General features: G+C 43.5%; 1 protein-coding gene and 1 pseudogene across 1 annotated transcript; one reads left to right on the forward strand and one right to left on the reverse strand.

Annotated features, from left to right (window-relative positions):
* The first annotated feature begins 56,490 nt into the window (after positions 1 to 56,490).
* LOC126234925 (uncharacterized) lies at positions 56,491 to 466,697 on the forward strand. The gene is made up of 4 exons (XM_049943664.1): positions 56,491 to 57,621; positions 449,092 to 449,278; positions 466,375 to 466,571; positions 466,671 to 466,697. Exons 1-4 carry the CDS (start codon positions 57,436 to 57,438, stop codon positions 466,695 to 466,697), a joined length of 597 nt encoding a protein of 198 aa, XP_049799621.1. The 5' UTR covers positions 56,491 to 57,435.
* LOC126238080 (5S ribosomal RNA) lies at positions 365,426 to 365,543 on the reverse strand (annotated as a pseudogene).
* Positions 466,698 to 576,716: the final 110,019 nt, after the last annotated feature.

Below are 576,716 nucleotides of genomic sequence, written 5' to 3' on the forward strand. Positions count from 1 at the left end.
CATAACGTCAAAAGAAGTTGACTTAACTGCCGAGACAATACGTGGCTGATAAGGTCTATGGGAGGTAGACATATGCTGCGTGTCACTCAAGCGTGGACAGTATTTTCGTTTGAAATAAGTTTATGGCCACAAAATTGATGTCGGCCACATTGTAATTATAACCAATTTGTGAGATGCAAGTGAAAGTAATAAACGTACAATGCGTAAAGTTTTTATTGGTATTAAAAATTAAAATAATCCTCAGAAGTCATGGACCTGCGCTGCTGCACAAAAATGACGACATCCACAGGAGCTGAAGATTTTGAGACCTACCAACGCATATACGTGGTGGCTCGTCAGTTTGCCAAAAGTAAATGTTTGGTAGATTAAACACGCCGTTATTAAGTATTAGTCATTGTATTAATATGGGAAATCGGCCTCGGATGTGCATTGTTATAGTGATGAAAATAAATAGAAACTTCACCCTTCCACAGTTATCAGATCACCAGTAATTACCGGAGTAATTCGTAACAGTGTCAACTTGATTTGTGCACAGTGTTCTCCGCTTAGTGTAGTGGATATGTCATTTCCTACATTTAATTCTATTCTCCATTCCTTCCAAACTAATTATGTAAGTGTAGACCAGATATGGCTAAAATTCAAAGACACAGTATCGACAGCAATAGATAGATTCATGCCGCATAAGTTAATAAGAGACATGACTGATCCACCATTGTACACAAAACGAATCAGAACACTGTTCAAATGGCTCTACGGACTATGGGACTCAACATCTTGGGTCATCAGTCCCTTAGACTTAGAACTACGTAAACCTAACTAACCTAAGGACATCACACACATCCATGCCCGAGGCAGGATTCGAACCTGCGGCCGTAGCAGCCGCATGATTCCGGACTGAAAGGCCTAGAATAGCTCGGCCGCCGCGGCCGGCTAGGACACGCAGAAGGAACGAAAAAAGTATGCCAAATTCAGAAGAACGCAAAATCCCCAAGACTGGCTAAGTTTCACGGAAGCTCGAAATTTAGCGCGGACGTCAATGCGAGATGCTTTTAATAGTTTTCACAATGAAACATTGTCTCAAAATATGGTAGAAAACCCAAAGAGATTATGGTCGTAAGTAAAGTACACCAGTGGTAAAAAAATAGTCAATACTGTCTCTGCGCGATGGCGATGGAAATGTTCCCGATGATGGTGCCACTAAATCGGAGTTACTAAATACAGTTTTCCATAATTCCTTCACGAAAGAAGCCGAAGTAAATATTACAGAATTTGAAAACAGAACAGCATGAGTGACATAAAAGTAGATGTCTTAAGTGTTGCGAAACAACTCAAATCACTTAAGAAAGGCAAGTCTTCCGGTCCATATGGTATTCTAATCAAGTTCCTTTCAGAGTATGCAGACACAATAGCGCCTTTCTTAGCAGTCATATACAAGCGCGCACTTGACGAAAGGTCTGTTCCTAAAGACTGGAAAGTGGCACAGGTCACACCAATATTCAAGAAAGAAAATAGGAGTAATCCATTGAATTACAGACCCATATCACTGACTTCAATTTGCAGTAGGATTTTGGAGCGTATACTGTACTCGAACATTAGAATCACCTTGATGAAATTGACTCATTGATACATAACCAACATGGATTCAGAAAATATCGTTCTTGTGCAACACAGCTAGCTCTTTATTCCCATGAAGTAATGAGTGCTGTCGACAAGGGATCTCAGATCGATTCCATATTCCTAGATTTCCAGAAGGCCTTTGATACCGTTCCTCACAAGCGACTATTAATCAAATTGTGTGCGTATGGAGTATCGTCTCAGTTGTGTGACTGGATTTGTGATTTCCTCTCAGAGAGGTCACAGTTCGTAGTGATAGATGGTAAATCATCGCGTAGAAAAGTGGCAATTGGCGCTAAACAAAGAAAAGTGCGAGGTTATCCACATGGGTACTAAAAGAAATCCGATAAAGTTTGGGTATACGATAAATCGCACAAATTTAAGGCCTGTCAATTCGACAGGAATGACAATTACGAGCAGCTTAAATTGGAAAGACCACATAGATAATATTGTGGGGAAGGCGAAACAAAGACTGCGCTTTGTTGGCAGAACACTTAGAAGATGCGTCAAACCCACTAAAGAGACAGCCTACATTACACTTGTCCGTCCTCTGCTGGAATACTGCTATTCGGTGTGGGATCCTTACCAGGTAGGATTGACGGAGGACATTGAAAAAGTGCAAAGAAGGGCAGCTCGTTTCGTGTTATCGCGCAATAGGGATGAGAGTATCACTGATATGATACGCAAATCGTGGTGGCTGTCACTGAAACGAAGGGGTTTTCTTTGCGGCGAGATCTATTTACAAAGTTTCAATCACCAACTTTCTCTTCCGAATGCGAAAATATTTTGTTGACACCCACCTACGTAAGGATAAATGATCATCATAATAAAATAATAGAAATCAGAGCTCGAACGGAATGATTTAGTTGTTCCTTTTTCCCACGCTCCATTCGAGAGTGGAATGGTAGAGAACAAGTATGAAAATGGTTCTACGAACCCTCTGCCAGGCACTTAAGTGTGAACTGCAGAGTAACCATGTAGATGTAGATGTTGTCTCTTTCGGTGAATGACCTAAACCGCAGCTTTCTCTATTTATAATGTAAGGACCAATCGAGTAGCGAATTTTAGGTGCGTAGAATGTTCTCACTGAGGACGAGTTACGACCTTAAGAAACACGCAGTATGCACAACGCCACGAGACGTTTCACCGCACGTGTGAAAAGCAAACTCTCCAAGTAAACGAATACTAATGGCAACCGGAGGAGAAACCAACGGTCCTTTCTGCGATCACGTGACAGTTCCGTGTCCCTGCTGTAGTTGTGTGCGTCCGCGTCGAACGTCTACATCACAAATCGTCACTATTTCCGTTTGCATATGGACCGAGAGAACATAAGTGACCAATTCAATACTTCTTCATGTACGCTAATCTCTCTTTTTTTCTTGTCGTTAAACTATATGCCTAAAATATATATTTCTTGTAGGCACCACAATCGTTTTGACCTTTAAGTTGAGAAACTGGCTCACTAAATTTCGAGAAAAATAACGTTTTGCCACCGTCGTTTCCCACGCAAGTCACTAAGCCCTCGGTACCACTCCCATACCTCGACAGTAAATAGTCACAAATCCAGCAAAGCATTTTGATACTTCCTTTCCCTTCTGACCGATATCGTACGAGTCTTGTAAAAGTATCGACAATATATCGTCCAACAGCTCTGTAAATCACTAACTCCGTAATATATTGCTTTTTTCCATAACTCTTCGTGTGAGTCGGGGAGTATCGCTTATCTGCACATCTCATTTGTTCTCTTCATTCAAGTCTCACGTCTTTGTTGACAACTCAAGAGCGAAACGCGTTGTGTGGTGTATGTAAATAATTACTAATTAATATAATGTGATAATGCGAAAAATAAATGTTTTCGTGAAGAATCTTGTCTGTCAGAATCTATGTCTTATTACAGACAAATTTACCACACGTTTTGCTGTAACATATCAGTCTCTTGAGGAACAACTATTACTTCACTGCCGAAGGCCAGAGTCAACGTCGAAGACCTAAATTACGGTGGCTAGGCACTATAAAAGCAGATCTAAAATGAAGAAGCCTACATCCGCAGGAAGAGTTAGACCTTAAGAAATGACGTGCTTTGACCCAAAAAGGCGACCCGCTGTAACGCGAAGGCGATAAGAAGAATTACAAGAAGTGATGAAGTTTGACTCAGCAATAAAAAAAAGGCCGAAGAGAACAACAGATGATTGTAATAGTTTTTTCTTTATTTATATCTTCGTTCTGCACTCTTGAGACCTGGGCGGGCTGTTGTACAGCTTTTTTCTTTCAGTCATATTTCTCAGTTGGCTGGTAGTGGCGCTCAAGTGGTATACTTGGAAGGGGATTTCTAGTTCCAGTTTCCTGAAAACTTTGGTTGGAACGAGGAGATCAAAATTACTTAAATTTATTTCTAGGACAAGGTTGCCCATTATGATAGTCACTATAAAATTACATGTATGTGTATATGAGTGTGAGTGGGTTGTGCATGTGCTTATGTATGTGTACCTGCTGGTGTGATGATGTTATCACATTGCAGTGTATATACGGGTAACGCTAATGGCAGCTATATACATTGAAGCGCCAAAGAAACTGGTATAGGCATACTTATTCAAATACGGAGATCTGTGAACAGGCAGAATACAGCGCTGCGGTTGGCAACGCCTGTATAAGACAGCAAGTGTCTGGCGCAGTTGTTAAATAGGTTAGTGCTGCTAGATGATGATGTTTGGTTTGTGGAGCGCTCAACTGCGTGGTTATCAGCGCCCGTAGAAATTGCCAACCTTTGCTCAGTCCAATCACACCGCTTTCAGGAATGATGATGAAATGATAAGGACAACACAAACACCCAGTCATTTCGAGGCAGGTGAAAATCCTTGACCCCGCCGGGAATCGAACCCGGGACCCTGTGCTCCGGAAGCGAGAACGCGACCGCGAGACTACGAGCTGCGGACCTGCTGCTATAATGGCAGGTTACCAAGTTTTAAGTGAGTTTGGACGTGGTGCTAAAGTCCGCGCTCGAGCGATGGGACACAGCATTTCCGAGGTAGCGATGAAGTGGGAATTTCCCCGGACGACCATTTCACGAGTGTAGCATGAATATCAAGAATCCGGTAAAACATCAAAACTTCGACATCGCTGCGACGGAAAAAGATCTTGCAAGAACGGGACCAACGACGACAGAAGAGAATGGTTCAACGTGACGGAAGTGCAACCATTCCGCAAATTGCTGCATATTTCAGTGTTGGGCCATCAACAAGTGTTAGCGTGTGAACCATTCAACGCATCATCGTTGATATGGGTTTTCGGAACAGAAGGCCCACTCGTGTACCCTTGCTGACTGCACGACACAATGCTTTACGCCTCGCCTGGCCCCGTCAACACCGACATTGCGTTGTTGATGACAGGAAACATGTTGCCTGGTCGGACGAGTTTCGTTTCAAATTGTGTCGAGCAGAATCTCACGAATCCATGGACCCTGCATGTCAGCAGAGGATTGTTCAAGCTGGTGGAGGCTCTGTAATGGTGTTGGGCGTGTGCTGTTGGAGTGATATGGGACCCCTGATACGTCTAGATACGACTCCGACAGGTGACACGTACGTAAGCATCCTGTCGGATCACCTGCGTCCATTCATATCCATTGTACATTCAGACGGACTCGAGCAATTCCAGCAGGACTACGCGACACCGCACCCGTTCAGAATTGATACGGAGTAGCTTCAGGAACACTGTTCTGAGGTTTAAGCACTTCCGCTGGCCACCAAACTCCAGAGACATGAACATTATTGAGCATATCTGGGACGCCTTGCAACGTGCTGTTCAGAAGATATGTCCACCCTCTCGTATTCTTACCGATTTATGGAGAGCCCCGCGGGATTAATGATGTCAGTTCCCTGCAGCACTACTTCAGACGTTAGTCGAGTCCATGCCATGTCGTGTTGCGGCACTTATGTATACTCTCGGGGGCCCTACACGACATTAGGCAGGTGTACCGGTTTCTTTGGATCTTCAGTGTGGTACACCCAACTGCGAGAGATCGGCGTGGTGTGAAATGCTCATATTTGATGACGTCCTTGTCTGTATTTCCAGGACTTCAGCGACACAAGTTACGTTGTTACTGTATTTTTTTTTCTAGTTAGCTAACAACCATCCATTACGTCTTGTGACAGTCGACATTGGATATGGTTAAGTGGCTGGCGCTTATGGGGCGTAAATACTTGTCAATTTCTATTTTATTTATTTATAATGCAATACAGGTAATTAGTGCTCATCAGCTTAAATCATAAAATTAGGAAATATTACTTGTGTTCAACTCGAACAAACAAAACATTAAACGCCAATTTAAATCTTGTCAATTTAAGTAAATATTGCTTTAATAAAAAAAAGGAGAGCACAATGTACATCAACGAGTCTACAGCTAATTAATTATACCAGTTGGAGAAGAACAATAATAAAACGTGCTTGCCGGGCACAACCTCGATACATTATTTGCTACATAAATTTTAAATGTCTGTTATGTTCGACTCTCTGATCATATTTCAGCAGCATATGCACAGCTATCCTGGCTGTGTGCGAACAAGCGCAGTCATTCCCACACTGTCTTTTCTACCGCAGGCCGGCCGCGGTGGTCTCGCGGTTCTAGGCGCGCAGTCCGGAACCGTGCGACTGCTACGGTCGCAGGTTCGAATCCTGCCTCGGGCATGGATGTGTGTGATGTCCTTAGGTTAGTTAGGTTTAAGTAGTTCTAAGTTCTAGGGGACTGATGACCACAGCAGTTGAGTCCCATAGTGCTCAGAGCCTTTTCTACCGTCTAGTCTGCGAGCACTGCCGAAATATCTCTCCCCGACCTTTACGTTCTTGTCTGAACAAGAGACACTTGTTGTCATCAGTGCAATACCCTTTCTGTTCCACTCCATCGTTCAGCTGCTTTCTCGCAGTCCTTCTCAGTAGCAGGAACCCGACTTTGGAATAATCTCCCGCGCTATGTTAGAGAACTACACGACATCTCCAGCTTCAGAAGACAGATAGTGACATGCCTATTAAAGCAACAATAATGATTACCATTGCGTCTGTAAGCACCCGATACCATTGTATATCCTTCTTTCCAACCAGATCCTCCTCATTTCCTAGTAATCTTAGTTGGTGCAGTCTCCTTAAATTTCCTTTCCCCATAAATCACTATATCAGAAAACATCTGTTGTGTACACCCATAATTTCTTTTTATGTTTGCCACTATCATTATGGCTATTATTGTCATTATTATTTTGGCTCTGAGCACGATGGGACTTAACATCTGAGGTGATCAGTCTCCTAAAACTTAAAACTACTTAAACCTAACTAACCTAAGGACGTCACACACATCCATGCCCGAGGCAGGATTCGAACCTTCGACCGTAGCGGTCGCGCGGTTCCAGACTGAAGCGCCCAGAACAGCTCGGGCACTTCGGCCGGCTCATTATTATTACGGTTATTATTATTACTATTATCAGTATTAGTTACAGTAGTAGTAGTAGTAGTAGTAGTAGTAGTACAAGTACTGCCAGCATTAACTTTATTAATTCGAAGTCACTGTTATTTACTGACACAGTCACTACAGACACTCAGATCACTTTAATACTGTTTCTCATATTAAAATTGTTATTTCTTAGGCAATATGATGTGAAAATGTACTGTATGTGTGAAAGACCGGTCCGATGTAAGAGAGAGCGTGATGGCCTTAATTGCATCAGGTTAAATAAGTAAATAAATAAATAAGAGATGACAAAAGACATTCAGAAGCGCAGGCTGTATCTGCAAATGCTATATCTGCAAAACAAAACTGAAAGTAGCAAGGAATAAGCAATTTAATGAGCACAGGAAAAGGCCTACACGATTCTGGAATGTGGGGAAGTACAGACTGGTTCATCAAATGGAAACTCTAGGCTGTTGTTGTTGTTGTGGTCTTCAGTCCTGAGATTGGTTTGATGCAGCTCTCCATGCTACTCTATCCTGTGCAAGCTGCTTCATCTCCCAGTACGTACTGCAGTCTACATCCTTCTGAATCTGCTTAGTGTATTCATCTCTAGGTCACCCTCTACGACTTTTACCTTTACCCTCCACGCTGCCCTCCAATACTAAATTGGTGATCCCTTGATGCCTCAGAACATGTCCTACCAACCGATCCCTTCTTCTAGTCAAGTTGTGCCACAAACTCCTTTTCTCCCCAATTCTATTCAATACCTCCTCATTAGTTATGTGATCTACCCATCTAATCTTCAGCATTCTTCTGTAGCACCACATTTCGAAAGCTTCTATTCTCTTCTCGTCAGAACTATTTATCGTCCATGTTTCACTTCAATACATGGCTACACTCCATACAAATACTTTCAGAAACGACTTCCTGACACTTAAATCTATACTCGATGTTAACAAATTTCTCTTCTTCAGAAACACTTTCCTTGCCATTGCCAGTCTACATTTTATATCCTCTCTACTCCACTCTAGGCTAACATACTAAATATGCTAAAGATTAAGCAGTTGAAAACAAAAATAACGTATGAACATGCCCTGGGGTCTAATTTAACACAGAACCTTCGACAACTGCAACGTATTTGAGGCAAGCACAACTCGACCTTGGAGTCGCACCACACTGCTGGCACTGCCCAAAGGTGAGTCACAGCCACAGCACAGGCAACTCAACAACTAGTGTTCTCGTCGATATCCACCGGCACGAACGCTTCTTCTACGCCGGCGTTCGATAGCACACACCACGGGTAGTATCCACAAACGTACAGCCATCACGGTCGTCAGTGGAGCCAAGACGGCAGACACCGTCAGCCCAATCGGATCAGGAAATGATGTCCGCCTGTTGATAACGATTTGCCTCCAGCCGCTGGCTCAGTTCCAGACTCCACAGCAGGCCGTCCCAGCCACTTTGCAGCTCCGTCCGTATTGCCCACAAGATCTTTCCTGTTGCCCCCTTATCGAGTTGTTCCTCGTTGTCTAACCACAGACCGGCTGACCGCACCAGCTAAAGCCCCTCACAGACCGACAGCGGCTTTACTGTCGGTAGACCACCGTGCTTGAGGCGCCTCCTGGGCGACCTGGAGACATGCTATCATCACCAGACACGCCCATCGTAGTGGGAGGGACCTCATCTATTTATTTATCTTTCTGTCTGCCCTATGAAACCATTCTTACATGACCTTAAGCCATGATTTTAAATAATTTCGTTAATATTTTGGCATAATTGTGAATTATCTAAGAATAACCATTCCAAAAGAATAATTACTGCACTAAGAACTTATAGGCGTAAGAAGTTATAGCTACGTCAACGTTTGTTTTGTGTAAGTCTACAAATAGTGGAGACAATAGCGTCTCGCTCTTATAGTGTCATTTTGTCTCAGCTCATCTTGTCTCGCGTTGTCTTATTGTCTTATCTCGTGTGAGCACTTATGACTTTTTTAATTGTGAAAATACCGGGTGATCAAAATGTCAGTATAAATTTGAAAACTAAATAAATCACGGAATAATGTAGATAGAGAGGTACAAATTGACACACATGCTTGGAATGACATGGGGTTTTATTAGAAAAAAAAAGTTCAATAAATGTCCGACATATGGCGCTTCATCTGATCAGAATAGCAATAATTAGCATAACAAAGTAAGACAAAGCAAAGATGATGTTCTTTACAGGAAATGCTCAATATGTCCACCATCATTCCTCAACAATAGCTGTAGTCGAGGAATAATGTTGCGAACAGCACTGCAAAGCATGGCCCGAGTTATGGTGAGGCATTGGCATCGGATGTTGTCTTTCAGCATCCCTAGAGATGTCGGTCGATCACGATACACTTGCGACTTCAGGTAACGCCAAAGCCAATAATCGCACGGACTGAGGTCTGGGGACCTGGGAGGCCAAGCACGACGAAAGTGGCGGCTGAGCACACGATCATCACGAAACGATGCGCGCAAGAGATCTTTCACGCGTCTAGCAATATGGTTTTTTTTTGGTTCTAATAAAACCCCATGTCATTCCAAGCATGTGTCTCAATTTTTACCTCTCTATCTACATTATTCCGTGGTTTAATAAGTTTTCAAATTTATACTGACTTTTTGATCACCCTGCATATACAGTAAAACTATTCAAAACTTTAATTTCGGAAGACCTTCCACCTTCTCTGAAAGTAATTATCTTTGTGAGAGGGAAAAATTTTATTATTATGAAGAACTGATAAATAATTTTTAAGTGAATTCAGGGAAGTGAGATAGGAAGTTTCAGTTGACAGTAATTAATTCAAAGCTTAAACTGTGAGAACTTTACACTCTAACGCTACATTAAACAGCGCAGCGATCGTAATTTCTTCATCAAATCGAACGAAAGTTAACATAGGCATAGGATCTTTCACCGCCAAATTTACCGATCATTAACTTTATAATAACTCGCAGAAAAAACTTTTGGCGTGAATGTAACTTACTTGCAAGAGTGTTAAATTAATTTGGACAGGACCTGCTTCAAGACTGTCATCTTCATTCATTGATTAATGCAAAGAAAGATACTACGAAGTATTAGTTCCACTAGGAACTCTGTTTTATGACGAATTTTAAAGATAGTAAATTGTGATGTCTTCTCGCCAAGAAAAGTAGCAATTCTACGCTCTGAGATCAGAAAGAAACCAATATTAACGACTACTACCCGCTAACAGCTAATGAAGAAATATCGAGGTTGTGAGAGTAGCCACACCTTGTAATTTGCAACATGTGCCTCTCCAAACAGTTATCCGTCGTCTGGAAAAAGGTTCCAGCTGTTAACATACCTAGCACTTACGGTTTTGTAGAAGAAGATCGCCGCCGCGCGATTATCGTCAGTCGCGTCTTGCAGAAGTGGCAGCAGCAACTACCACCAATTGAATGTGTCGAGCAGGTTCAAATGGTTCAAATGGCTCTGAGCACTATGGGGCTTAACATCTCAAGTCATCAGTCCCCTAGAACTTAGAACTACTTAAACCTAACTAACCTAAGGACATCACACACATTCATGCCCGAGGCAGGATTCGAACCTACGATCGTACCAGTCGCGTGGTTCCGGACTGAAGCGCCTACGGTGGTCTAGCGGTTCTAGACGCTCAGTCCGGAACCGCGCGACTGCTACGGTCGCAGGTTCGAATCCTGCCTCGGGCATGGATGTGTGTGATGTCCTTAGGTTAGTTAGGTTTAAGCAGTTCTAAGTTCTAGGGGACTGATGACCACAGCAGTTAAGTCCCATAGTGCTCAGAGCCGTTTGAAGCGCCTAGAACCTCTCGGCCACCTCGGCCGGCTGTGTCGAGCAGGTGCAGCGATGAAATATTGTGCGATTTACACAATACGATCCTGCGTCAAATCCGAGATGTGTATTTGCAACACATCCACCGGGAAATCCTGAAAAATCCTATTTCTATTAGCTACTTTCAAATACGGCAGCAAGTGTTGCAAACCCTTTTTCTTTTCAGCTGACAAGATATTTTTACATATTTGTGACGGTAAAACAAATTTCTTTATTATGTCAGTGATAATCCCTTTCTTAAAAATCTTTGTCCGCAGCTCGTGGTCGTGCGGTAGCGTTCTCGCTTCCCACGCCCAGGTTCCCGGGTTCGATTCCCGGCGGGGTCAGGGATTTTCTCTGCCTCGTGATGACTGGGTGTTGTGTGATGTCCTTAGGTTAGTTAGGTTTAAGTAGTTCTAAGTTCTAGGGGACTGATGACCATAGATGTTAAGTCCCATAGTGCTCAGAGCCATTTGAGCCTTAAAAATCTTGTAGGTGCTCCAGTTTTCAAGTTCGTTAAACACTGTTCTCATCTTGACAACACCAGATGCATTTTTTCCACTTGAATCTAACTACATTTCGAAATTTTTATTTTCGTTGTGTTAATGTGTCTACCAGCTGCTTTTTGAAATACAAAATTCTCAGGCTGGAGCACAGTAACCACAAACTGATTGCCAAATGTCGCATTCTCCGTAAATTTTACTAGGTCCTTAGGCACTTGACAGACTGACTTTCTTCTAACCTCTTACGTTTTCCGATCTGGGTAAAATCTCTGCCACACGTTGAAAACAATTACAAAGCTTTGCGGCACTTAGCCCTCTTTAGCCTCACCATTGGGTCGGCACATACCGCTCATGTTATCTTCCGGGTGGCGATTTGCGTGCTTTTCATTTTGTTTGGAACGGCATTTAGCTGGGTTTTTGGTTCCAAGTCAAAAAACCTTTTTTGTAGCTCTTAGCCCGTTATTGAGTTCCACTCCACCAAATTTTATTCTTGTAATAAAATCAATGGGGAGGATAAGTTTGCTTCATTATCAGTTCTTCAAATCTCGGTATAAGATTGGGAAAAGCGACATTCTTTCGAGACATTTACACACATCAAAAACCGTTTTGCATCCCCTCGGTTCCGAGAGTTCCGGAACCTGTACAGAAAATTGGAATAGAGATCAACATAAACATCATTTCCGCCCCTTTTTATTGCTCATGAAAACCACACATTGCATGTTGTACCACCATACAGCAAGACCTTCAGAGGTGATGATCCAGATTGCTGAACACACCGGTACCTCTAATACCCAGTAGCACGTCCTCTTGCATTGATGTATGGCTGTATTCGTCGTGGCATACTATCCACAAGTTCATCAAGCCACTGTTGGTCCAGATTGTTCCACTCCTCAACGGCGATTCGGTGTAGATCACTCAGAGTGGTTGGTGGGTCACATCGTCCATAAACTGCCCTTTTCAATCTATCCCAGGCATGTTCGATAGGGTTCATGTCTGGAGAACATGCTGGCCACTCTAGTCGAGCGATGTCGTTATCCTGAAGGAAGTCATTCACAAGAAGTACACGGTGGGGGCGTGAGTTGTCGTCCATGAAGACGAATGCCTCACCAGTATGATGCCGATATGGTTGCACTATGAGTCGGAGGATGGCATTCACATATAGTACAGCCGTTGCGACGCCTTCTATGACCACCAGTGGCGGACGTGGGCACCACATAATGCCACGCCAAAACAGCAGGGAACCTCCACCATGCTGCACTCGCTGGACAGTGCGTCTAAGGCGTTCAGCCTGCCCGGGTTACGTCAAACACGTCTCCGACGATTGTCTGGTTGAAGGTATATGCGACACTCATCGTTGAAGAGAACGTAATGCCAATCCTAAGCGGTCCATTCGGCATGTTGTAGGGGGCCCATTTGTACCGCGGTTCGTGGTGTCGTGGGTGCAAAGATTGTCCTCGCCATGGATGTCGGGAGTGAAGTTGCGCATCATGCAAGCCTATTGCGCACAGTTTGAGTCGTAACACGACGTCCTGTGGCTGCACGAAAGGCATTATTCAACATGGTGGCGTCTCTACCAGGGCTCCTCCAGATCATAATCCGTAGGTAGCGGTCATCCACTGCAGTAGTAGCCCTTGGGTGGACTGAGCGAGGCATGTCATCGACAGTTCCTGTCTCTCTGTATCTCCTCCATGTCCGAACAACATCGCTTTGGTTCATTCCGAGACGCCTGGACATTTCCCTTGTTGAGAGCCCTTCCTGCCACAAAGAAACAACGCGGATGCAATCGAACCGCGGTATTGACCGTTAGGCATGGTTGAACTACAGACAACAAGAGCCGTGTACCTACTTCCTGGTGGAATGACTGGAACTGATCGGCTGTCGGACCCCGTCCGTCTAACAGGCGCTGCTCATGCATAGTTGTCAAAGGGACTGTGTCTACGATACAGTATCCACAGTCAACGTCTATCTTCAGGAGTTCTGGGAACCGGGGTCGTGCAAAACTTTTTTGATGTGTGTAATTCGTGTTGCTGTCTTTCAATGATGAATAACATACTTCGCATTTGTAGGATGTTGCGAAAGGTATAAAAACTGGTAGGGCCTTGTTTCCTGCTAGCGGACACTCGTGGTGTAGCAAGATCTAAAATTCAAGCGGCGTTTAAAAAAAAAATAAAAAAAAGCCTTCTGTTTCAATGTGGAGTCTTAATAAATATCAATAAATTACTTTTGTTGTACGGTGGTGCTGATGGAAGTTGTGTCCCGAATGGATCTTTGATCGAGTTTTGTTGTTTAATTCCTGGAAAGTACTTCAAAAAGTAATCACTGAGTTCATTGGTATGACTGACAAACACAAACTTCAATTTTTGACTGAAATGAAAGTCATTGTCTTATTATTGACTTTTTGCTTCAGCAGTACTACACTGCCAAATACCATGCCGCCATAGTACTAATTCCTACTTGATGGCTCGTTAGCTACAACTATTAGCGCACAGATTGTTCCTTTACTTAGAAAGCAAATAAGGAAAATCATTATTTTTATAAAACCACCACGGCGCCCCTAAAACAAGGCAGCGACGCGCCTGGGAACCGCGACACACAGTCTGAAAAACTTCGGCGAATAAGATGAAAACAACAACTCATTCAGAAACCCAGCAACAATTTGTAACCAGTACTGACTTATACTGAGGTGTCGAAAGTCATGGGATAACGATATGCACATATACAGTTGGTAGAAATATCACAAGGTCTAAATGGGCAGTGCATTGGCGGAGCAGTCATTTGTACTCGGGTCATTCACAAAGTGAAAAGGTGTCCGACGTGACTACGGCCGCGCGCCGGGAATTAAAGCGGAATTGGAGCTAGATGCATGGGAAATTCCATTTCGGAAATTGGGGAATTCATTATTACGAGATCAACAGCGTCAAGGGGTTGCCCAGAATAGCAAATTTCTGGGATTACCTCTCACTATGGACAACGCAGTGGCCTGTGGCCTTCATTTAACGACCGAGTGCAACGACATTTGCGTAGAGTAGTCAGCGCTAACAGATAAGCAAGACTGCGTGATATAACCAGAGAAACCAATGTGGGACGTACGACGAACATATCCGTTAGGGCAGTGCGGCGAAATCTGCCGTTGGGCTATGCCAGCCGACGCAGGGCCTTTGCTAACAGCACGACATCGCCTGCAGCGCCACTCCTGGACTCGTGACCGCATCGGTTGGATCCTAGACGACTGGAAAACCGTGGTCTGGTCAGATGAGTCCCAGTTTCAGTTGGTAACAGCTGGTGGTAGGATACGAGTGTGATGCAAATCCCACCAGGCCATGTACCCAAGCTGTGAACAAGGCGCTGTGCAAGATGATGGTGGCTCCATAATGGTGTGGGCTGTGTTTATATGGTATGGGCTGGGTCTTCTGTTCCAAATGAACCGATCATTGACATGAAATAGTTATGTTCGGCTAATTGGAGATCATTTGCAGCCATTCATGGACTTCATGTTCCCAAATAACGATGGGATTTTCATGAATGACAACGCATTATATCTCCCAGACATAGTTGGTCGTGACTGGTTTGAAGAAAATTTAGGGCAGTTGGGGCTAATGATTTGGTCACTCAGATAACCCGACATGAATCCCGACATGGGACATTTATGGGACATGATCGAGAGGTCAGTTGGTGCAGAAAATCGTGCCCCGGCAACACTTTCGCAAGTATGGACGGCTGTAGAGGCAGCATGGCTCAATATTTCTGCAGGGGACTTGCAACGACTTGTTGAGTCCACGTCACGTCGAGTTGCTGCACTGCACATTGCAAAAGGCGGTCCGATACGATATTAGGAAGTAACCCATGACTTTTGGCACTTCAATGTAGTTTATTATTACAATTTTTTATTTCACACCATATACTCGCAACATACCTCTTGTATTATTTTATATAACGGTAAATAATTCTATATAACGTCGGCACCAGCTGCAGCCTGTTGTGTCTAGGAACCCTGCATGCTCGGTTCGCTAGACAGACAATCAAACAACTCGTATTAATGAGTTTTATTACGAAACCTTCTCGTCGAATAAATAAAAGAAATAATGTTTGAACTTACTTTCCATCTAATGAAAAAAAGAAAGAGAATTGAACTTTTTCTATCATGCTGCTTTCCTGTCTGGACTTGCTTTTGACAACGTGTGTGATCTGATAGTCTTTAGCGTAGACAATTTTGTACGCCTTGTGCCTTTGTTGGCAGTGATACTAATGCGACTAAACAAAAGATTATTTCGACGTGAACGCATAAGCTTACGCCGAGGCCCTTGGTACTGGTTGCCTATGCAGTGAACCTGAAAACATACATATATGTTTTCCATACCTTTTATTTTACTGGGTCGCCTCTGGATAACGTCATCCGACTGCATGTCTGAATATACTAACTCTGATCTATTGTTGATAATTATTTGGGTTGGCATTCATATACTGGGATTGCAAATATGTGAGCTAAAACTGAACTTATTGTTCATTTGCTTTTTTGATTGAAGTTACTGGTGAAAAATTCAGTGTCATTATTAAAAAAAAAGAGAAAACTCAACAGAAGTTAAATCTTGTCGTTACTGGGCTCAATGAAAAATAATACGATATTGACTGAGATAAACTGATCTATTCTGAAAATGACTGAATATAAATTTTTATCTCTTTATAATAATTCAATTTATAAAACTTTAGTTTGGGAATCGTTTACATAAAACAGATAAAAAAATGTAACAACGAACTTACAATACGCAGTTATCGCTTAAATACCTTTGATGTCTTCATGACGCCGATTTTAAATAATTCATAAATAATTACCAACTATGTTGTTGTTGTGGTTTTCAGTACTGAGACTGGTTTCATGCAGCTCTCCATGCTAATCTATCCTGTGCAAGCTTCTTCATCTCCCAGTACCTGCTGCAACCTACATCCTTCTGAATCTGCTTAGTGTATTCATCGCTTGGTCTCCCTCTACGATTTTTACCCTCCACGCTGTCCTCCAATGCTAAATTTATGATCCCTTGATGCCTCAGGACATGTCCTACCAACCGATCCCTTCTTCTAGTCAAGTTGTGCCACAAATTTGTCTTCTCCCCAATCCTATTCAATACCTCCTCATTAGTTACGTGATCTACCCACCTAATCTTCAACATTCTTCTGTAACACCACATTTCGAAACCCTCTATTCTCTTCTTGTCCAAACTATTTATTGTCCATGTTTCACTTCCATACATGGCTACACTCCATACAAATACTTTCAGAAACGACTTCCTGACACTTAAATCTATACTCGATGTAAACAAATTTCTCTTCTTCAGAAACGATTTCCTTACCATTGCCAGTCTACATTTTATATCCTCTCTACTTCGACCATCATCAGTTATTTTGCTCCCCAAATAGCAAAACTCCTTTACTACTTTAAGTGACTCATTTCCTAATCTAATTCCCTCAGCATCACCCGATTTAATTTGACTACATTCCATTATCCTCGTTTTGCTTTTCTTGATGTTCATCTTATATCCTCCTTTCAAGACACTGTCCATTCCGTTCAACTGCACTTCCAAGTCCTTTGCTGTCTCTGACAGAATTACAATGTCATCGGCGAACCTCAAAGTTTTTATTTCTTCTCCCTGGATTTTAATACCTACTATAAATTTTTCTTTTGTTTCCTTTACTGCTTGCTCAATATACAGATTGAATAACATCGGGGAGAGACTACAACCCTGTCTCACTCCCTTCCCAACCACTGCTGCCCTTTCATGCCCCTCGACTCTTATAACTGCCATTTGGTTTCTCTACAAATTGTAAATAGCCTTTCGCTCCCTGTATTTTACCCCTGCCACCTTTAGAATTTGAAAGAGAGTATTCCAGTCAACATTGTTAAAAGCATTCTCTAAGTCTACAAATGCTAGAAACGTAGGTTTGCCTTTCCTTAATCTTTCTTCTAAGATAAGTCGTAAGGTCAGTATTGCCTCACGTGTTCCAACATTTCTACGGAATCCAAACTGATCTTCCCCGAGGTCGGCTTCTACCGTTTTTTCCATTCGTCTGTAAATAATTCGCGTTAGTATTTTGCAGCTGTGGCTTATTAAAGTGATAGTTTGGTAATTTTCACATCTGTCAACACCTGCTTTCTTTGGGATTGGAATTATTATATTCTTCTTGAAGTCTGTGGGTATTTCGCCTGTCTCGTACATCTTGCTCACCAGATGGTAGAGTTTTGTCATGACTGGCTCTCCCAAGGCCATCAGTAGTTCTAATGGAATGTTGTCTACTCCCGGGGCCTTGTTTCGACTCAGGTCTTTCAGTGCTTTGTCAAACTTTTCACGCAGTATCATATCTCCCATTTCATCTTCATCTACATCCTTTTCCATTTCCATAATATTGTCCTCAAGTACATCGCCCTTGTATAGACTCTCTATATACTCCTTCCACCTTTCTGATTTCCCCTCTCTGCTTAGAACTGGGTTTCCATCTGAGCTCTTGATATTCATACAAGTGGTTCTCTTTTCTCCAAAGGTCTCTTTAATTTTCCCGTAGGCTGTATCTATCTCACCGCTAGTGAGATAAGCCTCTACATCCTTACATTTGTCCTCTAGCCATTCCTGCTTACCCATTTTGCACTTCCTGTCGATCTCATTTTTTAGACGTTTGTATTCCCTTTTGCCTGCTTCATTTACTGCATTTTTATATTTTCTCCTTTCATCAATTAAATTCAATATTTCTTCTGTTACCCAAGGATTTCTACTAGCTCTCGTCTTTTTACCTATTTGATCCTCTGCTGCCTTCACTACTTCATCCCTCAGAGCTACCCATTCTTCTTCTACTGTATTTCTTTCCCCCATTCCTGTCAATTGTTCCTTTATGCTGTCCCTGAAACTCTGTACAACCTCTGGTTTAGTCAGTTTATCCAAGTCCCATCTCCTTAAGTTCCCACCTTTTTGCAATTTCTTCAGTTTTAATCTACAGTTCATAACCAATAGATTGTGGTCAGAGTCCACATCTGCCCCTGGAAATGTCCTACAATTTAAAACCTGGTTCCTAAATCTCTGTCTGACCCACCTCTTAGTATCTCCAGTATTCTTCCATGTATACAACCTTCTTTTATGATTCTTGTACCAAGTGTTAGCTATGATTAAGTTATGCTCTGTGCAAAATTCTACCAGACGGCTTCCTCTTCATTTCTTAGCCCCAATCAGTATTCTTCAAGTAATATATAGCTGTTGGCAAACAGGCACACCGCTCTGTATCTACACACAACTTCATTGCACAAAGGTTGTTTCAAGAGTGTTCTATCGACAATGCTGCGCGCTTCTCGCCACGCTCCTTACATATGAATGCGCGGGATGTCCCGCCAACAAAGAGCTTGGTGCGGATGCTTCACTGTCACCATCGATATGCAAAGAACTTAAATAAATTTTACAAAACATTTTTCTTAACATTTATCTTACTCACTATAATCGTTATTTACATATTTCTTAGCTTATAAATATTTTTCATGGCCTGTTTGATTTTCTATTGACGTATTTCAATTACAATAAGACAAGTAACAATGCTTAACTTTGGCAGTTAGACAGATGTGTCGCAAGCAGAGGGTGACATACGAAATAATCAGTCTTTGCAGTGACTGCTGATCTCTAACTAACAAAAGTCTGTCCTGAAATGCTATCGGAGTGCCTAACGTTGAAGCTGCTGTCCAAGCTAGCCGCACCAGTCGCGCGCGGCCCTTATGTGCTCATCACACAGGGGCCGCTGCTGCCGCGTTGTCGTCCTGGAAGGGAGGTCGGTCAGCGTGCGATTGGCTGACTTACCACAGCCTTCCCTTCTTTGTCGTTCCCGCCTGGCGTGCCGGCGCTTGGCCTTACGCCGTAGCACAGACAAATGTAACAGTACAGACAGTTGCAATTTTGTATACCATCAAGAAATGCACGTGATGTACTGCCTTGGGGTGGCCGTATTAAAGGCATGAGAGAGTAGGATTATAGCAGACAGCCACGGATAGCTATCAGACACATAGGGATCGTGAGAACAAGATTAGATTAATAAAAGGACACACAGTGGCATTCAAACATGCGCCCATTATGTGAATGGAAAGGGAAGAAACCCTAATGACTGGTACAATGGGACCTACCGTCTGCTAGGCACTTCACAGTGATTTGCAGAGTATAGACGTAAATGGGAAGCGGTGACAGGAGGCAGCCCAGCACGGCACACGCGCGGACAGAGGCTGCCGGTCACACGGGGCGGCTGACGCGCGGCATTTCCGGGTTAACGAACCAGCTGGCCGTGGCTCGGCGCCCGCGGCGGCCCGCAGCCCACACACGGAGCGCCGGCCACTGCGACAGGTGTCTGTCTGTCCGCTGTCCGCCCGCCTCCGCCCTCGCATTGAGCCGCGGCGGCACGACTGGTACCGCTTCTCGGCTCCACGACTCTCGTTTAGCGCCTAACATGGCGCCATCTTGCACCGGTTGTTCGAGTAGTACATACAGGGACGTCACTGCACGTGCGTGGGAACAAATTACAGCCGTCTGCTTGTAAGTTTTTGAAATGTCCCCCTCTATTGTGGCTGTTGTTAGTTTTTGTAACACTTTGGTCCACAGTTGGAGTACTGTCTGGAAATGATTCAACCTATTATTTTTTCACTCATGTTTGCCAAATGTTCACTTGTCAGTATTCAAAAACAAGGTATTTCACAGTACAACTGTAGAAGTTCTCCGATGTGATCACTGATTCACTCTCTTTACTACAATTGCAGCAACTAAAATTTGCTGCTACTTGAGGCTCATTAGTCGGTGGAAAGGAAGGAAGGAAGATAAGGTTTAACGTCTCGACGACATCGAGTTCGTTAGAGACGGAGCGCAGGGGAACGAAATCGGCCCTGCCCTTTTCAAAGGAACCTTAGCGGCATTTGCCTGGAGCGATTTAGGGAAATCACGAAAAACTAAGTCTTGATGGCAGGACGCGAGTTCCTCCCGAATGCGAGTCCAGTATGCTGACAACTGGGCCACCGCGCTCTGTCATTAGTCAGCCTCGAATTTTGAGTATCACCTATACAGGGTGTTTATAAATCAATATCGGGGTTTTAACGCTCTTTTGTGCCGTATCCCGGTGGAAAGTTTATGAGCCTTTCTTTTTTGGTGAACCTACTGTAACTGGCACTTCTTCCATTGATACACCAGAGCAATGGCTCATCCCTTAGTTGGAAGAAGCCAGAGAACTTCATTTTCCATCAACAAGGTGCGTCACCTCACTGGCATAGCGAAGTAGGCTATTGGCTGAACTTCACTGTACCCAAGCGCCGCAAGGGGCCCAATGACAGGATTTGCTTTGCATGGCCTCCACGTTCACCCGACCTAACGCCATGCGATTTTTTCCTTTGGGGTTTCATCAAGGATAGTGTGTACGTGCCTCCGCTACCAGCAAACCTCCCTGAATTAAGAGACCTGACTGAAGCAGCTGTTGCTACAATCACTGAAGACACACTTATCGACGTTTGGCAAGAACTCGGCTATAGACTTGATGTGTGCCGTGTGACAATGATGCTCTCAATGAACATTCATAAGGTTCTTGGTAAAACTGTTTGAGCTGCTCTTTCATTTGACATATCATTTATAACTGTAAGTTTAATGTAATAAATATTATAAAGCGTTAAAACCCCGATATTCATTTATAAACACCCTGTATTTCTCTACTTATCATGCTAAAATTTGCTTTGTTTTGTCAAAACAAAGCCTATTTTACACGCTGTAACCATGCTAACATCGTAAAGCAGTTGCAGTTGCGATAGAATCTGAAATAGAGGTTTATTACACGAGGAACTGAGGACAAATCAGCTCAAAAGCTTATGAAGAAGCCCATTCGCGGTCTAAATATAAAAGTATAATTTCTTCATTTATTTTGTTGCCATTAATTCACACTTCACCAGCTATCGATGGTACTTAAAAAATGACATCAATCCTTTGCAAAAGCCTGGAGTCACTTGTGTATCACAGTAGATAAGAAAGTTTCCCTTATTTACCATATCGCAAAATACTCTCCTCCACGCTTGCTATCACCTGCGAAAACCTTGTTTCTATGTACCAAACGGTTGGTGAGACACGACGATTGTTATGAGTATTTCGTTCTAACCTTATCGGTGGAACGCGCAATCGCAAATGAGTGCGCTGCATAACATTAATTTTCTCGAGACTGGTGACAGTTTAAGACTGCCTCGCAAGTCTGAAGAAAAATTCAGTATGCTAGCTAAATTTCATATGCAGGGAAACATGGTGGTCTAACATGGAGAAACCGCAAATTCATAGCGACCCCTATTTTTCATTACAAACTTTTCGAATTTCAATCAGTGTGTTATTTATATGTGACATATCACAATAACTATGACCATTAGCGAAGTGATAGCCACTTCGTCATCGAGCTGACGTATAAAGCTATAACTGACGTAAAAACCAACTTTTCTTTTTGCCGAAGAGCTCCTTTAAAATCGAATGAGGAAGATTGCAGGGAAGGCGACGTGAGCGCCGTTCAGCCACCGACTACCGGCTCGCGAAAACTCGCGGACTTGGGTGAATGAGATGGGAGTCGAACAGGATTCGATCGTTGGCCTACTACTGTCCTACATTTATGTTGACGATCTTCCATTCAGTCTGAATCAGGAAGCAGAAATAGTCCTGTCTACTGGTGATAGAAGGGTTGCTGTGAAGACGAGCATAGAAGCGTCAACACACAGACAGCAAATGGGGAAAGTTACTGAATTATTTTACACACGTGGGCTGCCTGCAAACTTCGAAAAAACACAACTCATCCAGATTTTTACCGTGAAAAATATCCCACTTCCCATTAACCTAGTATACTAACAAGAAATAATAACGAGGCAAGGAAGTTCTAAGATCTTTCATGTGTGTATCGATCAGACAGTGATGTCTGATAGGCACTGAGGGAACAATATGACAGTAACCGGTGAAATTGATGGTTTCCTAAGAACGTTAAATTCCACTGTTATTGAACTTACTGCCATCGCGTGATAATCGCTGAATACCAATGCAATACAGCACTTAGATTTTTACTGTTTCTTGGACGGGATTTTCCCGGCTTATTGCGTTTTCGTATTACTCAAAATCATCAAACTGTAACCATATCTGAATTTTCTCAGTTAAGGTGCGCAGATTATACTATTAACATAAGAAATATCTAATATAAGTTAGAATAGCAACAATTTTTAATGTACGGCTTGCTGCCCGAGCATTGTCTTTGCTTCAGAGATATCACAGCTTAGCTATATTTGAAACCATCGATTGATGGTTTAAAACTGATTTGAATCTAACTGCACTTGCCTTACTAATGATGTTCCTCAATCATATTTTAATTCAAATGTTATTTTAATTCACGTACAAGATTAAGACGATGATACCGGGCCACTGTTCGTTAAATTCATCAAATTTCAGTACACAGATCGACGTGGTGTCGAGTCATAAAGAATCTGAAAAACTCACTAATTCTGTAGCCGTTTCCGACGTATGCTTTCTCGTCAAAAATATAAAACAAAAATCGGAGTAAATTCGATAAGGTTCCGCTGCTTTTGCACCTACTAGAAAAAAACAGTCTGTATCCCTTTTCAGGGGTTACCTTCTAACCTGCATTCAGCTCTCCGATTATTGCTTTCCAAAATATTTTACAAATAATACTCAAACACACACGTCGACATCTGAGTCGAAGTAACATCCCTCGCATACCCAACTTAATGTCCACACACTACATTCGTAGTGCCCCTGCCCATTACACTCATTACTCGCGGCAGGCAATCAAACCGAGTCTCGTAAGAGTTCGGGCAATGCGTGTGCATCCAGTACAGAAGAAGATCAGTGGCCGGTTAGCCTTAACTATATGAAGATGGTATCTGTTCTTTCGGACATGTTTGGAAGAACGGATACCATCTTCATATAAGTGAAAAGTGGTTAACTACTACAAAAAATCACCAGTATTTTCCTATTGATTCGAAGTTTTTGAAACTCTGCTTAACAATCGTGTTGTGAAACTTCCTGGCAGATTAAAACTGTGTGCCCGACCGAGACTCGAACTCAGGACCTTTGCCTTTCGCGGGCAAGTGCTCTACCAACTGAGCTACCGAAGCACGACTCACGACTGGTACTCACAGCTGTACTTCTGCCAGTACCTCGTCTCTTACCTTCCAAACTTTACAGAAGCTCTCATGCGAACCTTGCAGAACTAGCACTCCTGAAAGAAAGGATATTGTGGAGACATGGCTTAGCCACAGCCTGGGGGATGTTTCTCCGCTGCAGAGTGAAAATCTCATTCTGGAAACATCCCCCAGGCTGTGGCTAAGCCATGTCTCCACAATATCCTCTCTTTCAGGAGTGCTAGTTCTGCAAGGTTCGCATGAGAGCTTCTGTAAAGTTTGGAAGGTAAGAGACGAGGTACTGGCAGAAGTACAGCTGTGAGTACCGGGCGTGAGTCGTGCTTCGGTAGCTCAGTTGGTAGAGCACTTGCCCGCGAAAGGCAAAGGTCCTGAGTTCGAGTCTCGGTCGGGCACACAGTTTTAATCTGCCAGGAAGTTTCATATCAGCGCACACTCCGCTGCAGAGTGAAAATCTCATTCTGGAAATCGTGTTGTAGTCGAGAATCATACCGCTATTTGTACATTACGAGCAGTCACTGCTTAAGTGTGAACACTGAGGTTGAGGAACTCATTTTTCATGTTAATTTGTTTGCTTTCAAGGGCTAAAAGCAGATAAAGGCATGTTGTGTCGACATAGGTAGCACATCAGATGATTTCTATTTTTATTGTAAACTATGAATGAGGTATTAAGTTCCAAGGTTTCTCTTTGTATTATTCCGCAAGTTTGTTGTGGCTCCTCCCGCTTTTAATCTTTTGAAGCAAATGGAGCGTTGTTCTTCACTGGTACCGCACTTCGTAAAATGCTTCCGGACTAGTGATGGTGCCATTCTGCAATAAAACTAATGTCCTACGATGCCAGTGAGAATCTGCCATATAGATCAGATCAGGTAGGGCAAGCCTTGCACACGTACCACTTAACAGACCACGTCACATAATAACAGGTACATTATTGTCTCAATAGCGCTTTATTAATTTTCATGCCATTTGTTTGTTTCTCGTTTCTGTCGGCATTGTTAATAAAATAGCACTGACTACTTTTCCCAGTTTCTATAACAATGAAACACTTCAGAGCAATGAAGATGTTACGAATAAAAATTACTCATTTTGTAAAGAAAGGTTTACTTACAAATGAAACATTTTAGCACTGCTGCAATGGCTAATTGATAGTGTTTACCCGATATCAGTAAAAAATTTAAAAAAATCCTTTTATAACAGAGATCAAACAAACACTGAAAAGTAACTGTTATACAGAACCAAATGGTGTCAGTTTTAAGCGGTCCGTTTTTCCTTCCATAGCGTGCACTCAGCCTCATGATGCCAATTCAGGAGTCACTTGACTGAATAGTAACGGCTCCAGGTCACGAAAACCGACAAACCCCGGGAGAGCGCTGTGCTGACACCTCGTTCCTCTGTACCAAATCCAATGTCGCCATTGACAGAGGGTGACATGATGGTCGGTCGGTCCCGTTGGGTGGCCAGGGTATGTGCTCTCAAGCAGTGTAACACGTATACAACATAACGTTACAGTCTCAGTTAACATGCATCAGAAGATACAAATATGTTTTGAGAATGAAAAAATGATCTAAGTCGGCTGTACTCTTTTTATCATCTGTCCGATCGGCCAGTTTCGACCTTGCCTCATTTCCAGCACTTGTCTTAAGCTTCCAGCTTCATTTGACATTGTAATACATCGTTGGTACATGTGGACATGAATAAGTCTTGGTTCTGTGCGTATAAGGCACAAAAACGATACAATATTGTACACGGTTACGTCTATTAGTTAACGGCTAATAGACCGTATAGAATACTGTATTGTTTTTGTGCCACATACGCACAGAAGTAAGATGTATTCATGTCCAGGTGTACCAGCGAGGTATTACAATGTGAAATGCTTAAGATACATACTTGAACATGACCCAAAATTGAAATTGGCCGATCCCACAGATAATAAAAGAATGCAGCCTATTTGGACCATGTTTTCATTCTTCAAACACACTGTGACTGTGGAAACCCACAAAAATAAATACAAATATAAATTTGTTCACAGAATAATCTCCATAATCAGTAGCTCGACATTCTTAGGTGTGGAATTGTGCAAAAAATAAATAAAAAAAAATAAAAAGAAATATCCAACGAAATCCATAGTATTTTTTTATTTACCTGTTTCGACACGTGAGACTGTCACCTCCAGACATTAAAAAAACTTTCTTTGATCGTACGTCATGTCCCACTGCGTGTTTATATTCATGTCATGTCAACTTTTAGTGCAGAGTATATTGCAAATTCCACAAAGGTTTGTAAAAAATAAAATCGCAATGAGGTCTATCACAAGTTAAAATTTACGAATCTTTTGGAACATGGCATGTCTACATATGCAGCGCTCCTTTGATGCTTGTCAGTTGTTAAAATCCACAATATATAGAAAAAGTGCACAATTATATGCGTTAGAATTGCAACAATTTTTAATGTACGGCGTTTACATAATGAGTGAAGCGCATCTTGGAAGTTTCTATCTCGAAATTCATAGTGCATACTCAATGGAACGTGACGTACAACCAAAAAGTTTTTAAAGATGTGAAGATGACAGTCTTACCTGCCGAAATCAGTCAATAAAAAACAGTTTTGAACGCAGTCTCATACCCTGCTTATACGAAACGTGTTTTAAAACTTTTATTCAAAAGTAAGGTAAGTTTATACCTTGTTTCTGAATGTCAAAGAGATACTATTACACCAAAAGGAGAACTACCTATCGGCAGATATTAGACACGCTGAGAATATAAAAATCGGGTAGAGATTTTCGCTCCTGTTTAATATTACATGTTGTTGTCACCTCGTGTGTTTATAATCCATTCTACTAAGATTTCCGTAGCCTTAGGTATAAAAAGAAAGAAACAGATTGAAGGCAAGTGTAGGTTCTCCTATTTGCTTTGTTGTGCAAATCTAAACGCGCGACTCCCGCAGGTTGGCGTGAAAACTCTCCATGCCGGTAAGGATCGAGAAATAAATATGAAAACCTGAATATTGAATGGTGGCATGAGAATGACCATCATCCTCATTACTCGATCAGACTCAGGGGATCTCTCACTGCCGCCAGGCTCCTCAGCCACTGGTTCTTGTCTGCTGCCCGTTATCGACAGTCGCCTCCCATAATCATCTTCCCGACTTCCACATTTTCCATGGTGTTTTGTTCTTTACACGATTTCTCAACTTAGTAATAAAAACGGATCCACAATTTTCCCATAGCTACGACTGTGCTGAGTCAAATATTTTCCATGAAATCTTCCGTTTAAATGTGAGTAGATGGTTGTAGTCCAGTACTCCATGTTTCACATTATCATAAAACATCGGACCAGATTAAAGTCTCACATAGTTGGACTTTAAATTATTCGACAGTCTGTATGATTTCAGAAGTTAGCAGAGACAGTAGTAACTACGGTTCCTGGCTCTGATCTATACTCCTACCACATAGAGCATAATGTAAATCATTCTCTGAGTACTGCATTAAGTTATTGAACAACAACAACAGCAATAATATTTATTCATCCTTGGATCACTTTGTAGAGTGATACTGACAAGTCACTTGTAAAGAAGTGTACTATGATCGGAAGGTTCTTTCTTAATTATATGAAAAACTATGAAAACTTAATGTCGCATTTCTTTCGCAAACTTTAATATTTTTAAACTTTTTCGCAGGAGAGCTTCTGTGAAGTTTGGAAAGTAGGAGACGAGGTTCTGGCGGAAGTAAAGCTGTGAGGACGGGGTGTGAGTCGTGTTTGGGTAGCTCAGATGGTTTTAAAAGAACGCTAAAACTTATAAAGACGCAGCCGAACAGCATAACTTCCGCTCTATTTGGCCTTCTTAAACCCGAAAGCATGCAGCCGCCAGTAGATGTTCACAACATAAATTACAACCTAAAGCATATTAAGGATTTTTATGTAGAATTAAGCTACTTGACATGCATTTTAACAGACAAAAATAAGAGGACAAGTAAATATATAGTAGAGAAGTTAAAATCACGCGAAAACCAAAATAAAATGGAGCTGAAGTATCCCAACAAAAACTGGGAAAAATATGGACCAATATAAATAATAAAACACTGACTACGGAAGTGCAAGCGTCATGGTACAGAGTTGTCAACAACATAATTAGCACCAATGAAAAAGTGTATTCAATAGGACTACAAGCAACCAATGTGTGCGAAAAAGTCACACTTTGGACTCCTTAAAGCACCGCTTCATCTGTAATGGATACAAGCCGGCCGCGGTGGTCTAGCGGTTCTAGGCGCTCAGTCCGGAACCGCGCGGCTGCTACGGTCGCAGGTTCGAATCCTGCCTCGGGCATGGATGTGTGTGATGTCCTTAGGTTAGTTAGGTTTAAGTAGTTCTAAGTTCTAGGGGACTGATGACCACATGTTAAGTCCCACAGTGCTCAGAGCCATTTGAACCATTTGTAATGGATACAAGAATATTTGGAATGATATTGTATTGCAAGTAGCTTTTCTCAAAGTGACCGATGGAAGGGAAATCACACTACACGATATACTCTTCCCAGAAGAAGTTTCCTTTCCACCACAAAAAAACAATGTCATCTTGTGGCTATTCGGAAATTTTGTCAATTACGTTGTCAACGACAAAGGCAATGACAGTCTATAAGAATATCGAGAATATATTAAAGGCGAATACTTCAAAATATTCCGGAACAAAGACCATGAAAAGAAGTTCGGGAATATGATGCAAATTTTGTTTCAGAAACAAGGCATCGGTTAATACCTAAATAATATGAAATCGACGGAACAAGATAGACTGCCAAAGCAGGGGATTACTGTTGAGGGTGAAGTACGGTGGGGACTTCGTGTGGCCGGGGCCGATAGGCAGCCGTGAAGGCCTCAACAGAACACCGAAAAAGCATGTTTTCCCAAAAAGTAACAGGAATCATGCCACAGTACAAGAATAGCACGGAAAAACTATTCTAATGCATAAGACATGCATCACTGAAGTTTAATTTCCTCTAGCCGGCCGAGGTGGCCGTGCGGTTAAAGGCGCTGCAGTCTGGAACCGCAAGACCGCTACGGTCGCAGGTTCGAATCCTGCCTCGGGCATGGATGTTTGTGATGTCCTTAGGTTAGTTAGGTTTAACTAGTTCTAAGTTCTAGGGGACTAATGACCTCAGCAGTTGAGTCCCATAGTGCTCAGAGCCATTTGAACCATTTTTTTAATTTCCTCTCTTAATTTTTACTTTTGCTTCGCTCTCTTTTTTGTTTAAATTCTAATGGAAGAATATTTTGCGTTCCGTTAATGCAGTCAACAGTATTATAGAGAGAGTCATTTTCACGGTAATCTATTCGGATTACAATTTTCTAACATTGTCTTCAAGATGCAATTCAGTTTCATAACACATTAAAAAAAAAAGTGGGGCATTGAAGCTCGCCGAAGAGGTGCATGAAGGAGAGCGAATGGAAGGGCTAGAAGGGGAGATGGGAGGCCCTAAAAAAATGGTAGAGCACTTGCCCAATAAAGGCAAAGGTCCCGAGTTCGAGTCTCGGTCCGGCACACAGTTTTAATCTGCCAGGAAGTTTCATATCAGCGCACACTCCGCTGCAGAGTGAAAATCTCATTCTGGTCTCAGTATTTTTATGTATTGACAACACTAATGCATTTATCTTCACTCAAAAAAATCATTATTGTTCGTCACCAAGCTCACTTCAACTTCTTCCTGGGTAGCTGACGACCTGAATCATTCTGAACTGAGAAGTATGTGAATTAAATAGTGAACATGTAACATATAATCCATAACAAGGCGGCGAACAGGTGGCATCGTGAAGAATAATGCAGTTATTTATTTCTCAATGCGATATAGCTACCAGATGTTAGCATCTTTTCAACTCTTTCTGAAGTTCACCAACTTTTACAGCGTTTTGCACCCGTATAGCATTTTTAGCAGATAAAATGCATTGCTATGTACTTCTTTGTCAAGATAATTTATATTTCTAATTTCATACCTGTGTACTTGGCTGATTAATGTTGAAAGTTCCTTTTTTTTTGCTTCTTATTTTATAATAGAGACCTACTGCTGTAAGTCAGGATAATGTGTCCTTCAATAAAGGAGGCTCTTATAATCTGCAAACAAGAACAGCTCTACTGACGACAAATGCTACGGAAAAATCACTTATTAAAATTAGAATTAAAGGAGGACCTAACAAAGAGCCTAAAGGTTCCCTATAAATAAATTACTACCGTATACATCCCGAGAAAATTTTTATTTACATAATATATACTACAGTTCGCTTCTTGTCAGAAAGATGCGACTTAAACCAATTGTGCACAACTCCACGAATATCATATTTGTATAATGTCCTAGGTAGCAAATCATGACTGATCAGATCAAAGGCTTTATGTAGGTTTAGAAACAGTCCACACTTCAAGTCGTCTTGTTTTATAAGACTTAGGGCGTGCTTCAAGAAGTTAAAATTTCTGTTTCAGTCCATTTGTTTTTCTCAGAATCGTTTTAAGCATTAACATGTATTTCATTTAATTGAAAAATTAAATATTTTTAAATTTTTTGGAGTCTTGTATATGAATAAATAGAAAGCAAATTACCAAGGAAAATTTTTACGTGGAGAGCATCACAGAAACTGCATTTTGAGTGCTGGAACGTAAGTAATTTTGGCCAAGACGCATTTTGCGTTCTGAGAAGTTATAGTGGTGTGAGACACCATGAGTGTACCTGTTCCGTTTTTAATTGACACATTTCACCAAAATCAATTTTTTGCTTATTATAAACGAACAAACAATGCGGAAAACGTACACGCTAGAAGAAACATGTGCCGAAACCTACGTAACAAAGAATGAAATGCAAATGTTTAGATCGATGTGGCGGAAACAATCTCGTTTGCTGGACACGCCTCAGTAATGAATTATAGTAAAGTTAGATCGAGACTTTTAGACGAGGTACCAGAAAAAGATGGTAACGTCATAAACATGAGAGAATCACTGGTAAGTTTCGAGTTTCTCCTGGGATGTTACTCGGCGTGAGAAAACCCAGCGGTCGCGAGGAGGATTTAAACGGCGGAGGTGTCTTGGTACGGCTACACGTGTGGAAGGCCAGGCCACCACATGTGAGAGCCGGGACACAAAAAGCAGACGCTGCCCACACGCCGGGAGATGGCCTCCCGCGACGGCGCCCGTAAAACGCTGTCTATCCGAGCAGGTGCTCTGGCGTTCGAAACGTTACGCTAGAATGCTCTGTGTAGGACGTTATCGGGCGACACTTGTTAGCGCACAGTTAATGAAAGTTTCCGAAACTTGAGCCACTATTGCTCATTTTTACAGTCTCCCTCAGAGGCTTTGTCAACGCTGTTAACGTAGGGTGACCAGACGTCCCATATTTTAGGGGATCGTCCGTTATTTAGATTATGTGTCCCGCTCTCCCGACAAAACACATACTCCGCAAGCGACCCAACGGTGTGTGGCGGAGGACACTTTACGTGACACTGCATTACCTCCCTTTCCTGTTCCAGTCGCGTATGGTTCGCGGGAAGAACGACTATCTGAAAGCCTCCGTGGGCGCTCGAATCTCTGGTTTTCATTAACCATCCCGTCTACATCGAAATGTCGTTCTTTTAAGTAACGTGTAATACAAGCAAATATAGAAGAAATGTGGTCATACCCAAAGAGTAAAGAAAATACGCTCTTCGATTAAACCAAACCGAACGAGGCATGATCTTTTAAGTAGTATGTGATGCTTCACATGGCGAGCAGTTTGCCATATCCAGTTTCTTTTTGTACTGCCTATTGCTTCAGCTCGCCAAGTTTAGAAGTGTGGTTTTAGACCAGTGGTTGCCAACCTTTCTTAGACTATTACCCCTGTGTGCAATCAGACATTAGTGGGTACCCCCGTCCTCCCCCCCTCCCCCGCCATCCTCTGTTGCCACCCCCCCTCCCCCACATTACCACCAACTTAAACACCTAACTCAACTGTTGAATGAAAGACATTTCTTGGAACACTTTTATTTTTAGAATCTACATCTACATCTACATTTATACTCCGCAAGCGACCCAACGGTGTGTGGCGGAGGGCACTTTACGTGACACTGCATTACCTCCCTTTCCTGTTCCAGTCGCGTATGGTTCGCGGGAAGAACGACTATCTGAAAGCCTCCGTGGGCGCTCGAATCTCTCTAATTTTACATTCGTGATCTCCTCGGGAGGTATAAGTAGGGGGAAGCAATATATTCGATACCTCATCCAGAAACGCACCCTCTCGAAACCTGGACAGCAAGCTACACCGCGATGCAGAGCGCTTCTCTTGCAGAGCCTGCCACTTGAGTTTGCTAAACATCTCCGTAACGCTATCACGCTTAGCAAACAACCCTGTGACGAAACGCGCCGCTCTTCTTTGGATCTTCTCTATCTCTTCCGTCAACCCGATCTGGTACGGATCCCACACTGATGAGCAACACTCAAGTATAGGTCGAACGAGTGCTTTGTAAGCCACCTCCCTTGTTTGTGGACTACATTTTCTAAGGACTCTCCCCATGAATCTCAACATGGCACCCGCTTTACCAACAATTAATTTTATATGATCATTCCACTTCAAATCGTTCCGTACGCATACTCCCAGATATTTTACAGAAGTAACTGCTACCAGTGTTTGTTCCGCTATCATATAATCATACAATAAAGGATCCTTCTTTCTATGTATTCGCAATACATTACATTTGTCTATGTTAAGGGTCAGTTGCCACTCTCTGCACCAAGTGCCTATCCGCTGCAGATCTTCCTGCATTTCGCTACAATTTTCTAATGCTGCAACTTCTCGGTATACTACAGCATCATCCGCGAAAAGCCGCATGGAACTTCCGACACTACTAGGTCATCTGGCATGCCAGAGGTTACTTTAACGTCTGTAGACGTCTCTCCACTGAGAACAACATGCTGTGTTCTGTTTGCTAAAAACTCTTCAATCCAGCCACACAGCTGGTCTGATATTCTGTAGGCTCTTACTTTGTTTATCAGGCGACAGTGCGGAACTGTATCGAACGCCTTCCGGAAGTCAAGGAAAATAGCATTTACCTGGGAGCCTGTATCTAATATTTTCTGGGTCTCGTGAACAAATAAAGCGAGTTGGGTCTCACACGATCGCTGTTTCCGGAATCCATGTTGATTCCTACAGAGTAGATTCCGGGTTTCCCGAAATGACATGATACGCGAGCAAAAAACATGTTCTATAATTCTGCGACAGATGTTTGTCAGAGATATAGGTCTATAGGTTTGCGCATCTGCTCGACGATCCTTCCTGAAAACTGGAACTACTTGTGCTCTTTTCCAATCATTTGGAGCCTTCCATTCCTTTAGAGACTTGCGGTACACGGCTGTTAGAAGAGCGGCAAGTTATTTCGCGTACTCTGTGTAGAATCGAATTGGTTTCCCGTCAAGTCCAGTGTATAAAAGATGTATGATATTTAGTTGTGTGTGTGTGTGTGTTAGAATGAATGACGAAGGGATTCGTGGTGCACCTCAGATAAGGAAGCTAACTGACCACCGTAAGGTTAGAGACTTGTTACAAAAACATACGTCCCCGCATTACTCCTCTGCATTGCAGCACTTGCTTGACCTGCACACTGAAACCCCATTTAAAATCAACGAAGTTAAAATGTGTGCTCTAAATGTTCGTGAGTGTCTTAATTGCTGCACTGCTTGCTCTTTACTTCTGAATTGACAGAAATTGGAAGACTTCAGGCGTTAATGCTTTGTGTCTGATTACAGCCACTAATAGCAATACTAATAATAATAATACTGTGCACAACTCTATAGTAGCCCTTATGTAGTTACTGCTTTGTCATGCTGTCAATTAATTCATTTATCTGTTTCGAAGCGAGTAATGAAGCAATTTGTGGACTACTGCAGGTACTGTCTTCAACTTGGAGAAGACATTTTCTTGAGATACTTAGCATTTGTTCCACATGTATTTCACTTTTATCCTCAGCGACGCACGGGACAAAGAACAAGGTATATGTAGTGAGTGGACTATATGGGGAACCTGTAACTTCCACCACATTAATACTACTAATCGAGAAAATGTAATTATTGATAATTTGTATAATCAATATTAGAGTAATATTAGAGTCTTTCAAAACTGTGATAACAGTAATGATCTTTTGAAAATAATTCAGTTTCATGATCGAAGCAGAACTGAATCGTTTGGTTTTACCCTCAGGAAATTTGATTTTATCTCTCAAAGGAAAATTATGCCCAGGTTGGGAACCACTGTTTTAGACTACTAGACTTACAGGTTACGTTACTTGATGTGCTATGTCCAAACTCTTCACTGAAATGCCAAAGAGGGTGTTTGTATTTACTGATGAAACTGAAGCTGAGTTTGCATTTATGAAATTAGAACAGCAGAGCGAGAAATTTTTTTTCGCTTTTGCTTACACATGTCAACAATAGCAGCATATTTACTCGATTAGTCATACAAGGTATTTTGGTGTTTTCTTGGTGCGAGTTTTAAAAAAGGGTATGACAATCTGTAACTGTTGCATAAAACAAGTATTTTAACACAAGACAGCTGTATGGATGTAGTATCAACGAAACTTTCCATGAAATGTCTATTCATTGCAGCTTCTAATCTGTGTCCCATATTTTTATTTTCGAAATCTGATCACCCTATGTTAACGTCCTCTCATAAAAGAAACAGTATCACAGGGCTTAAAGTATGGCGTGGCTGTATTACATTAAAAAATTATCAAATATCTTTTGTTTAGGAAGCTGTATAAAATATTTGACAGTGTAATGTGGTATTTTTTTATATCTTTCACAAAAGTCAGAGTGTGAGCCTACCTTTTACAAAAGATTGGTCAACGATCTTTGACATAGTACAGTGCAATGCAAGCATACGAAACACTGGCAGTACTGTTACTGAGATGAACAGTTCAACAAGTAGTGGAAGAATGTAATAGAGTTAGTTGCAAGTAGGGCTGAAAATGAAACAAAACAAGAAGTAAATATATACAGTAACTAGCTGTTACCTACGGCTGCACTTACAAATCAATAGTTTCGTTATGATGAGTGATGGCCCATAAGTAAGCTATTGTGTGTGCAATGGTGACAGCCGCACTCACGTGTCCGCAAGAAAAAAAAAAGAAAAGCACTGTTCGAGATATGCAGCGCCCTTCCTCGCCACCCCCAAGCTGCCCCAACGCACGACTATGAGGCACGCGCAGTGCCACTGCCGAATAGTATTTGTGGACGGTATGGATAGGAGCGCGCATCTATGCTTGATACTACTGAAGCAGTTAGACACCATGCAACCAGTACATTAGGCAAGAAATTTAATAATTTATAGCATGGTTAAAAAATGCGTATTCCATTCCTTACATCGTCTTCTTAGTGGTCGATGCTTTTCTTTTGACTTTATAAAGTAGTCTGTGTTCCTCCTGAGGTCCAAGCTGTTTCCATACCAGATTTCATTGAAATGAGTTCAATGGTTTAGTGATGAAAACGTAACTGACAGAGTCACTTTAGCGTGTAATAATCTTAGTATGGAAGTATGGATAAAACATGATGATTTCTATATAAGCACTGTATTCATTATGTTGAATCATACTACGTAAAATACACTCCTGGAAATTGAAATAAGAACACCGTGAATTCATTGTCCCAGGAAGGGGAAACTTTATTGACACATTCCTGGGGTCAGATACATCACATGATCACACTGACAGAACCACAGGCACATAGCCACAGGCAACAGAGCATGCACAATGTCGGCACTAGTACAGTGTATATCCACCTTTCGCAGCAATGCAGGCTGCTATTCTCCCATGGAGACGATCGTAGAGATGCTGGATGTAGTCCTGTGGAACGGCTTGCCATGCCATTTCCACCTGGCGCCTCAGTTGGACCAGCGTTCGTGCTGGACGTGCAGACCGCGTGAGACGACGCTTCATCCAGTCCCAAACATGCTCAATGGGGGACAGATCCGGAGATCTTGCTGGCCAGGGTAGTTGACTTACACCTTCTAGAGCACGTTGGGTGACACGGGATACATGCGGACGTGCATTGTCCTGTTGGAACAGCAAGTTCCCTTGCCGGTCTAGGAATGGTAGAACGATGGGTTCGATGACGGTTTGGATGTACCGTGCACTATTCAGTGTCCCCTCGACGATCACCAGTGGTGTACGGCCAGTGTAGGAGATCGCTCCCCACACCATGATGCCGGGTGTTGGCCCTGTGTGCCTCGGTCGTATGCAGTCCTGATTGTGGCGCTCACCTGCACGGCGCCAAACACGCATACGACCATCATTGGCACCAACGCAGAAGCGACTCTCATCGCTGAAGACGACACGTCTCCATTCGTCCCTCCATTCACGCCTGTCGCGACACCACTGGAGGCGGGCTGCACGATGTTGGGGCGTGAGCGGAAGACGGCCTAACGGTGTGCGGCACCGTAGCCCAGCTTCATGGAGACGGTTGCGAATGGTCCTCGCCGATACCCCAGGAGCAACAGTGTCCCTAATTTGCTGGGAAGTGGCGGTGCGGTCCCCTACGGCACTGCGTAGGATCCTACGGTCTTGGCGTGCATCCGTGCGTCGCTGCGGTCCGGTCCCAGGTCGACGGGCACGTGCACCTTCCGCCGACCACTGTCGACAACATCGATGTACTGTGGAGACCTCACGCCCCACGTGTTGAGCAATTCGGCGGTACGTCCACCCGGCCTCCCGCATGCCCACTATACGCCCTCGCTCAAAGTCCGTCAACTGTACATACGGGTCACGTCCACGCTGTCGCGGCATGCTACCAGTGTTAAAGACTGCGATGGAGCTCCGTATGCCACGGCAAACTGGCTGACACTGACGGCGGCGGTGCACAAAAGCTGCGCAGCTAGCGCCATTCGACGGCCAACACCGCGGTTCCTAGTGTGTCCGCTGTGCCGTGCGTGTGATCATTGCTTGTACAGCCCTCTCGCAGTGTCCGGAGCAAGTATGGTGGGTCTGACACACCGGTGTCAATGTGTTCTTTTTTCCATTTCCAGGAGTGTATATCAACCAATAAAAGCATTTTCACAAATGCAGTAACATTCAAAAGTCGAAGAGGAAACAGCTTTTTCAAAGCGTAAATATTCCCTCTTATTCGCGTAATATTCTTCAAATCAGTAAATATCTTGTACTACACACTTTCTTCTAAAGTAGCTTATGTTCTTCCTTTGGGTTCAAGTTATCCTCATACTAAATTTCATCGAAATCGGATCAGTGATTTAGTCGAGCAAACGTAACAGAATTACTGTGGCATATTTTGTATTATTAGGGTGGAAGTATAGATGTAAAAAGCAACAAATGGAAAAGAAAATTATACCGTTTAACAATGTAGTCATGAAACCTCGTATTTAATGAGGTTTTGTTTTAAGGGCAGCAGAAGAAATACGAAAGGAAAAAAATATATAATTGAGCTAGAGTAGTTTTATTAAACTGCGTAGAATTTCAAGACTCACTTTCCAATGGGACTCAAATAGGTCAGCTGCCAATGAGTTTATGCTACCAGTTTTAGTTGAAGACGGCGAGACATAGACTGTTAATGCGAAAGCCATTCAAAACTAAGAGAAGAGCAATAGGTGAGTGTTAGGAAATACTAGAAGAGATAGAGAGGGAGGGATAGGGGGGGGGGGAGGTGGGGAGCGGAGAAAACAGCGTATTTGTGTCCTTTCATAAAAAGGCTATTACACTCTGCGAACAACAATGACAACAATGGCTCTGTTGCTTACAAGTGGCAGTGTTAAATCGCTTATAAAAATCAGAATTAATGGAGGACCTGGAATCGAAGATGCAATGATGTTTACAATTATGAACTAGATGTAGGCGGGAGATATAAAGCAGGCGAATGGATGGTAGATTGATCAAAGAATTTCTTTACTGGATTCAAAGAACCAAACAGTGGAATGTTGGCAAATGACATGGATGAAACCACACGCGAAAGCAATACGGATGCATATAGATGAAGACAGTGAAACGTGGAAACTTCTAGATGAGACCGTTAATCTACAGTGGATGTCAAATACTTCGTGACAGATATAAAGCGTGGACTTCATGGCCGTCATGTCATCTTTTGTCACTGGCGTCATTCAGATACGGTATAATGTGGCGTGTGGTCTGCACACAGCTGTCCCAGGTATTGTCAGCATTCGACCATACAGCTGTTACTTCCGATTCATGGAACTTCTCTGCTGAGCTCATGAGAATGAGCACTCCTCGTTCCGTTTCTCCCGCTGTCAAAACATAACAGTAATACCGACAATCGGACCTGGATGCACAGCATGGCAGGAACACATGTTCTCACAATTTCGCAGGGCGTCTGACGTATTCAAAACATTTGTTGCACTTTGTAAACGTTTTCTTCAAGAAAAAAGCCAATGAGAAAATGTCACGTAATGTCTAGAAATGTTTCGTTCAAGTTATTATTGCTGATAGAATGTTTATATGGTATGGGTACATTTTGTGTAGTGAACTGAATATCACTGGTCCCTAACGCTGCACTTTGCGTCTCCCGTTGCTTGCAGCAGTCTACAGTTCAGTGACTGAAAATTCTATGAGTTTTTGTACCTGGGCACACTTAAAAGAATTAGAATCTCCAAACCATTACAGATATAGAGTCGGTAATCAGCATAACCTTATGAAAGATTTCGATAATTTTTTTTCGCTCATTGTTCTGCACAGATGTATGTTACTAAAGAACGGCACTGGACCCGCATTCGGGAGGAATTCGGTTCAAACCCACGTTCGGCCATTCTGACTTAGGTTTTCCGTGATTTCTATAAACCGCTGCAGGCAAATTCCGGGACGGTTCCTCTGAAACGGCGCGGCCGACTTCCTTCCCATCTGCTGGGATCAATGACTTCGCTGTTTGGTCCCCCCCACCAGATCAACCAACCAAACTACGAACGACGTATTAGATAACACCTAAAGCCGCTGTTTGTATTAACAGTAGGCCGAATCCTTTAAAATACTTTTTCAAGATCTCATTTCTTTAATTTGATTCGTTTCGTGTCATTCGAAAATTGTGCGTTTGTTGAAGGGTAATTTGTTTTTCCCTCTCTTCTCCCCCCCCCCTTCCCCTCTCCCTCTATGTGTGTGTGTGTGTGTGTGTGTGTGTGTGTGTGCACGCCCGCGTGCGTGTGTAACGTTAGAAAGTTTTTCTTTGTATTTTTATCACATAACCATAAGCTGCACACGTCTGGAACCATTTAGAGAGTTTATCAGGCACAACGCGCGCCCTGTAGCTTCTTGAAGTACTGCAGCACTCAGACCAACTTCGAGCTCGTCGCCTATTTTGCTTCATATTTTTACGACTAAAACAAAGCAATGAATTTTCAAGGCGTTCAACTATCAGACAAGCCAGAAGATGACAGCAGAGGGGTCGAAAAACTGATTGTGTAAGAGGGACTTGTAAAGGTACATGACTGGCCTAAGAAACTAGAAGATTTTACCTAAAATGATAACGCCCACGAAACCCAGCAGATTTACATCTTTAAAGTGTTCTGTTATCTACTGTCTGCATTATAAACCACCATTTCGTCGCTGTGGGCAGTTTGTGTTTGTTGCTTATAATTTTACAAATACTCGTATGTCAGTAAAAGTATATCATCTTCCGTCACAATATTTTATTTATTTGTTTTTAGCGAAATCATTTTCTGATTCCCATAAAAGAGTCTTACGTACGAATAGTAGTCTCAGTCTAGGTTACAGAAATTTGTTTTATAGTGTGAGATTTCTTCGGTTACATTTTAGTACTCTTTGCAAAACGAGCTATACGTTAACATGAAGTTTTGCTGCAAATTATAGAAAACGGCGATGGAGACTCATGCTATATTAATGTGAGTGTACGGTGTTGGAGCAGTGAATAGGGGTGTTTGAATGGTTAACCTCTTTTGAGACGAAAAGAAGGTGTCGAGGATAAGGCACGTTCGGGTCGACAGTCAAGAAGCCATTACCAGACAACATCGAACGAGTACGATGTATGCTTACGGATGATCGGCGGCTGCCTTTGAGAAAGACAACGGAAGAATTGAAGGTAAGCAAAAACAGTGTAAGCACTATTCTTCACGAACATTCGCAAACGTTGCGGTGACCACGGTGGTTCGAGCGATTCCACAAGAAGCGTTTGCTAATACCTTCCGATGCCTTTGCAACCGATGCCAGAAATGTGTTGTAGCTAATGGTGATGACTTTGAAGCAGGTAAAAGTGTTTCGTTTGTAACTCTTGTTTCCTTTATTTTCTGATACCATTTACTGAACTTTTCTGACGCACCTTGTGTGAAACATCTTAATCGGTTCCGCTGTACCAGTGGAATATTAGTTTTCCGATCGTCAGTTGTTTTCCTGAATGGCGCCTGGAAATCAGCTGTTCCAGTTTCCGAATTAGTCAGTGCAATGACTGTTTCTCTGTAGCAGAATCTTAGAGGTAGACAACTTCATGCTCTGTGTTACATTGCTGTATCTCCTTCACTGCACAAGAGACCATTCCGTCCAGGTTAGAAGAAAATTTATAAAAATTAAAGTGCATTTCGGAAAAGGTTGTGGGCTTACTTGGGAGCAAAAATAGATTGTGGAAGTGGAAATCCGGCATTTAGGACCCCCCTTCCAGATCTGTATTGGCGCCTTTAGATGACCACCCAGAAACGGAAATGGGAAATCGGTATGCGAAACCCGATTTTTGGAGCCATATTTAAACATAGGGAATGATGTGGCGCGCGCATTTTTGGAAGCTGTTGTTTAATTTTATCTGCGCGATCTCTGCGGGATGGATATGTAGGGGATTGCAGATTATTCATTTCTGCCTTGAAAGGCAGCTTACTTTTGCACATACATGGTAACTTTGCAAATCACACGCAAAAAAATAAAAGTGCCTGTCAGAGGGTTCATCGAATCACCTTCACAATAATTCTCTATTATTTCAACCTCGAACAGCGCGCAGAAAAAACGCACACCAATATCTTTCTGTGCGAGCTCTGATTTCCCTTATTTTGTTACGACGATGTTTTCTCCATGTGTAGATCGGCATCAACAAAATATTTTAGCATTCGGAGGAGAAAGTTGGTGATTGAAATTTCGTGAGAAGATTCCGCCGCAACGAGAAACGCCTTTGCCTTGATGAGGCTCACCCCAAATCCTGAATCTTGTCCGTGACACTCTCTCACCTGTTTCGCGATAATAAAAAACATGCTGCTCTTCTTTGAACTTTCTCGATGTACTCCTGTATCCTATCTGGTAAGGATCCCAGACCACGCAGCAGTACTCCAAAAGAGAACGGACAAGAGTAGCGTAGGCAATCTCTTTAGTAGATCCATTACATCTTCAAAGATGCCAATAAAACGCAGTCTTTGGTTTGTCTTCCCCCCACAACATTTTCTGTGTGTTCCTTCCAATTTAAATTGTACGTAATTGTAATTCCTAGGTATTTACTCGAGAGATATATCATCTTTTTTCCGCGTGCCTGCTACTCGAGATTTTTCAAGGTTTCTGTCAGACTCTCTCGCCACTCACACAAACCTGTGCTGCCCTTCTTTGTGTCTCTTCACGTCTTCTTTTACTACGACCTGATAGGGGCTCCATACGCTTCATCGGCATTGACGTATAGCTGCACAAGTTTTTCGTATTCTGTTTTGTAGCCAGACTGCGGTTTCCTGGTAGTGCACTAATGGAAAAAAGTGGACTATCATTTGCCTTACCTGCTCGAGACGTTTCGTGATGTGTACCATTTTGTGTTTCCTTAGATTAAGTGCTATTTGGCTCGTCTCACATTTCCACGTGGTGTTTGGTTCGCAGGCTGATATGATGAACTTGTCCACTTTAGTCTGTTCTGTCTAAGCCTCTTCGGGTACACATATGTACTCAATCTACTTCCACTTGAATCTGCTCGCTGTAGTGAAATCTTCTTCTCCAGTGCTCCTTCCCGTCTCATACATACACACATCTCCCTCCATTACCGACTTAACTATTCCTTGATGCCTCAGGACGTGTGACGACCGTTCGAATCCGCGTCCAGCCATCCTGATTTAGGTTTTCCGTGATTTCCCTAAAATCGCTTCAGCCAAATGCCATTATGGTTCGTTTGACAGGGCACGGCCGACTTCCTTCCCCATCCTTCCGTAATCCGATGGGACAGATGACCTCGCTGTTTTGTCCCCTCCCCTCAAAACAACCAACCAACCAATTAGGGCGTGTATGTCAACCAATTTCTTCTTTTAGACAAGATGTGCCACAAATTTCTTTTCCTCCCACTTCAGTTAAGTACCTTTCCATTATAATCTGATATAATCACCAAATCATTAGCATTATTCGGCAGGACCACATTTTAAAAGATTTTATTCTCTTCTTTTCTGAAATGCTTATCATCCACTCCACTTTCACATAAAAAGACTGCTTTCAGAAAAAGACTTCCTAACATTTAAACTTGTATTTGTTGTTAAGGCGTGTTTTAAAGTAAGTACCGTTTTAAACAAAAATAAAAATACAAACGCAATATTGCAACAGCTATACTTTTACGTGGAAGCCTGCGCTTTAATCTACTTTTCAACATAATTTCAAGTTACTTTAAGGCACTTATTGTATAGTTGGTGAATGACGCAACCAGCCACAAATGCTTTTTAAATGTTTTACATTAGTGCCTTAACAGGGTCGGACTACCATGCCCATCTTCTGATGACTAATTTTTTAGTTACACTGTTTTGATCAACAGCATGTCGTGTACTCCACACTGCACAAGAATACTTTAGTATTTAATGCCACTTCATTAGTTGTTTCATTAATAAAAATACACATCTTTAAGATGTCCCAATGACTATCTCTACTGACTGTAATGCCTCTAGCCATAAAATCGACGAGCAAAATATCTTGCCTTTCCCAAAACAGAGTGTAGCTACATTACTTTTCGAGCTGAGATTGATTGGTGGAACTTCAGTTTCATGGGGGATGTTGATCGCCTCTATTCTAAGGACTGGTATTTTGATTCCAATGTAATGTGAGCAACCCATGTCCCGTCAAAAGAGACAATTTGGCTTAATATTTATTTACTTCGACACAGTACCTCTGGAAGAGAGTCATTGCAGTGGCTAAATGATTTGCTTTGTGCAACTCAGTCAGCATTCTTGTAACCCAGCGTGCGCACAACTTCCGATACTGTAACCGTTCTGTCACAATTTTCGTACGGAACACTTCATGAAAAGTGAGAAAACACATGATATAATGATGAAAGCAGATACCGTCTGTCTTCTCCAGCTTTTTCAATTGACTTTCTGCATCAAGTCATCAGAAATGACGGACGGACACCAACTTCATTTCTTATCGTGCATATTTGCGCAGAGTTTTTCTACGACATTTTCTAACCACTCCAGCGCTCATTTTTTTGGGTGGGGGGGGGGGGGGAGTCATCAGTCTTCTGACTGGTTTGATACGGCCCGCCACGAATTCTTCTCCTAAGACAACCTGTTCATCTCAGAATAGCACTTACAACCTATGTCTTCAATTATTTGCTGGATGTATTCCAATCTCTGCCTTCCTCTACAGTTTTTGCCCTCTGCAGTTCCCTCTAGTACCATGCAAGTCTTCCTTCATGTCTTAACAATTGACCTATCGTCCTGTCCCTTCTCCTTATCAGTACTTTCCACATATTCCTTTCCTCTCCTGATTCCTCACCTTATCAGTCCACCTAATTTTCAACATTCGTCTGTAGCACCACATCTCCGATTTTCTTCTGTTCCGGTTTTCCCACAATTCATGTTTCACTACCATACTATGCTGTACTCCAGATGTTCGTTCTCAGAAATTTCTTCCTCAAATTATTCCCTCTTGGCTCTTGTACATATTGTATTTGACCCGTCTCTCCCTATAGCTTACCCCCACTTTTCTCAGAATTTCGAACATCTTGCACCATTTTACACTGTCGAACGTTTTTCCAGGTCGACAAATCCTATGAGCGTGTCTTGATTTTTCTTTAGTGTTGCTTCCATTAGTAACCGCAACGTCAGAACTGCCCCTCTCATGCCTTTACCTTTCCCAAAAGCCAAACTGATCGTCACCTAGCGCATCCTCAATTTTCTTTTCCATTCTTCTGTATATTATTCTTGTAAGCAACTGGGATGCATGAGCTGTTACGCCGATTGTGCGATAGTTCACATACTTGTCAGCTCTTGCAGTCTTTGGAATTGTGTGGATGATGCTTTTCCTAAAGTCAGATGGCATGTCACCAGACTCATACATTCTACACACCAACGTTAATAGTCGTTATGTTGCCACTTCCCCCATATTCTGATTCTAATACTGGATCCTCTATCTCTTCTAAATCGACTCCTGTTTCTTCTTCTATGACATCAGACAAATCTTCCCCCTCATAGAGGCTTTCAATGTATTCTTCCCACCTATTCGCTCTCTCCTCTGCATCTAACAGTGGAATTCCCGTAGCACTCTTAATGTTATCACCCTTGCTTTTAATATGACCGAAGGTTGTTTTGACTTTCCTATATGCTGAATCTGTCCTCCCGATAATCATTTCTTTCTCTATGTCTTCACATTTTTCCTGTAGCCATTTCGTCTTAGCTTTCCTGCACTTCCTATTTATTTCATTCCTCAGTGACTTGTATTTCTGTATTCCTGAGTATCTCGAAACATTTTTGTACTTCCTCCTTTCGTCGATCAGTTGAAGTATTTCTTTTGTTACCCATGATTTCTTTCAAGTTACCTTCTTGTATCTATGTTTTCCTTCCCAGTTTCTGTGATGGCCCTTTATAGAGATGTCCATTTCTCTTGAACTGTACTGCCTTCTGAGCTATTGCTTATTGCTGTATCTATAGCCTTAGAGAACTTTAAGCGTATCTCGCCATTCCTTAGTACTTCCGTATCCCCCTTATTTGCGTATTGATTCTTCCTGACTAATGTCTTAAACCTTAGCCTACTCTCCATCACTATATTGTGATCTGAGTCCACATCTGCTCCTGGGTACACCTTATAATCCAGTATCTTATTTCGGAATCTCTGTCTGACCATGATGTAATCTAACTGAAATCTTCCCGAAACACCCGGCCTTTTCCAAGTATACCTCCTCCTCTTGTGAGTCTTGAACAGGGTATTCGCTATTACTAGCTGAAACTTGTTACAGAACCCAATTAGTCTTTCTCCTCTTTCATTCCTCGTCCCAAGCCCATATTCTCCTGTAACCTTTTCTTCTACTCCTTCCCCTACAACTGTATTCCAGTCGCCCATCACTACTAGATTTTCGTCCCCCTTTACATACTGCATTACCCTTTCAATATCCTCATACATTTTCTCTGTGTCTTCATCTTCATCTTGCGACGTCGGCATTTATACCTGAACTTTCGTTGTCGGTGTTGGTTTGCTGTCGATATGATAAGAACAACCCGGTCACTGAACTGTTCACAGTAACACACTCTCTGCCCTACCTTCCTACTCATAATGAATCCTACTTCCGTTGTACCATTTTCTGCTGCTGTTGATATTACCCTTTACTCATCTGACTAGGAATCCTTGCCTTCTTTCCACTTCACTTCCCTGACCCCTACTATATCTAGATTGAGCCTCTCCATTTCCCTTTTCAGATTTTCTAGTTTCCCTACCTCGTTGAAGCTTCTCTTTCTACAGCGTTTCAAAACTGGAACTTCAATTATGGACGTACCGCACTTAAAAACACGTATAACTAAACGTGCTTCCAAGTCAAAGTTACCATAATGGGATTTATTGATAGCCAACAGTTCAAGGAATTTGTTCGAGCATGCGTAGCATAGCGATCGCAAAGATCCGACCACCATATTTCGAAACAGTACTTCCTTTAAAAGTGTGCTTCGTACTTTTATTTTTAGGTAAGATCCTCTTGATATTACCAGTTTGCATATGAAAACCAATCCTACTTCGACCACAATAATTTGCTTTGCTGCCCAAGTAGCTAACCTCGCATACTCTTTTCATTGTCTCATTTCCTTACCTCATTCCCTCGGCACCGCCTGATTTAATTCGAATACACCATTCTATCATTGCTTTACTTTTGTTGGTGTACTACTAAGACGTTTCAAGACACTATCCATTCCAATCTCGGTTGGTCCATCATGGACGGGGGACGTCGGCTGGTTAAGTAACTGTCAATGTCAATTAAATTCACCAGTAGCCGAGTAACTTATCATGTTATTTTATATTATTTTGAAGGCTACCAGATTCAGCACTTCATTATGCCATATTCAGGCTCCACATACATCTCTCTAAATAAACGAAATTGTCATATGGAGCCATAAATCTCTGGATGTTGTGAATTCAATCGTTACACTAGGGCTTCGTTCGAAGACTTGATTGGAGTCGAGTCGCAATCAAGCCTTCGAATGAAGGACTAGTGTAACGACTGAATTCACGACATCCACAGATTTATGGCTGTATATGACATTTTCGTTTATTTGGAGAGATCCAAATGTGGCCTGAAGACGGCATAATGAAATGCTAAAACTTGTAGCCTTCAAAACAAAATAAAATAACATCTTAAGTTACTCGGCTGTTGGTGAATTTCATTGATATTGACAGTTACTATCCATTTAGTTCAACCGATGTCTCTAATAGATCTACAATGTCGTTGGCAAAACTAAACACTTTTTTTTAAATATCATCTCCCTGAACTTCATTTCCAAATGTCTCCTCGACAAACTTTACTGCTTGCTCATTGTACAGATTTGTACAAGGGGAGTGATAACTGATAAGCTACAACTCTGTTTCACTCCATTCTCAACTGCTACCTCCTGTCAAATGCCCTCGATTCGTATAACTGTCGAATACCTGACACAGTCAGTCTTGCAGAAGGCGATATGTAATTGTAAATGTTAAAGTCTTCTTGTACGAACACTATTTGCCAAGATCGCAATTGTTTGTACAGTGATGACTAGTTTCGGTAAATTTGAATTGCCGTTTTCATATCTGGAAATGTATGAGATGTAAGCTACATGTGAATATTTTGTTTCAGTATGTGATAAGACAATAGAGAAACAAGTAAATGAACTACATACCACGTTAGAACAAGCAGTAGTGTCTACAACGATCTTTACACACTGAAGTGACAAAATATGTGGGATACCTCATAATGTCGTGTCGGATCTTCTTTTACCCCACGTAGTGCAGGAAACCATCGCATGGACTAAACAAGTCTTTGGAAGTCCCCTGAAGAAATATTGAGTCATGCTGCCTCCATAGCCATCCATAACTGAAAAAGTGTTACCGGTGCAGGGTCGATTATGTTCCATTAGCGTTCGATGGGATTCATGTCGGGCAATCTCAGCGGCCAAATCATTCTCTCAATTTGTCCAGAATATTCTTCAAACCAATCGCGAACAACTGTGGCCCGTAAACATGGCGCATTGTCATCCATAAAAATTAAAACATGGAGTCCATGAGTGGCTGCAAATGGCCCCCATTTCCAGCCAATGATCGGTTCAGTTAGACCAGAGGGCCCAGTCCGTTCTATGTAAATACAGCCCATACAATTATGGGGTCACCACAAGCTTGCACAGTGTCTTATTGAGAACTTGGGTCCATGGCGTCGCGAGGAATGCGCAACGTTCGAACCGTACCATGAGCTCTTACCAACTGAAATCGGGACTCATCTGACCAGGCCGCGGTTTGTCCAGTCGTCTAGGCTTCAACCGATGTGGTCTCGAGCCCTGGAGAGGTGCTGCAGGCTATGCCGTGCTGTTAGCAAAGGCAGTCGCGTCGGTCCACTGCTGCCACAGTCCATTAAAGCCAAATTTTGCCGCACTGTTCTAACGGATACGTTCGTCGTAAGTCTCGCATTGATTGCCGCGGTTATTTCACTTACCCTTGCTTGTCTGTTAGCACTGAAAACTCTAAGCAAATGCCGTTGCTCTCGGTCGTTAAGTGGATGCCGTCGGTCACTGCGTTGTCGCTGGTGAGAGGTTATGCCTGAAATCTGGTACTGTCGGCACATCCTTGACACTGTGGCTCTAGGAATACTGAACTCCCTAACGATTTCCAAAGTGGAATGCCCGATGGATCTAGCTCCAACTACCATTCCGCGTTCAAAGTATGTTAATTTTCGTCTTGCTGCAAAATCGCGTCGGACACCTTTTCACATGAATCACCTGACTAGAAGTGAAAGCTCCACCAATGCAATGTCCATTTATACCTTCTGTAAGTGATACTACTACTATCTGTATCTGTCTACGTCGCTAACTCACATAAAAAACACGTGACCAAGAACAAAAATATCCACAGTTCGAAATGGCTCTGAGCACTATGGGACTTAACATCTGAGGTCATCAGTGCCCTAGAACTTAGAACTACTTAAACCTAACTATCCTAAGGACATCACACACATCCATGCCCGAGGCAGGATTCGAGCCTGCGACCGTAGCAGTCGCGCGGTTCCGGACTGAAGCGCCTAGAAGCGCTCGGCCACCGCGGCAGGCAGTATCCACAGTCATAAATAAAATAACACAAGGTGTGTTAATATCCGGCGTACCTCAAAGTATAGATACTGCTAAATAACGTTCCGTGGCAATTACGGAAATAATCTCTTGCGGTCTTGCCAAATGCAATGTTCGTGTAAGAAGACTTCAATATCTTATAATTTTAATGCCATTTCTCTACAAATTGTAGAGGCTTTTCTCTCTTTCTTGCTATTTCATTACCTCGGCCGTAAAGGCTAAGGTGGACTGGCAGCTCTTCTGGCGAGAACATTTGCAAAATATGCAAGTATAGTACCATAAAATGTTAAAAATATAAAACATGTACACGTTTGCTGAAGGCAGTAAAATTGACTGTTGTACACTGAAGATATTAAGCAAAATATTATTAAAAACTGAAATATACAATACTGATGTTCCTCAGTAATATGTATTTCCTAGTTCGTTGCGAATCTGCTTTCGGCTTTTTAGGTCGTCCTCAGATAACTTTAGACTAAAAAGATAGCACGCACGACGTCAGCGATGGTTCGTACCAGTACAAAGGTTATTTTTCCAAATATATGTGACCTTTTACGACTTCATATGTATGCGGTTAACACGACTAATGAAATACACGAAGAAGTTATGGAGAAATGAGCCTTAGTTAACGTTATACTCAAAGATAGCGAGTATAAGAATGTACAGGCCAGAACAGTACAAAAATTAGTACAGTATGATGAAAGTGATTAACAAACAACAAGGGGGGGGGGGGGGGAGAAGGGGGTACGTAGGATTCAGTCGAATGTGGGTTGGGAACAGTTCTACTATTTACAACACGCGTATTATCTTACATTGAGGAAAAACATTAACTCACTGCTGTTGCTACTTCAGCAAGGGTAAGTAATAGAACTGTATTTGATCATTAAGGATGAAGTCAGTATTCTATGACTAGTTTTTATTGAAAGCTAGAATTTAAACTAATGTTAATTTTCGCCTTTATTCGCGACATCTAATATCATAAGAATGACATTCATTGAGAACATGTCAGCAAATGTTGGATCATTCTTTTTCAGTCTCCAACTGCTTTCACGTGCAGTCAGTGTAATAGTTACATCCCCACCTCATTGACCTACATGTAATTTTCCACACCAATTGAAGGAAATCCTACAATTTCCACGCTGTTGTAGAGATGGAATGTTGTCTTTGCTGTTCAACAAAATAGTACTTCAGTATTCCTATTATAGAAAGCTGGTATATATTTCTTGAACTTAAATTTGCTGGCAAGTACCTGTGGAGTCCTACCCACATATACACACACCAAAAAAGTTTTACATCACCCCGGTTCCCAGACCTCCTGAAGACAGGTGTTGACTGTGGATGTTCTATCGCAGACACAGTCCCTTTGACTGTTCAGAGATGTCACCAAAGTCGCCCAAAATGTAAACAACCATGAATGAGCAGCGCCTGTTGGACGGAGGGCGTCCCACAGCCGATCAGTTCCAGTCATTCCATCAGGAAGGAGGTACACGGCTCGTGTTGTCTGTAGTTCAACCATGCCTAGACGGTCAATACCGAGGTTCGATCACGTCCACATTGTTACTTTGTGCCAGGAAGGGCCCTCAACAACGGAAGGGTCCAGGCGTCTCGGAGTGAACAAAGCGATGTTGTTAGGACATGGAGGAGATACAGAGAGACAGGAACTGTCGATGAAATGCCTCGCTCAGGCAGCCCAAGGGCTACTACTGCAGTGGATCACCGGTGCCTCCGGATTATGGCTCGGAGGAACCCTGACAGCAACGCCACCTTGTTGAGTAATGCTTTTCGTACAGTCACAGGACGTCGTGTTTCGGCTCAAACTGTGCGCAGTAGTCTGCATGATGAGCAACTTCACTCCCGACGTCCATGGGGAGATTCATCTTTGCAACCACGACACCATGCAGCGCGGTACAGATGGGCCCAACAACATGCCGAATGGACAGCTCGGGATTGGTATCACGTTCTCTTTACCGATGAGTGTCGCATATGCCTTCAACCAGACAATCGTCGGAGACGCGTTTGGAGGCAACCCGGTCAAGCTAAACGCCTTAGACACACTGTCCAGCGAGTGGTGAAAGTTCCCTTCTGTTTTGGAGTGGCATTATGTGGGGCTGACGTACGCCGCTGGTGGTCATGGAAGCCTCCGTAACGACTGTATGATACGTGAATGCCATCTTCCGACCGATAGTGCAACCATGTCGCCAGCATATATGCGAGGCATTCGTCTTCATGGACGACAATTCGTGCCCCCAATCGTGCACATCTTTTGAATGGCTTCCTTCAGGATATCGACACCGCTTGACTAGAGTGGCCAGCATGTTCTCGAGACATGAATCCTATCGAACATGCCTGGGATAGATTGAAAAGGGCTGTTTATGGACGACGTGACCCACCAACCGCTCTGAGGGATCTACACCGAATAGCCGTTGAGGAGCTGGACAATCTGGACCAACGTTGCCTTGATGAACTTGTGGATAGTACGCCACGACGAATACAGGCATGCATCAATGCAAGAGGACGTGCTACTGGGTATTAGAGGTACCGGTGTGTACAGTAATTTGGACCACTGCCTCTGAAGGTCTTGCTGTATGGTGGTACAACATGCAATGTGTGGTTTTCATGAGCAATAAAAAGGGCGGAAATGATGTTTATGTTGATCTCTATTCCAATTTTCTGTACAGGTTCCGGAACTCTCGGAACGGAGGGGATGCAATACTTTTTTATGTGTGTAGAAATTGCTTGTATTTTCCATATTACCGTATAGTTGTAAATAAAGCTCATATTGGAAAAACAATCTTTGTACAACTATAAACTGTTGTTGATGTGTATAGTATCTGTTTAGTCTTCAGTTGACTGAATGTAGCTTCAAAGCCGATCCACAATACATCGATACGATCCACAATACATCGATACAGTGGATTTCAGTGTTTTACGCGAAGATTATTTTTAGTTTTAATTTTTATTATTTTTTTATTTTTTATGTTTTGGGCCGTCAGGCTTCTGACTTGTTTGATGCGGCCCGCCACGAATTCCTCGCCTGTGACAGCCTCTTCATCTCAGAATACCACCTGTAGCCTATATGCTCAATTATTTTCTGGATGTATTCCAATCTCTGTCTTCCACTACAGTTTTTGCCCCCTACAGCTCCCTCCACGGAATTCATTCCCTGATGTCTTAACGTATGTCCTACCACCCTGTCCCTTTCCTTGTTAGTGTTCTCCACATTTTCTTTTCCTCTCCGATTCTGCGCAGAACCTCCTCATTCCTTGCCTTATCAGTCCACCTAATTTTCGACATTCGTCTGCAGCACTACATCTCAAATGCTTCAATTCTATTCTGTACCGGTTTTCCCACTGTCCATGTTTCAGTACGATACAATGTTGTGTTCGAAACTTACCTTCTCAGAAACTTGCTCCTCAAATTAAGGCCTATGTTTGAAGTATCGACGGAATATTACATAAATGTAAAATATTGTTGTTTGTGAAAGTACAGAAAAATGAAAATAGTCTGCAAATAACGGAGCACTGCACTTTACAGTATATGAGAAGAGAAAGTACTGTGTAAAGTATATGGGATGGGATTGTTGGCGATAAAGACCCAGAACGTAGTTCGTGGAAAAGGAAGGAGAGAAATATAGAAAGAGGAGCCCTTGTGTGGAAAGGGAGTGTTGTGTTAAAACTGGGCTGATAGGCAGGTGTCTGGGCCGACTTCCTGGTCAGGTAGTGAGAGATAAAGGTTCTCTAGGAATCAGATAGCCTTTCGCTCTCTGGATTTTATCCTGACAACCTTGGTAATTCCATATTGTATATTCTTGTTAAAGTTATCAAACTCTATTGTACAGAGAGACTCTAGTGTTAAGCCAAAGTGGGATGAGCACCGCGCTGTGTGGTTTACTGCCAGCAGAGCAGCAGGCGCCCGTGTTGCGACAAGCGCGAGGCAGCCAGTGGCTTGTTCGCTACGTGCTGAGAGCAGTAACACGTCGGGCTTCGCGCCCGAGTGTCTGCAGTTTGCGGCAGGAAGTGTTTGGGGAAGCGTCGCCAGGCCGAGTTTGTAAACAACCTTGCAGCACGGCCCGGTAGACTCAGCAGCGGCGCCATTAGGCCAGAGATCGATCTGAATATCATCTGGATCGGCTCATCATAGCTACCTGTAAGTGTTATGTGGTGGGTCTGTGCAGAATGTCGTAACAGGTCCCTCTCTCGCTGCATCTTCAAGGTGTGTGCTTCACTATTTGACTCGAAAACTCACATCCGTGAGCAGTTCTCAGTGGCTTTTTGAATGGCAAACACTAACAGAGGGCGGAGACATGATTGGACCGTCGTTTCCGCCGCGGAAGCTCAAATGGTTCAAATGGCTCTGAGCACTATGGGACTTAACATCTGAGGTCATCTGTCCCCTAGACTACTTAAACCTAACTAACCTAAGGACATCATCCACATCCATGCCCGAGGCAGGATTCGAACCTGCGACCGTAGCAGCAGCGCGGTTCCGGACAGAAGCGCCTAGAACCTCTCGGCCACAAAGGCCGGCCGCCGGGGAAGCCAAATAACAAATGGGAAATGTTTATGGAACAAGGAAACCTCGGCATTGGCAGCGGAAGGTAAGCTTTGTAAACAGATATTCTAGATCGCGGTTATGGCCATTTTTTGCGAAGCAAGGTGGTATTGTAATTGCTTTATTTTAAAAGCCTATTAAAAAGTCCATTGGTATTGCTTTATTGTATGGATAATATTAGCATGCGCAATAGAGAGATCATCAGCGTCCGTTAAAAATTTATGTGAACGTAGTTAAGTGCTTAAAACACAAAATAATTACATATAGCATAGAATGAATGTTAGTTAAAATTATTGAATAAACTGCATTGTTGACGTATGAAAGCTGGTTTTTAAACGATATTTTAGACAAGCAGTGTGTCATCGCAACGCTGACAGCTACGCTAGCTGAGATTAAAGTACTCCAAGATCAGCTTCTCGTTCACCTATAATTAACGCGCGCAAACTTGCATCCTAATGCGTTAAAAACACGCAATTATTGTAAAGTCCTAAGTTTTAAAAATATTGTCTAAAGATTGGCTATATGTCAGTTAAAATACAGACTAATTCAGCTCGTTAGAAACATGTTCAGATTTGCATCTCATTGACTACGACAAAGGTGTTTGACGGTCAATCGAAACTCGATGTGATAGTTCTCATCTCCCCCCTTCCCTTTCCCCTCAGAAATATAGAATGTGGTGATCTTTGTCTGTTTATTTGTAGAGTAACCCACGAGTTTCTCAACATTCTCTCCAGATTCGTTACTTTTTTAAAAATAATAGTTTAAACAGCACGTTTTAACAGAAACGTAGTACTATACAGCACAAAAATCTCTAATGTATTCTGGTGCATATTGTATACATACATTTCGCGTAAGATATGAAAATTATCGTTGGAGGGGAGTGGGGGCAAGTGGCACTGGTCAATTTACAACCGTTAATGATGATACTTAGAGATTTTCTGATTACTGTTGTTTGTAGTTGTAATTGGTTTGACAGTCAAGTTATAGAAAATATTAGCATTGAATGAGCTTAAATCTAAGAGTAGTTCAGTGGAAACTACTCTCTCTCTCTCTCTCTCTCTCTCTCTCTCTCTCTCTCTCTCTCTCTCTCTCTCTCTCTGTTATTAGGGTTCCGAAACCGTTACAGGATCGCTTTGTTGTCTGTCTCTTTTATTGTTAAGAACCTTATTTCTCAGGAGGGAGTGGGCGTATCAAGTTCAAGTTTTTCACATGTTAAGGTCTATGTGCATTGGCGGTGTAAAATTTATAAGCTTCGGTCATTTATGGCACTTATTTTGATACACGAATACTCACACATCAAAACCTATAGGTTACTTCCCGTTGACCTAGAATCATGAAATTTTGCAAGAAGCAAAGTTTCACTCTCCAAGCAAACGCAAAAATCCGAAATTGCCAATGTGTAATTACATCACGGTGAATAATATTCCTTTTGTCATTTGAAGTCCGAATTCAATCTTAAAACATTATAGCACATCTCGGAATCCCTAGTACCGGTATATTGCCAGCATCAATGTAGATAACGGGCAGAAATCGTGATTACCCTCGATTCCCAGAATGAATAAACTGTCTGTATTCATAATTAAGTTCGCGCGGAAACCTCAGTGCGTGAGCCCTGCTCGCCCCTGACCAATTTTCTTTCATTTAAACACACTTTATTCGTCATTTCCGCGTAAATTTAGACTAGACATTGAAAAACGGGTCGTGTAGATGCAGTACGATCACGCAGGCATTTCGCCAGCATTAGTTTGACCATAGCAGTTTCTGCCTTGCTTTCCAAATAATCCATTATTTTGTCCAGCTGTGTTGTTGCCTCTGGAAGTATCATAATGTCTTCATATTGACCGCCAACTTCGTCGGCTAATCCCTCTCCTCTATTGCCGTTGTCTGCAAATGAATAATCGGTGATAATTTCGCTGTTAGAATCATCATAATGCAGTATATCAAAATTTTTGTGCGTTGACGTACTTCGTCTGGTGTTGTTTTACACTCCCAACAAACGGGATCATGTACCGGGCAATTCATTGTTGAGACCGTGCCACGATCCGCGTACGATTTTTTCCACTGTTACTTCCGAATTATCAAGTCTAAACTAAATAATAAATAAGAAAAAGGGACGTATAAACAAGGAACAACTGTACCTGGTTGTAGGCGTCGCGGAACGGACGGTTAGAACTGAGTATTTCGGGCGGTACTAGGTTTCGAATGAGGAGTGTGTTAGACTGTAAACTATTTATGTTTATACCAAACACCTTTAAGCTGTGTCGACGATTGTGGCTCTACGCAAAAAAAAAAAGAAAAAAAATCCAGTGATGTGTCCGCACTGTAGAGCCCCACTGTTAAGACTGAGAATTATTCGTTGTTACGGGAACTAGCAGACATGTTTTCGAAGTACTGTACAGTGGGATGTAATGCTTAAAAAAATTGTTAATAAACACTGCATATGAGTCGCATATGATACTTCCTGACAGATTAAAACGGTGTGCCGGACCGAGACTCGAACTCTGTAATTTTGCCTTTCGCGGGCAAGTGCTCTACCAACTGAACTACCCAAGCACGACTCACGGCCCGTCCTCACAGCTACAGTTCTGCCAACACCTCGTCTTATGAGTCGCATATGGCTATTTTATAGCAGTTCACATGAATGGTTATGTACTTACTGAACTAGAATAGGATAATTACTAATATAGTAAATTTATTGAGAAAATACCTGTAAAATAACCTTGCGTGGGTCACTATACTGTATGCATTGTGAATTTAACCATTTTTTTATTCATATGGAGGCACCTATCAAGTTTCAAGTTTGGCAACAATAAGTCTATAAGCACAAGCGAGTTCAGTTGCTTAGGAGTGTATAAGAAAGAAAATTATAACCTGAATTTAGGAATAATTTTCGATATAAACAAACGTGTTAGTACGTCATTAGAAGATGCTGCGCTGCAGAAATGGATCTGAAATTGTGTGCACTATACATACAATTGCAAAACGTGACGAAGCCGATCTCCGGTATCGGTACATTCAGTTGACCCGGGCAGTTTGTCTCCGCAAACTCCAGAGGGAAAAAAGTAATTACGTGTCATGAACGGTGACGAAAATAGAAGTATCAAGGTTTGGAACGAAAGTACACCTAATAATTAATCATAAATATACAACACGTGGTACCTAAGCGAATTATTTTGCACAATGTTACATTCATGAATATATAAATGTATTACGCAAACGAAAAAGGTTCATATTGAGCGCCAACTTCGTGAGCTAATCCAAATCCTATATTGTCGTTGTCTGCAGACGAACTATCGACTTCATCGTTAGAATCATCATAATGCAGTATATCCTAATTTTTGTGCTTTGACGTACTTTGTTTGGTGTCGTTTTACACTCTCAAAAAACCTCGAAACATACCTCTGTATGAATAAAACTCAATACAAAGTGACTAGTTGCTGTAACCTTCCAAGTACTTTCACGCCTACAGATCTCAGCCACCATTAACGTGGACGGCGTTTCAAAGCCCGATCCGCATATCAAATTTAGATTTTTGTGATTTCCATAAATGCCTGGACGATTTCTTTGAAAGAGCACGGAGGATTTTCTTCCCCAGTCCGAGTTTGTGGTCCATCTCTAATGACCCCCCCCCCCCCCCCCCAACGCGACGTTAGGCCCTTCTCCTGACTGTGCGCGGACCCGCCCCCGCGCCGCGCGTGTTTACACTGACCTGAGCTACTTGCGCGGGCAGTACTGTTACCTGCTGTGACGTCACACGGCCGCTCGGCGCGCGGGCCGGCGAGCCGCCGCCGGCGCTCAGTCACTGCGCAGACGCAGTCGCGCCGAGCCGCGCAACTCCTGGGCTAGCCGCTGCCAGCACGCAGTGTTTGTTTACACGCCGCGCGCGACGCGACGTTTGCACCGGCCGGCGACGCTCCGTGTCTGCAGACGAGTGACACGTCCGCGGTCTTCGGTGGGCACACGCCGCGTGTGCCGACGGGTCCTTCGGGACGTATGTGACGCGTCCGCGGATGTTCGTTCTCGGTCCATTCCGTGCGTTACACCTGTTGGTAGAGTGTTCGCGCAATTATCGACAGAGCCAGCTCCGTGTGACTCTCCCAGCCGAGGACGCCGGATTTTTATCAGTATGCTGCCTTCTGAGGCACCACCGTTGGCTGACATGTGTAAATAAAAGACGCGAGTTTTGCTTGTCAGTGCTTTTTCCGAGTACGATCCCCATATATGTGTACATATCGTGGTGTATCACTGGCCCGATCTGCACCAGGTGTACAGTTTGTGTGCTGCATTTAAAGCCAGCAGAGCTTTAGAGTGGTTTTTATCGCCATGAAAGTGAAACTGCACATCGCTGCTGTAGACGTGGAAACTTTCTTCTCGAGTGTGCTCTGGCTCAACCTGCTGCGCCACAAGTGACTGGCAGTGACTTTCGCGATTATTTGATTGAAACTGTGAGGAGTCTACACTGCGATACGTGTCGATTGGAGAAATAATGCTGGCACTGCGAATAGTTCGCAATTGTCTCCCGCAGTTGCTCAAGGGATAGAGAAGAGATTACTGCGTATGTTGATAATAGGTTTTTTTCTGAAATTGTTTCTGGTTCACATCCAAGGGATGATGAACACTGTTTGGTGACAAAACATTGGCACTCTCAGGTCAGGGACTGTGGTAGGGTAACAAAATCTGCAGGTATTTTATGGACACATTGGAGAAGTCTAGAGAAGGTGTGATACCATTTGGTCTAAAGTGAGGCGGTAACTACTGAAAGGCCGTCATACCTCTGTTTTCGTCGATACCTGTTGGATGCTGGTGAATCAGTGATCGCGGCAGAGTGCCACCGCAGCGCCTGGTGAAAGTGAAGTGCACAGTGAAGCGAGGCCAGCTCCAGCGTCGCAATGACGGACGCCACGGAGCGGTCGCCGCGGCGCTCGGCGTCGCGGCTGGGGCGTCGCCTGTCGCGCCGCCTGTCGCTGGTGACCAGGGTGCCCGGCCTCATCTCGGCCAGGCTCAAGGACCGAGGCCCGCCGCCGCCGCGCTCCTTCGAGATCACCGCCATCGCCCCCGACAAGACGCAGCGCATCGTAAGTCGCAGATTTCACTCCCGTTGGACGTGATAATAACTAGCCCAAGTTAACACCTCTGGGTTTTTCAGATCAACGTCTGTGTCAAAACAACTCTCTCGATCGAGATACTAGCTGCTGTGTCTACCCCCCCCCCCCCCCCCCCGCTCCAATCTCCCTAAAGGGGGGTAGGACGTCAAACGGGCCGACTTGGAGCAGGAGAGGCACCACAGGACATTTTAATTTCCACTGTCTATACTTTTACAAATACAATGATAAAACATTAACAGCATGACCAGGAAGGATTCAGGATTCATACTCGTAGCAGTGGAAGCTCAAAAACGTTGTTGTTGTTGTTGTTGTTGTTGTTGTGGTATTCAGTCCTGAGACTGGTTTGATGCAACTCTCCATGCTACTCTATCCTGTGCAAGCTTCTTCATCTCCCAGTACCTACTGCAACCTACATCCTTCTGAATCTGCTTCGTGTATTCATCTCTTGGTCTCCCTCTACGATTTTTACCCTCCACGCTGCCCTCCAATACTAAATTGGTGATCCCTCGATGTCTCAGAACATGTCCTACGAACCGATCCCTTCTTCTAGTCAAATTGTGCCACAAGCTCCTCTTCTCCCCAATTCTATTCAATAGCTCCTCATTAGTTATGTGATCAACCCATCTAATCTTCACCATTCTTCTGTAGCACCACATTTCAAAAGCTTCTATTCTCTTCTTGTCTAAGCTATTTATCGTCCACGTTTCACTTCCATACATGGCTACACTCCATACAAATACTTTGAGAAAGGACTCCCTGACACTTAAGTCAATACTCGATTTCTCTTCTTAAGAAACGCTTTCTTTGCCATTGCCAGTCTAAATTTTATATCCTCTCTACTTCGACCATCATCAGTTATTTTGCTCCCCAAATAGCAAAACTCCTTTACTACTTTAAGTGTCTCATTTCCTAATCTAATTCCCTCAGCACCACCCGACTTAATTCGATTACATTCCATTATCCTCGTTTTGCTTTTGTTGATGTTCATCTTATACCCTCCTTTCAAGACACTGTCCATTCCGTTCAACTGCTCTTCCAAGTCCTTTGCTGTCTCTGACAGAATTACAATGTCATCGGCGAACCTCAACGTTTTTATTTCTTCTCCATGGACTTTAATACCTACTCCGAACTTTTCTTTTGTTTCCTTTATTGCTTGCTCAATATACAGATTGAATAACATCGGGAAGAGGCTACAACCCTGTCTCACTCCCTTCCCAACCACTGCTTCGCTTTCATACCCCTCGACTCTTATAACTGCCATCTGCTTTCTGTACAAATTGTAAATAGCCTTTCGCTCTCTGTATTTTACCCCTGCCACCTTCAGAATTTAAAAGAGAGTATTCCCTCAAAAACGTAACAAAACACATTTTTTTTCATGTGAAATTTCATCATTTTTTCACTTACTACTAGCTCATTTGTTGCTATAGGTACATTTTTCTTCCTAACTAAGAGAGATTCTTCGATGACTGACTTGGGTCGACAGAAGCGTCTGATCCCAAGCGTCGGCTTTGACCCGTGACGTAAGGGTGTTGTCGTGTGTGACGTCATGACGGCGCCGTTTGTGAGTGTGGCGTGTTTGTAGATGTCGTCGTGTTGTGGTTTGTTGTGCTCTCTGGTGGTATGTTCAGGGTTTTCGTTTGTGTGGTGTAATGGATTCAGTTTGCTTTTGCCCATTATCAAGAATTGTTAGTGTCGGCTGTGTTTGTAGTGGAATTCGTTTCAGTGAGTTAACGATTTTGTGTGAAGGTTAATTTAGTGTTGTTCGCTGTACGTCATGCAGTAATTTTAGTAAAATTAATCGGCTGTTGTTTTTGTTCAGGAATGGATATGACGGATAAAATTAACACTGCGCAGGTCGAGAGAAGTGTTCGATCCCAATGTGTGGCTGTGTATGTTGGGAGATGTTTTTGAGCTATATGAGCCAAGGGAAGTGTTTGATTCTAATTTATGGGATCGGAAGCTGCTGTTGAGCTATATAGACCAAGGGAAGTGTCCGATTCCAGATGATATTGTGTTTTTATTGGTATTTGGGGAGTTTTGTGATGTCGGTGTTTTTCGTCATTTTGTGTGGTTTTGTGTGTGGGAGGGTGTCTAAATTTGTTTGTATTTAGTTTGCCCCCACCCAAAAACACCTCATTTCCCGCGTTTGTCCCGTTAGTGTCGTTAGGCTTTTTGTGGAAAGTGTGTGTGTTTGTTTTTCGATGTATTTTCGTCCTCATAATGTGTACGTACCGACTTTAAATGTGCCACATTGGAATCGTGGTTTATGGTCGTTTCCGCCATATTTGTGACGTCATGGGTCAAAGCAGACGGGCGGGATCGGACGCTTCTGTATTTCCAAAAATAAATGACTGTTACATTTTAAATTTCATGTTTAGCCAAAATTCAAGTTTTATGGTTAATTATCTCAATTTTTTCCACAGTTTTTTAATAGATTTGGAAAATTCTAGAGTTTCATACTCCTGTAACTACTGTTTGTATGCTATGAAAAATTCATAGAAGAATCTCCCTTACTTAGGAAGAAAAATCTACCAATAGCAACAAATGCAGCCAGTAATAAGTGAGAAAATGATGAAATTTCACATATAAAAAAAGGTATTTTGCTACGTTTTTGAACTTCCACTGCGATGAGTGAGAGTCCTCAATCCTTCCTGGTCATGGTGACAAAGTTTTATGAATTTACTTGTAAAAGTATAGACAGTAGAAATTAAAATGTCCTGTAGTGACTCTCCTGCTCCAAGTCGGCCCGGTTGACGTCCTACCCCCCGTTAATGTGGTCATGGTTCTGGTGACACCGATCCGCAGCGTGGTCCGATGTCTAGATGTGCTTGGAAGGTGATAGATGGGTTGAGGTGGCGAAGCCAACGAATGTGAATGCTAAGGAAAGACTGTGGTGACAGATTGATTTGTAGAATAGTTTGGATGCCTATGTTCCGTCATATTTAACGTACTGTGCCACATCTAACACATTTCTCGTTATAAAAATCAAAACTCAGAAGTAAATTCCGTAAACCTGTATTAGATATTGGACTAGTCTCCGACGGGTACCTAGATGCGTATTACATACATCTATCGCACGCAAACTATGGAGAATGCAAGGGGGGAGCCACTACGTAACAATTACCGTAGATATAATTGCGTAGGCTTCCGCGGCCAGAGTCAGTTGACATAAAAGTTTTCTGGGTTTGGTACCGCGTCATAATGTAAAAACTACCGCTGCAGGAGAAAAACCAACGTTTTGGCCACGATTGCAGCGGCCTTCTTCTGGGTCTAATGGTGAGTTCTAGCTATGCATATCTAGAACGCACTATTAGACCCAGAAGAAGACCGCTGCAATCGTGGCCGAAACGTTGGTTTTTCTCCTGCAGCGGTAGTTTTTACATTATGACGCGGTACCATACCCAGAAAACTTTTATGTCAACTACCGTAGATGTTTCAAAAATGAAATCACAAACTTTGGGAACAGCTTCCTCACGCCAAAACAAGGAAAGAAGTTCATATAAACATGTATACGAAAATCCTATGCGTTAGAGTTACAAACGAAAGTTTGCATTAAACGCTCCAAATGTCTTCCTCTTGCATATAAACACGCGTGCACTCTTCAAATCATGGACTGTCGCATCCTTTCAAATGTTACCTGACAGTTACGAATGGTTTTGTAGGCTTCCTTGACACATCAGCGAGGAGTTTGTGCATCCGGGTTTGTCTGCTGCATAGTTCAGTTATGTAAGGAGCCCCCAGAGATAATAATCCAACGGACTGACGTTAGAGAGACGTTCAGGCTATGGGACTGGTCTTCTTCTACCTATCCATCTGTGCTGGTAGAAAACAGTCGGTGCATCTCTGACACTGAGTCTGAACTATGCTGAAGCTCCATCATGTAGAAGTCACACATTCCTTTATTTTAGCAGGCGCACATCTTCTAGTGCTGAAAATCATGTCTGCCAGCTAACGATATGAATATGCTGCCATGTTTGAACCAGCACTTACAGTTAACTCTCTAATTGTAGTACACGTACACAATGGCCACGTTTTCAGACGAATGATGAATGTAAACAAGTCTTCGGGGGAACACAACACCGTCTAGCATACGGTTATGTAATACGTCAATGAGTCAAACGGTTGCATAGATAAATGAAGTTGGTGGGTTGTACCTGGAAAACCGCTGGACAGTAACTTCCGTTAATAAAGCGAAAACGAAGAAGTTTCGGAACTATGTTTGCACGAATCTTTTTCTTGTTTTCGTGCAAGGAACGTGTTCAAAAACGTATTTTTGAAATACCTTTGAGAACGCGCAATGTAAAATTAAAAACTTATTCAACTTGTTTACTTATTTATGCACCCAAGGGTTACCTCATAGTTACGTGGGATTTGTCATCATAATGTTAAAATAGGTAGTTCGAATGTAAACACACACAACCAAACTATCACCTTCTGAGCCAACCTTGACTTCGTGGTACATTCGTCCTACAGACCAGTGTCGGATGTCATTGGTCAAAGCACAACGGCATTATAGCGATCTTGAGTACACTTGCCATCTAAATGAGACTTACATGTGTCTAATACACGACACGATCTAAACCATCATACAACTGAAAGGATCTTGATGCCATGCTAGACATACGTAGGTTTAGAAAACAAAAGATTTAAGCCACCACACACAAGAACTAAATGTTACATGGTAAACAAACATGCGAACCTCATCTAAAATTGAATCTAACAAACAAAAACTTAGCAGACGTCATGTTCATAAGACATGACATCACACTTCAAAGAACATACCGAAGGCTTCCGTACAATAGATCTGTGGATTTATGCAGCTGGGGGCCAACAGATTTTATTTGATAAAAACGTGACATTTCAGTGAGATAGGTTGCTGTTTAAGTAACAATTTTAGTTACAGATTCTTTCGCGTAGATGATACGGTATCTAGTATCTTAGGACGTTTTATATACGTCGCATAATAAAGTACAGCCACTGCGGTTAGATGAGTCAGAATCATTCATTACACCAGTGTTACACGAGCTACATTGGTAATATCTTTGAATGTTACGTCGTATCTATTACGTAAATCATTACGACCAAGACTGTTCATTTATTGAAAAATAAAAGTTTCCTTGTCACAAAAAGCTCTTGTATTGATACTCGATGCAATTAAGAAAACTGAGTGTTCATCTTCATGGTATATTTGAAGTAAAAACGTGAATTAAATTGGCTTCTTACTGTTTCATACGTACTATAAATATCTTTAAAGGTAAAGATGCACGTACACTTACTACGAATTTCCAAATTAGCACAATACTTAAACAGGACGGACAGAAAGAGCCTGTCCCGGAAAATAACTAAACGGCAAAGAGATTATTATAAACGAGATCGAGGACCAGGAGACGAAATGAACGTCAGCCTATAAAATGTTTGACAGAGTCGCAAATCTGTTTGTTCTAAATGTAAGAATATAATGAAATGAGTATTTTCTAAATATTCTTTTTCCAACCCTTTAGTATTTCTGTTTTATACGGTTTAAATTTTCCCCAGCAACCTCCTGTCATTCAGCTCTGCAGGTGCTTTCTGAACGAAATTGTATCGGAACAGCCGGACTCCAGTTTTTATTTCTTCAAATGAGGGATGGTTCAGTCTGTTCGGTTATATAAACTAACTGAACATGCGCCGGAGTGAAACAGAAAATCCTCATCATTGAATAACTGTTGCATTAAGAATGGTGTTTGATTTGCGATTTCAGAGCTATTTTCATTTTGGTCACTCTGTACTACTGCATAGCTTTATTATTATTCCGTGTGCGAATGACATCCGAATGTACATCATTGACAACTTCAGGAAAAATGTCAGTCCCGAGTCAAAGGACAGTAAATATGTATGACTATGTGGGTGTAACGCTAACAAAGCAGAACGAAAACGGTGCAGTGTCTCATAATTTAAGTGTAGCCTGCATCGGTGCTCTTCAGTAACTTTGAATTGTTTTAAATTAATGTAACAAATCTAATAATGTAGGCAGACAGATGTAGAAATGCGTGCGGTGTGCCTGTGAGCCGCATCTGAAGATGAAATGACACAAGAACGCATCGAGAGTTATGAAGATCGATTTTCGTAGTAAATACTGATTTTACTCGACATCTCTGTTTCTTTCAATATATACGTAGTAGCTACCAGGATACACGCCCACCTAAAGCGTCTTTGTCTATATAGATGTTGAATGTTAGCACTGTCTTCAAAAGAGCGAATATATGTTTGCAGTTTTTTGGAGGAAACGCTCATTACACAAATAAGTGTTCTGGGATCAGATGCCAATAGTTCGGCTTACAAATTGCTTTGTTTTCGATTTGAAACCGAGAATTTGGAAGAAATTTAATCACACGATGTTGTTGAGGACATAGTTCCAGAAAAAGATAAAGCAAAGGGCGATAAAAGTATTAACGCGGACTAAGAACACCCCAATCAGCAACATGTGCAACTACCGGGAAACGAGCAAGATGAAGTGCAATTGTGGCACCGGCGCCTTCGAAGAGACAAGGGTGAAATCAATCGCTCTTGCCATGAACATTCGTGGTTGGACTGGAAAGTGGAAGTTGTACCGCGATTAACCAATTGGTGACGTGCGAGGTACGGATGTCACTGTTCATTATTATACTTCACTTCGGGTGTAGTCTAAAGTAAACGGTAAATTTGGATAGCGGAACTAAGCCACTGTGAGAACTAATACATATTTCTTCAGCCGGTGTCTTTTTTATTTAACCAGAATTTGAGTGAGGTTGTGAAAAATAAATGACAAAGAGGGGGAAGAACTACCGACATGTAATTCTCGACTATCCTAACATCACTGTAATTAAACGTCGTGCATCTTTCACGGCAGATTACTGTGGTGCCAAGTAACATTAAACGGATCACCTTTTGTCGTCTTTCCTGGGAGTATTTTACTTCTGAACGTTTGTACGAAGTAGCTATGAAACTCACGTGTAGAAGATTATGGCATTATTCGAAAATAGCCGTCATTGATAAACGTTTGCTGTATATTATCTTTCATGGTGGTACAAATGGTAAGAACTTGGTAGCTGTTGAGTTTGAGCCGTTCATTTTATGCTTCAATAAATAATGAAGACTCGCTTTCTTATCGAGAACACAGGTACAAGGTGACGAAGTTTTTGACTCAAAGGATTTTTGTTCCTTAGGAGCGATGTTTCAGATCACCGTTTTCGATTGTTCTTTTAAACCACATAGGGCTAACGCCAGGATCCGTCCACTCCACACGGAAAAGTCTCATTTGATTTCTTCCTCATTGTTGTACAATCCGAGGTTGTATTTATTCATTTATTTATTTTCTCCTCGCTGGACTAGATCGAAACACTGCCCGCAAAACTGTACCTGTGCAGGTCTTTCTTAGTTTCGGCTGGCAATTTCATAGTTGTAGTTAGAATTTCATAGCTCGTAAAAACATCCTGTTTCGTTTTTCGATGCCGTTTGCAGAGTTTTCCAATATATCTATGAATTAGCTGAGTAGAAATTTTTGAAACCGGCACACCTCCAAAAAGTTGGGGCACATTGCACGTCTCTCAGACACAAAATATTTCGTGTGTCATTAACAGTGATGAACGTTCGCGTGGCAGCTGGGAGTTGTTCCTGGATGCAGTGCACATCCTGAGGAAGCAGCAAATGTAGCTACACAATAGAGACAGCTGAAGTGCTTTGAAGCCATTATTTCAATTCAGTAACACAGAACAGCAAACCTAAAAGCGAGGCAGCAGTGGCAATGCTTCACGTAAAACTAAGCTAAACGTGACATCAGTATAAAGACGAAGCAAATATGTAAGTGTAGAATACCAGTGACATGTCAAATAGCTCCTATTATGTTATAAATTGTTACTCGTTGTTTACGATCTTATCACTGTGATTATTTATCATATACTCACTGAAGAAAGTTGTTATTTCATCCGAGTGCGATGCAATCTTATGAACACCTTCCGTGTCGTTTCAGGAAATCCATGAAAGTTTCTGCCGAATGACGTTATCGCTACAGTAATGTTATCAACATAAACACTGCAGCTTTTTACCTGTACTATCTTGATAAGTTCACGACGTTACGCAACGACTAGGAAATACCTTCAAAAAGGATAAGAAAGAAAAAAAAGTTTTGACTTTATCAAACTTTCAGGAAAAATTCGCCTACAAGTATTACATGTGGGGCCGCTATTGTAAAAATTCCCGTGTATAACAAGTGTAGGGAATACGAAATGGAACCGTGATAATCAAGTATCGGACAGAATAGTTGCTCATCAGTGACAAACTGCAGTTATTTTACTAGTTTGACTGCTTGTAGAGTTACAGCACCGTGATAACTGCAAAATTTGTGCAACATTTCTACTTTAATTGTGAGGCTGTGATCAACTTATGCAAATAAAGATTGTTACTAGAGACATGAATATGTCATAACAGAAGAAAGTGTGTGCTAAAACAGGATTAGAACCTGAATCTCCAATTAACGTTGTCAGTCACTTAAACTAATTAGGCCATAAGAAAACCAAATATTATCACTCGTGAGCTGTTTGAGTCTTTCCCGACGAAATAACTACTCCAGTGGTAACGGGCGTCGCGTCGGATAATATTGTGAGAGCTGCACAGTATTTCATTGAGACAGCTGCTCGTGTTGGTGCAGTGGCTCGACCATATAAGTGCTGGCTCGCTGAAGAAGCGCAGGCATCAAGATGGGCCGTAACGTCGTCATGACGAATCTGAGGGGCATAGACATCCAGAGCCTCATGCCGAAGGAACGGACCACGGTCTTTGGATGCGTGACGCGGGAAAAGCGCGGTCTCATATCGCACGCCATAGCGCGCGCGGACAGAGCTTTGGCGCCAGACTTCGATTCTCCTTATCTGCTGATCCAGTGGATTCGTTCGTCTGCGGCCGACGGTGCCTTAGTGCCTCTAACGCTGGTTCCCCTGCCTTTCTAAGTTGAAATCTCGTGTCTTTTGTTAACCAGGTCATCACTTACACGTATTGGGACTACATCTTTGATGAGGGAGTCCCAGTATATGTCCAAAATAATCTGCGTCTCTCCGTAGCTGATGGTATGTCCCGTGTCAAGACAGTGTTCAGTAAAAACCATCTCTTTTCGCTGACCTAATCTAGTGTTACGTCTATATTCAACTGTGCACATTTGGTCGCTGTATGATCTCCTTGGAAGTGGGTTGTCTATAACAGAACCCAGCATCGCTTTCACGCTCGCTGGAGAGAGGAAGAGACATTTTATATGATGCTTCTTGAGTAACCTGCAGCTCTTAAAGGACACGCAACCAACATAAGGTAGAAAAACAATTCTCGTTTTTTTTTTTTTTGCTTTTTTGAGGTTTAGTGTGTGCTGGTTGAAATGTATTTCGAGTCAGCTTTTCAAAGTACCCGTTCTGGATAAACACAGAGCGAAGATGGCTAAGCCCTGTTGACAAGCTCCCTGGATCTGAGATAACTCTAGTCCCTATGAACTAGACCCGTAATAAACAACTGTAGCTTCGAAGATACAGGTCAGTGTGAGGTGGTTAACGGAACGCACTGTGCCCCAACTAACCTACTTTTCAATGGACCGGTACATAGAAAAATAAGTCTCCATTTTCTCCACTTCCATGTTGAAGTATAGCTCGGATGGAGGGAGTTTAGGTGTGCCAGAAATGAAGCGGTGCTGTCCCACGTGGCACTACCATAAATGCATCGCCCAGAAATATTTAGGTTTCAAAACCAACTTTAGTTCTTCGTCCTAGAAGTCCTCCAAAAAAGTCAGCTACTGTGAGATACAAGGGACTACAAACACTAACACCATCATTTTGTTCAAAATATTGATCGTTAAATAAAAATTAAGTAGAGGTACGGTCATGTTTGAAAAGATGTTCTCCTCCCAGCTAGGCTCCTATGAGTTACAGTGAATCCACCAGAGGTACTCGGGTGAGCAAAGAGACCACATCGAAACTCGTTAATACATCAGTGTCCGCCCCTGGTAGCTGAGCGGTCAGCGCGATGGAATGTCATACCTAACGGCTCGGGTTCGATTCCCGGCTGGGTTGGAGATTTTCTCCGCTCAGGGACTGGGTATTGTGTTGTCCTTATCACCATCCTTTGATCCCCATCGACACGCAAGTGCCGGCCGAAGTGGCCGCGCGGTTCTGGCGCTGCAGTCTGGAACCGCGAGACCGCTACGGTCGCAGGTTCGAATCCTGCCTCGGGCATGGATGTGTGTGATGTCCTTAGGTTAGTTAGGTTTAACTAGTTCTAAGTTCTAGGGGACTAATGACCTCCGCAGTTGAGTCCCATAGTGCTCAGAGCCATTTGAACCATTTGACACGCAAGTCGCCGAAGTTGCGTCAGCTCGAACGACCTGCACCAGACGAACGGTCTACCCGACGGGAGGCCCTCGCCACACGGCAATATATCAGTTGCTTAAAAACGCAAATTTTGCAGCCGCTGTACAAATTCTTCTGAGTTTCGAATTTGGTTTTCATATTTTCCTAGAAAATTCCTCAAAAGAGAAGCCATATGTTCTGCTAGGTAACATGTTGAGGCTCCCATATTGCTCAAAATGGGCTAAATGGATCCCCGTCCTTGTGTATCTTTTACAGGCGTGGTGGAAATGGCCCTTGTACTCCTAAGCTCTTTTTCAGATGTTCGCGAAACGGGCTGATTTTGAGAAGGGCAGATGTCTTCCGTTGTACCGCATCCGGTAGGGCCTTTTGGAGACGGCGACACGATGAATCCTGCAGTAAATCGGTCATCTTGTCAAAGCAAGACGATGCAGGCAAACGAACAGCAGCCTTTCCCGTGTCAGCTGGTAAAATTACTGTTTCAGTATCTTAACGAACAGAGCTCTTTCCTTTCCTCATTGGTGGTGATCGGTTTGGGTGCGGGCTTCCTAGATATGACCCTGCAAGTGTCTAGCCTTACTTCTTCAGCAGTCTCACTGGGAAATTTCAAGACATCTCGCTCAATGGCACAGATAAAGTCCTTGGAGCTGGCGCAAAATCTAGTCCATTTCCAAACTGTGTTATCGCAGCGTCACTCAGTGGTTTATCTGTGTAATTAAACACAGTGCCTCTGTATAGTTTACCTTCTTCCGATGAGTAGCGTATGAAACGATGGAACCTGGAAGTTTGAAGCGCCGCGTCCAGTCCGCAAGTGACCACGTATAAGGGATTATTTCTCTCACCAGTGCCATGCTGGCTCACTGTATAATCCTCTTGGCGGACTTAGAGTGTATGCCGGTACCAGGGAGGAGATAGTCAACGGAATACGTGAGTTCGACAAACTTCGCAACAAGAGAATCAGACTGTTGAGCGCTCTCACATTTTTATTGAGACATGGGCCAATAAACCACGCCGACATTTGTCGGGTTTACCCATTACAGGCCACCAAAAGGATTAAACAAGATGTCTTCAGGGCGTTGGCGAGTGAATCCGCTGTACAAGACGAGAATTGGTCTCCAGGAGCTTGCTTTCACTTCATCTGTGTCGTCGCGTCTGTCAGCGGATTCCTGAGAGAGGGTGGACGGTGTTACGTGGTCGCTTTCGGACGGGACGCGGCACCAGACAGTGGCGCGACGAACTTCAAAGCTCTATAGCCTTACACGCCTCTCACCGCAAGAAGATAAGTTATGCGGAAGCACTGTGTTCATTTACGCAGATAAGACACTGAGTGACGCTGTGAAATTATTGCTGGAAAAGGAACTAAATTTTGCGCCCACTCCAAGGACTTCACTCATCAAGGATTTTATCAGTGTCGTTGAGCAATGTATCATGAAACTTCCCAGTGAGACTGCTGGAGAAATAAGGCGAGAGCGGTGGCCGGGCTCGAAACCGGGACAGAGGACTTTTGATTGCTAATCAAAGACGCTACCCATAGACCAATGGTGCCGTTCTTTTAATACTACGGAGAGCCAAAAAACTTTTCGTGCGCCTCCACGTACTGGAACTCTATCAAAGAAGCAGTAGAGATATATTTTGCTAATGGCATCATTGACAGAGACTCGGGATTTCAACTTGGCAAGCCATGGGAATCAGCTTAGTCGGTACTAAGGCATCGACGGCCGCAGACGAACGAATCCAATGTGTCAATACAGACGGGGAATCGAAGTCAGGACTCTCAAATCGGGCGCCAAAACACTGCCAGCGCAAGTCATGGGCAACGTCTTGCGGCTGCGCTTTCCCAACGTCGCGCGTGCAAAGACCGTGTCCCGTTTCTCCGACAGAGGGTTCAGGATGTCGACGTTCTCTACGATTCTTCTACGATGACGTTGTAGCCCCAGAATATGCGTCACGGCAAAATCAACCTAACAAGTGGGATGACACTGTCAAGTTCTTTATAAATTTGTGTAGGTTTTGTGATCACTAACATATCACATACTATCTCAGCCCGCGAGGTTTCATTCCAGTTTCTCTTCTCCTCCTTGGTACTTCACTTTATCAGGCAGTACATTCCCCAGTCGAGTTTTGTTTTACCCACATTGTACGTTTGCATTTGATTGGTTTAGATTCTGACAGCAAGACAGAGAGCGATTATGGCAGAATTTTCACAGTACAGCGCAGATTACACAGCGGGCGTAGTAGTTCTCAATCCACGATTCAGGTAATATCTATTTTTCCTGACCTGCGGTCACCGTCAATAAATACGATCGTACATAGTTTTAATGGTGCTATGATTTACAGCTTTTAAATATTTGCGAAAAATCTTAATTAGGTACAACAGCAGACTGTCTCTTAATGAAAACAACCAGTTTCGACTAAACAACAGATTTTCCATAGATGCAATGAAGAACATCATACTATCACAGTGACTACAAGCCGTAAAAATCACTATGTCCCTGCAAAATATGCCGCATTTTCTGTAATAACTCTTTTTTTTGTAAGTAGGCTTACGTGACGAATTATTTACGGATATATTATGATTATTTTCTTTTGGGACAATTGAGATAATTATTTCCAGAATGAGATTTTCACTCTGCAGCGGAGTGTGCACTGATATGAAACTTCCTGGCAAATTCATGGAGGGTCCCATCGAACCAGCCTCAAGACTGCTGTGAAAAAAATTCTCATTGAAAGTAAAAGGCCAAAGTGAAATTCTATATGCTAAGTCGGCAAAGCTGTCTCAGTTCAAGCATAGTTTTGAAAAACCATAATTTCGCATACTATCCATATCTCACGTCTTCAAAGCTACTAATTTCTGTCAGATAGTAGATCCTCCTTAGGTATCTATAAGTGAAGAGGAAGACAAGAATTATCTGACTTCCTGGCAGATTAAAACTGTGTGCCGGACCGAGACTCGAACTCGGGGCCTTTGCCTTTCGCGGGCAAGTGCTCTACCAACTGAGCCACCCAAGCACGACTCACGACCCGTCCTCACAGCTCTACTTCTGCCAGTTCCTCGTCTCCTACCTTCCAAACTTTACAGAAGATCTCCTGCTAACCTTGCAGAACTGCACTCCTGAAAGAAAGGAAATTGCGAAGACATGGCTTAGCCACAGCCTGGGGGATGTTTCCAGAATGAGATTTCCACTCTCCAGCGGAGTGTGCGCTGATATGATATTTCCTGGAAGATAAAAACTGTGTGCCGGACCTAGACTCGAACTCGGGACCTTTGCCTTTCGCGGGCAAGTGCTAGCACTACCACTTCTGTAAAGTTTGGAAGGTAGGAGACGAGGTACTGGCAGAAGTAGAAATGGTTCAAATGGCTCTGAGCACTATGGGACTTAACATCTGAGGTCATCAGTCCCCTAGAACTTAGAACTACTTAAACCTAACTAACCTAAGGACATCACACACATCCATGTCCGAGGCAGGATTCGAACCTGCGACCGTAGCAGTAGCGCGGTTCCGGACTGCGCGCCTAGAACCGCGAGACCACCGCGGCCGGCGCAGAAGTAGAGCTGTGAGGACGGATCGTGAGTCGTGCTTGGATAGCCCGTGAAATGCAAAGGTCCCGAGTTCGAGTCTCGGTCCGGCACACAGTTTTAATCTTCCAGGAAATATCATATCAGCGCACACTCCGCTGGAGAGTGGAAATCTCATTCTGGAAACATCCCCCAGGCTGTGGCTAAGCCATGTCTTCGCAATTTCCTTTCTTTCAGGAGTGCAGTTCTGCAAGGTTAGCAGGAGATCTTCTGTAAAGTTTGGAAGGTAGGAGACGAGGAACTGGCAGAAGTAGAGCTGTGAGGACGGGTCGTGAGTCGTGCTTGGGTAGCTCAGTTGGTAGAGCACTTGCCCGCGAAAGGCAAAGGCCCCGAGTTCGAGTCTCGGTCCGGCACACAGTTTTAATCTGCCAGGAAGTCAGATAATTCTTGTCTTCCTCTTCGCTTATAGATACCTAAGGAGGATCTACTATCTGACAGAAATTAGTAGCTTTGAAGACGTGAGATATGGATAGTATGCGAAATTATGGTTTTTCAAAACTATGCTTGAACTGAGACAGCTTTGCCGACTTAGCATATAGAATTTCACTTTGGCCTTTTACTTTCAATGAGATTTTTTTTCACAGCAGTCTTGAGGCTGGTTCGATGGGACCCTCCATGAATTCCTCTCTTCTACCAACCTTTTCTTCCAAGAGGAGCACTTGGATCCAAATTCATCAATTATATGTTAGATTTTTTCCAGTCTCTGCCTTCCTCTACAGTTTTTTTCCTTCTATAGCTCCCTCTCGTACCAGAGAAATTATTTCCTGATGTCGTAACGGATATCCTATCCCTTCTTCTTGTCAGCGTTTTCTGTATCTTCCTTTCCTCTCCGATTCTGTGGAGAGCGTCTGTAACCTCCCCCTCACTTATCGACCTTAATGACAGTGAAAAATTAAACCGCGTGTACGTAATAGAAATTTGGGAAAAACGATCGTCACCGAAGTTAATCTGTCTGTAAAGAGGGAGGAAAGGGTTACATCTTAATGAAAGGAAAAATTTAAATGAAATTGGTGGAAATTAATTTTGAAAAAGCTTAAAGTTAATAAAGAAAGTAAATGTGCGGTCGTTAAGTTAACAATTAACTGGCGTTAATTAGATATTTGAGACTTGGGAAAAATTACGGCCGCCAGTCCTATGGACAACTACTATAACAACTGAAAAGAAAGGTTATTACACATATAATTAGCACTAATAGCGTGGCAGCTGAAGGTGACACGTGTTGTGTGAAAACTGAATGTTTGTCAGAAGTAATAAATTTGGCTACATTCTGACTTAATTTAGCAAAAGAATTAATAAAACCGGAAAATTGAAAGTTAATTTAGTGACTGAAATTAATAGTGAACTTTGTTTCTGAAGCACTACGAAATTAAATTAAATAAGGTTAGTCTTGGGCTATCTCAACAATCATCTCAAAAGCAACTTGAATCTACGCAATTTAGAAATAAGGGATTTAACTTTGAACTTGAATTAAATGATTTTGAACAGTTAACAATAGTAAAATTTAGTACGTACCAAGCTGAGCTGCAGTCACAGGTAAGCTAAAATGTGGTAACAAAACGCGCACTCTTAATTTGTGCTTGTGTACTCATTGGATTGTTTATCCCATTCAACAGCTCTTATAATTAATATTCGCTTTCAGTGAAGATAGCAAAGTCATCAGCGGATCTTACTACTGATATCCTTTTACTTTGAATTTTAACACCACTCTTCTACCTTTATTTTATTTCCTTCATTGCTTCTTTGATGTGTGGATTGAACAATATGGGAGGAACACTTTATACCTGTCCTGCATCGTTTTCGATCCGAGCAGTTCGTTGTTGGCCTTCCAAACTTATTATTCTCTCTTGGTTCTTGTAAATATTGTATATCATCCGTTTTCGCTATAGTTTTCTCGTATTTTTCTCAGAATATTATATATTTCGCACTATTTTACAATCTTGAACGCTTTTTCCAGGTCGATAGATCCAAGGAATGTGTATTTATTTTTTAGGTCTTGCTTCTATTATAAATCGCAACCTCAGAACTTCCTATCCGGTGCCCCTAGCATTCTAAAAGCCAAACTTATTCTATTTTCCTATCCATAGTTCTGTGTACTATTTTTGTCAGCAATTTTTATACACGAGCCGCTATACTGAGTTTGCGACTGTTGTCGAATTTTCTGCCCTTGGTATCTTCAGGATTTTGTGTGAATGGTGACGTTTTCCATAACCACTTAGCACACTGTGACAAGAATGCAAAGGCAGCGGAATTCCTGACGGAAATGATACGTTGCCTGCTCTCCACCAATTTAACACCTCATACAGTGGTCAGTCAGAAACAGAACAGATCTTATGAAAGGCACACAAGTTACTTTACGTGATCTACGAATGCGCCTTCTGATCACAATACATGAGTCTCTGTCACCGCGTACACGCACACACACACACACACACACACACACACACACACACACACACACACACGCGCGCGCGCGCCCATACACGCAGGGAGACTCTACCTACTGACTCACTGCTTCGTCTAAATGGGACAGTCTGAGCTTACTTGGCTGAATCATCAACCTCGCCGGAAGCAAGTACTAGGGCGAAGGAGAGCCCTGCCTAACGAGATACCGACATCAGGTTGATTTGTCACACGGCTCCTACAAGCATAGCCAGTTATTCGCTACTAATGAATCAGCAGAGATTTCCAGTTCCACGTACTTCCCTCATTATTCGACGCACCACCCAGAGAGAAGCCTGTTTCCGCGTAAGATGAGTCAGATTCAGCAATATTTTTCCAGACATTTTTCTTTATATTCACTACGCCTCTGAGATATAGTTGACCTGTCTGCCTACTGAGGGCCGTCTCGCTGAAACACGATGCAAAAAAAAAAAAAAAAAAAAGGCTCTGAGCACTATGGGACTCAACTTCTGAGGTCATTAGTCCCCTAGAACTTAGAACTAGTTAAACCTAACTAACCTAAGGACATCACTCAAATCCATGCCCGAGGCAGGATTCGAACCTGCGACCGTAGCGGTCTCGCGGTTCCAGACTGCAGCGCCTAGAACCGCACGGCCACTTCGGCCGGCACGATGCAACACGAAACTCAAACAAAAAGTAGAATGTAATAAACAGTTCAGTCAATAACAACAGTGTACAAAATGCCTTCATGAAGTCAAGGTAAAAGGGATTAAACCGAGCGCCGTTGTCTACAGCGCAATGGATGCCACGGAAGAACAGAGTGAGCTGACTTTAGCAAGATCCCTGTTTTCGGAATCGATGTTGATTTTTATAGAGGTAATTTCCGTTGCTGAAAAACGTAATCATTCTCGAGCCTAAAACGTGTCCCATAATTCTACAACGGATTGGCGCCAACGCTGTACGCCTATAATTGTGTGCATCTGCCCTGCGGTCCTTCTTGTAAACGGGAATGACGTCCGCTTTTTTCCAGACTCTAGGTACTCGTCGTTCCTCCAGTGATCTCTGATAAACTGCTACTACAAAGGGAGCAACTTTTGTCGCATAATCTCTGTAGAATTTTCTAAGTATCTCATCTAGTCCAATTGCAGTTGTAATTTCTTTTCTATTCTGCGATCGGTTATTTCAAGATCCCCCATTTCGATACTCGTACGATGACTGAAACGAGGGATGTGTTAAGATCTTCCGCGGTGAAACATATTCGGAAGACCGAATTCAGTACTCAGGCCTTCTCTCTCTAACCTTCCGTTTCGGTACCAGTATGGCCTCTGACTGAAAGAATAAATGATTTGGAATCGCTTACTGATTTTAGGTAAGACCATAACCTCTTAGGCTTTTTACTCAGGTCGTTTGACAGTATTTTCATTTCAAAGTCATTATACGCTTCTCCCATTGCTCTCCTTGAGCTCATTTGACGGTCATAAGACATATAACGTATAACGATACGAGTAGTTGTTCGTGTAAGCCGAACTGCAATAGAGTTAAGAAAGAAACATACTGCCATTCATCTTCATCGCTCTGCGATAAACAACGGTGTGTAACATTGAGTGTTGGACCTTGGAAATAGTCAGACGTCAGTTCGCTGTGGCGAGATAAGCACAGGAACTTTTTTTGTGACTCTAATCTACCGCTACGTGTCTCGGCTAGAGGGGAGTGCGTCGTAAACGAAACAGCTCTGCCTGAATGGGAGGCCATTGTCCGTGCAAATTGTCGCCGCCAGCATGGCTCTCAGCTGGCGCAACGAAACACAAATTACGCCGCTTGTTGCGGTTCTTGCCGTCTTTGACGATTTAGTTACGGTTTTAGATGACTGTGATGAGAGGGAAAGGATGGAGAGCGACTCGAATGCTTTTCCACACTTCCGCAGCCTGCTGAAAACGGTGGTACAACATTACAAGACGGGTGTACGAAGAGATTTCGTTCGCTCACATTCCTCTTCGAGACCATTCTTGCCCGACAACGAGAGAAAGGAGAAACACCCTCCGATAAAACATAGTTTGTTTCCGGAATGAATCTTTCGCTCCGCAACGGAGTGTGCACTGATATAAAACACCCTGGCAGATTAAAATTGTGTGCCGGGCCGAGACTCGAACTCGAGACAAGGTAATTACATCGTCTGTGTTGTTTCCCATATAAAGTCGTACTTACTACAAGGCGCATGTACGAAAAAGTTTGTGGCTCTGACTATCACATACCTTAAACACAATTTCGTTTCCGAATGGGCTGAGAACTTCTTGACAGGCAGAGTGTAAGATTTTGTCCTGCATCAAGAGTCATTCAGACAGAAGTAATTTCGTTGGTAGCCTCGGGAACTGTGACAGGACGACTACTGTTGGTACAGGTAAATAAGTGACATAGCAACTACTGTTTGTTACAAATTTATACAATTCACAAATATGAGCAAAACATCAACAGGACGGAATCATTGATAACATTCTATCAAAGTCGAGAAACTGAAATTTTGCAGTTCACGAAATTGTTGTAGCTTACACTACGTTATTAATGAGCCGTAACTTGAGTCAACCACGTAATCTGTCTCAGCGAATGTATAGCGGTATAATCACACTTACTTTACATGGTATTGCAAAGAGGTATTACATTTTAAATCAATTACGTTTCAACTCAATTACGTTCTAACATTCCACAACAAATGGCATTGATATTGGATGGTGTTTCGTGGATCATTTCAACCTTCTTGTAAATGGGCGTGACCTGTATTTTCTTCTAACTAACCACCTTGTGGTGTTGCAGTTCTTCTTATTTCCGTCCTTGCTAAGAAAATTGGATGAGGAACTCCACCATCAAAGCCGTAACACGCAAAATAACGCGATACATATGCATTTTCGTTCGGAAAGGCGTAACAAACAGAAACAAAAATCACTTTCTGCTGTTTGTAGATGACAAGTTTCAGATAGTGTAGCAGACTAACAGTTACCAACATAAACATTCCATAGCTTCATGTAAGGTATGTAAACTAATGCACACATCCACCCATTTTCCAAATAAGCAACAAAACCAGAACTTCAAACATATTGTAAAAAACCAGCATACAATGCACCAGTCGAGTAATGCATATCTCTACTGTGAACTGTAAACAACCCATGTACATTTTTCGACAACAATAACTTCATTCACAAATGTAAATTTGTACGATATGTTATCTCTAAACGTTAATATGTACTAAGAATTTTACAGAAATGAAACACCGAGCGAGGTGGCGCCCTGGTTAGCACAATGGACTCGCATTCGGGAGGACGACGGTTCCATCCCGCGTCCGGCCATCCTGATTCAGGTTTACCGTGATTTCCCTAAATCGCTTCAGGCAAATGTCGGGATGGTTACTTTGAAAGGGAACGGCTGACTTCCTTCCCCATCCTTCCCTAACCCGATGAGACCGATGACCTCACTTTTTGGCCTCTTCCACGACATCAAACCAACCCAACAGAAATGAAATAAAATAACACACCGAAGATAGCACGAAAAGTGCTGAAACATGTCTGGGTAAAACAAAAACTCCAAAGGTGTCTTGCGTAAGGCAAAAGTCTTCATCGAATTTTCTTCCAACTACTTGTGCACAGTTTTTTTTTTTTGCGAGTAATTTATAGTTTGTCATGGCTAAGAGAGGCTAATTCAGCAGCAAATTCTGTGGGATGTGTGACACTAATGTCTATTTCAACTTTGCACTAGTGCGAGGCTTTAACTAGGGCAGTATTCTGAATTTTCCTTCGTGAAACAAGCCTGTTTTGAATTAACTACAGCTACCAGCCACTTTACGGATTTTTATTTAAGCTAATTCGCCTTTCGGTCTTCCACTCATCTTCAGTCAGCGCAACACATTTGACTCTTTAGTCAGTACATAGTTACAACGTGGACAGCAAATCGGATGCCGCAGCTGTCCTGTGCAAAATAACAATTTTGTTTAGCTACTAGACTTCGCAAGTTGTACATTTAACTTTGTTGGTTTTCCGATTTTCACCCTTACGGATGAGGCACAAACACTTCTTTACTTCTCTTTGGACAAAAAAGTCAAGTATTCGCCATGCAGCCGACTGGCATCTTTAACATCCGAATATACATCTATCGTCAAAGATTACATTTTATTTACAGGTTTTGGTATGTTCGAAGTTATATTTTGCTCACAGCACATTTATAAACAACAAAGACAGAACAACGCATACACTTACTTATTAATCATATATAATATTCGGCATATTCATGTTAAGCAATTTCGGCTTTTTTAGTTATACTGAAACCGTAATCAAAATATAACTTTGACCATAGCTGAACTTGCAAGCAAAATGTAGTCTTCGACCATAAATGTATTTTCGGACGTAAACAAAGATGTCAGCCGGCGAGATGGTGGATATCTTATTTTTTTAAGTACGCCCAAACAGCAATACATCGTAAATATACAACTCGCGAGGTGTGGTAGCTAAACAAAATTCTAATTTTGCAGAGGGCAGCTGCAGCATCCAATTTGCTGTCTACGTTGTAACTATGTGCTGACTGAAGACTCAAATATATATTACGCTAACAGAAGATGAAAGTCCGAAACGCGTATTAGCTTAAATAAATATACGTGAAAAGTGGCTGATTGCTGTAGTTATTAAAAAAAATATAATTCACAGCCACTGAGCTAAACTGCCAGTAAAGTGGATAAATTATTGTTGAATATCCTTTGAAAGTTAAAGAATCAGCTTTGGTGACGTAATTTACTTAAATTCTTAAGTCTTTTACAAACAAATCCATTAGCTGTTGTGATGATAAACATAGGCGAATAACAGATAGCCCATTGAAGCTTTTATTCCTACCACGTTCTGTCCACGAATTTATTTAATTTTAATATTGGAGTTAAAGGAATCTCTTCCAAATAATTTAGACCTGGCTTGGTCATTATCGAAGAGGCTTGTCGCTTTTAGAGCGGATAAATTGGTACTGAGTTCTGTGCGCCCCCCATTATCACTGACGGAACTAGTTGCTGTGTTGCACGACAAATTGTACAGAATTAGTCAGCAAATACCCACCAGACGTTCCTATCCGTTTCACGGCCAAACGCCTGCACCCACTTGCGTGATCTTCACAATACACAACACATTCTCTAGATTTCAATAAATTCTACATTCCTAGTGACCGATTTCCTCTATGAATATCCTTTTACAGATTTTTTAGTCGCTCCCCTGAAACGGCACTCCTGTGGCTTTGGAGCTTGTACCATGAGCTCAGGGGCCCACCATCGGTGACGAAAATCTTGGCAGTGCAATGGTGTGTATGTGCTACTCGGATATATAGAATAACGGGTCGATATGGAGACATGACAGAATGGCAGAAAGCAACTATCATGTTTGGACGTGTCCACACCCAGACAGGCAGTAAAGCTGTATCAACTTAAACTGTCCAAAGAGTATGCAAGAAGTAGTATACCAGGCACGAAACACCTCGTAGTCGTTAAAAGGTTCCATCCCATAGACAAGTGTCACGCTTTGTCAATGACAGTCGGTTTCAAACACGCCAGGAACTGCCGCCGTCAGCGATTGCAGACCCATCAACCCTTTTTCGAAAGAACGCTGCGCAGAGTACTGCACGAAATGGACGCTTGGAGAGGGGTATTTCGCAAATGTACATCTGCAGTGAGATACAGATAGATAGATGTCGAGTGCCTTGTCTGCACAATGAGGGAGGCATGTAACTCGCAGTGTGTGAAGGCTGTACCTCGAACCTGAGTGGGTTCTGTGATTGTTCGAAATGTTTCTCGTTCCACGAGTTGGGAGTGCTCATTCGGATTGCTGTGACCATGAGCCAGGATTTTTATTTCAACATTCTCGGTGACCAAATGTTGCCCTCTCCCCTGAGCCTACATGATGATTACACTGTGAACACTTCTGACATCCAAGACAATGACAACAGCTGTGTCCAAAGGCTTATAGCCATAAGTTGCTCGTTTGATGAACTGTACTGCACATCTACTGGCAATCTGAATCGCATGATCATAACATCATAGGAAATGTAATAGTCAATATACCCATGATCTGGTGACTGGCCTTCCGCCACCGTACCCCATCCTGCCGCCTTGTGCCTCCCCCCTTCCTGACACCTAGTGCCTCCCCAGTCCTATCGCCTTGTGCTGCCCCCCCCCCCTCCCGTCCTGATGACCCCATTTCCTGCCGCCTTGTTCCCACCCCTTTCCTGCCACTTTGTGCCGCCCGCCCATCCAGACTCCGTGCGCCGCCGCCCCCCCCCCCATCCTGCCGCCTTGTGCCGCCGTCCCCCCCCCATCCTGCCGCCTTGTGCCGCCGTGCCCCCCATCCTGCCGCCTTGTGCTGCCGTCCCCCCCATCCTGCCACCTTGTGCCGCCGCACCCCCATCCTGCCGCCTTGTGCCGCCGCCCCCCTGTCCTGACTCCTTGTGCCGCCCCCCCCATCCTGACTCCTTGCGCCGCCCCCCCTTCCTGCCGCCTTGCGCTGCCCCCCTGTCGTGCTACCGTGTGCCGCCCCCCCATCCTGTCGCGTTGGACCTCCGCCCCGCGTCCTGCCGCCTTGTGCCGCCTCCCATCCTGTCTCCTTGCGCCGCCCCCCTTCCTGCCGCCTTGTGCCGCCGTCCCCCCCCATCCTGCCGCCTTGTGCCGCCGTGCCCCCCATCCTGCCGCCTTGTGCTGCCGTCCCCCCCATCCTGCCGCCTTGTGCCGCCGCACCCCCATCCTGCCGCCTTGTGCCGCCGCCCCCCCTGTCCTGCTACCTTGTGCCGCTCCCCCATCCTGACGCCTTGTGACGCCGCCCCACGTCCTGCTGCGTTGTGCTGCTTCCCCATCCTGACTCCTTGCGCCGCCCCCCCTTCCTGCCGCTTTGCGCTGCCCCCCTGTCCTGCTACCTTGGGCCGCCCCCCCATCCTGCCGCCTTGTGCCGCCCCCCCCATCCTGCCGCCTTGTGCCGCCCCCCATCCTGCCGCCTTGTGCCGCCCCCCATCCTGCCGCCTTGTGCCGCCCCCCATCCTGCCGCCTTGTGCCGCCCCCCATCCTGCCGCCTTGTGCCGCCCCCCATCCTGCCGCCTTGTGCCGCCCCCCATCCTGCCACCTTGTGCCGCCCCCCATCCTGCCGCCTTGTGCCGCCCCCCATCCTGCCGCCTTGTGCCGCCCCCCATCCTGCCGCCTTGTGCCGCCCCCCATCCTGCCGCCTTGTGCCGCCCCCTCATCCTGCCGCCTTGGACCTCAGCCCCCACCATCCTGCCACCTTGTGCCGCCCCCATCCTGACTCCTTGCGCCGCCCCCCTTCCTGCCACCTTGCGATGCTCCCCTTTCATGCTACCGTGTGCCGCCCCCCCCCATCCTGCCACCTTGGACCTTCGCCCCCCCATCCTGCTGCCTTGCGCCGCCCCCCTTCCTGCCACCTTGCGCCGCCCCCCTTCCTGCCACCTTGCGCCGCCCCCCTTCCTGCCACCTTGCGCCGCCCCCCTTCCTGCCACCTTGCGCCGCCCCCTTCCTGCCACCTTGCACTGCCCCCTGTCCTGCTACCTTGTGTCGCCCCCCATCCTGCCGCCTTGTGCCGCCTCCCCCCGCATCCTGCCGATTTGTGCGCCCCCCCTGTCCTGAGTCTTTGCGCCGCCCCCCTGTCCTGCTACCTTGTGCCGCCCCCCATCCTGCCGCCTAGTGGCGCCGCCCCCCATCCTGACTCCTTGCGCTGCCTCCCTGCCCCCCATCCTGACTTCTTGCGCCGCCCCCCCCCTTCCTGCCACCTCGCGCTGCTCCCCTGTCCTGCTACCTTGTGTCGCCCCCCCCCCCCATCCTGCCGCCTTGTTCCGCCGCCCCCTCATCCTGCCGCCTTGTGCCCCCCCTCCCTCCCGGCGTCGTATTTGCACATTCCTGGATATATATAAACTACAACAATTTGTTGTAGTTGCCTGATGGTATTCCTCAAGTACGTTCAAACTTCGCAGCATGATTAACAGAAAAATTTTTTGGTTGACCCAACTTATCCAATGCTAAGCACTGAATATAATATAGAACTTGAAATAGTAAATTTTTAGTAGTAAATTTTTCATCCTCTACCACTGAAAGTTGGTAGATTTCGCACTGGTAAAGAGAACCTGTGGTCTAGGGGTAGTGTCTTTGATTCATAATCAAAACGTCTTCAGTCCCAGGTTCGAATCCCGCTGCTGCTTAAATTTTGATTAATAATCATCATTGGCAGCCGAAGACTTCTGACATAAGAAGTCTCCCTCACTCTGCCAGCGGCCTTGTCAAACAGGGCGGAGGAGCGGATAGAGGTTGAGGCCACTTCTTGCCTTAGGGGTGGGAAACTGACCCTAAAGGCGGAAGAATCAGCAATGATCAACGGCATGAGGATGCAGAAAGCATTGGAAACCACTACATTAAAGACACGTAACCTATATCCATAGCACATATGTCCTGTAATTGGAGAAGTGTCATGATTCCAGAATAGTCTCCCATTCGGATATCTGGGAGGGGTCTGCCAAGGGGGAGGTTAGCATGAGAAAAAGGTTGAATAATCAACGGAAGGATAAAGATCTACGAGTTGGGGCGTGGAATGTCAGAGCCTGAACGTGGTAGGGAACCTAGAAAATCTGAAAAGGCATACGCAAAGGCTCAATCCAGATATAGGAGGAGATAGTGAAGTGAAGTGGAAAGAAGACAAGAATTTCTGAGCAGGTTAGTACAGGGTAATATCAACAGCTGAAGAAAATGGTATAATGCGAGTAGGATTCTTTACGAATAGGAAGGTAGGGCCGCAAGTGAGTTACTGTGATAGGGATGTCCTCTTCACAATCGACAGCAAACCAACACCGACAACGATAGTTCAAGTTTACATGCCGACGTCGCAAGCTGAAGGTGAAGAGATAGAGAAAATGTATGAGGATATTGAAAGGGTAATGCAGTATGTAAAGGGGGACGAAAATCTAGTAGTGATGGGGGACTAGAATGCAGTTGTAGGGGAAGGAGTAGAAGAAAAGGTTACGGGAGAATATGGGCTTGGGACAAGGAATGAGAGAGGAGAAAGACTAATTGAGTTCTGTAACAAGTTTCAGCTAGTAGTAGTGAATACTCTGTTCAGGAATCACAAGAGGAGAAGGTATGCTTGGAAAAGGCCGGGTGATACGGGAAGATTTCAGTTACATTACATCATGGTCAGACAGAGATTCCGAAATCAGATATTGGATTATAAGGTGTACCTAGGAGCAGATAAAGACTCAGATCACAATATAGTAGTGATGGAGAGTAGGCTCAAGTTTAAGACATTAGACAGGAAGAATCAATACGCAAAAAAGGAGGATACGAAAGTACTAAGGTATAGATAGAGCAATAAGGAATACCTCAGTAGACAGTATAATTGAAGAGGAATGGACATCTCTAAAAAGGGCCATCACAGAAGTTGGGAAGGAAAATAGAGGTACAAAGAAAATAACTGCGAAGAAACCAAGAGTAACAGAAGAAATACTTCAACTGATCGATTAAAGGAGGAAGTACAAAAATGTTGCGAGAAACTCAGCAATAGAGAAATACAAGGAGCAAGGACGTGTAGGGAAGCTAAGACGAAATGGCTGCATCAATAATGAAAAGAAATCGAAAAAGAAATGATTGTCGGAAGGACAGACTCAGCATAAAGGAAAGTCAAAACAACCTTCGGGGACATTAAAAGCAAGGGTGGTAACATTAAGAGTGCAACGGGAGTTCCACTGTTAAATGCAGTGGAGAGAGAGAATAGGTGGAAATAATAAATTAAAAGGCTCAATGAGGGGAAAGATTTGTCTGATGTGATAGAAGAAGAAACGGGAGTCTATTTAGAAGAGATAGGGGATCCATTATTAGAATCAGAATTTAAAAAAGCTTTGGAGGACTTAAGATCAAATAAGGCAGTAGGGGTAGATAACGTTCCAACAGAATTTCTAAAATCAATGAGGGAAGTGGCAACAAAACAACTATTCACGTTGGTGTATAGGACGTATGAGTCTGGCGACATACCATCTGACTTTCGGAAAAGCATCATCCACACAATTCCTAAGACGGGAAGAACTGAGAAGAGCGAGAATTATCGGACAATCAGCATAACAGCACATGTATCCAAGCTGCTGACAAGAATAATATACAGAAGAATTGAAAAGAAAATTGAGGATGCGCTAGGTGACAATCAGTTTGGCTTTAGGATAGGTGAAGGCACGGAAGGCAATTCTGACGTTGCGGTTAATAATGGAAACAAGACTAAAGAAAAATAAGGGCACGTTCATAGGATTTGTCGACCTGGAAAAAGCGTTGGACAATGTAAAATGCTGCAAGATGTTCGAAATTCTGAAAAAAGTTGGGGTGAACTATAGGGAGTGACAGGTCCTATACAGTATGTACAACAGCCAAGAGGGAATAATAAGTGCGCGTATTAAGAAGGGTGTAAGACAAGGATGTAGCCTTTCGCCCCTACTCTTCAATCTGTACATCGAGGAAGCAGTGATGGAAATAAAGGTTCAGGTGTGGAATTAAAATTCAAGGTGAAAGGATATCAATGATAAGATTCGCTGATGACATTGCTATCCTGAGTGAAAGTGAAGAAGAATTACATGATCAGCTGAACGGAATGAACAGTGTAATGAGTACACAGTATGGATTGAGAGTAAATCGGAGAAAGACGAAGGTAATGAGAAGTAGTAGAAATGAGAACAGAGAGAAACTTAACATCAGGATTGATCGTCACTAAGTAGATGAAGTTAAGGAGTTCTGCTGTCTAGGGAAAAAAATAACCAATGACGGACGGAGCAAGGAGGACATCAAAAGCAGACTAGGTATGGTAAAAAAAGGTCATCCCTGGCCAAGAGAAGTCTACCAATATCAAATATCGGCCCTAATTTGAATAAGAGATTTCTGAGAATGTACGTCTTGAGTACAGCATTGTATGGTTATGAAACATGGACTATGGGAAAACCGGAACAGAATAGAATCTAAGCATTTGAAATGTGGTGCTACAGACGAATGTTGAAAATTAGATGGAATGATAAGGTGAGGAATGAGAAGGTTCTACGCAGAATAGGAGAGGAAAGGAATATGTGGAAAACACTGATAAGGAGAAGGGACAGGATGATAGGACATCTGTTAAGACATCAGGGAATGACTTCCATGGTACTAGAGGGAGCTGTAGAGGGCAAAACCTGTTGAGGAAGACAGAGATTGAAATGTATCCAGCAAGTAATTGAGTATGTAGGTTGCAAGTGCCACTCTGAGATGAAGAGGTTGGCACAGGAGAGGAATTCGTGGCGAGCCGCATCAGACCAGTCAGAAGACTGATGACAAAAGAACATACAGATTAATATGAAACTTGTCTCACAGCGTAAGGACGCATTTCTACGCAGGAAACAATGGTGACGAATATGTTGCCACAAGTAGTGTTAAGTGTTAGTGTCGTTTCTTTTGTGTCGAGGCAGCAAGTTATTCCGAACCTCTGAGGGTCAAGCGACTGCCGCCCGACATTTTACACAGCAAAGCCGTTAATGCCACCACTTTACTGTCTGGGTCGACGCTTCATATGCAGACGACTGCGGCGCTTAATGCAGTGCATGTTTCTAGTTGCCTGTGAGGCGATGAGTCACTGGCCTCCGTTCCCTTACTGTGGAATGCTGTCTGCCTGAAACCAATCCTGTCACTCCATCGAATCGTCCTTTAAGGAATATTTACACTCATATCTAGGCAACTTTAGAGCTTAACGGTGTAAAAGGCACGGCACCGACCACTTATGTGGCAGTAAAATTGTTGGGAACTAATGTAGCTCAATATCGTGTCCAAAACTAGATTTCCTTCGATACGGAGGAAGACGATATTCAGTGTCACACTGAAGTTGACAGATGAGTGTACCTTGTTCAAAGATTCAGAGGTTAATTCGACGGTTAATACCACCATGCAACATTGTCTCCCCACGTAGCTATACCTGGATTTTCAAAACTATTGTGCTCCACAACGTCGGATGTTGCCTCATGGTGAGAGGTGAGAACACGTAAAGCACAGATGAACAATGACGAACATGTTCGCTTTTTCGGTCCAGGAGTTACGACGTGGAGAGGCATAATGTTGCATCAGCGTACTGACCTCCAAATTTTTGAATACAGTACATTTACCGGCAACGTTACTGTGACACTGTGCTTATTCCCTAAGCGTGTTACCTTCTTCCCTGACTTCATTTTTATGGATGACAACGCGCAACCGCATCGAAGAGCTCAGATGAAGGAGCTACTGGAACGAGAGGATATTCGACGAATGGAGTGGCCTACGCATTCGCGACTTAAAACCCCATCAAACACGCATGGAATGCGTTAGAGAAACGTACTACAGCACGTCTAGAAGCACCAACGACCTACACCAGTTGTCAACCCCGCTGGTGGAGGAATGCAACGCCGTACCACAAGAAGCCCTTACCAACCTTGTGGCCATCAAGACAGCATGTCGGAGAGCATGCTTAACCGTCGATGGCGATCACACACACGATTAAGAACGATTTCCCGCCAGTTGTAATGTCGAGGGGTCCGTAATAAACTGCGCTGACTTCAGGGTAATCATTGTGTTTGAATAAAAGTGTTATTTCTGCACGTCTCGTTGTGTATTTCTTTGTTACCTTCTGCACTATACTGTATGGTTCGTGTTTCATCGAGGCCGGCCGCAGTGGCCGTACGGTTCTAGGCGCTTCAGTCCGGAACCGCGCTGCTGGTACGGTCGCAGGTTCGAATTCTGCCTCAGGTATGGATGTGTGTGATGTCCTTAGGTTAGTTAGGTTCAACTAGTTCTATGTCTGTGGGACTGATGACCTCAGATGTTAAGTCCCATAGTGCTTAGGGCCATTTGAGCCCTGTTTCATCGTACTGTTTTACATGGCTAGGACAGATCGTACGAAATTTAGTTTCGTCCTAAAGTTTTGCACACCTGTGTTTTTTAGTCTCTTGGAATCAACATTACCGATATCTGGGTGCTGTATGGATGAAAAGTTAACGGTTAGATCCTCGGTCCATTACAGTAGTTTCTTGGCTGCTAGTGCTACAGTTATCATCGTTAATTTTGAAACTTCCTGGAAGATTAAAACTGTGCGCTGGACCGAGACTCGAACTCAGGACTTTTGCTTTTCGCGGGCGAGTGCTCAACCAACTGAGCTACCCAAGCACGACTCACGACCCATTATCACAGCTTTACTTCCACCAGTATCTCGTCTCCTACCTTTCAAACTTAACAGAAGCTCTATGGGTAAGCCACGTCTCCGCAATAACCTTTATTTCAAGAGTACTAGTTCTGAAAGTTCGCAGGAGAGCTTCTATGAAGTTTGGAAGACAGGAGACGAGATACTGGCAGAAGTAAAGCTGTGATGACGGGTCGTGAGTCGTGCTTAGATAGCTCAGTTGGTTGAGCACTTGCCCGCGAAAGCCAAAGGTCTCGAGTTCGAGTCTCGGTCCAGCAAACAGTGTTAATCTGCCAGGAAGTTTCAGATCAGCGCACACTCCGCTGCAGAGTGAAAGTTTCATTATCGATAAATTGTTTTTGTATGTGAAAATTGCAAAATTTGCCTCTGAGTTCGGATTGTACGTTGAACTGTACGTTCGAGGAAGGCGAAGTAACACTGGATCCTTATCTCAGCGGTCTAAAGCGCTACAGTCGTGGACTGTGCGGCTGGTCCCGGCGGAGGTTCGAGTCCTCCCTCGGGCATGTGCTTAGGATAATTTAGGTTAAGTAGGGTGTAAGCTTAGGGACTGATGACCTTAGCAGTTAAGTCCCTTAAGTTTTTATTAAAAAAAAAAAACGAACACTGGATCCAAGGCTGTGGCTGTTGTTTTCACGCTAGTCTTCAGGTTGCCAGCCATTAATGAAAGGCTGGCTAATAAATCTAACGCAACCTATATAAATATGTGGAAAAAAGCGTTATTGTTTGATTACATTAATGCCTAACAGTCACTGAAAACACTCATGCATTACTTGCGTAGGGAGTGACTTAGAGAAGTAACTATATAAAACTAATCGTAAGATAGGCACACGTGAGACTGAGATGCATCCTACATGTATGTAAATCGTCTGACAGGCAGGATGGGCAGCATTCTGCGAACGTTTGCTGATGACGCTGTAATATACACGAGAAGTGTTGTCATTCAGTTTCTGTAAGAGGATGCTGTATGACTTGGACAGAATTTGCTGTTACGAATGGGAATTGGCCCTAAATGCAGAAAAATGTAAATTAATGCAGATGATTACGGAAAACAATCCTGTAATGTTCAAAGCGATATGAAAAGGAACGAGCACGTAAGATCGGTAGAAGGAAGGCCGAACGGTCATTTTCTGTTTATTGGGAGAATTTTAGGAAAATGTAACTTGTCTATAAAGGACCCCGCGTACAAAACGCTCGTGCGATGCAATTTTGAATACTCCTTGAGTGCTGGGGAACGGTAACAGGTCGAATAAGAGGATGACATCGAAGCAATTCAGAGGCGCTCTGATAGGTTTGCCACGCGTAGTATTATGGAAATACTCCGTGTACTCAAATGGGAATCACCGGAGGAAATGCGTGCTTTACGCGAAACGCTGTGGAGATAGTTTGGAACGTCGGCATTTGCGACTGACTGCAGAACGATCCAATTGCCACCAACGTACGATACATATCGCGTAAGGACTGCAAAGACAAGATACACTGGGGCTCCTACGAAAGCATGTAGACAGTCGGTTTCCCTCGCTCCATTTCCGAGTGGAGCGGGTAAGGGAATTATTAACAGTGGTTCAAGTTAACTTCTGCCATGAACCGTTTTGTGGCTTATAGTGTATGTATGTAGTGTTAGTTAGTTACATGTTCCATAGTTATTTGGACGATTCTTTTAGGGAAATGATGCAGTAAGAGTCATTTCACAGGCATACGTGATTAATGAAGACATTTTTTAGTCCTACTCATGCCACTACACCTAAAGCCAAGTCACACATGCAGATGTAAATGAAGATGTAGATTTAAATTATTCTCAGGAAGTGTAGCACACCCACTTAGCAGGTAGCTCATAAAACCTTCTTTTAACTGATACTTCGGCTTGGTCCTCAATGAGGTGCTTTTACTATGCAGGATTCGTAGAGGAGGTACAGAAAGTCCAAACTAGAACAGCAGATTTCTAACGTATAGTACGCTCGAAAGCATCACGAAGATGCTCATCCAACTCCAGTGGAAGACGCTACAAGAAAGGCTTTCTGCATCACTCTGTGGTTTGCTGTTAAAATTCCGGCATACGTTCGTAAAAGAATCGCCCAACATTTTGCTGTCTCTGTGGAGGTAACGACATTTTCACTCAGAATTTCAAGGCTATAGATCTGTTTGGTGCACACCATATGCAAGAGACCAGCATTGCAAAATGTGACCACATACATCATTTTGATGGTCACAGTCTACAGATTCATTCAGGCATATAACTATGTGTATTAGAATTGTTTCCGTCCCCTACCCCCCCCCCCCCCCCCCACCCGCCGACGCAGAATCCACGGGACGAACTGACATTTCAGTGCAATATTTAAGGGAGGAGGGGGTGGTAGGAGTATAAGAATCAAGGATGGATGGGTAAAGGGTTTTAGAGCATGTTTTCTCAGGTTATGGAGACCACTTTCTGAGATGATCCTGCTTGCATTAGGATTGTGAGAAGGAACCATCCACTTCCCATTTCAAGTGGACCAAAACACTGATGCAGTGGAGTACGAGGGGGTCAAAGAGAAGTATTGGACGTCTTCTGACGAGATGGAGAGATGACATCCATCGACGTACGGGAAAGAACTGGATCAGGACACCCAGCGAAGATCGACAAGGAAATCTCTCGAAGAGGCCTATGAGCAGAAGTGAATATCTAGAGGCTGAAGAAGTATAAAAATGGTCTAGGTGCGAAGTTGTCAGATAGTACTGATACATACCAAAAATTTGACAGAGATGGAATCATTGTGTTCTTCAGTCCGAAGACTGGTTTGATTCAGCTCTCATTGCTACTCTATCCTGTGCAAGCTCTATCCCAATAACTACTGCAACGTACATCCTTCTGAATTTGCTTACTGTGTTCGTCTCTTGACCTCCCTCTACGATTTTTACTCCTCCCGCCCCACCTTCGTCCAGTACTAAATTGGGATATCTTGATGTCTCAGAATGTTTCCTAACAACCGAGCCCTTCTTGCCAGGTTGTGCCACAAATTTCTTTTGCTTCCACTTCTATTCAGTACCTCGTCGTTAGTTACGTGAGGTCCAGTCCTTATCTTCAACATTCTTCTGTAGCACTATAGCACTATTTCAAAAGCTTCTACTCACTTCCTGTATAAACTGTTTATGGTCCATGTTTCACTTCCATACATGACTACATTCTATACAAACACCTTCAGAAAAGACTTCCTAACAATTAAATCTATATTAGATGTTACCAAATTTCTCTCATTCAGAAATGATGATCTTGGCATTGCCAGTCTGCATTTTATATCCTCTCTACTTCGACCATCATCAATTATTTTGCTGCTCAAGTAGCAAAATCCATCCACTACTTAAAGTGTGTCGTTTCCTAATCTAATTACGCCAGAATAGCCTAATTTAATTCGACTGCATTCCATTATCCTATTTTGCTTTTGTTGATGTTCATCTTATATCCTCTTCTCAAAAACCTGTTTATTCCGTTCAACTGCTCTTCCAGGTTCTTTGCTGTCTCTGACAGAATTACGTCAGCAAACATCAAAGTTTTTATTTCTTCTCCCCGAATTTTAATTCCTACTCCAAATTTTTCTTTGGTTTCATTTACTGCTTGTTCAAAGTAGAGATTGAATAACATTGGGGATAGGCTTCAATCCTGTCTCACTTTCTTCTCAACCACTGCTTCCCATTCATGCCCCTCTACTCTTAACAACTGCCGTCTGGTTTCTGTACAAATTTTAATTAGTCTTCCGCTCCCTGTATTTTATCCCAGCTGTCTTCAGAATTTCAAAGAGAGTATGCCAGTCTACACTGTAAAAGGCTTTCTTTAAGTGTACCAATACTACAAGCGAAGGTTTGGCTTTGAATCATTAAAAAAATTCTTAACGACCTTGTTTCTCAATTCAAAGGAAATCATAGAATTTGAGACGTTCCAGTCACGGTTGGTTACCATCGCTCTTTCTCTCTATGCAGCATTCGCGACTAGAATATAAATGAGGGAATGACTCAATACTTGAAGTATCCTCCACTACACACTTGCAGATTATGATATAGACGGAGTGAAAGCTTTTTTTCGTAAACAACGTGACTGGTAGTTTTGCCAGACTACTGGAATTTTAGGTGAGCCAGGTGTGGTTTCGACGTGAGTCTGGGTCCAGAGACTCGTGTTCTCCTGGGGTGTTAGGCAGTCACGAGACGCGGAAGCCTGGATATCCAGCAAGCGGAGCGGAGAACCGGCCCTTTGTGCCGCAGGGCATGCAGTGTGGGGGGCGTGTGTGTACCAGCTGCTCCGCTTATCACCACGTGTCGCACCGCGCTGGCCGCCGCACGCTGCACGTGGCTCAGTGCAGCCTCGTCAAGATCGCGTCTCGCATGCGTTTCTGAATCTTTTTAAGGTTCGCTAAAACAATGTACGTCACATGGTCGGTCCTGCGCAGTTTGGCTCTTCTTAGAGACGCTAGATTTCAAGGGTTTTCAATAAAACAACTTATATGCTCATTGTGTTATTTTTTATGGTTCCATAACTCAATCTGTAAAAACAGAAACTTAATAGGATAACTTTGTTGTCTGTCTGTTTATCCGTCCGACTGTTAGAAACCTTTTTTCTCATGAACAGGTAGACATATCAAGATGAATTTATGTCACATACTAAGGTCTGCGGTCCCTTGGTAGTATAGTAAACGTACGTAACCAAAAGGTACGGCTATTCATGTCACATATTTCGATACTCGCAAAGTCGCTCATCAAAATCTATAGGGAACCTCCTGTTGACAGAATCATGAAATAAGGCAAGAGGCATGGTTTCGCAGTAAAAGCAAAAGAAAAAAAATTCTAAAATTGTTAATTTGTAGTTTTCACGTTAAAAAAAAAAGTCTGCGAATGTTGGTTTCTCAAACAACTTGAAACGCCGTATGTACAAGCACAATTGCTCCTGGATAGTGACGGATAAATTCCAACGCTTTCTATGAGCAGTAAGGTCGTACCTTGCTTGATGTTTGACTTGTAGCATTGCGATCCAGTCAGCCTGAATGAAGAAAAACTGATTATTATAATAATGGTCGGCTGCCTCCCCCATGCGCATTTATATTGTTGAAATTTAAAACATTCTCGAAGATCTTGGAATCCGTGGGACCTTTATCTTGCGAGAAACAATGTCGGTGACAGGCAAAATGGTAGAGTTTCTAGATTCCCAGAATGGATGAACTGTCCACATACACCATTACGTTTGTGCAAAACCATCAGTACACGAGTCCCACTCGCAGCTGGCCAATTTTTTGTTAATTCATTCCATACCCCTGAAGATATGGCGGGCTGTTAGCATAATTAACCGCTGGGGGAGTCAGGAACATCGCAGCCAAATACCAGACGAGAATTTACTGGAGAAAAAGAGTCCCCGTCGGGAATATTTGGGACGTGACTACCAGTTTCAGCACTGGCCTTACAGCCGAGGGAAACTTCACGAACACATGGTCAGAACCGTAGGCTCGGAACAGTTTTTAATTTAATTTGGCACAATACGTCGCAGAGAAAAATATGAAAGCCTAATGTATGTATAGGTGTAATTGTTTAAGTGCATTCAAAGCCAAAAACACTCTCGGAATGTGCAGTGAACCTGTGGCCACTATCCTTAAGACTCCAGGAAGGCATGGGAATCGATTACAAAGATCAGAAAACCATCTCACTGTGGATGCAGACATAGTGTTACACGGAAAACGAAGAAGGGCTGAATTTTTTGTACGGTCCCATACCACAAACGGTAAAAACGGAACCCTTATTAAATCACTTTGTTGTCTGTCTGTCTGTCTCTCTGTCACTGTGTCCGATTGTTAAGATGGTTCAAATGGCTCTGAGCACTATGGGACTTACCATCTGAGGTCATCAGTGCCCTAGAACTTAGAACTACTTAAACCTAACTAACCTAAGGACATTACACACATCCATCCCCGAGGCAGGATTCGAACCTGCGACCGTAGAGGTCGCGCGGTTCCATACTGTAGCGCCTAGAACCGCTCGGTAACTCCAGCCGGCGATTGTTAAGAGCCCATTTTCTACGGAAGGGGTAGAGGTAGTAAGTTGAAATTAGTTCCTTGACTGTGTAAATAGTTAAAACTTTTAAGTCAATGCGATCGAAATATACGGCCATGTTTGTGACAGATTTTGATACTCGCAAACTCACGGAAACAGTATATCAACTATCTACATACATTGATGAAATAAAACTTTACGACCACTCTCTTAACAGCTTCTTTGTCCGTATCTGAAAAGAAATACGTAACTGATTCCGCCTATCAGAGATCCGACATTTTGTTGTTAAGCTTGTGGAGGTACGTGGCATCAGTTGTCTGCGCACAGGCCATGTAATACGCGTAAAAACTGAGGCTGGCTGATGATATGCGTACACGGCCATGGCGCCCTATAGCAACCCATGTGGGTTCTATAGGATTTACATCATATGAATTTAGTCCCCGAGACCTCAACGTGAGTTCACTATAATGATATCCAAACCACTGTAGCTCAGTCACAGATAGCTGTTCTGCTGCAAGATGACAGCCTCGGCGAATGCGGGCTGGTTCCCCTTATTCCTCCTCAGCTGCACTATGTCGGCGATTGCTGCGCGATTAAGTTCTCCACGTACCCGTACAACTCCATTACTCTACCACGCAAACACAGGGGTTACACTCGTCTGGTGTGAGACGTTCCCTGGTGGGGCCCATCGGGGGCCGAACCGCACAGTAACCCTGGGTTCGGTGTGGGGCGGCGGAGAGGTGAAGTGGACTGCGGTAGTCGCCGTGGGGTTGTGGACCACTGCGGCTGCAGCGGGGACGGAGCCTCTCTGTCGTTTCTAGGCTCCTAGTTAACAAACAATACAATACAATACAAGTTTGATGGCATAAATATACCGAAACGTCCAAATACCACTACAGCACACCCCAAAATGACAAGCTCGCGTAGCCTATGTAGTGGCTAGATTACAGTGATAAAATGACAAGCGCTAAAACAGTTTGTAGAATTACGAGTAAAAAGATATTTCTCGATGTCATATTGCATGCAAATCTGAATCCACAATGAAAAAAAATGTAATTAACATATAAATGATTATGTAAAAGGAATAAATTAAGTAAAACTATGACTGTAAATTAAAAGTAGATTATGCCTACTCTCATAAGCACATGCACATCTAATCGCAACTAAACTTTTAAAATAGGAGTGTAACAGGACCAAAAGTCTTCAGAAGTGGATTTCAGATTGCTGGAAGCTGAGGTGACAAAGTGATGGGATAGCGATACGCACACACACAGACGGCGGTTGTTCCCCGTACACAAAGTGTAAACGGGCAGTGCCTGACAGCGCTGTCACTTGTACTCAGGCGATTCACGTGGAAAGCCGCACGACGGGAATTAACACACTTTCAATCCAGAACGGTAGTTGGAGCTCGATATATGGCACATTCCACTTCGTAAATCATTAGGAAATTAAATATTCCTAGATCCACAGCATCGAGAGTGTGCCGAGAACACCGAAATTCACGCATTACCTCTCACCACGGACAACGCAGTGGCCGACTTAACGACCGAGAGCAGCCGCGTTTGCATTGAGTTGTCAGTGCTAACAGACAAGCAGCATTACATGAAATAACAGCAGAAATCAATGTGGGACGTACGAGGAACGTATCCGTTAGGTGTGGCGAATTTGCCTTCAGTGGAGTGTGGCAGCAGATGACCGACGCGAGTGCCTTTGCTACCAGCACCACATCGTCTGAAACGCCTCTCCTGGGCTCGTGACGGTATCGGTTGGGTCCTAAACGAGTGGAAAACCGTGCTCTGGTCATACGAGTTCCGATTTCAGCTGGTAAGAGCTGATGCAGGGTTCTAGTGTGGAGCAGATCCCACGAAGCAGTGGGCCCCAGCTGTGAACAAGACGCTGCACAAGCTGGTGGTGGCTCCATAATGGTGTGGACTGTGTTTACGTGGAACGGACTGGCTCCTCTGGTCCACCTGAAACGATTATTGACCGAAAAGTTATGTTCGGCTACCTGGACAGCATTTGCACGGACTTCATATTCCCAAATAATGACGGAATTTTTATGAATCACAATGCGCCATGTCACTGGGCCATAACTGTTCGTTATTTGTTTTAAGGACACTCCGAACGTTTGTAGAGAATGATTTGGCTACCCAGATCGCCCGACGTGAATTACATTAAATATTTTTTGAGACATAATAGAGAGGTCACAGGAAATACTTTCGCTGTTGGAGACGGCTATAGAGGCAGCATGGCTCAATATTTCTACAGGACACCTCCAACCAGTTGTTGTGTCCGTGCCACGTCTTCCCAGGACTTTCGTCACCTTAGTATATGTCACGACTTAACGTTATAGAGTTGTCTTTAACATGCCACGTAAGTACTACTTATCTTTTCATATCAGCCCACATTCCGCTGCAGAGTGAAAATTTCATTCCGGGAACACCCCCTAGGCTGTGGCTGAGCCGTGTCTCCAAAATAGCCATTCTTCCAGGAGTGCTAGTATTGCAAGGTTTACAGGGGAGATTCCGTGAAGGTAGGAGACAAGGAACTGGCGGAAGTAAAGCTGTGAGGACGGGTCGTGACTGATGCATGGGTAGCTCAGTGGGTAAAGCACTTGACCGCGATAGGCAACGCTTCCGAGTTACTCTCCGTGTGGCACACAGGTTTAATTTGCCAGGAAGTGTCTTACATAGGTTTTCATTTCTAAAGCTATGTTACTTTATTTTTAATTCCAGTGTAATTCATTTTGTGCCACTGTATGTGCAGTATGCTTGAAGATGATGATGTAGAATTGCAGTTGTAATAGCAATAAATATTTTAGCTATAAGCGGAATGACTGCATTCAGCGATTACATTAAGGCTGTGGACCCAGTTCTCATCAAAATTTTCAAATAAGATAGATCATCTTTTTGAAAGATTTGTAGACAAAGCACAAACTCTTATAAATCGAGGAAAGAAACTTCTTCGATTGCCATATATGCATCTTTAAGGGAAACAATGTTCAACGACAAGGCCACTGGCGTAGCGACCAAAGCATGTGGCACGGAAGCAGAGCGCCTGTGTCCCCGTAATGTTTCGCGGCGGCTTGTCTGAATAATGTCTTCCTGTTTTCAACCCGCGTCAGTTCGAATAATTTTATTCAGAGAACCTATGTTCGATTCCCAGCTTTATCCTACATTTTTCTTTTTTTCCCCTCATCGATATTAGAAGTAATTGTAGCCACCGGACTTCGTAGTCAGGGCTGCCACAATCTGACTATATCATTTTGAAGGTAAAACAGCTTCAGCAGTAAGTCCGTTATTTATAAGCACGACCGGTTTCGCAGCGTTTTAGCTGCGTCATCAGTTGCAATCTCTAAAAACTGATAAAAACTCATGGAATGCAAGAAAACGTAACTAAAATGAAGAGATATACGGAGCGAACAAACTCACAAAATCAAGTCCTGTTTCGCTCAAGAAAAGAGAGAGCCAGCAATTTCTTGCCAAGTAGCGGACGTCAAAGATAAACAACATAAAATAACATAGAACGTTCCAGTGACACCTAGAAAGGACGAAACCTAAAAATAAGAAATTCGTAATAAAAAATTATTAGGTAGGTAAAATAGTAACAAATTCCACTCACCATGAGTAACAGTACCTGGTGAGCTAACGGGTGTCCATGTGATGAAAAAGTCATCAAAACCCGAGCTGTGTACCATCTATGGGATTATATAAAGTTAAATTCCTCACTGTCCCTCTTTTACCTAACAAGGATTGAAAAGCTTACTGCTAAAAACCCTAGCTATCAATCTTAAATTGTGGCTCATCCCCCCAAGAATCCAGTATAAAACTATTTTGAGGCTTAGCACGAAACTTTCATGAACTGAAACAAGGCTGAATATATTGTCGTACCTCAACATCTCAATTGGCAGAAAGCAACGCATTGCGAAGATGCCGCTGGGCGTGTACCAACAGGCGGCGTGTCAAGACGGAAATGCCGAAGCGCCCTATAGCGACACGGCGAGAAGGTCCGTGTGCAGCTAACATGTCTTTGTTGATTTGTACGGACTGCTCACGATGATGTTGCTGAAGTGCTGCGAAACCGGTCGTACTTACAAATATAAAGGACTTAAAGCTGAAGCGGTCTTATCTTCAAAGGGAATAGTGGGTTAATAACGTGAAATCAATAAATGAAATAACAAGGCATGCAAATAAATTACTGATTTACTTACGTTATTGACGCTCCAATTCCCAAACGAAAAGAAATACAAATGGAAAAAGAACTGCAGAATGCATTTTGGAATCGAGCACAGGTTCTCTGCTCCACAGCGAGACGTCTTGTTCACTATGCCAGTCTCAGTGCATAAAAAAAAGAAAAAAAATTTGTGAAGTCCCCACAAATAACGATGGAAAAATTCTCGGTTTTCAATTATCTATCGATCCTGTCAATTTTGAGTCGATTTCACTTATGAACTTAAGGGGTGGTTTTCGCAAAAACGGGTAGGGGTGTTGAGCCAAAAGCCGGCCGTGGTGGCCGAGCGGTTCTAGGCGCTTCAGTCCGGAACCAGGCGACTACAACAGTGGCAGGTTCGATTCCTGCCTTCGGCATGGATGTGTGTAATGTCCTTAGTTAGGTTTAAGTAGTTCTAAGTCCAGGGGACTGATGACCTCAGATGCCTAGTCCCATAGTGCTCAGAGCCATTTGGACCATTTTTTGTTGAGCCAAAATATCTCATTCATTTTAGGTCTTACGCAAGCGACCTGCCAAAAAGAGCAGATTCGGTTGACCGTGTCTAAGGTCTCCCCCTTGTCAGTAGTTTTTTAGATGGTAAGCAGGCGTGCGTTACGTGATACACCTCTAAGGAACTGTGTCAGTGATCAGCCTGAGTGTGTTGCAGATGGGGGAATCGGAAATTGATAAGAGAGGGTAGTGTTCGCGGTGTGACGATTGCCGCTTAGCCACTCTGTTTACTCATAGTTAACCTTGCAATCCAGTAGAAAAAAATGTAAAATGAGTAGTAATTAAATGAATTTAGTATCTGGAAGGCAGCTCTCTAAATCACGGGAAAGGATTTCAATGTAGCTTCCTAAAAGTCACCATTAGGTCTATAAGACTCCGAAAAAGTTAAATGCAATGAGTGGAAGGTTGCATTTCTATTATGGGACCGTTATCTGTTGACTGCTGTATCGTGTGCTCATCAGCACCTGTAAGTGGAACAGTCTTGGTCACTCCTTCCTTGCGTTTAAAGGTGCGTCCGTGTTTCCGCTTGTGAACGTCGCTAAACGTGGACATGAGAGAACGTCCATATGTATGCAGCGCCACGACCGAGGAGACCGTAGTCACTACAAGGCACAATGGGTAACAGCCGTTGTTAAACTGTTGATTACATCGTCCGCTGTGTCGTCACCTCAGGACAGGCTGACTGCAAACTGCACGCATCGAGACTTGGGGCAAACCAGTTAAATGCAAATACCGGCAAGTGGTACACTACGGTACTCTCCCCGACAGGAAGTTAGCCAGAATTAATACTGCTGGCTATAGCGCCAAAATACATCATACTTCCTTCCATTACTCGACATAAAAAGATATTTTATATGCAACAAACTATAAGGGAATTAAATAAAAGATCCAAAATCTTATTTAAACTAGTGTCTTTTTTCCGCCAATGTGCAGGTGGCAGTTATTGAACTCTATGAAATAAAATCGTCATAACTTTTGAACGGTTTGCGTTAGGACGTTGAAACTGCACGATTGGTCGCGGCGCATGACGGGAATTAGCATGCGCATGCGCACACGACGTGTTATTGTCGGCCATTTGCACGTGACAATGTCACGGTACAGCGTGCCGGAGCGTATAGAACTTGAGGCGGCCTATTATGCGAGCAATAAAAGCCAAACTACGGCTCAAAGGAAGTTTGCGACCGAGTTCAAGCTGAAGACAACCGGTCCAAGTGTGCCAACAACCAAGAATTTGATTCGAAAGGTTGAGAGAACGGATAGTGTTTGTGATGACAGTGCTGGCAATGTCGGTCCTCCAAAAAGGCTGAAAACATCGAGAAGACACGCGCTGTGTTTCAAACCAGCCCCAGGAAATCGATCAGACGAGCTGCACAACAGGTGGGAATCGGCCTGGAAACACTGCGACAGACTGTTGTTGAAGATCTGCATCTCTTCCCATTCAAACCCATCAGCCAATAAGCCCCAGGGCCACGGAACAGGACTTTGATGTGAATATGGTTTGGTTTAGCGACGAAGCCCACTTTCATTTGGATGGGTTCGTCAGTAAGCAAACTTGGCGCATTTGGGAGACTGGGAATCCGCATTTTGCGATCGAGAAGTCTCTTCACCCTCGATGGGTGACTGTGTAGTGTGCAATGTCCAGTCACGAAATAATCGGTGCGATATTTCTTGATGGCACGGTAACTACCGAACGGTATGTGAAGGTTTTGGATGATGATTTAATTCCATTACCCAAAATGACCCTGATTTTGACAAGATGTCGTTCATGCGAGACGGAGCTCGACCCCATCGAAGCAGGAGACTGCTTAATGTCCTGGAGGAGCACTTCGGGGACCGCATTCTTGCTTGGGGTATCCAGAGGCCACTGGCATGGGCTTCGATTGGCAGCCGTATTCCCCGGAACTGAGCACATGCGACTCCTTTTTGTGGGGCTGTATTAAAGATAAGGTGTACAACAGTAACGCCAAAACCATTGCTGAGCTGAAAGCAGCCATTCAGGAGGCCATCGACAGCCTCGATGTTATCACACTTCAGTGGGTCATGCACAATTGCGCTATTCGTCTACGCCACACCATCCCCAATGGTGGCAGGCATATCGAACATGTCATGATCTAAATTATAATATCTGTAGTGACGTTTATATGTTGAATACAGTCGATGCACACCGTAGTTTGTAACTAATTTAACTTTTTTCATTGTTGTTGTTGTTGTAGTTGTTGTTGTTGTTGTGTTCTTCAGTCCTGAGACTGGTTAGATGCAGCTCTCCATGCTACTCTATCCTGTGCAAGCTCCTTCATCTCCCAGTACCTACTGCAACCTACATCCTTCTGAATCTGCTTAGTGTATGCATCTCTTGGTCTCCCTCTAAGATTTTTACCCTCCACGCTGCCCGCCAATGCTAAATTTGTGACCTCTTGATGCCTCAAAACATGTCCTACCAACCGATACCTTCTTCTGGTCAAGTTGTGCCACGAACTTCTCTTTTCTCCAATCCTATTCAATACCTCCTCCTTAGTTACGTGATCTACCCACCTTATCTTCAGCATTCTTCTGTAGCACCACATTTCGAAAGCTTCTATTCTCTTCTTGTCCAATCTAGTTATCGTCCATGTTTCACTTCCATACATGGCTACACTCCATACAAATACTTTCAGAAACGACTTCCTGACACTTAAATCTATACTCGATGTTAACAAATTTCTCTTCTTCAGAAACGCTTTCCTTCCCATTGCCAGTCTACATTTTATATCCTCTCTACTTTGACCATCATCAGTTATTTTACTCCCTAAATAGCAAAACTCCTTTACTACTTTAAGTGCCTCATTTCCTAATCTAATTCCCTCAGCATCACCCGATTTAATTTGACTACATTCCATTATCCTCGTTTTGCTTTTGTTGATATTCATCTTATATCCTCCTTTCAAGACACTGTCCATTCCGTTCAACTGCTCTTCCAAGTCCTTTGCTGTCTCTGACAGAATTACTATGTCATCGGCGAACCTCTAAGTTTTTATTTCTTCTCCATGAATTTAAATACCTACTCCGAATTTTTCTTTTGTTTCCTTTACTGCTTGCTCAATATACAGATTGAATAACATCGGGGAGAGGCTACAACCCTGTCTCACTCCTTTCCCAACCACTGCTTCCCTTTCATGCCCCTCGACTCTTATAACTGCCATCTGATTTCTGTACAAATTGTAAATAGCTTTTCGCATACTGTATTTTACCCCTGCCACCTTCAGAATTTGAGAGAGTATTCCAGTTAACATTGTCAAAAGCTTTCTCTACGTCTACAAATGCTAGAAACGTAGGTTTGCCTTTTCTTTATCTTTCTTCTAAGATAAGTCGTAAGGTTAGAATTGCCTCACGTGTTCCAACATTTCTACGGAATCCAAACTGATCTTCCCCGAGGTCCGCTTCTACCAGTTTTTCCATTCGTCTGTCAAGAATTCGCATTAGTATTTTGCAGCTGTGACTTATTAAACTGATAGTTCGGTAATTTTCACATCTGTCAATACCTGCTTTCTTTGGGATTGGAATTATTATATTCTTCTTGAAGTCTGAGGGTATTTCGCCTGTCTCATACATCTTGCTCACCAGATGGTACAGTTTTGTCATGACTGGCTCTCCCAAGGCCATCAGTAGTTCTAATGGAATGTTGCCTACTCCCGGGGCCTTGTTTCGACTCAGGTCTTTCAGTGCTCTGTCAAACTCTTCACGCAGTATCGTATCTCCCATTTCGTCTTCATCTACATCCTCTTCCATTTCCATAATTTTGTCCTCAACTGCATCGCCCTTGTATAGACCCTCTATATACTCCTTCCACCTTTCTGCTGTCCCTTTTTTGCTTAGAACTGGGTTTCCATCTGAGCTCTTGATGTTCATACAAGTGGTTCTCTTATCTCCAAAGGTCTCTTTAATTTTCCTGTAGGCAGTATCTATCTTACCCCTAGTGAGACAAGCCTCTACATCCTTACATTTGTCCTCTAGCCATCCCTGCTTAGCCATTTTGCACTTCCTGTCGATCTCATTTTTGAGACGTTTGTATTCCTTTTTGCCTGCTTCATTTACTGCATTTTTATATTTTCTCCTTTCATCAATTAAATTCAATATTTCTTCTGTTACCCAAGGATTTCTATTAGCCTTCGTCTTTTTACCTACTTGATCGTCTGCTGCCTTCACTACTTCATCCCTCAGAGCTACCCATTCTTCTGCTACTGTATTTCTTTCCTCCATTCCTGTCAATTGTTCCCTTATGCTCTCCCTGAAACTCTCTACAACCTCTGGTTCTTTCAGTTTATCCAGGTCCCATCTCCTTAAATTCCCACCTTTTTGCAGTTTATTCAGTTTCAATCTGCAGTTCATAACTAATAGATTGTGGTCAGAATCCACATCTGCCCCTGGAAATGTCTTACAATTTAAAACCTGGTTCCTAAATCTCTGTCTTACCATTATATAATCTATCTGATACCTTTTAGTATCTCCAGGATTCTTCCAGGTATACAACCTTCCTTTATGATTCTTGAACCAAGTGTTAGGTATGATTAAGTTATGCTCTGTGCAAAATTCTACAAGGCGGCTTCCTCTTTCATTTCTTCCCCCCAATCCATATTCACCTACTATGTTTCCTTCTCTCCTTTTTCCTACTGACGAATTCCAGTCACCCATGACTATTAAATTTTCGTCTCCCTTCACTACCTGAATAATTTCTTTTATCTCGTCATACATTTCATCAATTTCTTCATCATGTGCAGAGCTAGTTGGCATATAAACTTGTACTACTGTAGTAGGCATGGGTTTCGCGTCTATCTTGGCCACAATAATGCGTTCACTATGCTGTTTGTAGTAACTAACCCGCACTCCTATTTTTTTTATTCATTATTAAACCTACTCCTGCATTACCCCTATTTGATTTCGTATTTATAACCCTGTAATCACCTGACCAAAAGTCTTGTTCCTCCTGCCACCGAACTTCACTAATTCCCACTATATCTAACTTTAACCTATCCATTTCCCTTTTTAAATTTTCTAATCTACCTGCCCGATTAAGGGATCTGACATTCCACGCTCCGATCCGTAGAACGCCAGTTTCCTGTCTCCTGATAACGACGTCCTCTTGAGCAGTCCCCGCCCGGAGATCCGAATGGGGGACTATTTTACCTCCGGAATATTTTACCCAAGAGGACGCCATCATCATTTAATCATACAGTAAAGCTGCACGTCCTCGGGAAAAATTACGGCTGTAGTTTCCCCTTGCTTTCAGCCGTTCGCAGTACCAGCACAGCAAGGCCGTTTTGGTTAATGTTACAAGGCCAGATCAGTCAATCATCCAGACTGTTGCCCCTATAACTACTGAAAAGGCTGCTGCCCCTCTTCAGGAACCACATGTTTGTCTGGCCTCTCAACAGATACCCCTCCGTTGTGGTTGCACCTACGGTACGGCCATCTGTATCGCTGAGGCACGCAAGCCTCCCCACTAACGGCAAGGTCGATGGTTCATGGGGGGAGTTTTTTCATGTAGTTCAATAATTGTCGCCCTGTACATTTCATGCATAGTTTGATCTTCAGGACTACAGCTGAATGTCAACTTAAGCTGCGATGTTAATGCGCTGGAAAAAGTATCTGTGGCAGTTTAATGTGAATATAAACGCAAATGTCCGGAAATGATGTTGAAATATGTATTGTAACCTTTCCATATACGTATAAGTTACCCTTAAATAGTCGGTTGAGCCCTGAAAAGACGTTCTTAGAAATGCAGGTGAATAAATTGTGTTAACAGTCTACCACAGCTTTTATAAAAGAAATTTCTAATCAAAGCCACAAAGAACTGTTAAAAATCTTTATTGTGCACGTTGTGTCGCTGTACTACGAAGTTATTGCACGCGCAAAGACAATGAATATCATCTGTCATCTACACAAGCAGTGCGAACGTCTTGGCCTATTTGCAGGAGGAGTTAGTGTCCTGCACATTGGATGACAGTGAATTTACTATCTACGTGGCTTGTTAGAACTAAGCTACCTCGTTCCGTCCACAATTACCCAACACAAAAAATGTCCATATTAATAAGGGAATAACGATTAAATGTTCGTTAAAGCCTTCAGCGGTGAGTACGAGAACTGTATTCATTATATGGCAGAAGATACATAGATGTGCGCAGAGGATATCATGAAGTTTCATGGAATACACTGGAACGCAACTCCCGTTTCACACACACACACACACACACACACACACACACACACACACACACACACACACACACACACACACACCACAGCGCGCGTGGTATGTCGTCATCTTGCAGACTTCAGAACTAACACAAGGTGTGTACCATATCTCCATAATTTTAGTGTATACTGCATATCTGTTAATATCTGTGGGGGCTGGCAACATATAGCGCAGAACGCAACTCTAACTTTGACGTTATCTTCTTATCTCCGAGGACAAGGAGGAACAATTAGAAAGCTGCAGTATATTCTTAGATTCCAAGTTTACTACTGGTTCTCAAATCATCGTAAGAAGGCTTCCGCAGGCTGATTAGCAACGCACGATTTTCACCATGACCGCGACGCTCTCCGCAAGCTACACTAGCCAGTCAGCATAATATCTACGACACTCAGTCAACTGAGGCAACACTCCCAGGTGAATGCGACATTAAAAAGAGGCCCAACACAGTTCCCTGCGGGACACGCTTGCTGAGTCTGCATCCAAGATAACACACCGCCGACTCCTTATGAACAAGTCTTCAATCCACCCAGATAAAATTCTTTTACAATTTCTAAAAACACTGACCGAAGTGGCATTGAAACGAGTGTTCAAGCTTGTTTGTAGAACATGCACGAGTCTGGAGACATACGATCAGATTTTCCGAAAAATATTCACACAATCCCGAAGACGACAAGGCAGGTACGTGCGAGAACCAACACACAATCAGCTAAACAGCTCATGCATGCAAGTTGCTGACGAGAATAAAAAGTGAGGTCTGTTAGATGGCGATCAGATGGCAAATAGGAAACATTAACAGTAGAAGACAGGCAGTTCTAACGTTACTCTTGACAATGGAAACAAGACTTAAAATATACCAAGAAACGTTGAGGAGTGGCATCGAAACTGAGCGAAAGCAAGGAAGAATAGCAGTGACTGTCGAATGGAACACACACTGTAATGAGCGCACACTATAAATTTAGAGTGAAACGAAAAAAGACGATATGAAGAAGAGTAATATAAATGAGATTAGCTACACTACTGGCCATTAAAATTGCTATGCAGATGATAAACGGGTATTCATTGGACAAATATATTACACTAGAACTGACACGTGATTACATTTTCACGCAATTTGGGTGCATAGATCCTGAGAAATCAGTATCCAGAACAACCACCTCTGGCCGTAATAACGGCCTTGATACGCCTGGGCATTGAATCAAACAGAGCTTGGATGGCGTGTACAGGTACAGCTGCCCATGCAGCTTCAACGCGATATCACAGTTTATCAAGAGTAGTGCCTGCCGTATTTTGACGAGCCAGTTGCTCGGCCACCATTGACCAGACGTTTTCAATTGGTGAGAGATCTGGAGAATGTGCTGGCCAGGGCTACAGTCGAACATTTTCTGTATCCAGAAAGGCCCGTACAGGACCTGCAACATGCGGTCGTGCATTATCCTGCAGACATGTAGGGTTTCGCAGGGATCGAATCAAGGGTAGAGCCACGGGTCGTAACACATCTGAAATGTAATGTCCACTGTTCAAAGTGTCGTGAGTGCGAACAAGAGGTGACCGAGACGTGTAACCAATGGCACCCCATACGATCACGCCGGGTGATACGCCAGTATGGCGATGAGGAATACACACTTCCAATGTGCGTTCACCGCGATGTCGCCAAACACGGATGTGACCACCACGATGCTGTAAACAGAACCTGGATTCATCCGATAAAATAACGATTTGCCATTCGTGCACCCAGGTTCGTCGTGGAGTACACTATCGCAGGTGCTCCTGTCTGTGATGCAGTGTCAAGGGTAACCGCAGCCACGGTCTCCGAGTTGATAGTCCATGCTGCTGCAAACGTCGTCGACCTGTTTGTGCAGATGGTTGTCTTGCAAACGTCCCCATCTGTTGACTCAGGGATCGAGACGTGGCTGCAGAAATCGTTTGGAAACTTTCCTCATGTCAGCACGTTGTAGGTGTCACCACCAGCGCCAATCTTGTGTGAATGCTCTGAAAAGCTAATCATTTGCATATCACAGTATCTTCTTTCTCTCGGTTAAATTTCGCGTCTGTAGCACGTCATCTTCGCGGTGTAGCAATTTTATTGGCCAGTAGTGTATCAACATCAATCTGAGGGACCATGAAGTACACGAAGGAATTCGGCTGCCTTAGAAGCAAAGTAACAAATGATGGACTAAGAGAGAAGCACAAAAATAACAGACAAGCACAGGCAGATCATTCTTGGCCAAAAGTAGTCGTCTGGTATGAAATCACGGCCTTCGTTCGGGGAAGATATTTTTGAAGACGTACGTTGGAGTACAGAAATGCAGGATGTTCGGAAATTCCCGTTACAAACTTACAGGACTTGCAGAGGGAGTGAGTACATAAAATGTGAATAGAAACCCATGTCCGGAAAGGTACGTTTTCCGTTCTACTATGGTTTCAGTTCAGGTTTGTAAAGAGAAAAGTCTCACAGTCGCTTGTCCTGGTATGCAGTACGGTAGACAGGATGACCCGTTCTTGGTAGCTGTGCCGTTAAATGTTCATCAGGAAACGTGGTTTCAACACGATGGTGCACCATCTCACTAGACAATATGGTGAAAGGTGGATAGGCCGAAGTACACAAACCGCGTGGCCACCACGAACACCGAATTTAACTCTTATGGACTACTTCCTGTGGGGTCGTATACAAAGTTTAATTAACGAGACTCCTGTAGAGACAGAGGAAGGTCTCCCGAGTTCTGGGCGCAGCACTAGACGTTGAAGAGATGCCAGTTGGGATGGAGAGTGTGTTCCAGAGCATGCTTCGTAGGTGCAATGTCTGTATCAACGTTGGTGGTCGCCAAATCGAGCCGCTGTTACAATGCATCAGTGCTGTTCTGTACGTACAGTGTACTGTGTTCTTTTTCGTTTTGGAATAAGGTAAACACCAAATGTGTGTTAATACAAACAAGAGTAGTTGCAGCATTGGAAAAATGCAGCGAAATGCAGGAAGATCTGCAGCGGATAGGCACTTGGTGCAGGGAGTGGCAACTGACCCTTAACATAGACAAATGTAATGTATTGCGAATACATAGAAAGAAGGATCCTTTATTGTATGATTATATGGTAGCGGAACAAACACTGGTAGCAGTTACTTCTGTAATATATCTGGGAGTATGCGTACGGAACTATTTGAAGTGGAATGATCATATAAAATTAATTGTTGGTAAGGCGGGTACCATGTTGAGATTCATGGGGAGAGTCCTTAGAAAATGTAGTCCATCAATAAAGGAGGTGGCTTACAGAACACTCGTTCGACCTATACGTGAGTATTTGCTCATCAGTGTGGGATCCGTACCTTGTCGGGTTGACAGAGGAGATAGAGAAGATCCAAAGAAGAGCGATGCGTTTCGTCACAGGGTTATTTGGTAAGCGTGATAGCGTTACGGAGATGTTTAGCAAACTCAAGTGGCAGACTCTGCAAGAGAGGCGCTCTGCATCGCGGTGTAGCTTGCTGTCCAGGTTTCGAGAGGGTGCTTTTCTGGATGAGGTATCAAAAATGGTTCAAATGGCTCTGAGCACTATGGGACTTAACATCTATGGTCATCAGTCCCCTAGAAGTTAGAACTTCTTAAACCTAACTAACCTAAGGACACCACACAACACACAGTCATCACGAGGCAGAGAAAATCCCTGACCCCACCGGGAATCGAACCCGGGAACCCGGGCGCGGGAAGCGAGAACGCTACCGCACGACCACGAGCTGCGGACGGATGAGGTATCGAATATATTGCTTCCCCCTACTTATACCTCCCGAGGAGATCACGAATATAAAATTAGAGAGATTCGAGCGCGCACGGAGGCTTTCCGGCAGTCGTTCTTCCCGCGAACGGAGGTAATGACAGTGGCACGTAAAGTGCCCTCCGCCACACACCATTGGGTGGCTTGCGGAATATAAATGTAGATGTAGAAATGTGCTTAAGTGATAAAAGGATGTTTCGTTATGTTTCCTTTCGAATTGTTACCTAAATAATTGAAATGGGGCACTACTAATTCAATTCCCCAACTAGAAGTGAAATTTGGGGGACTGATAAGAAGCAAGGAAGTTATCCACAAAAAAGGCGAGGAGAGCAACATGAGTAAAACACTGACGAGGAAGGGGAGGAGGAGGTGGTCAGGCTGGTAGTAGGTGAGTTACGACAGCTCCAAGGTGTTAGAGGGAGCTGTAGAGGGGGCAACAATTGGGGAAGGACAGACATCGGAATGCGGCCAACAAATAGTGGGAGAAGGTGTTTGCAAATGATATTCAGAGAAGTAGTTTGCAATGAAGAGAGATTCGTGGCGGGCCACATCAATCCGGTCGGAAGACTGATAAAAGACACTCTTAAAGAGCGTAATTTCGTTGTAATAAGCGATGCCAACGTGCCCAGTCGGGTTGTGACGGCGAGCCTGCAGAGTTAGGTGTAGAAATAGAGAGGTGCAGGGGGAGCTGGATGGAGCGGCTATGAGGAGGCATGGCCGCGCGCGCTCGCGGCGCCTGCAGGCGGGAGCCTTTGGGGTGTCTCGTTACTGAAACGGGAGCCACACCAGCCAGGTCCTGCGGTCGCGGCCGCTCCGATTTCTGTCCCCGCCGTCTGCGACTCCCACTGCAAGGACGAGCTTAGCACACCTGCGGAAGTAGCTGTCTCGTCCGACTCGACAAAGGTGAAAAACAGCCTACGATACCACAGTTCATCAAGAGTAGTGACTGGCGTATTCTGACGAGCCAGTTGCTCGGCCACCATTGACCAGACGTTTTCAGTTGGTGAGAGATCTGGAGAATGTGCTGGCCAGGGCAGCAGTTGAACATTTTCTGTATCCAGAAAGGCCCGTACAGGACCTGCAACATACGGTCGTGCATTATCCTGCTGAAATGTAGGGTTTCGCAGGGATCGAATCAAGGGTAGAGCAACGGGTCGTAACACGTCTGAAATGTAACGTCCACTGTTCAACGTGCCGTCAATGCGAACAAGAGATGACCGAGGAATGTAACTAATGGCACCCCATACCATCACGCCGGGTGATACGCCAGTGTGGCGATGACGAATACACGCTTCCAATGTGCGTTCACCGCGATGTCGTCAAACACGGATGCGACCATCATGATGCTGTACACAGAACCTGGATTCAACCTAAAAAATGACTTTTTGCCATTTGTGCACCCAGGTTCGTCGTGGAGTACACCATCGCAGGCGCTCGTGTTTGTGATACAGCGTCAGGGGTAACCGCAGCCATGGTCTCCGAGTTGATAGTCCGTGCTGCTGCAAACGTCGTCGAACTGTTCGTGCAGATAGTTGTTGTCTTGCAAACGTCCCCATCTGTTGACTCAGGGATCGAGACGTGGCTGCACAATCCGTTACAGCCATGTGGATATGATGCCTGTCATCTCGACTGCTAGTGATACGAGGCCGTTGGGATCCAGCACGGCGTTCCGTATTACCCTCCTGAACCCACCGATTCCATTTTCTGCTAACAGTCACTGGATATCGACCAACTCGAGCAGCAACGTCGCGATACGATAAACCGCAATCGCGATAGGCTACAATCCGACCTTTATCAAAGTTGGAAACGTGACGGTACTCTTTTCTCCTCCTTACACGAGGCATCACGACAACGTTTCACCGGGCAACGCCGGTCAACTGCTGTTTGTGTATGAGAAATCGGTTGGAAACTTTCCTCATGTCAGCACGTTGTAGGTGTCACCACCAGCGCCAACCTTGTGTGAATGCTCTGAAAAGCTAATAATTTGCATATCACAGCATCTTCTTCCTGTCGGTTAAATTTCGCGTCTGTAGCACGTCATCATCGTGGTGTAGCAATTTTAATGGCCAGTAGTGTACTTTTGCAGTTGTTCCAGGGTATTAAGCCAGACATACACGGCAAGAGACTAACTATGGTCGATGTTCTGCTCTGAGAACAGTGAACGAAATGGAGAACTGCTAGCGTTTTACGCGCAGCTGCTATCGGTCTATCACTACCCCGACCCTTCAGACTATATGGCTCTTCTAACGGGCCGGAAGGTGCAAATATCGAATCCACTGAAGCTCTTCAGAGTCAGTACGCAAGGACAAGACATACACTCAGTGAGAGCAAGGTCGCGCCAGCAGCTATCTTAAATCAGGATAAACGGGCTCAGTGTTGCTGCTGTGAAGTTGTTGCATATGCAACAGCAGCAAATATCATTTGTCACTTACGCTAGCATTTGGTACTTCATTGGCTACTTGCAGGAGGGATTCGATTGCTTTGGAAGATAGTAGATTTACTATAGACACATTACGTACGTATGGCTGAATGCTGAGACACTACACACAATCTTGGCTGGACGAGCGCTTTTTCGACAGGTGACCGGACGTAGCTTGCTCGAGTCTTGACGCAGGCGAGCACTGATCAGGAGGAGGTAGGGATCGGAGCGGTCAGTTTCATTCAGCGGTAGTGAGAGGCCACGAAGTAACACTTCTAGCAGGAGGAGAACACGTAACAGGGACGGCCATAGCCGCTTCGACGTTGTAGGACTCGGGTGGTGCAGTGTCCCGCCTTGACCCCGTGGACTCAGTAGCCAAAAAATTCATTCCACGTTCGCAAAATACGTAAATTCCAAAGGCAAGTAAACCAAACTAAGAAGAAAAGTGAGACAAGAATACGCGTCTAAAGCCTTCTCAATATACAAAATAGAACTGCAGATTTTAGAGCTGTAAGATTTCAGGTACCTATAAACTCGAGACATTAATAACTTCTAAACACCGTAAGCTATTTTAATGAGACAAGTGTCCACACATACAGCTCGAAGAGCTATACCGAAATGCAGTTGTGATACAGTTTGAATTATAAGCCAGAATCTTCAATCCAAGAATTAAAAAGTATTTCACCGTAAAACAATCGGTAAATCAGGGAAAGAGGGGCAGTATGAGACAGTAAACTACAATAGCTATAGATAGTCGTGGAAATTTCATTATGATAATACTTAACGGCAAATTAGGTAAGTTAACTATCTCGATGCCGGCCGAGGTGGCCGAGCGGTTCTAGGCGCTACAGTCTGGAACCGCGCGACCGCTACGGTCGCAGGTTCGAATCCTGCCTCGGGCATGGATGTGTGTGATGTCCTTAGGTTAGGTAGGTTTCAGTAGTTCTAAGTTCTAGGGGATGGTGACCTTAGAAGTTAAGTCCCATAGTGCTCAGAGCCATTTGAACCATTTGAACTATCTCGATAATTTAAATACCGCGTGGCTATAATTAAACTTTCCCTATTTATCATGTTATAACACGGAAACTAATTACCGTACGAATATCACACTTGGTAGCATTAATGTCCAGAGTATGGGGTGCATGATATCGACGCGCCGCAGCGCCACCGTCCGGTTCCGACTATAACCACCAGGTGCCGTGATCTGCCTTCGTGATTCACAGTCTCACACAACTGAAAAGCTGCAGTGCAGTTGTTGACGTGTCAGCATGAGCTTGGACAAAAGGAGCAGGGCATTATTGGTGAGGCTCTCTTTCAAAACAACAATAGTGGTGCAACTGCAGTTGGAGAATATCGTCGGCTGAAAGGATTAAGGAATGGTACTCTTTTCTCACCTGCTGTGCGGAGCATGGTGAAGAAGTTCGAATCAACTGGAGAACTGGGCGTCCCTCCAGGAAGACGCCGACGACCGGTTGCACCACAGGTGGTTGATGAAACAGCTGTTGCTATGGTAGACAGCGCTGTTCGCAGTTCCCGATCGTCAGGTAGTGCGCTTGCTGTGCCGTGACAGTTGAACATCCCGTGGTCTACTGTGCTTCTCAAATGGTATCTTTAAAAGATTCATGCCGACAGCAGCACCACAGGACGCACAACGACGTGTCAACTTCGCTCTTCACTTTCTCGCAAGGATTGAAGTTGACGAAGGCTGGCCCTGGACCATCCTATGGACAGACGAAGCTTTTTTTCTCTGAGGGGTGAGGTGAACACACTGAGTTGCCGAGTGTGGGGATCTTCTCCTTCAGTCACTAAGCATGAAGTTCCTATGTATGGTGAACGTGTCACCGTATGGTGTGGCTCCACGGCTACGTTCATCATTCGTTTTTGAACAGGTTGGCGCTCAAGGACCAAAGACGTGCAGCGTGACAGGCCAGCGTTACTGTGATACGCTCCGCCAGCATGTCGTACACGCCCTACAGGAGAGAGACGCATTGAACGGAGAAGTTTTCATGCAAGATAGGGCCCACCGTACATTGCTTGTGAAGTTCACCTGCTTCCCCGGAACACATACGGGCAAGATCGAATTATCAGCCGATCGTTCCCAAATACTTGGCCGGCACGGTCACCTGATCTCATTCCCTGTTATTTCTGGTTGTGGAGCTAGATGGACAGGGCTTACCAGGGGAACATTCACACACATGCTGATCTGAAGCGCAGCATATCAAGAGAGGTAGCCAGCATACCTATGGGCATGGTTCGTTCTGCTGTACAGAATGCAATCGTGCGCTTTCAGACTCTTCTGGGCAGTGATGGGCGCCATATTGAGCCCCTTTCGTACGAGTAATGGAACCTGTGTGTAATGGTATAATGTACCATGGCAGTACATTAAAAGTGTTTCTTTTTAATTGATCCTGCATTATTTCTCTTAACCATGTCCTTGACATGAATGCTGCCAAGTCTGGTACTCGCACAGTAGTTTCCGTGTTATAACTTGTTAAACAGGGAAGTTTAATTATAACCAACCGGTATAAATAACACACACTAAGCTACAGTCTACAGTCACACCACGAGAGAGCTGATAAAATTCTGGCCACAAATGTATATTTGGGAATTTTAGCAACGACAGATCGCGTATATTTAAGGGCAACATTGAGAGGCACCCACATGCCTTGCTCATACTGTGGCATCAAGCAGTCAGGCCTGCAAGATGAGTGGTCTGCCAAGCGAGTGGATTCATTCTTATTTCTCGAGTAACATCAATGACTGATTATGAGCTCTAGAACCCACAATTAAGCTACAAATTATTCACCTGTTTGAATATTACGCAACGGAAACGGATAACGCACATCTATTACGAATTTGCACAACTCTGATTGTTCACTACGCTCTGGCAATACCACATCTTATTTCTTACCCAACGGCTTTGATCAACACGTGGCTATCGCACTGAATATGAATGACGCACACATTATAAATTCTGGATATCATGACTATACACTATTCGAAAAACGAGGCCACCAATCTTTTTCTGTATTATGATTCAAAGATTACATTTTATACAACAATTACACATGCGAAACTCCGCCCAGTAGGCATGGCTTTACATTGGTGATTCTCTATCTTATGGTCTCGTAATTATCTAACGCTACAGTGCACTTTCTGGATAGGATGGTGAATCTTTTGCTGTATCTCACACTTCGCCTCTCACACCCATCATCACGAAAATTTACTCCAGACCGAGCGGTACAAAAAGGAACATGCATAACCCACTGCCTCTGGACCTATCTTGCTACTCTCCCATGCAAACCACACATACTTAAATTACATGAAATGCATCACACTCCAACATAGCATACATCACAAAGAATAGTCACAACGTTAGAATCACTTCACTTTCATCTTTCCCACTTCAATTAGTATTCATCCCAATTTAACACGACACTGCCCCACTTCATATCTTTTCTTTCCTACTACGAACTCTGGAGGATATATGCACTTCTTCCTGTGCAATGCAAGCCAAGTGGCGTTGCTGGATAGACGGCTGACTCACCTTGCTTCTCTCTCAGAGTATTAGCGTTTGAATCTAGCGTCACACGGAAACATAACACGCAAAGTAATATTAAGATCATATTCGTGACACGCGCGAGTCCTCAACTGATACCTTGGATGAGTACTTCTCTTTATCCTTTGTCTCATGCACAGATTGAGACAGATTGAGAAGTACTCGCCTCTAATTTCAAGTCCTGCACACGCCATTTCTTAAATATTTCCAACTTATAGTACACACGCCAGTAATTCAGCTTAACTTTAGCACTCGGAAGTATTTCAACTTAGTACTAGCACTCGCAAGAATTTCAACTTATTGCTACACTTGGTTCCATTGTGACCGTTGGTCACTCCCGAAGATTACTACGATCCCCCTAATATTACCTACCTGTCATTTAATTCTCCCCCAAAAGTTCCTGAAATAGAGAAATAATTATTCCAAACTACTCTTAAGTATTCCGCATGCACACCATTCTCTTCACTCTTTTGTCTTTACGGAGCACACCTAAGACAGGTCTTACCAACACAAGATCCAGCGCCAGAGTGCTGAAACATGGCCATTCTTCAGGTCATCTCGCACCTCAGCCGAGGTGGGGGAGCACCATGCTACCGTATTGGCCAGCCACATTTCAGGCGCTCAAAGCTCAGGTAAATTTCATCTCTTTATTTCCAGCAAAGGTGACCAAAGGACCTTCTCAAAGATGATCATATATTGCACATTCACTATCTGCAGTTAGCAAACGACCATACATTCGTTCATTTCACAGATCCCACCAAACTGGATGTGGGGATTTATTTTGTGGGAGTGCAGATGTGATCAATTAAATAAATAAATTGTCCTTCTTTCCTACACTGGTATCTGGCTTCGGTGTATTAAGTGAAATTGAGTTGTTATTATAAAAAAATATGTTGTTCTGACAAGAGTAACGGAGAATGTTGTAACTATTTTCAATGTCGGGCGGTACTGTACCGTTTCAACCATGTCATCCTCTCTGTTTTGGTACCATTTAATGTCTAGTTGCTTAAACAACTCCGGGCCCACATCAAACATAACATCTGGTTGTTGTTAGGCCTGCGTGCTACTATTTCCACAACCGAACGATTCTGCGACATCTGTGCGCTGTACAATGCCTCCATTTGAGGTTAGATAAATAAAAACTCAGAAACCTCATACTCCCTAGTACACACCCTTGTGACATACCATCTTGCAACTTCTCCTCGCATGAAACTGCTCCTCGGACTTTGATACGACTTGACGTCTGTTAGTTGGCTGCGATTCAAGGTTTAGGACAACTCCAATTTCGCAAGATGTGAACTTCACAGGTAGAGCATTACGTGGGATTCAGTCGGATCACAAAGTACCAATCCTGAACGCCCTTCGAAAGCTCGGTGGTTAAGTTGGCGGACGGTCGAGAGCTGCAGCAGAGAGCTTGAGGGCTGGTCCGCTTCCAGAGTGAGGACAGATATCGGCAGCCGCGGCTTTTCCTTATCGCGAGTGTCGGAGCGTGCGGCCTTGGGCAAGGAGCGCCCTTGGCGGGGCATTCCACGAAACACGGCGGCCGGCTACCTGTTCCCCGTCCGCGTCCGACCGGGCTCCCTGCTGGCTGCATCGCTGCAGCACGCGGCCACCGGCACCTGGTTGGCATCGGAGCGAATGGAAGCGAACATGAGCGAATGAGCGTTCGCAGACGGTTCACCAGTGTTGACTACCATTTGCTTGTTTCTACCAACAAACTGTTACATTAGGGGGAACGGAAAAGGACGCGAGAGAATGAGTGCAGCCTATGAATGCTGCGTTACTTGCCTAGACACCAGCAGTCGGTCCACAGCGTACGGGACTTCGTAGAGGCCAGATGCAAAATTTTGATATTAAACGACAGTATCATTTTTCATGGCGGGCGAATTTTTTTAACGAGGTAAGCAAAATATTACAGGGAAGGAACAACTTTTATATCACCATTCTGCGTAAGTGCAAAATGCTTGGTGGTGGCGCGCTTGACATTGAAATCGAGCTCCGGATTTTCTTAGCATTACTCCAAAACTTTGCACGCACGACGACGGACGCTTTCCTCTGCTTTCTCATTACATCTGAGGGCATAATTTAAGAGCAGCACTTTAATTACTGATGACCAATACAAGTCTGAAGATAGGTGACAATTTACACTCTAGTTATTGGCAACTAGAGACATTTACGTTTCCGATGGATTTGCATTTAAACAGCTGCTGTATGTCAGCTTCTGAAGCCTGCAGCAACATATGCGAAGCACTTGCCGGATTTCGTCAAAGTGCATCTAAGATATAGTGTATATACAGGATGTTACAAACAGGTACGGCCAAAGTTTCAGGAAACATTCCTCACACACAAAGAAAGAAAATGTTATGTGGACATGTGTCCGGAAACGCTTACTTTCCATGTTAGAGCTCATTTTATTACTTCTCTTCAAATCACGTTAATCATGCAATGGAAACACACAGCAACAGAACGTACCAGCGTGACTTCAAACACTTTGTTACAGGAAATGTTCAAAATGTCCTCCTTTAGCGAGGATACATGCATCCACCATCCGTCGCATGGAATCCCAGATGCGCTGATGCAGCCCTGGAAAATGGCGTATTGTATCACAGCCGTCCACAATACGAGCACGAAGAGTCTCTACGTTTGGTACCGGGGTTGCGTAGACAAGAGCTTTCAAATGCCCCCATAAATGAAAGTCAAGAGGGTTGAGGTCAGGAGAGCGTGGAGGCCATGGAATTGGTCCGCCTCTACCAATCCATCGGTCACCGAATCTGTTGTTGAGAAGCGTACGAACACATCGACTGAAATGTGCAGGAGCTCCATCGTGCATGAACCACATGTTGTGTCGTACTTGTAAAGGCACATGTTCTAGCAGCACAGGTAGAGTATCCCGTATGAAATCATGGCGTTGAATCGAGGAAGTACACTACACACTGACGAAACTAAAATGAGCTTTAACATGGAAATTAAGCGCTTCCGGACACATGTCCACATAACATCTTTTCTTTGTGTGTGAGGAATGTTTCCTGAAAGTTTGGCCGTACCTTTTTGTAAGACTCTGTATATGTAAGGCGAGTGTCTGTCTGTAATTCATACAAATCTACAGTTTTATTCTGGTCTTGATGAAATCCCGCGCACTTAACCATCAAGACAAGACGAAGATCACTGTCTACATTAAGATTTCGTAATGTGACTTGAAACATATGTGTGTGCAATATACACTCCTGGAAATGGAAAAAAGAACACATTGACACCGGTGTGTCAGACCCACCATACTTGCTCCGGACACTGCGAGAGGGCTGTACAAGCAATGATCACACGCACGGCACAGCGGACACACCAGGAACCGCGGTGTTGGCCGTCGAATGGCGCTAGCTGCGCAGCATTTGTGCACCGCCGCCGTCAGTGTCAGCCAGTTTGCCGTGGCATACGGAGCTCCATCGCAGTCTTTAACACTGGTAGCATGCCGCGACAGCGTGGACGTGAACCGTATGTGCAGTTGACGGACTTTGAGTGAGGGCGTATAGTGGGCATGCGGGAGGCCGGGTGGACGTACCGCCGAATTGCTCAACACGTGGGGCGTGAGGTCTCCACAGTACATCGATGTTGTCGCCAGTGGTCGGCGGAAGGTGCACGTGCCCGTCGACCTGGGACCGGACCGCAGCGACGCACGGATGCACGCCAAGACCGTAGGATCCTACGCAGTGCCGTAGGGGACCGCACCGCCACTTCCCAGCAAATTAGGGACACTGTTGCTCCTGGGGTATCGGCGAGGACCATTCGCAACCGTCTCCATGAAGCTGGGCTACGGTCCCGCACACCGTTAGGCCGTCTTCCGCTCACGCCCCAACATCGTGCAGCCCGCCTCCAGTGGTGTCGCGACAGGCGTGAATGGAGGGACGAATGGAGACGTGTCGTCTTCAGCGATGAGAGTCGCTTCTGCCTTGGTGCCAATGATGGTCGTATGCGTGTTTGGCGCCGTGCAGGTGAGCGCCACAATCAGGACTGCATACGACCGAGGCACACAGGGCCAACACCCGGCATCATGGTGTGGGGAGCGATCTCCTACACTGGCCGTACACCACTGGTGATCGTCGAGGGGACACTGAATAGTGCACGGTACATCCAAACCGTCATCGAACCCATCGTTCTACCATTCCTAGACGGGCAAGGGAACTTGCTGTTCCAACAGGACAATGCACGTCCGCATGTATCCCGTGCCACCCAACGTGCTCTAGAAGGCGTAAGTCAACTACCCTGGCCAGCAAGATCTCCGGATCTGTCCCCCATTGAGCATGTTTGGGACTGGATGAAGCGTCGTCTCACGCGGTCTGCACGTCCAGCACGAACGCTGGTCCAACTGAGGCGCCAGGTGGAAATGGCATGGCAAGCCGTTCCACAGGACTACATCCAGCATCTCTACGATCGTCTCCATGGGAGAATAGCAGCCTGCATTGCTGCGAAAGGTGGATATACACTGTACTAGTGCCGACAATGTGCATGCTCTGTTGCCTGTGTCTATGTGCCTGTGGTTCTGTCAGTGTGATCATGTGATGTATCTGACCCCAGGAATGTGTCAATAAAGTTTCCCCTTCCTGGGACAATGAATTCACGGTGTTCTTATTTCAATTTCCAGGAGTGTATAGAGAGGAAAAGTTGTCACCGAAAGTCTCTAAAAGGTCCTGGGCGATTTATTTCAAATTGCAACTGGATCCCCTAATGAACATTTCGAGGATATAGGTTACATTTTTTATATACGCAATATATAAATAAATATCTAAAACACCGTTTTTGTTTACATGTCAGCGTCAAAAATTGCGTCCGTTCTGAGTGGTCTGCTGTCCAGCTTGTTGTTGAGCGGTCGAAGTGCCGTTATGTGGATCCACACTTCCCACAAAATATCGAAATATAATAACTGTATTACAGAACTACCAATGATAAGAGTTTATTACGAACAAAAACAAAATTCTTAGTAAATTCTGTCACAGTGTATTCTCCCATTGCTGGAAACTGAAAGAATAGGAGAAGTGTCGTCCAGAAATTTCAAAACATCATTTATCTACCCCATACAAACATACCAAACACTATTTAGAAGACAGTACAAACGCCTTTTCGAAATACTCATTCTGTCGTATTTTCTTTGTATATATCATACAACATCGAAAACTCGCCTCCTTTGATAATGGATGACGTGCAAGTACCACAGCGTTCAGATTCTGACTGATTGCCATCAGTATTTTGGCTATTTTGACAGGGGTTCTGCTAGTGAATCACATAGTTTGGCTGTAGTTAAGGAGGCAATAAGGCAACGCGCGGCGCTGGTAACACAGGGCTCGGGTCTCACAGCCGACGTTTAGCGCTGTGGGGCTTAGCTGGCACATGGGTGGGTCACCATTCGGGTGTGACGAGCGCTGTTGGCAAACAGGGTGCACTCAGCCCTTCTGAGACCAACAGGGCAGCTGCTTCGCTGAGAAGTAGCGGCTCCGGTCACGGAAGCAGAAAACGGCCGGGAGACCGGTCTGCTGGTCACATGCCACTACATATCCGCATCTGTCGGCAGAGAATCACAAGGCGGCCGTTCTGTACCGCAGAGTCTTACGAGCCCTGTTAGGACGAAAGAGGCTGTAAGGAGGCAATGCCACTCACTTGGTCTTTCACGAAACCGTAGAGAGATAAGTCCGTTGGGGTCAGGTCCAGTGATTGCTGAGTTCACAGCATTGCTTCTCCTTCCCAATTCAATGGTCAGGAAAGGTTAAATCAAGAAAAAGGGAGGGAGGAAGTTTACACAGAAAGGGGCTGTGTCCTTGTGAAAAATACCTAGGAATTACAAGCCGTAAATTCAACTAAATACCTAGGAATTACAATTACGAACAAGGGAGGAAGACACAGAAAATGTTGTGGGGAAGGCAAACCAAAGACTGCGTTTTATTTGCAGGACACTTCGAAATTGTAACAGATCTACTAAAGAGACTGCCTACACTGCGCTTGTCCGTCCTCTTTTAGAATACTGCTGCGCGATGTGGGATCCTTAACAGATAGGACTCACGGAGTACGTCGAAAAAGTACAAAGAAGGGCATCTCGTATTGTATTATCGCGAAATATGGGAGAGTGTGTCATTGTAATGATACAGTTTTTGGGCTGTACGTCATTAAAAGAAAGGCGTTTTTCGTTGCGACGGAATCTTCTCAAGAAATTCCAATCACCAACTTTCTTCTCCGAATGCGAAAATATTTTGTTGACACCGACCTACATAGGGAGAAACGATCACCACGATAAAATAAGGGAAATCAGAGCTCGTACGGGAAGATACAAGTGTTAGTTCATCCACGCGCTGTACGAGATTGGAGTAATAGAAAATGGTGAAGGTGGTTCGATGAACCCTCTGCCAGGCACTTAAATGTGATTTTCAGAGTATCCATGTAGATGTAGCTGTAGAGGAATGGTTCCAGGTGGCAACAGTTCGTACTGCGTAATTCGCCAGCATATCGAACTATGTGGTCCTGGGTTGTGTGTTCGTGAAAGAAAAAAATTGTGCCAATCTTGTGCAGCCAGCATCACACTTACACCTATGGGCTGTCACGCTTATACCCAGACATTACATGCGGGATTTGAGTCCCTCAGATTTCAGTCCCTCACACACTGCTGTCGTTCCTCTTAATTTTTTCCACAGATGCTGTGTGTCCGGATCACGACAGTCAGTAGGTCTGGCCCCACGGCGATGGTTACGAATGCGTGCCAGAAAACTAAGTATCTCTTATTAGAGTATGCGGTACCACTGGCACTCACGTAGAGGTTAAATAATACCAAGGTTTGTTCTTGTCACAAGTGTAAACCTCAACTCAGTAATTACCAGGATTTTTCGTGAGTTGATTCACACACACACACACACACACACACACACACACACACACACAGAGAGAGAGAGAGAGAGAGAGAGAGAGAGAGAGAGAGAGAGAGAGAGAGAGAGAAGTGAGTGTGTGTGTGTGTGTGTGTGTGTGTGTGTGTGTGTGTGTGTGTCATCGTATCTCCTGAACTGTGTGTCGTATAATATAATTTTACATGTAAATTCAGTACTATATGTGGATATTGTCTGTAGGATGGGCTGAAAATAACGTCAGTAGTAAAGAAATAGTGTATTAATACGTGATACCTGAAACTGAAGTTCTGCTGCATGACAAGCGAAAATGAAGTAAGCGATGAACAACTTTTCTTTCATTATTTTGTAGGGATGTCAGCAAGAAAAAGTTCCGAAACCATGTGTAAAGTTTATTAGGAGTCGCAAAGTGCCATCATTCTCGAATAATGGATGAATATAGTCTGGGTAATTTGCGCGTGGTGAGTACTATGCCTCAAGGCATGTACACAGTTTCTCACTCTAATACTTCACTTACTGTGTTAAACCTTTAATGTAAGATTCTACCACTTAGTGTGTAGATTATGGTAGTATTTTAAATTTTTAAAGTCGATCAATAATAATGAGAAATACTGAAAGTAGCATGTTTGTGCTCCTGGAAGTCGTTAGTCAGCCAGTAACTGGGACGGGGTGACCGTTTAGTTCGGTAATATAAAGGATGTCCCAGGAGAAATGGTCAATACTGACGGATATAGCAGACACAATCATCTGAAGCAAAAAACATCATATTGACATACACCCTGTTGCGAAAGGTTTCAGACACAGAACACATTTAATTAATATTTAAATTTCCTTTACTTCACGTATGTGGTCGTTTTTTTGTCATCAGTCTACCGGTTTCGATCTTGTCAGCAGCACTACTCTTTGGCTGGGTGACTCTTGCATATGCTTTTATTTATATACACTACTGGCCTTAAAATTGCTACACCAAGAAGAAATGCAGATGATAAACGAGGATTCAGTGGACAAATATATTATACTAGAACTGGCATGTGATTACATTTTCATGCAGTTTGGATGCATAGATCCTGAGAAATCAGTAACCAGAACAGCCACCTCTGGCCGTAACAACGGCCTTGATACACCTGGGAATTGAGTCAAACAGAGCTTGGATGGCGTGTACAGGTACAGCTGCCCATGCAGCTTCAACACGGTACCACAGTTCATCAAGAATAGTGACTGGCGTATTGCGACGAGCCAGTTGCTCGGCCACCATTGACCAGAAGTTTTCAGTTGGTGAGAGATCTGGAGAAGGTGCTGGCCAGGGCAGAAGTCAATCATTTTCTGTATCCAGAAAGGCCCGTATAGGACCTGCAACATGCAGTCGTGCATTATCCTGCTGAATAGTAGCGTTTCGCAGGGATCGAACGAAGGTTAGAGCCACGGGTCATAACACATCTGAAATGTAACGTCCACTATTCAAAGTGCCACCAACGCTAACAAGAGGTGACCCATACCATCACGCCGGGTGATACACCAGTATGGCGATGACGAATACACGCTTCCAATGTGCGTTCACCGCGATGTCGTCAAACACGGATAAGACCATCATGATGCTGTAAACAGAACCTCGATTCATCTGAAAAAATGACGTTTTGCCATTCGTGCACCCAGGTTCGTCGTTGAGTACACCATCGCAGGTGCTCCTGTCTATGATGCAGCGTCAAGGGTATGGTCTCCGAGGTGATAGTCCATGCAAACGTCGTCGAACTGTTCGTGTAGATGGTTGTTGTCTTGCAAACTTCCCCATCTGTTGACTCGGGGATCGAGACGTGGCTGCACGATCCGTTACAGCCACGCGGATAAGATGCCTGTCATCTCGACTGCAATTAATACGAGGCCGTTGGGACCCAGCACGGCGTTCCGTATTACCCTCCTGAACCCGCCGATTCCATATTCTGCTAACAGTCATTGGATCTCGACCAGCCGGCCAGAGTGGCCGTGCGGTTCTAGGTGCTACAGTCTGGAAACGGGCGACCGCTACGGTCGCAGGTTCGAATCCTGCCTCGGGCATGGATGTGTGCGATGTCCTTCGGTTAGTTAGGTTTAAGTAGTTCTAAGTTCTAGGGGACTGATGACCTCAGCAGTTAAGTCCCATAGTGCTCAGAGGCATTTGAACCATTTGATCTCGACCAACGCGAGCAGCAATGTCGCGATACGATAAACCGCAATCGCGATAGGCTACAATGCGACCTTTATCAAAGTCGGAAACGTGATGGTACGCATTTATTTTCATTACACGAGGCATCACAACAACATTTCACCAGGCAACGCCGGTCAACTGCTGATTGTGTGTGAGAAATCGGTTGGAAACTTCCCTCCTGTCAGCACGTTGTAGGTGTCTCCACCGGCGCCAACCTTGTGTGAATGCTCCGAAAAGCTAATCATTTGCATATCACAGCATTTCCTTCTTGTCGGTTAAATTTCGCGTCTGTAGCACGTCATCTTTGTGGTGTAGCAATTTTAATGGCCAGTAGTGTATATAGAGATCGCGTCACCCCCTTCAGCATCAACTACAGTGTGATGATGGCGCACTGAAGCGCCGAAACTGATAGCGAAAAAGTAAGTAAATTAATAAGTGCAGCTGTCGTTGTTTAGTTTTCTCACCCTGTAGATTCGTCGAGCCACTCACGTATTTGCGAAATTACTCCGAATAATTATATGTTGTTTTTACAGCGGACAATGTGGTACAGTGTCAGAAATCTAAGTCGAATCTACCCGTCAACTTACATCCTTCTCGAGATACTGTATAGTAGAAAAGCAAGCAATGTTTTACACGAGTGTTTTTCCCGGGATGTGTGTTCACTGAGAGGGGCCACTCCCCTTGAGAAACGACATAATACTTCTGCTTAGAATGTTTGGGGCGAGGTAAGGAGTCAGGGAGTGACACACGCCGCGCGCTCTTCTGTATCACCTGCTGCCAGGTTGTTCCGTGGCGTCTCATTTCCGCAGAGCCACCGTGCCGCTCCGCCTGCCAGTCCTTCGCTTTTTGCGGCATTCACAACGCAGCTCCGCCCCTTTTGCCTAATGGGGTGTCGATAGACTGCGTCCAGCTTGTGGCCCGCGCTCCGGTTTCCCAGAATCTCAGCCGGCAGTCTTTGCCGCGCCAGGCCTCGGCGCTTTACGGTTAGCTGACATCACGGAAGAACGCCGTATTCAGTCAGCTAGACTCCGACGGCAGCGCGTCTCTGGGAAACGAAAGCTTGACAGCTTCGCGACACGGAGACATACATCCATATGTAAAGATCTCGGGAGAAGCATGTGGCAACAGGGCGGATGTAGGACGGCAGTTATGACCAAAGCTGTCAACATTGTCATTCAAGAGTTGCTACGTAATCGCAAAATCCTCAGCGATCGGGGAAGGTACCAAGTGGTTGTAATTAAAGTACAATTGGCTGTAATTATCGCCTGGCAACTAAAGTTGGTAGTTATTCTAATGGTTTAATGGGGAAATAATTTATGCTGGAAAAAATTAGTTTCAGTCACAGTCACCAGATACAAATCTGGCGCTGTGAATTCAATAAAGGCTTATCGAAATGTTTCCGTATGTAACGTATTAGTAACGATACATAGCGAGAAAAAGTCAAAGAAATTTGAACGGTGTAATGTTAATTTTATTATTAACCGCTGCTTCCGCAGTTTGTTAAATATGAGCACTGGAGAGCCGCGCGGGATTAGCCGAGCGGTCTTGGGCGCTGCAGTCATGGACAGTGCGGCTGGTCCCGGTGGAGGTTCGAGTCTTCTCTCGGGTGTGTGTGTGTGTGTGTGTGTGTGTGTGTGTGTGGGTGTGTGTGTGTGTGTGTGTTTGTCCTTAGGATAATTTAGGTTAAGTAGTGTGTAAGCTTAGGGACTGATGACCTTAGCAGTTAAGTCCCATAAGATTTCACACACATTTCAACATGAGCACTGGAGACGTCGACAACATGCGTTACAGCGCCAGATCTGCACCTGGTGGGCCAAATTGGAAGTAATTTTTTTCATCGTAAATAGATTCCCCATCAAAACATTAAAATATCTACCAAGTTTAGCTGTAATATGATCTATACAGCACACACTGTACCTCCGTGGGTAGTTGCACTTTAATTGTAACCATCGGGTATTTTGATACGGTGTTGACACTTCCTATTACGGGCTTCTAAGGGTTGAAGAGGGGACTTAGTGTGCGGAAACGTACCGTTTGTGTATAAAATAACTTTTGAAGGTCACATCTCGTTCAAGTCTGTCGTATCATTATACGCACGCAAACCGAGATGAGGCTGCAGTTGTCAGTTCCTGTTGTAGTTAAGATTTCACATTTGTATGATTTCGTCAGTCCACAACAATGGTGTGAGAAATTGGTACTTTCGCAACTAGGAGGGTTGACTATGGTGTTCCACGGACGCGGCGCGCTGTCGACTTCGAAGAGGACGTCCTCCGGCGCCTAGAAGAGAACCCGAGAACCCGATGACCAATATCCGAAACAATGCCCATGTCATCTTTTGCTAAGAGCACACTGGCTAGAAACCGTTGTCTTCGCTACGTGCTCACAATGAAGCGGGAGATTTGAGTGAGATTGTATCTTCTAACTTATTGCACATCCAAACGGTGCATTTCCGGTCATTTGTTCCGTACCAAAATATTAAGTCCCCTATACAACCCAAGCCAACCTGTATATTTATTCCACTTACACGTTATTAATTTTGGTTCATAATGAACACGATTTTCTAAGAACAGCGAGACAGCACATGTAAAAATGCTATTGCTTTCACTACACGGTTTTGACAAGGCACTCAATGTGATTAGAACATTTTGTGATCTGTGAGTGGAATAAATATATAAGTACCTCACATCATCGTTGCTCCGCAGGCGGAAATTAAGATTAGACATGCTGTTGACGAATGTTTACCCCAGAGCGTTTAAGTTCGCTATGTTGTTGTGTGGTTCATCCGGACGACGACTGCTTTGATGAAAAGCTCCAAACTAGTCTATCCTCTACAAACGTGATCATCTCTACCTAACTACGACGTACATCCACTTGAGTCTGCTTACTATATTCGAACTTTGGTCGCCCTTCACAATTGCCCTCCCTCTTCACCGACACATACTTCGCCCCATTACCAAATTGGCGAGTTCTTGATGCCTCAGGCTCTGTTGTCAACCTGCCCATCAACGTCAGCCATACTCCTTACCCTCATGACGCTACGACTCGTGGTATGGAAGTCCTCGGCTAGTGATTCAGTGGCTAGCGTTGCTGCCTCTGGATCACGTGGTCCCGTGCTCGATTGCCAGCTGGGTCGGGGATTTTCTCCGTCCGCGGACTGGGTGTTTGAGTTGTCCTCAACATTTCATCATCATTCGAGAAAGTGGCTAGATTGGGCAGTGTAAAGATTGGGAATCTGTACGGGCGCTGATAACCGCACACCGGAGGGCCCCACAAACAAAATATCATCATCATTATCATCAACAACATCGTCGTCGTCATGGTATTGACTCTCAGAGACACTGAAAGCGTTTGATAACCGTCCAGATTCGTAACCGATCAGTCACCGCCCTTAACTGAAGAAGATAGTCTAGCATACCATTCCATCTCAATCAACTAAAAACTGTACTAATACAATCTCAATATGATCAGCTGGTGCGTTATTACAGAGTAGTACATGTAACCGATGGAGACAGAACATTTAAATTATTAAATCTCTGTATAGTCTTAATACTGAGACTTTTTGCAGGATGATCAGCTCAGGGTTGTTTCAACATACAAAATTTCAACTTTTTCTGAAACTTTATTTTATTCGAGAAATTACCGAAACAGTCACAAACTAACTCTTGTCAGTCTGATATCTTGGAGTGTAATCCATAATTAAATATCACGCGGATTATGGAACTTACAAACATTTTGTTCGTGTCTTTTGCGTGCAGCCACGTCGTCGAGTGAATGTTTGGCTTTATTTGTGCGTAATATATTCCGATACTCGGTATTCGTCTAACCTATTGCTGTCTTGATCAGTATACTGAAGTCTTCAGTGTAATGGCTGTAGTTTAATATTTTTAAATGCACCCTTTTGATCGGCGGTCTTCACTGAGTCATCGGATATTATATTTGATATTAGGGAGAGGGATTGTGTATACCATAGCTTGTAGATGCTTCGCGGTGGTGTCGCTAATCACCAGACATCGTCCGGCACTGAAGTGACCCATACCTTGCTGCACTGCGCTCCTTCGTCCGATGCCCGGTGTGCTTATCACATGCCAGTAACGATACCCTTTTCTAAATTTGTGATGTCTCGGGAGTTCAGAAAGTTTGTATTGGTACTTAGGGTACACGTAGGTGCTCGTTGTTACTTAATTAGTCCCTACCACACTCCGTACACATTATTACAGTGAAAGAACAGTAGCAATGCTGTGTTCTCCAAGATGAGATGTAATGGTTTTGTTAATAGCAGAAAATATGTGAACCTCGCAACTATAAGAATTGACGTTATGGTATGAAAGAAAGAGAAGATACAATTTCGCAGGCACCAACATAAGCTTAGTAGAAAATAAAAGTTACGACAAACAGTCTTCAACATAGAGGAAGTTGAAAGATACAAGCATCATTAGAACCATAATCAAAAATTGTAATCGGTCTCATCGTAGATACCTGTTCAAAACATTGGGGACTTCAACTGCACCGAATGAGTACAGCTACCAGTCAGTTACGCACATAAAAAACCTTGACAATTACTACACAAAAAGAAAACTTTGAAAAAAACTACGCTAAACATGCAAGAAAGAATAAACATAAAACTCAAAACAGCATTTTGTACCAACGAATAAAATAATACAACAAAGTTTCCAAGATGACTACGGAGATTAGTAAAACAAACTTATTTAAAAAGACAGTTACCAAGCACCTGTTCAGTAATAAATTCTATACAATGAATAGTACTTGCAAAGGGACCATCAGATCTGTTAATTTCAGATTTTGGTGAGTCTTAGGTACGTTGTACAGCGACTTGTCCCGGGTGTCTGCCTAGCAGCTTTTTCATGCGACGTCTCGTAGTTGGCGAGAAAATCGATGTTGAAGTTCTATGCTTTCTTTTATACACCGGCAACGTTAGACATTTTACGACCAAGCGAAAGTAGTGCAGCGGCTAAGGTTCATGACTATCAAGTTGATGGCACTGGTTCAAATCCAGCCCGCGCACATTTTTTGTCGTACAGAATATCTTTATTATATATCCTGCAAAATCATTTTCGCCGTAGTAATTTCATAAATGAAGCAATTATTACACCAAATTTTCTTCAGATGTGTATTTGGTTTGTTACAGGATACATAACAAAACCGTTTTACTCGCTATCGCTTGCACTGCTTGCTGTGTCAGAACAGAATTTCGTGCCGTATGTGTCGTAGAAGTAACCGAAACACAAGTTCGTAGATGGCTCTGAGCACTATGCGACTTAACTTCTGAGGTCATCAGTCGCCTACAACTTAGAACTAATTAAACATAACCAACCTAAGGACATCACACACATCCATGCCCGAGGCAGGATTCGAACCTGCGACCGTAGCGGTCGCTCGGTTCCAGACTGTAGCGCCCTGAACCGCACGGCCACTCCGGCCCGCACAAATTCGTAGAGCACCAAGTACAGTTAGTGAAAGCTACTGTCTTGTTGGCACATGGATATTTCAAAAGCGATACCGGAAAAACCCAGCTAGTTTAAATTCAAGAACATGGTTCTTTCTTCGACCCGAAACGTGCGTACCTAATGACTCTTGTGAAAGCTGGACTCGCATTCGGGAGGACGACGGTTCAATCCCGCGTCCGGCCATCCTGATTTAGGTTTTCCGTGATTTCCCTAAATCGCTCCAGGCAAATGCCGGGATGGTTCCTTTCAAAGGGCACGGCCGACTTCCTTCCCCGTCCTTCCCTAATCCGCTGAGACCGATGACCTCGCTGTCTGGTCTCCTTCCCCAAAACAACCAACCAATCTTGTGAAAGCAGGTGTACTAAACCGATGGAGATTAGAAGAACTTTTTTTATGGGTTCTTCCTTCGGGGCGTTTTCTCAATTAGTCTTCAACAAGGTGGAAGTATTTTTAATTTTATTTCGCGAAAATTTTAACTTGCCTGTAAGAATGAACATCATAGGATTCGCCAAGTAGAGTACATTTCGGTGGAATACCTTTTAGGGGGCAGGTCCGTGTCAGTCTTTCATCTTCAATGAAGCGCCAAAGAACTGATTTAGGCATGTGTATTGAAATTCAGAGATATGTAAGCAGGCAGAATACGGTGCTGCGGTCGGCAACGCCTATATAAGACGACAAGCGTCTGGCGCAGTTAGGTCGGTTACTGCTGCTACAATGGCAAGTTATCAAGATTTAATTGAGTCTGAACGTGGTGTCATAGTCGGCGCATGAGCGATGGGACACAGAATTTCCGAGGTAGCGATGAAGTGGGAATTTTCCCGTGCGACCTTTCCGCGAGTGTTCCGTGAATATCAGGAATCCGGCAAATCTAATCCCACACATCGCTGAGGATGGGAAAAGATCGTGCAAGAACGGGGCCAAGGACGACTGAAGACAATCGTTCAACGTGACAGGAATGCTGGAGATTTCAGTGCTGGGCCATCAACAAATGTCATGCGAACCATTCAACGAAACATCATCGATATGGGCTTTTGGAGCGGAAGGCCCACTGGTGTACCCTTCATAACTGCACGACACAAAGCTTTGTGTCTCGCCTGGGACTGTCAACACCGACACCGAGTTATTGATGACTGGAAACATGTTGCCTGGTCGGACAAGTCTCGTTTCAAATTGTATCGAGCGGATGGAAGTGTACGGGTATGGAGACAATCTCGTGAATCCATGGAACCTGCATGTCACCAGGGGACGTTTCAGTCTGGTGGAGGATCTGTAATGGTGTGGGACGTGTGCAGGTGGAGTGACACGGGACCTCTGATACGTCTAGATACGACTCTGGCAGGTGACACATCCGTAAGCATCCTGTCTGATCACCTACATCCTATCGTGACCATTTTGCATTCCGACGGACTTGGCAAAATGCAGGAGGACAATGCGACACCCCCCCCCCCCCCCCCCAAGTCCAGAATTGCTACAGTGTGGCTCCAGGAACACACTTCCGCTGGCCACCAAACTCCCCAGACATGAACATCATTGAGCGTATCTGGGATGGCTTGCAATGTGTTGGTCAGAAGAGATCTCCACCCCCTCATACTCTTACGGACTTACGGACAGCCCGCGTGATTCATTTTGTCAGTTCACTCCAGCACTACTTCAGACATTAGTGGAGTCCGTGCCACGTTGTGCTGTGGCACTTGGGCGTGCTCGCGGGGGCCCTACAAGATGTTAGGCAGATGTACCAGTTTTTTTCAGTGTATTTAATGACATTCTATACGATAAAAAAACACAAGCCGTATTTGAACCTGTATCGTTGGCGTGATAGCTCTGGACATTGGCTTGGTCGAAAGATGGCTTACGCTACAAGTCTAAAACAGAACGCATAAAACAGCATTAATTCTGTCTGAAATTAGGGGCCGTCGCATGAAAAGCCTATCCGGATACTCAAGACAAGCCCGTCTGTAACATACGTAAGACTCAACAAAATCCATGATTAAGAGATGTGATGGTCCTCCAGTCAAAGCAGAGGTTTGGTAAAAAACGGTTGCCGTAAATTACCTCAAATGCCGGGATGATTGCTACGATGAGGGCAAGGTCGACTACATCTCCAGTTCTTGTCAAACTACACCAGTGACTATGTAAATGTCTGCATATATGAATTTCTTTTTTGCTTCTTGAAACGGGAATACTCGGATGAAGCCAATGTCCTTGTAAAAATAATCGAGGGGTGAATACTACTACTACTACTACTACTACTACTACTACTACCACTACTACTACTGCAACAATCATACACTACAGCCTACATAGTATATAGGCCTACATAAACGTAATTATTTTCAGTTAAAGAACCGACATCAATAAAGAAGCCCACAAAACTAAAAGCGTAATGCTCGCTGCTTCGGATGCATTCGGAGCTGACACGGTCGGTGTGGAATACGCCCTTCCCCGCCAACAGGTTAACATTGCTATAACCGGTTCTGCCTTCTCAGAATGGGACTGTTGAGCAACTGCAGCAAGGGTGACCTCAGGACTCATGCTGCGGCTGATCATTCTGCAATTACGCTCTTCGGAAAGTAAACCAATCACGCATCTGTTCGTAACCGGTCACTAGGGCACGCTGACAGACCTACTCGCACATCAATCTGTTGGAGCAAACAGCAGCGTGTAAGACAAGTAAACTGAGTCGAAGTCCCTATGTAAGCGTGAGATGTAATGGAAATGGAATGGTCATGTTTTGCTGTGGTAGTCAACATTTTATTTTTAACCTTCCTGAACAGCACAAAGCTTTTGGAGGTCACGCTACAACTACATAAATTTGTGCCCACAAAACTGCGTCTGTAGCTATGTGTAACTTTTGCTCGTGAAAGGTAGAAACCACTGTACTCATAACTGCTACTAAAGTCAGAAAGCGCCGAAACACTTTTGCCATTTGACTGCACTTTTATTTCCTTTCGGGCACTGCAGCACTTTAAGCTATGCAGACATTTTCAGGTAATTCGTTACTATAGTATAGTAATTAGTGACGCCGTATGCCACGGCATATGTCAAGGACATCATATGCGATATCTGAACATACAGCCCGTATCATGTCAACGTCACTGATGTGGTATATCCCAATCCAACACGTATAACTCACACCGCTGCTCACTCGGCTGATACTGATTCTATACTTACAACAAATTCAACCGCAGCGGTTTTTGACTGTGTGTTCAGACTAAGCTGAGGAACTAATGTAGGGATTTTGATACGCTCTTCACTAATGGACCGATTCACGAGAAAGTTTTTGTATATAATTTATCACCTCTATACCAGCCAAATTGTTCAGCCGTAGCTACATTGCGTCAATCGCGGGAACCAGCGCGGGTAGCTGGTTCAGTTGAGAATCTTACGGGCAATAACAAACATTACGCAGGTGAAACGTGGTGCTGCCCCAGATTCTGATACTCCTACGTGAATGTCAGTTACCAGCTCAGTTGTTAAGAAAATGCATCACATTTTGCTACCACTGTGCTTTGATACAGTGTTCATATGAAGCGTAGATGGCTGACTTCAACTTGGCTCTTCGATTAATTTAGAGTATTCGATACATTTTTTATATGTTAGTGAAATTTAAATATACGGAAAAAACATCCCTGTACAATGAACGTGTTTTGCGACATAAACAAAAGTTGGTAGGCGTGTTCCGATGTTTGAAAGACGTCTATTCAAATGTCGTGACAGTCGCATAAGAGTGGCGCTAATAGCGCCTCTATGAGGATGGAAATAGGTTAGCTTTAAATACAAAATGTAACGATCTTGAGCGTCAGTTACCTTTGACATTCGGCGTGGTGAGTTGACGTTAGCCAAGAAAGACTTCAAGGCGACAAATACGCCATTACCAACTCCTCACTGAGTGTGAAGGAAGTCGTGTAATAGGGCTACGAGAAAACTGGACGTTCCTTCCGTGATATTGCAGAAAGGCTTTGCAGGAATGTAAGTACTGCATGTAATTACTGGCAGCGGTGGTAACGGGAATGTACGGTCGGAAGAAAACCGGGCTCCGGACAGCCATATGGTACTACCGAGAGGGAAGACCATCATGTTTGGCGTATGGCTCTGGCACATCGTATCACGACTGCAACAGTAACTAGAGCAGCAGTTGGTACCACAGAGACACAACGAACTTTTACAAATCGGTTGCTTCGAGGACAACTCGCATTCAGAAGCATGCATTCCGCGACCTCGAACTTCAGTGCTGTCAAGCGAGAGCTCATCGGAAGGCTCAGTAGAGACCTGTTGTGTTTTCTGATGGAAGCTGAGTCTGCCTCGGTGCCAGTGATGGCCGTGTGTTGGTTAGGAGGCGGCTAGCTGAGCGCCAGCAGCCAACTTGTCTGCGTGCGTGTGACACTCGACCTGCACCTGGGAGTGCGATTTCGTGTGACATCAGGAGCACGCACCTGACTGCAAATGTGTACGTCAGTCTGGTGATTTGTCCTGTTCTGCTGCCATTCATGAACAGCATTCCGTGGGGTACTTCCAACAGGATAACGCTCTCCCACAAACCACGCTTGTAGCCCAACATGCTATACAGTGCATCAAGTTGCCTTGGCCTGCTCGATTACCAGGCCCACTTCCAATCGAGCACATACAGGACTTCATCCGACAACGCCAGCGTCATCCACAACCAGCGTAACCACCCCTATATTGATCGAGCAAGTGAAACACACATGCTGCACGGGGTAGCCGCGCGGTCAATGGCACCCTGTCACGGTTCGCACGGTTCCCTGCGTCAGAGGTTCCAGTCCTCCCTTGGGCATGGATGTGTGTGTTATCCTTACCGTGAGTTAGTTTAAGTTAGATGAAGTAGTGTATAAGCCTAGGGACCGATGTCCTCAGCAGTTTGGTCTCATAGGAACTTAACACAAAAAAATTAATGTGACCACCACGTATCATCGGCGACAACGTGCAATAACCACTCAGACGAGCAACTTAGCGTGTATGAAGGGAGTGGGGGGGGGGGGGGGGAGAGGATGGGATGGGCATGTGGAATACATTGCAGTCGTTGTCGTAATGCGGAAACGGAGCGATTTATCTGATGGCCAAAAGGGCATAATCATTGCCTTTCGGGCCAAAGGTGGAAGCATTTCCCAAACGGCTACGTTTGTAAATTGTTCGCTCGCCGCTGAGGATAAAGTGTGCAGTGCATGGCAACATGCCGCTATCCACATCCGGCATCGAGGCATCTGTGGTGTACAAAGGCTGAATGACGGCTGCTATTGGAGGTGAAGTGTTGAACAGATGACTGCCCAGATGAACCAAGTGGCTACCAACGATGTCTCCTAAAGAGCTGTTGAGCTACTATTGCTTGTACGCGCCTCCGCAGCGGGCACATGGTTCGTGTAGCCATGCTGACTGCTGTCCATTGGCCACTAATGTTGAAATTTCCACGTCAGCGCCGCACTGGGACTTCCGATGAGTGGCGATAGGTACGTTTTTCACATGAATCAGTTTTTATGGTCTATCGGACAATTGGCCGTTGTCGTGTACGGCTCTGCAGTAATCGTCAGAAGGGTCCATGCCAGAGAAGGGAGGTTAAGGTCTGGCGAATATTTTCGTGGTGTTCCCTGGGTGATCGCGTCTCTAGAAGGAACAATGGCTCAACATAAGTATGCATCTGTTCTTGGGGGTTATTTACTCCCGCACATGCAATTTGTTTTGCCTTGTCATTATGGCATCTACAACTGGACAAAGTAATGTCACACATCTGGCAGTTTGTATGTCTGGTTCGAGGGGCACAAGGATGAATTTGCTGTTTTCCCCAAACATCCCGGATTTAAACCCACTTGAGAATTTGTGGGACCACCTCAATCAGGCTGTTCTCGTCGTGCATTCTTAAGGTCAGGTTTACTATCTTTGGCCCGAAAAAAGCATGTTCTTTGAGAATTTTTTCTAGGGATGTGAGTGTCAAATTTGATCAAAATGTTTATTGATATTTCCTCTACAAACAAGAATTTTCTTGACCGGAAATGTCGAAGAGCAAAGGCGGCAGTGCCGTCGGAACGAAACAAAATTTCGATGTAGACCTCCACGCGCGGTATGTCACAGGTCAGCCGGCTCGTCTGAAATCAAAATTGAGTTGACGTTAGCGAAGTGTGTAAGATTCTTTAGGAGTTGTACTTCGCTTAAGTTATTTGGACCATAGGAAACAAAATGGCGGCCATTTTTAAAAAATAGGGTTTTCTCATCGGCTTTTTCGACTTCGTCGGCAAAGTAAAAATATTTATAGTTTATGGACCGGAATGAAAGTGGTACAACTCCTAGAAATTTTAGTTAGCTTCGTCGGAAACAAAGAATCAAGCCAATCGGTTCAGTAGATTTGATGTTACCATACGGGTCATTTCGAGAAAAACGCGTTTGAAGTTTTGACTACATATAAATGCAATATTATGCAGCTTATGTTCAATCTGTTATTCCGTGTCAATAAACTAGTCCTTCCTCTTCCTCATGGAAGGCGTTATGCTCGATCTGGGCCGTCCTGCGCTGCTCCAGAGCCGCTCGTACGGCCGGTGACAAGCGGTTTTCGGTCGCTTGAATCCGGTGGTCGTCCGAATGCTTGGCGAACTGCGTCGAATAGAGTCCCAGAGTGACGTCCATCGTTGTCATGGTCTTCAGAATTGCTGAATACCCTTCGTTGAAGCTGCTCACCGCCAGAAAAGTCGCAATCTCCACAGTCTTCGCACCAGAATACAAATGCTTGGGGGCTAACTTCCAAACACACGCATTCAAACTTACATTTGAATCTTGTGTTTTTTCCTCCCAAGAACCGGTACAATAACTCGTCCTCCGAAAGAAAAAAAACTGGTGCGTGAAAAAGGCAGATTTCAGGCAGGTGCATTTTTTTGTTCAACTGCGAATAACAAAAATTTCCGTTCCGTATTCGGAAAAACCGTTTCGGGGTGGATTCTAAACACTTAATGGATCCAAAAATGCAATTACAAAAATCGATTTTTTGAACCAAAAGATAGTAAACCTCCCCTTAACCGTGAAACCTAGTCTGGCTGGCCACGGGGCTAGAATCGGCATGGCTTCACACCACTGTACCTACCGCAACCTCACTGACACTTTCTCTCGCAGCGGTTCTTGCTGCAAAAGGTGGGTATTCAAGTTTTTGGTGAGCGGTCACAATAATGTGACCTGGACAGTGTAGAATTGTAGACAATAGTTTCCAGAAATCAATGGAAATTCTGTAATGAATAACATCCGTATCCCAGATTCCAAGAGCGGCCAAGTGTCCCTTCTTGCACTCCCCCCCCCCTCCCCTTCCTCACCCACACTCTCAACATTACCCTTCCGGACGTCTGTGATACTACAGTGGACCCACGTGGTTAAGACAGAATGAATGACAAACCTAAAAGCTCAGGGGGTAAGGACATTTGCGTTAACGTCCTTTGCAGTCCGGGTGACCCTCGTAGACCACAGCCCTCGGGCAATATCCGGTCCGAGTCTCTCCACAGGCGGTGCGGTGGTCGATTGAGAAGGCGCGGCGCGGCACGGCCTGCCACTAGCGCCTCCGTTCAGCTGCGCTCAGCCCGGCTCGGCTCGGGGCCAGGCGGTGTGCCACTTGCCCTGTCCCGGCGCGCCGCGTAACGGGCCTCGGCTGCAGGCCGCTCCAGCCCAGACCTGCCCTGCCTCCGCCCGTCTGCGTCTGCCGGCCCGTCTTGCCGACCACGCCGCGGCAGCCTCTACCCGACACAAGTACTCAGCCACTCCTCGTCCGCTTCGTGTATGTGTAAGATTCGGCACAAAATACTGGGCGATTCTGTAATGTTGCTCTGGTCTTCATTCCGATCTACATCTACATATCTACATGCCTACTCTGAAATTCACATTTAAGTGCTTGGCAGAGGGTTCATCGAACCACAATCATACTATCTCTCTACCATTCCACTCCCGAACAGCGCGCGGGAAAAACGAACACCTAAACCTTTCTGTTCGAGCTCTGATTTCTCTTATTTTATTTTGATGATCATTCCTACCTACGTAGGTTGGGCTCAACAAAATATTTTCGCATTCGGAAGAGAAAGTTGGTGACTGAAATTTCGTAAATAGATCTCTCCGCGACGAAAAACGTCTTTGCTTTAATGACTTCCATCCCAACTCGCGTATCATATCTGCCACACTCTCTCCCCTATTACGTGATAATACAAAACGAGCTGCCCTTTTTTGCACCCTTTCGATGTCCTCCGTAAATCCCACCTGGTAAGGATCCCACACCGATCAGCAATATTCTAACAGAGGACGAACGACTGTAGTGTCAGCTGCCTCTTTAGTGGACTTATTGCATCTTCTAAGTGTCCTGCCAATAAAACGCAACCTTTGGCTCGCCTTCCCCACAATATTATCTATGTGGTCTTTGCAACTGAAGTTGTTCGTGATTTTAACACCCAGGTACTTAGTTGAATTGACAGCCTTGAGAATTGTACTATTTATCGAGTAATCGAAATCCAACGGATTTCTTTTGGAACTCATGTGGATCACCTCACACTTTTCGTTATTTAGCCTCAACTGCCACCTGCCACACCATATAGCAATCTTTTCTAAATCTCTTTGCAACTGATACTGGTCTTCGGATGACCTTACTAGACGGTAAATTACTGCATCATCTGCGAACAACCTAAGAGAACTGCTCAGATTGTCACCCAGGTCATTTATGTAGATCAGGAACAGCAGAGGTCCCAGGACGCTTCCCTGGGGAACACCTAACATCACCTGTGACGGCGATACATGTGTGCCAAAATAAAGTCAGAAAGTAGTGGTATGTATCCAGTAATACACAGTCGATCGCCTCATTGGTACAGTGTACAACTGAATGCTTCTGACGTCTAGAGCTCTTCCCCCCTTAGTACAAGCCAGTCGCTGTGGCCGAGCGGTTATAGGCGCTTCACTCCGGAACCGCGCTGCTGCTACGGTCGCAGGTTCGAATCCTGCCACAGGCATGGATGTGTGTGATGTCCTTAGGTTAGTTGGGTTTCAGTTGTTCTAAGTCTAGGGGGACTGATGACCTCAGATGTTAAGTCCCATAGTGCTTAGAGCCGTCTGAACCTTAGTACAAGCCTACTTACTTACTCACGAGATTCCAGGTCATATAATTAGGAAACATGCAGTAAACAGTTACAATTTCGTTAGGTGAACATAGAAATAGTATTTCCTGCGAGCACTAAAAATAGTTAAACTTAACTAAAGTTTTCTTAAGACAGCACGTGGAGGCAGCACACGTACGAACAAGTGCGCGCACGCTTCCCTCCCTCCCCCCTCCACCCCCAATCCCTTCCACTATATTCGCCACTGACCATACACCGCTACCAACTAAAAAATGGCACTGAGCCCTATGGGACTTAACATCTGAGGTCATCAGTCACGTAGAACTTAGAACTACTTAAACCTGACTAACTTAAGGACATCACACGCATCCATGCCCGGGGCAGGATTCGAACCTGCGACCGTAACAGTCGCGCGGTTCCCGACTGAAGCGCATTGAACCGCTCGGCGACAGCGGCCGGCGCGACCAACTAAAAATACAAGCAGAACCAGAAGAGTGAGAAAAGACATAAAGGCAAAGAACCTACACTAAGAAAATAACGGAAGACACTTCCTCAAAAGCAGGCGGAAACGACTGAAAGAAACATCGTTCCCTCCCCCCCCCCCCCCTCACTTATGCGCTCACACAGTCAGAATATTTATGATTTATTAATTTATTTACTTATTTATTTACACGTCAAGTTCCGTAGGACCAAATTGAGGAGCAAATCTCCAAGGCCATGGAACGCGTCAGTACATGGAAATTACAACAGAAAAGTGGTAACAGATAAAATACAAAGTAAAGCCATAAGTTTAAGTAAAAGCAATCAACAATATAACATAGGAATCAGATTAATTTTTATAGGAATTCCTCGACAGAATAGGAGTGACCCATGAGGAAACTCTTCAGTTTCGATTTGAAAGCTCGTGCATTACTGCTAAGGTTTTTGAATTCTTGTGGTAGCTTATTGAGAATGGATGCAACAGTATACTGCACACCTTTCTGCATAACAGTTAAAGAAGTGCGAACCGAATGCAGATTCGCGAACTTACATCACTTATTGCCCGAACTGCCCGTTTCTGAGTCAAAAATATCCTTTTAGAATGGGAAGAGTTACCCCAAAATATAATACCATACGACATAAGCGAATGAAAATAACCTAAGTAGACTAACTTTCGTATCGAACGATCACTTACTCCAGATAACGTTTTAATAGTAAAAATGGAAGCATTAAATCTTTGAATATGATCCTGAGCGTAGGATTTCCACGGCAGTTTACTATCTATCTGAACACCTAGAAATCTGATCTGTTCAGTTTCACTAATCGTATCCCCGTTCTGTGAAATAAAAACATCGGGTTTTGTTGTGTTGTGTGTTGGAAACTGTAAAAACTGTATCTTACTGTGATTTAGCGATAGTTCATTTTCTACAAGTTATGAACTTACGTCATGAACTGTACTATTTGTAACAGAGCGAATGTTGTTCCCAACATCCTTTACTACCAAGCTAGTGTCAAAAGCAAACAAATATTTTAGAGTTATCCATAATAGTAGAGGGCATATCATTTATATAAATAAGGAACAGGAGTGGCCCCAACACTGACCCTTGGAGCACCCAGCATTTGACAATGCCCACTCAAACCCCACATGACAACCATTCTCAACACTGTGAATAATAACCGTTTGCTGTCTGTTATTAAAGTAAGAGGTGAACCAATTGTGAACTACTCCCCGTATTCCATAATGGTCCAACTCCTAGAGGGATATTTTGTGATCAACAAAGTCAAACGCCTTAGTTAAATCAAAAAATATGCGTAGCGTTCGAAACCTTTTGTTTAACCCATCCAGTACCTCACAGAGAAAAGAGAATGTAGCATTATAACGTCAAAGTTGAGAGATAGCGTAACTATGCCAGTTGTTAAATTAATTGCATGATGTGTTACTCCGAAATTTTAGGGTGAATACGTTTCAGACGCTACATTTTAATGAATAATTAGTTAACCTGCTCGTATAGAGTAACGCACAGGGCGAGTCACACCCGGATCGAATACTCGAGGCGGATTAACGGCAGAGGTTGGTGCACAGGTCCGCTTGAATGTGGTTTTTAGGCTATTGCTTGACCTGTTCCATATTCCCGCCTCAGCAAATATGGTGCGCAAACAGGTAAAGTACGAACATATATAGAACAAAGTATACACAGTTCACAGGTGGAGCAGACGACTTCCCTGCCTTAGGTAAATGACGACTGCGGGAGGAAGAGCATCTGACCGCAAAATTGAAATTAATTGATAAACTTTGCATAAGGCGGGGTTAATACGAAGAACAAGAAGAGGAATTGTAATGATATGAGTATGTAATGTCTCTCCTTTCAGACATGTCCGAAAGAACAGACACCACACAATCATATAATGGTTCAAATGGCTCTGAGCACTATGGGACTCAACTGCTGTGGTCATAAGTCCCCTAGAACTTAGAACTACTTAAACCTAACTAACCTAAGGACAGCACACAACACCCAGCCATCACGAGGCAGAGAAAATCCCTGACCCCGCCGGGAATCGAACCCGTGAACCCGGGCGTGGGAAGCGAGAACGCTACCGCACGACCACGAGATGCGGGCACAATCATATAATCTGATAGGTTGGGGCAATGAAAGCACCTCCTTCAGTGTGGATGCGCAAATGAGTCCGACCTCCTGCGGGAATCTCGGAAGAGCGAATATGGACAGGGGCTGAGGATAGGTGGCACTAAATGGGAGTCTGGATCGGCTGTGAGGCGAGACGGGACAGTCCGTGCAGCTGCGATAACGCTGTGTCCCGGATGGCGCAGTGGTTACCGCACCTGCCTGGTAAGCAGGAAATCCCGGGTTTTAATCCCGGTCCGGTACACACTTTCACTCGTCACCGCAGATTTCGCATAATGCTGCAATGCAGCTAACAGCAGTGATTCCCTCCCCGCTCCTTTCCTGTCTTCCCCTAATCCACTTTCAATTTACATTTAATGTATTGCAATTGCTTGGAAGTTACGCGATAGTGATTTAAGTACTGATCTAAAGGTCTTTGTTATTATTATTATTATTATTATTATTATTATTATTATTATTACTACTACCACTACTACTACTAAAAGCCAATGATATTGTGTCACACTAAAAGTGTCGGTGATGAGAAGTAATACTATTTGCAGGGAAGATTGGTCAGTAACAAACTGTGACCCTACCAGAACCAAATCCTGGAAACTTGCATGTGTAGCCAGCATGTCACGTGACTTGAGCTCTACTGAACACACTCGGAACGCCAACCAGTGAGACGTGCACGCGACTTGTAATAGCTATGGCCAGCGGTTGAGAGGTCACAAATCAGGTTGGCTCCCCAATGCATTTAGATACCGCTGCAATTCATTCCTAACGAATGTTAAAGAATATTCAGATACTCCGGATACTATGGTTCTATTGGCCTAGTCACTGAGTTCACCTTACCTTTGTCTCAGACCCTTTCTCTGAGAGCAGGGGCAAATCACTCACTTGGTATAGATTCGTAATTGAATAAGAGGCGGACCTTTCTCTCAAAGAACATCATCTGATATAAACGGATGGCATAAGAGGAAGCTGGTAAGCTATCAATTGTAAACTAATACGAAACAATGACCGCCTTAAAGTATCATTAAGTCGTACGTCAAAAGAACAGTCTGTTTACCTATTCACGTTATACACTACTGGCCATTAAAATTGCTACACCAAGGAGAAATGCAGATGATAAACTGGTATTCATTGGGCAATAATGGACAAATATATTATACTAGAACTTACATGTGATTATATTTTCATGCAATTTGGGTGCATAGGTCCTGAGAAATCAGTACCCAGAACAAGCACCTCTGACGTAATAACGGCCTTCATACGCCTGGGCATTGAGTCAAACAGAGCTTGGATGGCGTGTACAGGTACAGCTGCCCATGCAGCTTCAACACGATGCCACAGTTCATCAAGAGTAGTCACTGGCGTATTGTGACGAGCCAATTGCTCGGCCACCATTGATCAGACGTTTTCAATTGGTGAGAGATCTGGAGAATGTGCTGGCCAGGGCAGCAGTCGAACATTTTCTGTATCCAGAAAGGCCCGTACAGGACCTGCAACATGCGGTCGTACATTATCCTGCTGAAATGCAGGGTTTCGCAGGGATCGAATGAAGGGTAGAGCCACGGGTCGTAACACATCTGAAATGTAACGTCCACTGTTTATAGTGCGTTCAGTGCGAACAAGAGATGACCGAGACGTGTAACCAATGGCACCCCATACCATCACGCCGGGTGATACGCTAGTATGGCGATGACGAATACACGCTTCCAATTTGCGTTCACCGCGATGTTGCCAAACATGGATGCGACCATCATGCTGCTGGATTCATCCGAAAAAATGACGTTTTGCCACTCGTGCACCCAGATGCGTCGTTGAGTACACCATTACAGGCGCTCCTGTCTGTGATGCAGCGTCGATGGTAACCGCAGCCATGGTCTCCGAGCTGATAGTCCATGCTGCTGCAAACGTCGTCGACTGTTTGTGCATACGGTTGTTGTCTTGCAAACGCCCCCATCTGTTGACTCAGGGATCGAGACGTGGCTGCACGATCCGTTACAGCCATGCGGATAAGATGCCTGTCATCTCGACTGCTAGTGATACGAGGCCGTTGAGATCCAGCACGGCGTTCCGTATTACCCTCCTGAACCCACCGATTCCATATTCTGCTAACAGTCATTGGATCTCGACCAACGTGAACAGCAATGTCGCGATACGATGAACCGCAATCGTGATGGGCTACAATCCGACCTTTATCAAAGTCGGAAACGTGATGGTACGCATTTCTCCTCCTTACACGAGACATCACAACAACGTTTCACCAGGCAACCCCGGTCAACTGCTGTTGGTGTACGAGAAATCGGTTGGAAACTTTCCTCATGTCAGCACGTTGTAGGTGTCGCCACCGGCGCCAACCTTGTGTCTATGCTCTGAAAAGCTAATCATTTGCATATCACAGCATCTTCTACCTGTCGGTTAAATTTCGCGTCTGCAGCACGTCATCTTCGTGGTGTAGCAATTTTAATGGCCAGTAGTGTATTATGGTCCAGCAGCTTGAATGATGAATAGTATTCGTGCAAAAGCTTCCGGAAACGATTATAGTAGGACAAATTTGCGTAGTTGCACGTTCGCTATATTTGTGGAAGTAACAAAGCCGTGAGCACAGTAAGTTTAGCACTTGGTGTACGTGTTTCCCGGTGGCTTTAAGGTTCACGCCGTGTAGTCCTCCAGGTGTGCAGAAGGCGTCTCGCAGGAAGCAGTGGGCCCGCCGTATCTGGAGACGCTTCCGTCACGCACAATGGCAGCTTTGTGCGCCGACCCTCCTGCCTGAACACACACACACACACACACACACACACACACACACACACACACCTCACTTTGCTGCGCCAGATTCACACGTCAGTATGAGGTAGAACGCCTACAGCCATTAGCAAAAATTGTTTTGTAATTTATCCAACCTGTTGACTAATAACTGATCCAATCAAACATTTACACTTTTTATGAACATCCACAAAGGCAAAACGAGGATAATGGAATGTAGTCGAATTATGTCGGGTGATGCTGAGGGAATTAGATAAGGAAATGAGACACTTAAAGTAGTAAAGGAGTTTTGCTATTGAAACCTTCCCGTCTCCTCTATATCTCTTTTGTTACGCAACCTTCCCTTTTACAATAAACTATGAAACCTTTCCTTAGGATTTCTATCTCTTGCTTAATAACAACAAATGAAATCTTCCCTTTGAAATTTATTCTATTTCTCAATCTTCGCATACAAATTTAATTGCTGCTTTTTAAAAGTGATTTTCTGATTATTTCGACGAAACATAGAATGTGTCGTCGTCGTGTGGCCCTCAGTCGTTATCTGCAATAACCGAAAACTGTTTACCTTTTTTTTACTGTTACTGGATCGCCATCTGACTGCTACATCGAACTGCGACATGAATCTACTTACTCTGTTTTACTATACTCTATTAGCTGCGGGTGGGCTTTCATAATAAGTGGCTGTATTTATTACCAAAGCTGACATTATTCTTTAATAGCAAATCTGACGTTATTCTTTAATTAATTTGACTGAAGTTACGTAATTCATAGTTAAAATTTTTGTTGACAACAATAAAATTTTGCAAAGTTTTACGTTGATGGTTTTTGGGATGGATTATAATTAGAAATGCAATATTGCTGGCAAAAGTTAATTTTATTCTGAATGAAATGATTTTACAAAAGTTCAAATGGGACTTACTTTTTACAATAGTCTTACAACTAGCAATGCGCAAACATACCGTCAGTAGTCTTGAGCTTCTCAAAAAAATAATTCAATAATATTAGTTCCTCTTATTATAATAGTTGGCTGATGATGTCTCTGTACATCCGTTTATAATCTCTTGTAAATCATAGCTGGTGGCTGGCAGGCACACCGCTCCTCTCAACCTCTCGCATCAGACCTGCTACCAACTCGCTTCACTTCTCGCTTACTACTGACTTCCTACGAACGCTAAAGTGCGATCTCTCCTGGCAATAATGCTTTCTGGCGCAGACAATCCCTGTTACCATTACAAAATGTATCAATGAGCGGTCTTTCCGGCTCTTTTCTTAAAATGTATCCATACGCGGTCTCTCCCGCCCTTTTTGAAATTATATCAATTTGCGGTCTCTCTTGCCAACAATACTTTGGTGCAGACATTCCCTGCTACCACAATTATTTTCAACATGACAAATATTAATTATTCCTACTTAATCCTATTAATAAAATATAAACATATTTCATAAATTTTGATTTGACAATAGACAATAGAAATATACACGTCTTAACACTATTTGGGGAGCAAAATAACTGATGATGGTCGAAGTAGAGAGGATATAAAATGTAGACTGGCAATGGCAAGGAAAGCGTTTCTGAAGAATAGAAATTTGTTAACATCGAGTATAGCATTGTCAGGAAGTCGTTTCTGAAAGTATTTGTATAGAGTGTAGCCATGTCTGTGAGTGAAACATGGACGATAAATTGTTTGGACAAGAAGAGAATAGAAGCTTTCGAAATGTGGTGCTGCAGAACAATGCTGAAGATTAGATGGGTAGATCACATAACTAATGAGGAGGTATTGAATAGAATTGTGGAGAAGAGGAACTTATGGCGCAATTTGACAAGAAGAAGGGACCGATTGGTAGGACATGTTCTGAGGCATCAAGGGGTCACAAATTTAGCATTGGAGGGCAGCGTGGAGGGTAAAAATCGTAGAGGAAGACCAAGAGATGAATACACTAAGCAGATTCAGAAGGATGTAGGTTGCAGTAGGTACTGGGAGATGAAGAAGCTTGCACAGGATAGAGTAGCATGGAGAGCTGCATCAAACCAGTCTCAGGACTGAAGACCACAACAACAACATGAAACCCCAGCATGATACAAGAAAAATGCTTCAGCAGATTTGATTAAAACTGTTGTCTGTAAACCTGTCGGAGTTTCGGCGAGTCCGTTACTTGCGGCGACTTGTTTAGGACACGACGCCCATGATCAATCCATCTCCTTCATCGCAAGTACTGACACATGATACAACCAATCCATTTGCAAATTACCAAAATCGGCAATCAAAATATGTACACTCATCTACAATGTATTATCACTGCTTCTTGCTAAACAGCACCAGAAAAAATTGTCCTAGTGCTGTGCCGATTGTGGCCGTTTGTATATGCGCTCGTTATGCTGGGTTTCAGTACGATGAAGGTGACGATTTGGTAATGGACGTTATGTCCAAAACAAGTCAACACAAATCAAGGATTTTTTTCTCCGCAACTTTGACACAAGTACAAATAACAGTTTTAATTTACACTTTTGGTTATTCTGTGTAGTAGGCGATTAAGAGGAAAACGACTTTCTACAGTAGACGTAGATAGTAACCTCTGTTCCTCACAGAGCAGAAAATGGAAACTGTATGAATATTCCGGAATAGATAAACATTTATACACATCGGACAAGAAATCAGAGTATTTTAAAAAGTAAAAACTGAATTTCGATATAAAAATATATTGACAGCTTTACAAATTCCTTAACGGATAGATTATGCAGAAAAAAGGGTAGCCCTTAATTTTACATTCAATAAAACTATTTTCATGTGAGACATGATGACAGACTATATCTCCGACAAAACATATCGATAGTGTGACAGTTGCTCAGTTGCATCATAAATATGAGAAAGCAAAATAATACCACACACAAGCATGGATAGAGCATCTTGGAAACGCCAAAGCTGGATGGCTGTTAGTTTGCTACTGTCGTAAACATTTATGGAAACTGACTCCAGGACGGTGAAACAACGAATAACCGACAAAGTTTTTAAGTGAACACACCGCGATTTGACTGTATTGTTGTTTATTTAATTACAACTTAGGGTCTTTAGTTTGGTAGAATCATGATATCAGTGCTGTTTACCATTCGCTATTTGCCCATGAAAATAAGCTCACAAGTCCAGTGTCCGTTTGCCTTAAATCAAACAAGAGAGCGATATGAAAATTGGACATGGGACGGTAGTAAGGATCGAAGCTGAGCCAAAAGCTGAGCACACTTGCGAACGATCGTGGCAGAATAGCCACACTAAATGTCTCTGGCTGGTCGTTTGATCTTGCGCTAGCAACGACCTGATTGGCTTACTTCAATACCAATTAACTCGGAAACGGCGTTACGTATAGAATGATTTTTTAACGATAACATCTCAGCATAACCTATCATTATCTAGGTTATCAACAAATTTAAACAAAATTATATATATACAGGGTGTTTCAAAAATGACCGGTATATTTGAAACGGCAATACAAACTAAACGAGCAGCGATAGAAATACACCGTTTGTTGCAATATGCTTGGGACAACAGTACATTTTCAGGCGGACAAACTTTCGAAATTACAGTAGTTACAATTTTCAACAACAGATGGCGCTGCAAGTGATGTGAAAGATATAGAAGACAACGCAGTCTGTGGGTGCGCCATTCTGTACGGTCTTTCTGCTGTAAGCGTGTGCTGTTCACAACGTGCAAGTGTGCTGTAGACAACATGGTTTATTCCTTAGAACAGAGGATTTTCCTGGTGTTGGAATTCCACCGCCTAGAACACAGTGTTGTTGCAACAAGACGAAGTTTTCAACGGAGGTTTAATGTAACCAAAGGACCGAAAAGCGTTACAATAAAGGATCTGTTTGAAAAATTTCAACGGACTGGGAACGTGACGGATGAACGTGCTGGAAAGGTAGGGCGACCGCGTACGGCAACCACAGAGGGCAACGCGCAGCTAGTGCAGCAGGTGATCCAACAGCGGCCTCGGGTTTCCGTTCGCTGTGTTGCAGCTGCGGCCCAAATGACGCCAACGTCCACGTATCGTCTCATGCGCCAGAGTTTACACCTCTATCCATACAAAATTCAAACGCGGCAACCCCTCAGCGCCGCTACCATTGCTGCACGAGAGACATTCGCTAACGATACAGTGCACAGGATTGATGACAGCGATATGCATGTGGGCAGCATTTGGTTTACTGACGAAGCTTATTTTTACCTGGACGGCTTCGTCAATAAACAGAACTGGCGCATATGGGGAACCGAAAAGCCCCATGTTGCAGTCCCATCGTCCCTGCATCCTCAAAAAGTACTGGTCTGGGCCGCCATTTCTTCCAAAGGAATCATTGGCCCATTTTTCAGATCCGAAACGATTACTGCATCACGCTATCTGGACTTCTTCGTGAATTTGTGGCGGTACAAACTGCCTTAGACGACACTGCGAACACCTCGTGGTTTATGCAAGATGGTGCCCGGCCACATCGCACGGCCGACGTCTTTAATTTCCTGAATGAATATTTCGATGATCGTGTGATTGCTTTGGGCTATCCGAAACATACAGGAGGCGGCGTGGATTGGCCTCCCTATTCGCCAGACATGAACCCCTGTGACTTCTTTCTGTGGGGACACTTGAAAGACCAGGTGTACCGCCAGAATCCAGAAACAATTGAACAGCTGAAGCAGTACATCTCATCTGCATGTGAAGCCATTCCGCCAGACACGTTGTCAAAGGTTTCGGGTAATTTCATTCAGAGACTACGCCATATTATTGCTACGCATGGTGGATATGTGGAAAATATCGTACTACAGAGTTTCCCAGACCGCAGCGCCATCTGTTGTTGAAAATTGTAACTACTGTAATTTCGAAAGTTTGTCCGCCTGAAAATGTACTGTTGTCCCAAGCATATTGCAACAAACGGTGTATTTCTATCGCTGCTCGTTTAGTTTGTATTGCCGTTTCAAATATACCGGTCATTTTTGAAACACCCTGTATATATATATATATATATATATATATATATATATATATATCCCCCCATGAACCATGGACCTTGCCGTTGGTGGGGAGGCTTGCGTGCCTCAGCGATACAGATGGCCATACCGTAGGTGCAACCACAACGGAGGGGCATCTGTTGAGAGGCCAGACAAACATGTGGTTCCTGAAGAGGGGCAGCAGCCTTTTCAGTAGTTGCAGGGGCAACAGTCTGGATGATTGACTGATCTGGCCTTGTAACATTAACCAAAACGGCCTTGCTGTGCTGGTACTGCGAACGGCTGAAAGCAAGGGGAAACTACAGCCGTAATTTTTCCCGAGGACATGCAGCTCTACTGTATGATTAAATGATGATGGCGTCCTCTTGGGTAAAATATTCCGGAGGTAAAATAGTCCCCCATTCGGATCTCCGGGCGGGGACTACTCAAGAGGACGTCGTTATCAGGAGAAAGAAAACTGGCGTTCTACGGATCGGAGCGTGGAATGTCAGATCACTTAATCGGGCAGGTAGGTTAGAAAATTTAAAAAGGGAAATGGATAGGTTAAAGTTAGATATAGTGGGAATTAGTGAAGTTCGGTGGCAGGAGGAACAAGACTTTTGGTCAGGTGATTACAGGGTTATAAATACAAAATCAAATAGGGGTAATGCAGGAGTAGGTTTAATAATGAATAAAAGAATAGGAGTGCGGGTTAGCTACTACAAACAGCATAGTGAACGCATTATTGTGGCCAAGATAGACACAAAGCCCATGCCTACTACAGTAGTACAAGTTTATATGCCAACTAGCTCTGCAGATGATGAAGAAATAGATGAAATGTATGACGAGATAAAAGAAATTATTCAGGTAGTGAAGGGAGACGAAAATTTAATAGTCATGGGTGACTGGAATTCGTCAGTAGGAAAAGGGAGAGAAGGAAACATAGTAGGTGAATATGGATTGGGGGGAAGGAATGAAAGAGGAAGCCGCCTTGTAGAATTTTGCACAGAGCATAACTTAATCATAGCTAACACTTGGTTCAAGAATCATGAAAGGAGGCTGTATACATGGAAGAAGCCTGGAGATACTGACAGGTTTCAGATAGATTATATAATGGTAAGACAGAGATTCAGGAACCAGGTTTTAAATTGTAAGACATTTCCAGGGGCAGATGTGGATTCTGACCACAATCTATTGGTTATGAACTGCAGATTGAAACTGAAGAAACTGCAAAAAGGTGGGAATTTAAGGAGATGGGATCTGGATAAACTGAAAGAACCAGAGGTTGTAGAGAGTTTCAGGGAGAGCATAAGGGAACAATTGACAGGAATGGGGGAAAGAAATACAGTAGAAGAAGAATGGGTAGCTCTGAGGGATGAAGTGGTGAAGGCAGCAGACGATCAAGTAGGTAAAAAGACGAGGGCTAATAGAAATCCTTGGGTAACAGAAGAAATATTGAATTTAATTGATGAAAGGAGAAAATATAAAAATGCAGTAAATGAAGCAGGCAAAAAGGAATACAAACGTCTCAAAAATGAAATCGACAGGAAGTGCAAAATGGCTAAGCAGGGATGGCTAGAGGACAAATGTAAGGATGTAGAGGCTTGTCTCACTAGGGGTAAGATAGATACTGCCTACAGGAAAATTAAAGAGACCTTTGGAGAGAAGAGAACCACTTGTATGAATATCAAGAGCTCAGATGGAAACCCAGTTCTAAGCAAAGAAGGGAAGGCAGAAAGGTGGAAGGAGTATATAGAGGGTTTATACAAGGGAGATGTACTTGAGGAAAAAATTATGGAAATGGAAGAGGATGTAGATGAAGATGAAATGGGAGACAAGATACTGCGTGAAGAGTTTGACAGAGCACTGAAAGACCTGAGTCGAAACAAGGCCCCGGGAGTAGACAACATTCCATTAGAACTACTGATGGCCTCGGGAGAGCCAGTCCTGAAAAAACTCTACCATCTGGTGAGCAAGATGTATGAGACAGGCGAAATACCCTCAGACTTCAAGAAGAATATAATAATTCCAATCCCAAAGAAAGCAGGTGTTGACAGATGTGAAAATTACCGAACTATCAGTTTAATAAGTCACAGCTGCAAAATACTAACGCGAATTCTTTACAGACGAATGGAAAAACTGGTAGAAGCCGACCTCGGGGATGATCAGTTTGGATTCCGTAGAAATGTTGGAACACGCGAGGCAATACTGACCTTACGACTTATCTTGGAAGAAAGATTAAGAAAAGGCAAACCTACGTTTCTAGCATTTGTAGACTTAGAGAAAGCTTTTGACAATGTTGACTGGAATACTCTCTTTCAAATTCTGAAGGTGGCAGGGGTAAAATACAGGGAGCGAAAGGCTATTTACAATTTGTACAGAAATCAGATGGCAGTTATAAGAGTCGAGGGGCATGAAAGGGAAGCAGTGGTTGGGAAGGGAGTGAGACAGGGTTGTAGCCTCTCCCCGATGTTATTCAATCTGTATATTGAGCAAGCAGTAAAGGAAACAAAAGAAAAATTCGGAGTAGGTATTAAAATTCATGGAGAAGAAGTAAAAACTTTGAGGTTCGCCGATGACATTGTAATTCTGTCAGAGACAGCAAAGGACTTGGAAGAGCAGTTGAACGGAATGGACAGTGTCTTGAAAGGAGGATATAAGATGAACATCAACAAAAGCAAAACGAGGATAATGGAATGTAGTCAAATTAAGTCGGGTGATGCTGAGGGAATTAGATTAGGAAATGAGACACTTAAAGTAGTAAAGGAGTTTTGCTATTTAGGGAGTAAAATAACCGATGATGGTCGAAGTAGAGAGGATATAAAATGTAGACTGGCAATGGCAAGGAAAGCGTTTCTGAAGAAGAGAAATTTGTTAACATCGAGTATAGATTTAGGTGTCAGGAAGTCGTTTCTGAAAGTATTTGTATGGAGTGTAGCCATGTATGGAAGTGAAACATGGACGATAACCAGTTTGGACAAGAATCGAATAGAAGCTTTCGAAATGTGGTGCTACAGAAGAATGCTGAAGATAAGGTGGGTAGATCACGTAACTAATGAGGAGGTATTGAATAGGATTGGGGAGAAGAGAAGTTTGTGGCACAACTTGACTAGAAGAAGGGATCGGTTGGTAGGACATGTTTTGAGGCATCAAGGGATCACAAATTTAGCATTGGAGGGCAGCGTGGAGGGTAAAAATCGTAGAGGGAGACCAAGAGATCAATACACTAAGCAGATTCAGAAGGATGTAGGTTGCAGTAGGTACTGGGAGATGAAGAAGCTTGCACAGGATAGAGTAGCATGGAGAGCTGCATCAAACCAGTCTCAGGACTGAAGACCACAACAACATATATATATATATATATATATATATATATATATACTTTTTACTAGTTTTCTTTTTCTATCTTTTGTAAAATTCTCAAATTTACTAGTAATAAAACCGAATTTGTATGATATAGTATGTAAATCACAAAATATATGACCTGCTGTATAACAGGCAGCAGGTCTTCATTCGTGAAATAAACAAATAAATAAGTATATCCTACCCCGCAAGACCCTTACAAGTTTACAGTCTTTCTGACCAGAATGTATATTAATGTAAATCATCAAATTATAAATCAAAGCCGGCCGCGGTGGTCTCGCGGTTCTAGGCGCGCGGTCCTGAACCGTGCGACTGCTACGGTAGCAGGTTCGAATCCTGCCTCGGGCATGGATATGTGTGATGTCCTTAGGTTAGTTAGGTTTAAGTAGTTCTAAGTTCTAGGGGACTGATAACCACAGCAGTTGAGTCCCATAGTGCTCAGAGCCATTTGAACCATTTTTTTTTATAAATAAAAGGATATACCTGGAACGATTTTTCGGTTTAAAACCCGCTATTCATGAATTGGTGAAGGAAAAGGAAAGTAGGAACGAAAATTACAACATCCAGAATTGACTACAGATCTTGTATTGTATATAGACTTCACTGTATACTGCACACGGTAAGACACTACAAGGTGAAAAACAGCTTATTTCCGATTTGATGAGGATGCATTTAAAAAGAAAATCATATTGTGGAAGGGACAAATTGTGACAAAAAACCAACGTCCAGTTCTCTAAGCTCAGTAGCATCAAATAAAACGCGAGTTTTGAAAAATTTGTTGTGGCCTTTAAGCAATTACAGGGATAGTTTTCTAAACTTTATGAAGACACTGCCAATCGTACACCCGCTTTCGAGCTCTTTTAGAGACCGTTTGCCGTTTCCGTTGAAAGAGCCACTGTGCATGTGCGCTGGAATGGATTGACGTACAGAGAGATTCCCATTCTGAGTGAATCGAGGGAAGACGGCGTTACTTCATTGTGTCAAGAGAACGCAGCACCCGGCGGTACGCTGCTTCCTTGAGTCCACGTCTGTAGGGGCAAGTGCAGATGTAATCGATATTTTTCTTCTATATGAGAAAAAAACCTGTTGTAGATATTAAAATTCACGCTGTATAATAATCGCACACATATCTAAAAACAGTAACAGTGATTTCTACACATTTTTACCAATCCTAGCAATGTGTTTATCATATACTCTCTATCTTGAACTACGTGCCCGTCCCGTTACATCCCGCTTGCTGCCGTCCTGGAACACGTATTTCAACTCGCATCTTGCCCCCAATATCTGGAAAAACGCCACGTTTTCTTTGGGGGTAAGGTGAATACTCGTGATAGCTTTTTTGTACATTTATTTATTGACATACGATACCAAGAAATTACGGGGAAGCATTATTATTGAACAAACATTCTTGGTGACTGTGGAAACTCAAAACCTAAAATTCCCAATAAATTTGTAAGCGCAGAAATTGCATCTCACTCAAGTTCTGCGGCTACAGCAGGGGCCTCTACCTCGTTTGAAGAGATCGTACCGATACCAGGTTTGGGAGCTCCAGAAAAAAGGAGGAAGAAAACTGCATCGGTGTTGACAGACCAGGAAACCTTACAAAGTTCGAAATCAACAAAACAGAAAAGGTGTGACACAAACAAAAGTCGTCCAACCATTAAACAATAGAAAAAAGTACGAGTAAAATCAGCTGCTGAAGACAGCTATTGTGTCGTGTGTAAGAGAAACTACTACGAAAAGAACGGACCACAAGTGGACTGGATTGAGTACATTCACTGTAGCAAGAGGTTTGATAAAAGCGCACAAATGAAGTACATATGTGTAACGACTGTGCTGTGAAACAATAAGTGTCACTGGTAGCAAAGTAAGTAATTGCAATACAAACTTTTATTTTGTATTATTTGACAATAAAATATGTAATAAATTTGGTGATGGTATCAATTTTTCCCATCTGACCCTCGATCTTCCCGTTGAGATGCCTAATAGTCCAACTTGTAAATAATTTAAAAAATGTGGCATGAAAGTTATGATTTTTATCATATACATCGGGTTTCATTTTGAAGTAAACTGCCAAACATGTGTAATCAAAATTCCTATCATAATTTCATCTAGAAACAGAGTATGGCCTCTTCTCCTAATGTACTATAAAGAGCAAATTATATTGCGTTAAAACTGCCCAGAAGGTCTACATTGTTTTCCAGAGGAAGAATTTGCTGGTGTCCGTAATGAATTTGTAAACGGATAAAATATTTCGAGCAACATATGTATGTGAAAGGTTTTCTTCAATTATGAAACTAAACAAGTAAAGATTACGTGGCAACCTGAGTTCAACAATCTGTGAAATTGTCTGTGTGCCGACAGTGTACACCACTAAAAGATACGTCTTCAGTGCGCCAAAAGCAATTCAATAATACTGAAATTTTTTGTGATCAGGGTTTTTGAGAAACCTTACCTTCTCTATATGTAGAATGACTGACGGATTGATTGACTGACTCATCATCACCCAGCCCAGACCGCTGACAGAAACTTGAAATTTGGAGAAGGTGGGGATTTTATACTGTAGGCGTCGTTTAAGAAGGGATTTTTGGAAATACCAATCCTAAGGGAAGGAAATAGAGGATGAAGAGTTTTTTGAAGTGTCGCTATTAAGACGATTTTGAAGCTAGACCTATGGAAATTGGTTTTTGGTTTCTTGGTCAGAAGTAGAAAAATACATGCTTCAGAATTATTGGAAATTGAACCCTAAGGGGGTGAAATAGTGGTTCAAGGCTTATTTTGAAAATAAATAATTACTAAGGAACTACTAAAGGATTTTTAAGGCTACATCTATGACAAATGGTCTTTGACTTCTTAGTTGGAAATTTAAAAAATACATTTTTCATTATTTCTGGGGTTTCAATCGCTAAAGGAGTACAGTAGGGGATGAAAATTGGTAAGAAAATGTTTTGTTGCATTAAAAAAATTTAAAATTAAATTTATTTAAATTGGTATTTCACTTCTCGGTTAGATATAAAGAAATTTTTGTTTCTCCAGAAATATCTCCACACGAGCTCAAAAGACATGATTAACAAAAACTTTGGACTCCAAGTACAGGATCGCTTTTTGGTCAGAAGTACATCGGTAAAGAACATGGTTATACGGCCATAATTAGTGAGGAAAGCTTAGAGAGTGTTACGATTAGTGAACAACACAAAAATTCGATTAAATAAAAAAAATCTCAGCATGTGTAGTCTACATGAGCAAAGCAGGAGGTGCCAAGCTAGCATGAAATATAAAAGGAAGTTGTATGCAATGTGGCTGCATGGCTGCGACTTCTTCGCAGCTTCCTCCTCCACACAGACAGCTTGGTGTGGCAGTGGGGGAAGTGTGCAGCCAGGTGGGAGAGCTGTGGCACTCGTGCCAGGCCACGGCGTGCATGCTGAATTCTTGGACACCCCTGTGCCATACGTTTTAACATCGCAAAATGCAATGGGAAAAACTGTCGCTTTGGCAAGTACTGTATCACTTCTGGTTGTTCAGGTGTTGGACCATTCACAGTAAATTACAGTGTATGCCTGCTGGAGTAGACTTTTTGGCATTGCTTTTCAATTGCGAGAGATGTGTACATTTGCAAAAGAAAATTTCTGAAGTACAGCCTCTAGTGTTACGTCAGTCAGTTCCTCATACATCCCTTACCAAGTTATAAAAAGAAGCATTTCAACTCCCATTACAGGTAGAGATGGCCCCAGTGCTGATCAACTAAATCACACTTATAGTTCAGAATTGGTTCGTAGAGAAAAATAGACCATTCGAGGCATGCTGGGACAACATTGACGCAGAGCGATTGTAGTAATCTCTCAAGGTGTAACGGTCATGGTATGCTGCAGGTGCGTTTGTGTGTACTTCACCTATGGTCCCGATTGTACTAGAAAAGAGGGAAAAAATATGAAACTTCGATGATGAAAATATATCTCTAGGCGCTGAAACGACCCCAGACTCTCTACAATGCAACAGGGCGCAATTTTCAGTCATACGTTTCGAATTCTGCAGACCATTTGGCAAATTACATGTCAAAATGGGGAGATGAGGACCGTCTTGATTCAGGACTTGGTTGCTAGGAGTCAGTTCTACCAGCCAATCTCAGGATTGTTTTGGAAGATTTTCCACAGTTATTTCGTAGAATTCAGGCCAAAGTTTAAGCTTGAACCAAAAACAAAAAAGTAGCTTTCAAAACACATTTAATTCAACTTTCATTATGTCCGCCATCACCAAGAAACACAAAATATAAAATTAATGCATCAGTCCATTAACATGATAAAATGTTAAGTTTTGAAACAAGAAAACTATTAAAAATTGCATGAAAATTTTTAAAGACGCCTATTCCTCCCCTCCGAGAAGAATTTATCAGTGGCATTTTTTGCGGTTATTTTTTATGACATTACCAGCATTTCATCAATCGATCACACCTTTTCTGTTTCAGATTTTTAATTCTCAAAATAAACCTTACGTTACTAATATATCAACAAAAGTGGGTTTTGAAATATTTTGTGTTTACTAACTCGTTGGATAAGCCTGCTTTAATCATACAAAGGTGTAATTTTAGATTGTTAATTAAAAGATGGCATCCATGTTCATATCGTAATAATGTTTTACATTGCATATACTACTGCAATATCCTTACCTGTTTAGCAGTGAGTTGGTTTCAGTAGTTCTAATTCTAGGGGACTGATGATCTCAGATGTTAAGTCCCATAGTGCTCAGAGCCATTTGAACCAAGTAATCTATCTAAAATATTGTTGGATAACCATTAAACGTTAGAGATATTTAAGTTTCCTGTACGTCCTGGCAATTTTAGTTGTTGGAGCGTGACACATTCTAAAAACTCGTCGAATCACTTACATGATGTTTTCTAGGGGTATTTCCCTTTCTATGCCATTGACATCGTGGACAGGAATGTGAAATGTTAATAGTAAAACAGCAACATACTGTAAGCGATTTTGGCTCATGCAGGAATTCCTTTTCAACCCATCCAGACGTTATTTTCCTTCAAATTATAACCACTACTTGTGACACAGGTACCTGGGAGGTAGTGGAAACTTCAGTCGTGGAACGCCGTTACTACGTTCAAGGCAATGAATGTTAGCTCCATAATAAGTACATGGTACGCAATACGCAGTTAAAGGCTTTTTGTAGCGAGGAGTAAAGCTGAAAGTATCCGGCTATAAATTGGCGCCTATTAGAGAACAAAATTATTGAGCGAATTCCGACAATCATGCTATAAATACAGTACGTGGAATCCTCTATTTTCGATTCGACGCACTTGTGGAGCTCACAGTCGCCACCCTTTGATGTTAAAGCAACAGCGAACATGCCGATTAGAAAGAGGCGCTCATCAGTCGATGTTTGTCATGTGAAAAAGACTTTCGTGTGCTTCCGAGTTCATGCAAGATAGGATACAAATATTTGTCACTGGGAGGAGTGTCACGCATACTCCTGCAGTTTCTGCAGCGCACATTTTGAGTACTTCGTATGAGGTAGACGAAAAGTAATTAGATAGTAGTCACAGCCATAGAGTATCATTAGCATTCACTCACAGCTCAGGCCAAATAAAACTGCCCCAGAAAGGGTTTTCTGGATTTCTGGATAACATAATGTAAACGGCACGGATATCATCAGCTCAACCCTGAGAAGATGGAATACTTTGGCTAATTGGTAGGATACTGGGAAAATTTGGTCATTCTATGTAGAACTAGTGCGACCCACAGGCGTCCACAGAAACTGATAATTGATCCAGGGCGGGGGGTTAGACTCTAACATTCCTGTTCTTAATATAAATGAGTTGGTGGTCACTTTCAAGGCGAATCACTTCACAACTGCTAAATTTTATTAGTAACACAAAAGGCTTATTATATCGCAGAAAATTTGTTGTTCATTCAGTTCTAAAAAGTGTGTGCGAGTTCTTTGATGAATAAAAACTCTTTCATTTTATCCATATTTTGCAGCTGTGAAAGTGCCTGTATTCAGTACACAGGGAGTACGAATAATAATAATAAGGCCCGGGAAAAGAATAGGCCTCCGGTATGTTCTGCCAGTCGTAAAAGGCGACGAAAAGAACAAATCACTAATAGGGCTAACCCCCCCCCTTTTAGTGTGATTAGTTGGTTCAGGACAGAACTAATGAAGCCTCGGACAAGCGCCGTCATGGTCGGGGACGACGCTTGAACCCTATGCCCGTCCACAATGGTAACGACACTGCTAGCCACACGGAAAATGATTTAAATCCAAATAGAGGTGTTTTGCAGGATATGCTTCATACAACCACCCTAGAAGGAAAGCAAAGACAGAGGATGAGATGGTCAGATGAAGTTAACCGACACCTCATGTTCTGTTATTACCAAGCAACAAACTTAGGAACCAACACAACTGGATACAGATCACAAGTATACACAACATTTATTACCAGACACCCAGAATTAAAATTTTTAACAGAACAACGACTAGCTGATCAGATTCGTGTAATAATCAAAAATAACAGGATACCCTAGTCAGAATTAGGAAACATCAAACAACAAGTACAACAAATACTAGAACAAAATAATGTGCAATCAGAAGAAGAAGAAGAAGAAGAAGAAGAAGAAGAAGAAGAAGAAGAAGAAAATACAGTAATGGACTCAAACATCCCAGAGCAAACAAACAAAGAACAACAGGCATCAATTAAACAATCAGAGGAAAACGGAATCTTAAGACAGCCACCAGAACAAGCACAAATAGAACACGAAGTGACACACATGTTAGATATAGAAGAAAAATTTCAGCTGACATATATAGAATACAAAGACACAAATACAGACATTAGACCATTCTTGCATAGACCACCAAACAACCCAAAAGTCGAGACAACAATAACAACTATCAACACAGTCATACACAACAAAATAAATGAAAATACAACTATGGAAGAGTTACAACTACTGGTTTATATAGGAGCACTCACTACACTAAATATACACACTAGGCAGAGATCAGAACCAACCAACACACAGAAGAAACCCACAAAACCAGCATGGCAACACAGGCTACAGATCAGAATAGAAAAACTGAGAAAAGACATCGGACAGCTAACACAATTTATAAGAAATGAAATATCAGACAAGAAACGAAAACGATTAGGTAAAATCTCACAACAAGAAGCGATAGAGCAATTAGATAAAAAGAAGCAGAAATTACAAGCATTGGCCAAACGACTTAGAAGATACAAAAAAAGTGAAAATAGAAGGAAACAAAACCAAACATTCAACACAAACCAAAAGAAATTTTACCAGAAAATAGATAACACACACATTAAAATAGACAATCCACCAAACATAACAGACATGGAACACTTCTGGATCAACATATGGTCAAACCCAGTACAACATAACAGGCATGCACGGTGGATACAAGCAGAAACAGATACGTACAAGATGATACCACAAATGCCTGAAGTGATAATTTTGCAACATGAAGTCACCCGAGCAATTAATTCTATTCACAATTGGAAAGCCCCTGGAAAATATAAAATAGCAAATTTCTGGCTAAAGAAGTTCACCTCAACACATTCACATCTAACTAAATTATTTAACAGTTACATTGCAGACCCATACACACTCCCTGATACACTTACACATGGAATAACTTATCTGAAACCGAAAGATCAAGCAGACACAGCAAACCCGGCAAAATATCGCCCCATAACATGCCTACCAACAATATACAAAATATTAACTTCAGTCATTACACAGAAATTAATGACACATACAACACAGAACAAAATTATAAATGAAGAACAAAAGGGCTGTTGCAAAGAAGCACGAGGATGTAAATAGCAACTGATAATAGATGCAGAGGTGACATAGCAAGCTAAAACTAAACAAAGGTCGCTACACTACGCATACATTTGATAGTGTACCCCACTCATGGTTACTACAAATATTGGAAATATACAAAGTAGATCCTAAATTGATACAGTTCCCAAACATAGTAATGAAAAATTGGAAAACCACACTTAATATCCAAACAAATTCAAATAATATCACATCACAGCCAATACAGATTAAGCGTGGAATATACCAAGGAGACTCATTAAGTCCTTTCTAGTTCTGCCTTCCTCTGAACCCACTATCCAACATGCTAAACAATACAAATTATTGATACAATATTACTGGAACATACCAACACAAAATCACACATTTGCTATATATGGATGATCTAAAACTACTGGCAGCAACAAATCAACAACTCAACCAATTACTAAAGATAACAGAAGTATTCAGCAATGATATAAATATGGCTTTTGGAACAGACAAATGTAAGAAAAATAGCATAGTCAAGGGAAAACACACTAAACAAGAATATTACATATTGGATAACCACAGCGACTGCATAGAAGCGACGGAAAAAACAGATGCCTATAAATATCTAGGATACAGACAAAAAAATAGGAATAGATAATAGAATAGATAATACAAATATTAAAGAAGAACTAAAAGAAAAATATAGACAAAGACTAACAAAAATACTGAAAACAGAATTGACAGCAAGAAACAAGACAAAAGCTATAAATACTTATGCTATATCAATATTGACCTACTCATTTGGAGTAGTGAAATGGAGTAACACAGACCTAGAAGCACTCAATACACTTACACGATCACAATGCCACAAATATAGAATACATCACTTACATTCAGCAACAGAAAGATTCACATTAAGCAGAAAGGAAGGAGGAACAGGATTTATCGACATAAAAAACCTACATTATGGACAGGTAGACAATTTAACAAAATTCTTTCTAGAACGAGCAGAAACTAGCAAAATACACAAAGCAATCACTCATATAAACACATCGGCTGCACCATTGCAATTTCATAACCACTTCTACAGCCCTTTAGATCACATAACATCAACAGATACGAAGAAAGTAAATTGGAAAAAGAAAACACTACATGGCAAGCACCCCTATCATCTAACACAGCCACACATCGATCAAGACGCATCCAACACATGGCTAAGAAAAGGCAATATATACAGTGAGACGGAAGGATTCATGATTACAATACAGGATCAAACAATAAACACCAGATATTACAGCAAGCATATTATTAAAGATCCCAATACCACAACAGATAAATGCAGACTTTGCAAACAACAAATAGAAACAGTAGATCACATCACAAGTGGATGTACAATACTAGCAAACACAGAATACCCCAGAAGACATGACAATGTAGCAAAAATAATATATCAGCAACTTGCCATACAACATAAACTAATAAAACAATACGTTCCCACTTACAAGTATGCGCCACAAAATGTACTGGAGGAAGATGAATACAAATTATACTGGAACAGAACCATTATAACAGATAAAATAACACCACATAACAAACCTGACATCATACTCACCAATAAAAAGAAGAAACTAGCACAACTAATCGAAATATCCATACCCAATACAACAAATATACAGAAGAAAACAGCAGAAAAAAATTGAAAAATACATCCAACTGGCTGAGGAAGTCAAGGACATGTGGCATCAGGATAAAGTTGACATTATACCAATTATACTTTCAACCACAGGAGTCATACTACGCAATATCCACCAGTACATCAACGCAATACAGCTACCTCCAAACTTATATATACAACTACAGAAATCTGTAATTATTGATACATGTTCAATTACCCGAAAGTTCCTAAATGCAATGTACCATATACCGTACAGTTAAAAGGAAGTCATGCTAGATCAAGGTCCGCGTCACTTTGCATTTTTAACCAGACATAACGTCTGAGAAAGGAAAAATAATAGTAATAATTCCTTCAGTCACAATTTTTTCGTGTCTCATCAAATTACAGGATGAATTTCGGTGATTGTCACATGCAAATCGCCTAATACCTAATTTACCTTTACTGTTCACAGAGGTGAAATGCATTACTGGAGAGAGTTAGGTTTTAGGTTTTGTATTTCGTGAATTAAGTGCGAAAAATATCTGAGGAACAGTGAAAAAAATATATAGCGAAGAACTTACTGAACAAGCAAACAAGAACGACCATTTTTAACTTTTTAGGTCAGTGTTGTTGGTCTAGTCATTCTGTCAACGCACGTCGTGTCACGAAAGAGGCACAGTTGTTTACTCATTTTAAGAACTTTTCAAGGAAGTAGTTTATGACGAAAGATGTTTATCGCGTAGTATCAGAGGTTTGAGTATTAAGAAGTTGACATATGCACGCAGTAATTTGAAGTACGTCTTAAAAATTGCTAAAACGACTAGAGCTAGCGAAGTCTGTTGTTCATTTAAAATGTATTCAGGCTTTTTGTTGTTGTGGAGATGTATTTCCACTTGTTCTGATTTGTGTGTTATCACTCTTTTTGTATAACGTGCACCTACTTCCCTGAGAATTACTGCATAATTTTACATTGTCGAACACTGTTTGCTTTGAACGTATCCTGCTGTTTTATCAACCGCCACATAACACTTACATCTCGGTGCTGTTATCTTTCCTAAAACCAAACTAATCGTCATTTTACGGATCCTCAATTTTCTTTTCCTTCATTCTTGTCTGTAGCTTCGACGTACTGGCTGTTAAGCTGATTATGTGATAGTTGTAACACCCATCTGCCCTTGCGTGTTTGGGATTGTATGCATCGTATTTTTTTTTTACGAAAATACAGTAGTACTTGTATGACTACTGATCATAGATTCTAGAACACAACTTCAATAATCGTTCGGTGGCCACTTTCCCCAATGGTTTCAGAAGTTCCAAATGAAGCTTATCTACCTAACGTCTCACTCAGCTTGGCGGCTTGTGTCACTGTAGCCTTAAACGGGTGAGAACTGTGATGGGCAAATCCTACGAGTCATACTACGAGTGGATTTACTGCAACCGCACTTTTCTTCTGTCTCGTAATTCACGTACAGCGGTTACTGCTGCATCTCGGATTTGATGCGGTTGTGAGACTTGCAGCAGCTGCTGCGGTTGGTTGGCGTGCAACGACAGTCACGCTTCTGAAGCGACGTTCGAATTTGTGTGTGCAATTTGTCTGAGACTGGAGAGCTCGCGGCTTTTCGCAAACCTGTGGTTGTTTCCTGGATGCCTTCCAGCGCCGTTAGGAGAACTGCAAGGTATACACGCCCTTGTCCGGACGGATGAGAGCCGGTATTTTCAGACTGTAGTAGGCATCCTCGCGCCTCCGTGATTATTTCCAGGCAGAGAACACAAACCGCTGTACAGGCTGTGCACGCGTTCACTAGGAGATCGTAAGTTACTTCTGTGGTACAACGGCTCGATGTGTCATTCGGATTGACAGAAACGCGGTGCATAAGTCATGTATGGACCTTCGGAGTCACTAACTCTAACCTCACACGGGTCGAGACAGCGAACGTGGACGTGGTGCAGGAAGAGTTTTCGAACATCACAACGTGGAGTTAGCTGTTGCGGAGTATTCGCAAGCGTAAAAGGAATCTAACGCATCAGAGTTTTGCGTTGTGGAGACGACCGTGGAGAATTACATGTAAGATCTCTCTTGCGTCAAGATAATTTTTATGTCATCACGTCAGAAGGGCGTTGATAGTTCCGTGCAGAATCTGCAGCTACCGGCTAAGGCGCTCGAAAATAGTTAACCTTACACTTATCAGAATCGCACTAGTATGTTGGGAATTCGCGAGGTCCGGCATTAAGGTGTTAATTTTGTGTCAAAGATAATTAACTGCTCAAGTAGTGATGTAAGCGTTAAAGAAACGACCAATAAGTGTAACGGAAGTATCATTAATTAAGCAAGACACTTAAGACATCAGATGAAAAGTTTTGCTGTAAGCCGGCCGGAGTGGCCGAGCGGTTCTAGGCGCTTCAGTCTGGAACCGCGCGACCGCTACGGTCGCAGGTTCGAATCCTGCCTCGGGCATGGATGTGTGTGATGTCCTTAGGTTATTTAGGTTTAAGTAGTTCTAAGTCCTAAGGGACTGGTGACCTCAGATGTTAAGTACCATAGTGCTCAGAGCCATTTGAACCATTTTTGCTGTAATAATTCGAAAGTGTTAAAATGACGATAAACGTAAAGAAAATGGAAGTAAAGTAAAAGTTAAATATTTACGGAGCTATTTTGCATCCAAGACGAAACCGACTATAACATTCGTGCCTGTCTCTCATTACCCCACAGTAAGTACAAAATGATTTTCGTAATTGGTACAGAAGCCGAGATATTAAAGATTACACATGCGAGAGCAGTCTAGAATCAGTTTTCAGAGCGAGCGCCCTCCAACCTCCCTCTGCCCCCCCCCCCCCCCCCCCCACTCTCTCTCACCTTGCATGCACGCTGCTCCAGGCGACGCACTGTGCGCTTCCATACTTCAATTTATGACTCGGTTACTAATACTAAAAATCAGTGAAACATATATTTGAATTTTTTTCTTGAAAGTATAGGTACACCGTGTGATCAAAAGTATCCTGACACTTTGTGTACCGTGATTTGTCACTCCACACAACGTTTCTCCACTGTTCAATCGTCCAATGTTTACTCTCCTTACACCAAGCGAGGCGTCGTTTGGCATTTATTGGCGTGATCTGTGGCTTATGAGCAGCCGCTCGACCATGAAATCCAAGTTTTCTAACTTCCCATCTTAACTATCATAGTGCTACCAGTGGGCCCTGATGCAGTTTGAAATTCCTGTGTGGTGGTCTGGATAGATGTCTGCCTATTACACATTACGACCCTCTTCAACTTTCGGCGGTCTCTGTCAACACAAGAGGCCTGCCTGTACGCTTTTGTGCTTTACGTGTTCCTTCACGTTTCCACTTCACTATCACACCGGAAAAAGTGTTCGCAGGGACATATAGGAGTGTGGAAATCTCGCGTACAGACGTATGATGCAATTGACACCCAGTCACCTGACCACGTTCGAAATTCTGCGGAGCGCCCAATTCCGCTATCTCACGATGCCTAATGACTACTGAGGTCGCTGATGTGGAGTACCTAGCAGTAGGTGGCGGCGCAATGCACCTAATATGAAAAACGTATGTTTTTTGGGGTGTCCGGATACTTTTGATCACATAGAGTATTAAATATTAACCTCCATCAAACGCATTGCTGTAAAATGTTAATGACATCCCCTAGATGCTCCGATCGAAAAATATGAAATCAGAAAGTTTTAGGGCCTAATAAGGTCTGTCGATAGCTTTTATGTACGTAGCTATTGCTTCCTTAGGTTTCGAGACATATCGAAAAAGACGGTTAGAATTCGGGTTATTTTAGCTATTTTTCTAAAATAAAATTGAGGTAAGTAGTTAAGAAAAAACGCGCCCGACAGCAGTACTTGTTTCCCCGGAGTATATTTCTTGCGGAGAAAATATGACTGAAACCGTTACTGTAGGCCCATCCGCTGAGAAGATATAGCCAATTATCGAGAGTGCCTTTTTTCTCAAAAAATAGATATCTCCAAATTAATTAATTAATTTTTCAAGCAAGTAGTTCTTACTTACCGCGAGATATATTACAGTAAGCAGCAAGTTTGGGAACATCAATGTTAACGGTTTATAGTTAACCCTTTATTTAACGGTTTTGTGGACGTCTACAAACGTAAGGAAGCAATCGATACGTATAAATAAGCTGTCGACAGATCTTTTTAAGACCTAAAACTTTGATTTAATATTTTTCAATTGGAGCTCTATTTTTTTTCGTATTTAATAAAAACAGGTTTTAAAGATTTTCTTGGACGTGTTCACCACCTTGGACCGAGTTCCACTAAAAAGCTCATATTTTGTGTTTAAGAGTGATAATTTTTACAACTTTAATGTTAGGCCTTCATAGAACGGTTGGACTACTAGCGTCCAACCTCTTTCACAGAAAACGTCAGACACTACTCGCTCTCTCGTGTACGCCATAGTTTGTTTTACCATTCAGACTATGTCTTTGATATTTATAAAAAAAGTGGAGCCCTAACTTTGTCAGTGTGTCTATTTACGACATTTGTATAATTGGTTTCCTTCATTTACAAGAAAGACTTTTCATAATATTGCAGTAGATTTTTGCTGACAGTGAAACGGTGAAAATAAATGCGTTCGTGATTAAGGAACAACATAGATAAATACAAAAGAAATGTATCGTAGTGTGGCACACTGTGTTGCAGTGTTAAAATGCTATTCGTGTTATAACTTGCGTGGTATTGAAGTATGCTTTTAAAAGAGAAGAGTGCTTTGCAGATTATCAAGAAAGGCTTTGGAAGTCCATCTTTATACAGATGGTTGCGGGACCTCGGCTGTTCAATGTAAAACGCTCAATCCAAACACCTTCCGCCGTCTACGTTTCCAGTTACTTTATTTGAGCAACCAGTTTCTGAGTTAGATTACGCTATATTCAAGGCCCCCCGACCGACGTGTAGGAAGAATCCCACCTCTGAACCAGTCAAAATACGGGCCGGCGTTGAGTGACTGCATCAGTAGATTTTTGACACATCAATCCCTTCGATCAATGTTTGTTGATATGACTGACTTGACTTGTCCAGAGGTGGGATTCTTCCTATACTTCGGGCAGCGGGCCTGAAGATGGAGCAATGTAGCGCTGCAACCGGTTGCTCAAATAAAATGAAAACTGAAAATTTGAACGGCTGAACATATTTTGCCAATAAATCGTCATTTTTGGCACCTTCTGTTACGATGAAATGTCAGCTACAGGTAACGATTGTTTTTTTGGATCAACAGTCTCCTGAATGGTTTGATTCGACTCATAACAAATTCCTCTCCCGTGCAAAACTCTTCAGCCCGGAGTAGCACTTGCAAATTACGTTCTCAATTATTTGTTGAATATATTCCAATCTTTGTCTTCCTCTACACCTGCTACCCCCAACAGCTCACTCTAGTACCACGGGAACTATTGCTTAATGTCTTTACACGTATTCTCATAATATCCCGTCTTCTTGTCAGTGTTTTTCATTTTCCTATCTTCGTCGATTCTGCGAAGAACCCCGTCATTCCTTACTTTATCAATACATCTAATTTTCTACAGCCTTCAGTTGCACCACATTTCTTTCCGGTGTTTACATAGTCCGTGATCGATTACCATACAATGATGTACTTCAAACGTACATTCTCGTTCCTCAAATGAAAGCCAATTTTTGATACTGGAAGACTTCTTTTTGTCAGGAATGCCGTCTCTACCTGTGCTACTCTACCTTTTATGTCGTTCTTGCATCGTCGTCATGAGTTACTTTGATTACAAGGTAGCAGAATACTTTAACTTCGTCTGCTGCATGATCACCAACTTCGGTGCTAAGCTTTTCCGTATTCTCGTTTCTGCTAGCGTCATCACTTTCGTCTTTTTCCGGTTTACTCTCAATTCAAATTCTGTAATCGTTAGACTGTTCATTCCATTCAATAAATCCTGTAATTCTTCTTCAGCTTCATTGGAGATAGCAGTGTCGTCAGCGAATCTTATCGTCGATATCTTTCCACTCTGAATTTTAATCCCAGTTTTGAAACATTTTTTGAACTCCCGTCATTGATTCTTCGTTGTATAGTGAACAGTAGTGGCGAAAGACTGCATCCCTGTCTTAAACCGTTTTTAATCCGAGTCCTTCAATCCTGGTCTTCCAGGCTTATAGTTCAATCTGCTTCTTGTACATATTGTATATTACCTGTCTTTTCCCGTAGCTTGCACCATTTTACACCTTTAAACGATTTCTATAGGTCGAGAAATGTTATGGGCGTGTCTAGATTTATTTCCTCAAATCTCACTAGGCAATTACTGTGTTTAAATATGTGTTGAACATCAACTTGATTGTCTGTGTAAACCATGCTGGACTTCCATTTAATACCCCTTATAAATCACGAACAGTGGGCCACTTAAATGAAGGGTGCTGCAACATCACCCATTATACCTCCTTTCAACTCCGTCCGCAGTCCCCTCCAGCAACAAACGTGGAGTTTCCCTCTTCCTGCAGTCGCTGCAGCGAATAAACCCGTTCTTTCAGCGGCGATCCTTTTTTGCGAGGAAGCCTCGTCCGTTCTAGTTCGTGGTTCGAGTCGAACGCGCAGTGACAACAAGAGGCGACTTCTGATAGAGTGTTGCAGTTGGGCGTCTTGTCTGCGACAGTGTGCTGTTTCTGGTAACGTTCATCTACATCTACATCCATACTCCGCAAGCCACCTGATGATGTGTGGCGGAGGGTACCCTGAGTACCTCTATCGGTTCTCCCTTCTATTCCAGTCTCGTATTGTTCGTGGAAAGAAGGATTGTCGGTATGCTTCTGTGTGGGCTCTAATCTCTCTGATTTTATCCTCATGGTCTCTTCGCGAGATATACGTAGGAGGGAGCAATATACTGCTTGACTCTTCGGTGAAGGTATGTTCTCGAAACTTAAACAAAAGCCCATACCGAGCTACTGAGCGTCTCTCCTGCAGAGTCTTCCACTGGAGTTTATCTATCATCTCCGTAACGCTTTCGCGATTACTAAATGATCCCGTAACGAAGCGCGCTGCTCTCCGTTGGATCTTCTCTCTCTCTTCTATCAACCCTTTCTGGTACGAATCCCACACTGGTGAGCAGTATTCAAGCAGAGGGCGAACAAGCGTACTGTAACCTACTTCCTTTGTTTTCGGACTGCATTTCCTTAGGATTCTTCCAATGAATCTCAGTCTGGAATCTACTTTACCGACGATCAACTTTATATGATCATTCCATTTTAAATCACTCCTAATGCGTACTCCCAGATAATTTACAGAATTAACTGCTTCCAGTTGCTGACCTGCTACATTGTAGCTAAATGATAAGGGATCTTTCTTTCTATGTTCAAATGGCTCTGAGCACTATGGGACTTAACTTCTAAGGTCATCAGTCCCTAGAACTTAGAACTACTTAAACCAAACTAACCTAACGACATCACACACATCCATGCCCGAGGCAGGATTCGAACCTGCGACCGTAGCGGTCGCGCGGTTCCAGACTGTAGCGCCTAGAACCGCTCGGCTACTCCGGCCGGCTTTCTTTCTATGTATTCTCAGCACATTACACTTGTCTACATTAAGATTCAATTGCCATTCCCTGCACCATGCGTCAATTCGTTGCAGATCCTTCTGCATTTCAGTACAATTTTCCGTTGTTACAACCTCTCGATATACCACAGCATCATCCGCAAAAAGCCTCAGTGAACTTCCGATGTCATCCACAAGGTCATTTATGTATATTGTGAATAGCAACGGTCCTACGACACACCTGAAATCACTCTTACTTCGGAAGACTTCTCTCCATCGAGAATGACATGCTGCGTTCTGTTATCTAGGAATTCTTCAATCCAATCACACAATAGTTCTGATAGTCCATATGCTCTTACTTTGTTCATTAAACGGCCGTGGGGAACTGTATCGAACGCCTTGCGGAAGTCAAGAAACACTGCATCTACCTGGAAACCCGTGTCTATGGCCCTCTGATTCTCGTGGACGAATAGCGCGAGCTGGGTTTCACACGATCGTCTTTTTCGAAACCTATGCTGTTGTCGCCGTTTGCTCGTCTGTCGGCACGACTCACACATCGGCACCGCGCCCTGATGCCTCTTGTGAAAGGTGCGGCCTATCTCTCCACTTCTCGTGGAATGCCTTCATCTCTGTTGCGTAACAGTACGGGTTTAGTTTTCTCGTGTACCGTAAACTGCGTTTTAAATTTACAGCCACAAACGCCATCATGGCCTGTCTGAAATACAGGATATATTACATTTACCTTGACAACCCCCAAAATAACACTTTTACAGAAGAAAAATAGAAAAAAAAATCAAGGGAATGTTGTTTGGCTACCAGGGGGGACATCTTGGCTCGTTGCGGAAATATAAACAGCAAATACGTATTTTTCAAACAGCATTCTATATTTTTTTCGCTAACTGACTTCCTTTCCTCAAGACCTGCTCAAGAACGTAATCACTGCGTATCATCCACGTTAAATGTCGTTATTAAAATCGTAACACAAAATTAACTTGGCTCTACTAGTAATGCAGGGTCCTGGGGTAACGTAACCCGCCAGCCTTCTAGAGTTGACAGTAAACCAATAAAAATACAGAGGTTTACATCATAGGTACACTGCGATCCGTTTTTGAACAGGACTTGAGTAGAGAAATGAATTACCGAATACAAAATAGAAGTGCTGGCGTTCATATCTTTGTAACGAACAAGGTTACAGTAAAAGTACAAGAAAGGCAATCACGATGGCTGTTGCCTGTCATTTGAACTACATATGCCTGATATATTTTGTGCTTTGCTTCTAGACGAGCGGTTGTTGGGGGTTGTAGAGACAAATGGGACAAATTCTATACCTGCTAGCCACCGAATATTCTATGTGTTTTTTTTTATTGACTGGTGTAATCCTCTTGGTTTAGAAATACTGCATCCCTCAACGATTTTTTGTTTTTCGTCTTACAACTACACATCTGTGAGAATAACGCAATCGCCGTAGGTTCTGCCTGATAAAATTTCTCTTCGGCTTCCCCTCCAACAAATTATCCTGTGTGTGTTTGAAAGAAAATACCTCTGCCATGGTACTGCGGGTATTGCCTCTACTAAATAAAAATATCGTTTTATGGTCATACAAAACGTTTCATCATTACTGTCGCGCCATAAGGATTTTTGCCATTTATTCCGGAACTATTGACATTAGATAGCGCAAATTTTATGGTTGATTTCTTTCGACTGTAAAGTCTTTATACTGGAACACCATTACATGGCCGAGTTTTAATTTTTACACATGTAGATACAGCATATCATTTGCAAAGCAAATGTGCTTTCTATGAAAGACATTCAAATAGTTTCTACAATGATTCATTTTATATCAGACGCTTTGTCGTCATCTCGGCTATAGAATGTATTAACAAAACTGCAGTTTGTTACCTGTTTCCCTAGCGTCTGTAGAAGGTATGTTGAGCTGGATGGTGTGGATTCTCCTTCCCTGCAAAACTGAACTGAAAATTGGGAGAAAGTACGTGATTTAGCGATACTGTCCCATTTAGATGTTTTACAAGGGAATTAATTAAGTTCGTGATAATGATGTTCTTCGATTTTATGTTCTACTGAATTTTTTGTTAAGTTTTTAAACGTATTTATGATGATTGCAACGTAAGTTTTCACTGATTTGACGTTCGAAAATAACAAACTCACCTTACCTTTTGAATGATTTGATTAAAGCCAGTGCAGTCGTCATCGCAAAAGCAGAATCGTGTTAAATTAAGACTACTGAAACTGCTACAGCGTGAGATTTACCGTATAAGATTTTAATGGCTTTTTTTAAAGACGTATTTGTTTCCATGTTTTTATTTTTATTATATTTTATATACACGTCAAGTTAAAATAAAATGTTTATGAAGCCGAAAAAGTCAAGCCATAAGTTTAAGTAAACGCAGTCAACAATACAACAAGATTCAGCTAAATTTTTCAAGGAACTCCTCGACTGAATAGAAGGAGTGACACATGAGGAAACTCTTCAGTTTAGATTTGAAAGCGCGTGGATTACTTTTAAGATTATTTAATTCTAGTGGTAGCTTACTGAAAGTGGACGCAGCAGTATAATGCACACCTTTCTGCACAAGAGTTAAGAAAGTCCGAAACAAAAGCAGGTTTGATTTCTGCCGAGTATTAACTGAGTGAAAGCTGCTTATTCTTGGGAATAAGCTAATTCTGTTAACAAGATATAACAGTAAGGAATATATATATATTGAGAGGCCAATGTCAAAATACCCACACTTATGAACAGATGTCGACAAGAGGTTCGCGAACTTACATCACTTACTGCCCGTTTCTGAGCAAAAATATCCTTTTAGAATGGGAAGAGTTACCCTAAAATATAATACCATACGACATAAGCAAATGAAAATAAGCAAAGTAGACTAATTTTCGTGTTGAATGATCACTCACTTCAAATACTGTTGGAATAACAAAAATGGCAGCATTAAGTATTTGAAGAAGATCCTGAAAGTGGGCTTTCCACGACAGTTTACTATCTGAACACCTAGAAATGTGAACTCTTCAGTTTCACAAATCATATGCCCATTCTGTGAAATTAAAACGTCAGGTTTTGTTGAATTGTGTGTTAGAAACTGTAAAAACTGAGTCTTACTGTAATTTAGCGTTAGTTTATTTTCTACAAGCCATGACTAAGGTCATGAACTGCTCTATTTGAAACAGTCAATGTTGCACACAACATCCTTTACTACCAACCTAGTGTCATCAGCAAACAGAAATATTTTATAGCTACCCGTAATACTAGAGGGCATATCATCTATATAAATAAGGAACAGGAGTGGCTCCAAGACTGATCCCTGGGGCACCCTCCATTTGACCGAATCCCACTGAGACCCCACATCACATCAAAAGGTCATTATTCACAATGCTGAGAATCAGCATTGTGCATAATGACCTTTTGTTGTCTGTCGCTAAAGTAAGAGGTGAACCAGTTGTGAGCTACTCCTTGTATTCCGCAATGGCCCAACTTCTGGAGCAATTTTTTGTGATCAACACACTCAAATGCCTTAGTTAAATTAAACAAATATGCCTAGCGTTCGAAACCTTTTGTTTAACCTATCCATTACCTCACAGAGAAAAGAAAATGTAGCATTTTCAGTTGTTAAACGACTTCTAAAGCCGAACTGTACATTTTATAGCAAATCGTATGATATAAAATGATCAATTATCCTTACATATACAGCCTTTTCAATAACTTTAGCAAACAGTGATGGCGTAGAAGCTGGTCTAAAATTGTCTACATTATCCCTTTCTCCCTTTTTATAAAGCGGCTTTATTATTGAGTACTTTAATTGTTCAGGAAACTGACCATTCCTAAAGGAAAAATTACAAATATGACTAAGTACGTGACTAACATGTGCAGCATAGTACTTTAATATTCTGCTAGGCACTCCATCATATCCATGTATGTCCTTAGTCTTCAGTGATTTAATTGTTGATTCAGTCTTCACCTTGTCTGTATCACAGAGGAGTCTTTCAGGTATCAATCTCGGAAAGGCATCTGCCAAGAGAGTTATATGATTCCCTGTAGAAAGTAAATTTTTATTTAGTTCACCAGCAGTGCTCAGAAAATGATTGTTAAATACTGTACATATATCTGATTTATCAGTAACAGAAACATTTTTACTACAAACTGACTTTATATCGTCGACTTTGTGCTGCTGACCAGACACTTCCTTCACAACTGACCATATGGTTTTAATTTTATCCTGTGAATTAGCTACTCTATTTGAATACCACATACTCTTTTCCTTGCTAATAACATTTTTAAGCACCTTACATTACTGTTTTGTAATGGGCTGCTGTTGCTTGATTGTGACTACTTCTAACAGTTTGACGTAATTCCCTCTTTGTTCTACATGATATCCTCATCCCATTAGTCTTCAATCCGGACTGTCTTTTACTGCTAGCACCCCGTTTAGAACGTTCTAATGGAAAGCAACTCTCAAAGAGCATGAGAAGTGGGTTAAGAAAAGCATTATATTCGTGATCTGTGATATCGGCACTGTAAACATCCTGCCACTCTTGTTCCTTGACGAGGTTTAAAAAACACTCTATTGCTGTTGGATTAACTTTCCTACATAGTTTGTAATTATAAGTGACATTTGTTTGAGTACAAAAGCCTTTTAGTGTTAAAATTTGTGCATCATGTTCTGAAAGGCCATTCACCCTTTTACTAACAGAATGCCCATCTAGTAATGAAGAATGAAGAAAAATATTGTCTATGGCTGTGCTACTGTTCCCCTGCACCCTAGTTGGAAAAAACACAGTCTGCATCAGATAATATGAATTTAGGAGATCCGCCAACACCCTTTTTCTTGCAGTCTAGCTTGAACAGAAATGCTCTGGTCAGAGTTATGGGACCTATGAACTACAACAGTTAGAAGTTTAGTTTCACTAAATTCAACTGCCCCTGCACAACATTAAAATGTCTGTTCAGGGCAGTCCGTGATACGTCTATGGAATACTGTTTTTTACATACATGGCCACTCCGCCACCCCGCAAGGAACTCCTTGAGCAACAGCCAGCTAATCTGTATCCTGGTAAAGGAAGCCTCTGAACTGTCAAATTATTGAGTGGTACTCCGATATACCAATAATTTCAGTCAACATCTATAAGCAGTTCACTAACTTTAGGGACTTTCTTTAAGCAGGTATATCTGTCAGCTGACTTCAACCAAAAAAGATGCAGCTCTAACACCAACTACTCCAGGAATTTTTATATGAGTGACGCCATCGCTACCCACTACACACTGTCACCTAGAAGCTTTGCCAGACTCCACTTCCCAAACCTATTGAGGTTATCTGCACGCTGTGTGACGCACTGTATAACCTATTGCAAATTGACTTGCTACGTCGGTGTTAAGAAATGGGTGACTGGAATTCGAGAGTAGGAAATGGAAGAGGAAAAAAATATTTTGTCGTCGTCGTCGTCGTCGTCGTTGTTGTTGTCGTTACTAGTGTATGTATGCCTTCCTCGTGTCACCAGATGGCGTGCAGCGGCGCAGTGGTTACGAACCAGGGAGTGGAGCCTAATCCCGTCTGGCCATAGTGACAGAGATTTTTTTTCCCGATAACCACTTAAAGTGAATATTGGGCTGGTTCCTCCGACAGAGCATGTCCAACTCGTAAATTAATTAGTATTATTTCTTGATAGCGTTTACTAATTTTTATATTTTGCTTTATGTTTTTACCGATAAATTTCGTAATACGTCTTCCTGCTCCATCTGGCATTCAGCTGATACCGTATAGATTCAGTTTTGCTCTACGGCCTAGCATTTGTGCCTTGAATTTATAATCTTCTTGCTGTTCCCTGACCAACGAAGTTTGGCGAACTTTAGTGAGAGATTTTTATGGCTCTGACCTAAAATATGCTATTTCATTCATTTAAATATGTCAGTATTTGACGAAGGTATCGCAAGATTTCACAAACGATTCTATCTGTTTCCGTTTAGTGGCACTTCATTACATCGAAGAGGGTTTTAGCAATGTTTATACCAACCACTGAAGTTAGGACTTGGCATCGAACAAGATGTTCAACATGTAGTATAAGGTTTCTAGCTTATTTGTGGTGTTCAAGGAAAGTGGTGTGAGCGCTATACTTTCTTTCGATGTGTAAAAATTTACATTTTGTACAATGGCCATTCTTCAAACAGAAATTTACAATAGTAGATACGTTACGGCACAGAGGTTCTGAGTACAAGCAATGTGATCTTCACCTGTCAGTATTATTGACATTGCCAATAGCAATCATTGGTGAGTGAGTGAGTGAGTGAGTGAGTGAGTGAGTGAGTCAGTTGGCTGTTAGTCACGCTACTACGCGGTCTGGAAATTGTTAATGGAGCACAGAGATAAAGATACAGATGATGTTGATTTCTGGCAATATGAATTCGTTAAGATTCGTTTGGGAAGGGTGAAGACATGATGATAAAGTTGTCATTGCATTGCTTGTTTGTGCGTAATTTATGGTGTGCTTGAAAAAGGGAATGTCTTAAAAGTTGTATAGGTTAATTACCGTCTTTTGCAACTTATACAAATTGTATATGTTAATTACCGTCTTTTGCAACTGTTTCATTACAGTTGAAAAAGACGGTAATTAATGTATACAACTTGTATATCTGCAACAGTGAAAAAAGAGGCCGAAAAACAAAGACAAAATGGAAAGTTTTTATTGGAGTTTTTCTTTATTGGTTCTTGTTAGTTTCGTTGTTCAGAAGTGTTTAAACAACGTTATCTGCTCACGTAGCTTGCAGTAAGAGCCTTACATGCCCCACTCGTTCATCGGTTCTGTAACTAATCTCATGGTAGAGTAATACATATTTCTGTGCAAGTGATTCTTGTAAAACTGATTCAATATTGGCAAACAATCGGAGTTTCAATGAAATTTTTGAAAGCTACTTTCTTTTACATCATTCAGTAAATGCAATATTCTTCACCATCTCGTCACGAAAGTTTCATTTTCTAGTAATACCGTAGTGCCCGCCGCTTTTGACTGAGCGGAACGCAGGTGCACTAAAGAAAAGGTGAAGCTTAACATGCTTGGAATACATGCATGTCCTTGCATTGCACCGTGCGAAGTTTTCTTTTCTTTATCTCCTTTCCTGTTACACTGTATTTTGTTCATCGCTTTCGTGCCGCACCGAGTTTCCTTTGCCACAGGTAAGCTATGAAAATTAATATCAATTTAGGTCTAAATCAGTTCAAATTTCATTTATTATGCACATGGACTTACTCTTCCAGGTCAGTGTTAAATAAGCGTGTATATTATTTAGTATTCGAAATTTTTGTTTAGGCAGTTTGCGTGTGTAAATTTAAAGGACATTCTTATATTAATGTTTCGGACGGTTTTTCCTTCAAAATTCGATTTTCCATTACATGTGGCATTTTATTGTTAGCTTTGTCTGTTGGAAATGTAAGTCACGTAGTGTACGTCAGAGATTGTGACGTGACGCATTGTAGCTATGCTACTGCACTGCACAATACAGAATTTTACAGGACAGTTCCTGTGGCATTTACTTTTAGGCTTTAAAATTATTTTTTAAAAATAATTGCAATACAATTATACAGTATCAGATTCATTTCCGTTTACGTAATTATGCCAGTTGCATTGTTTAGCATTACAATATAGACACATACGAGTTGTAAAGAATAGGAAACCAGTTGCAGTTTACAATACACAACAACATACTTTTTACACTCAGATTACAGCAGAAAGACAACCCCGGAGATGCTGTAATCTATTACGGCTACGATTTGGTAATGACACCATAAGTAGGCGGCGACGGAGGGCTGTTTGCGATCACAATTTTGGACGACTCAGTAACGAGTCTAGTTGAAGCTGCTTATTATTACCATCTTCAGAACTACGACTGATACAGCAGTCCGAAGGACGAAATCAAACACTATTTGTTCAAAACAACCGACACGTTAGATGGTACATCACTTTCCTTTAAATCAACCCTTCTCTCAGAAAAGTCCTCTCTGAAAATGTCTTACAGCGTCCTTCCGTTACTCCGGTATCTCGCCAACATCGTAAAGTTTACAGTCATGTCGGAGAGTTGGGAGCGGTTTTTGGTTCTCCCGCTGGTAAACTGTAGTCCCATAAATATGTGTTGTGTTCCTGAGTGCTTTTTGACTGCACTGTATGTTCTGTATAATTACTTCAGCATTTTACCACAAAAGCGTGGGGGACAACAGATCGCGTATAAAGGAAAGACACTTACAATGCCAAATTTTAATACTAGATTGCCGGGGCATTCGCATCTAAGTCTCTGAATGTACGCTCCCCCCCCCCTCCCCTCCGTTCCCCTCCCCGGGAAATTTGTAGCGCTCAAATTAACGCTTAGCTGAGAGATGGATGAAATCCGAAGTAGAAAACTCAAAATTTTGCGAGGCGTGGAACGTATATCGACACCATTGAAGGGGAAGTGTCCACTGCAGTCGACAAAAAATATTTATGGAGGTCAAACTTGAGTCGGACTGCGAACATGTCTGGAAGCGAGTAATCAGCTTACGTATACTAAAATTAATCATCGAAGAGTTTTATTGGTCACCCGATTCCGCTGTAACATAGCAGAATCATTTTGAGAATGTCTACTCTAAGTGGCGTTGATGTAACACGATTAGCTGACGGCGACTTTGACCTACCATGTACAGAAGTGGACACCTATGGATTCATTGGAGATGATACAGACAGAGAGTCTTGTGATGTACTTCCAAAAACATTTTCCCAAAACTGTCTTGAACAGCTTGGTAGGCAACCCATGCGCCCATACACACTGAAACTACGTTAGATTTCATAGCTACAAAAACGCTTGACTTTATCGACACTTTCACTATAGAGACAGGGATTAGTGAGTATAACGTCCACATAGCGACAACGGTGCTAAAAATAAATCTCTCGAAAAGGCTGGGAGAGTTTTTATCCTGGAAAGAACAGATAAGCAGTTGTTGGCGTCCTACGTGGACAGTGTGTATCCTCCCTTCTGAAGGAAGCTTGCTATAGCGATATATGTACCGCTATAGCAAGCAGAAATCTACTAACACCGGTATTGATGGCCCCTGTTTTGATCAGACCCGTGATCCAATCTTCCTACACGTCGGTCAGGGGCCTGAAGATGGCGTAGTAAATCGCCGAAACTGGTAGCCAAATAAGTTTGTAAACTAGACAGCTGAAAGGTGTTTGACATCCTGTGACGAACATCCGAGTACCAGAACCATCTCTGAAAAGATATAAACAGAGTGTCATTATTATCTAGCGTGGAAAATGATCCATGGAACATGTAACTTACTGAAATGTGCTGGCCTGCCCACAGTCCCGACATGAGCCCAAAGAAATCACGACTTCACTCCATACCCAATTTCCATAGCGTATCACATGTTGGTGTCATGGAAGTAAGGCCTGTAGTCATTCATTTTACTCCCGCATACGTGAACGAAATCTCGGAGAATGCTGCTAATATGGGCGAGAAGTACTCTGCTCCATGCACTGTAGTGGGTTGCGGGATGCGTATATATTTCGATGTTCGTAGCAGAACTCTTCCTTCTTACTGGGGCTGCGGAAGTATATTTCGGGACTACCTTCATAAGTGTTTGGGGCGTCACTGTTTACAGTTTGTATTAAGGATGTTCCAGACAATATGGGAAGACCCGCGAGGCTGTTCACATGCGATATTGCAGAGCATCCATGATTGATGTGTGGACTGGCAGTTGACCATGAACGTAAATAAATGTAACTCATTGCGGAAAGACAGGTGAAGAGCTTCATTACTGATTACACTACTGATGATGGATCCATGGAACACGAAACTACATTACAGGCCATTAAAATTGCTACACCACGAAGATGATGTGCTACAGACGGGAAATTTAACCGACAGGAAGAAGATGCTGTGATAAGCAAATGATTAGCTTTTCAGAGCATTCACACAAGGTTGGCGCCGGTGGCGACACCTACAACGTGCTGACATGAGGGCAGTTGCCAACCGATTTCTCACACACAAACAGCAGTTGACCGGCGTTGCCTGGTGAAACGTTGTTGTGATGCTTCGTGTAAGGAGGAGAAATGCGTACCATCACGTTTCCGACTTTGATAAAGGTCGGATTGTAGCCTATCGCGATTGCGGTTTATCGTATCGCGACATTGCTGCTCGCGTCGGTCGAGATGCAATGACTGTTACGAGAATATGGAATCGGTGGGTTCAGGGGGGTAATACGGAACGCCGTGCTGGATCCCAACGGCCTCGTATCACTAGCAGTCGAGATGACAGGCATCTTATCCGCATGGCTGTAACGGATCGTGCAGCCACGTCTCGGTCCCCGAGTCAACAGATGGGGACGTTTGGAAGACAACAACCATCTGCACCAACAGTTCGACGACGTTTGCAGCAGCATGGACTATCAGCTCGGAGACGCTGGCTGCGTTTACCCTTGACGCTGCATCACAGACAGGAGCGCCTGCGATGATGTACTCAACTACGAACCTGGGTGCACGAATGGCAAAACGTCATTTTTTGGGGTGAATCCAGGTTACAGCATCATGATGGTCGCATCCGTGTTTGGCGACATCGCGGTGAACGCACATTGGAAGCGTGTATTCGTCATCGCCATACTGGCGTATCACCCGGAGTGATGGTATGGGGTACCATTGGTTACACGTCTCGGTCACCTCTTGTTCGCATTGACGGCACTTTGGACAGTGGACGTTACATTTCAGATATGTTACGACCCGTGGCTCTACCCCTCATTCGATCTCTGCGAAACCCTACATTTCAGCAGGATAATGCGCGACCGCATGTTGCAGGCCCTGTACGGGCCTTTCTGGATACAGAAAATGTTCGACTGCAGCCCTGGCCAGCACATTCTCCAGATCTCTCACCACTTGAAAACGTCTGGTCAATGGTGGCCGAGCAACTGGCTCGTCAAACTACGCCAGTCACTACTCCTGATGAACTGTGGTATCGTGTTGAATCTGCGTGGGCAGCTGTACCTGTACACTCGATCCAAGGTCCGTTTGACTCAATGCCCAGGCGTATCAAGGCCGTTATTACGGCCAGAGGTGGTTGTTCTGGGTACTGATTTCTCAGTATCTAAGCACCCAAATTGCGTGAAAACGTAATCACATGTCAGTTCTAGTATAATATATTTGTCCAATGAATTCCCGTTTATCATCTGCATTTTTTCTTGGTGTAGCAATTTTAATGGCGAGTAGTGTAACTAAAAGGACACGATAAATTGTTCTCCCGTCCACTTCTCACGAACTGACGCACCCGGAATTTCGGTAGTGTGGTTCCATTCCGGTGCATGGACGGTGCTGCAAGTGTCGTTCGGTTCAAAGAGCCCGTGTGTTGCTGCAGCTGAGTCGCCGTTTCAGCTGTGCGTCGCTTCGCCAGGCGCGGCGGCTGCGTCCGGGACTGGAGTGGGCCGCTTTATCGGGGAAAGTGAGGCCGCACCTGCCCGCTCTGAGTCAGTCGAGGAAATCGCGGAGTGCTTCGAGGTGAGCGAGGTTACGGGACGCGAACAGAGACTTGCGCAACGCTTAAGGGACAGCGGATTGCAGGAGGTGCGCTGTAGGTGTCATCGCCCGGGGCCCAACCAGGAACTGCAGTCTCCCGAAAGGAAGTCGCGACTGTCGGAGAATCGACCTGGCACTACAAGTGACCAGTTACAGCTGCACTGACGATCCAAAAGGCAGATTTCTGGAGATGTGTGGCACCAGGTGGTTGTGCACAGGTCACACAGTTTGTAAGGTTTGCAGGCGCGGAACTAGCCCCAAGTTTTGTGCAAGGTGTGCTCCGTCGGGTTCGGATCAGGAGAATTTACTGACCAAGATGTAAACGTCAGTTCACAGTCACGCTTCTGATACCTCACAGCACGATTCTGGTTTGTGACACGGACAATTATCCTAACGAAAGCTGCCATCATCGTCGGGAAAGAGATCAAGCATGAAGGTATGCAGGTGGCTCGCAATAATGTTCACGTGCTCCACAGTTGCCATGATGTTTTCGATTATTATCATAGATCCCTGGGAAGCCGAAGCGAATGTCCTCCGCAGCATAATACCGCCCCCACCGGCGTGCTCCGTGTTCCGAGCAGCCGTTCGCGTTAATGACGGTATTTCGGGACGCGACCATCGACGTGGCATAACGAAGAATGTGATTCATCCCACCATACGACACGTAATTGGTCCACAGTCCAACTTCGACGATACCGTGCCCACTGCAATCGTAACTGACCATTTTCCCATTACAATTCTTCTTTGTGTACTACCGAATCATCTTGCAAAATCTTTGAAATGCATACATGTTATAAAAATGTGTGTTCCCACATCTCCTTCTATACCACAACACCGATTTCAACCAAACTTCGTACACAAAGAATCGCTGCGGGTGTAAGAAGGGTAAGAACCATCTACCTATCAAAGTGGTGGGGGTAAAAAAGCAATTTAGCTCACGAAATACAAGTACCTATATTACTCATCCAGTATTTGAGAAGGAGAGTACGGAAAGTTGGAAAACAGAGAGATAGATGAGAGGTTGGTGATATATAAATACGTGTATATGATAAACCCCTTCCCTCAAAAATGTTTCTCTCCTTCACAACTCCTGTGTGTTACCACAGATGACGTGTTACTTGTCTCATTTGTACTAAGACTGCAGTGCACGCGATGTGCCTCTTAGCTTCCATCGCCCTGAGTGGAATGCATACATGTTCACAAACCTCCAAACTTCAACAGTTGTTGTCCCCTGTGCAGAAAACAACATACAGGTCGTGAATCCGTTATCTCGAGGCTGTAAGAAACTCTTAGCGACGAACTGTTAGTTTAGAAATAATTAAATTTCCAATCAGTTTATTTACACGGGATGCCATTCGCTTTCTATTAGAAGAACACGTGAAACTGCACAATTAAATTACAATTTAGATTGACAAATAATTTCTATTCTTCGACAAATTAGTGAACTCCGTATTTCCGTAATTACTGTCACACTGCTGTCAACTGTATGCTCCAAGTAACCATACATTGCTAATAAAGTCTTAACTAACACCGACCGCGGCAACCTACATGTCTGTCCTCCGTGGCTTCCCAACCAGCTCTGATCTTACAGCGGAACCACTTTCCCGCTATCCATGTTAGGCGCGATCCGCAGATCAGTGAAGTGTTTCGTCTGCCATTTCATTTAGCAGTTGTTTATTATTCTACCGGTTATTAAAACTTGTAAAAAAAATGGAATGGTAGCACGCTATTGAGAGATGATTTAAACATGAAATGCAAGTAAATACACTGTTTAGTTTGTCTAATACGAGGGCTATCCACAAAGTACATTACGTTTTCGTTTGTGTCCCTTAGGGGCGGGGTTAGCGCGGCCATCTTGGTGTCATGGCATTCCGCCGCTCAGTCGGCATCCTGCCATGCTAGTGAGAGGTTCGTGCTGTACTCCGTTGAGTTACTGTGACAGTTTGAAATGTCAGCGTTGGTTGAAAATGCCGCGAAGTGTGAAGTGCGTGCTGTAATAAGGTTTCTGACTGAAAAATACTGTACACCGATAGAAATCTATCGGCAGCTTTGTGAAGTGAATGGGGACAACATAATCACTGAAGGTGGAGTGCGTCAGTGGGTCATAAAATTTAAAAATTGCGAACTAACGTTCACGACGAAGAGCGAAGTGGAAGACCCAGCATAGTGACTGCCTAACTTGTCGAAAAAGTCGATGCCGCGGTCCGTGAAAACCGTAATTTCACAATAACGGAACTCTCTATGAGTTTTCCACAAATTTCACGAAGTTTGTTGCACGAAATCATTACCGAAAAGCTTGGTTACCACAAGTTTTGTCCAAGATGGATACCAAAAATCTTGACAGAGACTCACAAAAATCAGCGAATGGCTGCAGCGTTAATGGTTTTGGACGCTTACGAGAAAGATGGCGACTCATTACTCGATCGCATCGTTACTGGTGACGAAACATGGGTTAAGCATGTGAACTGCGAGACAAAATTCCCCCCAAAAACCCAAGAAATGCATGCAGACAATGTCGGCAAGGAGGTGATGGCGACTGTCTTTTGGGACAGAAAAGGTGCGATTTTTGTGGATTTCCTGGAAAGAGGTACTACAATAAACTCTCAAAGGTATTGCCAAACTCTGCACAACCTCAGAAGAGCAATACAAAACAAGCGCAGGGGAAAGTTGGGCTCAAAGATCTTGCTGATTCACGGCAACGCCCGGGCCCACACGGCAAATGCCACTCCTGAAGTTCTCGAATCTTTTAAGTGGGAGTTGTTTCCTCATCCGCCGTACAGTCCCGACCTGGCACCGAGCGACTTCCACTTATTCCCAGCAATGAAGAAATGGTTGGCTATGCACCGTTTTGATGATGACGCACAGCTTAAAGAAGAGGTAACCACGTGGTTGAAGGGGCAGGCGGCCGAATTTTACGACGAAGGAATTTCCAAGCTCGTCCATCGCAACGATAAGTGCCTTAATTTAAATGGCAACTATGTAGAAAAGTAGTATTTAAGTGTGGCTTTCATCTGTATATAATAAAAAAAAATTCCAATACTTTATTTATTTTTAATTCCAAAACTTAATGTACTTTGTGGATAGCCCAAGTATTAAAAACTGACGATTATCATTTTGGCGTGCAGCTTTCGAATGCAGCAGCCAGTCGCTGAGAAGGACCACAATTTACGCGTCTTTCTCACGATACCCGTACCTCACACCACGTTACTTCATCTTGCTACTCCTATCTTCTCAACTGCTACAAGAAGGGCTTCTTGTACCAGAATATGAAGGCTGAAAAGCCGAAATATTACAAGAACACAGAGACTTTGCGGCGGGACCGCTTGGTCTCTCATTGTCCATTAAACAATCGGTCCACCTACCTGGATAGGCTTCAGGTTGTCTGCCCGTTTACTCTGCGATGGTAGATACTGGTATAGCCGACAAAAGCAGCGTTGACGAAAATTTCACTAAATACCTACCACGCAAAGGAGGCAATACCTGAAAGTTGATTAAACTATCGAGCGTTGAGGATTATTTGATGACTCGTTTGATAAAACGTCTAAAGTTTCCTTTATTGATTTATTGTCTTTAAAACACAGAAAATGGCTACGAAGTCCGAATTTAATATCCCGGTACCAATTATGGAATATTCTGATGTTAAAAGTTCCCGCCCGGAAGCAGACAGAAGATACATAGTCCGACCCGATGTTTTGAACGTCCTAAACAGTCACTGACCCACGACTACTTGCGAGTTAACACATACAGGCGGCTTTTGGTAAAGAAGTGCTTGTCGTAATGTCTCGTTATATACGCGAAGCACGCTACGCGCAGTTCAAAGACGACATGAAATGTTCACAGGCGAATATCTCCTAAAATAAATCACTCGCAAGGTTCAAAATTTCACAGAATACTCAATTCTGTAGTCGCTTTTCATCGACTACACGAGAACCGATCAAACGGCGAATTTCTCCATTTTTGTACCAATTTGATCAGCGCAGTTTAACATACGTGTTTACCGAAAGGCGTCTCCCGAGCGACCATATCAGCTCGTAAATGCGAGGCACACAGCCTCACTCAAACGCGCGAGAAATGCTGAATTCATATTGGCTGGTATATTAAGCAGCCAATCTGATCATCTCGAGCGTCTCCATACTCGCGGAATTTCTAATGTCAACCAATCAGATTACCACAAGTAATTTAGCCCAGAAATCTCGTAATTCCGAAACTAAATAAATTTTGATGAAAATGAAATACGATTCCTTTCCACAAAATAAATTTAATACGCAGCGCCCCTTCTGACTGCCTTTTACAAAACCAAGCTCAGTCGGACATACGTCACAAATTTCCCCTTTTGCACAACTTTCTCGTGCGTACATTTACAAAATTATAATAAAATATCATATTCTCACTTTACGTACATCCTCCATTCACTCTTTAGGTCTCTCCAAAACACGATGAAATAATGTGATTCTTGAGTTTCTCCCGGCGCATTTGATAATCAAAATATCCACGGGTGTACTGCCGGTCTACAGTGTCCAACGGGCACAATATTTCGGCGATCATACATGTCGCCATCATCAGGTGAACTGACGGACTGAGCTCCTGTGCACGTGCCGGCACGGAGATCCGTACACTATGGCTGCTCAGGGGGAACTGGGTTTGGTCGCGGCGGCGGCCGATTTAAATACCCTCCGCCCGCGGCGCGCTTACTCCGCCGTCCGCACCCCGCGCCACGGTCGCGCGGTGGAACAGATTGCGACGGCGTCTGAGATGACGTCGGTGTGATGGCTCTGTCCGCCGTGGTCGTCACAACTATACATTTGCTCGATTTACTCTTGATGTTGTGACGACCACGGCGGACAGAGCCATCACACCGACGTCATCTCAGACGCCGTCGCAATCTGTTCCACCGCGTGACCGGGGCGCGGGGCGCGGACGGCGGAGTGAGCGCGCCGCGGGCGGAGGGTATTTAAATCGGGCGCCGCCGCGACCGAACCCAGTTCCCCCTGAGCAGCCATAGCGTACGGATCTCCGTGCCGGCACGTTCACAGGAGCTCAGTCCGTCAGTTCACCTGATGATGGCGACATGTATGATCGCCGAAATATTGTGCCCGTTGGACACTGTAGACCAGCAGTACACCCGTGGATATTTTGATTACGATGAAGTAATAATTTCCCGAAGTACTTTTAATTACGTCAGAAGTCTGTGGTAATGAAATTAAAGAAAATTTCAGAAAATTAGACAATGTGAACCTATCTTCATAGTTGTAGTTTCAGTTGACACTATAGATCAATAAATTACAGTCCCTAACTCGGTTTCACAATGCCAGCACGGTTTTGATGTGTTTTACCTAAAAAATTATATCTCCGAAAGTACTAAAGTTATTGATTTGAAATTTTAACAGGGTGGTTGTGTTACCCATACAATTTGGTGTACAAAGTATTAAAAAGATCGATTAATATTTAACAGTACTTCTTCAGATTCATAGACAGTATGTGTGACGTACTGCACGCAGCGTTAGGCAAGCACACGGCTCGCTTTGTTCAGTAGCCAGCGTCAGCTGCGCCGGCGTGAGGTCCAAAATCTGCTCTCCTCCTGTTTCCACGGCAAGCTACGCTTTCTGTGCAAGATGGCAACTCGTAATAATCTGCTACGTTACGACTTGCTATAAATTTTATGCATAATTTCGAACCTTTATGGATCTTTTCCTCACTCACGCCACACAAAATGATGAAAGGAAAAATGTTTATCGCTTACTACTTTATGGCCGTTGGTGCAGCAAAACTGCAGTATGAAGCATGATGTTTTAGTTTATTACTTTTTTTACTGTTTACTTTATGGGTGACACTTCGCTGACAGTATTCGCATATACCTTTAAATGTACCAGAAAAATTACATCATTGTACGACAATTAGTACAGGAGATATGACGTCATAAACACTGAGACGCGTGAGAAACTGCTACAACATACATGAGGCTTTAATTTATTGTTATTTTATTAGTAACTTTATTCACGATACATTTCTCAGACAGTAGGCACATATACCTCAGAATGTACCTGCAAAATTTTACGGCGTACAGTTCGGGAGATACGTCGTCGTAAACACCGAGCTGCGTGAGAATGAAACTGCAGGGCGAAATTCGCTAGAGATACAGGTGAAATATGAGTACAATTACGCATGAAGTATGTTAAATACGTGTGAAATATATTTGACATGGGTGTATGCGAGCAGTCACGGGTAAAAAGCTTATCCTAAACCCCTGGAAAGTTTTCAATCAAATTTGGTACACATGTTAGTTACAAAGTGGAAAGAACTAGTGTAGGGATAAGAATTACCAGTCTCCTATTGGGGTGAGTGTGATAAAGTGGAGACAAAAGGAGCAGATGGACAGATAGCGAGGGGAAGGAGGAGACAGACAGAGAGAGAGCGGATAGGTGGTGATGTTCTGATACAAGATTTGAATAAATACACACCCGGGCAACGCTCGGTACTCAGGGTCATATTATAGGGCCTTTAAAATAGCAATATAAACCGAATTGCAGTAACCGTCCTCACCGATGATTTCGTTGGATCAACATGGGAACATTTATGGATAGACAGCTGCGGACATCCATGTACAACAATGTTTGCTGAACGGCGCCAGCACCAGCATTTTTCGTCAGTTCTCCCACGGCTCATTGTCTATCCTGCTCCACGAAGGGCGCAAGCTTCTGAGCTCCACGTCCTGTGGTGAGACGTCGAGTTCAGTACTCGTGATTTTAACGTCCTTCAGTACTTTTCACAGATGCTCACTATAGCATTATGCTAACAGCCAACGGACTTTGCCGAGATTCTAGCTTACAGGTGCCCAGCCATAACAGTCAGCCCTTTGTCAAAGACGCTTATGTCAGGGGATTTTCCGCTTTATGCCCGTATCATCGCTATCAAGATTTTCCATTCGTCTTTCCTCCTCTTACATCCTTTGGTATCGCGTTACGTACCCCCAACACCATCGGACGGCGTCTCGCAGTGGGCAGGCGTCACCATAATGTTTTCGATGATCAGTGTATGTCTTGGTAAAGAATCGATCCCGGATCCGTAAAAGTTACCAGTAGTTGCTGACACTTAATTAGTAGTTCCTGAATGGCTCTGTTATTGACTCTCTGTTAGTAAACGCGGCGCTGTTAAAAAAAAATATTCCATTTAAAGCTCGCCCATTGTATCATATTTACTGAACAATTTTGAAATGGTGTCATGAAAGAGCCCTCAATGCAAGTTTAATGTAAAATATAAGGTTTTGAACACAGATATTATCGTCTGTGGCAGGAACAGCGATCGAATGGAAACATTTTGAAGTGTCGAAATCTTCTGGGGTTATCAGACAAGATGTGGCGTCCCGTTGACGCAGCGTTTCGACTAGTTTCCTACTCGTCATCTTCAGGCGAAGTGCATGAAGATACCGAATATCTGTATGTGTGTTCGTATAGTTTTTTAGTTGGTCTCTTCATCTATATACCATCTCTGCGTATTGCTCAAATTTTTTCTTGAGGCTTTTACGATCTGCTTTTCTTCTCCTTCTATGATACGTGATCCTCCAATTGTAATCGTCTCTGAAGAGTCTGCTGCTTCTGGTAGTACAGTTACAATGTAGTGGCTGAGTTTGCTCTGTCGATATGTTTCTTTCACTGCAGTGAGTTTGTATTCTTTCTAATGTTTGTCTGTTCCTTCTATGTTGGACGCCTTGTTTAATCCTCCTATCTGTATAAAATCTCCTAGCTACTTGAATTTTTCCACTCTTCTAACATTTCCTTATTTGGTGTGCATGGCTAGTGTGTTGTCCTTTCTTTCCATATATTGCGTTTTCTCGTACATCTGTAGACTTTGAAAGGTCTCTGTTGGATTCCTTTCACGTTAATTTCTTAAATATGTTGTCATTTACGGCATAAATTCCTCTTCAAAATTTACCTTGGTGTTTCTGCCTATCTGGGAGGAGCAGTGGAACGTATTACTTTTACACACAAACAAGAACGATCTGTCACACTACTACACTTTAAAACACAGTTTATATGTCATTCATGTCACACAGTCTCATACGGAACCTTCATCCGCTTTCTTTTATATACTGTATATGATAAGATACTGTCATCCCCCTTCCCTTCTGTGTGAGAGGATGAATGAGCAAATGTATTTCTAGTTGCATGCTTGATGGTAGCAGACAAGCCTGTCTGCTAGAGAACAGTAGGACCAACGTCGGAACAGGTAGCTACGCTTTCTAGAAGCAAAGAGGTTTCTATTCTTAGTATGGTCCTGTCCGTCCCTTGTCATGTTGGTATAGGAAGCTGCCTCTCTGGTCACTTCCGTTTGTATTTGTGAAGCACCCCTCAGGAGGGACCCAGGTCAGTCTGTCCGCGGCGAGCGTCTGAAGTGGTAAGATCTCTGGCTAAGCGCGTCTCTGCAAAGTCCGTAAGACAATGGATTTCTTAAGTTCAGCCTAACTGAAAATTTAATCACCTTTATTTCAGGTTTAGCTCTAAAATATCTAATGTTGTCTTAAATTGCAACGCAGTGTAATTCGAGTGTGAAGTTCAGAATATCTTCCGGTAGTTGCTTTGTAACTACTTTGTGAGCAAAGTGGAACCACGTGCTCATGATCCGTAACTCTAACTAAGATCATCAATCTTAAATGCGAATGTGTGTGAGATTATAACGTCTCGTCTTGACAATATTTTTCAATATAGCAACTTTTCTTTATGTTCAACCCACGTGGGGTGTACTTTGTGAGACCAGTACCACGTGCTTATACACTTGTTTGACCTATCAGGTTAATAGTAAGACGATAGTAACCAGTTCCAGGTTTTTCTTTTGTAAATTGCGTTTCGATGTAATTTATTTTAATTATCAAAATTATTGTGGAGTTACTCTCTTTGTGTAAACCAAGTTGACCACGTGAAGCATGTGGTGTAAGCATCAAAATACCCCTCAGCTATTCTTTTCGGGAAGATTTCAAAGAGAGTTAGTATGAATTTAGTATACCAGTGTGTGGTAATTTCATGACAGACAGGATTGCGCTACGAACGTAACTTCTTTGGGTGAAAATGGAATCGGTTGGTTGTGGTTAATTTCCTCTTGAATATGCTTCAACGTTCTTCGTATGTTATTTTATGAATGCAGTGTTGTATGTAGTCTCCCAATCTTGACTCCCTATTTGATGTGTTCCGTAAGATTACAAACTCACATTTACACAATCCTAAATAAGGCACCAGTTTAGTTACGAATCAAGTTTGATATAACAATGATCAATGTTAAAATAAATTTCCAAATATAAACTGATTTATTTCTTTTTATTGAAATTCTCTTTTTTATATATATATTACCGGTTGTTGTATGACTATTAAAAGATTATAATTAATGTTAGTCTGTTTGGGAATTTAGTAAACCTAGACTAGATACCTGGTGAAACAGTTGCGCAGTAATGCGCGGTTAACTTCCCCAGACAGCTCACAGCTTTTAACCCGCTGTTATTGTCTATCAGCACCGCTTTCATAACAAAGTAATGCAACAACATTACAACTTGTTTGGACAAAGAGTTCATATAAGCGTCCCAAAGCCTCGTTTGCTTCTCGTCATTTGCTTTTGAATGTCGGCAGGTCATTTGCAAATGACAGGCATTTTATGGTTGTTTTATTTCCAAGTGTCCTTAATAATCGAATCCCTGTTACCTATTCTTCCCATTATTTCATAATTTTTTCCCAGAGCATGTCAAACAAAAGTTGTGAGCCGTTCTCCTTGTCTGGCCCCTGTGTCTGTAAAATGGTTCTCAGATTTGTCTCATAAATTTTATTTTGGGTGTGGTGTTTGTGAGTGTTTGTTATGAATGCTACATTTTCTATTCCATATTCGTATAGTGTGTCAAATAGTGTCTGCCTGTCTATGAAGTCGAAGACCTTCTAAAAGCCAAAAAAATGACTACTGTGTTGTTTGTCTGACCGCCCTTCAGGAGTGTTCACAAGTTCCAAATCTGTTCAGCATAGGATTTTCCTTTCCCAAAATCTGCTTGGTGTTCACCTAACTTTACATCACCTTATAGTTCTAGTCCGTTGAATAATGCCTCGGAGAGAATTTCGTGACCAGTACTAATGAGATACCGCTGTAATTATTATCGTCTATCTTGTCGCCCTTTTGCTGCGGTGGGTGACTCAACGGAATTTTCTCTGCAATCCATATTTCTGTGAATTTTCTTTAATTTTTTGTGATGTTTTGGTCTTAGACTTTCCAGAACTTAGAGATTATGCAATCTTCTCTTTGGGCTTTCCAGTAATCTCCTCTACCTCAGCGGACGGTTTTGGATCCGGATTCTGCGTCATTTTCGTAGGTTTAATATTTCTTTAGGATTCCCGCTGTTCAGCAGTTTCTAGACATCGATTCATTGTTTTTAAGCAGATATTTGAAGGCTGATAAATCTTCATATTTTCGTTGAATATTCTGTAGAAATTTCTCATACTATTTTTCTCGGAGTCTTCCTCGATTTCTTTAGTCTACTTTTGTCGTGTGCCCTCCTCATTCTTCTGTCTTCCTAGGACTGTTTCTGGACATTGTGGAAATCCTGCCTTGTTGCTCTGTTATTGTTAGGCTTTTCTCATGCCTCGCTTCTTCCTAAATGGCCTAAGTTACGTTTCTCTATTTACGTTTGCGTTTCTGGTAGGTTGACTCCAGTGTATTACCATCTGAACTGTCTTCGCTAGGTCTGTCCAAGTTTCTGTCAGATTTTGATCAATTTCTTTAATAATTTTGTCGTATGAGGGTAAGTTAAAAATTCGTTGATTATGGCCATGGGCGCGAGTGAAACTCTTCTGCACCTTATATCATTTTTGGTGACGTCACAGGAAAATAAATGGAGAGACGTTTATGCACTACAGAAACCTCCAGCAGCGACTCAGTTTGGGGATGAAACTTAATACACACTACTGCACTGCCTGTTTCAGTCACGCTGGCTGAAGGAGTACTTCGCGTAATTCGTCTCAACCGCCGCAAATCGCTAAAGAGCCCTGACACAGGACGAGGCTGTCGGGAAATCCAGCCTCACAGGACTCAGCGCCCGCGCCACACAGGACGTGCTGGAACCGTGATTTACGACTGTAGCGCTCTCAAGCCGCACCTCTTGCCTGTGTCTGGCTCGCAAAACACGCAGTTCGTTTACGAAAATGGACGCACGTAAAACTCCTATGATAGCTCTATTAAAACGCAGATTTCGTCCATTGTCCACGTGCTGATCATTTTGTTCTGTCTGTAATACACATAAACAAAAAATTCTGTACCTTTGAACATACTATAAGACAAAAAGGAAAGTTCCACGTCCGGTCAGTAAGGACGTCAGCTTACAAAACTTCACAAAATTGGACAAACTCGCAACTCAGAGAGTATTTATTTTCGCGTAACCTCTAATATTACAGAAAATAAAGACTCACAACCTTTTAGAAAACACAAAGATGGAAAAAATTGAATGCAGCAAGACATGAGCCCACTACATGGTTTTGTAACTTTACTCCTTTACTAGTTGCGCTAGGCTCAACTTCTACAACAATCGGACTTTTATTTTATGTTCTTATATTCTGAGGGCTTCCATAGCTAATACGTTTTAATTGAAATTTAATTATTGAAAAAAATCTTGCCAAGAACGATGCGTTTTTAGTGAATCTTCAATGTGTCGTTGCCTTGAAACGATTTACTTTCATAACATGTGAGTTGCAATACAAAATTAACCACCAGTTTGAAGTTTTCCGTCATGTTATTACAACACATCACACCAGTAACGCACCGTTTTTGAGAGGGCCTCATTGTGCTGATGCTTAGAAACAGCATATATTCATAGAGGATAAGTTAAATTATAAAAACCCCAAAAAGAGGTTCAACTGAAAATGACAATTACAATAAGGCGTGTCGCAAGTTCTGTTGGCGACTTAGCGTTCTCGCCTCTTACTGGTTCAGTTTTCGTAGCACGTTGCCGAAATGTTGTAGAATTTACACTACTGTCCATTAAAATTGCTACATCAAGAAGAAATGCAGATGATAAACGGGGATTCATTGGACAAATATATTATACTAGAACTGACATGCGATTACATTTTCACGCAATTTGGGTACAAAGATCCTGAGAAATCAGTACCCAGAACAACCACCTCTGGCCGTAATAACGGCCTTGATACGCCTGGGAATTGAGTCAAACAGAGCTTGTATGGCGTGTATAGGTAGAGCTGCCCATGCAGCTTCAATATGATACCACAGTTCATCAAGAGTAGTGACTGGCGTAATGTGACGAGCCAGCTCCTCGGCCACCATTGACCGGACGTTTTCAATTGGTGAGAGATCTGGAGAATGTGCTGCCCAGGCCGGCAGTTTAACATTTTCTGTATCCAGAAAGGCCCGTACAGGACAAGCAACATGCGGTCAACCATTATCCTGCTGAAATGTAGGGTTTCGCATGGATCGAATGAAGGGTAGAGCCACGGGTCGTAACACATCTGAAATGTAACGTCCATTGTTCAAAGTGCCGCCAGTGCGAGCAAGAGGTGACCGAGATGTGTAACCAATGGCACCCCATACCATCACGCCGGGTGATGCGGCAGGATGGCGATGACGATTACACGCTTCCAATGTGCGTTCACCGCGGTGTCGCCAAACACGGATGCGACCATCATGATGCTGTAAACAGAACCTGGATTCATCCGAAAAAATGACATTTTGCCATTCTCGCACCGAGGTTCGTCATTGAGTACACCATCGCAGGCGTTCCTGTCTATGATGCAGCATCAAGGGTAACCGCAGCCATGGTCTCCGAGATGATAGTCCATGCTGCTGCAAACGTCGTCGAACTGTTTGTGCAGATGGTTGTCGTCTTGAAAACTACCCCACCTGTTGACTCGGCGGGGATCGAGACGTGGGTGCACGATCTGTTACAGCCATGCGGATAAGATGCCTGTCATCTCGACTGCTAGTGATACGAGGCCGTTGGGATCCAGCATGGCGTTCCGTATTACCCTCCTGAACCCACCGATTCCATATTCTCTTAACAGTCATTGGATCTCGACCGACGCGAGCAGCAATGTCGTGATACGATCAACCGCAATCGCGATAGGCTACAATCCGATGTTTATCAAAGTCGGAAATGTGATGGTACGCATTTCTCCTCCTTACACGAGGCATCACAACAACGTTTCACCAGGCAACGCCGGTCAACTGGTATATGTGTATGAGAAATCGGTTGGGAACTTTCCTAATGTCAGCACGTTGTAGGTGTCGCCACCGGCGCCAACCTTGTGTGAATGCTCTGATAAGCTGATCATTTGCATATTACAGCATCTTCTTCCTGTCGGTTAAATTTCGCGTGTGTAGCACGTCATCTTCGTGGTGTAGCAATTTTAATGGCCAGTAGTGTATATGGTATTTTACGCGATCTACCATCTCTCTTAGTGAAACATGAGGTGACGTTATAAACCTCGTATAATTCTACTTGTACATTATTTTAGACTTGCCCCGTGTGAGGAGGGCTTAAGAGTGCGTCGATTCTGGCCGGGCCGCAAGCGGGACTTGGCGCCTAGCCACGGAATCTCAGAGGACCGATGAAAGGTACTTCTTTCACCTCGACTCACATTATCTCTGCACCTAATAATATATTTGGTGTTTGTATAGAATAACTGAGACATTCATTATTTGGAGTTTATAGTAACCATCGCTGAGTTCCAGCCAACGCTTGGTTAATGAACAATGTTCAGTGAAAGGTCCCGTCAGGATCTCCACGTTTATGCAGCATCATCAGTTAGCAACTCGTACGTGAAAGCTAGTTTTCACGAATTTTCGCGGTTATTTTGTTGGCGGGCCAGTCGTCATGGCGTCAGAACGCCTGGAGCCGGAGGCTGACATGTTAAGAGCCAGAGATTACGCGAGCAGCGCTGGCGGGCGATCCACTTTCTACCTCTACGGAGACAGGAGAGGAATTTCACTTGCTTCAGGGGGCAACTTTCTAATCACTAGCAACTACTGCGTCCACTGAAATTCAGACAGGTAAATTATGTCCCGCCTGGGGGCGCCGTGTCCAGAGGTGTTGATCCCGCCCGATTTCATCAAATGGTCAACGAAAAGCACTGATTGCGTACGATTTTAGTTATCAGGCATAAATAGAAAATTTTCTTTGTTTCAGAACAACACTGGAAAGGTTGATAATTTTGCACAATAATCTGTTATAAAATACACTTTTTAAAGCAATTTCATTGAGAAATGACCTCTTTATGGTACCATGGCTGACAGGTAAGGTAAGTTGTAAAACAGCTACCAACTAGTAAACTGATGAAATATGTAGATCACATTTCTGGTTCTTGAGATCACCAATTTCAACCAGAATATTGTTAACCTGGTGACTCCGGTACGTCAACGAGAGGAATTGCCTATCATTTTTTGCCAGCTGCAGAGTGCCTCGTCCCGCTGGAGGAAAAATTCATTTACAAATTTAGCAGTACGGTCTCAGAATTGTCTAACCAGAATTATGTAATGGGACATAACTTGCGCAAGGAAACCGAAAGATGTGTGTCAGCACCAGACTGTGGGACCGAGGGACAATAAAAAACAAAGCTGCACATGCATTACAGTGTGTGTCGTATACGGCCTCATTAATGTGCCACAGTCATCGATATATGTTTTGTTCGAAACAGCGAGGCTTAAACAAAATATACAATGATTTAAATTCATCTACGTAGTGACCCACAGCTGCTCAGCTACTTTGACTCTTTTGCATTTTGTCATTTCGAATTTGGGATCTGCCGAAAATTAAGTGTGCATTATATGTAACAACTATCTCTTCAAATGTATAAAATTGTAAAAAAAAAAATAATTTCGTGACTTGAATATCCATCATTCATTATGTTCACCGTTTATTTCAGTCTTCGTCAATCCTCAAAATTTTTTTCTCTTCTATTGCTACCTGTAGCAAATTAACTAACATCAGATTACGTAGCACATGTTACATAAATTCGTCTTCCTCCTCTTAATGGCTTTCTAAAGACGCCTTCGATCAAATTAAATTATTTACACCTCTTCATTTCGAACTCTTTTGTCTACCATTCAGGCGCTTCTTGTTTCCACATAAATCACATGTTTCACATTAATTCTTTTCAGGTTTTCCTGCTGTCCACTCTTCACTTACGTGCAAAGATGACCATCCCACTAATATTCTGGCATGTGCCTACCGTGACGAATTTTTCAGATGTCATTGTCGCTGGGTGAAGAGGGAGTAATATCTAAGGATCTAAAGCGCTATATACGAAATCAACCAATTTTTCGTTCCTGATATCAACATTATTCAGATGTTGTCTTTCAGCACACTCTGGTACGTGGTAAATACGAGTACCTTGGGTGACAGCTTCGCGTGAACAGTTCCTTTTTTTTTCTGTGCATATTCTGACTGGTTTGATGCGGCACGCCGAGAATTTCTTTCTTGTGCCGACGTATTCACCTCTAAGTACGCTCTACGTCCTTATTTATCTGATGGATGTATTCCAGTCTCTGCCTTCTCTCCGGCTTTTACCTTCTACAGTTACTGCTAGTACCACGAAAGTTATTCCCTGATTTAACATTTGTCTTATGTTGTGTCATCTTATTGTCAGAATTATACACATATTTCTTTCCTCGTCGATTCTACGAAGAACCCCATTTGATTTAATTCATCAGTGCAACAAGTTTGTCCACATTTTTGTATAGCACCATATTGTCACAGACTCCTAGATTCTCTTGCCTAGTTTTCCCGCAGTTCACAGTTCGTCTTCTTGTAATGCTCTTCCCCAAACGTATATTCTCAGAAATTTCTTCCTCAAATCAAGGCCTATGTTTGATATTAGCACACTTGTTTTAACAGGAAATGCGCTCTTTGCCTTTGCTAGCGTACATCTTATGTCGTCCTGGCTTTGTCCGTCGTGTGTTATTTTATTTGGAAGATTTGTTTCACATCGTCTACTTCATAGTCTCCACTTTTGATACGTTTATCGGTAAGCTCATTTCGTGGTTCTTTGGTTTACTGCTAATCCGTGTACTCAGTAGACTGTTAATTCTGTTCAAGAGATTCAGTAATTCTTCTCTTTAACCAAGGATCGCAATGTCATCCGCGAATCTTAACATTGATATTCTTTAACCTTCAATTTTCATCCTCCTCTTCAACGTTTCTAACCTTTCTTTAATTTTCGTCACTGCTTCTTCGATGTATAGATTGAACAGTAGTAGCGAAAGACTACATTCCTGTCTTTCACCATTTTTAATCCTAGCACTTCGTTCTTGGTCTTCTGTTCTTATTGTTTCCTCTTGGTTTTTCTACGTATTGCATATTACATCTTCTCCTTTGAGTTTAAATGTTTTTTTCTCAGTAATTGAACATCTTGCAACATTTTACATTGTGGTACTCCTTTTCTGCGTTGACAAATCCTATGAACATGGTTGATTTTTTAGTCTTACTTCCATTACCGAATGCAAAACCAGAATTACCCCTCAAGTACCTTTACCTTTCCTAAAGGCCAAATGATCATCTCACAGATGAACAACAAATTACTGAGCATCTAATGTACCCAGTTCCATCTTCCAATTTGAGTCCCACAGAGCATGTAGGACAGGCATGTTGTTGGTGGGAGACTTCGGTGGAAGTTAATGCTGCGCTAAGATGTATTTTTCTAGAGGAGTAACATTAGTTTTACTGTGGAGCACATAGTTACCATTAATTGTATAGTACCGATTTTGATGCTGTAATGATTGAATAATCTCATTCTGTGTTATAAGTACTTGTTTATGTACGTTGTAAATTTGCTTCGATTTTTTTGAGGCTGTTTCAAATGTTAGATTTACACCGTGACACCTGTCGTTCATCCCGCCACGTTTGAAGTTAGGAGTTATGATTGTCCAATTTTTTTGTCGATTTATGAAAACGCGTGTACATTTACATCGCCTTAGGATTTCTTGTTTTACACTAGCGGTCATCCAAACCATCCAAGGCTGTATCTGGGAATATACAAACAAACAGCTCGAATAAAGGTTTGCCGTACTTGCATAATTGGCATAGCTTGTTTTTCTTTTCATGTTCGGAAACATGTTTCTCTAAATACTCTCTGGACTAAAGAGAATCTTTACACTCAGTGGTATTTATAATGGAAGTAAACATAAAGCTGTGCACAGTCTCTCTCCGATCGTGAACGGTACAATGCGGCTTATGGACACTTTTCAGTGTATCAGCGTACCTAGAAGAGTCACTGCAAGCATACAATACTAGCGCTTTGTACTTTACCGCAAGAAGGTTTGTTGGCACGGAAGCTGCCCGCCGAATCAGCCTACACCCCAGCAACAACGCGTCTCCTCGGTCGATAAACGGCGAAGGCTGCAACTGATTAGGAAGAGTCGGATAGAGGACTTTTCTACGGAACGCGTTTCTCCAAAAAGATGTTTGTCGAAGTTCAAGGTATGGATGGAGGAGAAAATTCATACGATGTGAGCTGAGGTTTTAGTACGAGCCGGGTTTCTGACGTCGAGTAGCGTGCCCTTACATTTGCGAATGAAGGCATGTGTCGGTTTGCAGATTGCCTTTGAAGGAACCACTATTAACTGAACGTATGTGAAAGTATTTAAGGACAGAAATTCATATCAGTCCCGGAAAAAAAAGAAAAAAAAGTGTCGCTCACATTTGCTGGGTAATATTTTCTAAGTGTTCGTGTAAAGTGTAACTGCTGCGGAAAGTGTATACCGGCTCGGTATTCACCTAGTGGGATGCGGGAAACCACCTAAAAAGCACACCTGTGCTGGCCAGTGCACCGGCTCTCGTTGCTAATCCACCAGGCGGATTTTATCCGGGTCTGGCTCGTCTCCCAGAGTCCCGGAAGCGACCCGCCACTGAATTAATCGATGTTGATGTAACTCGGCACAACGTAAGAACTCATGTTAAAGTTGAAAAGTAGTCCGGCGGTAATCAACCACAACAGTTGTTTTGAGTCCTCTACCGCGCAGTTTCCTTTCCCGCGCAGATAGGTAGTATAATGTTGTTAGAGCAGGAACCACAGTGAAGAGAGGAACAGGAGCCTAGAAGACCTGGCTGATGCACATGGGAGAATGTGGGGTTCACAGCGGGAGGCCACGTTTCATCTGGAGGAAGGCGCTCACAAAGACACCGCCATACGCCATTGTCTACAGCTGGCGAGTAGATATGCGAGTCAGTTCACTTAATACCCTTGTTAAGACAGCCCGGTCGGTATTTGCTACAGTCCGGAACCGCACGACCGCTACGGTCGCAGGTTCGAATCCTGACTCTGGCATCGATGTGTGTGATGTCCTTAGGTTAAAAAAAAAAAAAAATGGTTCAAATGGCTCTGAGCACTATGGGACTCAACTGCTGTGGTTATCAGTCCCCTAGAACTTAGAACTACTTAAACCTAACTAACCTAAGGACATCACACACATCCATGCCCGAGGCAGGATTCGAACCTGCGACCGTAGCAGTCCCACGGTTCCGGACTGCGCGCCTAGAACCGCGAGACCACCGCGGCCGGCGTGTCCTTAGGTTAGTTAGGTTTAAGTAGTTCTAAGTTCTAGGGGACTGATGCCCGGCGCGTGGGAAAAAGGAATCCCTAAATCTTTCCGTTCGAGCTCTGATTTCTCTTATTTTATTATGATGATCATTTCTCCCTACGTAGGTGGGTGTCAATAAAATATTTTCGCATTCGGAAGAGAAAGTTGGTGATTGAAATTTTCGTAAATACATCTCGCCGGAAAGAAAACCGCCTTTGTTTCAGTGACTGCCACCCCAACTCGCGTATCATATCATTGACACTCTCACCCCTATTGCGCGATAACACGGAACGAGCTGCCCTTCTTTGCTCTTTTTCGATGTCCTCCGTCAATCCTACCTGGTAAGGATCCCACACTGCGCAGAAATATTCCAGCAGAGGACGGACAAGTGTAATGTAGGCTTTCTCTTTAGTGGGTTTGTCGCATCTTCTAAGTGTTCTGCCAACAAAGCGCCGTCTTTGTTTTGCCTTCCCCACAATATTATCTATGTGGTCTTTCCAATTTAAGTTGCTCGTAATTGTAATTCCTAGGTATTTAGCCCTTAGATTTGTGCGATTTATCGTATACCCAAAATTTATTGGATTTCTTTTAGTACCCATGTGGATGACCTCACACTTTCCTTTACTTAGTGCCAATTGCCACTTTTCGCACCATACAGAAATGCTCTGTAGATCATTTTGTAATTGGAATTGATCGTCTGATGATTTTACTAGACGGTAAATTACAGCGTCGTCTGCAAACAGTCTAAGGGGGCTGCTCAGATTATCACCTAGATCATTTATGTAAATCAGAAACAGCAGAGTGCCTATGACACTACCTTGCGGAACGCCAGATATCACTTCTGTTCTACTCGATGATGCTGTAGTTGTGACTTGAGTGGACGCGGAATTACTCGTATATCAACTGCAACCACTGTATAGACGTCCTCAGTTATGAGCAAGTTCATCACGATGGTATTTCTTCTGGGGAGAAAATTTGTGCGGGTTAATGTTCAGAAACGGTGCTAATGAGCACTTTATTCAGTACCCTGAAGTGATCATCATGTCGACGTCGGATGCTCAATGGTTCTGTTTGCGGACGATGATTTTGCACGTCGAGTAGTCGGTAAGCTTTAATGTTCATCTCCAAGAATTAATTTTGCAGGTACGAGTATACACTGATGAGCCAAAAGATTATGAACACCCACTGAAAAGCGTGTTGGTCCACTTCTGCATCACAATACAGCAGTGATTCTGCGTGCCATGTATTCGAAAAGTGACAGCGTTCCAGAGGTTTGTAGCACCAGATGCCTACGCACAGGTCACACACGTCCCGTAATTTATGGGCGATTGGATAGTGGGCTCGGAGATGGCGCCCGATAGCGTCCCAGTTGGGTTTCATCGGAATCGGATAAGAACGCGAGTTCACTATCAAGCTCCTCAAATCATTCTGGCACGATTGTGGCCCACTGAAACGGGCAGTTATCCTGTGGAACGATGCCTTCGCTGCTGAGGAAGACATCAAGCATAAGTGGTTACAGGTGGTCCCTACTAATGTTGACGTAATCGTGCCTTCGATTACTACCGCAGGTCCCAGGGAAGCCCGAGTGAATGTCCCCCGTAACATAATACTGCTCTCTTCGGCCTGCGCCTGTGGGGCACTGCATGCTTCGAGCAGCGTTCGCTTGGATGACGGTGTATCTTGACTCGACCATCGACCTGCTTTAACAATAAACTGGATTCCATTGATCCGCGGCCCAATCTCGATGATTCCTTGCCCACAGTAATATTAATTGACGATGTTGTTGGGAACACGCAGGGGTCCTCTGCTGTGGACCACCAGTTCAACACTGTGCGCTGAACAACGTGCTCTAAAACACTTCTACCTGCTCCAGCACCATACTCTGTCGTCACATCTACCACAGATAGCGGCCTATCCTGCCTTGGAGAGCGGGCAAGCCTTCAATCCCTGTGATCTGTGATGAGGTATGGACGTCCAACTTCTCGTCGCCTACTCGTGGGTTCAGCATCCTTCAGCCACTTTCCATAGATGCTCACGACAGTAGCACGCGAATAACCGACCCTCTTCGCAGTTTCCTAGGTGCCCGCTCCCAGGCTCTGGGCCACAACAATATGGCTTTTGTCAGTCGTTTAAGTCGACGGATTTCCGTATTTACGCCACTTGTCGTAGCTATAATGTTCCCCATTCGACTCTGCTTCGGTCATATACTTCTCTTACCGCATCAAGAGCCCTCAGAGACACCACACAGCATACAACCTCGCATTGGGCAGTGATCATAATGTACTGGCTGATCAGTATGTGACTGCAGTCTTGGTACATCTCAGAAATCTCCACGTCGGTAACACACCGCCAGAGAAACCAAAACAGAAAAGCGCAGTAGAGTATAATTAATTTTCGGCAGAAGTGGGAAAGTCACAGCTTTTTCAGCCAATCCAGACAGCTAAAGAAATCGTCTGAACTAATCTTAGTTGCAAAAGTCTGCTTCATCACTTGGCAGCGCCTTTTCGTTTCGAATATTATAACAGCATAAACAGTAGCGCGAAGATTTTTAGTGCGTACCAGTACTGCAAACATGCCACCCGCAAACAAACAAAAAAATACCTGATTGTATTTTTCGGTGTGATAAAACACTGGCCATCTCTGAATACAGAGATGTCGCGACGATAGAAATCACAGCGAAATGCAAGATGAGCTGCAGAAAATCCACACATGGTAGGGGGATTCACAGTTGATCTCAGTGAGTAGTCAGTCTTATGACTGGCTCCATGCGGCCCACCACGAATTCCTCTCCTGTGCCAGAAGCAGTTGCACCCTGCGTCATCGGTTATTTGTCTAGTTACATCTAGTATCATGGAAATTACCCCTGGACGTCATAACACGTGTCCTGTCATCCTGTCCCTTCCTTTTGCCAATGTTTCCTACACGTTCCTATGCTCGCCGTGTCTGCAGAGAATCAGTCCACCTAATTTTCCATATCGTTCTACAGCACCACGTAGCGAACGCTTCGATTCTCTTCCTGTCTGGTTTCCCTAATGTCCTTGGTTCACTGCCATACTATGCTGTGCTCCAGGCGTACGTTCTCAGATATTCCCTTCTCATAATAAGGCCGTAGAAATATGGGAACACGTGAGGCAATACTGACCCTACGACTTATTTTAGAAGCTAGATTAAGAAAGGGCAACCTACGTTTCTAGCATTTGTAGACTTAGAGAAAGCTTTTGACAATGTTGACTGGAATACTCTCTTTCAAATTCTGAAGGTGGCAGGGGTAAAATACAGGGAGCGAAAGGCTATTTACAATTTGTACAGAAACCAGATGGCAGTTATAAGAATCAAGGGGCATGAAAGGGAAGCAGTGGTTGGGAAGGGAGTGAGACAGGGTTGTAGCCTCTCCCCAGTGTTGTTCAATCTGTATATTGAGCAATCAGTAAAGGAAACAAAAGAAAAATTCGGAGTAGGTATTAAAATCCATGGAGAAGAAATAAAAACTTTAAGGTTCGCCGATGACATTGTAATTTTGTCAGAGACAACAAAGGACTTGGAAAGAGCAGTTGAACGGAATGGACAGTGTCTTAAAAGGAGGATATAAGATGAACATCAACAAAAGCAAATTAGATTAGGAAATGAGACACTTAAAGTAGTAAAGGAGTTTTGCTATTTGGGGAACAAAATAACTGATGATGGTCGAAGTAGAGAGGATATAAAATGTAGATTGGCAATGGCAAGGAAAGCGTTTCTGAACAAGAAAAATTTGTTAACATCGAGTATAGATTTAAGTGTCAGGAAGTCGTTTCTGAAAGTATTTGTATGGAGTGTAGCCATGTATGGAAGTGAAACATGGACGATAACTAGTTTGGACAAGAAGAGAACAGAAGCTTTCGAAATGTGGTGCTACAGAAGAATGCTGAAGATTAGATGGGTAGATCACATAACTAATGAGGAGGTAGTGAGTAGAATTGGGGAGAAGAGGAGTTTGTGGCACAACTTGACTAGAAGAGGGGATCGGTTGGTAGGACATGTTCTGAGGCATCAAGGGATCACAAATTTGGTATTGGAGGGCAGGGTGGAGGGTAAAAATCGTAGAGGGAGATCAAGAGATGAATACACTAAGAAGATTCAGAAGGATGTAGGCTGCAGTACGTACTGGGAGATGAAGCTTGCACAGGATAGTGTGGAGAGCTGCATCAAACCAGTCTCAGGACTGAAGACCACAACAACAACAACATCATACTAGCATACTTGTCTTGGCTAGCGATGCCTTCTTCGCCGGTGCCAATCTGTTTCTATTTTCCTTTCTTCGTCCATCACGTTTGTTTTGTAGAATTCCTTAACTACGTCTGGTTTATGCTCCCCAATTTTGATACGTTTATCGCTAAACTCAGCTCTATACTCGTCATTACTTTATCTTTCTCTTACTCGTCATTACTTTATCTTTCTCTGATTTAATCTCAATTCTTACTTTAGGCTTATTAGACTGTTCTTTTGTTCAACAAATCGTGTTAACTTCGGTTTGGCTGAAGGTACCCCTCATATGAATAAATCTTACCATTGCTATCTTTCCTCCCTGTATTATAATCACGGTCTTTAACCTTTCTTCTATACCCATCATTGCTTCATCATCATGTAGATTGATCAGCATGGCTGAAGAACTGCGTCACTGTCTTCCACCCAGTTTTAATCCGAGTGTTTCTGCCTTGGTATTCCGTTATGATATTTCTCCTCTTAGTTGTTGTACATATTTTATACTGTCCATCTAACGCTATAGCTTGCACCTATTTTTCCTGATAATTCCTACAACTTGCACCATTTTACGTTGTCGAACGACAAATCCTACGAAAGTGCCTTGATTTCCTTTCAGTCTTACTTCCACTATCGAGCGCAACTTCAGAACTGCCACTCTTATGTTTTTTTCTTTACAGAAAGTTAAAGTGAAACTCATCTAACAGATCCTCAGTTTTTTATCTTTATGTGTATTATTCTTGTCAGAAACTTGAACGCATGAGCCGTTAAGCTGATTGTGCGACAGTTCCCGCAATTATCTGCTCTTGCTATCTTCGAGATAGTGTGGCTATTTTTCCGGGTTAGATGTAACTTATTACGAACAAATTGTCGGTCATATCCGTTGTTGTTTGATTAAAGGTTTGTCGAAGAACGGTAGCAAACAGTGACGTCCGTTTAGTGTCTCAAAGTATGAGTGCCGAACGATTTGAAGCGGGACGACTATGTTGGAACAATGGCCAGGAAGTGTAGTCCACTCCCGTGTGACGGATGATGGGGTATCCCCAGTCTGTTATCCATTAAGACCTGTCTCAGAAAATAGAGAATATCAAAATAAGAGGCAGTTATCCGGTCCGCATTGTATACCAGTTTGGTTCCTTTCAGAGTATGCTGATACAGTAGCTTCATACTTACATTATACAACCGTTCGCTCGACGAAAGATCCGTACCCACAGACTGGAAAGTTGCACAGGTCACACCACCAATCAAGAAATGTAGTAGGAGTGATCCACTAAAGTACAGGCCCGTATCATTAACGTCGATATGCAACAGGATTATGGAACACACCATTGTGTTCGAACATTATGAATTACCTCGAAGAAAACGGTCTATTGACACACAGTAATCACGGATTTAGGAAATATTGTTCTTGTGAAACACAACTACCTCTACTCACATGAAGTGTTGACTCCTATTGACAAGAGATTTCAAACCGATTCTGTATTTCGTGATTTCTGGCGTTCCCCAAGGTAGTGTTATAGACCCTTTGCTGTTCCTTATGTATATAAACGATTTTGGAGACAATCTGAGCAGCTGTCTTAGGTTGTTTGCAGATGACGCTGTGTTTATCGACTAATAAGGTCATTAGAAGACCAAAGCAAATTGTAAAACGATTTAGAAAAGATACCTGTATAGTGCGAAAATTGGCAGTTTCACCCTAAATAACGAAAAATGTGAGATCATCCACATGAGTGCCAAAAGAAATCCGTTAAACTTCGGTTACACGGTAAATCAGTCAAAGATACAGACCGTAAATTCTACTAAAAATCTAGGAATTACAATTACGAACAACTTAAATTAAAAGGAACGCATAGAAAATGTTGTGGGAAGGCTAACCAAAGACTGCGTTTTATTGCCAGGACACTTAAGAAATGCAACAGGTCTACTAAGGAGACTACCAATATTACACTTGTTCATCCTCTTTTAGAATATTGCTGTGCAGTGTGGGATCCTTACCAAATAGGACTGATAGAGTACATCAAGAAAGTTCAAAGAAGGGCAGCACGTTTTGTATTATCGGGAAATACAGAATTTGGGATGGACATCATTAAAAGAAAGGTGTTTTTCTTAACGACAGAATCTTCTCACGAAATTCCAATCACTAACTTTCTCCTCCGAATGCGGAAATATTTTGTTGACACCGACCTATATAGGGAGAGACGATTACTATAATAAAATACAGGGTTTTTGAAAAATAACTCCATAGTTTTAAGTTCAAATTTAATGGGTAAATTAATGTAAAATTACATCAATGAGTACATATCAGGAAAGAGAATCCTTCAAGTTTTGTTTAATGTTAGTAGACTTGAGTGTGGGATCTATTTGTTGCCTTGCACACGTCGACACGGTATTCCACTTCCCGCCACGTATTTACCAACATTCCAGGTGAAACTGTCTCAACCGCCACGACGATTCTTTCCCATAAATGATTGATGTCTCTGATCTTTTCACTATACACAACATTTTTTATGTGGCCCCAAAAGAAAAAGTCCAATGGGGTTAAATCTGGGTGTCGTGGTGGCCAAAGTATTAGGCCAACCCTGCCTATGTAACAGTTGCAATTTGCATGCACGCAACATTAGTCTTTTCTGCACAACATCATGCACACTACCTTTAGGCACTCCTAATTGTACACTATGTCTGACCAATGATGGGGCTCCGAACACACGAAACACGGATCTGTTCAACATCATCTTCAGAAGTTCTCAGTCTACCTGGTGATTTTGCTTTTAAAACACTACCGGTTTCCTTGAAAGACTTTAGCCAAAGACGGATAGATTTTCCTGTAAGTTATTCACCAACATACAGACGTCTAAAATTACGTTGCACTCCTATAACCGACTCAGTTTTCACAAGCCAAATAGCACATTGCGCCTTCTGTTGTTGAATGTTTTACTTGGACCACTATTTTCGCTTTATGATAGATGGCGCTGTAATAGTCACAAACGTACAAGTACGTGGTATCACGCAACATTCCGCCAGTGCGGACGGTATTTGCCTCGTGATACATTCCCCGTGTTAAAATGGACCGTTTACCAATTGCGGAAAAGGTCGATATCGTGTTGATGTATGGCTATTGTGATCAAAATGCCCAACGGGCGTGTGCTATGTATGCTGCTCGGTATCCTGGACGACATCATCCACGTGTCCGGACCGTTCGCCGGATAGTTACGTTATTTAAGGAAACAGAATGTGTTCAACCACATGTGAAACGTCAACCACGACCTGCAACAAATGAGGATGCCCAAGCAGGTGTTTTAGCTGCTGTCGCGGCTAATCTGCACATCAGTAGCAGACAACTGCGCGAGAATCGGGAATCTCAAAAACGACGGTGTTGAGAATGTTACATCAACATCGATTGCACCCGTACCACGTTTCTATGCACCAGGAATTGCATGGCGACGACTTTGAACGTCGTGTACAGTTCTGCCACTGGGCACAAGAGAAATTAAGGGACGATGACAGATTTTTTGCACTCGTTCTGTTTAGCGACGAAGCGTCATTGACCTACAGCGGTAACGTAAACCATCATAATATGCAGTATTGGGCAACGGAAAATCCACGATGGCTGCGAAAAGTGAAACATCAGCGACCTTGGCGGGTTAATGTATAGTGCGGCATTATGGGAGGAAGGATAATTGGCCTCCATTTTATCGATGGCAATCTAAATGGTGCAATGTATGCTGATTTCCTACGTAATGTTCTACCGATGTTACTACAAGATGTTTCACTGCATTACAGAATGGCGATGTACTTCCAACATGATGTATGTCTGGCGTGCGGTTGAAGCGGTATTGATGAGCATATTTCATGACAGGTGGATTGGTCGTCGAAGCACCATACCATGGCCCGCACGTTCACCGGATCTGACGTCGCCGGATTTCTTTCTGTGGGGAAAGTTGAAGGATATTTGCCATCGTGATCCACCGACAACGCCTGACAAAATGCGTCAGCGCATTGTCGATGCATGTGCGAACATTACGGAAGGCGAACTACTCGCTGTTGAGAGAAATGTCGTTTGCCAAATGCGTTGAGGTTGACGGACATAATTTTGAGCATTTGTTGCATTAATGTGGTATTTACAGGTAATCGCGCTGTAACAGCATGCGTTCTCAGAAATGGTAAGTTCACAAAGCTACATACACCACATTGGAACAACCGAAATAAAATGCTCAAACGTACCTACGTTCTGTATTTTAATTTAACAGACCTACCTGTTACCAACCGTCTAAAATTGTGAGCCATATGTTTGTGACTATTACAGCGCCATCTATCACAAAGCGTAAAAAGTGGTCCAACTGAAACATTTATATTTCTTTACGTACTACACGAATATGTAATAAACAATGAGGGTTCCTATTTTGTTTTAAAAAAATAAACGCAGTTGATATCCGTTTGACCTATGGCAGCGTCATCTTGCGGGCCAACCATAGCGCCATATGGTTTGCCCCTTCGAGCTAGACAAGTTTCGTCTTTGTAGTTTTTTCGTTTGACGCTTATTTCCTTGGATGTTTGGCCCGGTCACGATCGTTGGACCACCCTGTATATCGCTATAAGACCAAGAAACTATAATTACGGATACTGACTACTCACGGTATTCCAGGAATTGTTATTCCCGCACACCATTCAGTTTCTTATTTGACGAAGCAGCTTACCGTTTTCTCCCGTTGCAGACCTTTCACACGGGAATCGAACCCGGAACCTCCGCGTCACTAACGCTAGACACTAGACCACTGAGGCGGTATATGACGCCAAGAAAGCTACAGACCCCTCAATAAGGATAGCAACAAAGCTGAAGGACGACATGGTGCCTGACCAGCTGTGCCCTTTTTTTCTATTTTCTTTCTATCGCGCAGCTGTCGGGTTATTCCGCGGAGGACAGGCAGCAATCACGTGGTCTCGACCCAGCCACCGGCCTCTTTCCCGAGTAACGGACCCGCCGTTAACCTGTTTGCTAATTGTAACGCGTTCCGCGGACACGCGCAAGAAGTGCCGCCATTAATACTGCCGTGCTGTGCAGTGACTTGCGGTTACTGCGGTGACGTCAGCTCGTGGCACTGTTCACGACACGCCACACTACACACACATTGTATTAGCCCACAGCTCGCCGGTGTTTCGCTCGTCGACTCCCTCCAAAGAAATACACTCCTGGAAATTGAAATAAGAACACCATGAATTCATTGTCCCAGGAAGGGGAAACTTTATTGACACATTCCTGGGGTCAGATACATCACATGATCACACTGACAGAACCACAGGCACATAGACACAGGCAACAGAGCATGCACAATGTCGGCACTAGTACAGTGTATATCCACCTTTCGCAGCAATGCAGGCTGCTATTCTCCCATGGAGACGATCGTAGAGATGCTGGATGTAGTCCTGTGGAACGGCTTGCCATGCCATTTCCACCTGGCGCCTCAGTTGGACCAGCGTTCGTGCTGGACGTGCAGACCGCGTGAGACGACGCTTCATCCAGTCCCAAACATGCTCAATGGGGGATAGATCCGGAGATCTTGCTGGCCAGGGTAGTTGACTTACACCTTCTAGAGCACGTTGGGTGGCACGGGATACATGCGGACGTGCATTGTCCTGTTGGAACAGCAAGTTCCCTTGCCGGTCTAGGAATGGTAGAACGATGGGTTCGATGACGGTTTGGATGTACCGTGCACTATTCAGTGTCCCCTCGACGATCACCAGTGGTGTACGGCCAGTGTAGGAGATCGCTCCCCACACCATGATGCCGGGTGTTGGCCCTGTGTGCCTCGGTCGTATGCAGTCCTGATTGTGGCGCTCACCTGCACGGCGCCAAACACGCATACGACCATCATTGGCACCAAGGCAGAAGCGACTCTCATCGCTGAAGACGACACGTCTCCATTCGTCCCTCCATTCACGCCTGTCGCGACACCACTGGAGGCGGGCTGCACGATGTTGGGGCGTGAGCGGAAGACGGCCTCACGGTGTGCGGGACCGTAGCCCAGCTTCATGGAGACGGTTGCGAATGGTCCTCGCCGATACCCCAGGAGCAACAGTGTCCCTAATTTGCTGGGAAGTGGCGGTGCGGTCCCCTACGGCACTGCGTAGGATCCTACGGTCTTGGCGTGCATCCGTGCGTCGCTGCGGTCCGGTCCCAGGTCGACGGGCACGTGCACCTTCCGCCGACCACTGGCGACAACATCGATGTACTGTGGAGACCTCACGCCCCACGTGTTGAGCAATTCGGCGGTACGTCCACCCGGCCTCCCGCATGCCCACTATACGCCCTCGCTCAAAGTCCGTCAACTGCACATACGGTTCACGTCCACGCTGTCGCGGCATGCTACCAGTGTTAAAGACTGCGATGGAGCTCCGTATGCCACGGCAAACTGGCTGACACTGACGGCGGCGGTGCACAAATGCTGCGCAGCTAGCGCCATTCGACGGCCAACACCGCGGTTCCTGGTGTGTCCGCTGTGCCGTGCGTGTGATCATTGCTTGTACAGCCCTCTCGCAGTGTCCGGAGCAAGTATGGTGGGTCTGACACACCGGTGTCAATGTGTTCTTTTTTCCATTTCCAGGAGTGTATTTCTACAGTTCAGGACCAATCGAAGTATCACGGTTGGTTGGCTGGTTGGTTGGGGGAGTGGACCAAACAGCGAGGTCGTCGGTCCCATCGAATTGGAGAAAGATGGGGAAGGAAATCGGCAGGGCCCTTACCAAGGAGCCATCCTGGCATTTGCCTGAAGCAAATGACGGAAAACTTAGGATGGCCTGACGCATGTTTGAACCGTTTTCCTCCCGAATGCGACCCCCAGTTTGCTAATTAAGGCGGCACCTCGCTCGGCAGTAGCACAGTGGTTAAGACACTGTTAATGCATCTGGAGGACGTGACTCAGACCCACATAATGTGTTATGGAATGATTTGCTGGGCCTATTCCATACTTCCTTTGTCGTTATTGATTACACCAATGGAAGCAGTAAGGACAATACCTGGTGTTCACCAGCAGACATCGTGCAGTTATTTTTGTAGAGTTTGGCATTTTAACTGCTTCTTTGCATATACGGTGAGATTCAGCTGCCCCTACCTTTGGGTTTTGTGCAACCCACAACGCCTTCAACGCTGAAGATTAGATGGGTAGATCACGTAATTAATGCGGAGGTATTGAATAGAATAGGGGAGAATAGGAGTTTGTGGCACAACTTGACAAGAAGAAGGGACCAGTTGGTAGGACATGTTCTGAGACACCAGGGGATCACAAATTTAGCATTGGAGGGCAGCGTGGAGGGTAAAAATCGTAGAGGGAGACCAAGAGATGAATACACTAAGCAGATTCAGAAGGATGTAGGCTGCAGTAGGTACTGGGAGATGAAGAAGCTTGCACAGGATAGAGTAGCATGGAGAGCTGCATCAAACCAGTCTCAGGACTGAAGACCACAACAACAACAACAACAACAACGCCTTCAAATTCCACAAGCAAATGTTCATATCCTCTCGCCAACTTGATGCAAACAATAGGCGTACAGAAATAATGCAAATGACCTTTTTGTACGAAATTTAATTTAGCTAAATTATGTGCTGCGCTACGTCTTCGCTAGAAGCCGTAGTTTTCGAATTATTTAAGAAAAGATACAAAAGTGACCTTAAAATGCGTTTTTCTTGAGTTATTCGAAAACCGTGGCCGCCAGCGAAAACGTACCGCAGTACCAAATTTAACTACGTTAAAGTTCCTACAAAAAGGTCTTGTTCATTTTTTATTAATGACTAACACTTTGCATGTAGTGAGTTGGAGAGTATGAAAATCTTGCATGTGGCTTTTGAAGGCGTTGTCAGTTGCACAGAACTCAGAGGTAGGGACAGCTGAATCACCCTATGCATTCACTAGTGACATTGTATTGTATTGTATTGTATGTTAACAGGGGACCTAGAAACGACGGAGAGGCTCCGTCCCCGCCACAGCCGAAGTGGTCCACAACCCCACGACGACTACCGCAGTCCACTTCACCCCTCCGCCGCCCCACACCGAACCCAGGGTTATTGTGCGGTTTGGCCCCCGGTGGACACCCCCCCCCCCCCCCCCCCCTCCTCCGGGAACGTCTCGCACCAGACGAGCGTAACCCCTATGTTTGCGTGGTAGAGTAATGGTGGTGTACGCGTACGTGGAGAACTTGTTTGCGCAGCAATCGCCGACATAGTGTAGCTGAGGCGGAATAAGGGGAACCAGCCCGCATTCGCCGAGGCATATGAAAAACTGCCGAAAAACCATCCACAAACTGGCCGGCTCACTGGACCTCGACACAAGTCCGCCGTGTCCGGCGCTCCTACCCACTCCGGAAAGCCGTGCGCTAGACCGATCGGCTAACCGGGCGGGCACTAGTGACGTTAGTCATAAATAATTCATCCATACCTACAACACTAGAAGAAAAGTTACCTTCATTAGTTATTATTAAAACTTTGAGGTTAAGAAAGGAGTTCAACATACATCGACGAAAATTCTTGACCATTTGTCCAGTAACGAAAATATCTGACAAGTAGGAAAGCAAGTTTTATATCTAACTGCGAAATGATTTTTATGCAGATTCTGTGAACTACAGGACAATGGCTGTATGCACTGTAGTATTGACACTCGCAAATAATGCGATAGATAGAACGTTCTGAAAAAGGGTACTAAGCTCCCGAAACCGATAAAGAAATTAAATTTCTTTTATGCAACTGGCTGCTTAGTAATTCATTACATACGGCTACAGTTGCTGAAGATGGATAAAATACTAAAAATTATTTCTTCTGGGCGCCTTTTGTTCATAGACAAATTTTCGTTTTAACACTGGTAACCTGTATAAAAAAATCAGTTTCAAGTGCAGTTGCATGAGTAGGTCTGAAAAATATGTTCATCAATATTAGATTTAGAACAGTGTACCATTTATGTACTTGTAAAAGGTCAGCATACAGCCATTTGCTGCAACTAATCACATATATGGGGTGATTCCGTGATGTACAAAATGTCAGGGATGATGGAGAAGGGTAAAAGTATCAATCTGAGGTAAGGGACGCTGGTTTAGGAACGACGAAGTCGAAAGTTGGAAGTGAAAATCGTTTTCATACCTGTGACAGTGGAATACGTGTACTAGAACTGATGTTGGGGAGATTGTAGAGTAGGCAAATTTCAGAGTTGGCAGTATGGACATAACTCTTACTAAACTCCCTCCGAACAGGCCTTGAAGTCCCAATGGTACTGACCGGCCGCCGTGTCATCCTCACCCACAGGCATCACTGGATGCGCATATGGAGGGGCATGTGGTCAGCACACCGCTCTCCCGGCCGTTGTCAATTTTCGTGACCGGAGCCACCACTTCTCAATCGAGTAGCTCCTCAGTTTGCCTCACAAGGGCTGAGTGCACCCCGCTTGTCAACAGCGCTAGACAGCCCGGATGGTCACAGTATGGACCAAAACAAGAACAAAAGTCTAGGGAGAAGAAAGGATATTGCCTTACTCAGCTGTATTTCATGTCTTTTATTTACTTTTTATCAATTTAGAAGTAATTATGGCTTCAATTTAAAGCAGTCTAGCACTGTCATCGACATGATGGCATTCAAGTAGAGAGAAACGTATAATAAAATTCCAAAAAGCTGCAGTATTGATTTGGCGGTTGTGCCTTGTGCTTCGACAAACGACCAACAGATGGCATCTTGTAGTTGCTTTACAGTAAAGGAAGCTGCGTCAATGCAAAGATGGCCACCCCTATAGCCGAACTGCGCCGCGTTGAAAACACAGTCCAGTGATTCGCGTGTTTTACTGCAGCATGTGGACGAATTGGGGCAGAAACTGCGGGACCGACGGCATCTTCGTCAACCGCACCCGACACGTCACGCGCCAATGCTACGCGAGACACGGAAGTCTCAAATCTCCCGCCAGCGCGCCGCCAGGCGAGCGGGCTCTTCCGTCTCTCACAGTGTCCGATGGGTGGCACCACGCACACACCCCACTAGAAGACGCTATATTCACATAACATTACTGCATGCGACTCTGTTCGGCCGGTGCATATTTTTTAGGCAGCCACATTCAGAAGTTCTCCCCTAGAAACATTGCATCTTAAGACCATTAGTGTGCAACATTGCATTGACACAACACTATCAAACATTATTCATATTGAAGTTAAAATCTTCTGGGTTGTTAGGTGGCGTCATATTTCCTTCTAAAATAATCGACGTTTCAACCCTTCTGCTGGTATCTTCTTCAGGTCCAGCAATAGTGGACACAGAAATATCCTGAAGAAGATCCCAGCAGAAGGGTTGAAACGTCGATTATTTTAGAAGGAAATACGACGCTGCCCAACAACCCAGAAGATTTTTAACTTCAGTGACAACGGACACGAAAGGCTGCAGACTTAACATGATTCATATTCCCAAAAACTTATATAAGTGTAACAACATTCGAAACTATTTATTACAATCAATGGTTTCGCGCTCTTGGTATATAACTCAGCACCACGAAAGAACTTAACAGCATTCAAAGTTATGTATAACTCAGTTATTAAATGTACACAGTGTAAATAAACGTACTAATATTACCTTTTTGTAAAAGTCTGATTGCGTTTATTGGCCATCTCAATTACCGATACAATATAAACGTTAAAAGAGGTCTAACCTCTATGAAAGATGTTCAGCATCCGGGCCACGCAAATCACGTAGTGACATAGGAATCCCTGCCGCCGTAGAAGAGTGTGTGAAGGAAAACAGACGCATTATTGACGAGAAGAAAACAGTCTTGCTTGCGATGTTGAAATTACTTTTATTTATTCATCAATGATGCGCGATTCGCCTAATTCAAGGCACCTTCAGATTGACCGATAAATGTAGACCAGCAAGTTCGGCATATCGATGGTAACATCTATATGGATACTCTGTAAATCACATTTAAGTGCCTGGCAGAGGGTTCATCGAACCACCTTCACAATTCTCTATTTTTCCAATCTCGTATTGCGCGCGGGAAGAATGAACACCTATACCTTTCCGTACGATCTCTGATTTCCCTTATTTTATCGCGGTGATCGTTCCTCCTTATGTAAGTCGGTGTCAACAAAATATTCTCGCATTCGGAGGAGAAAGTTGATGATTGTAATTTCGTGAGAAGATTCCATCGCAACGAAAAACGCCTTTCTTTTAATGATGTCCAGCCCAAATCCTGTATCATTTCTGTGACACACTCTCCCATATTTCGCAATAATAGAAAGCGTGCTGCCTTTCTTTGAACTTTTTCGATGTACTCCGTCAGTCCTATCTGTTAAGGATCCCACACGGAGCATCAATATTCTAAAAGAGAAAGGACAAGCTTAGTGTAGGCGATCTCCTTAGTAGATCCGTCAGATTTTCTAAGTGCCCTGCCAATAAAACGCAGTCCTCCCCACAACATTTTCTGTGTGTTCCTTCCGATTTAAGTTGTTCGTAATTGTAATTCCTAGGTATTTAGTTGAATCTACGGCCTTCAGATTGGACTGATTTATCGTGTAACCGAAGTTTAACGAATTCCTTTTAGCTCTCATGTGGACGACCTCACACTTTTCGTTATTTAGGATCAACTGCCAATTTTCGCACCATTCAGATATCTTTTCTAAATCTTCTTGCAATTTGCTTTGATCTTCTTGCAATTTGCTTTGATCTTCTGATGACTTTAGTAGTCGATAAACGACAGCGTCATCTGCAAACAACCTAAGACGGCTGCGTAGATTGTCTCCCAAATCATTTATGTAGATAAGGAACAGCAAAGGGCCTAAACACTAATTACTTCTGTTTTATGCGATGACTTTAAGTCAACTACTACGAACTATGACCTCTCTGACAGGAAGTCAGAAATTCAGTCACATAACTGAGACGATATTCCATAAGCACGCAATTTCACTACAAGCCGCTTGTGCGGTATAGTGTCAAAAGCCTTCCGGAAATCCAGAAATACGGAATCGATCTGAAATCCCTTGTCAAGAGCACTCAACACTTCATGGGAGTAAATAGGTAGTTTTGTTTCACAAGAACGATGTTTTTTAAACCCATGTTGACTGTGTGTCAATAGACCGTTTTCTTCGAGGTAATTTATAATGTTCGAACACAATATATGTTCCAGAATCCTGATGCATATGGACGTTAATGACATGGTCCTGTAATTAAGTGGATTACTCCTACTATCTTTCATCTGCAAATATAGACTGCCCTCGTCATTTGCAATAAAAATAGTCGAGGCATATATGCATCGACTATTTACAGGCCTCATACTGCCTTGTATGCACTGAGCAACATCACGCGTCCCGGCAATGTTATCAGATGTTACGATTTTAATACATGACATATAGAAAGTGTCACATGGTAAACATGTTGGAAGCGTCGTTCTACATTCTGCGATCACATACATATTTGGTCAACATTACGCGTCCCGGCTGGGTTATGGAATTTTTCCTCCACTATTTTATTGTACATGACAAGGGGAATTTATTTTTGCGGATTTTTGTCATCGATGTCCATAATTTGCTTGTCAACATTTATTGGGAAATCTAAAGATGCCTGTAATTTTGCGAAACGCACGCCATTGGTGAACAAATAAACAGTAATTTCAATATCGCCACCAAGAGTGTTTTTTCTCGTCATTCTACGTACTGGTTGCTGTATCACCACTCCATGGGCTGGGAAACCTGTCAAGAGATATTAATATTAACCAAATAAACACTGTTTTAGATATTATTGTTTGCTGAGTGTGCAGTATTGTCCACGATGTGTTGTAATTACGTAAAATGTGCGGGAGATGAGTGTCGCGTAGGATAACTGAAAAATTGAGAGATCGTCGCGTCTATGTATATAAGAAACTTCTGCATCGTTTCCAGGGGTTTTCGAAACAGAATTATTACGGGATATGTCACAAGGGTGCACTACCACCTGAAAAGAACGGCGCCATAGCTCTGTGTGAAAACCAAACTATTCCACACTCAATCATTGCCAGAGTTTTTTCGGGTGTAGTTTTAGAGCATTACATGGAGAGGGATTAATAGTGACCAGTAATACAGGCGTAAATCTTAAAGGATATCACCTTTGCGGAAAATGAGTAAATCATGAGAACTTTTGACAGGGTACGGTAACTGAATATCTCAAACACCCACCTTGGATAAAAATATTCCCACTCAAAGGAATTCTCGTGTGGCATCGATAACCTTCGGAAATGGCAGAATTCGTTGATTACGCGTCATGTAGACTACGCTGAAAAATGATATATCTGTAATTGTTATGTTACCTCTTTTGTAAAATAATAAAACTTAAATTTTCCGTTTGAACCATCCTCATACCACTGTAAGAAAGATACCACGATCATGCTGGAGTGGATTGAGTAGATATACTTCGAGCGATTTATCACATCGATCTCAGTGCTGACCTGAAGATGAAACCATAGGTGCTCGAAATAGAGAACTGCACATAATAGTAGTATGGGAATAGTATGTATTCCCCATAACTAAATTATGCTCTAAAGTTCTCTTTTTTCGCAACATGACACATCCGCGACCTTAGCGCGGCGACACTTAGAACAGCAATGTTAGAGGATGTGGGAAAGTTGCTCTGAGCAGACGTAATGGCCGTCCTCCGACGCCTCAGAGTAAAGACTGCGGTGTGACGTAACACCGCAGGCTGTGGGTCGTAGCCTGAACATGTTATGTAAGTGTTTCACAGCTTATCTGGTGGTCATAAAAACGGAAAGAAAATGCCAATGTAGCCGTCACTGTGCAGAAACAGCACAACGAAGTGGTTCTTGGAGAATGCGTCGCTTCCTGCGTCTTGGACGTCGTGAGGAACATTGTTGTAGCGCCAGCTGAGGACATTAGTCTACTTTCATAAAAAGATACAGATGCCCACTGGAGAATGAGTTTCATGTTGCATTCGCGAAGTTCTGAAGCTAAAAATTCGATTTATCACAAATGCGTTGTATACAAAAGAGAAAGGTAAAGGTGTTATCAGCTCTAGCGATGCTTTGAAAACCAAAGCACTTCAGTACCTACTTCCATAGTATGTTCCAATTAGGTGTGGTACCAGTAAACTCGTCCACGAGATACTTCAAGGAATAAAACTCCCGTGTATGAAACATACGTTTCACTCATTTCAATGTTTATGACGTCGTATCTCCTAAACTATGGGTCGTACAATGATATAAACGTACCCAAGACCTCGGTATCTGTGATTTCGCAGGTTACCACTGAGACACCAAGCCGCGAAAGTATTAGTACTCTAATGCATCTGGTCAGTATTTCTCAGTCATTTCTTTTGCAGTTTATCGAGGTGTAAACTGTCAGTATTGACCCATAGAGAGAATGTTAGACTGTCTTATCGCACTGTAGCTCCAAACGGGGTACTGAAGAAGCAGGATATTCAAAAAGTAAGTTACACAGTATTATAGCAAGCCAAATAACTTTTCTTGAATGCTGCACCACACATCCAAACGACACAGATACCTCAACAGAATCACAAAGTAACTGTAAACAACTGTCGGATTGTTGTACCAATCGTTCAGTTCCTCGACGACAGAAATATTCTGTTGTGATGGAATCATTCGAGAAATGCTGTGTGAACGTCCCCATCTTTGGAAAAATCTCTCTTCCCCCCCCCCCCCCCCCCTCCCTCCAGATTTTCTAAGTGCCAAATCTACCAGAATTTCACGTAGAGTGTGCGTGCAGTTTCGATATTTTACCGACAAGAATCACACCGTGCGGCGCTCTTCAATTTTGGACTACGTTTCTAGCTATCGCATTGTATTAGTCACACCCTGTCATCCATCTGTTATCCGTACCGTAGCAGAACTGTGGCCGCAGAAAACCCGGAACATTTACTCACGTCTGACAGTGCGGCACTCTTGTGACTCAATGGTCTTAGCGCGGGATGACGTGTGTAACTTCGTTTCCGAAGTCCCCTCGCACTTGTTAACTGCCACGTTTCATGCATATATTGTGTAATTTGTTATAGAAAGACAATGTTGCAGAATTACTTTGTTACATTTTTACTAATCACTTCTTTTGTTGTTTTGCAAAAACAGTCGCAAAATTGTCGATATCTTGTAGATTGACAACCTACGGCCAATACACGGGCATAGTTCGTAACTCTAGAACACTCTGTTAGACACTGACGACAGGACTCTAAGATCATAACGTGGTGAGGACATTCTTTCCTAGCACCTTTGTATGCTAAGTCCACTTCAGCCGAAAGTCTATAATTATCCCTAAAGATATTGTGTCATAAAATCTATCAAATGGTATTGCCGGCCGCGGTGGTCTAGCGGTTCTGGCGCTGCAGTACGGAACCGCGGTACTGCTACGGTCGCAGGTTCGAATCCTGCCTCGGGCATGGGTGTGTGTGATGTCCTTAGGTTAGGTAGGTTTAAGTAGTTCTAAGTTCTAGGGGACTGATGACCGCAGATGTTAAGTCCCATAGTGCTCAGAGCCATTTGAACCATTTGAACCAAATGGTATTTTGTGCATTAGCAGTGTGTGGATAAGTTAAAAATTTAGGTACGACGGAAGGGGTGCTAGGGTAGTCCGTGCAGTTGTGATGGCCACTGTGTCCGGATGGATAAGTGGTCAGAGCATCCACCTAGTAAGCAAAGAGACCTGGGTTCGAATCCGAATTTATTTAAATCGATTCCCACTCGCTGCCAATGTCTGTAATTCCTTTGTTCAAATGTGTGTGAATTCCTAAGGGATCAAACTGCTGACATCAACGGTCCCTAGATCTTACACACTACGTAAACTAACTTATGCTTAGAACAACACATATACTCGTGCACGAGGGAGGACTCGAACCTCCAGCGGGAGGGTCCCCGCAGTTCGTGGCAAGCCACGTTCAATCGCGCAGCCACCCCGCGCGCCAATTTCTCTGTGTATTAACTCACAGTGACTGCCCGATGGAAACGGTGTCTGTTCTTTTGGACACAGACACCTCATATAGAGGGTGTCCCATTTACCTTGACCACCCCAAATAACTGTTTGTCCAGATGCAAATTACAAAATGTTTCAAGCAAATGTTCTTTAGCCATCAGGGGGACATGAATCAGCGCGGTTGCCTTCGTTGTAGCTTTGTTTCCTACAAAGATATGAACAGCGGTATTTCTTTTTTAAATCGCACCCTGTATATTTTATTTGGTAATTTATTTCCTCTCCTAAAGACCTATTCAAAAATGTATCACAGTGTACCATTCACTGAAACACAACGTTAGTAATTACATAACACAACACTGACATTGAGCCCGAGATCACAAACTCGTCCATTCGCTGGAGTTGTCAGAAAACAAATGAAAACAAAGTAAAAACATAACACAAAATTGACTTTGACTATCCTGTACCATTGCCCAGAAATAGAACATTCAAAGGTGCTCAAAGTGGTGGCCCTGGGCACCAATACACTGGTGCACTCACTGAAAGAAAGAATTATTTACGGCTTCCAGTGTTGTCTGCTGAAGAGAATTACAAGCAAGCATGATACGGTCCTGCATGTTCTCTGCAGTTGTTGGAATATTGTGACAGACAAAATCTTTAAGGAACCCCCTAAGAAGAAAGTCCAGAGGATTTAAATCAGGAGACCTAGCAGGCCAAGTAACTATTCCTGCTCGACCAATCCATCTGGTTCAGAACACAACATGCACGCAAGGCATTATGTGCTGGACATCCATCGTGTTGATACCACGTAAGCATTCTGGTTCTTAGCGGCACTTCATCCAGAAGAGGAGGAAGAATGCGTCTGAGGAAGTTGGCATACGCTTTGCCGTTTAGACCACCATTGATGATATAAGGGCCAATAATTGTAGTACCAAGCATCCCATACCAGACGTTAACTCTTCATTGACGCTAATGTTCACCTGTCTAAGCCATCGTGGGTTGTCGCTGGACCATGTTCCTTATATTTATCTGTCCTTTGTTTGAGAAGGAACAATCATCGGTAAATAGAACATTCGAGAAGAAGTTCGGGTTGGCGAGGATTTGCTGCTGTGCCCACTGACAGAACTGGAAATCATTCCCATGCAATTCTTGATGTAGGTGTAAATGGTAAGGATGGAACCGGTGACGTGTAAGAATACGATGTTAACTGGTTTTAGGAATGACAATCTCGTGTTCAAGCTGTCGTGTGCTTGCATATGGATTCATAGCAACAGAAGCGAGATCAGTAACTTCGTCAGTATCGTCTGTGCGAGTGCTACGACGATTGCGTTGTCGTGGGTTGAAACTTCCTGTTTCCTGAAGCGTGGCAACAAGACGAGAAAACATGGGTCGGGAAGGTGGGTTCTTGTCAGGATATCGCTCTCTGTACAGTTCCGCTGCCTGCGTAGCATTTCGCCTACCTTTAACAACAACAACAACAACAACAACAACAATTAAAGAAACGTTATGTCGATGCAGTTTGTAGGAACGACAGCCTTTACTGTATGCCTACTCTACAAAACAGTATTTAAAAGGACTAAACTACTGTACTAAATGTACCCGTACATAAGAAAACAGTATTGAAATTACTATTCTGCTAACTTACATTCCCCATAGATGAGTGGCATTTCTATCTTCTCTTCGTTGGTGTACATTCTACTTACACAACTCTTCAACCGATGATGTTTGACGGAATGACGGGTGTGCATTTTACTTATGTTTACATTTGTCCTCTGTCAACGTCAGCACGTGGATGTGTTCCATTACCCCGAGTACCTGCACTAAGCGCTGGGAGCGTCGACGTCAGTGTTGTGTTATGCATTTAATAACGTAGTGTTTCAGTGAACGGTATTCTGTGATACATTTTTGAATAGGTCTTCAGGAGAGGAAATGAATTACCGAATAAAAAATACAGGGTGCCATTTAAAAAAGTCATACCGCTGTTCACATCTTTGTAAAAAACAAAGCTACAACGAAGGCAATCACGCTGACTGATTTCCGCCTGACGGCTAATGAATATTTGCTTGAAACATTTTGTAATTTGCATCTGGACAAACAGTTACATAGGGTGGTCAAAATAAGTGGGACACCCTGTATATACATCAGATTATCGTCTACGTCTAATGTGCCAATATTATTTTCCTTGTTTAAGCTAAAATTAATACTTTATATTCAGTGTTAGTTTATCGCCTCTTCGCCTATTGTAATCATTCACGATGGTTTTATGTGCTTTCTCTACGAAAAGTTCCGGTGCTCAATGAACGATTACAATACTTCTGTAGTTAGCGATGAGTATCTTCGGTAAACCGCCACAGAGCGTGCACAAGTAACTTCAAAAGAGCCCACCAGTACGCTGTGCGCCCACGGGAGGACGAGTTCGCCGTTATCGACGCCGCGTGGCACTTTCCTACACGTCCCTCTCTCATCTGCATCTACATGATTACTCTGCAATTCACAATGAAGTGCCTGGCAGACGGTTCATCGAACCACTTTCAAGCTACTTCTCGACCGTTCCATACTCGAACAGCGAGCGAGAAAAACAACACTTACACTACTGGCCATTAATATTGCTACACCACGAAGATGACGTGCTACAGAAGCGAAATTCAACCGACCGGAAGAAGATACTGTGATATGCAAATTATTAGCTTTTCAGAGCATTCACGCAAGATTGGCGCCGGTGGCGACACCTACAACGTGCTGACATGAGGAAAGTTTCCAACCAATGTCTCATACACAAACAGCAGTTGACCGTCGTTGCCTGGTGAAACGTTGTTGTGATGCCTCGTTTAAGGAGGAGAAATGCCTACCATCACGTTTCCGGCTTTGATAAAGCTCGGATTGTAGCCAATCGCGATTGCGGTTTATCGTATCGCGACATTGCTACCCGCGCTGGTTGAGATCCGATGCCCGCATCTCGTGGTCGTGCGGTAGCGTTCTCTCTTCCCACGCCCGGGTTCCCGGGTTCGATTCCCGGCGGGGTCAGGGATTTTCTCTGCCTCGTGATGGCTGGGTGTTGTGTGCTGCCCTTAGGTTAGTTAGGTTTAAGTAGTTCTAAGTTCTAGGGGACTTATGACCACAGCAGTTGAGTCCCATAGTGCTCAGAGCCATTTTTTTGAGATCCGATGACTGTTAGCAGAATATGGAATCGGTGGGTTCAGGAGGGTAATACGGAACGCCGTGCTAGATCCCAACGGCCTCGTATCACTAGCAGTCGAGATGACAGACATGGCTGTAGCGGATCGTGCAGCCACGTCTCGATCCCTGAGTCAACAGATGGGGACGTCTGCAAGACGACAACCCTCTGCACGAACAGTTCGACGACGTTTGCAGCAGCATGGACTATCAGCTCGGAGACCACGGCTGCAGTTACACTTGACGCTGCATCACAGACAGGAGCGCATGCGATGGTGTACTCAACGACGAACCTGGGTGCACGAATGGCAAAACGTCACTTTTTCGGATGAATCCAGGTTCTGTTTACAGCATCATGATGGCCACATCCGTGTTTGGCGACATCGCGGTGAACGCACATTTGAAGCGTGTATTCGTCATCGCCATACTGGCGTATCACCCGGAGTGATGGTATGGGGTGCCATTGGTTACACGTCTCGGTCACCTCTTGTTCGCATTGACGGCACTTTGAACGGTGGACGTTACATTTCAGATATGTTGCGACCCGTGTCTCTAGCCTTCATTCGATCTCTGCGAAACCCTACATTTCAGCAGGATAATGCGCGACCGCATGTTGCACGTCCTGTACGGCCCTTTCTGGATACAATAAATGTTCGACTGCTGCCCTGGCCAGCACATTCTCCAGATCTCTCACCAATTGAAAACGTATGGTCAATGGTGGCCGAGCAATTGACTCATCACAATACGCCTGTCCCTACTCTTGATGAACTGTGGTATCGTGTTGAAGCTGCATGGGTAGCTGTGCCTGTACATGCCATCCAAGTTCTGTTTGACTCAATGCCCAGGCGTATCAAGGCCGTTATTACGGTCAGAGATGGTTGTTCTGGGTACTGATTTCTCAGGATCTATGTACCCAAATTGCGTGAAAATGTAATCGCATGTCAGTTCTAGTATAATATATTTGTCCACTGAATACCCGTTTATCATCTGCATTTCTACTTGGTGTAGCAATTTTAATGGCCAGTAGTGTATATCTTTCCGTGCGAGTTCTCGTTTATCTTATTTTATTGTGATAATACTTCCTTCCTAGGCAGGTGTGCACCAACAAAATATTTTCACACTCTGAGGGGAAAGATGATGATTGAAAATTCCTGAGAAGATCCTTCTGAAACGAAAAACGCCTTCCCTTTAACCATTGCTCCGTCAGTTGGCGTACCATGTCCGTCGCACTCTCTCCCCGATTTCGCGATAGAATAAAACGATCCGTCCTCCTCTGAACAATTTCGATGTCCTCCATCGATTCTATCTGATACGGACGCAACTCCGCACAGGAATACATCAGAAGAGGGCGAATAAGCGTATTGTAGGCAGTCTCTTTAGTAGTCATGTTGCATTTTCTAAGCGTTCTGCCAATAAATCGCAGTTTCGTTTAGCCACAGAACTGTTTCTATGTGATCGTTCCAATTGAAATTATTTGCAATTGTAATCCCTAGGTATTTGATTGAATTTACAGTCTTGAGATTAGATTGATTTATCGTGTAACCGAAATTTAGCTGGCTGCTTTTAATACTCAATATTTAGAGTCAACTGCCACTTTTCGCATCACACATATACCTTGTCTAAGCCATTTTGCAATTGGTTTTCATCACATGATGGCCTTACATGACGGTAAATGACAGTAATATATGGAAAAATCTAAGAGGGATACTCAGATTGTCTCCTAAATCGTTTCTGTATATCAGGAAGAGTATTACTCCTATTTTACTCGATGACTTTCCGTCAAATTTTACGATCCGTAACCATTCTGACAGGAAATCACGACTCAAGTAGCACAGCCGAGGCAATGCTCCACAGACATGCAATTTTATTAGAAGTCGCTTATGAGGAACGTCAAAAGAGTCTTGGAAAGATAAAAAAGATTGTGTCTATTTGACATACCTTATTAATAAAACTCGTTACTTCGTGGGAATAAAGAGCTGCTTGTTTTTCAGGAAATAGATGTTTTGAGTCTGTGTTGACTGTCAGTCAATAAACCGTTTTCTTAGAGATACAATGTTCGAACAAATGTGTTCCAAAATCTTACTGAAAATCGACGTTAGCGATAAAGATCTGTAATCCAGGGCATGCAAGTATTTTTATCCAACGTTGCCACATAAATATGCACCAGTTTACCTAGGTTTCCAGCCTACTGACGTGATTTTATGAAGGTACGTGGTAGCACCACAGAGAAGTAGCAAAAACCAAGCGCTATTTCAGTAGGCGTATGTAAACAAACGGAGTAACGGCCTTGGGTTTGCATACGAACCGGGCCGCCCACAGGCATAATCTGTGTCGTTAGCCGACACGTGGCTGCCTCAAGTGCCGGCGCAAGGTAAACCTAAGTCAGCTTCAAGTATGCGTCCGCTAACGACCGCGGTTGCTGTGTGCGGTTAACCGTGACTGTGGGGACGAGACGTAGGCCTACAGCCAAACCGCTCCAGTGCGCTTCGGACTGTGCGGTTACTTCACACAGCTGCAAACAGTGGTTGCAATCCCATGCGGCTGAATTAATGGAGCTTACACTTAGTTAGGGTGCGTGGTAAATGTTAACAGTCCGCCGGGATTTTAAACTCATTACCTTTCCAGTGTCTGACCGTGTAAGCCGTAGACAACGTTCCTACTTGCGCAGGGTTCCTGATTTGTTTGGGTTCTGGGAAGCATGGGAGGATATTATATTCGAACAAGAAAAAAATAAAGTTAGCAAAAATACTGGTATATTCTGAAATTAGAATGAAGAGAAACACAGTATTTAGTCGATGGCAGCCTTCACAGACGTTACGCAATGATGAACAACACAGAGCACATGCAGGGTGATTTAGCTGCTGGTTTTAGAGCACCCTGCAACGCCTTCAAATGCCACACACAAAATTTTCGTATTCTATCACGCACTGCGTACCAACTATTAATCCTACATAAAAAGTGTACTGGACCTGTTCCTAAGACATTTAAGGCAGTTAAATTTTGTCAGTGATGTGTTTTCTCTAGAAACCGTAGTTTTCGAATTATTCAAGAAAAACATACAAAAGTGACCTTCAAACGCGTGTTCTTGAATAACTCAGGGAAGGGTGGTATCACACGAAAGTTGTGAACCAGTCAATGAGGATTTGCAGAAAATAAATGCGTGGTGTAGTGACTGGCAGTTATCTCTCAATATTAGTAAGTGTAACCTACTGCGTATAACAAGGCGAAAATCCCCATTAATGTACGAATACAAAATAAATGCCCAGTCTCTGGAAGCGGTAACGTCCGTTAAGTGTCTGGGTGTGACTGTTCGAAATGATCTCATATGGAATGATCAGATTACCCAAGTAACGGGTAAGGCGAACTCTAGATTGCGGTTTATTGGTAGAATCCTCAAGCGATGCAGTCCTTCCACGAAAAAAATAGCTTACAATACGTTAGTTCGTCCAGACTTGGAGTATTGTTCGTCTGTATGGAACCCTTACCAGTTGGGTCTGATTCAAGAGATTGAGAAAGTCCAAAGAAGAGCTGCAAGATTCGTGACTGGTACATTTAGCCATCGCGAGAGTTCGCTACAAATCTCATAGAAAGTTTGAAGTGGGACACAGTTGCAAATAGGCGACACGCTAAACGGAAGGGGCTGCTCACTAAATTCCGAAATACGATCTTCGCAGAGGATGTAGAGCATGTATTATTACCACCAACTTTCAAATCTCGCAATGATCACCATTCAAAAATAAGAGAAATAATAGCTCGTACTGAGGCGTTCAGACAGTCGTTTTTCCCTCGCGCGATACGCGAATGGAACAGAGGGGGCGGAAATATGATTTTAGCGCGAACTGTGCCCTCCGCCACACACCGCTTGGTGGCTAGCGGAGTATATATGTAGATGTAGAACTCGAAAAGCATGGCCTTCAGCGAAAACGTACCCCTGAACCAAATTTAATTACTTTAAATTTCCCACAGGAAGGTGTAACTCATTTTGGAGGACGTTGCGACAGCCAGACCTTGTAAGGCTTGGCTAGCTCCGCGCACCCCTGAAAGCTGTGGACCACAAAATGTAGACTTGAAGAAAATAGATAGCGACAGCTGTGATTTTATTTAATAGTTTTATTTGGCTACTATTTTCGGTGCCTCACTGGGACCATCGTTAAGCCCATAAACACTCTAGCTACTCTGTATGTTCATCTTTTCAGATCTGGTTGCGGGACTCGGCTGTTCGATACAAGATGTCAAATCAAACACCTTTCAGTCGTCTACTTTCCAAAGAGGTGATCTCTGAAACGATCACTATAGCAAGCACAAATCTACTAGTACAGTATTGCTGGCCCCTGATTTGACCAAAACCGAGGTGGAATCTTCCTGCACGTCGGTCAGGGACCTGATGATAGCGTAGTAAATTGCCGAAACTGGTAGCCAAATAAAATAAGTTTGGAAACTAGACGTCTGAAGGGTGTTCGGTTTGACATTCTATCCCGAAAGTGGGTAAGTCATCTAGTCGTTTGTGTTATTGTAGGGACCGCTATATCGAAGTGATTGTCGTACACTTCTCGGTTGGCGTAGACCCTTCGTAGTACCACGTCGAGAGGATTTGATATATCATTGTATTCTGTCTTTCGACGCGTGTGCGAAAATTGTGATTACGTAACACGGTGGATATGTTTTTTTAATTTGTTAAACAAATGATAGTGGCCCAAAGTTAACTTCGTATATGATATGAACTGTAATGCATAGTTGTTTATTCCTTACGTCCGGCATGAACAAAGTTATATACCGTTTTATACTTTGAAAACTACTACGTAATATTGAAAATCAAAGATTTAGTGGCTGCGAGTGGCAGCAGCGATGCTAAAAAGAGACCGTTGTTCATTGTTGTTACTTGGATGTAATTTCTAATTTTTTTGTTTGGTGTTTTCATCCTAGCGGGAGTACAGAGACGTATATATTGTTGTATGAAAGGGATAGTCCTCCATTGCAATCCGAATTGTGACTTTAATGTTTAGTGTCCATATAGAAAAGGTGGAAGGATTAAAACCATTGTAATGCGAAAGAGCTCATCTTGATGGCTAAACGGCGAATATAATCATCGTTAAAGGCAACAAAACAGGAAAAGGTGACTAGGCTCTGAGCACTATGGGACTTAACATCTTAGGTCATGAGTTCCCTAGACTTAGAACTACTTAAACCTAGCTAAGCTAAGGACATCACACACATCCATATCCGAGGCAGGATTCGAACCTGCGACCGCAGCGGTCTCGCGGTTCCGGACTGAAGCGCCTAGAACCGCTCGGCCACACCGTCCGGCCAGGAAAAGGTAATTCATTCTTTCTTTTAAAAACCTGACACTTCACATTGGACATTATATATGTTTAAGTTGTACCTGCAAGATTTACATCCTGCGGCGAAAATAATTTCAAGAGCCTGCATCGAATTTATAATAACACGGATCAAAACCACCGACGAGCGGCATTGCCGTCTTTACTCACGTGGACGTATTTCGCTACAACGATTAAGGATCTGCTGCATTTTCATTTCTCTGCCGTTTTTCTTTGAGATTGTACAGAACCATCAATACTAAATCACCGATCGCCCCAGCTGTGGAGTCCCGGGATCGATATCGCTAAGATTCAGAAAAATTACTCATCCTCCAGCGAATCTCTCTCGCTGGAGATATAATAATAATAATTATTATTATTATACTTGAATAAACAATCTAAGACTTAATATGCAAAATAGCTCTGAAAACATTTAAAAGGCTAGAGAAGAAAGATAAAAGATGAAATTATCACACTAACTTAAGAAAAAAAAAACAATAGTTATTAAGGGTCCCAAGCTGAGGTAATAAATTGAAAACATTAATACGGTACTTAACCGTTAGCAACCGACGCAGGGGAATATAAGACGTATACTGCAAATATCGGTAACTGCCATCACCTACACTAACCTTCAAATGACATCGATAAGCACATAAGTAAAATATTAGCCACGACAAGCGGAGAAAAGTAAACGTTCAGTGGCAATTTTCGGGTAATGACAGCAGAAAGTTTAACACAATGTTCTCACCGAATAATTTTCCCCCGTGATCGTGTGCAAATCTTAATGCTTCTCAAGGCACTTAACCAAGTTAATAGCCAGGTCTGGACTGCAGAAAACACAGCGGAAGTAGAAAGACGCCAAGAACAACTTTTTCACTCGGCGACAACATACAGTAGTGTGGCAATGTACTACACGTAGCCCACACCGGTGATGATACGTGAGCACACGACTGAGTGAGCGAGCTTATGTAGCCTTTACGACGTTTATCCTCTGGGGACTGGGAAAGTAATAACATTTTCACCAGTTAAGAAAAGATACCACGACATGCTGTCTATCTCACGAATTTGCGCGCGTCATATTTATTTCCTGTTTTCTGCATACCCCTGAAAGTTTGTCGGTGTTGGTTCCTCTCTCTCTCTCTCTCTCTCTCTCTCTCTCTCTCTCACACACACACACACACAAATTCAGCTGCCCCTACCTATGGTTTTTATGCGACCCACAGTGTCTTCAAATAAAGGCGTGAGATATTTCATATTCTCTCCCTCGCTACACGCAAACTCTTACAGGAGAAATGAACCGGGCATTTTTGCAGGAATTGTAATGTAGTTAAATTTTGTAGTGAAATATGTTTTTGCTGTAGGCCACGGTTTCTGAATTATTCAAGGAAAACGCCTTTGAAGGTCACTTCTGCAAGTGTTTTTGAATAATTAGAGATCTATAGACTCTATCAAAAACATATTGGTGTACAAAATTGAAATACATTAAATTTCGTACGAAAATAACCTGTTCATTTTATCCTCAAGGATTTAAAATTTGAGTGTAACGAGCGAGAGAATGTGAAAACTTGAGTGTGGTATTTGAAGGCGTCGTGGGTTGCAGAAAACACATAGTTAGGGTATTTGAGTCACCCTGTGTGTGTGTGTGTGTGTGTGTGTGTGTGTGTGTACTGCGCGTTGCGCATTTGGCGAACTTTCACAGATTATTAACGTATTTTGCTGACAGTTTGAAAACAGAGTTCTAATAGTTTTGAATCAAAATAAACTGACGAACGAAAACATTATGACCACATGCTCAAAAGCTTGATGGTCCACCTTTCAAACGCAATGCAGCAGCGACTCTGCATGGTAGGAATTCGACAGAACCAGTCTAGGTAGGTATCCGAAGATACATACGTATAACTGTACTGCTGGAAGGTGCCATCACCGTCCGGAAAGACAAAGCATGAAGGAAAGGACTGCAGGTGGCCCACAATAACGCTCACATCAGCCACAACTGACAAGGTGCGTCGATTACTAGGAGAGATATTGTGGAATCCCAGGCGAACGTCCTCCCTATCTTAATAATAGCCTGAAAGGCGTGTGGCTCATACTCAGACCAGCCGTTCCGCCTGCATGACGGCATATTCGGACTCGGCAATAGAAGTGGTGGAAGAAGAATCGTGATTCATCCGACCAGGCGACCCGTTCCCGCTCATCCACAGTCCCAGTCTCGATTATTCTGTACCCTCTGCAATCGTAGTGGATGGTGTCGTTAGGCAGCATGGAAAGACACGTAATGGTCGTCTGCTGTGGATGCCTCTGTCAAAGCCGTCCGTGTCAGTGAATTTCCCCATTTGTGGGACGGCATCGTCGCTAGAGTGATTCACCATTCGTTTCTGCTCCGCTTAGATATTTTCCTTGCCACCTCATGCGCCCACAAGCCGTCATGTGGACTGAAGTCACGCGATGGGCAGTGATAACTACGGTTTGACTCATCCGTGTATCAGTCAAAGTATTAAGTCTTAATTCTATTCGAATAATACTATGGAGAGCCCTACCAATCGTCACTATGGCAGTCGAATAACCTGTAAAGAAACTCAGAAGTTGGTGAAAAATCTTCCGTATATTGATAAACTGGTCAAAAAAATTCCTAAAATAGTACTTCGCTACTGTAAATTCGGTTACTGCTGAGGGGTGAGTTGTTACCCTAGCAATCTCAGTGTCTGAAGAAGAACAGCGATGAACCCCGATGACGAGCTAAGACGTATCTGCAGCAGTGCGACACCAACCCGACTGTCGCCTGCCATACGATCCGACAACCAGAACTGATGGTCTGAGCTGCCATTTTCTTCCACAGCAGGACCTCTTTGGTTGTCGCTTACAACTCACTGTTTTTGTTGTCCTACATGGCAAAGCATCTTAGGCTTACGTTGTAGCAAGATAATGCCCGGTCGCAACCGGTGAGAGTTTCTGCGGCTTGTCTCCGTGCTTGCTGAGTCCTACCTTGGCCAGCAAGGTCACCGGTTCTTTCCCCAGTTGAGAACGTTTCGAGCAGTATGGGTAGGGAGCTGCAACCATTTCGGGATTCTGACAATCCATCGCGCCGTTTGGACAGAATTTGACATGCGACAACTCTATCAATGATTGCAAAGCCCAATAAGAGCCAGAGGTTTTAACAAATAATAATAATAATAATAATTTGTAATAATAATAATTATTGTTGTTTGGATAAGTAATTGAGAGATTAAAGTTTGTTTCGCCTTTAAGATTGGAATTGAATTTCTTAATGTTTCATAAAATGTTACGTAGCATAGTTCATTGAGGTCACACAATGAAGTACATGCAATTTACGCCGTGAATTTATCGAGCTTCGCACGTCCGAAGATTTACGGATCGTAGCCAGGGCTCATTATATATTTTTTGTAGACAAAGTCTGATATCTGACCTCAGCTTCAATCGTGACAACGGGGTGACTAAAACTACTAAAACAGAGAAAAGTATACGATTAAATAAAACATGTATTCATTTCAACATATACATTACGATATGAATGACACTTACGTTCAAATGGTTCAAATGGCTCTGAGCACTATGGGACTCAACTGCTGTGGTCATAAGTCCCCTAGAACTTAGAACTACTTAAACCTAACTAACCTAAGGACAGCACACAACACCCAGCCATCACGAGGCAGAGAAAATCCCTGACCCCGCCGGGAATCGAACCCGGGAACCCGGGCGTGGGAAGCGAGAACGCTACCGCACGACCACGAGATGCGGGCTGACACTTACGTAAAATTCTAGGTAAATAATTGAAGATAATTCACAAATGAGGGCGACTTATTAATTCTGTGCCTCTTTTCTGCAAATAAGTATCAATATGGCTGTGGAGCCACACAAAATATTACGTCCTTCTAGGACAACGAATGACATAAGAGTGCTGATGCCTACTGGCTGCGACGAGAGAGCGTTGTTAATTCCTTTGTTTTGCTTTCTATTGTCTTAAAAAATAGATACATATAATCTAAATTCAGTAAATTAAATATCGTCTGTGCTCGAGTGCAAATGGTTCCTTAAAAGTGGACCAAAGCCTTATTCAATTGCTCAATTTGTGAAACTGTTTCTCTTCAATATATAATCCAATTTTTCTGAAATTGTAATCATTTGTTCGTCTGTAAATGTTTCACTTCTACCGATTTCTGCCCCATCCGGATAATTCCATTGTGGTGCGTCGTTTTTCTTTTTTCTTAGAGTGTATGTCTTTGGTAAGGCGGTGAAATTAATTTAACTGTGTAGAATAAACACAGATAACGTTATATTGAATTACCTAGAATTACGTGACGATCTGTCTTACTAAACGGATAACCCAGTTCACAGTGCGGGGCGCCAGTTGCTGGTTTCCTATCCAATGACCTCTTGGCCAACAAAAATTTGATTTTCAGCATTTCATTTAATTACAATTTGTAAGCGAATTTAAAAATTTAAAATTCTATCTAAGTGAGCAGCCTTTACTTTTGTCTGTTATCGTAAAAACAAACCTGGGAATGTGAACTGACAACCAAAATGTGCTACTGAGCTCAAAGCCGTATCACTTATATGAAACTGAAAAGAATCCAGTGTATGTGATAAACCGACCCCATTCATAAGCAAATAAACGAGGAAACCAATAATTTCACGCTCATTAGACTTGGTCTGTGCGAACTGTTTGAAAAAAAAAACCAGTAACTGTGTAAAAAAGCAAACTAGACAGTAATGACGACCTGTGTAAGAATGTAGCCTGGAACACACGAAAATTTCTTTGCTGACATATGGCCCAAGTAAAATAAAGAAACGGACACAGCCTACCTTGCGCAAAGGGCACGAAACAATCACGTAAGATGAATCTCATCTGTAAAATGAAGTAATGGCAGAAACGGCAACACAGCAAGACTCCGCAAGAGCTAAAAAAATACTGATAAAAATTAACTAAAGTTGCTCCAGCGAAAATGGGTTCATAATCTTGATACAGAATGCCGTGAAACACATAACTCAATTAGGAAGGAACTTATGAAAGAAAACAATTATGGACTCTAATACGAAAATTTCAGCTAATTTAATAAGTTTCGTGGTACAGTAAATTACCTCAAAGTTCAATCAATAGAATAATTATCAAAAACTCGACTGTGACGAGGGTGAAGTGAAACAACAATACAAGTCCACAAAAGTGAACTTTTCACCTCATCAAAAAATACCTTGTTCTTCATTTCAAAACCTTTATGTCCGTATGCTCTCAAACCATTGTTCTGCGTCGTCATTCCTCCTTGTAATAAATCTGCAACTCGCATAGTTCCAAAAGTGCGCCGATGCATTACACTGTACACACAACGAATCCCACCCGCTGCACACCGCAGCTTTCCACTGCTGACTGTCGAAGATTCTAAGATTCCACAGCGCTGCCATCGCAGACACAGATACTGTTGCCTAACAACTGTTCGTCTGACCACAGTTCTTCAAATTATCATTTTCCTTTACAGATGTTAAGACATCCAACAACATCATCAAAAAATAGCCATCTTCTAGCTGTCGTAATTCACTCATTCGGAAGTATAATCTTCAGTTAAAGCTTTAGCGCAATAAATCAAATATTAAATTCACATATAAAAGAATGACAGACACTAGCTGCGAGCAGGCATTGATTTAAATCAATGAACAAAGTTGAAAATTTATGCCAGAGAGGGATTCGAACCCGGGTTGCCTGTTTACTAGGCAGGTGTTCTGACAATTGCACCATTCGGCAGCACTGGTCATCGTGACTGCACGGACCACCCTAGCACGCCTCCCTTCAGACCCAATTTCTCAGCTTATTAACACACTACTAATGTAGTGGCCCTTGCCCGTTACACTCGTATTGGATATCTCCGAAAATAAGACGCCACACATACATACACATACATATACACATGAGTTATTGAAGTTAGAAACTGTGTATATGACTTCAGGAACCGTAACTCACTGCACGCTAATTACCCAGACTACATTTATGCTGTGTCCAAGAATGAGAGCACTTAACGTTTACTAACAAACTTCACATACAATTTAAAAAATTGTCGTATCTTTTTCCGTTGAAATCACCACCTCCCCAACCAAAGTAAAAGGAAAAAAAGCTAAGATCATCACTTAACACACTTTTTTCTGTCTTCACAGTAAAGTCAGCATTAAGGCATGACGTTTTAATTTATTACTTCTTTAGTACCAACTTTATTTACGGAGCATTTTGCAGGCAGCATCCACATATACCACTGAATGGACCTGCAAAATTATATGACTGTACGACACACAGCTAGAGAGGTAAGGTATCACATTTAGATACGTGGAATACTAGCTTGTCTTAAAACTGTGTCCGCCTGCTTAGCTGAGTGGAAACGTGCTCGCCTGCCATGCAGCGAGCCCAGATTCGATTCCCGGCAAGGTTGGAGATTTTCTCCGCTGCTGGGCTGTATGCTGTGTTGTCATCATCAGCGCCAACCAAAGCGCCCAATATGTCGTCACCTGAAATAAGACTTGCAACCTGGCGGCGAACCTCCCCGATTGGGGCCTCTCGGGCATCAATGCTACACGATCATTTTTTTTCTTAAAGCTGTGTTGGATTCTTCAAGGAATCGAGGATGGATTTACTGGGTCTGTATAGAATCTGAAGGGATCCGATCGGGCCCTGCAACCTTGTTTTATTTTAGTAATTTTATCTGGTCCTGAACGTAACTGATACTAACTTCTGTATAGTTATTTCTTTTTTTTTTTTTTTTTTTCTTGCCTTAGTGGGAGGATGAAATTGGGCAATAGTCCTGGATTTTCTTTTGTAAAGGAACATTTGAAAACGATTTGTAATATTTCTGCTTTTGTGTGGTTGTACACAGTTTCATTTCCCGTGTCATCCATTAGCACAAACGTGACACTGTACATATTAGCAAAAATTACACTACCGATAAAGTTTTCTATCATCCATGATAAAAACTATATACCTTATTTTAATGAACAAATACTATCTACAAACGAAATAGACCAACAAAATAAGTATTTCCTACTTCTACCATTACGTACACTACAATAAGGTTTAGATATTAACATCTCAAAAGTATACACCCTTTGCCCTCAGAGGAGCTGCACAAACTCTCGGCATTCTGGAGATGAGATTTTGCAGCCTTGTTGTAGATATTGCAGTCAACGCATGTGCAAACTGTTCAATAGATCTTCAGCATCAGATGGCGTTACTTTTCTGACCTTCTTGTCGAGTTTATCTCATAAGAGTTCAGACCGACTTGGCCAAAACATTCTCCACTTTCCCATATTTCTCTTTTCTGTAGATACACCCTGTGCACAATTTGGGAGCATAATTGAGATCACTTTCCTGCTACAGAACAAACCCACGATGAAGTAGTTTCTCGCGAGATGGAACTGCTTTTTTGATCAGAATCAGTATCCTGTGATTCTTTCATTCATTAATATTCTATTTGTTGTTACTAGTCACCGACTTTATCATCCAAGAGATGTCACCACGCCATGAGAGAAGCTGCAACACGCTTCACCGTTGGCGTCTCACTCTGACTCTTCATATGTTCTTCACAGACATTCGACGATGGATTCCAAACATTTCATACTTGGATTCTTCCGTGAATAAGTCCTTGAACCATTGCTGCACGCCCCAGTTTCTATGTTACTCTACCACTGCAATCTTTTCACTTTATTTTGTTTGCGTAATAAAGGTTTTTTGGCCACTCATCTTTAAACCTTGTTCACGGAGATTGCGTTGCACTGTTGAGACAGGGATTGGAGCTGCTAGCATACTATTTACTTCATCGCGAATTTCAGGCACATTACGAGTCCTTTGATGTTGACTCTGTACACAAGTGCACCGGCCATCCCTGTATGTTGGTACTCAGTATCTCGCAAATCGAGAAACACATGCAGTGGCACGAGTTTGCTTGATCCGCTGCAGTGTATACACCACTGCGGATGAGGCTACGCCAACTTTTGTTACTGTTGCCCTACTAGAATAGTCTTAATGATACAGAGCTGCCGGTCGGGGTGGCCGAGCGGTTCTAGGCGCTACAGTCTGGAACCGCGCGACCGCTACGGACGCAGGTTCGAATCCTGCCTCGGGCATGGATGTGTGTGATGTCCTTAGGTTAGTTAGGTTTAAGTAGTTCTAAGTTCTAGGGGACTGATGACCTCAGATGTTAAGTCCCATAGTGCTCAGAGCCATTTGATTTGATACAGAGCTAGAATTACAGCATGTTTTTCAAATCCAGTCTCCTACTTCTGTCTCACTAAGGGGTAATATGGTATGAACCTCATCAGGTATACAAATACACTGTTAGATGCACACAACGCTTTGTAAACTAATGACAAATGATCGTTGCACAGAGAGCTGAAGAAATGAGGCCTGTTAGACTGGAACCGTCTTAGGTAAAGGCACGCCAGTGTTGTCGTAGATAATCTTCAGTGTCCCTCTATGCGAACAACCAGTCAGTTACACAAGAGGCGTTTTGTCTTTGCGTTCTTACACTTACTATCAGAATGGGGATATGACAAAATATTCAAAACTGAATCCATGTTATAGCCACAAATACATAATTTTGACACGTGATTGAAAACTTATGACAGGTAGTGTATTTGGGTTGTACGTTACATGAATAAGATTTTGATACGGTAATCATTGCAGCATTGGCACATAGCTACATCTATGTCCATACTCCGCAAGCCACCTGACAGTGCGTGGTGGAGGGTACTTTGAGTACCTCTATCGGTTCTCCCTTCTATTCCAGTCTCGTATTGTTCGTGGAAAGAAAGATTGTCGGTATGCTTCTGTGTGGGCTCTAATCTCTCTGATTTTATCCTCACGGTCTCTTCGCGAGATATACGTAGGAGGGAGCAATATACTGCTTGACTCCTCGGTGAAGGTATGTTCTCGAAACTTCAACAAAAGCCCGTACCGAGCTACTGAGCGTCTCTCCTGCAGAGTCTTCCACTGGAGTTTATCTATCATCTCCGTAACGCTTTCGCGATTACTAAATGATCCTGTAACGAAGTGCGCTGCTCTCCGTTGGATCTTCTCTATCTCTTCTACCAACCCTATCTGGTACGGATCCCACACTGCTGAGCAGTATTCAAGCAGCGGGTGAACAATTGAACTGTAACCTACTTCCTTTGTTTTCGTATTGCATTTCCTTAGGATTCTTCCAATGAATCTCAGTCTGGCATCTGCTTTACCGACGAGATACTTTATATGATCATTCCATTTTAAATCACTCCTGATGCGTACTCCCAGATAATTTATGGAATTAACTGCTTCCAGCTGCTGACCTGCTATATTGTAACTAAATGATAAGGGATCTTTCTTTCTATGTATTCGCAGCACACTACACTTGTCTACATTGAGATTCACTTGCCATTCCCTGCACCATGCGTCAATTCGTTTCAGATCCTCCTGCATTTCAGTACAATTGTCCATTGTTACAAGCTCTCGATATACTACAGCATCATCCGCAAAAAGCCTCAGTGAACTTCCGATGTTATCCACAAGGTCATTTATGTATATTGTGAACAGAAATGGTCCTACGACACTCCCCTACGGCACACCTGACATCACTCTTACTTCGGAAGACTTCTCTCCTTTGAGAATGACATGTTGCGTTCTATTATCTAGGAGCACTTCAATCCAATCACACAACTGGTCTGATAGTCCATATGCTCTTACTTTGTTCATTAAACGACCGTCGGGAACTGTATCAAAAGCCTTGCGGAAGTCAAGAAACACGGCATCTACCTGGGAACTCGTGTCTATGGCTCTCTGAGTCTCGTGGACGAATAGCGCGAGCTGCGTTTCACACGATCGTCTTTTCCGAAACCCATGCTGATTCCTACAATGTAGTCTCCAGAAAAGTCATTATACTCGAACATAATATCTTGGATTAGGGAGATGGGAGGTAGCGTACTGCGCAGAAGCGCTGTGAATCGGCTCAGATGGCAGCAAAGGCAGGCAGGCCCACCCCTGCTGCGAGCGACAGAGTTTGATCGCGGCAGGCAGCTGCGTCATGGCGGAGACACAGGAAGTCGTCAGGCTGGGCTGCTCGCTAGGTCCAGAGTCTAGAAGCCGCGGTTCGCGGAACGGCCGCTACCGGTCTGTGACTAAGAGGCCGGCCGTCGCAAGAAGCCGGCGACTGCGTGGGGTCAGGCTGGCCTGGGGTCGCCGCACACGGCCGCTGGAGGCGTCCGCTCCCGTTACCGCACCGCACCGCTAGTCTGAGGGCGGCCAGTGGTCGCAGGGACACGACACTGATCGTAGACTCGCCCTCGTGTCAAGTGCGTAGTGCCAAAAACCTACCTGGCTTTTTCTTAAGTTATCAGTTTCAGCAGCACTGGCCATACACTGAAAGCGCCAAAGAAACTGGCACAGGCATGCGTGTTCAAATACGGAGATACGTAAATAGGCAGAATACGGCGCGGCGATCGGCAACGCCTATATAACTCAACAACTGCCTGGCACAGTTGCTACGTCGGTTACTGCAGCTACAACGGCAGGCTGTCAAGATTTAAGTGAGTTTGAACGTGGTGTTCTAATCGGCGCACTAATCTCCGACGTAGCGATGAAGTGGGAATTTTCCCGTACGACCATTTCACGAGTGTAACGTGAATATCAGGAAACCGGTAAAACATCAAATCACCGAAACCCTGTTTAAATAAAGGAGTGCAGGTTGCGTGGTGCCACGGTAGTTAAGTACAAGACTACCGCCTCAGTGGTCTGAGGGTTCTATCCTAGGTCAGTCCTAGGAACTTTTTTGTCACTACATCTTTCACTGGTGGCAGTGCTCGTCAGTGTGCAAAGTGCCGAGTTGCTCCGTGATTCTGAGACTACATTAAACAGTACGTGCCCCTCCGTAATGGCTCGAATCTCCTCAATGTCGCCGGCCGGAGTGGCCCAGCGGTTCTAGGCGCTACAGTCTGGAACCGCGCGGCCGCTGCGGGCGCAGGTTCGAATCCTGCCTCGGGCACGGATGTGTGTGATGTCCTCAGGTTAGTTAGTTTTAAGTAGTTCTAAGTTCAAGGGACTGATGACCTCAGAAGTTAAGTCCCATAGTGCTCAGGGCCTCCTCAACGTCGGAGGAAGGAAAGGACACCCCATCACCAATAGGACCATACCCCTAAGGGACTATGGCATTCAAAAGAAACTGCAGTTGATAGCTTTATATATGTCCAACACGAAGACAGATTTTTCAATAATGAGCCTGTTGTTGCTGTTGTTGTTGTTGTTGTTGTCATCATGAGACTGGTTTGATGCAGCTCTCCATGCTACTCTATCCTGTGCAAGCTTCTTCATCTCCCATTACCTACTGCAGCCCACATCCTTCTGAATCTGCTTAGCGTATTCATCTCTTGGTCTCCCTCTACGATTTTTACCCTCCACGCTGCCCTCCAGTACTAAATTGCTGATCCCTCGATGTCTCAGAACATGTCCTACCAACCGATCCCTTCTTCTGGTCAAGTTGTGCCACAAGCTCCTCTTCTCCCCAATTCTATTCAATACCTCCTCGTTAGTTATGTGATCTACCCATCTAATCTTCAGCATTCTTCTGTAGCACGACATTTCGAAAGCTTCTATTCTCTTCTTGTCCAAACTATTTATCGTCCACGTTTCACTTCCATACATGGTTACACTCCATACAAATACCTTGAGAAACGACTTCCTGACATTTAAATCTATACTCGATGTTAACAAATTTTTCTTCTTCAGAAACGCTTTCCTTGCCATTGCCGGTCTACATTTTATATCCTCTCTTCTTCGACCATCATCAGTTATTTTGCTCCCCAAATAGCAAAACTCCTTTACTACTTTAGGTGTCTGATTTCCGAATCTAATTCCCTGTCCATCATCCGACTTAATTCGACTACATTCCATTATCCTCGTTTTGCTTTTGTTGATGTTCTTCTTATACCCTCCTTTCAAGACACTGTCCATTCCGTTCAACTGCTCTCCCAAGTCCTTTGCTGTCTCTGACAGAATTACAAAAAAAAAAAAAAAAATGGCTCTGAGCACTATGGGACTCAACTGCTGAGGTCATTAGTCCCCTAGAACTTAGAACTAGTTAAACCTAACTAACCTAAGGACATCACAAACATCCATGCCCGAGGCAGGATTCGAACCTGCGACCGTAGCGGTCTTGCGGTTCCAGACTGCAGCGCCTTTAACCGCACGGCCACTTCGGCCGGCTGACAGAATTACAATGTCATCGGCGAACCTCAAAGTTTTTATTTCTTCTCCATGGATTTTAATACCTACTCCGAACTTTTCTTTCGTTTCCTTTATTGCTTGCTCAATATACAGATCGAGTAACATTGGGGATAAGCTACAGCCCTGTCTCACTCCCTTCCCAACCACTGCTTCCCTTTCATACCCCACAACTCTTATAACTACCACCTGGTTTCTGTACAAATTGTAAATAGCCTTTCGCTCCCTGTATTTTACTCCTGCCACCTTCAGAATTTGAAGGAGAGTATTCCAATCAACATTGTTAAAAGCTTTCTCTAAGTATGGGCCGGCCGCTTGTGGCCGAGCGGTTCTAGGCGCTTCAGTCTGGAACCGCGCGACCGCTACGGCCGCAGGTTCGAATCCTCCCTTGCATGGATGTGTGTGATGTCCTTAGGTTAGTTAGGTTTAAGTAGTTCTAAGTTCTAGGGGACTGATGACCTGAGATGTTAAGTCCCATAGTGCTCAGAGCCATTTCTCTAAGTATACAAATGCTAGAAACGTAGCTTTGCCTAGGTTTTGAGCCTAGAGTTTCATAACATGTATCATATGGTTGAGAAGGCATTTCGTTCTGTAGTCGCGAGCTATTGAGAGGCATCGAGTCGTGGTATTTGGACTACAGATGGACCGAACTTAATAGTCATGAAACAACTGCCAACATCACACTTCTGACTGAACATGCGAAAGCAATTAAATACACTGAATTTAAATGAATGGATTGTTGCAGATGAAATCAATGATGACCGAATAACGTGATCCTGCAACGAAATGAGTATGTAGTGACATTTTCAAAATGTCGCAAGTGCTTTTAATTGTCCCTCTTTCTTCTCTTTGCCAACGGCCTTGTCGCAGTGGGAACACCGAAGTTCAGCGCTTTTGGGCCTGGCTAGCACTAGGGTGGGCCTGGCAAGAGCGGTGCTCTCAGCCCTGGTGAGGCCAATTGAGGAGCTACTTGACTCAGAAATGGCGACACCGGTGACGAAAACTGCCAACGGCCGGGAGAGCTGTGTGCTGACCACGTACCCCTCCATATCCGGTTCTGGTGACGCCTAAGAGCTAAGGATGACAAGGCGGCCAGTCGGTACCGTTGGGCCTTCGTCGCCTGTTTGGACGTCTTTTTTTTCCCTTTATTTCTCCAGTGATCTGTATTTGTAACTATCCAGTTTACATGGTGTCGGATTCAAAGACAAACAGCTCCATGTTGAGGCAGCTTAAAAGGGTGATGGAATCTACGTTCATCCGTGGCGTATGTCACGTGGTAGAAAGCGTGATGAAACTGCTTGTCACCATTCAACGAACCAAAATAACTGACACAAAGTAGTTTTCTCACGCGCCATATCAGATGAAATACGTTTTGATCGCCACATAACAGGCCTGAAGATGGATTAGTTGGACTGAAATCGATAATACAGCACACATGACTAGGTTATTTTTTTCGTAGACAGGAATAAAAGAGCGGAGAATCCGGGATGCAATAACATCATGAAATAGATTGTTACTCTCACCATAAAGGAGGCATGGAGAGGCAGGCAGGCACATTTAAAAGTAGATTGTTGGATAAGTACCCAGTACAGCTGCGATCGCTACTTAACGCAATGGCGCGACTATGACCGTAGACGGCAGCGGTCACGTGTGTGTGTGTGTGTGTGTGTGTGTGTGTGTGTGTGTGTGTGAGAGAGAGAGAGAGAGAGAGAGAGAGAGAGAGACAGAAAGAGAGAGATCTGACGGACTTTGAAAGCCGATAGTTTTGCAACGTTCTACTTTAAGTGTGCCTGTCTGCTGCTCAACACCTCCTTTATGAAGTAACAATCTGAGTAAATGAAACATTTGTCTTACCTCCGTGAAGAATTCAATGTTTTCATCAACAGCGAACGTAAATACGGCAATCTATGACGCCCTCACAGAGAGAAATTTCATGCCGGAATGTTGGGTTGCGTAACACGAAGCATGCTTGTGAGGAGATACTACGCCCAGTGGTGAAGAACAACCAGGAACTGCCGAGACAGCTTCCTCGGCTTCATAATAGCTGCGGTACTAACGGTGACCCGCATATAGCGGCCGTATACCACCTGCCTACACCGTTCCTGTACTTAAATCGTAAACCTATCATTCGCTACCGCACAGAGTAGGTTTTTTTCAACGGTACAGTTAGGCAAGGAGCTTCAAGAGGAAACGTCGCCAAGACAGGGAAAGCACCGCCCCCTTCCTCTCTCTCTCTCTCTCTCTCTCTCTCTCTCTCTCTCTCTCTCCGATACACCAATAAACCGTAGTTGTGTCTTGAGCTCACATAGAAAGAAATTATCAACGTAATAAAAAAGGGAAATCAGAGCTCGTACGGAAAGACATAGCCGTTCGTTTTTCTCGCAAACTAATCGAGAATTGGTATAATAGAGAATTAAAAAAAAAAATCTTTTTAAAATTCAGTCTTGATCGCACCACCTGTTGTTGTTGTTGTTGTTGTTGTTGTTGTCTTCAGTCCTGAGTCTGGTTTGATGCAGCTCTCCATGCTACTCTATCGTGTGCAAGCCTCTTCATCTCCCAGTACCTACTGCAGCCTACATCCTTCTGAATCTGCTTAGTGTATTCATCTCTTGGTCTCCCTCTACGATTTTTACCCTCCACGCTGCCCTCCAGTACTAAATTGGTGATCCCCTGATGCCTCAGAACATGTCCTTCGAAGATGGTAGGTGGAGCACTCTTCTCAGCTGCTGTAATGTCAACTGATCGCTGTTCCAAAAATGTTTATTAAAATAGAGAATTAGTGTGAAGGTGAAGGTGGTTCTATGAACCCTCAGCTAGGCACTTGATTTGCAGAGTGGCCATGTAGATGTAGATATCTCATTGCGGGCTACCGTGTAATATCTTGTTTACATGGGTCTTGTTCTTAATGATTCATACACTTCTTAATCGGCATCTGTGCTTCGGAATGAATCTTTCACTCTGCAGTTCAGTGTGTGGTGGTTGGAAAGGTACTGATAGAAGTACGTTTGTGAAGACCGATCGGGAATCGTGGGCGGATAGTTCAAACCTTAAGAGTGCTGGCCGTGGAAAACTGAGGTCTGGGCTCGAGTCCCGGTCTGGTACACAGTTCTGACCTGACAGGAAGTTTTAGAACATAGTTGGTGATGTCTCTGACTATTCAGAGCAGTGGGTGAAAGGCTGCAGTTAACATCCACACAACTTCTTAGCTCTACGGGGGCCTAGTCATCAGTTACTAGGTTTAACTGGATATGCTATATCTAAAGATTGTTGTGGTCTCTCTTCACGTCGAATCGAGGCCGTTATCAGTTATAGAGACGGTGTTACATGGTACTGGTGCGACACCTAGTTGAGGTTACAAATTTTTCCGGTATGCTAATGATCATCGGTTCTTTGCAGCGTTGAGAATTCTGCTCAAAAGTTTTTTCTTAATCCACTATTTCTATTTAAATCAACTGTCTATAGATCATTTTGCTTATAAACGCCCTAAGGCAGTAAAAAAGATGTATCACGAAGTAATTATCCAGTTGTGGCGGAAATCGGTAGATGTGATGTTCATGTACAAACAACCAAATAATTACAGATTCAAGAACATTTGATTTATTCAAAAATGGTTCAAATGGCTCTGAGCACTATGGGACTTAACATCTGAGGTCATCAGTCCCTTAGAACTTAGAACTACTTAAACCTAACTAACCTAAGGACATCACACACATCCATGCCTGAGACAGGATTCGAACCTGCGACCGTAGCGGTCGCGCGGTTCCAGACTGAAGCGCCTAGAACCGCTCGGCCACACCGGCCGACTTCATTTATTCAAGAGAGAGAGTTTCGCAAATCGAGCAAGTCAGTAACTCGTTGATCCATCCCTGTCCTTTATGCAAGCAGTTACTCGGCTTGGCATTGATTGGTTGACACAGTTGTTGGGTTGCTTTCTGACGCACATAGTGCCAAAATCTCTCCAATCGGCACTTTAAATTATCAAAATCTTGAGATTGTAGGAGCGCCCTGCCCATTCTGCTCCGCATCTTCTAAGTTCGGGAGGTATCCGATGACCTTGCTGGTCAAGATAGAGTTAGGCATGTATGAAGACAAGCAGTAGAAACTCTTCCCGTGTGCGGGCAGGCATTATCTTGATGAAATGTAAACTCAGGATGGCTTGCCATGACGTACATCTGTGCCGTGAGGGTGCCGCCGATGACAACCGAAGGGGTCCTGCTGTGTAAAGAAATGGCATCACAGACCATCCTTCCTGTTCAATGGGCTGTATCGTGAGAGACACTCAGATTTCCCACCGCTGTAAGGGACAGCTCCAGGTACGTCTTCGACCTGGAATCTCATTGACTGGAGTAGAACTGTCTTCAGTGATGAGTCCCTCTTCGAACAGATCACTATGACCAGCGGAGACTTGTCTGGAGACGCCCTGGACAGTGGTGGGACACCAACCTGAATATCGCCCGGCATACAGCCTGACATCCAGAGGTGTTCCTCTATGATGCTATTTCATTTCGTACCACAACTTCTCTGGTTTGTCTTCCGCCGCACCCTTACAGCACAGCGGTACGTTGACGATGTTCTACGCTCTGTTTTGTTGCACTTCACGGCAAGCCATCCTGGGTTTATATTTTAGCAAGATAATGCCCGTCCGCTCACGGCAAGAGTTTCTACTGCTTGTCTTCGTACTCGCCGGCCAAGTCGCCAGATCTCTCCCCAAGTCTGGAGCTTTATGGGCACGGCCTTCCAAGCAGCTCTGGATTTTGACAGTCTAGCGCGCCAGTTGTACAGAATTCGGCACGATATCCTTTAGGTGAACGTCCAAGAAATCTATCAGTGCGAAGCCGAATAAATGATAGCGTAAGGGCCAGAAGTGGACCAACACCTTATTGACTTGCTCAGTTAGTGAAGCTCTTTCTGCCGGCCGCTGTGGCCGAGCGGTTCTAGGCGTTTAAGTCCGGAACCACGCGACCGCTACGGTCGCAGTTTCGAATCCTGCCTCGGGCATGGATGTGTGTGATGTCCTTAGGTTAGTTAGGTTTAAGTAGTTCTAAGTTATAGGGGACTGATGACCTCAGATGTTAAGTCCCATAGTGCTCAGAGCCATTTGAACCATCTTTAAAGGTCTTTCTCTTGAACAAATCATCTAAATTAAATGGTTCAAATGGCTCTGAGCACTATGGGACTTAACATCTATGGTCATCAGTCCCCTAGAACTTAGAACTACTTAAACCTAATTAACCTAAGGACATCACACAACACCCAGCCATCACGAGGCAGAGAAAATCCCTGACCCCGCCGGGAATCGAACCCCGGAACCAGGGCGTGGGAAGCGAGAACGCTACCGCACGACCACGAGATGCGGGCAAATCATCTAACTTTAGCCAATGTTAATCACCTGTTTGTCTGCATAGGACCTATCTACCGATTTCTATCCAGTTCGGATAGAATTGTACATAAGCGTGCGGTAGGGCGGTAACTCGAGGAATTTGTTGTACTTACTTCGTTTCGTGAAAAGTATTGTTTTGCCCAGCAGCAAATACTTTGATACAGTAACCGCCTGTTCTATAAAATTAATGAGATGTGTCCAGGTAGACATGAAATGAGCTAGAGTGTTTCAGCCGAAGCAGTGTACGTGGTGCTTTTCTGGTTAACAACGATGCTATTCTCGCAGGTCCTGTTGGATGGTGATGGTGTAGTTTATCATTTTTTTCGGACGATTTATTGTTTGCTCCTCATTTTCAAACCAGGAGTTTGTCACAGGAGTTGGACAATGCAGATACTAACCAAGTCTGCAGGTGGCAAGGATGTATTTGACTACGAACGGCGCCTGAGTAATGTCCTCAAGTGTCAGTTGTGGTCAGAAAACTGATATGCATAATAGTGAGTGCATTATGTCGGAGTTAAACGAATTCGAATGTGGGCAAATTGTTAGTGCTCGTATGCTGAGTGCTTCCGTAACCAAGATAGCGAAGTGTTCGGTGTTCCAAGGGGCAGCTTTGACCACCTAGGTACCTGCGCGGTCAGCGCTGCGGATTGCTAACCAAAGAGGCCGCGGTTCGGTTCCCGCGTGAGTCGGAGGTTTTCTCCCTCTGGGAGTGTGTGTTGTGTTGTCCTTACTTTCTTATCGACATAATTGACACTGCGCTACTGTGATGGCTGTATGAGTCCGCTGCAAAAGTCACTGGCGGAGAATGTCTCACTTACGATCCGTGTAAGTTCCAAAACAACACTATCAGAGCTCCTGAAGGTGTGAATTACCTGGTGGGTTGGAATTTCAAAACCACTCATCAGTGATGCAAACGCTTGGAATAGGAAAACGTTGAGTCGAAGCCATAAAATCATGAGGCAATGAAAGAATATCATTTGATCGGATGAACTTTGTTTCACACTGTTTCCAATTTTTGGCCGCGTTTACGTTCCAAAAGTGAAATTTGGCAGGGTTGGGTGATTATTTGGGCAGCTATATCGTGATATTCCATGGAAACCATGGTTACAATGCAAGGTCACATTACTGCCAAGGATTATGTGAGCATCTCGGCTAATCAAGTCCATCCAATGGCAGTGCTGTTTTCTAAGACGATAATGCTCCGTTTCACACAACTCGCACCGTCCAGGGGTGGTTTTTTGAGCGTGAGGAAGAATTTCCCCATCTCTCCTGGCCACCCCAATCTCCAGATATTACTGTTATTGAGCGTCTGTGGTCTGTTTCGGAGAGAATGGAGCGTGGTCGCTATAATAATAATAATAACCTCCTTATACATTAAGGCAGCTGGACACGAGATAAATGTCTTTCCAGCGTTCTACTTCAATTCTCTGTTAAGTTGGAGGAATTAATTCTGATGACACTCAGAGGAGTGTTTACAGTAATATACGAGGTGCTGTTGAATACAGACAGTTCCAGCAAGCAGTGTGCACGGAGAGCGAGCCTGCCGTCATGGGTATTCGGCCCAGTTTCCCGCGTTGAAGGACGGAGATTGTCGCCTCAGTTCCGTACAAGGTGTCCGTTCTATTATTCATTCACGTCTGCAACGCTTGACCCAGAATACCAAGTACGTCTCCAGAGAGGACAGTGAATCATCGTTCCAAGAAAAAGTTTCGTTGAACTATTTTACACATGGTGTCGCCACAGCGTAATGTTTTGCAGTGCCTGTTGAAAATACGTTAAGCAGGTAGGTCTATCATAAATGTTCGTATCAGAGTGGCCCCATATTCAGGAAATGATCGTAGCTTGGCAATGTCCTACTTGAGGTCGTTTGCCGTTGCGTTCCTCCAGCCTGTTATGAAGTGTCATGTGGATGAATGTGATGAGTATTTCACAGTGTAGAGTCGTGTTTGTGTTATGAAGAATGGAAGGAACAACCTGTAACCAAGTGCTGGCACACAGCCTGCTTCTCTCGAATAGCACTAACGAGGGAACCTCCCCAATGCACCCCCCTCAGATTTAGTTATAAGTTGGCACAGGGATAGGCCTTGAAAAACTGAACACAGATCAATCGAGAAAACAGGAAGAAGTTGTGTGGAACTATGAAAAAATAAGCAAAATATACAAACTGAGTAGTCCATGCGCAAGGTAGGCAACATCAAGGTGAGTGTCAGCTTACGGGCGCCGTGGTCCCGTGGTTAGCGTGAGCAGCTGCGGAACGAGAGGTTCTTGGTTCAAATCTTCTCTAGAGTGCAACGTTTAATTTTTTATTTTCAGATAATTATCAAAGTTCAGGCATTCACACATAATCAACTTCGCTCTCCAAAATTCCAGTACATGTTCAGATTTGCTTGGACATATACAGGATTTGACGGCCTACGCACGGAAACATTTGAAAACGTAAAAAACATATGTTTTGACAGAGCACAGGGAAAACTGTGCGACTGTGAAACTGTTGCATTCATTTGTTGCAGTTTATGTGACAAACTCTTATGTTTTCATCACTTTTTTCGGAGTGATTATCCCATCCACAAGAAAAACCTAAATCGGGTAAGGCAGAAGAATCTTTTTACCCATTCGCCAAGTGTACAAGTTAGGTGGGTCGACAACATATTCCTGTCATGTGACGCACATGCCGTCACCAGTGTCCTAAAGAATGTATCAGACGTGTTTTCCTGTGGAGGAATCGGTTGACCTATGACCTTGCGATCAAATGTTTTCGGTTCCTATTGGAGAGGCACGTCCTTTCGTCTACTAATCGCACGGTTTTGCGGTGCGGTCGCAAAACACAGACACTAAACTTATTACAGTGAACAGAGACGCCAATGAATGAACGGACAGATCGTAACTTAGCGAAAATAAAGAAAGTAAAATTTTCACACGAGGGAGGATTCGAACCAAGGACCTCCCGTTCCAGAGTTGCTCACTCTAACCACGGGACTACGGCGCTCATCAGCTCATATTGTCCTTGATGTGGCCTATGTCGCACATGGACTACTCAGTTTGTATATTTTGCTTATTTTTTCATAGTTCCACACAACTTCTTCCTGCTTTTTCGATTGATCTGTGTTCAGTGTTTCAAGGCCTATCCACTGTGTCAATTTATAACTAAATCTGAAGGGGGTGCGATGGGGAGGTTCCCTTGTAAGAAGGTCACTGAGCTTAACATCCCCATCCTACGGACGGATCACCATCACATGCCGTCACTCCATTAGGCGCTGCGGAGAGGTTAGAATTTAATATAAGACATTGGCACAAAGATGGATGATCAGGAACTCTACACCACTACCTCTGTTCCCCTTGCCGACTAAATACTATAAGTGAAATTTTTCCAGCACTAGGTTACGAACCATCTTAGTTGCCAGTTGAGCGCTACTGCCAAGACGTTCGTTAGCTACCTTGGCTGAGGTGGTGTGTAACGCTTCGTGTATTGTGTAGGAATTTGAAAAATGGAACAGCTGTACAAATTGACACTGAGGGAAACCACGTGCATCAGCGAACATCCAGTAGTTGTCAACTGGGCTGGTGGAGGAAAGGAACACACTAAGACAATAACTCCTTGCCAATCATGTGGCCACCATGGAGGCAGGCTGCAGCGTACGCAGTTCTATGTGTGTATGTGAATATCTAAGGGACCAAACTGCTGAGGTCATCGGTCCCTACACTTACACACTACTTAAACTAACTTATACTAAGAACAACACACGCACGCACACACACACACACACACACACACACACACACACACACACACACACACACACACCTACCTGAGGGAGGACTCGAATCTCCGGCGGGAGGGGCCACGCAGTGCTGTCCGTGGTGATAAAACACCCTATTAAGAACGATATCCCGCCTTTTGTAATGTCCGGGAGACCATCTTAAATCGCAGTGATTTCATTGAAATATTTGTCGTTGAATGAAAGTGTCATTTCCGTTCGCCACATTGCGTATTTCTTTCTCTTACCAGTTGTACTGCACTGTACCAGCACGGTACTGTACTGTACCATTCTATATTATACTTTTTAAACCATTCAACAGCCAAGATCGCATAAAATATTTCCTTATATAAGGCAGCCAGTTTCAACAGACTTTGCTGTCATCTACAGGTCTTAAACTTTTTGTTGTAAAACTGGTTCATTTCACGGTGAAACTCAAGCACAAGACGTTAAGAGGATAAAAATCAGCACGTAATAAAAATTTTCATCCACTTGGCATCTTGTGGGTGCGGTTCAGCGAAAAATGAACGAGTTTTGCAGCAAAAGGTTTAAGACCTGAAGATGACAGCAAAGTACGTTGGAACCAGTTGTCTTAAACAAATAAATATTTTATGTGATCTTGGATTACTCTTCAGTCCTCTCAAAATGAGAAAATTCAATGTTATACTATAGCATTTCTTTCTATGTGTCGCCAAAGTTGCATCGAGCTATGTTACTTGGTAGTGATACGTTATATGAAAGTTTATTTCGTTCTTAAGTTCTGTAGATCAACATAGTTCTAGGAAAAGCAGGTGACACGCTGATATATATTGTAAGAACCCTAATTCATCCACGAAAGACATCTCACAAAATCTCCATTTGACAAATTGCTCATCAGCAGGTATAATTTATGGAGGAAGTGCAGTGGAAAAGAGCGTCTTATTTTGATAAGATTTCGCTCAGTAAGCACTAACGTGTTATGGAGATGTTAACAAACTCCTGTTGCATACGCCACAAGGGACGCTGTGAATCATGGAGAGGTTGACTATCGAGATTCGGAGAGTGTACGTTCCGAGGAAAGTCTGGCAACATGTTTTGTATTCTCGCGTATATCTTGCGCAATTGCCTCTACCGAAAATTCATAAATTTTAGTGCACATACTGTCATGTGTTCTACTTAAGTCTGTGGCTCCGCAAAAAAGTAAAATGATTACCGACATTCGTTCATCCCAAGCAATGGAGCAAAACTGGTGGTATCAAAAGTTTTGTTGGTAAATAATTGGGGAGAACGGTATTAAATTAATACATAATATAAATTTGTTTGATATATAATATAATTGATGTATAATATAAATCTGTTGATATATAATATTTTTTTCATTAACTGCCTTCAATATCATAACTGGATAAAATCTTATCAAAGTAGTCAAATGCGCTTAGAATAACGGTCGGGTACCTGATATGCAACTTAGTTTTAAATTAGAAGTAATGGTTCCTGATACGTAATTTGACATTCAAAGGTTAAAAATTCCCGAAGTGCATTCTGACTTCAATGTAAATCAAACACTTGGAAACGCTATCTGACAACAAAGTTAAGTGAAAGCTGTGGGAAGTTACTAATTGAATCTACTGCGCAATTCAGAGATTAATCTGATGGAAATGCATCGAACAAAACTTTAATTGAAATCAAGTCATTAGGAAATGGAAGTCTGAATCTGGATTCTAAACTGTAATAAGTGAAGCTTATTGAGCATTGTTAGTGCAGTAAAATTCCCTATGCCCTAATTGCTACTGGTTCGGAATAGCCATATTATATGTCGAGATGGGTGCAAGTTGTGAAGTATTTCGCTGCCAGTTTAAACTTACAGTCTCGCGATGGTTGCAGTGGATCGCGGCGTCGGATAGCTACAGCAAGCAGGTGTCACGGAGTGGCGCTTCTCGCACGAGGTCAGCAACAACAGTCTAACTCGTAGGGAGCAATAAGAGTGTTATTTCTGAAGCTATGTGATTTACCTGTTCGGTTCAGTTTATGGGGGCGAACTGCGTCTCAGGTTAGATTGGGTGGACTTCAACGAATCACAATTGTTATTAGTTATAAAAACTTTTCCTTCCTATTCTTTAGTATACTTTAGTTTATTGTGGTTAGCTACTAGCTTTTCAGAAGGCGGAAATTTCCGCCTGACTCCCATTTCGCTGGCTCCAGCCAATGGCGGCGTTCTTTTCTAGTTGTAACACTTTATTTTCTCTTTATCACCATTCCCCTTGGTTGCTGTTATCTTCCGTCTCCCTCTATCTCCATCGCTCTCTGCTCGACACTTTCTTACTGTTAACGAATGGGAAGCTTGCTATTCAAGTAGGAAAAATCCTCGGATTCTGGTTTCCATTTCACTTAGCTACAAGTGGAAAAATCCTATGCTTTGGGGTAACCTGGTATCTCAAGAGGCGTGAGGTGTATACTTCTGACATTCTTCTCGCTTGGGCTTTTTATTAATGTAAACTTGGGAAGCGAGATTTGTTTCAGACCTGATAGGTTCCGCTAATCTTACCAATTGGGCGTTGTGTCCGAAGGCGCTGGGATGGCCCGGCTGGAATCGCGCTCCCTACTGGAGTCCAGGGAATGTAAGCGTCCACGGCCGAACAGCCAAGCTGGGGTTCCCGACATGAATTGACAGGCTACTATTAATTGAAACTTCAAATGAAGTAAATGGTACGTAGTACACTGTACTGTAACTTTAAAGGACCTCCTGTTAGCGAGATTGCGTATGATTCATCTCAATTTCTCATACCACCATAGCATTAGGACAGGATAACACTCTCTGAATGACATATTCTAAGAGATTTATACATATAGTACTACACTCTAGAGCCAAAGAAACAGATACACCTGCATAATATCGTGTAGAGCCCCCCACACCGCGAGGACGCAGAAGTGGTTCCACACGACCTAGCATGGACTCGACTAATGTCTGAAGTAGTGTTGGACAGAACTGATGTCACGAATTAGGGGTTGGAGATCTTCTGAACAGCACGTTACAAGGCATCCCAAATATGCTCAATAATGTTGATGTCTGGGGAGTTTGGTGGCCAGCGGAAATGTTTAAACTCAACTCAGAAGACTGTTCCTGGAGCCACTCTGTAGCAATTCTAGACGTGTGGGGTGTCGCATTGTCCTAGCTGAATTGCCCAAGTCCGTCGGAACGCACAATGGACATCAATGGATGCAGGTGATCCTGTCTAGATGTGTCAGGGATCCCATATCCCTCCAACTGCACACGCCCGCACCATTACAGAGCTTCCATCAGCTTGAACAGACCCCTGCTGACATGCAGTCATGAGGTTGTCTCCATACCCGTACTCGTCCATCCGCTCGATACAATTTGAAACGAGACTCGTCCGACCAGGCAACATGTTCCCAGTCATCAACAGTAGAATGTCGGTGTTGGCGGGTACAGGCGAGGCTTAAAACTTCGTGTCGTACAGCCCATATAGCTGATGTTTCGTTGAATGGTTCGCACGCTGACAGTTGTTGATGGCCCAGCATGGAAATCTGCAGCAATTTGCGGAAGGATTGCACTACTGTCACGTTGAACGATTCTCTTCAGTCGTCGTTGGTCCCGTTCTTGCAGGATGTTTTTCAGGCCGCAGCGATGTCGGAGATTTGATGTTTTACCGGAATCCTGATATTCGCGGTATACTCGCGAAATGGTCGTGCTGGAAACTCCCCACTTCATCGCTACCTCAGAGATGCCGTGTACCATCACTCGTGCGCCGACTACAGCACCACGTCCAAACTCCCGAAAATCTTGATAACCTGCTATTGTAGCAGCAGTAACCGATCTAAAAAATGCGCCTGACATTTCTTTTGTATAACCGTTGTCGACCGCAGCGCAGCATTCTGTCTGTCTGTGTATCTCCATATTTTAGTAATAGTTTCTTTGGCTCTTCAGTGGATTCCGAATAATCGTGACTCCAAAGTACCTCTTATGACGCGCCGTAATATTACATACGGAATGTAGGTGTAGACGTTCCGCTTTCGAAGATAAGCCACACTAGTTGGACCTTCCTATAATTGTTTCCTTTATGTGGTCGGTCCAGAGATAGAGCTTTATATTATCAGGCAGCCCCAAGAATGACATTGTTGGCGCCACCTGATCCCGGGTCCACCAGATGGCCACGTAATCCACTGCGAGCCCGGCGGTCACTCGCTGATTGGCTTTGCTTGCGTAACCAGGCAGGCGAGCTTTCATTATCTCTGCCCATCTGGTACCTGCAAACTGGTTACACCGGCTGCCTCTGTCTCTCTGTATAGGAGAAGCTTACCGTCGTACGGAGACCGTTATAACATTGATGTAGCTGTTTCTGGTGACAACCAGAGCGTCTCAAGGCCAGACAGTGTGTCCGGACTCATGATGGTTGAATACCGCACAGGAACGCAGGCAAAAATGCCAATGTCACTGGAATCACGTTCAAAGGCCAGGCAGCGCAAACTTAAGGATGACAGAATGGCCAATGGATTTGCCTCTGATGACCGTATAGCTCATATCTGTTTTGAAAGCAATGAAGTACACAAGAAACTACACTGAGGACAAGATTATGATCTTGCTTTGGAATGTCAGGCAGTGGGACTGAACATAAATATTCCCAAGACCAAAATTATAACTAATAAATGGAACACGACAGGAAAAGCGCAACAAAAAAAAAAAAAAAAAGAAAACCACTACTTTACGCACTGACCAGCTGGTAAATTTACCGGGAGACAGACAATGACAAATCGTTCGAACTGCCAAGAATTTTGTATTCAACTATCTTCAGGTTAAAGATGGTAAAACTAAAAAAAAAGTTTTTGATCAGTGTGTCCTCCCTGTTTTCATTTCCGGCTGGTGAGACCTGGACACTTCAAGAAGTTACAAGAATAAAACTGCACAACGAGGCATGGAAATGCCTATGTTGAGATTCACAAACAGACAAAAAAAGGGTAAAAGGCATCATTTATGAGTTATAGACGTTAATGACATCCTGGAGAGTACAGGCGCTAAGAAATGGCAATGGATCGGCCATATTGCCAGTCGAACCGATGGACAAAGGCATTGTTAGAGTGGTGTCAAAGGTAACACAGACGGACGACGATGGGACAGGGACCTGCAGAAGATCGTTGGAACCAACTTACTGAACATAGCCGAAGATCATTCCTCATGGAAGCAATTATTTCAGACATACCTAAGATCAGTACCCTTTGGGAGGTCACGCCGATTAGGAACATGATGACGAAGACGATGATTTATTTTTGTTGATCGAATACCACAGCGACATTAGGGGCAACGAGCAGGCTGACCAAATGGCTAAACACCAGGGGTTTTCAAACCGTCGCAACTCTCATTAGGGACGTCGCAGCGGTTTCATAGAAATATTACTTGCGTTCATTATGGATTACTAATGAAGAAACAACGTGTGAATTACTAATGATAAGTATCGGGGCGTCAAGTAAAGCCAACGTGGTAGACGACAGTCGAATCGTACTACGTGAATTTTTTTTTTCCACTGAAGGTTAGTTTTGTAGAATGCAGATCACTTTTTAATTGTCGTTTGTCTTCCTTTCGTGATTTGTGTTTCGCAGTCAGCATGGACAAATTTTTAAGTGAAAACACAAAAAGTGATATTTCAAATGAATCGCGCAGTTCTACAGATATAAATAGACGAAAATGCAAGCACTATGACGACAGGTACTTAAATTTTGATTTTACGTGTACTACTGTTAGAGATGAACGGCAACAGAGTATCATTTGTTTCAGAGTGCTAGGTACTGAAATCATGCTCCCTAATGAAATGAAACGAACGACACTTGCAGTCAAATGTAGGTAGTCTGGCATACGAACCACGAGAATATTAAACTGCCCAACTTCAGTTTGCAGTTCGCTCTTTATTTTCGAACAACCTGTTTCAGCCCAGCCTAGGCTTCAAGTATGTATGATTTTGCTTCGACAACTTATTTGCCCACTACTCTGTGGCCGTTTGCCTCGTTCTTGCAATTCTTTCTATATTGTTACGATGGTGAAGAAGAAGATGATGATGATGAATCGAAACGCGTCAAAAAATCAAATTGCGACCAAGGTTTTTGCACAACTGATTCTGAATGGTCGCCTGCCTCATAGATGGAACCATTTATGCTTATGTCTCAACTGAAGGTAGACAATACCATCGGGCTACGGAGCCGCCATCGATCGATGTTGTTTCAGCTGAGCGCTGGATCCCACGCTTTACTGAGATTGAAGTCACTATGTCTCTGGTGATGAGGCCGCCTGGCACTCGTATTTCAACAACCTCCTTTACAAATCAGTCCGGAATCGGCGTGTTACGTAAGCGATTGCAGCCGTCTGCACACAGAGCTATATACGCTCCTGGAAGTTGAAATAAGAACACCGTGAATTCATTGTCCCAGGAAGGGGAAACTTTATTGACACATTCCTGGGGTCAGATACATCACATGATCACACTGACAGAACCACAGGCACATAGACACAGGCAACAGAGCATGCACAATGTCGGCACTAGTACAGTGTATATCCACCTTTCGCAGCAATGCAGGCTGCTATTCTCCCATGGAGACGATCGTAGAGATGCTGGATGTAGTCCTGTGGAACGGCTTGCCATGCCATTTCCACCTGGCGCCTCAGTTGGACCAGCGTTCGTGCTGGACGTGCAGACCGCGTGAGACGACGCTTCATCCAGTCCCAAACATGCTCAATGGGGGACAGATCCGGAGATCTTGCTGGCCAGGGTAGTTGACTTACACCTTCTAGAGCACGTTGGGTGGCACGGGATACATGCGGACGTGCATTGTCCTGTTGGAACAGCAAGTTCCCTTGCCGGTCTAGGAATGGTAGAACGATGGGTTCGATGACGGTTTGGATGTACCGTGCACTATTCAGTGTCCCCTCGACGATCACCAGTGGTGTACGGCCAGTGTAGGAGATCGCTCCCCACACCATGATGCCGGGTGTTGGCTCTGTGTGCCTCGGTCGTATGCAGTCCTGATTGTGGCGCTCACCTGCACGGCGCCAAACACGCATACGACCATCATTGGCACCAAGGCAGAAGCGACTCTCATCGCTGAAGACGACACGTCTCCATTCGTCCCTCCATTCACGCCTGTCGCGACACCACTGGAGGCGGGCTGCACGATGTTGGGGCGTTAGCGGAAGACGGCCTAACGGTGTGCGGGACCGTATCCCAGCTTCATGGAGACGGTTGCGAATGGTCCTCGCCGATACCCCAGGAGCAACAGTGTCCCTAATTTGCTGGGAAGTGGCGGTGCGGTCCCCTACGGCACTGCGTAGGATCCTACGGTCTTGGCGTGCATCCGTGCGTCGCTGCGGTCCGGTCCCAGGTCGACGGGCACGTGCACCTTCCGCCGACCACTGGCGACAACATCGATGTACTGTGGAGACCTCACGCCCCACGTGTTGAGCAATTCGGCGGTACGTCCACCCGGCCTCGCGCATGCCCACTATACGCCCTCGCTCAAAGTCCGTCAACTGCACATACGGTTCACGTTCACGCTGTCGCGGCATGCTACCAGTGTTAAAGACTGCGACGGAGCTCAGTATGCCACGGCAAACTGGCTGACACTGACGGCGGCGGTGCACAAATGCTGCGCAGCTAGCGTCATTCGACGGCCAACACCGCGGTTCCTGGTGTGTCCGCTGTGCCGTGCGTGTGATCATTGCTTGTACAGCCCTCTCGCAGTGTCCGGAGCAAGTATGGTGGGTCTGACACACCGGTGTCAATGTGTTCTTTTTTCCATTTCCAGGAGTGTATATTCGCCTGGTTCGCAGAAGAGCCTCTATGAAGTTCGGAAGGTAGGAGACGAGGTACTGGCAGAACTGAAGCTGTGAGGACGGGTCGTGAGTCGTGCTTGCGTAGCTGAAATGGTAGAGCACTTGCCCGCGAAAGGCAAAGGTCCGGAGGTCGAGCCTCGGTCCGGCACACAGTTTTAATCTGCCGGGAAGTTTCATATCAGCGCACACTGCAGAGTGAAAATCTCATTCAAGATTTCACTTGTTTATTACAGACAAACTATCAAACGTACACACTTATTGAGCATGTCACTAGATAGAGGAACGTTCAAAGTTCTATGTTCGCACAGGCACTACACCACACACTCAACATGAGCAACATTACACACACTAATCAACAGATACCTGTTTTATTGAACCCACAGCTTCAATAATTCGATTTCTCAGATCTTGAAGGGTACCTGCCGTAGGTAGGACAAAGAATCTGTCATTTATGTGCCCCACAGGAAAAAAAAAAAAAAAACTGCAAGACGTGGGTTCTGGTGACCTGGGAAGCGAAAAGAACGAACAGGATCTTGTTGTCAAACCTCTCCCAAACCAACGTTGTGGGATGGTGGTGCTTAGATAACCCTGCATCTCAAGGAGAAAGTGAGACGGGGCAAATTCATGCATAAAAATGAAATCATTGGAATCAAAGTGAACTTGAGAAAACAACCAATTTTGCAGAATGTGCAGGTATGACATTTCTGTCAAAGTTTCCTCCGCAAAAAAGAGAGGTCCATAAGCTTCGTGAACAGAAACTGTTCAAAACACATTCATTTTCATCGAGTATCATGCCAGGATTTTGTGACTCCTAAATTCTTACATTATGGCAGCTTGCTTTAACCGATAGATCAAAACATAGATTCGTCCGAAGAGATCAGTCATCCAGAAAAAGTGCCCTCTGTCATATACTGGAGAAATGAAAAGCAAAATTTGTACCTTCTGTTACGGTCGTCGGGACGCAATTGCTGCAGCAACTGCAACTTCTGACGCTTCATGTGCAGGCGTAGTTTCAGAACGCGCCACACTGTCGTTCGACGAAGCTGAATTGCTTGGCCTGTTCGCCTTGTGGTCTTCATAGGACTACGCGTGTACGCTTCTCGGATAATACTCTCGGCACCATTTTTTGACGTGTGTGACAGACTTAGCTTTCCATAGGGAACGAACTACCAAATATTTTGTATGCCAGACATAAATCAGAGTTGCATTTGACTTCGAAAATTCAACAGATTCAACACACTATGATTTATCTCGTGGTGTAGTCGCCGTGTTGCTACATTCAAACAACAACGCAGCTATATTAAAACTTTGAACTTTCCTCTATCCAGTGACATACTCATTGTGTTTCTATCTTTTACAGTTTGTGTGTTAGTTGAAATATGTTCTTTCTTTTTGAATCACCTGGTACAGACTGTTCATTCACTGGGGAAGCTTAAGATCACACTACGTTTTCAGTGTCCATAAACTACGGGTTTTTTCGTCCCATCTACCGTTTAGAAAAGAAAAGAACCTCCAAGCGTGCAAACACCGTATTTCCTATAACCGTGACACGGAGTCACTTTCTGAGCCAGACTTGACCTCGGCGTCTGCAGTGAAGCGCGCAGAGCCCGGAAGTACCCGCACGGCACGGACCGTGGACCGAGGTCGATCTCGGGACTCGAGGCTGCAACGCACGAGCGGCCAGCCGGCGCAGCGTCCCTGTTACTCCTCAAGGGGTTTCTCAACAGCAAAAACGCGTCTGAGGTAGTGTCAAGAATATCGAAGGATTCACTTAAGCGCGAAGGACTTTGTCAAGTATTGAGAAATTCCAGAAAATTCTGCGTTATCACATTAACCATTTGCGAACTCCTATCGATAAGCGGAAATTGTAAAGCGACCTGACTGAGGGTAAGTGTTCGTAGTTAATAGTTTCGTTCATAACGCGTTCGAGTCTCGGTCCGGCAAACAGTTTTAATCTGCCAGAAAGTTTCATATCCGTGCACACTGCACTGCAGAGTGAAATTCTCATTCTAACCACACCATTACTCACTTAACCGGTGATACCTCGAGCCTACCAACTTCGAAACATAAAAATGGTATTCTTACTGACAGAAACTATTGTGAATTTATTAATACCAATAAAATCTATTGTCTGTAGCAAATCCATACATATTATAAAAGTACATGTGTGTGTGTGTGGGGGGGGGGGGGGGGGGCGGCGATTATTCAGCGTCTTCTCCTAAGCCACTGGACCGATTTCAACCGAACTTGATACATGTATACCTTACAGTCAGGCAAGATCGCTGTGGGGGTAAGAAGCACATACCTATCAAAGGGGTGGTGGTGGAGTTAAAAGGTGCGTAGCCAGTGACACGTGAATTCGCAGGCTTTATTCATCCAGTATTTGAGGATGAGAGCCTTTAGCGACTTGCAACAAACTTCATATACCGCATGAGGCATGATGTTATAAATTATTACTTCTTTGCTACTAAATGTATTCGTGACATATTTTACCGGCAGTATCCACATATGACCCTCAATGTGTCTGCAGTATCATATCGTTGTACGATATAGTTCAGGAGAAATGACGCCATAAACAGTGAGATGCGTGAATAACTGCGCATTGTGCATGACGTTCAAAGTTATTACATCGCTGCTACTAACTCCATTCGCAATACATTTTTCAGATAGTATCCGCATATACCGCTGACTGTACCCATAAAATTACATCATTGTGTGACACATGCTTAATTTTTATGACCTATCTCCTGGAGTTCAAGACCAGCCGCTTCGTGGACGCACACTTACAAGTAAATACCCGGGCAACGCTGGGTTTCTCGCTAGTAAAGTAATAAACAGCATTTAAGACCAGTGTTCCATACGCTGATCAGCCAGATAATTATGATCACTTACTTAAAAGGCAGAATGTCCACCTTTGTTGTGAGGAGGGCTATGCGAGAGGCATTCAACGAATTCGAAAGTAAAGTTCTGTGTACTGACTTGGCAGAAAATCCTAAGAAATTTTGGTCTCATATCAAAGCGGTAGGTGGATCAAAACAAAATGTCCAGACAGTCTGTGACCAAAATGGTGCTGAAACAGAGGATGATAGACTAAAGGCCGAAATACTAAATGTCTTTTTGTCCATAGCTGTTTCACGGAGGAAGACTGCACTGTAGTTCCTTCTCTAGATTGTCGCACAGATGACAAAATGGTAGATATCGAAATAGATGACAGAAGGATAGAAAAACAATAAAAATCGCTCAAAAGAGGAAAGGCCGCTGGACCTGATGGGATACCAGTTCGATTTCACACAGAGTACGCGAGGGAACTTGCTCCCCTTCTTACAGCGGTGTACCGTAGGTCTCTAGAAGAGCGTAGCGTTCCAAAAGATTGGAAAAGGGCACAGGTCATCACCGTTTTCAAGAAGGGACGTCGAACAGATGTGCAGAATTATAGACCTATATCTCTAACGTCGAGCAGTTGTAGAATTTTGGAGCACGTACTATGTTCGAATATAATGATTTTTTCTGGAGACTAGAAATCTACTCTGTAGGAATCAGCATGGATTTCGAAAAAGACGATGGTGTGAAACCTAGCTCGCGCTATTCGTCCACGACACTCAGAGGGACATAGACACGGGTTCCCAGGTAGATGCCGTGATTCTTGACTTCCGCAAGGCGTTCAATACAGTTCCCCACAGTCGTTTAAAGAACAAAGTAAGGGCATATGGACTATAAGGCCAATTGTGTGATTGGATTGAAGAGTTCCTAGATAACATAACGCAGCATGTCATTCTCAACGGAGAGAAGTCTTCCGAAGAAAGAGTGATTTCAGGTGTGCTGCAGGGGAGTGTCGTAGGACTGTTGCTATTCACAATATACATAAATGACCTTGTGGATAACATCGGAAGGTCACTGAGACTTTTTGCGGTTGATGCTGTAGTATATCGAGAGGTTGTAACAATGGAAAATTGTACTGAAATGCAGGATGATCTACAATGAATTGACGCAAGGTGCAGGGAATGGCAATTGAATCTCAATGTAGACAAGTGTAATGTGCTGCGAATACATAGACAGAAAGATCCTTTATCATTTAGCTACAATATAGCAGGTCAGTAGCTGGAAGCAGTTAAATCCATAAATTATCTGGGAGTAGCATTAGGAGTGATTTAAAATGGCATGACCATATAAAATTAATCATCGGTAAAGCAGATGTCAGACTGAGATTCATTGGAAGAATCCTAAGGAAATACAGTCCGAAAACAAAGGAAGTAGTGCACTTGTTCGCCCACTGCTTGAATACTGCTCACCGGTGTGGGATCCGTGCCAGATAGGGTTGATAGAAGAGATAGAGATGATCCAACTGAGAGCAGCGCGCTTGGTTACAGGATCATTTAGTAATCGCGAAAGCGTTACGGAAATGACAGATAAACTCCAGTGGAAGACTCTTCAAGAGAGACGCTCAGTAGCTCGGTACGGGCTTTTGTTGAAGTTTCGAGAACATACCTTCACCGAGGAGTCAAGCAGTATATTGCTCCCTCCTACGTATATCTCGCGAAGAGACCATGAGGATAAAATCAGAGAGATTCGAGCCCACACAGAGGCATACCGACAATCCTTCTTTCCACGAACAATACGAGACTGGAATGGAAGGGAGAACCGATAGAGGTAGTCAAGGTACCCCCCGCCACACACCGTCAGGTGGCTTGCGGAGTATGGATGTAGATGTAGATAAGTGGCGACGCGTCGTGGCATGGAAGGAGTGAGGCTTTGGTAGGTCGCTGCAAGCAGCTGACATCACATCTGCACACACAACTCGCCTTATCCCGTGAGGACGATGAGCACTGAATCGCATGTTCAATCTCAACCCAGGTGTATTCGATTGGGTTCATATCTGGCGACGTGGTGTCCAGCGCATAAATTGGAACTTGTCACTGCATTCCTCGAACGACTCCTTCACACTCGTGTTCTTTTGACATTGCGCATTATCTTGTTGGAAAAAGCCACTGCCGTCGGGAAACATGTTCGTCGTGAATGGATGCACGTGGTCTGCAACCGGTGTACGATACTCCTTGGCCGTCGTGGTGCCTTACGCGAGCCGTGGATGTCCACGCGAATGTTCCCCAGAGCATATTGGAGTCACCGCCAGCTTGTCTCCGTCCTGCAGTACAGGCGTCAAGGATCGGCATGAGGAGCAAAGTATCTGAAATCTTCAGACCATGCAAAGCTCTGCCACTACGCCAAAGTTCAGGGACGATGATAACGTGCTCATTTCAGTCGTAGTTGCCGATGTCGTGGTGTTAACATTGGCACATGGCTGGATCGTCACTGGGGTGGCCCATAGTTAGGAGTGTTAAGTGCACTGTGTGTTCAAACACAGTTTTACTCCGCCCAGCTTTACAGTTTGATGTTAATTCTGCCACAGTTCGCCGTCTGTCCTATTTCACCAATCTGCCCAGCATACGACGTCCGATGTCTGTAATGAGGGGTGCCCGCCCAACCCCACGACGTCTGGGCGTGGTTTTTCCTTCATTTCACCACGTTTTGAAGACAACGACCGCACCACTCCTCCAACACCCGACAAGTCGTTCAGTTTCCCAAATGCTCGTGCCGAACCTCCGGGCCATCACAATCTGCCCCCGGTTATACTCAATTGCGCGCCTTCCCCATTCTACACACGAACAGCATGCTCACTTGTACTACATGTACTAGTAGTCATTCCTCGCGAAGTGATGCTGCTATCGCGTGGACGGGTTTTTATCGATAGTAAGTCGGTGGTCACACTCGTAATCTTCTTGCTGATCAGTGTATATTTACACTACTGGCCATTAAAATTGGTACACCACGAAGATGACGTGCTACAGACGCGAAATTTAACCCACAGGAAGAAGATGCTGTGATATGCAAATGATTAGCTTTTCAGAGAATTAACACAAGGTTGGCGCCGGTGGCGACACCTCCAACGTGCTGACATGAGGATAGTTTCCAACCGATTTCTCATACACAAACAGCAGTTGACCAGCGTTGCCTGGTGCAACGTTGTTGTGATGCCTCGTGTAAGGAGGAGAAATGCGTACCATTACGTTTCCGACTTGGATAAAGATCGGATTGTAGCCTATCGCGATTGCGGTTTATCGTATCGCAACATTGTTGTTCACGTTGGTCGAGATCCAATGACTGTTAGCAGAAATTAAAATCGGTGGGTTCAGGAGGGTAATACGGAACGCCGTGCTGGATCCCAACGGCCTCACTAGCAGTCGAGTTGACAGGCATCTTATCCGCACGGCTGTAACAGATCGTGCAGCCACGTCTCGATCCCTGAGTCCACAGATGGGGACGTTTGCAAGATACCAACCATCTGCACGAACAGTTCGACGACGTTTGCAGCAGCATGGACTATCAGCTCGGAGACCATTGCTGCGGTTACCCTTGACGCTGCATCACAGACAGGAGCACATGCGATGGTGTACTCAACGACGAACCTTGGTGCACGAATGGCAGAACGTCATTATTTCGGATGAATGCAGGTTCTGTTTACAGCATCATGATGGTCGCATCCGTGTTTGGTGACTTCGCGGTGAACGCACATTGAAATCGTGTATTCGTAATCGCCATACTGGCGTATCACCCGGTGTGATGGTATGGGGTGCCATTGGTTACTCGTCTCGGTAACCTCTTGTTCGCATTGACGGCACTTTGAACAGTGGACGTTACATTTCAGATGGGTTACGACCCGTGGCTCTACCCTTCATTCGATCCCTGCGAAACCCTACATTTCAGCAGGATAATGCACGACCGCAAGTTGCAGGTCCTGTACGGGCCTTCCTTGGTACAGAAACTGTTCGACTGCTGCCCTGGCCAGCACATTCTCCAGATCTCTCACCAATTAAAAACGTCTGGTCAATGGTGGCCGAGCAACTGGCTCGTCACAATACGCCGGTCACTACTCTTGATGAACTGTGGTATCGTGTTGAAGCTGCATGGGCAGCTGTACCTGTACAGCCTTCCATGCTCTGTTTGACTCTATGCCCAGGCGTATCATGGCCGTTATTACGGCCAGAGGTGGTTGTTCTGGGTACTGATTTTTCAGGATCTATGCACCCAAATTGTGTGAAAATGTAATCACATGTCAGTAATAGTATAATATATTTGTCCAATGAATACCCGTTTATCATCTGCATTTTTTCTTGGTGTAGCAATTTTAATAGCCAGTAGTGTACCAGTGTAACTTACAGGGTTAAGGTTCTATTTACATTAGAAGCAGCGTTAGTGACCACTGCCATCTCCCTATTACTTATCATGGGTGTCCATTTATTGAAATAAAAATGTGTGTGGTTGGTGTGCCAGGTGTAGCCGATGACTGCCACTCGACAGCGCTTCGGTCGCAGATCGTGCTCTTCCGATCTTTCCTGAACGTCCGCTAAGCGGTTGCAAATAACTGTAGGTCTACGGCAGGTGTGAGGGCGACTCGGCCATGGTCCATGCCGAAACGCTGTCTACGGTGCCTCCACTGCTAACGGTGCGCCGACTGGCTGCATCACCCACGGGAGTCTGCGAGACAAACAGGGTCAGCTGACGCCACGCATCCGCCTGTGTCACGCGCGTACAGGCGAGAGACGCGTAGGGGCAACGACACGGCAGCCATTCCCAGTACTGAAGGTGGGTCGCCGGCAGGGAAACGGCCCGACACCTGCCGGCTACAGCTGCGTAACGCGCCGAGGCACGCACAGCGCACGTGGGGCTATGAATGGAGCAGCCACACTGTACGTGTCGAGCGCAAAGCAAGCGCCAGGCTTCGGTACTGGACTGGGATTTGGATGCAATAGGTACGAGACGCGTACAGTACGTTATGCAACAGTTTTTAGTGCCAGTTTTTGTTGGAAAAAATTGTAATTTTGTTTTTGCGCATCCTCAGACATTATCGCTTAATCTCGTACATTGAGTAGCTCTTGGTCTCCTGGTAGATGGTAGGGCTGTGACCAGTCTTCAAAATGGCTTCTGCAACTGAGGTGCGCTCCAAGCAAAGAGAACATACTGAATTTCTTTTGGCGGAAAACCAGAGCATCTAAAGTATCACCAGCATTTACGGAACGCCTATCGACAGCGGGCAGTGGATGAAAGTAAGGTAAACTGCAGGGCGTGAGCAGAACAGGGAGAAAGAAGCCAACCTGATCTCCAACGCGCTGGCTGGCGGCACACAGCTGTGATGCTTGCAATATGCGGACACGCTTATTCGAGGTCATCGAAGAATAGCAACAAGCAGCTTTGCTCTCAGTTTGACAACTCTGTTGATAGTGCAGACACACGTGTCCACCAGTTGGCGTATTCGAAGGGTTCTACCCGCTGAGTTTCTCCTGGCTTAAATGAAGGGCGCAAAGAGAAAAGAACGAACATCTGTGCCGAGTTGCTTGCTCGTTGTGAAGTTGATGGTGACGACTTCTTCTCAAACACTGCCAAGATGATGAAACATAGATTCACTACTCAGAGCCCATGGAGTGACACCACAGACAATCCCCTTCGGAGAAGTAGCCCCAATTGGTACCCTCAAATGGTAAGAGTAATGGCTGTAGTCTTCTGGGACTATCGAAGTCTTCCCTCATAGCCAACTGATCAACTCTTAAGTCTATTGTGAGACTAGGAAATTAATTCCTAACCCTAGGAAATTTAAGTAAGCATTATAGCATTTTCGTGGCCATAACATGGCGAACGAACTTCTCCTGCGCAGTAATACGAGCACAGCTACAGATCTGCACACCCGAGATGAGATCACAAAGCTTCGGTTGACTGTTCTTTCTTATCTCCCATACAGCCCCGATGGAGCATCTTCTGACTTGCATCTTTTTGTTACACTGAAGGAAGGACTGTGCAGGTAGCACTACAGCAGTGACGGGGAAGTTACTGATGCAGCAAGAACTTGGCTGAGTCGCAGACAAGTACAGAGGTACCACGATGCTGCACAGACTCTCACATTGGGATGGCGTAAGGCTTCAGAATTTAACGGAGGTTACGCTAGAAAATAAACTATTGTTACAAACAAATGGAAAAAGTAGGTATCTGTATGCTGTATTTAATTCAAGCATAACACCATAAATTTCAGAAACATAAGTGCTGCATCACGTAGTGAATGTCTCTATATGTGGGCAGAGTGGTAAAATCAACAGCTATACAGTCATAGGCGTCCGCAAAAGGTGAGGAGGAAAACGGGAGGGGGGGGGGGGGCAGGAGGAGGCAATTGCACGTCTCCCTTTCAAATCACGAGTACAGATTTTGTTCATTACAGAATTCTCAGACATTTTTGGAAACAATTTCCCTTGATTCCGCTTAACCTCTGGTTCAGCCAATTGTAGCATTACGTGGCTGATTGTTGCGAGGCAACACTATGTTCCTACGGGCGTACGAGAGACACTGCCCAACACATCTGTGCAAAGCTTCATCGGATTTTCACTGTGGTTTCCATTTCGCGCCCCATCGGACCTTAATTTCCGAATAGCCCTTGTATGTATCGCATTTGAAGGTGGCCGATTCTGTAAATCGCATTTATTAATCGGTTACTTTCGTGTCAAAGTTGTACAATAGCAACTGACAGCCATGAGTCGCACACATATGTGAGTTATCAGTACTGGAAGACAAACAATAAAACATTGGCTTGGTTCAAATGGCTCTGAGCACTATGCGACTTAACTTCTGAGGTCATCAGTCGCCTAGAACTTAGAACTAATTAAACCTAACTAACCTAAGGACATCACACACATCCATGCCCGAGGCAGGATTCGAACCTGCGACCGTAGCGATCGCTCGGCTCCAGACTGTAGCGCCTAGAACCGCACAATAAAACATTCCTCCTTCTCATATCCACTTCCCCTGAGATGAGCGGCCAAATGTACTTAGTTCACGGTCGAATTAACCAATGTCAATTAAAATTAAGCACATCTTAAAATGTTACTGTTTCTGAAAGTATTTTTGTTTATTATTATTATTATTATTCAGCAGGAAAAGTTTTTGGATTCGATTGTTAGCTACTTGATTGCTTATTATAAAATACGGCTGATAGTCGCGGATTGCACGACTAGACTGTTTGATTCGGACAGCAGTTTGGCGGCAGCTGGTCTAAACCCTTTCATGGAAGCTGCTTTCGATTGGGCCCCGACTAGTGTTCCGATGCTGGTCGGAACCGGCGGATTGCCAGGTGTGGCATGTCCCAACTTGGTGTGGAGTCGCTGCGAGTGGTTAGCAAAAACCGAGAAGTCCGCCCACTGCCGCTGCCGCTTCTGTGACACGAGTGTGACGCAGTGAGGCGCACAGCGGACCGCAAGCTCTGGCCGGAACGCCATTGTGTGCCGCGATGTGGTGCGCGCTGCGCAGACTGACTACGTGCCTGCTCGCTCTGATAGCGACGCTCTCCGCGCCGTCAGCAGTGCCTCCGCGGCGACAAGGCGCCCAGACACGTGCTGACGTAACGACACGCGGACAGGACAGGAGAGGGCGATAGCAAAGCGGTCTGCGCTTACCACCTGCCGTCGCTCTCGTTGCACACCGCTCCCACTGTCCCAGGCACACCACCACCACCACCACCACCACCACCTCTTCTACTTCTTCCCGCTCCCCTATCCCCTCCCCCTCCCTCCCTCCCTCCTCCCTCTCCCCCCCTTCTCACTTTCGGGGCAAAACCAAAACAACTGAATTGTTGGACGATTTCGCGACATAGAGGGTGGCCAAGGTACAGCTTGCCTGGAACATATTGCACCGTAAGCTAGGCAACCCAACTTACTTCATTCGCCCTGGGTGTGGATTATGTATGCTGGGTTGCCTACCTTAAGGTGCATGAAATATTTTCTGGGCCAGTTTTATGTTGGCCACTCTACAATAAACGCTTGGAGTTGTTCTCTGGATTCACGTCAACTGTCGTCGTGGAACCTACGCAATATTTAATCGAGACAGCTCCTCCTCGTCGTTGTCACGATTTTTTTGTCACCTGTTTCCTACATTCACCAAGTAAGGGGATAGTGAAAGGCTGGCAACTGTCATTCTACCGCTCTTCAGGACGTAGGTAAAACAATTAAAACTACGTTGCTAAGAGTAAAATACATGATTTGAAACTCGATGTGGTGTAGTGCATAGCAATTTTACAGTGTGTGTGTGTGTGTGTGTGTGTGTGTGTGTGTGTGTGTGTGTGTGTGTGTGTGTGTGTGAAATCTTATGGGACTTAACTGCTAAGGTCATCAGTCCTTACGCTTACACACTACTTAACCTAAATTATCCTAAGGACAAACACACACACCCATGCCCGAGGGAGGACTCGAACCTCCGCCGGGATCAGCCGCACAGTCCATGACTGCAGCGCCTTAGACCGCTTGGCTATGTGTGTGTGTGTGTGTGTGTGTGTGTGTGTGTGTGTGTGATGAGGCACTAATTTACGGCGTACTAATTACCGAGACTATAATCACTAGAATCTTAGCGACTTTCAACAGACTGATTTAGAAGGTAATGAGACGCTTGAAGCCGTTTCGAGCACGGGAGCTCCATTCTTTAAAGAAATGGGGAGCAGGGAGCTACTTGTTTTATAATAAACCGTATCAGACTCAAAAAGCTCCTGGTTGCGTATCTTTCCTGGTATTAAGTGAGTACGCTTGTCCTCAAACACATAAGCCTAATCTTTTAGTAATACACTTACCAGAACCAAAATATATTAATATGAGATTTCTTCTGGGCTGCATATTACAACCAGTACATCTTTGATTTTAACGGTGTTCAGTCATTTCTAAGAAATATTCTCTTTGCTGATTTTAGCGATATTATACACTGAGAAAACTGAACTCCTTGCAGAGAAAACAACTGAAACCCTCCTAGGAAGTTTACAATGGGTAAATATGCCATAAAGGGAAACTGAATCACGATTTAAGTTTCAAGAGAGGAAAATGAATTTGTAAATGTTGTTGGCACGTCTAAAGAGTACACAGCAAACACCTAATTTCTAGTAATGTAAGCTCTTTCTCAGTTCATGAGGCGTGAGTTCAGTAAGCTACTTGAAACAGAAAGTCATCAGCATATTATCTCCTTATTCATATCGTAAGTGTATTACAACGAGTGTCTCTTAGTTATATACTATTCATAATTACGTAAACACTTTTTTAACGAAGGAATTCTTTCCTGGGGAACAAATCATCAAAATATGAACAGTTTTCAAATTACGGGTGCTCAAAATACTAGGAATTTTAACTACATCTTGGGAGTACATTTACCGGTCTGTTGTGTACATCGAAAATAACATTCACAATTAACGCACAAACAGCTCTGTCCATGACCGTGAAACAAGATCTATGTTGAACCAACAAAAAAGAACCATAAAACTCAAAACAGCATTTTCTACCAAGGTATAAAACTGTACAGCAACTTGTCCAATGAGACTGAAGCGATTACTGAAACGAACATAGTTTAAATCGTAGGACCAGGGATAAAACGAGCGAGGTAGTGTTGTTTCGCACAGACTGGCCCTGTAAGCTGGAGGATGGAGGCCCCACTCTTCATTTGGCCGTCGTCATTTAGATTTTACGGGGTTTCCTCATATATACATATGAGTTCATGATATCCAATATTACAAATTTACTCTTTCTGATGGACACGCGTCCAGATTGACCGCTCTCAGAATTCTGCCATCTCTCCCCCCACTCCAACGATGCAAACCAGCCACAGACTTCACACAGCACAGTGAGTGATTTTCATATAGAGCGCTACGTGGCGTTACCAACATAAAAACCTAAACAGCCTACTTACAAAGTGTCTGGCGCAGTTGTTAAATCGGTTACTGCTGCTACAATGGCAGGTTATCGAGATTCAAGTGAGTTTGAATGTGGTGCTATGGTCGGCGCACGAGTAATGGGACACAGCATCTCAGAGATAGCGATGAAGTGGGGATTGTACCGTGAATATCAGGAATCCGGTAAAACATGAAATCCCCGACAGCTCTGCTGCCGGAAAGAGATCCTGCAAGAATGGGACCAACGCAGAGTGAAGAGAATAGTACAGAGTGACAGAAGTGCAAACCTTTCACAAATTGCTGCAGATTTCAATGCTGCGCCAACAACAAGACTCGCCGTGCGAACCATTCAACGAAACATCTTCGATATGGGCTTTCGGAGCCGGAGGCCTAATCGTGTACCCTTGATGACTGCACGACACAAAGCTTCACGCCTCGGCTGGGCTCGTCAACACCGACATTGCACTGTTGATGACTGAAAACATGCTGCCTGGTCGGACGAGTCTCGTTTCAAATTGAACGGGTATGGAGATAACCTTACTAATGCATGGACCCTGCGTGTCAGCAGGGGGCTGTTCAAGTTGGTGGAGGCTCTGCAATGTAGTGGGGCGTGTGCTGTTGGAGTGGTATGGGACCCCTGATGCGTCTAGATACGACTCTGACATGTGACACGTACGTAAGCATCCTGTCTGATCAGCTGCATCCATTCATGTCCATTGTGCATTCCGACGGACGTGGACAATTCCAGCATGACAATGCGACATCCCACACGTCCAGTATTGATACAGACTGGCTCCAGGAACATTCTTCTGAGTTTAAACACTCCCGCTGGCCCTCAAACTCAACAGACATGAACATTGTTTAGCGTATCTGGGATGCCTTGCAACGTGCTGTTCAGAAGAGATATGCACCCTCACGTACTCTTATGGATTTATGGACAGCCCTGCTGGATTCATAATGTGAGTTCCCTCCAGCACAACTTCAGACATTAGTCGAGTCCATGCCACGTCGTGTTGCGGCACTTGTATGTGCTCCTGGGGGCCCTACACGATATTAGGCAGGTGTACCGGTTTCTTTGGCTCTTCAGTGTATATGAATTATTATCTTACTTTGTGCTCTTAAATTGTGATACCACATGTCCAATATCCTTGTAAAAGTGCTCTACAGATGGCTATTGCTTCCACTACTACTACTACTACTACTACTACTACTCCTATTATTATTATTATTATTATTATTATTATTATTATTATTATTATTATTACAACTACAAACTAGAAATACTACTGATTATGTTCAGAATGTGCACACTTTACAGGGTGATTCAAAAAGAATACCACAACTTTAAAAATGTGTATTTAATGAAAGAAACATAATATAACCTTCTGTTATACATCATTACAAAGAGTATTTAAAAAGCTTTTTTTTCACTCAAAAACAAGTTCAGAGATGTTCAATATGGCTCCCTCCAGACACTCGAGCAATATCAACCCGATACTCCAACTCTTTCCACACTCTCTGTAGCATATCAGGCATAACAGTTTGGATAGCTGCTGTTATTTCTCGTTTCAAATCATCAATGGTGGCTGGGAGAGGTGGCCTAAACACCATATCCTTAACATACCCCCATAAGAAAAAATCGCAGGGGGTAAGATCATAAGATCAGGGCTTCTTGGAGGCCAGTGATGAAGTGCTCTGTCACGGGCTGCCTGGCGGCCGATCCATCGCCTTGGGTAGTTGACGTTCAGGTTTCGTAACTAACCTTTTTCGTAGGACTCTCCATACAGTTGATTGTGGAATTTGCAGCTCTCTGCTAGCTCTGCGAGTCGATTTTCCTGGGCTGCGAACAAATGCTTGCTGGATGCGTGCTACATTTTCATCACTCGTTCTCGGCCGTCCAGAACTTTTCCCTTTGCACAAACACCCATTCTCTGTAAACTGTTTATACCAACGTTTAATACACCACCTATCAGGAGGTTTAACACCATACTTCGTTCGAAATGCACGCTGAACAACTGTCGTCGATTCACTTCTGCCGTACTCAATAACACAAAAAGCTTTCTGTTGAGCGGTCGCCATCTTAGCATCAACTGACGCTGACGCCTAGTCAACAGCGCCTCAAGCGAACAAATGTACAACTAAATGAAACTTTATAGCTCCCTTAATTCGCCGACAGATAGTGCTTAGCTCTGCCTTTTGTCCTTGCAGAGTTTTAAATTCCTAAAGTTGTGGTATTCTTTTTGAATCACCCTGTATTATCAGCATGCGTAACAGAGTGTAGTTCGCGAAACCAAAGAGTAGTCGGATTCCGCCGTCTTAACACCGGAAACTCTGGCGCCGCATGGAATGTCCGGAGAGAGAAGGCTGTCCCACTGGTTTCTAGGAAGGCAGGGCAGAGCTGCCCAGCGTCTTCTGGGAACTCACGGAGAGATTCTCAGTGGGTGCATGGGAACAGTGCTTGCCGTTAATCTAAACTTACCACGTTCATAGACATCGGTCTCTCACGTTAAACATAATCCGTCCCTGCAGATGATGTCCGTTACTTCAACTGTTAATTCGAAGGACGTGGGTTTTTCAATGCAGAATACAAGTACTATTCATTATGTTTCTATTTTTGTGTCCAAACACCTTAGCTTATTGCTTTTCGCTTTATTTGCAGAAATAAGAAGGAAATAAAGAGTATTTATATTCCTGAAATAAGGCTGCTTTGACGTCACCATGCCTATGTGTCTCCATATTTGACACGTTGCTGACGGAGGGCAACAGTTAAGTTTCGGTATAAAGTTCATAACTCAGCGCTGATACAATTAATTAGCTCGCGGACGCTGTCCATCTGCAACACTGAATCATGTAAGCACTGGCTGAGATTTCGTTCCATATGTAACTAACTGACGCCGGCAACATGTTGCGATGGCTCAGTCTGGTTAAATGGGAAAGAAACAAAAGAGAAAACACAGGTTTCTAATGTGTCTCAGAATTGAATGTGTAAACTGGATATGTATTACTTGAATGATAATAGTTGAAACCAACTGCTGTATTGGAATCCGACGTCGTGTATTCGAAACATGCCACCGGTTTCGACGCCAAAAGCGTCATCTTCAGGCACCAAGCGTAACCTGCCATCAACGTACGAACCACAATGACGAAGACCAATGGAGTCTTCAAGTGGAAACCGTACAATTTATTAAGCATGTACGCCAGCATGTGCACCAACAAAGTTGCGTGGAGCGGGTCAAAATCAACTGGATTCCTTCGTAACAGTAACAACCCCAGGAATCGCCTGTGCCTGTCCGAATGTTTATCAGAGTATTGTGTATTGTGTAAAAAGTTGAAGTAAATCTGTCAAGAAGTTTTAGAGATTTTTGGTAATAACGTTTCTCCTTTATTACATATTTATTTATACATTACATATGTTAAAAATAGGTACATAAAACATGCATGTATTCGACTGGAGCATTGTTTAAAAACTTTGAAGGAGTCGGTGAACAACTTCCGGGGATTTAAGATTTTGAATAAATGATTATTTACATTTTTATTTTTATCGATTAAGTCATACTCAGAAGCTAACCATTGTACTAAATTTTCTAAACGCTCTTGGGCGCTGTCAGTAGCGTAAACAGGAAGAAAGCAATTCGTCCTCGTAGAAATCGATTTAATTGTGCACTTGTCACGCATCTACTTCCTCCGGCAATTTAGTGACATATGTACGTATTGTTCTGCAATTTCCGTAAAAGGCATCTATTCCAAAGAATGTTGTACTAGCAGAATGCGAACAAGTGAACACAACTGGAAGTAATTACGCCAACGAAACACGTTACGGTAATAGTGGTCGCATTAAAAAAAGATGAGTGATTATATAAATAACATTTGCGTAGTTACCGAGACTGTTATTTATTCTGAACTCAAATTTAATAAAACTGAAGCTACTTAATGAAATAATAAGGTTGATAGCTCGTTTTGAGAAAAGCAATGACTGAAAATATGAATTTACATAATAGTTACTGAAAATTCTGTAAGCAGCAACGGTCAGTGCACGCATTAGAGAACAAAGTGCAAAACTTTATGAAATGCCTGAAACATAATTAATATCACACTGAATACGTAGTAATAATTCAAAACCAAAAGTCATATTAATTATGACGTGTAGCGGAATAATGATACAAAAACGTTATTTCACTATAGTGCTTGATGTTTTTATGTTTCGTTAATCATTTCCTTTTCAATAAGCACAACTCATTTTCAGAAACGCAGTAAATGAACACTAAATATATCACTATTATGTAGCACAGTTCAAATAAAATTCACTGGTGTCCAAAATTAAAGCAACAAAGCTCTATTTCCCCGTTCTGTGTCTAAGTCACATTATGATCATACAGACTGTCAGCAGATGACCGACCGTACGATCGTGTTCTGCACGGAAGATAGCATTCCGGTCAAAGGACAGCCACACCAGTAGTGACTTCAGGGCATCTAACAGGCGGGGTAGCGTTCGCCAGGTAGCCCCACACCCACATTAGCCGTGCGCGCAGTCACAGACGGTGCGGTATGGTACAGAGAAGATGCCTATCAGAGTCTCTGCTGTGGAGGGCCACAGGAAGAATGGAAGCAGGACAGTTGCAAACTTGTGGCGAGATGGCTTAATGTGAACCGTTTTGTTGTTTCTCGGCTGCGACGACAGCTTATAGAGATCGATACTACCCAAAAGACCGGGACAGGGCCGACCACGTGTGAAATCAGAAAGAGTGGACTGTTAGTCGGCTATAAGGGCACGACGGTACCGACTTGGTACCGCACGGCAACTGACATCTGAACCCCCAGGATCCACAGGACGCGTTGTATGGAGGCAATCGATGTACAGAAGGCTTGAGCAGAGCGGCCTATATTGTTGGAGACGTGCTGTATGTGTACCTCTGACACGTCTTCGCAGAAGGAAACGTCTGGAGTGGAGTCGTCAAGATGCCACCCGGACAGTCGAACAGTGGGCCAATGTTCTTCTCATAGATGAGTCCCGATTTGGTATGGACAGCGATTGTCGACGGACTCACACGTGCAGGGAATGTGGAACGCGATTTCGGGATTCAAAAGTTGTGGAAAGAGATAGATATCGAGGATGATTCCTGATGGTATGGGCAGGGATGATGTTGAACCACTCAAACACCTCTTCATGGAATTTTACGGATGAATCGGCAAGGTTTAACTGCTGTCAAGTATGGTGACGAGATCTTGAGGTCTCGTGTGCGTTTGTTGCGAGATGCCGTGGGCCCAGACGTCGTACTGATGCCGATCTCACAGAGTACAGGTGGTTGATGTTTTCTTGGAAACGGAAGATATTGCACGCGTGGCGCGGCCTATTCGCTCTCGCGATTTGAATCCCGTAGAGCAAGTCTGGGATGCACTAGGGAGACAGATTACATCACGTCATCATCCAGCAACCATTCTCCAAGACCTGTGAGCAGCTCTGCAGGAATAATGGGCGTTATTTCCTCAACATGATGTTTATGACATCATTCACAGCATTCCCCGTCGTTGTCAGGCCTGCATTGCAGCCAGAGGTGGTCACACCCGATACTGTGCACATTAAACAGTTGTCGGAATGTGTGTGCAAGTCCTTTAAGTTGGAAAAAATGAACATTTTTGTCTATCGTTAGGTATGTTGCACTTACTTATTAACATGAATAAAACTGCAGCTGTGGGTCTTAAAATGCTGGGTAAGACCAATGGTGAGGGAACTATTAATGTAAAAAGGTGCAGAGAATGTTTTCACCGCCTTAAGTACGGTGACTTTGATGTCGAAGACAGGCATGGTGGTGGAAGACAGAACGTTTTCGTAGCTACTGAAGCATACGAAGACAGTCATGGGACATCATTATCGAAAGCAATTGATGCGTTCGAGCCCAGCACTGAAACACAAACGGCCGCAATACAGCGACAGACACGTAAAGGTAGTTTTGCAGCACGTTAGTGCTCGGTCCCACGTCGCCTATCCCTCCCGCCGTATTCTCCATACGTTTCTCTCTCTGACTACCACCTTTTACGATCAGTGGCATACAGTCTGGCTGACCAGCACTTCCGATCATATGAATAAGTGCAAAATGGAATCGATTCATTGATCCCCACAAAAGACGCCCAGTTCTTCCACCACGGGATTCGTATGCTATCCGAAAGATGGGAGAATGTAGTGGCCAGCGATGGGCATATGAATCATAATGTTTTTGTAAGTTTTTCGCAATAAAGCCCCGAACTTCGAGAAAAAAACGGCGGAAGCAAAGTTGTAGACCTAGTATATACTGTTTTGTGGCAAAATAAACGCAACCTTGTAAAATTTCTGTATATTGCTTTAATTTTTGACACCTGTGTATATACTATAGGCTTGCCAGACAAGCGATTTAAATAGTTAATAAATCTGTTTCTCAAAAATCTAATAAAGGTAGTTAAACCTGCAACATGTAATCAACACTTCCAGTTAAACTGTAAAGTTTCACTTTTCAATGTTCTTACGAAATTTAAGATTTACTGTTGGGCTAATTTAAAATGCAAGTCTTTACTTTTATGTGACTCACGTTACATCAATGATGGGAATAGGATACTACTGTTGGTAGTGATTATGTTGGATAATTATAGACACTGAATAGTTCTGAAGGTAATAACATATCTACAGTATTTAGTTGCTCATTCTAACACGCTAGCAAGTCATTTACTTTTCAAAATTTCCGAAATGGCGCAGCCTTTGTTTAACGTAAAGTTGGTAAGGGCGCGGCGTGATCATTTGATGACGTCAATTGTTATCCAAGAGGCTCTTCCTTGCATTTACCGACAGAATTAAATATGTTTGGCGGCACGGTACTCCTCATCCATTAATACTTTCGTTGCGCTTCTCAAATAATGTCTCTACTGGAGCTCACACGGTTGCTCGTTATTTTCACAATGCCTCGCTCAACATTTTATCACTACGAAGTTCACACAGTGGGCTTTGCGCGCGCTTTCGCCATTACCCACGTCCGGTCTCTCACCGTCAACTTGCAGCTGTCTGTGTGCTTGCGCTCTCTCGAGTACCAGTGTGAAAAATATGTGGTACAGTGCTGTAGTGTTCTCCGCTCTGTCGAAGTGTATTATGGCCGTTACCTGGTTATCGGCACGGTTATCCGATTTTGTTAGAGATGTGCAAATACGGTGCGTTGGGGCATGCGAGCAGCTCACAGGCTTCGCCGTTTCCGAAATGTTCGCTCCCAGGCGCCGGACCCTAACACTTCTGCACTTCGTCAAAATCACTTATGTCTGTGGATTTCTCCATTTTCGGCCAATATAGACACAGAAATGATTCCCCATTCGTCTCTGCTCTGCTTTCAGACTTCTTACCGATTCAGGTTCCCGCTACGGCGCCACGTGGCATTCATTCTCGCGATCAGCTGAGGTCATCATGTTATGGCTCATCATTGTATAGTTACAGCAAGATAGCAACGGTGTCTACATGACCCACACAGCCCGGGTGCCTAATGACTGCTGGCTGTCTAGTGGCCGGCAGTTGTGGCGCTTTAGTCCGGAACCGCGTGACTGCTACGGTCGCAGGTTCGAATCCTGCCTCGGGCATGGATGTGTGTGATGTCCTTAGGTTAGTTAGGTTTAAGTAGTTCTAAGTTCTAGGGGACTGATGACCTCAGATGTTAAGTCCCATAGTGCTCAGAGCCATTTGAGCCATTTTTGGTGTCTAGTGACTGCTGGATGCCCAACTCGACATACAGTGTACCACCCATCTGCCTCGCGGCAGACATCGTCATGGTCACAGGTAACCGCACACACGTCGAGGTGCTCCAGCTTAAGACCGAAGACACACTATCTCGTAGTAGAAATAGTCGGCAAAGGGTAGAACACTCCAAACGCTTACAATCGCGACATTGTGGCGTTTGAAGTTGGGACAAAATAAAAACGGTTTCACACTTGCGACAAAAATTGGGGTTTTGCAGTTGTTGTAATCAGCTTACAAGACACACGTTGCAAGATGAGCTGTCATTCTGAATTTAAATATTTCACAGCAGTAGTATGTCGTTTGTCGTCGCAGTAGGTGTAGCAGTCTACGAAAATGGTGGTAAGCATGTAACTGTGAAGGAAAGTGTGTAACACAATCTCATGGATTCTCCAGGGAAATTCTTTATTACCGCATGACTGTGTGATTTTTCGAGCTACTGTTGAGCATGCTGATATTGTTCTCTTTGGCGTCGAGGATTATCGGATTCTCGTTCCATTAAGTAATACCTCAATTCGTCATCAGTGCAGTTTTATTCAGCAATCAGCAACGGAAACAATAGTGCAAGTGGTGACATTAACCAATCTTAACAATTTTTCTTCTATATCCTTTACTTGTGTGCAAAGTTGAGCAACCTTCAAGCAACATTTCAAGTATTGTGGCCCACATTTCACAAAAAAGCACCTAGTAACGTAGCTTTTAGATACACTAAACTCTTCATTAGTTAAGCACTCACAACGGAAACAGTGAACTGAATATTTTGTCAAAGTTTAGTACCTCACGAGGTTTTCTCGGAAGACTGGCGGACTAACACATGACAGAATGACTGATAACCTGATTTTAGTGCGAACGTACCACACATTTGTGTCGACATAGCCAGATATTTCGAAGGAAACTGGTAATGTATCTTCCAGAGGACTCGTCACGGCAACCAGACGACCGTCAAACCACGATATGTGTTCGTTGACAACCAGTGGGGGCGCGGAGGTCTTACCGTCGAGAGCTCTAAACCTAACACACTGAATCTGCTCTGAGGTTTTCATTGCGTCTGTGAGCCCTCCACTGTACGAGGTTGCCATGACACTGACCTTACCGGTCACACAAGAGAGGGCACTGCTGCTCCTTTGCACACCCCCATCCGATGTTCGCTGCTTGTTGCTCAAAACAGTGTTCTTACATGTCTAAGTTTGATTCGGTATTTATAGATTGTCGTAAAGCTTCTGGTTCAGCACCACAGCGAATCCTTCTAAAGCATTAACGTTCCTGTGCGATATGGGATGGTGACTGCACAATCCCTTTTTGAAGATACTGCATGCATGGTGTTATCCTAGGTGCTGTGCCTCATTGTAATGAGATAGGATCGTTGCTATTTATCTTATTAATTAATAACCTGGAGAATAGTGCAATTGCAATCTCATGCTTTTTGTAGATTTTTCAGTAACCTAAGGGGAAATTTTTTAACGAAAAAAGTGTGGTCATGGCCAGATGCATCGAAACAAAATATCAGCCTGGTGCAAAGCGTGGCAAATAGCTGTTGTAGTTTGAAACTTCCTGGCAGATCAAAACTGTGTACCGGACAGAGACTCGAACTCGGGACCTTTGCCTTTCGGAGGCAAGTGCTCTACTAAGTGCTAGAGCACTTTCCGGCGAAAGGCAAAGGTCCCAAGTTCGAATCTCGGTCCGGCACACAGTTTTAATCTGCCAGGGTGAAAATCTCAGTATGATAATGCAAGGTTGTCCACACCAAAGAAACTGGAAATATACTGATTCTTGAATCTAGTTGTAACAAATTAATATGCACGCTACCTTTACTTTAGAACATGAGAACCACGGCTTTATTTTAATACAAGATTGATAACATGTGGAAATTTTGAAACGTGTAACATAAATACACGACTTACATGTCACCCATAAGTACAGGCTACATAATGTAAACTATCACCACACTTCATGTGTTATTAACTTTAAGCGAAGTACCAAAGTTTCTTTCGTAAATTTGCTGAATTTTGGAAACAAAACGTTTTGTTGATGGCAGTGCACAAAACCAATAACATTTACAAAAGGAAGACTTAGCAGTAAAGCAAGAAAGTGTGTAAGAGCTATCTGTAGATGAATTCGTAAGAAACCCGAAACCGGTACTGTTTTGATTTAAATAAACTTCGTTAGGCCATACTTGTGGATTGTTGCTGTTTCAGATAATACATCATTGATCTCTAAAATGTCTACAGATCAGAAACGAATGGGCCGGATAGGTCCTGTTGTAGGTAAAGCAAGCGAGGACCCGTAGTATATCGGACAAAACGAGGAAATCGGGCTTGAAGAACAAAGAATGAAGAAAATAGCACCAGGCCTTATTTGAATGGCGAATTTGTGTAACAGCAACGTTGAGAAATCTTAACTAGCAAACATTCGAAGAAAAACGCCATACACTTTGTGAAAATCTGCTCAAGAAATTCAAGAAACATGTTTTAAGGCAGAAATTACATATATTCTTCACCATCTCCTTTGTGTTTCTCAAAGTTGTCAGACAGAGTAAAGGACTTGGAAGAGCGTGAGGTGAAAAAAGTTGTAAAAAGAAGGCAATCGAATGTAGTCGGATTAAGTCAGATGATGGGAAATGGATTTATGAGACACTAAACATAGTACACGATTCTCTCTGTTTGGCCAGAAAAATTACTGACGAGCGTCAGTATGGAGAGAACATAAAATGCAGACTGGCTATAGCAAGAAAAGCCTTTTGAGGAGGAATTTGTTAAGGTCTAATACATATTTAACTGTTAGAAAGTCTTTCCTGAAGGCATTGGTCTGTAGTGTTCAGAAATGAAGGGTGGGCGATAGAAGATTTCGAAATGTGATGTTACAAGGGGATCCTGTGGTTCAAAATGGCTCTGAGCACTATGGGACTCAACTGCCGAGGTCATTAGTCCCCTAGAACTTAGAACTAGTTAAACCTAACTAACCTAAGGACATCACAAACATCCATGCCCGAGGCAGGATTCGAACCTGCGACCGTAGCGGTCTTGCGGTTCCAGACTGCAGCGCCTTTAACCGCACGGCCACTTCGGCCGGCTGAAGGGATCCTGTGGGTTACATGGATAGATCGAATAACTAATGTGGAGGTACTGAATCGAAATGGGGAGAAATTCGTGGCACAGCTTCAGTAACAGGAGGATTCGATTGGTCAGCTTGATAGTGGGGGGGGGGGGGGGGGAAGGGAATGTGGGGGGGGGGGGGGGGTAAAAATTGCAGGGGAAACCAACGCTTGAATACAGGAAACAGATTCAAATGGAACTAGTTTGCAATAATTACGAAGAAACAAAGAGGCTTCCGCGGGACAGACTAGCGTGGAGAGTAACATGAAAGCAGTCTTCCAACTACTACTACAAAAACAAGAGAGATATTGGAGATATAATTATACAAGTAATAGCTCGCAGATACGGGTATACACAATCATTTTCTTCATCCTCCATCCTTGAATGGAATGGGCCTCTGGATCACGGGGTCCTGCGTTCGATTCCCGGTCTCCACCCGAGGACTGGGTGTTTGCGTTGACATCGTTTCATCACCAGTCGGGAAAATGGCGAGACTGGACTGTGAAGAGATTGGGACATTGTACGGGTACTGATAACCACGCAGTTGAGCTCCCTGCAAACAAAATATCGTAATCATCATTGATTGGAATTGGAAGAAATCTTAACAAGTTACAATAAAAAGTACACTCTGCTACGAATTTGAGTTATTCGTAGAGCATAGCTGTAGATCCTCCAACTTTGAATGCGTCGCACTCTCTCTGGGCGCAGCAGTTTTAGCTTAAAAAACTGCAATACGTACAGTCTTTCGTCAAAGAACAGTTTCCAATGTATCATTACAATGTATACAGCTATGCTGACAATATCAAGTAAAATGTGGGTGGAGTGATGGGCTTACAAGACACTTGATGCTTAGCCGTGTTGAGAGAGGAGCCTAGCAGATCGCTGTGGCTGAGAGAGAGGCGCAGAATAAGCAAGTCCAGGTTCGGTCGCCCTTGCAGACGGCGCAGTGCTGGTTCGCAAACACATTTTGTCTTTCGTCTGGCGGGTACTGTTTGCTTTCCTGGCCCCAACTAGCAGGAAAACCCGTGCGCGGCCTATTTCGTGGAAGGTGCTGTCGGAGAATAACAAACAGTTTGATTCAGTCGTGAATTATGCGGCTTATTATAGAAGCGGTGTCTTACCTCCCAATGCATTCGTAAGCATCTGCACAGCGTGATGAGACAGTACAGAGAAGTCGCGCTTTTACGGCCAAGCGCGAGGCCTGGAGAAACTGCCAGCGGCTATGCAGGAGAGACTGCTGGGCACATCGTCTCGTGTAGGGAGAGACATTTGTTCTGATGGATGAGCCAAAAAAAAGTTCTGATTCATTTTACAAGCATGTGAAGTAGTGTCTTTCAGATAGTGAAATTTGAGCCAAATTGCAGTTTCTTGACGTGCGCACAGACAACGCACTAAAAGTAGTTCAATTGGCAAACTTCTGACGAAGGGCTAGTGGCAAATTCGGTTAGCCACAGCTTGTAGGAGTGGACGTGGAGTTTTACATTGATCAAAGGAGTGTTACAAATAAATAGTACGAACCGTCTAATGTTTAATAAAACGGCTAAAATATTTAACTTTCGTTTATTTAAAATTATTAATTTATTTATTCGATTATTCCCCTTTAGGAGCGCGATTGAACTTGAATTCAGGATTTTATTTTTGGATGTATTCCCTCTTCCTCTTTCAGAAACACTTCATCCTCTCAGAATGTTCTCTCTGCCGTTAGTATGTGCACTTTTTACCAGGTTGTTGCGTTGTTGTTTGCTCAAACTCCACATTCATGATTTTACTCTGGCACTCGTTGCGGTCTTCAAGATTCTATGTTAATCTGTTGCACGTCCCTATGGACCACCTTTAGCCATTCCGTGCTGCATTTACTCTTTGTTATGATGTCGAGTAGTTTATTTGCTGTTCCGCTGTTTTGCATCCTGTGTGTATAACTTTGATCGGCGTTTCCTGATTTCTTCAGTTATTGTGTTGGTCTTCTGATAGAGTTCGTTCTGAGGTCTCTTCATCCAAAGTCCGTTTTGTTGATTGCTCCGTAAATCTTCCTAAGAATTTTTCGTTCCTGTTTTTCTATTTCCCTAATTGTGCAGTGACCGCCAATTACCATTGTTTCAGCTGCGCATGTTACTTCTAAAAAAAATGGTTCAAATGGCTCTGAGCACTATGGGACTTAACATCTATGGTCATCAGTCCCCTAGAACTTAGAACTACTTAAACCTAATTAACCTAAGGACAGCACACAACACCCAGTCATCACGAGGCAGAGAAAATCCCTGACCCCGCCGGGAATCGAACCCGGGAACCCGGGCGTGGGAAGCGAGAACGCTACCGCACGACCACGAGCTGCGGACTGTTACTTCTCGATGAATCACAGCTTTGTAATGTCTCAATATTGCGTCTGTCGAAATGCATTTCTTGTTTAATAGGCCCATGTTAATTTATATGCCTTTTGCAGCTTTCTGAGCCTTTGTTCATTGGCGATTCTGTTTAGTCCTGATGACTATACAGTTTCGCCAAGATTTTGAAGTGGCTGACTTGGGTGATGTTACCGTGTTTCGTGATTAGCAGGGACTTATTTTCTGGCCGTCTTTCCACAAACTTTTTTTTTTCATACGAAATTTCCAGTCCAGTTTTCTGTGCAATTTCTTGTCGTTTTTCAACTGAGTGAATCGCTTCTGTCTTGTTGTCTGTGATAATCGCAGTATCGTCCGCAAAGGCAAGGCATTTTACTTCAGTACGGTTTTCTTTTCTGATACCAGTTTGGACAACTTTTACATGAGGTTCCCATCCCCTGATGATATTTTCTAGAACAATATTGAAAAGAATGGGGGATAGTCCGTCCCCCTGCCGTACTCCGTTCTTATTTCAAAAGGTTCTGACATCCTACCCATGAATTTCACTTTGGAAGTTGTTTCTTGTAAATGTCTGTTCTCTGACTTTCTGGATCTTTCGGTCGATTCCGGATTCCTCCATGGTTTTAAAGAGGGTCCTGAAGCCATGGATAATTTCTGGGAAACTCTGGAAGCACAAACCAACAAAATACCAAGGCACAATGTGAAAATCCTACCGGGCGATTTTAACGCACAGCTAGGAAAAGAGAGAAAAACTATTATTACATTATTATTTGATTACTTTCTCAGACTTTTTAGAAGTCTGGTTAAGAATGGAGTGACGCGGACCTTTATCAAGCGTCACTTCCTTTTTGCTGTACGGTACATGTTATATTGCATTTAGGAACTTTCGGGTAATTGAACATGTATCAATAATTACGGATTTCTGTAATTGTATATATATGTTTGGATGTAGCTGTATTGCATTGATGTATTGGTGGATATTGTGTGGTATGACTCCTGTAGTTGATAGTATAATTGGTATGATGTCAACTTTATCCTGATGCCACATGTCTTTGACTTCCTCAGCCAGTTGGATGTATTTTTCAATTTTTTCTCCTGTTTTCTTTTGTATATTTGTTGTATTGGGTATGGATATTTCGATTAATTGTGTTAATTTCTTCTTTTTATTGGTGAGTATGATGTCAGGTTTGTTATGTGGCGTTGTTTTATCTGTTATAATGGTTCTGTTCCAGTATAATTTGTATTCATCATTCTCCAGTACATTTTGTGGTGCATACTTGTATGTAGGAACGTGTTGTTTTATAAGTTTATGTTGTAAGGCAAGCTGTTGATGTATTATTTTTGCGACATTGTCATGTCTTCTGGGGTATTCTGTATTTGCTAGTATTGTACATCCGCTTGTGATGTGATCTACTGTTTCTATTTGTTGTTTACAAAGTCTGCATTTATCTGTTGTGGTATTAGGATCTTTAATAATATGCTTGCTGTAATACCTGGTGTTTATTGTTTGATCCTGTATTGCAATCATGAATCCTTCTGTCTCACTGTATATATTGCCTTTTCTTAGCCATGTGTTGGATGCGTCTTGATCGATGTGTGGCTGTGTTAGATGATACGGGTGCTTGCCATGAAGTGTTTCCTTTTTCCAATTTACTTTCTTCGTATCTGTTGATGTTATGTGGTCTAAAGGGTTGTAGAGGTGGTTATGAAATTGTAGTGGTGTAGCCGATGTATTTATATGAGTGATTGCTTTGTGTATTTTGCTAGTTTCTGCTCGTTCTATAAAGAATTTTCTTAAATTGTCTACCTGTCCATAATGTAGGTTTTTTATATCGATAAATCCCCTTCCTCCTTCCTTTCTGCTTAATGTGAATCTTTCTGTTGCTGAATGTATGTGATGTATTCTATATTTGTGGCATTGTGAGCGTGTAAGTGTATTGAGTGCTTCTAGGTCTGTGTTACTCCATTTCACTACTCCAAATGAGTAGGTCAATATTGGTATGGCATAAGTATTTATAGCTTTTGTCTTGTTTCTTGCTGTCAATTCTGTTTTCAGTATTTTTGTTAGTCTTTGTCTATATTTTTCTTTTAGTTCTTCTTTAATATTTGTATTATCTATTCCTATTTTTTGTCTGTATCCTAGATATTTATAGGCATCTGTTTTTTCCATCGCTTCTATGCAGTCGCTGTGGTTATCCAACATGTAATCTTCTTGTTTAGTGTGTTTTCCCTTGACTATGCTATTTTTCTTACATTTGTCTGTTCCAAAAGCCATACTTATATCATTGCTGAATACTTCTGTTATCTTTAGTAATTGGTTGAGTTGTTGATTTGTTGCTGCCAGTAGTTTTAGATCATCCATGTATAGCAAATGTGTGATTTTGTGTGGGTATGTTCCAGTAATATTGTATCCATAATTTGTATTATTTAGCATGTTGGATAGTGGGTTCAGAGCAAGGCGGAACCAGAAAGGACTTAATGAGTCTCCTTGGTATATTCCACGCTTAATCTGTATTGGCTGTGATGTGATATTATTTGAATTTATTTGGATATTAAGTGTGGTTTTCCAATTTTTCATTACTATGTTTAGGAACTGTATCAATTTAGGATCTATTTTGTATATTTCCAATATTTGTAGTAACCATGAGTGGGGTACACTATCAAAAGCTTTTTGGTAATCAATGTATGCGTAGTGTAGCGACCTTTGTTTAGTTTTAGCTTGATATGTCACCTCTGCATCTATTATCAGTTGCTCTTTACATCCTCGTGCTCCTTTGCAACAGCCTTTTTGTTCTTCATTTATAATTTTGTTCTGTGTTGTATGTGTCATTAATTTCTGTTTAATGATTGAAGTTAATATTTTGTATATTGTTGGTAGGCATGTTATGGGGCGATATTTAGCTGGGTTCGCTGTGTCTGCTTGATCTTTAGGTTTCAGATAAGTTATTCCATGTGTAAGTGTATCAGGGAATGTGTATGGGTCTGCAATGTAACTGTTAAATAATTTAGTTAGATGTGAATGTGTTGAGGTGAACTTCTTTAACCAGAAATTTGCTATTTTATCATTTCCAGGGGCTTTCCAATTGTGAGTAGAATTAATTGCTCGGGTGACTTCATGTTGCAAAATTTTCACTTCAGGCATTTGTGGTATCATCTTGTATGTGTCTGTTTCTGTTTGTATCCACCGTGCATGCCTGTTATGTTGTACCGGGTTTGACCATATGTTGCTCCAGAAGTGTTCCATGTCTGTTATGTTTGGTGGATTGTTTATTTTAATGTGTGTGTTATCTATTGTCTGGTAAAATTTCTTTTGGTTTGTGTTGAATGTTTGGTTTTGTTTCCTTCTATTTTCACTTTTTTTGTATCTTCTGAGTCGTTTGGCTAATGCTTGTAATTTCTGCTTCTTTTCGTCTAATTGCTCTGTCGCTTCTTGTTGTGAGATTTTACCTAACCTTTTTCGTTTTTTTTCCGAGATTTCATTTCTTATAAATTGTGTTAGCTGTCCGATGTCTTTTCTCAGTTTTTCTATTCTGATCTGTAGCCTGTGTTGCCATGCTGGTTTTGTGGGTTTCTTCTGTGTGTTGGTTGGTTCTGATCTCTGTCTAGTGTGTATATTTAGTGTAGTGAGTGCTCCTATATAAACCAGTAGTTGTAACTCTTCCATAGTTGTGTTTTCATTTATTTTGTTGTGTATGATTGTGTTGATAGTTTTTATTGTTGTTTCGACTTGTGGGTTATTTGGTGGTCTATGCAAGAATGGTCTAATGTCTGTATTTGTGTCTTTGTATTCTATATATGTTAGCTGAAATTTTTCTTCTATATCTAGCATCTGTGTCACTTCGTGTTCTATTTGTGCTTGTTCTGGTGGCTGTCTTAAGATTTCGTTTTCCTCTGATTGTTTAATTGGTGCGTGTTGTTCTTTGTTTGTTTGCTCTGGGATGTTTGAGTCCATTACTGTATTTTCTTCTTCTTCTGATTGCACATTATTTTGTTCCAGTATTTGTTGTACTTCTTGTTTGATGTTTTCTAATTCTGACTGGGGTATCCTGTTATTTTTGATTATTACACGGATCTGATCAGCTAGTCGTTGTTCTGTTAAAAATTTTAATTCTGGGTATCTGGTAATAAATGTTGTGTATACTTGTGATCTGTATCCAGTTGTGTTGGTTCCTAGGTTTGTTGCTTGGTAATAACAGAACATGAGGTGTCGATTAACTTCATCTGACCATCTCATCCTCTGTCTTTGTTTTCCTTCTAGGGTGGTTGCAGGAAGCATATCCTGCAAAACACCTCTATTTGGATTTAAATCATTTTCCAGTTGGCTAGCAGTGTCGTTACCATTGTGGGCGGGCATAGGGTTCAAGCGTCGTCCCCGACCATGACGGCGCTTGTCCGAGGCTTCTTTAGTTCTGTCCTGAACCAACTAATCACACTAAAAGGGGGGTTAGCCCTATTAGTGGTTTGTTCTTTTCGTCGCCTTTTACGACTGGCAGAACATACCGGAGGCCTATTCTTTTCCCGGGCCTCCACGGGGACATTATTATTATTATTATTATTATTATTATTATTCACGTTTGGGCCTTACTGACCAAAGCACTGCACAAAAGAGGCATTTTCATTGTTTTTTATTGGGTTTTCTTTGTGCACGTATTTTTTTTTTTGTTCTATTAGAATGGGCCCTTTTTTCGTTCGTAAGGCCGTGGTGTTCCGACTTTCGTGTGATTCTTGCCAGGACAATGGCCAGTAGTGAATTGTCTGCCTATTTTTTTTTCTGTCATAAAAAGTTTCGCTATTCCTGCTCCCTTAAGCTCTTCTTTTCACTGTCCTGATGTATTTTTTTTTTTTTTTTCGTTTTAGTTGTTCCTCGACTTTCGCATGATCTCTCAGCCTGTCTAATGTGATTATTTGTATTCTTTCAATATATCCACAGAATTTAACCCACTTTTTTCGTACCTGAAAAAGTAATGGTTTATTTATCGATTTCGTTACTAACAGTTAGTGTGTATGTTCCTTCTTCAGTATAATATGGATCTAAGGTTTTGGTGTTAGTGTTTCGTTCTTTGATTCCTTCAGTGTTCGTGTTTAGAATGACTGTTTCTACCTCATAAAAACATACGGTTTGAGATTGTTTTGTAGTGTCTCAGTTATGCGTGTTTTGAAATCGTTTTAAACTTGCCAGTGAACGTTAATGTAAGAGTACCGTGCTACATCGTGGTTCTGACTTCATATTAAACAGATGGTCCACGCACTTTGAGGACAGGTGCACCTTTTTATACTGATCTGAAAAACAGAATTATTACTAGGCACGTCAAATATGAGGGGATGATTGTATTATGGATGACGAAAATGATGGATGGGGCTGATGATACATGATATGATCGTATGGTATGATGATCATATGGTATGATGATGCAATATGATATTGTGATAGTATGTCATATGATGGTCATGATGATGACAGATCATGATGATAACCGATCATGATAATATATTGATGTACTTAGGAAATCTGTGGGGGTCGTAAATTGGAACTGAGCGAACGAAGCCGTCGAGATGCGTTCTGAAGATTACTGTTGAGGAAACATGGAATACACTCCTGGAAATTGAAATAAGAACACCGTGAATTCATTGTCCCAGGAAGGGGAAACTTTATTGACACATTCCTGGGGTCAGATACATCACATGATCACACTGACAGAACCACAGGCACATAGACACAGGCAACAGAGCATGCACAATGTCGGCACTAGTACAGTGTATATCCACCTTTCGCAGCACTGCAGGCTGCTATTCTCCCATGGAGACGATCGTAGAGATGCTGGATGTAGTTCTGTGGAACGGCTTGCCATGCCATTTCCACCTGGCGCCTCAGTTGGACCAGCGTTCGTGCTGGACGTGCAGACCGCGTGAGACGACGCTTCATCCAGTCCCAAACATGCTCAATGGGGGACAGATCCGGAGATCTTGCTGGCCAGGGTAGTTCACTTACACCTTCTAGAGCACGTTGGGTGGCACGGGATACATGCGGACGTGCATTGTCCTGTTGGAACAGCAAGTTCCCTTGCCGGTCTAGGAATGGTAGAACGATGGGTTCGATGACGGTTTGGATGTACCGTGCACTATTCAGTGTGCCCTCGACGATCACCAGTGGTGTACGGCCAGTGTAGGAGATCGCTCCCCACACCATGATGCCGGGTGTTGGCCCTGTGTGCCTCGGTCGTATGCAGTCCTGATTGTGGCGCTCACCTGCACGGCGCCAAACACGCATACGACCATCATTGGCACCAAGGCAGAAGCGACTCTCATCGCTGAAGACGACATGTCTCCATTCGTCCCTCCATTCACGCCTGTCGCGACACCACTGGAGGCGGGCTGCACGATGTTGGGGCGTTAGCGGAAGACGGCCTAACGGTGTGCGGGACCGTAGCCCAGCTTCATGGAGACGGTTGCGAATGGTCCTCGCCGATACCCCAGGAGCGACAGTGTCCCTAATTTGCTGGGAAGTGGCGGTGCGGTCCCCTACGGCACTGCGTAGGATCCTACGGTCTTGGCGTGCATCCGTGCGTCGCTGCGGTCCGGTCCCAGGTCGACGGGCACGTGCACCTTCCGCCGACCACTGGCGACAACATCGATATACTGTGGAGACCTCACGCCCCACGTGTTGAGCAATTCGGCGGTACGTCCACCCGGCCTCCCGCATGCCCACTATACGCCCTCGCTCAAAGTCCGTCAACTGCACTTACGGTTCACGTCCACGCTGTCGCGCCATGCTACCAGTGTTAAAGAGTGCGATGGAGCTCCGTATGCCACGGCAAACTGGCTGACACTGACGGCGGCGGTGCACAAATGCTGCGCAGCTAGCGCCATTCGACGGCCAACACCGCGGTCCTGGTGTGTCCGCTGTGCCGTGCGTGTGATCATTGCTTGTACAGCCCTCTCGCAGTGTCCGGAGCAAGTATGGTGGGTCTGACACACCGGTGTCAATGTGTTCTTTTTTCCATTTCCAGGAGTGTATGAGTTAAGAATGGCGAGGTATTGTTGAAAGGTAAGCTTGATGCTACAGCCCTGGAGGTGTTCCCTCGTCATTCAACCGCCCGTGCCTCGGTGCCAGGCCTAGGCGCCTCGGAGAGAGAGAGAGAGTTACAGCGGTCTGCTGGTGAGGGAGGTCTCGCGCGGCTGCATTCCAGGGCGCATCACCGGCGAAACGGCCGCCGGGGAGCGCCGCGGCGCGAATGAGCAAGCAGTGCCGTCCGGCCCGACCCATTGTGCTCCATAAGGGGGCCGGGACAGGCCGTCGCCGGGTACTGACCAGCTCGACAAGGCCCGCGAGGTCGAGTGGCACTCTGGGAGCCAATTCGTAGTGGCTCAGTGAGCAGTCGCCAGGCTACTGAACGACGTTATGCTTGTCACCCCATGATAGCTGCTATTCATGACCAGCTCTCTAGTCGTACTGCCTGCTCAGTTGTTCTTTTCTGGGTCTCAAGTCATGTGGGTGCGGCAGGGAATGACCTGTCTGACCATAAGACCAGAGAAGCGATTACATCTACATCTACGTGATTACTCTGCTATTCACAATAAAGTGTCTGGCAGACGGTTCAGTGAACCGCCTTGAAGCTGTCTCACTATCGTTCCACTCCCGAACGGCACGCGGGAAAAACGAGCACTTAAATTTTTCTGTGCGAGCCCTGATTTCTCTTATTTGATCGTGATGATCATTTCTCCCTGTGTAGGTGGGTGCCAACAGAATGTTTTTGCAATCGGAGGAGAAAACTGGTGATTTAAATTTCATGAGAAGATCCCGTCGCAACGAACAACGCCTTTGTTTTAATGATTGCCACTCCAATTCACGTGCCATGTCTGTGACACTATCTCCCCTATTTCGCGATAATACAAAACGAGCTGCCCTTCTTTGTACTTTTCCCATGTCATCCGTCAGTCGCACCTGATGCGCATCCCACACCGCACAGCAATACTCCAGAATAAGGCGGACAAGCGTGGTGTATGCTGTCTCTTTAGTGGAGCTGTTGCACCTTCTAAGTGTTCTGCCAATGAATCGCAGTCTTTGGTTTGCTCTACCCACAATATCATCTATGTGATCGTTCCAATTAATGTTATTTGTAATTGTAATCCCTAAGTATGTAGCTGAATTACAGCCTTCAGATTTGCATGCCTTATCGCGTAATAGAAATTTAGCTGATTTCTTTTAGTACTGATGTGAACAACTTCACACTTTTCTTTATTCAGGGTCCATTGCCACTTTTCGCACCATACAGATATCTTATCTAAATCATTTTGCAAGCCGTTTTGATCATCTGATGACTTTACAAGACGGCAAATGACACCGTCGTCTGCAAACAATCTAAGACGGCTACTCAGATTGTCTCCTATGTCGTTAATATAGGTCAGGAACAATAGAGGGCCTATAACACTTCCTTGGGGAACGCCGGATATTACTTCTGTTTCACTCGATGACTTTCCGTATATTACTACGAGCTGTGACCTTTCTGAGAGGAAATCATGAATTCAGTCGCACAATTCAGGCGATACTCCGTAGGCACGCAGTTTGATTGGAAGACACTTGTGAGGAACGGTGTCGAAAGCCTTCTGGAAATCTAAAAATAAGGAATCCCCTGTCGATAGTACTTATTACTTCATGAGTATAAACAGCTAGTTGTGTTTCACAAGAACGATATTTTCTGAATCCGTGCTGACTATGTGTCAATAAATCGTTTTCTTCGAGGTACTTCATTATGTTCGAATACAGTATATGTTCCAAAGCCCTACTGCAAATCGACGTTAGTGATAAAGGCCTGTAATTCAGCGGATTACTCCTACTTCCCTTTTTGGGTATTGGTGTGACTTGAGTAGTTTTCTAGTCTTTAGGTACGGATCTTTCTGTGAGCGAGTGGTTGTTATAACTGCCAAATATGGAGCTATTTTAATTACTTGCCCAGCATTCGCTTTGACGATCCCGTGTGTGGATTTGCGAGTGCAAGTAATCTGTCCTCTCACTCTGAGACGGAACATCACCTGGTAGGCTATTGCCCCCTCTAATCAACCCCGTGCTAGCAAGTGAACTACTGCACTGCTGCATAGCATTCCTCCTTCCTCCCCTTCCCTCTTTGCATAGACTCTGCCAGATTAACTCAAAGTTACATTTGATGTACAGCCACTCCAGCGTTACGGCTGCAGAGCTTTACAGACAATAGTTCACATCCTGCTGGGCTGCACCCTTCTCCTTATTCTCCACGCTAAACATGGTCTTCCGAGTTATTTATCTGTAATATTGGTGGACGACACACGGACAGTTCAACTGTACTCGGTGGAAGTGCTTTTATTCTCAGGTATAACGTTTTAGATTAAACCGATGTGCAGTACGAAAGTAATATTCGATTGATCTCTCTCCTAAGTAACATAAGTTCGATGAGACTTGGACCATACATACACTACTGGCCATTAAAATGGCTACACCAAAAAGAAATGCAGATGATAAACGGGTATTCATAGGGCAAATATATTATACTAGAAATGACATGTGATTACATTTTCACGCAATTTAGGTGCATAGATCCTGAGAAATCAGAACCAAGACCAACCACCTCTGGCCGTAATAACGGCCTTCATACGCCTGGGCATTAAGTCAAACAGACATTGGATGGCGTGCACAGGTACAGCTGCCCATGCAGCTTCAACACGATACCACAGTTCATCAAGAGTAGTGACTGGCGTATTGTGGCGAGCCAGTTGCTCGGCCACCATTGACCAGACGTTTTCAGCTGGTGAGAGATCTGGAGAATGTGCTGGCCGGGGCAGCAGTCGAACATTTTCTGTGTCCAGAAAGGCCCGTACAGGACCTGCAACATGCGGTCGTGCATCATCCTGCTGAGATGTAGGGTTTCGCAGGGATGGAATGAAGGGTAGAGCCACGGGTCGTAACACATCTGAAATGTAACGTCCTCTGTTCAAAGTGCCGTTAGTGCGAACTAGAGGTGATCGAGACGTGTAACCAATGGCACCCCATACCATCACGCCGGGTGATACGCCATTATGGCGATGACGAATACACGCTTCCAATGTGCGTTCACCGCGATGTCGCCAAACAAGGATGCGACCATCATGATGCTGTAAACAGAACCTGGAATCATCCGAAAAAATGACGTTTTTCCATTCGTGCACCCAGGTTTGTCGTTCAGTACAACATCGCAGGCGCTCCTGTCTGTGATGCAGCGTCAAGGGGAACCGCAGCCATGGTTTCCGAACTGATAGTCCATGCGGCTGCAAACGTCGTCGAACTGTTCGTGCAGATGGTTGTTGTCTTGCAAACGTCTCCATCTGTTGACTCAGGGATCGAGACGTGGCTGCACGATCCGTTACAGCCATGCGGATAATATGCCTGTCACCTCGACTGCTAGTGATACGAGGCCGTTGGGATCTGCACGGCGTTCCGTATTACCCTCCTGAACCTACCGATTCCATATTCTGCTAACAGTCATTGGATCTCGATCAACGCGAGCGGCACTGTCACGATACGATAAACCGCAATCGCGATGGGCTACAGTCCGACCTTTATCAAAGTCGGAAACGTGATGGTACGCATTTCTGCTCCTTACACGAGGCATCACAACAACGTTTCACCAGGCAACGCCGGTCAGCTGCTGTTTGTGTATGACAAATCGGTTGGAAACTTTCCTCATGTCAGCATGTTGTAGGTGACGCCACCGGCGCCAACCTTGTGTGAATGCTCTGAAAAGCTAATCATTTGCATATCAGAGCATCTTCTTCCTGTCGGTTAAATTTCGTGTCTGTAGCACGTCATCTTCGTGGTGTAGCAATTTTAATGGCCAGTAGTGTACAACAAATACAATTGGCAGTCCTGGGCAGACACGGTAATCAATCAGCTTTCCGACCACCCTAGGAAGATTAGATGCCGCGACCAATAAAACACAACCCGGGCCTTGGTGCCCGTGGAATTTACGAGCTTCCTTGTCAATGTCATAGTAGTTACATTGGTGAGACAACAAGTACTAGAATGCTGCACAGAGCACCAACGACATGTTAACTATCATGATCTCGACAAACCTGCTGTTGCTGAAAACAGCTTCATGAAGAAACATAGGATTAAGTTTGATAAAACCAAAATATGGTCCCGTGCAATTGCCTACTGGGGTTCTGTCTTCAGAGAAGACATTCAAATCAGCGTGTAACAACTACCTTGAGTCGTTGACTACACCCTTTCTTGCGCATGGAAACGGGCGCTTGATGCCTAAAGGCAACAGAAAATTCAATAACGTCTTCCAGCATCTAAACAAATCGGCATCGCTACCAATACTTTTCAGATATTGACGTAAGTTCTGGGAGCTTATGCAAGCTTCTTGACTTCGTGACGTCCCTATGACAAATTCGGCCAAATGAAGTACCAAACAGGCGATTGTAACTTAATCTCCTGACGATGACATCGAACGAAGTTGTCCAAAGCTCGAGACTGACAAATCTAACGTGGCAGGATCTCCGTGAAGAATTTATTCAAGAATGGCACAGCAAAAAAAGCCTAATCGGACAGTAGCTAAGGTACCATTCCTAAAAAGCACTGATACATTCAGACCAATCTTCGGCTTGAAGTCAATGTTACAGATCGATCACTGGTTGTACATTAGGGATTAAAATGAGTTTAATTAGTTTATGGGCATGCGAGAATTGGTTTCCAGTGTCAGCGCACTAATTACAATGTGTACCATTCACATGTGGAAAGTATTTGGGATTGTTTTATTTTATTTTGAGAGATTACACAATTTTCTGAAGAATTAAATACCCCAACATTATGTACATTAAGTGAATTGAGTTTTGTAGGGCATAAAACATTCTTTATTATCAAAAACAGTCTTGATCGCAATTTATTTATTACGGTGACCGGTTTCGATCACTACTGTGGTCATCTTCAGACCAAAGAGTAAGAACCTCCTTCTGCTGAAAAAGGAGTATTGATTCTTGAATAGAAGGAGGTTCTTACTCATTGGTCTGAAGATGACCACAGTAGTGGTCGAAACTGGTCTCCGTAGTAAATAAATTGTGATAAAGACTGTTTTTGATAGTAAATAATTGTAACACATTGATCATTGTCACTCCCATAACGTATTCAAAACATATAAAAAATTCAATTTACGAATTTCATTGAAAATACTTACCGCAGCCATCGCGGGCGCAAATAGAAGGGCCAGCACGCTCTTTTTTTAGTAATAATTGGTAATTTATGACTTACTTTTCAAACTTTACAAGTTTAATTTCACTGGACGCATGAATTTTCTTCTGTTGAACACAGAAGCGGCGAGAGTAAGCTCCACTGAGAAATCATTGATCGTTGTTGCTGGTTTTTCTGCATTTGTCTTTTTTTTTATAACTTCTGGTACAACTGGTACAGTTAGATAGCGAAAAATTGGAAAAGTGAAGGTAGTATTTACCGCTGGGTAGCAGTTACAGGATGAAACGTGGGCTACATGGATGCTTTTGGAGCAGGTTGGATTGGGTAACGGGATTCAGCTTTTCTGTTACGGAGCCACACACACAGATATAATACTGAACGTAAAGTGGAAAGCAATACAGGGAATTATCGAACAAAAAGGACGCACAAGAAGTAACACAAAGGAAACAAGACTTTGTCTTCAGGAGTTCATGACCGTACCACATTAAACGAACGAAAGAGTTGACATTACTGACATACTAGCAATTAATGTACCACCAAGGATAATGCACTGTACTTTTATTAAGAAGGAGCGAAGAACAAATCACCATGTAGCCATACAGTTTTAGGTATTCCGTGGGTTCCGCCGGCCACGGTGGCCAAGCGGTTCTAGGCGCTTCAGTCCGGAACCGCGCGACTGCTACGGTCGCAGGTTCGAATCCTGCCTCGGTCATGGATGTGTGTGATGTCCTTAGGTTAGTTAGGTTTAAGTAGTTCTAAGTTATAGGGGACTGATGACGTCAGATGTTCAGTCTCATAGTGCTAAGAGCCTTTTTTTTTTGAACCGTGGAAAGTGAGACAAATGTCCGAATAAGCTTATCTATTTATGACTTGTCTATGGCAGTCTTCAGATCACGATTTGGTAATGATGGAAGGTAAGCTGAAGTTCAAGAGGCAGGAAGAATCAGCAAGATCAGCAAGCAAAGAAGTGAGATACGGAAATACTAAGTAATACAGACATACGCTTGAAATTTCTGAGGCTATAGATACTGCAATAATGAACAGCTCAGTAGGCAGTTGAAGAGGAATTGACATCTCTAAAAAGGGTAGTCACAGAAGTTGGCGGGAGAAGCGTAGGTATAAGGAAGGTAACTGCGAGGAAACCATGGGTAATAGAAGAAATTCTTCATCTGATGGACGAAAAAAGGAAGTAAATGAAAATGCTCCTGAAAATTCAAGGATACAGAAATACAAGTCACTTAGGGGTGCTATAAATAGGAAGTGCAGGAAAGCTAAGGCAAAATGGATAATGAAAAACGTGATGAAATCTAAAAAGAATTGATTGTCGGAAGGACTGAATCAGCATATAGGAAAGTCAAAACAACTTTTGGCAAATTAAAAACAAGGGTGGTAACATTAAAGAGTGTAACTGGAATTCCACTGTCAAATGCGGAGGAGAGAGCCGATAGGCGGAAAGAGTACATTGAAAGCCTCTATGAGGTGGAAGATTTGATGTGATAGAAGAAGAAACAGGAGTCGATATGGTAGAGATAGGGTATCCAGTATCAGAATCAGAATTTAAAACAGCTTTGCAAGACGTAAGATCAAATATGGCAGAAGGGATGGACAACATTCTATCAGAATTTCTAAAACTGCTGGGAAAAAGAGGCAACAAACGACTATTCACGTTACTGTGTAGAATGTGTGAGTCTGGCGATATACCATGTGACTTCCAGAGAAAAATCATCCACACAATTCCGAAGATGGCAAGAGCCAACAAGTGCGAGAATTATCGCACAATCAGCTTAACAGCTCATGCATGCAAGTTGCTGACAAGAATAATATACAGAAGAATGGAAAACAAAATTGAGGACATGTTTGCTGACGATCAGTTTGGCTTTAGGAAAGGCAAAAGCACCAGAGAGGCAGTTCTCAAGTTGAGTCTGATAATGAAAGTAAGACTAAAGAAAAATCAACACTCGTTCATAGGATTTATCGATCAGGAAAAAGTGCTCGACGATGTCCAATGGTGCGAAATGTCCGAAATTCTGAGGACAATGGGGGTCAGCCCTAGGGTTACGGGTAATATATACATCGACTACTAAAGTGTTCATTATTGAGCAACTCATTGTCCTCAGATGCCTTTATTCCACTGTAAGTCAAAACATTTTGCATTTCTTTGCTCATATTGTGAGAAGATGTGGAGAAAATCGAAAGAAAATAATCATGGAAGGATAAATGAAGGGCATGAGACCGAGGCAGACAGCAGCGAGCTGGTAGATGGATCAAATCAACATCTCCAGTCTACCTCTTCAACAAGTTCTAAGAGAAGCTGATTAAGTGTCCTGTAGGGACACACTTGGTTTACGGGGTCACGACCTGGGGTAATGATGCTGATGTCAATAAATAAAGTTACACTACTGCCAAAATCTTCTTTATTAATATAACCATCCAGCTTTTAGAGCACTAATCTTTCAGGTTTATAACACGGCTGGATCCGCAAACATTTCCGCCGAAAATCTTTCAGCGTCGCCTAGTCCTTCCGATGACGACAGGTCTTGTAACGCAGCCGCAAGAAACAAACAAGAAAGACATAAGTCACGTTACCAGTAACTGTGAAACAGGGTCGGCATTCCAGAATTTCTGCAGATATTTCGTAACGCTCCGATGCCAGCAATTAAGTTACGTGCCAAACGGAACATGGCAAACAGTTTGCGTCCCTAGAGAGCCGGCCAACTGTAGCCAATTTAGCGCCGCGTTAGGCACGTCTCTGAGTGAGCCAGAGGCTCCGACTGTGCTTGTTTTGGAATCTGTCCTCTCAGGGAAGCTCGGGCTTTCCCGCTAAGATCAGAGATTCTAGTCCTGTCTGAGGCAGGCTATTCATCTTAGATAAGCTGTTGTATTGGTGGCCTGTACTTCAAAGATTCGAAGGTGTGTGTGATGGCGAAGAAAATAACCGATACTGTGCAGCAAATGACGTTGCTTTCGTAGAGAAAGATGACAGTGATTTTTCAGGTAACTAGTAACGAGTTCAGATTGCCTGTAGCCGAATGACAAAAGCAAAAATTACTTGCTAGCCAACGCCTGTAAGCTGAATGGAGTTGCGTAGTGAATCAGAGCTCTCTCTCCAGGTACGTAGACTCGTAGACAGGATAAAGTAGAGCCTTTCGCGGTCGAGGCAACGCGTCCAACAGCTGCCGTCTCCACAATTTGTCCTCAAGGACAGCAAGGGAGGCTCGAATATGTGCTGAAAAAAAAGAAGAAGAAAAAAAAAGCCTCTCTCTGCTGCCTTCTCGCTCTACCACTTTATTTCATGGCTACTGCAGTGTACGAATTCGCACTGCAAATGGAGCTAACTTTGTGAAATCGCGCGCCAAAGAACTGTAACTTGATATTCCGATGGCGTCGTGTAATGTCATTTCTGTGACGTGATTTCCCACGTAGAACTTCTTCACGTCCACTGTCACTTCAGGAATAATTGAGAAATATTGTGCTCTTTGGCTGGCTATCATGTTGGAAAGTAACGCGTTTCGGGACGTTGTTTTTCTAACAGGGAGGGAAGTTCTCAGAAACATTCAATGCCGTGTAGAAAGTTAATGAATCGTCCAGGCTTCATAGACAATGCTGGAGTGATACTAATATTACTTCTCGGAAACAGCATTCACGGAAGATAGTCTAAAAATCTTCTCCAAAATCAACCGACAGAGAACTTTCACGGACGTGAATGACGTCAAATAATCGTGAGATAATAGAAGCAGAGCACCACAGAGAACTTACCTTATTTGTTCCTATAAAGCTGAGAATATTCGCAAAAAGGTACTTGTTGACATATTTAAATCCTTTGTGTTAACAAATGAAGAGGATTGCATCCGCACGAACCTGACACCGGGTGATCAAACTTGTAAAGAATAGTGCGATATGGAAACGAAATCGCTGTCCTCGTAATGAGTGGTATAAACATTATCTGCATAAAAAAGTAATGTAATAGGCAATGTCTGACACAGCCAAGGGTATTTTCGTGAAACCACCAATTGTGTGAAGCAATTTAGGGTTACTGAAAACATCTGATCTAGAGGTGCCTGTTGCTCCAAAGTCGAGTCGCTTATACGTGCCAACAATGCAGGAAGATAAAATGCGGGACATGGTTCTTGGTAGGGTATGTGTGAAGACCACGAACGGCAGTGCATGGTCCCAACGTTGTCCCATGTTGGCCACAAGGCTGAAAAGGAGTTCTTGTGATGGAACGATCCATTCCTCCTCCACGGCGGTTCACAACGGCCCGATGGACGGTCGTGCATGTGGACGAGCTGCAGCGCGTCTCTCCAACTCATCCCAGACGAGCTCGATGGGACTCAAGTCGTAGGAACTGGCAGGGTAGTCCATTCGCCGGATATCCTCTCGTTCCGAAAGCTGCTCCACATACGTCGTTCGATGAGGTCGCGCTTTGTCATCCACAAAAAATGAAGTCAGAGTCGAAAGCACCCATCAAAAGACGCACATGCGGAAGAAGTGCAGTATCGCCATAACGTTGGCGAGTGAGTGATCGCGTCCAAAGATCTTGTGGTCATTACGTTCATGCAACATGAAGCCTCCCCACGCCGTAGTATGTAGACCGCCTAAACGATCATGTTCGACAATGTTCCTGGGAGTCTTATATTTTCCCACCTCTCGCCGTATGAGGGTACTGTACGAGTTCTATGCATCGTCTAATTTTCATCGAGTTATCTTACTTGGCTGTGACAGAGGACGTGAAAGTTACTTTCGTCTGTGTAACGTAGCATTCATTTACATCTACATGACTGCACTGCAGTTCACTCTTAAGTCTCTGGCAGAGGGTCCTTCAAATCACCTTCACACTGTTTCTTTCTAATTCCACTGTTTAATAACGTGTGGAAAAATGAACACTTAAATCTTTCTGTACGAGGTCTGATTACTCTTATTTTACTATGATGATCATTTCTCACTACGTATGTCGGCGACGATAACAATTTCCACATTCAGAGGAGAATGTTGATGATTGAAATTTCGCACAAAAGATCTTGCTGCAACGAAAAACGTCTTTGTTCTAATGATTGCCGTCCAACTAGCGTATCATATCTGTGACACTCTCTCCCCTTTCCGCGATAAAAGAAAACGAGCTGCCTTTTTTTCCTGAGAGGATCCAGTCGTAAAACTGAAGAGATACTCCATAGGGGCAACATTCAACCGTTTCTTGTCCTACACTCGACTAAACGCGTTTCGAGGGACAACGCTCGCACCATCAGGTTGTCAAACTTGCTAATGAGGTTAAAACACTAAAACGTCGCCTACACATTTGGGGTATTCGTATAATAGGACAAAAACACTTTGGATTGTGGGTCCGGACACCTAGAGAAACGTCTGCTCGATACTTCCGGATTCCACAGCAGATCATAAGAGAGGCCTGGAGTTACGTGGTTTGTGACATGGAACGGCTACTGACAGACTTCGCCATTTTTAGTGTAAGATGAGGACCCACTGTCGATTTTACGAACGCTGCAAGTGTGGTGGTAGACGTTTTCAGGTTTTAACCTCATGAACTAAGTTTGACAACGTGATTCTGAGAGCATTGCCTCTAGAAAATCGTCGTTGAGTCGTGTGTAGGACAGAAAAAAGCCGAATGCTACTAATTATTAATATTAAAATAACACCTAATTCTGAAAATGTTGTACAGTGGCGTCGTCCATGGATGATTGTACTTACCACATTCTATTAGTACACGTACAGTGTGCTCGCCAATGAGGCAAAAATCACGACTTGGAGAGGGAATTAATCTTAACAAACATCTCGTTTTATTACTATTCATGTGATCAGCTCTTAGTCTGTAGACAGTAACATTTTCTTTTCTCGTGATCTCCGAACTGAGAAACATAGAATCGTGCGGGTTCTCTTACTGAAACTTCCAGTACCATGCGCCTTTGGTGTTGCGGGCCATGTCCGCTAACATTTGAGTGTGCAGGGTTTTGGGCCCTTTGCCACTGAAGGTAAAATCTAGTTCGTTAGGCCGCGTCATGTTGTTCTTCAGTTTCCTCTACACGATTGAGGTATCGACTCTTCTGCTGGAATTTTCTTCAAAATCTTCTGGTGTTAACAGTTAGCTGAACTCTGTCACGTCCATCATGTTGAAGAAGCAAAGAGGAACTGACAATCTACAAGTTTCAGGAGATCATATCAAACACCTTTCATCCAAATTTATTTATTTTCCAAATTTATTTATATAGCAATACTAACACCAGTATTGCTTTTTTGACCAAAAGTGCTGGGACTTCTTTCTTAAGCCTTCAAACGTCCCATACTGGACTGAACAACAGCTTCTATAAGGCCAAAGTATTTTCATTTTTTTAATTCTTTGGGACAGTTGGACAAAATGACACTGTGCGAGCTTTCTTTTGCATTTTGTGTCTTTCCGTCACTGCATCGTACATCAGATGGAGGTCTCTGTCAGACAGGTACTATCTTCACCACTTTGGCAGCTGTTAGTGTGCCACGGCCCCGCGCACAGTCCATATTTCAAATATTTCTTGGACTTATTTGTAATTCGAAAGCATCCATATCGTTTTGGAATGTAGGAGTAAACACCTAAAAGATGTGACTTCGTTTTCTTTTTCGTTTTTCAAAAAATGTTAGTGGCTGAGTTTTAGGGTGGGGTCTCCTGTTAAACTGGCAGGTCCGCCTCTCCCGACATCTAGTGGTCATTTCCATATTACTTGCTTGTGTCCTCCTGATCAGACAGTGTATTAGGACTTCGTCGACAAGGTGAAGAATAACTAGATAAATGACATAAAACTCGCCGGCCGCGGTGGTCTAGCGGTTCTAGCGCTGCAGTCCGGAACCGCGGGACTGCTACGGTCGCAGGTTCGAATCCTGCCTCGGGCATGGGTGTGTGTGATGTCCTTAGGTTAGTTAGGTTTACGTAGTTCTAAGTTCGAGGGGACTTATGACCTAAGATGTTGAGTCCCATAGTGCTCAGAGCCATTTGAACCATTTGACATAAAACTCGGTGGCCAAAACCGATGATTCTGTAGGTAAATATTAAGAATTGGTCATCAGAAATGCAGCTCCTCCAAAGAAGCATACTTTGGAATCATCAGTGAAGACCTTCGTGCACGGCCGCAGGTTCGAATCCTGCCTCGGGCATGGATGTGTGTAATGTCCTTAGGTTGGTTAGGTTTAAGTAGTTCTAAGTCTAGGCGACTGATGACCTCTGATGTTAAGTCCCATAGTACTCAGAGTCATTTTTGATCTTCGTGCACGTCGCGCGAGCTCAGTTGTCGGCAGGCAGCAGAGAGAGAGAGAGAGAGAGAGAGAGAGAGAGAGAGAGAGAAATGGACGTGAATGGAGTAGAGCGTGCCGCACATCCCCTCCAGCGCACCCAGTGTGCCAGGCGACGTGATGAGGCGCTACTCGCGAGCTTCCGCGTTGAACCGAACAGCCCTCTCTCTCACCGTTATGTCGCCAGCAGGCGAGAGCATGCGCGTGAGCGACTTGTTAGGTGGGCATCTTTGACGGTGCACTGTGTCCTGGCGTTCGTCACCGACACACGAACCCGGATCTTCTGCGTTTGTGTACTACTTGCAGCTTTTTCAAATCGGAATGTGCTGGGCCTGCAGCTCTTATCCTCTCTGTATAAAGAAGAAAACACACACACACACACACACACACCATGGAAATATTCAATAGTGATTTGTATGCTGCTGTGAATGTATTGGAAGTAGTAGTTTTCCTGGGTAGGCTCTCGTTTTATTTTGAAATAATTTTTTCATTAAGTAGTAATACTTTCTAGTTTGCTTATTTCGTCTGTTCTGTACACAGTGTGACATATTCGCATAGGGGTGTGAGGGAAGGGAAGCTACATGTGATGCGGTCTCTAGTGAGAGTTTCGCACAACTAAAGTAGATGAGGCAACAGCTATCCCAGACGTCAAGTCCATATTCCTTGTTTCAGTCATTAGGTTACCAACTTCTCAGTGAAAATGAAGATTACAGGATCTTTTGAATGGAATTAATGACGAAGTCGGAGTCTTAAACTCAAACGGGATGCATGTCAAACAACTTCATAATAACGAGTTTTCATATTAGTGAAATGTTTTAGATTTAATGCAAGACAATGATTCATAAAAATTAACATTCCTACTTCTACACTTATGTGAGATTTGGTTATTACATTTCTACTTAGCTATGCCCATCCACTCATACTAAAGGTGTAAATGCATTCACCCTGATGAAGGCTACTTTAGTAGTAGCCAAAATGACGGTAGTTGTATATCACTTCAAGACATACTAAATCACCGAGAGGAATTTAGCGAATATTTAATTGAAATATTTACGAAAACTCATTCTGTCTTACAAGAACTGAACTAAAAAAAATTAGCTGTCATATAATGTCGCAAAGTTTTACTTTCGGCTAGCTTTAAAATACGTGACTTAACTATAGAAACAATGTCTCTTGTGTCCTGGAGAGTCCACATGCACTACGAATATGCATTCTCAGAATTGTTGCACAGAGTCTTAGTTTCTTGTCTCCTTTTCTTTTTATGGTCTCTCTTCCACTAATTGGTGTCCTTGCCGCTTCTTGTAGTACCATCTCTCGTTGGTCTCCCATATATCTGCCTATTGGTCTTCCATATGCGTTCTCCTCTCTCTCTCTCTCCTCCCCCCTACCCCTCACTCCCTTCCTTCCTTCCTCCCTCCCTCCCATTTTCGTCTTTCCATTCCGCTTTTCTCCTCCATTTCCTCTCGCATTTTTCTTCTTTTTCTCTGTTATTTTTCTCTCTTATTTTTCTCTCCCATTTCTTTTCCTCTCACTTACTTTGTCTCTGTTGGTTGCCATTTTGTAGTTCATTTTCTCATAATATTAATCGTTAATGTCATTTCATATATTTTTTTATTGTTTTTTCTTTTGTAACGAGGACAATGGAATGTCGTCGAATTGAGTCGGGTGATGCTGAGGGAATTAGATTAGGAAATGAGACCTTAAAGTAGTAAAGGAGTTTCGTTATTTGGGGAGCAAAATAACTGATGATGGTCGAAGTAGAGAAGATATAAAATGTAGACTGGCAATGGCAAGGAAAGCGTTTCTGAAGAAGAGAAATTTGTTAACATCGAGTATTGATTTAAGTGTCAGGAAGTCGTTTCTGAAAGTATTTGTATGGAGTGTAGCCATGTATGGAAGTGAAACATAAACGATAAATAGTTTAGACAAGAAGAGAATAGAAGCTTTTGAAATGTGGTGCTACAGAAGAATGCTGAAGATTAGATGGGTAGATCACATAACTAATGAGGAGGTATTGAATAGAATTGGGGAGAAGAGGAGTTTGTGGCACAACGTGACTAGAAGAAGGGATCCGTTGGTAGGACACATTCTGAGGCACCATGGATCACCAATTTAGAATTGGAGGGCAGCGTGGAGGGTAAAAATCGGAGAGGGGGACCAAGAGATGAATACACTAAGCAGATACAGAAGGATGTAGGTTTGCAGTAAGTACTGGGAGATGAAGAATCTTGCAAGGATAGGCTAGCATGGGGAGCTGCATCAAACCAGTCTCAGGACTGAAGACCACAAGAACAACAACATAGAGAGAGAGAGAGAGAAAGAGAGAGAGAGAGAGAGAGAGAGAGAGAGAGATTCGCTTAAACTGATTACTAAAGGGGCCTGCACTCGTTCAGTATATATTGTCAATACTAGTATGCCAAACCATCAGTATATTGAAGCGACCTTGCACCCTAAATAATATTGACAAAAACTGTCAGCTGGCAATGCGATTTCACGAGAGTAAGATGTCAGATTCCCAGAAGAAAGCGTGTACTGCAATTATATTAGCTATTATTAGCTATAGCTTGCAACCAACAGAAAACAACGAAAAAGTGGAAATAGGTTCGAGTTTGGTTGAAGAAAAGGAGCGACTGGCCACATGTTAATTTACTGACTGAAATCAGGATCACGGACCAAAACGATTTTATATTGTATTTTCCGATGATTTCTGCATCGTATGACGAGTTAATAGTGTTGATACGAGATAAAATAAGAAAGCAAAACACGTTAATGAGAGAGGCAGTAGCATTCGACAAGAGATTCTAGCGACAGACAGATCATTCTAATGCTCTAAGTTTAGTTCAGTAATGTCATTAAGCGCCATTAGTAAATTTCTATGGAAACCTATGAAGCAATTATATCTGCCTGGCAAGGACCTGTTCAGGAAGTTAACGTAAAACTTTTGGCGCTTCGTGATAATTTGGTGAAACTGACACGCATTTCGGAGACATCTCACTAGTCCCTGTAGATATTGGCGTGTTTTTCGAAATGGGAGCGTTTTTAAAAACTGCTGTGTAACACAAATCTATACTACATTTTAAAATTAGTGAAGTAAGTAGTATTATAGAGAATCGTCCGTCAATCATCCTAAAGTGAATTACGCACTGATTATCATTGGACCTGCCTACTAAAATTCTTTTGTGTTAAAGGACTTCTTTAAAAATGAATATAAGGTATGATATATATCACGGCGATTTGAAAAAAATAAACAGTGAACACTAACTCCACGTGGCTGTTGAATCTCTGGCAACATCTGAGTGGAGAATATTGCCAGTCAGTCAATGTGTATTTAAAATATTGTAATTATTTTGAGGTCCATCAGTACTACTCATCGCCGGCCGAAGTGGCCGTGCGGTTCTAGGCGCTGCAGTCTGGAACCGCGAGACCGCTGCGGTCGCAGGTTCGAATCCTGCCTCGGGCATGGATGTGTGTGATGTCCTTAGGTTAGTTAGGTTTAAGTAGTTCTAAGTTCTAGGGCTTCCCCCATGAACCATGGACCTTGCCGTTGGTGGGGAGGCTTGCGTGCCTCAGCGATACAGATGGCCGTACCGTAGGTGCAACCACAACGGAGGGGTATCTGTTGAGAGGCCAGACAAACGTGTGGTTCCTGAAGAGGGGCAGCAGCCTTTTCAGTAGTTGCAGGGGCAACAGTCTGGATGATTGACTGATCTGGCCTTGTAACATTAACCAAAACGGCCTTGCTGTGCTGGTACTGCGAACGGCTGAAAGCAAGGGGAAACTACAGCCGTAATTTTTCCCGAGGACATGCAGCTTTACTGTATGATTAAATGATGATGTCGTCCTCTTGGGTAAAATATTCCGGAGGTAAAATAGTCCCCCATTCGGATCTCCGGGTGGGGACTACTCAAGAGGACGTCGTTATCAGGAGAAAGAAAACTGGCATTCTACGGATCGGAGCGTGGAATGTCAGATCCCTTAATCGGGCAGGTAGGTTAGAAAATTTAAAAAGGGAAATGGATAGTTTAAAGTTAGATATAGTGGGAATTAGTGAAGTTCGGTGGCAGGAGGAACAAGACTTTTGGTCAGGTGATTACAGGGTTATAAATACAAAATCAAATAGGGGTAATGCAGGAGTAGGTTTAATAATGAATAAAAAAATAGGAGTGCGGGTTAGCTACTACAAACAGCATAGTGAACGCATTATTGTGGCCAAGATAGACACAAAGCCCATGCCTACTACAGTAGTACAAGTTTATATGCCAACTAGCTCTGCAGATGATGAAGAAATTGATGAAATGTATGACGAGATAAAAGAAATTATTCAGGTAGTGAAGGGAGACGAAAATTTAATAGTCATGGGTGACTGGAATTCGTCAGTAGGAAATGGGAGAGAAGGAAACATAATAGGTGAATATGGATTGGGGGGAAGAAATGAAAGAGGAAACCGCCTTGTAGAATTTTGCACAGAGCATAACTTAATCATAGCTAACACTTGGTTCAAGAATCATAAAAGAAGGTTGTATACCTGGAAGAATCCTGGAGATACTAATAGGTATCAGATAGATTATATAATGGTAAGACAGAGATTTAGGAACCAGGTTTTAAATTGTAAGACATTTCCAGGGGCAGATGTGGATTCTGACCACAATCTATTGGTTATGAACTGCAGATTGAAACTGAAGAAACTGCAAAAAGGTGGGAATTTAAGGAGATGGGACCTGGATAAACTGAAAGAACCAGAGGTTGTAGAGAGTTTCAGGGAGAGCATAAGGGAACAATTGACAGGAATGGGGGAAAGAAATACAGTAGAAGAAGAATGGGTAGCTCTGAGGGATGAAGTAGTGAAGGCAGCAGAGGATCAAGTAGGTAAAAAGACGAGGGCTACTAGAAATCCTTGGGTAACAGAAGAAATATTGAATTTAATTGATTAAAGGAGAAAATATAAAAATGCAGTAAATGAAGCAGGCAAAAGGGAATACAAACGTCTCAAAAATGAGATCGACAAAAAGTGCAAAATGGCTAAGCAGGGATGGCTAGAGGACAAATGTAAGGATGTAGAGGCTTGTCTCACTAGGGGTAAGATATCAAGAGCTCAGATGGCAACCCAGTTCTAAGCAAAGAAGGGAAGGCAGAAAGGTGGAAGGAGTATATAGAGGGTTTATACAAGGGCGATGTACTTGAGGACAATATTATGGAAATGGAAGAGGATGTAGATGAAGATGAAATGGGAGATAAGATACTGCGTGAAGAGTTTGACAGAACACTGAAAGACCTGAGTCGAAACAAGACCCCGGGAGTAGACAACATTCCATTAGAACTACTGATGGCCTTAGGAGAGCCAGTCATGACAAAACTCTACCATCTGGTGAGCAAGATGTATGAGACAGGCGAAATACCCTCAGACTTCAAGAAGAATATAATAATTCCAATACCAAAGAAAGCAGGTGTTGACAGATGTGAAAATTACCGAACTATCAGTTTAATAAGTCACAGCTGCAAAATACTAACGCGAATTCTTTACGGACGAATGGAAAAATTGGTAGAAGCGGACCTCGGGGAAGATCAGTTTGGATTCCGTAGAAATGTTGGAACACGTGAGGCAATACTAACCTTACGACTTATCTTAGAAGAAAGATTAAGAAAAGGCAAACCTACGTTTCTAGCATTTGTAGACTTAGAGAAAGCTTTTGACAACGTTAACTGGAATACTCTCTTTCAAATTCTGAAGGTGGCAGGGGTAAAATACAGGGAGCGAAAGGCTATTTACAATTTGTACAGAAACCAGATGGCAGTTATAAGAGTCGAGGGAAATGAAAGGGAAGCAGTGGTTGGGAAAGGAGTGAGACAGGGTTGTAGCCTCTCCCCGATGTTATTCAATCTGTATATTGAGGAAGCAGTAAAGGAAACAAAAGAAAAATTCGGAGTAGGTACTAAAATCCATGGAGAAGAAATAAAAACTTTGAGGTTCGCCGATGACATTGTAATTCTGTCAGAGACAGCAAAGGACTTGGAAGAGCAGTTGAACGGAATGGACAGTGTCTTGAAAGGAGGATATAAGATGAACATCAACAAAAGCAAAACGAGGATAATGGAATGTAGTCAAATTAAATCAGGTGATGCTGAGGGGATTAGATTAGGAAATGAGACACTTAAAGTAGTAAAGGAGTTTTGCTATTTAGGGAGTAAAATAACTGATGATGGTCGAAGTAGAGACGATATAAAATGTAGACTGGCAATGGCAAGGAAGTCGTTTCTGAAGAAGAAAAATTTGTTAACATCGAGTATAGATTTAAGTGTCAGGAAGTCGTTTCTGAAAGTATTTGTATGGAGTGTAGCCATGTATGGAAGTGAAACATGGACGATAACCAGTTTGGACAAGAAGAGAATAGAAGCTTTCGAAATGTGGTGCTACAGAAGAATGCTGAAGATAAGGTGGGTAGATCACGTAACTGATGAGGAGGTATTGAATAGGATTGGGGAGAAGAGAAGTTTGTGGCACAACTTGACTAGAAGAAGGGATCGGTTGGTAGGACATGTTTTGAGGCATCAAGGGATCACAAATTTAGCATTGGAGTGCAGCGTGGAGGGTAAAAATCGTAGAGGGAGACCAAGAGATCAATACACTAAGCAGATTCAGAAGGATGTAGGTTGCAGTAGGTACTGGGAGATGAAGAAGCTTGCACAGGATAGAGTAGCATGGAGAGCTGCATCGAACCAGTCTCAGGACTGAAGACCACAACAACAATAACAAGTTCTAGGGGACTAATGACCTCAGAAGTTGAGTCCCATAGTTATCAGAGCCATTTGAACCAGTACTACTCAAAAATATTTCTAGGATTGACAATATGTCAACACGCTCCCTCAGACGGTCAGTATATTGACGGTTTGACATCATTATTGAATGTGTGAGGGCCCCTTAGGTAAAACTCGCACCAGCACAGCCTCGGCGTGTGTGCTTTGCCCGTGCTCGGGCAGGCATTCGCTGCTCTGCTATTCAGACCATGTCCCTGGCGGGCTTTCCCTTCCCTCGCATTGTGTGCCTCCAACGCAGTCACTCGGGCTTAATCGCGGCCGCGACGACAGGTACGGCATGGGCGCCGGCCTCTGCCAGAGCGCTACACGGCGCTCCTGCTTTCAAACCTCTATCCAGAGCCTTAGCACGTAGTTCGCCGATTTGTGGACCAGCTTTGGAACAGTGTTGACTTGTGCAAACTCAGCCTATTAACTCACTAATTAACTTCTAATCACACGAAACGCGTTTCGCTATTGTTTGGAGACTATCGCCAGTAGGACTCAAGTCGCTCAGTGTGAGCTTAGCAGTGAAGATCGCTAGGCAATGTAAATTCGTCTTTTACCCATTCGAGCTGTACTTGCGATAAATTGTCACCATTTTAATGGTTTCAGGAATTACTGCAATCAATCGCCGTTTTTTCTTCAAATTTTATTTATTCATGACCCGTTTCGAATCGCCTAGCGATTCATCATCAGATGATACAATTTAGTTTTGAGTGTTGTGGGGGTCGTGAATCTGTGGCAAATGTAGAGACGAAAAAGTGAGCACTGTATATGGGAAGAATATTAAGATTGTAAGATTAATTTGATGATATTACTCAGTGTTTTTATTTTTGTTGCAAGCACTGCTCTGGAAAACATAATGTATCCTTTCCAGTATCGTTATAGATGAAGTGAAACAGGTACTTTTCCATCGATGGCGACTCCCAAATACTTTACAAAATATAAACAAACCAAAGAGTGTGGCTGTTGTTGTCTCCAAAGAGTTTTGTGCAGACAGAGATTTTCTTTGTTCATATTTAGTTTTGTGTGGCATTCGTAATAAAATATATATTTATTACATTACTTTCTTTATAAAAATTAGTCCTGCCATCCTGATTTAGGTTTTCCGTGATTTCCCTAAATCGCTCCAGGCAAATGCCGCGATGGTTTCTTTGAAAGGGCACGGCCGACTTCCTTCCCCGTCCTTCCCTTATCCGATGATACCGATGACCTCGCTGTTTGGTCTCGTCCCCCAAACAATCCAATCCAATGCACACACAATCAATAATCCAGCATTTCTGCCAATCTAGCACCTATAATTAAGTGCAAGGAATGGCAGGATTGGATAGAGTCTAGTGCATTCTTTTTTTTTTTCCCTCATAGGTTTCCAACATACTCCTCTCCGATTCTGCGCAGAACCTCCTCATTCCTTACCTTATTAGTCCACCTAATTTTCGTCTGTTGCACCCCATCTCAAATGCTTCATTTCTCTTCTGTTCCGATTTTCCCCCGGTCCATGTTTCACTACCATACATTGCTGTACGCCAGACGTCCGTTCTTAGAAATTTCTTCCTCAAATTGAGGCCTGTAAATTGTCGAACGTTTTTTCCAGGTCGAAAAATCCTAGGAACGTGTCTTGATTTTTCTTTAGTCTTGCTTCCATTATCAACCGCAACGTCAGAATCCTCTCTCTGTGCCTTATGCCAATGCTGATTATTAGTCAGAATGTAAGCGGTAGCGGGTTTCGACCCCCGGGACCGAGAACGTTTTGATTACTAATCAAAACGTTACACTAGACATACAAAGAAAGTGAATCATCTGTGCATTAATGAAAAGGGGAGATGACATCTGAGGTCTCGGAGGATCTTGAGTGTAATCTTAGGCTGGTCTCGTTAACGTACTTCACAGGCAAATGCGTGCAGCGAGCGTGTCTAGTGCAGTAGTTATTGAGCATGTTACTTAGGGAACAGCTTGTAAATTCTAGACATCCTCAGCCCAGCTGCAGTTACTATCCGTGTTTAGACGAGCGGGTGGTAAGTCGGCAATAACGGTGGCCGGCGTCTTCGTTGGATAACACGAGGACGGCGGGGTAATTATACGTTATTACTGTGGTGGCGCAGTGATACAGCCCCGCGCAGCTGGACCACACTTTGAGTAATTGAGACGTTTGGCGGGCGCCACAGGTGGGAAAGTAAAGAAGGTTTTCCACGGCCACCAACTCCCGGCTGCGTGCTGAGAGCGTCAGTCTTGCACAGAGCAAAGCGCGAGCGGCTGTAGCGCTGCTAATGAATATGAAAGGCCTCGCAGCGTCAGTAAAGTTGACGGCGGAACGCGCGAGGTAGCCAGGCGAGGCCAGCCCGCGTCCGGGATTAGCGGGCGGCTGTGCCGTCGGAGCAGATTTGTGGCCGCGACCGCCGCTCCAGGCGCCCTCGTAAAGCGATAAACGCGCCCGGGCCGTTCCGTTACAACGCGCGGGCGAGTCCACCTCTGCAGACCGGTCATTACCGCGAACCGTGACAGCCCGGCAGACACGCGATAGTCCCGAATCCTGCCAGTGGCACAGTCAGGTGCCCAATAAGGGAAGTACCCCATGTCGAGCAGTTAATACCTCATAAATACGGTAATGCCTGTTCTACCTACAGGGTGTTTCAAAAATGACCGGTATATTTGAAACGGCAATAAAAACTAAACGAGCAGCGATAGAAATACACCGTTTGTTGCAATATGCTTGGAACAACAGTACATTTTCAGGCAGACAAACTTTCGAAATTACAGTAGTTACTATTTTCAACAACAGATGGCGCTGCGGTCTGGGAAACTCTATAGTACGATATTTTCCACATATGCACCATGCGTAGCAATAATATGGCGTAGTCTCTGAATGAAATTACCCGAAACCTTTGACAACGTGTCTGGCGGAATGGCTTCACGTGCAGATGAGATGTACTGCTTCAGCTGTTCAATTGTTTCTGGATTCTGGCGGTACACCTGGTCTTTCAAGTGTCCCCACAGAAAGAAGTCACAGGGGTTCATGTCTGGCGAATAGGGAGGCCAATCCACGCCGCCTCCTGCATGTTTCGGATAGCCCAAAGCAATCACACGATCATCGAAATATTCATTCAGGAAATTAAAGACGTCGGCAGTGCGATGTGGCCGGGCACCATCTTGCATAAACCACGAGGTGCTCGCAGTGTCGTCTAAGGCAGTTTGTACCGCCACAAATTCACGAAGAATGTCCAGATAGCGTGATGCACTAATCGTTTCGGATCTGACAAATGGGCCAATGATTCCTTTGGAAGAAATGGCGGCCCAGACCAGTACTTTTTGAGGATGCAGGGACGATGGGACTGCAACATGGGGCTTTTCGGTTCCCCATATGCGCCAGTTCTGTTTATTGACGAAGCCGTCCAGGTACAAATAAGCTTCGTCAGTAAACCAAATGCTGCCCACATGCATATCGCCGTCATCAATCCTGTGCACTATATCGTTAGCGAATGTCTCTCGTGCAGCAATGGTAGCGGCGCTGAGGGGTTGCCGCGTTTGAATTTTGTATGGATAGAGGTGTAAACTCTGGCGCATGAGACGATACGTGGACGTTGGCGTCATTTGGACCGCAGCTGCAACACGGCGAACGGAAACCCGAGGCCGCTGTTGGATCACCTGCTGCACTAGCTGCGCGTTGCCCTCTGTGGTTGCCGTACGCGGTCGCCCTACCTTTCCAGCACGTTCATCTGTCACGTTCCCAGTCCGTTGAAATTTTTCAAACAGATCCTTTATTGTATCGCTTTTCGTTCCTTTGGTTACATTAAACCTCCGTTGAAAACTTCGTCTTGTTGCAACAACACTGTGTTCTAGGCGGTGGAATTCCAACACCAGAAAAATCCTCTGTTCTAAGGAATAAACCATGTTGTCTACAGCACACTTGCACGTTGTGAACAGCACACGCTTACAGCAGAAAGACGACGTACAGAATGGCGCACCCACAGACTGCGTTGTCTTCTATATCTTTCACATAACTTGCAGCGCCATCTGTTGTTGAAAATTGTAACTACTGTAATTTCGAAAGTTTGTCCGCCTGAAAATGTACTGTTGTCCCAAGCATATTGCAACAAACGGTGTATTTCTATCGCTGCTCGTTTAGTTTTTATTGCCGTTTCAAATATACCGGTCATTTTTGAAACACCCTCTACCATCAAGGTCACCTACCTGCAGAAGTCCGCACCGGATGTGAGGCGGTAGTCATAAAGTTTTAATTTTTTTAAAATATTTGCTGGATGTATTCCAATCTCGGTCTTCCTCTACGGTTTTTACCCTCTACAGTTCCGTCAATCACCATGGCAGTTACACCCTGATATCTCAACAGATGGCCTATTATCCTGTCCGTCCTTCTCGTTACTGTTTTCCTCATATGCCGTTCCTGGCCGGTTCTACATCCAACATCCTCATTCCTTCTTTTGCCAGTCCACCTAATTTTCAACATTCTTCTGCAGCACCGTATCTCAAATGCTTCGATTCTCCGCGTTTTTTATTTTTCCAGCAGTCCATGTCTCACTGCCATACAATGCTTTGCTCAAGGTGCATGTACATTCTCAGATATTTTTTCCTCAGACTGAGGCCAATGTTTGATACTAGTAGACTTCTCTTGGACAGGAATGCTCTTTTTGCCAGTGCTGATCTGCTTTTTATGTCCTCTTTCCTCCATCCGTCATGGGTTATTTTTCTGCCTATGTAGCAGAAGCCCGTGACTTCATCTATGTCGAGATCACCAATCCTCAAGACGGCAGGTGTGGCCGAGCGGTTCTAGGCGCTTCACTCTGGAACCGCGCGACCGATACGGTCGCAGGTTCGAATCCTGCCTCGGGCATGGATGTGTGTGATGTCCTCAATCCTGAAGCCGGCTGGTGTGGCCGATCGGTTCTAGACGCTACAGTCTGGAACCGCGCGACCACTACAGTCGCAGGTTCGAATCTTGTCTCGGGCATGGATGTGTGTGATGTCCTTAGGTTAGTTAGGTTTAAGTAATTCTAAGTTCTAGGGGACTGATGACCACAGATGTTAAGTCCCATAGTGCTCAGAGCCATTTGAACCATTTTGAACCAATCCTGATGTTAAATTTCTCGCTGTTCACATTTCTGCTACTTCTATTACTTTCGTCTTCCTTCGGTTTACTGACATTCCATATTCTGTACTTATTGGACTGTTCATTCCTTTCAACAGCAATGTCATCATCAGCGAATCTTATCATTGATATCCTTTCACCTTTAATTTTAATCCCATTCTTCAACCTCTTTCTTATTTCCGTCGTTGCTACGTCGATGTATAACCTGAATAGTAGGGGCAAAATATTACATTCCTGTCTTACACCCATTCTAATCCGAGCCACTCGTTTTTGATCATCTAGTCTTATTGTTCCCTCTTGCTTCTTCTACATCTTGAATATAATCAGTTTTCTCCTATAGCTTACTCCCATTTTTCTCAGCATTTCGAACATCTTGCATCATTTTGTACTGCCGAACGCTTTTCTGTGCCGACTTGGTTTTTCTTTAGTCTTGCCTCCATTATCAGTCGAAACGCCAGAACTCTCTCTCTCTCTCTCTGGTGCGTTTACCTTTCTTAAAGCTACTACTACATAATCAGTTTTTTTTTCAATTATTCTGTGTATTATCATTGTCAGCAACTTGGATGTATTAACTGTTTAGCTGATTTTGCCATAATTCTCGTATTTATCTGCCCGTGCTATGTTCGGAAGAGTGTGGGTGATGTTCTGATCTCATACATTCTACACTCCAGAGAGAACACCAGCTTTGTTGCCGCTTCCCCCAATGAATTTACAAATTGCGATGGAATGTTATCTATCCCTCCTGACTTATTTGCTCTCTTAAATTCTAATACTGGATCCCTACCTCTTCTCCGTCGACTCATGTTTCTTCTTCTATCACGCCACCAGGAAAGTTCTCCATTGCACTCTTCATATTACCAACTTTGCTCTTAATTTCGCGGATGGTTGTTTTGACTTTTCTATATGATGAGTCAGTCCTTCAGACACTCATTTCTTTTTGTTTTTCTTCACATATTTTCCTGCGCTTACTATTTATTTCATTCCTAAGTCAACTCTATTTCTTATTTCTGAATTTTACTTATTTCTTGGACTAAATGAAACTGCGCCAATGAAACATGACTGCTTTTAACTTAGTCCGACAGAACAGACACTATTCGTGATGACGCGGTTACTGTATACATTTTATATGAAATAGGGGAAGGGAAGGAAAGTGAAAGATTTCGTGGGAAACTAGTGACTTCCAGCCGCACAGGGCATTGTGGAAATGCAGAGGCGAAAGGTAAATATTTGTGCAGCACTGGGACTCGAACCCCATTTACTGCTTCTCATGAGCGGTTGCCTTAACCGCTTCGACCATCCTGACACGGTCCCTGACCGACAAAAATATCCATCTTATCGCAGACAATACTCGTATACATATATAAATAGTTATGTATATGTAGGATGTCCCAAAAGATACCGACAAGCTTCAGCACCAGGTTCCTTACACCAATGGAAGTAAGAAATATCTAGTGAACAATGGCTCTAAAATGCATGCCTTAAGAGGTATGAGAACTTCAGTAGACGATATGTGTTCCAATATTTTTAACATGGTGCAGCAGAGTCAGCAACTGTAAAATGTAATTATATTAAATTTCAGCCTCCAGTTGCATTAGCAAAGAAACTTTACCTAGTTTTCGGCTATAGTAATGTAACCCTCTACAGAAATGTCACAATATAAAATTAAAATTAAAACATGCCAGTTATTGGCCTTATCAAACTTCAAATGCCTGGCCCGTTTGTGTGGCCTACCGGCAAAATATTAGTAGAAGTGATGAAGTCTTATGTGTATGCACTGTGGTACTAACATTTTAAGTTTGGTAAGGGCAATAACTGGCATGTTTTAATTTTAATTTTATATTGTGACATTTATGAAGAAGGTGTAACGTTGTTGCTTTAATTTGCTATGAAAGCGGTACTGATAGACAATAAAAGCGGGTTAAAAGCTGTGAGCTGTCTGGGGAAGTTAACCGCGCATTACTGCGCAACTGTTTCACCAGGTATCTAGTCTAGGTTTACCAAATTCCCAAACAGACTAACATTAATTATAATCTTTTAATAGTCATACAACAACCTGTAATATATATATAAAAAAGAGAATTTAAATAAAAAGAAAGAAATCAGTTTATATTTGGAAATTTATTTTGAGATAGATCATTGAAATTTCAGCATATTAAACTGGATTCATAACTAAGCTGGTGCCTTATTTAGGATTGTGAAAATGTGAGATTGTAATCTTAAGGAACACATCAAATATGGAGCCAAGATTGGGAGACTGCATACAACACTGCATTCATAAAATAACACACGAAGAACGTTGAAACATATGCAAGAGGAAATTAACCACAACCAACCGATTCAATTTTCACCCAAAGAAATTACGTTCGTAGCACAATCCTGTCCGTCATGTAATTACCACACACTGGTATACTAAATTCATACTAACTCTCTGTGAAATCTTCCCAAAAAGAATAGCTGAGGGCTACTTTGATGATTACACCACATGCTTCACGTGGTCAACTTGGTTTACACAAAGCGTATAACTCCACAATAATTTTGATAATTAAAATAAATTAGATCGAAAAGCAATTTACAAAAGAAAAACCTCGAACTGGTTACTAACGTCTTACTATTAACCTGATGGGTCAAACAGTTATATAAGCACGTGGTACTGGTCTCGCAAAGTACACCCCACGTGGGTTGAACATACAGAAAAGTTGCTATATTGAAAAATATTGTCAAGACGAGACGTTATAATCACACAAGCATTCGCATTTAAGATTGATCTTAGTTAGAGTTACTGATCAACACGTGGTTCCACTTTACTCACAAAGTAGTGACAAAGCAACTACCGGAAAATAATCTGAACTTCACACGAGAATTACACTGCGCTGCAATTTAAGATAACATTAGATATTTTAGAGCTAAACCTGAAATAAAGGTATTAAATTTTCAGTTAGGCTGAACTTAAGAAATCCATTGTCCTACGGACTTAGCAGACACGCGCTTAGCCGGAGATCTTACCACTTCAGACGCTCGCCACGGACAGACTGACTGGTCCCTTCCTGAGGGGTGGCTCACAAATACAAACGGAAGTGGCCAGAGGGGCAGCTTCCTATACCAACATGACAACGGACGGACAGGACCATACTAAGGATAGAAACCTCTTTGCTTTTAGAAAGCGTAGCTACCTGTTCCGACGTTGGTCCTACTGTTCTCTAGCAGACAGCCTTGTCTGCTACCCTCAAGCATGCAACTAGAAATACGTTTGCTGATTCATCCTCTCACACAGAAGGGAAGGGGGATGACAGTATCTTATCATATACAGTATATAAAAGAATGCGGATGTAGGTTCCGTATGAGACTGTGTGACATGAATTACATATAAACTGTGTTTTAAAGTGTAGTAGTGTGACAGATCGTTCTTGTTTATGTGTAAAAGTAACACGTTTCACTGCTCAGTCTCCTCCCAGATAGTCAGAAACACCACAATAAATGTAGAAGAGGAATTTATGCCGTAAATGACAACAGATTTAAGAAATTAACATGAAAGGAATCCAACAGAGACCTTTCAAAGGCTACATTATTACAGCCGAAACCTAGGTAAAGTTTCTTTGCTTATGCAACTGGAGGCGAAATTTAAAATAATGTGTGTTTCACTTAAGCGAAGATGAGCAAGTGCTTATAGCTCTTAAGATATGCATTTACAGTCTATGTTTACCCGACTTTTCTTTCTTTTTTTGGTGTAAGGAGCCTGTCCTTGTAGCTTTGCATTTCCACAATGTATTGTGCAGCTGGAAGTCACTGGTTTCCCTCCCACCCTTTCCCTTTTCTTCTCATTCCTCTAATCCATATACAATGTATACACCAACTGCGTCATCACGAGTGGTGTCTGTTCTGTTGGACATAACTTAAACGCAATATTTTGTGAACAGGATAAGTTATGTACCTGTTTTCAAAAAGCAATTTTTTAGTGTGATTATTTTGGTCCGATACATTTTCAGAGTGATCGTGCAGGAGGGGTGGAGGGATGCAGCATGCATGCGATGAATGAATTTTGAAATTAACTTAACGGTGAATGAGAGTATGGATCATGTTGTGTAATCTAACATTGATTCACATATGAGATTATTTTTTATTTACTTTTAGGAAAATACTTACTTTGGAAACTGAAGAAAATTCACAATTTGGATTGGTGAAGAAGGGAAATTAGTGTGCTGTCAGCGACAAACTATCAAGCTGGCTGACTACATTATTTTTTCAGGCTGCCAGAAGAGAGAACAGACGCTCGTACTGACGAAGAGACAAGTTTTCGCTCCTGAGTCTTTGAGAATCAGAATGATTACCGCTTCGAGCTGCTGATAAAATTCCGAACTTAACTACTAGTTTCAGGTGGCTGACCATCAGGTTCTTAAAAGCGTTTGAAGCATCATAATAGGCAGATATAAAATCATTGAGGTCAGGTAACAAACCATCAATATGTCACTGGTTTGTGATCGTAATATAAATTACGTCGTCCAAATACAGTGCTACGCAGTGCACTCTAACGATGTAATTTATATTACGAGTTCACAGCAGTGACATATTACTGTTTTTATTATCTAACGTCAATGATTTTATACTCGCCTAATATGATGCTGCAAACGCTTTCAAGGGCGTGATGATAGTCTGTCGATGGAAACTGGTTGTTAAATAAACGATTATCAGCAGCTCGAGGCGGTAGCCATGACATTTTAAATACTTAGCAGCTTGGAGCACAAACTCTGAAAACGCCTTGAGAAATCTAAGTTGGCTATCGAAGCGTGTGGAACTACGCTTATGTGTACTAATGGAATAAACGTAATTTACATTCATTAAGAAGCAGCTGTTTCACAAAATGAGTGACACCTGGCGTAAACAAAGTTCCGACAAGTTTCGAAAATTTTCTTGCTAAGGGCTTAAAAATTGCACGTACGTAGTTGTAATTCCGAACCTGAGATTACTAGACACGGGTAAACTGTGTAGCGAACAGCGAGCGTGAACTCAGAGAGCTGCTTCTTGAAGATATTTCACGCACTGGTATTTAGAAATGGTATCTTTTGTCAGAGTTAACGTGTCCGCAGAAGAGAGACAATGGATTGAAGAACCCCTGCATGACAGATGCACCAAAGACGGAAAACTAACATTCGTGAATGTAAATTAATCCCCTGGGTTAAATGTTCCCTTACATGGGGGAGGCCACGACGTTTGGATCACGGATCTACTTCAAACTTCGTAAACTTTGAGTAGTCTATAAGGACAACACAGTGTACAAGTAGCAGGGTGTACTACTTCGGCGATTGAGAAAATTAAAAGAGAATTTGTAAGACCCAGTGATGTACCGGTGCGTTGCGACCATGAGCCCGACATAGCGGTCTTGTGGTTAGCCTTCAAGCTACATTTGAAAGGTAATTTGATCAAAAGACACATGTATTTGCATGAACTTTTATTTAATATCCTATGTTACTTGGTTTTTTGCTAATTTTTAGTTTCGCAGCAAATATTACCTTCAGAGTTATCGACAAGTAAACGACGAAACGCATAAATTTTGCCTGAAAATGTATTCTTTTCGTGATTTACGAAATCCCTTATACCCGCAATGGAGAACTGCTTTGCACCTACACGCTTCGATCTGTAGACACAGGTTCCAAGCACCAGGGACGGGATTGGAAAGCCCTAGTCAGACATCGATGAGTAAAGGTGTAAATAAATTTATTCAAGAATACAGAGCGCTACTATATGGCAGAATATGAATTAATCGTCGGATGTGCTCTCGACGTTACAAGTTGGAGGATAATATTTTTTTCTTATAGACACGGGAAACATAAATTAAAAGATCTACTACATCGAATGAATACAATTTTCCCGTGTGCACAAGGATTCTTCAGAGTTTCTAAGCAAAAACAGAGCTCGTTGATATTTTGAAAAATTTCTAGTTTCTTCCCCCAATTTGGATGTAAACGATGTGTCCATCAAATTTTTTGTAAATTTCGGTGCCGAAAACTGGCGATGTACGCTGGATTCTATATTAATAGCATATTCACGAGCGGCAATTTCTTGTTCGTTCTCAATAAAATATGAACAAGTTCGAAGGCTTTTCATAAAGATTTTAATTTGCCTCTACAAATAAGTCGCGTAATATAAACTGTAATAACAAAAAACTAGTAAACAGCAAAATAACATAGGAAATTCAATAAAAGTTCTTGCAAATACACGTGTCTTTTCATCACATTACCTTTCAAATGCAACATGTACGAAATAATGTGGCTAGTGTTGATAAAAAATATATAAACTAGAAAGAAAAACATGACCGGGAGTCGATCCAGCGATCTACCGATTGCGGAGCTCGAATGCTATCCACGTGACCGCCGCAAGCTCGCGCTCCTGTTTGCAACGCAGCGGTACGTCAGTGACGTGTAGAACTTCGCTTAGGATTTTCCCGAAGTCGCCTAGATTGTACACTTTTAATACTCCTTTAGGACATTATAATGTGCAAGTAGTACTAAGTTTGAAGTAAACCTGTGATCTGAACATCGTGGCCTCTCATTGTTAGTACTAACTGAAGGTTACGTCAGGTATGAGTAAAGGATCTCAGTAGCCACAAAGGACATTATGAAATGGGCTGGCGGATGAGAATCGTATTTCGCATATCTTTATGTATCGATTTGAATTTTGATTAAATGAATTAAACATTGCTGAAAATGAGTTCACTTCCTCTTTGCAATCGTGTTCACAACAACAACAAAATGTGTAGCAAATTTTCCGTTAAACATTCTTAACAGTTTCAGCGAATGATTTGATGCTGATAGTAATACTGCGGGAAGATAATTATCTTAGTTACAAGCGTAACGGAAAACGCTATTTTTGAAAAAGTTAACCGTATCATGGCTTCGCATATTGTGGAGGAGCGCTTCAAGAAAGTACGAAGAGACCAACCCGCCCCCCCCTCCCCCCCCCCTCTCTCTCTCTCTCTCTCTCTCTCTCTCTCTCACACACACACACACACACACACACACACAGTAGCCTAATATCTCCACGTATTGAAATCATTGCCAGGCTCCAAAAGTTCACATTTTTATAGATTAGTTATATAGATGGAAATTTAGATAGGCAGCTTACATGCAAATGACCTGTCGGCAATATCGCCGGGGTGTGAAGGTGACGGATTTCGTAACAGCTCACAGTATAGCTGGACGCGGGATATTCGTCACCGCGATCGGTTGCTTTCGTTTAGACAACTAATGTACTAACGCGTAAGAAAGGAATAACTTTTGACACAATAAATGTGACAGGAAATAAATTATCTGAACCTAAGAAAATTTTGTTCATCCATATTTTATGTCAATGCAGACGCAATGGAAAAACAGGAATTAGCCGCTGTAAATGTTCACCAAAGCGATGTATCGCGTCGTCTAATGTTTTGTGTAACATCTAGATTAAAGTAACGTGCAGCCAATTTCTCAATGTCATTTCCATCTGCGCTGCTGCTACTCAGAGCTTGGAGATTTATCATATAGCGCTAGAAAACGCAATTTCCTCAACAAAAAGCTAAAACAAAAAGACACAAAATAAAGATGTCAAACATTGCTTCAATACTTCGTTCAACTTGTACAAAACATTTTTCTGTTACTCATAAACAACTTTCGCATTTATGAATAATTCAAGGGAAATTCTTGCCTTTGATCGTGATCGTTCTATTGAGTATAAAATAACAATAATAATTATATAGATCTTTTATACTTGTGCATATAAACTGTACTGGCATCAACATAAAAAAAATGCTTTGCTTACATAAAATCACAGAAATTTCGTGATCACCTAATTTTTATTACTTACAAAGTGCAACTTACGTTTTCTAAGCATTGTGGTTTTTTTTTAAATAATGATTTTCTCTCACCCATGTGTCTTTCCCTACAGTGTTACCAGTGCAACTGGAAATCATACCATTTACTACGCTATTTATGCAGTGTACCAAAACTACCGAACCGTAGTTTTGGTAGAGCGCAACTCTAGTAGTGGAACATGGACACTGGGAAAAACGGAGGGATAGAGGCGTTTGAGATGTCGTATCACAGAGGAAATCTGAAAATCTAGTGCACTGATGGGATGAGGGATGGGGAAGTTCTCCTCAGAATCGGTGAAGAAAGCAACATACGGGAAACAGTGAGAAGAAGAAGAAGGGGCAAAATGATACGACACGCATTAAGGAGTGAGAGAATAACCTCCATGGTACTAAAGGTAGCTGTAGAAGGTAAAAACTGGAGGACGACAGAGGTTGGAATCTGTCCAACAAATAACTGAGGACGCTAGTTGCAAGTGCTGCTCTGATATGAAGTGGCTGGCAGATAACGATAATTCGTGGACGACTACATCAATCCAGTGACAAGACTGATGACTCGGGAAAAAAGACTCGGGGGAGATGTGGAGCGGAATTAATGTCTCCCCCCCCCTCCCCGCCCCCTTACCGGAGTTTTATCGCCATTTTCTATAATTAGGGAAATCAGAGCTCGTACAGAAAGATATAGGTGTTCATTCTTTCGGCGCGCTATACGAGATTGGAATAACAGAGAATTGTGAAGGTGGTTCAATGAACCCTCTGCCAGGCACTTAAATGTGATTTGCAGAGTATCGATGTAGATGTACGGCGCTATAGCTGCTACAGGAAATGGACCACTGACATCTTGTCCTATTCTCCCCCAGCTGTGGTTTGTGCTCCACCTCTAATGAACACTATGTTACCGATAGGACTTCACTCGGCGGAACAGAAGAAACGATTAACAGCGAGACTGCGTGTGGCAAAGTTTGCCGGTGAAGGTGCGGATCGTCTGGAATCGAGGCCTGTGGGCCCGCTTCGGTTGCGCCTTTCGCCGCGGCCGGCAGCCACTGCGCATGCGCTGTCCCACTGACCAGCGGCCACTTGTTGCGGAACAGCAACAGCCGCAGCGGACGCCTAAGGTCGCGGAGCGGGCTCACCGGGCAGCCGAGCGTTCCACTCCGCTGCACAAGCCGATCTCTGGCTGCGAAACTAAACAAACAGTTACGTTCAGGCTGCACGGCGCGGTTACTTACACTACTGACCATTAAAATTGCTACATCCCGAAGATGACGTGATACAGACGCGAAATTTAACCGACAGGAACAAGATGCTGTGATATGCAAATGATTAGCTTTTCAGAGCATTCACACAAGGTTGGCGCCGGTGGCGACACATCCAACGTGCTGACATGAGGAAAGTTTCCAAACGATTGATTTCTCATACAAAAACAGCAGTTGACCGGCGTTGCCTGGTGAAACGTCGTTGTGATGCCTCGTGTAAGGGGGAGAAATGCGAACCATCACGTTTCCGACTTTGATAAAGGTCGCATTGTAGCCTATCGCGATTGCGGTTTATCGTATCACGACATTCCTGCTCGCGTTGGTCCAATGACTGTTAGCAGAATAGGGAATCGGTGGATTCAGGAGGGTAATACGGAACGCCGTGCTGGATCCCAACGGCCTCGTATCGCTAGCAGTCGAGATGACAGGCATCTTATCCGCATGGCTGTAACGGATCGTGCAGCCACGTCTCGATCCCTGACTCAACAGATGGCGACGTTTGCAAGACAAAAACCAACTGCACGAACAGTTCGACGACGTTTGCAGCAGCATGGACTATCAGCTCGGAAACCATGGCTGCGGTTCCCCTTGACGCTGCATCACAGACAGGAGCGCCTGCGATGGTGTACTCAACGACGAACCTGGGTGCATGAATGGAAAAACGTCATTTTTTCGGATGAATCCAGTTTCTGTTTACAGCATCATGATGGTGGCAACCGTGTTTCGCGACATCGCGGTGAACGCACTTTGGAAGCGTGTATTGCCGGCCGAAGTGGCCGTGCGGTTAAAGGCGCTGCAGTCTGGAACCGCAAGACCGCTACGGTCGCAGGTTCGAATCCTGCCTCGGGCATGGATGTTTGTGATGTCCTTAGGTTAGTTAGGTTTAACTAGTTCTAAGTTCTAGGGGACTAATGACCTCAGCAGTTGAGTCCCATAGTGCTCAGAGCCATTTGAACCATTTTTGAAGCGTGTATTCCTCATCGCCATACTGGCGTATCACCCGGCGTGATGGTATGGGTTGGCATTGGTTATACATCTCGGTCACCTCTTGTTGGCATTGACGGCACTTTGAAGAGTGGACGTTACATTTCAGATGTGTTACGACCCGTGGCTCTACCCTTCGTTCGATCACTGCGAAACCGTACATTTCAGCTGGATAATGCACGACCGCCTGGATACAGAAAATGTTTGACTGCTGCCCTGGTCAGCACATTCTCCAGATCTCTCACCAATTGAAAACGTCTGGTCAATGGTGGCCGAGCAACTGGCTCGTCACAATACGCCAGTCACTACTCTTGATGAACTGTGGTATCGTGTTGAAGCTACATGGGCAGCTGTACCTGTACACGCCATCCAAGCTCTGTTTGACTCAATGCCCAGGCGTATCAAGGCCGTTATTACGGCCATAGGTGGTTGTTCTGGGTACTGATTTCTCACGATCTATGCATCCAAATTGCGTGAAAATGTAATCACATGTCAGTTCTAGTATAATATATTTGTGCAATGAATACCTGTTTATCATCTGCATTTCTTCTTGGTGTAGCAATTTTAATGGTCAGTAGTGTACTTACCGATGCGTTTCTTCAGCAACGTTTACGCTTTACAAATCACTGAAGGCCACTGCCTCCTAGACATCAGCTCTAAGTTTTCCTGCAAGTAGCTGTACAGTAATGGAAATCATTATACAATCAGGGTTCCTACGAAAGTAGTAGTACAATGTCTGAAGCATAAAAGGCCTGTTCAGAAAATTCCGGATCTTTGTGGACAATATGTTTCTAAGCTTATCTTTTGCGTACTGTGCATGGTCTCCTTCAAAATACTCACCTCCACAACTGAAACCGCTCCCAACGCCGTTTCCACCAGTAGAAGCAGTCTTGGTACGCCCCTTGCTAGATCTTGCGAAGCGCTGTCTGCGAATTTTCTTTTATCTCGCCTATCATTGCAGATCTTCGTTCTTTCAACGGGATTTTCGATTATGGAAACAAAAAAAAAGTCGGCAGGGGCCAGGTCTGAAGAATATGGAGGATGAAAAGCGCAGCGCTTTCGTTTTTTGTGCAATAGTCATGCGCCAACAGGGATGATTTTGTGGGTACGTTATCGTTATGCAAGAGCCATGAATTGTTCCCTCACATTTCAGGCCGTTTCGTTCTCACATTTTCTCGCAGGTGTCGCAAGACGTCCCGATAGTACCATCGATTAACAGTTTGTCCCTGTGGCACGAATTCATGACGAACAAATCGTTCAAATTCAAAGAAAGGCATACGGAACAAGGGTCGTCTAAAACTTCCGTCACCGCGCGGGATTAGCCGAGCGGTCTCAGGCGCTGCAGTCGAGTCCTCCCTCGGGCATGGATGTGTGTGTTTGTCTATAGGATAATTTAGGTTAAGTAGTGTGTAAGCTTAGGGACTGATGACTTAACAGTTAAGTCCTATAAGATTTCTCACACAGTTGAGTTGTATAGCTTCCGTCCGTCCATTTTTAAACCTTGTAAACCATTCGTAAAACAGAGTACATCTTAAGTACTCGTCACTGTAGGCTTCCTGCATCAATTGGTGTGTCTCTGTAAAAGTTTTCTTGAGTATCATGCAAAATGTAATACAGACGCATTGCTCTTCTAATACTGCCGTCTCGAAATTCGCTAACTGTGCGACACAACGTTCTTCTCAGTACAGTACTGAACAATAACTGACATACAAGAATGAAATTTGCGGCAGTTACACGTTAAACAAGACGCATGCAGGGATGCAAACCTCTTTTCTCTTCAAAACACCATTGGCGCGAAATTACGAATGTTACGGAATTTTTTGAACAGTCCTTGTACATGTATCGAATTTACTATCACAGCAGTAGATACACATAAGACATAAACCATCAGGACGGAATTACATACTTTCTTTAATAATACGAGTAAGAAAATAAGGCGTTTGCATTTCCTGGATGGGAAGTGTTGTGAAGACCCGTTGTGTTATTGAATTGTTAGTACTTTTCCAAACGCTCGTTCTTCCTAATCACCTCGAAAATTATCTTCGGTATTAATTTTTTTAGGTTCTGTAGTTCTTGAAGTGAAATTGTCGCCCACTCTAGTCGTATCGATCTCTTCAGGTCACGCACATCCTCAAACAGCCTTCCATTCGAATAAGTCTTCCCCAGAGGTTTTCCACGGAGTTCAAATCCTGGTTGTGCGCAGGCCACGGAAAGACATCGATATCTTTATGTTCAAACCACGTTTGGTTTTATCAGAAACATGCACAATCCATTATCTTATTGAAACATTAGACTTTCACCCCCCCCCCCCCCCCCAGGTCCTCATACATTCAAATCATTTCAGTATCTAGCATCTCAATGTACACTTTAGAATTCATTCTAGTGTTCAGCCAAGTAATATGTGATTTACCTGTAGGGCAGAAGGCTGCCAAAGTCGTAGCACCTCCACCACTCCACCATCTGTTCATTCTTACCAGCTGCTCTGTTCTGAGATTATGCCAATAACACTGAAATCCATCTGCCCCATCTAAATTAAACTACTTCTCAACGCTGAAGTTCAATTTCAGCCATTCTTAACTTAACGACATATGTTTGTTGCAAATGACTATCTTGCCTATTTTGCACGGGTATTAGAAGAGATTTGTGCAATCGTTTCTTGCATGCTAGATGTTTGTCATGTTACAAGATTTGTGGTACAAGTCTGGCAGTTAGTGGCAACTGCAAGAAAGTAATAAGATCAGAAGAATAATCGTCTGTGGTCCCTGCTTTGCGCAGAAGTAGCCACTTAGATGCCTCGGATAATTTTCTACTTTGGCCCATATTTTCCGTCGTGTCCATAACTGGCACCCAGTCTAACGAACTTCTCAATCACTGTACGTCAACGATTCAACTTTTGGGCGATTTGACAATTAGAGAGTCCCATTTTCGTGTACGTGGCGACGTTTGCGTTTTCGTCACATGATAACTGTTTTCTCGCATGGCATCACAGTCGTGATTTATGTACACAACACGCGCTGTTACTAATGGTGTGTGTTTCCAGTCTGCAGTAAATGCAAGTACGCACACACTAACACCGTACAGTGCCTATTGCCTTTATACCGAGTTGCACCATCTGCCACCGAATTGTTGATGTGTTGTTATATGTAGTGTACTACTGACATCAAATGCTTTGCCATTTGACTGCTTTTGTCTGTATACTGAATATCATACTATTGTATATACACTGTGCACAGCTATTCCAACCGAAAATGCCTTTATACTGATTTCCACCACTGTCTACTGCGCAAAGCACTTTGTTGTGCAGCTCAGGGTACTTCATGTGGGGCACTATCGTCCACCCCCCCCCCCCCACCACCCCCTCTCCCCGCCGCCGCTTTCTCTGTTCCATTCGTGAATGGTGCTTGGGCATATCGACTGTCTGATCCTTCTGTATTAGCTCTAAATTATTTTCTGCTCTTTCACATTTTACTTCCTCCTACGTGTCTTGCGAAATAAGACTATCTTTGAAACCTAAGTTCTCTGAATTACAAAGTACATCCTTCCGCGATAGAAAATGCCTCTCTTGCCGATAAAGTCCATTGAGAATCTACGTAATGCTGTAGCGGTTACTAATCGATGTCGTAGCCGAAACGCGCCGCTCTACGTTAGATCTTCTCTATCTCTTAAATCCAAGCTGGTAATGGCCCTACACAGGTGATCAGTACTCCAGAACCTCAGAACGAGTATTTCGTAAGCCATTTATTTCCTGGATGAGATATTTACTTACGTTTTACGTAATAAGGGCGACACCTGCAATTGTATTTATAGGTCTTACTTTATTTGCAATCGATTTCGGTGTTAAAGCATCTTCAGGTCCCTGTATGATACCGGGCGACCACGTGTGTGCCGGATAATCAAGTATACTATTTCTCAAGTCAACATCCATTTTTCTCAACACGTACTACTGGTACAGGGATACATTAGGTATCGTTAGAAAGGTTTTCAAGCCTTTTCCGTCAGTGCATACCGATTTTGCGCTAAAACTTGCTATTTGTGAAAATTTTTAATATAAAAGGGACTTTTAACTATCATAATCAAAAGGCCACAAAGATGAGTAGCTTCATACCTATATTTTACGAAGCTAACTTACTAATGACGAGTAAGAGTCCGCCTTTTCATATTATTCTGTTACAAATACCACTATTTTAAGTACTTATTAACAGAATCATTTATGTTCGGCACTGTCATAGGTAATAATCGTGACTACTGCGGTAGTCCATCATCTCTGCCTGCCGTACAAGTTGACTTTTCTAAAAGAATATACTCCCTGAAATGACAGACATCCTCTGGAATTCTTGTAATCATTAGATCCATTCGTATTAAGGCCACATAAAAATACACTAGAGAGAAACACTATCATCGTATTGAGAAGGAAACTGAACGCCAAATAGGGCTTAGTCGATTGAGCACGCATTGTTGTCATAAAACTCAATGAATTTGTAATTAATGTTCAGCTAACTGACACCGGAAATGTGATCTAATACCACGAATAAACTTCACCTAATCCAGGCATGGCTTTTCAATCGACAACATGACAGTTGCCTATTAAAATTGCATCTGTGATCACTATAAAGAAATCGCAGGGGCAAACACTTCAGACAGTAGGATAGTATTTACCAAATGCCTTCTTTACTGGCCGATTACCAATCATTTTGGTCCCTTCTCCACCCCTTTAAGCCAACGAACCAACCTTCTTCACTCACGGGCAATCATACCTGGACTTAAAGGGTAACAAATCAACTAATATCTTTGTATCCCTCAGAGAAAATGAAAAGCAAGAAGTACACAAAGATTAAATTCTTAAGTCAAATATTGTTTCTTTGTATTAAATATTCATGAAAATACATCATATTCTCTCTTGAACAAAGTGGCAGATTTTTAGCAGTGCGAATAATTCGCGTGTTCATCAGTTCTTCAGAAACTATTAGAACCTACCATCTTTCTCAACAGTTTCTTGACCATACCCAACGTTTTTGCATTCTTTATTTGCATTGAAGATCGAGTTGGTTTACGTAGTATACTTCTCCGATAAATCCACATCTAAATCATTACTCTCATATTCACGCGTTTGTGTTTGGCAGACGGTTCATAAAACCATTTTGACTATTTCTGTACCGTTCCGCTCTCGAATAGCACGTGGGAAAAATGAACCCCTACATATTTCTGTGAGAGCTCCGATTTCTCGAATTTTACGCTGATTTCTCCGTATCTAGAGGGGAGTCCGTGAAATATTTTGGATTTCGTAAGAGAAAATTGGTGAGTGAAATTTTGTATGAAGAGCACGCCCAAAAAAACGCCTCCGTTTTAATGATGAGTTTCTTACCCGTGGCACTCCCTCCCGTATTTCGCGATAATACAACGCACGGTGTCTTTCTATGAAATTTTTCGATATCCCCGCCAGTTCTGTCTGGTAAGGATTCCCTACAGTCCATCAGTAAAGCAGAACGGGACGGACAAGCGTAGTGTAGGCTTTTTTCTTAGTAGGTCTGTAGCATCTTCCAAGTTTTGTGCCAGTAAAACACACTATTTGATTCTCCTTTCCCATGACGGTTTCTACGTGATGCTTCCAGTTCAAGCTGTTAGTAATTGTAATCCCTAGGTATTTAGTTCTATCAAACAGCTTTAATTTTTCCAGTAGTAATATAGAGGGCCTCACACATGTTATTGTTTATGGTCTATTATCACTTTTCGCACCACGCCGATACCTTGTTAAGATAACTTGGTTAGTCGTTTTGATCTTCTGATGCCTTACCAGACTGTAAACGATATCGTCATGCGCAAACAATCTAAGAGGGCTCCTCAGATTGTACAAATGGGATACAATCTTGGTTCCGCAGACAGTCGCAAACATTTCTGTGTGAAGGAATTGACCGTCCTGTCTCACAATGGAATAAATGTATTAACAATTATGGTGATTACTTTTGAAATAATGAACAGTTTAGTTGCTATCATATTGGAAATTTGAACTCAGTTCCCGTGCTCGCAGAAAAATAATGAATTAAGGATGAGTCAGCCTTTCTTCAAGTACAAAAACTGTTTTATCATTCAAATATGTTTCACCATAGTTTCCCGTCTCCGGCCATCCTGATTTAGGTTTTCCGTGATTTCCCTAAATCGTTTCAGGCAAAATGCCGGGATGGTTCCTTTGAAAGGGCACGGCCGATTTCCTTCCCCATCCTTCCCTAACCCGAGCTTGCGCTCCGTCTCTAATGACCTCGTTGTCGACTGGACGTTAAACACCACTAACCCAACCTAACCTCACCATAGTTGTGGCTTCCTGAGTGTATTTCTATTTTTTCCTGAAATACATACATATAGTTTAATTTAGATTAAGGAATACGATACCTCAGATTTTTTTGTAATTAAATAATATGTGGACTTCACCTTTTATCTTACATGGTATGTTTACTGTGGCTGCCAAGTAAAATCAATCACAGGTCAAATTTAGTACGCCATGTTATCCGAAACATGTGGGATGTTAGAAAATCGTCTGCATTGAATTTTTTGTTCATTATCCAATCTTTAAAATGCATGTGTTGGTATAATTCGTGGTATACGCCCATTTTTGCTATTTACAAATAAGCAGGAGAATACATGAGTAAACACTGTAAAACACGAAACATAATCCGTGGATAATAAGCCACACGACATAGTTCGTCATACCTAAGCTTCACCAACCTTTTATCAATGTTCACATTTTCGGCTCAGCTACACAAAAACACGTTTGGTACATAAAAACGATCTTGTCACAGCTAAGGACTAGCGAAATACTACAATGGTAAGACCAAAAACTGCCACATGTCACGAATTTTACCAGAGCACGCATTTTAAAGCTGGACAGTGAACAAAAAATTCAATGCAGACGATTTTCTAACATCACTCATATTTCCAGATGACATGGTAGTACTGATTTAGATTTGTGGTTGATTTGGACTGGTAACCACGGGACACACACAACGTAAAATAAATGGTAAAATACACATACCATTTAAATTTAAGTGACAACAAAATCTGTTTTATGACAGTCCTTAAACTAAAAACACCTTTATGTGCGTATTTCAGGAAAATAATAAAAGAAAACACTGAGGATGCCACAACTATGGTGAAACATGTTTATGTGATAAGACAAACAATAATTCGTTTGCTTGCAAGAAGGTGGACCCATCCTTAATTTACAATTAGTTTAGTTGCTTTTCTTTCTCATCTGTCTCGTTTTCATCTGACTGTCCCTTACATACTGTGCTTACTGAACTTACGCTCTCCTGCTATCCCGCGTCCGCACGAAGCCCCATGCCGCCGTCTGCCGACGAGGAGTGGGTGTTTCCCGCGGCTAGAGTGGGAATCCCTGCTGCGAGGTGTCCCCCGGGGCTCAGTTCAAGGCGAAGCGCGCACGCGACCACGTTGCGAAACCAGCCGCCTCCACCATTGTCCCGCCTTTGGCGCAAGTTCGTCACCATTCCCACGCGGCAGCCCTCGTTATCAGAGACGCTGATGCCGTGGCATAACACTGCGTCTGGTGGAGAAATACCAACTGTAGGTTTGCATCTCATACTGCCAGTCACAGTTTCTCCACCTATACAGTTTACACGTTCTTGTTTTTCCTCTAAGCATGAGGTGCGTCTGACATCCCACTCGTTGAAATTACAGCTAGTGAAGTACTGCAGGTATTTGCCGATTGACACTGATGTAATATGATGGTACACATCAAACACGAATGAGTCATAGGAAGAAACGTTTAACTTTTTCCATTCTCGAACGCGGTTAGTTTCCTGACTAGTTTGATGCAGCCCACAAAACTCAACGTTCTCAATTATTTGATGGCGAATTCATCTCTGTTTCCTCGCAATGGTTCAACCACGTATGGCTCTCTCTCTCTCTCTCTCTCTCTCTCTCATACACTCTAAGACAGAAAGCACGACGTACACGAAGGAATTATCAGAATGTAATCAGCATTGTTTATTCATATGGTTTCACTTATATTTCTCTGAAAACAAGAGATATGAAATCGTTTTTGTATCACATTCCATGCATTTCGGTTGTAATACCCGGATAATAATATTTTTCGCAATTATCTAAAGCTTCTGCTATTATAATTAGCGAATTTACTATGTGCAACGATACATAAATTGTTAGGAGGAGCACATAACACCCGCGATAAATTGTCTGGGAGGCCCAGTATGATGTAAGATCTTGAGCAGCGCTCTGTGACGTAATAAAATTGCGCACCTGGAACAATAACTGACTTCTCACGTATTTTGTGAACGATGGTAGTCTCAGGCACGTTTTCACTGTAGTAACTTGCAGGGAACATAAACTGTAGCATAGCAACGCAATGAAGATAATTTCTGGTGAACGCTTATTATATTGGACAAACTCAGTTACGCCCACCATCTTTCCAGACCATTTATTTCACCTACCATTGACGATATTAATATGTCACAAAGACGTTTACTTTGAGTTATTTTCTGTTGACAAAATTTATCCCCAGCAAGGCAGTGACATCTGAACTGTGACATAGAAATTTAAAGAACTTTTTAGTAATAAACTGAATAGCTATACACAAATGAATCTTGTTAAAAGCAAAGGTCATTTATTTTTAATAACCTTTACCAAGAACAGTGCCTGTGAAATATTGACTGAACACAGCTGGACAAGAAGGAACTCAGGAAGTAATGTCCCTTAGCAAATGGAAGAGTAGATGATACTCTAAATCACCAATAAATCCATTAAACAACATACGAATCTTTCTTGAACTAAGCAATAGATATCGGCCACTAACACAGTCCTCACTAGTTTGGTTACATAATGTTCTAACATGTTTATAAATCACGAAACACATAAAATTGTCCATTTACCTACTGAATCAATAAAATATCCGTAAGTTAGAATGGTGCAGTGAAACTGTGCTCTCTCTCGACACGCTGTCCAGTTAATTCTCAATAACATGTACCGTGTGGACTCAGTGCACGGCCCCAGTCGCCAACAGACAAGACCAGGCTGATGGCTCCACAGGAATTTTCGGCCACCGGTAGCGCAGTGCTGCTCGTCCAGTCCACAAAGCTCCTTGTCAAGTACCTGCGGCAGTCGTGCGCAGGTTGCAAGTAACTACATTCTACACTGAAGCGCCAAAGAGACTGGTATAGGCATGCGTATTCAAATACAGTGATATGTAAAGAGGCAGAATACGATGTTACGGTAGGCAACGCCTATATAAGACAACAAGTGTCTGGCGCAGCTGCTAGATCCGTTACGGCTACTAAAACAGCAGGTTATCAAGATTTAAGTGAGTTTGAACGTGGTGTTATAGTCGGCGCACGAACGACGGGACACAGCACCTTCGAGGTAGCGGTGAAGTCGGGATTTTCCTGTACGACCATTTCACCAGTGTACCGTGAATATCAGGAATCCGGTAAAACATCAAAACTCCAACATCGCTGCTGCCGCATAAAGATCCTGCAAGAACGGGACCAACGTCGACTGGAGAGAATCGTTCAACTTTACAGATTGCTGCAGATTTCAATGCTGTGCCATCAACAAGTGTCAGCGTGCAAAACATTCAACGAAACATCATCGATATGGGCTTTCTGAGCCGAAGGCCCACTCGTGTACCTTTGCTGACGGCGCGACACAAAGCTTTACGCCTCGCCTGGGCCCGTCAACACCGACGTTGGACTGTTGATGACTGGAAACGTGTTTCCTGTTCGGACGAGTCTCGTATGGAGCGGATGGACGAGTATGGGTATGAAGACAACTTAACAAATCCATGGACTCTGCATGTCAATATGGAAGTGTTCAAGAAGGTGGAGGATCTGTAATGGTGTGGGGCGAGTGCAGTTGGAATGATGTGGGATTCCTGTTACGTCTAGTTGCGACTCTCACAGGTGACATCTACGTAAGCATCCTGTCTGACCACCTGCATCCATTCATATCCATTATGCATTCCGATGGACTTGGGCAATTTCAGCAGGACAGTGTGACACGCCACATGTCCAGAATTGTTATAGAGTAGCGCCAGGAACACTGTTCAGATTTTTAACACTTCCGCTGCCCACAAAACTCCCCAGACATGAACATTATTGAGCATATCTGGGATGCCTCGCAACGTGCTGTTCACAAGAGATATCCACTCCCTCGTACTCTTACGGATTTATGGACAGCCCTGCAGGATTCGTGGTGTCAATTCTCTGCAGCACTACTTCAGACATCAGTCGAGTCCATGGCTCGTCGTGTTGCGCCCACTTCTGATTGCTCGTGCGCGCCATGTACGATATTAGGAAGGTGTATCTGTTTCTTTGGCTGTTCAGCGTAATTACATTTGCAAAAAAATCTAGTAGACATTACGCAGCGCGCTCGACTTCCTCTTGCGTTTCAGATCTTACCCGCCTCTTAATTTTTAACATTTTTATGCAGCGACAGCAACTGATATTGTTTATGTAAGAATATACAGCCTACAGTTGCAGGTTAACTTTATCTTTTACCTAGGTTTCAACGTTATTAATAACATCTTCTTCAGAACCTGCAGAAAGTTAATATTATAATGTGCTAGTAAATTATATTAGATATGGTCATACTACAGGATGCAACGTGTGGTACTTACATAAAATATTATTTAAATGTTTCCCTAAAACAAGCCATGCCCTAAGTCACTTTATAAAACTTGATGCATAACCATAAGGTTATGTCACTTCTATTAAAACACGCTGTAGCAAATTCACTTTAAGCCCGTTGTATGGGCCTCGTCGTGTGACTACAGACTGCGGACCGCGAGGGCTTCGCGGTCTGCCTCACAGAGGGCGGCGCGCATGCGCGAGACGTATAGAATCACACACTTATTACGCACGCGTCAGATAACATTTTTGCTATGAATTAATTTTATACTTTACTATTGTAAGTTAATTACAGTATCCAGCATGACTACGTTTTACATTCTACTACAGAGCCTTATAAACTGACCACCAAATCTCGTATGAACATCTGTAGGAAAAGTTCTATAATTACAGAAACTGTAATGGTCACATGCATTATGAATTTTGTAAACCTAATATAGGCTGGAAGCCTTCGAAGTATGCCCTATTTTTTAGATACAGTTTACGGTTCAGTAAATGGCCTCTATCTGTAATTAGGTGTGCATAAATTTGTAGTTCCTCAAGCGTGTCGAGTCTATAGCCCTTAACTTCATGATCTAGTAGCTCTATGTCACGTAAAGGTTTAGGTGTATGAGCCATTTGCACCAGATGTTCTGCAAAGGCTGACTCCCGTGTTCCTACGCCCTTTATTGGAAGATGTTCTTTAAACCTTACTGCTATAGCTCTGCCTGTTCGATCTATGTAATAACATGGGCAAACATCACACTTAATCTTATATACGCCTGAATTCGCTGACTTATCATAGTCTTTCTCAAGGGTATGAACAAAATTTCGCTTTAAACTATTACTCGTCGAGAAGGAAATTTTAAAACCTGAATTTTTCAACAGGCGCCCTATCTTGTAGGAATCATTACCTATATAAGGAACCGACAACCATTTCTTGGTCTGATCTTGGGTTTGAGTATTTGTGTTTACTAAAGTCGTTGTCCTTTTTCGCGTTTTCTTATGATATAATTGCCTCACTATCTTTGGATCATAGCCATTATTCTGTGCAATACTCTCGATAGTTTGTAATTCTTTTTCGAGGTTGACGTCTGACAACGGGATAGAAATCGCCCGATGGATACTAGAATAGAAAAAATAGAAAAACGCCATTTTATGCGCTTGGGGGTGGGTTGAATCGGCCGGGATGATGTTATCTGAATAAGTTGCCTTCCGGAATATGTTGAACTCTATTTTAGCATCTTTAATAGTCAACGTTAAATCAAGATAATTTAGTGATCTATCAGCTGATTCCAATTCTTGTGTGAATTTTATTTTTTCATATAGACTGTTAAACGTTGCGAAAATTTGCTTTATTCCTTCTGGAGAGTTATTAACCAGTACAAGAATGTCATCCACGTATCTCGCATAAAAGATAATGTTGTTCACTAATTCCGGGTAATTTCGAAAAAAAAAAACCAATTCCAGAGAATTTATAAAAATTTCAGACATGATACATGCAAGTGGACTCCCCATAGCTAGGCCAAATAATAAAAAATTATATTCACAGCCATGAATTTTGTTTGTCCTTGCTGATTTTTTGCTAAATACGTTTGACTAGAGTTACATCCCGTTGGTAGGGAGATATTCGTAGAAGAGGAAAATTTCCTCTAAAAATATTGTCTTTGGAGTAAATAACTTATTGTTTTATATTCCTTAAAGTTTCTTGCCGTTCTTGCTGACCGTGTCGACTGCGCCTGTAGAATTTTACTCTCGACCGTGACAGTATATACGATGGGATTTCAAAAAAATAAGTTACACATGTCGTATCACGCTAAGACCATTCCGCAAAATGAATGGCGCATTGTCAGAAGTTAGCCAGAACATGATGTGGATTTCCTGCAAAAGACAATTTTGCTGCGTTACCGGTAACAAGTTTGAAGTGGCACGGCAATTGATAACGTGCAACAAAGGGTGTCCCATTCGAAAGAGGCACCGCATACATACATATGTTTAGGTTATACTTGAAGGCTTTGCACAGAAATCAGGCAATGAAATGAACCTGTCATACCTTTTTCATGATGAAATAAAGGTGAATCACAAAACGTGCTGGAAGTGACCGCCCTCGACTTGCAAACGCAGTTGAACACGACGCTGCAGATTCTCGAATTTTGGTGCCACAACCACTGGTATCACTGCCTGGATGTCACGGATGATGTTCCCTCGTAAATCTTCCAAGTTGTGTTTAACAGGTACCCTTGGAGGCCACAGTCCTTTCAAATGGTTCAAATGGCTCTAAGCAGTATGAGACTTAACGTCTGAGGTCATCAGTCCCCTCGACTTAGAACTACTTAAACCTAACTAACCTAAGGACATCACACACATCCATGCCAGAGGCAGGATTCGAACTTGCGACCGTAGCAGCAGCGCCGTTCCAGACTGAAGCGCCTAGAACCGCTCGGCCGCAGCGGCCGGCCACAGTCCTTTCGAAATCACTCTGCCGAGGACCTCAGACATGGTCACTCGACATGTGTGGCATGTGGAACCATCCTGTTGGTACCAGCTGAGAGTAAGTTCTTAATTATCACAAATTCCCGAAACATTCCGATTTAAACTGCTCTGGTCACAGTAGACTCGAAAAAAATTGATCCGATGATGCGAAGCTGCGATGTTGCACAGAACACGCTAATGCTTTTGTAAATGCAGGGGTTGCTCGACCAATGCATGTGGATTTTCATTACACCACAAACGTGTATTCCGAGAATGTAATAGGTGGAACCACGCCTCATCGCTGAACCATATGTACTCCACTATTCCTGGCCTCTGAGCAATAAATTACTGAAATCGACGGCAAAATTAATGCGTTTGTCTTTGTCATTGACATTCAGCTCCTGAACAGCTATAAACTTTTATGCTGGCTTTCTTTGCCACTCTGTGACACTCCACATTCCTGAGATAAACGTCGAACAGACTTCGTAGGAGAGGACAACAATCATTGTTTCACGTCAGTCACTTTTTCTTCCGATAATGGCGGTCGTCCTCTGCTGTGAAGTTCCAACACCTTTCCACTGCTCTCCATCTTGTTCACTAACTTTTGTATCCAGTATTTAGGTGGTATATGCTGGTCATCAAACATTTCAACAAACATTCGTTGACGTGTCTTAACGGAACCAGTAACCCAAATTTGTTTCACAAGTAGCACGCTCTCTTCGACGGAATAGCGATACATTGATACTAAACACTGAGCTCCAGCCACAGCGACGCGAGGAAACTGTTGCGTCAAACGATGTTGCAGAGCGCAGTGTTGCCACGTCACACGTCACAAATTACACGGTGCAATTTCATCGGAATTTGTGGGGCCTCTTTCGAGTGGGGCACCCTGTACGTGAGGTATAACGATTCTAATAGGTGAAATATGTAAATTGGACACGCACCTAGTAGATAGTGTCGGAAGTTCCATGCGGCTTTTCGTGGATGATGCTGTAGTATTGAGAGAAGTTGCCGCATTAGAAAATTGCAGCGAAATGCAGGAAGATCTGCAGAGGATAGGCACTTGGTGCAGGGAGTGGCAACTGACCGTTAACATAGACAAATGTAATGTATTGCGAATACATAGAAAGAAGGATCCTTTATTGTATGATTATATGATAGCGGAACAAACACTGGTAGCAGTTACTTCTATAAAATATCTGGGAGTATGCGTGCGGAACGATTTGAGTGGAATGATCATATAAAATTAATTGTTGGTAATGCGGGTGCCAGGTTGAGATTCATTGGGAGCGTCCTTAGGAAATGTAGTCCATCAACAAAGGAGGTAGCTTACAAAACACTCGTTCGACCTATACTTGAGTATTGCTCATCAGTGTGGGATCCGTACCAGATTGGGTCGACGGAGGAGATAGAGAAGATCCAAAGAAGAGCGGCGCGTTTCGTCACAGGGTTATTTGGTAACCGTGATAGCGTTGCGGAGATGTTTAGGAAACTCAAGTGGCAGACTCTCCAAGAGAGGCGCTCTGCATCGCGGTGTAGCTTGCTGTCCAGGTTTCGAGAGGGTGCGTTTCTGGATGAGGTATCGAATATATTGCTTCCCCCTACTTATACCTCCCGAGGAGATCACGAATGTAAAATTAGAGAGATTAGAGCGCGCACGGAGGCTTTCAGACAGTCGTTCTTCCCGCGAACCATAAGCGACTGGAACAGGAAAGGGAGGTAATGACAGTGGCACGTAAAGTGCCCTCCGCCACACACCGTTGGGTGGCTTGCGGAGTATAAATGTAGATATTCTGGCGGCGTGTGGACCAAATGCTAATCAGGAAGGAAGGCCATCGACCACAGAAGGCATGGTCCAGGCAATAGGCAAGCTGAAATAACATCTGGGGGAAAGATTTTTCACTGATAAGGATGTTCACACAACAGGACTCGAAATGCCTCCGTTACCAAGAAGGAACTGAAGGATTGGTAGAACATTCCCACCCGCTGTTTATAGAGACTTTGTATGTTGAAAAATATCATGTATCACTGTCACTTTGAAGCGTAGTAAAAGTTTCTTGACCTGCCATAATAATGTGTAGCTTCCTTTTTTAAGTCCTCTCGAACTTCTTTTCGCGTAAAAGAAAAGGTGAGAGGAACGGTGTTCTTACTCCGTGGAAAGAAATCAAACATGCCTCCCATCGGGTAGACTAGCGCCTGGTGCAAGTCTTTTTAGTTGATGCCACTTAGGTTACTTGCGTTTTCATGAGGATGAAATGATGTTGAAGGCAACACAACACCCCGTCCCCGAGCATAGAAAATCTCCGATCCGGCCGGGAATCGAACCCGGGCACTTCCCATGGCATTCTGCCACGCTCACCACTCAGCTCTGGAGGCGGACCACTCTGTGGTGATAGAACATTTCGCAAACAACAGTACGTCGGTATGGAAGATCACGATGGAACAGTTTGTGCAACCACTTACTTTGTACGTAGCACAATTTACTGTAGTGCATAACAGACAATTTTCTGTTTCTGTTCTTTACAGAACGTATGGAAAATATCTAATAGTTTTTCTCGTGTGGGACTCCATCACAGCAATTCTGTTTGACCAGTATATATATTTCGTAGATACTATGCAGTGCACGCTACTCACATTACCAACACTACAACTATTGTTTACAAGAAATACACGTACCATACGCTGAAAGGGAAAAGTGATTTTATCACTTCTTGGCCCTTGATAGATTCGCGCCTTTAGTTCAAATATTTGCTACCGATAAAGATATCCCAGACAAGAAATACTTAAGCGGCATCGTATGTTACGAATTTGAGAAAGGATGAAGAAGAAGCATATCGTGTTCCTTCGGGACGGGTGGAAAAAAGCTGAGAGAAGAAAATGTGCTTAGGACTCATTGAAATGCTTTTGGTACAAAAATAAAACGTGCATCAGCTGTTACATGCGGCCGACCGGTGTGGATGCGCGGTTCTAGGCGCTTCAGTCTGGAACCGCGCGACCACTCGCAGGTTCGAATCTTGCCTCGTTCTAGGGGACTGATGACCTCACATGTTATGTCCCATAGTGCTCAGATCCATTTGAACCATTTGTTACATGCGCGGCTAGTTCGAGTCGTTTGAAGCTTTCCCTTCCTAGAACATACTGAAATATATAGATTTTACATTAGTAACGACTGGACTAATTTGTGTCCGCACCTAACTTAAAATACTACCTTCAGGTGGACGAAGAAAACCTCTCTGTGTGTCTCTTCGTGCAAGCACTAAGCTTTTTTTGACTTATTAGCACGATTTTCCCGAATGCGAGCAGTGTTACGCTAACTCTACCCGTTACTGTTTGCGAGCAAAGTTTGTCACACACACACACACACACACACACACACACACACACACACACACACACACACATATATATATATATATATATATATATATATATATATATATATATATATATATATATATCATAAGAATAACAGGGATGCAGGTAATATGAGAAGGAATTACGGGGAAGTGTGCATCGTTGCCACGAAGAAAAGAATGCTAGAGAACTCGATCACAATTACAGCGTTACAGCGTTCAGTAATGTGTTGCTTGTGTAAGTATTTGTTTACATGTGTCTTGCAACGAAAACATCGTGAAATACGTCTTTGCGAGACGACAGGGAAAAAAGACTCGCTTTGATTGGCTTTAAATGCTTTTCATCGACACGGAGAACGCTAAGCGTCGCTGTCACGGGGTTTCACAGTAAAAATGTAGTTCGTTCCTGATTACTCCTCGAGATTATTGCACCACACGCCTTGCACAACACAATGCCCACGCGCAGAAATGCGTAGCATGTAAATAGCTACATATCGACCGATTACTGCCAAGATGGATTTATGCTGTTTGCGCAATATAGAATTCTTCGTAGCTAGTAAACTCTTGGATGCTTAGTTCCTTTTATTTGCGAAGCTTCCGAAGGCGTCAAAAAATGTTAGGAGACGCTAGACGCAACCCGTCATAGTTTCATAATGCGTACTCGCAGCTAAGTTTTTTTTATGTCCATGGAAGGCGTCTCTCAGGTTCAGAGGCCAGGTCGTGGCGCGCTGTGTCGTTCTGGCACGTTACAACTTCGGATTTTATCACGTTCACATTTTCTTGTCTTTACTTATGCTCTTAGATGGTAGAGATGATGATAATGAGAGGGGGCGTGGTGGTGGTGCCGGTGGTATTAAAATTGCGCATTTATTCAGTTCTAAACCTTACGATAAAAAGGGGAAAATAAAAGTAAAATAAAAAAATTGGTAATTCTTAATAGCTGTAACATACTTTAGAAAGTGCATGACATGCAGATGTCTCTCTTTATCTTATCACAACCCGTTTTTGTTATCAACCATCCTCACGATATCTGTGTGCAGCAAACAAAAGAATAAAACAAACCGAAATGCATAGCGTGAATTCAGTTGAAATGCAAGGTTGTATATAAAACTTACAAGAAGACATGTATTAGGTACGTACCACGTTTTTCTGTACAAAGGTGGTTCTAGGCGCTTCAGTCCGGACCCACGCTGCTGCTGCGGTTGCAGGTTCGAATCCTGCCTCGGGCGTGGATGTGTGTGATGTCCTTAGGTTGGTTAGGTTTAAGTAGTTCTAAGTCTAGGGGACTGATGACCTCAGATGTTAAGTCCCATAGTGCTCAGAGCCATCTGAACCATTTTTTGGTGCAAATACAAGGGTCAGCAGTTCAGAAGATTGTCATTACGCGTAAGTAATGTATTACTACAGTTTATGTCCGCCCCCCGGTAGCTGAGTGGTCAGCGCGATAGAATGTCAAACCTAAGGGCCCGGGTTCGATTCCCGCCTGGGTCGGAGATTTTCTCCGCTCAGGGACTGGGTGTTGTGTTGTCCTAATTATCATCATTTCATTCCCATCGACGCGCATGTAACCGGAGTGACGTCAAATCTAAAGACTTGCACCCGGCGAACGGTCTACATGACGGGAAGTCCTAGTCACGACTGCAATTTATACCACCTCAATCTATGCAATCCTGTTGTTATAAGCTCATTTACTTTACTAATTTTGTTCTGCCTTCTCAATACAAATTGCACTCAGTTAAATTGTGGCTTGTAGTGCTTTGTATGTAATAAGCATAACAGACGGATGGTCCTCATCTGTTGAGGTATTACTCTAATATTTTACCCATTACTGTGAAAAGTGCCTGGTTTTTTATTTATACAAATTAATTCAAGAGGATTCCCTTTTCGGCATTCTGTATATGGCAATCTTCTTACAAGGCTAGGTGAAGTTTATTGTTTATCCTGACTATTACCATGTCTTTTTTCTATAGAAGTCGGCTTGTGATTAAGTTCTCTTGAGATCCTTTGCAAATTTGGACTGATTTGTCCCATACTTCCATGCCGTCATGTGTTCTTCGTATCGGACATCGAAGTTATGCCTGTTTGTCGCACATTTGTCAGCATTTTTTTTATTATAGTATTTGGCCAGTTACAGACCGCTTACAACCTTAGGCTAAGGTGCAGTCTTTTTCCTATCTTCCCAGAACTTCCTCATGCGTTCGTTGCTGGCCTACATTTGTTCATTTGACAGCATCCTCCTAGGTTGTGGTTTTGCTGTCCTACAGGAAGTTCTGCAATATTGATCAATAGCCTAAAACTTTCCGTGTCCTGTATGGTGTCTTCTGTGACGTTAAGTTTTCTCAGCTCCCTTCTTGTCCCGCCCGTGGTGTTTTCTTCTGTAAATATGAGCGCAAAACTTTAATCTCTTGTTTCTTATTGTGTCTGTGTTTGTTTATATGTTTTTATATAGATCAAAATATCTGCTCTTGTTCTTTTGTGGTTCTAAAATTTTTCGGTGTATTTTTTCTTTCCAGTTCTTCTTGTTCACCTTCTTTATTCAGTGTCAGGCATTCAGATCCGTAAAGAGCTTCTGCTTTAATTACTGTTGCGTAGTGGCTAACTTTCGCCCGGAATGATTCTGAACTTTTATTACACCGGTTTTGGGTAGATTTTTGTGCCAGTTCCATTTTCTTCGATGTTTCTTGACGTGGGTGTTGCCTAATCCATTTCGTTGTATTCATTCTCAGATACTTAAACTGGTCAACTCTTTTTTATGTTTCTGTTATTTTGAACATACAGGGTGCATTAAAGTGAATCATCAGTTTGGCACGTCTCTATTACTGAAACTAATAAACATATACAAATGAATTTTGTTTTTTGATGAACGGGAAACTCAGTTTTTTTCATACCCTTACTTAGGTGTTCAATATGGTCCCCTTGAGATGCACGGCATTCTTGTGCAACTATGGCGGACGCGTTCGGCTTCTGTGTCAGACACTCGGGGACGGCCCGGCGGTTTGCCTACAACCTGTTTCTCGGAATTGTTCATGACATCGTCTAATGCTCTATACTGTAAGAGGGTCCATACCATACGTAGTACGAATGTCACGCTGAACAGTTATTACTGATTCGCACTGCGTAATACGGAGAACACAAAACGCTTTCTGTTGTCCCGACACCCTTTTTACTAGAAGTGAAATCGGTGCTCACTGCTGCTACCTAGCGGCAACCATGTAAAACTCGAGAATTTGCTCTTTGCAACTGTACTTTGTTCACACCGGGTGATAAAAAATTAAGTATAAATTTGAAAACTGAATAAATCACGGAATAATGTAGATAGAGAGGTACAAATTGACACACATGCTTGGAATGACAAGGGGTTTTATCAGAACCAAAAAAATACAAAAGTTCAAAAAGTCCGACAGATGGCGCTTCATCTGATCAGAATAGCAATAATTAGCATAACCATGCAAAGATGATGTTCTTTACAGGAAATGCTCAATATGTCGACCATCATTCCTCAACAATAGCTGTAGTCGAGGAATAATGTTGTGAACAGCACTGTAAAGAGTGTGCGGAGTTATGGTGAGGCATTGGCGTCGGATGTTGTCTTTCATCATCCTTAGAGATGTCGGTCGATCACGATACACTTGCGACTTCAGGTACCCGCAAAGCCAATAATCGCACGGACTGAGGTCTGGGGACGTGGGAGGCCAAGCATGACGAAAGTGGCGGCTGAGCACACGATCATCACCAAACGACGCGCGCAAGAGATCTTTCACGCGTCTAGCAATATGGGGTGGAGCGCCATCCTGCATAAACATCGTACGTTCCAGCAGGCTGGGGATGATACTGCGAATGCTGGCGCATCTGATTCTCTCTCTCATTACAGTTTCTTTTATACATGATTGTCAGGTGTAGTCACTGACATTTTGCTGTCCAGAGCCATCTGTCGGACGTTTTGTGAATTTTTTTTTGTTCTAATAAAACCCCAAGTCATTCCAAGCATGTGTGTCAATTTTTACCTCTCTATCTACATTATTCCGTGGTTTATTAAGTTTTCAAATGTATACTGACTTTTTGATGACCCGGTACATATCAGAAATAACATAATAGTTACAATTTTTTTAAAAAACCGGATGAGTCTTTTTGATACACCCAGAATTTTCCTCTGTTCTGTTTATCTTCAGTGTGTTCCACATTCTCATACGGTGTAGTGTTTCTATCATTATCTTTGAATCGCTTTTTCCCGTAGAACTGGATTTATAAAATGCTCTATCTCTGTATGGGCTGGAGGCAATGTTTGCCTTGGCCTCGCCTGGCGTAAATGGCCTGGGAAAGTCTAGGGCCTATAACATGCGTTAAGAAAACTGAGAATAACTTCGACAGTAGTACAGGGATCTGTACAGGACAAGAATTTCGGGAGAAGACAGTCTCTGCACTCCATAGTTGACGTATGCAAGTTGCCTAATTCCATCTTACTGGAGTGGGGCCAAATGTTCTCAGATAACCCTCTCTGTCCCTCTCGGGCAGTAACGCGGGGGACCTGGAGGTCTGTTCCGCTTCCACCTCTTTCTCCTGCCAGCGGCCTCGGTGCCCACGCGAGGCGCCGGATCAACATCCAGGAAGGGTGGCAGAGTGGTCTGAGCGAGCCCTCAGGTGATGCAAGCGGCGGCAGAGGCGCGCTGCAGGCGGGCGGCCTTGCAGGGGCTCGATGGAGCGTGATGCCCCCGGCGGCAGCACCAGAAGAATGAGGCATTGCGAAACGCCTCCGGAGAAAAAGCTTAATGACCGTAGCGTGAGCGATGGCCGAGGGTCGCCATTCTTCGGCCAGATGTGGCCGTGTCACTTCCTGGCCTTGGGCGGGCACCGGGGCGTGAACCCGGGCCCTGTGTTGCAGCCGCCGCCTCTGACGACGTCGTCGGCGGCTGTTGCGAAACGCGTGCAGGGCGCAGCTGGCCGCTTCCTTCCGTTCTCACCATTGTGCGCCCGGTGCGTCCTTGCAGACGACTTTGCTCCGACACCGGCGATGCGCCCTCGCCAGGGAAACGTCTGTAGCCGTCACTTTTTCTCCTCCTCCTCCTCCTCCGCCGTGAACACGCAATCCGGCTGGGAAAGATTTTCTTTTTGTTCGACTACCCTTTTTCACTTTCATTACACAATTCGGTCGTCTGTCTTGTCATTTACGACACAACATGTGCAGGACGGTCATAAAGTTTCGACCCATTTCTACGAAATAATAGAGGCATTTACATAACAGTCACGTATCTTTATTGTCAGTCTGTCCGCCCCGATACCCGAGTGGTCAGCGTGACAGATTGGCATCCTACGGGCCCGGGTTCAATTCCCGGCTAGGTCGCGGATTTTCTGTCTTCATCATCATTTCATCCCCATCCGGCGCGCAGGTCGCCCAATGTGGCGTCGAATGTAATAAGACCTGCACCAAGGCGGCCGGACCTGCCCCGCAAGGGGCCTCCCGGCCAATGACGCCAAACGCTCATATCATTTCCATTTCCATTGTCAGTCTATACATAGATTTTAATTGTACTTGGACATGGCCTCCGTCCATCTCGAAACATTACTCCCAGCGCTACAGAACAGATCTGAATACATTCTGAAGCATGTTCTGTAAAATTGCCGATGCTGCATCCTGGCGTAGAGCTCTTACAGCCTAGAAATCTCTTAGCTTTTTTTTATCCATCCACTTCTTAGCGAATCTATGATTAAGGTACTCCCTTTCTGAGAGAGGAAAGTGGCAGGGTGCTTCATCGTGTTGAAACATAAGTGTCAGCCACGCCCTTTTGATGAATCTGTGGTTCCCCAGCAGTTGCTCTAACGTACCGAGCTAAATGTTTCCCGTAACTGTCTCCTTTGGAGAAAAAAAAAAAAAAAACGAATAAACTGTACTCTTCGCGAATCCAAGTCTCTCTTGCCATTCAGATTTTGAAATGTGTGTGAATTCCCAAACTGCTAATGTCATTAGTCCCTAGACTTAAAAAACTACTTAAACTAACTTGTGCTACATACAGCATACACACCCATATCCAAGGGAGGACTCGAACCTCGCGGCCATCCCGCGCGGCTCTTTGCCACTGATAGGAAGCGTGAGGTGCTATTCAGTGTCAGCGTACGGGGCTCATCTCATGTTCGTTATCTTTTCCGCAGATGTGGAATGTGAGCTCAGAACTGAAGAAATTATGATCCATGGGGTGTTCATTGTATGCAGCTTGTATCAAATCGTGACACGCAGCTTGTCGAGCGGCGTAATTTCTGTGGTCTAATTTGTGAAGCACCTTAAACTGCTACGCTTTTTCCTTCAGCGTAATACCGAACCGTTCAGTATCGTTGATTCTTGTATATCCAACATGTTATCACAGAAATGGATTACAGTTACGTATTATTTCCAAGAAACGGATCGAGACTTTAAGTCTACCCTGTTCTGTACAGCCCATAGAGGAAATAAGATGTTGCCTTCACCTCTCTTCAAAAATCGTTGCAGAGGCACTAGAACTAATGCCAAAATTCTTTTTTTTCATTAGACAGGGCTGCAGGCATGCTGATTTGGTGCAGATAATGCTGTGTTCTTCAGACGAGTGTAGTTTTTTGCGTGACTGCAAAGAAATGCACAAAAACTTGGATGTACCTGCCATTTCGTGTACTGAGTTGGAGCTTAGAGTCACATGATTTGAATATCTACGAATATTACTTTGGAATGTGTAATTTAAAACCATGGTCCCAGCGTGCCTATCAACTTCAAATTTTTCAAATGGCTCTGAGCGCTATGGGACTTATCATCTGAGGTCATCAGTCCCCCAAGACTTAGAACTACTTAAACCTATCTAATCTGAGGACATCACACACATCCATGCCCGAGGCAGGATTCGAACCTGCGACTGTAGCAGTCGCGCGGTTCCGGACTGAAGCGCCTAGAACCGATCGGCCACATATCAACTTCCTTCAAAATTAGATGTTCACTAACGTTTGCAGGCGTTATCAAACGGTTCTAGTATATCTACATTTACGTCATTGATCTCCGATATACACGAAAATGTTTGTTAGAGAATGCAAATACTTTCAGACTCTTCAGTACCGTTCCCTCTCAAATCTTTCCTTATGAGCTGTGGCCGAGCGGTTCTAGGCGCATCAGTCTGGAACCGCGCAACCGCTACGGTCGCAGGTTCGAATCCTGCCTCGGGCTTGGATGTGTGTGATGTCCTTAGGTTTAAGTAGTTCTAAGTTCTAGGAGACTGATGACCTCTGAGCTCTGATGACTTTTTGAGCTCTGATGACTTTTTGAGCTCTGATTGCCCTTATTTTATCACGATCATTTCTCCTTGTGTAGACGTGAGTCCTCATAACATTTTCATATTCAAAATAAAAATTTATTAAGCTAAATTTCGTGAAAAGAAAACAGCCTTTGTTTCAATAACTAGTACTCCAACTCGCTTATCGTATACGTGGCACAAGCGTCTCTCTTTTGAACTTTCTTGATGTCCTCTGTCATGTTATAAGGATTCCATGCCAGCAATACTCCAGAAGGCAATGCAGAAGCGTAGTGTTGGTAGTTCTGTAGAAGATTCGTTGCGCCTTCAACTGTTCCGTAAAAAAAAAAAAAAAATAAAAAAAAAAAAAAGTGTCCCCCCACAAAATGTTCTATATAATGATTCTAAATTAAGTTGTTCGTAATTGTAGCCCATAGATATTGAGTTTACTCGATAATATTAAAAAATTTTATGGTTTAACGTGTAATTTAGTAGAATTCTTTGACTACCCATTTGGAGGGTCTCATTTTTCATACCGTTCAGAGTAAATTTAGATACTATTCGCTGTCTTGTAAGTTATGTGTATGGACTATCCGAACAAAAGTAACCAAGCATCCCTATACAATGCGGTATTGCCCACTAGGTGTCACAAAAGGCGGACCCGCCAGTGTAAAAGGAGGAAGGGAATGGTGTGTCATCAGCAGAGAAGCAGTACAGCGGAACTAGTCGGTCGGAAGAGTGCATTGACCTCAAACGAAGACTAGTCATTCGATGTCACCTGCGCAACAAATCTACGTTTCTTAAGCTGCCCAGGTCGACTGTTCGTAATGCGAATGTGAAGTGGAAACGCGAAGGAACAACCACAGCTAAAGGAAGACCAGCCAGAACTTACGTACTGACAGACAGGGATCGCAAAGTTTTGCAGGGGATGCTTGTAAAATAAGCCCGTGAAACCAACGAAAGTGCTACTTGTAGTCAACCTAGCATAATGACTTGGCGCATGGAGTTGAAAAGAATGGGGGCCAACGGTCGCGCAGCTCCCCGTAAGCCGCACATTTTTGTAGTCAGCGCTAAGTGACGCTTGACGTGTTTAAGGGTGATGCCGCTGAACGGAGTTGAATCACTTAATACATTGTGGCAGTTAGATGGAAAGGTTAGGGCTGGCGAACGCTCCGCCATTACGCGTAGTGCAAAAATGGTTCAAATGGCTCTGAGCACTATGGGACTCAACTGCTGTGGTCATAAGTCCCCTAGAACTTAGAACTACTTAAACCTAACTAACCTAAGGACAGCACACAACACCCAGCCATCACGAGGCAGAGAAAATCCCTGACCCCGCCGGGAATCGAACCCGGGAACCCGGGCGTGGGAAGCGAGAACGCTACCGCACGACCACGAGATGCGGGCGTGTAGTGCAAACAGTGGAACATTAAGGAGCTGTTATATCATGGGGTGTTTTTGATGTTAACTGTGTCGTCCGCTTATTATAAGGGGTATTCAAAAATAAAGGCGTCGGAGGCATAATTACAGAAACCAGTACTTGTATGTTAGAAGTGTTCACCTTAGCTGTTGAGACACTTGTCCCAATGTGACGCAAGTGGTGAACGGCTCTCTCATAAAATTCCCGGGTCTGCGTTGTTAACCAGTTCCGCACGTACACCTGGACATCGTCGTCCAAGATGAATCGTTTGCCCCTCAGAGCCTTTTTAAGGGGACCAAAGCGCCGGCCGGTGTGGCCGTGCGGTTAAAGGCGCTTCAGTCTGGAACCGCGTGACCGCTACGGTCGCAGGTTCGAATCCTGCCTCGGGCATGGATGTGTGTGATGTCCTTAGGTTAGTTAGGTTTAATTAGTTCTAAGTTCTAGGCGACTAATGACCTCATAAGTTAAGTCGCATAGTGCTCAGAGCCATTTGAACCATTTGAAGGGGACCAAAAATGGCCCCCTTCTGATTCACTTCCTGCAGCACGGGACAACAGTGAATGCCGAGCGTTACTCGAAAACCTCGATCACCTTTCGCCAAGCGATCAAACAAAACGACCAGGCAATCTCACCCGTGGGGTCATTCTGCTCCACGACAATGCAAAGCCTCATACGGCCAACACAGTCGCAGTACTCTTGCAGAAAATCAAATGGGAGGTTATCGGCCACCCTCCATACAGTCCGGACCTCTCTCCCTGCGATTACGCCATGTTTGTTCCATTTAAAAAGGCTCTGAGGCGCAAAAGATTCACCTCGGACGACGACGTCCAGCGGTACGTGCGGAACTGGTTAACATCGCAGACCCAGGAGTTTCATGAGACAGCCTTTCACCGCCTTGTGTCGCAGTGGGGCAAGTGTCTCAACAGCCAGGGCCTATACTCCTGACATACAGGTCCTGGTTTCTGTAATAATGCCTCCGGATCGTTTCTTTTTGATCGCCCCTTAGCTTATACGTTTAACAAAACGCTAATTGCGAAGGGTTATGAACACATTTACAATACTGTGTACTGCGTATTGTAGAAGGATAGTTCGGAGATGACGATCGACACCCACACCACACTGCCCAAGACACCTAATGGTGTGTGGTGGAGGGTACTTTCGGTACCACTATCTGATCCCTCCAACCCTGCTCCACTGCTCAACTCACGAATAGTGCATAGGAAGTATGATCGTCGGCAAGCCTCTGCATTGGCTCTAAATTCTCGCATTTTCTCCTCGTGGTCAATAAGCGAGATGAATTGGGGGGGGGGGAGGGGGGAAGTAATATGTTGTTCGACTCCTCCTCAGCCGGCCGCTGAGATCGAGCGGTTCTAGGCGCTTCAGTCCGGAACCGCGCTGCTGCTAAGGTCGCAGTTTAGAATACTGCCTCGGGCATGGATGTGTGTGAGGTCCTTAGGTTAGTTAGGTTTAAGTAGTTCTTGGTCTGGGGGACTGATGACCTCAGATGTTAAGTCCCATAGTGGTTCGTCATTTGTACCATCTCCTCCCGAAAAGTGCTGTTGCGAAATTTCAGTCGTACATCTCTCCCGTAGTATCAGCATAACATTGTGTCCTGTCATACAGCAGCATATGTGAACTAATCGTCTGAGGACAATAGTATTCCTAAAATGGATTAGCCTGCACAGAGTCCAGACCTAAACCCAATGGAGCACCTTTGGGATGAGTTAGAATATCGACTTCACTCCAGATCCCAGCGTCGACCATCACTACCTTCTCTTTTTTCGTGTCTTGAATAATGGGTTACCATCTTTCGCGCAGATAGTGTATACTTATCTTCCGACAACGGCAGCAAAGGAGATGTAGATTGGCAATATCAAGAAAACGTTTCATGGAAAAGACACACTAACACCGAATGAAAGTTTAAGTAAAATTTGTACAGTTGATGGCCCACAGCTTGTAAGCATTAAATGAAATTTATATTTAAGTAATGCGAAGAATTGCTGATAAAACAAACCAGTATTTACTTCCTGTTTCTCATCGAACTGTTTACCAGACGGAAAGAGAGAGTACTCTCCATAACAGCAACGAAATTTGGAAATTTGTGGCAAGTTTATATGGGACCAAACTGCTGAGGTCATCGGTTCCTAGGCTTACACGCTACTTAAGCTAACTTACGCTAAGGACACCATACATACACCAATGCCCTAGGGAGGACTCGAACCTCCGACGGGTGGAACCGCGTGAACCGTGGCAAGGCGCCCAAGACCTCGCAGCTAACCCTCGCGGCAACAGCAGCGAAGGTTGAAATGAAGAGCGTACTAAGATCACTAAAGTGTATAAATATATTTCACTCTTAGCGAAAGTTATGCACATCGAGTTTGAATTATTCCATTTCTATTATTGACGCCACAGAAAGTTACCATTTAGGCTGCTGTAATAACCTTATGTAGTCTAATGATGATCATTTCGACCTTAACTGGTTGCGAATGAATCTTCATTTTATTAGCACACCTCGATCGTACATAAATATAATTTGTTGTTATGTAAATATGGGACTGAGGAAGTATTTTCAGAGTTTTGTTCAGAATGTGTACATGAAAGTGAAACGTGGTTGATAAATAGACAGGAAGGGGATAGTAGCTTTCGAAATATGACCGTACGGAGAAAACAAAAGTGTGAGAAAAGAGCATTAGTTCACAAAATGACTAGCAGAAGGGATATGTATACAAGAAAAATAGTGAGCCATCAATGTATAGTTATTTTGATAACGCTGAAAGTTGCAGGCGGAGTCCAGTATACTTACAAAATATCTCAATCCTAATGGCTCAGGAACCTCATTTTTGATGACTCTCAACAGCGACTGAATGGGATTTATTTAGGAAATTTTGTTATGCAGGATCAGTATCCAGACCACACTCTTATCTTCAGTGTCACACTGTGTTGTGTCTTGTAATTTGTTCGCAACCGAATTGACGCGGCTGGAAAACCGAGAACGTTTTATTCATGTATGCCGTCGCGAAGGACTCTGAGGAAACAGAAAAGAACTTTCAAAAATTCTATGCAGCCGATGCTGACATCTCAATCATCAATAATGAAGTTCCAGAGTTTTCTGCGAGCTGCAGAGCATCACGAGTGTAGAGCAGTTACATAGATCTGGAAAGACTTGCAGCTCTCTTCACCGGTCTACCTTCTACATCTACCCCCAACAACAACAACAAATACAAAAACAACAACAACAAATACAACAACAACAGCAGAAGTATCAAATTACCCTAATGGAATGTACCATGTGTCCATCGATATATCGAAAAAGTAGTGCGCTGCGAAAAATTACAACGCCGATACTGCTCAGTCTAAATGCCATTGTACTGAGTGACAGCAGCGATCGCGAATCTGGTCGGCCTGCAGCCAACCTCGGCAGTGTGTCACCTTATAAAAGGAGCGGCCGCAGTGCCGGAGAGATTACAGCGAGTAACGGTTGGGCCGCCCACTGAGACACCAACGCCACCCCTACGCGGCTTTTGTGGGTTATTAAGAGCCTGACTCACGAACATGTTGCTAGCAGAGCTTCCGCAATACGGTTGTTCCACCTCATCGCGACCCGTGTCGGTCAGAACGAGTTTGACAACAACGCTGTCACACACCAAAATAGAATGTTTAAGACGCACCGAAACCATTGGTGCGTCAAGTAGAGAGAGACAGAGAAGACAGAGAGAGAGAGAGAGAGAGAGAGAGAGAGAGAGAGAACTGAAGTTCAGGACACGCAGATTAGGTCTGTCATGGTTTCCCTAATATCGCGTGAGAAAGACGCCTGGATGGTTGGTCCAAAAACAACGCTGCAGTATGGTCTTCCATTTTCTGTTCTGTCGGAAATCTTCTGACTGGTTCCACGTGGTCCGCCATTACTTCGTCTCCGGACAATCTCTTCATATCAGAGTAGCAGATTGTTAGTTGGTGGATATGATGAAATCTTAGTTTTCAGTTACAGCTTTCCCCGTCTACAGCTTCCTTTTTTACCATGGAAGTTTCTCACCGATGTCTTAATACACGTCCTCTCAGGACGTCACTTCTTACTGTCACTGTTCGCCATATGTTGCTTTCTTTTAGCGCTTCTGCTGAGTACTTCCTCATTTCTTACGTTATCAGTCCATATAATTTTCAATAACCTTCTATAGTACTACCTATAAAACACTTTGCTTATCAATTTTTCCAGGTTTCTCACAGATCATGATTCACTTCCCTACACTGAGGTGCGCATACGAGTATGTCTTCAAGTTAAGACGGGTACTTGATACCAGGAGATTTATTTTGGCCAAGCGTTCTTTATTTACCTGTGCTGGTGTGCTCTTGAAGTCCATCTTGTTTCATCCCCCATACGTCATTTCCTTTCCAAAGTAGCAGAAATCCTTAACTTCGTGGTCACCATGGTCCGTTGCACAGAGCTTCCGTGCCTTGAATAAGTCGAAATATCGGCGGCTGTCGGAGATGTCATCCTCATGCATTTTCGTAAGTTACTTGAACTTTACCGTCGATCTTATTTCTGTTGCTCATCAGCGCCCTCAATCCGTTCTCTACTCACTGGATTGTTTACTCCATTCAGTAGGTCCTCAGTTTTCTATCCAATTTCACTGGGAACAGCAATGCCATTAGCGAATTTCATCATTGATATCCTGAATTTCAACCCCTTCTTCAACCTTTTTTTCATTTCCGTTATTGCTGCTTCGACGTATAGATCGAACAGTAGGGTCGAAAGACTACATCAGTGTCTTACACCATTTTTAATCCGAGCACTTCGTTTTCTGTCTTAAAATCTTAGTGTTCCCTCTTCGTTATGTAAATATAGTATATTATGTATTTCCCTATTCTTGTACGTATTGTATATTATGTATTTCCCTGTACATTACTCCTATTTTTCTCAGATCGAAAATCCTGCATGATTTTCCCTTTGCAGGTCGACAAATCCCATGAACGTGTCTTGATTTTTCTTATGTTTTGCTTCCGTTATCAAGCACATCATCAGAACTACTACTGGTGTCTTTACCTACACGAAACCTAAACTGATCCTCATCTGACAGATCCTTAATTTCTTTTTCTTCATCCTTAGTTTCTTTCTTGTAAAAAGTGTTTTAATTTACAATTTCCCTTCCTTTGAAGTGCAGAATTAAAACTCATCGTTGACGTCGCTATTTCTCTTTCCTTTTGCCCCTTATTTTTTGTTAACACACACCATTTAGTAAAGAACACGTAGGCCACTTACTGGTAACGACACAATTCGCAAGCTTATGCTCATTTAGTTGTGACGTAATACGGTAGGTTTTTGTTGCACTGTACTTTGCAATAAACCAGCGGAGACAGCGAGAGCGGTAAATAAAATAATAAATATTACCACAAAGTAAACACACAACTGTCTAGCACAGTGAAAAAATTCCTGCCTGCCAGACGCAAGTCTCGAAGCCTGAGCCCCTCGCGCTAAAGTCGCTCACATGGGCAGGGAACCACACCGATGTGAATACTTGACTAGGGTTGGGATGATCAGGTGCGAGAGACCGACAGGTTCAACCGCTGCACGTACGGCGAGATATGTCATGTGGTAACGTCACGTGTTGAAAATTTGTCACACACTTTTGAGGTATTTTACGACATTTGCGACCTCCACGTGTCTTATATTAAATTATTTCTCTCATCGTCATCTACGTCTCTTCGGAGGTTTCAAAATGTTAATCACCCTGTATACCAAGAAAAGCAGTGGACCCAGAACAGTACCCCGTGGCACTCCCACTTTCCATGTCCCAAACCACATTCAAACCTCTTACCGTTTGTTGACATTGAATGATAACGTTATGCTTCCCACTTTCCAGATATCAACTGAAACTTCGCTGAGCTCTTTCCTTAAATACCAAACTGTTCCAACTTATGTAAAGGTGTTGCATGGTCCACTCAAACAAATGCTTCCGTCACTGATTTGAAGATGCTCTGGCGTTAGGTACTTGCTTGGTAATATTTACTGACAAAATGCAACCTAACGCTAGATTGCGTACTTACGGCTATCCTGTGTTGCCGTTTTTTTAGTACGACTTTAAAAGAGAGAGAGATTATTAATTGATCACCGATGCTTCGGTTCTCGATTGTGTTCAGGATTGATTACGCGAATAATTGACCTTTTGACCCAGATTGCCTTCACGCAATCAGAATCTTCGATGAAAATGCCTAAGGGACCTATTTCAATATAAAAACGGAAATGAAAGCAAATTAGTGGAATTTCGTAAGAGAAAGATTAAGAGATCGGAAGTTGAACACATTAGTAGTCTCCCAAATACAATCGAGACACCACGATAAAGAGCGAACCTGTAACAAAGCTCATATACAATATGAACATCATTTTTGGTTAGTGAAAGAATAGAATAAGAAGAAAATTACTGCATCGTAAAATATTGATGTATTTTGAACAAATTGGCATTAAACTTCTAAACATTGACAAATACACAATAAATGCATTACTTACATCTGATATTTATTTTGTGGATGGCGCAGTCCAATAATCGCTGCTTTGTCAGTCCGTTCCTTCTTAAAATTAAATGTCCTTACGTGTGCATAAGTACCAGGTGACCAAAAAGTCAGTATAAATTTGAAAACTGAATAAATCACGGAATAATGTAGATAGAGAGATACAAACTGAGACACATGCTTGGAATGACATGGAGTTTTATTAGAACCAAACAACTACAAACGTTCAAAAAATATCCGACAGATGGCGCTTCATCTGATCAGAATAGCAATAATTAGCATAACAAAGTAAGACAAAGCAAAGATGATCTTCTTTACAGGAAATGCTCAATATGTCCACCATCATTCCTCAACAATAGCTGTAGTCGAGGAATAATGTTGTGAACATCACTGTAAAGCATGTCCGGAGTTAGGGTGACGCATTGACGTCGGATGTTGTCTTTCAGCATCCGTAGAGATGTCGGTCGATCACGATACATTTGCGACTTCAGGTAAACCCAAAGCCAATAATCGCACGGACTGAGGTCTGGGGACCTGAGAGGCCAAGCACGACGAAAGTGGCGGCTGAGCACACGATCATCACCAAACGAAGCGGGCAAGAGATATTTCACGCGTCTAGCAATACTTTTTTTTTTTTGTTCTAATAAAACCTCATGTCATTCGAAGCATGTGTGTCAGTGTTTACCTCTCTATCTACATTATTGTGTGGTTCATTAAGTTTTCAAATGTATACGGACTTTTTGATCACCCAGTACATTGTATCCACACCCGAGTTACCGAAATGTTTGTTCGTCGTTTCACAAAAATTAAAAATACAACATGTAGCAATGCTATGCAGTACGTCTTAATATGTCGACGACCAAAAGTACAAGGGATAATGAAGTCTCCAGAATATTTCTTAACAAAAGATAGATAATAAAAGATATGCGCCCAGCGGGTCATAGTGTTTATTTAGAGTATTTAAACGCTGGACGAGCGTTTTGGTATAGGCGCACATTTTTATTTATTTATTTTTTTTTTTTTTTAGAAAAAAGTCTCTGTACTGTCGCGCTGTGATGCTTAGCATCTTTACAAACTACAGCTCGTTGTCTGTCCTTTTCTTTAATGACAAATATCTCACATGCAAAGTAGCTGAAATCCAATAATATTATTTATTTATTTTTATTTATTTATTTAACCTGATCAGATTAGGGCCATCAGGCCCTCTCTTACATCGGACCAGTGTTCCACACATGCAGCATTTCACACATCAGAGTTACATCATGAACATAGTTTAAATGAGAAAATTAGCTTACTCTAGTGACAATATGAATAAAGAGTAGTGACTAAGACCTAATAAAGTAAATGCGGAAGTATTTTTACAACAGTTGCTATGCATACAGATTATGATAAAAGCAATAATAATAACAGTAAAACAAAAAAATCAAATAATAATGATAAACATGACTAAGACATAATAAAGTAAATGCTGGCAGTATTTTTACATCACGTGCTATACATACAGATTATGGTGAAAACAATAATAATAACAGTAAAAAAAATCAAATAATAATGACAAACATGGGAAAGATTGGTAATAGTAATGAAGGTTTGTGCAGATGTACATTAATATCTTGGTGTGTAAAGTAGATGTTTACTAGTATAGCGAGTTTTGGGTAAGGGAGGTTTAAGGAGGGGGAAAGAGGGAACTAATGAGGTGAAGTGCACTCATGTACAGAGGAAGGCATTACTGTTGCTTAAGTAGATACGTCATTAACTGTTTTTTGAAGCCGGTCATGTTTTTAAGTTCTCTAACATAACGAGGGAGGTTATTCCAGAGTCGGGTTCCCGCTACTGTAAAGGACTTGGAGAAGGTGACTGAGCGATGCAGTGGAACGGAGAGGATTTTATTATGATGGGAACGTGTGTTTCTGTCATGTTGTTCCGACATGAGTGTTAGGGACGAGGAGAGATATGAGGGACAGTGTACATTTATAAGGCAGTAGATGAGACAGAGTGTATGGAAATCTCTGCGTTTGTCTGCACGCAGCCAGGACAATTTTGCATATGCTGGTGAAATGTGATCAAAAAGTCGAACGTCACAGATATATCGGACGCAGGCATTCGTGACCAGTTCTAGACGTCGGGAATTTTCCTGAGAGAGGCCTTGTAGGATAATATCGCTGTAGTCAATGATTGGGAGTATAAGCGTTTGTACTAATTTCTTTTTCAGATCGAAAGGGAAGAGTTTTTTATATTTTTGTAGGACATGAAGGGATGCTGATGCTTTTTTGCACACTGCAGTTACGTGCTCTGTCCAATTTAGATTTTCATCTATTATTACTCCCAAGCTCTTTGCTGAGGGAGAGAATTTAATATTTGTTCCATTTAGGATAAGAGGTGGTACGGATTCCCGATGTTTTGGGCTAATGAGCTTAGAGTGACCAACAAGTACCGCTTGGGTTTTAGATGGGTTTAGTTTTAGACCTATGTCCTGTGCCCATTTTGACAGTGCATCGAGGTCAGTATTGAAATTTTCAATAGCTTTCTTGAGATTGCTTGGTTTCGCACTTAGATACAACTGAAGGTCATCAGCATACATATGGTATTTGCAATAGGTCAGGACCGATGACACATCATTGACATAAAGAGAGAAGAGTATAGGACCTAATACTGAGCCTTGGGGAACGCCTGACACTACCTGCCGCCATTGTGATTTTATATTCCCAGACAGGACGCGTTGCTGACGAGACGTCATGTATGAGCGAAACCATTGCACTGCGCTTGGTGAGAAATTTAGGCCGCTAAGTTTGGCTAGTAAGATGTCGAAGTCGACAGTATCAAATGCTTTGCTGAAATCTAAGAAGCAAATGATAGTCGTTTCTTGTCTGTCCATGGCAAGTTTCAGGTCATCTGTCACCTTTATCAGAGCGGATGTTGTGCTTCGATGTTTACGGAAACCTGATTGGTATTCGTCTAGTAGGTTGTTAGTAGTTAGGTAGTTGGTGAGCTGGTCATGAACTATGTACTCTAAGGCCTTTGATAGTGCAGGAAGAAGGCAGATGGGGCGGTAGTCAGAGGGTGCTGTGGCGATGTCCTTTTTAGGCAGTGGCTTAATTTGTCCCAGTTTCCAGGCCTCAGGGAAAACACTTGTGATTAATGAATCGTTGAAAATGTCTGTTATAGAGGGCAGTAGTTGGTCAATAATAAGTTTTACCATCTGGATAGTCATACCATCATGTCCAGTAGATGCTGATCTAATCCGCATTATGGCTTTCTTGACAGTACTGCAAGTGACGTGCTGCAGATAGAATTTTTCTTTGCTACAGTCGTTCATCCCCATGAAGTAATCAATGATTTTCTGTTTTTTTTGCGGATCAGTTTTGGTTGCAGGTAATGTGAAGAATCGGTTTAGTTCTTCAGCTGGGACGATGGGATTTTCTGCAACTTTTATTTTGCCTAAACCGAGACTACGGAGATTTTTCCACAGGATAGCTGGTCTACATCTATTGTCAGCTAATGTACGGGCATGTCTGAGCTTAGCGTTTCTCACCGCTTGACTGACTTTGTTTCGTTTCTGCTTGTATACAGCGTGATTTTCAGGTGTAGGGTGCATCTTGTATGCTCGATGTGCAGCATCTCTGAGATTCATGAGCTGTTTTAGTTCATCAGTCAGCCAAGGTGCAGGTTGCCTTTTTACTTTTCTGGTCTTTATTGGAGCATATTTGTCATATAGTTGAGTAATTTTGTTAGTGAAATCGTGGAGTTTGTCGTTTATGTCCATGAGAGGAGTAGAGGTCATCCCCCAAACTATTTCTTGTGCCTCAGTTTCGAGTTCAGGCAAATTTATGCGTTTGAGGTCTCGGTATGTAGACAGTTTTTGTTTCTTTCTAGGGCATTCTAGTGAATACGTCATGGAAATGATGTCATGGGCAGACATGCCAGGCGCAGATATTTGAGAGGTGCGGATTATTCTGTTCGGAGATTTCGTTGCGAATATATCTATGAAAGTGTGACTGGTAGTCGTGTGATGAGTAGGTGCCAGCTGAAGTAGCGTCATATTTGAGGAAGAAAGCATCCTCTTAAATTTCCCAGTGGAAGGACTATTGCACAGAAAATTAATGTTAGTGTCACCAGCTATAATTACATGTTCATATGACGATTCGAGACTAGAGAGGGCAGTTTCGAAGCAGGCGAACCCACCTACTTTAGGAGGTTTGTAAAGGACACATATTAAGCACTTTCTGTTAAGTGATTTGATCTCTATGAACATATATTCCACTTGTTTATCCACATTGTTGTCGGATGTGTGTAGTACTGTAGGTGACAAATCAGTGCGTATGTACGCCCCTACTCCGCCCCCTCGTCTGTTGCATCTGTCGTGCCTGAGAAAGATATAGCCATCTAGGTTTACTGAAGTTGTAGGAATACTTGGTTTGAGCCAAGTCTCTGACAAAAGTATTACGTGTATATCAGCGGTTTGAAATATATGTCTGAACTCGTCGAAGTGAGCTGGCAGAGACTGGACATTTGCATGTACAATATGCAGCTTGGTGCGTTCGGGTGTTGATTGCCCGAGGAGGCTGCCTACAGATGTTTGCGGGTCGTGGTTGGCGGTAACAAGAGGGTCTGGCATGAGGAATGCGGAAGGCGTGTGAAGGAGAGGGGGGTGAGGGAGTGTCCTCCCAGCTCTGTGCAGTGAAAGCGGCCGGGAGGGGGAGGGGGTAGGTCCCCGGGGAGACAACGGGATCTGCGGCCAAGGTCAGCGAGGTCTGCAACGGTTCTGGAAGTAGCTGTGGGCTGGCAGGGGAAGGAATTTCGCTAAACACAACGGGAGTAATCTGCACGTTATGACAGAGTGTGATATTAATTGCACTTATGAGGATAACAACTAAAGTATGATGGTGGGTTGCTAATTAAGGATGGAAGTGAGACTACCTTATGTAATAATTAACAAAATTACATGAGAAAAACAATTAAAAATGAAAATAGTTATGTGGAGAAACGAGAAGTTGATAATACAAATAATAACAAATATTACACGAGAAAAAATAATTAGAGATAAAAAAAAATAGTTATGTAGAGAAACGAACAATTTGATAATACATTAGTTACGATATGGTTGACAGTGTAAACAATATAAATATACAGGTTAGTGGCAGCAAGGTTAGACATGATTTAGCTTCTAAAGCACAGGCTTTCGAGTTCATTAACACTGCAAATTGTTTTCTTTCCGTTTTCGGTCTTAACCATTATTCTGCCGTCATTTGTCCATACGTTATGTAGCCCAAATTTCGAAATCGCGCTCTTCAAAATGTTTAGTCTTTCAGAGGTCAGATCCTCGCGTACTGTCAGACCCGACTTCGCGAGATTCTTCTTTGCTCTGAAGATTTCAGATCTTTTCCTATACGACATAAATTTCACTATTATAGGTCTTGGTTTTGTAGAACCTGGCGACCTACGACCCACTCTATGACTTCTGTCAATGTCACTCAGAGTCACCTGCACGCCTAGCTTTTCTTGGACAAGGTTTATCACAAGTTCATCTGTGTTCTCTCTGCTGCTCTCTGGAATGCCGAACAGTCTGAGATTATTGCGTCTCTGATATTGTTCGAGCTCGTCCGTCTTCTCGATCAATTTCTGTTCGAGCAGCCGTGCTTTCTCCTCACTTGCTTTTAACGATGTGTTCAGCGCACGGATCTCGTTCGCACTCGCCTCCAGAGTTTTCTGTATTTTGTCCGTCACTGCTGCAGTGACAGCATCAGTGATGGTTTGAACAACGAGCCCGAGCGTCTCCTTAGCCTGCAGCGCGGCACTCACCTCAGCCTTCACGAGAGCGGCGATGTCAGCGATCCCGGGCGGAGCGGCCGCAACTCCCGGTGTGGACTCCACGCCTGCGCTGTCGCCGGCCTGGCCGTTGGCTGCACTGCGCGTTGTTCGGCGATTTTCCATTTTTAGTGCGATTCCGTGTAATTGGTGCTCAGTATGTGATGTAAAATACGACACTCGGCAGTATATATACGGCTTTAGTATATGTAGACTAGCCTAAATGCTTAAAACACCTCCAGATTTCACGTAAACTTGCGAGCCAAGCTAACGCACGTCACTCACTCGCCGCCATGTTGTCACCTTATTACAATGCCTGCATAATAATTTTAGAGGGATGGTTTGGAGACTGGCGATCTGGTGTATCGGCTGGTTGGCCAAGAGAGAGCTTGCCAAAAAGAAATACGAATTCAGCATTTGGGTAGACGATTTCCTTTTTTTTTTTCCCCTCGCTTTCGTAGAACGTTTCCTGTATGACCAGCGGCTCACACAAATGTTTCGGATCGTCTCTCCACAGTGTAGCGACCTATGAGTGCCAGGCAACCAACCACCTTCGCCGGCCGCAGTGGCCGCGCGGTTCTAGGCGCTACAGTCTGGGACCGCGCGACCGCTACGGTCGCAGGTTCGAATCCTGCCTCGGGCATGGATGTGCGTGATGTCCTTAGGTTAGTTAGGTTTAAGTAGTTCTAAGTTCTAGGGGGACTGATGACCTCAGAAGTTAAGTCCCGTAGTGCTCAGAGCCATTTGAACCATTTTGAACCAACTACCTTTGTCATCAGAAGGCACAGCTGAACGAGTTTGGTACAGTGGCTGTGGAAACTTTCGAATGTGGCAGCGCCGCTGGACAGTTCGGCGGGAGACGGGCCGGTGGACCAGGAAGCAGAGCAGGGAGACTGGGGCGGCGCGGCTGTTGCAATGGCCAGCCGGCGCCTGCGTGGGCGGCAGCCGCACCCAAGGCCGGCCACCGGAAGTGCTCCGCCGGAAGTGGCTGTCGCCCGCGCCCTGCGCTGCCCCGGCCCGCCGTGCAGCGCGCTGCACCGCATGCAGATTCCACACGGCTGACCAGCGAGTCCCGGCCGCCCGCAGGCATTCTAGGGCCCGCTGTTGCCTGGCAACCACCATCGGGTCTAACAGGAGACCGTGTAAACTTCGTCGGGACCATTCTGTTCAGAAGTCACCAGCCTTTCCACATGCTTCACGTCGCCCATGTCTCGCTATCTTCTTCAGTGCAAATCTGCTCCCTCGTAGCCTCGATAGTTGAAAGGGCTCTGTTGGATTCCTTTCATGTTAATTTCTTAAATCTGATGTCATTTACGGCATAAATTCCACTTCTACATTTACTGTGGTGTTTCTGACTCTATCTGGGAGGAGACTGAGCAGTGGAAGATGTTACTTTTACACATAAACAACAACGATCTGTCACACTACTACACTTCAAAACACAGTTTATATGTAATTCATGTCTCACAGTCTCATACGGAACCTACATACGCTTTCTTTTATATAGTCTATATGATAAGATACTGTCATCCCCCCTTCCCTTCTGTGTGAAAGGATGAATGAGCAAATGTATTTCTAGTTGCATGCTTGATGGTAGCAGACAAGCCTGTCTGCTAGAGAACAGTAGGGCCAATGTCGGAACAGGTAGCTACGCTTTCTAAAAGCAAAGAGGTTTCTGTTCTTGGTATGGTCCTGTCCGTCCCTTGTCATGTTGGTATAGGAAGCTGCCTCTCTGGTCACTTCCGTTTGTATCTGTGAAGCACCCTCGGTGGGGGCCCACGCCAGTCTGTTCGCGGCGAGCGTCTGAAGTGGTAAGATGCGTGGGGTGGCCATCTGATTCCTAGAACTGAGGATAGTTTGGCAGCTCTCAAAAATACGATTTGAGGGAAGATCTCTTCATGAGGAACAAGCAAAATCTGCTAACTTCGTAATTTGCCTGCAATATCTGCGTTGTAATGATTTTTCCCTCTGATTACTTCCATTCCAAGCTATCAACGCTCTTTTACGTCTTGTGAGGTCTTCGGAGTTAGAGGTATACAACAAACGGCAGCATGGAGACTTCGACGATTGGACTAAGCTGTTGCATCATTTCCTACCGAGCTTCATACTTCCTCCCTCAGCCCTTTTTGTCTCGTAATGGACCAGTGATCTTCCTCAACATCTTACGCTAGAATTGTTTTATGGTTCCATATTGCACCAATGGTAATTTGTTGCATTATTTAACATTATTTCAGTTCTACAGGAAACAGCGTACTTCACGTTAAAGTAATAGTGATAGCGTTTTCACATAGTTTTGTTAGCGTAGAATAATGTGCCCAAGCATCTCTAGTTTTCCAACATGAGACAGAGAATTCTGCACGGTTTCTTTGGTGAATATCGTATACTCACCGCTGATTTTGTGGCTGAATGCAGATTCTGCCAAGGCTATCTGCGTAGGCTAACACATGAACTCTCTCATTTAAGTTAGTCCTATCCCATTTTTCTTTATTTCGCGGCGGATGTTCTCAGTAGGTACGTTCAACACTACGAGCGAGGTACGTCCAAACCAGATCCAACATCAAACTCGCCTTATCTCTCTCACTGATATTTTACCTTCGCTCAGGGTCCGGTCTTGCGATCTATCACCACGCTCACTAGTTTCATTGGTTACGAATATTTCCTCAGAATGTAGTGCAGGATCAGTCTACTGAGGCCCTTGGTGTCACATTAGAAAAGCAGTACATTAAAGCACTTCGTAAGCTGCAGCTGCAGCACGACAGAAATGTTTGATATTTGAGTGTGGTATAAGACGGCGCGGCGGAACACCCAGAAGGCTTCTGATGAGATTTACACTGGCCGCGAAAGCCCACATACAAATCCCAGTATTTCAAATGGGACATGTATCCTTATAAACGCAAAATTCCGAAATGGCAGAATTTTCTGCTAAGACTTTTAATATTTTTTGTGGAATCTAAAATTTAAAAACTCTCTCACACCGGCCTGATTTAGCTTAACTGATCAGGATAGTAAAAACATGCGTATGTTAAGGGAATTTTCATTAACAAAGCAGTCTTATCACATACACACAGTTCAATACTGTTCTATCCTGATTAAATTGAGCTTAACTTAAATTCCATAAGGCAGTGAAGCAATTTCGAAGTCTCGGTGCGTCGAAAATTGTCAGTCGATCTCCTGAAAACATTTGTAATAATTATTAACTTTCGGTGATCACATGGGGAAGACCGGAGATCTGCTGGTAAGACCGTGTTAGCCTATTTATTTGAAGTAACTGGATATCTTGAGCATACAAAACGGCAGGTTCGTCCAGTGTAAATCAGACGTTCCCCACTGATCCCGTGCAACACAGCGTAGTAAGCAGACACTGCCAATAATAATCAGTTAAATAATACGCGAACACACTTACTTTAGTTTAGTTCATGTATTAAATTCCTTCTCATACAGAATCTCGTCAAGATGGCGACTAACTCAACAATACATACATATACATCCTCCTCCTTTCACGACTAATCCCCAAGAATTCCTTCATTCTTTTCCTAAGAGAAAACATAGGTAGCAGAGAAGCTATTCCATGGAGTAAATGGACGCTCCAAGGAATAATTGGGCTTGAAACTACTTTGCATTGATAATCGGTAAGATGAGAAGAAACATTTCGAGATATGTACTGAGTTATATAATTTATAAAGTTTCTGAAAATATCGCGGAGAGGCCGCTGCAAGAGACATTACAGACAGTTATTAAATCCATTTATTCACGATCGTGATTTCAGCCTGCTGTATCATTCTCAAGTGATACTTCACCATAAAGAGTATTAATGCTTGATCCTTCCTCTTGAGCGAGCGAGGTGGCGCAGTAGTTAGCACACTGGACTTGCATTCGAGAGGACGACGGTTCAAACCCCCGTCCGGCCATCCTGATTTAGGTTTTCCGTAATTTCCCTAAATCGCTGTAGGCAAATGCCGGGATGGGTCCTTTCAAAGAGCACGGCAGGTTTCCTTCCCCATCCTTCCCTAATCCGATGGGAGCGATGACCTCGGTCTTTGGACCCCTCTTCCGAATCAACCAACCAACTTCCTCGTGAAAGGACACTGTCATCGTGTCTGCCATGTTTATGTATTCGATATATATAACAAGATAGAAGTTTTCGTCATTTGTAGGCGTTTAAAAGAACGTAGCACATCATGCTGTTATTACAGTAGAACTTGCTAGGATTTATTACTTGAGGTACTGCGTTCTTTTATGTAAATGGTGAATTCGCCTGTCTTATTATGCAGATGGAACAACGATCATGGTAGACTTGAAGACAGTGTTTTCTTAAGGAAGGATAATGAATTAACATCTCAATTGAGAATAATATTTTTAAAAAAGCACTTCGTCTTTAGGCCACGAGTGTGGCCTACCGTGACCATCCGACCGCCGTGTCATCCTCAGGGGAGGATGCGGATAGGAAGGGCGTGGGGTCAGCACATCGCGCTCCCGGTCGTTATGATGGTATTCTTGACCGAAGCCGCTACTATTCGATCGAGTAGCTCCTCAATTGGCATCACGAGGCTGAGTGCATCCCGAAAAATGGCAACAGCGTATGGCGGCCTGGATGGTCACCCATCCAAGTGCTGACCACACCCGACAGCGCTTTACTTCGGTGATCACACGGGAACCGGTGTATCCACTGCCGCAAGGCCGTTGCCTGAGAATAATATAATAGGTCGAAATCACGGTCGTGCGTAAACGCCTTTAATAAAAGTCCTGACAGAAAATGTTCCTAAGGTATTACAGGACTGTAGACGCAAGTAAACAGAAAAAGATAAAGTTTCGATTAAATATACGACGCAGTAGCAGTTAGTAAACCGAATAGTTGCTGGATTAAAGTACGTGTACGGATTTGAAACATGAATCCTGGGAGCATCGTAGAAAGAACTGAAAGGATTTAAGTGTTAAGTGTGGAGATGGAGTACTAAATGTAGATGTGCTATTGAATCTATGGGAAACGCTTATCGGCGACAGTCTGGTGCGAAATGTGCTGAGGCATTCCGAAATGTTATATCGCTAATGGAATGAGCAGTAATGGGGTTGGGGAGGGGGGGGGGGGGGAGTGTACAGGTAGATTAGAGTCTGTGAAACACTATGTAATGTTGATGCATTAAGTTGTTCTGAAAGCGGTGCTGATATTCAAGACAATAAAAGCGGGTTAAAAGCTGTGAGCTATCTGGGGAAGTTAATCTTGCATTACTGAGCAACTGTTTCACCAGGTATCCGGTCTAGCTTACCAAATTCCCAACCAGACTAACATTAATTATAATCTTTTAATAGTCATATTACTACAACCAGTGATTATATATATATATATATATATATATATATATATATATATAAGTGAATTTAAATAAAAAGTAGTTATTGGCCACTGAACTAGTGACGTTCCTGTGATAGAAGCTACTACCGTTTTAGGGATTTAGTTCCTCAAATATTTCTCCGTTATCGTATGCAGTTGGTAAAACTCATTTGTGAAAAAGCGTCTTTGTTTGAAATAATGTCTGCGCCTGGAAACTTCAAGCGCGGAGATGTACCTGTGCGAAATGTCGGTGATACGGGTGGCACAATATTGAGCGAAACAAGACATCGGGATAATACTGAATGTGGATGATTCGACATTCCACCCTGTCCCGCTAGATGGATGAAAGTATTCCTTTATTTTGTTTTCATGACCATGCAGTTTCAACTCGGAAACGATTTTCAGATAAATGAATGCTTTTTTTTCACTTCGGCTGTATTTACTGAGATTGCTTCTTGCTTCCACAACTAGTATCAGCTTCTTAAGTCATCATCCAGCGTTAAGCTTTATAAAAAAGCACACTACATCCCTCCTATGACATTCCATATCCTTCTAATAATTTTATTATTTAGATATCTTTTCTTTCCTTGAGTACAGACGTACTTCATCCACAAGGTATCTTAGTCTAGGTAAATCCATTCCGCTAATATTACACTGACATTACTGTCGTTCCATTTCGTGGTGGTAATGTACTGGGATTTTTTAAAATATCAATACACTGCGTAATGGCTTGAAACTAGTTGAGCAGCGAAGAAATAGTTTAAATAAATACATTTTAAGTGGGTAAAATGCTGCTTTCGTTAAATAAATTTATGACTGTGGTACCCACAATGAAGAAGTTGCATTTTCAGAGAGCTGTTTAGTAGAGCACAGCGCAGCAAAAGGCATAGAGTGTTAATGGAATTGATGATATCATTTGGTGAGGGGGCGGGGACTTGCATAGCCTCCTTGGTCTTTTGTCGCTTTGAAGTACGTATTTTTTACCGTTCAGTATTGTGGAAACGAAATTTGCAGCCCAAGCAATGTTCCATTTTACAATGACGTTCGTATCGTAATTATTCACGTTTTCTCTCACTGTTTTTCGATGGAATTTCGTGAGAAGATTCCGTCGCAACGAAAAACGCGATAATACAAAACGTGCTGCCTTTCTTTGAACTTTTTGGATGTACTCCGTCAGTCCTATCTGGTAAGGATCCCACACCACGCAGCAGTATTCTAAAAGAGGACGGACAAGCGTATTATAGGCAGTCTACTTGGTAGATCTGTTACATTTTCTAAGTGTCCTGCCAATAAAACGCAGTCTTTGGTTAGCCTTCCCCACAACATTTTCTATGTGTTCCTTTCCATTTACGTTGTTCGTAATTGTAATACCTAGGTATTTAGTTGAATTTACAGCTTTTAGATTAAGCTGATTTATCTTGTAACCGAAGTTTGAGTTCCTTTTAGCACTCATGTGGATGACCTCACACTTTTCGTTATTTAGGGTCAAGAACCACTTTTCGCACCATTCAGATATCTTTTTCTAAATCGTTTTGCAGTTTGTTTTGATCTTCTCATGACTTTATTAGTCGATAAACGACAGCGTCATCTGCACACAACCGGAGGCGGCTGCTCAGATTTCCTCCCAAATCGTTTATACAGAAAAGGAACAGCAAGGGGCCTATAACACTACCTTGGGGAACGCCAGAAATCACTTCTGTTTTACTCGACGACTTTCCGTCAATTACTACGAACTGTGACCTCTCTGACAGTAAATCACAAATCCAATCACATAACTGAGACGATATTCCATAAGCACGCAATTTCAATACGAGCCGCTTGTGTGGTACAGTGTCAAAAGCCTTCCGGAAATGCAGAAATACGGAATAGATCTGAAATCCCTTGTCAATAGCACAATAGCGTTGTGAAAGATGATGCCTGAAATTGGGTATTCTTGACGCACTCTTGACACTGTGGATCTCGGAATACTCAGTTCCCTAAAAATTTCGGGAATGGAATGTCCCATGCGCCCAGCTCCAGCTACCACCCATTATTCAAAATCTGCCAGCCGCTGTGGCCGAGCGCTTCTAGGCGCTTCAGTTCGGAACCGCGCGACTGGTACGGTCGCAGGTTCGAATGCTACCTCGGGCATGGAGTGTGTGATGTCCTTAGGTTAGTTAGGTTTAAGTAGTTCCAAGTTGTAGCGGACTGATGACATCAGCTGTTAAGTCCCATAGTGCTCAGAGCCAATTGAACCATTTTTATTCAAAATCTATTAATTCCGTCGTGTGGCCATAATCACGTTGGAAAAGGTTCCACGTGACAGCGTCGCCAATGCACTGCCCTTTTATACCTTGTCTAAGGGATACTACCGCCATCTGTATATCTGCGTATCGTTCTGATTGATTTGCGGGATGGGAGCAAAGAGGGATTGGGGAAGAATGGGGAAGGAAGTCGGTCGTGCCCTTTCAAAGGAATAATCCCGGCATTTGCCCGCAGCGATTTAGAGAAATAACCGAAAACCTAAATCAGGATGGCCGCACGCGGGTTTGAGCCGTCGTCCTCCCGAATGAGAGTCCAGTGTGCGAACCACTGCGCCATCTCGCCCGGTGCATATCGCTCTCCCATGACTTTTGTCACCTAATTGTATTTCAAGTATGATAGATAATGTTGATTAAAAAAAAAAGGAAGAAATAAATCTTCTCGCCAGGAAAATTGTATCACAGCATAACTTTTGGGTTACAGAGTGATAAGTTTGGCACAGAACGTTACTATTGAAACAGCTTGTGTTGGCAGCGGATCTCGTTGCAGGGCGATCGAGAGGCCGCTCGATAGGAGGATGGGAGGAGTTGGGTAGAGCGATGACCACAGCAGCGAGATGAGAGGCGGAGTGAGTGCTGAGGTGAGCCGAGCTGCTGAGTCAGTGGGGCCAGGCGGGCAGGCGCTGCTGCAATTACTCCGGACCCGGGCGCTGAATACGCGGCGCCGTGCTTCATCACGAGGAGACAATGTGGCGCCCCCGACGCGACGTCGACGCCCCGCGACTCCGGCGGCAGCTGCTGGCCGACTGGTAGCAGCTGCAGCGCACTGGAGGAGCTCAGCTGCCTCTCCAGACTACTGCTATACCAGCAGAGCTGCATTGACCTCAAGTTCTAAATGCACACACACAAGCTGAGCCTGCTAAGCGCGACTAGTCAAATCGTTCAAATGGCTCTGAGCACTATGGGACTTAACATCTATGGTCATCAGTCCCCTAGAACTTAGAACTACTTAAACCCAACTAACCTAAGGACAGCACACAACACCCAGTCACCACGAGGCAGAGAAACGCGACTAGTCCCAGCGGTGGATGAACTAGAAGTTGAACGTCGAATATCACTTCCTACTTGTATTATGTCAATGCTTTCCGGGTAGGACCGTCTGTTCGCAGGTTAATAATGACAACAATTGTTTCTCCAGATGAGTTTCGCCTCAGTTTATTAGGGCATCATCAGTAGCCTGAAATAAATGTTTTCATTTGGAGACAGAACTTTGCACTTACATGTTCTGCTGTTGTACACGTAAGTTTTCATGTTACAGATTCAAATGAAACGGTACAGTAGTTTCCGCACCATAAGCAGCAAGTTTCGCTGCTCGCTCGCACCGGGAAATACAAACGGAGGCGGCTCTGCCGCCAATTTTATTGCACGACGCGGCCGGCCGCGGGTGCAACAGAACCCATGTGGACAGGTGGAAAGAAATGTGTCAGGCTTCATAATACATACACTACTGGTGATTAAAATTGCTACACCAAGAAGGGATGCAGATGATATACGAGTATTTAGTGGACAAATATATTATAATAGAACTGACAAGTGATTACATTTTCATGCAATTTGGGTGCATAGATCCTGAGAAATCAGAACGCAGAACAACAACCTGTGGCCGTAATAACGGCCTTGATACGCCTGGGCATTGAGTCAAACAGAGCTTGGATGGCTTGTACAGGTACAGCTGCCCATGCAGCTTCAACACGATACCACAGTTCATCAAGAGTAGTGACTGGGGTATTGTGACGAGCCAATTGCTCGGCAACCATTGACCAGACGTTTTCAATTGGTGAGAGATCTGGGGAATGTGCTGATCAGGGCAGCAGTCGAACATTTTCTGTATCCAGAAAGGCCCGTACAGGACCTGCAACATGCGGTCGTGCATTACCCTGCTGAAATGTAGGGTTTCGCAGGGATCGAATGAAGTGTAGAGCCACGGGTCGTAACACATCTGAAATGTAACGTCCACTGTTCAAAGTGCCGTCAATGCGAACAAGAGGAGACCGAGACGTGTAACCCCATACAATCATGTCGGGTGATACGCCAGTATGGCGATGACGAATACACGCTTCCAATGTGCATTCACCGCGATGTCACCAAACATGGATGCGACCATCATGATGCTGTAAAAAGGACCTGGAGTCATCCGATAAAAATAACGTTTGCCATTCGTGCACCCAGGTTCGTCGTTGAGTACACCATCGCAGGCGCTCCTGTCTGTGAAGCAGTGTCAAGGGTAACATCGAACTGTTCGTGCAGATGGCTGTTGTCTTGCAGACGTCAGGGATCGATACGTGGCTGCACGATCCGTTACAGCCATGCGGATAACATGCCTGTCATCTCGACTGCTAGTGATACGAGGCCGTTGGGATCGAGGACGGCGTTCCGTATTACCCTTCTGAACCCCCCAATTCCATATTCTGCTAACAGTCATTGGATCTCGACCACATCGAGCAGCAATGTCGCGATACGATAAACCGCAATCGCGATAGGCTACAATCCGACCTTTATCAAAGTCGGAAACGTGATGGTACGCATTTCTCCTCCTTACACAAGGCATCACAACAACGTTTCACCAGGCAACGCCGGTCAACTGCTGTTTGTGTATGAGAAATCGGTTGGAAACTTTCCTCATGTCAGCATGTTTTAGGTGTCGCCACCGGCGCCAACCTTGTGTGAATCCTCTGAAAAGCTAATCATTTGCATATCAGAACATCTTCTTCTTGTCGATTAAATTTCGCATCTGTAGCATATCATCTTCGTGGTGTAGCAATTTTAATGGCCAGTAGTGTATTTATATGTGTCGTGTTTTATGCATTTCTTGTACGTGAATGTGAATCTGCACATGAACTTTCCTAATCCTCCTCACACCTTTCCATAAAGCGTGGCCAAATGTTAGTTGGGAAGTAGTTCTGTAGTATAGTCGTGCCAACCTTACTCCTGAGTAGGGGATCAGAGAGACAGCACAGGCAGGTAAAAGTCAAAGACGTTCCAGTGTCACAGGATTTGGGGTGGAGAGGTTGGTCACGGCCAAGTGGTTCGACCATCCCCTCCACCGGGACCCAGGAAGCCCTCTGGGTGCCCGCGATATTCTGGGAGTGTTACAGAAGACGGGTAAGTGAGCAGACATGCCCTCAGTGCGTCTGTCTCAATGTTCACGCGTGGAAGAGAGGTATTTGAATATTTGCACTAATTCTTTTATTTCCAGCTTCGCATTGTGTAAGGAAATGAATGTTCTCGTTTAATTTCGGAAATTTGACCCCCCTGTGTTAATGTATCTGGTTCCCAGTTTGCCCGTTATCCTCCTCACATAATGGATGTCCCATGTAAGATATTGGGAGACTTTGATGGTATACGTTTGGCCAACGCAATTCCGTCTTCCCCGTAGAAATGTGCGCGCAGATTAGTATATAATATACCCTAGCTATAAGTTGTAAAATTGTAATATCTGTAAACTGGAACACTTGCTGCAATCGCTGTAAAGTCGAGTGATAATGTTTAAAATAAATAGGTAATCAATTGTCATTAATCTTTAACATACCCTAAAAATCACAAAGGAGTCAAGTTAAAGGAATTCATTTAAAATTAAAGATATAGAGTGCAGGGACCCACACATTAGCGTGTGAGCCCTCAGCCCCTTGCCTACTATCGTACAGAAAGGGCACGCTCTCTAGGTAGCGTTCTCAAGCTCCACTCCCAAGTTATCCGTTGCGCAATTTTCATTCAGGGCTTGCCGACGACAACTTTCATCTGGCGTCCCTAGGCAAGGAGGTTTGACGGTAATCTTTCACAAAGAATGGTTCTTTAATGTCAAAGTGAATGTCTTCTCGTTGTAAAGACATTACGTGTTTATTGCAGTAACAATAAACTAGTCGGTGACAAGCCAGTGAATATCAGTTTTTTTTTTTTCACAGAACTGTTCAGCAAAGCTATCAACATCCTACCGATTTACGTCCAGTGGAGGTCGTTGGAGCACAAGCTGTCATCGAAGAAGAGTGAAGATATAAATCGGCCGTAGCCTGAATAAAAATCGTATGTTTCGCCTACGGTAACGGGAGATGCCATGGAAATCCCAAATCAGGACGGACGAGCGGGGCTCGAAGCCGGCTCCTCCCGAATAACAGTGCAGCGTCATTGCAGGTTAAACACGACACTATGACTCTCGTTTTACGCAGCACATTTCACAGCAAATTTCATGGCACATTTCATGGCGAGTTAGTAGAAAAAATAAAGAAGCACATCGCGTTTTGTGATAGCTTCTTTTGGTGAGGGCAAACGCGTCACTGAGATGATCAGATAGCTCCAGTGTCAGACGATGCATGAGAGGCGTTGTGCATCACGGTGTAGTTTACTGTTAAAGTTCCGAGAAGAGTCAGCCAGTATATTGCTTCCTCTTACATGTATTTCGAAGAAAGATACGGCAAGAAAGGAAGAATGAATTGACTGTTGGTGTTAATAACGATCATCCTCCTTCATCTCCTCTGCATTACTGCAGTTGACGTCTCACTGAGCACATTTGTTCTGTGCATGCAGTACTCGTGAGGCGCCTAGTTGTTTCCACTGCACTGTGTGGAATACCAAGGTTCTGTTACCGTTCACTAACCTACTGTCTTCAAGTTGATGTCCCCAGCGCAGAAAACACCACGCAGGTCGTAGGTTCTGCATCTCGAGGCTGAAACTGACTTTTAGCGAGGTTCTGTTCTGAAATAATGTATCACTTCTTTGGGATGCCACTCGCGTATTTCAATATAGCCACACGAGAAGACTACCTGATCTTAATACAACACCTTCTGATACAGCAAAGTACATGATCAAACACAATGTTTACGAAAATGTAACCTCACACTATTTGTGGCACGTGTCTGTGCCTCATTACTACCCGAGCGAATCTTTTAATACTGAATACTGGAAAACACGTCCTGCCACAGACTACATGACTGTACATCTCGACTGCCTAATCCAGGATGACGAACTGGAACTTAAATAAAAATTGGAAACACATCCTACGACAGACAACATGTCTGTTGTTCTCGACTGCCTAACCCAGAGTGACGAACAGCCCGAAACACTACGCGCGCCATACCGGAAAAGGCGTGACACGAACAATTCCGAAGTGCTTCGTCTGCAATTTCGTCAGTCTTTTGTTTTTGATTTAAATTGTTTTTAATAATTCTAAAATGACTGATTGATAGTCAGCTGTTGAGAGAGATATTTATATAAAAAAAGTGAAGTCATTCAAATGAGTGGTTTAACTAATAATAATAACTATAACGTTTTGGCGCCCTTGCTCCGACCACAGCAGCCAATCACAGAGCAGTAGCATTATGCAGGCGGTCTTTCTCACGGAAATTGTACCGAATCTAACGTCTGTCACAGGTACCTCACTCCACATTTCGTCATCTATATATCTATATACTTCTTGCCCCCCCCCCCCCCCCCCCCCCCATGAACCATGGACCGTGCCGTTGGTGGGGAGGCTTGCGTGCCTCAGCGATACAGATAGCCGTACCGTAGGTGCAACCACAACGGAGGGGTATCTGTTGAGAGGCCAGACAAACGTATGGTTCCTGAAGAGGGGCAGCAGCCTTTTCAGTAGTTGCAGGGGCAACAGTCTGGATGATTGACTGATCTGGCCTTGTAACATAACCAAAACGGCCGTGCTGTGCTGGTACTGCGAACGGCTGAAAGCAAGGGGAAACTACGGCCGTAATTTTTCCCGAGGACATGCAGCTTTACTGTATGCATGGAGAGCTGCATCAAACCAGTCTCAGGACTGAAGACCACAACAACAACAACATACTTCTTGCATCTCCACTGCTCTGGGAACAGCTTCTTGTAGCCTAATATGATGGCTGACTAAGTCAGAAATATTACAAAGACCATAAAGGAAAAATTGGAATAGAGATCTCAGGGAGACTCAGCAACCGTCGTTCTTACTGCGGACCATTCGTGACTGAAAGAGTATTCTCTGCCACAAATCCTACCCTGGCTTGCAGAGTACAGACGCAAATGAAATGTAAATGTATTGCGAAACACTACGAAAACCTGACAGAATTCGAACTTGTTTCCTCCCGTAAGCGAGTTCCGTGTGTACATGCTTCAGTGCTTCTCGCCGGATGACACCTCTTACGCTGCAGCGCAGAATGTATTGCCCTGCTGGTGGATGACTCGGTAACCTGCCGTCAGCTCCAGAAGCGTGTCGCTAGCAGAGGCGTGGCTCCAAGGCCAGTCGTGTGACGCCAGGCGCCACCACACATGACATGACATTACGTCGCGCCCCAGCGACGGGTGACTATACCTGGCCGCACCTCCTGCCAACACACTGTCACGCCGTGCTACCTGTCACACTGCGTGGTCGTAAACAACGCAGCAGGCTACAGCGTCACTGCCGGCCGCGGTGGTCTCGCGGTTCTAGGCGCTATAGTCCGGAACCGCGGGACTGCTGCGGTCGCAGGTTCGAATCCTGCCTCGGGCATGGATGTGTGTGATGTCCTTAGGTTAGTTAGGTTTAAGTAGTTCTAAGTTCTAGGGGACTGATGACCTAAGATGTTAAGTCCCATAGTGCTCAGAGCCATTTGAACCAACAGCGTCACTGTGGATGCACAGAAAATGTCTTGTACACAAAAGCCATCTGCAGGGAATTGACGCGTGGTGCAGGGAATGGCAATTGAATCTCAATGTGGACAAGTGTAATGTGCTGCGAATACATGCAAAGAAAGATCCCTTATCATTTAGCTACAATATAGCAGGTCGGCAACTGGAAGCAGTTAATTCCATAAATTATCGGCGAGTACGCATTATGAGTGATTTAAAATAGAATGATCATATAAAGTTGACCGTCGGTAAAGCAGATGCCAGACTGATATTCATTGGAAGAATCCTAAGGAAATGCAATCCGAAAACAAAGAAAGTAGGTTACAGTACGCTTGTTCGGCCACTGCTTGAATACTGCTCAGCAGTGTGGGATCCGTACCCGATAGGGTTGATAGAAGAGATAGAGAAGATCCAACGGAGAGCAGTGCGCTTCGTTACAGGATCATTTAGCAATCTCGAAAGCGTTACGGAGATGATAGATAAACTCCAGTGGAAGACTCTGCAGGAGAGACGCTCAGTAGCTCGGTACGGGCTTTTGTTGAATTTTCGAGAACATACCTTCACCTCGCGAAGAGACCATGAGGATAAAATCAGAGAGATTAGAGCCCACCCAGAGGCATACCGACAATCCTTCTTTCCACGAACAATACGAGACTGGAATAGAAGGGAGAACCGATAGAGGTACTCAAGGTACCCTCCGCCACACACCGTCAGGTGGCTTGCGGAGTATGAATGTAGATGTAGATGTAAATAGTAAACGGAGAGAGTGACGGCTTTAAACTGAACTAACTGGTCACTAGCATCCAACGCATAAGATTCAAACACGTTTACGTTTAGGTTTTTAAATTAAAATTAGCTACTATCAGTTACAGAGACATCTGGGAGTGATTAATATGTTTTATAGTCCTCCACCTGCCTGGTAAGTTCCAGATCGTAACCTGTCGAGGTAGGCCGTACGTAATTGCAGTAGAGATGTAGGCTAAGGTAAACGGGAATCGCTGGAAGACCTGCGGCGTTGCTCTAATGAAGCCCTGTTCTTCACATTTGAAAGTATCTCCACCACACAATGACAGTGGCTTGTGTTCAAAAATGGTTCAAATGGCTCTGAGCACTATGGAGCTCAATATCTGAGGTCATCATCCCTAGAACTTAGAACTACTTAAACCCAACTAACCTAAGGACGTCACACACATCCATGCCCGAGGCAGGATTCGAACCTGCGACCGTAGCGGTCGCGCGGTCGCAGATTGAAGTGCCTAGAACCGCTCGGCCACGCCGGCCGGCAGTTGGCTTGTGTAGTAGGACACAGACGGAAATGGGAAATGTTACATCATGTAGCGCCAGTTCGGTATCTGTGAAACTTGATGTTCATCACACAACTGGTATTAAGTGACGAAACTATCATTCCGTTCGGAACTCATGTCCATCACCATCATCAGAATGAGAGCTGTGACGCCCACTGGCACGACTCCTTTTCTGTATTCATCATGAACTGGATGTAAACAGCCTCCGAATGTTACCTTGTGACACTTATTGTCATTCTTCAAATATGGAAAGTGTCAGATTGCGGCGGCGCGGCGGGTTGCAAAGTTTTCCACTCACCAGGTAGTGAATCTCTTCTAACACGCACGACTCCTTGAAGGTCCTGACATGCAGTTCTCATCCGGAAAAAGCAACAGAAAAAACAGCTGTTCACGTCGTAACCGCAATTTGCACTACAATTTGTTTTCTCAGCGGAAGGAATAAAATGAAAGTATCTATGTGCGTAAAATTGGAGTCTGTTACGATAAGCCTGCATTCACCAAGCACTACCAAGCCTTATTCTAAGCTGTACAAAGTCTGAAAAGCCCAAACGCACACATCATTCATAACCGTAGCCAGTTTATGGTAATCCTTCACCGACAGTTCACAAACATATTGTTTCTTTTAGTGAGAATGCTCAAATGTTGCTATAATCAGTCGTACGTAACAAAGTGTTAACGTTCGCGAGTAAGTAACACGTCACGAGGAGTTTAGTTATTTAAATCTTCACCAAATTTCTGAATTTCACACTGTACTTTAAATCGAATTCCATTCCACACTTTACCGCACTTCTCAAACATTTTCGTACCGAAATATCACAATATTAATAATTTTTCAATGGAGCACATAATAATAGGTCTTATCACTATGAGATACAAGTCCCAACTCTACTCACTCGAAACAAAAGAAGTTTCTAGTTCCCAGAATATGCGTGAACATGCTAATTTCTGGTTGGCAGAGAAAAATCACAGCCAGTCGGAAAGCAGCATTACGCCTCCTCAGTGCCGCGCATATGTACACAACCAATCAAAATTCGTCACTGAATGAGAACAATGAATTAACATTAAATCATTTAGACAACCTACAAATATACATTCCCTCTAAATTAAACTTCTGCACCGAAATCGCAATTTCATTTACCTAGTACCATAAACTGACAAAATAGCTTATAACAAATTCCCCGGTTCGAATGACCAACACATGCGTCATTCTCGAACATTCCTCACGTGGCAGTTACTTCAATGAGTAGTGTAAAAACGTTACATAAAACAGTACTTCACATTCACACATTGATTCACTCTCACAACTAAGCACAAATATAATGGAATTAACAAACAATTAGAAAATTAGACAAACAGAACTGCAAATAAAAATGACAGTATTTTGCTTGCCGCTCAGTGTCCGTCAGTTAGTGACGTTTACCAGAGAGCATAGAAACTATATACACACTGGCATACGACGCCACCTGACCTGCGCGTGCCTCATACTGCACGTCTCATCACTGGTGTAATGTCCCATCTAGATGGGTACGATGTAGAGGCGCTACGTCTCAAGATATGAAGACTGCTGTCTGCAGGTTGGATATGCCTTTCCACAGCAATCCAGATGTGCTCTCTGTGTGTGACAAATCAGACCGGACAGGCTGATCAAGAATCGGTGAATTCCTCAAGACGCTTGTGGTGTGAACTGCAGTGTGTATTATCTTGTCGTAACATGCCGTTTGGCAACTTGGCCATGAAGGGTCTCAAAGTAGGTTCGCCACATACAACAGGTCATTGAGCCTCCCTTCAACAGTCAACAGATCATTTCCGCTGGCATACGTAGGAGCACCGCACACCACAGTACCAGAAGTTGGAGAGTTAGGGAGCAGGAGAATCACTGTTCCCTGTCACCTCTCAAAAGGTCCACTACCGCCACTTTTGCGCCAATCTGGCCGCGACTAACAGAAGCGAGACTCATCGCCGAACACCACTTCCATTACATGTCCAAGTTTGTTCTGGATCCACGCCATATAACCGTCTGTGGTACGATGTCAGCGGTAAACGGCTCATGGCTGTTAGAGATCTTAACCCAGCTTCTAACGTTTGGCTCTGATTGTTCGCGACGACCGAAACCGGTAGTGAGGATTTGGTTGATTGGAAGGAACGAGGCCATAAAAAAAAAAAAAAAAAGCTTCAGTCCAAAACAAATATAACAAACCTTTATTGAATTTGTAACTTACGGAACTTCACAAGTAACAGCAAAAATCCTTACAACTTCAGTTACGTACACAAATTAAACCAGCTTCACCAGGCTTTTTTGAAAACCTGAAATCAATAAGCACAACAGGAAGACGTTAATTTGAATCCTTTCATACTCTTGAATTTAACATTAAAAAAATTCACATAGCTGTTGGGAAGGAACCGCGCGACTGCTACGGTCGGAGGTTCGCATCCTGCCTCGGGCATGGACGTGTGTGATATCCTTAGGTTAGTTAGGTTTAAGTAGTTCTAAGTTCTAGGCGACTGATGACCTCAGATGTTAAGTACCATAGTGCTTAGAGCCATTTGAACCATTATTGGGAAGGCAGTTTGGTCTTCGCCTCCGCCAAGGGGCACAAATTATTACCAACACTTAGAGAACTGACCTAAAACAGAGAAAAGATTACACTGTATAAAGATCACAAAATGCAAGCAACATGTAGTAAAACCACCGTAACACAAATTTAGCCAGTTAAAAAACCAGAGTAATCATCAGTATGTGTCTAACCATAAACCGTAAAATCAATAGCTTACAACATCAAGGAATTAAAACCGTTCTAAATCAGTAGCAGAACTATTAAAAACATTTGCAGTAAAACTACTGACACTAACTGTTAGCTGAGCGTACAGCTCTGATGTATAACTTCTTCTTATGTTTTAAATGGTTCAAATGGCTCTGAGCACTATGGGACTTAACATCTATGGTCATCAGTCCCCTAGAACTTAGAACTACTTAAACCTAACTAACCTAAGGACATCACACAACACCCAGTCATCACGAGGCAGAGAAATCTTATGGTTTAGCACAACAGATAGCGAAGAGCTTTTGCCCGCGTCTCGTGGTCGTGCGGTAGCGTTCTCGCTTCCCACGCCCGGGTTCCCGGGTTCGATTCCCGGCGGGGTCAGGGATTTTCTCTGCCTCGTGATGGCTGGGTGTTGTGTGCTGTCCTTAGGTTAGTTAGGTTTAAGTAGTTCTAAGTTCTAGGGGACTTATGACCACAGCAGTTGAGTCCCATAGTGCTCAGAGCCATTTGAACCATTTGAAGAGCTTTTGTCTGTGCAATGCACTTCACAAAACGCTACAGGAACAGGCTTATCACTTCTTGTAAGAGAAAGACTTTTAAAGAAACACTTTAAAACGGTTGAAAGCAGAATTTCGCTCGGCAAAGCGTTAACCTTCAATTGCGCTACTAGATCGTCGCTGCATGCGATGCTCTGTTTTGTGAGGACACCGGAGCGATTTCCTCAGCGTGCTTTTAGTTTATTTTCAAAATATGCGCCAGTCATCAGCGGAAACGTGCTGCAGTTGTAAGCGGCGTCAAATTGCCGCACGTAGAACGAGGTACGCCCTATAAAGGTAGTAGTCTGAAGAGCTTGACCGCCACATCTGACAGACTTGAGGCAATTCCAATCAGACCTGGCAGTACGCCACTCGCAGACAGGCGATGTTGGTGCGACACCGCTCAACACACATTGACACTCAATAACAACCGTAAGTCACAGAGCGTAAGCATCTCACCGACTGTCAGGTAAACTCAAAGAAACTATGAAGCCGCCGGTAACGCCGAATCGTCTCTTCGTAGCATCACCGCCACGTCACCTGGGCGGGTGCTGCAACCGATGCTGCTCGGCGATAACGTGGGGAACTGATGACAATCGATGTATCGCACTGTAGATATACCAGACTGGCTCAGTGCCTGTAATCTCTGCCCAGTTTTAACCTGTGGCTACCTGCCTATTCTTCAGAACCAGCTGAACCACCCTACAATTTCTTGGTGATGCATTCTTTCATCTCACCTTGCCACACAGCTGGCCTTTTACCTTGCCACCACTCATTTTGCAGTCTTCGTACTGGAGCCAACGTGCTCCCATGTCACTAGTGGCAATGATTCGACATTTCTAAGAGTCTGAAAGATGGCGTTAGGCTGCCTATCCGCATCCATGGGGACAAGCTGCCTTTCGGACTCCATCTGAAACATTCCAGTAATTTTAGACACATCCGACTGTCGCACGTACTCGCACAATTCTCCATACGTAGGTTGTATGTTTTCCACACAAAAAAATTCTGAAAATTTGCGTGTATGAGGATAAAAATTTAATCGAAATATCCTACTGGTTTGGAAACCCTGGAGTAGCAGTTGCGTTGGGTTCGGGCGCAGCGTTCAAGGCTTACCCTTAAATGAAGACGTAGATCACGACTAAAGCTGTGGCACAGTGGCACCGGACTCGCTGGATTGCTCCGACGACAGACATCGACAGATGACGACCTATCTTTTCTAATCAGTACGCCAGCAAGTGCGAGATCACAATGGAGTCGATCTCATCGCCGTATGAGCAGACTTGGGACGAGAATCGCTGAAATTCAATCATTTCGTTTTCTTCGGTCGATGTTCCCGCTCGCAAAGTGTGGACTGTAAGAAATTAATCGCTTCAGTCCAAGAAAGGAGAAGTTTGTGGCATCCTGAGAATGAAAAATATCACAATCAGGATATATCGCGGAATCTATGAACAAAAATCGCAGCTTTATTGCAAGCGGAAGCAGACAAAAATTTATCGGAAATTTCGGGCGTAAATTATATCTCCACAAAAATTATATTTTCTACTACGTAGTGGTGTTTTTATACCAGTAGGGAGGTGATTCTATTATTTACGTTGGTTTGCAAACGTGGCGAATGTTTTCGCACTTTCCAGTGCTCTAGTCGTTCAGAGTACGTTATTCTAAAATTTATGTTTATCTTTCACACACTTACTGAATCACAGTCATTGAAGGTTAACTAACGTGTGTGCTTCGTTGACATCATTTAAACTTGTGCAGAATGTTTCTAATCTTGTTTGTTCAGTATCTCCACGAATCGTCTCTCTGTAACATTTCTTTGCTTTCGTCCTATTTGTTCGTAAAACTTGACTGGTTGTTACAGTAACTGAGGATAGAGTGTACAGTACTCGGCACTTCGACACAGATATAGCTTTTTAACATCAAAAGCTGCATTGCAACATTCGTGTCCAAAAATAGATACCTTGTGGCATCCAGTTAGTTAGTTACTTGCATATTCCATAGATCATTTGAACGATTCTTTTATGGAAATGATAGGGAACGAGTCAGTTTACAGGATATGTATACATGATTAGTATTAACATTAATGAACACATCATCTTTAGTCCTACTTGTGCAAGTATACTTCTTTTTTTATTTTTATTGTTTTTTTACAGACTACCAATTTTTGAGTAGAAATTCATAAATGGAACAGAAGTAGATGTCCAGGAGAAATGTTTTTAAATTGGACTTAAAACTTTCTTCGCCACCTGTCAGACATTTTATGTTATTGGGCAAATGATGAAAATTTTTTGTTGGTGCATATTGAACTCCTTTCTGAACCACTGATAGCTCTAACATTGGATAATAAAGATCACTTTTCCCTCTAGTGTTGTAGGTATGAACTTTCTTCTCAAATTGTGATTGATTATATGACGAATTTCGTTAGCAAATATATGTAGTGAAACGGCACGGTTAAAATGCCTGGCTCCTTGAAGAGGTACCTACATGACGTCAGTGGGTGAACACGAATTATTCTTACTGTTCGCTTTTGTGCTATCTCTACTTTCTTACCAAGTGCTGAATTACTTCAGGAAAACATTCCATAACACATTAACGAGTGGAAAAATGCAAAATATGTCAGGAGGGTGATATGTTTGTTTCCAAGATAGCAATTATTCGATGAGCAACAGCATCTGAACTTAACTGTTTGAGATATTCCGTAATATGCTTCTCCCAGATCAAGTTTTCATAAATATGTACACCCTCCAAAATTTGGAGCTTTGTACACTATTTTCTGACTGCAGTTCATCTGCTACATTAATTGTTGGTATGACTCTATTTGTTGTACAGAACTCAATACAGTGCGTTTTTTTTTCAAAAATCCTAAGAGCCAGTTTTCAGAGCATACATAATTTTTAGGAAAATATCCTTTACGAACTCTTCCGTCCGTTTCTCTCTAATGGATTAATTATAACACTAGCATTGTCCGCAAAAAGTGCCAATATTTGCTTGTTGTATGTTAATTGGAAGGTCATTCATATATATATATATATATATATATATATATATATATATATATATATATATATATATAAGGTATAGGAGTGGCCCCAAAATTGAACCCTGTGGGACACCCTTTGTGATATTTTTTTCCCCAGTTACTAACATTTTCTGGCTTTCTCGGACTGTCAAAATAATTCAGTACAACTCTTGGCATTGTGTTTCTTAAGTATGATTCAAACCGGCTGAGCATAAAATCATCAATTCAATAAAAGTTGAGTTTTTGTAAGAGAGTAAAATAATCTATACAATCAAACTCCTAGAAAAGATTACAAAAAATTTTATTATTTAAGGCTTGTACTATTGGATTAATGAATGTATAAACAGCATTCCCAGTCCAGCATCCCTACATGAGCTTTCTAGTTGTTCCTGCCCAGGGAGATTTAAATCGATTCTAACATCGTTGATGGAACAGATACTAACCTAATGTAACCTCCTTGGTCCCTCCAAAAACAAAGGGGGTCGGACACGCTATGACCAAGCTGTCGGTTGACATCGGCAGGCCTCTGACGATTGGGTCTGCCGATCACGGTCGGCGCCGCATTGAACGTAGACGAAGTCAGCGAGTAAGCAGTGGCCCGAGTACGGCCGGGCGTACCGTGGAGAAGCCTGGTGAGCCGACGGGCGCACTTGAACAGAGACGGAGCAGCGGCTGGTGCGGAAGTGTGTCAGGGCGAACCCGTCGCTGCTGGCAGCGGCCACTCGGCACTTGCGCTTTCGTGCGGCCGCGTCTGCGGCAGAGCCGCCTCTCCTATCGCACACAGGCAACGCCAGTCCCGTGACTCGCGACCGCGGCTCTATGTTACCTTAGGGCACAGTGCTTAGTCCAAATGATACGCGCTGATCGCTCATCACTTTGCCGAGCTATGCGTGACGAAGTAGTAGGTGCGTGCGGGCCCAGCTGAAAGGAGGCGCGATGTGTATTGTAGTTCCTTTTATTCCATGTTCATGCGAAACAAGAGACGTACTTGCACTACAACGCGCTGAGCAAGCATGTACCACAAAAATCAGCTCTATACAGGAACGGAATACTTTTTCGACACAACGCCGTGATTGTGAAATGTTAAATTGACTGTATCAGAAAATATAAAAACGGGAATTCCATTCTTGTATCGTATTGATTTCTGGGGTACATGCTTGCGCAGCACGTTGGTACAAGTATCTCAGAAGAATTGCTCTATTGAGGATGCCATTTACATATTCACTCACCAGATTTCACAAGCATTGAATGATAAAACAGCACTGGTTAGTGTTTCCTGCGACTGCTCTAAGGCTTTTGACTGTGTGAATCTCAGTATTCTCCTAGACAAATTGAAGTTTTATGGGACTGATGGTATAGCCAACCAATGGATGTCATATCTAACCAAAAAATTGCAGAAATTTCTACTTGATAATTCAATAAATGTAGTCCAGGGACTTAATTCTGAGTGGTGAGAAATCACGCATGGATTCCCCATGGCTCAGTCTTAGGTCTACTGTTCTTTCTTATATATATATATATATATATATACGATGGTCTATCTAATTCACAACAAGCGGAATTAGTTCTTTTTTTTCTGATAACACTAGTCTTGTAATTAATCAAAGCGTACATGCAGAAGTAGAAGTAGAAGCAGAAGCAATCGTAAACAAATTTCATAGAAGTATCATTGACTGATTTTCTGCGAATGGTCTCTCGCTCTATTTTAAAAACATACAACATATACAGTTCTGCACATCTAGGGTACGACATCAGCGATATATGTAACACACGGTGAGTAAATAATTAATATGGTGGAAAATTCAAAATTCTTAGGAGTGTATGTCTACGAGAATTTAAACTGAAAAAAATCACGTTTTGGAACTCTTAAAAACATCTTAGTTCAGCCACATTTACACTTAGAATCTTTGCAAATCTTGAGGAGAGACAAATCAGTAAGTTGACATCGCGCATGTTTTCATTCAGTAATGTCATAGCGAATAAAGTTCTGGGATAACTCATATTTAAGTAAGAAATTCTTCGTTGCTGAAAAACGTGCCGTATGAGTAACAGGTGATGTTCACCCACGATCACAGAATATTTATTCCCTCATGAAGTTTGTTGTAGATAATTCACTACAGTTCAAAACGAACACTGGTATACATATTTACACTACCAGAAGGAAAAATGACATTCATTATGCCACATCAAAGTTATCCTTAGCACAGAAAATGGTGCGCACTGCTTCAATAAAAAAAAAATTAATTGCCATCCCTGTGATATAAAATGTCTGATATATAGCAAGCCGGCCGTTGTAGCCCAGCGGTTCTAGGCGCTTCAGTCTGGAACCGCGCAGCGTCTACGGTCGCCGGTTCGAATCCTGCCTCGGGCATTGATATGTGTGATGTCCTTAGGTTAGTTAGGTTTAAGTAGTTCCAAGTTATAGGGGACTGATGACCTCAGATGTTAAGTCCGATAGTGCTCATGGCCATTTGACTTTTTCTCCTTAACAATTCCTTCTATCCCCTAGTACAATATCTACACTCCTGGAAATTGAAATAAGAACACCGTGAATTCATTGTCCCAGGAAGGGGAAACTTTATTGACACATTCCTGGGGTCAGATACATCACATGATCACACTGACAGAACCACAGGCACATAGACACAGGCAACAGAGCATGCACAATGTCGGCACTAGTACAGTGTATATCCACCTTTCGCAGCAATGCAGGCTGCTATTCTCCCATGGAGACGATCGTAGAGATGCTGGATGTAGTCCTGTGGAACGGCTTGCCATGCCATTTCCACCTGGCGCCTCAGTTGGACCAGCGTTCGTGCTGGGCGTGCAGACCGCGTGAGACGACGCTTCATCCAGTCCCAAACATGCTCAATGGGGGACAGATCCGGAGATCTTGCTGGCCAGGGTAGTTGACTTACACCTTCTAGAGCACGTTGGGTGGCACGGGATACATGCGGACGTGCATTGTCCTGTTGGAACAGCAAGTTCCCTTGCCGGTCTAGGAATGGTAGAACGATGGGTTCGATGACGGTTTGGATGTACCGTGCACTATTCAGTGTCCCCTCGACGATCACCAGTGGTGTACGGCCAGTGTAGGAGATCGCTCCCCACACCATGATGCCGGGTGTTGGCCCTGTGTGCCTCGGTCGTATGCAGTCCTGATTGTGGCGCTCACCTGCACGGCGCCAAACACGCATACGACCATCATTGGCACCAAGGCAGAAGCGACTCTCATCGCTGAAGACGACACGTCTCCATTCGTCCCTCCATTCACGCCTGTCGCGACACCACTGGAGGCGGGCTGCACGATGTTGGGGCGTGAGCGGAAGACGGCCTAACGGTGTGCGGGACCGTAGCCCAGCTTCATGGAGACGGTTGCGAATGGTCCTCGCCGATACCCCAGGAGCAACAGTGTCCCTAATTTGCTGGGAAGTGGCGGTGCGGTCCCCTACGGCACTGCGTAGGATCCTACGGTCTTGGCGTGCATCCGTGCGTCGCTGCGGTCCGGTCCCAGGTCGACGGGCACGTGCACCTTCCGCCGACCACTGGCGACAACATCGATGTACTGTGGAGACCTCACGCCCCACGTGTTGAGCAATTCGGCGGTACGTCCACCCGGCCTCCCGCATGCCCACTATATGCCCTCGCTCAAAGTCCGTCAACTGCACATACGGTTCACGTCCACGCTGTCGCGGCATGCTACCAGTGTTAAAGACTGCGATGGAGCTCCGTATGCCACGGCAAACTGGCTGACACTGACGGCGGCGGTGCACAAATGCTGCGCAGCTAGCGCCATTCGACGGCCAACACCGCGGTTCCTGGTGTGTCCGCTGTGCCGTGCGTGTGATCATTGCTTGTACAGCCCTCTCGCAGTGTCCGGAGCAAGTATGGTGGGTCTGACACACCGGTGTCAATGTGTTCTTTTTTCCATTTCCAGGAGTGTATTATTGTAATGTGTAAAAGGTAGCGAGTAGTAATTACAAACTCACATTGTTTGTCTCGTTTCTTAGGAAAACCCTTAGAAATGTCTAGCATGTTACCAAATGTACAAACTAATTTGCGATGTGGATGTAACATAACTCGTTCCACATCATTAAGATATATCGTGCAAAATGATCCATGAAACATGAAACTAATTAAGTAACGTATTTCTATCGAGCGCGAGACCACAGTAGTTGATGGTTTAAAAATAATCGAAAGTCTTTGTATAGAAGAACGGATGGAGAAACTGTAGGAGCCAAAAAAACTGACTGCTGAGGACACTTTAAATAAATGGAAACGCATCTTGTCCAAATAACGCTTTATACAGCCGCAAAAGCCGGAATATTTCCGTATTACTTGTATCATCTCACCATTCGAGAGACTGATAAAAAAATTGCTTAGTAATTTGAAAGCATTGCATGATAGTTGCCTTGTTTATCTGCTCTTCACATCTTTAAATACTGGTAGGGAGCGACGACAAGTCGTGTGTAATAATTTAAGTGACGCAGATCGGCGGTAACAGGAAATACGTGTAGCCAGTGATGAAACGCAGTCGAGGTCACGGGGCGGCGAGAGGTGTACCAAAGGCAGAGTCAGGCCGCGCAAATGCATGCCTCTCTCCTTGAACACCGTTAAGAGCACCAGCAGCATACTCACTTTCATAGTTAGGTGGTTACTTGGACTCTTACAACTTCCTCACGGTTTTTTATATCCATTAAGGCTGCAATTACGTTTCGAAATTCATGTAACCGCCGCTATCTCTCAACAATTATGAGACACCGACGAGAGACCGTGACAAATAACTGAGTGTTTGTAACGAGTTCGCTGTCAGACTCTCAGTTTTAAGACAACAGTTGTACCACCAGCTCTTTCGGTCACTGCCGCACACTGCTTTCCAGAAATGATGTGAATTACATCTACAGCCTTACTTCGCAAAATACAGAAAAGTGCATGATGTGTTACCATATATTTGATTCCCTCCCGTTCCAGTCACGTATACATTTTGGGAAAAATTACCGTTGAAAAACCTCTTAACGGGCTGCAGTCTTGACTTCACGATATCTACCGTGAGTATTCGTGGTGAGCTGTAGTGTATTTCTAAATTCCCCAGCACGTAATTGGTCCTTCAAACATAGTAAATAGGCTTTCAACGGATAGTTTGACATGATCTTGAAGCGACTGCCATTTCAGGGTTTTCAGAATTTTCGTGACGTCCTCTCGGAGTCAGTCACACTTGTGCTGCCCTTCTTTGTACATTCAGCATCCTTCGTTAGCCCTATTTGGTATGGGTCCGACACATATTTTATCGTTATTCTAGGACAGATCGGGTCGCACGAGTGTTTTATGACCAAAATCCTTTTTCCCCAGTTCCCCACGGAGCGAAGCCTGCCACCCAATTTTCTAACGACTGAAAATGTGATGATTTCATTTCATATGCCTTCGAGCAGGAGTGTGGTGAACAATTATTGAAAACCGAATTACTGGTCCAGCCTTTGCCCGTCAGACCACAAGTCATCGAAAGACCCATTGGTATTTCATCCAGGACATTGCCAATGCGTCTGTGAGAGTGCTCTTAGGATTTTGTTGGTAGCATCTGCGACCATATGTTAGACATCAGTCTGAAATGATAAATGGTGCAAATATTTTTTCAAATTTCAGATAACAGGCAAGAAGATGGAAAAGGAATTTGAAGATCTGTAAGGTGTCGATCAGTTTGGCTTTAGGAAAGGTAGCTGCACGAGAGGCATTTCTGCCGTTGTGCTGGGTAAGAATAAAAAACAAGACACTTTCTATAATTAGTCGACCTAAGAAGACATTCGATAATGCAAAATAGTGCAAGATGTCTGAAAGTATCATGAAAACAGTTGCACGCTAAAAGGAGAGATAATGTACAACAACCGAAATACTACAAAAAGAACGGAAGACGGAGAACGAAGTGCTCTGGATTAAAAAGGGTATAAGACAGACACTTAGTTGGAGGGAGCAATGATGAAAATGAAAAGAATGTAAATGAAAGTCAAGGTGAAAATTATAAGTGTAAACTAAAAGATTGGCTGATGCTATTGCTACTCTCAGCAAAAGAGGAAGAAGTGGAGGAGTTGTTGAATGAAATGAAGAACCTAATGAGGAAACACTGAGACTAAACCGAAAGAAGACGAAATGGGTAGGAGCAGAAATGAGATTAGCGAGGAACGTAATATCAAAATAGAAGACCATGAAGTAGACGAAGTGAAGGAACTTGGCTGCCTTGTGTAGCGACCTTTTTTCTATCCCGACTTCCGTATCTTGCATGAAAGTAGGAATGTTAATTTATCTACATATTGATTGGTATTGAGGGGTTTTGTTTTATCCCGGCTGGTTCTTAAATTAACCCCAGTGATTCACTACACGTATTGTCTTCCCAGTTCTGAAGGAAAAAACCATAAGTAAATTAATACTAGTGTTGTCAATAGATTCTCGTTCACTTGTTTCAGTTACTAGTCTGCAGTTTATTCTTGGTGAAAATCACGTAACCTAATTATTTACGAACCTAAATCGAAGTAAAGTTCAAGACGAATACTCAGTTTCAAATTAACACATTATTTTATTTAACAATAATTATTAATAAATCAGTTCATTCACACGATCGCATTCAAAGGAGTTCTTTGAATAAGTATCTAATCTGGAATCCCGTAAATATCAGAGATACTAAACAATGTTCTGTCACTTTCGATAAAAAGATTGTTCCCGTTTAATATCCATAGACTGTCACGAACTATGATTGCTAGTCGCTTGAAGTAAAGCTTTTCCACTATCACAATACAAAGTCCGAATCTGTCCAAAAATCGTTAATTCCGTAAAATATTTAAATCTTCACACGAAGTGACGTTAAAGTCAGAGAGATTATTGATCACCTCCCCGTTCCTCTAATATGACAAAAGTTCTAATTCTGATCTGAAATTAATGCTTCCCAAAAAACAATCTCGTCGCGGTTTATTCTTGCGCCCTGGTTTAATAAAGCTCCTATTGTTGCTTCCTATAGTTGTACGTCCTAATTGACTTCGAACAGACTAAAGGATAGAGACTGGAGTATCATAATTGCATTATATGTCTATTTATACTTTAGTAAACGCTATCTTTGGTGTTCAAGACCTACGTTCTGTGACTATAATATTGATTTTCTCATATATAAGAATAACTAATAATTTCACCATTTCTATCGTTTTCCCCCCTCCCATGCTTCCAAAATTTATGATTAAAATTCTTTTCTTTTTCTATTATTTTTCTACTATATATTTCTCTCTATTTGCCTCTTATTTCTATTTCGTAAATTACTACTTGTGGAGGGGCTTGGGACATTTTCTGAATTTATATTTCGAGGGCATGGGGGCTAATTTGGGACCTATTTTGGTTTATAAACACCGAGAGGCGTTGTAGGTGTTACACTTGGAAGCAAAATAAAAGGAGGAGAAAGCAAGGAGGACACAGGGCATAACTCTAATAGTGTGAAACATAAACTTTAATTTGAGGAAGATATATCTGAGTATGTTCATCTGGTGCGCAGCATTGTATAGGACTGAAACAAGGGTTATGCGGAAACCAGACGAGAAGAGAATGGTTGCGCCTCAGATGAGGTGGTATCGAACGGTGTTAAAAATTAGGTGGAGCGATGGGACAGTTACTGAGGCGGGACTCCACAGAACCGGCGAGGAGGGGAACAAGTCGACAACATGGTTTAGGATGATCGGACATCTGTGAAGACCACAGGTTTTCCGCGTACTAGCGTCAGTTTTAAAACGTAAACTCTCTAAAGGAAGGCAAAGATTTGAATACACCACACAGTCAACTGAGGAGGCCATAGGGCGTAAGTGCTGCTCTGAAATCAGGGGTTGGCACAGGAGTGAAATTCGTAGCGAGCTTCGTCAAACCAGTCAGAAGTCTGATGACTACAAAAATGGCCAGATTCGAATAGGTCACGCGCTCTGAGGGTTGGGCACGAACTTTTCTAAATATGTATATATACAGTTAATCCATACCGGGAAGTAAGTATCTCGACGAGTTTTGCCCGTTACCGACATTGATACTGGCAAGCTATCGGCCCCGGGAATTCCGAGACTTTCTAGAATGCTTTAATTTCATGTTTGAAGTCGGATATTTGATACAATTACAAACTGACAATTATCTTATTTTTTTCCCGTTTACTTTTACTGTGAAAGCTTGCTGCTTTCCAACGGGAGTGCCCTATAGGTTTTGAGAGCGAGTTTGCGAGTGTCAAAATATGTACCATAAATTGGCGTATCTGTAGACTGCATTGACTTAGAAGCTTAAGTGTTTTCCACATCCAAGGGACCCTCGACCTTAGCATGTGACACAAAATTTAACTTGATACGTCTATATGAAACTTCCTGGCAGATTAAAATGGTGTGCCGGACCGAAAATCGAACTCGGGAACTTTGCCTTTCGCGGGCAAGTGCTCTACCATCTGAGCCACCCAAGCACTCACGACCCGTCCTCACAGCTTTACTGCTGCCAGTACCTCGTCTCCTATCTTCCAAACTTCACAGCATCTCTCCTGCGAACCTTGCAGAACTAGCACTCCTGGAGGAAGGGATACTGCGGGGACATGGCTTAGCCACAGCCTGGGGGATGTTTCAAGAATGAGATTTTCACTCTGCAGAGGAGTGTGCGTTGATATGAAACTTCGTGGCAGATTAAAACTGTGTGCCGGACCGAGACTCGAACTCGAGACCTTTGCCTTTCGTGGCAAGTGCTCAAGTTGGTGGAGTACTTGCCCGCTAAAGGCAAAGACCCAGAGTTTGAGTCTCGGTCCAGCACGCAGATTTAATCTTCCAGGAAGTTTCATATCAGCGCACACTCCGCTGCTCAGTGAAAATCTCATTCTTGATACGTCTACCCGTTCATAACTTAAAGGGTCTTTGCTCGAGGACGGACGGACGAAAAGATAACAAATGACAATTTCTTTTAGTGTAACGTAATTACAAAGTAACTTATCGGATTTTCTTTCCTTTACTTGTAGTACGAAAGCTTGCTTATTGCCAGATTTCGTGATTCTAGTCAACAGGAAGTATCCTACAGTTCTTATGAGCGAATTTCCGAGTGTCAAAATATGTGACAAAGTGGCCGCCTCTCTTGATTTCATTGATTTGATGGCTTAAGCTTTTTACACAGCCTAGTGCTCTACCCGTTCCTGAGAAAGAGCGTTTCTAAGTCTGAAGGACACACAGACAGACAGACCGACATCCATATGGATGAACGGACGGACGGGCGACAACAAAGTGATCCTTAAGGATTCAGCTGCTACCGACTGGGGTACAGAACCCCAAAAAACAGAGTAAACCACCTGCCGTAGAGGACGGCCCGGAGCGTACAGGAACGTGACGTCGGACAAAATGCTTAAGGCGTGTCTCAAACACCTTATACCACCACGGCACTAGCATACAGAAGTACATGGCATATGAATTCAGGAACTGAGCAGTGTATTTCGCCAGCATAATAGCACAGGAAAGCAATGGCTGAGAAGGGAGTGAGAACATTGTACGTTGAACAAGCAGTAGAGGAAACCAAAGAAAAATTTCGAGTAGGAATTAAAACCCATGGAGAAGAAATAAAAACCTTGAAGTTTGCCGATGACATTGTAGTTCTGACAGAGACAGCATAGGACTTGGAAGAACAGTTGAACGGAAGCGACTGTGTGTTGAAAGGAGGATGTAAGATGAACATCAGCAAAAGCAAAACGAGGATAATGGAATGTAGTCGAATTAAATCAGGTGATGCTGAGGGAATAAGATTAGGAAATGAGACGATTAAAGTAGTAGATGAATTTTGCTGTTTGGGGAGAAAAATTGGAGAGAAATAACTGATGATGGTCGAAGTAGAGAGGATATAAAATGTAGACTGGCTATGGCAAGGAAAGCGTTTCTGAAGAAGAGAAATTTGTTGACATCGAGTGTAGATTTAAGTGTCAGAAAGGCTTTTCTGAAAGTATTTGTGTGGAGTGTAGCCATGTACGGATGTGGAACATGGACGATAAACAGTTTAGACAAGAAGAGAATAGAAACTTTCGAAATGTGGTGCTACAGAAGAATGCTGAAGATTAAATGGGTAGCTCACATAACTAATGAGGAGGTACTGAATAGAATTGGGGAGAAGAGGAGTTTGTGGCACAACTTGACTAGAAGAAGGGATCGGTTGGTAGGACACGTTCTGAGGCATCAAGGGATCACCGATTTAGTACTGGAGGGCAGCGTGGAGGGTAAACATTGTAGAGGGAGTCCAAGACATGAATACACTAATCAGATTCAGGAGGATATAGGTTGCAGTAGTTACTCGGGGATGAAGAGGCTTGCACAGGATAGAGAAGCATGGAGAGCATCAAATCAGTCTTTGGACTCAAGACAACGACGAAAAAAAAAACAACAACAACACCACCAACAACAATTGCACAGTTTCCAAAATGACCACTGAAACACACTCGCGGAACTACTTGGTAGTGTGTGTCGGAATCCGCAGAGAGTTGCTGCGAGGTCTCTCTCTCTGCAGGCGATCCAAAGACCGTTCGACTAACATTACGCAAGACGCCCATTCGCCGCCGGCTGCGTTACAACACCTCGTCTTGTGGTGTATACACTCGCTACGTGGTGGCCGTTATGGGCCTGTCTGCCCGCGCCTGGCCTTCCTGCTGCCAGATGTCTGCCATTTCCAGAAAAACTGCCACCAGGATGTCCTCTCCACTGCACACGAGTGCTGCAACTCAAGCAAAATATTTGCACACTGAAACGTATTTGCAGCAGTCTTAACTATTTTTTAGCCTCTTTACTTTTCCTCCATTTTCTTCCATGTTTTAATGCTAACGTATTTATTGTATTTATTTAGTTATTTATTATATACTTCATTAGTTATTTATTAAGATTACCCAGGTGCTGACGGTGCTAATCTATCCCAATCAAATGGCTCTGAGCACTATGGGACTTAACATCTGAGGTCATCAGTCCCCTAGAACTTATAACTACTTAAACCTAACTAACTTAAGGACATCACGCACATCAGTGCCCGAGGCAGGATTCGAACCTGCGACCGTAGCAGTCGCGCGGTTCTGGACTGAAGCGCCCAGAACCGCTCGGCCACCGCGGCCGGCTCTATCCCAATCAGATAAGGATAGGAACTGCATCTGTCTACAGAGCAAAAAGGAACCTATTTTGTTGTATAAGGGAAAGCAGCCACTAAAATTTGAATTGTGGTTTCGTTAAATTGTTAGCTCCATTATCGCTGTATTAAATATACACTCCTGGAAATTGAAATAAGAACACCGTGGATTCATCGTCCCAGGAAGGGGAAACTTTATTGACACATTCCTGGGGTCAGATACATCACATGATCACACTGACAGAACCACAGGCACATAGACACAGGCAACAGAGCATGCACAATGTCGGCACTAGTACAGTGTATATCCACCTTTCGCAGCAATGCAGGCTGCTATTCTCCCATGGAGACGATCGTAGAGATGCTGGATGTAGTCCTGTGGAACGGCTTGCCATGCCATTTCCACCTGGCGCCTCAGTTGGACCAGCGTTCATGCTGGACGTGCAGACCGCGTGAGACGACGCTTCATCCAGTCCCAAACATGCTCAATGGGGGACAGAGCCGGAGATCTTGCTGGCCAGGGTAGTTGACTTACACATTCTAGAGCACGTTGGGTGGCACGGGATACATGCGGACGTGCATTGTCCTGTTGGAACAGCAAGTTCCCTTGCCGGTCTAGGAATGGTAGAACGATGGGTTCGATGACGGTTTGGACGTACCGTGCACTATTCAGTGTCCCCTCGACGATCACCAGTGGTGTACGGCCAGTGTAGGAGATCGCTCCCCACACCATGATGCCGGGTGTTGGCCCTGTGTGCCTCGGTCGTATGCAGTCCTGATTGTGGCGCTCACCTACACGGCGCCAAACACGCATACGACCATCATTGGCACCAAGGCAGAAGCGATTCTCATCGCTGAAGACGACACGTCTCCATTCGTCCCTCCATTCACGCCTGTCGCGACACCACTGGAGGCGGGCTGCACGATGTTGGGGCGTGAGCGGAAGACGGCCTAACGGTGTGCGGGACCGTAGCCCAGCTTCATGGAGACGGTTGCGAATGGTCCTCGCCGATACCCCAGGAGCAACAGTGTCCCTAATTTGCTGGGAAGTGGCGGTGCGGTCCCCTACGGCACTGCGTAGGATCCTACGGTCTTGGCGTGCATCCGTGCGTCGCTGCGGTCCGGTCACAGGTCGACGGGCACGTGCACCTTCCGCCGACCACTGGCGACAACATCGATGTACTGTGGAGACCTCACGCCCCACGTGTTGAGCAATTCGGCGGTACGTCCACCCGGCCTCCCGCATGCCCACTATACGCCCTCGCTCAAAGTCCGTCTACTGCACATACGGTTCACGTCCACGCTGTCGCGGCATGCTACCAGTGTTAAAGACTGCGATGGAGCTCCGTATGCCACGGCAAACTGGCTGACACTGACGGCGGCGGTGCACAAATGCTGCGCAGCTAGCGCCATTCGACGGCCAACACCGCAGTTCCTGGTGTGTCCGCTGTGCCGTGCGTGTGATCATTGCTTGTACAGCCCTCTCGCAGTGTCAGGAGCAAGTATGGTGGGTCTGACACACCGGTGTCAATGTGTTCTTTTTTCCATTTCCAGGAGTGTATATACAAGCTTAGCGTAATCGAAGTTTTTTTTTCACAAACTGCAACCCTTTCTAAGCTTTCCACACTAATTAAGGCGACCGAAGGAGGGTTCCGCATGTACTTCTAACAAAAAAAAAAAAAAAAAAAAAAACGATTCTGATAGCTGGAGTCCATAGGTATTGTTAATCATGCCTCTTGCGTTCTTCTGCAGATATTTATTGTAACTTTCATCCCCTAACAAATATTTTTTTATATGTAATCGAGAAGTGAAATACCAACTCTCATAAATTTGGCTTCAAAATCTTTTCAATGTAACGAAATATTTTCTTAAAAATTTTACACCCTGTTTCACTCCCTTAGAGGTTGAATTTCCAAAAACAGTGAAACACGTATTTTTTCATCTCTAATGAAGAAGCCAAACACCAATTTTCAAGGAATTAGATTTAAAAATGCTTTCGGAAGTAAATATTTTCATAATTGTTTCATCCCCTTAGGGGTTGAATTTCCAAAAACAGAGAGATGCGTATTTTTTATTTCTAACGGAGAAGCTAAACGCAAATTTTCACGGAATTTAGCTTCAAAAATCCCCGGTTTCAGCCATAGGGTTAGAATTTCCAAAAACAGTGAATCATTTTTTTACTTATGAGAAGCCAGATTCTCATAGATATAGCTTTAAAAATGCTTACATAATGAAATATTTTCATAAATAATTTCATTTCCTATTTTACTCCATTAGGGGTTCAATTTCCGAAAACTGAAACACGTATTTTTTTATTTGTAGGCGAGACGACGGACACCAATCTTCGTAGATGTAGCTTTAAAAATGCTTTAGTAGTTCTTTAATAACGATACATTTTCAAAAAAAAAGCTGTCATTCAGTATTTCATGCCCATAGGGTTAAATTTCCAAAATTGCTGAAACACGTGTTTCTGACCGAGAAACCAAATAACAGTTTTCATATGTCTAGCTTCAAAATTGCCATAATGGCAACATTTTCTCAAAAAAAAAAAAAAAAAAAAAAAAAAACTTCATTCCCTACTTCGCCTCCTTAGGGTTTGAATTTCGAAAAATCTTAAACGGCTCCTACGGTATAAGATCCACACCTTCTCCAAATTTGAAGTTCCTATCCTTACCGGTTTCGGCTGAGCGATGATAGTCAGCTATACGTTTATTCTCTCTTCTAAGTGATTCAGACGCATTTTTTCTACTTTGGCACCAGCTATATCCATTTTTTGTTGCAGTGTAAATGTAGTCGACTCAAACAAACGGATCTAAGTCTACACACCGCAAGCCACCTCGTGGTACCGCACGCAGGGAACTTATTGCACCAGCGTCACTTCCTCCTATAGCTGTTCCAGTCGAGAATGCTCGGTGGCGAAAACAGTTGCCGGTAAGCCTCTGTGTGGGCTCTAATCTCTCTGATCTCATCTTGATGGCCTTTTTGCGAGACAGACATAGGAGGAGGCAATATGTTGGTTGACTCTGCCAGGGATGTACGCACTCGGAACTTTAATAGTAAACCATACAGGGCACAGGCGTCCGCAAGTTAGGGCGCGAGAGGGCAGTTGCAACCCTGCTGGAGTGAGGGTACACAATTTTCATTCACTTCAGGGTTCTGACATTTTTCTAGAAAAGAGCGCGATTGTACAATACTTCGGAGTCAGCGTACCAGAGAGCTAAGGGAAACACTGTGGATTTTCCAGCCAGCACACAGGTTTATTTGGCTTTCATGCTGTTCGCGGGAAATTTTGCCATATCCTTGGTGCAGCAGCGGTTTGGGCGCTACCCTGCAGCCAAGGATGATGCGAACCTTCACAGAACATTGCCGATAGAGTCGCCAATCTTCTCCCTGTCGCTGTCATGCATCCCTTATCAAGCTGCAGAAAAAGATAGGTCTGTATCTTATGTAATCTCTTCAAACTCACCAGCAATGTATGTTATAAGTGATAATTTGCCCCTTCAAGAGCTAGGTCATTTTATTGACAAGTGAGACGACAGGTCGTCCATCATTGTTGACGTATACGTTAGCAGATTCAGACCAAACGCAAGAAATGGGTCACAGTAAAGGGTATCCAAACAGTCGTATCAGTGCACAGCGCACCCTCTCTGGAGCCAACGTAGGGGTGTAATCACGCACACAGACTATCATAAAGGTACCCCATGACAACCTGCGATAGACGGTCTCAAGCGCCTTCAAACTTCGTCGCAACTCGGCAATGATTCTTGTAGGCTCTGTAGAGTGAGTACGTTCCCGCTTCACCATGTATCATACGTGCTCAGTTGGCGATGGTGCACATCATGAGGAACACTTTGCTTCTGTCCTGATGAAAAAAGCTCATCACATTCCTGCCGAAGAAGTGACAGTAGCATGTGTAATGTAGGGAGCACTGGCTACTGTATCCTGCAACAACAGCAGATGTCACTACGACTCGTCACTGATGGTCCCCCCCCCCCCTCCCCCCTTGTGTGTAGTGAGCGAACGCAAAGTGAAACAGCCACCTCAACGGATCTACGCCGTAGACATGTACGTATATCGCTGCCATACAGACAGAACCTACTCTCATCGCTGAAGGTAACAGAGAGCAATTTCACTCTCGAATCGACTCTTGCAAGAGCCGAAGTAGCCGTGCTTGGTGGCGCTGTAGTATCAGTGATAGCCACGCGAGGGTCATACGTTATTAGTCCTGGTGGAAGCACACTGCGCCGATCTTGCCGTCCGTCTGTTCTACACGGGCGTCCATACCTGTTCTGCGGGTGCGGTAATATTCCACAGACCACTGCAGAAAGCTGCGACCCACCACCAATAAGCTGTACCCAATACGTGTAGCATTACATCGATACTTCCATCCCGTTCCCCGAAGCAATGTCATCAGATAATCGCATCATTAGTATCCTTTCGCCTTGAATTTTATTTCCATCATTGCTACCTCGATGCCCAGATTGAATAGTAAGGGCGAGAAGCTACATCCTTGTCTTACACCCTTTTTAATAGGAGCACTTCGTTCACTCTTATTATTCCCTCTTGGCTGTTGTACGTATTGAATTTGTATACGACCCGCCTCTCCCTATAGCTTACCCGTATTTTTCCCAGAATTTCGAACATCTTGCACCATTTTACATTGTCGAACGCTTTGCCCAACTTGACATATCCTATGAACGTGTCTTCAATTTTCTGTAGTCTTGCTTTCATTATTAACCGCAACTTCAGAATTGCCTCTCTCGTACCTTTACCTTTCCTAAAGCCAAACTGATCGTCATCTAGCGCATCCTCAATTTTCTTTTCCATTCATCTGTATATTATTCTTGTAAGCAACTTGGATGCAAGAGCTGTTAAGCTGATTGTGCGATAATTCTCGCACTTGTCAGCCCTTGCCGTCTTCAGAATTGAGTGGATGATACTTTTACGAAAGTCAGATGGTGTGTTGCCAGACTCATACATTCGACACACCAACGTGAATAGCCGTTTTGTTGCCACTTCCCCCAATGATTTTAGATATTCTGATGGGATGTTATGTATCCCTTCTGCCTTATATGAACTGAAGTCCTCCAAAACTCTTTTAAATTCTGATTCTAATACTGGATCCCTTAACTCTTCTAAATCGACTCCTGTTTCTTCTTCTATCACATCACACAAACCTTCCCCCTCATAGAGGCTTTCAACGTATTCTTCCCACCTATCTTCTCTCTCTCTCTCTCCCTCCCTCCCCCCCTCCCTCCCTCTCTCTCTCCCCCTCCCTCCCTCCCTCTGTATTGCCCAGTGGAATTCCCGTTGCACTCTTAATGTTACCACCGCTTTTAATGTCACCGATGATTGTTTTGACTTTCCTGTATGCTGAGTCTGTCCTTCCGACAGTCATTTCGTTTTCGATTTCTTCACATTATTGATGCAGCCATTTCGCCTTAGCTTCGCTGCACGTCCTTGCCCCTTGTATTTCTCTATTTCTGAGTTTCCGGGAACATTTTTGTACTTCCTCCATTGAAGTATTTCTTCTGTTACTCTTGGTTTCTTCGCAGTTACCTTCTTTGTACCTATGTTTTCCTTCCCAACTTCTGTGATCGGCCTTTTTAGAGATACCCATTCCTCTTCAATTATACTGCCTACTGAGGTATTCCTTATTGCTGTATCTATAGCCTTAGAGAACTTCAAGCATATCTCGTCATTCCTTAGTGATTCGGTATCCCACTTCTTTGCGTATTGATTCTTCCTGACTAATGTCTTAAACTTGAGCCTACTCCTCATCACTATTATACTGTGTTCACAGTCTACAACTGCTTCTGGGTACGCCTTACAATCCAGTATCTGATTTCGGAATCTCTGTCTGACAATGATGTAATCTAATTGAAATCTTCCCGTATCTCCCGGCCTTTTGCAAGTGTACCTTCTCGTCTTGTGATTCTTGGACAGAGTATTCACTATTACTAGGTGAAACTTGTCACAGAACTCAATTAGTCTTTCTCCTGTCTTATTCCTTATCCCCAAGCCCATATTCTCCTATAACCTTTTCTTCTACTCAAAAAAATGGTTCAAATGGCTCTGAGCACTATGGGACTTAACTTCTGAGGTCATCACTCCCCTAGAACTTAGAACTACTTAAACCTAACTAACCTAAGGACAACACACACATCGATGCCCGAGGCAGGATTCGAACCTGCGATCTTCTACTCCTCCCCCTACAATTTCATTCCAGTTTGCCATGACTGTTAGGTTTTCATATCCCTTTAAGTACTGCATTACCCTTTCAGTGTACTCTTACACTTTCTCTCTCTCTCTCTCTCTCTCTCTCTCTCTCTCTCTCTCTCTCTCTCTCTCTCTCTTCATCTTCAGCTTGCGACGTCGGCATGTATACCTGATATATCGCTGTCGTTATTGGTTTGCTGTTGATTCTGGTGAAAACAACACTGTCACTGAACTGTTCACAGTAACACACTCTCTGCCCTACCTTCCTATTCATAACGAATCCTACTCCTGTTATGCCATTTTCTGCTACTGTTGATATTACTCTATACTCACCCGAACAGAAATCCTTGTCTTCTTTCCACTTCACTGACACATACTATATCTAGATTGAGCCTTTGAATTTCCCTTTTCAAATTTTCTAGTTTCCCTACCACATGCAAGGTTCTGACATTCCACGCCCCGACTCGTAGAACGTTATCCTTCCGTTGATTATTCAATCTTTTTCTCATGGTAACCTCGCCCTTGGCAGACCCCTTGCGGAGATCTGAATGGGAGAGTATTCCGCAATGTTTTGCCAATGGAGAGAGCATCATGACACTTCTTAAATTACAGGCTACATGTCCTGTGGATATACGTTAAGTGTCTTTAATGCAATGATACAGTTGGAGAAATTCAGTGTTCAGCTTAGTCGACTCCTTGAAATGATGCAGTGCTGTCAAGTGTGTTCTTGTAGGTAGACATTATGAAAAAGAGAAGATGAGGTCGAAATAGTGCGAATAATTGGTAGCTGTAATGTTTGTTAGACATCACGCTCGTGGTCGATATCCAAAAAGGGAGAAACATGGTCGAGTTCTGAATGATGCACGAGTCGACTTCACCTTAAACTGCGTTCCCTACGATGTGGACAGAAGATCCTCTTCCTCGGCGACAGAAGTTCGCAGGCGCCTCCCGGCCGCTAAGAGCGTTCGGCATTAGCGGGAAGGCTGCGTCTGCGTTATCTGCCGGCGCTCCGGGGAAAGCGTGAATGCGTGCCATGCCAGCTGGAAAGCAACAGGTAGAGTGGAGAGGAGTGTAGTAGGACCAGCGGATAAGCGGACGTGGCTCCGCCGCGCGGTTATCGCGCGTCCTTGCAGACACGCGGAGATTATGCCGCCGCCGCTAAGAGCGTCGTAAATCTGCTTTCGGCCTTCTTCCACCGCGACGTACCCGTCTGTAGCATCAGGATAACATCACTGCGAAGTGAACTTGCGATTACAGCGCTACAAGCCAGATTGCACAGGGAAAATTACTATTCCGAAAGAAAACATGTGTCTCAGTAGCTTTTATCTGACACAGCAGTTTGCTCAAAATGTATCTACCAGTTATCAAATATGTCAGTGTATTAAATGCGCTGAAATGAAATGAAACGAATCGGTCGACGAGGATAAAATCAGTATAGGCCAAAGAAATAATACCAGAGCAAACCGCTAAGAAATTCAGAACCTGCAAAGTTATACGAAATATTTAGTGACAGATGACAATTTATGCCAGACTTGGGTGGTACAAGCTTCCGGTTTTGCCACTACACATCCATTACGTTGTTGGTTGGTTGGTTTGTGGGATTGAAGGGACCAGGGTCATCGGTCCCCATCACATTGTTGATTCAGCATGCTTGATTTCTTTGCCTTGGCAGCATTTCATGTCTTTACATGCTGATAAATTTCAATGCGTTTGATTATTAGACAGTGACGAATTAAAACATGATGAACACATGCTTAATAGCGTGTTGTTGCACATTTGCAACGCAACACAGCTGTGATTTTCGGTGGCAAGCATTCGGAAGCTCTTTGTTACGTTTCAGAAGGTGTGGGGCACCAGATGTTTGTGCACAGGTCACGCAGTTCACGTAAATTACGTGCCGGATGTTTACTGTCGCAGAGCTGGAGAACGACGACGTCCCACATGTGACCCAACGGATTTAGATCGGGCGCGAAGAGTGCCAAATACGTCAGTTTGCGTTCGGTACCACGCGCCTCAAACCACTGTAGCACGACTTTGGCCTTGGAACAAGCACAGATATAGGTTGACTCTTACGGAGAAGACACAGCAAAGATGGCGATATTTTTGTATACATATTTCTATTTGGTAAAACTTCTTGATGTGTGAGTGGTGATATATATATATATATATATATATATATATATATATATATATATATATATATATATATATATATTAAAAAAGTGCATCACACAGTAATCGCTGCTGCATGATCACAAACAGTCAGCACTTTACCCTAATGGCGCGGAGTTACCAACGACACCGCCACCCCGAGGAAATATCATCATTTGGGAAAACAAGGAGTGAAAACTAATGTAAAAGTATCTTCGTGTGAACTATCCGTCTGAAGATGAACCTTTAGATTCCAAACCGGTGAAGGTGCTATTTAAATAATTGAAAAAATAAATAGCATTGCAAAAAGTGACTGGTTGCTGTTCTCTTCTCTATAAGAAAATGGTTCAGATGTGTCTGAACACCATGGGACTTAACATCTGAGGTCATCAGTCCCCTAGAACTTAGAACTACTTAAACCTAACTAACCTAGGGACATCACACACATCGTTGCCCGAGGCAGGATTCGAACCTGCGACCGTAGCGGTCGCGCGGTACCAGACTGAAGCGCCTAGAACCGCTCTGCCACAGCGGCCGGCTCTCTATAAAAGTCAACCTATATTTTGTACACAGGCACGGGCTCAGAACGTCAGTTCTCTGCTTTGTGATGACTGGGTGTTGTGTGCTGTCCTTAGGTTAGTTAGGTTTAAGTAGTTCTAAGTTATAGGGGACTGATGACCTCAGATGTTAAGTCCCACAGTGCTCAGAGACATTTGAACCATTTTTTTCAGAAATTCAGTTTTCGAGAAAATAGCACAAGTGCAGATATCCTGCTGAAAGAAGCCATTGCCGTCGGGAAGACATAAAACCTGAAGTGATGCAGGTGGTCCATAATAATGTTCACATAGTCCACAGCTGTCGTGGTGCCTTCGATCACTAATTTAGGTCCCATGGAAGCCACATAGCATAAGTCTGCTCCCACTGACCTGCGTCCGTAGCCCCCACTGGCCTGCGTAGTTCATGTTTCGAGCATCAGCTCGCCTGGATAAGTATTTCCGGGCACGACAAATAACTGGTGTGAAAAGAAACGTGGCTCATCTTACCAGGTAGTACGATTTATTGACTCACGATTGAATCTCGATTATCCCATGGCCATTGCATTCCTATTTGACGATGTGCTGCTTAGTCCAGCATTCAGTAATGTCCTCTGAAGGGTGTGCTCCGAAATACTTGCACCTGCACCAGTCTTGTTTTCTGTCTGTAGACCGCAACATGTCGCTGCCTCTCCACCTTAACAGAGGAGAACAAATCTTCGACATCCACGTTCTGTGATGAGGCACTGACTTCAAACACCGTCCTTGAACCGCTTTCCATAGATGTTCACTACAGTAGCAGGCCAACAGCCGACTGGCCTTGCCAATATGCTCGTTGTCACGCGTCCTTGAGCCGCTTTCCATAGATGTTCACTACAGTAGCAGGCCAACAGCCGACTGGCCTTGCCAATGTGCTCGTTGTCACGCGTCCTTGAGCCGCTTTCCATAGATGTTCACTACAGTAGCAGGCCAACAGCCGACTGGCCTTGCCAATATGCTCGTTGTCAGGCGTCAGGCCGTAAGAATCTACCGTCGAAGTTGCTTATGTCAGTGGACTTTCTTTTTCCTTGCCTGTATCATCGATGGAATGATTACCAATTGAGGAGTGTGATGGACTATGGGCGTAATTGGATTTACGCCCTTTTTTCGTCAATGTTCTAAATCGATACCTCCATATTTCAATTGCCCACTCTGAAAATTTCAGCTGGAAATCTTTGGTGTAGGGTAGGCTAAGCAGTCATTTTAAGAAGGCAGTGAATGACAGGCAGTTGTCACCTTGCTTACTGCGTATACGTTATTATATCGACTCTGAGCTGCGTTACGTGTCAACTTGTGTGATGCAATGAGTGAAGTGTGTGGCAATAAGCCAGAAAATGACTTTACAGACAAAAAGAAGTCAGTGTGACCGGAAATTTGGCATTTATGAAAGAAAGTTGGGAAACTGTACATTCAAAAGAAGAGTATGTCATAATCCTTAAACAATGCCGGGAGAAACCAGAACCATTTCACGTCATTGACGGAAGTGAGCTTATTAAAGACTGGAAGAAAAGTTTAATGGGCTTCTTCTCATCAAAGCAACACGCGAAATTTCCTCTCCAGTTGTAGTCATATGTGAGGATGTACTTTGGCAGTGATAGCACAACCGGTTCTTCAAAATCATATTGGAAGGTCTTTATATCTTTTAAGTTCATTAAGAAATCAGCAAGACTCCCTGAAGACATTTCATTTTTGTCGTTAATAGAGAAACCAACTGTAGCAGCAGCAAAGTTGAAAGACATTCAAGACCTGTTGCGCTTTCTTCCTGATACAGTAAAAGGCTGGTATGAAGACCTTCTAGACAGAGTAAACAGTGAAGAAGCTACTGATCCTGAACAGGAACATAAACTATAATGGCCATGAACAAATATTTTTTGTTAATGTACAGTTTAACTGGATAATAAAATAATAAAAGCAATTTTCAACTCAATTTTCATGATATTTTGCAGAGGTGCCATGGTTTGATGGAAAAAGGGCGTAAACCATTCATTATATTTTGGATAATATATCACAAATGGAAGAAATATCTTCAGTTGTAAGGAATGATTCTCTATGTTAATAGTATGGTCTAAGACAGATGTATTACATCATTGAAATATAACTGTTTATCAATAAGATATAAACATGCAAATCTTCAACTCACTTTTACTGGAAATGCACTTTTAGGACTTACGCCCATCGTCCATCAAACTCCTCAATTGAGCTCTGCTTCTCTTGCGTACTTCCCTTGCCTCGCCAGTAGGCGGCACTCATTGTTGCGGTGTGCAGTGACCATTTCGTTTTGCCACATCAGTGCATGTCTTTTATGACTGACTAAACTATCGTCCCCGAACAAAGTCGTTCCGCTAGGGATGCTGTTCCCACGTACATCATGCGAGAACCTCTGGATGTAACCATTCAGATGTCATAAGTGAGTGAATGAATGTGAAAGTTTGACTCAGGGGTGGACGGTCAGGAAATCCGGGTCCGTATCATGCTCTGGAACGAATTTCTGCTGTAATATAATCTTCAAATATGAATATCTTTCACAATTAATGCGGAAAAGATGTGACAGAATTTGTAGATGCCAATATTACATCGAACACAAGGGTTACGGAACGATGTTTCTTACTACTCAGAGTACCTAATAGCGTTGAGAGCCTTTGCTAAACTAAATAGGTTTTTGAAACATAAATTCTGATATATCTCAAAAGAAGAATGTGTGTGATAATTTACCATTTTGCTTTTTGGCGGTGTGACATGATCTTGTAATGTGAGAATGGTCCAAGAGACGATTGCTGTTTAGCGAGCAATGTAGGGGTGAGAGTAGAAGACGTGATGCTGACAAGAAAGTAATTGAAATTCAGGGGAATAAGATGTGTAAAAGGATGATAAATGGATGCGGGAAATTCTTTGCCGTATGACAAGAAATAACAAAAGAGCGAGGAAACGACGTGGTGGAAAGGTGGTAGATGTCGCTAGAAAAAAAGGAAGAGGCAAACTGAGTGCTCGTAGGTGAGGAATATAATTGAAAATCGCCGGCCAGGTATGGAACCGCGCGACTGCTAGGTCACAGGTTCGAATCCTGCCTCGGGCATGGATGTATGTGATGTCCTTAGGTTAGTTAGGTTTAAGTAGTCGTAAGTTCTACGGTACTGATGACCTCGGAAGTTAAGTCCCATAGTGCTCAGAGCCATTTGAACCATTTTTTAAAAATTGGAAATCATAGAGGAGGCCATTAACCCGTCTATGAATGCCGAAATGATGATGATTATGATATGATGATATATGATACTATAATCATCATGATCATCATCATCATCATCATCATCATCATCATCATCATCATACACCTGTACATAGTCACACACAAACGTGTACTTCACATGAAACCATATAGTATGATTTTTGTTTAAAGGAAATCATATTCGTCGTTCGCTGTAGAAATTATTTCTACAGTCCTTCAAAAAGTTCTGCATGACTGTGAACCCCGACCATAAGAAGTTGGTTGGTTGATTCGGGGGAAGGGACCAAAGAGTGAAGGCATCGGTTCCATCGGATTAGGGTAGGATGGGGAAGGAAGTCGGCCATGCCCTTTCAAAGGAACCATCCCGCCATTTGCCTGCAGCGATTTTAATCATGTAGTATGTGACCGAAGAGTCGAGCTACCCTTTGGTCTCCCTCGCTCTTCTTGGAGCTTTCATTTTATAAGAATTTTTATCATTTTTAAAATATATTACTTTCATTTTATGTCTGTGGTCGAATATCCTTAAGTCTTGCAAATGGTTCCAATGGCTCTGAGCACTATGGGACTTAACATCTGAGGTCATCAGTCCCATAGAACTACTTTAACTTAACTAACCTAAGGACATCACACACATCCATGTCCGAGGCAGGATTCGAACCTGCGACCGTAGCGGTCTCGCAGTTCCAGACTGTAGCGCCTAGAACCGCTCGGCTACCCCGGCCGGCTTAAGTCTTGCATATCATCGTCTTAAACTACGACTAAGGGAGAATGTGTTAGCCGCCTGCTTGCTAACCACGCAGATTTCGTCTTGAGACTATTGATGTTTAACGTGTATTGTGCTTATGAGCTGTAGATGAGTTAACAGCTGAGAATTTGCCTTGTCGACTGGGGATAACCGCCTAAAAACACCCTCAAGCAGATGCTCCAGGCCAACTGATCTCGATCCTAACTGTGTCTGCCTCACTCCTAGTCCCACAAACCAGGGCTGCGTGTGTAACTGCGTACACTCAGATCTAAGTGCTTGTCGACGTGCCGTCCTGATCTGAATCCGAGTGCCAGCTTCGAAGCGCTACCAATTCCTAATATAATCCTTGTAATGACGCTATAAACGTCAAGTCCGGAGTGTCCAGTAAGGCTTGGTTTTCATGTCTGTTACAAAATGTGATTTTGTGTATCTAAACTTACTGAAGGCAATGAGGGAATAGTAACATTCTGGCTCCAGAGGGCGGTGTTATTTTTCGAAGAAAGTTCTGCTGAAGCCTTGGATTGAACATGGCTGTTCCACTATACAAGGAGGTGGGGTAGTAAGGCACTGCTTCAACAACAGGTCCCCAAAAGGAATTGGCTGTCTAGAACGCTGACATGAAAGTAACATATGAAACGATATTCAAGAGAAGTGCGGGTGTCATTTCATAATACGGAATACTGAAGCCGCTGGTATATTTTGGGTTACTTATCTACTGAACCGAATCACATCATTAAAAATCCAAATGAAATGGATTAATGTTATCACACACTAGGATACAAGATGTCTGAATAAGGCAACGTTAACACATTTATGAAACCGGACACCCGTCTGCAAAAAAGAATTTCTATGTTTTACTCTCGTGTAGTCACGCCTCGTGATGTACAGTACAGCATTCACACGCTGAAGCGCCAAAGAAACTGGTATAGGCATGCGTATTCAAATACAGAGATGTGTAAACAAGCAGAATACAACAAGTGTCTGGCGCATTTGTTAAATCGGTTACTGCTGCTCCAATTGCAGGTTATCAAGATTTAAGTGAGTTTGAACGTGTTGTTATAGTCGGCGCACTCACGACAGGACACAGCACCTTCGAGGTAACGATGAAGTGGGGATTTTCCCGTACGACCATTTCACGAGTGTACCGTGAATATCAGGAATCCGGTAAAACATCAAATGTCCGGAAAAAGATCTTGCAAGAACCGAACCGAAGACGACTATAAAGAGAATCGTTCAACGTGACGGAAATGCAATCCTTCCGCAGATTGCTGCGGATTTCAGTGCTGGGTCATCAACAAATGTCAGCGGGCGAATCATTCAACGAAAGATCATCGATATGGGCTTTCAGAGCTGAAGGTCCACTCGTGTACCCTTGATGGCTGGACGACACAAAGCTTTACGCCTCGTGTGGGCCCGTCAACACCGACATTGGACTGTTGACGACTGGAAACATGTTGCCTGATCGGACGAGTCTCGTTTCAAATTGTGTCAAGCGGATGGACGTGTACGGGTATGGAGACAACCTCATGAATCCATGGACCATTCATGTCAACAGGGGGCTGTTCAAGCTAGTGGAGGCTCTATAATGGCGTGGCGCGTGTGCAGTTGGAGTGATACGGGTCCCGTAATACGTCTAGATACGACTCTGACAGGTGAAACGTACGTAAGCATCCTGTTTGATCACCTGCATCCTTTCATGTCTATTGTGCGTTCCGGCGGACTTGGGCAATTCCAGTAGGATAATGCGACACCCCACACGTCCAGAATAGCTATGGAATGGCTCCAGGAACACGCTTCTGAGAGTTTAAACACTTCCGCTGGCTACCAAACTCCACAATAATCAACATTATTGATCATATCTGGTATGCCTTGCAACCTGCTGTTCAGAAGAGATCTCCACCCTCTCTCATTCTTTCGGATTTATGGAAAGCCCTACAGGATTCATAGTGTCAATTCCCTCCAGCACTACTTGAGACATTAGTCGAGTCCATGCCACGTCGTGTTGCGGCACTTCTGTGCGCTCGCGGGGAACCTATACGATATTAGGCATGTGTACCAATTCCTTTGGCTCTCATTTTATGTTAGTAATTACGTCTGATTCGACCTGTCGTAATCGTCAATAAGTAGTGAAAGCTTTCGTGCCAAGAAACAGTCGCATTTCGTTACCGGAAAAATGCACTGGGAGAATATAGTTGTCTTGGTCATGGGCGACTTCTTTTCCAAACAGTGTGTTCACAGAACTCTGATTAAAGCTCCCAGCTGAACGAAGGCTGGAACCCCGACCATTTTCGCCGACGCTCTTACCTTGTGCGCTGCCACCATTTCTCTCAAATACGGAATTTCCTATTATGATTTTACGGAACAGCTCCGGTCCAACAGACAGATACCAGAACGAATCTTAACTCTGCAACGGAATATGCACCTTTCGCGGACAAGGCTCTTACCAACTTCGTTATGCAGGCACGACCGTCCTTACAGCTTTACTTTGGCCAGTACTTCTGCTTTGAAAACATCATAGTTCTCCGGTATACCTTGCGGTTCGGCACACAGTTTTCATCTGCGAGGATGTGTCAGATATTAAGATTATATCGATAGTCCGCAGCAACAAACGGAAGTTTACACCCTCTTAGAGGTGGAGTGTGGTAGTTGCCTTGTGAAATAAGAGCGAATGAGGGCAGTTCATGGCTAGGAAAGCATGACCGGGCGCGGTGCGTCGTGCTGCCCGGAGGAAGGGAAGGGCAGGGAAGGGCCTATTAAGACGGAGGGCGTCTCCCTGCAGGAGAGCCCTCAGGCGTGTAGGGCAGGGCGGCGGCTGCAGTAGGACAATGCGGCAGAGCTGTACGATGGCTATCACACCGGATACTGCTGCCTGGGGAGCTCACTGTATGACCGTCCCAGTACTACCGGAGACACGTCATTGTTACAGACGCACGCCTCAAAGTATTAAAGCTGCATACACAACGAATGTAGGCTTCATTTCCTTTACTTTTAACAGTAATATTTACTCCATCACGGCGCGTTTCCGTAGTATGCTGCCGTCACCAGGTGTAACGTATCATTTCCTGGTCGCTCTCGTCGGTTAGTGGTGATTAGTATTGAGAACCTCATTGCACCATTTCGGATTCACGGGGATGGTGGATTCTTCTTCAGCTTGGAGATAATTGTCAGGCTTTCCCTTAATCCAGCTAAATAGTGTTCGTCTGGACTAACACAGCTGTTTTCAAAATAGAGTGATTTCCTTAAGATATCCAGCGTCCCCCAATACCCTTTGGTAAAGAAACTTATCAGAGGGGATGACAGGAAGAAGCACCTTGCACAAATACTAAGAGTATTAGCTGTAAAAAATGGTTCAAATGGCTCTGAGCACTATGGGACTTAACTGCTGAGGTCATCAGTCCCCTAGAACTTAGAACTGTTTAAACCTAACTAACCTAAGGACATGACACACATCCATGCCCGAGGCAGGATTCGAACCTGCGACCGTAGCGGTCGCGCGGTTCCAGACTGAAGCTCCTAGAACCTCCCGGCCACTCCGGCCGGCATTAGCTGTAAACTTACGGTTGAAGTGTCTTCTTTCCACCCTCGACACTGATTGGCCGTAATGTCTCCATGTTACTTTCGTGGATAGGTTTAGTAGCTCGCGAGATAGACAGCAGGCAACCATCGCGAGGCTAGGACGGGAGTTGGCCTGTGTTATGCTTGTGAAGTCGGGAGTGAGTGATGCTCGGTGATTAGTATCGTCGTTTTCCAGTTTTGTGATACAGGGAGCAACTTGACGAGGGAGAGTTTATTAGGTGGATGGAAGTCTCGTGTCACAAGCGGGGATATCAGTTAGCTGGGGGGGGGGGGGGGGGGGGGGGGGGGGGGGGAGTCCCAAAACAACGAGGCGGACTTGGCGATGTCTTGTACGAGACAATAAATTTCATGTGTTCGTGCGAGACGTGTGATGTTTTTTCTGTGCATCCTTCTCCCTTTTTAATTCGTTTGTGGAGAAAAATACAGTAAAATTGTAGGAGACAGTGTAATAACTCATTGACGTGTTCGTTTTGCAATGCAGTGGTCTGATCTTGCAGTTCTTTGAAGGTAGTTGGATCACTGCAGCGCACTGGTAAGGAGTGTGGCAGAAGAGAGACTTGCCATCCTCATTTAACGTTATAGTATGCAGGGCGATTCCGCCATGGCGAAACCAACTTTCAGGGACGAAGGAGAAGGGAAAAATGAGGTAATAGAGCCTGGTCCAAAAACGACCGTCTCGAAACTCGTAAGTGAAAGATGTTCTTACACTTCTGACAGTGAAACATATGCACCAGTCCTGCTGTTACTAAGATTGTGCGGTAGGCATCTTTCAGAAGTCATAGCATGGACGAAAACAAGAAAAAATGTCCAGTAAAAGTGGACTCTAAAGTGCGAACCTTACGAGTATGAGCACTTGTCGATCTTCTATATGGTGAAACACATTTCTTCTAGTGAGAAAATGGTCATGGGTTTGACAGCTTTTCGGTTGGCAGAGTGTCACTCCATTTAAATTGGGGAAGGGGACTGTGTTCAGCTAGTACCACTTCCGTCTTGACCGCATAGGCAATCGATTTCGTCCCTAATTGCAGGGCTCCTAAACTAATTGATTAAGAAACTGAAGACGTTGGCAGGTGTTATGACACACCAAGAGAGTGGTTATGATTAAAATATTCGTGTATTGGAACCAGCAACTTTCACACCGTAGCCGACCACTGTGGCCGAACGGTTCTAGGCGCTTCAGTCTGGAACGGCGCGGCCGCTACGGTCGCAGGTTCGAATCCGGCCTCGGGCATGGATGTGTGTGATGTCCTTAGGTTAGTTAGGTTTAAGTAGTTCTTAGTCTAGGGAACTGATGACCTCAGATGTTAAGTCTCGTAGTGCTCAGAGCCATTTGAACCATTTTTTCGCATTGTACCTTTGCGAAGGTTGTTCTCGGCAGTCATAGATAGTCAAGAGATGCGTGAAGATAACCATAGCCAAAACACTGCCATAGAAAGGAAACACTGTTAGTAAATTACCATAACAAATATTGGTTACAGAGCGGCGGAGATCATTTCATCACCTTATTAGGTAATTTCTTCCCCCATGAACCATGGACCTTGCCGTTGGTGGGGAGGCTTGCGTGCCTCAGCGATACAGATGGCCGTACCGTAGGTGCAACCACAACGGAGGGGTATCTGTTGAGAGGCCAGACAAACATGTGGTTCCTGAAGAGGGGCAGCAGCCTTTTCAGTAGTTGCAGGGGCAACAGTCTGGATGATTGACTGATCTGGCCTCGTAACATTAACCAAAACGGCCTTGCTGTGCTGGTACTGCGAACGGCTGAAAGCAAGGGGAAACTACAGCCGTAATTTTTCCCGAGGACATGCAGCTTTACTGTATGATTAAATGATGATGGCGTCCTCTTGGGTAAAATATTCCGGAGGTAAAATAGTCCCCCATTCGGATCTCCGGGCGGGGACTACTCAAGGGGACGTCGTTATCAGGAGAAAGAAAACTGGCGTTCTACGGATCGGAGCGTGGAATGTCAGATCCCTTAATCGGGCAGGTAGATTAGAAAATTTAAAAAGGGAAATGGATAGGTTAAAATTAGATATAGTGGGAATTAGTGAAGTTCGGTGGCAGGAGGAACAAGACTTTTGGTCAGGTGATTACAGGGTTATAAATACAAAATCAAATAGAGGTAATGCAGGAGTAGGTTTAATAATGAATAAAAAAATAGGAGTGCGGGTTAGCTACTACAAACAGCATAGTGAACGCATTATTGTGGCCAAGATAGACACAAAGCCCATGCCTACTACAGTAGTACAAGTTTATATGCCAACTAGCTCTGCAGATGATGAAGAAATTGATGAAATGTATGACGAGATAAAAGAAGTTATTCAGGTAGTGAAGGGAGACGAAAATTTAATAGTCATGGGTAACTGGAATTCGTCAGTAGGAAAAGGGAGAGAAGGAAACGTAGTAGGTGAATATGGATTGGGGGGAAGAAATGAAAGAGGAAGCCGCCTTGTAGAATTTTGCACAGAGCATAACTTAATCATAGCTAACACTTGGTTCAAGAATCATAAAAGAAGGATGTATACCTGGAAGAATCCTGGAGATACTAATAGGTATCAGATATATTATATAATGGTAAGACAGAGATTTAGGAACCAGGTTTTAAATTGTAAGACATTTCCAGGGGCAGATGTGGATTCTGACCACAATCTATTGGTTATGAACTGCAGATTGAAACTGAAGAAACTGCAAAAAGGTGGGAATTTAAGGAGATGGGACCTGGATAAACTGAAAGAACCAGAGGTTGTAGAGAGTTTCAGGGAGAGCATAAGGGAACAATTGACAGGAATGGGGGAAAGAAATACAGTAGAAGAAGAATGGGTAGCTCTGAGGGATGAAGTAGTGAAGGCAGCAGAGGATCAAGTAGATAAAAAGACGAGGGCTAATAGAAATCCTTGGGTAACAGAAGAAATATTGAATTTAATTGATGAAAGGAGAAAATACAAAAATGCAGTAAATGAAGCAGGCAAAAGGGAATACAAACGTCTCAAAAATGAGATCGACAGAAAGTGCAAAATGGCTAAGCAGGGATGGCTAGAGGACAAATGTAAGGATGTAGAGGCTTGTCTCACTAGGGGTAAGATAGATACTGCCTACAGGAAAATTAAAGAGACCTTTGGAGAGAAGAGAACCACTTGTATGAATGTCAAGAGCTCAGATGGCAACCCAGTTCTAAGCAAAGAAGGGAAGGCAGAAAGGTGGAAGGAGTATATAGAGGGTTTATACAAGGGTGATGTACTTGAGGACAATATTATGGAAATGGAAGAGGATGTAGATGAAGATGAAATGGGAGATAAGATACTGCGTGAAGAGTTTGACAGAGCACTGAAAGACCTGAGTCGAAACAAGGCCCCGGGAGTAGACAACATTCCATTAGAACTACTGATGGCCTTGGGAGAGCCAGTCATGACAAAACTCTACCATCTGGTGAGCAAGATGTATGAGACAGGCGAAATACCCACAGACTTCAAGAAGAATATAATAATTCCAATCCCAAAGAAGGCAGGTGTTGACAGATGTGAAAATTACCGAACTATCAGTTTAATAAGTCACAGCTGCAAAATACTAACGCGAATTCTTTACAGACGAATGGAAAAACTGGTAGAAGCGGACCTCGGGGAAGATCAGTTTGGATTCCGTAGAAATGTTGGAACACGTGAGGCAATACTAACCTTACGACTTATCTTAGAAGAAAGATTAAGAAAAGGCAAACCTACATTTCTAGCATTTGTAGACTTAGAGAAAGCTTTTGACAACGTTAACTGGAATACTCTCTTTCAAATTCTGAAGGTGGCAGGGGTAAAATACAGGGAGCGAAAGGCTATTTACAATTTGTACAGAAACCAGATGGCAGTTATAAGAGTCGAGGGGCATGAAAGGGAAGCAGTGGTTGGGAAAGGAGTGAGACAGGGTTGTAGCCTCTCCCCGATGTCATTCAATCTGTATATTGAGCAAGCAGTAAAGGAAACAAAAGAAAAGTTCGGAGTAGGTATTAAAATTCATGGAGAAGAAGTAAAAACTTTGAGGTTCGCCGATGACATTGTAATTCTGTCAGAGACAGCAAAGGACTTGGAAGAGCAGTTGAACGGAATGGACAGTGTCTTGAAAGGAGGATATAAGATGAATATCAACAAAAGCAAAACGAGGATAATGGAATGTAGTCAAATTAAATCGGGTGATGCTGAGGGGATTAGGTTAGGAAATGAGACACTTAAAGTAGTAAAGGAGTTTTGCTATTTAGGGAGTAAAATAACTGATGATGGTCGAAGTAGAGAGGATATAAAATGTAGACTGGCAATGGCAAGGAAATCGTTTCTGAAGAAGAGAAATTTGTTAACACCGAGTATTGATTTAAGTGTCAGGAAGTCGTTTCTAAAAATATTTGTATGGAGTGTAGCCATGTATGGAAGTGAAACATGGACGATAACCAGTTTGGACAAGAAGAGAATAGAAGCTTTCGAAATGTGGTGCTACAGAAGAATGCTGAAGATAAGGTGGGTAGATCACGTAACTAATGAGGAGGTATTGAATAGGATTGGGGAGAAGAGAAGTTTGTGGCACAACTTGACTAGAAGAAGGGATCGGTTGGTAGGACATGTTTTAAGGCATCAAGGGATCACAAATTTAGCATTGGAGGGCAGCGTGGAGGGTAAAAATCGTAGAGGGAGACCAAGAGATCAATACACTAAGCAGATTCAGAAGGATGTAGGTTGCAGTAGGTACTGGGAGATGAAGAAGCTTGCACAGGATAGAGTAACATGGAGAGCTGCATCAAACCAGTCTCAGGACTGAAGACCACAACAACAACATTAGGTAATTTAACCGTTACAATGCAGATGCTGTTGGAGTGGGAGGGAAAGGGGAGGAGGGGGAGAAAGCGTTCGAGGTAGACCAGAAAGGTTGGTCGGGGCGTGGTTCTGTTGTCGTTTTGCCATATAGCGATGTCGAGGGTAGCTTGCAGCATCCTATGGGATGCTACATCGTTTCTGTTCGAAAGAGTTGCTCGTGCAACGTTAAAATGGTAGCAATTTATTGCACCTCCGTTGAGGGTGACGGACAGCAAAATTATAACGAGACTAACTGCCAAGTGCCTGGAGTAATAATTGTTGACGTTTTCCGACCATGCTCTCTGCTGCAACCGCTTATACCTGAACCTTGAGGATAGGCCAAGATGGCGATGTTCCGGAGCTTTACGACCGCGGAGTGACGGGACCTCAGCCTCTGATATCAAAAAAATATACCTCCATCCAACTGCTAAGGAAAGTAGCGGCCAAGTTCTACCTGTTGGGACACAGAAATCAGATAATGTCTTCATTCCTCAGACGTTTCCCATTTTGTCTAGGCGTCAACCGATATAACGCACTGGATTTCCTTTATCTAGGTGCTTCTTAGAAGTAGTAGTAGTAGTAGTAGTAGTAGTAGTAGTAGCAGTAGCAGCTTCTAGAATTACAGCGATTAGAACTGTCGTCGCCATTTGGAGAAATTCTCTTACGTAGATCACGTTATAGAGCGGATTTCTGAATACCGCTCTGTAGTCTCTTTACTCCCCGATTTTCCTTTGAGTAGGCGGGGAGGGGGTTGGGTGCGGCGGGGAAGCGTGCAGGTAAAGCTACTGACATCGAAACAAAATTCATATTGATAAACGAAAAACGGGTAAGTGTTATCAGTACCAATATTTCGTAGGAATATAAATCTGATTTTAATTAATTATCTGTCCTCGCGAGAGTACTCACGCATGTGTCGTGACACGTGATGAGGTGGGGTGTGTTGTAGGGCCACAACGTTATCTCTTGCGAAGATCACCGTTCTCAAATTACTGATGGTCCCCTTTCCAGTGCGAGTCAATCTCCACGACGGTAAAAATCAGCAAAACTCGAAAGTACACAGAGAAGAGCCGACAGTCTTTCTTTACGTGCAGCAGCCACGAGTGGAATGGAAAATGGTTACTGTAAACAATAATAAAAATCCTGGCCCCAGCGAGATTCTTTGGGATTCACTACTTCAAGAATCTGTGGAAATAAATCTAGGACAAGATCTTATAAATTGTGACGGCGGATTTCAACTGGACAAGGCTTGCGATCTGATGATCTCTTTAATTTCTTCTAAGGGAAAACATTTTATTCGTAATGACACGTCTGGCGATGTCTGACGATTGTTTTTAGTACCGCGAGCGCGTGTTCCGACAGCTTGTGGATATTCATTTTCACCTTTACGCATGAGCCTGCGCGACGCAGATGGAACAGTATTTGCGGATTTCGATAGAGGACGCTCCTCTGGCTGCTGCCTATGCGCATGCGTCGCCGCGCCAATTTTTGCTATAAAGCCCACGCTGTGAACTAGCAGTCTCGCCTTCCGTCCCCCACGCGCATCCTCTACGACCTCATCCCCTTCCACCACCTTCTCCTTTTCCTTGAACACGTCCGCACACTATATATTGTCCGCCGCCTTGATCCCCCCTCACCACTGGTGTCTCCCTTCCTCTCCACCCCCAACCAGTTGCCACGCCTTTACCATTGTGTCCCACCCTCTCTCCATCTCCACACCCTCCATCTCCTTTCCCAACACAACATCCACCATCTACCCCTCCCGGATGATGAGCTTCGCCCTGACATCTACCCTTCCTACCAACTCTAACCCCATCTTCCTGTCTCCTCCTCAGGGTTCCCTCTCCTCCCTCTCCCTCCTCCTGAGCGGCTTCCCCCTCCTACTCCCCCTCCCTCTCTTGTGCCTCCTTTCAGTGTCTCTGCACTCCCTCCTACCGTGTCTTCCCTGTTCGTCTTCCGCCCCACGTGTCTCCTGCCTTTTCGTTTACCCACTGATGCCCCTCCTCTCTTCATCTCGCCGCTTCCCCTGCTGCCCCTTGATCTCCCCTCCTTTTCCATCCCCTCTGCCCTTTCCCTCGGCAGGTCCCGCCAGGCAGTTTTATTCTTTGTCAAGTGTGCTCCAAGTGGGTTTTAAGTGTGTTGTTCCGGAGTGTTTTTACTACTGTGGTCGACTTTTAACCTGTGCATGTCCATTCAGTGTCTTCTCTGAGTTTTGAAGAATCGCTAACTGTGTTTTTTAACTTTCTGGTGACTTTTTTAACTGTCCTCCATCAACGTCTCCGTGTTAGACTATTTTTTACCTCCATTTTCTCCCATTATTCTGTTTTAAGTTCCCCTTTATCGCCTTATGTATGTAACATTATATTCTTATTTTGTCATGTTGAGAGGCACCCACATGCCTTGCTCATACTGTGGCATCAAGCAGTCAGGCCTGCAAGATGAGTGGTCTGCCAAGCGAGTGGATTCATTCTTATTTATCGAGTAACATGAACTCTCGTACTCACAATTAAGTTACAAATTATCCTCCTGTATGAATAATACGCAACGGAAACGCACATCTGACTATCAGTAATTTACAGAACTCTGACTGTTCACTACGCACTGGCAATACCACATTTTCCTTCTTTTTTATTTAACGGCTTTTATCAACACGTGGCCATCGCACTGAATATGAGTGGCGCACACATTATAAATTCTGGATACCATGACAACATACAATTCGAAGGAAAAGACCACCAATATTTTTCTTTTCACTATCTTATTTTATTCCGATAAACACACAAATTCTATAACCTACAACAATAACACATGAGAAATTCCGCCCAGTGGGCATGGCTTTACATTGGTGATTCTCTATCCTATGGTCTCGTAATTATTTAACGCTACAGTGCACTTTCTGGATAGGATGGTGGATCTTTTGCTATATCTCACACTTCGAGTCTCACAATCATCATCACGAAACTTTCCTCCAGACCGAGCGGTACAAAAGGAACATGCATAACCCACTACCTCTGAAACTACCTTGTTTCTCTCCCATGCAAACCACATATACTTAAATTACATGACATACACCACACTACAACATGAAATACTTCACGGGGAATAGTCACAACATTATCACTTTCAGCTTTCCCACTTCAATTAATATTTATCCCAGTTTCACACGACACTGCCCCACTTCGTAATTCTACTTTCCTACTATGAACTCTGGAGATATATGCACGTCTTCCTGTGCAATGCAAGCCAAGTGGCGTTGCTGGATAGACGGTTGACTCACCTTGTTTCTCTCTCAGAGTGTTATAGTTTGAATCAAGCGTCACACGGAAACATATCTCGCAAAGCAATATTAAGAACATATTCATCACACACACGAGTCCTCAACTGATACCATGGACGAGTACTTCTCTTTATCCTTTGTCTCATACACAGATTGAGACTCACACAGTACTCACCACGTGGAAGTACTCGCCTCTAATTTCAAGTCCTGCACACGCAATTTCTTAAATATTTCAAATTATAGTACACACGCTAGTAATTCAGCTTAACTTAAGCACACGGAAGTATTTCAACTTATTGCTACACGTGGTTTCATTGTGACCGCTGGTCACTTCCGAAGATTACTACGATCCCATTAATATTACCTGCCTGACATTTAATTCTCCCCACAAAAGTTCCTGAAATAGAGAAATTATTATTTCAAACTACTCTTAAATATTCCACATGCATACCATGTCTCCACTCTTTTGTCTTTACGGAGCACAACTAAGACAGGTCTTAACAGCACAAGATCCAGCGGCAGAGTGCTGAAACATGGCCGTTCTTCAGGTTCTCTCACACCTCTGCCGAAGTGAGGGAGCACCTTGCTACCGTATTGGTCAGCCACATTTCAGGCACTCAAAGCTCAGGTAAATTTCATCTCTTTGGTCCCACCAAAGGTGGCCAAAGGATCGTCTCAAAGATGATCATATATTCACATTCACTATCTGCGTTTAGCAGACGACCATACATTCATTCATTTCACAGATCTCACCAAACTGGATGTAGGGATTTATTTTGTGGGAGTGCACATGTGATCAATTAAATAAATAAATTGTCATTCTTTCCTACACTGGTATCCGGCTTCGCTGTATTAATTGAAATTGAGTTATTTTACAAAAAAATGTGTTGTTCTGACAAAAATAATGAAGTATGTTGTACCTATTTTCAATGTTGGGCGGTACTGTACCCTTTCAATGTCACTCGGATGAAAAGCGGCGGATTGTGCCGCTGACAGCCCTCCCCTGCCCATATGGGGCAGGGGAATGAAATCGCAATAGAAAAGAAAAAAAAACTAGCAGTCTCTAGTGGCGGACACCTGAAGATAGCTGGACGGTTCCCAGCCGAAATACTGTAGCAAGAAGTCAACATGATCCGGCTGCAATCCTGATACCTCATAGAGTAGTAAGCCCTCCATCACACACATTACGCTGGCCTGTGCAGTGCAAATGTAGTACTGTCATACAGCAATTCAACAACACAATCACCTATGAGTTTAGGGTAACAGCTACGCAGACCAAAATTTATATAAAATTTTCCGAGACACTATATCAAAAGACATTGACTACTAGATAATTTCCATGGTTTGGTGTCCAGGTGGATCGGAAAGTGCAATGAACAGCTTTTCTAACAACACACTAAGATTTAAACAGAACACTGAATGGTGCATCATGTTCGGACTATCAAGTGCGTGTTTGCCGAATGCCAACGGCAGCGAGGAGCGCATTTAATACTAAATTGCAGTGTAGCATACTCATTGGTAATTGCTGCGAAGAAGGCAAGTGTGGAAATATCCAAATTATGGCCTGGTATGATTGGCACTCCAATTCCGCCGCGCTCAGACGAAATGGTGGGGTTGAGGGGCGGCAGACTTCTGAAGGTTCGCAGACAAGGTGTGGAATGCTCCACTGACGGCGATAATGACACGGAAAAACCTGTTTGCCCTGCAGGGTACCTTCATGTTTCCCGCCTTAAAAGACCGCTTCGGTAACGAGGTACGTGCCCTGAAGAGGCGTATTAGCAGAGGCAAGAACTCGGCCCAGCTACTTGCGTCACCGCGTGGACATGCCATTTGGTAAGTTTGGTGATGTTTTGGGTCGCTGTTAGCAGACACTTTTTCTGCCTCCAGAAGCCTACATAAGGGACTTCTACACAAAGAATAACCAGTTGCCCCCCCCCCCCCCCTCCCCACCAAAGAAAAGTATATACATAGCAGGCAGGAGCAACAGATTTATCGGTAATCTCACACAAATGCGTCGGATGGCGTTTAATTTTATTGTTAACCGAGCTATGTAAAAGATAACTACGTGTATACCCCTTAAGTAACGGTACTTGTATGTACATTTTTATAATATTATTTCTCTTTGTTTTCTGTTTATCATTTCACGAGGAGTAATTTCAAAGTCGTCCCACAGTTGTTAAACCATTTTTCAATGATGAAACTTGTCCTTTTGTGAAGGCGCTATCGAATGGTGTAAACATAGTGAGGACGGATCCCGATTTTACTCGTGTTTCATCCGTTGCGGACGGATCTCGATATAACTCGTGTGTTCTGCACGCTATCTGTAGTGCCATCTGCTGTGATATATTTTAACTACTTCGTCTGTTTAGTAGTTCACACCAGTAGTAGATGAGCTACTTTTTTATTAAAAAAAAAGATTCTGTGTCTTTTACAGTGAATCAGGCTTCATTGAGGCAGAAATACAATATAATAGACCTTACAGTTCAGTGCGGAAGAGGTAGTTAACTTTCATTTTATAATTTTTACCTCAAAGGTGCCCTCTTCCTCTGCTTTCGTATCAGACCAGAGAGCAATCTGATTAAGGCGTTTGTTAGACGGCGGATGACCGATCAACCTACCGCAATTCTTATGAAAATATCACACAAGGTATTGAAAACTAACCGGTACGAAATACCTCAGGGATGCTTTAGTTTCATACGCTTTAGTTTCATTCATAGAAATAATTAACGAGAAGAAACGATTAGCGTTCGGTCGCTCGGCGACCAACAGTTTGTCACCAGTGTCTTATTTGAAATAAGAAATAAAAATATCGAAGCTCAATGAATATTATTTGCATGAGGAGAATTCGGATAGGTAATGGTAGTGAAATGGTAGACACGGCTATGTATATATATTTCAATGATTATTCAAGTAATTTAGCATACAGGATCTAACTTCAGTGTAGCTTACCGAACGACAAAAACAAGGAGGAGACAGTAGAAGATCGGGTCTTCATTTTTTGCGCGATAGGCATTTAAAGACTATAGGCATACATTGTATACCAACATGAGTCGATGGAAATGATACAAGCTTCTGTTCTCTCCATCAAGGAAAAGAAAGCTTTGCAAAAATTTATCATAGAATTATAAATCTCAATTTAGGTATTCCAGTGACAATGTTTTATAGTCAATGTATCATACTTGATTGCCTTCATGCACTTTCTGCTTATTTAGAGTTTTGATATTTCATGTGGTTACTATCTTCGTCGTCGTGACGTTTCCTCTCCTTTTAGAGATGGCCCTTTCCAGAAAATGGAAGGAAATGTACGAATCTCGGAGGTTTTTGAAGATGATTGTTTAGATGTTCGTAGTAAGAATGAAGACCCGAACGAATTGAGAGTAATGTTTTTGAAGTTATGAGGACCATTCGAGTGGCAGTGACATCTGTAAAAAAGCGCAAGGTGTCGGTGTCTCAAGTGATTCCGACGATAACGATAACGATAACGATAACGATGACGGTGACTGGGTTCTTGTGAACTTCTCACTTCGTCATAGTGTTAGCCCTTTCGAGACAGCCCTGAGTCTCTGTCGGTCTCTGGCTCTGCCAGCGCACGTCTGAGACTCAGTGGCCACCTCTAATATGTTAATAAAGGTTAGGAAATGAGTCATGTAGTACAAGGATAGGCTTGCTTTTACTTTCACAATCGATTTCAGTCGACATCTGCGAATCCTCAGATCATTTGTGTCAAAGCAGAACAATTATATTCAGAATGCGTTCAATAACTGCAGACGGATGTGTTCGTCACATGCCCACATTAACCTGTATGTTGGGTTCGATGGGGCGTGAAATATATGTAGTTTCAAAACCTGTGACGACACCTGCCCTCTTACGGACAATGATGGTGGACGCTACAGAGACTTTTATGGTATTACGTGCCATCGTTGAATTTTTTGTAAAGATGCAGATAATTGTCTAATCTAAACTGTACAATGGTACCAAAAAAAAAACAGATGTAGGTCGCATTGAATCACTTGAACAATTCATCGCAGCTGCGGACACTGTCTCAATGAAGATTATCGTAGTCACAAGGCATAACATGCCTCATAATGGAAATGAAATGTCGTGTGGCTAGAGCCTCCCGTCGGGTAGACCGTTCGCCTGGTGCAGGTCTTTCGATTTGACGCCACTACGGCTACCTGCTCGTCGATGGGGATGAAATGATGATGATTAGGACAACACAACACCCAGTCCCTGAGCGGAGAAAATCTCCGACCCAGCCGGGAATCGAACCCGGGCCCTTTGGATTGACAGTCTGTCACGCTGACCACTCAGCTACCGGGGGCGGACATGCCTCATAATAATAGTGGAAAACACAGCGAGTTGCCTTCGCCGCGACCTCACAGCAGGTGTCTGATCGCCTGCGAGGCAGGCAGACCCGCCGCGCACGCGACGCCCCGGCGTTCGGCCAAGGAGAACCGGTGTGGCTGGATCTATTCGGGCCGGGCAGGGCCGCAGCCGCCTAATAGATTGCTCTTCCATTAAGACAGCCTCTCTGGATTCGTTACTCGCTGCTTCGTTGTAAGACAACGAAAACACAGCCTACTTCCGTGTCTGCGGGGGCACCTCTTGGAAGTCTACCATCGCCAATAAAAACAAAAGTTAGACTTCTGCACTGATAGTGGCCTCGATAAAATGTAAATTTTACAACTGTGGTGACGACACAGTAAACACGGCAGCTTATTCGCCTGAAATGGCGACAACGATGAAAGCGTTCTGAAACTGCTGTCTGCTAGCATTCCTCCCCGACATAATGTCAGACTGAGCGGGATTAGAGACGGCTGACGTAAATGGGAATGGAAATTGTGTTTTAAGGCGTGATTGAATGCTAAAATCGACGACAGTTACGTAAATCATGAACGTGATGGTCGATTTTTGCAAACGCTGGAGATCTTTCACGTTCAATAAACAGAAAAGCACGAGTCATATAAACAGATTACATGTAGTCGATGCGACCTCTGTGTGGTGACTTACACGACATTGAAAATTTATAATGAAAAAGCTTTCTGATTTCACAGTATGTGTAGAGATAAGACTTTCCAGCACGTCGAACGCAGAGAAGGCAAATCTCGCAAAGTAATGTAAACAGTATCGGAATTGACGGTTGAAGTTCTGCCTGAACAAATAGCAAATAACCTTACTCATTAAAATTACGTAGCTACCCAGTGCTCTCTGTCTGTAATACGATGTTGTTATATAAGCTATTAAGAAGTGTAGATTAGGTAGTAGGATTTGTTCCATTACTTACAACACTGATGTAGAGAGTTCAAATGGTTCAAATGGCTCTGAGCACTATGGGACTCAACTGCTGAGGTCATTAGTCCCCTAGAACTTAGAACTAGTTAAACCTAACTAACCTAAGGACATCACAAACATCCATGCCCGAGGCAGGATTCGAACCTGCGACCGTAGCGGTCGATGTAGAGAGTAATCGGTGACAAGCTCGCTGTGTGTGGCGTACCAAATGGCAAAGAACATGTACTTAGGGGACATAAAAATCATGTAATACCTCTTAATATCATGTCCGACCCCCATTTGCCCGTCGTAGTGCAGCAACTCGACATCTACTCAACTAGTCGTTCGAAATTCCCTGCAGAAATATTGAGCCGTTCTGCCTCGATAGCCGTCCATAATTGCGAAGGCGTTGCAGGTACACGATTTTGTGCACGAACGAAGCTCTAGATTATATCTGATAAATGTTCGATCGATTCATGTCGGGGGATCTGGCTGGCTCGAGCTGTCCAGAATGTTCTTCAAACCAATCGCGGATTGACATGGATAAAAATTCCATCGTTGTTTGGCTGCAAATGGTCTCCAAGTAGCCGAACATAACCATTCTGCGGTTGTAGTTCAGCGTGGACTCTGAGCCACAGTGCCACATGGCATTATCCAATACTCAAGTCATTAATTGCCAGAGTTGAAAGAAGAAGTAAGAAACTAAAATAACCTAGATTCGCTAGAAGATTGAAACGCAAAACTCTGATTATAAAATATTAACACTCGCCCTCTCTGCACTGGTAGCACTATCTACGGCCCAGTATATATATATATGAATCAGTTTATTAGTGAACATTGTATCAAAATCTCTACAGTAGTTGCTGAGATTAGCATTCACATCTTCTCGTCCTCGGTAATATTTATTTTCCAGTATTTATTTTTCACTACTTATTTGGCAGGTTGATGCCAGCATCAAGTGCTTACCTGTTACTTATACGACAGTTGCCATAGTCATAGATTCTTGGGAATTTTGTAAAAAATTTTCTGACTGTGCCAGTCAGGCTATGTTCCGAAACATTGTTGCCGCCTTTCGCAATCGCACCAAGAATAAATGTAAGTCTCAATGTAAAATACGATAGCTGCTCAGCCAGCGGTCCATGCACAATCTTAGGAGAAAGTTGGGTATTATTGGAGAGCAGAGTGTATCAGACAAGAGCTGTTTCTAAACTCTAACCGAGCGTGAGGTGGCGCAATGGTTAGCGCACTGGACTCGCATTCAGGACGACGATGGTTCGAACCCGAGTCCGACAATCCAGATTTAGGTTTTCCGTGATTTTCCTAAATCGCTCCAGGCAATTGCCGGGATGGTTCCTCTGAAAAGGTACGACCGATTTCCTTCATTCTTGACACAATCCGAGATTGTGCTCCGTCTCTAATGCCCTCGATGTCGACGGTACGTTAAACCCAGTCTTCTTTCCTTCCTCCTAAATCTAGCGCTGTTGGCAGCATCTGTCGTTCCACCACGGTGTGAAATATGGAGGAACAAGACTATTCAAGCAATTTTGAATCAAAATAACCATGCGTTTCGGCATGGCAACAAGTTATCCGTTCTGATAGACTTATTCGGTACACACGAACTTTCAAGCGTTGTTTTTTGTTTATAAGTAAGTAATGTCACCTTTTTATTGCATCTTTGGATACAACTGATGTTATTCTCTGTATAATGTCTGTGACATTATCTAGAGCTGATAAAAAGAACGAAAATGTTAATCTACCACAATGGTACGTGCGATTTTAACCGTACAAAGCGTTTTCGAGTTGCACAGCACAGGCAAATGTAAAGTAGTCAGTAAATAAAAGGGACAAAAATAAGATAAACTAAGCTGTTTTAAAAGTCAGACCTTTTGAAACGACAGTCAATGAATCGAGTGAGATATATTCAGTTCTAACATGTAAATGAGGTAGTAAAGTTTTACGAGAAAACAAAAGAGGTGACACTGAAACCTGTTTTTGGAAATAATTTTTCTTTTCGAGAACATTCAGTGATGGATAGGAAACAGTATCGTACAGACATCTTAAAAACTTAGATACCCATCTTATGCCGTTGAGTAAGGATGAGTTCTTAAATCTAGTGACAAATTGCAGTAACTGAAAATAGAGCATCCACTAAATAACACAAAAATGAAAACGAATAAAGACTATGTACCTTTTCTATTGTTTGTTTTTCCACGTTTAATCTTGTGAACTGAAGCTGGATTGGATTGCTGTTGTTTATACTCGTGTATGTCAGAGCTATAATGGTGAAACTGAATTTTTAATTAACTTTGCCCAAGTAACTATAAAACAGAAATAGTAAAATAAATAAGCTGTCCTGTGAAACTAAATAGTGTGCAGGAGTGAGCAGGGCTACAGCGCGTGACGTCACCATATATAACTTGCAATTCCAACACACCCAACTACCAGAATTAAATTTAGAGAAATTACTGGTTGAACTTTGAAAGAATGGATCAACAAAATATACAAATGCCCTCTGAATTGCCGGCCTTGGTGACTGAGCGGTTCTAGGCGCTACAGTCTGGAACCGCGTGTCCGCTACGGTCGCAGGTTCGAACCCTGCCTCGGGCATGGATGTGTGTGATGTCCTTAGGTTGGTTAGGTTTAAGTAGTTCTAAGTTGTACGGGACTGATGACCTCAGAAGTTAAGTCCCATAGTGCTCAGAGCCATTTGAACCATTTTGAACCCTCTGAATTTACGTACACAATCTCACTGAACAAAATTTCGAACCATGAATAATACACAAGCAAATGTAACACCGCACTGTGAAAATAACTGTCTAGGTATGAAATGGAATCTAAAATAAACTTTACATAAACGGACTCTGATAATGAATTTTCAAAAGCAAACCTTTGCCCGATGTGATGAACGTAAGATATGCAGGGCAACAGCATGTAAGCTAAACAGGAAGACACCTTGCGCAGTGCAGAGCACGGACATGGGACTCTTCTAAACAGATTATGCTTCACTTTTTAAGAAACGGTGTTCCGCTCTGTGTAACACGGTGAAGCACCTAAACAGAAAATATGAAATTATTTCGTGATAGGACGGTGATGGAATTTGTTTGAACTTCCTGATTGATTGAAAGTAATTTATCCTGCAAAGAGCTGTATTACGAAAACAGATAGTAATTTCTCAACAATCACAGTGATCTTTACAAAAATTATACTTTCATAACAAGTATTACTGGGCCACGAATTTAACTATCGAATTGGTAAACGAGCGGTAAAACTATAACTTTATTTAATCACGTCTGCACAATGAATCGAACTTACCCAAACCAATAAAGAAAAATTCCATTAAAACCCTCCATTGTTCAAACACTTTACAATTACGCACAGGCAAGTAGTGCAGCAACAGCTTCACCTAGAAATCTTATCTTCTGTCTTTAATCTTTACCAAATCACATTTCAGAATACATTCTTATCTTTATCTTTCTCCCTTTGCTGTGCAAGCTATTTCAGTCCGCTCTGTAGCACAGCCAACACCCGATTCTCACACTAGCTGTGTTTAGGATGATTACTACAACGACAACACTACTAGCAACCAAAGATCAAACTGCATGCAATCAGAACCTCTGTGGCGTAACATATCGACTATCGAAAGCTACTGTTTGAAAAATGCTTAGCGAACAAATATGAAATATGACGCATCCAATAACAATACGAAGCTCACGTCACTGTCCTCGAATACTAAAAATAGTCTAGAAACCTTCGAACTTCGAAAATATGAAGTCCATGGACAGTTGAATCCACGATTTTGCAGCGATCAATATGTTCCAGCAAGAACCAAGTGGACAGATTCTTGGACAGACTAGGTGGGTTGACGTAAAAGTTCAGGTTTTTCACCATTTACGGTACAATTACAACATTTTGGCAACACAAACGACTTAGTCACTCTTTCACATTCGGAACAATGGATAGAAATGTATTAAAAAGTCAATGAACATACATTGTTATGACATCGAGATTTATAATTCTGTTAAGTAACGCATTGGCATATTGTTTAGTGTGGAGAATATTCCAGTAAAACACTTAGAAAGTTTTTTTAAAAATTCAGATTTTCTTGATAAAATCTTCTAAGAAATTTTAGTGTTAACTTGTAGCTGCTAATCCTCGTTTATTGTGGAATCGTAGTACAACCGCTTTCGCGATAATGAATTGCACTCTGAAGAAAAAGCTACAACAACATATCTACGAGTCCATTAAGTGAAAGAGCTAATCTAATAGTGCCTACTATGAGAGAGATAGAAAAGTACTCACTTGGAAGGATTACATTAAGCCATACGTCCCAACGTTCCATAAGGCACATATTTTGAAATCATCAAATGCAATGGATGCTGAAAGATCCATAAATAATCTTAAATAATTACGGGTAATCTGATTGAGACCTGAAAAATAGGGCGGATAAGCGGAAGAACACGAAACTGTGGTATTAGAACCCGATAAACATAATACGGTAGCTACTTGCCAGTGGTGAACTCCTGATAGTACTAGTAGCTGCCGGTAGAGGGCACGAGGGTTGTATAAGTAGCAATACCGTAGTACCTCATTTTTCGAACGTTGGGAATAGTTTTACAAATGAGTTTGACAACTGAAGGTAAGTTATAAAATAACAACGGTTGTTGCTTGTCTTTGGTAACATTAATAACACTTTAAACACAGTGGAAAAATTCTGAGTAGTGTGCTTTCTTTTTTTACGCATCTCACTAATTACAAATTAAAACTGATTAAAATATGAGTTATGGAAGTTGGATTTCGGTCCCAGGAGCAACAAATTAACGATCACGATGGTTCAAATGGCTCTGGCCACTATGGGACTTAACTGCTAAGGTCATCAGTCCCCTAGAACTTAGAACTACTTAAACCTAACTAACCTAAGGGCAACACACACATCCCTGCCCGAGGCAGGATTCGAACCTGCGACCGGGGAGGTCGTGCAGTTCCAGGCTGTAGCGTCTAGAACCACTCGGCCACACCGTCCGACAACGATCACGATTTCAAGGCAGCCGTTCGTGGTGGCCGAGCGGTTCTAGGCGCTACAGTCTGGAACCGCGCGACCACTACGGTCGCAGGTTCAAATCCTGCCTCGGGCATGGATGTGTGTGATGTCCTTAGGTTGGTTAGGTTTAAGTAGTTCTAAGTTGTACGGGACTGATGACCTCAGAAGTTAAGTCCCATAGCCCTTAGAGCCATTTGAACCATTTCAAGGGAAGTTAGGAAAACAGCTAAAACTGACGAAAGAATCGCGACACATAACAATGTACAGTAAAAGTAGGTGAATGGGAACCAAAAGCGAAACGGCAGCGAATGTGAGAAACTGAAACTGCAATAATTGTTGTAAAAGGTCTCCTAAAGGAGGGCATAAACTATCGCAGTTAGAGTGTGTGTCTCTGTGTCTCAGATCCAGTTGACCGTTCAGCTTTTAATTTTGGTATAGCCATAGGGAGAACATGAACTGGATTTCTTCCAGAATAATGATAGTATTGCCCTAGTTTCCGTTACATAAGATCTTTAAGTTTTAACTTACGTATTCAGAAATTATTATAATTTGAATCGGGCTCACGTGTTCGATAGTATCCTACCTTCCTCTACTAGTACTCTGAACCTGCAATCGCTTCCGCGCCGTACCTGTTATGGATTCTCTGCAAGCCTCATTTCGTGGCACACCAGCGCTGCGGTATTACCATATTGCCAGTGGGCTCTGCATCGCGTGGCAGGTGGTCCTGAGACGGCCGTTGACCGGCGGCGCAGCGGCGCCTGCGGAGACGCCTGTGACGCAAGCAGCAGGTGCGGACGCCTTGCGACACGCACCGCACTTTCCTGCGTCGCTTTTACTGTTTCGGGCAACGCCTGGCTTCGGTTCACATTGCACGCGACGAATGTTAACTAGGCAGTAAGCGCCGCTATAAATGGGAGCGAACGCCTAACGTTGCGCAGAAATACCGGCCTCAAAACATTGCCTCTCGTGTAACCTACTGTGGCTCTGACTGGAGCCACGTCGCTTTAAACTAATTGTTGGGATTCTGAAGCACGGCCGTATTCGCGAGGCTGGTGGTTAAGAATACTTCACTCGCCAAGGGAACAGTGTGGCAATATACTGTTTCTTTCAGTGAAAGCGTCTTGCTCAGGAACCAGTATCGTGAACCGCACAACTCAAACCCGTTCCTCGGATTATAACAAAGGAGTATGTAACACTACCGCCCTATTCGGACGTACGTCAGCTGTATAAAGCCTGTACTGTAATAAGTTCACGGGCTTCACCTTATAACCAAGGATTTTAGTACATAAATTGACCGCGTGTACCTAATAGAAGCAAGATCGGACTTGTACTCAGTCAATAACTACAGTGATGCATCAAGCAAATGTAAAGCATAATTGCTCGTTCGCATGGACAAGAAGTATACACAGTAGATGCTACCTATAATTAATGATTCGGTCGCCAGCCTACTTAGGCAATGAGTGAGCTTTTCCTTGTACAAGTGGGTGCATGTACAAGCATAGTAACACGTAGTAATGATGCGTTATATGGCAAAGTTTGGACCCGGAAAAATCCACTGAACTAAAGCTTTCTCTTTTTGTACTAATTTGGACGAGCTAAATTCACACAACACCACACAGCAATGATTATTACGAACTGCATTTCGTATATTGATCAGACTGAAATCGGGCATAGATTTTCCTAGAGTGCACAGTTTTGAAAACACACATACAATGTCACTATTGAAATTGGGAAAACAACACTAATACACTTAGGTTCAATAAAGGACTTAAATTTACTGGTCAAATATGATCAGCACATTTCAAGGTTTGAAAGAATGAACAAGAGAAGGGGGGGGGGGGGCCTGAAACTGTTATGGTCGTTATACTGAAACTGTTAAGTACTAAAAGGCAAATTAACACTCAAATTTATCAATCAATGGATAACTACTCTTTTGTCTTACTTCTGAATAATTTAACTGTCATTAGTTCTGTCTCAAGTTAATTAAATAGCATCGCTAACTCAATTCAAAAAACTCTCTTCCAGTTTAGTCATACTTTTGTCCTTTACCAACATTTGCAATAATTCACAGAACTTTTAAATTTCTTTATAGCAAAAGTTTGACTGCTGATAATTCTCATTTACACTAATTATAAACTTTCAGTTCAGGATACTCGGGTTGCACAATACGAGGTAAGGATCCTGTCTAGGTCAGTGATCAGGAAAAGTCATGGCTAAGGCAATTCTGGTAAAAGTCACGTTATTATTGAACAGTTAGAAACATTTCGACACTGGTCCACACAGATACACTTCTAAAGATGAAATAAATGTTTGACCTGTGCAAGTCGGTGCGGCGGTTGGCGGGCAGCGAGGTAGCGGGCAGCACGGCACACATACAAGCGCGACTAAGGCTCACGCTACATAGGCACTTTCCATCTTCTTAGCGTCGTAATCTTTCCAATTTTGTGCCTCAGAATATAGCCATGCCAAGTAGTCGTCGGAATCGGTGTACCCGAGGCTCAATGGAATCCACTTTTCCTAGGTAGCCGCCTCGGTACAGTACGTGTTCCTCTGACCAATTCACCACTCCGACTCTTACTGATGCTCGTCTCCGACTGACTACTGAGCCCGTTGTACCGAACCGCGCCCAGTGTGCGTTTTCCCGCGCTCGCCTGCCTCCACCTTTTCCCGCTTCCCTACAGGTAGGGTATTCACCACAGGTTTTCTACTACACATATCCTAATGCATTACCTACGTATGGACCAAGTGTTTAAATTACAATTTCCACATTTTACAATAGTTTTAACATTAAGTACACTTTCCTTTGATTATCACATCATTTGAAATCCAACATAATTAATAATATTCATTTCAAAAGCCACTCACAGTTTCTTTAACATCACGAAAAGAGCAAGAAATTAAATCAACCATTTTTCACACTAATTTAGAGAAATTCATAAAGAAAAAAAATTATTATATGTACAGTTGTCGTTACAAGTACCGTTTCCGGCCGAACTCGAAGAGTTAGAAAAGGCTTTGGACAGAAATTCCAAAGAAGTCCACGAAGCTATAGCAAGTGGGCACGCCATTAAGCGTTTCGGGTTGGAGTGCCACTGGCATCTGTTCACAAACATACACTCTTTGATTAGGCCAATCATTGAACTGTAAACCTTCTGTATGTGTTTGTGCACAGCCCTATGATCTAAGGCTACTGATACAACAGTCGGAAGTGCTAAGTGGCTCAACGATTTTCTCTGACTTCTTTCCAAGGCCGTTCCTAACTACTCTGGTTATTTTAAACCCAACATTCTACCTGCTATAGTCACAGCAGGACCCGAGTGTATGCTGTAACCGGAGCCTTTCTACCTGCCTTGTATAGGTTTCAGCGGAGCGGAGCGTTGGGCGTAGCCCTTGTGTTGTGCACGAAACACCTTTCACGTAATTAACGGACAAAGATCATAACGCTGTTGTGGTCTTCAGGCCGAGGACTTGTTTGATGCAGCTCTTCCTGCTAGTCTATCCTGTGCAAACCTCTTCATCTCCACATGACTCCTACAACCTACATCCCTTTGAACTTATGTACCGTATACATGTCTTGATCTTGTAAGTAGGCTGTTTAGGTTTTTATGTTGGTAACGCCACGTAGCGCTCTGTATGAAAATCACTGACTGTGCTGTGTGCACTCTGTGGCTGGTTTGCATTGTTGTAATATTCGCTATTGTAGTGTTGGGCAGTTGGATGTGAACAGCCCGTAGCGTTACGCAGTTGGAGGTGAGCCGCCAGTAGTGGTGGATGTGGGGAGAGAGATGGCGGAGTTTTGAGAGCGGATGATTTGGACGTGTGTCCATCAGAGACAGTAAATTTGTAAGACTGGATGTCATGAACTGATATATATATGTAATGACTTTTGAACACTATTAGGGTAAATACATTGTTTGTTCGCTATCAAAATCTTTCATTTGCTAAGTATGCCTATTAGCAGTTAGTGCCTTCAGTAGTTAGAATCTTTTATTTAGCTGGCGGTATTGGCGCTCGCTGTATTGCAGTAGTTCAACTAACGAAGATTTTTGTGAGGTAAGTGAATCATGAAAGGTATAGGTTATTGTCAGTCAGGGCCATTATTTTGTAGGGATTATTGAAAGTCAGATTGCGTTGCGCTAAAAATATTGTGTCAGTTTAGTGTTGATCAGAATAAGTAAAGAGAGTAATGTCTGAGTACGTTCAGTTCTGCTCAGCTGTTTGAAAATCAAATAACGTAAGAGGTTTACCAGCACAGTAATTCATAAATTTTTCTAAGGGGACATTTCATATGTCGACCCTTAGCCGAGAATACCTCACTGGAATGTTCTGATTTTTTTCTTGTAGTTTGAGTAATTAGTGTAGTTATTGTTTATTGCTAGCGCGTAATTTTAGAGAGAATTTTCTTTGTAGTTGTAGTTTTTCATTCTTGTAGTGTAAAACAGTTGTAGCATGCATGTAGATTTGCACCAAGTATTTCGCAGCCACGCTTCCAATTAATTGGATATTATTTTCAGTTCTATTTTAAAGTGTTTTCTCTTTTTTCTCTTCAAATTGTGCTTTTCTGTGTTATCGTGTGAAATATTGTGACAATTATGGCGTGTGAAAAACGTAACACTAGGCTGCAAAGTAAGTTGAGAGATGACAGTGAAGACGAGAGTAGTGTGTTAGCGCCACCGTGTAATGAATTAACAAACATTCAGAATAGTAATTTGGTAACTGTGCGTAGGGAAATGGACCAGGCAATAAATAATGGTGTAGACAGTGAAACAATTAGTGAACAAGGAAGTATTATCGATCGGTCGGTCGGCAACAGCTCGCCTCAGGAATCCGAAATGACAGGACAATATCTTGCAATTACTGTAGATTCAGGTTTTGGGTTCGCGCCGTTTCCTCAAAAAAGTCAAGACACATTTTCTGCTTGTCAAAATGTGAATGTTGCCGGTGAAAATGCACTGCCGAAAACAGATTCCAACAGAGGAACAGATTCCAGACACTAATATATTATCATTGCAATTAATGCAACAAATGAAACAACATCAGAGACAAACACAGCAACAGTCGGACACAATGAAACAAAATCAGAGACAAACACAGCAACAGCTTCAAAAGTTAGACTCAATGGAACAAATGTATTTAAACTTCCTGGCAGATTAAAACTGTGTGCCCGACCGAGACTCGAACTCGGGACCTTTGCCTTTCGCGGGCAAGTGCTTTACCATCTGAGCTACCGAAGCACGACTCACGCCCGGTACTCACAGATTTACTTCTGCCAGTATCTCGTCTCCTACCTTCCAAGGTCGTGCTTCGGTAGCTCAGATGGTAGAGGACTTGCCCGCGAAAGGCAAAGGTCCCGAGTTCGAGTCTCAATCGGGCGCACAGTTTTAATCTGCCAGGAAGTTTCGTATCAGCGCACACTCCGCTGCAGAGTGAAAATCTCATTCTGAAAATGTATTTACCTTAATAGTGTTCAAAAGTCATATAAGTTCATGACATCCAGTCTTACAAATTTACTGTCTCTGATGGACACACGTCCAGATCATCCGCTCTCAAAACTCCGCCATCTCTCTCCCCACATCCACCACTGCTGGCGGCTCACCTCCGACTGCGCAACGCTACGCGCTGTTCACATCCAACTGCCCAACACTACAATAGCGAATATTACAACAATGCTGAGATTTCTGATAAGGGGAGAGTAAAGTGACCGTCGCGTCACACCGACAAGGGTCGACTTTCTCCTCGGCCGGCTGCGTATGACGCATTGCAGTCGGCAGTCGGCGCCGCGACCGTGACCGCCCCGCCGTGTAGTGCAGAGTGCAGAACGCGGGCCGTGGGACGGCGCACATTCCACTCCCTGCTGCCTGCTAGCTGGGGCGTGGCCGCTGTCTGCCGGCTGCCGGCTGCCGGCTGCACGGCCGCTGCACGTTGTGGCATCTGCGTTCTCGCGTCACCCTACCCGTCGCTGAAATCTTCTCCAGCTTCCCGTGTTGCTTTGTTACATGAAGAAACCGCGCAACAGTTGCTGACTCAACAATATTTTACTCCACGCACGACCGGTGCCGAAACACTTACACTTGAAGTTCCATCATCTGGTGTAAACTATAATAATGAAAATACTATGTTAGAAGACAATGAGAGAGCTTCTTACTTCAGTGGAAACAACATGTCACAGTTCGGATTCCAGAAAGGTTGCTCGACTTGTAACATTATACCCCAACAGAGCAACTAGTCCTGTCACCGGAAAAGCCACGTATAACACTGTTGTACGGGGACTTTTGCATACAGTATACACGTCATAAACGTGCCTACTTTCCACAACTGGCGACAATGTTACCCTTTTCACAGGATTTGAGCGTCATGTATGACTAATGGATATGAAAATCAGACTATAGTTTCATTCCTAAGAGTTTTCTGATTGATAGAAAGAAACACAGGAAAAATGGGATAACAATGTAGGAAGTTCATTAAGTTGTTTTTTCTAATGAATATACGGTCGCCAGCCTATCGAGGCATAGAAATGGTTGCTTCAGAAAAGCAGAAAAAATAAATCTGGCCTACTTTCCTATTCTTCCCTAACATAGCTTCAAAAATGATATAGCTTAACTTTTCGACATATTGTTCTGAGAAAGACACAGGAATATTTTACCTACTACCCACATACATATAAAGTTTTGATATAGAAAGGTCACGAATTTTTAATCACCATGGGCCGCGCGGGGTAGCCGTGCGGTCTGTGGCGCCTTGCCACGGTTCGCGCGGCTCCCCCTGTCGGAGGTGTGTGTGTGTGTGTGTGTGTGTGTGTGTTTTTTTTGTCCTTAGTGTAATGTAGATTAAATACTGTGTAAGCTTAGGGACCGATGACCTCAGCAGTTTGGTCCCACAAGATCTTACCACAGAGTTCCAAATTTCCTAATCACTATGTGAAAAAAAATAAATCTTTTTAGCCAGGGGGGACTTCAATCATTGCATTTTGTATAACCACAAATTAAATACTTACATATTCTAATAGCACAATACAAACATTTAAATTTATTAAGACACTTTGTTTATATCTTTCTCTTAACAACTGACCTGTCAAAAGCGAAAGGTACGGTGTGGTCACACTATACTGTTATTCAGTATTTTTATGCAACCCTACTTCAGTGTTACTGAGCCAAATAAGTAACTTACTTTCTTATATATATACTTCTTGAACTTTCCAGAATTTCATTTATAAGTGTTGGAATTTTATATTTACTTTACTCAAAATTTTAATTTGCAAAACTTCGTCTTTTTAGCAAAACTTATTTACTCACTTTCACTTATTACCATAAAAAATATGAATTTTAAAATCGTTAAATTTGTGTGGAAACATCTGTTCCAGTACATACGCAAAATATTACTTTCATACATTGACTCAAAGATGAAAATTAGTGCTTGTAGATACTGACTAAAGCACTTCAGTTGTTTCCATAACAGGTTTACTCGGAATAATCAAATACTAGGAAAGAACCCTACGTAGGTGAATGATCAGTAATAACATAAAAGGGCACAGCAGACTTCCTTCCCCATCCTTTCCTAATCCGATGGGACCGATGACCTCGCTGTTTGGTTCGCTCCTCTACACCACCCAACCAATAAAACAATAGGGTGAACAAAATTTTATGTTTAACACAATAATTATTAATGATTCACTCTTCTACAGTTCTAATTATACAGTTTGTAACCTGTTGGCTGTAGGCGTTGGGTGTGGCGAATAGTAACGGCGGCATACTAGTTTCTTGAAATATGGACTAATTAATTCTTCTTAGCGTCGTTTTGATGTCCGTAATATAACCCAATAATTTGTACTAAACCCGTAATAATTCAGCAGTCGCTATCCGAGGCCATTGTGCAACCGTTTCCTGGCAAGGCATCGGCTGCTACGTCCAAGTGTTGGCTGTTTCACTGCTGCATGCATACTATGTCCTCTCGTTGCCATTCGCTCTACATGCCGCGCCAAAACCACAAGTATAGTACAAAAGCACTCCATCTTTTACATAACACATTGTCCCTGAGCGTGTACCATTTTATACAAATGACAACTAGCACATATATATAGAATTACATACACGAATATTTTGATTTCATTATTCCATGACAGAATGTTGTTTAGAAAATTATACATTTCACATATTTCTTTACATAAGGTACAAATTACATTAGCAAAGCACTCGAACATTACATATTTGACACTTTCCATATAGACTTCGCATATCACAGTTATATTATGACCAATTTTATATACAAAAGCTTTTTGTAAATTAGATGATTGAATAGTGCTGTTTAGACTGAGAACACTAGTTATACATTCACTTTCCAAATAGGACAAGCCTTAAATAACAATATATCACCAGTTGGTATTTTTGTCATCTCTCCAAGGCCTTCAATTGTGTAGATCTTGACAATATGCCTATTTTCTTAGAAAAACTCAACTATTTTGGAACTGATGACATTGCACACAGCTAGTGTGGATCATACTTAACAAATAGAATGAACAAGATTGTGCTGTCGGAAAGGTAGCAAAGTTTAGTCACTGGGTTAAAATCACAACGGGAGTCTCACAGGTTTCAATTCTGGGTCCACTCCTATTCCTTGTATTTGTGAGTGACCTTCCACTTAACATTCAAAAAGCAGATTTGGTTCAAATGGCTCTGAGCACTATGGGATTTAACATCTGAGGTCATCAGTCCCCTAGAACTTAGAACTACTTAAACCAAACTAACCTAAGGACAGCACACACATCCATGCCCGAGGCAGGATTCGAAACTGCGACCGTAGCGGTCGTGCGGTTCCAGACTGAAGCGCCTAGAACCACTCGGCCACAACGGCCGGCGCAGATTTGGTACTTCTTGCAGACCATACTAGTGTTATAATACACCCCATTAGAAAGCAAGCACCAGAAGAGTTAATAAATGATAACTTCCCATGAATTATTAAGTGTTTCTCTGAAAATGGACCCCCCCTAAATTTTGGAAAAAAAAACCACGCAAAATCAGTTCTGTTTTACACATAATCAGACCGACAATTGATGTAGGACATGAACAGGAGTCAATAAGTAAGGAAGAATACTCCAGTTCAGCTACTTCTGCGCTCTGTATAATTGCTAACTTAGGATAAAAGGGTCAACCTCCAGACATATTTCGCATAGTTCCACTCAGTAACGTCGTACAGAATCATTTCATGAGATAACTCGTCACTTAGAAAGAAAGTACTGATTGCACTAAAGCGAGCAGTAAAAATTTGTGGTGTTCACCTACAAACGTCATATAGGTCCTCTTTAAGGTGCTAACCATTTTGACTGTGCCGTCACAATATATATTTTCGCTAATGAAGTTCGTCATAAATAATCCATCACAGTTTGAGAAGAACAGTGACGTCCATACTTACAACACTAGAGGGAAACATGGCCATCATTACCCATTTTTAAAGCTGTCAGTGGCTCAGAAAGGATTTCAATATGTAGCAACAAATTTTTGATTTGCCCGATAAGATAACAAACATAGACAGGTAGCGAAGAAAGTTTTGAATCTCATTTAAAATACGTTCTCCTTGACAACTCCTTCTATTCCACCGACAAATTTCTAGTTAAAAACTGGCAGCCAGGAAAAGAACAACTCGTTTTTAGGTATAGCTGCGTGAGTAGGAATAAAATGGTAAACGAACTGCTCACGTATTCATATGTAAATTGTCTCGTTCCACATCATTTCGATAAAAGAATCGATCAAATGATCTACAGAACATGTATGTAACTAGATAAATAATTTAAAAAATGTTAGATAAAGAACTACGCAGCTACAACGTCTAAAATGAAATATTGTAAGTCTAAAGAGAGAATAGGACGTTACTTGCAAGTAAAATCACTTAACCATCTGAGGTGATCCTCACCCCAATGTTGTCATAAAGCAAAAGTTTCGTGTCAAACGAGTAGAATGGGGGCCTAAAAAATCTGAAAAAGTGATACAGGACACGGAGAGTCACCAGAACCATGAGACCTGTAAAATGCAATAAAGACGGGAAGAGAAATCACACATAGTACGGAAGTACTTTCATAAATTCCATAAAAACCGTTCTCCCCGTGCCACCCGAATGGGACCACTAACAAGAAAACTATGCAGTAGTACGGTAAATACTTACAGCTGTGAGTACGGAGGCCGCGTACAGCCCACAACGCAAGCGCGGTGTGAAACAGATACGTGATTGGTGGAAAAGCGGGAAGTAACAGCAGAACGGAGACGGAACCATCATAACATTAGCAGTAAAGAGAACCTAAACATTTAGAATACAAGGAAAAATATTACGTTACTTGCACACCTTATCGTGACTATATAATATCATAATTAACTAAAATGTTTTTGTGATAGAGGTCAGCGCGTTCATTAATATTCCATGATATTGACAAGGAACCTATTGACTGACGTCGAAAGTTCTATCTTTAGTAAGGCTCGTTCGAAAGTGTTGTTTTAACAGTAAGACAGGAAAAGTAAAAGCTGATAATGACTCACCATGTACAGCAGGAGGGCGACGGAAAATAAGTTCAAATGGTTCAAATGGCTCTGAGCACTATGCGACTTAACTTCTGAGGTCATCAGTCGCCTAGAACTTAGAACAAATTAAACCTAACTAAGCTAAGGACATCACACACATCCATGCCCGAGGCAGGATTCGAACCTGCGACCGTAGCGGTCGCTCGGTTCCAGACTGTAGCGCCTAGAACCGCACGGCCACTCCGGCCGTAGGAAAATAAGTGCCCGGGAGGTGCAGAGATGAACCTTCTATGAGATGTAGGCGTCACACTTCACAAAATGGACATAATCGACATTCAAGAAATATTCAAAACAAACCATTAATTCGCACCGTGAACACTGAATGCAAATAGCGCGTCACCGTGATCACAGAGGTCCGCACCACCAAGGTAGAAGGCGAACTCCTTGGGAGCTACGAACCATGAAGGACGTTCAGCTAGGTATTCACTCTTAAAGAATGAGTGTGCAATCAAGTTGGTGTAACAGGATAATGAGAACTGAAGGAATATGACGCATGCAACCGAATTCGAAACAGTTTGTCGTGAAGCTTATCCTTTAAGGCGTAGCTGCAGATAATGCGATATATTTTACGAGTATGGGCACGGAAAAAACAAGCATCCAGAGGCTGAATTTGTTGAGTGGTTCCAGGTGACACGAACTGCGATATTACACACTTTTCAGGAGGGACAGTTCTCTCTAAGGGAGTATGATTTTTATACGCAGACCATGAATGAAGCAAAAGAAAATTATTTTCACCGGTTGTTGGCCAAAATCAGTGCTCATACGACAGTTGTAATTACGTTACCTGCATTTTCCCACTCTTGGTTGCTGTGACGTAAAGTTTTTCCTAATGCCATTACTACAAGCAAAAGGATCATAAAGGGCGCAGCAAGTCCCACTTCTCGCAGCACAACAAATAACTTTCTAGCTAATTTACCATCCAGATTAACAGTCGGCATAATTGTATACAAGTGCATTAAGGCACTGTTGTTAACTGATCTTGATACCTGTAATTTCCAGGGTTCCTTTCATATGCATTTCCCCTTCAAATCTAAACTGGCGGGAGTTGAAAACAAATTCCTCACTGAAAGATGGGATAAATTTGTTTATCTCACCTACAAATCTTCGGGCCGATTCCGCAGTTTGCTGTGCATCGTCAAGCTGGCGCTTTGTTTGAAATTTCGTTATCTTGCGTCTTCAAATTCTGTACCACTGTTTGCAGCGATGCAACCATCCACTGCCTCCCCAAAAATCACAGTAATCTATGTCGTGCGCAATTTGATGTGCCTAACTTAGTAGGTCACTACCATTCAGACGGTGTAAGTTGTGTAGACCGTCCTTGAAACGCGCAAACACTTTTTTGTGACAAGTGCGCCTTGCGTTTCTTTGAATACCCGCAGTTTTTCTTACGCACTATACGGCTGTATCGATGCGGACTTACTCGAAATCCGTTCATCTTTATCTCTCTCTCTCTCTGTGCTGCGGATGATATTCCATGTACATGATTATGTTTAGTAGTCCCTCCTTCGATAACGAGTGTCCTTTGCTACGTATCTCCGGAGACGGGATTTGTGGCTCCCTGTCAGACAAGGCTGATGAACTACATGGCTCGACAATTTCACTTACAAAGCACGTATCGCTATCACCGAACTCTTCACGTACGTTGTCCGCCCAGTCGAGTGCATACAACGCCACACTTTCCACTGACACATACTGCAGAAACCCTAATATTTCATCTGCCACTTCTTTCTCACTCTGTGAAACTCCTTTGGTTCCTTTCTGAAGAAATGTGAATTTCGGCAATTGTTGTAGATACGAGGCGTGTTTTTTTAAGTAAGGTCCGGTTTGTTGTAGACACTAGTAGTTAGCGTGCATACCGCAACGAGCGCGTGCGTCGTGTACCGGCATGTCTCGGGAACAACTGCGCTCAGTTTCAGCTCTGTAGCTAACCTGTACGGTTCTGTTCCGTGCTTTCAAAATGTTTAAGACTATCAACTCACCCGCCACGTGTGAGGTTCGCTCAGTGATACGGTTTTTGTCAGCAAGGAACCTGACTACTGCAGAAATTCATCGACAAATTTGCGAGGTGTACAGTGATACTGTTATGAGCGAAAGCAAAGTGCGTAGGTGGGTACGAGAATTCGAAGATGGCCGTGACAACGTTCATGATGAGGACCGCCCCGGTCGCCCTTCTTTGATTACAGACGATTTGATTCCTTCAGTTGAAGTGAACATTCGTGAGAACAGGTGCTTCACAATAACAGGTCTCTCAAACGAATTTATTGACGTGTTGAGGTCAGTGCTTCATAGTGGTTCAAATGGCTCTGAGCACTATGGGACTTAGCATCTATGGTCATCACTCCCCTAGAACTTAGAACTACTTAAACCTACCTAACCTAAGGACAGCACACAACACCCAGTCATCACGAGGCAGAGAAAATCCCTGACCCCGCCGGGAATCGAACCCGGGAACCCGAGCGTGGGAAGCGAGAACGCTACCGCACGACCACGAGCTGCGGACTCAGTGCTTTATAACATTGTTTCTGAACACCTAAAGTTTTGGAAACTGTGCTCCCGTTGGGTCCCGAAACTCCTAACAGAGGACCACAAAAACCGAAGATTTGAGTGTGCGATGAAGTTCTTGACTCGTTATCACGAAGGAGGTGACGGATTCTTGAGTCAGATCATAACTGGAGACGAAACATGGGTTTCGCATATCACGCCCAAATCGAAGCAACAGAGCAAGGAATGGTGACACACACACTCGCCTGTAAAGGTGAAGGCCAAACGGACTCTGTCCCAGCGCAAAATCATGGCGTGGTTCAAATGGTTCAAATGGCTCTGAGCACTATGGGACTCAACTGCCGTGGTCACAAGTCCCCTAGAACTTAGAACTACTTAAACCTAACTAACCTAAGGACAGCACACAACACCCAGCCATCACGAAGCAGAGAAAATCCCTGACCCCGCCGGGAATCGAACCCGGGAAATCATGGCGTGGGTGTTTTGGGATAGGCATGGTGTTTTGTTGGTCGACTTCATGCAACGAGGAACCACTATCAATGCGGAAGCATACTGTCAAACCTTGAGAAAGCTACGCAGAGCGATTCAAAACAAAAGACGCAGCATGCTGACAAAGGGAATTGTCCTTATCCATGACAATGCAAGACCTCACACTGCATGTCAGACCCGCGATTTATTGGACAGTTTTGGCTGGGAAGATTTAGACCACCCACCCTACAGGCCTGATCTTGCGCCGAGCGATTACCATCTGTTCCTCCAGCTCAAACAACACCTCAGTGGCGACCGTTACAACGATGACGACGACGTGAAAACGGCAGTGAACTCTTTGTTATCGGAGCAGGTGGCAAGTTTCTGTGAAGAGGTTATTTTAAAATTGGTTGAGGGGTGTGATACGTGTTTGAACAAACTTGGCAACTGTGTCGAAAAATAGAGTGAAGTATGTACTTTCTGAAAATAACATTACTTTTTTGAAATAATCTCTTGTTGTGTACTTATGTTTAAATGGACCTTACTTAAAAAACACGCCATGTGTAATACAATATTTCCTTTGTTTATCATTGCCATTGATCTGCTTTGTATCAACACCACTAGCGCCGTAGCACTGTTGTGACTTACTCGTCGACTAAGTAATTCAACTACGCCCTGTAGTCTCAAGCTGTGCTCGCCATTGGATACCTCGAATCCCACCCCCTGTTGCCACTAGCAGCCAATATTGTGGTTGCATGGTAGACAATGCGTGGGCCCCGTAATGCCGTAAACATCATTGGTCTTTTGCGACCTCTCACTCAAGAGGTTCCTTCTGAGTGTCCGACATTTCTCTTCAGTGCGTAGGACAGCTGCAGCCGTAGGTATGTCGCCGTGCCTTTGCCTTGACACGGCAGAGGCCTGCCGCGGTGCGGCAGAATTGCCGTGTGTGGCTGTAGTGGCCTTTGTGAAACGATGGCGTGGCGATTAAATTTCGAATTATTTTGGCACGACTACGAACTCAGATTTTGTAGTTCGAGATTGTTACCGTTAATTCCAGTACAAATTCAAATGGTTCAAATGGCTCTGAGCACTATGGGACTCAACTTCTGAGGTCATTAGTCCCCTAGAACTTAGAACTAGTTAAACCTAACTAACCTAAGGACATCACACACATCCATGCCCGAGGCAGGATTCGAACCTGCGACCGTAGCGGTCTCGCGGTTCCAGACTGCAGCGCCTAGAACCGCACGGCCACTTCGGCCAATTCCAGTACAGCGCAAGAGACTGCTCATTACAATGTAGAAGAGAAAAATTTGTTCAGGCTACAGTTTCCACCCGAAAGACACACTGACGAACAGTTAGCAAAAGAATGTTGATGTTTAACTGCTACATCAGTAAAGAATTCCAGTAACGAAAGAAACGAGTAACGTAAATTTACGAGAAGAACACTGCAAGTGTCATAACCCAATATACCAATGAAAGAGATCAAAATAAGTGAACACGTGTCTCGGCTTATACGTAGACACTCGGCCGTGTCTGATAAAAAGGCTTCAAAGTTTTTGAGGTACTTTATGTATCATTTAGCGAGTAAACAGTTCAACCGAAGCGGTGGCATAGTGGCTAGTATTGCGGCTTCACAGTTTTGCGCACAGTGTTCGAAACCCGATTATTACTTTTATTTTTGTTTTTCATTTATCTACCCATGTCCGTCCAATTTATATTGAAATAATGTTGTCCTTATTCGGCTACTAGCTGTATGTCAGCTGTATAAATTTAAAGCAAGCAATGAGAAAGTTATTTACAATTGTTTTCGGCGTAATTCTTGTAGTGTATTTTGACTCATCCATTGCGAGAGCCAGTTTTCAGAAAAGTGATCCCTTATGCGAGGTATGCCTCGAAATTGTTGTCAACACGTGAAATCTTCAGCAATGTTAACGTTTCTTACCGGAGTGTGATTAACACGAAAAAATGTCACATGGCAAACCTGTGTGTTCGTAATTTCCATGTTTTGAATATTTCTCCGGTCGGTATAGCACAAGGGACTGCACCAAATGTTCCTGAAGGATAAACATAAGAACAAAATACAAGAATTAATATGAGAACGGATATAAGAATGAAGCGTAAGAATAGGTGAATTTAAAAAGATTATTTTGCCAGATTTCAGTTTTGGCCTTTCTTGCAAACCGAGGTACTCTAGGAGAGTTCTCTTGAGAATGTCTTTCTGGATATCCTGCGTTCTCCCACTTCGTCGATGAACCATGCCTCTTTGATTTTCTTCTTCAAAAAATATGGAACATTAGATTGCTCAAGCGTCTACCACTCCTACAAATAATGTGGCCGCAGAAAACAGATTCCCTCCTACGAAACGTGTCCGTGGTCTTTTCTATAGACGCTCAGAGGTCGTGGTCGTGGTGGCTTTGATTGTACATAGGATGGTGCTGAAGGTGTTGTCGTTGTTATTGTTCCTCTTTGTCTCACTCATTTTTCGCAGTGTGTGGCAGCTCGAAAGGACTGCTGGTTAATGGCGAAAGCAAGAATAGAGAACCGAGCGAGGTGGCGCATTGGTTATCACACTGGACTCGCATTCGGGAGGACGACGGTTCAATCCCACGTCTGGCCATACTGATTTAGGTTTCCCGTGATTTCCCTAAATCGCTTCAGACAAATTACGGGATGTTTCCTTTGAAAGGGCACGGCCGACTTCCTTCCCCATCCTTCCCGAATCCGATGAGATCGATTACCTCGCAGTTTGGTTTCCTCCCCCAAATCAAAAATGGTTCAAATGGCTCTGAGCACTATGGGACTTAACATCTATGGTCATCAGTCCCCTAGAACTTAGAACTACTTAAACCTAACTAACCTAAGGACATCACACAACACCCAGCCATCACGAGGCAGAGAAAATCCCTGACCCCGCCGGGAATCGAACCCGGGAACCCGGGCGTGGGAAGCGAGAACGCTACCGCACGACCACGAGATGCGGGCCCCCCCAAATCAACCCAACCCCAACAATAGAGTGTGTTGCTCAAAAGCTGTCTGTAATGATCAGTAACGCGCCAAATAAGCATCACTTCGCATAACAACGAATTAAAAATTGAGGATAAATATTTTATTTTGTTGAAATATTAGCAAATGGTCGTAAGAAAGTGTTACATGCACGGTACTAGATTAAATATGAACATGTGTGTAGTAAGAGTATTAACAGTGATGGTGATCAGACGCAGAAAAATCCTGTGATGTTAAAACTTCACTAGGGCTGAAGATTTCAATAGAGGCAACATTGTTTGGGGCCCTCTTGCTGGAAAGAACTAATTGGTGTCTGGATAAGTAGCAGGTCCGTTGGAATGACAAGTGGCAGCCTACATCTAACAGGGAAAAGCATCAACTGTCGAGCACGACACTGCTGGCTGAAAGGAAACACTACTTTGAACACTAGATTACAGCATCCCAGGCACCTTTCATGTATCTCGGTTGCGAATTGTATATGCCAAAAATTCACTATAGAGCGGCTGTTTAAAGACCATTATTTACACTATGCAATGCCTTGACAGCATTGGCGTTGCGTGCGTACAAATTGGAAACAAAGGTAGGAGGACATTCGCTTTCCGTTGGTACTTTCTTCACCCCGGCAACGGTGTCGCCTTCAGATTTCAGAACGGAGACGAAAATTAATCATGACTTGGAACACTTCCTTGCCAGAGACTGACCACAGTATACTTGTATCTATACCGATGACCCTAAAACTCAGGCTGACGTGGGGTACACCTTCTTCAACCACGCTAGCGACGCATACCAAATGTTTCCACAGCCGCCTAAATCGTCTGTATGCACGTCGGAGATACTGGCCATTGGGGAGCTATTCGTATGGAGCACAGACTTTCCGGCTCGAATTGATCCTCACAGACTCACAATCAGATTAACATGTGTCTCGGAACCCATAATAAACGAGCAGACACTGGGCACTGACGTCGGCATACTTTGTATGAAAGGGAATGAGGTATTTTCCGTAATAAACTGTTGACCGCCTCGCTAAGACGAGCGTTACAAAACAACAGTTCCGCTGTTGTTAAGCCGGCCATATATCTCTTTGATTACTGCAGGGGCAGTTTCAGACAATGGGATATTGCCTGTATTTGTCATCTTACAGCAGGGATGGTTTGAAAATGGACACAGACGTCCGAAACCAGTCACCATCAAGAAATAAAAAATAGATACGTCTCAGTGCAACGTATGACAAAGTTACAACTATGTATTTCAATTACATCCTAATCTCCTTCTCAGCCCCCCTCTCTCTCTCTACCTCTATCCTCCCCCCCCCCTCCCTTTTCCATCTCTTCCTTACCACCACCCCAACCCCCTCATCCAATCTGTGCCCATCATCTTCCCCCTGCTCCCTGTAGGTCTCCTATCGCATACACTCTCTGTGCATATACTCCCTCCTTCAATGTCCATCTCCTCCTCATTTCTCTCGAACCTTATTATTATTGTAAACGGAAACTTTATTGGGAATAGAAGTCAAAATGAAAGAGTAAATCGGTTGGCAAATAAATAAATAAATAAACAGGCAAATCGGTCGAGACGTTCTCAAGTGATGATCTTTCCATGCGGCAGTTGATTTTTATTTACATATGCATAAATAAATGCCCGTGGGGGTACTTGTTTTGCGTCAAGAAATCCTATTTTTAGAAGTGCCTGTGCGAAATAAAGGTCGAGCGAACAATATATCTGTCCTCTCTGGCGCTGGTCACGCAGACCCTCTGAGACCCGACACGGCACTAGGTACGGCCCTGCTAAACCCACTGTTTCCATATTCACATGATAGCTGCAGGATCGATAAACGGAAATCTCGATAGGTCACCGTTCGGTCTCCGTGAAATTTCGTGTGTTAGTGGAGTTTCCCCTTCTCACTCGCGGCGTAATACGGTCTTATCACAAACAAACAGGATTAAAATAATATTTCTGAATGAGAAACCCACTGCGTTAGCTTCTTACACACACAAGGTGACTGACGTTACTCGTTTGTCTTCTCGTATATACAAAACGCAACTGGCGTTACTCTTACTTACTCTGTGTAGTTGAGCAAAAATGCTAACAATTTGCACATCTAAGCACGTAGTACACATTAGATGATCTGCAATGTTTCATCGTGCTCTTCACCCAAACCTTTCCCTGTATGGGCGAGTTACACAACTGGCCATTAAAATTGCTACACGAACAAGAAATGCAGATGATAAACGGGTATTCATTGGACAAATATATTGTACTACAACTGACATGTGATTACATTTTCACGCAATTTGTGTGCATAGGTCTTGAGAAATCAGTACCCAGAACAACCACCTCTGGCCGTAATAACGGCCTTGATGCGCCTGGGCATTGAGTCAAACAGAGCTTGGATGGCATGTACAGGTACAGCTGCCCATGCAGCATCAACACGATACCACAGTTCATCAAGAGTAGTGACGCGTATTGTGACGAGCCAGTTGCTCGGCCACCATTGACCAGACGTTTTCAGTTGGTGAGAGATCTGGAGAAAGTGCTGGCCAGGGTAGCAGTCGAACATTTTCAGTATCCAGAAAGGCCTGTACAGGACCTGTAACATGCGGTCGTGCATTATCCTGTTGAAATGTAGGGTTTCGCAGGGATAGAATGAAGGGTAGAGCCGCGGGTCGTAACACATCTGAAAAGTAACGTCCACTGTTCAAAGTGCCGTCAATGCGAACAAGAGGTGACCGAGACATGTAACCAATGGGAACCCGTGCCATCACGCCGGGTGATACGCCAGTATGGCGATGACGAATACACGCTTCCAATGTGCGTTACCGCGATGTCACCAAACACGGATGCGATCATCATGATGCTGTAAACAGAACCTGGATTCATCCGAATACATGACGTTTTGCCATTCGTGCACCCAGGTTCGTCGTTGAGTACACCATCGCAGGCGCTCCTGTCTGTGATGCAGCGTCAAGGGTAACTGTAGCCATGGTCTCCGAGCTGATAGTCCATGCTGCTGCAATCCTCGTCGAACTGTTCGTGCAGATGGTTCTCGTCTTGCAAACGTCCCCATCTGTTGAGTCAGCGATCGACACGTGGCTGCACGTTCCGTTACAGCCATGCGGATAAGATGCCTGTCATCTCGACTGCTAGTGATACGAGGCCGTTGCGATCCAGCACGGCGTTCCGTATTACCCTCCTGAACCCACCGATTCCATATTGGATCTCGACCAACGCGAGCAGCATTGTCACGATACGATAAACCGCAATCGCGATAGGCTACAATCCGACCTTTATCAAAGTCGGCAACGTGATGGTCCGCATTTCTCCTCCTTACACGAGGCATCACAGCAACGTTTCACCAGGCAACGCCGGTCAACTGCTGTTTGTGTATGAGGAATCGGTTGGAATCTTCCTTCATGTCAGCACGTTGTAGGTGTCGCCATCGGCGCCACCTTGTGTGAATGCTCTCAAAAGCTAATAATTTGCATATCACAGCATCTTCTTCCTGTCGGCTAAATTTCGCATCTGTAGCACGTCATCTTCGGGGTATAGCAATTTTAATGGCCAGTAGTGTACTTACTGCACGGGGGGTGGGGGTTTATCTCAGTTTTACGGGTTATCCAGTAAACACTGTTACGTGTTGAAAGACATTTATACGGTACGAGGAAGATACTGCTCCCATTTACATTTTTTGGAGTTGCCACAGTCTTGGTTGTCGGTTTCACACAAACATGAGTTTTTTTTTTTTTGCGTGAATTATATTCTCCTTCCCGCCTCAGATTTAGTTCATAACATTACATTATTGTGTCCAGCCGGTGTGACTGACAGTGTGGGTGTTGTCGTGTTGCCGCAGCTTCCGGCGACGAGTCCCTACCTGGTGCTGCAGCTGGCGGCGCCCGTGCTGACGGAGTTCGGCCTGTGCGAGTACCGCCTGCGGCTGGCCGGCTCCAAAGCATCGGTCGACCCTAACGCCGACGTCTCGTTGCTCGAGGGCGACATCTTGCTCATCGATCCACCATGGACCTGCAGCGAACGAGCTGGTTAGTCACAGCTGCATTGTCTACCTCTCCATTTAACATTTTTTGTTGTTATCCCTACAACCCACCACATTTTCCTTTTCTGATCCCCCAGCTCTGTTCCCTACTCTCTAAATTCGCTCCCCTTATTTCCCCCACTCTTCCCACTCGCACCACGCAACTAGCTATTCTCTACTTCCTATCCCATCCATTCTACCCCTGTCCCTCCCACCTTCAACCCCTACTCCCCTTCCATTCCCTCCCTCTCCCTACCTCCCATCCGTCTCACTCTCCCTCTCTCTCCCATCATCACCCTCTCCCTTGCCTTCTCTATACAACTCTCTCACACCATGTCACTCTCTTTCTACCCAACATTCTCTACTCTTCCCCCCCCCCCCCCCCCTGCATAAGCTTCTCCAAGTCAAGCTCCCTCTAAGCACTCCCTCAGTCCTCCCTCTGTGCGCTTGCTCTCTCTCTCTCTCTCTCTCTCTCTCTCTCTCTCTCTCTCTCTCTCTCTCTCTATGCCACACACAAACACGGCTTAAATTTTGAATAAAAATCAGCATTGGCGGCCGAAGACTTCCGGGATAAGAGGACACCCTAATTGTGCGAACAGCCTCATCGAAGGGGACGGAGGAGTGGATAGAGGTTCAGGGCTCTTGCACATGGGGTGGGAAACTGCCCCTAAGGGCGGAAGAATCAGCAATGCCCAACGGCATGGGGATGCAGAAGGCAATGGGAGGCACTGGGGTAAACTCTTACCGTGTGTATCCATGGGACATGTCACCTGTCAATGAAAAAGTGTCATGATGATCACTCCATTAGCAAAAGATTCCAGAATAGTCCGCCATTCGGATCTCCCGGAGGGGACTGCCAAGGGGGAGGTCACCATGAAAAAAAGATTGAATAACCGACGAAGGGGTGACATTGTACGAGTTGGGGCGTGAAATGTCAGAAGCTTGAACGTGGTAGGGAAGCTAGAAAATCTGAAAAGGGAAATACAAAGGCTCAATCTACATATACAGTAGGAGTCAGTGAAGTGAAATGGAAAGAAGACAACGATTTTTGGTCAGATGAGTACAGGGTAATATCAACGGCAGCAGGAAATGGTATAACGGGAGTAGCATTCGTTATGAATAGGAAGGCAGAGAGTGAGTTACGGTGAACAGTTAAGTGATAGGGCTATTCTTATCACAATCGACAACAAAACAATACCGGCAATGGTAGTTCAGGAATACATGCCGACTTCGAAAGCTGGTGGTGAAGATATATAGAAGGTATATGAGGTTATTGAAAGGATAATAGACTACTTACAGGGAGATGAAAATCTAATAGTCGGGGGGAACTGAAATGCTGTTGTAGGAGAAGGAGTAGAGGAAATGGTTACAGGAGAATGTGGACTAGGGACAAGGAATGAGAGAGGAGAAATACTAATTGAGTTCTACAGTAAATTTAAGCTAGTAATCGCGAATACTCTGTTCAAGAACTACAAGAGGAGGAGGTACACTTGGGAAACATCGGGTGAAGATTGCAGTTATACTATTACATCATGGTCTGGCAGAGATTCCGAAATCGGATACTGGATTGTAAGGCGTAACGAGGAGCAGTAGACTCAGATCACAAAATGCAGTAGTGTGAAGAGTAGGCTGAAGTTTAAGAGATTAGTCAGGAATAATCAATACGCAAAGAAGTGGGATACGGAAGTGCTAAAGAATGAAGACGTATTGCACTGGCCGCTACCCGCGTGTCCTTATTGACGGTGACAAATAGCCGATTCTGTAAGGTTTTTAGATTTCACGCACGCAGACACTGCTCGCCATGATAAGTTGAGTCAAGTTACGTGTGAAAGTAGTCTTACCAATAGCCAGTTAGTAACAGCTAAGAATAATAATCATTCATTATGTGGGCACAGAAAATTCTTTAAAGTTGTTAATATGTGCGACACTATTTGCAAGTAAGTCGCGGCGTGCCCAATGCTTTTAATCGCAACGCGTAATAGCCACTGTGCTATGGCTGGTATAAAATTTCGTGCTATGGGAGAAGCCATCAGTAAAACACAGCTATGCAGCTAAATAAATTTATAGAGAACATACGCTGACCTCTGACTGAAAATATTACTTTATGCTTTCCAATGGGTCATTAATCCAGTGATTTATCATACACGTTCGTTCAGAGGTCATTTTACAAATTTGTTTCGTAGCAAAACTAACCAGATCAGAGCATTACGTATGCCCATCAAAGAAACTATTTCAGTTAATACTCACCTTGTCAAAAGACGATCGGTATAGCATACTCTCTTAAATAACATAAATAGTGCTTCCTTATTTATCGGGTGAAGCCTGTAATATTTGAAATTAAGTTGTTCTGGCGTAATGACGGCTGATCGTCGCTAACCAACAATTCTTTAACGGCAGAGCATTGCAAAGCTAGAAAAATGCTTGTTATTCAATTCTGTATCACAGGTGGAAGTGAAGGTAAAGTAAATAATGACAGCTTCAAATTAGCAGTTGATACATTATTCGAACACATTTACATGATACATACGGCTTCAGTAAGATCGGATAAGCTACTAAAGAGATGCTTCTCTCTCTCTCTCTCTCTCTCTCTCTCTCTCTCGTCTATCGCAGCTGCCGAATCAGAATGAACAACAGTTAACACATAAAAGAGAAAATTTAAGATAATCTCTGACATTACTGTCGACATTCTGTGATACTACTGCCAAGCGTCCTTTTTCAGCACAACACTTTACATTGTATTTCATTCGATATGTATCGAATTACCAGGGGACGGCACAGCACGCCTAAAGTTCTCTAAGGCTATAGATACTGCAATAACGGATAGCTCAGTAGGCAGTACATTTGAACAGGTATGGGCATCTCTAAAAAGGGCCAACACAGAAGTTGGGAAGGAAAACATAGGTACAAAGAAGGTAACTGCGAAGAAACCATGGGTAACAGAAGAAATACTTCAGTTGATCGATATAAGAAGGAAGTGGAAAAATGTTCAGGAGAATTCGGGAATAGAGAAATACGAGTCACTAGGAAGTGCAGGGAAGCTAAGACGAAATGGCTGCATGAAAAATGTGAAGAAATAGAAAACGAAATGATTGTCGAAAGTTCTGACTCAGCATACACCTTCTGTGAAAGGGTGGTAACATTAAGAGAGTAATGGGTATTCTACTGTTAAATGGTGCGTGGAGAGCTGATTGATGGAAAGAGTACGTTGAAGGTCTCTTTTGAGGGGGGAAGATTTGTCTGATGTGATAGAAGAAGAAACACTAGTAGATTTAGAAGAGGTAGGGGATCCAGTATTAGAATTTAAGAGAGGTTTTGAGGACTTAAGATCGAATAAGGCAAAGGGGATCGGTAACATTCAACCAGAATCTCTAAAATCATTGGGGAAGTGGCAACAAAACGGCCTCTAACGTTGGAGTGTAGAATGTATGAGTCTGCATGATACTCTTCTGAAAGTCAGACAAATCTGAAGACTGCAAAAGCCGACAAGTGCGAGATTATCGCACAATCAGCTTAACACCTCTGCATCCAATTTGCTTGCAAGAATAATATACAGAAGAATGGAAAAGAAGACGATGTGTTAGGGACGATCCGTTTGGTTTTAGGAAAGGTAAAGGCGGCAGAGAAGCAATTCCAACGGCACGGTTGGTAATGGAAGCAAGAATAAAGAAAATCAAGATAGCTTCATAGTATTTGTCGATATGTAAAATAGTGCAAGATTTTTGAAATTCTGAGAAAAATCGGGGTAAGCTATTGGGAGAGAGGGGTAATACACAATATGTAAAAGAGCCAAGACGAAATAATAACAGTGGAAGACCAAGAAAGAATTGTTCGTATTACAAAAGGGTGTAAGACAGGGTGTAGTCTTTCGTCCCTGACGTTTAATCTATACATCGAAGAAGCAATGATGGAAATAAAAGAAGGGTTCACGAGTGGAATTAAAATTCAAGGTGAAATGTTATCAATTATTAGATTCACTGATGAATTAGCCATCCTCAGCGAATGTGAAGAATAATTACATGTTATCCTGAACGGAATGAACAGTTTAATGAGTACAGAATATGGACTGAGCGTAAATCGAAGAAAGACGAAAACAGTGAAAAGTAGCAGAAATGAGAACAGCGAGAAACTTAACATCAAGATTGATGGGCACGAAGTAGATGAAGTTAAGGAATTCTGCTACCTAGGCAGCAAAATAACCAATGACGGACGGAGCTAGGAGGATATCAAAAGCAGACTAGCAATGGCAAGAAGGGCATCCCTGGCCAAGAGAAGTCTACTAGTATGAAACATAGGCGTTAATTTGAGAAAGAAATTTCTGAGAACGTACGTTTGGTGCATAGCGTTGTATAGTAGTGAAACATGGACTGTGGGAAAATCGGAACAGAAGAGAATCGACGCATTTGGGATATGGTGTTACAGACGAATGTTGAAAGTTAGGAGGAATGATAAGGTAAGGAATGAGTAGGTTCCGGGCAGCATCTGAGATGAAAGGAATATGTTATAAACACTGTTAAGGAGAAGGGACAGAATGATAGGACATCTTTTAAGACATCAGGGAATGACTTCCATAGTACTAGAGAGAGCTGTAGAGGGCAAAAAAACTGTAGAGGAAGACAGAGACTGGAATAAACTCAGCAAATAATGACGGTGTAGGTTGCAAGTGCTGCTCTGAGATGAAGAGGTTGTCACAGCAGAGGAAGCAGTGGCGGGCGGTATCAAACCAGTCAGAAAACTGATGACACCCCCCCCCCCCACCCCTTTCTCCGCAAAAAACAGGTCTAATTACTTTGTTGCAGTTGAAATTTTAAATCTTCCAATCGCATTTTCTTTGCTACAAAACTTAATTTTGTCACACTTTTCTGTACAACAGAGATTTATCTACTTAATTTTTACCGTAGATTAAAACCTTTCCTGGTGAAAGAAGCACTTATCACCACCATATTTGTCCATGATTAAATTGGCCATTTTTCAAATATCGCTTCTCTCGAATAGTGTTTTTATTCTCAAAAATTTGACCACAATGCTTCAGCTGTCTCTTTCTTTTCTTCTTGAAATGGTACTCTGAAACACACTTTCGAAATGTATCTCTTTTAATAGTTTCACAATCTTGATCTGTTTCTGGTAATTTTATTTCTTGTTTCCATTTTGTGTAAGGAATAACTTTTGTGGCTAACATATGATAAAAATTACGTTATCGACAACTAACAGTTTCCCATGGTACCCGCAACGTTTTCAAACGAATCTGTTGCCAAGATAGAGCATAATGTATGCAGTTTCTGTGATTAGCCTAAAATTAATTTCTAGACTTCAGATTCGCTCTTATGCAGGAGACCTTTTTGCGAGACGTTCGGGATAATGTCGCCGTCTAAAGTGGGATGATTTGTAGCAGCTCGTCAGAACACGAGCGTAACTCAGCTGCAGAGAGCCAGATCATCATACCACCTCAAAATAAACACTTCCACGTTGGTGAAGGTGCTATATACCTACCTTCGTGAACAATTGTTTTTGTTGCGGTTGTCTATTTCAGTCCGGAGACTGGTTTGATGCAGCTCTCCATGCCACTCTTTCCTGTGCAAGCTTCTCCACCTCCAAGTAACTACTGCAACCTACATCCTTCTGAATCTGCTTAGTGTATTCATCACTTGGTCTTAATCTACGATTTTCACCCTCCAATACTAGTCTGGTAATCCCTTGATGCCTCAGAAATTGTCCTACCAACCGATCCCTTCTTCTAGTCAAGTTGTGCCACAAATTTCTCTTCTCCCCAATTCTGGTTAGTACCTCCTCATTAGTTACGTGATTTACCCATGTAATCTTCAGCATTCTTCTGTAGCACCACATTTCGAAAGCTTCTATTCTCTTCTTGTCCAAACTACTTATTGTCCATGTTTCACTTCCATACATGGCTACACTCCATACAAATACTTTCAGAAACGACTTCCTGACACTTAAATCTATACTCGACGTTAACAAATTTTTCCTTCTTCAGAAACCCTTTCCTTGCATTGCTAGTCTACATTTTATATCCTCTCTACATCGACCATCATCAGTTATTTTGCTCCCCAAATAGCAAAAGTCATTTACTACTTTAAGTGTCTCATTTCCTAATCTAATTCCCGCAGCACCACCCAATTTAATTCGACTACATTCCATTATCCTCGTTTTGCTTTTGTTGATGTTCATCTTGTACCCTCCTTTCAAGACACTGTACATTCCGTTCAACTGCTCTTCCAAGTCCTATGCTGTCTCTGACAGAATTACAATGTCATCGGCGAACCTCAAAGTTTTTATTTCTTCTCCATGGATTTTAACTACTACTCCGAATTTTTCTTACTCCTTGCTCAATATACAGATTGAATAACATCGGGGATAGGCTACAACCCTGACTCACTCCCTTCCCAACCACTGCTTCCCTTTCATGTCCCTCGACTCTTATAACTGTCTTCTGGTTTCTGTACAAACTGTAAATAGTATTTCGCTTCCTGTATTTTACCCCTGCCACCTTCAGAATTTGAAAAAGAGTATTCCAGTCAACATTGTCAAAAGCTTTCTCTAAGTCTACAAATGTTGGAAACGTAGGTTTGCCTTTCCTTAATCTATCCTCTAAGATAAGTCGTAAGGTCAGTATTGTCTCACGTGTTCCAACATTTCTACGGAATCCAAACTGATCTTCCCCCAGGGTCGCCATCTACCAATTTTTCCATTCGTCTGTAAAGAATTTGTGTTAGTATTTTGCAGCCGTGACTTATTAAACTGATAGTTCGGTAATTTTCACATCTGTCAAGAGCTGCTTTCTTTGGTATTGGAATTATTATATTCTCCTTGCAGTTAGAGGGTATTTGGCCTGTCTGATACATCTTGCTCACCAGATGGTGGAGTTTTGCCAGGGCTGGCTCACCCAAAGCTATCAGTAGTTCTAATGGAATGTTGTTTACTGCCGGGGCCTTGTTTCGGCTTATTGCGAACAATTAGGTCCTTTATGTATCGTTACATGGAAAATCAAATGAATCTGCTCTGTGTTGAAAGTCTTGGTCATCGTTTTTAGTACTCTAGCCGTCTCTTTTTGCGAGATGTCTGTCTGCGAATGACAACGAACGTTATGTCACTTTAACCTTATTTTTGTTAGGTCTCCAATACCACTGAAAAATGGCGGAGTCTCATTTAATATAACTATAATTACTTTCCCAATTTAGAAATACTGAAACAAGTAATGATGCAGCACTTGCCAACAGAGGGTAACGGTCATTTATAGAATATTTATGTTTATTTTAAATTACTCATACAAGTTAAAGAGAGAGTATTCTGTTACAGAACTGAGATATTAGACGCAAATACAAAATCTTGCGTGGAGCTGACAAATTTCGGCTTATAAGGTACTGAATCAATTCAGCTTAGCCAGCAGATACACAGTGTGGATTGTGCTTTGGGTCTACTTCAAATCAACAATCAGAAGATGGTCAAAACACACAACATTTATTGGACATGGAAGAAATGAAGCCTATGTGCAAAATAAAGAAGAGGAAAGGTTAACAGACTTGTTCAGATACATTGATCTACATGTAATACGAAAAGTTGATACATCACAGGTTCTCTGCAGTTCCTGATCCATGCAAACGATTTAGATGACTGTCTGAACAGCCATCTCAGATTGTCTGTAGATGATGTGACATGTACAATTTTTTAAAGTCATCAGATGTAAAAAAAAAACCAGTGGACAAATGATACAGACAAGATATATGACTGCTGAAAATGGCACTTGACTCCAAATAATGACAAGTATGAAGTCATCCACATGAGCACTAAAAAGAATCCGCTAAATTTCGGTTACACGATAAATAAAACACGATTATAAACGCTGCTAATTCCATTAAGTACTTAGGGATTACAATTACGATTAACTTAAACCGGAACCATTACATAGATCATGTTGTAGGGGAAAGCAAACCAAAGACTGTGATTAACTGTCAGAACACTCTGAAACTGCAACAGGTCTACTGGGGTGGGTGCCTACACTACGCTTGTCCGTCCTTTCCTGCAGTGTTGCTGCACGGAGGATTGACGGCAGACATAGAAAAAGTTCAAAGAAGAGCAGTTCGTTCCTTATTATCGCGAAATAGGAGAGAGGGACAAGAATATGACACCCAAATTATGGTAGCAATCGTTAAAACAAGAGCGTTTTGTTGTTACTGCAGGATAACCTTACGAAATTTAAATCACCAACTTTGCCCTCAGCGTCTGAAACTATTTTGTTGGCGCCCAACGACGTAGGGAGAAACGATCATCATAATAAAATAAGAGAAATCAGAGCTCGCACAGAAAGATTCAAGTGTTTGTTTTTGCCACGAGCCGTTAGTGAGTAGAACGGTAGAGCAACAACTTGAAGGCGATTCGATGAACTGTCAGGTAGGCACTTAATTCTGAACTGCATATAGCACTCAAAGTGATGTTTGGGTAAAGCAAACCATCACGCAGTGTCTTGCATATGGGGCCCGCATCTCGTGGTCGTGCGGTAGCGTTCTCGCTTCCCACGCCCGGGTTCCCGGGTTCGATTCCCGGCGGGGTCAGGGATTTTCTCTGCCTCGTGATGGCTGGGTGTTGTGTGCTGTCCTTAGGTTAGTTAGGCTTAAGTAGTTCTCAGTTCTAGGGGACTTATGACCACAGCAGTTGAGTCCCATAGTGCTCAGAGCCATTTTTTCTTGCATACGGCTGAATTTCTCTCCAATTTTTCTTAGCAAGCATGGAGAGTGGGAGGACCTAAAAAAGATCCAAAATATGATTTTAAGCATTTAATGCAGAAATTCGGTTACCAAAACTGAACAGTCTGGTACAGCAGTTCCTGCGGTAGAAATTTTAATATAATAGCCTTTCTTCCCACAAAGACCATGGCTAAACTGATATTATTTACTCTAAAATTCCTGGAACATCACCACAAACATCTTTCCACGACATACTGAGATTAAACGGAAAGCAATTGGGATGTCCATTGTATTAATGGTGTCTTGGTCAGATCCTAGGGGATGATGTTATTCTGAGACAAATGGAGTGTTAGCAGGTGGACTTACACTAGGGTGTTGTAGACTGCATCGTGGCTTTGCTGCTGTGACGATATGGCTGCCTCTAAACTACATGACACTCTCTGTTTCTGTCTGATTATCATTGCTTACGCGCATACCACGAGTCCTGAGTGACTTTCCCCATCAGGAGCAGCACCGAGGTGTCCCAGAGTAAAAGTAAGTGTCTCTGTTTGTTGCTGCTCTGCAAAATTTGCCGTGGGCATGTCACTGCGCGAAACTTTCATTCCGAATGTCATTAAATTTCATTCCCTAGCACGGATCGTCAGTGTCTTGAATCGAATTATTTGTTTGTATCTTCGGTTGATCTTGAGTAACTTTGTATTTCCCATGCTGAAACACAAAATTTCCATAAACATTCCTTCTACATGCGCTGTGGTGTAATGCTTAACTCTTAAGATCACAAAAAGTTTTTTACGTCGTAACAATGACATTCAGGGTGTTGCATTTATCTGATGGCCGCATGTACTGCGCAGTAGATGGCAGGCAGCGAGCGCTCCTTTGCTTGGCAAATCAGATGCCTGTTGCCCGTTTACTAAGGCAGTACTAAATTTAAAACGTATGCAAATTAATTCCGTACATACTTGTCACTGATGGAGATGCCAGAACTACCTGCCACTGTTTTGCACGCATTTCTGACGTCTACTCAAGAAAGTGTTCTTCACATGACGTAATTCTCTTTGAGAAATTGAATCAACTGACTCACGAATATTGAGTTCCTGTGACGTGTGCGGATTTGTTGAGAATACTTTATGCTTCAGTGGTTCCTACAAATATAAATGGCACAGGGTTAAATCGGGACATCGAGCAGGCCAGACATCGCTAATGACTGTCATGGAACATGTCGTGAGTTTTGCGCAAAGAAACATTGGTCGTATGAGCCCTTGCGGAATCCCGTTGAGAAAAACGCGAAGCTTCGTTCTGTTTCACTCAGTTCCTTAAAACATGGCTCCAAAATGTTTTGCACACATCTCTCACCGTTAATCGAGTCATTAAAAAAATTGGGCCTATTATTCTGTCATCACTAGCTGCATACTACACTCCTGTTTTCTGATCGTGAATTGTTCCCTCGTGGAGCAGAATAGGTTTATCGGCGGTCCAATGTCGACAGTTTTAGGAATAAACATATCCGTGAAAATGGAACCAATCCTCGTCTGAAAACATAATGAGGTAACGATCCATTTGACCGTAACGCGCTTCTTTCAAAACCTAATTGCAACACCTAACCCTGTGCACGGGATCGCCAGATTTAAATGTTCTTGCATTACTGTTACTTTTTAGGGCCTTAGCCCAGGTAACTTAGCATCCCTTTCTACGGAGGTGCAAGAAATTTGCGTTTCCTGTGAAAGACAATAGGAGTGGAGTCCGTACACACAATTTAATTGTAAATTAACACTCGTTGTGGAAATGGATTAATTCAGTCTTGTCATTGTGGCGTTCCAGACCTCATTGCTACACTCGTGTGTTTGTTTCTCTGGTTGGCTGATACTGGGCGAAGAGGTCCGTAGGGCGGTATTAACCAGGGAGACGCATTTGACCAGCCTGCGTAGTCCCGGAAAATACAACCCCACGCACGTGCTCTATCACATAAATGGAACACTCTGAACATGTCCGTATGTAATCGTTTGGAACAGCAATCAATAAACCTGTCCATTTTGTTGTGTATTTTTATTTACTGTGAGGTATGGGGTGGTAAATATACCCTGAAGTGCCAGAGAAACTGGTATACGTGCCTAATGTCATGTAGGGCCCCCGCGAGCACGCAGAAGTGCCGCAACACGACGTGGTATGGACTCCACTAATTTCTGAAGTAGTGCTGGAGGGAACTGACGCCATGAATCCTGTAGGGCTGTTGAAAAATCCGAAACAGTACCAGCAGTTGGAGACCTCTTGTGAACAGCACGTTGCAAGGCATCCCAAATATGCTCAATAACATTCATGTCTGGGGCGTTTGTGGCCAGCGGAAGTGTTTAAAACCAGAAGAGTGTGCCTGGAGCAATTCTGGATTTCTCGGACGTCGCATTGTCCTGCTGGAATTGTCGAAGTCCGTCCGAATGCACAATGGAGATGAATGAATGCAGGTGATCAGACAGGATGCTTACACACATGTCACCTGTCAAAATGGAATCTAGACGTAGCAGGAGTCCCGTATCACTCCAGCTACAGACGCCTCACACCATTAGAGAGCCTCCACCAGCTTGAACCGAGCGAGGTGGCGCAGTGGTTAGCACACTGGACTCGCATTCGGGAGGACGACGGTTCAATCCCATCTCCAGCCATCCCGATTTAGGTTTTCCGTGATTTCCCTAAATCGTTTCAGGCAAATGCCGGGATGGTTCCTTTGAAAGGGCACGGCCGATTTCCTTCCCAATCCTTCCCTAACCCGAGCTTGCGCTCCGTCTCTAATGACCTCGTTGTCGACGGGACGTTAAACACTAACAACAACCACCACCACCACCACCAGCTTGAACAGCCCCCTTCTGACATGCAAGGTCCACGGATTCATCAAATTGTCTCCATATCCGTACACTTGCATCAGCTCAATGGAATTTGAATAACCGTACACGCCCATCCGCTAGATACAATTTGAAACCAGACTCGTCCGACCAGGCAACATGTTGCCAGTCATCAACAGTCCGATGTCGGTGTTGACGGGCCCAGGTGAGGCGTAAGACTTTGTGGCGTGCAGTCATCAAGGGTACACGACTGGGCTTTCGGCTCCGAAAACCCATATCAATGATGTTTCGTTGAATAGTTTGCACGCTGACACTTGTTGATGGCCCAACACTGAAATCTGCAGAACTTGGCGGAAGGGTTGCATTTCTGGGACATTGAACGATTCTGTTCAGTCGTTGTTGGTCCCGTTCTTGCAGGATTTTTTTCCGGCTGCGGCGATGCATGAGATTTGATGTTTTAACAAATTCCTGATAGTCACAATACACTCCTGAAATGGTCGTATGGGAAAATCCCCACTTATCGTTACCTCGGAGATTCTGTGTCATATCGCTCCTGCGCCGTCTGTAACATCATGTTAAACTCACTTAAATCTTGATAACCTACCACTGTATCAGTAGTAACCGATCTGAGAACTGCCCTGGACACTTGTACAGGGGTTGCCGACCGCAGCGTCATATTCTGCCTGTTTACATATGTCTGTATTTCAATACGCATGCCTATTCCAGTTTCTTTGGCCCTTGAGTGTACATGCCAACGAATCAGGCGAAAAACAATTACACATGGTAATTCAAGACGTTTAGTGATGTCACTTAAAGAGTTAATTTCCTAACATGTGTGGCGTCTGTAAACTGCACGCCCTGCTGCGTACAAAATATGTCTATTGCGGCCCTAAGCACGCAACAGGCGTACTCGAAGTCGCTCCTGTAAATACAAAGATACTGTGGTGGGAGGGGAGGAGTGGTGACGCGTGCAGCGTCATCGGCCGCTGGGAAGTCTCTAGGCCTTTCTACTGTGCAGGTATCCTGTTTAGTTGCGTAAAAGTTTATAGTTGTTGTCAGAGTATAGGCAGACAAATGGGGAAGGTAATGTGGTTCTGGAATACGGGGTCCGGCAAGGAGACCTCCCGTATTCGGAAAGGCCACTGTGTGTGCTTTGGTGAGGGGTACTGATGCGGAGGAGGTATCAATCGATGTCGGTATACGTGCCATAGTCAATAGGTGCAATGGCCCGGCTAGGTGAGATCTTCCTTGTCGTGGAGGAGTATACATCTATATGCTTACTCTGCAGTTCACTCTTAAGTGCCTGGCAGAGGGTTCATCGAACCATTTTCATACTACTTCTCTACCATTCCACTCTCGAATGGCACGTGGGAAAAAGGTACACCTAAATCTTTCCGTTCGAGCTCTGATTTCTCTTATTTTATTATGATGATCATTTCTCCCTACGTAGGTGAGTGTCAACAAAATATTTTCGCATTCGGCCGGCTGCTGTGGCCGAGCGATTCTAGGCGCTTCAGTCCGGAACCGCGCGACCCCTACGGTCGCAGGTTAGAACCTGCCTCGGGCATGGATGTGTGTGATGTCCTTAGATTAGTTAGGTTTAAGTAGTTCTAAGTTCTAGGGGACTGATGATGGTTCAAATGGCTCTGAGCACTATGGGACTCAACTGCTGTGGTCATAAGTCCCCTAGAACTTAGAACTACTTAAACCTAACTAACCTAAGGACAGCACACAACACCCAGCCATCACGAGGCAGAGAAAATCCCTGACCCCGCCGGGAATCGAACCCGGGAACCCGGGCGTGGGAAGCGAGAACGCTACCGCACGACCACGAGATGCGGGCGGGGACTGATGACCTCAGATGTCAAGTCCCATAGTGCTCAGAGCCATTTGAACCAGTTTTGAACAATTTTCGTATTCGGATGAGAAAGTTGGTAATTGAAATTTCGTAAATAGATCTCGCCGCAAAGAAAACCGTCTTTGTTTCAGTGACTGCCACCCCAACTCGCGTATCATATCAGTGACACTCTCAACCCTTATGCGCGATAATACGAAACGAGTTGCCCTTCTTTGCACTGTTTCGATGTCCTCCGTCAATTCCTACCTGTTAAGAATCCCACACCGCGCAGCAATATTCCAGCAGAGGACGGACAGGTCTAATGTAGGCTGTCTCTTTAGTGGGTTTGTCGCATCTTCTAAGTCTTCTGCCAACAAAGAGCAGTATTTGTTTCGCCTTCCCCACAATATTATCTATGTGGTCTTTCCAATTTAAGTTGCTCGTAATTGTAATTCCTAGCTATTTAGTCGAATTGACAGCCCTTAGATTTGTACGATTTATCGTATATCCAAAATTTATCGGATTTCTTTTATTACGCATGTGGATGACCTCGCATTTTTCTATGTTTAGTGCCAATTGCCACTTTTCGCACCATACAGAAATTCTCTCTAGATCATTTTGTAATTGGAATTGATCGTCTGATGATTTTACTAGACGGTAAATTACAGCTTCATCTGCAAACAATCTAAGGGGGCTGCTCAGATTATCACCTAGATCATTTATGTGAATCAGGAACAGCAGAGGACCTATGACACTACCTTGCGGAACGACAGATATCACTTCTACTCGACGATTTACCGTCTGTCACTACGAAATGTGACCTCTCTGAGAGGAAATCACCAATCTAGTCACACGACTGAGACGATACTCCATATGCACGGAATTTGATTAATAGTCGCTTGTGAGGAACGGTATCACAAGCCTTCTAGAAATCTAGGAATATGCAATCGGTCTGAGATCCCTTGTCGACAGCACTCATTACTTCATGGGGATAAAGAGCTAGCTGTGTTGCACAAGAACGATATTTTCTGAATCCGTGTTGGTTATGTATCAATAAGTCATTTTCTTCTAGGTGATTCATAATGTTCGATTACAGTATATGCCCCAAAATCCTACTGCAAATTGAGGTCAGTGATATGGGTCTGTAATTCAATGGGTTACTCCTATTTCCTTTCTAGAATATTGGTGTGACCTGTGCTACTTTCCAGTCCTAAGGAACAGACCATTCGTCAAGTGATCGGTTGTATATGATTGCTAAGAAAGGCGCTATTGTTTCTGCATACGCTGAAAGGAACACGATTGATATACCATTTGGACCGGAAGACTTGCCTTTCTCAAGTATATTCGTAATGGTGGTTCTATGATTAATATTTAGCGAGCATTTCGCATTCCTTTTGAGCCTGACAGGCATGATTCTGTTCCTGATAGAAGAAACTGTTTAAGTTTGTCTATTAAACTTTGGAGCATCAGGTTTTGCGCTGAAGAAGAGAATCTGGTGACCGACCTCAGATTGTAACAACGCCCGAAAATGTGGAGCGTGTGAGAGCGTCCGTCCAGCAAACCCAAAGCGTTCAGCACTTGAAACATGCATCTGCCCTGGGATTATCTGGTACGAGCGTAAGATGAATACTACACAGAGCTCGTCACATGCAGCTCTAGAAATTTTGAGACAGTTGTTTCCTAGCAGTCTACTTTCTTCGCAAGGGGACATCGCATAGCCCCCCAAAGTCACCCGATTCATCAGCTTTTAATTTTTGTCTTCGCAGACAGTGGAAACTCAAGTGTACAAACCTCACCTCACACTCTGCAAGCACTTAACAAAGCAGTCACCCGGAAAATCGCTGTCATTCCATCGGAAATGGCACGAAGAACCATGGACACAGCTTCGGAGAAAGGCTTCGTCAATGTGTCAGCAATGGAGGACGCCATTTACTGGACATTATTTTAAAAAGAAGCTAATGTAAAACGGCATAATACTGAAACTTCCTGGAAGATTAAAACTGTGTGCCGGACCGAGACTCGAACTCGGGACCTTTGCCTTTCGCGGGCAAGTGCTCTACCAACTGAGCCACCCAAGCACGACTGACGCCCCGTCCTCACAGCTTTACTTCTGCCAGTACCTCGTCTCCTACCTTCCAAACTTTACAGAAGCTCTCCAGGTCCCGAGTTCGAGTCTCGGTCCGGCACACGGTTTTAATCTGCCAGGAAGTTTCATATCAGCGCACACTCCGCTGCAGAGTGAAAATCTCATTCTCGCATAATACTTGTTGTTTACAAATGTTTGTACACTACTGGCCATTAAAATTGCTACACCACGAAGATGACGTGCTACAGACGCGAAATTTAACAGACAGGAAGAAGATGCGGTGATATGCTAATGATTAGCTTTTCAGAGCATTTACACAAGGTTGGCGCCGGTGGCGACACCTAGAACGTGCTAACATGAGGAAAGTTTCCAACCGATTTCTCATACACAAACAGCAGTTGACCGGCGTTGCCTGGTGAAACGCTGTTGTGATGCCTCGTGTAAGGAGGAGAAATGCGGACCATCACGTTTCCGACTTAAAGGTCGGATTGTAGCCTATCGCGATTGCGGTTTATCGTATCGCGATATTGCTGCTCGCGTTGGTCGAGATCCAATGACTGTTAGCAGAATATGGAATCGGTGGGTTCAGGAGGGCAATACGGCACGCCGTACTGGATCCCAACGGCCTCGTATCACTAGCAGTCGAGATGACAGGCATCTTATCCGCATGGCTGTAACGGATCGTGCAGTCACGTCTCGATCCCTGAATCGACAGATGCATACGTTTGCAAAACAACAACCATCTGCACGAACAGTTCGACGACATTTGCAGCAGCATGGAGTATCAGCTCGGAGACCATGGCTGCGGTTACCCTTGATGCTGTATCACGGACAGGAGCGCCTGCGATGGTGAACTCAACGACGAACCTGGCTGCACGAATTACAAAACGTCATTTTTTTGGTTGAATCCAGGTTCTGTGTACAGCATCATTATGGTCGCATCCGTGTTTGGCGACATCGCGGTGAACGCACATTCGAAGCGTGTATTCGTCATCGAAATACTGGCGTATCACCCGGCGTGATGGCATGGGGTGCCATTGGTTACACGTCTCGGTCACCTCTTGTTCGCATTGACGGGTCTTTGAACAGTGGACGTTACATTTCAGATGTGTTACGACCTGTGGCTCTACCCTTCATTCGATCCCTGCGAAACCCCTACATTTCAGCAGGATAATGCACGACCGCATGTTGCAGGTCCTGTAAGGGCCTTTCTGGATACAGAAAATGTTCGACTGCTACCCTGGCCAGCACATTCTCCAGATCTCTCACCAATTGAAAACATCTGGTCAGTGGTGGCCGAGCAACTGGCTCGTCACAATACGCGTCACTACTCTTGATGAACTGTGGTATCGTGTTGATGCTGCATGGGCAGCTGTACCTGTACACGCCATCCAAGCTCTGTTTGACTCAATACCCAGGCGTATCAAGGCCGTTATTACGGCCAGAGGTGGTTGTTCTGGGTACTGATTCCTCAGGATCTATGCACCCAAATTGCGTGAAAATGTAATCACATGTCAGTCCCAGTATAATATATTTGCCCAATGACTACCCGTTTACCATCTGCATTTCTTCTTGGTATAGCAATTTTAATGGCCAGCAGTGTAATTACGGACCCTGTGCAAGGCCAGTACCGTGTGCCTTTGTGTTGGGCAGAGGGCGACTCGCGGCTGCGGCTGACGGAGCAGCTGTGGCAGGGCGAGCGGCAGTTCTCGTGCGAGCTGTCGGCGGCCGGCGAGCTGTGGGCGGGACCGCTGCGCAGGCTGCCCTCCACGCTCAGCCCGCACCAGCACGACACCGTCTTCCAGGGGCTGGCCGCGCTCGCCAAGGCCGCCGCCGCCTTCGCCGCACAGGTACGTAACCTCCTCTTAACAGCAGACATCGACCTCCTCCTCTTTCGTGTTATCAGTCTTATGATTTATTTCATGCTACTCGTAACGACTTACTCCTAGACCCTCCAGGGCAACCGAGAGCGCTAACGCGCTGCATTCTTGAACTCGGGTAGGCGCTCCGGCCCCGGATCGAATCCGCCCGGCGGATTAACGACGAGGGCCGGTGTGCCGGCCAGCCTGGATGTGGTTTTTAGGCGGTTTTTCACATCCCGCTAGGTGAATACCGGGCTGGTCCCCACGTTCCGCCTCAGTTACACGCGTCGCAGACATATGCAGCACGTGCGCACTATTTCCCGATTTACACTCGACGCAGACAGTTGGGGTACACTGCTTCCATCATGGGGTTACGGGGGTGGCAGGAAGGGCATCCGGCCGCCCCTAAAACTAACATTGGCAAATCCGTTGTAACCACGCCGACCCTGAGATCGCTGCGGGACTCTGGTGTAAGCGAAAGGGAAAAAAAAAAGTAACTACTTACTCCATCATCCTTTGCATCTGAGACCCACATTAGAGACACATGAATCTGTTCGCAGCAGCGGTTATGGACAACCTTCAGCTGTTTAATGGAATTACAACTTTGAAAATTTGTGCCGGACCGTGACTCGAACCCGGAGTTTACTCCTGTCGCGAGCGTTCGCCTTAACAACTCGGCTATCTGAGCACGCTTCACGGCAAGACCTAAACTTTCAGATGTCGGCATCGATGCCTCTACACTCTGCACAAATTTTCATTGTTCTAATTCCATTATACAGTTGAAGGTTTGTCCATATTCGCACCTGCAAATACATTTCATGTATTTCATAACAGCTTTAGTCGCTGTTGCGGCTGTCCCTTCGGATATATTTCCACTCCAATATTGTATTTATCCGCTGATGCCTGGAAAGCGACTTCCAATTAAAATGTCTCCCCAGTACAGGACTATATATATGAACGTATTGCATAACAGCTGTTCTTGCAGCAGTGCTTATTCTTTGGGACATGCATGCAGTGTAATATCGTACCGTCACCTTCAGATAGAGGGGACGACGGTTTAACACGCCTCCGACCGTCCATATTTACTTTTGTATGTCCATATTTTTAGCAGGTCGTCTCTGGGACGACGGCCGTTTACTATCGTGACAAAAAATAAAAACACCTACAGCCGTCTTTATGATTCGATTTTATTTTGTCGCTACCAGTTTGAAGATGACGCAATGAAGCCTCGAAACTGGTAGCGATAAAATAAAATAAAATCATAAAGACGGCTGTAGGTGTTTTTATTTTTTGTCACGTCCATATTTACGTATTTCCTTGATAACCCTAAATCGCTCCAGGCAAGTGCCGGGGTGATTACTTTGAAAGAGCACAGCCGATTTCCTTCTCCGTCCTTGAATCATTACGAGCTTGTGCTCCTTATCTAATGACCTCAATGTCGACAGGACGCTAAACCCTAATATACCTTCATTCTTCACCTCAGAGTGATACCAGCTCCCTAGGTTCTCGAAGATTTGAGGATGCATTCCATTTAATCTCTTTCCCTGAAATGTTTACCCTCAACGGGATACTCCAGTAAACTAACGGAACAAAATACACTGCTCAAAAGAATTAGGGCAACATGATTTCGGGTGTCTGCCGTACTACGTTCAGCAATAATTGAGGACTGGGTATGTTGTCAAATAACACTTTCATCTTTCACGAGTTGAGTACACAACAAAACGTCATAACATCCTAGATCATTTACATAAAAAGAATTCAAATGTCCGAAAGGTGTCGAGAACAAAGTGGGAACAGTCATTCATTTGGTCATCCCAGGCGTTTTTCATTGGACTTTGAGGGCTTGAGTAACGTCTATGCCTTCCGCAACCGTTTGTCACTGCCTGACACCTACGTGGCATGCTCCGCGTAAGTCTACGGAGGTTATACCGTGGTATCCTTCCCATTTTTTAGTGAGAACTCTTCGAGCGTCTGTGGTGGCACAGGACGACCACGAACACGTTTGTCAAGCATGTCCCACACATTTACGGTAGGGTTTAGGTCGAGACTCACCGCCGGCCATTCTGTTACTTCAATGTCCAGGTTTCACAAGGTATCCCTGCTCATGACGACCACATAGGCCCTAACATTAGAAGAAATTCCAGGCTACCACTACATGCAGGAGCCACCGCATGGTCCAAAAGGATCCGTTCGATATACTGCCTGGGGATAAGGCGACCAGGGGCAACGACAATACCCGTATGGCTGTCAACCCTGTACCCTGAACCCTCCCTACATCATCACCCAACCTTGGAAATCTGTCGATTTTTTGGGCAACATTTGGCAAGTACCGCTCATCACAAGTCTCCGCACACGAACACGACCATCACGTTGCGTTAGAAGATATCTCGACCCGTGTGTGAATAACAGGTTGCCGGTTGACATGGAAACCGCAGAACTGAAAGCGAGCTGCAAGATGTCGTCGTGCCAACCGTGGCGCTGGAACACGATGTTGGGTCGTACAATACCCTCTCGTAACTTGTTAATTACAGTCTGATCGGAGACAGCGGCTCAATTCGGCTTTCTGAGATCGTCTTGTAGTGCTCTGGGGGCATTCGTACGACGCCACAACGTAGATGCGCAGATATCGGTCTTCAAGTGGGGCTGCAAAGCATCGGCGACCTTGTCCAACTCGCGTTTTGTACTAACCAGTCTCCCAGTAGCGTGTCCACAACCTATGGATAACACATGGAGAGGCATTGGAATCTGCAGCAACACTACCGAAAGCCTATCCTTTTTGGATCAAACAGACGGCACTTGCCACTTGCCCTGCATTAAGACGTCACGTAGCACTTGAGGAGTTGAATACAACGTCCACAAATGACAACCGCCATCTTGGACAAAAAAGGTTCAAATGCCTCTGAGCACTATGGGACTTAACTTCTGACGTCATCAGTCATCTAGAACTTAGAACTACTTAAACCTAACTAACCTAAGGACATCACACACATCCATGCCCGTGGCAGGATTCGAACCTGCGACAGTAGCGGTTGCGCGGATCCCGACTGTAGCTCCTAGAACCCCTCGGCCACCCCGGCCGGCCATCTGGGACACCAGTGCTCACTTCCTTCGGAGGGGTCACCTGACACTGTAATGCATAACATAGCCAATAGATGGCAAATGATTTTAATTGTTGCCTACACTGAAAGCGAAGTTCACAAGCCATGCAATAAGAAAACGGGTGCCGCCTGTATCAAAACAGTTTAACGTACCTGACGATAGTACACGTATTCCCCTAATTCTTTTGAACAGTGTGTTAGCCACCCCCTTAAAAGGCCACTCTACTTGCTACGGAGTGATGTAGATTGTCTAGACGGTCTAAAACCTGGATAAGTGAAGAAACTTCTAGACAATGTTCCTCCCGAAATGAAGCTATTGTAAGTCTGCAAGGAAGGAAGGAGATAAGGAAGGAAGATTCATTTCATTTATTGGATATTTAGAGACTTGTTGTTGTACTTAAAAACAGGTCGTACATTTCATAATTTTTCGTGTAATGACACAAATTGTTCCTTTCGCCAAGGAAATATTGTAATCGGCTATAAAAATTTGGGCACGCGCGAGTAGCACTCGCGCACTGAGAGAGTTCCGTACAAACTCAAACTTTATTATGTTTATAGTAATTTCATTCATTTCGGGAACAGAGAAGCTCAACGATTTTTGTCTGTTATCGATATTCATACTGGCAAGATAAGGGTCCCAGGGATTTCAAGACTTTTGACAATCTCTTTATTTGAAGTTTGAAGTCGGATAACAAATGACAAAAAAAATTCCGTGTGATATAATTACAAATTAATAACTTTCTGATTTTACGCCTTTACTCATACTGTAAAACTTTGCTTCATGCCAAACTTCATGATACTACGTCAACGGGAAGCATCTTATAAGTTTTAATTAATAAGTTTGCGAGTATCAAAATATGACATAAATAGCCGTATCTGTTGATTGCCTTGACTTAGAGACTTAATTTTTTACGTCACCAAAGGACCATAGCACTCAGTATGTGACGTAAATTTAAACATGATACATCTACATGTTTCTGAGGGGTCTTAAAAGATTGGTCTTAAAAGACGGAGGGACGGACAGACAGACAATATGAACCTTTAAGGGTTCCGTTCTTACCGACCCTAAAAATCGTCATTCATTCATTTCCGTGACCGGTCAGCATTTCCAGAAGGTGGCAACTCCGATGGCCTTGTTGTTTCCCTCGACCAGGTCCTGTGTTGTGCAGGGTTGTTGAAGTTGAGGACAAAGTAGCAGGTGGGCCGGGTCTTGTGTTGTTCTGCACTCGCAGGATGTATCTCCGTCAGGTGGAAGAATGCCCCATTTACGCATGTTGGTCTTACAAAGAGGAACGCCCACCCTAAGACGATTGAGAGATCTGTAAATAGGGTAGGGCAAGTCATTTCCTGGAGCTAGCTCTTCTTTTACAGGGATATCAGGTGGTAGCTTGCTCTTCCACCTGGTGATGCGGTTAGACTCTGGTGTTCCTCTAGTGTTTGAGTCCTGGCGATAAAGCTCTTTCTCGACTTCAGTCGACGGACTGCAGCGTGATGATGATCATGCAGTGGATGTCGGGGATCTTAAGTTTGCTTAGCCCTCTCTACATCGGCAGCAACAGCCCTTCTAATAGTGGAGGGGGGGGGGGGGGGCTATTCCAACAAACGGATAGATTGTATCGACTGGAGTTGGCTTCATACATCCCGACAATAATCGTAATACTAATGAGTTATAAAGAAAAATTTAAATTAATTAACGAGAATGGAGGCTGTTAAATAAGAGTGTACTTATTTGTTGAAACTGAAGGAAGTTTAAAGATGATAGGGAAGATTAGAGACGAGTTGTAGATTCCCGCGAATAAAGTCCAATGGGAGACGGGAGGGAGTGTGATACCTCAGAAAGACATCGTGTCATGCACCCACAGCTGAGTCTTGGTGCCACTAGGCTATGTGCCAATACCTGCTCTTCAGGTTTTCCGTGACTCTAGGGCACGATAACTTGCCACGATCTACGTACAATGCTATTTAGTTATGGAAGTTGTCAGCATCATAATCTGTACTGCTGCTTGGATCTGTTTCACTACCTCCTCTGAGATGCCTGCCATGTTGTTTGTTTGCTGTGTCCTGGGTCTCATGTCAGATCTATTTTTTTTTCCTTCGGTTACACACTGAAGGCGCAGAGCGTTTGAGGCAGAGTTTTTTTGGTGGTAAGTTTCTATGCGACCAAACTGCTAAGATCATCGGTCCCTAGGCTTACACACTACTTAAACAACTTACACTAACGACAACACACACACACACACACACACACACACACACACACACACACACACACACACACACACACACACACACACACACACACACACACCCATGCCCCAGGGAGGACTCGAACCTCCGACGGGGGCAGCCGCACGAACCGTGGCAAGGCGCCTGAGACCGCTACTCCGCGCGGCTGGGACAGTCTGTCCTGCTTTTAATTAATGTTTCACGCTATTTCGTCTCTAATCGCGTTGTGCCGGGTTTTATACTAATGGACATAGAAGACTTGATAGGATATGTGTGTCATCTTCAATCCAAGCTCAAATAGTTAAAACCGAAGCAAAACTGGTGATATTTTCAGACCATCGCAGCTACATCTGCCAAATTTAAATCCCAAAAACACATTTTCATCGTAAGAAACACATTTGGAAGATAAACATTAGCAATTTGGAGGATCACATGTTGACACACGATCTATATTCACGTGGCAAAAGGTACTCAAAAAGCGGTGCCGCGAAAAAAGCACTTTGGAATAGTGCCTCACGCAAGCTGATCCAGCTATTCGAAATTTATTAATTAACTATACTGCTGAGAACGCCCATCGGCTCAGCTCAACCTCACAATTCTATTGTAGTTGTTAATAAAATACAGTTTAGTCACCTTACTACCGACGTTAAGACGAATTAAGGCAAAAATTTTATGTGGCCTCCGAAAGAAAACTGAAGGTACCCTTGTAAGGAGTCACCTGATAGGTGGCAACGTAGAACAACCTATTTCTACCTACCGCTTGGACAGGGAACGGAAGAGAGGCAGGACTTGTTTTATTAGAGACTGGAAAAAAAAACATAACGGGCGGAAAACTACCGATGTGGATGAAATCAAAACTGAAATCAACACCCACTTTACAAACACGCTCAAAGAAAGCGACGTCACCCCATCCGCAATAGAGAGTTTTCCTCAGGAAATACCTCACATGCTTATGGGAAATGATCGGAAGCACCTTAACCAGCGTTTCATATCAGCCGAAATTAAGGGAGGTTCTTGTTGAATTTATCTGAAATACTTTAATGTTTTAGCGGATGTTTTACTAGATATTGTTGATGAAATCCGTAATGGTATCGTCCTACCGGTGAATTTCTCAGAGGATGCATCACATTCATACCAAAAACTAAGGAAACACCAAATATACATAATCTGCGTCCAATCACATTACTCGTCGTTAATTAGAAACTAATCGCTCGGTGCTTTGCTGGGAAATCAAAGCAAACAATGAAAAAAATGATTAGTCTGTATCAAATGTTTGACGTTCCGGTCAGATACATAAACGACGCCTTACTGGCATATAGAGATTGTATTTCGTACACAAAAACCGTCATATCAAAGAAAGCAACGATTTTTAATAGACTTTAAAAATACTTTCGATAGAATTAGTCACAAATATCTGGAAAAAGTTCACGATCATAAAATCTGGAAAAAGTCATGATTAAATAGGTTTTGCCACCAAGTTCACGAATACAACTCAGAATATTTTGGGCAATGCTGAGTCACAAGTCATTATTAATGGTAGAATGAGTAATGAAATCCCCTTCAACAGATCAGTCACTCACGGTTGTCCGTTATCTACGGCGTTATATGCGATAGCTCTAGACCCTGTGTTCCATATCGTATGTCGTGACTGTCAAGGAATTTCTACAGGGAAAGAACGGCCAACATGCAGAGCTTACGCCGATGACTTGGGTGTTTTCATGGAAAGTTCGGGAGATGTTGACACTTTACATAACATCCTCCGACGGTACGAAAAATTGCAATTGTTGACCCCAAAAAAGACGGTGATGTTGCCAATTGCAAATAATATAATTAGTGTAATGCCTAAAATCAACACCAGGTGCTAGGCGTCATTATGTCAAATAACCCACAAAGAATGGAAGCTCTCAATTGACGCACGACACTACATAAAATAAGAGCGGTATTAAAAATCCATGCAGGTAGAAATTTAACTACGACAGATTAGTCAAGCTATGCAATCCATAAATATTAAATATTCTCAAAAGCATGGTAGTCCAGGTACTCCCGATGCCCGAAAAACAGAGGGGGGGGGGGGGGGGAGAGGGTATAAAGCAAGCGATATACTGGTTTATATCGAGGGGTGAAATCTTTAAGGTTTCCCTGCAGACTTGTACCCTCAACTTAAATCAAGGTGGACTGGGATTAATGGACTTGCATGCAAAACGCGCGGCCCTACTCGCCAACAGAATTGTGTATAGAAAAGGGACCATACTCGCTAACTACTGTGCTCTTGCACATATTTTGCTCGACGTCAGAGCTAGAGTGGATAATATTGTCAATAGCCCACAGAAATTATTCTGTGGGGAAAATTTAATGATGAAAATAATATTAGAAGGCGCCGGATCGATTTGGTGTAAAATGACAAACCATCCAGTTAAAACGGTCAGCCGCATGTGGAAACAGTAATTAGGAGGACACAATCGAATATCGTTTCGAGCGCCCCAAATCTGTCGCGACATGGTATACAGATAGGGACACGATTCGACTGATTAGTATAATGGACATTATATATATATATATATATATATATATATATATATATATATATATATATATATATATATATATATATATATATTTCTAATGCCATGAAACTTCGATGGAAAGCGTTTCTCAAAGCAAAGCAACACGCAACAACGTGGAGCATGGTACACACAAATAATGTAATTAACGAGCAATTTGCAGTATCTGGTGGTATGCTTGTGAACACAATGAAGTAACTCGACATCCTGAATACAGGCTTATGTACGCGAATTTTCTCAAATTCTAGTATGTCAAGCTTATGATATTTTGACATGAAACCTCACGTAATAAATAAATAAAAAGAAAAATAATGTGAATTCAACAAAAGTGTGATCTAAGAAATAACTCAATGGCCAATTTGTTACAGATTTCCGTACAAAAGACTGAAGTGTGAATGCGTTGTAATGTATATAATTATTTTTAAATGAGTTTGTTTTCCGGTATTATGAGACACTGTCAAATGGTAACTATCTTAAAAAAGAAAGTGGTTATAATTAAAGTGCAGCTACTCAAGGAGGTCGAGTGTGGGCTGTAATTATCGTGTGACATCGAATCTTGGTAGATGTGCTAATGCTTAAATGCGGAACCGGTTACACTGGAAAAACAATTAGTTCCAGTATTGGCCACCAGTTGCAAATATGGCGCTGTAAACTACTTGTTGTGACATCCGCGCTGTCATTTGACAAGCAACAACGTGAGTAAACAGTGCGCTGTTAGTGAACTGCTTTACGTGAACGGCAGCAATTACAGTGCTGGATTGAGACAGTATTGCCGACTGAAAGGTCGGAGGAGAGGCCCGACAGCTTGGAATGGTTTAAAGATGATTATAATGGCATTCGATAACACGGGTGATCTTTGTGTGGCGCCTGGAAGACGTAGGCGTCCTATCCCAGTGGAAGTTACTGACGAGGTTGCTGTTGCTGTAAGCATGTGCTCCGGGTAGTGCTAGTATCACTGCAGTAACAGTTAACCATCCCATGGACAACAGTACGGATAGTTTCTCTGTCTATTATACACTGGTACCCGTATAAGATCAGAACAGTGCAGCAGCTGAAACCACATTATCCACAACAATGTTCTGATTTTACTCTTCGGTTCCTGGCTTGGGACGAAGTTGATGACACGTGGACGGACAATATTCTGTAGAGTGACAAGGCACATTTTACTCTATAAGGTGCAGTAAAAATACAAAACTGCCGAACGTATTAAACGGCAGGTTACACACGAGGAGCCACTGCACCCGCGATAAGTGCGTATCGTGTGGAATCACAGACACCTTTACTCTCTCTCCGTTCTTCCTTGAAGATCATAAACCCAGAGGGCCTTTCAGGTGTATCGTGACGTCTGCACGTTATCCTCCTTGTACAGTATGTGATTCTTGATTTGGAGGAGCGCAACTGAGGGGAAACCAATATTTTCACGCTAAATTAGGCAAACCTCATGTCGCTAACCCCGTGCAAGATCTACTTAATGCAACCTTCCACAAACGTACTACTTGCAGAGGTTTTTCAAATGTATGGCCTGCAAGGTGACCTACCTGAATCCGTATGACTTTCGTCTCTGGGAATATCTAAAATAATGTGTTTGCCAGGGAGACTTTAGATCTTCACCTGATCTGAAGACAGTGTATAGGAACACGTTGATCAGATTCCAACGGAACTTCGGCGAGCAACTGTTTATCACGTCGTTTCACGGGTGCAGCATTTCGTCGGCATCTCTGGTGCTCATACTGAACAAACTGTGTAAGTGGTGACTAATAATAGAATCAAGATTATGCCTTTCTCATTCCTTTGACCTTTCGTGACCGAATCCATTACATACGGAAACATTTCTGTATGTCTTTCTTGCATTCACAGTGCCAGATTTGCACCTGGTGGACAAAGTTGGAACTAATTTTTTTTCAGCGTAAAATCGATCCGCATTGCAATATCTATCAAGTTTCGAGACAGTACGATAATTAAAGCCCTCAATGGATCTGCACTTCAATTACTTGGGTAATCCCAAATGTAATGTCTGCTATTATTTTATAAGTACAGAACTCTGTGTGGCAGTTGGTCACACTGTTATGAAGAGTGCTTCACGCGCTGTGTGTAAACATGCGCACGCCGCGCTGAGGCGCTCAGTCGCTTGGCAGCCGTTGAAAATGCAGCTCCTGTTGGATGTTACCGCCAAGTGCAAATTGCGCGCAGTTATTCGATTTTTGAACGCAAAGGGCACTGCGCCGATTGAAATCCATCGCCAATTGATGGAAGTGTATGGTGAGTCGTCCATGGATGTCAAAAATGTTGGGAAGTTGTGTATAGAGTTTGCAGCTAGTCGGACCGAAATTCACGACGAACAAAGAAACGGGAGACCGTCAATTTCTGAGGAGACAATGTTGAAGTTTGAGCAAATCATGCGTGAAGATCGGCGGATCACCCTGGTTGATCTCTGCACGTTGGTTCCTGAGGTTTCCCGAAGCACAGCTCACAGAATTTTAACGGAAACAACTACCGGAAGGTGTGCGCAAGATGGGTGACTGAGGACCACATGCGGCAACGAGTTGATGCTTCCCGCGCATTTCTTCACCGCCTTGCAGCCGAACAGGACTACTTTCTGGACTCAATTTTCACGGGTGACGAAACCTGGGCATACCACTTAACCCCTGAGACCAAGCAACAATCACGCCAGTGGCGGCATCCTCCTTCGCCAAAGCCGCGGAAATTCAAACAAGCACAGTCTGCCGGTAAAGTCATGACAACCGTTTTTTGGGATCGGAAAGGGGTATTGTTGGTCGACTTTATGCCCACTGGGACCACAATTAACGCTGACAGGTACTGTGAGACTCTGAAAAAACTAAAACGGGCAATTCAGAACCGGAGAAGAGGAATGTTGAACAAGGGCGTACACATTCTCCATGAGAACGCTCGCCCACACGTCGCTCGGCAAACCGTTGCTCTCCTGCAACAGTTTCAGCGGAACATAATCACCCCCACCCACCCACCCTATAGTCCTGACTTGGCACCCAGTGACTATCACCTGTTCAAAAATGGTTCAAATGGCTCTAAGCACTATGGGACTTAACTTCTAAGGTCATCAGTCCCTTAGAACCACTTAAACCTAACTATCACACACATCCATACCCGAGGCAGGATTCGAACTTGCGACCGTAGCGGTCGCTTGGCTACAGACTGTAGCGCCTAGAAACGCTCGGCCACTTCGGCCGGCATCACCTGTTCCCTAGGTTAAAAGAACAATTGGCCGGAAAGCGATTCAGCTCCGACGGCTAGGTGAAAGAAGAGGTTCATTACTTTCTAAACAGCATGGCGGCGTGCTGGTATGACATGGGCATACAAAAACTGCCACAGCGTCTACAAAAATGTATCGACAGAAAAGGTGATTATGTCGAAAAATAGCTAAATGTTCAAGCTGTAAACTGATGTAAACCATTGTAGAAATAGACAGGTTCTCTGCCTCGTGATGACTGGATGTTGTGTGATGTCCTTAGGTTAGTTAGGTTTAAGTAGTTCTAAGTTCTAGGGGACTGATGACCATAGATGTTAAGCCCCATAGTGCTCAGAGCCAAATAAACAGGTCTATGTACTTATTAAAAAAGAAAAGGAGACCTTACTTTTGGGATTACCCTCGTATAACCATCCACTACAAGTCCTTGGGTATGTGTGCTCCAGTCGTTTAGCGTGTTGAGAAGTGTGCAGTGTATTACAACGTGCTCTGGCGAACCTCTCTTCAAGAAGCAGTATGTAAAATGATGGGGAGTGATGCTGCAAGACGGTGGCTCTGATGTCGACCAGTAGGGTGGTACCATGCAGGCATACAGGCCTTCCAAGTAAGGCCGTCGCATTGAATCCAGACCATATTGAAAAATAAGGTTTTCTACGCAAATGAATGGGGAATAATCTGTTGTGTTGGAATTCTGAATAAATCTAACTTGCGTTCAGGAAAAAAAAAATGTGTTGCATAACTTACTGAACGTCCCTCGTACTTTGTAGTTGTGTTCTTGAGTTAGCCTGTGCTATTGCCAGTAAATCGTTTGTGTGAACAACGACTCCACTCCTGTATTCAAGTTTCTGTAACAGCCGTACATAATAGTGGTTCCACGGCAATATCCCAGAAAACTGTCCCCTGCGGGTATCCCTCATTCATATCGTTCACTCTGCTATCACGTCTTTACTATAGCGGAGGATAGCGACTGATGTATCAGAAACTGTCCATGAAAGAAAGATTAGGGGTTAACGTCCCGTCGATATTCAGGTGATTAGAGACGGATCACAAGCTCGGATTGTTTCAAGGATGGAGAAGGAAATCGGCCTTGCCCTTTCGACGGAAACATCCCGGTAATTGCCTGAAGCGTTTTAGAGAAATAACGGAAAGCCTAAATCTGGATGACTGGACGCTGATTTGAACCGTCTTCCTCCCGAATTGCGTGTTCAGTGTGCTAACGAGGGTTAGAGGCGGTGTTACACGGTATTAGCGACATTTCTGCCTCTGTGACTAACTTACTGTCCCGTGTGCTTATGTTTACTTTGAATACTGGGTTTGTATTAAACTATTTTCCTCGCTCTGTTTTGGAGTGTCAGAAAAATTGTTGTTATTCCAAAATGTTGTCATAGAAAGAAAATTTTTGTTGGTCAGTGTATATACGAAATGTTACCACACGAATAAGCTTTAACAAATAATTCAACATTTGATACCGAGCAAGGTGGCGCAGAGGTAAAACAGTGGCCTGTCATTCAAGAGGACGGCGCTTTAAAATTGCCGTCCCGCCATCCAAATCGAGGTTCTCCGAGATTCCTGTTTCCTTCGCTATTCTTTCCCAGTTCTACCTTGTGCGAGGTCCCTAATAATGGGGATTTGAACACTCAATTTTTCCCTGCTGCCTTCCTTTGTAAAACGTAGTCGCTCGTGATATAGATTCGACCATTGGTACCTGCAAGGATCTGTTATCCGTTAAGAAACACACATTTTTCTAAGAAACCGAAGTGCAACATCAAACAACCAAGATCGCTATTGTACAGCATTTATTGTGATAACGGTTTCAGAAAATAACGTTGATATCATCAGATCTTTTGCAGTACATTTCACTGAATCTTCATCAAATGCATCTTACATCGTATCATATAAGATGCATTTGGTCAAGATTGATTGAAATGTACTGCAGAAGGTCTGATGATAGCTTAGTTTGTTGATACCAGTCATCATAACAGATGCTGTACACTAGCGATCTTGGCTGTTCGTAGTTGCACTTCGTTTTCTACATTAATCTGGATTGCACCCTTACTTGACAATGTCAAGCATATATGACAGTTTTCTAAATTTTAGATGGCAAAGGCGGTATGGTTATAACGTGTCAGTAGATGACCCGGAGAAAATAAACTGGTTCGTCAGCTGTGCCGCGCACTGCACTAGCGCTGACGCTCGGCCAGTAGGGCAAGCTCTCGTTCCAAGTGTCGCCCACAGATGCCACTGGCTGCCTCTTCGGGAACTAGCGACCAAACTGCTGGGCGGCGGCATGGGGCATAAAAGAGTAATCGGAAACGGCTACACAATGCGTTTCCGCATTTATTAATCTAAACAGGTCTTACTAGTCATCCCGAAAGATTTTTTTACGCTAGTTGTTCTTGGTCGGCTATTTTTTCGGTACATTTAACGCCGTGCTTTGGTCTTAAAAAAAAAGCACACACACACACACACACACACACACACACACACACGGGAGGGGAGTAGTAGTTGCGAAGCACTGCTGTAATGCGCGGCGTTATCTCAAATTTTATTCGCAATGTTCAGCAGGAGTAGCCAGTTATTGCCAAAGATTAATCTCCTAACTTCTTTGTACCGTTTACTACCGGTATTCATCTTTTTCATTCTTTCCATGGAACGATACAAATTGATAGTACTACTACCTGAAAGGCCACCAAAAGACTGCGAATTAAACACTTTGTATTCGGGATACGTTTCTTACTTCTCTAAGTAACCGGCAGTCATAGATTCACGTCACAGCTGTTCACTTTCTGATTACTGAAACAATTAACTGTCAGACCTGAATTTCTCCCGGCGAATACAATGTTCAAATGAATTACGGGAATGCAGCCGGGTGACGTTGAAAACTGCCGATATTTCGACGGGACCAAGTTCTGCAATTTTCAAGGCATAACTGTAGAAAGTATGCGTCGTGCAAAGGAATTTAAAACTTCGGTTTGCAGAGGCAGTCCGGAGAGGTCACACACACACACACACACACACACACACACACACACACACACACAGTAAACATTACCGCCATCACAAACCAAAGATGACTGACTTCAGAAGTTATTGATAGTGACAGAGTTAATCTACCTCACCCGTTGATTATGATCAATTATAATTAACATATGACATCGGTCATCTTTGATGTGCGATGGCGCCATTGTTTACATTGAGTGTGTGTGTGTGTTTTTTTATTTTTCCGGACTTTCTCTACAAACCATGGTTTTAAATTTCCTTGCACAGCGCTTAATTGATGCCGTTAGACCTTGAAAATGGCAGAGTATTGTCGATGACATCACGCGGCTGCATTCCCGTAAGTTATGAACTTAATTACCTAATATTGTCATCAGAACGCTTAAATATCCAAGCTGTTTCTATTTTCCCCAGTATCCAAACTCTGCTGGAATTCAGCAAAACGAAAACTGCCGCAGTTTATAGAATTCCATAATGCCCTTTGCTGGTATCCTTCCTAGGTTAAATTTTGGTAGTTGCACTTCGTAGAGTCGAAGCCTTTCTTACGATCTTTCTCATAAAAATTATTTCTTGGTGTATCTATTTCTGCAGTTACGAAAAAGTTATACAAAATAATGTCACTGATAAAGTATGTTAATTACTTCGTCTACAAAGCAAAGTTTTTGGTTGTGTACCGCTGCTTGGGATCCGGCTCAAAAGACATGGAATATGGATATGCGTCATTTAGGGGAGCCAAATGGGCGCGTTATTAAATAAGGGAAGGCTCCTAGTTTTTATGAGATTCGTTGCGTCACCATTACGGCAGTTCGGTCAGACTCTCACTTAGTATTTAGAACGATGTAATTTTCATTTGGGTTTTTAACTGGGAGAAGTTCATTGGCAGCATGTACAGTTGTGGCTATGTCTGTCAAGAATTAGGCGTGCAACGTCATTTTCTCTGATCACAGCTAAAGTATAGTGATAAACCCATACTGGAACCTGGTAAGGACATATGCTTCAATAATTACTGAATCTATGTAGAGAGTTAAATAACGGGAGAATTCGTTTCAACTTTCGCCAGATGTAAGTCAGAACCCAATAATGTGATTTGCAACTAACTTGAAGAACGAGCATTGGTTAATCTGAAAAGTATTAACAAAGTAACACTTTTTTCCGTTTTCAGTATTAAAACGTTATGCATCAAATGAAAAATCTGACGCTTGTTCCATCTAAGTTTACATTCGAAGCAAGCACAGAGGTGATTTGTTGGTCCTGCGTTTCAGATACTCTACATCTGCGAAAGAAATGTTGTAAAAGCAATCTTCATCACATCTCAAAGATGAAAAAAAAGCAAACAGGAAATCAAGAAATTCAAAGGTTACTGCGCCTGCGAAGCTAAGAAACTGGTGATCGGAATCGCCATAATCCATTCCAATGATGAAAAAAGATCTTGTTCAAAACATCTCTCACTGTAGGGATCCTGGTGGCCGAGCGGTTCTAGGCGCTTCAGTCTGGAACCGCGCGACCGCTACGGTCGCAGGTTCGAATCCTGCCTCGGACATGGGTGTGTGTGATGTCCTTAGGTTAGTTAGGTTTAAGTAGTTCTAAGTTCTAGGGGACTGATGACCTGAGATGTTAAGTCCCATAGTGCTCAGAGCCATTTACATTTATTACTGTAGGGATCCATTGTGGTAGAATTTTTAGCTTGCTGCAGATAGAATTACGGTCCGGTGATTGAAGTATCAGATTTTGCTGGAGCCTCTCAACGTAATTTGCGCCACTAATTGCGTCTTCTCAAAATAAAAGGTTCAAAGGCAATCAATCATGCGAGAACAATATGAACTTGGACAGTGCCACTCAACGCTTGTCGTACATCATGCCGGAGCGTTGCGGCGGATTGGTTCAGACGCTGGACTGTCATTCTGGCAGATCGCGTATCGGCTCCACCATTCACTCATCCACACTAAAGACATTTAGACCTAGGTTTCCGTGGTCCATTTAAATGGCTTACAGCAAATGCTCTGATAGTTCCTCTGAAAAGATCGAGTCCCTTCCCCAGTTACAAATTGCGCTCGCCTTTAGCTGTTCGTGGGTGTAGGGAACGTAAAAATCCTAATTTTGTTTTTCATGCAGATTTATGGAGCACCAAACGCCAGTGTTTATTGAGCATTCCTTATAGCTCTAATATGAGAAATGAACGAAATACGCTGAAATGAAATGAAGTATGTGTATGTCGATGGAGATGAAATCAGCGAAGAGGCAGACAAATGAAATGATATCATTGCAAATATTTCAGGTACGCTGACCCTGCAATGTAACGGCTATGTTAACGAAAACTGAACATTTTTGATATTCCTCACGGGTTTGCAGCCGGATCATGTCGTCGTCCTGACATAATATTTCGGCAGACCAGTTGGCCGCCATCTTGAGGTGAGTTAATGCTCGCACACTGCCTCGCCGGAACTGAATTCCAGCCACAACGACGGAAACCTTTTGTACACCACGGACAGAGCCGCGCGTGCGTGAGATGATGGGCAGCGCCTCCTGGCAGCAAGTAGACACGCAGCCCGCCGGTGGGAGAAGGCGGCAGAAACGATAAATCGCAACAGCACTAGTTCGAAGAATCCAGTGATCGAAAAGAAGACCGTTGTTGTTTAATGTCGGACAAAATTGGATTCCATATCTTACTTAGAGGAAAACCTTTATCCCTGTTAATAATATTACTTGATAATCTAATTTCAATGGATTCTTTAAGAACACATCCCCAATAGCGAGAAGCAGGAGAGATCAGTTGTGTCTTGTCATACTGCCGCCTTCTCAGGCTGGAACAACCGAGTGTGCCGATGATGTTCCACACACCGGTCCTGAATAGTTTGACCAATATACTTCTTTCCACAGTGACACGGAATTTCATAAACCCCGGGCTTCCTCAAGCCCAAATTATCTTTAACTGAGCCAAGAAGGGCTCTAGTCTTGGTCACCGACGTAAAAAACGCTTTTAATATCAAATTTTCTTAAATTTCTTGAAAATTTTGCCAGACAAGGACTGGAATCCCGATTTTAGCAGTCCCCTTAATCCTAGGCGACGTACATGAACACGCCTGCAGGCCTGATTAAATCTTTCACTGCCACTAATGTTTCCACCTGCGAGTACCCAACACCACCACCAGTGCGATATCCTTTGGTTTGAACCTGCCCGTCATCATTTGTAACGTTGTGCTAATCTTATCACCTCTGCGTACACCTGTACTCCGCAAGCTGTGTGTGGCGGAAGGTACTTTATGTACCAGCCTCCTCTTTCCTGTCCCGGTCGTAGATGGTTCGTGGGGAGAACGATTGCTGGTAAGTCTTCGTGTGCGTTCGAACCTCTCTAATTTTATCTTCATGATCATGTCGTAGGATGAAGCAATATACTGGTTGACTCTAGTGGGAATGTACACACTCGGAATATTAACAGTAGACCACACCGTGGTGCAGAACGCCTATCTCGCAGCGTCTGCCATTGGAGTTGAAGTATCATCTCCGTCACGCTTTGGCGGCTTACAAAATGAACCTGTAACGAAACGGGCTGCTCTTCTTTGGATCTTCTCTCTATCCTCTATCAATCCTATCTGGTAAGGACCCCAGGCGGACGAACACCATTGAAATAGTTGTCGAACGAGTGTTTCATAACCCATTGCCGTTGTTGATATCCTACAATTCCTCAGGATTCTTGCAGTGCATCTGACATCTGCTTTACTCGCGATTAATTGTATATGGTCCTCTCACTTCAAATTACTCCATATGCTTACTCCTAGATATTTTATGGACGTAAATGCTTCCAGTGATTGATCTACAATTGTGTAATCATACAAAAAAGGGTCTTTCTGAACCTGCATTCGAAATACGTTACATTTGTTTATGTTGATCGTCAATTACAGCTCTCTGCAGGAAGACGTGCAGTTCGCTACAATTTTCCACCGTCGCGACTTCTCTGTACCCGCGAAAAGCCTCATGCAACTTCGAACGTTATCTACCAGGTCATTTGTATATGTTGTAAAAATAGTGCTCCTGTGAAACTTTCGTCGGGTACAACCGAAGTTACCTCTACGTCTGAAGACTTCTCTCCTTTTAGAATGTTGGCCGCGGTGGTCTCGCGGTTCTAGGCGCGCAGTCCGGAACCGCGCGACTGCTACGGTCGCAGGTTCGAATCCTGCCTCGGGCATGGATGTGTGTGATGTCCTTAGGTTAGTTAGGTTTAAGTAGTTCTAAGTTCTAGGGGACTAATGACCACAGCAGTTGAGTCCCATAGTGCTCAGAGCCATTTGAACCATTTTAGAATGAGATGCTGTGTTTTGTTTGCTAGAAAATTTTCAACCCGACACACAGTTGGTGTGGAATCCAGTCACACAGTTGGTCTGATATTCCATACGCTCGTATTTTGTTCATTAGTCGGTTGTGCAGGACTTCATCGAACGCCTCCCGGAGGTCAAAGAACTCGGCATCGGCGTGGGTGCCTATCTCTACTGTTTTCTGAGTCTCGTCGACGAACGGAGTGACCTGTGTAATAAGCACGGCCAGCATACCCAGTAATGTGTTTTGCATGTTCTAGTCTTCCTCTGCCACTTTGTCTCCTATGCTTATAGATTGCGTTTAATACGTGCTTGACTTTCACCAGACTGAGTGGTGAAATACTTCGTACAGTCACTTCCTAAAAATGGCTCTGAGCAGTATGGGAGTTAACATCTGAGGTCATCAGTCTCCTAGAACTTAGAACTACTTAAAACTAACTAACCTTAGGACATCACACACATCCATGCCCGAGGCAGGATTCGAACCTGCGACCGTAGAGGTCGCGCGGTTCCAGACTGAAGCGCCTAGAACAGCTCGGCCACAGCGGTCGGCACTCACTTCCTATCTGCACGAAATTATTGTATAATTTCTTCAAAAATGCCCTCACATAGTGCTGTCTTTTGGCAGGGGGCTGCCGGTGGTAGCACATTCGCCTAGGTGTTGTGGCCATACCCTCACGGCTGACGAATACACGCTTCCAATGTGCGTACCCCGCGATGTCACCAAACACGGATGCGACCATCATGATGCTGTAAACAGAACCTGGATTCATCCGAAAAAATGACGTTTTGCCATTCGTGCACCCAGGTTCGTCGTTGAGTACACCATCGCAGGCGCTCCTGTCTGTGATGCAGTGTCAAGGGTAACCGCAGCCACGGTCTCCAAGCTGATAGTCCATGCTGCTGCAAACGTCGTCGAACTGTTCGTGCAGATGGTTGTTGTCTTGCAAACGTCCCCATCTGTTGACTCAGGGATCGAGGCGTGGCTGCACGATCCGTTACAGCCATGCGGATAAGATGCCTGTCATCTCGACTGCTAGTGATACGATGCCGTTGCGATCCAGCATGGCTTTCCGTATTACCCTTCTGAACCCACCGATTCCATATTCTGCTAACAGTCATTGGATCTCGACCAAAGCGAGCAGCAATGTCGCGATACGATAAACCGCAATCGCGATAGGCTACAATCCGACCTTTATCAAAGTCGGAAACGTGATGGTACGCATTTCTCCTCCTTACACGAGGCGTCACAATAACGTTTCACCAGGCAACGCCGGTCACCTGCTGTTTGTGTATGGGAAATCGCCTGGAAACTTTCCTCATGTCAGCACGTTGTAGGTGTCGCCACCGGTGCCAACGTTGTTTGAATGCTCTGAAAAGCTAATGATTTGTATATCACAGCATCTCCCTGTCGGTTAAATTTCGCGTCTGTAGCTCGTCATCTTCGTGGTGTAGCAATTTTAATGGCCAGTAGTGTAACTAAACCCCGTGGTCTAGAGGTGCCGACACTGTAGCTCATCGTGTTCGGTCAGACGGATAGCTGGCCTTTGTAATAAAAGAAAGAGTGACTGGATCATGGATCAACTGGAACAAGAGTCATGGGACATCCAACGAGAACATATACAAAAACAAAGAAGTAATCAAAGCGTCCTCGGTTCCGGATTCGAAACCTGCCACCTCTCGAATTTTGATAACTAATCAGCATTGGCGGCATAATTTTGATTAATAATCGGCATTCTAGCATAAGAAGTCACCGTCATTCTGTCAACGGCCTTATTTCCAGAGGGAGGAGAAGTGGAACGAGGTTCAGAGCACACTCTTGTCCTAGGGGTTGGAAACTGCCCCTAAAGGCGGAAGAATCAGCAATAATCAACGGCATGAGGATGCAGAAGACAATTGAAACCACTGCATTAAAGACACATAACTTGTGTCCACGGGACATGAGGTCTGTAATTGAAAAGGTGTCATGATGATCTCTCCATTGGCAAAAGATTCCGGAATAGTCCCCCATTCGGATCTCCGGGAGGGGCTGCCAAGGGGGAGGCCACAATGAGAAAAAGATTGAATAATCAACGGAAGATGACGTTCTACGAGTCGGGGCGTGGAATGTCAGGAGCTTAAGTGTGGTAGGGAAGCTAGAAAATCTGAAAAGGGAAATGCCATGGCTCAATCTAGATACAGTGGGGATCAGTGAAGTGAAATGGAAAGAAGATAAGGATTTCTCGTGAGATGAGTACAGGGTAATATCAGTAGCAGCAGAAAATTGTGCAACGGGAGTAGGATTCGTTATGAACAGGAAGGTGGGACAGGGAGTGTATTACTGTGAACAGTTCAGTGATAGGATTATTTTAATCAGAATCGACAGCAAATTAAGCCCGACAACGATAGTTTAGGTATACATGCCGACGTTGCAAGCTGAAGATGAAGAGAGGCAGAAAGTAAATGAGGATATAGAAAGGGTAATATAGTACGCAACGGGATATGAAAATTTAATTGTCATGGGGGACTGGAAAGCAGCTGTAGGGGAACGTGTAGAAGAGGAGGTTACACGAGAATATGGGCTTAGGACAAGGATTGAGAGAAGAGAAAGGCTAATTGACTTCAGGTACAGATTCAGATCACAATGTACTAGTGGTGAAGAGCAGGCTGAAGTTTAAGAGATTAGTCAGGAAGAATCAATAAGCAAAGATGGGATACGGAAGTACTAAGGAATAACGAGACACGCATGATGTTCTCTAAGGCTATCGATACAGCAATAAGGAATAGCTTGGTCAGCAATAGAGTTGAAAAGCAATGGATATCTCTAAAACAGCAATCACAGTAGCTGCAAACATAAACATAGGTACAAGGAAGGTAATCGCGAAGAAACCAAACAGAAGAAATATTTTAGTTGATCGATGAAAGTAGGGAGTACAATAATGTCCAGAGAAATTCGGGGACGCTGAGGAATGAAATAAATAGGAAGTGCAGGGAAGCTAAGACGAAATGGCTGCAGGAAAATTGTGAAGACATCGAAAAAGAAATGATTATCGGAAGGACAGACTCAGCATACAGGAAAGTCAAAACACCCTTCGGTGACATTGAAAGCAAGGGTGATAACATTAACACTGTAACGGGAATTCCACTGTTAAACGCAGAGGAGAGAGAATATAGGTGGAAGGAATTCATTGAAAGCCTCTGAGGGGGAAGATTTGTCTGATGTGATAGAAGAAGAAACAGGAGTCGTTTCAGAAGAGATAGGGGATCCAGTATTAGAATTGAAAAGAACTTTGGAGGACTTAAGATAAAAATGAGGCAGAAGGGATAGATAACATTCCATCAGAACTTCTAAAATCATTGGGGGAAGTGGCAACAAAACTACTATTCACGTTGGTGTGTAGAATGTATGAGTCTGGCGATATACCACCTGACTTTCGGAAAAGCATCATCCACACAATTTCGAAGACTGCAAGAGCTGACAAGTGTGAGAATTATCGCACAAACAGCTTAGCAGCTCATGCATCCAAGTTGCTTACAAGAATAATATAGAGATGAATGGAAAAGAAAATTGAGGTTGCATTAGATGATGATCAGTTTGGCTTTAGAAAAGGTAAAGGTACGAGAGAGTTAGTTCTGACGTTGCGATTAATAATGGAAGCAAGACTACAGAAAAATCAAAGCGTGCGACAATGTAAAACGGTGCAAGATGTTCGAAATTCTGAGAAAGTACGGGTAAGCTATAGGGAGAGACGGGTCATATACAATATGTACAACAGCCAAGAGGGAATAATGAGAGTGGACGACCAAGAAGGAAGTGCTCGTATTAAAAAGGATATAAGACAAGGATGTAACCTTTCGCCCCTCCTGTTCAATCTGTACATCGAGGAAGCAATGATGGAAATAAAAGAAAGGTTCACTACTGGAATTAAAATTCTAGGTGAAAGGATATTAGTGATACGATTTGCTGATGACATTGCTATCCTCAGAAAGTGAAGAAGAATTATATGATCAGCTGAACGGAATGAACAGTCTAATGAGTACAGAGTATGGATTGAGAGTAAATCGAAGAAATACGAAGGTAATGAGAAGTAGTAGAAATGACAACAGCGAGAAACTTAATATCAGGATTGATGGTCACGAAGTAGATGAAGTTGAGGAATTCTGCTACCTAGGCAGTAAAATGACCAATGACGGACGGAGCAAGGAGGACATCAGAAGCAGACTAGCAGTTGTGAAAAAGGCATTCCTGGCCAAGAGAAATCAACTAATATCAAATATCGGCATTAATCTGAGGAAGAAATTTCTGAGAACGTACGTCTGGAGTACGTAGTGAAACATAGACTGTGGGAAAACCGGAACAGAAGAGCATCGAAGCATTTGAGATATGGTGCTACAGACGAAAGTTGAAAATTAGGTGGGCCGATAATGTAAGGAATGAGGAGGTTCTGCGCAGAATCGGATATGAAAGGACTATGTGGAAAACACTGATAAGGAGAAGGGACCATATGATAGGACATGTGTTAAGGCATGAGGAAATGACTTCCACGGTACTAGAGGGAGCTGTAGAGGGCAAAAACTGTAGAGGAAGACAGATATTGGAATACATCTGACAAATATTTTGAGGACGTAGGTTGCAAGTGCTACTCTGAGATGAAGAGGTTAGCACAGGAGAGGAATTCGTGGCGGGCCGCATCAAACCAGTCAGAAGACTGATGACAAAAAAATCGGGAATAGTTTAAGTGAAATACTTAAAGATAGAGACGGAAGTTTACCTGTGTATTGTGATGTTGAAAAAAGTATCCGTCTTGTGAATACGCTACTGTTAAACATTTGGTAAAAGTTACATAGTGTGGTCTCAGCCCCCCCCCCCCCTCGTCGTCTCCCCTTGTATTTTTCGTAGTTTATCTACGATATAAGTCTGTATATGTATGTAATACGCATCAAAATAGTCGTCGGAATCATTCTCATTATCTAATATAGAATTCGTGGATTTAACTTACTGTTCTAGTTTTTATGATGAAGAAAGCCTTAACTGTGTTTAAGTATGGCCTGAACGTAAATATGAGGCTACACTATATAGGTCATCTGTTTACCACAATCCTCATTTGCCATTCACACTCTTTGGTTCTAATTATCAATTTTCAGAGTGAACACAAACAGTCTCGACCGCAAAAAAAACATTTATTTTGTTGTAACCGGTTTCGGTCAGCTATTTACAATCTTCAGACCTTCATATCGTGATTAAGACTGTGGCGGTGAATGTGATGTCAACTGCAACAGCAGTTGACGTTTGTGGAGTTAGAACAGCCGCTCCATTCACCGCCACCGCCTACCATCATGATATGGAGGTCTGAACATCGTCAAAAACTAACCGAAACCGTTTACCACAAAAAACTGTTTTTTTACGGTCGAGACAGTTTGGATTCATTTTTAAAGTATTTTTTTCCCAGACTGCTGTTATCCATGAGAATCTACACATCGTCCTACGTTACATAAAGATTTAAAGATTTTGAGAATACGGGAGGGGGGGGGGGGCAATACGTCACTTCAGCCAGACATATTAGTGCTGCTATCAGGTAAAACACCAAGTGTGGAATTTTTCTGAGAGCTAGTTAGTTTCTTAGTCCATTTCTTCGCCCACAGCTATTTTATGCATTCATAGAACGAAACAGAAGGTTCATAGAACAAGGTATGAACTTCAACCCAAGTACGGCACACGATGTTCAACGTCAAATGCTACTTTTGGCTGCTATTTGCGACTTCCAGTTGTGACTGAAACCGCAAACAGATACTGTAAAGTTGTTGTTAAATCTGCGTCATTTCAGTCATTGCGATTTGCAGCGCATATGTAATTTCTTGTCCACGCCTACACGAGAAACTACCGTGGTGACATTTTTCACAGACCAAAGCTCATGCGCACATGGCACGTGATTCTGTGAACTGTCTGTGCGATGTTGAGGAACTCCCGTGACCAGCAAGACCCCAGATCTGTTCCCGACAGAAAATGTGTAGGACCAGCTCCGCTTCAACTCTGTCCCTGTTTCATCATCCAGACAGCGTACCATAGCAGAGCATCGTGAAACGCTTCCCAACAGAATCAGTGCATGCAGGCCGGAAGTGGCGCGACGCCATACTGATAAGCGGGCGCGTACTGCCTGGTGGTCATGTATAATCTGGTAAACACTGCATACGACAACCAGGCTGTTTGGCACACCTCGGCGACCTGTAGATGTTCGAACGAAAGTGATCGCAACAATACATGTGTAGTAAAACAGCTGAGGTGGTTAGTTATCAGTGATATTGGTCTCAATTCGGCTGTGGAGCTAACCTAATCAAGAATAAAGTTTATTTTTTACAAGAGCTCCATGTTCGAAGCGTCTCCGGACAATTATTTGGCCAGAATCCCGTTCACTGGAGTAGAATCTCTTCGAACTGAACCCCAATGACCAGACGCGTCTGGAGACACTCGGGACAGCGGTGGGATACCAACCTTATTGTCTTACGCCATACGGCCTAAATACCGGGAGTGTCCGCCCCGGTAGCTGAGTGGTCAGCGTGACAGACTGTCAATCCTAAGGGCCCAGGTTCGATTCCCGGCTGGGTCGGAAATTTTCTCCGCTCAGGGACTGGGTGTTGTGTTGTCCTAATCACCATCATTTCATCCCCATCGACACGCAGGTCGCCGAAGTGGCGTCAAATCGAAAGACCTGCACCAGGCGAACGGTCTACCCGACGGGAGGCCCTAGCCACACGACATTTCCATTTTTATACCGGGAGTCATGGTCTTCGATGCCATTTCATTTGGTAGCAGGAAGGTTTTGCTTCTCACAGCACAGCGGTACGTCGACGATATTCCACTTGGCATGCCACACTGGGCTTACATTTGTCCAAGATAATGTCCACCCTCCCACTGTAAGAGTTTCTCCTCTTCATGTTCGTGCTCGCCAAACCCTACCTTGGCCGGCAAGATCGCTGGATCTCTCTCCAGATGAGAACAACTGGAGCGTTATGGGCTGGGCCCTCCAACCAGCTCTGAATTTCGACGACCTAACGAGACAACGGGGCAGAATTTGTCACGGTATTCCTCAGGAGGACATCCAACTATTCTATCAATCATCAGTGCCATGACGTATAAATGCTTGCTTAAGGGCCAGAGGTGGACCTACGCTCCATTGACTTGCTCGATGTGCGAAGCTCTCTCTCTTCAATTAATTGTCAAATGTTTCTCAAATTGTAATCATTTCTTTCTCTGTAGGTGTACTGGGTGATTAAAAAGTCAGTATAAATTTGTAAAGTTAATACACCACGGAATAATGTAGATAGAGAGGTAAAAAACGACACACATGCTTGGAATGACATGGGGTTTTATTAGAACAAAATAACAGTATTGCTAGACGCGTGAAAGATCTCTTGCGCGCGTCGTTTGGTGATGATCGTGTGCTCAGCCGCCACTTTCGTCATGCTTGGCCTCCCAGGTCCCCCGACCTCAGTCCGTGCGATTATTGGCTTTGGGGTTACCTGAAGTCGCAAGTGTATCGTGATCGACCGACATCTCTAGTGATTCTGAAAGACAACATCCGTCGCCAATGACTCACCATAACTCCGGACATGCTTTACAGTGCTGTTCACAACATTATTCCTCGACTACAGCTATTGTTGAGGAATGATGGTGGACATATTGAGCATTTCCTGTAAAGAACATCATCTTTGCTTTGTCTTACTTTGTTATGCTAATTATTGCTATTCTGATCAGATGAAGCGCCATCTGTCGGACATTTTTTGAACTTTTGTATTTTTTTTTTTTTGTTCTAATAAAACCCTATGTCATTCCAAGCATGTGTGTCAATTTGTACCTCTCTATCTACATTATTCCGTGATTTATTCAGTTTTGAAATTTATACTGACTTTTTGATCACCCGGTATATCTACCTTTTCCTGTCCCATTCGGATAATTCCTTCGCGGAGGGTCATTTTTCGTGTTAAGAGTGCAGATCAAGAAAAGCAGTGCATTCAGAACAGAGCCTCCACCCCTTTCAGACGACACCAGTCTGACTTAAATTTCTTCCCTGTTTGTTGATACAGGGCGACAACTTTCTGCTTCTTACTTTCCAAGTCCAAATTACCTCTACATCTGCACAAAAATGTATCATCTGCCGGTGCATTTTGTGAAACTCATACATTAATACTCAGTCAAGTCTGCTGCTTGGGAACGCGCAGACGCTGTAAGCTCGGCTATCAGAGTCCAGCAGCTCGCGGCGGCGGCTGGTCGCGGCACTGCATGCAGCTCCCTGCAGACAGGCGCGTAAATACTGCGGGCTGTGGGGGCGAGCCGCGGAATGCTAATGGCCTGCCGAAGGTTCCGGTCAAGAACCCCGGACTCCCGCCAACAGCCGGCGCTCCCTCTCACACGAGACGACTGCGGAGTCGACGGCTCGAATTCTTCGTCTGTATTCCGCGGCTGGCGCCTGCAATTTGTCGAGTGTTTGTTCTGCGAATGCGTCTGCCGGGAGCCGTGTGCACAGCCACAAGCCGGAACCTTCCCTACAGGCCCTTGGCTACGCCTGGCTCGGAGCCAACGTTAATAGCAGTCTGTTATCTCAAAAACCCAACTGCACTAACCCGCCACTTCTCAGTGTCCTAGGGGCTTCTAACACACCGCTGGTGTCTTCGTGTTACGTCATACTGCTAGGTTTTTCAATATCTTTTACAATACGTGGTTGTTTTTATTGTGGTCTTCAGTCCAGTGACTGGTTTGATGCAGCTCTCCATGCTACTCGACCCTGTGCAAGGTTCTTCATCTCCAAGTAACTACTGCAACCTACATCGTCCTGAAGCTGCTTGATGTCTTCATCTCTTCGCCTCCCTCTACGATTTCTACCCCCCACGCTGCCCTCCAATACTAAAATGGTGATCCCTTGATGCCTCAGAACATGTCCACCTACCGATCCCTTCTTCTAGTCAAGTTGTGCCACAAATTTTGTCTTCTCCCCAATTCTACTCAGTAACTCCTCATTAGTTACGTGATATACCCATCTAATCTTCAGCATTCTTCTGTAGCACCACATTTCGAAAGCTTCTATTCTCTTGCAGCTTTACATGCAGCTTTACTGTATGATTAAATGATGATGGCGTCCTCTTGGGTAAAATATTCCGGGGGTAAAATAGTTCCCCATTCGGATCTCCGGGCGGGGACTACTCAAGAGGACGTCGTTATCAGGAGAAAGAAAACTGCCGTTCTACGGATCGGAGCGTGGAATGTCAGATCCCTTAATCGGGCCGGTAGGTTAGAAAATTTAAAAAGGGAAATGGATAGGTTAAAGTTAGATATAGTGGGAATTAGTGAAGTTCGGTGGCAGGAGGAACAAGACTTTTGGTCCGGTGATTACAGGGTTATACATACAAAATCAAATAGGGGTAATGCAGGAGTAGGTTTAATAATGAATAAAAAAATAGGAGTGCGGGTTAGCTACTACAAACAGCATAGTGAACGCATTATTGTGGCCAAGATAGACACAAAGCCCATGCCTACTACAGTAGTACAAGTTTATATGCCAACTAGCTCTGCAGATGACGAAATTGATGAAATGTATGACGAGATAAAAAAAATTATTCAGGTAGTGAAGGGAGACGAAAATTTAATAGTCATGGGTGACTGGAATTCGTCAGTAGGAAAAGGGAGAGAAGGAAACATAGTAGGTGAATATGGAGTGGGGGGGAAGAAATGAAAGAGGAAGCCGCCTTATAGAATTTTGCACAGAGCATAACTTAATCATAGCTAACACTTGGTTTAAGAATCATAAAAGAAGGTTGTATACCTGGAAGAATCCTGGAGATACTAAAAGGTATCAGATAGATTATATAATGGTAAGACTGAGATTTAGGAACCAGGTTTTAAATTGTAAGACATTTCCAGGCGCAGATGTGGATTCTGACCACAATCTATTGGTTATGAACTGCAGATTGAAACTGAAGAAACTGCAAAAAGGTGGGAATTTAAGGAGATGGGACCTGGATAAACTGAAAGAACCAGAGGTTGTAGAGAGTTTCAGGGAGAGCATAAGGGGACAATTGACAGGAATGGGCGAAAGAAATACAGTAGAAGAAGAATGGGAAGCTCTGAGGGATGAAGTAGTGAAGGCAGCAGAGGATCAAGTAGGTAAAAAGACGAGTGCTAATAGAAATCCTTGGGTAACAGAAGAAATATTCAATTTAATTGATTAAAGGAGAAAATATAAAAATGCAGTAAATGAAGCAGGCAAAAGGGAATACAAACGTCTCAAAAATGAGATCGACAGGAAGTGCAAAATGGCTAAGCAGGGATGGCTAGAGGACAAATGTAAGGATGTAGAGGCTTGTCTCACTAGGGGTAAGATAGATACTGCCTACAGGAAAATTAAAGAGACCTTTGGAGAGAAGAGAACCACTTGTATGAATATCAAGAGCTCAGATGGCAACCCAGTTCTAAGCAAAGAAGGGAAGGCAGAAAGGTGGAAGGAGTATATAGAGGGTTTATACAAGGGCGATGTACTTGAGGACAATATTATGGAAATGGAAGAGGATGTAGATGAAGATACAATGGGAGATAAGATACTGCGTGAAGAGTTTGACAGAGCACTGAAAGACCTGAGTCGAAACAAGGCCCCGGGAGTAGGCAACATTCCATTAGAACTACTGATGGCCTTGGGAGAGCCAGTCATGACAAAACTCTACCATCTGGTGAGCAAGATGTATGAGACAGGCGAAATACCCACAGACTTCAAGAAGAATATAATAATTCCAATACCAAAGAAAGCAGGTGTTGACAGATGTGAAAATTACCGAACTATCAGTTTAATAAGTCACAGCTGCAAAATACTAACGCGAATTTTTTACAGACGAATGGAAAAACTGGTAGAAGCAGACCTCGGGGAAGATCAGTTTGGATTCCGTAGAAATGTTGGAACACGTGAGGCAATACTAACCTTACGACTTATCTTAGAAGAAAGATTAAAAGGCAAACCTGCGTTTCTAGCATTTGTAGACTTAGAGAAAGCTTTTGACAACGTTAACTGGAATACTCTCTTTCAAATTCTGAAGGTGGCAGGGGTAAAATACAGGGAGCGAAAGGCTATTTACAATTTGTACAGAAACCAGATGGCAGTTATAAGAGTCGAGGGGCATGAAAGGGAAGCAGTGGTTGGTAAAGGAGTGAGACAGGGTTGTAGCCTCTCCCCGATGTTATTCAATCTGTATATTGAGCAAGCAGTAAAGGAAACAAAAGAAAAATTCGGAGTAGGTATTAAAATTCATGGAGAAGAAGTAAAAACTTTGAGGTTCGCCGATGACATTGTAATCCTGTCAGAGACAGCAAAGGACTTGGAAGAGCAGTTGAACGGAATGGACAGTGTCTTGAAAGGAGGATATAAGATGAACATCAACAAAAGCAAAACGAGGATAATGGAAAGTACTCAAATTAAATCGGGTGATGCTGAGGGGATTAGATTAGGAAATGAGACACCTAAAGTAGTAAAGGAGTTTTGCTATTTAGGGAGTAAAATAACTGATGATGGTCGAAGTAGAGAGGATATAAAATGTAGACTGGCAATGGCAAGGAAATCGTTTCTGAAGAAGAGAAATTTGTTAACATCGAGTATAGATTTAAGTGTCAGGAAGTCGTTTCTGAAAGTATTTGTATGGAGTGTAGCCATGTATGGAAGTGAAACATGGACGATAACCAGTTTGGACAAGAAGAGAATAGAAGCTTTCGAAATGTGGTGCTACAGAAGAATGCTGAAGATAAGGTGGGTAGATCACGTAACTAATGAGGAGGTATTGAATAGGATTGGGGAGAAGAGAAGTTTGTGGCACAACTTGACTAGAAGAAGGGATCGGTTGGTAGGACATGTTCTGAGACATCGAGGGATCACAAATTTAGCATTGGAGGGCAGCGTGGAGGGTAAAAATCGTAGAGGGAGACCGAGAGATCAATACACTAAGCAGATTCAGAAGGATGTAGGTTGCAGTAGGTGCTGGGAGATGAAGAAGCTTGCACAGGATAGAGTAGCATGGAGAGCTGCATCAAACCAGTCTCAGGACTGAAGACCACAACAACAACTATTCTCTTATTGTCCCAATTAGTTATCGTCCATGTTTCACTTCCATACATGGCTGGACTCCATACAAATACTTTCAAAAAAGACTTCCAAACACTTAAATCTATGCTCGATGTTAACAAATTTCTCTTCTTCAGAAACGCTTTCATTGGCATTGCCAGTGTACATTTAATATCCACTCTACTTCGACCATCATCAGCTATTTTGCTCCCAAAATAGCAAAAGTCATCTACTACTTTATGTGTGTCATTTCCCAATCTAATTCCCACAGCATCACCTAATTTAATTCGACTACATTCCATTATCCTCGTTTTACTTTTGTTGATGTTCATTTTATATCCTCCTTTCAAGACACTGTCCATTCCGTTCAACTGCTCTTCCTGGTCCTTTGCTGTCTTTGACAGAATTACTGTCTCACCTTCTCCATGGATTTTAAATCATACTCCAAATTTTGTTTCTTTTACTGCTTGCTCAATATACAAATTGAATAACATCGGGTATAGGCTACAACCCTGTCTCACTCCCTTCCCAACCACTGCTTCCCTATCATGCTCCTCGACTCTTATAACTGCCATCTGGTTATTGTGCAAATTGTGAACAGTCTTTTGCTCCCTGTATTCGACCCCTGCCACCTTCAGACTTTGGAAAAGATTATTCCAGTCAACATTGTGAAAAGCTTTCACTAAGTGTACAAATGCTAGAAACGTAGCTTTGCCTTTTCTTAATCTATCTTCTAAGATAAGTCGTAAGGTCAGTACTTCCTCACGTGTTCCAACATTTCTACGGAATCCAAACTGATCCTCCCCGAGGTCGGCTTCTACCAGTTTTTCCTTTCGTCCGTAAAGAATTCGTGTTACAGTGGGTAATGGGGAAAATTCACAGCAGACACAGTTAAACTGTTACAGTATAACAGGGAAAGATGCTTTAAAAGGCAGAAGAGTTTATGTAGTTTTTGTTGGCGTGAAATACACGTTCACATATACTGAAGCGGACGGGAGAAAAGGGATTTTTTTTTTTCAGCAAATTTTCACTTTTAACTTTCCTACTTGTCAAGTGTTAGTGGAACAAATTGATCACGTCAGGCACCCTGAACACATTCAGCGAAGAGTAAGATGACAAGTAATCAAGACATAGTCAAGTCTGGTAGTCTAGCTAGCCTGGAAACCGAGAGGTTGAGGGTTCGAAATTCGGCTGGACCACGGATTGTTCAGTCTTCCTTTTAACAGAGCCATCGTGTTTCAACGACGTGAGGAGTCGCCAGAAACAACACGTGGTTCTGATTGGACGTTAAACTGCAGGTCGTCTTTCCCCAGTTGGATAACTGTCGTGGGTTAGGGAAACGAAAATCGCCGAGGTGGCGTACAATAGGAAGAATGGCACCAAGCCATACAGCCACATGGAATTATTATTTTCCCGAAATAAAAACAGAAATAGCTGTTAACATAGAAATAATTCGCAACAGCAGGGTTTTCTATGGCCCGTTAAACGAATAGTTAGGGAAAAGATTAGTGAAGTGTTTCGTTCGGAATGTTGCCCCGTGTGGTGACGGAACATGGCACAGTGGCAGAGAGAATGTAGAAATGCTTAGAAGCTTCTGAGATGTGGAGAATCCTGGTCCGGTCTAATCTGAACAGGATAAAGAAATAAATAAAGACAGGAGGCAAGAAATAGATGAAATAAGTAATGAACTTTCTTTACGCAGCTTAAGTAAAAAAAGATAAATACCGGAAACAAAAGGATGAAACAAAGGAAGTATAGCTACGGTACTGGATGAGGAATGGTGACTTCAGAGACAGCCAGAGGAAGAAAAAGATGAGAGTTAAATGATACAAACATAAATGCAACATATAACTAACAGTTCCGTTAAAGAGGGTGGAAAAGAGGAACTACTGCACTATGCTGAAAGTGCAGTGATGGAGTTGCGTTAAGAACAGAACAAAAAATTGGTTCAAATGGCTCTACGCACTGTGGGACTTAACATCTGAGGTCATCAGTCCCCTAGACTTAGGACTACTTAAACCTAACTAACCTAAGGGCATTACACACATCTGTGCCCGAGGCAGGAGTCGATCATGCGACTGTAGCAGCAGCGCGGTTCCGGACTGAAGCGCCGAGAACCGCTTGGCCACAGCGGCCGGCTGAACAAAACACTATTATTATTATTATTATTATTTCTTTCTTTTCTCAGACGTTATGTCTGGTGAAAAATGGAAAGTGACGCGGACCTTGATCAAGCGTGACTTCATTTTAACTGTACGGTACATGTCATATTGGATTTAGGAACTTTCGGGTAATTGAACATGTATCAATAATTACGGATTTCTGTAGTTGTATATATAAGTTTGGATGTAGCTGTATTGCATTGATGTACTGGTGGATATTGTGTGGTATGACTCCTGTAGTTGATAGTATAATTGGTATAATGTCAACTTTATCCTGATGCCACATGTCCTTGACTTCCTCAGCCAGTTGGATGTATTTTTCAATTTTCTCTCCTGTTTTCTTCTGTATATTTGTTGTATTGGGTATGGATATTTTGATTAGTTGTGTTAATTTATTCTTTTTATTGGTGAGTATGATGTCAGGTTTGCTATGTGGTGTTGTTTTATCTGTTATAATGGTTCTGTTCCAGTATAATTTGTATTCATCATTCTCCAGTTTTTTATTATGTTTATTATTATTATTATTATTATTATTATTAGTAAACGTAGTCCTTAGTAGTCTGCATTGTAGAAGGTTTATATGTAAATTGTGCGATTAGCTGATTTGTTGTTTTCTAACATACCACCTTACCGTGCAAAATTCCTAGTTACATGTACAATATTACGTATTAGGTGCCGTAATTATCAAATTATTTTTCTGTACAGGTAAAAAGTAGACGTTTTGTTCCATCCGTACATTCTCAATGGACCCACATTAAAGTGACAACTTTAAATATCATATTATGATCAGATTTTTGAGAATTGTCCCGGAAGTAACAACAAGAGACAGAATAAAAAGTGACACCATCCATAAGAACATAGGAATTCGCAACTTGAACGAAAAGGTTATGGAATACAGAAAAGAATGAGTAGATCGTTTTCATAAAAAAAACTGCTACAGTGGTAGTCCCAAGAGAAGCTGAATGGATCCAGACGTCGCAACATACTAACTGGTCAATGCTTTAGGGAGAAGGTGTAGTAGAAGAAAAGATGAAAAAGACAAAAATTTTAACTTGTTGTTGTCTTCGGCGCAGGGCTTCGCCATGAGTTCCTGAGCAGATGACGATCGGGCCGTGTGGTGAGGAGCTAGGCGGTAATGTATGCGTCGTTAAACGGCACGAGCGCGGACGCTTCGCTTTGACATTCAAATGCTGCTCACGCCGGCTCACTTTGTGGAGTTTCTGGGCACACCAGGAATACCGACGTGTGTCCACACTCCACTCTCCGCCTTAGAGACCGCCCATTTGTTAACAGGCAGCGAACCCCTTACACAGCACGTGCTCGTCGCGTCAGTTGCGGCTGAAAACGAGCAAAAAAATCCTAGAAACGTGTTTCAGTTTCCTCAGAGCACGGTAACTCAGCCCTAATAAGCTACAAAGCAGCGGCTTTTGGCATTCATAGCTCTAGGCTGTTTTCCGACATGCAAAGCAATGACACAGTAAGAGGTTTTCGGAAACCCTTTTCTTTGTAGACCGTGTGAACGAACGACCGATAGCACGTGACCCTGGTCTCAACAAGATGCTTTGTTACGTCTTTAGACCTCCATTTCACGCAGCCATTCGAGTGCAAGGAACGTACCGGGGATGAATCTCAGCATGTTTGAGTCTACACACATAGCACAAAACATCTTGTTGCAGTATCGAAATTTTAGCCATCGGAACCTCGGGTCAAAGAAAGTAGAGAAAATAGAAGTGTATTTTTGTTCCTTAACCAAATCGCACGGATGTGATGTGTTAGCTGTAAATAAGTTTAAAATAAGCGTAAACCTATTCTCAGCCAGAAGCTTGTTTTGAAATAAGCTGCTGTGTGCTTAGGCGTGGTCTTGTTGAAGGTGAAACGCATTTCTTCCTCGACCTTCGAAATTAATTTATAGGTACATTCATGCACGTATCGTAAATACAGTGTAGATTACTCAAGCAGGTATAGCCCAGTACGAGTTGACTGCGATATGAGCGTCTGTATCGATAAACAAATGTTCATTTCATCATAATTTTTTATTATTGTTATTATTAAAACAGGGCATTGTAATTTTTGGGTTTGAATTTAAAAAAAGGTGGTTAACGTGTTCGCGTCCATTCATTTGAGGTAACCGTACAATCGTACACGTCGTTTTCTCATTTCTTCTGTAATTTTATCTATTTTGCCATACGCTTCCTTGTTGGATCTTTTTCGGTAGATGCCATTTGTAACGTTCCCTGGCATTTTCACAATTTATTTGTAACATATACGCCGATCTGGGCAAGTTATATATATATATATATATATCTTAATATTACTGAATGTGGTATGAAATATGTTTGTTATTTTTATTATATTTTTTTGTAACATTTCTCTGTATTAGGATAGGAAATTTCTATATTTATTATGTGAATGTAAAAGTGTCAGTATTTGCGGTATCAGCGATATTTGCTAGAAATCGATTTACAAAGAAATGTTAATAATCGTAATAGTCGTGCCGTTGTTTATCTTTGGCATGTGGAGACTCTCTGTCGTTGTGGACAGAGCAGCTAGTGTGTGGAAGAGTTGTGTGGACAGAGCCGCTAGAGTGAGGAAGGGTCAGTTGTATGGACAGAGCAGCTAGTTGTGTGGACAGAGCCGCTAGAGTGAGGAAGGGTCAGTTATGGACAGAGCAGCTAGTTGTGTGGACAGAGCCGCGAGAGTGAGGAAGGGTCAGTTGTATGGACAGAGCAGCTAGTTGTGTGGACAGAGCCGCTAGAGTGAGGAAGGGTCAGTTGTGGACAGAGCAGACAGTTGTGTGGACAGAGCCGCTAGAGTGAGGAAGGGTCAGTTGTGGACAGAGCAGCTGAAGTGAGGAAGAAGTGAGGAAGTGTTAGTCCTTGATCGCTCTAGCAGACGCGATGTGCAGCTACGCTCGCGCCCATTAGACGCGCCTGATTCATTAACCCGCATTGTGGGCACTAAAGGTTGTGTATGCATCGTGGTTATCCGGCAGAGTTAAGATGTACTTCTTTTGTATCTGTCGGGACTTTGCCGCCTTTAATCAAAGCGTACGAATTAATGTGAGTTGACTTGTTGTTTGGGCTAAATATATTAGTATTCATTAAAAGTGTGAATTATTTATGTAAATGAGCATGCCTACGTCATCTATAAATCACATGCGTAATGTAGAAGGTTTGATCAGTGATAAATGTCGGCTTGGCAATAATTAAGACATTTTCTGTTAATTGAAATATTCTTGTGTTCTATGGCTAGTGCCGGGATAAAAGTCAGTAAAAATATTTCACAAAAAGAAAAACCCACTGCATTCTGGAAAGTGTATGCCAAGGCCGAATGATTTAAGAGACTCAGTTCTTATCCAGATAGTACTATCCAATTAATATGAGTGCATGTAATAATTTCCTTTAAATGTACGTAATCCTTAAGAAAGTAAAATTTGTTTTTTTATTACCACACGTAATGAAGAGAGTGGTTCTACAACAAAGTTCGCACTAAGGCAAATTAACTTTTAAGCAAGAAATAAAATTATTATTCCTTTTTTTATTTCTACGAAATTTCAAATCATTCATTCCAGGAATTTCGTTAAAATGGCACCCAGCGTGAGGCTCGATTTTCAATTTTAAGAGAATATCATTAAAATGGCACCCAGTGTGGGGCTCGATTCAATTTTAAGAGAATATCATTAAAATGGCGCCCAGCGTGGGGCTCGATTCAATTTTAAGAGAATATCATTAAACATTCTTGTAATTGGATCCCTTGATTGTCCTAGAAACCCTCCGCTCCTTCTTCTCCAATTCCGCTAGGGGACTTTGTTTGCATTTAGGGATAGATTTTCGCTAAATATTTAATTACTGGCTTCAGAACCGTTTCATAGCGATGTGTATTTCGGTTTTGTGAAAGGCACTTTTTGTCGTAGAACTCGCGCCACCTGTGCTAGACTATTTGAATCTCACGCATCCGTTTCTTAAGTGATTCCTTCTCCAGTCCGTTTTTCATAACGAACTCCACCAAGTACTTAAATACACTCCTGGAAATGGAAAAAAGAACACATTGACACCGGTGTGTCAGACCCACCATACTTGCTCCGGACACTGCGAGAGGGCTGTACAAGCAATGATCACACGCACGGCACAGCGGACACACCAGGAACCGCGGTGTTGGCCGTCGAATGGCGCTAGCTGCGCAGCATTTGTGCACCGCCGCCGTCAGTGTCAGCCAGTTTGCCGTGGCATACGGAGCTCCATCGCAGTCTTTAACACTGGTAGCATGCCGCGACAGCGTGGACGTGAACCGTATGTGCAGTTGACGGACTTTGAGCGAGGGCGTATAGTGGGCATGCGGGAGGCCGGGCGGACGTACCGCCGAATTGCTCAACACATGGGGCGGGAGGTCTCCACAGTACATCGATGTTGTCGCCAGTGGTCGGCGGAAGGTGCACGTGCCCGTCGACCTGGGACCGGACCGCAGCGACGCACGGATGCACGCCAAGACCGTAGGATCCTACGCAGTGCCGTAGGGGACCGCACCGCCACTTCCCAGCAAATTAGGGACACTGTTGCTCCTGGGGTATCGGCGAGGACCATTCGCAACCGTCTCCATGAAGCTGGGCTACGGTCCCGCACACCGTTAGGCCGTCTTCCGCTCACGCCCCAACATCGTGCAGCCCGCCTCCAGTGGTGTCGCGACAGGCGTGAATGGAGGGACGAATGGAGACGTGTCGTCTTCAGCGATGAGAGTCGCTTCTGCCTTGGTGCCAATGATGGTCGTATGCGTGTTTGGCGCCGTGCAGGTGAGTGCCACAATCAGGACTGCATACGACCGAGGCACACAGGGCCAACACCCGGCATCATGGTGTGGGGAGCGATCTCCTACACTGGCCGTACACCACTGGTGATCGTCGAGGGGAGACTGAATAGTGCACGGTACATCCAAACCGTCATCGAACCCATCGTTCTACCATTCCTAGACCGGCAAGGGAACTTGCTGTTCCAACAGGACAATGCACGTCCGCATGTATCCCGTGCCACCCAACGTGCTCTAGAAGGTGTAAGTAAACTACCCTGGCCAGCAAGATCTCCGGATCTGTCCCCCATTGAGCATGTTTGGGACTGGATGAAGCGTCGTCTCACGCGGTCTGCACGTCCAGCACGAACGCTGGTCCAACTGAGGCGCCAGGTGGAAATGGCATGGCAAGCCGTTCCACAGGACTACATCCAGCATCTCTACGATCGTCTCCATGGGAGAATAGCAGCCTGCATTGCTGCGAAAGGTGGATATAGACTGTACTAGTGCCGACATTGTGCATGCTCTGTTGCCTGTGTCTATGTGCCTGTGGTTCTGTCAGTGTGATCATGTGATGTATCTGACCCCAGGAATGTGTCAATAAAGTTTCCCCTTCCTGGGACAATGAATTCACGGTGTTCTTATTTCAATTTCCAGGAGTGTATTTGGACGATTATGATGTCTCCACATTTGATATTAGTTACTACTTCTTTTAAATAATACCTGTAGGCCACATTGTTCAGCGGTTTCCTTTAACAGTTCTACGTGAATCCCAGCAGTTTGTACATATTTATAGTGTTGTGGGTCCGCTGCGGAAGAAATATCTTTAAAGGACTAATATATTTATGTAATAAGTTACGCTGCTATGAATATTATTTTTATTTGAACTACAGGTCTATATCCGCTGTACAGCCTTCATCACTAATAAAAAGTCTTATAAAGTTCGGTACATTTGTTTAATTACATGTAAGTAACTTACGAACAATATGATTTTAACAAACACGACATGAGACTAAAAATACAGTCTTGCAACTGGAAACCACCAGTATACTCAAATCCAGGTATGCAGGACTTCACTGAGAAGACAGTAAAATTTCTACATGCGACGGACTGGCAGAACTTTCGCAACTGGATATCGAGAAACTATTACATTAAGTGGCAATAACCCATCCACATTTTTGCACCACATTGAAAAGAACGAACAAAATATACCGATTGGAAAATGCTAAAGGACCGATAATGAATGTACTGGAGAAAATTGACATATATTTACACACGGCAAATCATCTACGTTTAATGCTCAATGACCTAAAATATATACAATTTATCGAAAACTTTATTGACATTGTCCGCCAAGATCTGGGATAAACCATAATACACGTAGAGACAAAATTTAACTTAAATAACAAAACACCACAGATATCGATTCATTATAACCCACTAACTTCGTTGGTAGAATTCTCAGCAAGTAGATGTAACTATACATTGTCGCTGATCATCTGACACAATTGTTGCCACGAAATTTGAACTGGGAATTTATTTATTTCTGATCTTTATTAATGAAACGTCAGAACATAATATTCGACTGATTACTACTAGAATACCAGCACAATAATATAGTCAGCACAGAGATAGACAGCGACAGAAATAGAAAAACCGCTGATCATCTGTCACTACATGTCAGCTAAAGATTGTTATTTCTGACCACCAACAAAAGAAAAGTCAGAAGATACTACAAAAGTGATTGTTATTGCTATATTAACGTGAAAGATAACCAGTAACAAAGAAATAGCAACAGAAACAACGATGTCGCCTGGCAGTCAGGACTTGGAAACGTATGTGAAATCGTGATGTTCATAAGTAACGTATGTGTAATACAACAAATGTAACAAATACGTAATTGGTTGTACACAGAAGAGCCAGCCTAACATCGTGAAGAGCCCGCGCAAGAACGCAGAAGTGCCGCAACACGACGTGACATGGACTACACTAATCTCTGAAGTAGTGCTGGAGGGAACTGACGCCATGAATCCTGTCGGGCTGTCCACAAATCCGTAAGAGTACCAGGAGGTGGAGATCTCTTCTGAACACCACGCTGCAAGGCATCCCAGATATGTTCATTAACGATCATTCTGGGGAGTTTGGTGGCCAGAGGATGTGTTTAAACTCAGACGAGTGTTCCTGGAGCCACTCTGTAGAAATTCTGCACGTGTTGGGTGTCGCGTTGCCCTACTGAAATTGCTCAAGTCCGTCGGAATGCACAGTGGACGTGAATGGATGCAGGTGGATCAGACAGGATGGTTACGTACGTGTCACCTGTCATAGTCGTATCTAGACTTATCAGGGGTCTCATATCACTCCAACTGCACTCGCCCCACACCATTACAGAGGCTCCACCAGCTTGAACAGTCCCTTATTTACATACAGGGTCCACGGATTCTACTGCAGGTTGTCTCCATACCCGTACACGTCCATCCGCTCGATACAATTTGAAACGAGACTCGTCCAACTAGGCAACATGTTTCCAGTCATCAACAGTGCAAAGTCGGTGTTGACGGAACCAGGTGAGGCATAGAGCATTTTACCGTGCAGTCATCAAGGGTACACGAGTGAGTCATCGGCTCCGAAAGGCCATATCGATGATCTTTCGTTGAATGGTTTGCACGCTGACACTTGTTGATGGCACAGCATTGAAATCTGCAGCAATTTGCGGAAGGGGTGCACTTCTGTCATGTTGAACGATTGTCTTCAGTCGTAGTTGGCCCCGTTCTTGCAGGATCTTTTTCCGGCCTCGGCGATGTCGGAGATTTGATGTTTTACGGATTTCTGATATTCACTGTACACTCGTGAAATGGTCGTGCGGGAAAATCCCCACTTTCAATTGTAGCAGCAGTAACCGATCTAACAACTGCACCAGACTCTTGTTTTGTTGTATAAGCGTTGCCCACCCGCGGCGCCGTATTCTGTCTGTTTACATAATTCTGTATTTGAATACTCATGCCTGTACCAGTTTCTTTGGCGCTTCAGTGTATAAATGAGTTATGTCCTTTTGACTGAATTGTTATATTATTATTATTATTATTATTATTATTATTATTAGTAGTAGTAGTAGTAGTAGTAGAGGTGGTGGTGGTATTCCTGTAAAAAGAAACATTATTCGTTGTAGCGATGCAAATGCTTGGTAGAAGAATCGGGAAAGAAAAAAAGAAGAAAATGACGTGCCTCAAACGTAATACGGCCGACATGCTGTGTGCCGCCTTCGACGATAGTTCTAGCGCCTCTTCTCGGCGGCTAGTGGTCTCGTTCAAAATGGTACAAATGGCTCTGAGCACTATGGGACTTATCTTCTGAGGTCACCAGTCCCCTAGAACATAGGGCGGCCGGAGTGGCCGAGCGGTTCTAGGCGCTACAGTCTGGAACCGCGCGACCGCTACGGTCGCAGGTTCGAATCCTGCCTCGGGCATGGATGTGTGTGATGTCCTTAGGTTAGTTAGGTTTAAGTAGTTCTAAGTTCTAGGGGACTGATAACCTCAGAAGTCAAGTCCCATAGTGCTCAGAGCCATTTGAACCAACCCCTAAAACATAGAACTACTTAAACCTAGCGCCGACCGCGGTGGTCTAGCGGTTCTAGGCGCGCAGTCCGGAACCGCGCAACTGCTACGGTCGCAGGTTCGAATCCTGCCTCGGGCATGGATGTGTGTGATGTCCTTAGGTTAGTTAGGTTTAAGTAGTTCTAAGTTCTAGGGGACTGATGACCACAGATGTTAAGTCCCATAGTGCTCAGAACCATTTGAACCACCATACTTAAACCTAACTAACCTAAGGACATCACACACATCCATGCCCGCGGCAGGATTCGAACCTGCGACCGTAGCGGTCGCGCGGTTCCAGACTATAGCGCCAAGAACCTCTCGGCCACCCCGGCCGGCAGTGGTCTCGTATTCAACGAGCTAGTGCATCATACTAGAGCAGCATTCGTCCCATGCAAGTTTGGGCTAAGCCCGTGCTAATGATTTAACAAAAACTAAAACCGGTAACCTGACAGGTTAAAGCTTCCCTTGTTAGCGAGAAGGCGGCGGCCTTTATTCTAAAACCAGGAAAGATGCTGATAATGCACCAGGCTTAAATCTGTGATATCAGATGCACAGCTACTCGGTTACTGCGATAAGACTCGATGGTTATTTAATCTTCTGTTATCGTTTTTTATGTATGTATGTATGTATGTATGTATGTATGTACGTATGCTAAAATACTGCCACTGCAATTCAGGTGTAAGAATGACCACTGAGTTATTCACCCTACTTTATAGTCTCTTTCAGTCTGTTCATAATTGTGAACTGAAAACGAAACGAAACAAAGTTACAGCTATTTTCTGTTCTTGCTGTTTACTCTATTGTCTGTCCAGTCGTATTTTCGTTTGTGCCATATATATTAAAATACAAAACAAAATTACATGCAAGAAAGATTTATAACATACCTGAATTTGAGATGCCTGTATGTGGAAAAGGTGCTGTCTTGCTATAATGGAAATTTAGAAGGGGCCATCAAATGAAAACCGAACACTCTCCATAACGGAACCATGGAATGGTTCAATCCAAAAGTAATCACCACACGTGTTAAGACATGTGTCCCACTGGGAGAAGTGACGATCAACTCCTGCTTCGTAGAAAGCGGTTGTCTGCTAACGGATTCGCAATCGCACAATCGTACCCACTCTTGCACTTCCTCGTTCGACTGAAACCGACATCCATGCATGTCTTTCTTCAGGTCGCCAAAGATCTGAAAATCACACGGTGGAAGATACGGGTTGTACGTATGATGTTTCCAACCATATCGCTGAAGCATAGCCTTCATCTGATTGGCAGTGGGGTGGTGGATGGGAGACGGAGAGGGGTGGGGGGCGGTGTTTGATTTACCGTCCATCTTACCGGAACTTGTGTTAACAGCTGAGCTGTGAAATGTTTCCGCTGATGGCTTTGCCGTTTGCCCTTGGGGTATCTGAATGCTGTCGAACGTTGGATCGCCGGCCGAAGTGGCCGTGCGGTTAAAGGCGCTGCAGTCTGGAACCGCAAGACCGCTACGGTCGCAGGTTCGAATCCTGCCTCGGGCATGGATGTTTGTGATGTCCTTACGTTAGTTAGGTTTAACTAGTTCTAAGTTCTAGGGGACTAATGACCTCAGAAGTTGAGTCCCATAGTGCTCAGAGCCATTTGAACCATTTGAACGTTGGATCATCCGCGTTCTACGTAACAAGAATGTTTCATCTGTCGTCTCCCTGTGGTAGAAATTTCTTAACGCGTGTCTGATTACTTTTGAGTGGAACTATTCCATTGTCCGTTGTGACGGGTGTTCGGTTTTCATTTGACTGCCCCTCATCTTGAAGTCACTATAGGCGAACTAATTTAAATTAGCCACAACGGCTGCTGGAGCATGTTCCAGCCCTAATACATACTGAGTATATGTTACAGACTTCAGGCCTGGCCAGATATTGCTCTAAATGGAACACTAACTACTTCTACGGCACTACAGATAAACTGAAGGAAATATTAAATGGTAACGGAGAATGTAGCACATCGGTTATCGCTACTGACTGGTGACACGTTCACAACTTACGTAAACAAGTAATCTGAATGTTAGTGAAAAGTATTATATTCGTTTGCGTCGTATTTTAGTTAGGGTCAATGACAGCTTTTAAGTGACTATAAACAACTGGGCAGATAATTTTCAACATTTGTCTCAACAAGAAGATCAATTATTTCACATATTAACAGTAAACTTGATAATGTTACTGAATAGAAAGTAAACAAATTTTTTTATTATTTTTTTTATTTTTATTTATTTTTTTTTCAGATCGGAGAGGTTGTGGAGAACTGGAACCCTGAAACTTCTGAAGTTGGTAAGTACCTCGTACTTCCCATTCGTGAAAGCTGGCTGATCTCGTTGCTTTAATTTTTGTAAACATTACTTGTTGTTAGTCGGCCTTCTGCAGAAATCATTGTTATAAAAATTACTAGTTTCTGTTAATGAGATAAGCCTCAATTTTAAAACAGTTACATGATTTGTATGAAATAGACGTTCTAAAAACAATTTTTAATCCTGATTTTGAAAACTACTTTCCTTTTTTTGTTTCCTATCACTTTGCGATTTTTCACAAGATATATTTTAAAGATCTCAATAACTGAAGCACAAAGATCTTTATATAATTTCAATGAAAGTCTATATTTTTATGATTGTTTTATTTCGTTACGCTATATTAAAAATACTACAAGCAGTGCACTCGGCAACATCTACTTTTTAAATTTTGTCTTTTTTCATTTCCTAACAGAACCTACACCTTTACTCTCTTTCTTCAAAATCCAGTAAAAGTCGACCTCTGCCCTTTAATTCCACTTTCCCTGGTAACCCTTCTCCATCTCCTTAATGTCTTGATGGATGCTTTCTGTTCGATCTTCATTATAATGTCTCAGATCTTCTGTGACGCAGTCAGTATGGGAGTGTAGGAGGTGGACTGAACACTCGTGCTGTAACTGAACTTCTTTAAATTTCCCAACACGATTTTGACGATATTCTTGTAATGTGGGTGTTATGTATTCGCTAGAAAGCTTACAGTAGCAGATCTGAAGGCAACCCATGATTATTTATGTCCAATATTCATTGTATTATCAAATTCGTGATCGTTCATCAGTTAGTGAATTGAATGTCCAACTAAGCCACGTTTTCAATTTTTCTTGGCACATGAAAGGATCTTTCATATAAATAGTCTTACAATGGAGTCCATGTTGTGGAAGAAAGTAGTGGAGAAAGCAATACTCTCAGATATATTTTATGTGTTCTACAAGCTGTTCATGAATGATATTCTTTGTCCCAGGCACAATATGTCTCCGACTTGGCCAAATCTTTACACTCCAATACTTTTACTTTGCCTGGCTGCCCCATTCGCATAAAGAGCAGGGCATTTTCGTGTACCCAGCTTACTGCCCTAACAATATACGTATATCTAAAAATTAAATAAATTTCATTCCAGTAAAAGAAACTAACGTGATACAAGGAAAACCGAAGACAGTTTTGAAACAAGCATCAAAGAGTTGATTAACAACATATTTTTTCTTCAAACATCTGTTATCATGCATACTGGTGTAATCTGAATAGGCTATACTAAAAGGAGAAAAACAGTAGCATGTAGCATATACGATGTCATTCCTCACTTTTTAACCAATACGAGATTGCGCTCGGTATCTAATGACCTTAGTGTTGACTCTAAACATTTTTAGCACTGAGATTGTGCAATTAAATGAGCATAACTGTAACTGACTAGAATGCTGAATAAAAAGTAATGTTTAATATTAGTTTCGCGAATAAAATTTATCAGGAAAGAACTTAGATTTTTTAAATATGAGTAACTACTAACAACACCACCTACGCTCATTTCACGAGGAACCATGCAAGAGCACGCACCGAAAGCAGGATGATATTACGAGGTATTTTTGTTGATAGTTCAGTCCTTGTTAGTTGTCTGAAAACAGGTTGCAATACATTGTACGCACTCCTTTCCGAAGTTATGATTTGATCGAAAAATATGGGTAAAGTAATACGTACTGCACACCACACTCCTGCTTTCACACCGCAAGCGTTCCACTCACACTTAGACAGAGAGATGTACGCTTTGTCGCCACCCCCCCCCCCCCTACCACCACCCCCGTCTGCCCTCCCTCCTTTACTTAGCTAGAGTCCGAAGAGCTGGGTACCCTGCCCCTTCCCACACCTCTCGGCCGGTGGACAACAGTTCGCATGACGATGCAGAAGGCAATGGAAGCCACTGCATTACATGTGGCCAGTATGGGCTCTGAGCACTATGGGACTTAACTGCTGAGGTCATCAGTCCCCTAGAACTTAGAACTACTTAAACCTAACTAACCTAAGGACATCACACACATCCATGCTCGAGGCAGGATTCGAACCTGCGACCGTAGCGGTGGCGCGGTTCCAGACTGTAGCGCCTAGAACCGCTCGGCCACTCCGGCCGGCTGTGGCCAGTAACTGAAAAGTGTCATGATGATCTCTCCAGTGTCAAAAAGATTCCGGAATATTCCGTATTCGCATCTCCGGAGGGGACTGCCAAGGGGGAGGTGACTATGAGAAGGAAATCGAATAGCCAACGAAAGGATAACGTTCTACGAGTCGGGACGCGGAATGTCAGAACTTTAACGTCAGAGGGAAGCTATAAAATCTGAAAACCGAAATGCAAAGACTCAGTCTAGATATAGTAGGGGTTAGTGAGGTAAAATGGAATGAAAACGAGTATAGAAAACACCAGAAAATGCTGCAACGGGAGTAGGATTCTTTATGCATAGAAATACAGGACAGTGAGTGAGTTTCTGTGAACAGTTCAGTGACAGGATTGTTCGCATCAGAATAGACAGCAAACCAACGCAGACAACAATAGTTCACATATACATGCCGACGTAAGCCCAAGATGGATATGGAGAGGGAGAGGCAGAGGGAGAGGCAGAGGGAGAGGGAGTGGGAGTGGGAGTATATGAGGATACAGAACGAGTAATACAGTGCGTAAAGGGAGACGAAAATCTAGTAGTCATGGAGGACTGGGATGCAGTTGTAGGGGAAGCAGTAGAGCAAAGGTTTGCGGGAATGTATAGGCTTGGTAGTAGAAATGAGAGAGGAGAAAGACTATAATTGAGTTCTACAATAAATTTCAGCTAGTAATAGCGAACGCCCTATTCAAGAATAGCAAGAGGTAGAGGTATACTGTGCTTGGAAAAGGCCATGAGAATAAGGGAACATTTCAGTTTAGATTGCTTCATGGTGAGGCAGAGATTCCGAGATCAAATACTGGATTGTAAGGGGTACCCAGGTGCATATACAGACTCAGATTACAATTTGGTAGTGATGATGAGTACGCTGAAGTTTACGAGACTAGTCAGGAAGAATCAGTGCGCAAGGAAGTGGGATACGGAAGTGCTAAAGAATGAAGGGATAAGCTTGAAGTTCTCTGAGGTTTTAGGTACCGCGGTCACGAGTAGCTCAATAGGCACTTCAGTTGAAGAGGAATGGAAGTCGCTCAAATGGGCGATCACAGATGCCTGAAAAAAAAAAACAACCATAAATACAACGAAAGTAGCTGTGAAGAAACCATGGGTAAAAGAAGAAATACTTCAGTTGATCGATGAAAGAAGGAAGTGCAAAAATGTTCAAAGGTATTCTGGAATGCAGGAATACAAGTTTTTTTTAAAAAAAAAGAGGTGGAGTCCCTCCACGCCCACACCGGCATGATGGCCAACACAATAGGTCTACTGCCATCTCTGCATAAGGGTTATTATTCACTAAAGTGAGGTGTCGCAGGATGTGGGTACTGCGATGTTTGCGTACGTCTGGTTACGGTTAACCATTAATACGCGCTCATCTGGAGATAGATTGGGTCGAAGTCGAACGAAGGGTAGCGGTTTGAAGGGCAGAGGAAAAAAAAGTGCCAAAGCAAGAGCCAAGGGAAAAACCTCTGCGATAGTTAGCTCCGGTGGTAAGAACAGTAGCGGTTGTCTTGCTGCCTGCGATAGGTCGTGCAAGGATAGGCTTTGTTAGTAGTGGGTATCATGCATGACGATACCTTTGACGTTGTGTGGTGCTGTTGCTCGGCGGCTGCCGCTGGGTGCCGGTGTAGAGTCCTCGTTCAGCATCAGCAACCTGGAACAGTTAGGTTTACTGTCGTTCTTGTGTCCGATAGGTCATATATCGGAAGCACAGTGTGAGGCAATGTTGGCGGATTGTTTGTGCTTCTGTGGACGAGCTCGTCGGCGTCCCTGCTGTGGCCTGTTGGTCGGCTCTAATAGCAGCTGGTAGTTACCAGTCAGTGTTGCTGATATGCAGGGGCTTGCCGACGTTTGTCGCTTGTTTGCGTATGTTAGTTTACCATAGGTGGCTATGCCCTAGCTAGCAGTGTCTTTGGTCGCTTGTGCTTCCACCTGTGGTTGTGATCGTAGTTTCCCAGAGTGAGGATGAAAGGATTGTTCGAGTGTCTCGAGTTCCTGTATAGTCGTGTGGCGTGTTTTTTGAATACTTCCTTGAGGGTATCAAGGCGGTATTCATGGTGAAGATCCACGGTGCGTGTGTAGCGTGGAGCGTTGCTAATGATTCGTAGCACCTTGTTCTGTATGATCTGCAGGCGGCGCAGTCGTGTAGGAGCTGCATATCCCCAGACGGGAGCTGCGTACGTCATCAGAGGTCTAATCAGTGTCATGTATATGGACCTCGACACCCTCCTGTTCAGTGTGCTTTCCCTGTTGAGCATTGGGTAGAGCTGTTTGAGCCTCGCGTGCGCTCAGTTGGCAACGTACTCATTGTGGTCCCCCCATGTAAGTTTCCGGTCCAGCCAAACACCTAGGTATCTGACTTCCTCTCGGAAACGTATTGGGCATGTATGTAGTGTTATCGGTCTACAGTGTTGATGTTTGCGCAGTAGTTTCGGTCTACGTGTGAACAGAACTGCTTCGCTCTTGTCGACGTTTACTTGAATACGACATCGCCTCCAACCAAGGCTCAGCTGTTCTGAGTGCTGTCCGTATTCGTGAATTGATGTTCGACGGTTTCCAATCTTGCGCGCGGATGGCGGTGTCATCCGCGTAGATGGCTAACGTCGTGTTTTGTGTTGCTGGGAAGTCATTAATGTACAGGTTAAACAAGATGGGCCCTAGGATGCTTTCTTGGGATACTCCAGCTTGGATACCGTGTTGTGCTGTTTGTTTCGTGCACGTTAGTGTTGAAACACCTGTTCGTGAGATATGAGTGTATGAGACGTACGAGTCCATCCGGGAAACCAGCTTCGCTTAGTTTGCGTATGAGTCCGTTGTGCCAGAGACGATCGAAAACCTTTTCGATGTCCAGGAACACGGCCACTGTGGCTTTGTTCATGTTGTAGCCGTGTGTTATATGTTCGACTACGCGGAGGAGTAGTTGTGTCGTCGAGTGGTGATTCCTAAAGCCGAACTGCTCCGGTCTTAGGGTGTCATTGGCGATGCAATGCCTATTGATACGTTTTAATATTACCTTCTCAACAATCTTGCTGAGCGAACTCAGCAGACTGATGGGTCGGTAATTTTGTGGGAGGGAGTGGTCTTTCCCTGGCTTCTTGAACATCAGGACCTAGGCCGCCTGCCAAAAGTCAGGGAAGTGTCGGTGTTTCAGGATGGCATTCGTTAAGTGTGTAAGGTATTCTACAGCTTTATCCGTGAACTCCTGGAGGACACGGTTTTGAATGCCATCAGGCCCAGGGGCTTTCCTAGCGTTGGTATGCTTGTGCTAGTACGTCTAATTTCGTTGCGCGAGGGCTGGGCTACAAGTCGTGTAACCTCCTGGTCCGTTTCAAGTGTGAATACTGGGTCTGAAGGAACCAGATTCGGCATGAAAGACGCTGCAAGTGTTGTGGCCGTAAGCTCTGCCTTCTCCGTCGCGGAGTAGGCTGGGCCGTCTGGTCCTTGTAACGTGGGAATGTAATGTTTCTCCCTGGTGAAGTGTCTGGCCAGCTGCCACACGCCAGGACGTGTGGTATCGAGCCCAGCGAGTTCCTGTCCCCATTGCTCGTTTTTGAATGTTTATATTTTATCCCGTATTATGCCCTGGAGTCTGTTGACGTGCAGTTTATAGAACGGGCGCCTGGTACGCTGCCAGTATCTCCTGAGGCGGTTCCTCGTTGAGATAAGGCCCAGGATCTCCTGGGGCAGCGCCGTCGAGTGTTGTCTTGGTGTTGTATATGGAATGGCGTCAGTCATTGCGTCTTGGACGGCAGTTGTGAGAGCCTCCATAGCCTCATCGATTTTCTGTGTGTTGTTAATTTCGTGGGTGTCAGGAATACGACTATCAACCGTTTCCTTGAACAGTGTCCAATTCGCGCGCTTGTAGTTAAGCATCCTGCGTGGTTCGATGTCCTGCAGTGCTTCTTCCGTGTGCAGTATTACAGGCATGTGGAGTCCAGATCGTTTTCAACCGTAAAGTCGTCGGCACACGGACCGTGCATCCGAACGTTGAGCGTTGAGCGTGCCGATTTTCTGACGTCATAGCGTGGAATAGCACGTTCGGGAGTCTTTCCGAACGTGCAGAGCAATAGCTGGCATGTCAGATATTCTGAGCGTGCGTCTGAGCGTTAACCAATGAGATGGCACAACGCCATCTACGTCACATGCACGCCGTCACCCTTCAGTACAGAGTTGTGAGGCGCCATATTGGCATTCATTTCTAGCCTGAATGTATATTTGCCGTTTCTGAGCACCAGCAAATTGAGAATCACTGGAAAACCCGTTGTTAGTTGCGTGATTTGTTCCAATAAAATAATGAGAATCATCATATTCGTGACAAAAGAATAATTGTAACTTGCGTATTATGAGAAAAGGCTATTTGAAGACAGCGACACACTGAATATCGACCCAAAACGTATTATCCTTGGAACAATTTGTTATAATTAAATTTCAATTAGTAACATAATTATGTACAATTAACGTTTATAGCACGGGTAATATAATATGATTACATACAAGGAACAAGTGGTAGGATTAGCGTAATGAGTAGCGTCTTTGATCATTAATGAGTTTTTGTTGGGGCGGTGGTTCGCGTCATAACGCTCCCAACTTTTTTTTCGTAACATTCGCGTTTTTATTAGGTTCTGATACTCTATTGTTATTTTAATATAAGTAAATGCTATGATTTGATGTTATGTAAATATCAATTCACCTTTTTTGAGGGATGATTTTGTTCGATTGGCTTAATCTACAAGACAGCTTTGTTCCTTTTTCTTTTACGCTTCGTAATTCACATGTCGCAAAGATTCTGCTACTGGGTATTGATCAAGTAAGGCTGACCTTCGGGTTTTACTAAAATGTGAGAATGATGAAATAATGTTTATCTTATGCAGAGAAGTATTCCAAATTTGTACGGCACTGTTTGTAATGGAACTTTTATAAGCCTGTGTCTTTATTGATTGGACATGGTAATTTCCTTTTCGTGCACGATGAGGAAATGTGCGTTTTAATAGAGCTAACGGGGGAATTTTACGCGCGTCCGTTGAGTAAACAGTGTGATTTACGAACTAGAAACATCCCTCAACTGCCGCTGGAGCGCGTTGCGATCGCGTTACCACGTTGGGGCCCACGTACCGTATGCACAAGTCGCATCGTTCCTGAGCGTTCAGCAGCATTTTCAACTTGGCACGCTCAACGTTAACGTTCGACGGCACGGTCCGTGTGCCGACGGCTTAAGGTTGAGTGTGCATATGATGCCCTTTATGAGGGCTATGTCTAATACGTCTGGCCTATGTCGGGGCTGTGTAGGCACGAACGTGGGAACTTCCGGCCCAAGTATAATGTACGAGGGCAGTTCAATAAGTAATGCAACACATTTTTTTTTTTCTGAAACAGGGGTTGTTTTATTCAGCATTGAAATACACCAGGTTATTCCCCAATCTTTTAGTTACACAACACTATTTTTCAACGTAATCTCCATTCAATGCTACGGCCTTACGCCACCTTGAAATGAGGGCCTGTATGCCTGCACGGTACCATTCCACTGGTCGATGTCGGAGCCAACGTCGTACTGCATCAATAACTTCTTCATCATCCGCGTAGTGCCTCCCACGGATTGCGTCCTTCATTGGGCCAAACATATGGAAATCCGACGGTGCGAGATGGGGGCTGTAGGGTGCATGAGGAAGAACAGTCCACTGACGTTTTGTGAGCTCCTCTCGGGTGCGAAGACTTGTGTGAGGTTTTGCGTTGTCATGAAGAAGGAGAAGTTCGTTCAGATTTTTGTGCCTACGAACACACTGAAGTCGTTTCTTCAATTTCTGAAGAGTAGCACAATACACTTCAGAGTTGATCGTTTGATCATGGGGAAGGACATCGAACAGAATAACCCCTTCAGCGTCCCAGAAGACTGTAACCATGACTTTACCGGCTGAGGGTATGGCTTTAAACTTTTTCTTGGTAGGGGAGTGGGTGTGGCGCCACTCCATTGATTGCCGTTTTGTTTCAGGTTCGAAGTGATGAACCCATGTTTCATCGCCTGTAACAATCTTTGACAAGAAATTGTCACCCTCAGCCAGATGACGAGCAAGCAATTCCGCACAGATGGTTCTCCTTTGCTCTTTATGGTGTTCGGTTAGACAACGAGGGACCCAGCGGGAACAAACCTTTGAATATCCCAACTGGTGAACAATTGTGTCAGCACTACCAACAGAGATGTCAAGTTAAGCACTGAGTTGTTTGATGGTGATCCGTCGATCATCTCGAACGAGTGTGTTCGCACGCTCCGCCATTACAGGAGTCACAGCTGTGCACGGTCGGCCCGCACGCGGGAGATCAGACAGTCTTGCTTGACCTTGCGGCGATGATGACACACGCTTTGCCCAACGACTCACCGTGCTTTTGTCCACTGCCAGATCACCGTAGACATTCTGCAAGCGCCTATGAATATCTGAGATGCCCTGGTTTTCCGCCAAAAGAAACTCGATCACTGCCCGTTGTTTGCAACGCACATCCGTTACAGACGCCATTTTAACAGCTCCGTACAGCGCTGCCACCTGTCGGAAGTCAACGAAACTATATGAGACGAAGCGGGAATGTTTGAAAATATTCCACAAGAAATTTCCGGTTTTTTCAACCAAAATTGGCCGAGCAAAAAAATGTGTTGCATTACTTATTGAACTGCCCTCGTAGTTTCGGCCTAGTGCGTGTTCGTACAGTTTCTTGCCGTTGGAGGTTCGTATTCGTGAGTTCCAATCGGGGTGTTTTGCGTTTAGGTCTCCAGCGGCGATTACCCACGGTGCTATGTTGAGTACTGTGCTGATATCGCGAGTTATTATGTTTTTAGGAGGATTGTACATCGATACCAGTGCGGTGTTGGCTCCGTTGAACTTGACCCTGACGGCCGTGGCCTCTATTCTTTCAAGCGCAGGGAGCTCGATGTTCGTGTGTTCTATTTCTCTGTGTATGATGATTGCCGTGCCGCCTCCCTTCCTGCCATCCGCTCGGTCGGTACGATAGACGCAATACCCTGGGACCTTTAGTTGTTTGCGAGGCGTAAGCAGTGTTTCGTTCACAAGAGCGATTCGGATACCCTTTCGCTCCATTTCGGCTTTTTTGTTTGCGATGTCGTTGGCATTCCAAAAAAGGATCTGTGAGTTTGTGTTACCGTCTGCGTTTCGGGGCTGGTGTGGCATATTATCCATGTAGTAGTGTAAAAAGTGGTGTGTTCTATTTCTCTGTGTATGATGATTGCCGTGCCGCCCCCCCTCCAGCCATCCGCTCGGTCGGTACGATAGACGCAATACCCTGGGATGTTTAGTTGTTTGCGAGGCGTAAGCAGTGTTTCGTTCACAAGAGCGATTCGGATACCCTTTCGCTCCATTTCGGCTTTTTTGTTTGTGATGTCGTTGGCATTCCAAAACAGGATCTGTGAGTTTGTGTTACCGTCTGCGTTTCGGGGCTGGTGTGCCATATTATCCATGTAGTAGTGTAAAAAGTGGTGTGATAGTGGCTTGGAAGCTAGCCCAGTTGAGCGTGCTCGACATGAACTACATGAAGAGTTGTGAGACACACCCCATAATCTTCGAGACTATTTCGGTGGTCGTGCGTCCGGGGAATAATGTTTCCATTATTCTCTGGAATGTTGACATAATGTTGGGCATGTCGGCCTGTGTGTTGTTGGTCGTGTTAGGGGCCGCTTGTTCCTGTGTTGGCATCAGGAATACAAGTCACTTAGGAATGAAATATATAGGAAGTGCAGGGAAGCTAAGGCGAAATGGCTACGTGAAAACGTGAAGAAATATAAAAAAATTAGTGGTTGTTGGAACGATGGCATCGGTATACAGAAAAGTCAAAACAACTTTCGGCGAAATTAAAAGCAAGGGCTGTAAAATTAAGAGTGAAATGACAATTTCATTATTAAATGCAGAAGAGAGAGCGGGTAAGTGGAAAGAATACGTCGAAGGCTTCTATGAATGGGAAGACTTGTCTCATGACGCGGCAGTCGACAACTGCGAGAGTTATTGCACAATCAGGTAAACAGCTCATGCATCCAATTTGCCAACAAGAGTAACATACAGAAGAATGGAAAAGGCAATTGACGATGTGTTGGATGAAATCGGTTCGGCTTTAGGAAAAGTAAAGACACCAGAGAGGCAATTCTGATGTTGCGGTTGATAATGGAAGCAAGAGTAAAGGAAAATCAAGTAATGTTAACAGGATATGTCGAACTGGCGTAAGTGTATGACAATGTGAAACGGTGCAAGATGCTCGAAATTCCGAGTAACGTAGGGTAAGCTACAAGGAAAGACGCGTAATATGCAACGTACAGAAGCCAAGAGGGAACAGTAACAGTGGAAAGCTATGAACGAAGTGTTCGGAATAAAAAGACTGTGAGATAGGGTTTAGTCTTCCGCCACTACTATTCAATCTATACATCGAAGAAGCAATGGCGGAAAGAAAAGAATGATTCAGGAGTGGAATTAAGATTCACTGAGACAGGATATTAATGATACGATTCGTCGATGACATTTCTGTCCTAAGTAAAAGTGGAGAAGAATTACAAGCTGTGTTGAATGGAATGAACAGTCTAATGAGTACAAAATATGGATTGAGAGTAAATCGAAGAAAGACGACAGTTCAAATGGTTCAAATGGCTCTGATCACTATGGGACTTAACATCTGAGGTCATCAGTCCCCTAGAACTTAGAACTACTTAAACCTAACTAACCTAAGGCCATCACACACATCTATGCCCGAGGCAGGATTCGAACCTGCGACCGTAGCGGTCTCGCAGTTCCAGAATGAAGCACCTAGTACCGCTCGGCCACAGCGGCCGGCCCAAAGACGACAGTAATGTGATGCAGCAGAAATGAGAACAGCGAGAAACTTAACATTAAGATTGGTGATTACGAAGTAGCTAAAGTTAACGAATTCTGCAACTTACGCAGCAAAGTAACCCATGATGGAGGGTGCAAGGAGACATAAAAAGTAGACTACCATAGGCAAAACGGGCGTTCTTAGCCAAGTGAAGTCTATTATTATCAAACATTGCCCTTAATTTGACGAAGAAATTTCGGAGAACGTGTATTTGGATCACAGCGTTGTATGGAAGTGAAACTTGAATTCTGGGAAAACAGGAAGAGAAGAGGATCGAAGCATTTGAAATGTTTTGCTACAGAAGAATGTTAAAAATTAGGTGGACTGATAAGATACGAAATGAGAAGGTTCTTCTGCGAATCGGCGAGGAAAGAAGTATATGGAAAACACTCACATGAAGAAGGTTCAAATGGCTCTGAGCACTATGGGACTTAACATCTATGGTCATCAGTCCCCTAGAACTTAGAACTACTTAAACCTAACTAACCTAAGGACAGCACACAACACCCAGCCATCACGAGGCAGAGAAAATCCCTGACCCCGCCGGGAATCGAACCCGGGAACCCGGGCGTGGGAAACGAGAACGCTACCGCACGACCACGAGATGCGGGCTCATGAAGAAGGGACAGGATGATAGAACATAGGTTAAGACATCAAGGAAATACCTTACATGGTACTTGAGGGAGCTGTAGAGGGTAAGCCGACCGGTGTGGCCGAGTGGTTCTAGGCGCTACAGTCTGGAACCGCGCGACCGCTACGGTCGCAGGTTCGAATCCTGCCTCGGGCATGGATGTGTGTGATGTCCTTAGGTTAGTTAGGTTTAAGCAGTTCTAAGCTCTAGGGGACTGATGACCTCAGATATTAAGTCCCATAGTGCTCAGAGCCCTTTTTGTAGAGGGTAAAAACGGTAGAGGAATGCAGAGATTTGAATACACTAGACAAATAATTGAGAACGTAGATCGTGTTACTTTGAAATAAAAAGGGTGACACGGGAGAGGAATTCGTGGCGGGCGCGTCAAACCAGTCAGAAGAATGATGACACAAAACAAACACTGCCTCAACTTATAACACTCCAGCTGTTTGCTGCTGCTATACCATAATCTGAAAACTGGAGGCAATTTGCAAATCAGAATTATTTTGTTAGAGTGATAATGGTATAAAGCAACAGAGCAGTGTTACCCTCTGAGAGGAATTTTGTTATGTTGACCGTGTTGTACCTAACGGGGGTGGCTTATCGGAAATGAAAGTCAGAATTACGTAAATATTTGAACAGTACGAACAAAATTTTGCCTATCTACACTGTTTAACTGATAAAGAAAACGGTCGCCAGCCTAACTAGGCAAGAGAATGATTAACATTCTCGTTTAAGAAAGTAGGTATAAGTAACTATAACGGACAAACACAATCTAGACTTGGCCACACGCGAGTGCAATGAACTCTGACACATACATATCTTTTAAGATTGAAGCTAACAACTGGAGCAGCACAAACTATTTGCAAAATTATAAGAGATACCGAAACACCCTATTACTTTCAGGCTTTAAAGAAATTATGGTTTTTATAATTAGTGGTCTTTCCGTTAATTGTTACCGAGCATTAGCACAATAGACAAACTGTGGATCCTTTTATACTATTAATATGCACTTCTAATACACAAGAGAGACAAACATTTAGCAAACATGAGTATATAACGTTTCACAACTGCAGCTTTCCACTTTTACTACAGTGAGACACAAAATTAACATATATGTAAGATACTGACTCACCTTCTGCGATTTACAACAGGCAGTAATGTGATCATTTACTAAGCAAAACTTTATAAGCCTCAGTCTTAAGAATTTTTAATTTGAAGTTGGCAACAACACATGAATAAGCAGTTTTACTAGGAAAATTATTTTCAGCAAGCATCATTAACTTTAACTCACTCTCTTGCCACATTAACTTTAACTTTCTCTTTACTATGTTCAAGAGGCATTAATTAAAAAAAAACTGGTCTTTAATGTTCTTTCAGTAGGGACACTCGGTAATCACTTTAGTTCAAACGAAGAGGAACCTGAGAGGTGTTATGATGAGGAGAAAAATCAGGGTAGGTACATAAATTCAGATACAAATTACCTTATATTTGAGCACACTAACACATCCATTAAGCTGATCCTTCACTGTACATCATTGTAGTATTCCGATGTAATGATTGCGCAAGGTGGTGGCAACTGCATGTTGTTAGGTGGAATTGCAGGTAGAATTGCTGGACTCTGTCATTTCTTGGTGGCGATGATTGATACCAATCCCAGAATATTTCCAGCTTCCAGCTATTTATCCATTCTTCCGAGGCATTGGAAAGCGGCAGGAAAAGCCTCTCTCGGAACCAGCACAATATGCATCTTTTACATGGCAGTGCACAGACTCGTAGCTTGTCCCCGACTCGTAGCTCGTCCCCGACTGACTATCAGTTCCACCTTTTCGTCCTAGGCCAACCACAATTTGCGCGCGCTACACAGTTCCGTTCCCAAGGGGAACCACTACACCTTTTACATGCAAACTAACTAAGGACCCTAAGTGAGGATCAGCAGTTTACATAACAGCAACCAAATGCATTAAATAAAACATAAACATTTACACATATTGACATCTCTACAAAAAATTAATCACACAAAATTGCAATTATATACAGTAAGTTTTGTTCCCTCCAAATGGGACAAAGAATTTAAATGACAGATACACTACACTGCATAGAACCAAACCATGACCTCAAAGTTTGTATAAAGAAAGCAGTATACAATTTTGTGTTATCTATTCAATCAAACATATTTACAGAAGCTCAGCGATGTAATTTTAAATAAAACAAAAGCAAAATAAATCAGTAGAGCATTAGAGCTATGGTGTTACAAACTCAAAAGGGTGGTCCCTGCTGCTGAAGGCTGTCTGCATCTACAAGAGCCTTCCCGTATAACCAGCCCTGCGCTGTACAGCTGTGCCCCAGCAGCACCTGCGATGACGCATCAACCGCTCGTCAGCGTTTCTGCAGAGCCGCTGGCGTCGCAGCATGTCGTGGGCCGCCTGCTACGTCTACAACTACAACTACAAGATCATTGTGCAGTTCACAACTGCCTCGCAAAGGATTGAACCAATTTCAAGCTACTTCTCTACCGTTCCAATCTCGAACAACGCACGGAAAAACCGAACGCTTAAATCTTTCGTGCGAGCTCTTATTTCCATTATTTAATTATGATTACCATTTCTCCCTTTGTAAGTGCACGTAAACCAAATATTTTCAAATTTTGAGGAGAAAGTTGGTGACTGAAATTCCATGAAAAGGTCCTGCCGCAGCGAAAAAGCCTTTTTTTTAATGAGTGCCACTCATTCGTGTACCATATCCGTGCCACTCTCTCTTCTGTTTCACGATAATATAAAGCGAGCTGCCGTTCTTTGAACTTTCTCGATTCCTCCGTATGTCCTATCTGACGATGATCCCAGACCGCACAGCAATACTCCATAAGAGGGCGGACAAGCGTAATGTAAGCAGTTTCTTTAACAGACCTCTTAAATTTTCTGAGTGTTCTGCCAATAAATTGCTGTCTTTGGTTTGGTTTCCCATGACATTATGTAAGTAAGCATTAAAATTTAAGTTGTTCGTGACTGTAAAACCTAAGTTCTTAGTTGAGTTTACAGCCTTTAGATGTGTTTGATTTATCGTGTAACCGAAATTTAGCGAATTCCTTTTAGTATTCATGTGGATGACTTCACACTTTTCATTATTTAGAATCAATTGCCACTAATCGCACCATAAAGGTATCTTGTCTTAATCATTTTGAAATTGATTTGGTCATCTGATGGCTTTAAAAGGCGGTAAATGACAGCATCATCTGCAGACAGTCCAAGGGTGCTGCTCAGGTTGTCTCCTAAATCGTTTATTTAGGTCAGGAACAACAGAGAGCCTGCAACACTTTCTGGGCTAACGTCAGGTATTACTTTTGTTTTGCTCGATGAATTTTCGTCACTTATTACGGACTGTGACCTTTTTGACAGGAAATAATGAAACTCCTCACACAACCAAGACGATACTCCGTAGGCCCACAGTCTGATTAGAAGTCGCTTGCGAGGAATGGTATTAAAAGCCTTTTGGAAGCCTAAAAATATGGAATCAATTTGACATGATGATGGTGATGATGATGATGACCACCTGTTCAAAAAAAATGTTAAAATGTGTGCGAAATCTTATGGGACTAAACTGCTAAGGTCATCAGTCCCTAAGCTTACACACTGCTTAATCTAAATTATCCTAAGGACAAACACACAACCATGCCCGAGGGAGGACTCGAACCTCCGCCGGGACCAGCCGCAAAGTCCATGACTGCAGCGCCCCAGACCGCTGGGCTACTCCCGCGCGGCTAATGATCACCTGTCAACAGGGCACTGATAACTTCGTGAGAGTAAAGAGCTATTTGTGTTTCGCAAGAAACATACATTCAAAATCGTTGCTTACTGCTTGTCGATAAATCGTTTACTTCGAGGTAATTCGTAACGGTCGAGCACAGTATATGTCCAAGATCTTACTGCAAATCGATTTTTATGATAAGAGGCTGTAATTCAGCGGATTACTCCTATTTATTTTCTTGGGTATTGGTGTAAGTTGTGCAACGTTCTAGTCTTTGGGTACGGATCTTTTTCAAGTGCGTGCAGTTGCATATGATTGCTAAGTATGAAGCTTTTCTATCAACGTACTCTGAAAGGAACCGAACTTGAATACAATCTTGACCGGAGGCCTTGTGTTTCGTAAGCGTTTTAAGCTGTTTCACTACACCAAGCATATATTCTTCTAAGTTACTCATATTGGCAATCATTCTTGATCCGAATTCAGGAATATTTCCTTCGTCTTATTTTGTGAAGGAATTTCAGAAAACCGTGTTTGTGTATTGTATTGTGTATTGAACCGGGGACTTAGAAACGACGGAGAGGCTCCGTTCCGCCGTAGCCCTCAGTGGTTCACAACCCCACAACAGGCCACAGCAGTCCACCCACCCCACCGCCGCCCACATCGAACGCAGGGTTATTGTGCCGTTCGGCCCCTAGTGGACCCTTGAGTGTGCTAAATTTTCTTGCACTCGGGGTACTGCTGAACCCTTCAAAAATAATGTATTTGTGATTCCAGCATCAAAATGCAAAAATAGTTTCCAGAATTAGTTCGAATGCATCCAGAGATGTATACATTTTAAAAACGAATATTCTGAGAAACAAAACACGTGCTCCCCCTCATACTGATAACGAAGATAAGAGCATGCGGAATAGTTTCCCAGATATGTGAGTGTCTCGAAGATTTCTTTAGTACAAGAACCTATTTAAGTTGTCCTCGACGGCGAGTGTTCATCACAGACAAGGATATCGTCAGCAGTGCCCCAGGGAAGTGTGATAGAACCGCTGTTATTTTCTGTACACACAAACGTTCTGGTGCACAAGGTGAGCAGTTATCTGCGGTTGTTTGTTGATGATACTGTGGCGTACAGGAAGGTTCCATCGTTGAGTCACTGTAGGAGGGTAAAAAATGAGTTAGAAAAAATTTGTGGTTGGTGTCGTGAGTGGCAGATAGCTTTAAACGTAGAAATATATAAGTAGAGATGAGTAGGAAAAACAATCCCGTAATATTCGAATACAGTATAAGTAGTGTCCTGCTATAAAGAATCACGTCTATTAAATATCTGGGCGTAACGTTGCAGAGTGATATGAAATGGAAAGAGCGTGAAAGGATTATAGCAGGGAGAACGAATTGTCGACTCTGGTTTATTGGGAGAATTTTGGGAAAGTGTGGTAAAAAAAAATGGCTCTGAGCACTATGGGACTCAACTGCTGTGGTCATCAGTCCCCTAGAACTTAGAACTACTTAAACCTAACTAACCTAAGGACATCACACACATCCATGCCCGAGGCAGGATTCGAACCTGCGACCGTAGCAGTCGCACGGTTCCTGACTGCGCGCCTAGAACCGCGAGACTACCGCGGCCGGCGAAGTGTGGTCCGTCTGTAAGGAGACCGCTTATAGAACACTACTGCGACCCATTCTTGGATGTTCCTCGAGTGCCGATTGTAGACGTAGCCGGCCGATGTGGCCGAGCGGTTCTAGGCGCTACAGTCTGGAACCGCGCGACCGCTACGGTCGCAGGTTCGAATCCTGCATCGGGCATGGATGTGTCTGATGTCCTTAGGTTAGGTTTAAGTAGTTCTAGTGGACTGGTGACCTCAGAAGTTAAGTCCCATAGTGCTCAGAGCCATTTGAACCATTTGTTCCTCGAGTGTTTAGGATGAAACAATGGCACTGAAGAAATTCAGAGAAGAGCTGCTAAACTTATTAAAGGTAGATTTTAACAACACACAACTATTCAGACGATGCTTTGGGGACACAACTGGGAATCCCTGGAGGGAAGGCGACGTCCTTCTCGGGAACACTACTGAGAAAATTTAGAGTACTGGCATTTGCAGCTGACTTCAGAACGATTCTATAGTCAGTCACCTACGTACATCTTGCGTAGGGACCACGAAGATAAGAGAAATAAGGGGTCATTCGGAGGCGTACAGAAGTTGCTATATTGGCAAGTGAAAGAGAGAAGGAAGGGACTAGCAGTGGTATAGGGTGCACTTCATCACGCACCGCACAGTGGCCTCCGGAGTTTGTGGGGAGATGAAGAACATGATTTACGGGAGTACAGCAGTGTGTCTTCGGCAACCGCCGAGATTTCGACAGGTTACACCACTCCAGTTTCAAGGCACAGATGAAATTAGACGTCCTTGTTCGTGGCAGTTTTAACCGTCACTGGGTGAGATTACGTGAATCAAGGCCTTAATCGTAGTTGGCAGTCGGAAAACGCTCTTCAAGCCGTATTTCCTCAGAATACGACCAATCCTACTGAAAATACGGCAGTGCGAAACATGAGAAAGCAGTAGACTTAGGCGCCACATCGTTATTTTCATTGCGCGCATATTCATGTGTGGTATCTAAGATAAGGCCCATTGTAAGTTTTGTAAAGGATGGATTTGATTCGTGTAGGGCTGGTGTATACTGTACCCCGTGCCATTGTGGAGCATAGAACACTGCTCAAACCATTAGGGCTGTAGATGTTCGGTTTATATAGGTTGTCCAAGGAGGAATGGTTAATTCTCAGGGATACGACAGGAACGCTCATTTCAAACAAAAAATTTCAATAAATAAATTATACAGCCGACTGGTTGCACAAGGTTATTGCAGAAACCTTGACCAGGTTTAGGTGCCACTAAGGGTATCTTCTTCAGATGGAAAGTCACATAAATTACATGACGTTAAAATTGTAAACAAGTAATGTTTACAATTAGTCTTATTGACACCTGGTAGAGGTTTTTATAGATATTTAAGCAACCGGTTATCTCTGTGGTTTATTTATTGAAAATTGATTTACGGTTGCTGCTGTCAGTCAAGTTTAAAACTGTGAAGCAAAAAATTTCAAATGGACATATGTCCTATTCCGAATAGTTTCTAAGATAGAACACATTGTAATGTATTACTATGTTCACGACGTTTCTCATCGAGCCATATACGTTATCTCGCATTTCTAGCTGCTTCTCTCACACAAATAATGATAAAAATTCAGAAATTCGGGGTCGCCACCAGCCCAAGCCCTTCCTAACCATTTAGAAAAAACTGAGCTGGAAAATTACTGGTTTAATTACTTTAATAATTTAATTACAAGTACGCAAATTTCTTTACGCAGCCAGATAAATAGCACTCCATGTCGTGCATGAAGCAACTTGATAATTCCGGAATGGAAATCAGAGTAAGGGGGTAAGACTGACACCAAAGAATTTATCTTTCACGTAACTTATTTATTGTAACTGAATAGTTGGTTGCACATCCTAACTACACATAACTGGTGCCTGACTCGAAATATTTAAGTAAGAATTACGTGAGAATGAAACACAGCACAATTTAACTACAGCAAGAACAAACTCAGAAGACGGGGGTGGGAGACAACTATACTATCATCTCCTTTGCATTAATACCCTAAAAATATCCAAGTGAGATTTGCATTACGATTCTACGCATGCTCTATTCTGGACAGAGGTTTAACCAATACACAAGGCTGTGCGATGATTATTTAACATACCAACTGCGTCTGCTGCTTGAAAACGGCCGAACTAGAGCACGTGGTGCATGACTCAAACTGTTGTGCTGCTTTGTAGAAAGCGCACGAAAGAACAGATATTTTTGCAGAAATTGTAGCTCATTAAACAAGCAAAATGTTAAAATAAAGCCTATTGCGGTGCCGTGGCGAACCAGAAAGGTCATTGATTACCAAACACGTGGCACAAAATCGGCACAAAAAGACAAAAGCAATTTCCACAAAATATAAGATTAAAAATCATTTAAAAAAATAACTCGCTTTACACGCTTCAGATAAGATAAAGTTCTGAAGTATTTCACCAGTTAAACATAACGAAGTCCTAACTCAACCTGATTCCTATCACCCGAAACCCCCCTCAAGAGCTACGATCCGTACTCACTAAGCGTTCACCGAAGAGTGCCGCTTTCTCTCACGAGATTACCTAGCTTCTCGTGCAGCGGAAGCTACCAGAGGGGTAGCCCTCCGTCACCAACCTCACACACAAAAACCGCCTTCGACACAGCCTTCGACTAAGATGGGTAAACCTCTCTGTTCAGGTATTGGAAACCTAAGTTGGTCATCCTGCGCTCTCCTTCGAACGAGAAGCAACATCGTCTGCTCCCAGCAGACGATGACCCACTCAGCGTTTCCCACAAAACAAAACCGAAACCCCACATTAAAACACCCATATAATAATCAATAGGCCTTATTTGAGTGCTCAGTCTTTCTGGAAGAGTTCATGAATTGAGCTAAAATCAGGTAGTAAAATGAATAGGTTGTACCGAATTCGACAAGCGTCTTATGAAACGACTTCACAGAGACGTTTCAACATTTTGTGTATTTTTCTTGACTAACTTGAAACCCCGCGGCCTCTAGCCAAAACCTGTAGCAGTACAAAATTGAACTGCATTGTATTTCCTAAAAATAGAGCTCCTGTGCATTTAGGCCAATTTGGGGTTGTTTCCCAAACTGATAGACCACGAAAGTCCTGTATAAAATCGTTCGTCTCGACTTCCTCTGTGCAACTGTAACGCCGTCGCTAAATTTTGGCCGTTACTAAACTGAAGCAGTAGCGTGCCAGCCGATGTGAAACAAGCAGGAGGGTCTGATTTGTAATTTCATAAGCGAGGCTGTCTGTATATCGCGAGCCGGCCGGTTTATGCCGCGCAATCGTGGTGACAACGCAGAGTGGCTTTGCAGCGACGGACCGGCCTGCGGTATATTTTCACACTTTTTGGGACATCGAGGAGTCAATCTGCACGTGCATGGGAGCGATCTAACGGCTCAGCAAGTGTGCTACTAACCGCCATAAATTCTCTCTGATTATAGCAGAGTTAAGCGCCACCTGGCAGCACCTTCCACAACTTAAGAGTCCACGCCAAAACACGCTATGGGCCAGCCAGCAGCTGACAGCCGGCTCCGCCAGACCAGCTCACGATTCCACCGCGATAAAGGGGGCCATCCCTCAGGGGCCATACCAGGACCGAACGTTTGCCTTGGGGGGCAGCGTTTCGCAGCCAGGGAGATCCCTCCTCGTCCGGGCGAGCTCCGAGCCCAGTAGCCGTGGCCGCCTACCGGAATTCAGAAGACATATGCGTCTCTGGCACTGCTTACTAGGGGCCCCGTAGTGTTAACTGAGACACGCGCTGCTGTGTGAGGGAAATAGTGTCAGTAAAGCAGAACGTAGATGTCAGGCGGCCATCACAATGTGACGGGTTTGCGATGTCATCGGCACCGCCCAAGGAACACGCCCCTGCAGAGGGCGTATCCGGGGACAGTACAGCACCGATATTGTAGGCCAAGATGAACTAAACGCATTGTATCTTGCAGCGGACTTTTCCTAGCCACTCGCGACTGGTACTCTCCACAACCCGCTGCTCCATCATTTCTGCACCGTATTGTGCCAATTCAGCCCCCCCCCCCCTCATCCCCCGGTCTCTATACTACTGTGGTATGTTGTAAAAATGACAGTGTACTGAGTAATGGACAATTAACAATTTACATTAAATGTGTTCAGTCTCGGAAACCATTCGGAATGGGGCATGTGTCCGTATGCTTCAAATGGTCTTTCCTGTAATATCCCTCACTATTGAGTATTCCTCCTGGGACGACCTGACTAGCATAAGCGTCACATCCGCTTTCTGCATCCGAGAAAATCCGCGACTGCAGAACATTGTCTTGGTGCCTGTCATGCAGTGGAATTTAACAACACAGAGATTCTCTAGCGTGCACGTCCTGTTACTGGGATAATATCATTAAGGAAGGTGTCGACATTAAATTATCAAGTGACCTTAGAAAGACGGAGGTTCTGCCTGAAATCCTTCTCTCTCCCTAGTCAAACAATAGAGGACAGACTTAGCCGATCACTATTTTGCTATCAGTAACGTCTGGCGCTGGTCGTCCGTAGTTATGGGCGCCAGTAGATTATAGTATACGTTGTTTTTCTGCAAACGTCGGCTTTTGTTTCTAGTTGACATCCTCACTTGTTTGTTGGATATGTTCCAATAACTGTCTGCTCCTACAGTTTTCGCCCCTTCATATCCCTCAAGTAACGTGGAAGTTATTCTTCCATCTCTTGAAATATGCCCTATCACCCTGTTCCTTCCTGATATTAATGGTTTCCAGAGGTTCCTATCCTCGTCGATCCTACAGAGAACATCAGTTCTGGTCGGCTTACTTAATTTTCAACATCCTCATGAGCACCTCATTTTAAACTCTTATTTTACTTTCCCACACATTCAGAGGTTCATTTCCATATATTACCGTGCTCCAAACAGATATTCTGAAAAAAAAAAATTCCTCAGATTAAGGTCGATGTTTACTAACATTAAACTTCTTTTGGCCCGGAATACCTTGTTCGCCGCTGCCTCTGCTTTTTATTTCCTCCTCCATCGTTCATCTGTGGCTTCCAAGGTAGCAGATTTCGTACACTTAGTCTTCTTCGTGATCCCCAATTTTATTTCCGCTAATTTTATTTCTGGTACGCCTCATTACTTTCTTCTTTCTTCGGTTTACTGTCAGGTCATTTTCTGTAATCTTTCGCCTGTACTCTATCGCCCATTCAAAAGGTTCTGTGAGACTTCACTTTGACGGACGATAGCAAAATCATTACCAGATCTTGTCACTGATGCCTTTTCATCCATAATTTGAATTCAACTCTTGAACTTTTTTCTTTTTTCGGTCATTACTTCTTAGATGTATTGATTGAGCGGTAAGACTGAAAGACTGTACCCATATCCTACACCTTTTCCAACCAGAGCATTTCTTTCTTGGTTTCTCCACACTTGTTGTTGCCTTTAGGTTCTTTCACATATTGTATATCACTCGTCTTTCCCTGTAGCTTACACCAATTTTTTTTCTTGGAATTTCGGCTATCTTGCACCATTTTACGCAATATAACACTTTTCCCGGGTTGACATATCCTACGATCGCTTCTTTATTTTCTTCACTTTTGCTTCCATAATCAAGCGCAATGTCAAAACTGCCTCTCTGGTGCCTTTATCTTTCCTAAAGTGAAACTGACCGTCATTCACCTGTCACAATATCGGTGGTTGTGTCCATTTCGGTAATTTATTAATATTTGAATATTCGTTACATCGGCAGAAGCTGAAGTTGACAGTACTACTATTTGTACGAAAGACAGATTTTTTTTCATTAATATTTTGTGGATGGCTATCACAAAAGTTAGGAACTGCATCATGTAGTACACAGTTCTAGTTATTTTTTATTTTGCCTATGTATTTCCGTCAGATTCATATAAACCTCGGACCATAAAAGAAATATTCAGTCATGTGTGTTACAATTGCAAGTAATTAACCATTCTTGAAATGTTCTTTTTAGATATAGCGTCTGTTACAATAAGCACAACGTCAGTGGTCGCTCTGTCTTGCAATGTCAATATTGTTCAATGTGTCTTGCAATGTCAATATTGTTCAATGTGTCTTGCAATGTCAATATTGTTCAACGTGTTTTGCAATGTAAACATTGTTCAGTCTGTCTTGCAATATAAATGTTTAATCTGTCTTGCAACGTAAACGTTAATGTTTAATCTGTCTTTCACTGTAGACATTAATGTATACTTCAATTAAATGATGCAGTTTCTCACTTCCTTCCCTTGTTTATGTACGATGATTTTAATGGCGGCCCTCACAGTCTGGAGATAATCACAGTATCCCGCGGCTTAAGGTCTGCCCGGCACAGTAGTGGTCTCGGCCGCAGCAGCCTGTGCTGACCCGCGGGTTCGGCGAACCGGCGACCTCCCCGCGGCCGCACAGCACGCAGACAGAGACTGACTGGCTGTCATGTCATAAGCGCCGCCTCCCCTGGCCGGCCATTAGCCGACACACGCAGAGCCGAGTTGCGCGCGCCGGGGAGCCTGCTGCCTGAACACCGCGCAAGCCACCGGCGTCGGAGCGCGTAAAGCACGGCCAGCCGCCGGCGCGGGCGTCGTTAAGCGGCAGGCGTCTGTCCGGTGGAGCGGCCAGACTTAGGGCCGGCAGCTGGTCGTACGTCCTCGCCCTGGCAGCTGCCGTCGTAAACGCTGCCGCTCTTTCGCGAATCCTTCACACGCCTTCCCAGAAGACAGTCATTTTTCTCGTCGAAGACGGAGGGAAGTCAGTGCAGTCGAATTTACGACGTACCGGCACAGTACTCTCACAGTCCAACAGGGTTTCTGGGGTTGTGGTAGAGTCCGAAGCAAAACGAATACGAACTACATAATTTTGGAACGTTTCAGCATTCCTATAATAGGCTACCAAACAGCTTTACAAGGGGACCTTGCAGGCTGCTCTGTCCTTTTTCGATCGTCTTCATACTTCTAGTACTTCTTAAAGCAGTACCACGTAATTCTCAAAGGAAACTTCGAAAAAAAAAAAAACACGTTCAAAGCTCTTAGATAACTGTTAAGTAAAAAAAAAAAATCGACTAGTTTAACAAAAAGTAAAGTATGTTGCGTACAAGTCATATAAATGCGAGGTTCCTCGTTCAAATTTCGCTAGTAGGAATTTTCTTAACTCTTGCTTTATTTTCTGTATTTCTTATGAAACAGAAAAGATAATTAACAAATACTGAGTCTTACTCTCTAATGAAATCAATATGTTTATTGCAATTACTAATCCATGAAAATGTGGGTATTCAGAATAAACTAAAATTTTAAACAAAAACGTGAAACATTCAACAGCAAATAAAATAGTTCATTTCATTTTTTATTTTATTTGTTTTCGTTTATTGATTTATTTAATCTGAAAGATTAGGGCCATCAGCCCCTTACATCTAACCAGTCATTCTACATATTTTGCATTACATATGTTGTACCATAAATAAAAAATAGCAATTAAAATTGCCATAATACAGATAAAAAACCGCAAACACAGTTTATATTCGTTTAAGACATGTACAACCACAAATGGACAGTTAGGTTTTAGTTATGAACGCTATCAGCAGTGACCAGGAGAGAAATGGAAAGAAAAGAGAGGCAGTGAGGAAAGTGATAACACACAGTTAATGGATATAGGGGGATCGAAGTTGCGCTCTATCAAAAGTACAATTAGGTAGTTTTGGTACAGTACATAAATGGCGCAGTAAAAGGTAAGATTACACTATTGATAACATTGGTAAACAACGGAACATAAATGAATGGATGAGAGAGATACTGCGAGGCGACGATTTCTCTTTGTTTTTTTTTTTGTTTAGTAATAACAGAAACATATTTTACATAAAAAAAATGGCTCTGAGCACTATGGGACTTAACATCTATGGTCATCAGTCCCCTAGAACTTAGAACTACTGAAACCTAACTAACCTAAGGACATCACACAACACCCAGCCATCACGAGGCAGAGAAAATCCCTGACCCCGCCGGGAATCGAACCCGGGAACCCGGGCGTGGGAAGCGAGTACGCTACCGCACGACCACGAGATGCGGGCATTTTACATAAATTCGACGAAGTATCGAAGAGATGTTTGATATGTTTTTGTTTTGCGTTTTTTTTTTAATTTTACCCTTTTCTTCGAAAATCGTTTTCGGTTCCATACGATAAATCTGTATTTTTTTAAATTTATCTTTACTATAAGAACCCTCCGTTTCACGTTACAAATCAACAATTTTCGAACTATATATATATATCTACACGGTGGTCCATTGATAGTGACCGGGCCAAATATCTCACGAAATAAGCATCAAACGAAAAAAAATACAAAGTACGAAACTCGTCTAGCTTTCCGCAATTGGTAAACGGTCCATTTTAACACGGGTAATGTATCACGAAACAAATACCGTCCGCACTGGCGGAATGTTACGTGATACCACGTACTTACACGTTTTTGACTATTACAGGGCCATATATCACAAAGCGAAAAAAGTGGTCCAACTAAAACATTCATGTTTCTTTACGTACTACACGAATATGTAATAAAAAATGGGGGTTCCTATTTTAAAAAACGCAGTTGATATCCGTCTGACCTATGGCAGCGCCATCTAGCGGGCCAGCCATAGCGCCATCTGGTTTCCCCCTTCAAGCTAGGCAAGTTCCGTTCTTTATAGTTTGACGCTTATATCGTGAGATATTTGTCCCGGTCGCGATCAATGGACTTACAAAAAGGTACGGCCAAACTTTCAGGAAACATTCCTCACACATAAAGAAAGAAAATATGTTATGTGGACATGTGTCCGGAAACGCTTACTTTCCATGTTAGAGCTCATTTTATTACTTCTCTTCAAATCGCATTAATCATGGAATGGAAACACACAGCAACAGAACGTACCAGCGTGACTTCAAACACTTTGTTACAGGAAATGTTCAAAATGTCCTCCGTTAGCGAGGATACATGCATCCACCCTCCGTCGCATGGAATCCCTGATGCGCTGATGCAGCCCTGGAGAATGGCGTATTGTATCACAGCCGTCCACAATACGAGCACGAAGAGTCTCTACATTTGGTACCGTGGTTGCGTAGACAAGAGCTTTCAAATGCCCCCATAAATGAAAGTCAAGAGGGTTGAGGTCAGGAGAGCGTGGAGGCCATGGAATTGGTCCGCCTCTACCAATCCATCGGTCACCGAATCTGTTGTTGAGAAGCGTACGAACACTTCGACTGAAACGTGCAGGAGCTCCATCGTGCATGAACCACATGTTGTTTCGTACTTGTAAAGGCACATGTTCTAGCAGCACAGGTAGAGTATCCCGTATGAAATCATGATAACATGCTCCATTGAGCGTAGGTGGAAGAAAATGGGGCCCAATCAAGACATCACCAATAATGCCTGCCCAAACGTTCACAGAAAATCTGTGTTGATGACGTGATTGCACAATTGCATGGCGATTCTCGTCAGCCCACACATGTTGGTTGTGAAAATTTACAATTTGATCACGTTGGAATGAAGCCTCATCCGTAAAGGGAACATTTGCACTGAAATGAGGATTGACACATTGTTGGATGAACCATTCGCAGAAGTGTACCCGTGGAGGCCAATCAGCTGCTGATAGTGCCTGCACACGCTGTACATGGTACGGAAACAACTGGTTCTCCCGTAGCACTCTCCATACAGTGACGTGGTCAACGTTACCTTGTACAGCAGCAACTTCTCTGACGCTGACATTAAGGTTATCGTCAACTGCACTAAGAATTGCCTCGTCCATTGCAGGTGTCCTCGTCGTTCTAGGTCTTCCGTAGTCGCGAGTCATAGGCTGGAATATTCCGTGCTCCCTAAGACGCCGATCAATTGCTTCGAACGTCTTCCTGTCGGGACGCCTTCGTTCTGGAAATATGTCTCGATACAAACGTACCGCGCCACGGCTATTGCCCCGTGCTAATCCATATATCAAATGGGCATCTGCCAACTCCGCATTTGTAAACATTGCACTGACTGCAAAACCACGTTCGTGATGAACATTAACCTGTTGATGCTACGTACTGATGTGCTTGATGCTAGTACTGTAGAGCAATGAGTCGCAGGTCAACACAAGCACCGAAGTCAACATTACCTTCCTTCAATTGGGCCAACTGGCGGTGAATCGAGGAAGTGCAGTACATACTGACGAAACTAAACATACTGACGAAACTATATATATATATATATATATATATATATATATATATATATAGAACAAATCAAATCTCTCGTGACAATGCGAAATCCTGCTGAATTTCGTTTTGTGTTTTGTGTTCTGCTTTCTTTCGTGTATATTATGTGAGGTGATACTGAATCGAATTGTGGAGATCAGGAAATTTATGGCACAACTTGACTGAAGGGCTCGAGTGATTGGAGACACCAATTGTAGGGAAGTGTGTGGAGTAAAAATTGCTGGGGACGAGGTTCCGCTGAATACTTATTGCAGCAGATACGCAGAGATGAAGTGGCACAGACTAATGGAAGGCTGCATTAAACAAGGTCATCGGACTGAAGACAACTCCTTTTAGAAATACTAACGTCTAGCAAATCGTGTGCCGTATCTACTATTCAACTGTTATATCGACATATACACTCTTACAAGCCACCTAACCGCGTGTAGCAGAGGGTACGTCTGGTGACAATATCTGTCCCCCTGCCCCCCCCCCCCCCTTTCCTTGTTCTATCCACGAATGGCGAGTGTGAAGAACGATTGTTGGTAGAGCCCGGTGTGACGTGTAATGTCTCCCGTTTTCTCGTCTTGATAATTTTGTGAGACGTATGCGGGGGAGTAAATAATGTGTGGTAGGAAGTAGTATATTGGCAGATTCTTCTTGGCAAGTGTGCTCTCGAAATTTGAGCAGTAAATCTCTCCGTGATGCACAACGCTTCTCTTGCAGCGTCTGCCAGTGGAGTTGGCGCTCTCCCACCGAGTAAACGACCACGTGTCGAAAGGCGGCGCTTGTCGTTCAGTCTTCTCTGTATCTCATCCAGGCGCTCGCTGCTTCGCTAGCGTAGTTTGTTTGGTCTCCACAGGTGTTTTCTGTTTCTCTTGAATAGAATTTTTACATTGTTCACAAACTGCAACACCGTCTAAATCTTTCATGCTAATTAAGGTCTTAGAAGCTTGATCTTTCCCGGATGTAGTTGTCACTAACAAGCGATTCCTATCTATGGTATTCAAGGTTGGTGTTAACCACACCTTTTGCGTTTTTGTGGTGATATTTCCTTAGAAACTTTCATGCTCTAATATACGTTACATTGTATCTGACAGTGAAGTGAAATACCAGTTTTCACAAATTTAGCTTTAAATTTTTTTAAATATTAATAAATATGCTCTTAAAAATGTTCATTCTCTTTTTACCCCCTTAGGGGCCCAATTTCCAAAAACAGTAAGGTACATACTTTTTTAATTTCTAACAGAGAAGACAAACACACATTTTCATGCATTTAGTTTTAAAAGAACTTTCAAAATAAAACATTTCATAAAGCGTGTCATCCTCTGTTTCACCCCTTAGGAGCTGAATTTCCAAAAACACTGAAACACTTTCTTTTTATTTGTAATCGAGAAGTATGGAAGTTAAACTTCCAAAATGCTGAAACACGTGTTTCTTTATTTGTCACTGAGAAACCGAATACCAATTTTCGTAGTTATAGCTTCAAAATTCCCTTAATAGAGGCATACTTTCAAAAAGCCTTTCATCCCCAATAACACCCCATTAGGAGTGGAATTTCAGAGAATCCGTTCGTAAACGATGCCTGCAACACAAGATCCATACGCTCTCCAAACTTCAACTTTCTATCCTTAGCGGTTTGGGCTGGGCAATGGTAAGTCAGTCAGGACATTGTCTTTTATATAGGGGGGGGGGGTTTCCGTAAGAGCGTGCAAAAATTTAACAGGACATAGAGGATGCTCCACTGAACAACTTGATGTGGGAACCTGGGGTCGGAGAAGCCAGCTGAAGAAGATAATAGGAATAAAAGCACATTACTGTGTACTTTTTTTAAAATTAATTACAGTTAACTGAAAATACCATAAGTGACACAATGAACGTACCGTTTGTACTGTATCTTACAAAATGTGCTGAAACCTGACGCCTACGAACTACAATGAAATCATGATATCGGCGAACAAGATTCTGTCACACCCTGACAAATATCCCTGGTGTGGCGCTCATATTTCCAAGTGCCTCGTTTCTTCTTTCCTGTGAACAGTTTCCCGCATTCGTCGATCGAGAGGAATAAACACTCGTCGTGCCGGATGATGTCTCTTGGGAAATCGTTCCCTGTACAGCCTTCCAACAACGAGAGCACTGCAACCTACTTTCCCACACTGAAGGTGCATGTCAGTGAGTTCTGCCAAACTGTACCGGTACTGCTCCATCGTACTGTGCTGTACTGTACACGTCTGAATAGCACTGGGTAATGAATGGGTCTGTGGTTGATTTATAGCACTGTGTGTCATGGGAACATGTAAATACGAGACAACAGAGCACCTTATGGACAAGTAAAGCAAAAAAAAATCTGCATCACGACTTCCTAGTAAAGGCTCGTCCTCCTTGTTTCCTTGCAGGAAATAAAGAACGTACTTGTAAATAAACAGTATAATACGTGTAAACTTGCACTCATGTTAGTTGTAAATAAGTTGGAAAACAGTAATGCTAGGAAAAGCGGTAGACTAGTTTACTTCCATATCTCCTTAACCTGGGTTCTCCCTTCCTCAAATTGTTCTGTGGAGCATTCTCTATCTCTTATTACACTTTTGCACGCTCTTGCGGGATAGCCCTGTATAGAGATTAATCCTATTTGTAAGCGTCACAGACGGATGAATAGTATTCAAGAATCGGTCGAGCGGGTATTATGTGAGCCATTTCTTTATTGGATGAATTACATTTCCTTAAAAAACTCAGTGTTAATTTCAGTCTGGCTACTTGTCGTACTATTTGTTTATGTCGTCATTTCACTTTAGGTCGCTCCCATATTCATTCCTAGTTATTTCATGGTAGTTACTGTTTCTAGCGATACTTCGCCAGTTGAGTAATCGATTATGGATGTCTTCGCCTTTTTATCCGCAGTGTGTTACCTTTAAATACATTCAGCGTCAACTGCCAGTGCCTGTACCAATCGGCAATCCTCCGCAGGTCTTCTTGCGTTCCGGTACAGTCATTTGGCGTTGCGACCTGCCTATACACAGTAGCCACGAGGGAGCAGTAACTGCTGCGCAGAAGCAAACCCATTTCTGACGTTCTGCGCATGACGTCATTGAGGAACAGCTCTTGGCGCGCGCGAAGTGTACGTCTGAGCTTTGCGTTGTCGTGGTTCGTCCGTGTTGTGTTTCATGCGTGTTGTCGTTTCCGTTTGGTTATCTTTGTAGACGTTTTTATGATCATCCATCGCCATTGGAGGTAAAGAGCCGGATAAGACTGTTGTTGTTGGGAGCAAACGCATCGTCTGTTGAGCCAGATGAAGAAGGAAGATTCGTGACTGCAATTGTTTTTGGCAATATCCTGTCTGATATGTCTGAGGAGTTGGCAATGGTTGAAGGAGAGAAGGACAGAAGATTTAGATTTTGGAATAGGAGAATCCGATGTGCCTCCAATGTCACTGGCTTCTGATTGTAGCACTGAAGGATTTAAATATCTTGCCGGATATGTAGCTTATCGATGCAGACAGTATGACAGATCACTGGCCACACCCACTGGAGAGTTACTGACACTGCCTGGGGAGACATCGAGAGGATGGCTGCGCAGAAGCAAACCCATTTCTGACGTTCTGCGCATGACGTCATTGAGGAACAGCTCTTGGCGCGCGCGAAGTGTACGTCTGAGCTTTGCGTTGTCGTGGTTCGTCCGTGTTGTGTTTCATGCGTGTTGTCGTTTCCGTTTGGTTATCTTTGTAGACGTTTTTATGATCATCCATCGCCATTGGAGGTAAAGAGCCGGATAAGACTGTTGTTGTTGGGAGCAAACGCATCGTCTGTTGAGCCAGATGAAGAAGGAAGATTCGTGACTGCAATTGTTTTTGGCAATATCCTGTCTGATATGTCTGAGGAGTTGGCAATGGTTGAAGGATAGAAGGACAGAAGATTTAGATTTTGGAATAGGAGAATCCGATGTGCCTCCAATGTCACTGGCTTCTGATTGTAGCACTGAAGGATTTAAATATCTTGCCGGATATGTAGCTTATCGATGCAGACAGTATGACAGATCACTGGCCACACCCACTGGAGAGTTACTGACACTGCCTGGGGAGACATCGAGAGGATGGCTGGGCATGGTTTCTCGTGGGGGTTTGCTTGTGCCTTCAGAAACGTGGCTCGAAACAATTAGCAAATTTGAATTAATTTTTGCCCAGATCCATGGACACGACAGTTTGTCCAGGGAAACTGGTGTCATCAAGAACCTGTGCGCTATACTTACCGAGCGATTCTCCAATATTCACCCAGAAATCATTAAGATTTACGCTAGGACGACAACATTTATCCGACTGCGTTGGCTGTCTGCAAAGGACAAGTCGAAGAAAGCAGTTGCTGCTCAGCAACGGAAAGCAAGGAAGTGGTATTTGTCATCGCTTTAGAATGTAAATAAACAATATTTGTGAAAGTTAAATAATATATAAACTTAGTGATAGAAGTGAAGGTCCTCTGACTGTGTTTGTTTCACAACTAGCAAGACTCTACACTGACAGTGCCAAGGACTGGCTTATTGTTTCCCACACTACATACCAGCTTTGCTGAACGGCGGACTCGGTAAGTTAATTTACCACTATTTCCTGTAAATCGTATTTTGCAGCACTTTTTTTGATTCAATGCCCTTTTATATAAGTGAATTTTAACAACTAGGGCAAACAATATACATCCACCTTGATAAAAATATAAGCCAAAGGTTTGAAGTGTGAGAAAATTAAGAATTTGTGTGTGTGTGTGTGTGTGTGTGTGTGTGTGTCAGTTCACGTAGGTAATTCAAATGCTTCCTACAAATAAGGCAATTGCATAATTTCTTGAGTGAAAACGACAGTGTTTTTGTAGACATGATGTAAACAGAATATAAATGAGCGTTACAGAGAGCTTGTCTATAAGTTAACACTTTTCCCAGAGCCAAAGTTAGAAAATTGAATGCTCATTTCGAACGTTTACTTCGTAGAGTACTGCAAAACAAACTGTACTTTGCACTTATTTTGTATAGTTTGATCTATAGACGCTTGATTTTGTTAAGGTCAGCACTCAGGAGTGTATGTGTAAAGCTGGACAAGCTACAGAATATAGCAGCAACTTTCTAGAAATAGCAGAATAACAATTTACCTTTTACTATTTCTGTAGAAACAAACACTTCACAAATACATCGCTTAAATGCGCGGGCTGCGCCTTGTAGCGCTGTTCCAGAGGCAGCGGCGGTTCCTTCGTGACGTCACAGCCTCAGCCAATGGCAGGACAGAACGCTTACTGCTCAACCTTATTTTTTTTACGGACCTTGCACAGTAGCATCGTTCGCGAATAGATCACGGAGCGTCCGACTTTATCCACTAGATCACTGGTAGTCAAATTGCGGCCCGGATCAAGTATTGGTGCGGCCCACGGTTTACAGCCGCCTATATATATATATATATATATATATATATATATATATATAGGGTAAGAGCTTTGTAAGAGTGTGTTTTTTTTTCTTTCTCCGTAACGAACAAAAATCCTTACAGAGACATCAATGTTTTATGATATGCTTAATATTAACTGACATTGGTGAAGTCGGCCGTGAGCTCAGTAAAGTTAGCCGCTTACTCCAGGTACAAAGAAGTATGTACAGTAGCTTTTGCAGTGTTAGAGTATGGGGTAGGGGGAACGTTCTATTGTTTGTCTTCCAATACTGACAACTGACGAGCGTACATGATCGGCTGCAATGGTGGAAATTTTGATACAGAAGTAACATCGGTCGTGAATGCGCATTTCAGATGCGGTACTTACTTGTAACAACGAACATTAAATTAACTGAGGCTGTTATAATAAAATGCAGTGATCAGAAGAAACATATTTAAAATATTAAGTAAGCAGTTTCGATCGTGTCGCACACTGCATACATTCAGTCAGGGTAATATTTTGCCAGTCAGGGTATCCTTGCATCGCTTACTACTTCGTTTGAAATGGCTGCTGTACCACTTCCATTATTTTGTACTACAAGTAACAGTTGTATTTCACCTGCAATTTCTAATTCGTATTTTGCCTTTCCACATTCCTAAAAGCTATTAGGCTTCTTATTACCATTTTAATTGCGTTCGCTGTGAAAAGTGATTCCAACGACAGTGACTGAAGCTGAGCAATTCCAGGTCGAAACAAATATCTTTTTATTTCAAAGTAAACGTGCAATACTGAATCAACACTTTGCTTTTACTTCTTATTAACACCTGATTTCCTTTCGGCAGGTCTAAAGTTAGTCAGAGTACTAGATATAGGAAAAAATACACGTTTAAAGACTAGTTTAAAGTCCGCCCCCGGTAGCTGAGTGGTGTCGGCACGGTAGCTCAGCGTGTTCGGTCAGAGGGTTAGCTGCCCTCTGTAATAAAAAAAACTGAGTTAATCGATCAATAACGAACTTAAACGGATGTCTTACGACGTCCGCCCCGAGCAAATGCAACGAACGAAACTGAACAAAACGAGATTTAAAAAAAAAAAAAGGTCGTCTGCGCGACGGACTGTCAATCCTCAGGGCCCGGGTTCGATTCCCGGCTGGGTCGGAGATTTTCTCCGCTGAGGGACTGGGTGTTGTGTTGCCCTAATCATCATCATTTCATCCCCATCGACGCGCAAGTCGCCGAAGTGGCGTCAAATCGAAAGACTTGCACCAAGCGAGCGGTCTACCCGACGGGAGGCCCTCGTCACACGCCACTACTACTTAAAGTAGGGTGTTAATTTATAACAATATTATAACTGAAAGTTTGCTCTGCTAGGGCATAATTAGTCTAAATTTTCAGTCTTCCTAGCACTCATTAACTGTAGATTTAAAATGTTCCATTGTCTCTTAAGACGGGTAATTCCTGTCCCCGGAGTCTTTCTCGGCGGCATGTCTGAATCGTTATAGCAAGAGAGACATTGCAAACATCATTTAAAGTGGTGTGAACGTAAGAAGGCAAAGGACAGCGTAGCACGTTATGCTCCAGCCATTTGCGTTATTCTGGTAGTTTGAATTTAGTGACGGTGCTTCATCAGTGTATTATTAGTGACACGAAGCAAACAGGACATGTATTACGTTAAGACGCTACAGCGATAATTTTCTGGGCATATATATCATTTTTTTAGACGCAGAAACAGAGAGCAGTGGTCTGATATAGCGTCCACATCACTGCTGTTAATTACTAAGGTGCGCAAAGGCTGAAGGTTATGGCGACGCTGCAGTTTTCTCCGTCCCTCTCAGCGCACAACACGTCACGATGCCTCCTACCTATTTGCACAGCATTATTCAGAAGGTTCAAATGGCTCTGAGCACTATGGGACTTAATTTCGGAGGTAATCAGTCCCCTAGAACTTAGAACTACTTAAACCTAACTAATCTAAGGACATCACACACATCCATACCCGAGGCAGGATTCGAACCTGCGACCGTAGCGGAGGCGCGGTTCCGGACTGTAGCGCCTAGAACCGCTCGGCCACTCCATCTGGCACAGCATTATTGCGCACACTGCAGTTCATTAAGCATCTGACTCAGGAGGATGGTCGATACTTTTTAAAAAGAAAATGAAAAGGAACTAAGGGTGACACACGGAGGGCAAGTATGGATGTAGGCGCATGTATGCAATGGGAACTGGACGGCCTCCGTGGCGGGGTGTTGAGGAGGCGGGGTGCAGCCTGGTCATTAGAGCGGTGTCCCTTGATGCAGAGACCCAGAGGCGAGGAACGGCAGTCGCCGGACGGGGGACGTAGCTCGCAGATCACGGCTCGGGCAGTAGGTGTAGTTGGGTGTCTGCAGCGCGAACGCACAGGTGGCGGCGCGGCACGGATTCCAGTCACGCGCCCCCTAACGAGCCAACATCGCTCGTAAACGGATGTCGCGGCCGGCGAGAGCCGCAAGAACACGGCGCGAGAACCTCCCATCACCGGTTGACATGTTCGGGGGAAGTCCCTGACGCTTATCCGCTGTCGCCCTTAACAATCTGGGCGACCAGGAGGCAATTTGAACGTCGAACCAAACACCTTTCAGCCGTGCGATTTCCAAACTGTTACTTCATTGGGCTACAAGTTTCGGCGATATATTACGCCATCTTCAGGCCCCCCTCACTGACGTGTAGGAAGATTCAAATCTCAGTTCCGGTCAAAATAATGGCCGGCATTAAAAGACTTCGAATCATGTTTCCAGAATTGAAATTTTCACTCTGCAGCAGTGTGTGCGCTGATACGAAAGGCAAAGGTCCCAAGTTCGAGTTTCAGTCCGGCACACAGTTTTAATCTGTCAGGAAGTTTCATATGAGCGCGCACTCCGCTGCATAGTGAAAATTTCATTCTGTAAGCGTCGCACAGGCTGTGGCTAATCTATGTCTCCGCAATACTCTCTCTTCCAGGAATGCTAGTTCTGCAAGATACGCAAGAGAGCCTCTGTGAAGTCTGCAAGGTAGGAGACGAGGTACTGGCAGAATTAAAGTTGTGAGGACGGGTCGTGAGTCGTGCTTGGGAATCTCAGATAGTAGAGCACTTGCCCGTGAAAGGCAAAGGTCCCGAGTTCGAGTCTCGGTCCGGCACACAGTTTAATATGACAGAAAGTTTCATTTCAAATGTTGGCCCCGATTTTGACCGGAACCGAGGTTTGAATCTTCCTACATGTCGATCAGGGGACCTGATGGTGGCGAAATATATCGCCGAAACTGGAAGGCCAATAAAGTAACAGTTTGGAAATTAGACGGCTGAAAGGTGTTTCATTTGACATTCAATACGAACAGCCGAGGGCTCGCAACTATCTCTGAACACATGGTCATACACAGGAGGCAATTTGAGTGAGACGATACCGCAACGCGTAGATGAGTCTACAAGCCCCTTCCCAGTGTCGCTTAAGCGGAGCAAAATAAAGCGCGTGCATCCGTGATGTGGCCTAGTGCATTTCTGGACAGAACATGGATAGTATTTTGGCTATCTACACAGGAAAGAATACGATGAGGGACAGGAGATACTTGTGTGGCGCGGAAGGGAGACCAGAGCACCTAGTATAAAAGTGTGGTGATCTGGACACAATCAGAAAACGACTGCCTCACAGGTATCGATCTTTACATTATTCGAGACAGTGTTGAATTTTGTTCGGAGCTAGACACGCTGGGAGTTCTGTAGTCTACAGATTCAATATTCTGAACACAGCTGCACTTCAGCAATGGCTACAGAATAGCAGATGAATAAGGCAGCCAACCGGTTCAGTAATTAATGGTTTTCAATCAACCTTAACCGTGGTTTCAACGGATTTAAACAGGTCATGTTCAGAAGTGCAATAAACCCCTTTTTACTCTTTTCAGTTTGATGTCCATATATTAAGAAACAGCCTTAGGTACCTCCACCCGGTTAGCTGTCTTTTCACCTGCTATTCTATAGCCGTTGCTGAAGTGCGTCTGTCAAGGTATCTAAAGCTGTTTCTAAATATATAGGCATCAAACTAAAATATTAAAAACAGGTTTCTTGTCCTTCTGAAGAAGACGGGTTCAAATCCGTTGAAACTATAGTTTACCGGGTGATCAAAAAGTCAGTATAAATTTGAAACCTCAATAAACCACGGAATAATGTAGATAGAGGGGTAAAAATTGACACACATGCTTGAAATGACATGGGGTTTTATTATAACCACCCCATACTGCTAGATGATGGAAAGATCTCTTGCGCGCGTCGGTTGGTGATGATCGTGTGCTCAGCCGCCACTTTCGTCATGCTTGGCCTCCCAGGTCCCCAGACCTCAGTCCGTACGATTATTGGCTTCGGGGTTACCTGAAGTCGCAAGTGTATCGTGATCGACTGACATCTCTAGGGATGCTGAAGGACAACATCCGACGCCAATGCCTCACCATAATTCCGGACACGGTTTACAGTGCTGTTCACAACATTATTCCTCGACTACAGCTATTGTTGAGGAATGATGGTGGACATGTTGAGCATTTCCTGTAAAGAACATCATCTTTGCTTTGTCTTACTTTGTTATGCTAATTATTGCTATTCTGATCAGATGAAGGGCCATCTGTCGGATATTTTTTGAACTTTTGTATTTTTTTGGTTCTAATAAAACCCCATGTCATTCCAAGCATGTGTGTCAATTTTTACCTCTCTATCTACATTATTCCGTAATTTATTCAGTTTTGATATTTATACTGACTTTTTGATCACCCGGTATATTGCAGCTGGTTGGCTGACTTGTTCATCTGCTAGTCTTCAGAGTAGTTACTTTTCCTGCTCGGTGGGTCATTGGTTGAATACCTGATTACAATTCCAACAGCTTGTGCTCGATACCCCATCAGTCACGGAATGTGTCAAAGCAGACTCGCTAAGGTGAAAAATTCCGAATTGCAGCATGATTTGCAACACACGTGAAACCATACATAATGTGGAAACATCAACAACGCGAAACATTACCATTTATAATGGAAGAAATACCGTTGGTATTCATAACGTCTTCTCGGAATGGACAAATACAGGTCCCACATGGGTTTTCAGGGAATCTTATACCATTCTTCCTGCGAAACAGTGCCACGTTAACGTGACCATGATGGAAGGATAATAACGATCGCGCACCCTTCTCTCCAAAGTGGGCCACAAAGGATCAGTAATTTTGAGATTTGATGACTGTCGTCGCCAGGGGAGATGCAACTATTGATCTTCTGCTCACAAAACCAGTCCAGTACGATGCGAGCTTTGTGAACGGGGACCCTGCCGTCTCGGAACACAACAGCATCACCATTGTGGAACAAACATTGTGCAAGGTTTGACGGCTTAGGCACCACGTTTTCCTTCACGGGCATTTGCTTCACTGATGAGCGGTTATTGAATTGTAGCTCGCCCTGCACTTCCCAGCTTATGAAGCTCTGTTCCGTTGAAGATTTGCCGCGCGGGATTAGCCGAGCGGTCTGAGGCGCTGTAGTCATGGACTGTGCGGATGGTCCCGGCGGAGGTTTGAGTCCTCCCTCGGGCATGGGCGTGTGTATTTGTCCTTAGAATAACTTAGGTTAAGTAGTGTATAAGCTTAGGGACTGATGACCTTAGCAATTAAGTCCCGTAAGATTTCACACACATTTGAACACACTGTTAAATATTTCCTGGATCATTGTTTTAGGAACACGGCGCCCTCAGGTATATCAATAAAATTTAATAAAAACTGTCTTGATTGCATAAATATTTTATTTAAACTGGAGACCCATTTCGATCTACTGTACTTAGATCATCTTCAGACCTTGTACTCCATGATAGTGACAGCAACTGGGCTGTCTGAACACGCTGCTCTAGAGAGCAGTCGATTACACCTCTGTACAGCGGCACGCTCAGACAGCCCATCTCCTGTCACTATCATGGAGTACAAGGTCTGAAGATGATATAAGTACAATAGAGCGAAACCGGTCAAGAGCTGAAAAAAAAAGTATGTGATCAATACTGCCTCCAGTAAATTTTATTAGTTTACGTTGTTTTGGTGTTTGCAGGGTTCGCGAATGCGATATGCAGTTCTGTGGTGACTTTTTGAACTTTCTTCGTCTTATTTTTCGTCTTCAATGACCGTCTGTCACGATTTCTCAACACACACTTTAGTCCCCGTTGTAGTGTTTTCCAGATTTCACTGTTGTTGTTGTTGTTGTTGTTGTTGTTGTGGTCTTCAGTCCTGAGACTGGTTTGATGCAGCTCTCCATGCATACAGTAAAGCTGCATGCCCTCGGGAAAAATTACGGCTGTAGTTTCCCCTTGCTTTTAGCCGTTCACAGTACCAGCACAGCAAGGCCGTTTTGGTTAGTGTTGCAAGGCCAGATCAGTCAATCATCCAGACTGTTGCCCCTGCAATTACTGAAAAGGCTGCTGCCCCTCTTCAGGAACCACACGTTTGTCTGGCCTCTCAACAGATACCTCTCCGTTGTGGTTGCACCTACGGTACGGCTATCTGTGTCGTTGAGGCACGCAAGCCTCCTCGCCAACGGCAAGGTCCATGGTTCATGCGGGGGGGGGGGGGGAATTCACTGTACGCGGTATAAATTTTAGATACGGTGTATCTTGAAACACCAAGCACTACGTTCTAATTCACTCAGCTCCGACACAACACATTCATAACTGAGCAGAACACGGTTCTGACTTCTGCAACATATTGAGGACATTGTACAGCTGCGGTTGTGGCCATATACGACAGGGCAACCTGCATGTGGGCCAGCATCTGCCTTTGTGTTCAAGCATGCGGTGTTTCCATATTTTTTCCAGCCTCTGTTTGTCGCCCCCTGTAACTAGTCGGGTAAGTTAGTTTGAAGGCTGCAGGAAAGCGAGCTCTAACCATTTCCAATAGAATCATTATGATCTGATGAAAACTTCACTCTTTTTTTAAAAAAATTCGAACATAGTGTGTACACAAATGCAGAGTTTTACGCATAAATTACCTTGACGCCTGGAACGACAGGCACATTTCCGTTTTCTAAAACAATTTTAGCCCTTCAAGGGGAGCCACATTGAAGAGAAGTATGGTTTTACACCACAGACAGATATAATTGCTTTTGCTATAAGCCGCGCGGGATTAGCCGAGCGGTCAGAGCCGCTGCAGTCACGGACTGTGCGGCTGGTCCCGGCGGAGGTTCGAGTCCTCCGTCGGGCATGGGTGTCTGTGTTCGTCCTTAGCATAATTTAGCTGAAGTAGTGTGTAAGCTTAGGAACTGATGACCTTAGCAGTTAAGTCCCATAAGATTTCACACACATTTAACATTTTTTGAAAAATGTAATCCACCCAATTGCGAAGATGGCGAGCGAAGGTAAGAACGACAATTATCTGAAAATCAGCTCGACAGCTCACTCCTCCAAGTTTCTCACAACAATAGTATACAGAGAAATGAAAAAGAAAACTGAAGATTTGGCTTTAGGAAAGGTAAAGGCCTTACCAAGGCACTTCAGACGCTGCGCCTGATTATGGAAGCAAGTAAAATTTTTCGTCGGCTTCGTCGACGTAGAGAAAGCGTTCGAGATTGTTAAATGTTGCAAGATGGTCATAACTCTCAGAAAAGTAGATGTAATTCATAGGTGATGATATACATTGTGTACAGAACCCAAGTGGGAACAGTAAGAATGTATGACCAAGAGTAAGGCGCTCGGATGAAACAACGGTGTAAGAAAGGGACACATTCTTTCATTTCGAAAGGACACTTTCCGCCGGACTTTTATTAGATCTATTTATTCACCGCCAACAAGATTTCGATCTTTTATGCCATTTTCAATTGACTAATTACAAACATTGCTGAATACCATTTCAACTTTAAGAATACGTTCTATTCTCAAACGTTTTTACTGGACGAAATTTCTCTTAAAGTAACTGTAGTTCTTCATACCTCACTGTGAAATGCATCACGCATATTGTTCTTGCTAAGAGGAGACTTTTTTCGTGTAAATCGAGTTTTGATACTCCGCGTGCTTATTGAGACTTGAGTCTTCGTCATTTATATAGCTTCCACCTTAGAAATACCACAATTTTAAAGAAAATTTTAAGTTGTAATTAAATAAAGAACATGTAACTTAGAAATTACGAAAAAATGTATCTCTGACATTACAGATAGGACGGACGACCTTTAATAGTAGCACCCACCACGTTCGTAGAACTTTACCTGTAAATGTCACACCTCGCGGACGCACGGGCGAGAATATGATGTGCGCAGATGACACGGTTTCGATAGTAATTATTACAGTAAGTAATTTGTTCCTAGTACTTTGACTGAATTCATGCTTAGGCACCTGGTTTGCCATAATGTTCTCGTTTTAGTGAAGCGCTACGTTCCTTTATAGAGCGTGATTTTGATAAACAGATACAAAGTGCAGTAAATCATGCCTGACGGGAATGAAAAAAAGGGTGATACGGACATGTGGCCGGAAATGCGTTGCAAAGGAGTTGCACTTACGTGGAGGTGGAGATAAGAGATGTTGGGCCTGACCCCGGCACCGGGAGAACGAGGGTGGCTTGCCAGCGTGGGATAAGCCAGACGACCGTGTGGAGGGTCACACGACTTCGCTTCAGTCACGCCCCTTTTCCTCGGATCAACTTTTACGCTTCTCTGGCATGTGAGTGTGATCCTGAATCGAAAGCTGATGTCAACCATTTCTTTTTTGTGTGTCCCAAATTCGATTGTGAGCCGCTGGACTTTATGAAGACATTGATGAATATACCATAGCACCTTCCTCTTACAGCTATTTCATTTACCGAAGATATTCGCCTTTATAAAGTGATTAAGTTCCTTAAAAGTGTAGGCACAGTCTGTAGGTTTTAGTGGTGTACATATTGTATCTTTCGGTCTTGTTTGTGAAGATATTTCAGGATTGGTCCGAATGTTAACTACTTTTTCATCTAATTGTTGCAAAAGTATTGCTGTGGCGGTTTGAGTTCTCTGCTTGTAAATATGCATTTCTGTATTCTTTGCTTCAATTCTACGTACATTTTAACTGTGTGTTATTGGTGCCTAAATCGAGTAGCTACTTGGAAGGCCAAATAAATTTTAAAATAACGTCAGTGACAAACTGCCACTATTCGTACCACTTACAACCGACGAAGGCCTTACTGTCTATGACTTCCCTCCACTGGAACGGTTTTGTCGCTGCTTCGTCGCACAGGCTACCACGGTGCTGGAATTCCTGTCTTCTCTGTTATACACATAGGAGGCTACCTTTAGCAGGATCTGTATCATGAACCCTCACAACACCTACCTGCTGCTACGGGGATTCCAAATAGTATGGTGGCAGCGAACCATCAGCACCGGTTCAGCCTCAGTGTGCGGGTGGGGATTTTTGGCGACCACCTCGTGGGAGCAGCCATCCTTCCACAACGCCTCACTGGCGAGGCATATCTGCGTGACCCTGCTCCCCTTATGGAAGACGTGACATTGGTGGTACGAAGGTAATGTGGCCACTATATGATGGTGCCGCAGGTTTGCCTCTTTGAGAGTGAAGCTGAAACACTAGTAGAGATAGATCATGCCCACTTGCCTGGTGTGTTCTCGTGTGTACTTGCCATCATTGAAATCTACACTGTCAAAGTTCTGTTATCCCCGCTTTCAGATGAGTGTATCTCCCTTATAATGCATTTCCTACCATATCTCCATATGACTTCTTTTTTTTTACTCCTCACGCCCTGAGGGATCATTTCGTGCTGACGGCCCCATTCAGCAAAATCATCGACTAAGACAACTATATTGATATGTTCATAAAATACACTCCTGGAAATGGAAAAAAGAACACATCGACACCGGTGTGTCAGACCCACCATACTTGCTCCGGACACTGCGAGAGGGCTGTACAAGCAATGATCACACGCACGGCACAGCGGACACACCAGGAACCGCGGTGTTGGCCGTCGAATGGCGCTAGCTGCGCAGCATTTGTGCACCGCCGCCGTCAGTGTCAGCCAGTTTGCCGTGGCATACGGAGCTCCATCGCAGTCTTTAACACTGGTAGCATGCCGCGACAGCGTGGACGTGAACCGTATGTGCAGTTGACGGACTTTGAGCGAGGGCGTATAGTGGGCATGCGGGAGGCCGGGTGGACGTACCGCCGAATTGCTCAACACGTGGGGCGTGAGGTCTCCACAGTACATCGATGTTATCGACAGTGGTCGGCGGAAGGTGCACGTGCCCGTCGACCTGGGACCGGACCGCAGCGACGCACGGATGCACGCCAAGACCGCAGGATCCTACGCAGTGCCGTAGGGGACCGCACCGCCACTTCCCAGCAAATTAGGGACACTGTTGCTCCTGGGGTATCGGCGAGGACCATTCGCAACCGTCTCCATGAAGCTGGGCTACGGTCCCGCACACCGTTAGGCCGTCTTCCGCTCACGCCCCAACATCGTGCAGCCCGCCTCCAGTGGTGTCGCGACAGGCGTGAATGGAGGGACGAATGGAGACGTGTCGTCTTCAGCGATGAGAGTCGCTTCTGCCTTGGTGCCAATGATGGTCGTATGCGTGTTTGGCGCCGTGCAGGTGAGCGCCACAATCAGGACTGCATACGACCGAGGCACACAGGGCCAACACCCGGCATCATGGTGTGGGGAGCGATCTCCTGCACTGGCCGTACACCACTGGTGATCGTCGAGGGGACACTGAATAGTGCACGGTACATCCAAACCGTCATCGAACCCATCGTTCTACCATTCCTAGACCGGCAAGGGAACTTGCTGTTCCAACAGGACAATGCACATCCGCATGTATCCCGTGCCACCCAACGTGCTCTAGAAGGTGTAAGTCAACTACCCTGGCCAGCAAGATCTCCGGATCTGTCCCCCATTGAGCATGTTTGGGACTGGATGAAGCGTCGTCTCACGCGGTCTGCACGTCCAGCACGAACGCTGGTCCAACTGAGGCGCCAGGTGGAAATGGCATGGCAAGCTGTTCCACAGGACTACAACCAGCATCTCTACGGTCGTCTCCATGGGAGAATAGCAGCCTGCATTGCTGCGAAAGGTGGATATACACTGTACTAGTGCCGACATTGTGCATGCTCTGTTGCCTGTGTCTATGTGCCTGTGGTTCTGTCAGTGTGATCATGTGATGTATCTGACCCCAGGAATGTGTCAATAAAGTTTCCCCTTCCTGGGACAATGAATTCACGGTGTTCTTATTTCAATTTCCAGGAGTGTATATAAACATGATGAGAGGAGGACAGTGTCCACTTCAACGGAACGATAAGCATTGACATTTTCATAGTGAGGTAGGAGCAGACTAATACACTGGAGCGCCAGAAAAACTGGAAAGGGCATGCGTATTCAAATACAGATATATGTAAACAGCCAGAATACGGCGATGCGGTCGGCAACGCCCATATAAGACAACAAGTGTCTGGCGCAGTTGTTAGATCGGTTACTGCTGCTACAATGGCATATTATCAGGATTTAACTGAATTTGAACGTGGTGTTATAGTGGTGCACGAGCGATGGGACACAGCATCTCCGAGGTAGCAATGAAGTGGGGATTTTCCCGTACGACCATTTCACGAGTGGACCGCGAATATCAGGAATCCGGTAGAACAACAAATCTCCGACATCGCTGCGGCCGGAAAAAGATCCTGCAAGAACGGGACCAAAGACGACTGAAGAGAATCGTTCAAAGTGACAGAAGTGCAACCCTTCCGCAAATTGCCAAAGATTTCAGTGCTGGGCCATCAACAAGTGTCAGCGTACGATCCATTCAACGAAACATTATCGGTACGGGCTTTCGGAGCCGAAGGCCCACTCGTGTACCCTTGATGACTGCTCGCCTGGGCCCGTCAACACAGACATTGGTCTGTTGATGACTGAAAACATGCTGCCTGGTCTGACGAGTCTCGTTTCAAATTGTATCGAGCGGGTGGACGTGCACGGATCTGGAGACATCCTGCATGTCAGCAGGGAGCTGCTCAAGCTGTTGGAGGCTCTGTAATGGTGTGTGACGTGTGCAGCTGGAGTGATATGGGACCCCTGATACGTTTACATACGACTCTGACATATGACACGTACGTAAGCATCCTGTCTGATCACTGCATCAATTCATGTCCATTGTTCCTTCCGAAGAGCAATTCCAGCAGGACAATGCGGCACCCCACATGTCCTGAATTGCTACAGAGTGACTCCAGGAACACTCTTCCGAGTTTAAACATTTCCGCTGGCCACCAAACTCCCCATACGTGAACATTATTCACCATATTTGGGATGCCTTGCAACCTGCTGTTCAGAAGAGATCTCCATATTTTCCTGTACTCCTACGGATTTATGGACAGCCCTGCAGTATTCATGGTGTCAGATCACTTCAGCACTACTTTAGACATTAGTGAGTGCATCCCGCCTCGTGTTGAGGCGCTTCTGCGTGCTCGGGGAGGGGGTCCTACCCTATATTAGGCAGATGTACCAGTTTCTTTGGCTCTTCAGTGTATAACAAAATAGTTTGAAAACAAAATGTGTTCTTAAAGTTGAACAGTTCTTTATGCAACTTATACTGTCACAGTTGTAAATTGAGAATGACATAATAGACCGAAATCGCAATAGTGATGACTAAATGTAGTTAATAACCTTCCAGGCTGAAAATGTTGCGCTTCTTAGGATAAGCTTTAATTATTAATAGGAGCGGAACAAACTGAAAATGAAATGCAAAGTACTAAATATGACGTTTTTTTCTGTTTTCGCAGGGCAGCTCTTCTCGCAACAGCTGTGGGACAACTTCGAGGAGTACCAGGACACGTACAGACTGGCCAGAGAGTAAGTACACATCTGCACACACACGTGTCACCATTAAACATCCGACTCGTCTCACTACTAGGCTGCTGGGGAAAAAAAAGAGAACCTAACAGGCCGTCTGAGTTTTTTGTAATGCGAGGTATTAACATTCCTTCGCCGTCGGCGTTGCAGAGGGCGGCATCAAACAGGAGTCATCTCATCAAGCATTGTGCGTACAAACCAATCGTAATTCATGGCCCGAGCCGACACAAATGAACGAAATTTCTGTCTGAGTTTAATAGCTGTAAGAAAGGGGAGAGAAGACGCTTCCTGCAATTACAGCCACAAAACGAAGGGTGCCCGTAAACGCCAAATAACTAATTACAGAATGGGAAGCAATTAGCCGCCTGACAAGTCTGGCTGCTTTGTTACGCGGTTAGCAGCCAATCATGGACGCCTGATTACGTGGGGGCGCGGGGTTCACCGCAACACAATACAGCTCCCCTCCCCTGCTGGTTTACACATTGGCCAGCAGTGGAAACTGGGAAGAGGATAGGGGGGGGGGGAGGCTGGCATGAGCCTGCGACGCGGGGGGGCAAGGGGGGGGGGGGAGGACCGGCGGAGAATATAACACCAGACCAACCTCAACCCTCAAAAACACATTTCAGTAGATCCGTTTATATTCTTACATCTGTTACCAAATTGTACAGATGTCTTTCGGAGAATAAAGTAGTATGAAATCTACCTCTCGAGAATGTCGAGGAATTCTGTAAATTTAAAATTAATTTCACATAGGATACAGACACCATTTTGATTCTGCATACATTATAACCAAGACACAAAGGAATTCATAATATTCAGCTGCTAGTGGACATTCATTTACATCAATGAGAAAACGAAAATTTGAGCCGGACCGGGATTCAATCCTGGGTCTCTTGCTCACTAGGCAGATGCTCTGACCACTGAGCTCTCGGATTCGAATCCCGGTCCGTCATAAATTTTTAACTTTCCCCGTTGATGTAAGTCAGTGACCACCAGCAGCTAAATGTAATTAATTCCTTTGTGGCTCTATTATAATGGTTACAGGTTAAGGCGAGGCTGGCCAGTGATCGCTTTAGTGCAGAGGCACACCACGCTAGTACTCTGAACGAGAATCTGCGAAAAGCCGCGTGTAATGAGTATATTGTACAGAGGCACTACATAAGTAATGTGTGGATGGATAGATTTAGAATTTGGGTCTGACGGGAGATGTGCTAACGTACTCCGTGCTGCTGCGATGACCAATGTGTCCGGATGGCTTGGTGATCAGAGCATCTGCCTCATGAGCAGGAGACCTGGGTTCGATTACTGGTAGGGCACAAATTTTAATCTTTCTTCATTGATTTAAATAAATGCCCACTAACAGCTAAATGTCATTAATTGTTTTGTGACTTTCCAGTTGCTTTCCACGTCGACTAACTTACGTTCTCACCAGTAACATCTTAGCCAAGTGAATGGGCGCATTCTCTTGCTGCCTGTACCACGCATCAGTGCCAAATCCGATACTATTATTTTGTAAGTACACAGATAACCGACAAACTACAGGAGATTTCCTAAGGGAAGGCAGACAGGAAATGACTCTCCACAAAGAAAATAGGAAATAAATAAATAGAGCCTGAAGTTAAAATCTTCTGGGCTGTTACACCGCATCGTATTTCTTCGAACTGATACTGCTCAATCTATAGTGGACACCAGAAGATCTGAAGAAGATTCCAGCAGTGGAGTCGAAACTTAGATTGGCTGAAGAAATATGACGCGGCCTAACAACCCAGAATTTTTCAACTTCAGTGGCAACGGTCACGAAAGCCTGCAGACTTACATAAACAAACACTGACTTTTCAAACGTAAGACTTCAAATCTGCGTTCGCAGTCGTAGTGCTAAGTGAAATGCTAATATTGATGAGTGCATAAAGCGCATATTTCGATTTTATATTCTGTAAATCATGACGCTGTCAAAGTCGAGAGGAAAACAGCAACAAACTAAACACTGGATACATGCCAAAGGGTGGGGGGTAGAGCCAGGGGAACCACGTGAGCAGAATAAATGTAGTGTATGTGTAAAACTCATCCTGAATCTCAAATGTGTATTTTAAAAACTCAAAAATATACATTTCTGCAAGTTTGAAAACTGCCTAAATACGATTCCTGAACTATAAAAGTCTAAAGTTTATCGCTATAAAGATAATTATAATAATAAAACCGGATGTAGAAATAAACCAACTTGTAGTATCTTCATCTTCTTCTATGTGCATTACACTTTGCCTGCTATGGCTACTTACAGAGATTTGTCTCAGTCCTTCCAACTAGTTTCTGCTCTTCTGTCCGTTTGTATAGTATTTTTGTTACTCTCTTATCCTCGATTTTCTTGATACGTTCTTTCAGTTTCCTTCTGTATCCTTCTACTTTCCTATTTAAAGATATTAAAACTAAATCTGCTCTTGTTTCTGTATTTCGATTTCCATCTTGTCTTACGTATCCTATCGTATGTCAGAGAGTTAGGGTAGCTTTTCTTAATGTTATCAATTTTCGCTTATATACATTACAAATAAGAGTGACATAGTTCGGAAAAATTACAGGAATGCCTGTTTCTCTCTTTCTAATTAAATGCCGGACTGGAACTGATTGTGGGGCCTTTTGCGGGCAAGTGCTCCACCAGCTAAGCGACCCAGGCATGATTCACAACACTCCCTCAAAGCTTCACCTCCCGTTTCGAAACTTCACAAAAGTTATCCTGCATACCCTCCAGTACAAGTAAAAACCCTGGAAGAAAAAAAAAAGTGACATGCTCCACTGTTTTCCCACTGTTGCTACTTTGGATGTAATTTCTTTTTTCTCGTACTGTGCACTTTTGTTTTGTTATCAGATATTTTCAAGTATCATGAAGCTACAGATTCTCAGTTGTTATACGCTCACAGAGCTGCGACGAATGTAAGTAGTGGATTTGTTGAAATGTGACAAGTACGTAAATGTTTTTCGTTGCTGATAGCACTTGAGGGGCAGCCAGGCACAGATGAGCCACTTGGCATATCCAGTTCGCCTTTTGTGAGTCAACAGTGTTCTGACTGGTTTGATGTGGCCTGCCACCAATTCCCAACCATTTACTCTCAGAATAGCGTTTTCAGCGTACGTTCTCAGTTATTTGCTGGATATAACCCAATCTCCTTCTTACCCACAGTTTTTGCTCTCTACAGCTGCCTCTAGAGCCATAGAAGTTACCCTAGATATCTTAATAGATGTCCTATCATCCTGTCCCTTCTTCTTGTCAGTGTTTTGCATATATTCTTTCCTCTCCGATTCTGTACAGAACTTCCTCATTGCTTACCTTACCAGTCCACATTCTTCTGTAGCACCACATCTCAAATTCTTCGATTGCATTTCTTTCCCTGTTTTCCCACACTCCATATTTCACTACCATACAATGCTATGCTCAAAACGCGCATTCTCAGAAATGTCTTCCCAAAATGAAGGCCAATGTTTGATGCTAGTAGACTTATACTGCCAAGGAACGCCCATTTTGTCAGTGCTAGTCTGCCTTTGACATCCTCCTTGCTCCGTCCGTCATAGGTTATTTTGCTGCTTAGCTAGCAACTTCCTTAGCTTCATCTACTTCGTGATCATCGGTCTTGATGTTAAGTTTCTCAGTGTTCTCATTTCTGCAACTTCCCGTTACCTTTTCTCGATCTACTCTGTCCATTTTCTGTCCTCAATGGACTGTTCATTCCATTCAGCAGATCCTGTAATTCTTCTTCACTTTCACTGAGGATATCATCAGCGAATCGATCATTGATATCCTTTCATCTTGAATTTTAAATTCATTCTTGAACCTTTCTTTTATTTACGTCATTGCTTCTTCAATGCATAGTTTGAACAGTAGGGGGCTAAGGACCACATCCCTGTGTTATACTCTTTTGACCCGAGCACTTTGTTGTTGGTCTTCCACACTTATTGTCTCCCTCTTGACTATCTTACTTACCGCATATTACCCAACTTTCCGTGTAGCGTACGTCTATTTTTCTCAGAATTTCGAACATCTTGCACCATTTGGCTGTGGGACCCAAGATTGGACTTCGCTATGAAACGAAAAATTTGCTATTTGTGTATATTTCTTTCATAGGTTGAACAATACTTAATATTATCAACCTAAATTAGTAAACAGAACAATATATCCGTCAATCATAGCTCTTTTTCTTACGAGGAAAAAGTGCAAAGTGTAAATTTGAGGACTAAACTCACTGCTTGTTGTACCACGATAAGTCGAGCACATTGTCAGTGAGACCTGCAGGAGCACATGGCAATGTAGAGCGGTCCGCAACCGTCCCTTAATCGGCGCCCCCTGTTTGATGGATCGTCCGACCGAGAGGCAATTTCAGCCCGGCGACGATTACTGTAATTGATCGGCGGACGCAGCGGGCAAACTGTCTACGCGGTAATTGTGGCGTAATGCGCGATTAGCCCGGAAGGTCCCATCCCGGACGCGTTTCGGTGATTATCGCATTTTTATTGTTGTCGGTGAGGGTGGGGGAAGGGGAGAGGGAGGCGGGGGCGGCGGACGCAGTCGCAGAGCGGCCCAAGGACGGCGGCTGCATTCCAGGGCCTCATGACTAACTCTCCGGGAGATCGGCGCGCAGTTAACACCGGAGTGTGGCGGCGGCGGTGCCGCAACGGCTGCGCGTGCGACTGCGCCCAGCTGGGCTGTGACCTCACTGCTCAGCTATGGGCCGCAATCAGAGCACTTTCCTCTGATCGGATGCCTGGGGAACATGAACAATGGCCTGCTTCCGCGCCGCTCGCTGCTGGGCATTACGCGTCTCCGGCATTTACACGTAGCTCCCTGTAAGGTTCTAGTCTTTTGCAATGCTCTAGTCTCACATTATTTCCCAGAAATACATTCAAAAACGAGGACATTGAGATTAAGAACGAATTGCGTCAATTGCAATTCAGTGACCATTTTTTTTATAACCTGAGCGTTTTCGAGATTACTAGTTTCGTTTTCAGAAGTACCTGATACATAACTGTCCCTGCTGCTGTCGTTTTATGCAACCTGCAATGTTATAACTAGACTGTAAAACAGTTAAGATCCTTAGTCGCCAGAAAGGCATCTGGCCCAGACGGTATCCCAGTAAGATTTTATGTAGACTATGCTACAAATATAGCTCCATTCTTATCCGTCATCTATCAGAGATCATTGTAACGGCGGAAAGATCCACGGGACTGGAAGAAGGCCCAGGTCATAGCAATCTATTGCCCGCATCTCGTGGTCGTGCGGTAGCGTTCTCGCTTCCCACGCCCGGGTTCCCGGGTTCGATTCCCGGCGGGGTCAGGGATTTTCTCTGCCTCGTGATGGCTGGGTGTTGTGTGCTGTCCTTAGGTTAGTTAGGTTTAAGTAGTTCTAAGTTCTAGGGGACTTATGACCACAGCAGTTGAGTCCCATAGTGCTCAGAGCCATTTGAACCATAGCAATCTATAAATAGGGTAGAAAATCGGATGCACATAATTACCGGCCAATTTCACTGACATAGATTTGTTGTAGAATCATGGAACATATTTTGTGTTCAGACATAATGGCCTTACTCTGAGAAGCTTATCTGCAGAAACCAGCACGGTTTTAGGAAACAGTGGCCATCCGAGACACAGCTTGCCCTCTTTGTACATGATATACAGGGTGTTACAAAAAAGTACGGCCAAACTTTCAGGAAACATTCCTCACACACAAATAAAGAAAATATGTTATGTGGACATGTGTCCGGAAACGCTTACTTTCCATGTTAGAGCTCATTTTATTACTTCTCTTCAAATCACATTAATCATGGAATGGAAACACACAGCTACAGAACGTACCAGCGTGATTTCGAACACTTTGTTACAGGAAATGTTCAAAATTTCCTCCGTTAGCGAGGATACATGCACCCACCCTCCGTCGCATGGAATCCCTGATGCGCTGATGCAGCCCTGGAGAATGGCGTATTGTATCACAGCCGTCCACAATACGAGCACGAAGAGTCTCTACATTTGGTACCGGGGTTGCGTAGACAATGGCTTTCAAATGCCCCCATAAATGAAAGTCAACAGGGTTGAGGTCAGGAGAGCGTGGAGGCCATGCAATTGGTCCGCCTCTACCAATCCATCGGTCACCGAATCTGTTGTTCAGAAGCGTACGAACACTTCGACTGAAATGTGCAGGAGCTCCTTCGTGCATGAACCACATGTTGTGTCGTACTTGTAAAGGCACATGTTCTAGCAGCACAGGTAGAGTATCCCGTATGAAATCATGATAACGTGCTCCATTGAGCGTAGGTGGAAGAAACTACAATGAGCTCTAACATGGAAATTAAGCGTTTCCGGACACATGTCCACATAACATCTTTTCTTCATTTGTGTGTGAGGAATGTTTCCTGAAAGTTTGGCCGTACCTTTTTGTAACACCCTGAACAACAGGCTCTAGATACCGGCTCTCAGGTTGATGCCATATTTCTCGAATTCCGAAAGGCGTTCGACTCAGTTCCGCACTGTTGCTTGCTACAAAAAGTGCGCGCTTACGGTCTATCCCATGACATATGCGGTTGGATAGAAAGTTTCCTAACAGACGGGGAGCAGTATGTCGTCCTGAACGGGGTAACTTCAACAGAAACAAGAGTAACATCCGGCGTGTCCCAGGGCAGCGTAACAGGTCCTCTGATTTTTACGATTTACGTAAACGATCTGGTTGATGGTATTGACAGCAGCCTTAGACTGTTTGCCGATGATACTGTGGTCTATAGGAAAGTAGTATCATACGAAAGTTGTGAACAAATCAATGAGGATTTGCAGAAAACAAATGCGTGGTGTAATGACTGGCAGTTATTTCATAATATTAGTAAGTGTAACCTACTGCGTATAACAAGGCGAAAATCCCCATTAAAGTATGAGTTCAAAATAAATGATCAGTCTTTGGAAGCGATAACATCCGTCAAGTATCTCCGTAGACTATTCGAAATGATCTCAAATGGAATGGTCGGATGACACAAGTAACGGGTAAGGCAAACTCTAGATTGCGGTTTATTGGTAGAATCCTCAAGCGATGCAGTCCTTCAACAAAGGAAATAGCTTACAATACGTTCGTTCGTCCAGTCTTAGATTATTGTTCGTCTGTATGGGACCCTTACCAGTTAGGTCAGATTCAAGATTGAGAAGGTCCAAAGAAGAGCGGCAAGACTCGTGACTGGTACATTTAGCCATCGCGAGGGCGTTACAAATCTCACAGCAAGTTTGAAGTTGGACGCACTTGCAGATAGACGACGCGCTAAACGGAAAGGACTGTTCACTAAATTCCGAAATCCAATCTTCACCGAGGATGTAGAGCATATATTATTACCACCAACTTTCAAATCGCGTAATGATCATCGTTCAAAGATAAGGGAAATCAGAGCTCGTACTGAGGCGTTCAGACAGTCGTTTTTCCCTCGCGCGATCCGCGAGTGGAACAGAGGGAGGGAAATATGACTTAGGCGCGAATTGTGCCCTCCGCTACACACTGCTTGGTGGCTAGCGGAGTATATATATAGATATGTAGATGTAGATATGTGGACTTAAAAAGCAACAAAAGCCTGATTTTCAAATTCTCTTATTCGCTGAGCGCAGTGCAGACTGTTAATCGTACAGAAAAAAATGAACAACACCTTTTTGTAGGAAATTTAATGTAGTTAAACTATTTTACTGAGTTACGTTTTCGCCGGAGGCCACGGTTTTCGAGCTATTCAAGAACAACGTACAAAATTATCCTTCAAACGCATTTCCACCCCCACTCTCATCCCTCATTAGTCAAGATTTCTGGTATGTTGTTCATGGCACTTTCTCCTACCACTTGGCAAAATATTCCAAGTACACGAACTATTCCCGATTTTCGACCTTTTCTCGTCTCTATAGACTGGGCTGTTACGCCACCAATATAGTTCGCGATTTTGGTTAACATTATTAATTTAAATGAAATTGCGTAGTTACGCAACTGCGAGGATTCCTAAAATATTCTTCCATCGTTTGGAGTTCTTGTCGAGTAGACGCGACAACAGACATTAATCGGATTGAGACATACACCGTCTGATCATAACAAGGCTGTGCAGACCATAAGAAAGTGTTACAGAAATACTCGAGGAACTTCAGTACGAATATTTGCAAGAATTACCAATGAAATCACAAAAAAAAAAAAATGGTTCAAATGGCTCTGAGCACTATGGGACTTAACATCTGTGGTCATCAGTCCCCGAGAACTTAACCTAAGGACATCACAGGATTCGAACGTGCGACCGTGAAAAACACAACTGACAGCCGGTAAAACTTGGTTTTAATAGGCTACACTACCAACAGAAATTATTATACCAATCCATCACAGATGAAACCAACGTTTAAAGATTAATGACTCTTGTAAACATAACGTTAAAACTAATTATGTTGCCAGTTCGACCTAAACTTAACCCCTACAAGCACAGTAGTTTCGTAGTCAGAAGGCCTCACTAATACAATGATGAAATCGTTTATTTTATGCTGTTAAAAGTCACAAAACTGTTAGTTAAAATTTAAACAAACGACAGTCTTAAAATTTTCTAGTGCTCGACTAAGCCGTGGCGTAATAAGGCCAGTCAGCTGAAGACCAGAAAAGGACGAATGTGGCATATAATTCGCGCAGTCGAAAATGTTTGTACAGTGGTAGCACGGAGTGCAATGACTAACATACTAGAAATCCTGACTAATGAGGGATGAAAGTGGGTTCGTTTGTAGGTCGCTTTTATACGTTTTTCTTGAATAAATCTAGCGAAAACATAAACCGGTACAGAATTTAGCTACATTAAATTTCCTACAAAAACGTCCTGTTCATTTTCTGCTGTGGGACAAATAGTCTGTGCGTAGCGAGCGAGAGAGTATGAAAAATCTCACGTGTGGTTTTTAAAGGCCACATGTAACTTGAGCGTTGCGGTAAGAGCTGCTGAGTCATCCCGTATACATCAAATCGGAATGAGGTACGTTCTCCGTAGGCTCATTTTTTGCTGTCATCAACCGTCCCGCGGTAACGTGCACTACCAGACCTGTGAACGTATTCTACTGCCGACCACTGAGTACGTCATTGCGTAAGTTGTTAATACTTGTCGTCGTTGAATCACGCTGAACGCTGGAATGAGCTCGTCTAGCCACAGATATTTTTAAAGCGTATTTGGTTTTAGTGCGTCATGATTGTAAGGTCTGTAAAGTAGTTTCCCTGGAAATGTAATAGCTGTTTTATATTTCATTCAGTTTATTAGTCACCGTCTCTTCTCCAACCACGTCTGCGCCCCCTGCCCGCTGTACTGCCAGTTACCGCTTCCTTCCCCAGATCACCCGCGGCGACCCAACTACTCGTAATGTACTCATAACGAGTTTATGCAGTACGCAATTGACTCCAGATAACACCTGGACTCGAGATAACATTTGGACGACGCAACATTCAGTGGGAAAAGATTCTTGATTCATTGATAGACAACAGTTCGTAGGTGGAGACAGGCAGTACTGCGAAGCGAAAGGACTCATCGCATACTCTGCTGGCGACATCTCGGGTGATAAGAGACAGTGACTCCATTTACCATCAGAATACAACTCTGAACATGGCTGACGTTTGCAGTAACCGTATACACAAATTTGAAAACTATGTAAAAATCAGCCAACCGGTTGCATAGGTTTTTACATATTTTTCAAAAAATCATACCATCAGAAACTTGCAGAACGTACCGGCTACAATCTGAACGGCATTAAATCGCTCTTCACATCGACGTGGTGTTCTTTTCTCTTTGCTTTTTGGCTTTTGGGTGATTCTGCTTGTTTAACATTATTGTAACGTTATAGGTATGTTATAATTTATAGTAGGTTACCGTACGTTTTGGAGATGGAGGCGCTTCGCACCAATATTAACGGTTTTCTGTCCTACTCCAGCTTTACATAGAGTGAGGGGGAAAACGTTTTGATGCCTCTGGATCCGCCCGAAAATCATGAGACTTACGCTGGCTATAAAACGGTACAGTACAGTGGTCGCACAATCTGTATCCCAATACAGGTTCTCTAAATTTTCTTAAGGAAAGTTGTATGGAACTGTGCCAGTATTCTTCCAAAGAATTCAGGGCATTAACAGCTGCTGAAACTCATGATGAATGAAAACACCGCTGGCAGTTGGTAAATGGTTCAAATGGCTCTGAGCACTATGGGACTTAACATCTGAGGTCATCAGTCCCCTAGAACTTAGAACTACTTAAATCTAACTAACCTAACGACATCACACACATCCATTCCCGAGGCAGGATTCGAACCTGCGACCGTAGCGATAGCGCGGTTCCAGACTGAAGCGCCTAGAACCGCTCGGCCACAACGGCCGGCGCAGTTGGTAAAATTTAACTTTAACTGACCACACTATCGGTTTTAAGGCATACAGCTTCAGCTTCAGGTGCAACAAAAATTATTACATCAGTCCACCATAGGTGAACCCAGCGTACTACCATTCAGAGAATACATTGATCAGCCACAACATTATGATCATCTACCTATTAGCCGGTATGTCAACCTTCGCCACGGATAACAGCGGCCACTCGTCGTGGCCGGGAAGCAGTGAGGCCCTGGTGGGCCGCTGTAGCGAGTTGGCGCCACATGTGCACACACAAGTTACCTAATTCCCAGTTCCGCCTTGGGGGTGATGAGCTCTGACGCCACGTTCAATCACAGTTCAGATGCGTTCGATCGGTTTCAGATCTGGCGAGATGGGGGTCCGGCACTTCAATTTGAACTCACCAGTATGTTCCTCGAAGCACTCCATCACACTTCTGGCCTTGTGACATGGCGCATTATCTTGTTGAAAAATGTCACTGCCGCCGGGAAACGTGATAGTCACTAAGGTGTGTACGAGGTCTGCAACCAGTGTACGATACTCCTTGGACGCCACTGTGCCTTGCACCAGCGCCACTGGAGCCATGGATCCCCTCGTGAATCTCCAGAGCATAAAGGAGCCGCCTCCAGCTTGTCTCCGTCCCGTAGTATAGGTGTCAAGGAGCTGTTTTTCTGGAAGGCGACGGATTTGCGCTCTCGCATCACCAAGACGAAGAAGGTACCGGGATTCATCAGACAATGCAACGTTCTGCCACCACACCACGTCCTCTGCCAATGGTCAAGTGCCCATTTCAGTCGTCGTTGGCGATATCGCGGTCTTAACATTGGCACATGCGTGGGTCGTTCGCTGCGGAGGCCCATCGTTACGAGTGTTCGGTGCACTGTGTGTTGAGAACCATTTCTACTCTGCCCAGTTTAATTTTTTTTTTTTTTGTGGGATCTAAAATTTAAAAACCTCTCTCACACCGGCCTGATTTAGCTTCACTGATCAGGATAGTAAAAACATGCGTATGTTAAGGGAATTTTCAATCAAAGCAGGCTTATCACATTCACACAGTTCAATACTGTTCTATCCTGATTAAATTGAGCTTAACTTAAATTCCATAAGGCAGTGAAGCAATTTCGAAGTCTCGGTGCGACGAAAATTGTCAGTCGATCTCCTGGAAACATTTGTAATAATTATTAACTTTCGGTGATCACATGGGGAAGACCGGAGATCTGCTGGTAAGACCGTGTTAGCCTATTTATTTGAAGTAACTGGATATCTTGAGCGTACAAAACGGCAGGTTCGTCCAGTGTAAATCAGACGTTCCCCACTGATCCCTTGCAACACAGCGTAGTAAGCAGACACTGTCAATAATAATCAGTTAAATAATACGCGAACACACTTACTTTAGTTTAGTTCATGTATTAAATTCCTTCTCATACAGAATCTCATCAAGATGGCGACTAGCTCAACAATACATACATATACATCCTCCTTCTTTCACGACTAATCGGCAAGAATTCCTTCTTTCTTTTCATAAGAGAAAACATATATAGCAGAGAAGCTATTCCATGGAGTAAATGGACGCTCCAAGGAATAATTGGGCTTGAAACTACTTTGCATTGATAATCGGTAAGATAAGAAGAGATATTTCGAGATATGTACTGAGTTATATAATTTATAAAATTTCTGAAAATATCGCGGAGAGACCGCTGCAAGAGACATTACACCAGCATAAAAGTCTGATGGTAGTTACCCTAAAGCTCGCCGCCTGTCCTGTTTCCCAGTCTGCCCGGTCTACGACGTCTGACATATGTAATGAGGGTTGACCGCCCAACCTCCGACGTCTCGACGTGGTTTCACTTTGGTTTCGCCACGTGTTGAAGACACTAACCACAGCGCTCCTCGAACACACGACAAGTCGTGCAATTTTCGAAAAGCTCGTGCCGAGCCCCCGGGCCATCACAATCTGCCCTCGGTTAAACTCAGATAGATCGCGCACCTTCCCCATTCTACACACGGACAGCACGCTCACTGATAGTACGTGCACCGGCATGTGTCTGACTAGCAGTCATTCCTTGTCAGGTGACGCTGCTGTCGGCTGGACGGTCGTCATAATGTTCTGGTTGATCAGCAGTATTTAAAAAATGCTTTAAAAATGTGGGGTTCATCTGTGATGGATTGATGTAATAATTTCAGTTGGTAGTGTGGCCTATTAAAACCAAGTTTTACCGGTTGTCAGCTGTATTTTCATTGATAATTCTTCCAAAGATTCGTGCTGAAGTTCCTCGAGTATTTCTGTTACACTTTCCTATGGTATGTACAAACTTGTTATGATCAGGCAGTGTGTATCTGAATCCGATCAATGTCTGTTGTCGTGTCTACTTGTCAAGAACTCCAACCGCTGGAAGAATATTTTAGGAATCTTCGCACTTTCATCACTACGCAGTTTCTTTTACAGATACACTACAGTTGCCGGGAACACTTCCTACAAAGCTGTCTCCTATTCATGTCGTGTAATAATGGCCGGCCGCGGTGGTCTAGCGGTTCTAGGCGCTCAGTCCGGAGCCGCGCGACTGCTACGGTCGCAGGTTCGAATCCTGCCTCGGGCATGGATGTGTGTGATGTCTTTAGGTTAGTTAGGTTTAAGTAGTTCTAAGTTCTAGGGGACTGATGACCACAGATGTTAAGTCCCAAAGTGCTCAGAGCCATTTGAACCATTTGTAATAATGCTTTTACGTTGGGCTCTCATTTCGTTTTTCGTCTTGGGGAGTCATCAGTCTTCTGACCGGTTTGATGCGGCCCTCCACGAATTCCTGTCCTCTGCCAAACTAGGAATAGCACTTGCAACCTATGTCCTCAATTATTTGTTGGATATATTGGGATCTCTGTCTTTTTCAACACTTTTTACGCTCAACATCTCCAAGTTCGATGGCAGTTACTCCTTGATGTCTCAACATTTATCCTATTATCAGTCCTAATTTTTTACTTCCTACTACAGCACAGTGTCTCCAACACCTTGGTTCTCTTTTTTGTCGTTTCCCCACAATCCAAGATTGACTTCCGCACTACCGTACAAAGCTGTTTTGCGCGAGCACGCCCCTCCTCCCCCCCCCCCCCCCCACACACACACACAGAAATTTGCCATGAATGCTACTTCGCCTGTACTAATCTGCTTTTTAAGTGCTTTTTGCTTTTCCATCATGCGTTAGTTTGCTTCCGAAGTAGAAGACTTTTTGCTACTCCTCATGAATTTCACCGTTTTTTCGATTTATTCTCAATCCTTATGTAGTGTTCCTTAGACTGCTCATTCCATTCAACAGCCTCTGCATTCTTTCTCACTTTAACAAAGGATAACGATGTTATCACTAAGTCCTGTTGTCGACATCCTTTAACTCTGAAGTTCAATCCTACTCCTGAACGTTTCATTTATTTTTGCCATTGCGTTTTCGATGTACAGAATCAACAGCAGGGACGAAAAACTACATCGTCGTCTTACACGTTTCCTGATCCGAGCATTTAATTTTTGGCTTTCTATTCTTATTTTTCACTCTTGGTTCTGTGTATTAACCGCCTTTCTCTGTAGCTTACACCACACCCTTTGAGATGTCCCGAACGTCTTTCACGATTTTATATCATCGAAAGCTTTTTCTGCGTCGACAGAAACTATTACTCTGTCTTGCTTCCATGAAGAACATTTATATGCAAAACTCTATAGAACAGACACATCTCCGTGTTATGAAATGATTTTAGCCGTTTGCCTTGGATTCATCCACATCTAAAGGGAGCTGCCATTCCTGCAGTAGGTGCTTATGGCTCATGCAGGGATGATTCTCCTGCAAATGGCGTGATCCGTTTCCATCTCTACCCATGTCCCACCCCATCATGTTGTTGTTGTTGTTGTGGTCTTCAGTCCTGAGACTGGTTTGATGCAGCTCTCCATGCTACTCTATCCTGTGCAAGCTTCTTCATCTCCCAGTACCTACTGCAACCTACATCCTTCTGAATCTGCTTAGTGTATTCATCTCTTGGTCTCCCTCTACAATTTTTACCCTCCACGCTGCCCTCCAATGCTAAATTTGTGATCCCTTGATGCCTCAAAACATGTCCTACCAACCGATCCCTTCTTCTGGTCAAGTTGTGCCACAAACTTCTCTTCTCCCCAATCCTATTCAATACCTCCTCATTAGTTACGTGATCTACCCACCTTATCTTCAGCATTCTTCTGTAGCACCACATTTCGAAAGCTTCTATTCTCTTCTTGTCCAAACTGGTTATCGTCCATGTTTCACTTCCATACATGGCTACACTCCATACAAATACTTTCAGAAACGACTTCCTGACACTTAAATCTATACTCGATGTTAACAAATTTCTCTTCTTCAGAAACGATTTCCTTGCCATTGCCAGTCTACATTTTATATCCTCTCTACTTCGACCATCATCAGTTATTTTACTCCCTAAATAGCAAAACTCCTTTACTACTTTAAGTGTCTCATTTCCTAATCTAATCCCCTCAGCATCACCCGATTTAATTTGACTACATTCCATTATCCTCGTTTTGCTTTTGTTGATGTTCATCTTATATCCTCCTTTCAAGACACTGTCCATTCCGTTCAACTGCTCTTCCAAGTCCTTTGCTGTCTCTGACAGAATTACAATGTCATCGGCGAACTTCAAAGTTTTTACTTCTTCTCCATGAATTTTAATAGCTACTCCGAATTTTTCTTTTGTTTCCTTTACTGCTTGCTCAGTATACAGATTGAATAACATCGGGTAGAGGCTACAACCCTGTCTCACTCCTTTCCCAACCACTGCTTCACTTTCATGCCCCTCGACTCTTATAACTGCCATCTGGTTTCTGTACAAATTGTAAATAGCCTTTCGCTCCACCTTCAGAATTTGAAAGAGAGTATTCCAGTCAACATTGTCAAAAGCTTTCTCTAAGTCTACAAATGCTAGAAACGTAGGTTTGCCTTTTCTTAATCTTTCTTCTAAGATAATTCGTAAGGTTAGTATTGCCTCACGTGTTCCAACATTTCTACGGAATCCAAACTGATCTTCCCCGAGGTCCGTTTCTACCAGTTATTCCATTCGTCTGTAAAGAATTCGCGTTAGTATTTTGCAGCTGTGACTTATTAAACTGATAGTTCGGTAATTTTCACATCTGTCAACACCTGCTTTCTTTGGTATTGGAATTATTATATTCTTCTTGACGTCTGTGGGTATTTCGCCTGTCTCATACATCTTGCTCACCAGATGGTAGAGTTTTGTCATGACTGGCTCTCCCAAGGCCATCAGTAGTTCTAATGGAATGTTGTCTACTCCCGGGGCCTTGTTTCGACTCAGGTCTTTCAGTGCCCTGTCAAACTCTTCACGCAGTATCTTATCTCCCATTTCATCTTCATCTACATCCTCTTCCATTTCCATAATATTGTCCTCAAGTACATCGCCCTTGTATAAACCCTCTATATACTCCTTCCATCTTTCTGCCTTCCCTTCTTTGCTTAGAACTGGGTTGCCATCTAAGCTCTTGATATTCATACAAGTGGTTTTCTTCTCTCCAAAAGTCTCTTTAATTTTGCTGTAGGCAGTATCTATCTTACCCCTAGTGAGACAAGCCTCTACATCCTTACATTTGTCCTCTAGCCATCCCTGCTTAGCCATTTTGCACTTTCTGTCGATATCATTTTTGAGACGTTTGTATTCCTTTTTGCCTGCTTCATTTACTGCATTTTTATATTTTCTCCTTTCATCAGTTAAATTCAATATTTCTTCTGTTACCCAAGGATTTATATTAGCCCTCGTCTTTTTACCTACTTGATCCTCTGCTGCCTTCACTACTTCATCCCTCAGAGCTACCCATTCTTCTTCTACTGTATTTCTTTCCCCCATTCCTGTCAATTGTTCCCTTATGTTCTCCCTGAAACTCTCTACAACCTCTGGTTCTTTCAGTTTATCCAGGTCCCATCTCCTTAAATTCCCAACTTTTTGCAGTTTCTTCAGTTTCAATCTGCAGTTCATAACCAATAGATTGTGGTCAGAATCCACATCTGCCCCTGGAAATGTCTTACAATTTAAAACCTGGTTCCTAAATCTCTGTCTTACCATTATATAATCTATCTGATACCTATTAGTATCTCCAGGATTCTTCCAGGTATACAACCTTCTTTTATGATTCTTGAACCAAGTGTTAGCTATGATTAAGTTATGCTCTGTGCAAAATTCTACAAGGCGGCTTCCTCTTTCATTTCTTCCCCCCAATCCATATTCACCTACTATGTTTCCTTCTCTCCCTTTTCCTACTGACGAAATCCAGTCACCCATGACTATTAAATTTTCGTCTCCCTTCACTACCTGAATAATTTCTTTTATCTCATCATACATTTCATCAATTTATTCATCATCTGCAGAGCTAGTTGGCATATAAACTTGTACTAATGTAGTAGCCATGAGCTTTGTGTCTGTCTTGGCCACAATAATGCGTTCACTATGCTGTTTGTAGTAGCTAACCTGCACTCCTATTTTTTTATTCATTATTAAACCTACTCCTGCATTACCCCTATTTGATTTTGTATTTATAACCCTGTAATCACCTGACCAAAAGTCTTGTTCCTCCTGCCACCGAACTTCACTAATTCCCACTATATCTAATTTTAACCTATCCATTTCCCTTTTTAAATTTTCTAACCTACCTGCCCGATTAAGGGATCTGACATTCCACGCTCCGATCCGTAGAATGCCAGTTTTCTTTCTCCTGATAACGACGTCCTCTTGAGTAGTCCCCGCCCGGAGATCCGAATGGGGGACTATTTTACCTCCGGAATATTTTACCCAAGAGGATGCCTTCATCATTTAATCATACAGTAAAGCTGCATGTCCTCGGGAAAAATTACGGCTGTAGTTTCCCCTTGCTTTCAGCCGTTCGCAGTACCAGCACAGCAAGGCCGTTTTGGTTAATGTTACAAGGCCAGATCAGTGAATAATCCAGACTGTTGCCCCTGCAACTACTGAAAAGGCTGCTGCCCCTCTTCAGGAACCACATGTTTGTCTGGCCTCTCAACAGATACCCCTCCGTTGTGGTTGCACCTACGGTACGGCCATCTGTATCGCTGAGGCACGCAAGCCTCCCCACCAACGGCAAGGTCCATGGTTCATGGGGGAAGTCATAGATTTAACGATTCTGTCGACGGCGGAACGTTAAATCCTTAACGGGCTTATCCTCCCACCGACAGTTCGTATAACAAGTTAGCCACCGTACAATCGTAGGTCACTTGTATTTTTTCTTTCCTGAATTGTTTTGGTTAATCGGAATTGTCTGAAGATAAGGACAAACACACACACACACACACACACACACACACACACACACACGTGCAACTCAGTTCTCTCTCTCTCTCTCTCTCTCTCTCTCTCTCTCTCTCTCTGTCTCTGTTTTTTTTCCTCTGTCAGTGGCTGAGATGGGACTCAATATACAGCCCAAAACTTCCTTATCGCTTGGTAGATAGCAAAATTCCTGACAGCCAACGAACCTAATTTTAAATACAGTCTAAAATGTTTTTTTTTTTCAGGACAGCGGAAACATTCTACTGGCACCCACCTACATAGGGATAAATGATCATCACGATAAAATAAGACCAATCAGCGCTCGCACAGGAAAATTTAAGTGCTCGTTCTTCCCGCGCGCCTTTCGAGAGTGGAACGGTAGAGAGACAGCTTGAAGGTGGTTCATTGAACCCTCTGCCAGACACTTAATTCTGAATAGCAGAGTAATCACTTAGATGTAGATGTAGACAGCTGCTATTCCACAGGCCAATTTTTAATAAAAAAAATTTATATGTACACTTGAAAAAATAAAGCTACATTTTAAGTGTATCACTAATTACATCATTCTATTACAGACCGTGTTCATTCATATTACATTTTACGCCACTGTGGCACTTTGCAACTTGTAAATGGCCAGCAGTTAGACAGACTCAAGAACAAATCATGGATACGTAAACCTCTACACATCATTTAGACACAAATCTTGCAGACTATCTACTTCTTCCTGATTTTCCAAACTGTGGGTTTTACCAAATCGTTAAAAAGGAGGAGCAACATAACGCTTAGTCGAAGTGATGGCGTCCTAGTGGTCAACCCACACAGCTGTCCCATTCATCCCCCCCCCCTTCCCTCCTCCTCCCTATATCCTCTAGGGGAAAACGAGAAATGCACAGTAACTACAAGAACAAACACGGGTTAACGAAGACAAAGACAGAAATTCTTGCATTAAAAAGGACGTCGGCCGCTGTGGCCGCGCTGCTGCCACGGTCTCAGGTTCGAATCATGCCTCGAGCATGGATGTATGTGCTGTCCTTAGGTTAGTTAGGTTTAAGTAGTTCTAAGTCTAGGGGAGCGATGACTTCAGATTTTAAGTCCCTTAGTGCTTAGAGTCATTTGAACCATTAAAAAGGACACAAGCATGTAGTTCTCCTGACTACTATCAGACCTGCGTAACGAAGAAAGGAAATGAAAATTTCGAGAGTGGGATTAAATTTCAGGGCGAAAGGATACTAGGAACAACAGTCGCTGATGAAATTACTATCTTACGTCAAATGGTGGAGATTACATTAAATCGAATAAACAGTCCACTGAGCACCGTGTGTAGATAGGGAAAAGTGATAAAACCGGAAAAAAGAGAATCGAAGGGTTTGGGACGCGGTGTTACAGAGGGACGTTGGGAATTAGATGGATTGATAACATAAGAAATGAGGTTCTCCTCAGAATCCAAGTGAAGAGAAACTCTGGCAAGAGGAAAGGAAGGACGACAGGAATGTGTAGACATCAGGGAATAAATGCCTTGGTACAAGTGGGATCCTAAGAGGGTATGCTGGCCGAAGTGGCCGTGCGGTTCTGGGCGCTGCAGTCTGGTACCGAACGACCGCTACGGTCGCAGGTTCGAATCCTGCCTCGGGCATGGATGTGTGTGATGTCCTTAGGTTAGTTAGGTTTAATTAGTTCTAAGTTCTAGGCGACTGATGACCTCAGAAGTTAAGTCGCATAGTGCTCAGAGCCATTTGAACCATTTGAACCTGAGAGGGTATGTGTTGTAGAGGATTCATACTGGACAGCACGACCATAAGTTTACTGACTCTTTTTCTAGTGTTTACCTATGCCATATTAAGACAGACAGGAAAATAGCGGCGAACTCTTACTATGTACGGCCATTCGTGAGGATTTACAAATAGAATAGTTCGCTAAGCTAAAACTAGTTGTGTAAATAAGAAAAGGTCATAATAAGGGTTACACGCTGTGTACAACGATGTCGCCTCCATCACTGAGGAAGATAGCCAGGAATATACATGGTGAATCTCATTAAGGTTTAAAAAAACCACGAAGCGACGTATATGACGCTGAGGCAAGTAATATAACGTAAGACACATGGCCCCGCAGATGTCGGGAACACCCCAGAAGTGGATGAAAACTGTTGAACATGTGACGTCTCCAGATGACGTACCTACCGTACGTGCGGTGGTGCAGCCTATGGGTCTGTCGCACCTAATCATCCCACCTCAAGTCATTTATTCACTTCGGTGTGACTCCGGGACCACGTGCGCTACTTTTTAACTTGGAACACAGGATCTGAGTCTTGCGTCCGGCAGGCAGTATTTTTGTACTCTTTGTTCGAGAATTGTGCTTACATTGTGTTAAGATTTATTATTATATTTATAGTCTTGCGGCCTCCGGTCGTTAATTGCAAAGTACAGTGCAAAAATCTACAGTACAACACTAGAAGTAAACAAGGTTTCGAATTGAATCGCTAGCAGTAAATGAACTACGTGTTCTTTACTAAATAAAGTCTGTAAGCAAGAAAAGGAGAGACAAAAGGAAAGTAATACAAAATGTTGCTTGGTTACAGGTTCAAATGGCTCTGAGCACTATGGGACTCAACTACTGAGGTCATTAGTCCCCTAGAACTTAGAACTAGTTAAACCTAACTAACCTAAGGACATCACAAACATCCATGCCCGCGGCAGGATTCGAACCTGCGACCGTAGCGGTCTTGCGGTTCCAGACTGCAGCGCCTTTAACCGCACGGCCACTTCGGCCGGCTGCTTGGTTACAGGGAAGACAGTAATTCAGTAATTTTGTAACTTCTACCCTTACAGCAGATCACATTAACAAAAGTTGTTTAAAAACAGACTAGCGATCTGTAGCACCCCCCCCCCCCCCCGCCACGCCACCCGCCTCCCATCGGCGAGGGTAGTATCGACAAGCCCAATCGCTACACGTGCGGGCGAAGTGCGTCATCTGGTGACGTCACATGTTCAACATTTGTGATCCACTTTAGGGGTATTTTCCGACATCTGCGACCCCATGTGTCTTGTATTAAATTGCTTGTCTCAGCGTCATCTAAATCACTTCGGGGGTTTGTAACGTTAATAAGCAGCACCCTGTGTAGAACAAATATTTAAGGCCGTTCCGAGCAATCACTACTCTAGGTGGGTAGGTTGATTGATCCATGAGGTGAAATCATGGTGTGCCACATCGAGCTATTCCAAAGGCTGATGATCTAATTCCCCTCCCCTCCCCTCGAAGGAAACGAAAAAAAAAAACACATTTGGCACTTTCCCATCCCCGATTTAACTTTTGTGAAACCTACTGCAGCATCTGTGTTAACAGATTGGTGTTCATCTCACGTTTGGAGAGATGAAACAGTTTCGAGGTATTGACCACCCTCAGCTACACTTGTTCAGGAACAAATGACAACTCGGCAGGCGAAGGATAAACAGCAGCGAGAAATTAAGAGACACAAATGCAGATGATTAGATTTCGGCGACGAGAAATGCTCTCGTCATCATTTGTTAATCAGAAGCAGGATTTTGTTTCGACATCAGATAACTTGGGCACGCAGTCTCTCCAGAAAAATATTAATTATAATTGACCGTTATCCTTTTGTGACGGTTATAGATTCTCGTGTTGTTGTCAATGGCCTCTTTCGAAATAAAATGCGAACACGCATTAGTTCGTAGGTTAGGTGGCCACGGCCGTAACACGCCGCTTTGTCTCGTA

Source organism: Schistocerca nitens, chromosome 2 (genome assembly GCF_023898315.1).
Source record: "Schistocerca nitens isolate TAMUIC-IGC-003100 chromosome 2, iqSchNite1.1, whole genome shotgun sequence".
NCBI classification, from domain to species: Eukaryota; Metazoa; Arthropoda; class Insecta; order Orthoptera; family Acrididae; genus Schistocerca; species Schistocerca nitens.

Coding starts and splice junctions, on each gene's coding strand:
- LOC126234925 (XM_049943664.1), top strand. CDS start 57,436: ATGACGGACGCCACGGAGCGGTCGCCGCGGCGCTCGGCGTCGCGGCTG. Junction 57,622..449,091: donor CCGACAAGACGCAGCGCATC/GTAAGTCGCAGA, acceptor GTGTTGCCGCAG/CTTCCGGCGACGAGTCCCTA. Junction 466,572..466,670: donor CCGCCGCCTTCGCCGCACAG/GTACGTAACCTC, acceptor ACTTACTCCTAG/ACCCTCCAGGGCAACCGAGA.